This window comes from Ornithorhynchus anatinus, chromosome 9 (assembly GCF_004115215.2).
Source record: "Ornithorhynchus anatinus isolate Pmale09 chromosome 9, mOrnAna1.pri.v4, whole genome shotgun sequence".
In the NCBI taxonomy this organism is placed as follows: Eukaryota; Metazoa; Chordata; class Mammalia; order Monotremata; family Ornithorhynchidae; genus Ornithorhynchus; species Ornithorhynchus anatinus.
The window spans coordinates 40,630,399-41,099,869 of NC_041736.1; the positions used below are offsets into that span (position 1 = coordinate 40,630,399).

At 49.6% G+C, this 469,471-nt stretch overlaps 12 protein-coding genes, 2 long non-coding RNA genes and 2 other non-coding genes across 35 annotated transcripts; 5 read left to right on the forward strand and 11 right to left on the reverse strand.

Annotated features, from left to right (window-relative positions):
• The first annotated feature begins 650 nt into the window (after positions 1 to 650).
• Positions 651 to 1,862, forward strand: OST4 (oligosaccharyltransferase complex subunit 4, non-catalytic). The gene is made up of 2 exons (XM_016227256.3): positions 651 to 920; positions 1,705 to 1,862. Exon 1 carries the CDS (start codon positions 768 to 770, stop codon positions 885 to 887), a length of 120 nt encoding a protein of 39 aa, XP_016082742.1. The 5' UTR covers positions 651 to 767; the 3' UTR covers positions 888 to 920; positions 1,705 to 1,862.
• Positions 1,863 to 3,000: 1,138 nt separating this feature from the next.
• On the reverse strand, positions 3,001 to 18,527 carry AGBL5 (AGBL carboxypeptidase 5). Of its 2 annotated transcripts, none has more exons than XM_029072470.1 (16): positions 18,469 to 18,527; positions 17,580 to 17,834; positions 17,170 to 17,341; positions 16,670 to 16,833; positions 15,954 to 16,131; positions 15,526 to 15,704; positions 14,393 to 14,822; positions 13,579 to 13,748; positions 13,153 to 13,288; positions 12,375 to 12,577; positions 10,992 to 11,224; positions 6,021 to 6,197; positions 4,547 to 4,659; positions 4,263 to 4,309; positions 3,806 to 4,073; positions 3,001 to 3,525 (listed from the first exon to the last, which is right to left on the reverse strand). In XM_029072470.1, the coding sequence occupies exons 2-15, from the start codon at positions 17,801 to 17,803 to the stop codon at positions 3,887 to 3,889; spliced, it is 2,613 nt and encodes an 870-aa protein (XP_028928303.1). In that variant the 5' UTR covers positions 17,804 to 17,834; positions 18,469 to 18,527; the 3' UTR covers positions 3,001 to 3,525; positions 3,806 to 3,886. The 2 variants fall into 2 exon arrangements, with proteins under 2 accessions (XP_028928303.1, XP_028928302.1); XM_029072469.2 differs by lacking the exon at positions 18,469 to 18,527 and adding an exon at positions 18,097 to 18,293.
• Positions 18,528 to 19,420: 893 nt separating this feature from the next.
• On the reverse strand, positions 19,421 to 19,493 carry TRNAA-AGC. The gene has a single exon. It is a non-coding gene; the product is annotated as a tRNA-Ala (tRNA).
• Positions 19,494 to 19,704: 211 nt separating this feature from the next.
• LOC120638614 lies at positions 19,705 to 20,814 on the reverse strand. Of its 3 annotated transcripts, XR_005660363.1 has the most exons (5): positions 20,510 to 20,814; positions 20,384 to 20,461; positions 20,258 to 20,335; positions 19,842 to 20,171; positions 19,705 to 19,796 (listed from the first exon to the last, which is right to left on the reverse strand). It is a non-coding gene; the product is annotated as an uncharacterized LOC120638614 (long non-coding RNA). The 3 variants fall into 3 exon arrangements; XR_005660362.1 differs by having other exon boundaries at positions 20,384 to 20,814; XR_005660361.1 differs by having other exon boundaries at positions 20,258 to 20,814.
• A 486-nt stretch (positions 20,815 to 21,300) lies between these two features.
• Positions 21,301 to 21,390, reverse strand: TRNAY-GUA. Its single transcript is given in 2 exon segments — positions 21,301 to 21,336; positions 21,354 to 21,390. It is a non-coding gene; the product is annotated as a tRNA-Tyr (tRNA).
• Positions 21,391 to 24,014: 2,624 nt separating this feature from the next.
• Positions 24,015 to 38,701, reverse strand: TMEM214 (transmembrane protein 214). The gene is made up of 18 exons (XM_029071661.1): positions 38,677 to 38,701; positions 35,284 to 35,457; positions 32,876 to 33,090; positions 31,650 to 31,800; positions 31,189 to 31,323; positions 30,897 to 30,979; positions 30,523 to 30,628; positions 30,204 to 30,285; positions 29,804 to 29,905; positions 29,449 to 29,590; positions 28,777 to 28,868; positions 28,335 to 28,383; positions 27,377 to 27,490; positions 26,814 to 26,931; positions 26,438 to 26,534; positions 26,116 to 26,284; positions 25,775 to 25,926; positions 24,015 to 25,264 (listed from the first exon to the last, which is right to left on the reverse strand). The coding sequence occupies exons 1-18, from the start codon at positions 38,699 to 38,701 to the stop codon at positions 25,138 to 25,140; spliced, it is 2,133 nt and encodes a 710-aa protein (XP_028927494.1). The 3' UTR covers positions 24,015 to 25,137.
• MAPRE3 (microtubule associated protein RP/EB family member 3) lies at positions 38,206 to 74,930 on the reverse strand. Of its 4 annotated transcripts, none has more exons than XM_029072162.1 (7): positions 74,830 to 74,930; positions 42,749 to 42,870; positions 42,104 to 42,249; positions 41,263 to 41,464; positions 39,540 to 39,694; positions 39,233 to 39,385; positions 38,206 to 39,094 (listed from the first exon to the last, which is right to left on the reverse strand). In XM_029072162.1, the coding sequence occupies exons 2-7, from the start codon at positions 42,867 to 42,869 to the stop codon at positions 39,026 to 39,028; spliced, it is 846 nt and encodes a 281-aa protein (XP_028927995.1). In that variant the 5' UTR covers position 42,870; positions 74,830 to 74,930; the 3' UTR covers positions 38,206 to 39,025. The 4 variants fall into 4 exon arrangements, with proteins under 4 accessions (XP_028927995.1, XP_028927996.1, XP_028927994.1 ...); XM_029072163.1 differs by lacking the exon at positions 74,830 to 74,930 and adding an exon at positions 65,140 to 65,228; XM_029072161.2 differs by lacking the exon at positions 74,830 to 74,930 and adding an exon at positions 47,571 to 47,676 and having other exon boundaries at positions 41,308 to 41,464.
• On the forward strand, positions 47,804 to 57,802 carry LOC114814269. Its single transcript, XR_003762039.2, has 3 exons — positions 47,804 to 47,881; positions 56,909 to 57,034; positions 57,672 to 57,802. It is a non-coding gene; the product is annotated as an uncharacterized LOC114814269 (long non-coding RNA).
• A 7,287-nt stretch (positions 74,931 to 82,217) lies between the features above and the next one.
• On the reverse strand, positions 82,218 to 152,975 carry DPYSL5 (dihydropyrimidinase like 5). 3 transcript variants are annotated; one of them, XM_007666735.4, is made up of 13 exons: positions 152,879 to 152,975; positions 131,251 to 131,515; positions 108,937 to 109,095; positions 107,702 to 107,881; positions 106,361 to 106,429; positions 105,173 to 105,217; positions 102,918 to 102,993; positions 99,041 to 99,197; positions 95,794 to 95,935; positions 95,101 to 95,243; positions 94,199 to 94,406; positions 87,423 to 87,591; positions 82,218 to 85,375 (listed from the first exon to the last, which is right to left on the reverse strand). In XM_007666735.4, the coding sequence occupies exons 2-13, from the start codon at positions 131,509 to 131,511 to the stop codon at positions 85,290 to 85,292; spliced, it is 1,695 nt and encodes a 564-aa protein (XP_007664925.1). In that variant the 5' UTR covers positions 131,512 to 131,515; positions 152,879 to 152,975; the 3' UTR covers positions 82,218 to 85,289. The 3 variants fall into 3 exon arrangements, with proteins under 3 accessions (XP_007664925.1, XP_001509727.3, XP_007664926.1); XM_001509677.5 differs by lacking the exon at positions 152,879 to 152,975 and adding an exon at positions 151,286 to 151,392; XM_007666736.3 differs by lacking the exons at positions 87,423 to 87,591; positions 152,879 to 152,975 and adding an exon at positions 151,286 to 151,394.
• A 12,206-nt stretch (positions 152,976 to 165,181) lies between these two features.
• CENPA (centromere protein A) lies at positions 165,182 to 170,887 on the forward strand. Of its 2 annotated transcripts, XM_029072234.2 has the most exons (4): positions 165,182 to 165,383; positions 168,644 to 168,774; positions 169,477 to 169,554; positions 170,094 to 170,887. In XM_029072234.2, the coding sequence occupies exons 1-4, from the start codon at positions 165,272 to 165,274 to the stop codon at positions 170,226 to 170,228; spliced, it is 456 nt and encodes a 151-aa protein (XP_028928067.1). In that variant the 5' UTR covers positions 165,182 to 165,271; the 3' UTR covers positions 170,229 to 170,887. The 2 variants fall into 2 exon arrangements, with proteins under 2 accessions (XP_028928067.1, XP_039769126.1); XM_039913192.1 differs by lacking the exon at positions 169,477 to 169,554.
• A 34,475-nt stretch (positions 170,888 to 205,362) lies between these two features.
• On the reverse strand, positions 205,363 to 216,692 carry SLC35F6 (solute carrier family 35 member F6). Its single transcript, XM_001520464.3, has 6 exons — positions 216,536 to 216,692; positions 210,494 to 210,566; positions 208,996 to 209,167; positions 208,695 to 208,907; positions 208,118 to 208,228; positions 205,363 to 207,244 (listed from the first exon to the last, which is right to left on the reverse strand). The coding sequence occupies exons 1-6, from the start codon at positions 216,610 to 216,612 to the stop codon at positions 206,784 to 206,786; spliced, it is 1,107 nt and encodes a 368-aa protein (XP_001520514.1). The 5' UTR covers positions 216,613 to 216,692; the 3' UTR covers positions 205,363 to 206,783.
• Positions 216,693 to 226,649: 9,957 nt separating this feature from the next.
• On the reverse strand, positions 226,650 to 275,284 carry KCNK3 (potassium two pore domain channel subfamily K member 3). 3 transcript variants are annotated; one of them, XM_029071927.2, is made up of 4 exons: positions 274,949 to 275,284; positions 235,561 to 236,953; positions 232,807 to 233,633; positions 226,650 to 228,392 (listed from the first exon to the last, which is right to left on the reverse strand). In XM_029071927.2, exons 1-2 carry the CDS (start codon positions 275,229 to 275,231, stop codon positions 236,076 to 236,078), a joined length of 1,161 nt encoding a protein of 386 aa, XP_028927760.1. In that variant the 5' UTR covers positions 275,232 to 275,284; the 3' UTR covers positions 226,650 to 228,392; positions 232,807 to 233,633; positions 235,561 to 236,075. The 3 variants fall into 3 exon arrangements, with proteins under 3 accessions (XP_028927760.1, XP_028927759.1, XP_028927758.1); XM_029071926.2 differs by adding an exon at positions 232,388 to 232,442 and having other exon boundaries at positions 232,807 to 236,953; XM_029071925.2 differs by having other exon boundaries at positions 232,807 to 236,953.
• A 21,834-nt stretch (positions 275,285 to 297,118) lies between these two features.
• FAM166C (family with sequence similarity 166 member C) lies at positions 297,119 to 350,177 on the reverse strand. 2 transcript variants are annotated; one of them, XM_029071928.2, is made up of 5 exons: positions 349,977 to 350,177; positions 345,547 to 345,820; positions 344,577 to 344,689; positions 299,523 to 299,627; positions 297,119 to 297,243 (listed from the first exon to the last, which is right to left on the reverse strand). In XM_029071928.2, exons 1-4 carry the CDS (start codon positions 350,048 to 350,050, stop codon positions 299,561 to 299,563), a joined length of 528 nt encoding a protein of 175 aa, XP_028927761.1. In that variant the 5' UTR covers positions 350,051 to 350,177; the 3' UTR covers positions 297,119 to 297,243; positions 299,523 to 299,560. The 2 variants fall into 2 exon arrangements, with proteins under 2 accessions (XP_028927761.1, XP_001508950.2); XM_001508900.4 differs by lacking the exons at positions 297,119 to 297,243; positions 299,523 to 299,627 and adding an exon at positions 337,060 to 337,291 and having other exon boundaries at positions 349,977 to 350,171.
• CIB4 (calcium and integrin binding family member 4) lies at positions 298,595 to 330,832 on the forward strand. Of its 2 annotated transcripts, none has more exons than XM_007666734.3 (7): positions 298,595 to 298,776; positions 300,143 to 300,177; positions 301,907 to 302,000; positions 326,451 to 326,592; positions 328,310 to 328,422; positions 330,217 to 330,305; positions 330,618 to 330,832. In XM_007666734.3, the coding sequence occupies exons 1-7, from the start codon at positions 298,723 to 298,725 to the stop codon at positions 330,646 to 330,648; spliced, it is 558 nt and encodes a 185-aa protein (XP_007664924.2). In that variant the 5' UTR covers positions 298,595 to 298,722; the 3' UTR covers positions 330,649 to 330,832. The 2 variants fall into 2 exon arrangements, with proteins under 2 accessions (XP_007664924.2, XP_001509553.2); XM_001509503.4 differs by having other exon boundaries at positions 328,313 to 328,422.
• A 7,540-nt stretch (positions 350,178 to 357,717) lies between the features above and the next one.
• OTOF (otoferlin) lies at positions 357,718 to 436,866 on the forward strand. Of its 7 annotated transcripts, none has more exons than XM_029071923.2 (47): positions 357,718 to 357,910; positions 363,723 to 363,781; positions 372,676 to 372,764; positions 377,594 to 377,693; positions 381,547 to 381,734; positions 394,743 to 394,787; positions 400,677 to 400,750; positions 402,204 to 402,330; positions 402,618 to 402,672; positions 403,726 to 403,857; positions 407,619 to 407,681; positions 408,074 to 408,158; positions 412,980 to 413,139; positions 413,827 to 414,013; positions 414,724 to 414,910; positions 415,487 to 415,710; positions 417,336 to 417,444; positions 417,720 to 417,897; positions 418,159 to 418,279; positions 418,835 to 418,935; positions 419,253 to 419,343; positions 420,027 to 420,143; positions 420,785 to 420,937; positions 421,671 to 421,860; positions 422,525 to 422,649; positions 422,859 to 422,993; positions 423,992 to 424,153; positions 424,664 to 424,783; positions 425,005 to 425,166; positions 425,284 to 425,446; positions 425,867 to 425,937; positions 426,674 to 426,703; positions 427,256 to 427,387; positions 427,512 to 427,578; positions 428,511 to 428,647; positions 429,101 to 429,235; positions 429,397 to 429,534; positions 429,669 to 429,796; positions 429,885 to 430,055; positions 430,468 to 430,628; positions 431,193 to 431,335; positions 431,803 to 431,891; positions 432,778 to 432,876; positions 433,713 to 433,954; positions 434,355 to 434,533; positions 434,708 to 434,808; positions 435,558 to 436,866. In XM_029071923.2, the coding sequence occupies exons 1-47, from the start codon at positions 357,832 to 357,834 to the stop codon at positions 435,736 to 435,738; spliced, it is 5,985 nt and encodes a 1,994-aa protein (XP_028927756.1). In that variant the 5' UTR covers positions 357,718 to 357,831; the 3' UTR covers positions 435,739 to 436,866. The 7 variants fall into 7 exon arrangements, with proteins under 7 accessions (XP_028927756.1, XP_039769120.1, XP_039769121.1 ...); XM_039913186.1 differs by lacking the exon at positions 394,743 to 394,787 and adding an exon at positions 434,952 to 435,158 and having other exon boundaries at positions 425,807 to 425,937; positions 435,558 to 435,646; XM_039913187.1 differs by lacking the exon at positions 394,743 to 394,787 and having other exon boundaries at positions 425,807 to 425,937.
• Positions 436,867 to 437,510: 644 nt separating this feature from the next.
• DRC1 (dynein regulatory complex subunit 1) lies at positions 437,511 to 466,743 on the reverse strand. The gene is made up of 17 exons (XM_029071924.2): positions 466,564 to 466,743; positions 458,046 to 458,133; positions 456,358 to 456,470; positions 454,522 to 454,705; positions 453,736 to 453,873; positions 451,806 to 451,892; positions 450,999 to 451,121; positions 448,024 to 448,163; positions 447,072 to 447,206; positions 446,481 to 446,716; positions 444,694 to 444,794; positions 442,929 to 443,018; positions 441,939 to 442,013; positions 439,402 to 439,583; positions 438,422 to 438,565; positions 437,837 to 437,939; positions 437,511 to 437,721 (listed from the first exon to the last, which is right to left on the reverse strand). Exons 1-17 carry the CDS (start codon positions 466,719 to 466,721, stop codon positions 437,665 to 437,667), a joined length of 2,154 nt encoding a protein of 717 aa, XP_028927757.1. The 5' UTR covers positions 466,722 to 466,743; the 3' UTR covers positions 437,511 to 437,664.
• Positions 466,744 to 469,471: the final 2,728 nt, after the last annotated feature.

A 469,471-nucleotide genomic window follows, 5' to 3' on the forward strand; every position in this document is an offset into this window, starting at 1 on the left:
CGTTATTATTATTCTCTCTGCCTCAGTTCCCTCATCTGTCAAATGGGGATGGAGACGGTGAGCCTCACGGGGGACAACCTGATGACCCTGTCTCTCCCCCAGCGCTTAGAACAGTGCTCTGCACCTAGTAAGCGCTTAACAAATCCCAACGTTATTATTAACAAATCCCAACATTATTATGATCACTATTGAATGCATCTCTCTCCCCCAGTGCTTAGAACAGCGCTCTGCACCTAGTAAGCGCTTAACAAATCCCAACGTTATTATGATGATGATCACTATTGCATGAATCTATCTCTCCCCCAGGGCTTAGAACAGCGCTCTGCACCTAGTAAGCCCTTAGCAAATCCCAACGTTATTATTAACAAAATCCCAACATTATTATGATGGTGACCATTGCACGAGTTTATCTCCCCCAGCGCTTAGAACCGCGCTCTGCGCCTAGTGAGCGCTTCCCCGCTCCCCACGTGACTTTTTGCACACGGCCCGGCGCGGCCGCTCAGAGCCGCCCCTCCCCCCGGGCGGGGCCCCGGTGACGTCACGCCCCGCGGAGGCCACGCCCCCTGAGGGTTGCCCGGCAACGCCCCCCCTCCCGCCCGCCCGCCGGGAGCAGTCGAGACGGGGCGGCTAGAGAGGCCGGAAGCGGGTGGGCTGCGGCCTGCACTTCCGGCGAGGCGGCCGAGGCCGTGGTTTTACCTCAGCGGGGCGGGTGAGGGGGGGGCGTCGAGCTCTTCCCCTCCATCCCCGTCTGTCTCCCCCGCCGCAGGATGATCACGGACGTGCAGCTCGCCATCTTCGCCAACATGCTGGGCGTGTCGCTCTTCCTCCTCGTCGTCCTCTACCACTACGTGGCCGTCAACAACCCCAAGAAGCAGGAGGGAGGTTGACGGGTCCTCCCCCTCCCTCCCGAGGGACCCCAGGTAAGGGCCCGGGACCCTCGCCCTGAAAAAACAGTAATAATGTCACTACAAATAATAATAGAAATAAATAATAATAATTAGCAGTGGGGGAGACACGGGGGTCATCGGGGGGGGGGGGTCCCACAGTCTTCATCCCCCGTTTCCAGATGAGATCACTGAGGCCCAGAGAAGTGACTGGCCCACGGCCGCCCAGCTGACAAGTGGCAGAGCGGGGATTCGAACCCACGACCTCGGACTCCCCAGCCCGGGCTCATTTCCCTGAGCCAGGCCGCCGCTTAAACGCTCACTAGGGGCTGAGCACTGTTCTAAGCGCCGGGAGGGATCCAGGGTCATCAGGAGGTCCCACGTGAGGCTCCCCGGCTTCACCCCCATTTTCCAGATGGGATCCCTGAGGCCCGGAGAAGTGACTGGCCCGCCCAGGTGGCAGAGCACGATTCGAACCCACGACCTCGGACCCCCCCCCCCCCCCCAGCCCGGGCTCTGGCCACTGAGCCACGCTGCCTAAGCCCTTACGGGGTGCCAAGACCCGGGGGAGAACCAGGGTGATGAGCTGGTCCCACCTGGGGGCCCCCAGGCTTCGCCCCCATTTTCCAGACGAGGTCACTGAGGCCCAGGGAAGTGACTGGCCCACGGTCGCCCAGCTGACAAGGGGCAGAGCGGGGATTCGAACCCACCACCTCCCACTCCCCAGCCCGGGCTCTGGCCATTGAGCCGGGGGAGGGGCGGGGGGGGGGGAGGCGTCTCCCCCATAGCCCCCCTCATCTCCCCGTTTTGTGCCCTCTAGGCTGACGCCTGCCCCACGGAGCGGCTGGGCCGAGGATGCCCGAGCCGAGGATGGCACCCCCCTCGACCCCCCGAGGAGGCGACCGACACCGCAGGATCGGCCAGAAGCCGGCCGGGCAAAGGGGGGGGCGTCCATTAAACCATTCCCTTCGCTCTCGAGGCTCTGCTGGCTGACTGGGGGGAAGCGGGGCGCGCTTTCGGGGACCGCTGGCGCCCTCGGTCATCCATCATCCCTCAGACCCTCCCCCCCCCCACCCCGGGGACCGGTCCTGGGTGGGAGGAAAGGGCCGCCTAGGACGGAGGATGTCCGGTGGATCGAGGGAATGATAATTACGTTGGTCTTTGTTAAGCGCTGTTCTAATAATGATGATGTTGGTATTTGTTAAGCGCTTACTACGTGCCGAGCACCGTTCTGAGCGCTGGGGGAGACACGGGGGAATCAGGTCGTCCCACGTGGGGCTCCCAGTCTTCATCCCCATTTTCCAGATGAGGGAACTGAGGCCCCGAGAAGGGAAGTGACTTGCCCAAAGTCACACAGCTGACAAGTGGCCGAGCCGGGATTTGAACCCATGACCTCTGACTCCAAAGCCCGGGCTCTTTCCACTGAGCCACGCTGCTTCTCTAAGCGCTGGGGTAGACCCCGGGGGATTCGGGTTGTCCCACATGGGGCTCGCCGTCTTCATCCCCATTTTACAGATGAGGGGACCGAGGCACCGAGAAGTGAAGTGACTTGCCCGCAGTCACCCGGCTGACAGGTGGCCCAGCCGGGATTCGAACTCGTGACTTCTGACTCCAAAGCCCGGGCTCTTTGCACTGAGCCACGCTTGAAGGCGGGATGCGGGTAAGGGGACAGAGAGGGAAGGAATAATTACTACGTGCCAAGCACCGTTCTAAGCGCCGGGGAGGATACAAGGCGATCAGGCGGGGCTCGCAGCCTTAATCCCCATTTTACAGAGGGCCCCGTGAAGTGACTTGCCCACGGTCACGCAGCTGAGTGGCGGAGCCGGGATTTGAACCCATGACCTCCGACCCCCAAGCCCCGGCTCTTTCCACTGAGCCTCGCCGGAAGGCAGAGGAGTGGATCACTGAAGGCTTAGGCTTTGCCCTCTCCCCGGACAAGGGGAAACAAGCCCCGGTGGATTTGTCTGCAGGTGCAGAGAGGCCCCCTCCGGCCCCCTGTTTCGGAAACAAGATCACAGGCTTGAGGCCAGATGGGGGGGGGGAGACATGAAACCTCTTTTCTCACACTCCACCGTCTCACCTTTGCCCCCTGGACAAACGGCAGGTGCTGCCGGGGTTTTCCAAACAACCTTTATTTCTTCGGTCCTCCCCTCTCCAGGAAGCAAGTAAGAGCAGAGGCTGCCTTTAAATAGGGGCCCGGGACGGAGACCGATTCTCTCGACCCCACTGATATAAAAATATATATATATATATATATATATATATACACACACGTATGGAGAGAGAATCCGCAAAGCCCGAATGCTAGAGAGGGCGGTGGAGTCCGGCAGTTTACGTTTCTCTGATCCGTCCCCCGCTGGTGGCTTGTGTCGTGGCCCCGAATGGGGGGTAGGGGAGAGGGATCCCAAGGAGGTGCGGTTGCTTGGGGAGAAGGTGAGCACGTTCCCCGCTCGACCTCACCCCATCCAGTGGAGGCCCAGGAAAGCACCCAGCTGAGAGAAGCCCAGAGTCCGGATGGAAGAAATGTCACCAGGGACGCCCCCCTCCGCCACGCGCCTGGGGCCGGGCGTCGCCGTCAGGCAGGGAGAAAGGCGAGGAGGCCGGGACGGAACGGGACTGTGGGCGGGCGGCCCCGAGAAACCTGAAACGAAGAAAAAGGAAAGTCCGAGGGGGCCGGGGGGAGGTCAGCCGCTCCTCGGGAACCCCGCGGCCGGGGGGTTGGAAACGATCCCTGCACAAGCGGCTGGGGTGGAAGCCGCGTCCCCGCCTCTCTGGGACCCTGCGTCGTGGAGCTGGCGGGAGGAGTCGGAGCTGGTGGCGGGGAAGGGTGGAAGAGGCAGGGACGGGGCCGGGGACCGGCGAAAGGGTTCCCGGAGGGAGGCGAGGGCACGGCTCTGGGCTCCTGGCCCCCGGGTGCTCACCCTGCCACGGCGTTGCGGCGTAGACGGGACCAGGCTGAGGGGAAGGCTCTTCTCCCGAGGGTCTCCCCGCCGGCCCTGCCTTCACGGGCAGCAGCCCCTCGCCGGAAGCGAGGGCAGAACGGGGGGGCACCTGGCCGAGGCGGGGAGGCGTTGGGCGCGGGCTTCGCCGGCATCGAGTCCGGGGTTGGAGGGAGCTCGGGCGGAGGGGCCCGGTGGCTCCGGAGTAACGGGTCTCTCCGCGTAGGCGCCGGGGGTGGGGAGCACCTGACTGAGCAGAAGGGGCTCAGCGTGGAAAACGTCCCCCTGCTCTGCCGAGAGGAGTCTGTCCTTGGCTCCCCCGCTCGGCCCCCCGCCTAAGCCCGTTCAGAGGCCCGGGCGGCTCCGCCTGGTTTGGATCCCGGAGTCGGTGGCCGTTAGCGTTCCCGGGGGCGGCAGCGGCGGGGGGGTGGGCCGTTACCTGGGGAATCCGAGGCCCCTCCAGTCACGAACTCTCCTCGGACAGTTCTGAGCGGAGAGAGGAGCGGCTCAGGCCGGGGGGCATCTAAGAGGGGCTCCGGCCGGAGACGGGGGCCGAGGGGGAGGCTGGACGAGCACCCCCGGGGCGCAGCCCTCTGGTCGCGGGGGCAGCTCCGGGCCCCTGCTGCGTCTGCCCCTTCCCCCGATGCCGATGCCGTTAAAGGGACCGGGTCCCAGCGGGACGGTGACGCCGGAGGGTAGGCCGGGGGTGGCGGGAAGCGTTACCTGTAGCTGAGCCCTGCTGCAGGGGGCCTGGGGCCCGGCCCCTAACAGCCCCTTCCCGATGACCATGACAGCCCCCGGCTTGTCCCCTGAGGACAGGGCTGAGCAGCTGCTCCCTAGGGAACAAGAGACACCCGTCATCAGGGCAGAGAAGACCAAGGGGGCGTCCCACCTGGGTCTCGGTAAGGCCCGGTTCCTCGGGCTGACCCGGGAGCCCACGGGGCGGGGGGGGGAGGAATCACATCCCGTCTCTCTCAATCTTCTCGGGACATCCTCGTTCTCTGAAAAGCAGCCGCCACGGTCGTCTCCCTTTTGTGACTCTCCGTGATCGTGACTGCTCTCTATTTCCATCTGACCACGTCCGTCGCCGACGGAGCTGCCGCTATAGCTCTTCAGAGGCCCCGGGGTGAGGGAAATGAGACCGTATCCACGTGGGACCTTCTAGACGGTGAGCTCATTTTGGGCAGAGAACACGGCCACCGATTCTGTTGCACTGTACGCTCCCAAGCACCCGGTACGGTGCGCTGCACGGACACTCGTTGATTAACTGCTCTCCGGACCGGTTCAACGCCCCGCCTCCCCTCGACCGGAACCCAGTTTGTCCGGGAAGAATCCCGTTCGCCCAGAAAGGATTTGGCCCCAATCTATATGGGATTAATTGAGCCGTCCTGGATTCTGCTTGGCCATTTTACGGAATTCTGCCTGTGACCGCAGGATTCTGGGGCCTCTGCTGGTCCGAGAGTCAGAACCCAAGAGACCTGGAGCCTCCAGCTGACTGTGGTAGGAGTCGGGGGGCCGGGGTGTTGCCCCCCACCCCTCCCGGCCTGGTGACTGCAACCCGGGCGCTCGGCCACTCTCGTACTTCATCTCGCAGCCGGATCCTGGCGCTCCAAGGGGAGGGAGGAAATAACCGTCACACAGGTGGGGGTCCCTTCCCGCTACACCGAAACAGAGACACGCACGCAGACGAGAACACGTCCAAACATGTGTGCGGCAGATGTACGCGGGAAAGGCGAGAAGCCTCTGGCTCTCTCCACCCCGGGCCCTGATATTTCACGGCTCTTCAGAGCGGCGAGTTGAAGCGGGTGACCTCGTCCCGCTGCGGGAAGGGGCCCCGTAAAGAGGGGGAGGATGCGCCGCACACGTGAAGGGTTTTTTTCTTTTCTATTTTGGGCCACGTCTATAAAAAGTCATAAAATGTCAGTGTCCTCTGGAGGGAAGGGCCAGCCAGGGCGGCTGGGTTAGAGCAGGGTGGCCCGGCCCAGGAGAGCGGCGTCCGCCTCGGGCCCCGCCAGTCCGGGCTGCTCTCGGAGGAAGGACAGGCCAGGGGGCAGAGTGGGGGGCGGGCCAGGGGCCGGGAGGGGTGACGGGTGCTGGCTCAGAGTCTGGCGGTGGTGGTGGGGGCCGGCCCGGGCCCTGGCGGGCAGAGCCGGGAGGAGGGCGGCCAGCCCAGATGCCGGCAGCAGGGGGTACAGACCTGCTAGGCGGAGCGAGGCGGGCAGGGAGCAGCAGGGACCCAAACGGGGCGTGGGGGTCAGGCCGGAGGTGCGGGGGGCCAAGACCGGGGCCTGGGTCGGGGCCTGGCTGAAGCCGCGCCCAGGAGAGCGCAGGGTCAGTGGCTGCTGCCGCCGTCTCCTTTCCTGGCTCCGGGGCTCTGGGCAGAGGGGACACAAGCAGAGAGAAGGGCAGGTCAGCGTGGGGAGGGACAACCCCCGCTCGGCCCACTTCCCGGGGGGGAGCGGAGGGTTGTCCGGCCGCCCGGGCGATGCCCTTGCTGTGGCCTCCGCCGCTTCCGGGGCTCTCGACTCCCGACCGGGCTCGGCTGCCCGGTGCCGCCGGAGTCGGAAACGGCTGAGGATTTCCCAACTGGGACGGAAAGGCCCCGACCTGGTCTTCGGGGTCCCAGGAGCCCCGCCTGCCTCAGCGCCCTTCTCACCCTTCACTCCAGATCCAAAGTTGGCACCCAGGTGGGTCTGTGGAGGGCCGCTCCCCGGAATAGAAATCAGCCCCGCTGGCAGGAGGAGAACGCTTCCTTTCCGCTACCTCAGCTCGGCCCGTTCGGAAACCCAGAGCACGGACAGCCCGCGAGGAGGAAGCCGGGCCCGAAGTCCGTGCCCCAGGTTCTTTGTGGGGATGTCATAGCTCTGCCCCTTCCTTCCTCCCCCCGGTCTCCGCTCACTGGCTCTCTGAGGCCTCGGGGAATAATAATAATAATGTTGGTATATGTGCCGAGCACTGTTCTAAGCGCTGGGGTAGACACAGGGGAATCAGGTTGTCCCACGTGAGGCTCACAGTTAATCCCCATTTTCCAGATGAGGTAACAGGCACCGAGAAGTGAAGTGACTTGCCCAAAGTGTCACAGCTGACAAGTGGCCGAGCCGGGATTCGAACCCATGACCTCTGACTGAGGATAGGGGGCGGGGGCTGCCTCTCCCCAGCTCCTTTCTCTGCTGCAGGATTGGCAGGGCTGGCTCCGGACTGCCGCTACTAAGAGTATGTATTAAGCGCTTTCTGGGTACAGAGCACCGTATTGAACCCTAGGGGAGTATACAAGGTCGGTCTCTCTGCGTCCCATTGCTTCTGCCGGGGCTGAAGGGAGGGGGGTGGGTTTGGTGGGCCGGGAGGAAGGAGTGGGAGCAGAAGGAGCTCCAAGAGATGAGACGACGGGGGATGAGGGAGGGGAGCATCCGACACCCAAGATGACTTCGCCGCAGCCCCCATAGATGGGGGGGGGGGGGGGGTCGGGGAGAGGAGCCACCTGTCAAGCCCCGAATCACAGCGTGGAACTGCGGACTTGCTCTCGACCCATCCCCTCTGCTGTCCGGCGGCGGACAGCGTGTCCCTGCCGGCCCCCTCCCGCCGCCCGAGGGATGCTGCTGTTGCCGCTGAGGCCCGCCACCCCAGACCATGCCGACAGCCAGGACAGCTGCTGCAGGGGAGAGGAAGGGAAGTGTGGGGGAGTGAGCAGCACCGCTGGGGCCACTCCGAGTGGGGGAAGTGGAGCCTGTGCCAACCACAGAGCACAAAAGCAGATGGGGCTGAAGGAGGCCTGCACAGTGAGGGGGCGGGGGAGGGAGGAAGGGGAGAGTCGATTCTTTCTACCCTCCCAGTTGCCGGCTGGGGAAGGGTTCCTGGCAATTGTTGCCTGGGAGCGGGACCCCTAAATTCCGCTCCCCGCCCCAGGTGACAAAGGTGGGGCGAGAGCAAAGGGGGGGGGGGTGGCTTCCTGCATTCTGGGGAGCACAGTGCTCTGCGCGTGGTAAGCGCTCAAAAAAATCCCACTGCTTGATTTAGAGCTGCTTAAGAATTTTCCTCAGGGTGACGGTTCTAGGAGGAAAATCCCCGAGAAGCAAATTTCGGCGGATTGAAAGCCCTCTGAGATTTCATTTGGAGCGTGGAGGCCAATTTGGGGTAGAGCACTGAGGGAGTAAAGGCGACGAGAGAAAGAGAGGGAGGGAGGGTGAGACAGAGGAGCAGGCAAAAGGATAAGAGGGAGGAAGGGAAGAGGCCACTAGAGACCGTCTCAACTCCCTCTATTTGAATGGCTTTTGGCTGAGAGCTAGGCCGGGGATGGGGAGGAGCCTGGCTTAGAAATTGGGCATTATTCTGCACGCAGGCACGACCATACACACATTGCGCGTAGTGTACAAGCAGGTTGGGGCAATTGGAAGTCGCAGCAGCTGTGCCATTGCCCCCTTCTGCTCCTGATCAGCCTCAGCTGGATTTGGATGCCAAGTTGGCATAACGATAATTATTATTATTATAATCCTTGTACTTGTTAAGTCTTTACTATGTGCCAGGCAGACGGGGTTGGAGACAGTCCCTGTCCCACATGGGGCTCAAAGTCTTAATCCCCATTTTACAGGTGAGGGCAGGATGCCTAGTGGAGAGAGTACGGGCCTGGAAGTCAGAAGGTCCCGAGTTCTAGTCCCGGCTCCACCGCTTGTCTGCTCTGTGATCTCGGCCAAGTCGCTTAACTTTTCTGGCCTCAGTTACCTCATCTGTAAAATGGAGATGAAGACCGTGAGTGCCGTGTGGGACACGATTCACTTTTATCTATTCCAGCGCTCGGTACGGTGCCTGGCACGTGCACACAGTAAGCACTTAAATACAATGGGAAAAAAAAAAAGGAGGTAACTGAGGCACGGAGAAGTTAGGTGATTTGCCCAAAGTCACATAGCAGACAAACGCGGAACCGGGATTAAGACCCGGGTTCTGAGTCCCAGGCCCCTGCTCTATCCACTAGGCTATACTGCTTCTCTGCCCGAGGGGGCCCGGCTCCCCGCCTCCCTTCCGATGTAATGCCTTGGCTCTAAAGGATGTTTCTGAAAGTTTACTTGGACGGACTGAGGAGGATGTGGGGAGGGGAGGGAAGGGTCTCAAGGCACATCTGGTAGGGTGGAAAGAGGACAAAACTCAGCCTGGCGAATACGGCCCAAGCCTGGGAGTCGGAAGGTCTAATCCCAGCTCTGCCACTCATCTGCTCTATGACCTTGGGCAACTCAGCTTCTCTGTGCCTCAGTTATCTCATTTTTAAAATGGGGATTAAAACTCTGAGCCCCATGTGGGATACAGACTGTGTCCAAATAGCTTGTTTTTACCCCAGCATTTAGTACGGTGCCTGGCACATACTAAGTGCTTGACAAATACCATTAAAAAAAAAGGTCCTTCACTACAGGCCTGTTTCTTATTCAGTCATATTCTGTGCAGAGCCTCTATTAAGCCCCTGGGGGAGAGGGGGCACAAAGCAGAGTTAGTAGGCCCGATCCTGCCCTCAAGGAGCTCACAATCTAACGGGTGAGACGCACTGAACTGATTTTCTTCATCGGAGGAAGAAGTGGCTCCATATGTGACTTGTTGCTTAAACAGTAGAGTAGGTAAGCGGACGTGTCCGGAAGGGCTACAGGGGGTCGGCTGTGAGCTCCCTACGGGGGTCTGCCTCTCCAGAAAGGGGTTGGGTAGCCCTGGCTCTGTCTTGCTTGGCTCCCCGGCCACCTGCGGTCCCAGAGAAGGAAGGGGAGAGGAGTGCTAGGGGCTGAAAATCCTAGAAAGGAGGAAGCGGGGTTACCGGGATCTCCCGGATGGGGATGTGAGACCGGACCCGGGGGCCGGCCGAGCGGAGGCGGATAATTCAGCTCTAAGCACGGAGCCAACTTCCTGACAGACGAGGCGACTGAGGCCCCCCGGCACGTCTAGTTGCATTGGCGCTTCTGGGCTGGAGCCCCCAGCCCCCTCAGTGCTGGTCTACGTGGCTGTGAGCCCAGGGATACTCATTTGGAGTTGGTCTTCCCCCAGCCCTAGAGAAGGCAGTCGAGGCCTTTAGGCCGTCCCGGGGGGCAAGGCCGCTGCTCAGGATCTAGAGCGTCCTGCAGCCAGGGTATTCCTGGGGATGCCCACCAGTCCCCCATGGCCCAGTTTGCTCGTCCCTCTCCCCCTCCCTCCCGAGGACAGACCCCGGCCCTCAATCCTGGAGGCGGCCCGGCCAACCGGCTCCTCCAAAGACTTTGCCCACGGGCGCCGAGCCAAGGCCGGGCAGCGCCGGCCGTGGGCTGGGAGGGCCGGACCCCGGGTCGGGCTGGTGGAGAGCTGGAATAAAAGCGGCCCGTCATCTGCGAGGCCGTGGAGCCCCCGACTAGCCTCAGTTACCTCCCATCAGGGCTCTCTGCGGCTTGGACTCCGGGGTCCTGCTCCACGCTCCCCGAGGCAAAGGAGACCTGCAGCTCCTTCTGGCCGGCTCTCAGAGACCCAGAGCCTCAGCCTGCATTTTCTCTTACCTGGCCCGGCTCCCCCAAGCCCGGGATTGGGGTGCGGAGAGGTGGGACGGTGAACGGCTAAATCCTTCGGACCCCCGTTTCCCTCCTCGGAGCTTTGGGGCTGGCCGATTCCGGACGCCTTGGGGAGACCCTGGAGCTAGGCTAGATTCATAGATCCTCTCAGAGGGCCAGGTTAGCGCAGCGTGGGCTCCGGGGCGGAGCCCTTCCCGAGGCCTTTAGGATACACCTGGGATCTCACCAAACTGGCCACCTGAGCCCCTGAGCCTTGAGTCCGGAAACCCATCCCATCTCCGCTTCTTCAGCTCTGCCCACAGGAGTCCACACCGAGGAGAAGTCGAGTCCTTTTCTGCCCGTCCCGACCGCCCAGGGCAGAAACCGAACGACGTCTCGCTGGTTCTTTCCAGCTCCCAGGACGGCTCCCTGGGCTCTGGCGTGGAGGGGCCTGGGGCTCCGGCCCGGGGCTGCAATGTGGCCCCCGGGCCCCCCGCCATCGCCGCTCCCGCCGTCGCGGGGAACACCAAGGTCTCAGGAGAAGCTGCGGGTTCCGCTACAAACCGGTTTTATTGGTTCAGCCCTTGGTCCCGGAATCGGCACCGATCTTCACGGCTGTCTCTTCCCCCAGCAACACCACAAACTGTGGAGCACCTGCTGAAGAGGCTCCCAGCCCAGCTTACCTCTCACGGAGCCCAGGACCCGCTGGTTGCCCTTCTGGGGGCTGGGGCCCAGGCCTGGGAGCCCGGGGGGCCCGCCGCCGCCGCCGCCGCCGGGGAAAGGAAAGCTGGGCGAGGCCTGGAGGAGCGGAGAGTTCTGCTGGTTGCCGCCGCCGGTCCCGTTCCCGCCGACGGCCCCCACGCCGAAGCCGCGGGCCCGGCTCAGGGCCATCTCAGAGCAGGAGCTGGGGAAATGGCTAGGGGAAGAAACGGGAGAACGCGGGGATGAAGCCGGGCCCGGAAGGGGGCCATCCCGGCCCCTCCGGTGGCTTCCCGTACACCGGCCCCTCTCCTTGCTTCCTCCACCTGGTGGGAAGCCCGAGGGCGCGGTAGGAATTGGGGGAGGGAGGGGAGGGTGGGAGGAATGGAATGGGAGCTTCTGGAAGTGGGCGGGGAGGGTGTTCTGGCGGGGTTCGGCCGGGCCTCGGCCGTGTGTTGTGGGGAGGGGGTGAGGGAGGGGTAGCGTTCCCCGTGAGCTGCAGGAGTGTACACCGGCAGATTACCGGCACGGCACGATCCACGTGCCTAAGGGCTCCCTGAGCATTGGTCCCCACATCAGCCAATGAAGTCATCTCTGGGGGGGGTGAGGGGAGAGGCTGGGCGGAGGGAGGGAATGACATAAAAGTCAGTGCCGGGGAGTGGGAGAGAGCACCTCACCCCGCCCTCGTCTCGAGCTGGGCTGTGGCCAAAGGGCGCGGGAGTCTGAGGTCGATGGCAGCAGCCAGTCCCCCCTCGCTCCCAGCCGTCACCCCCGGGTGACCGGGAGGAGGACGACGGGACGACTCCATCGCCGCTCTCTCCTCCCGCCACGACCCGCCCCCCTTCCGGACTCCGTCCTCACTTAGGAGTCTCTCTAGAACTGCTCCCCTCTTCCAACCCTTCCCTCGCCGGGACTCTCTCTATACTGTACCCTCTATTCGACCCTGCCCCCATCCCGGAGTGCCTCTAGGACTGCTCCCCTTTCCTCACCAGGACCGTTCCCCTCTATTCGTCCCTGCCACCATCCCGGAGCGCCTCTAGGACTGCTCCCCTTTCCCGCCCCTTTTCCTCACCAGGACTCTCTCTAGGATCGCTCTCCTCTATTCCCCCTCCCACCACCCTGAAGTCTCTCTGGGACTGCTCCCCTCTCCCACCCCTTCCCTCACCGGGACTCTCTCTAAGACTGTTCCCCTCTATCTTCCCCCCTCCACTGACCTGGAGTCTCTCTAGGACTGCCCCCCTCTTTCCCCTGAGTTGGGAGTCTCCTCTAGGACACCTCCCCGTCTCTTCCCCGGGACGGGGAAGAGTCCGGAAATCCCTCTCGGATCGCCCCCCTCCCGCTCCTCCACTCCATGCCATTCGCCTTACTTGGAACCCTTGGGTGCTGCCCGGGGGCCTCTCCTCTTGCCGCTGCTCAGACTCAGGCTGGTGCCCGGTCCCCGGCTGTTGCGCACGTGCCTCAACATCCAGGCTCGGAGGTTGGTGAGGCAGCTGTGCTCCGAAAGCACGATGCGGGGCCAGGGGTTACATTCCGCCATATCCAGAGCTGCGATGGCTACCGCCCGTCCCACCTGCCGAGGGAATGGGAGGCTGGCTCAGCGAGGGCCGGACGCCCTGAAACGGGGGCCGAGGCCGGGGTGCAAAAAGCCGCATGCGGGGAGGACGGGAGGAGCTAATCCGGAAGTGAGGCCTGCAACCTGGCCCGGGTGGGCTCCTCCCAGTTGTCCTCTCTCCCGGGGCGTTCTGGGATCGAGGGAGCGGGTGACTCCTCTGCAGAGCGAGCTGCTCGGGACCCTTTGGGGAGCACCATCCCTGCTCTCCGGTGGCCCCCGGACCTCCCCCACACCGCCCTCGGGGGGTAGGCGAGTCTGTTCCTGTTTGACGTGAGGCGAGGGGGCACCCCTGGAGAAGCAGCAGCAGAGGCAGCGGGTCGGGGGGGCGCTCGGGTGGGGGACTGGAAGGGCCCTACCCTGTACAGGAAGAGCCAACTGCGGCCATGTAGGCGGTAGCTTGTGCACCTGGAGGGCCTGTGGGGCCAGAGCGTGGCGGGTCAGGTCGACGGAGGGAGGGCGGGACGGCCCCTTGGCTTTCGGGCTCCCCCTTAGTGCTGTCGCGCTGCCCGCTCTGTTGCCCGTGAGCCCGTTACCTGCTCAAACAGCTCTACGGTGTAGCGAGAGGGGAAGGCGGGCAGGGGAGGGGGGCTGGCTCGCCCGTTGTCGTGGCAGGCAGCGGGGATGCTGTTCACCGACCGTCCCGTGTTGTAGTTGCATTCGAGCGTGTAGCTGAGACACAGAGACCCCGTCACTACCCCGTTTAGACAGACACTGCCAGTTGGGATGGGGGGGGCCTCTACCAGGAGAGCGTGAGGGGGCCGGGGCCGGGGGGGACCGGGGATGTTCCCATCAGCTGCGGTAGCCTAAGGAGGCCCGAGGTGGCCTCGCTGAGGTCTCAGGGTCAGTCAGCCCGGGACGGTTTTGCGTTCCCCCTCTCCACACTGGGCCGTGAGTAGGGGCTTCCCGGGACACCCATCCTCCCTTCTTGAGCCCTCCCGGCCCCGAGGCCCGGCTCCCACCTGTGGATGATTCCTGAGGCTTTGTGGATGGCCACCCGGCCACTGCCCTCCTTCGACAGGCCATCGCGCCGGTCCCTGGCGTACATGTTCTTCTCCGAGAAGTTGCAGCCCTGGAAGTCGAAGTGTGCAGAGTTCAAGGAGATGAGCTTCGGGTACAGCATGTTCTCCACCTGCGGGCGGTGCGAAGGAGGGAGCCGGATCAGAGGCGGGAGAAGGGGGACCGGCTCGCCGACGGAGGCGGGAGCGGGGAGCCGGCTCGGGGACGGAGACGGGAGACGGGGAACCGGCTCAGAGGCAAAGGCGGATGGGGTCGGGGGTGGGGAAGTAGCACAGAGGTCGTGGTGGAGGGTGGAGTGGGGAGACAGGGGAGGGGAAGAAGCCTGGGTCTCCACCGCTCTAGCTTCCCCTAACGTACAGAGATGGGGGAGTCCCTCAGTATTTGCCATCGATTAAGGCAGCGCACCTGAGAGCCTGGACCGGCTCAGGCCCCGGAAAGGGCGGTGAGGGCTAGTCGACCGCGCACGCAAGTTGCCCCCCGCAAAGGCTGTGCATTCTCAATCTCTCCCCTCGGCGAGGGAAAGAAAACCCATCTCCCCTTTTGGCAAGTCTCTCCAGGTTGATGTTCTCAGAGTAACTTGCGAGTGACCCAGGCCCCAGAAGAATCCCTGCTCCATCTGCCCGGCCTGGCCCAACGCCCTCCCTGCCTCCGGTCTGCCCTACGAGGCTCTCTGTCCCCCCTCCGCTCCCCCAAGGTCCCCAACCCAGGTCTTCTCCGGAGGCCCCCCCACCCCTGCATGAACCACAGGGTGCCCACCTGGGCGCTCTCGTCACTGAAGTTGTTCCCGTACATGAAGCAGCCCCTCTTGGAGGCGTGGCCGTGCAGGTCCACGTAGTAGGCCACGCCGCTTTCCTGTGGGGGGATGACCTCCTCGGCCACCGGCCCGCGAAGCTCACCCGAGCCGGGGGCCAGGATCCACAGGCTGCCGGGGTCCCGGTCGCCCGGCTCGGCCCGGACCCAGGGTTTGGGGCGGCCCCCGCTGGATCGGGGTTTCAGCTGGGCCCCGTTGTGGAGATTATCGGCTCGGTCGAGGAAAGAGAAGGGGGCCGCCGGCGGGAGGTGCGGGCCCAGGCGCGAGTGGACGTGGTGGTAGAGCAGCACCGCCTTGGCCCCGTAGATCGCCGGGTGCAGGACGGCGTCCGGCTTCAGATACTGACGGTTCAGGTTCACCCCTCGCGAGTCCGTGCTGTGGGAGAAGCAGGGTTACAGCGGAGCCCGGTAGGTTCCGGCAGAGAGGGATGGGTGGCTCGAGGGAGCCCAGGAGGAGGAGCAGCGGGAGGGAGAGGAGGAGTTAGAGGAAGAGCAAGGCTGAAAGGCTGCGGGGCCGCCTTCCCCTGGCACGGGAACAGATCCCTTCGGCCTGAGCCGTTCCTGGGCACTGTGGGACTTGAGACAAAACCCCGAGGGCTGGGCTGGCTCCCAACAACAACTTGCCAACCAGCGGGAGTCGGGGGAGTCTGAGAAGAGGAAGTGCCTTCCAGCTTTCCAGCCTCTGAACCCCCTGCACTGAACGGGGCCCCGGGTCCCAGGGGACGATTTGGTTCTGCCCCAGGTCTGGGGTTTGATCCTGAAAAGGAGTGGGGCCTGGGGGAATGTCTGCCATTCGCCAGCCCCTCTCCTGCCTGGGAAGGGCCTTGCCCGCAGTCCCCCCTCCGACCCCGCGCTCCCTCAGCCTTCCAGCGGGTCCCCGGGAGAGGGCAAGTGGACGTTCCGCTTTGAGGGGCAGTGAGGGTGAGGGGCAGGGGGGCAGTGCCTCCTCAGGGGGCAATCAGTATTCAGCCCAGGGATGGGTGGGAGCGGGGAGAGGCTCTCACCGGGAGTCAGAGGTCGGGGGCGAGGGGAAGGAGAGGGACGGGGGAGGAGGAGACTGGCGGGGGGGGAGAGCTCACCGGTAGTGGCCCCGCACCACACCATCTGGGTTCAACATGGGAATCAACTTGAAGACGAAGAGACGACGCAAGGTTTGGGCCCGGGGGTCGTCGGGCCGCAGGATGAAGTCCAGAAAGCCGTTGAAGACGAAACTGGAGGGCGTCTCCCCGGGGTGGACCCTGCTGCTCAAGAAGAACACCTAGGGTGGGGAGGGAAGCGACATGCGGCCTGTCAACTGCGGGGGCGGGCTGGCTGGCCGGCCGGCTGGCTGCTGGGGACACAGCGGCGGGGGGACGAGGGCAGGGTGGATGGCACTCTTGGCCTGGAGTGTAGGCCGGGGCCGCCAGAGGCTGGCCGAATGCCCCACTGGGCTGGCCCGGCTCGATCCTAGCTCCTCCCCTCCTCCCTCCCGCCCCGCCACCCCTCCCCGGCTCATCGGCTCACTCACCCTCTTGCCGGAGAAGCAGAAGGGCCGGGGAGTGCTGGTGTCAGGAAACAGCTGGTCCAGTCGGGGCTCTCGCTCCTCCTGCCGCCCATGGCAGGAGCTGACCGTGAGCAGGTCCACACGCAGCCCATCCAGAGAATAGCACAGGAGTTCCCGGTGGTAGTAAATGGAGTCCAGGGGGCTGGAGGGATAGGGGGCATCAGGCCAGGGGAGGCCCTCAGGGTCCTCAGTGCAGAGATGGGAACGGGGACGGGGGAATGGGCAGTTCCCTGCAGTCAACTCGACCTCTGAGACCTTCCAGGTGGGGATGATGAGGAACTGGGCTACGTCAGACCAGCTGGGACAAGTCTGGATCGCAGGGCGGATCCTTGGGACCTCCCCGGTCCGGGCTGACGCTCCAGTTATAGGAAAGCCGAGTGCTCGTGGCTCAGGCGTGAGTCTCGAGATGCTCGGATTTGACCCGGAAGGGAGGCTCCCCAAGGTGAGCAGGAAAACTTGGCCAGAGTCCCAGAGGGGATTCGGGAATGGACGGGTGGGATCCCAGTGCCACTTCCCGGCCCGGCCCCCCGTGCCCACCGTTGCCTCCGGCGAGGCGGCTCCCCGAGAGGCACTGCCACTCTCAGGTACGGGGGAGCTCCCCGGCACCTGGCTTGATATCCTTGCCCCTCCCTCACCTTCCCTGGTTCTAGCAGGGCTCCACCCAGGGTTCCCCACGGCACCTGTTAAGGGAATGGTGGTCCTCTCGGAAGCGCTGGTCGAGCTGGTTCAGCAGCTCCTGGCAGTCACTGTAGGAGAAGGGGTAGCAGAAGGCGAAGAAGGTGGTGGCCCCGCGGCCCTCCAGGAAGCGGTGAATGAAGGACAGCACAAATTGCGTGTCTGTCATCTGGGAGGACGGAGGGGGCAGAGAAGGGAACGACGACCGGCCCGGTCAGCCTGGCCTTCTGGCCGGTAATCCGGCCTCTCGCCCCCACCGCCCTGGCAACCGGCCCCACTCTTACTGGGGTCTTGGCTCCCCGGCCCACACTTCGCTTTTCTAGCCTCGGGACGCGGAAACGTGGAAAGTTCGGGGAGGGAAGGAGTCAGAGTTGAGACCCAAACAGCCTCTCTGGTGTTGTAAGAGGCGGGCCTTTCCCTGCTTCCCCGGAGGGAGGACCTCTGTACCCTGCTCCTCCGTCTCAACCCGCAGATTAGCCCCCGCACTGCCCTGCGAGGGTTGTACCTCAAAGGTGGGCCGGTCGCGGACCCGCTCCCAGCGGGGACGGGTGGGCAGAGTGCGCACGAAGGGCGCCATGCCCTGAGAGTACAGCTTGCTCTGCTTGTTCATGTTCATGATGTTGATCTTGATGAGTTTTCCTGGAACGCCTCCCCGCACGCTGAAATAGAACCAGGACCTGTGGGGGCAAGTGAGAAGGGAAGGATGATTGGGAAGGCAGAGGATGAGAGACCCCCTAGATCGGGGAACGGGAGGAGGTGCAGGGCGGTCGGTCGGTCGGAGGGCGGCGGGAGGGAGAAGAGCGGGAATGGGAAGATGGTGGTGGTCGGAGGGGTCGGGGGAGGGTTGGGGCAAGGTTAGGGGAACCGACGGGAGAGGGCTCGGGGGCTCTGACCATCGTCCCTCCCGCTCCGTACCTGTTCCCATTCTCGAACTCAGTCTCGGCACAGTCGGGCCTCGTCCACACGTTGAACTCGTAGTCCGGGACGGGGGAGATGCTGCCGGTGGGGAGCGGGCCCCCGCCCCCCTCCCCCTCACCAGCCTCAGGCTCCACCTTCTCCACATGGGCCAAGTTCCCCGAGTCAAAGCGGGAACTGAAGAGCAACCCCCCACAGCGCAGTTCCATGGTAAGGCCGGGCATGCATCCTCCTGCCCCAAACTGGCCCTTAGAGCTGGGAAAAGAAAAGAAGAGAAGCCGTGAGCATAGGCCCTAGGGGTTGCCCCGGAGCTTCCCGGAGAAAGCTGGGAAGACGCGCCCGCCGGGTCCCTCGGCCTTGAGGGCCGGGGATCCAAATCGACCCCATCGTGCTACCGTCCGGTCTGCCCCGCTCTCCAAATCCCCTGGAGTTGCACATTCTGCTTTAGCCAGACTGAGAAGCGCAGGAGTCTTCCGGCCCCACGGCTGAGGATGGATCGAAGCCAGGTGGCACCCACCAGAATGCAAAATCGTAAGAGGGCCAGTAGGAGACCATGCTCAGCTCCAGCCTGGGGCCCTCCACCACTGTCAAGAGCCGCTCTGCAGCTCTCCTTGGCCTTCCACCTGCTGGAGAAGCGGCCCACTGGGGTGGGAGCGGGGGGTGGCTTGCATCCTGACCTCCCATGCCTCAGTTCCCACCCCGAGCTGCAAGCCTGGACCTTTTGGCTTTGGACTGGAGGGTTGTCAAGGCCTAAGTGTGCAGGAGCGAGCTGCCCGGGGGGGGAGGAGCAAGGGGGCGAGGCCTGGGCTGGTCCTTGGGGTGGAGGGATGGTTGGGTGGAGCTGGGGAGGGGGGGCCACGGGGCCTGAGCCCCGCATGGAGCCCCTCACCTCTCTCCGCTCGCTCTCCCGCACCGCACAGCACCGCAGCGGCCCCTCGGGCAGCCCCACCCTCCCCCCCCCCCGACCCCCAGCCCGGGCCTCAAACAAAACCAGAGAGCGGCCGGGCCGGGGCCCAGTTCTGCCCGGGAACAACAACGCCCGCGCCCATTGGCCGCCGCCGCCCACCCGCCCAGCAAAACCCACCCTCATTGGTCCGCAGGGGCAAGGCCGCTTCTCCCCCCTCCCCACACCTGCTGGGGTGAGAGGAGCCACTTTCAGCCTCCCCTCCTCCCATTCATTCATCCAGATTGAGCGCTTACTACTACTACTGTCTCCCCCGGCGCTTAGAACGGTGCTCGGCACATAATAAGCGCTGAACAAATACCAACATTATTAATAATGATGGTATTTGTTCAGCGCTTACTACGTGCAGAGGCGCTGGGGTTAGATACAGGGTAATCAGGTTGTCCCATGTGGGGCCCACAGTCTTGATCCCCATTTTACAGATGAGGTCACTGAGGCACTGTGCTAAGCGCTCGGACCATCCCTGCCCAATGACGGGCTCGACGTCCAAACGGGGGAGACAGTAAAGCAGAACATCAGCGAGATAAATAGAATCACAGCAATATACACCTCATTAAGTACATAAGTAGGGTAATAAATAATATATATATAAATATGCACAGTGCTGAGGGGAGGGAAGAGGGGGAATGGGGAGGGGAATCAGCCCCCCACTCTGCGGGAGCTGGTCCTGTCGCCCCAATCTTCTGCTGGAGGTCCAGGGGCAACTTGGAGACGGTTAGTGACCGTTAGAGCAAGTTCATAACTTCAATGAACCCCCTGTCAGGGGTCCAGGGAACCGAGATCGATCAAGAAATAGAAACAATGCCAACGAGGCGCGATCGTAAATGCGTGCGATCATTTAATGAATTCACTAATTGATAGCAAAAAAAAAAATTACTGGAGGATGCGGGCATCGATCCCGCTACCTCTCGCATGCTAAGCGAGCGCTCTACCATTTGAGCTAATCCCCCTGCCTGAAAGCCGCCTTCTCTTCGAACCTATGTGAATTAAATACTCAAGGAGGCCTTTAGGGGGATTAAAGATGGGAATTAGGGTATTTATTATGTACTTACTGTTCTAAGAAGAGCTGGGGTAGATGCAAATTCTCTTACTTCTCTTCGAACCTGGGTGAATTAACCACTCAAGGAGGCCTTTAGGGGAAGTAATAGGAATTAGGGTATTTATTATGTACTTACTGTTCTAAGAAGAGCTGGGGTAGATGCAAATTCTCTTACTTCTCTTCGAACCTATGTGAATTAACCACTCAAGGAGGCCTTTAGGGGAAGTAATAGGAATTAGGGTATTTATTATATACTTACTGTTCTAAGAAGAGCTGGGGTAGATGCAAATTCTCTTACTTCTCTTCGAACCTGGGTGAATTAACCACTCAAGGAGGCCTTTAGGGGAATTAAAAATGGGAATTAGCATATTTATTATGTACTTACTGTTCTAAGAAGAGCTGGGGTAGATGCAAATTCTCTTACTTCTCTTCGAACCTGGGCGAATTAACCACTCAAGGAGGCTTTTAGGGGAATTAAAAATGGGAATTAGGGTATTTATTATGTACTTACTGTTCTAAGAAGAACTGGGGTAGATGCAAATTCTCTTACTTCTCTTCGAACCTATGTGAATTAACCACTCAAGGAGGCCTTTAGGGGAATTAAAAATGGGAATTAGGGTATTTATTATGTACTTACTGTTCTAATAGGAATTAGGGTATTTATTATGTACTTACTGTTCTAAGAAGAGCTGGGGTAGATGCAAATTCTCTTACTTCTCTTCGAACCTGGGTGAATTAACCACTCAAGGAGGCCTTTAGGGGAATTAAAAATGGGAATGAGGGTATTTATTATGTACTTACTGTTCTAAGAAGAACTGGGGTAGATGCAAATTCTCTTACTTCTCTTCGAACCTATGTGAATTAACCACTCAAGGAGGCCTTTAGGGGAATTAAAAATGGGAATTAGGGTATTTATTATGTACTTACTGTTCTAAGAAGAGCTGGGGTAGATGCAAATTCTCTTACTTCTCTTCGAACCTGGGTGAATTAACCACTCAAGGAGGCCTTTAGGGGAATTAAAAATGGGAATCAGGGTATTTATTATGTACTTACTGTTCTAAGAAGAGCTGGGGTAGATGCAAATTCTCTTACTTCTCTTCGAACCTATGTGAATTAACCACTCAAGGAGGCCTTTAGGGGAATTAAAAATGGGAATGAGGGTATTTATTATGTACTTACTGTTCTAAGAAGAGCTGGGGTAGATGCAAATTCTCTTACTTCTCTTCGAACCTGGGTGAATTAACTACTCAAGGAGGCCTTTAGGGGAAATAATAATAGGAATGAGGATATTTGTTATGTACTTACTGTTCTAAGAAGAGCTGGGGTAGATGCAAATTAATCCGGTCGGACACAATTCCTACCCCACGAGCGGCTCACCGTTTAAGTAGGAAGGAGAACAGATATTGAATGCCCATTGACAGATGAGGAAACTAAGGCACCGGCAAGATGGGAGAGAATGGAGGACTGGGCCCTGCAAGATAGAAAAAAAATCACTGAAATGCGAAATATACAGTAGATGTAGGGTCAGGGGTATTGTTTCACTCTGCTCTATTCATTAGTGAGTCGAGCTAGACTCGACGCTATGTTGCAAGGCCCCTTAAGCGCAAAGATACACAAATATTGTCCTTAATTTCATTCTCTGGCCTTTGATGGTTATTAAAATAATTTCCACCGTAGCTGGCTCTCACCCGGAGGGTGGAGGAAAAAAAACTCGGAAGTCCTTCGAGCCGGAATCGAACCAGCGACCTAAGGATGACTATGGGATGTTCCGCTACAGTCCTCCGCTCTACCAACTGAGCTATCGAAGGCCTCGCTGACGGGCCTTTCTCCGGACCCTGTCTTAGGGTCATAGCCTCCTTCCAAGGGCTTTTTTTCGAGCTTAATTTTTTTTAATCGGGAATTTGGTAGTTGGATCAGCGGTGGAAAACTCCGGAGATACGTCGATGGGATCCTCCACCCCAAACCCAGCTCCACTGACTTCTCTGATCAGGAGCTATTGTGCACAATCGTGTCCACAAACTTTCCCTCTGCCCTACCCCCTTTCCCTCCCCACAGCACTTGCATATATTATTTATGACTCTATTTATTTTATTAACGAGGTGTATAGACCTATGATTCTATTTATCTTGATGGTGCTGATGCCTGCTTGTTTTGTTTTGTTGTCTGCCTCCCCCTTTTAGACTGTGAGCCCGTTCTTGTCTCTATCTGTTGCCTAATTGTCCATTCCAAGCGCTTAGTACAGTGCTCTGCACACAGTAAGCGCTCAATAAATAGGATTGAATGAATAAGTGAATGAACAAGACAGATAATTGTTCCCCCCCCACTTCAAAGCCTTATCGATTAGACTGTAAGTCCATCAGTGGGCAGGGATTGTCTCTATCTACGGCCGAATTGTCCATTTCAAGCGCTTAGTACAGTGGTCTGCACCTAGTAAGCGCTCAATAAATACTACTGAATGAAGGAGCATCTCCTCCAGGAAGCCTTCCCTGACTGAGCCCTCCTCTCCTCCTTTCCCACTCCCTTCTGCACTGCTCTCATACTTTCTCCTTCGTTCATCCTCTCCCCCTGCCCCACGGCATATATGAATGTAATCTAATTTATTTGTTAATATTAATGTCCGTCTCCCCCGCTAGACTGAGACCTCGTTGTGGCAGGGAATGTGTTTGATGTTGTAGTGTACTCTCCCAGGTTCTGAGAACAGTGCTTTGCGCAAAGTAAGCGCTCACTAAATACGATTAATAAATAAATACACAAATGAGACTTCCTCCAGTGGATACTCCCCCAGAAGAAGGGCCTCACCTTCTCCCACTTCCTTAACTAGTCCCACTTTTCTACAGGGTTTGTAGACCAGATTGTGAGCTCCGTTTGTGTCTGACCTGCTTAACATGTATCCAACTCGGCGCTTAGTACAGTGCCTGACCCATAAGTGCTTATTATGTGGCATGCGCTGCACTAAGCGTTGGGGAAGATGCAAGGTAATCAGGTTGAGCATAGTACCTGTCCCACGAGAGGCTCCTACAGTCTAAATTAGAGGGGGGAGGATTTAATCACCATTTTACACATGAGGAAACTGAGGCACAGGGAAGTTGTGACTCACCCAAGGTCACAGCAGAGAAGTGGCATGTGCTTAGCACGGTGTTTTGCACACAGGAAGGGCTCAATAAATATCACTAATTAACTATCACTCCCTTGCCTCTTCCCCTTTAAATGATTTTGACTCCTTCCTTACCTTCCTTCTCTTTCTCCTCCCCTACACTGACCCTTGGAGACTTCAATATCCATGTGGATATTTCTACAAGGTCAGCTTTGGCCTGATTCAAATTCCTTTCTTTCCCTCTGTGAACACGCTTTGGGTTTTCACCTAGAATGGCCCACAAGCAAGAATTCACGGCCCTGTGCCTGAGCCGGCCCAAGTGGGACCCAGGCTACAAAGCCTAATTTTGGAAGGGTGAAACTCCAGGCCAAAGCAGAGCTAAGGACCACTCCAGTCCAGACTTCACTCTGCTGCCTATATCATTTTCCTACAAAACCATTCAGTCCACGTGTTCCCACTCCTCAAAATCCCCCAGGGGCTGCTCATCCACCTCTGCATCAAACAGTAACTCCTGTTTGACTTTAAAACACTTAAATCACTTTGCCCCCCTTCTACCCTACCTCTCTCATTTCCTACTACACCCCAGCTCCCCTAATGCCAGTTTACTCACACTTAATCTTGGCTCTCACCCCCATCCTGCTTCTGGTCTGAAACTCCCTCCCCCTTCATATCTGACAGTCTCCCCACCTTCAAAGCCTTACTGAAAGAGGCCTTCCCCTTCTAAGCCCTCGTTTTCACTTCTCCCACTCCATTCCACGTCACCCTTGCACTTTGATTTGCATCCCTTATTCACCCCACCCTCAACCCCACAGGACTTATGTACACATCTTTATTTTCTTTAATTCCTGGCTCCCCCTCGAGACTGTAAGCTACTTGTAGGCAAGGAACAAGTCTATTAACTATGATACTGTACTCTCCAAAGCTTAGTATTGTGCTTTGCACACAGAAAGTGCTCAATAAATACAATTGACTGATTGACCAGGGCTGATTCCTGGGAGGCACAGTACACTTGTAGTTCCCTGGGAATTTGGGGGATAATTTTCCCGGCAGCTCCCGGGGAGGACCTCTCCTGTGTGGCAGCTCCCCACCTACTACATCCACCCCTAATCTGGACCCAAAATGTTGATGAGCGAAGGACCGGGGAGCAGAAAAGTGCATTTAAAACTGAGGACAGTGGTCGGAGGGCTGTCGGACCATATCCCAGCCCAGAATGAGCCAAGCCCGGGGTACTGACCTACAGATGGAAGCCCCAAGCCGAGGGGGTCCTGGTGCTAAAGAGCATCACTGGCGGGAACTACGCTTCCCGTCTACAAGATCTTCACGACTGGGGCACAAAAGTAGGCTTCAGACTAAATATCTGACCTTTATTCCACCTCACCTCCATATAGCGGGGTAAAGATTCATACACTTGACCTGTCGCCTTAACAAGAGGCTTAGGAAGGGATGGTTCCAGAGCCTGATCCCCGGAATGCAGATGAAGCAGAGCCCAAGGTCCTGGATGGAAGCGAGCGAGAAATAGACACGCGGAGAGAGGGACGGGGGAGTGAGAGAGAGGGAGAGCGAGAGAAAGAATATGAAGGGAGGGGGAGATGGCAAGGGGAATGCAAGATTTCAGGGCAACGCTAGGCTCCTAGCAGGCTTTTCCTTGAGCCTGCTCCTCACCACTTCCACTGCTACAGCCAGCGAGGAAGCTGGGGAAGCTGGGGAGCAGGAGCAGCAGGAAAAGGGAAGGATGAAGCAAGTGGATTTGGCTGTAGTCACCAAGAAAAGAGGGGCCAGAGTGGGTGCTAGGCACTTGGATACATGATTCTCCCACAACCCACCCATGGTACTTTGACAGTAGTCTATAGATCTAAGGGGAGAGAAACGGAAGGGCAGGTCCAAGAGAGTTCCACAATGTTTTGTTCTTGGCTCGTTCCTCTCCTCTCTTCTTCCACAGTCAGCAGCCAGCTTCTGAGGTTCAACGTGCTTTGGGGAATGGAAATCGAAGGCCACCCCACTGCTCTTCCCAGCCTCCAAGGCGATGGGGAAAGTGGCTCGCTCCACTGGTCGGAAGCAAGCCCGAGACGAGAGGCTCCGGGCCTGGGAGGGTGTGGCGAGTGGCGGCGGCGGCGCCCGGATGCGAGCTGCGTGGCTCAGAGTCACGGAGAGGGGAGCGGGACCGAAGGGGAGAGGGAGGACGGACTGACGGCCGGGAGGGAGGGAAAGAGCTCCATGGGAGACGTATACAGAGGGACTGCAGGGGCTCAGCCAACCCTAGCACGAGGTCCCAGGATCAGCTCCAACGGGGGTTCTTGGCTTGGAGGAGCGGCAGGAGGATGTGGCCGGAGCCACGGTCACCCATCAGAAAAGATACCCATGCAGACACACATTCCCATGCATGCCCATCCCACTCCCTGCAGTCCCCAGGAGGTGCCGGGGCCCCTCGGCAGAGAGGAAGCAGTGGCCTCTGAGGCAGCTCCTATTGCTGAGACATCATGGCCAATGTCCAATTCTTGAGGGCGATGGTGGTGTTCTGCAGGCAGAGCCAGACCCAGTGGATAGCACTACTCAGCTGTCCCATCACACAGTCCCAGGTTACGTCACCTCTAAGGGAAGGATCGATCTGGGGTTAGGGTCTGCCGGTCTGGAAAAAGCCAGGCCCGCCGCCCCAAATCCCACGTGCAGCAGGCCAACCGAGGTACTCAAGGGATCCGCCTCCACCCCTCGCCCCGTCGCAGCACGTCGGAACGGCTCTTTAACCTCGGCTGTTTCCTCCTACCTGTAGATTATTTTAGCGGCTAGATCGTGAGCTCCTTGAGGGCAGGGATCGTGTCTACTGACTCCACTGCACTCTCCCAAGTGCTCAGCACAGGGCTCTGCACAGAACGAGCCCTCAGTAAATGCCACCGATTGACTGAAGGTACAGGGACCAACAGATTCTGAGGGTAGATGGGAATAAAACCCAGGAGTGCCGATCCCCGGTCCTGGGAGCCGAGCCGTGAGAAGCCTGGCCCCAGCCGGGGAATAACAGAAGGAAAGGCGGTGAGAAGGGGGTATTGGTCTTGGTGGCCCTCTCTGAAAGGGAATGCCAGCTACGGGGGCGGGGGGTGTCTCACTTGCAGGTCTCCTGGCAGAGTCTGTGGGCTGATGCCAGCAGAATGAGCAGCCCGTGCCACAGCGGGAGCAGCAGGTGCTGGTGCAGAAACAGTAAAAGCTCCTTCAGTTGCTGGAGGAGGTACAGCAGTGAGTCCGGGAGTTGGGTCTGCAACTGAGCCCGGGAGAAGGGATTAATTAACATTCCCCTCCCCACCCCCCAGAGACCTTACCTCCCCCAGAGCCCCGACCCTCCGCCCCCACCCCAGGCGCCCCCTAACTTCCCGCTCCTCAAAGGGTCCCCCTCCCTGCACGGGCGCCCCCGTCTCCGGCCAAACTGGCTGACCCTAAGTCCCCTCCTTACCCCCTGGATGAGGCCAGGAAGGTTGGCCCGCACCCAGGCCAGCTGGGAGGCGCAGTGGGCAGAGATGTAGGTGGCTGTCGCATTGGTTTGGGCCCAAGCCAGCTGCAGGCTGGGGCCCAGCACCGTCACCAGGTGGGAGCCATACATGGGCAGTGTGTTCTCCAGCCAGCTGCAGAGAAAGGGGGGGCGGGGGAGGGAGAAATGCAAATCAGCATTTGAACATCTGGCCGTTTCTTGGGAAACTAGCTTTAACCTCGTGCTGAGCCCCGGGAAACACCTGAACTCCCCTCTTTTCCTGGGCCCACCCACTCCCAAAACTCACCTCGAGCCTTGCAGGCCAAAGTGGTAGAGCTTGGCCCAGGCCTGCTGGCCAGCAGGTAGGAGGCCGGAGGACCGTAACACCCGGGCAGAGAAAGAAGCTAGGAGGAAGAGGAGAAGCAAATCCTCAGGGGGGCTGGGAGCCGAAAGATGCCTGAGGGGGAGCGGGGAGGGAGCATGATGGATAGGCAGGCACCACGGAGCCGGGCAAGGAGCACTGACAGCACATAGCCGAGTTCTCAGAACCAGGAGGAATACGGCCACGGGGTCGGCCAAGACGACGGAGCCCCACGATGTCACGTCTGGCATCGGAGGAGACACGTGTGCTCTCTCTCTCCTCTCCCACCCCTCCCCGTCCTCTTCTCTTTTCATCCCCGTACCCTGGAAGGAGCTGTGCGAGCGGAGGTCATGGTACAGGAAACCGGTGACGAACACGAGCAGGACGAGCAGCAGCTGAGTCCAGGGGAGCCGACGGCTCCGCGCCTCCCGAAACATGCCCTAGGAATGAAGGAAAGGATGATGGCTCCCCTCGGTCTGAAAAGAGTCCTCAGATCACACCCTCTTCGGCAGAGGGTCAAGCCAAAGATACCGGTCTTCCCAACAACTCTACTGAATTAGACTCTCCCAAGTGCTTAGTGCAGTGCTCTGCACACAGTAAGCATTCGAAAAAATACCACTAATTTGAGTCCCTGCCAACACGGAGGAGAGGAAACAAGGGGACTCTTCAGCCTGTGTCATGCCACCCAGGGGTAGGAAGGTTTAAGGGCATTCTAGGAAGGCGTTCCTAGGTCGGAGGGAGGGTGACATTAACAGGTGTTGGGATCTAGACAGCCGAAAAGGAAGCGTGTTCAAGAAGGTGAGGGACGGTGGCCAGGGCCTGGGCAAGCGGTACAGTGCTCTGCACATAGTAAGTGCTCAATAAATACGACTGAACGAACGGTACCTTGCAGGCGGTGTCACAGGCTGCCACATCCTGGGCACTGTTCCCGCCCTTCCCAATCAGCTCCTCGTTAGTCACTTTGAAGGACTGGACTGTTTCTTGGAGAGACTTCTTTATCTGTGGGGAGGATGACGGGAGGGAAAAGGTGGCCCCGGGGCTACAAACAGGGAGCTCAGTTTCCCTCTCCCACAAGAGCCTCCCTCTACATTTCAGTCCCCCATCTAGCCGACCCAGGGTGGCCACCAAAAACATAATGCCATATAAATCCTTGCATAATTTTGGTTAAAACAAGGTGGGACTACTAGGTGGATCATATAAGAATTAAATCTAGCAATAGGGGAGCAGAAGGAAAAAAGGAAAGAGGAGAAAGAAAAGGTGAGAAGGTACTGGAGATTACAACTCAAGTGCTGCACACAATAGGCAACGAATTAATCCCCTTTCTCCTCCTCTTCCTCTGGCAATGCCCCTTTCAACAAATGAACTCCCTTCTCCTTACTCTCCCACATTCACTGCTCAAAATTTTGTGGCAAAAATACCTTACTTCTTTCTCAAATAGGGGTAGGGCAAATATGTGATGGAGGCCATTAGGCGAACAAGCCCGGTAACATCTCTGAACCACATATCAAAATTGAAAAAAAATCCCTTAACCAGAAAGGGGAGTAGGTGTTTGGGCTGTGAGGAGGAAGGGTGGGAGGGGAAGGGGTGGAGAGGAGAGGGCAGTTGTGAGGAGGGACTGGGGGCGGAACCAGGAGCTGCACCCCTCCCCAGACTGGGCCAGCGACATACTGCAGCAACCCCTCCCCAGACTGGGCCAGCGACATACTGCGGCAAAAGACGCCGTGCGAGTCGTCCCAATTTAGCCAAGCTTGATCTGATATCTCGGTGGGGCCCTTCTACAGCTACCGGAGCACGGTTACCACTGCCTCCCCTCCCAGAGGGCCTTCCCCTACCTCCTCCTCACCTTCTTAGGCATACGGTCCCATGATGTCTGCACGTGTTCCAAGAGCAGCCTGTGGAGACAGAGCAGCTGCCATTCAGCCTGGCCGCCTCTCGGGCTCCACCTTCGTCCAATCATGCAGCCCAAAGGGCCTCCCAAACCCACCCCTCCTTGTTCAAACCTTGACCCCTTTGTCCCAGAAGTCCCTCCAGCTCCAACGGGGGGGGGGGGGGGGGGGGGATTATCTACTTGGACTTCACTGGGGCAACACCTTGGAGAAGGTCCCAGGCTGGAACTGGAGGGCAACAGACCCGTGGCTGAGAGCCGAAAAGCTTAGAAGGGCCGCCTTCCTCCTTCCCCCGCCGTCCACTCTATCGACCTGCCACGGGGCCCCAGGGGAGGGAGCTGGGGCCTAGGACACGGATTGCTTTCCCAGAGGCGGGCTGGGTCGCTTCCCCCACTTCACCTGGACTGGGACAGATGCTTGGTGTACAGCTGCCTCCAGACGCTGAAGCTGAGCGGATCCAGGCTCAGGCACTCAGTTAGGCTGTTCAGGAGCTGGGATGGAATGGGGAGGAAGACTGTTGGAAGAAATCTGGCCAGGGGTAGGAACAGGTCCACCCCTCAGCTTAGGGCCCAAGAACAAGGGGAAGTGGATCAGGACCCAGGAGGGTCCAGATGACAGGCAGACAAGCAAGGAGGAAGGTAAGCCCCACCCGGGGGGAAGGCCCAAGTTCAGGGAGAGCCTCTGCAAGCCTTGGAGGTTGGCAAGCTCGGAGGATGAACCGAATGAGGTTGGATCTCTTGGTTCAGGATGACGTGGCATTGACAGGGTTACAGGCAGGCTCCCCCAGCCCACTCGACCGGGGTTAAGAATGTTGATACCCACCCTGGGAGCTGGGCTCTCCACTGGCACAGCCTAAACCTCCTCCCCGGCTGGCCGGGCACAACCGTCCCTAGCCTAGGGAGGTGGTGACGGTAACGAGTGAGGCTGAATGATGGTGCACTGGGGAAGTTGCATCTTCGGGGGGAGGGAAGACCCGCCCAGGGTGACTGGCTGAACTTCCAGAGCCTGATCTCAAGGCCAAGGATAGAAAGGGAAACCCCAGAACCCTCCCCTACCGCTCATCCTCCTCACCTCCTTCTTCATGTCAGAGGGACAGTTGGGAGTGGCTCTGGACAGGAAGGAGGGGAAATAGGTGTGCAAAGTAGTTTCACGCTTCGAACCAAACGCCAGCACCTTTAGCCGGGGGTACAGCTGACGCAGCTGCTCCCGTAGGCTGAAGAGATAAAGTTGGGTTAAGAACGTTGGAACAGGGTACGGGGGGGAGGGGCGCGCAAGGTAGGACTGTCTCTTTCTGACCCAGTGGGGCCCAGTTCCAAGTTGAGGGGATAGGAGAGTTCTCCCTCCAGGCGCCTGGGAGACTGGGACGCCCTATCCCACTCCTCCTCCTCCCCAGCTTGCAAGGGGCACGCCCTCAGGGTGACCTTACTTGGATGAAAGAGAGTTGTTGGGCATGTAGGCAAAGTCCAGCAGAGGGAAGAAGTCCTTGGGGCCGATCACGCCGAAGCCTTTGGTAAGGTTTGGATGGATCCTATGGGGAGACGGGGTCAGAGAAAGGGAATGAAAGAGGGAGGGGCGTCAGAGAAAGGGAATGAGAGAGGGAGGGAGGTCCTCCTATTTGTTTCTGCTTCAGATCATTTGCCCCTTCTGTTCCTCTGGGGCCAGGACCGACACCCAGGTAAAGTGGCACATCCTTCCCCAACCCGGGGCCATCCCCAATCCTCCGACTCCACGGAGGAGGGACGAACAAGATTGTGACCCAGATTCTCCACCCACCCCTGCCCCGAACCCCTCCCGGTTCCTCCCTCATTGCTTCCCAGGTCACTCACTGGAGCAGGCGGTCTAGATAGGCAATGGCATAAGGAGAGAGTGACTTGATCCCCAGCACAGGCATCATGATCCCGAGCCACACTAAAGGAGAGAATGCCAAAGGATGGCATGGGGTCAGCGACCAGGCCCCACATAGGAAAATACACAGCTTCGCCCAACAAGTCTCAACTGGGTCCAGAGACACCTTAGCCACTCCCATCCCAGCCCGAGAAAGGCATCAGGCCTCTATGCAGCTCCTGATCACACTGAGCCCATTTCACTCTGGTCACTCCGCTCTCCTGAATTCCCTCTCCTTCCCAGAGCCTCAAACCCTGTTACCTTTCAGGCCCTCGGCCAGGTCGGCAAAGCCGGCCTGCCCCAACGCCCACATGATGGTCAGACACTTCGCCGGTCGGTTCTGGTGCGACCTCAGGAGTTCCAGGTACTGGCAAGACCAAGGGAGCCAGGTCAGCAGTGGAGGTGGGGGAAGGGAAATCAAGTTGCTTAGGGCATAATAACTAACAGGGGCAGGAGGAGGAAAACTGTGTCTGGGGGAGACAACCACTCTCCGGGTCACTCGAGGTCTTCTGAAAAGATCGTATTTGGGGGAACCCTGGAAATTGTTTCTTGGTCCTCTCTCCTGCGTGGGCTTCTCTCTTTACACCCAGCCCGTGAGATCCCTCACCCTCCAGCCCCCGGAGATCTTGGCTTACCTTGCTCAGGTTCATAGTGGCGATTTTGGGCTTGTCTTGCAGCACAGCCTGGATACAGATGCGGTAGCCATGGAGCGATTCCCCTGCAGAGGAAGGAAACATCAGGCTTAATTTTCTTCCTACCCGCCCTTTTCATGCTGCCTCATGTTGGATGGGCCCACAGCCCTCTCCCTAGTCCCGGACCCTCCCCCATACAAATCACTGTACTGGCTACAGGTATTTCTTTGCTGGGAACACAATCCGAGAGAGAGAGTGTTTGTGCACACACGAGTTGAGACTTCCATCCTCTTACCTGGTGACCTGTCCAGCTCCTGCAGCATGGTGTACAAGCAGTGGTCAAAGAAGAGCTCCGTGGTACCTGCCGCCTTTCCCAGGAGCCCCCGTATAACTCCACGTAGCTCCCGGTTCGCCAGCCGGAACGGATAATCTACGACCCACCAGACCCTCACATCACGGCCGGAGCGCCTTGAGGCCTAGGCCAGCTCAGCTACTCCTTGCTCGCCCATCCACCTGCCCACAGGGAAGAAACCAAGATGCCCCCACAATACAGGCTGCGACACCCCTACGCCGCAATCCCTCTAACGGGTTCATACAACCGGGCCAAGCCAGCTCAGAGCACCTGAAGGGGTTGGGGATGAGGACTCTGGGGACATTAGAGTTGGGCACCCACCTTCCCCACACAGTGCCTGGGGCCCCTTTCCTCATCTAAGGAGCAATTTCCTGGTTTGACGCGCAGCTGGAGACAGGACTAACCGTGTGTGTGCTGGCTTAGCGTAGGTTCGCTCTGAGGAGCCTGCAGCTTGTAGTTGAGATAGCCCGCCAGGTCCTTCACCCACACGGACGGGTTCCCTGGGAACATGCTCTGACTCTTGTCCAGCTCCTTCTGCAGGACGGCCACATCCAGCTGCCGGGGACACAGAGGTCAGACAGAGCCTCGGTCCCGCCGGGAGAAATGACAATAATGATATCTGCGGTATTTCTTAAGGGCTTCCACCGTACTAAGATCATCAGCCAGGGAATGGGCCTACCATCTCGGTTGCAGTTTGCTCTCCCAAGTGCCAGTAAAGTGCTCTGCACATAGTAAGCACGCAAATACCATCGACCGATCAGGTGGGACAGAGTCCCCCGTGTCACAAAGGGCTCTCGGTCTAGAGGAGACCCCATAATAAGAGTCTGGCTAGAGACACGGGGACCCCGATACACAGGCCAGACGACGGTGGGATCCGCAAAGGGGAGTGAGGTCAGACCGGGAGGACAGGCTCGGAGAGCTCTCTGCTTTTCCGAACGACATTTTCAATGGCCACCGGACTCTGATCGCCGCATTCAGAATCCCCAGGGGCTCAGGAGGTTGGGCAGCTCTGATGGGGGAAGCCCCGAGACCCGATTTTTCACGCTTACCCCCGAGTCACCCTGCTCTTACATCCTTCCGAGTTCTAAACGACCTACTTGCTACACGCTCTGGTTGATGACCCGATGTAGTGACAAGACCCCGTCACCCAAGAGGTGAGGAAGTGATATCACGGTGAGATCGGGCTCCGTTACCCCTCAAGCGCTTAATACGGGGCTCTGCGTGGAACGAGCGCTCAGTAAATACCAATGATTTGGCAGCTGTGTGACTGTGGGCACGTCACTTCACTTCTCTGTGCCTCAGTGACCTCATCTGCAAAATGGGGATTGAGACTGTGAGCCCCAAGTGGGACAACCTGACTACCCTATATCGACCCCAGCGCTTAGAACAGTGCTCTGCACACAGTAAGTGCTTAATACCAAAATTATTATTATTTTTAAGGCTCATTCCCCGCCCGCTCCTGGCAGCCTCCACCCTTGGGGCCCGGGATTCCCCCCGCAGCTCCTGGGCTTCTCCCCGTCCCCAGCTCGAGCTCTGGGCCTCCCTAATCCCTTACCCCGTCACTCGCCCCCTCCCGCGCTGCAGACCCTCAGCCCCCTCCTTCCCCGAGCCCTGGCTCCGTCACACTCACAGCCTTCAGGGCCTCCTCCAGGCTGCGAAAACGTTTCTCCTTAGGGCCTGTCTCCTTGGAGTTGGCTGCCGCTCCCGCCTTCTTGGGCTGCTTCCTGGTGTTTGCTTTTTTGGGGACATTGGGGGCCGCTGGGGGTACCTGCTCCTTGTTGCGCTGCTTCACGGCCTTCTCAAAGCCCAACTCGAAGATGGTGCTCGAGGGCCGGATGCCGGCCGCTGTTCGGGGAGGAAGACGAGAGGAACTGTGAGCTCGGAGGGATGGCCCGAGTTCGTTCCTCCCCTTGCCTCCCTTCCTGATGGCTTCTACTCTTCCGGGAATGGTCCCTACCTTGCGGCCAGATCCTTCCGGATGGTGAGCGGCCCAGTCCCCGCAGACTCAGCTGCTTCCCAGGCGGTGAAAGGGAGGCGACTGAGTATCAGTCCAGGGCTTGGGTGTTTAAATCTTAATTCCTCCCCCCACGGGACCATCCCAACACCCGCCCTGAGGAAGCTCACTAAAGGTGAGCTGTTCCGATGGGGCCGTGAGGTTGGGGTGGGTGACTGTCGGGGAACGGGTAATAAGAATAATGCTGGTATTTATTAAGCGCTCACTACGTGCCGAGCACCGGATAATCAGGTTGCCCCACATGACGCTCACGGTCTTCATCCCCATTTTACAGATGAGGGAACTGAGGCACCGAGAAGTCAAGTGACTTGCCCAAAGTCACACAGCTGACAGGTGGGCGGAGCCGGGATTAGCACCCATGACCCCTGACTCCCAAGCCCGTGCCCCTTCCACCGAGCCACGCTGGTACTTATGGGGAAACTGAGGATGAGGTGTCACCCCTACGGCGGAGCCCGGTCACGTGTCCGATCCCCACATACGGGAAGCAGCGTGGCTCTGTGGAAAGAGCCCGGGCTTGGGAGTCTGAGGTCGTGGGTTCGAATCCCAGCTCTGCCACTTGTCAGCTGTGTGACTGTGGGCAAGTCACTTTACTTCTCTGGGCCTCAGTGACCTCATCTGTCAAATGGGGATGAAGACTGGGAGCCTCACGTAGGCCCACCTGATGACCACATAGTAAGCGCTCAATAAATACTATTGAATGAATGACCCTGTATCCACCTCAGCGCTTAGAACAGTGTTGTCTTGTTTTTGTCCGTCTGTCACCCCCGATTAGACTGTGAGCCCGTCACTGGGCAGGGATGGTCTCCATCCGTTGCCGAATTGTCCGTTCCAAGCGCTTAGTCCAGTGCTCTGCACATAGTAAGCGTTCAATAAATACTACTGAATGAATGAATGCTCTGCACATAGCGCTGAACGAATACCAACATTATTATTATCTGGGTCCCTTGGGGGCCTGGGTTCAATCCAGCGCTGAGAACAGTGCTTTGCACATAGTAGGCGCTTAACAAATGCCATCCTCATTATAGTTATTCTGTAACCATAATTGCTACATTATTGTTCTGCAACACTGTTATTCTGGAATGTACAATTCTGTTGCCGAACTGTCCATTCCAAGTGCTTAGTCCAGTCCTCTGCACATAGTAAGCGTTCCATAAATACTACTGAATGAATGGTTATTCAGCCAAGCGCTTAGTCCAGTCCTCTGCACCTAGTGAGCGCTCCATAAATACTCTTGAATGGTTATTCAGCCAAGTGCTTAGTCCAGTCCTCTGCACATAGTAAGCGCTCCATAAATACTACTGAATGAATGGTTATTCAGCCAAGCGCTTAGTCCAGTCCTCTGCACCTAGTGAGCGCTCCATAAATACTCTTGAATGGTTATTCAGCCAAGTGCTTAGTCCAGTCCTCTGCACATAGTAAGCGCTCCATAAATACTACTGAATGAATGGTTATTCAGCCGAGCGCTTAGTCCAGTCCTCTGCACCTAGTAAGCGCTCCATAAATACTACTGAATGAATGGTTATTCAGCCAAGCGCCTAGTCCAGTGCTCTGCACCTAGTAAGCGCTCCATAAAAACTATTGAATGAATGGTTATTCAGCCGAGCGCTTAGTCCAGTCCTCTGCACCTAGTAAGCGCTCCATAAATACTACTGAATGAATGGTTATTCAGCCGAGCGCTTAGTCCAGTCCTCTGCACCTAGTAAGCGCTCCATAAATACTACTGAATGAATGGTTATTCAGCCGAGCGCCTAGTCCAGTGCTCTGCACCTAGTAAGCGCTCCATAAAAACTATTGAATGAATGGTTATTCAGCCGAGCGCCTAGTCCACTGCTCTGCACCTAGTAAGCGCTCCATAAATACTATTGAATGGTTATTCAGCCGAGCGCCTAGTCCAGTGCTCCGCACACAGTCATGGGGCAGCAGAGAGAGGGAGGTTTCGCGGGGAGGAGGGGGTGCTGCGCTGTGCACAGCGCTTAGCACAGGGGGCGCCGAGGCGGGGGGGGGGGGCTGAGACGGGTACTCACGGGCCAGGGCGATGCTGGGCGCTTGGTTGGCGTCCCCCAGGGCTCGGCGGGGCCCTCCGCCCCCGGGCCGCCGGCCCTTCCTCACCACCTCCCACCGGCCCGGGCCCCCCCCCCGCCGCCGCCGCCGCCGCCGCCGCCATGGCCCCCTTGGCCCAACTCTCGCTCCTGCCCGGCCTGCGCGCGCCCCACGCTCTGCCACGTCTCCTCGGCGCCCGGGGAGGGAGAGCCTGCGTCTGACGTCGCCCGCGCTGCACTCTGGGATTTGTAGTCCCCGATGGACGACCCCCCCCCCCCAGCCCCGGGCCTACGGCTGGGGGCTCTGAGCCCGGCGCACGCTGGGAGTTGTAGTCCAGCCCTCAGGAGGGCGGGCCGGTGTGAAAGCGCTTGCTCCCGGTGCACCCTGGGAGTTGTAGCCCAGGCCTGAGGAGGGGGGCCTGGGGGAAGAAGCGCTTACTCCCGGCGCATCCTGGGAGTTGTAGTCCAGCCCTCAGGGGGGCGGCCGGTGTGAAGCGCTTGCTTCCCGGTGCACCCTGGGAGTTGTAGTCCAGGCCCGAGGAGCGGGGGGCCTGGGGGAAGAAGCGCTTACTCCCGGTGCATCCTGGGAGTTGTAGTCCAGCCCTCAGGAGGGCGGCCGGTGTGAAGCGCTTGCTTCCCGGTGCACCCTGGGAGTTGTAGTCCAGGCCCGAGGAGCGGGGGGGGGGCCTGGGGGGAGAAGCGCTTACTCCCGGTGCATCCTGGGAGTTGTAGTCCAGCCCTCAGGGGGGTGGCCGGTGTGAAGCGCTTGCTTCCCGGTGCACCCTGGGAGTTGTAGTCCAGCCCTCAGGAGGGTGGCCGGTGTGAAGCGCTTGCTTCCCGGTGCACCCTGGGAGTTGTAGTCCAGGCCCGAGGAGGGGGGGCCTGGGGGAAGAAGCGCTTACTCCCGGTGCATCCTGGGAGTTGTAGTCCAGCCCTCAGGGGGTGGCAGGTGTGAAGCGCTTGCTCCCGGTGCACCCTGGGAGATGTAGTACAGACCCAAGGAGGGTGGCATGTGTGAAGCGCTTACTATGTGCAGAGCACTGATAATAATAATAATGTTGGTGTTTATTAAGCGCTTACTATGTGCAGAGCACTGTTAATAATAATAATAATAATGTTGGTATTTATTCAGCACTTACTATGTGCAGAGCACTGATAATAATACTGTTGGTATTTATTAAGCGCTTACTATGTACAGAGTACTGTTAATAATAATAATAATAATGTTGGTATTTATTAAGCACTTACTATGTGCAGAGCACCGTTCTAAGGGCTGGGGTAGATACAGGGCTATCAGGTTGTCCCACGTGAGGCTCACAGTTAATCCCCATTTGACAGATGAGATCACTGAGGCACAGAGACGTTAATGACTTGCCCACAGTCACACAGCTGACAAGCGGCGGAGGCGGGATTCGAACCCATAACCTCTGACTCCCAAGGCCGGGCTCTTTCCACTGAGACAGGCTGCAGCACGAGGTAACTGAGGCACAGAGAAGTGAAGTGACTGGCCCAAAGTCACACAGCTGGCAAGCAGTGCACCGGGATTCAAACTCATGACCGCAAACTCCCAAGCCCGGGCTCCTTCCACTGAGCCATGCTGCTGCTTCTCTTTGACCTCATTCATTTGATCGTATTTATTGAGCACTTACTATATGGAGAGCTCTGTACTAAGAGCTTGGAATGGACATTTTGGCAACAGATAGCGACGATTCCTGCCCAATGACGGCCTCACGGTCTTCCGGAGACACTGTCCCCCCTCAGGGGAAGAGGTCCCTCTTGACCGTTCACCTCCCTCCCCTCTTCCCTATCTTCCTGGTGACGTAGGGACCTTCCCCGACCGTTTAGTACAGAGTAAGCGATCGACCCCCGTCTTTCACCCTGACCTTTGACCTTATTCATTCACTAAATAGTATTTATTGAGCGCTTACTATGTGCAGAGCACTGGACTAAGCGCTTGGAATGGACAATTGGGCAACAGATAGAGACAATCCCTGCCCAATGACGGGCTCGCAGTCTAAATAGCAGGGGGGGGTGTTAGTTCCTGGGGGCAGGGAACGCATCTACCAAATCTGTTGAATCGCACTCTCCCAAACGTTTAGTACAGTGTCCCGCCCGCAATTAGCGCTCAATAAATACCATCCACCGATCGCGACCGATTGCTCAATGTGTAAGGCACTAAGCGGTGGGGTTGATATAAGTTGATCAGGTAGCCCCACATGGGGCTCACAGTGTGACTGGGATGAAGCACAGGCATCGAATCCCCGTTTTACAGGGGACGAAAACCGAGGCACGGGGAAGTGACTCGCCCTAGGTCATTCAGAAGGCAAACGACGGAGCCAAGATTTGAACCCGTGTTGGCTGACTCCCAGGCCCGTGCTCATTCCACTAGCCCACTGCATTTATATCTAATTCACAGCTGGATTTGGCTTCTCCCCGCGTGTCCTGGGTTGAGGTCCAGGGCCCTGATGTTTCAAATAGCTAGGGCTGAGGGTCAGGCTCCGTCCCGGGTCTGTTGTTTTGATTTATGGTACTTGTTAAGTATTCACTCTATCTTAAACACTGTTCTAAGCGCTGGGGTAGGTACAAGTTAATGGGTCGGGCACAGTCCCCGTCCCGCCGGGGGGTTCACGGTAGGCGGGAGAACAGGTACCGAATTCCGATTTTACAGTTGAAACTGAGACGGGGAGACGCTAAGCGACTCGCCTCAGGTCGTTCGGCAAGCATTCGGTGGAGCAGTTGGCAGAGCCGGCATGAGAACCTGTGCTCTTTTCCACTAGGCCCCTCTGCTTTGGTGCCCGAGGTCCCCCGGCAGGGTCCTGACGATGACCTCTAGGTCACTGAACCGCAGGACTCGAGGAGAAAAACGGGAAATCTGTCCACGCGGCCGGGCGGAGTGAGACACAACACTGACTTTTACCACACAAGTTTATTTTAAATAAAAGTGAACACAGATGCAGGCTGAACCGCCCGAGCGGGCAGGGGAGTCGACACACAGCAGGATCCAGGCAGAGTCCGTGTGGCATGAACTGAGCCGCGGGAACGGGGAGGGACGGTGCTAGGCTTCAATGCTGGGGGCAGTGGATTCAGAGGGTGGGCCCAGTGCCGGGTGGGGAAGTCCCCACCTTTCAGAAGCTCCCTTTCCCCTCCCTCTTCCTGCCCCCGCTTCCTCCCTCCACCCCTCCCAAGCCCTCACTAGGCTGTAAAACCCTCCCCTATTCTCCCGGACACCGTCTCCTCAGCCACTGGAAAAAAAATCAAATGACAAAATAAATAAGAATCTGGGGGAATCTCGGGCACGGGGAAGGGCATGGCTGGCCTCAGGACCTGGGGGAAGAGAAGAGGCAAAGTGCAAGGAAAATCCAGTAAGTAAAAATATACCAATGAATTTGTCTGTCGATACCATATAGCCGCTAGCCGTCGGGGGCGGAGGGGCGGGGAGGGGAGCGGAGCGGGTGGGCGGCTCGGTGGGCAGCGCCACCTTGGAAAGTGTTGACCGATTCAGCCGAGACAACGGAAATAAATAGGGGCGGGGGGGTGGGTGGGCCTCTTGCCCCCAGTCCCCGTCCCTGCCCTCGCCCCCCCGCTCTCCAGGGCTCCCCGCGTCGGCGGCGCTGACACAAAGCACCCGGCCAGCTGTCTGGTTGTGAGGAAAGGGTTATAATGTGTTGGGGAGGGGGCGCGGGAGGAGCCGCGCCGTTCGCTGGGGCCGGCAGGGGCTGGGTCCCCTTTAATATTCATCCTGGTCCTCTTGCTGCTGCTCTTCAATCTCGTCATCTTCCGGGGGCGCAAATCCTTCCTGCGGGAGGGAAGCGAGACGGGGCGGTCAGACGGGAGGGACCGCCGACGGAGGAGGCCGCGGGGACGGAGAGGCCGGGTCGGGCGCTCGGGGCCGGGGCCGGGCGAGGGAGGAGAGAGCCGCCACGGCGGGACTGACCTCAGTAGCGTAGAGAATACCGATGATGCCAGATATGACGGGGCTGTTTTCGCTTTCGTGTTCCTGGCAGATGAGCTCGATGTCACGCAATTTACTGAAGTAGAAGTCACGCTCCTTCTCCAGGCCGTCCACGGTCAGCTTCAGGTCCAGCAGCTGTCGGAGGGAGAGTGCTTCTCGCGCCTCGCTCTCCACGCTCGCGAGCCGACCTCCCCAGAGCCCACGGAGATCCGGGCTCCCCGCTCTGCCCCCGACCCGCCGCAGCTCTTAGGGCCCCGGCCTGCCCCCTCCCCCGGGACCCGTCCCCTACCTGCTGGTTGAGTTCGAGGATCTGGGCGTCGGCCTCGTGACCGCCATTGCGAGCCGAGGGGGGGTTCTTCCGCAGAATGCAGGTGGGTGCCACGTTGCTCAGCCGGCCCGGTGGCTGCATGCTCTTGGGGCCCGTGGGTGACGTCCTCTGCGGAACTGCACAGAGAGGGGACTCAGAAGAGGTCGGCCCTGCCCGGGGGCTCCACCCTGCCCGGCGGCTGCGAGGGTGCAAGGCCCATGCAGGAGACGGTCGCAGTCCACGCAGCCCTCCCTCCCCCCCCCTCCACGCTCCCCCTCAGGAGTTGGGGGACGCTTGTCCACACCAGTCGGAGGGACTTGAACTTAGACCCCCTGAGAACTGAGCGCTAGGTGGCCCCGGGGAAGCAGAAGGGACTGCAGAACGGAAGAGGAGGGATGGAGGAGGGCAGAGAGCAGAGCGGGAAGGGCGAAAGACTGAAGCTGAGGAAAGGAGGAAAATGGCTAGAGAGGAGGGCAGAAGGGGCTGGGCCAGCAGGCTGACTGAACAGGCGCAGACTCTTGGTTCTGGGTCAGCGGGATCCTGTCCTCTATGAGTTAGGGAGGGAGGGAGGGGGCGAGCAAAATGACCCCTTGCCCTTAAGTCTCAAGGCAAACTGACCCTCTCTTGCCTGGCTCCTCTCTGCCTCCCGGACTACCCAAGGTCGAACTGGTTCCCGAGACGCTTCTGGCCCCAGGCTCGTCCCTGAGATGGGCATCTGCTTTTGACCCCTCCCGCCACCCCAGGATTGTGACCCCAGGAAGGAAACGGGTCAATCCTTCCCCAACTTCTCTCCCTGAATTGCTGCCGTCCCTCTTCTTTTTCCCCCGCAGCCTGTTCCTCAGGCTGCTCAGTGCCAGAACTCACAGGAGCTGGAGCCCCGCCCACGGAGGACGGCATTAAAGTGGTCCCGTTAAATTCGGGTCCCCCTGCCCACCCCACGTTCCCCGGGCTGCCTCGCTCCAGGCTGCGGCTCCCCTAAGCGCCACTGGCTGCGGCTTTGCGAAGCAAGCGGGTGGAGTGTGGGGGGCGGGAGGGGAGGCGGGGGGCGGTCAGGCATCGCAAGCGGAGGAGACAGCTTTGTTATGACGGGTTCAGATGTTATGGGCTGGGGTTGGTACAGACACCGACTCCTCTCCCCGGCCCCTCCCTTCCTCCCTCCGAGGGCTCTACCCGGCTCCCTCTCCATCTCTGGGCTGGCTCCTCCAACTAACTCTCCGTTACTACTCTGAGGAGGGTCTGGACTTGTAGCCTGGGGAAGGGGTGGAGATGAGGGGTTCCCGAGGACCGGCAAACCCCGATTCCCAGCTCGGCCGGACGCGGCGGGATCGCCCAGGTCGGTGGCCCAGAGGATCCCGGCTGAAGGAGCTGGCCGGAGCAGCCCCTTGGCCAGTCTGCAGGAGACCTGCCCTCCTGGGTCCACGAGACCAAGAGCCAGGCAACCGGAGGAGCCCTACAGCAGGGTGCTGTCGCGGCCCCACCTTGGTAATCCAACAACCCAGGAGATCACGGTTCCTTGAAGCCCCTTCTCTCCCCTCCCCGCCGTCCCCCCGGCTGCCAACGACCCCACCTCAGAAGGCGGCCAACGGGCGACATCTGAACTCCGTAATAACAGTTTCCTCAGGGCGGAGGGCCCGGGGCCGGCCCCGCAGGCACTGTCGGCTGGCAGAGGCTCCCCGTGCGCCCTCCCCCAGGGGAGGCACGTTACCTGCGGTGCCAATGAGTTTCTTGGGTTTGTTGAAGATCTGATCACCTGGGTTAGGAGGCGGCGCCACTTCCTGGCCCTGCCGGGCCAGCAGGGGGTTGTAATCCTTCCCGTCATAGTTTGCGTCAAAGAATTTCTTAAACCACTGAATAAACTCAAAATTATCCTGGAATTTTCCTTTCACTAATTTCTCTACCGGGATGATCTGAAACAGACCAGATAAGCAGAGAGCATTCACCGACCCCCAGCCCACAGCTGTCGTCCCCGTGGGACAGTGCCACTGTACCAGTGAGAGTCTCCACCGGGTTGGGGTGCTGTCTCCCAGCCCCCTCCCCGCAATGTCCCGCTTCCCCCCCTTACTCCCCCACACAAAAAAAGCCTCAGAGGGTAGACCAGACTTGCTGCCCAGTGGTTGGGGCAGCTGAACTTAGGCTGTTACATTTCTCTTATTTCAGGCCACAGGAAAAAAGAGCTGGGTGTGGCTCATCTTCTTCCTGGTTCCAGAGGTGGGGATGGAGACAGCTGGTGACTAGGCCCAGGGGTAAATTAAGGCTGGGTGAGTAGGGGCTTGCCCTAGACCTCCCAGCCAAGGGTCAGAGTAAGAGGAGAAAGAGAGAGAGAGAGAGAGAGAAAGAGAGTCAGTGGGTGCTGTGCTTAGTTTGGGGCTTGGGATGTTCCAGCTGGTCCCTCCCACCCCAGGTTTGGGTTGGGTTGGGTTGGGAGGCAGGAAGGGAAGAAGGAAGGAAGCCTCAGAGCTGGACTCCATCAGCTCTGCCATCCCCGTGGCCATCCACCAAGCCGTCTTCTTCCCCGGGGGCTGGGCTCCCCAAACCCAGGCACCTACTTTGTCAACGCCCATCTTCTTGAAAGCAGCTTGAAGCACTTTGAAGTTGTGGATATACTCATGCTCCAACTTGGCCTGGAACTTCACCTTCCTCAAGTGTACACAGCCAGGAAAGAGCATGTCCATGAACTGGCAGTAGGCAGCCCCTGTGGATGGGAAGGGCGGAACTTGGGCCTACCTGGGCCTTGTCGAGTTCCCATTGTACTCTGCCCTCCTCAGAGTCCTCGCCTCCTCCTCCTCCTCCTCCTCCACCAACCTTAGGCCCAGGGCCAAGCCTCCTGGATTTTGGGACAAGTACTAGCAAGCCCACTCCCCGCCTGCTGTTGTCTCATCTCTAAATTCCCCATCCACTCTTTGCCTTCCTCTTCCCCCTACTCTATCTCTGGTCTTGCACATTTATAAAGAAATCCAGTGAATCAATTTTGAATTTTGCATCTGTTCTTCCCTCTTCACCGAACTCTGCTGCTGCTGCTCTCTTTTCCCTTCTGCGCCCTCCTTTTGCCTCAGACCCGGGTCTCCTCATTCTGCTTCTGTTCTCCCGCCTCCTTGCTCTCCTTCTCCTGGACTTCCATTGCGATCATTTCTCCTTCCACCACATCCCTAGACTTCAGGTCTTAGGCCTCTCTTAGCTTGCCCGTCTCTTACCCGAACAGAGTTGTTCTATCTTGGTGTAGTTGAGGTGCAGGGAATCGTTGACCCAGGCGAGCATGTCATGACGACTCAGATTCTCACTGGTCACGGAGGTGGAATAGACATTGACGGCCATGCTGTGAGAGAGGGACAGAGAGAGAGAACATGCCAAGTCAGTGCCTCGGCTGTGGGGCAAGAGTGAGCGGGGGAATCCACTGTGGACTGGCAAAGAACTCAGGTCACCAGACGGGGCTTGCAGTGGGCCCCGAGGAAAGATATCGGGCAAAACAGATGTCCTTCCCTGTCCCCAGGAGGTCACGATGTGTTGCGGGGACCTGACATGATGGCTTAGTGAAAAGCATTCCAGGGAATGCCCAAAATGGTCATTTCTGGGCCAGAATGCCAGGTGCATTGCCTGGAGTGTGATCAGCCGAGCGCGCCCACACTTATCGCCACAGCGGGAGCGACCTCAAGGCCTGTGATCACCTCAGGGCTGTGAGGGAGGCCTCGGCCGTGGCGGGCAAGGACCGACCCTTGCCTTTTCCACACAGGGGCCTCTTCGAGGCCTTTAGCTTACACCTGAAAACTAAACTGTGACTGGCAGGGGGAGCCCTCGCCCTGAGAAATTGCTAGCTTTTCAGTAGACTTCGTCATCATCACCATCATCACCATCATCATCATCATCATCATCATCATGTGTTTACTGAGCACCCGCTGGGTACAGAGTACCCTCCTGCCACTTAGAAGCACACAATAACAGTAGGAAACCAGGTTCCCGCTTTCAAGAGGCTTACGATTTAGTGGGGTGGATAGAAAGATACACCTTGGGTAACAAGAGTAAAGACAGAGGTGCCGCCGGTAAAATCCAAGTATGCAAGCATAAATGGGGTAAACTGAGGGACCGGTGAGCGCTGAGGATGGCTAAAGGGACGCACGATCAGGAAGGTGAAGATTAGCTGCCTCCCTTAATAGCGAGGGGAAAGGTCAGAATGTTGAATCTAGCAATTAGAACCGTCTTGCCCGTAAATTTGTAGACAACCTAGTTTGGGCTGAACTGCTTGGGGTCACGTTGAACTAATCTGTCTTCAGGGGCTGGGAGTCTGGGCCTAACTCCAGGTCAATCTTGGTGGGCAATAAGACCAGCCCCGGACGGGGGAGCCTGGGGGCTTCCTCCTCTACACTGTAAACCTGTTGTGGGCAGGGAATATGTCTGTTTATTGCTGTATTGTACTCTCCCAAGCACTTAGTACAGGGTTTTGCACATAGTAAGCACTCAATAAATATGAATGAATGAGTTTGAGCTCTTGCAAGGGAGGATCAGAGGTTCAGTTTGTTTTGTGATTCCCACTCCACGTTTCTGAGATTGCTCTGAGTGGTTGAGGAATGCTTCAGGATCCTGAAGTATTGTAAAGGTGACAAAAATCCCAAGAGCACTGCTGGAAGTGGCCTGCCCTCTTAGGGTCTTGAAAGAGGCCCAAAGCTCTCTTTGTCTACAGAAACCCCACTCAGTTCATCAGTGGTATTTAGTATGCTCCTACTGAGGTCTTGTCATATCTTAGACTGTCTAGGCACTGAAATAAGAACTTGGAGAGTTCAACAATACCAAGACACACTCTCCTCTCAAGGGGCTTTGGGTGTAATGTAAGTTACCAGCATTCCTGTCTCTAGAAATCCCACCCCATCAGATTGTCTGCCCAGAAGCAGGGTATCATATGAAATCGTCTCACTTATTAAGCAGGTATCTGACAGTGGCTACCTCTCCCCTGGGCAAAACTTTAGGCCCTGTCTGGTAGCAAACTTGGGGTGGACAGGAACAGTTCTGGGTTCTCCCTGAGGAGATCTGGGGATTTAGATTTTACTTGGAATGTCTAGATTTGAAGAAATCTGACTGGTGTCCAGGCCCATTAGAAGCAACAAAAGCTTCTTCTGGAGATGGGGAAGCATAACCGGGAACAGAGGCAAAGAGAATCTTCCTGCTATTGCTCTCGCTAGGCCCTGAGCACTGTGCTTCCACAAGGAATGATGTGTTCCGGCAGTTTCTTACCTACTCATGAATAATAATGATAATGATATTAAGCTCTTACTATGTGCCAGGTGCTGGGGTAGATAAAAAGCTAATCAGATTGAACACTGTCCCTGCCTCACATGGGGTTCATAGTCTTAAGAGGGAGTGTCAAGTTATTTTATCTCCATTTTATATTTGAGGAAACTGAGGCACAGAGAAGGAAGCCACTGGTCCAAGGTCACAGAGCAATTTATAACCCGGGTCATTTAAATAATAATAACAACAATGTTGGCATCTGTTAAGCGTTTACTATGGGCAGAGCACTGTTCTAAGCACTGGGGTAGATATAGGCTAATCAGGTTGGCCCACGTGAGGCTCACAGTTAATCCCCATTTTACAGATGAGGTAACTGAGGCACAGAGAAGTTAAGTGGCTTGCCCGCCGAAACACAGCTGACAAGGGTCAGCTTAGTCGCAGGCTTTTTCCACTAGGCTGCACTACTGCCATCTTGGAGAAGACGCTACTTAGGGTGAGCATTAGCAACAATTTATATTGTTGTAAGTTATATTGTTTATATAGTATATATGGCTAAGGAGGGGCATGAAGGAAGTGAGCGAGGTGCATGCTGAGTCTGCAGAGTTTCCCCTACCCTTGGCTTGACCTTTGCTGCCCATGCTGCAGTGCTGAGGTCCCGTCCTCCTCCCGCACTCACTCACACTGCCCTTGGGACCTCGGCAGGAGTGGGGCCAGGCCAGCCGAGTGGCAGGAGGCTAGGAAAGCAGGCGAGGCCCTGGGAGTGACGGTTCGGAAGGCTTTAAGTACAGAGATTGTTGAGATATAACCTACAGGATGCCGACGGAAAATTAGCATCCGGGGTCAAGGCTTGCCCCGACGGACTATGCGGTGTGGCGTGCCCTGCTGGGTGCCAGAGTCTCCGGGTGTGGGGCCAACTGGCCCATTGCTGACTAAAAGCTGTGGGCTGGCCAGGGGACTGGCTGCCCTTGAGGGCTCTTGAGGGAGCACTGTTCGCTTGAGGGCACCCACTGTCACATTCCCAAGACTCAGGGTGGCTTTCCAGGGTGCCCTGGGAGAGGGACGTTGGGCCGAGTTGGGTGGGGATAGGCTTGGGGAAACTGTCTGTGCCGCAGCTGACTCGGAGCTCCCAGGAGGACCTCCAAGAGGCAGACTGAGGTCCGGGTAGGGCTAAACCAAGACCCCTCTGAACAGATCTGAAAGGTTACGAGGAACCTGGAATGGCCCCTCCCGCCTCCGGTGGCACCGGATTGGGGTTACCCTGAAACAGGAACCAGCCTGTGTTTAGGGACCCCACTCGGGAAGGCCCTGCAAGCCTCCCGGGCCCCGGCGGGTCCTTCCCCTGCAAGCCTCTTAAGCCCTGTCCGGTCCTGCCCTGGCTCCAATCCCCGGTCTCTGAGGGTGGGCTGGTCGAGCCTCTTGCATCACGGTGGCTCTTGCAGCAGTCAGAAAGCACCAGGCGCTGGTGACCCACCACCTGCTAGCACCAGACTTCCCGTTAGGCTTGCGGGAGATTGGGAGGGAGGATTCGGGGAGAACCCCCTCTCTGGGCCCCGGAGATGGAGTTTGGAGCCCCCCATAAGGGCTGGGAATAATGAGCCCGCTGCAGCTTCCACATTCCAGGGGTCTACAAAACAATCCTCACGATAGAATTCTGCATTTTCTAATTCCCTACCAGTTCCCCGTTCTTCACTTTCCACCCTCCCCAGAGGTGAACTTCTCTTCTGGCAGCTCCAAAGGGTCCCTAGCCACCCCACCCTGGGGCATTTAGCTGCAAGGCCCCAGGCAGCTTTGCCTGGTCTGGGCCGTAGCGGCAAGGTAGACCTGAACGACCTCAGTGGATGGCAACTCTCCGGCAAGGAGACAAGCAGGGCTCCTGGGGACCCTGACAGTTCACCCTCTTCGGGGCGGTGTGGGACCCTCAAGAGCACCAGGGCGGGAAACGGACACCAGACGGGCTGCACGACATTAAACCTCCAGGAAGCCATACAGCTACCGACCCAGAGAGGGTTGATGCTACTGATGCCTGTCCTCTTGTTTTTTTTTTTTGTTTCCCTTTTCTAGACCGTGAGCCCGTTGTTGGGTAGGGATTGTCTCTATTTGTTGCAAATTGTACTTTCCAAGCGCTTAGTACAGTGCTCTGTCACAATAAGCGCTCAATAAATATGACAATGAGTTTGTGGACTTGGGAGAAGCAGTGTGGCCTAGTGGAAAGTGCTCGGGCCGGAGAGTTGCAGGACCCGGGTTCTAGTCCCGGCTCCGCCCTTGTCTGCTGTGTGACCATGGGCAAGTCACTTCACTTCTCTGGGCCGCAGTTCCCTCATCTGAAAAATAGGGATTCAACACCCTACTCGGACTGTGGGACCTGATTATCTTGTATCTATGCCCCCTACTCGGACTGTGGGACCTGATTATCTTGTATCTATGCCAGCACTTAGTACAATGCTCGGCACACAGTAAGTGTTTAACAAACACCACAATCATTGTGATTATTATTATCGGGTCACGGCTAAAAGCTTCAGCCCTGACGAGGCTCCATCCCCTTCAGCTTCCAACCCTCGAGCCGTCATCCGTCGGCCTTTCCCCAAACCTCAGCTTCCAGGCTGGGTCTGCCCTCCTCCCCGACCCCTGAGCCTCTCTCAGGCCCGGCTCTGAAAACTCCATCTTGTCATCCAGGCCCGGGGGAACCCACCCAGCCCACCCGGAGCCCGCCTGCCCCGCCTCCCACTTCCACGGCCGGACTGTGCCCGCCGCTTCTGAGCTGCTGTCCTGTCCAGCCTCGGAAGCGACTGGAATCACCTGTTTGGGAGGTCTGTGTTGCCGTCGCCCCTGCCCGCTTTGCTCACATCCACGATGTTCTGAGTCTTCATGGGGGAGTGCAGGCTGGCAGTGGGGAGGGGGTGATGGGGGCCAGCTGCAGCGACCCTTCTGCCGGGTCACAAAGGCCTGGGGTGACGTAGCCAATCACCTCCCTCCCCCGGCTGAGCTCGGGCCGGGCCCCCCACCCCGGGAAGGCTGTTCCCCCCAGAATAACTCCGCCCCACCCACCCAGAGCCAAGGGGAATGGGCACTTTGACTCCAGCCTGAGGGATGGATGGAAGGATTTGAAGGTCAGAGACTGAAAAGACTCCCCCATCGGTCTGCTGGTCTCCAGGAGAGCCCCGGACCCCACCACGAGGCCAGAGTTTGGCTTAGCTTCGCGCACAGGCCATCTCAAACCCTGCTCCTTTCCTCTTCCTCCTTCTCGTTTAGGTACACTTGTACCCGCTAGTGTGGCAGAGTGACAGGACCCAAGTACTGCACTAGAACTGTGGGCAAGGTGGGGGAAGGGGTAGGGCCATAAAGTCTCAACCAGCTTCCTGCCTGGCAGGCCCGTTGAGCCACCTGAGCTAATAATGATGATAATTACCCTATTTATTTTGCTAATGAGGTGTACAGCCCCTTGATTCTATTTATCGTGACTATGTTGTCTTGTTTTTGTCCATCTGTCTCTCCCGATTAGACTGTGAGCCCGTCACTGGGCAGGGATTGTCTCTATCTGTTGCCGAATTGTAAATTCCAAGCTCTTAGTACAGGGCTCTGCACATAGTAAGCGCTCAATAAATACTACCGAATGAATGAATGACGATAAGGATGATCGCAGTATCTGTTTCAACACTTATAAAGTGCCAAGCACTGTACTAGGCTTTGGGTAGATACAATCCAATTAGACTGGACAGTCCCTGACCTACTACGGACTCACCGTCCCGAGGGAAGGAAGTACAGAGGAGGGAACTGAGGCACAGAGAAGTGAAGCGATTTGTCCAAGGTCCCGGAGCAGGTGAGTGGTGGAGCCGGGATCAGAACCCAGGTTTCCCGACTCCCAGCTCTGTGCTCTCTCCACTAGATTACACAGCTTCTGACCCCACTATCTGAATTAATCGGCCTGCACTATTTCCTGGGCCTTAGCCAGTCACCTTCTGGGGGATCCCAGAGAGGCATGCTGGGTCTCCAGGGTTTCACCAGACCTGGTATCATTTCTCCTCCTGTTGAAGGAATTTACTAGGAGAGAAATGGTGGTTTCCTCTAAAATTCACCTTTTCAGTCCTAGTTCTCTTTCAAGGGGTGGCATCCCGGGTACCCGGGTATGTGTGCTGGTGGAGGAATGAAGAACCACAGGCCTAGAGGCACAAGTCATGTTCCTTGCAAGTATTTGGCTCTGACTTGTTTAATATGGTTCCTTCCTCCCTCTCGACTCCCACGGTCACCCCTTGGAGTCAGGGAAGTACATGTCATCAATGGAGTGGCTTCCCAAAGCTGTCCTATGGGTCGCTGACCACTTTGCTGACAATGAGATGGAATGAAGAGAATCTCTTCTTCCCGGTGCCCATGAAAATGTAGCAGGGCACTTTTCCTCGTCCACTGTTACCTGGGGCGAGTGTCACCTGGGCAACCAGGGTGCTGTCGAATGGCCCTGGGGTCTTTCCCTCCGCGAGAAGTTGGACTGGGGCTGCCTATTCTTCCAAGGACTTTGGTTTAGGGCTGGGAGGGAAAGAGACAGTATGCCCTAGTGGAAAGGGCAGGAGACTGGGAATCAGGAGACCAGGCCTCTGACTCCAGCTCTGGCACTGGCCTGTCATGGGACCTTGTGGCAAGTCATCTCATCTTTCTAGATCTTTGTTTCTTCCTCTGTAAACTTGGGGTAGGGGTCCATCTCTCCCTACGTCTTAGCTCGTAAATCCCATGCAGGACAGGCAGGGACCTTGGCCGATTTGACTGTCTTGTTTCTTCTCCAGTATCTGGCACAGAGTGGGCGGCCCTGCTCTCAGGGCTCCCTCCGATGTGTGGGACATCCCCACAGATGGTTTCTTGGGGGCAGGGAACGTATCTGCCAACTCTGTTATATCGTACTCTCTCAAGCGCTTCGTACTGTGCTCTGCACACAATAAGGGCTCAAGAAATGGTATCTGTAAGAACTTCCTATGTGCCAGGCACTGTTCTAAGTACTGGATGAGACACAAGCTGATCAGGTTAGACACAGTCCCTGTCTCACATGGGGCTCACAGTCTTAATCCCCACTTTACAGATGAGGTAACTGAGGCCCAGAGAAGTAAAATGACTTGTCCAAGGTCACACAGCAGGCAAGTGGCAGAGCTGCGACAAGAACCCAGGTTCTTCTGACTCTCAGGCCTGTGCTCTATCCACTAGACCACGCTGCTTCTCATATGCTTCTTATATGCTTCTGGCAGAGGTATGGACTCAGGAGCTGGTGGCTGTAGGCTTTGTTTCTCTTTGTTTCTCTTTTCAGCCACTGCTCCACTTCTTGCTGAGGCCTCTGGATCTCTTACTTCAGGAGGGAGTCCTGCAAGATGCTGCTGCTCACCAAGTGGCCGTCCTCATGGGCTATTCTGACGAATGCTCCCTCTCCCCAGCCACCTTGAGGCAAATCTGGTTGAAAACCCTTCCCTCAGGTATCTCCCCAACCCTGCCTTCAGAATCTTTATCCGCCTGCCCCAACTGATCTCATTTATCCTCCCCACCACCACCAGCCCACTCCCTCCCCTCTTCCAGGTAAACTTCATTTCTGTCCCAGGCCCTTTTCTTTGGCTCCAACCCATCCTGGAATGCCCTTGTTTTCCATCATTCAAACAGTTACTGGAATGCTAACTCTTCCGTGAAACATTCCCCATCTAACTGGGAAATAGTTGGTAATTATACCTCAAACCCTACTGAGCCCCTCACCTGAACACATAATTCCCAGAGAACTCTTCACTCACCACTCCACAAAATACACCATTTCTCTCTTCTTTGCTTACACCTAATAAAAATGACTTCCATTATTTGTCCAGTTGTCATTATATCCTTCCTATGTCCTCATCAATGCAGTCTCTCTGAGACCGATCCTTTGTCAAGCTGTCCCATAAATTTGGAGTAGCCCCCCTTTCCCATCTGCCATCCCATCCTTTAATCAACCAGTAGCATTTATTGAGCACTTACTGTGTGCAGAGCACTGTACTAAGCACTTGGAAGAGAACAATGGAGATAATAGATATGATCCCTGCCCTTGGAATTAAAACCAAGAGACGCATACTTCAGTCGGGAATCGATCCTGTCCGTTCTGACAAAAGCAAATAAAATGGGACCTTCTGCGTGTTTCCAAGAGATTTGTTTTAATTGTCATGGCTGAAAGTCTTGTCTCAGATGTGCTATAAGCTTCCCAAGGGCAGAGAAGCTGACCTCTGCTGTGCTCTGCCTCTCCACTGCTCCTCTCCCTAGGCATCTCATGGGCACTCACTTCTTTTGCGGCTTAAGATGAGGATGACAGTAAAACTGGACGACAGACTGGTTAAAAGACTTGGGACTTTCAAGAGCAAGGGGTTTCCATCCAACCTAGAGAAAGACTAAGAGCCAGGCAGAGGGAAGTGAGGAGACGAGGGGTATACGCCAGCTTCATGTGCCGGAGACTCGATTTCACCCAAAAGGATCTTCTCTGGGACGCTAATGTCTGGGCGTCCAAATCTCAGTATGCTGCCTTTCTACTTGACCACAGGTCAAGATGTGATTTCCACACCAGAGTTTGGTGATCTTCAGTGCTTTCCCAGTGGTCACTAGCCTCTTAAGTGTGAGTAGGAGACTAAATCAATCAATCACTGGTATTTATTGAACACTGCAATAAATGCTTGGGAGAGTACAATACAGCAGAGTCCCTAGAAGCCCACAAGGAGCTTACAGGCTAGAGGAGAGGCAGACATTAATATAAATCACGGATACGTACCTAAGTGCTTTGGGGCTAAGGGGGGTGAATATTAAGTGCACATAGGTTACAGATCCAAGTTCACAGGTGACAGAGAAGAGACACGGAGACTAAACAGGAGTTTGTATCCAGGCTGCTTCACTGAAAATTGCAAACCTGATTTTGGTCAGCAAGCCTCAAAGCTCGGAAGGGCTGAGACAGCCTGATCTACCAAAGCTCTGCTGGCTGAAGAGAACAAATTAGGAGTTAGCTCAAGGTTTTGGTCTCTTGGACTAGGAAATGTCAGGGAACAGACACCCTCCTCTGTAGGCTCCTCCTGAAACGGTAGATGATCCAACCAGGCAGAGGGAGAGGGCCAGGAACCAGATCGTGAGTTCCCTGAGGTCAGGAACTGTACTGGCTATTGTTTTATACTCTTCCAAGCATTTAGTACAAGTGCTCTGGCTTAGGGCAAATCAGAAATGGAAACAGCATAGATAGGACACTGAACTGGGAATCCGGAAACCGGAGATGTGGCCCCTACTCCTGAATCACGAGAAGAGTCCGCAAAAGGCAGGTGTATTTTTAATTTTTTGTATTTTTAATCTTAATATTCATTTTTGGTTGAAGCTGTATGGGACCAAAGCGATCTCTGGGGCCACCCAGCACAGCCAATGATGGGCAGATCGCCCCTACGTGGGTCCATTTTCTACGGTGCCCCACCCTGCAGCTAATGGTTTGGCTGGGTGTTCTTTTTCCCAAAGATCTTTTCTTCCTTTGCTCCCTCTCTCTTTTGGCTCTCCTGCTGCCCAGAGCAGGGAGAGGAGAAATAAAACTAGAGGGTAGAGAAAATGTCAAATGATTTTCTGCCACCATAGGCACAGGAAGTGCTGTCTTGCATAAGCATTAAGTATCCCGGAGAAGAAACATTATCCCCAGGTCAAAGAAAAAAAAAATCCAGGGAGGCCAAAAGAAATGTTCTCAAAAATGAAAACGGGAGCTACCTCTACTTTTCTAATTTCAGAGGAATTGCACTGCCCACTGCCGCTCATAGGCAGTGCTTAACTTAAAACCTAGCTTTCTGTGGTCCAGTTCTAAATGCTTCGGCTTGTAAAATCTCTATGCAGCAAGAGTTACCTTCTGCATGTAGAACAAACAGAACAAAATCTGTTTTGTGTTGTGCAATATTTATTTCTCTATGGAGCAGAAGGGGCCTTGGAAGAGATGTGAAGCTCCACCAGCATCTCCCTGGGAGCAGCTGTCAGTCAGGTGGGCTCCTGGGCTGTATAGGGGGAGTCTATCTCTGGACACTGCAGCCTTCTCCGTCCCACCTCAAACCACTCTCAGCCTGCCTGCATCAATTAGGCCAAGGCCCCCTTTTACTTGATGAAAATATTACTGCACTGTTCAGAACCAGCTATTTCAGATTTAGTCTTTCAGAGAGATGTTGGATTTGCCCTGTGCAGATAAGACCCTTTTATGTTACCTTGAAGAAATAATTTCCCCTTCTGCTTTGGTTTCCCTGAGGGTTAAATGGGAATAATAATATGTTGTTCCCTCTGGGCCGTAACAGGAACTAGCAAGGAGCCTGGGTAAAAGTTAATATGGATGATGTCAGGGACAAGGTTCTTCTGACATTCAGGCCCGGGCTCTATCCACTAGACCATGCAGCTTCTCATTATAGCTACATAATTATATGTAAATATGGGTAATAACTGTATTTGTTAAGTGCTTACTATGTATCCAGCATCGTTCTAAGTGCTAGAGTAGATTTAAGGTAATCCCTTAGGACACTGTCCCTGCCCCACAAGGGGCTCACAGTCTAAGTAGGAGTGAGAACAGGGATTGAATCCCCCTTTTCAGATGAGGAAACTGCGGCACAGATTAGTTAAGTGACTGGCCCAAGGTCACATAGCAGGCAAGTGGTGGGACTGGGATTAGAATCCAGGTCCTCTGACTGCCAGGCCCATCCTCTTTCCCCTAGGCCCCACTGCTTGTTTAAAGGAGAAATTGGCAAGGACCCATATAGAGATTATGTTGTTGGATCCTGGATTACAAAATCACTCAGGATGACTCAGACATTTCTGTGATGACTCAGATGCCAGGATTGAGGAGGATGACATTAAAGCAGAGAGAAAATAGTGCATCTAGATTGGCAGCCTTAGGCTTCCCAGAGTGGATCCAGAAAGCCCTGGAGAGGTAGAGAGCAGAGGCACCAGCGTGCCCTGGGCGGGAATATCCTCCACAGCCTGTGCTGGCGGAAGGGCAGAATCGGGACAGAACAAGCTAGTGGAAAACAAGGTTGATCAGCGGGAGATCTCGGACCTAGTAGGAAGATTGGATGCGGTAATCTCTCGCATGCAAGAAGAGGCAGGATTCCTTGCTAGGTAACGGTTGAGAAGTGAACTAGCAGGAAGGAGAGTCGGGTCAAATCCAGTCAGTCAGTCAATCAGTGGAATTTATTGAGCCATTCCTTGTGCAAAGCCATTCACTGTACAAAGCGCTGGGGAGAGTAAATAATAATAATAAATAATGATGGTGTTTGTTAAGCACTTACTATGTGCCAAGGACTATTCTAAGCGCGGGGGAGGTACAAGGGAATCGGTTTGTCCCATGTGGGGCTCTAAGTCTTCATCCCCATTTTATAGATGAGGTAACTGAGGTACAGAGAAGTTAAGTGACTTGCCCAAAGTCACACAGCTGGGCCGAGATTAGAACCCATGACCTTTTGACTCCCGAGCCTGGGCTCTTTCCACTAAGCCACACTACAATACAACAGGGTCTGTAGACATGTTCTCTGCCTACATATGTTTTCGTATTTATTCAGTCGTCATATTTATTGAGTACTTACTGTGTGCAGAGCACTGTACTAAGTGCTTGGGAGAGTACAATGCAACAATAAACAGACACATTCCCTGCGCATAACGAGCTTACAGTCTAGAAGGACTTACAGTCTAGATAGAGTATAAGAGAGAAAAATAGGAAGGGAGAGAAATAACTAATGAAGACCAGCGGTAAAGGAGTGGTAAATGCTCACGCAGGTCCGGGCTGAAGTCCGACCAGGCTGAACGTCAAGGGGGTGTGAGGAGGGATAGGGCTCCAAAAGAGCCTTCGAGGACAGGCAGAGGGACTGACACACAGTTTTCTCTCAGTGAAAGGCCCAGAGAAAAGGAGAGGGAAAATGGGAGCCGAGGAACAAACTGCAGTAGAGTGCGGATGAAAATAAATAAACTCTGAAATGAACTCTACTGGCGAGGATTGATTGGGAAAATATAGAAACTCATGGCACATTTCACGAAGAAATGACTCATATTAATAGTATACCGATCCAGAAGACAAGGAGAGGGGCTAAAGAAGTTTTACCAGAGAAAAGAACAACGGGCTACAGTCATTAAGAGTGAAGCTTTTCCACACCAGATGGGATTGACAGGGTAAAGGGAAGGCAGGGTTTCCTTTTTAGTATTATGGAAGAGAAGGTTGATGGAGTTTAGACCGGTACCCACAAAGCAAAATATTTGGGATACTTGACCAAAGAAAGCAGGGATGTTATAGAATTCACTTAAAAGGGACAAGGAGCAAGCCAACTAGATCTAAATCAATTTATATATATAGGCATAAATATTACAGTTGTAAGGGGAATGTTTTTTAGACCATATGATAGTGACAGCTTTTAACCTTAGAAAGAGGAGGTAAAGAGAATGAGTAGATTTTTGTATAGAACAAGAAGAGAAAGAAGTGACTGTTAATGATAAAAAAAAAATGGAAGACTGGAAACACTCCTGCCCTATTAGGATGTCTAGGATTGCTTGGAAATCTTGAAAAAAGGAAGAAGGGAAAAGGGGAAATGACATGAATCTGTACCACGTTTTGCTAGATCGCATTGTGCCCGTCAGTGGAAATGCGTAGTTTGTCGACAAGTCGAACAATTCCAGCTAGTCCATTCAGCTAGTGGGCCCAGGGCAGATTCAGTGGAAGGGGCCTATTCAAGGTTGGGGAAAAGGGGATTTGCCAGCAATCCTGAACAAGCCCATCTCCAAAACCGATCTGTCAGGCCCCTGGGACAAGTTCCATCTTCCCCGATCCAGTCCAACCATCCTGCTCTCCACGCCCTTCTCCCACTCTCCATCAGAATCTCGTTTCCAGCACCGGTCTTTCACCCTCTGCCCACATGCTTCTCTGAGGAGATGGCTCACCTGATTTGGGGTGCAGTTCCCTCCTTCTGAACAGGGCCAAAAGTTAAGAGGAGGGTGGTGGTCAACAGTGCCCAGCACATAGTAAGCACTGAACAAATGCCATAATTATTATTATTGAGGATCCACTCCATCAACATTTTTTGAAAAGCTATTGAGGACGGGGTGCTGCATTAGGCGCTTGAGGAAACATACAAACGTAGCAACAGACGTGTTTCCCCTCCCTTGAAGAACTTGGTGGTCTGATGGGAGAGATAGACTGTAACAGACATAATGGACATAAACTGAGAGCTACAAGAGAGCTGAGAGAAGAGAATGCTCAAATGAATGACAAATGAACAGATAAATAATAATAATGATTATGGTACTTAAGTGCTTATTATGTGCCAAGCACTGTTCTAAGTGCTGGGGTAGATACGAGTTAATCAGGTTGGACACAGTCCCTGTCCCACATGGGGCTCACACTCAATCTCCATTTTACAGATGAGGTAACTGAAGCCCAGAGAAATTAAGTGACTTGCCCTAGGCCTCAGAGCAGATGAGTGACGGAACCAAGATCATAGAACCTAGGTCCTTCTGACTCCCAGCCCTATGCTCTATCTACCGTTCATCTGTCACCTCTGTACTGACTTAATGTGCGATCTCGGTCGGTTAATTTTCCTCTCTATTTCAATATCCTGTCTGCTCACTCTTCCATCCCCTCATTCATGAAAAACTGAAGGGATCAGCGATCCTCCCTTGGGTTGAAAAAAGGCCAGATCGAGACCTGCAACCATCTCCAAGGTCTTTCTCTGCTGAGTGAGCAAGTCTGGAGACAACGAAGGGGGCCTTCTCAGCTGGCTGAAAGAGTTAGCGGGGCACTCCCCACCCACCCACCCCATTTGCTTTTTAATTGGCCAGCTTGACACAGCTTCAGGGAACTGACTCCGGGGAAAATCAGTGGCAAGCCGAGAAGAGCTCCAACCGGTAGAACCAAAAAAGAGGGGTCCGACACAGTAAGCGCTCAGTAAATACAATTGAATGAATGAATGAGTGAAATGAATAGAACAATCCAGAGAGCAACTCCCTCTAGACTGTAAGCTCCTTGTGGGCAGGGAACACGTCAACCAACTCTTGTTTTATTTTACTCTCCCAAGTGCTTAGTACAGTGCTCAGCACACGGTAAGTGCTCAGTAAATACCACTGATTTACTGATTAAACGTTTTCCACCTATGCTTTCCTTCTCTTTATCCAAGTGGGCAGCTAGGAAAGACGATGCTGAAATGCTGGACAGCTCTCACGCTGACTAGGCCGGTGCCCAGGCAATGGAGGACCCAGGATGCCGAATACACGAGTTGGTCACCTAGCACCTCAAATGTGAGGTCAGAAGAGTAAAAATGATAATAATAATAATAATTGTGGTATTTGTTAAGTGCTTACTATGGGCCAGGCACTGTACTAAGTGCTGGGATGGATACAAGCGCATCAGGTTGAACACTTCCTGTCCCAGGTGGGGCTCACAGTCTCAATCCCCATTTTACAGATGGGGTAACTGAGATTCAGTGAAGTGACTTGCCCGAGGTCACACAGAAAGCTCCGAGGCCTGTGCTCTATCCAATACACTGTGCTACTCCCTTCCGGTGCTGTTAACGTAGGAACACCTCGTTCTGTCGTGGAGGGGACAGAGGCCCTACAGACCCTGTATCCCCGTAGGCCGGGATTTGACTTAACTTCTGAACTGCCATCCTTCTGTTCACATGCTAGACTCCACCATCTTCAGAAATTATCCCATCTTGAGGCCAGCAGAGATGGAGTTGTGGCTCCCTGACCTGGCCCAGGGCATTGGTGCTTTTCAGTGCTAAGTGCTCCCTTGGGGAAACCTGTAGTGACCTGCCTTTAGTGTTCCCTGAGGGGAAGGAAGGAAAGAGAATGTCTTAGGAGTCCAGCGCCCTTTGTTGTGGGAGAGGAAGAAATACAAGTTATAAAAAATTCCAAGTTCTGCTAAATGTCTTCCCATAGGCCGCAGGCCGTTGAGGCAACAACAGGATTTCGGGTAGAACCGAGAGCCCCGGAGAATAAAGTTGAGCTCGGCCGCTGGTTCTATGGACTGTGGATATTTTGGCAGCTGCCTTTTCAGGCTCTGGATTATCGAAGAGGTGGGTCGACAATTCGAGAGAGCTAAAGTTAGTCAGAGCAAGTCCTGGGGATCACTTCTCGTGGTTCTGAGTTCAGAGTTTCCCCGAATACCTGAATACTGCATGGCCCATGGAAGGCCAATCCAGTCCCACTCACCGGGGTGATTGAAAAACAGAAGGGACCTCTCGGGGGTGTGAGGGGATGGGAAGGCATTGAAAATAGGCCCAGAAATTGGAGTTCCGTTCCCGGGGGTTAGCAGAACTGGTTGGGAAATGGGATTGTATATCGCTGATTCATGAGGGAAGATGTCTGAGGGACAGAGGGAGAATGTGCGGCATGGGCTTGGAATCCCTGCTGCCTTCCCCCGCCTCTCACAGATGCCACTCTTCTCCCGGACAGATCCACCAGCTGGGAGCAGAGGGTGAGGCTGCTACTGAATGGCGACTGTCGAGGTCTGGACATTTCTGAATGGCAACTGGGTTTCGTTTATTTTTTCTTTCCCTCCAAATCCCCACCAGTGCCCTCAGCAGGTGGCAAGGGCTATTCTCGGGGGCCTCAGACAGTTGTGTAATGGTCTAAAATTATACTGGGAAGGCAGACAGCACCCCATAGATAGCTGTGGGCACAGAGAGCGGCCGTTCATGGGAGGGTGACGAGCCTTTGGGAAATCTCTCAGCTATGGAGGACGGAATCGGAGGTGACGGGGAGGCAAAAAGGAACATCTCAGTCTCAGCCCAGTGGTAGCAGAATGGTCCATCTAGGATGAGAGCAACCATGCTGAATTCAAGCAGGAGAAAGCCTCTTTTAGGGTAAGGCCAGGAAGAGAAGAGGATTTGGTGCAGGAAGAGGGGACGGGAGAAAGGCCAGAAGCAGCTAGCTTTCCGGAGTTTCAGGGCAACCAGTCACGCAACTAGAAGAGTTGAGAAGGAGGTGACGGTTTATCCGGAAGGGGCCACTTTTCTTCTTCAGAACAAAAGGAAACAGACTTATATCGTAGCTAGAAACTTGGGTTAGAAACTTGGACGAACTTCTTGACAGTAGAAGTTGTTTTTGAAGGTCTTTAAAAAGGAAGGGTAATTACTCGTTTTGGGGGTGATTTCGGCGGCTCGAAGCCTGGAGGGAGGTGGCTGGGCTAGATGTGATCTCTAATGTCTCTTTCGGCCCTAGAATTAAAGAGGAGCCGGATTCCCAGTCAGAAAGGTAATGCCAGCTGAAGTTACCAGGAGAAGTTTCTATATAACAGATCCTCTCTTCATCCCAGCCTTCCTCTTATAAACACTCCTGCCAGGCCCTGGGACCAGCTGCGCGACTGAGTTGTTCTTGGATCTGTATGCCTCTGAACACGCCCCTGTGAAAAAGATCTGTCGAGACCGCACACAATCCAGAGAGCACTGCAGGATAGGACATGTAGGCCCTCAATGGCTACATTCCTCGCCAAGAGGCTTCTCTGCAGCCTCAGCAGTTCTGCCCCGAGCCCCGGCCAACTTGTTGCCACAAACAGGAGCGTCAGGCCCTCTGGGACTTTCCAGAGAGGCATTCGGCATCCCTCTCCACCGGATCCTGAATGGAGCCCATTGGGATTTTATCCCCCTGTTGTGTTTGATAGAGCCGCTTTTAACTCCTCACAAATTCCTGTCCTAACCGGGGCTGTCTGTAAAGGGCCGTCCAGCAAGACCGATCAAAAGAACTAGCCAAAGCAGCACATTCGTCCCTCTCCTCGTTAGGGAGACGCTTCCTGATGGAGCTCTGGATTCAGGCCTGGCCCTTGCCACAGCAGGCCCCCCGGGCCGAGCGTTCTGCCATCTGCTCTGAGCCTGGGTTGGAGTCAGTTAACTCGGTCGGCAGGAAACTCCACCTCTGCCTGGGTGACTGCTCCTTCCTCGGGATGACTGACCCCCTCGGGCGAAAGACAAACTGGAGAGGGAGCGACTACGGCAAAGAAAGATCCTTCTAAAAGTCGCTGGATGGGATTCAACCATTTGGAACTCCGGCTGACCGGTGGAGCGGGTCGAGGAACAAAGAACCGCTTGCTGCTGGGTTCCCTTCTGACATCCTGGAGCGACGGGCCCAGCCTTGGAATGGCAGCTCAGTTACGTCCTCAAGCTGTCTGCTTCTGCCAGGCCGCTCATCTGTTCCCAGCGCCGCAGCGCAGGAGCAAATGCAAAATGGGGCTCATCTTTTCCCAGCACTGCCGGCAACAACCTGGCCCATCTGTGGAAGCCAACGAGGCAAGGAACTTCAGCCATTTCATCCACAGTGCAGGGGGCTGGGGCTGTGACGCTTGAGGGGATCTGGGCCTGTGAAGGCAGAGCGGTCAAAAGCACAGTGTTCCATCCAACACACGGTAATAAAATCGCATCGACCCTTTGACTTGTATAGTGCCAGTTTCCAAGAAATGCAGTGCTTTACCAAGCACTTTTGTTCATTATACACACTCAGATGAGCCTTCATAAAGTCCCTCTTGGCTGGGCAAAGGGGAGCAGGCCCAGAGAAATCCTTTCAGCCAGTTAACATGTTAAAACCCTTTGGGTTCTTCATACCAAAATCTCAAAAGAGTTAAGCAATCCTTGCTAGTCTGGCACACACACAGACAGGCCAGTGTATTTCTGGGCTCATGGCAGGGCAGTGTTTCTTACTCTCCTGACTCATCCCACCTCGCTCCACCTCCACCTACGTCTCCACCGTCACTTATCCGACAGCTTGCACCGCGTGCTTTACCCCTCTGCGTGGACCTGACTCGCCTCTCACTCCATCTCCCCCTTCTCCTCTTGGCGTTCCTTCTTCCTACGACCTCCCTCGCCTCCCCTCGTCCCCGGCCTCACAGGTTTTGGTGTCCGTGGAAGACAACCTTCAGTCTGCATCAGCACCTCACTTTGAACTTTATTAATCTCTTTCATCTAAGGATCTCAAAGCAAGTCTAAATGTGCGCTCACGCTTGGGTCGTGGGAGTGGACGTTACCCCATCTTCCAGAAGAAGTGGAGCTACAGAAGAGTTAAATGATTTTTCCCACAGATTCGCCCTGAGTCAGTGATGGAGCTGACTTCCTGTCTATGGTCTCGGTGCTCTCCCTGCCAAACCACCTGACCTGCCTAGATTCTTGGGCACCCTCTCTCTTCCCTCGCACCCCAGAGAGGTGCCTTTTACAGAGAAGCCTACCAGAAGCCAGTTAAGTTTTGGTCGACCTTTTGATGTTCCAGAGGACAACTATTAGACGCTCAAAATTATCTAATACTGGCCTCCTGCAACCCAGCGGGACAACACAGACTTCCCAGATGTTAGAACCTAATCAGAGGTGGGAGGAAGCCTGCGTTTCAAGGCTCAGCCTAAACATAAGAACACAGAAATGAGATTTCTGTAGATCTGTTTATAAAAGGCTTAGAGTGTTAAGCGGCCATACTGGCTGACAGGGTGAACTACGGAATAAGGGCTATTACAGTACAGGTGGTGCTCAGCTAACATCCCATTAAGTTTTCTTAATCACGAGGAAAGCACCAGGTGGGAGGGGAAATGGGCCATTCCTTCTTTCCCAGGAGCTTCAAACAGCTGACCTTGGAGTGGCTGCTTCAGAAGAAGCTTAGTCAGAGGAAGGGCCCATTTATTCCTCTCTGGCAGGCGGCCTTAGGCTAGCCTGGGGTTTTGTGTGCTTCTTCCTTCAGTTCACACACGGGCTTGGCTTGGCTGACCGTGGCCCCTGAAAGCAACAGGGAACTCAAAAACACCCCATCAGGCATTTTACAGTTCATTAGCCATTCCCTTCTCCCACCCCCACGGGATTCCTGCATTAAAGAGGGCCCGTTCCTAGCCCAGATGAGGCAACGCAATGCTCTCCTGTGTGGATGCTGAGAAACAAAATGCCCCAAGCCTAGGCCCAGCTCTTAAGGACCAATTAGGAAATTAGTCTCTTCTGCCAAAAGACAAAAACTCGCTGCAGTGTCAGCGTCCTCTGCCCTCTGGCAACATCTGTGGGGAATCAGACCCAGCACCGCTTCAGAGAAACCAGAGAGAGGCGTCCCAGGCAGAAAGACAGAACTCTGAAACTCTAGGAACTGCTTTTCTTGACATTCCAGCAACCGCCTCAGAGGGATACCCGCGGGATCCATCATCTGTGGATTAGCGAAGGCCCACCTCTATGTCTACCCTCCTTCACCCGGGTTGGGGGATTCTTCCACATTCAAGCCACCGCTGGGGCAGTCATCATCTTGGCCATATGTCCATATCCTCAATTTATTTCTTGATATTGTCTGCCTCCCCCTCTATGCCGTAAGTTCACTGTGGTCAGGGAATATGTCTGTTATACTGTACTCCCCCAGGCGCTTAGAACAGTGCTCTGCACACAGGAAGAACTCAATAAACACAACTGATTGATTGATTAGACCTCAACCAGCCACACCAGAAGTAGTAATAACATTGATTAGATGCAAAGCACTGAACTAAGTGCTGGGGGAGAAACACAAGGACGTTGATTCAGACACAGTCCCTGGCCAGAGGGGTCACATGGTCTAGAAGTCAGGAGGGGACGGACACGGAGGGAAAGAATGAATGGGGTAGATTTAGCAACCACAAGAAAAGCAGTGCACTATTGCTGGGAGGGAAGAGCTTTAGTTTCCTCACTGCTCCAGACCACCATAAACTTCCCAATGTCCTAAGGTTGGCAAGCTAGACTTCAGAGCTAGGGGATGACAGGCTGGGAGGATGTTTTGGGTAGGAATCTCACATTCGGGTTTTCTGCTTAGGGAGGAGGCAGCCACACCACTGGCAGTGATAACAGGTGGTTCAGAGAAAGAGGCAGCTGTCTGTTTCAAAGGTTTCACTTCCATCTTCACCCCCTAAACTCCTGAGGGTGAGGAGAGGGCACATAACACCCAGCTCCCCCTTTCTATAGCAAAATTATTTTGCCGTTAGCTTGAACTTCAAGTCTGTGTGCTTCAAAAGTGTTAGTTAAGAGTTACCGCACCCCTGATTTTTTTTAGCTGAGTTCCCAGGAATTTCACTGCTAACTCGGAACAGTTTTCACCAGGAAGCAGGAGGAGGTAGCTTGCCACGAGGGTGGCTCTGTCTTCCGTCAAAAGGTAAGCCACCATTCAAAGGCCTGATGCTTAACAAGCCCTGTTAGATGGCTGGAAGGTCTACCTGCAGCGGAGCAGGTGGCCCCCTGCTTCTCCTGAGCCCAGTAGCAATGTCCCCAGCCCTGAGGTCTCCAATCCTTTCTCTGCTCCAACCTCCCCAGGCAGCCAAGATCATCTCCCTGCTAACTCTTCTCTTGCTTAAAATGGGGTTTTGAGAGTGGGAATGACAGGCTATTCTGATGCTCACATTTAGCTGTCTTGCCCACGTCCAACTCTACTTCTTTGAACTCAGCATGCCTCCCATCTATGGGTCTGTAAGCACAAACGCTAATTATTAGTGTTTATTCATTTCCCGAACCCAGAGCGGGAAGCAAATAATTTTTACTTTGTGGAGGAAATGAGGACACAGTGTTAGGGTCCTCCCTTAGAGCTTCATGCTCAGACCCCTCCCTGAGAATCAGGCTCCTCCTTGAGAATCAGACCCCTTCCTGAGAACAGACAGGAAGACCCCCAACTGCTGACAGTGATGAGGTAGCACACTGCAGAGAAAGAGGCAGCTGTTGGTTCAAATGGTTTCGCTTCCAACTTCACCCCCTAAACTCTGGGGGTGTCCCGTGGACACCTGACGCTGCAGGGGAATTTGACGAGTAGAATCTGTCACTCTGCAGTGTGCATGCAGGTGGAAACTCTGATGCCCCCTCATTGGAAGACAGAAACTGCAATTATGACTCAGTAACTGGGACAATTCTTGTCAACTCTTCCTGAGGTAACTGCTCCTCGTTCTCCTCTCTCCCACCTCTGACCCCTGGCTCACGCCCTTCCCCTGCCTGGAACTCTCTCCCACTTCAGATCGGCTGTCAACAGATCTCTTCATCTTTGAAGCCCTTCTTCAATCCCTTCTCCTCCAAGAGACCATTCCCAATTCATTTTTCTTCTTCCCAAGTCATATCTCCCTACTCCCACGCGGCTCTCATGCCAATTACAGACGTATGCCCTTACAGCTCTTCTGTACATAGTGATTTATATAATTTAAGAATATACGCGGTCCTTTCCTTTTCTTCTATCTGTAAATTATGCCTGTCTCCTCTGCTAGACGTTCCTTGGGGACAGGGATCCCGAAAGTATTGTACTCTCTCCAACACTTAACACAGTGTTCTATAGGCAGGAGGTGCTCAATATGATTGAGTGATCAAACTCCTTTCTTCCAATCCCCTTCTTTCTCTGGACCTCGCACAACCTGTCCAATTACTCCACTATGGTCATTTCCTCTAACCGCCCCATCTCCTGGGCACCTTCCCATCATGTTTTTCCCCATTCTCGGGCCTTCCCAAGCCACTTTCCAACTGTTGATAGTCCTGAGGGCTTGGAGGCTTGTTGAATGCCTTTCCACCGCCTCCAGGATCTAATCCTTCTCAATTGGTAGGCAGGCACCCCAGGATGTTTTAGCTCTAGGAAACACGAGCGGCCCTGAGCTGGACTTGGCCTCCAACTCCGGGCACATTTTGTTATTATTACTCTAGGAATGTCTTTGGACCCCTGCATCAACGTTCTTCCCTCAGCCCCTTCTGGTTTTGGAGGAAGACCGGATGGAAGGACTTTAACTTAGAGAAATAAGGCACCAGAAGAGACCCCTGAGCATGAATCAGCTTTCCAACGGCGAATAGATCGGGAGCGATGGATTCCAACTGAATGAAACCTCCCAGAATCCGAGACTGGCTGGCCAGGAGATCTTTCCCTTCCAGCCCTATGATTCTACAGTAACCCTGGCCGTGCCCCTCGGTCCCGAGACCATCTGGGCTCATAGTGGATGCCTGTCACTCCCTCTTTATCCCTAAGGAAGAAAGGAGGAGTTGGACAGCTGCCTTAGGTAGCTCAATGCCCCTTCCAAGACCAAGTGATTCGAACAAGCTAGGAAGCAGCTGACCCTCTGACTGTAGTGTGAAGCTAAGTGGGGGAAAGGATTCCACAATCATGACGAGGATTTAGGAGTACCCATCCGTACATTTTCAAATATGTCAAGAATGTTTCAACAAACCGAGGCAGCCGACAGTACCAGAAGGAGCACCGGGGGATCTGAGTCTAATTTAGGCTCAGAAACTGGCTAAATGTAACCTAGGGTGACTGACTCCACTCTTGGCTCAGTTTCCCCATCTGTAGAGCGGGAAAAATATGCAGTACCTACTGACCCTCCAGGGGAATCAAGGACGATGGAACTGCTCAAAAGGGATGGCTTTATTAAAAAAAATGCCAAACAGGATTCTATCCAGCTGAGTGGGAACCTTACCTTCCTATACCCCACTGCAGACTTAAGACTTTCAGCAGCCCTCTGAGGTATTAAAGGCACTGTAGAGAAGCTGCCATCAGCAGCCACTCCTGGAATGGGGAAGAGAGAGAGAGAAGGTTCAGGAATTAGTTCTGCACTTCAGGATCTTTGTAAGCTGAGGCTTAGAACCAAATACTGCGGTGAAGAGAACACAGTTCCTCCCGAGAGGTTGGTTTTTCAGCCGGGTAGAGACTGTGGGAGACTGTGGCTGGGAAATTAAGAGGAAAAGTTCCCCAAACATGAACTAAAACCACAACCACAGGAAAACCCAAGGGGAAGGAGTAGAGGAGGGGAAGGGAAGAATTCTGGAAGTTTTGTTGTCGCTATCACCAGACCTCTGAGTAGGCGGAGCACTGAGCTGAAGCTCAGGGCCACAGGTAAGCTTAGGGATTTCTTCTCTCCAGCAGCCAGTGCCAGTTAAGAAGCCACTGGGAGTTCTGAACAAGACTTGATGGAACAGGGCCCTAGTTCTAAACATCCTCGTGTTTTTGAGAGGGTATGAAGCCACCGGTATGGAGCCCAGAGGGAATCTGGAGTCTGGAGCCTATCTGTAGGAGGAAAAGGGATCCGCTCTGGGGTTAACTCTGCCTTCCAGGGCTGGAAGAGCCCAAGGCGGTAGCAATAGGGTCAGTTCTAGGCTCTCCATTGGGGTTTAGATCTGTTATGGAGGGAAAGATTCTTGAAACAATTCCTGTCAAGAGAAGGGCCCCCGGTTCTGCCCCAGCTTGGATCTTGGCCCCAAGACCCAGGGGTGTGACTAGGGGAACCTGCCAACTAGCTGCCGAATGGGATTCACCCTAGGATACGGAGTTGGGGGTGGTCAAGCCTCCTGAACTACAAACCACCAATGTGATATGGGCCCGAGCCACAGTTTGAGCGAGAGGGTGCCGGCGAGTGGTGGAGAGGAGGGGTCTCTGACAAGATGGAGGTGAATAGCGGTGGTGAGCCAGTGATGCCAAAGTCTGGGGACGGGTGCCACACCCCTCCCAGAGTGGCCATGTGGGTTGGCAGAGCAGCCCTCAGAGGCCTGCCATCGCCGTGGTCAGATCGTTTTCATACCGGAATAGCAGTTCTGGAAATTTTTGTCCTGACCTGTTCCAGTTTATTCTCACAGCTGATCGGGCCACAGAGCACGCTAGCCAGCCTTTGGCTCTGAGTGGCCCAGCAAGTGAACGAGAGAGCCGGAGCCTAGTCTCTCCGCTTGCTGGGGGTCGTAGCTGAGAATGCCACAGGGAGAAATGGTGGACTGTAACAGAGTCCCCTCAGGGGGTCATCTTGTCATGTCAAAAGAGGGCACTTGATAAATCCCCACAGGACTAGCTGCCCTCTTATAATTACCATGTTTATAATAATCAATTATCCATTTATAGCTCTACTGTTCTATTGACTTGTCTCCTGGTTTACACTATAACAACCCCGAGGGCAGAAATTGTGTCCAGTATTTACCATGTTCCTCAAGGGCCTCCTACAGTATTGTGTTTCAGAGAGGTTGCTCTCTCCTCAACTACAGATCCTGACTCCGCTTGGGCCATATGAGGCCAGAGAGGGTGCAGGGCTGTTGGAGTGATTATCTTGTATCTCCCCCAGGGCTTAGTAGAGTGCTTGACACATAGTAAGCGCTCAACAAATACTACAATTAAGTGTGTGAAGAAGTGTGGGTGAGAGGAGGCAAAGTGGGGACCGTGGTTTAGAAGGGAAAACTGACAAGCAGCAGAGTCTAGTGAAAAGAGCACGGGCACGGAAGTTGGAGGAACTGGGTTCTAAACCTGGCTCTGCCAATTTTTGCTGTGTGATCTTGGGTAATTTAACTTCTCTGCGCCTTAGTTTCCTCACCTGCAAAATGAGGATTAAATACCTGTTCTCCCTCCTAAGTAGACTGTGAGCCCCATGTGGGAGAGGGACTGTCCGATCCGATTACCCCGTATCTACCCCAGTGCTTAGAAGAGTGTTTGACCCATAGTGAGTTCTTAACAAATACAATAATAATAATAAAAATAAAATTGGAGGAGATTGACAGCAGAAAATCTCTCTTGGCACCTGTGTCTCCCCCAAATTGTATTAAACCAGTACACCTATAAAAATAGTGCATACAATTTATACATGCTCTGCTCCACATGGAATTTCAATAAATTCATTATTTATTTTCATTTACATCAGGAACTAGGAGTCAGAGCGTTGGGAACACAATTTAGACATTTATGAAAATAATGCCTATATTTGGAGGAGCGGGGATCCTTGGATTTGATGAAAGGAAATCTGGTCCCCTTAACCTAAAATGTCGAGTGCTGCGTGCATGCGCGCACACGCTCGCTCGCTCTCTCCTCTCAGCTGAGAAGCCCCAAGTGTGAGCGATAGCTCAGCCAGCACGGCCTCTTCTCCCAGGCCAAATCACTTTGAGATGCTGGGAGAAAAGGGCAGCGATGAAGCTGCAAACCTAATCGACGTTCATCTTGGGAGTTGCCAGCCTGGTCTCTCCCCATAGAAAACCAGGGCAACCGGAGAGTAAATCAAAGTTCCTGACAGCCTCGGGTGAGCAGCAGGGATTGGAGGGGCTGGCTGCCAAAATCAGGCTCCTGCAGGAAGCCTGACTAAGCAGGTCACATTACACCGCACAGATAAGACTCCGGCAGGCACGCAGTTCCACACAAGAGGAAGGGCTGCTCAGTTTCACTCGGCGCTCTTGGGCCCGACTCTTTCACCAGGCAATACACTCATCGATCCAACTCGGGTCTCAGTGACTCACCGGTGACAGTACCCAGGTGCTCGCTGACTTGCCAGAGTGGGCCAACACCGATCGTTGGGATGCCAACGCCAGAGCCCGGCAGTCACCACGCAGGCGGTGCCCTTGGGGCGGCGGGAAGCCTCCTCTGACTCTCACTCTCCTCTGTTGTACTTTGTCTCTCCAGGCCACGTTCCCGGAGCAGCTGGCTAACAAGCCAAGGGAGTAGGGGAGGACCCTACGCCGTCCCGGACCCGAAGCGTTTGCTTAGTTACGTCGGTCTCGATGGTTTCTGCTGAGCACCCCTTTACGGCGGCGGAGGCAGCAGCAGAAGCTCTGGATTCTCCCGGTTCTGAATTCCTGGCACAGGGGGCGGCACCCTACGGTTTGAGAGCCAGATCCGTCTCTCCTCGGAGCCAAATGTGGCTCTTGAGCCCGGGGGTGCGGGAGTGGAGCATGTGAGACAGCTGTGCAGGGGCTCAGGATAAGAGGGGCGTGTGTGGCGTGTGTTGGGGAGCGGGGAGGGGGCAAACACCTCACAACACACAGTGCCGGACCAATGCAAGGCGGCACCACCGCTGGCCCCTACCTATAAGCTGCGGTGGACGACGCCCGCATCTGGGCTCCGTTCGGCCCGTGGCTGCTGGGGCAGTGGAAGAAGCCTGCCCCAGGCGGACCCCCAAACTCTCCGCCTGATGGAGCAGGGGGGCATCGGCCCTCAGAAGGACACGGACCCGGGTCTCCCGCCTGGAGGGCCTTCGGGGAACTCCAGGACTCGGCGGGTGACGCCGGGGCCGGACCCCCACCTCTCGGCCTGAAGAATCCTCACCGTGTTTTGCTTAGGGAGTCCCCCTCCCCTTCACCGAGGGGAATCCCTGCCCACCCTGGAGGTCTCGGTGGGTTCGGCAGCTCTCTGCAACCAGAAGGGAAGGAGGGAAGGGAGGCTGTGGGCCGGGGCATCCACCCACCGGGCATGCCCCTGCCTCCGCACCTGGGCAGCACAGCTAAATCCCATCACTGTCTGTGGGGTGGGACGGTGTCAGGCTCTGAGGTGGGGATAACGGGACAGATCTGCGATCTGAAGGCAGGCCCCGGTGGGTCCGAGCTGCGAGGGAAGGGCTGTCCACAGCTGCCCGTGCCTGGCTAGGTGGGTCCTGCCCTCTCACATTCCTGGGGTGAGGAGAGGGAAGGGGGCAGAGGCCCACCATGTCTCCCTTCCCCTCTCCTTCCCCTGCCTTCCCTCACTGGCAGCAATAGCTGTTGCTACGAAGCAGTGCGCAGTGTGACATAAGGGCGTCACGTGGGGGCCCCGTAAAACCAAAGAGCCCTGGGTCCCCAGTGGCGGGGGCTAATCCGGCCTAGCCATCGCTAACCGGGGGTCGTACGGGGGTTAGGTAAGAGGCATTCAACATGGCTGCTGCAGAGGGTGGTGGGTCGGGGGAAATGAGGCTTTTAAAATGGTTTGATTCCCAATGAATCAAAATGTGTGCTTAAATTGTACCTTTGCCTCTTTGTACACCAACCACTCTGCGATTTCATTTTGTTTGGCTATTCTGTACGGAAAGGTTCCTGACCCCTGTCTTAGAAGACTTGTCTTGCACCGTGATTCACCAGGTTTTTCTAAACAGTTTTCCAAGTCCATCTAACTTGTCATCCATTTCAGGATCCGGCTCCGACCTCTCCTCCCTGGTTTGTGGCAGCAACCCCGGCCCCTCGCCTAGTCTACTATACGGACGACCTGAACTGGGTTCCTCATTTCGGTAGCTTCATTGCAAATCCCAACTCTCTTTTCGACAGTAGCTATTTCAGTCGGAAAGTGCTCTGGGTCGAAGCCGATCTGAGAGATTCTATTATGAAATTGTGACCGTGAACGGTACGAGACTTGGGCCTCATTCCCGAGGCAGCAGACGCACAGTAGCTTCTTGTAAGGTCTTTTCCCTCTCAACCCGAGGCCTAGATGAAACACCACCATTCAGACTTGAGGCTGACTGACTAAACCAGAAGACCTGAAAACCAAACCACCCCTCCTCACCATATGCAAACACACACACACACATGCACTAATTCAGTCAACGGTTCCACATAAAGGCACCGCACAACGGTATTTCAAATAATCAGGTCAGCTTGAATGCACTGAGATAAAGGGACATTTCATACATTTCTATTTTTGCAGTTTGAAACGCTCCATAACCCAAGCTTCACAGAATCATTCCCAACCCCATTACTCTCTCACCTGACCTTCTCTATGGGATGCTAAGAAATCGCCTGTCAGGCGGGGGTCCTCCTCAGCTTTTCAACATGGAACAAAGTGAGCCACTGTACAATTTTTGAAAGGAACAGTTTTTGTTCGACACTTGAGTAAGTGCCGGTAGGAGTTGAAAGCTTCCCATTGGCTCTCCAGAGCTTTGGCGTTTCAAGTCCAATAAAATATTAGATACCCCCCCACAGCGCTGGCAGGAACGTCATCGGGCAGTGCTACGTGAGGGTCCCCTGCTCACTAACCGGAGTGGCCAGGAAATCTGAGGAAAGTCAGTATTCAGATCTCCATTTGTAGCACTCCATTACCCTCGTCAGAGCCTACAAAAGCCAAACTTCTGTGACCTCCCTCGGCGTAAGTCAGAATGTGGGAGAAGGATGATTGTTTTGGTGGTAGGAGATGAGTGAATAACTGCAGGGTGACAGAACCCCTGCCTTGTCCTGTAACATTCCAGAAGATGAGCACAGTCTGTTTATGGGAGTTCGTTTATTTTTTTGAAATATTTTTTAAGCGCTTACTGCACACCATGCACTGTACTAAGCGCTGAGGTAGGTATCAGATAATCAGGTTGGACACAGTCCACGTCCCACATAGGGCTCACGGTCTTCGTCCCCATTTTAGTCATGAGGTAACCGAGGCCCAGAAGTTAAATAACGTGCCCAAGGTCCCACAGCAGACACATGGTGGAGGGGAGATTAGAACCCAGGTCCTTAGGACTCCCAGGCCTGTGCCCTATTCGCTAAGCTACACTACCTCTCTATTAACTAGAAAAGCTAGTCACCAGAGTAAGCCCCCACCTAGGGAGAGTTTTAATCAATATACATAACAAGGAGGCCCTGAACATGCAGAAACTTTAAAGGAAATAGCTCCATATTGTTATTTTTTCCTAAGGATTTTAACATATAAATAGGCAGGTGGGAGAAAGGCAGGACCCCCTTAGGCAGTTAGAGTGTGAAAAGACATTTTTTGTTAAAATCAGGATAAAACCTCTTCATGGCAAACTTGTTTATACTTCATCTTTTCTATAATGGATTTTCCCATTAGTTCTTGGACCACATTGTATAAGTCAATATTTTAAGGTTGCCATCCAGTGAACTCCCAAATTCCAATCTCCCAAAATGGGTTCACTCAGTGTCCCTAAAAGAGATTTTACCAGAGAGAGAGGCACTGCTTTCACAAATCCCAATTCACCTGGACACTCCCAATTCTGTAGACAATGTCACAGTGCTCCGCACCCTGTAAGCGCTCAATAAATACAACTGAATGAACGTATGCGATATGTCCATCCTCTTCTCCCACCTGGACTTAACAGCTCCAGCTGCTCACATCCTCCCTCTGGCCTGGAACTCCCTCCCCCTTCACAGAGGACAGACCGCCACTCTCCCCATCTTTGAAGCCTTATTAAAATCATATCTCCTCCAAGAGGTCTTCCCCAACTAAGCCCTCAACTCCTCTACTCACTCTCCCTTCTGCGTTGTCCGTGCACTTCGATCTTTAAGCACTGCTATTCTCCCTATCCTCAGTCCCACAGGGCTTAGGAACATATCCAAAATTTAATTTTTTAATGTCTGTATCCCCCTCTAGACCGTAAGCTCCTTTTGAGGAAAGAACATGCCTATGCCCTTCAATCTTTAAGCCCTTGATTTTCTCCTTATCCTCAGCCCTTCAGGACTTATGAACATACCCATAATTTATTTTAATGTCTATCTCCCCCTCTAGACTGTAAGCTCCTTTGGGGCAGAGAACTCTACTGTACCGCATTCTCCCAAGTGCTTAATACAACACTCTGCACATAGGAAGTGCTCAAAAAATACTATTGATTGACTGACCAGCTACCAGGCTCCCCGTCTCTCTCCTGTTCCAAGGATAATGTCCTTTTTTTCTCCAAAATTTCCCTAGTATTCATTTTCTCTCCTTCATTCAAATACCAGCTTCACCTCTAATTGGTCTAGTTGTCTAACTTCCATCTCTGGGGGGACTGTCCCCTTTCTGTCCTACAAAGATCTCTGCCACTTTGTTCTGTTCCGACTGGTTACTGATGAACCATCCTCCCTGTCATTCAGATATCTCACAACTTACTCTTTGGGCTTTAATGGCTCTCGTTTCCAAACCATTTGGTAACAGGTGACACGATAAGAAATACCTTTCTTTCACACACCTTTTTCTCTTCATTTAAAAAGTCTGACGTCTGATAGTTTAGTAAATACCAAGAGCTCTTCCACAGCTGTAGTAAGGTATTCACTCTCTGCTGCTTTTTTTTTTTTTTAACAGGGGAGGAAGAAGCAGGGAATCATATCTTTGATTTTCCCAGTAGTCAGTGGTTCCAGGCAGGTTAAGCAGGCCCAAATTTTCCATTACTTTCCACCCCGTTTCGCGATACTGAACAAAAGCACAACAAAGGACAGTCTGTATTTGTCCAGTCTGGTCAGGACCACGGGTCCCACACTGGGGTTTTTCAGGTACACCCATACTCAGAGGTGAATTTAACAGTCAGCGGCGCCTTCGAGCATGAAGGACAAAGATGTGTATCTACGTATTCAACACAGCCACTCCGTCACAGACGTCTCTTAAAACCTACACAATAAGTTAAAAGACTAAACTATTTGTTCAAACTCATCCACCTCAGGCGGGCTGGAAAGTTCTCTCTCAAGCACTCAGAACAGTGCCGTGCACACTGTCGGCGCTCGATAAATACCACTGATTGATTGATTTCTGACTCGTCTTTCCCTACTGTTGGTCAGAATAGGCTCGACGCAGGAGGAACCGTTGTCAGGTCTGCCGGCCTTCTCTTGCCTCGCTTGGACGGTCATTTCATCAGACCATCCAGAACGGGTCTGAGGCCACTGGGCAAAGGGGTCATGACTCTCAGGCCTCAGAATCCCCCTCCACGCTGGTCAGGGCTCTGGGAAGCAGATCTGGGGCTTAAAAACCAAGGCGCCATGAAGCCCCGGTCAAATGCAACTGGATTTTCCAAGGTCCGGCCGGCCCCCAACAACTCCAAAGAAGTAGAGCATTTAGCGGTCGCCCATCCATCCCACCCACATCGGGGCAGCCCCCCCAATTTCTTGAACCCAGGTGGGGCCGGCCTCGTGGAACAGGCTTATGCTCCCTGAGTTCCCGACTCTACCCTGTAATCTGGGAAGCATTAAAAAAAAAAAGAAGGCATCAAAGGAAGTTGGTAAACACAGAAGTCGGTGGTTAGGGGACCCACAGGTTGAGGCATGTTTTAAAAGGCTGTTCCTGGCTCAGCACAACCAATGTAAATGGCTCTGACTTCAGCCTAGTTTTCTCTTGGGCTCAGAAAACAAAACTGCCATCGGGGACCGTCCCCCACCGGGGATGGGGAGGGCAAGGAGGCGGCGGCCGCGGCTCTAATAGGGGAACTGCCTCACTGGGGAACGCAAGGAACCGTTTAGACTGTGAGCCCGTTGTTGGGCAGGGATGGTCTCTAGCCGTTGCCGAGTTGTCCATTCCGAGGCCTTAGTCCGGCGCTCTGCACATAGTAAGCGCTCGATCAGTACGACTGAATGAATGGACTTTGAATTCATTGAATGAATGAATGGTGGCATGGATGCCACAGGGCCATATCCCAACGAGGCCCAGCCTGGACAGGCCCAGGCACCTTATCATTTCGCCCCTGCAAAGGACTCTGCAAAAGGATGATTTTACTGCATCACAGGCTTTCCCTACCCCGACACCTCCACTCCCAAAGGCTCTCCTCCTCCTCCTCTGGCCGGGCAGCCTGGGCATCCTTCCAGTTTGGGCATTAGCAGGTGGGTCGCGGCCTCCAGCTCTAAGGCTGCCCCGGGCGCTGTGCGGCGCCTGGGATGACGAGGCCGACGAGGGGTCGCCCCGACCCGGGATGCCCAAAAGGGGGGATGGGGGGGGCAAAGCAGGTGGGTGGGGGGCACTGCCAGTCCTCTCACCCACCCTTTTCCTTGGCCCAGCCTGGGGGAGAGGCCGACGGGGAGGGGGAAAGGGAGGGAGGGAGGGAGAAAAATCTCTTTAAAGTCGGAGATGGTGGAGGGTGGGGGTGTCCCTGGGACGGAGGAAGCCATCCTTTAGGGAGGAGGAGGAAGAAGAAGAGGAGGAGGAGGAGGAAGAGGGGTTTTGTTTTGCTGTCTCCCCCGTTTAGACCGTGAGTCCCTGCCCTCTCTGTTGCCCAACTGTCCACTCCTAGCGCTGAGCCCAGTGCCCTGCACACAGTATTGCCCAGAGGATTGACTGAGTGGAGGTGACCAGCCCCCCTTTCCCTCTGCTCCCCCTCACCCCCCACCTTCCCCCTTCCCCTCCCCACCGTGCTCCTCTGCAGACATTACTCCCCCTCCCCCGGAGCCTCATCTTTATCACCCTATTTCTTTTGCTCATTCATTCAGTAGTACGTACTGAGCGCTGTGTGCAGAGCACCGGACTAAGCGCTCGGGATGGACCATCGGGCCCCAGAGAGGGACCAGCCCTGCCCAGCGACGGGCTCAAGGCGGGGGAGGGATGGTCCCTTCCAAGCTCTGCCCCTAGCAGGGGGGTCCAGCTGCCTGAATGAAGGAATGGATGAAGGAGGGGGAGGGGGAGGGGGAGGGGGGCGTCCTCGGCCTCCGGCGGATGCAGCCCCGCCGCCTCCCGCTGCATCCCTCCCTCCCTCCCTCCCTCCCTCTGTCCCCGTCCGGTCCTCACTCACGGTGCACGGGGCCGCTCCCGGGCGGAGCGGGGCAGCGGGGGCGATGCGGACGGTCCCGAGCGGAGGCCGCCACCGCCGCTCCGCCTCCAACGCACCGACACTGCGGGGCCCGGAGGGGCGGGAGGAGCGCACTGCGCAGGCGCGCTGCGGCCGCCGCGGTCACCCTCCTCCCCGCCCCTCCCTCCCGCGCGGGGGCGGGGCCAAGGCCCCCGCCGTCTCCACGGCAACCGAGCCGCCACAGCGCCCCCCTCCGGTCACCCCGCGCCTCTTCCGGCCCCGCCCCATCCCCATGGCAACGCAGGACCCGGCCGCCCCACTCATTCATTCATCCAGCCATCCATTTATTCATCCATCCATTCGTTCACTCCTTAATAATAATAATGTTGGTATTTGTGATGGATGGATGGATGGATGGATGGATGGATGGATGGATGGATGGATGGATGGATGGATGGATGGATGGATGGATGGATGGATGGGTGAATGAAGGGTTAGTAATAATAATGTTGGTATTTGTTAAGCGCTTACTATGTGCCAAGCACTGTTCTAAGCGCTGGGGTAGACACAGGGGAATCAGGTTGTCCCAAATACCAACATTATTATTATTACTAACCCTTCATTCACTCACTCATCCATCCATCCATCCATCCATCCATCCATCCATCCATCCATCCATCCATCCATTCATTCCATGAATTCAAAGTCCATAAATACAACTGAACGAAGTGACGGGCCCACGGTCCCCCCACCCCAAGCTGACAAGTGGCAGAGGCAGGATTGTCCGCTCATTTGTATATATTTTAATTACCCTATTTATTTTGTTAATGAGATGTCCATCCTCTTGATTCTATTTATTGCTATGGTTTTAATGAGGTGTACATCCCCTTGATTCTATTTATTGCTATTGTTTTTGTCTGTCTCCCCCGATTAGACTGTAAGCCCGTCAATGGGCAGGGACTGTATCTGTTGCCGATTCGTACATTCCAAGTGCTTAGTACAGTGATCTGCACATAGTAAGCGCTCGATAAATACTATTGAATGAATGAATGACTGGAACCCACACCCTCCGAATGAATGAATGGTGGCATGGAGGCCACCTAAGAGGGTGCCATGGATGCCACAGGGCCAGATCCCACCAAGGCCCAGCCTGGATGGGCCCAGGCACCTTACCATTTACCCCCTGCAAATGAATGGACTCTGCAAAAGGATGCTTGCTATGTGCAGAGCACCCTATTCAGCACTCAGAATGGACAGAGACCATAGCACTTACTATGTGCTACAGTAATAATGATAATGGTGGCATTTGTTAAGCGCTTGCTACGAGCCAAGCACTGTGCTAAGCACTGGGGAGGATACAAGGTGATCAGGTTTCCCATGTGGGGCTCACAGTCTTCATCCCCATTTTACAAATGGGGTAACTGAGGCCCAGAGAACTGAAGTGACAGGCCCAAAGTCACACAGCTGACAAGTGGCTGAGCCGGGATTTGAACCTATGACCTCTAACTCCCAAGCCCGGGCTCTTTCCCCTGAGCCACACTGCTTCTCTAGTAGTAGTAGTAATGATAGTAGTAATAAGTAAGAATAATAATTAGTATTAATAATAAGTAATAGTAGTAATAAGATAATAGCACTTACACTTATTATGTGCAGAGCACCGTACTAAGCACTTGGAATGGACACTTCGGCAACAGAGACAATAGCGCTTACTATTCATTCATTCGATAGTATTCACTGAGTACTTATTATGCGCAGAGCACTGGACTAAGCGCTTGGAATGGACAACTCGGCAACAGATAGAGACCATCTCTTGCCCAGTCTGGGCCTCAGTGACCTCATCTGGAAAATGGGGATGAAGCCTGAGAGCCCCACCTTGGACAACCTGATGACCTTGCATCTCCCCCGGCACTTAGAACGGTTCTTGCCACATAGTAAACGCTTAACAAATATCAACATCATTATTATTATTATCCAATCATATTTATTGAGTGCTTACTCTGTGCAGAACACTGTACTAAGCACTTGGAATGTACAATTCACCACAGATAGAGACCATTCCTGCCCAACAGTGTTGCCGAGTTGTACATTCCAAGGGCCTAGTCCAGTGCTCTGCACATAGTAAGTGCTCAATAAATACGATTGGATGAATGAAAGGGCTCACAGTCTCCTTGACGGTGGCTCCGTCTCTCTGGGGAGCAACGGCGAATAATCCTTAACAGTCATAGCAGCAGGGAACAACCCCTTCATCTTTGCAGGACAGCTAGGTGACAGTCCAGCGCTTAGAACAGTGCATGGCACATAGTAAGTGCTTAACAAATGCCATCATTATTAAGTCTCTCCTTCCTTCCTGCCTTCCTTCCTTCCTTCCTTCAATTGTATTTATTGAGCACTTACTGCGTGCAGAGCACTGGACTGAGCGCTGGGAATGTACAATGCAGCTATAGAGAGAGATAATCCCTGCTTACAAAAGGTGTACAGTCTAGATGGGAGGGAAGACAGACATCAAAATAAATAACCATTTCTCCGGAGTAAATGGGGGGTAAGGCGCGACAATCACACGATTGATCCGGCAGGACTGTTTCCCATGCCCCAAAGCAGAGAAAAATCAAGACTGATAGGGTGTTTCATCTCCCTTTTGGGTTCTTCTTCGACATTTTTCCTTCCGCTGTCGAATTTCCTCCCGGCTCTCAGCTCCACCCAATCCCCAACATCCAACCTCTCCTCCTCATTCACGGCCTTCCCTTCTACGTTAAAGATTATCTAACTCTGGGCTGGACGGCAGGGAGGTGGATTTTGACCAGCCACGGAGATGGCCTATGAGAGTGTGGGTGTGTATAATGGGAGAGGGAGGAGGGGGAAGAGGAAGGGAGATTTGGCAGCTCCAGAAGTCTTTCGCACAATTGCTGGTATGCAGGGGGGGAGAGAGCAGAAACTGGAGGCTGACAGCTCTATCAACACTCCCTAGTAATAAAAGTCCTAGTATTTATTGGCAGCCCAAGTGGTTTAATGCACTGCATAAAGCAACTGGGAAGTACAGAATAAAGAACTTACACTCCCGGCCCTCAAGGAGTTTACAGTCTCTACTGTTGGAGACCGACCAAAAATACTTACAAATAGAGTAGTCAGGATAAATAATCGAGTCTCCAGAGGAATACACGTATAGACAAAAGTGCTGAGAATAGATATACGTTCCTAAACGCTGGAGTTGGCCAATCGGTTTATCACCCGAACAATCCATAGGGTTTATCGAGTCCTTACTGTGTGCAGAGCACAGAACTACGTGCTCGGGAGAGTACAATGTAATAAAATGGGTAGCCGTGATCCCTGACTACAAAGAACTTACAGTCTAGCGGGGGAGACTAGTCAGGCAGCAGTGACAGGGAAGGGGGAATGAGGGATTGGGTTCTTCCTGTTTCTCATTGTCTCACAGCTCCAGTCTTCTATCCTCTTGCTCCAAGACTAGCCAGGTGCTTCGAGTTGGACATCTGAGTAACTTCTCCTCGCCAGCCTTTGCGACGGGCCGGGATGTAGCTTTCCATTTGGGAGCTTAGGATGTGGGACTCCAAGCCTCAGCCAAAAAATGATCCCAGTTTTCCAAGGGCTTATTTCATCCCAGATTATTTCTAAACTGAAACCTCTCTGAAGCTGGCTACCCTCCCCCAAACCCTCCCCCAAACCTCTCCGCCTTCCTCTCCCTGTTCCCATTCTAGTAGCCATAGCCAGAGAATCCTCCTGGGTTCATCTGCTTCCTGGAGATGGAGGGAGGCCAGATTGGCTGACCGGTGCTAGAGGAGGGGGAGGCCCAAGGGGAGATGAAGACCTGGAGGAGAGGGAGGCTGAGGTTTAAGATTCAGTGCCACCCAGTGGAACGCAGAGCTGCTCTTCCCTGACTAGAGTTTCCCTGTAGGGACCAATTAATCGATCAGTGGGATTTATTGAGCGCTTACTGTGCGCAGGACACTGTGCTAAATCCTTGAACCCGGGAAACAAGACCAAGAGGAGAGAAGAGGAAAAGATGGGCTCTCAATAGCTCCCTGGGCTCAGCTTTTCTCCCGGGACTGTAAGTGCTTGGAGAGCCGCAGTGCCAGGCACGGGGAGTCTAAGCAGGCACTGTCGCCCAGCTGTGTTGGCAAGGTCCCCGGTGGGCAAACATCGAGTCCACTGCCAGGAATACACTTCTGGGGAAAATGGCCCGGAGGATTATTTGGCTCCAGCTCAGGCCCGGAGATGCGGCCGAGCCTTCGGGTCTGGGTGCGGGGCGATCCGTTCTGGTTTAGCTCGGCCTTAATAATGACCATCCCAGAGGGTCGGAGGAGGCTGGGTCATTTCCAGGGCAGTGCCTGGGTTTGGGGCCCAAACTAGAGCCCCGAGCCTACCGACTAGCGCGCCTGAATCCCCGGCAGGGTCTTGGAAACGATGGAGTCTTCTAGGGTGTCCATCCGAAGAAGGGGATGAACCTCCTGGACCTGTTTCAGTTACTCGGGCAAGCTTAAACCTGGACAGAAAATGGAGTGGCCGAGAAGGGTCCCTGGTGAAGACAGGCCTGGTGGAGAAACCTGCACGATCAGGGCTGGGCAAGTCCCTGCTCTGGGATTTTGGTTTATTTTTTAAAGGGGGAGAGAAGGAAACAGATGAGCCGACGGCGTCATCGAGTGGCCAATTCGGGCAACGCGGCTATGACACCTACCGTGCTCTATCTCCTGGAGGAGAAGGGCTTTAATAACAAAAAGCCAGGCCGTCGGAGTGGCCAGGACCGTGAAGTTGGGGTGGAGTGGGTGGGTCGGATGGGGGAGCCCCGCCTTCCCTGGGCGGGGTTCTAGCTCACAAGGTCAGTGGTCAGCAGTGAAGCTGTCTCTCTTTTACCTAGGCTCTTTGTGCTACTCTCTCTCCCCCCCAGGGGAAATCTCCCGCATTTAAATTGGGTCTGAGACTTGGCTTCAGACCCAACCTCAAGCTGCCCCCTCAGATGGAGCCCCCACTCACTCTCCACCTCGCCCTCCCCAGCCTCAGTGCTGGCTGAGCCACCTGGCCCTTTGAAGGGGGACCAGAGCTGGGACAACGTGTAATTCCTGAATTGGAGTTAATGGAATGGGGACAGCTGCCGGTAAGGAGACACTGAGGTTCTGGATTTGTGAAGCTCTCCCCGCCTCTACCTGGGGTCCTAGGCTTGGCTTCCAGTCACCCCACAAGCCCAGGATCCGTGGCTGGCTGCTGGGCAATCTTAAGGGAGCAGGCTTAAGGGTTGGAGGGAGGAGAAATCACCCTACTTTGCTTCAGGAAGCCCCTTTTGCCCTACCCTCTGGCTCAGGTTTCTTTTTTAAAAAAATAATATTTGTTAAGCACTGATAGCGCGTTAAGCACCGTTCTGAACACTGGGGTAAATAGAATTTATAGTCCCTCTCCCACATGGGGCTCACAGTCGGGGAGGAGGGAGAACAGGTCATTGAATCCACATTTTTTACAGATGAGGAAGCTGAAGGACAGAGAAGTTAAGTGACTTGCCCAAGGTCACACAGCAGGCAAATGGTGGGGCTGAGATTAGATCCCAGGTCCTTCACCTCCTAGGCCTGGGCTTTTTCCAGTAGGCCACACTGCTTCCTTGGGAGCTACTCTGGGTCCCTCCCTCCACTATTTCTTCCACACCTTCCCTATCTGACAGGCTCCAAGCCCAAGGGCCAGGCCACGGTGTCAGAGACGGAGGTGCCCAGCGGTAGGCGTGGTCAAAGCTCATCCAGTAGAGATTATTTCTTCAGAAGGACTAGAGTAGACCCGAAGTGTTGTACCCCTGGTGGCTCGGCCACTAGCAAGGACAATGGGGATGTGGGCGGCCGGCAGGAAGTCGGGGCGGTGCAGGACCAGGTGACGGGAGCCCGGTACTTCGGGGGGCCCACGGAGAGAGCGCTTTTCTTCAGTCTCCTGCTCTGCTGCCCTTCCTCTCCACCCCGCTGAAAGGACAGCTCTGGAACCGTTCGGGAGGGGAGGCGGGCTCGCTAGGTGGGAGGTCCATAATGGAGGAAGAGAGGGAGGTAGAGGGCGGGGGAGGCGGAATAGCAGGGGAAGGCTCGGCACTAAGTGGTCTGCCAGCTTGGGAGCCCTCCGGACTTGACTCCAGAAAGACAGGGGAGGGGGAACCCCATAACTGAGCTGGAACCTGAGGAGGCCAACTGGAGCTTTAGTGCAGGATCTCCACCCCAGGCCTCAGGAAAATAGTATCAGTTGCAGGCAAAGTATCTCCTTCTTACTCAGTCGACTGCTCCTTGAAAAGGTGACACCCCCCCTCCCCCAACACACATACACACACACACACACACACACCAACCCCACCCCCCCCCCCAAAAAAACAAAGCAAAAAACAAACCCACCCTTCTCCTAAGTAGCTGTTTGGTCTGGTTTTCTGATGCCGGTTGTATTCTCCCATGTACGAGCCCTTCTGGGGCAAGGAGTGGGTCCAGGTTCCAACTGTACCCTCTCTTTTTTTATCCATATATCCTTGGGCCTTCCTAGCGTTTTCAGGAATTGAGTTTTATGCCCATTTTACAGATAGGAAAATTGAATAACAGTGCCTCGGCCACGGCCTCTAGGTTATCTGGACGCGTGAGTGAACCTGACGGCCTCTCCGGAGGAGACACAAGAATATATTCTGGAAGCATCGGGCCGAACCTGAAGCGTGAGTGACCGGAGGGCTGGGGAAACCTGTGTAGATGGTGGCCAAGCAGAGCCCCAGAGGGAAATGTGGGGGGGAGGGAAAGGAATTATTTTTTTCCAACACCTTGACGCGATCTCTAAACGGACAACAGCATAGCTGTGGCCACCCCAGTCCAGTTAGAGCTCCGCTGTTTCCGTGACTGCACTGCCTGAAACGCTACGTTCTGGAGAAGAGGGCCCATTGGCTAATGGATTCCTTCAGGGCCGCCACAAGGCTGTTTGAGGGGCTGTCCAGGGAACTCTCCATTCACCAGTCTCCCTTACCCTTACCCCTGGGCCACCTTGGGTCTCTCCCCTGCCCAGGAAGATCTGGGAGGGGTGCCCCTTCAGACCCCAAGGAAAGGCCACTCTTCATAAAACAGGGCAAGGCAGGGAAGGATAAAGCAGCCTAGGGAGTGGGGAGACTGAGCTCACTGTGGACAGGGAACACGTCTACCAGATCTGTTATACTTTACTCTCCCAAGTGCTCAGTTCTGAGTGCTCTGGACACAGTAGGCACTCAGTTAAATATGACCGATAGGTCGATTAGGAGGGACAGGCTTGTGATTAGGAATGAATCCATTTTCTTGATCAGATGAAGCCCACCCGTTGGGGGGCAGACCTAACTCCTAGTCTCAGGAAAGGAAAAACTCCAGACATAACTTTGGAAATCTCCCGGCCCTGAAAGAAACACAACTGAGGCCAGGTGAGAATAGCTACAGTTTAATACAAACCTGCACCAAAACACAACGTGTCGGGGTGATTTTTTTTTTCTGTCTGAAACAGGTGGTTAAAGCACAGGAAAGTGTGTCATCTCGGGGCTGACACGGTCTTAGCACCATAACATCAACGGAGGCGCGGGGAAGTCCCGTAGACGCATGTGGGGGCCTGGGTCGGTTCCATCCCGACCCCCGACCCCGCCTGCCGCTTCTGCTGCTGGAGGAAGGTTTTGGTTTCAAGTTCGGTCCTGGTGGTGTCTGGGTCAGTGTCCGAAAAGCCGCCCTCATCCCGGTACAGACTCGACAGAGACCTACTGTGGACGCCTAGCACTAAACACACACACACACGGTAGCACGACGTTCCCAAAACAAAACCCCACAAACCTAGAGAGCAGCTAAGGCAAGAAAAACAGCATTTAATCCAGTAAATACAAGACCAGTTTGAGAGCTGCATTCCATGCAATCGGAGCCCCTTCCCGTCGCCACCGCCGGAGGCGGGGGAGACGGGCACGGGACCAGCTCCGGGGACTTGTGAGGGGGACCTTTTGGGGGCAGGGAGATTGGCGGTGGTGCGGCTGGCCACTTCTGTCGACCCCTAGTTCCTCCAGCCTGAGAGCGGTCGTCTTCTCCTCCCCGACCTGCTCTCGTTTGCCAGCTTGGAAGCCCCGAGCAGAGGTCAGGAGGGGGAAGGGGCCACCAGGCGGATCCTTCCCACCTCAGGCGCGGCGGGGAGCCTCTTCTCCAAGGCAGAGGTTTGGGGGGGGCTCCACCCCACGGTGAGACCTCAAGAACTGTGAGGAGCAGAGCCGACCAACGGTTGGTCTCCCCTGCTCCGTCGCCTGCCTCCACCCTGCTCTCTGGCCCCGGGCCCAAGACCTACTGTGGAGCCGGAGGGGAGTCGGGGTGACAGTGCTTGTGGTCGGAGGGAACAGGGATTCCTAGGGAGTAACTTTTGGAAGTTCAAACCACGGGCCAAGCCTCCCAAGTCCTGCAGGCCGCAGGCCCAACAGGAATCTTGGTTCGTCGGCATGGAGACGTGAAGGAGAGAAAACAGTCGTGCCCTAAGGGGACAGACAGAATCCTGACTAGAGAGTGGGACGATTCGGAGGTCGGGTGGGATCAGTGGCAAGAAGCCGCCCTCGTTTCTCCTCCCCCGAGCTGGGGCAGAGAGCCAGGGCTTCCTGGGGAGTTCCGGCAACCGGGTGGTAAGGCAGTGGCGCCGAGCTCTCTCAACAGCTTGGAAGCCCGTGTGTAAACAGTTTGGGGAGCATCACGCTGCCCGGGAACTCTGGGCTTGGGAGGACTGGTTCAAGCGGTGGCGTACGGAGGTTGGAACAGTGTCGCCGGGGAAGAAAGTAACAAAGGAAGGAGGAGAAGATATACTGAGGAGCCTCCCCATCTCCCTCGGACTGCCCGATGGAACAGCCATCCCACAGTTGTAGCCAATCCAGCCGATAGAGGAGGTCCCCGAGGCTCTGTGTGTTTTCTGGATTCTACCGGGGCAGATATATAGGTCAGGAGGGATCCAGTAGCTATGCCCACCCCCGGGGGAGGGAGAAAACAGGGCAGTCTGAGTCCTAAAATAAAACATTTTCCCCGCCTAGCCCTACAGGAGGCCTGATGAGGCCTCAACAGGAGGCCGACAGCCGGAGGCAGATGGACTTAAACGGCAGATGGACTCTGTCTTGGCTGTCTTAGAGCTCTGCAGGAGTCTCTCCTTCCTTTTTCTCTCTCCTGCCTCCTTGTCCATCTTCTCTTTTCCTCCCTGGGCAGGAGTGAGGGCATCCTAACAATCACAGAGGTGGAAGGGCTTGGCTCGGAAGCAGGGATCCAGCCAGTAAGTCGGCACGCAGAAGAACCAGCAGAGGAGGGTGATGGGAAGCCTGGACCAAGGGGTTGTTCATCTCCCTTTCCAGGTCCCCACCCTCCATCCAGTTACAGCCGCTAAAACTTACCCTGGGCAGGAGATAATGGGACCTGGTTACTTGCATTTGGTCTGTGGAAGGAGAAAGGCCTGGGAAAAGGCCCCTCTCCAGCCTGGGGAAAAAGAGCTGTACCTCTTAAAGCTCTGGAACTAGACAAGAGGCCCAGTGTAGGGGACGGGAGGAGAGGGGATCTGGTTGGCCCACTGTACCCCCAGTAGCTCACACCTGCTTTACCCCTTTGGTCAGTGTTACTTACAGCATCTCTTAAGGACCATATATCTATCCCCATTTTCTATCCTATCGCTAGTGACACAAAGCACCGTTTCTTCACATGATGCACAAACAACTCAAACCAAACCACTGCTCAAACCAAACGTGCAAAACGAAATCATTTACACGTGCGCGGCACACGGCCCCACGTCTGTACCAGCTCTAAGCGCTTTGGACGCTTGTTCTCAACGGGGGCAGGAAGGTTACTGTCAGGAGGGGAAGAGGAAATGAAGCTGGCAGGGGGCTCGGTGGGTTTAAACTGCATAATGTCCCCGACCTGCCCAGGGCCCACCTCTACCCCGGCGGGAAGCCGGACGGGTGTCGGGAGGCCCGGGAAATGGGACTGGGGGGCTCGGGGAGGGGAGGGAGGTGGAAGTAGAGGGTGAGGGTGGGGCGAAGGGCAGAGTGTTCTTTTGTTTTGTGAATGTGCCTTGGCTAGGTGGGTCAGGCCAGGGAGCAGCAGGCTCAAGCTCACCCTCACACAGAGCAGAAAACTCAGGGCAAGCAGGAGAGGAAAGGACAGGCTGCTCCTTGGGCTCCGGGGTCCGGGCACAGGCCAGGGCCCCCCCATCTCACCGACGCAGCCCGCCGAGGCCGGGAAAAGAAGGGGCTACGGCCCGGGGAGTGGCATTTCCCAATGCTCGTTCGGGTTGGCTCAAAGCACAGAGAGTGACGTGTGCAAGACAGGTTTAGTGGTCCCGAGTGTTCCGTGTGCCACCCCCCGACCCCCACCCCCCAGGCCCCCAGGTGGTAGGTAGGATGCCGCTTGGCCCAGCCTCCCTGGGGTGCCGGGTGGTGAGGGGGCGGCCAAGAGTTGGGCTGGCTGCCGCTGCATCCTTAATTGGGGGGTTGGTCGTCGGTGCTTTTACCAAATGCCGCTCGACCTGCCTCCGGGGGGAGCGAGAATCCGAGCCGAGGCTCGCTTTGGAACGTGGTCATCGATCTGAGAACCTGGAGGAGGAAGGAGAGAAAGAGGTGAGCGGGGCACAGACCTGTCCGGGGTCCACCCAGACCCCATCGGGGAAGAGATCCGCTGGATCCACCGGAGACAGAGGGCGGCCAGGGCCTGCTCTGGGTGAATGTGGGCTCCGGGGGGGGCTCCAGATCTCTCTCCTTCCTAGGGGTCTTAGTGGAGATCAAAGGGAAATTTTCCAAATTCTACATGCGGAAATCCCAAGAGCCAGTCCAAAGGGCTCGGGTAGCCAGAGGGGCCAGTAAGGTGGCCCCCGGAACCTCTGACACAGGGTTAGTTTGACACGATACAGAGGGCAGAGGGCTGGGAGAGACCATCTCGTCTCCAACCTCTGACACGAGCACGTCTTTGCCCTGAGTTCTCTGAGGGAGGCCCTGGTGGTTATGGGTGGTGCAGGAGTTAATGGGGAGGGGACAGAAAGGCCCAATCAGTTCAGCGTGGGGAAGTGGTGGTCTATGACAGAAGGGACTTTTGGCACTTTTATGGAAAGAAAGATGATTTGGGAGGTGCTGGCAGGCAGGGAGGGGGCAAAGAGAAGACAGGGAATCAACCCCCTGGAGTTTCCGGCCTGGCCAGACTGTGAATGTAGGAGTCAGAAGTACAAATTAGCAGCAGAGGCAGGGGGTTAACATCAACAGTAGTGAAAGAAGCCTACGGCCCATTCTCTGTGTTCAAGTCTCCAAACAAAATAAGGAGAACCAAGTTCCCTGGCCCCAACCCTAGGCAGGAAGTGCAAAAGAATTCCATTTCCAGGGGAGGGGATGATTCTAGAGTGGGAATTTGGACGGGGGACTCCAAGGATCCAGGACCACTAAAAAGCTGAGGACATGGTGATGACAGGCTAAAGATAAAGAAATAAACTGAAACTTCAGAGTCTTTTAGTTCAGCTTGAAGTAAAAACACTTCAGGGTTTCTGATGATTCCATGAGAAGAGTAGCCAGACCTGAAGCGTCTGGTGTGAGAGGAAGGAGGAGGAGGAACCAAAGGGGAGGATGGGATTAGCAGAGGAAGAGGGAAATGGTAACGGGAGAAAGTGGTATATAGGCGGTGGAGCTGAAGCGAAAGGCCTCAAAGACAGCAGGCGAGCCAGAGGCAGAGAAGCAGCGGGGCCTAAAGGTGAAGAGGGAATGGGAAGGAGGTGAAGATGGATGCCCAGAATCCCCAAGATATTATCAGAGATGTTAGGAGTTGATTTGGAGTCTTTCAGGACATAAACAGGCTTTTCAAATGCTGGAATGCAAGAAAAGACTTGTGAGGAAAGGAGAGGAGAGGGGGAGAGAGAGTGTGAAAGAGAGCCAGAGAGAGAGCAGGAGAGCATTAGAGGAAAGAGAAGAAAAGACAGAGAAAAGAGGAGAGAGGAAAAGACAGAGAGGAGAAGGAGAGAGACAAGTACAGGAGGAGCAAGACACTGAGGAGAAAGACATGGAAAAGGAGTAGATTTGTTGACCATAATCCAGGCAGAGGCTAATACAATCTGATATTGTCGAAAAAGTGAGATCTATGAAAGCCCCTCGGTGTATTTAGAAGAGCATCCTCCACAGGTTGCCTCTCAGAATTTCTTAAATATTTATCACAGCCTCCAGCAGCACCACTATTTAAGCACTTTTTTAGTCACTTATCTATCTTCCCATTCTCTTTATTCTCTTAATTGTAATAGATTTTATGTCTGTCTTTCCCCTTAGATTGCAAACTCTAAGCATGAGGGCAAAGATCGTGTCCTTTATTTTTATTGGACTCTGCCAAGCACCCAGGAGAGTGCTCTGCACACATTAAGTGCTCACTGAATACTATAATTTGATTGATACAGCCTTACAGTACCACACATGTCAATCTAAAAAAAACACTCTTTCTCGGGGTGGAGGGGAGGGGGAGAAAGGGAAAGAGAACAGACGCAAATTTGACTTCCTACCATTATTGTTGAGTGAACTTTTCCTCTTCCTTTCCCCTCTCCCCTCCTCTGTCCCACCCCCCATCCCTCCGGAGCCGAGGCGCTGGTGTCTGCACTGCGGCCGCCCCTGCTCTTACCAGACAGGCTGAAGCTGGACTCGTGAAGGTCCCTCATGCCCCCGTGTCGGGTGACAGGCCGGGTGGGGGTGTCTGCAAGTGGAGTTCCCATCTCTTTTTTCCCAGCATGCACAACCACAGCCACATCCCCTAGGTAGGGAGTGCGGTCCACTCCCTTTATCTTTAAGCTCTAGTAAAGGGAAGAGAAAAAAAAAAAGAAGATGCCATCAGAGCCAAGCAAGTAGACTTGGGGCTTCCTCATGAGGATAGCCTCAGTGGTTGGCTCTTCCCTGCAAATTTCATCGCAACGTTTGCTGCCCGGAGCCTCCGGCATGTGGCCGACCATCTGCCGTCAGCCAGAAACTCCTGATGGCCCATTACCCAGCAGCCTGACATTAGCTCAGGCCTCTGGACCCGGGGGCCAGCTCTGGGGAAGACCAGAATCCCCTAATTTGCCATGGGTCAGCAGTGGCCCTGGGGGACATGAAGGCGGGATTCCCCTCTAGGCCGTGCTGGTCCCTCCCAGTCCAGAGATCTTCCGGGAACTGGGGCAGTTTTAGGGAGAGTCCAAGTGAAGCGGAAATTCCAGACTTGTTCTGGAGGACCCCAGAGCCACTTTGGGGCTTGGGGGAATTCTCCCATGTCAACGCTGTTATTCCCTGAGGCCTGTGGAGTACCACTGAAAATCAAGGAGGGACGGGTTTGGTATTTCCTGGGTTTCGACATCAGGATGCTCTTTACTCAAGGCTATGAGCTTGGAGTCAGACGAGGTTGGCCGCATCCCAATATAACTGTGCCTTTTGACTGGGTCCCACCCCACACAATTTAAGGAATTCTGAGAAATGTGTTTCAGTGAGTTCGAGCCCTCCGAATCCTGAGAGGTGGTGCCCATAGGTTCTCATCCCTGCTCTCTGTTTCAGGGACCGCAGGAATTCCTGGACATACCTGTCCACTTCGTCGATGATGGAAGGACAGAAATATTTAGATATCTTGGTGAAGGTAAAAATCAATAATAATGTTGGTATTTGTTAAGCCCTACGTGCAGAGCACTGTTCTAAGCACTGGGGTAGATACAAGGTAATCAGGTTGTCCCACGTGAGGCTCATAGTCTTCATCCCCATTTTGCAGATGAGGTAACTGAGGCACAGAGAAGTTAAGTGACTTGCCCACAGTCACACAGCTGACCAATAGGCATGACTGATTAAGATGGAGAATGACAAAGCAAAGGTGGTGAGGTTTTCTTCTCACGGCCAGACCTCAACAGACCGATGACCAATTAAATTTACTCAGAGAACACAATTCTCTTAAGGGAAGAAGGACACCACTGGAGAAAATACTAATTTCAAGTAATTCAGGCTATTTGCCATGAGGTAGGATGAGAAAATAGGATTTATCCCTAAATGAAATATTTGAACATAAAGTTGTTCCGATCATATAAATGATCAGAGATGTGTTTTATTAATATCAGGCTTATCTGCTTTCCCTGGTTGCAGTGCAAGTAAAACTCATGGGATGACCTACTGGATCTGTTAAACTTTAACTATATTAAAATATTATTTTATGGAGTGTTGTTTCACTCTGTTTACTTCTGAGAGGTAAGAATGCTGTGGGAGGTGCCTGGCATTAATTAGGGAGTGAACGAAAACAATCTGACTGGGGAAGAGACTTCTTTTCAGAGAAGCTTGAAAATGCACCCCAGAATCTGTCAGATGCACATAAGCTTTACTGGCTTTATCGGATGCCGATATTTGCCATCACATTACCATGGATTTGTGAGGGATTTGAGGAGTTGCTGTTTCTATATGTAGCACTTTAAAATTGACAAGAGAAGGGCTGGGTCTTGGATTTGGATTTACTTGGATTTGTACCCTTAATTCACCTCTCCCTCAGCCCCACTGCATTTATGTAAATTTCCGTAATTTATTTAATACCTGTCCCCCCGGCAAGTCTCTAAACTCTCTGTGGGAAGGGAACCTGTCTACCAATTCTCCCAAAAATTTAGTACAATACTCTGCACACAGTAAGTGCTCAATAAATATGACTGACTAACTGATGGATGGATTCTGCTTGAAGTACAAATGTGGAGTGCATCTAGACACCTGCAAATCTCCATCAAATCCACAAGGCTTCAAGTAAGAGGAACAAAGAAATTCAGGGATTGTTTACTGAGTTGAATGTGTTTATTTCCTTTCTGTGCACATTTCTTTTTTTGGGGGGGAGGGGGCGTTTTTTAATATGCAGCTTTGAAAACAGCAAGAACCAGAAATTTGTTTTCCTATTTAATTAAATCTAAATCTAATGATATTTGGGGAGGAGGGGTTTAGTGTATTCCATTTACAAGAGTTTGGGAACCACTGGTTTAAGCCGGTCATGAAGCATCTGAAAGGCTCTGTCCTTGGAAAAACGAATGGTTTTAGAATAGACAGGTTGCTATAGGGAGCATCGGACTTTCAACAGCTCTGACCCAGTCGGTCTTTAATGCTCAGACACATCCAAGCAGGCCAACTATGTGACAGTGACCTCACAAGGAGGAGTGCAAAGTTCCTCTCTGGCAACAGGGAGTTTGAGATCCAGCAGCTGCAGCCCCTGTGGGAGGAGAGATTGGGGGCTCCCTGCTCATCTTTAATGGTGCCTGGAGATGCAAGGGAGAGGTTGGGGACTCTTAAAGCCTTTCTCCAGTTCTGGTTTAAGGGCACAAGAAAGGAGCATTCTCCTCGAGGCCTCTCAAACCATGAACTCCTGCCATTAATTAGACTAATTTGGCACAGGATTATTTTTAGACAAGATCAATGAGGTCACATCCATTAGTTTCTAAGTTGTCTGGAGCCCCAACCTAGTTTTCATTTCCTCGATCAGTCCTGGGAAGCACAAAAAACTGGGGCTTAGCTATCTAGGGGGAGAATGTCATCAGGTCATCATACAACCTCCATAAGGCTTAGAGGGGGCTTTTGTGGAAAAGGGCTGCAAACTGGTAATGTTTTCTTTTTATGGTATTTGTTAAGCGCTTAGTATGTGTCAAATACTTTCTGAGCACTAAGGTAGGCACAAATTAATTAGGTCAGATGCAGTTCCTGCCCCACATGGGGCTCACAGTCTAAATAGGAGGGAGAACAGGTGTTTAATCCCCATATTACAGTTGAGGAACTGAGGCACAGAAAAGTGACTTGTCCAACGTCACACGGCAAGCAACTGGCAGAGCTGGTATTAGAATCCAATCCTCTGACTCCCAGACCCATGCTCTTTCCACTAGACCAGGCTATTTTTCTGATGAGTGGAGGGGGAGAAAGGAAAAGAGATTTCCTTATTGGAGGGGGCTGAGGGTTCATCTTTCAATGCCCTGTCAGATAATTTTCCCACCCTCAAACCCACCAGGAATGCTTCTCTTAAGTCTTTTGAGTCCCTGAAGCCTCCACTGGGTTGGCTGGGATTAATGAATCACATTCAGTATTAATGAACAACAACAACAATAATAATAACTGTATTAAGCACTTACTATGTGCCAGGAACTGTACTAAGCTCTGGGGTAGATACAAGATGATTGAGTTGGACACAGTTCCTGTCCCACATGAGGCCCATGGTCTTAATTCCATTTTACAGATGAGAAAACGGAGCCACGGGGAAGTTAAATGACTTCCCCAAGGTCAGACTGCAGACAAGTAGCAGGGCCAGGATTAGAAACCTGGTCTTCTGACTCCCAGGCCCATGCTCTTTCCACTATGCCATCAAGCTGAGGCTCAGGCAATGGCCCAGAGAGCACTAAGGGCAGCTTATTCCTAGTTTGGCTAAGCAAGGAAACTGCCATTCCAGGGCACGGACCCACACGCAAGCACATCTTTACATGCACCCGCGCTTTCTGAATCAAGCAGCACATGTAGGAAGGCAAAGTGCAGGGGAAAGGGGAGAAAGTACATGCTTAGCAAAAGGCTTTCCTGTGGCTCAGGGAAGTTGGGTTGTACCCTGACGGTCTAGTGCTTTCCTTCTTACTCCTCCCGGGGCTCTGGACTGTGCCTGACTGTTTGAAAAACCTGGTGAAAAGTCAGAGTAGAAAAGGTTGACAAGGCTCTCTTCAGGTGGGAGCCGAGAACGAGGCACAGTGAGAAGGTGAGCTTGAAAGGAATGAAGAATGCGAGCTGGGATGTGGTGGGAGAAGAGTGCTCATGTGAGCTGATGGAATTAATGCCTTGAAGACAATGGCCACTATTTTCAGCTTCATGCGGAGATAAATGTCCAACCTTTGGAGGTTTGGGAGGAATAGAGAGCTGTGTTCAAAATGAATTTTTAGAAAAAGGATCTGGGCAACAAACTGAAGGGTGGACTGCAGAGGGGAGGGCTAATTTTGATCCTAGATGGTAAGTTGGTTTAAGAAAACATGTACATCCAGTTCTCCTTTCATTTGGGGGGGTGTAGTTGCAGAACCCCGGGTAGAACACAGATTTAGGAACACTTGGGTTGAAGTACTCATCCGGGGTCCAACGTGGCTGGCGTGTACGTGCATACGCATTTCTTCTGATGCCAAGTGGCGCTTCATCCACACAGGTTTGGGATTTCAGAAGAACGCTGCCACGTTCTGCAGCCATGTTCTATCCAAAACGCAGAGTGAAAACATGTGTTCTGGCAGATCTGAGTGGCCATAGATTTTAGTCTATAGACATGGGATTGGGAGTCGGGAGACCCGGGTTCTAGTCCTGGACTGACCACCAACCTGCTCTCTTAACTTCTCTGTGGCCCGCTTTCTTCATCTGTATAATGGGATGAAATACCTGTTCTCTCTATCCCTTAGACCAGAGGATCGTGAATGCAACTTATCTAATTATTTTTTATATACCCTACCCCTGAACATTAGGGTGTCTGGTACACAGTAAGTGTTGAATAAACATTATTATTATTATTATTACTATTCATCTTCCCCAAAGAAAGAACAAGGTAATACAGCAAGAATGATACTGCAAATTAAGAGGAAGACCATATGGTTGTAAGGTCACTGGAGACACACTGGAGCAAGTTACTGAGGAAAGTTGCAGAATCTCCTTTCCTGGAGATTTTTAAGAGGAGGATTGTAGCCAGGGGCCTCTGACAACTAGCGAGGGACAAAGGGGATGAAGAAATGAATCATATGATCTCCAAAGAACGTATCTGTCTGAAGATGCTGTTTTCAGTGCTAGAATCAGGATCATCGATAGCCTCATCAGAAACATTCTGTGGCAGATGGAGTCAAGAAAAGGGTGAGTTAAAGAGCCCTTTCATAAGTGAAGACAGTTTTATAGACAGAGAAATAAAACAGAAGCAGAAGCAGAAAGGAGAGGAGGAAGAGGAGGAGGAGGATGATTCATGAATACACAGAAAATACTATCCTGAGAAGCAAGTGTGGGCATGAAGGAGCAATGAGTGGGCTGTGGTACCCTGACTTTCAACAAAACAGAGCTAGCCAAGTCCAGTTAGTCAAACAAGCTGGAAAACTGGGCTGCTAACATGTTTCTATTTGATCTCCCACAGTATAGAGAAATCAATTATAGCCCTGCTTCACACCCCCTGCATTGAACAAAGCTACAAAGAACACATTTCGTATCTTCTCCCTCTACCCGTCACCCAGGACGTGAGCGGAGGAAGAAGCCAGGATGAGAAGGGATAGGTTGCTTTTAAGCAGCTCTTTCATCAAATAGGCCTGTCAGTGATTGGGCTAGGACTCTTGGGCCTGGTAACTATTAGGTCTTCTGTGGCTGAGGGGATCCATCTACATGGTGGCTGATCCAGAAGCAGGGACATTAGAAGTCTCTGGACCTTTCTCTTGAAAGCAAACAATGGATTAGTCTCTCCCACACTGAACTGTAAAAAAATCATAGTTTATTACATGTAGCAATTGGAATTTGATATGGGCTTAATAACAAGAGGAATTTTGCTCCAACCTGGGGAAGAGTCCTAAAGGAAAGTCCTGCGATCTAAGGCTAATACCTCAGGAGGTGGAGGAGGAGGATGCTTTTTGGGGAGAGAAAAAGAAGAGAAAAAGAAACCCCAGGGCTTCTCCCAAAAAGTAGGAAATGGGTCCCTCATTTGGGACTGCACGGTCTTCTGTGAGAGTCCCTTCTTGCAGTCACTTGCTGGGGAATGCCCCCCTCTGAGGAAGGCCTCAAGAATCTGAGGCCAGAGTGACACCCAGGGGATGCCATCATTCTAACCGGCTCCATTTTATCTACTCTGGGTCGTTCTCAGCAACTGCAGGGAGCAGCAGCCCTGTGCTGTTTCCAAGGGTCCACGGGATGTCCTTCTGCTTCACCCTGCCTGCCTTCTTTAAGATCACCATGGCAGGGAATCTCCTCACACACCCTCACAAGATTACTGGAGGAAATCAATCCCCTCACACACACTCACAAGAGTGTTTGAAGAAATCAACACTTGGGCAAAAAGTGGAACCTAAATACAGTCAGGAAATCTCGGTGCTGAAGGATTACAGGAATCTCACTCGAGGTGGCAGCAGCTGTTTCCAGTTGCCTGGTCCTGCTGGGATTTCACAATTTAGCCCCTTCCCAGAAGGCAGGGTACTGGGGCCCAAGAGAATTGCAGGAGTTTGGGAGACCTTCCCTCTATTTCCACTATTTGGGGGGTGGGTTCAAGAGCTATTTCTTCTATATCCTGAGTGGCTTATGAGAAAGTATGGTCAAGGTGTCCCCCCGCTTGGGAGAGTTGAGAGTTTTCACTGAGAGGATTGGGAGGACCTTTCAGCTTCGGGGAAGTCGCACAAGGCATTCCAGTGACCACTTGTTCTCCCCGTACGGCCCAGGCTTGGGTTCCTTCTCTCTTACCTTCTCTCTCTGGACTAGCTTCTTGTACACAGAGTCTGGGAAGGACCGAAGTGGACAGAATTTGCCTGACCCCTCGGCACACATGAAGACGCCGTTCTCGTACACGACTCTTCCGCGGCTGATAGTGACTAGAGGGACCCCGTGGCAGCGCATGTTCTCATACAGGTTTATGTCTCCCCCTTGCACCTGGGTGCTGGCTGAGATGGTCCTAGGTGGGGAGAAGAGAGATTTAGTTAAGAGTCAGGCAAATAAGAGTACAGCCAAGCCAAACCAAGGGACCCGAGGGAGACTGGGTGCTCTACGTGGAGGGTTGTTGCCCAGCAGCCCCATCGAAAAACCAAAGGAACTGAAGACAGTTTTTGAACGTTGCAGACCAACGGGGAGAGTAGAGGGGTCATGGAAGGAATGCCAAAAGGACAGAAAGACAGATCTCCTTAAAGTAAAATCCAATTGTTGTCGTCTCCAAAAATTGAAATCAGCCTGCCAACAATTTCAATCACCAAAAAACTCATTCAGGCTAGGACTACAGCCTAAAGTTATGGCCACAGTTAGGGTTGGGGCTTAGGGCTTTGTTCCTGAGATGACAAGAATGCCAAAGTAGCACATGCAGAAGACTAATGACAATTGTGACAACTGTGACAACTGTGACAATTTGTTATTCAGAGCAGCATCCGCCAGCCAGGTCTTTTAATCAATAATGCACAGAGCTACACCTGGGCTGGACCACTACACCATTCTAGTTCCAAGACACGAACAACCCAAAGCCTAAACTCTGGGCATCCCAAGGCCCTCGAGACTGTTGATTATGAAATTTAGATTTGGAGCTATGGCCCATGAGGTGTCTAACAACTTCCTCCCAGTTTCAAGCTCCTCAGACCCCAATGACTGGCCACTGTCTTTACTTTGTCGCTTCCGGATCCCAGACCACCACGTCGGCATCGGCTCCGGGGATGATGCGTCCCTTCCGGGGATACAGGTTGTGAATCTTCGCTGCATTCGAACTAGTGACGGCTACAAAGCGGTTTTCATCCATCTTTCCTCCAACCTGCAGATCGCAATCAGAAAGGGAACCTGTGAAGGCTCATGTCTCTAAGTGGTAACTCATCACCCTGTCTGCTCTCTAGTGCTGGAACGGCCAACCCAGGGCCACAGAATTATCTTCCTTAACTCCATCCCAGTTCCCCTTTAGTTTCCTTTTTTTTGGATACTTTTTTTGAATCTCCTCAGGGTATTGAAGAGTGATGATTACAGAATCAATAGGGCTGCATACTCAAATACTGTCTCCCTCTCCCTAGCTAAATTCCCTTTCGCTTTGTTTAAACGGGACCATAAAATTGCTGGGAAGTTGCCGTTTTGGGCCAAATGCTCTTTTGCTGGCCATGGTCTATCAAGAGAGCAGTCAGTTGTGTTCATAGGGACGGAGTCTGCGGCATTCAATACAGGTAAAGCTAACTGTTCGGTCCTAGGAATGCGATTGCCTTCCCAGTTCTCTTATGAGATTTTGTGGTTGAGAAGCTGTGGTCCTGAGAGCTATTGAAACCTTTGAGAACTTGCTCACTGAAGGAGCAAAGACACTAGGGAAGTGAGAAACATACCACTCCTCTCTCCCAGATGACGCTCATTCGGTCCTGCACGCCGCTCACTCCGTGAGGAATCTTAGTGAAATCCTCCTTGCCCATGGCCTTTTGCTTGGTAGTAAAGGGCCGGTGGTCCGAAGCTACAATGTTCAGAGTATCACTGAAAGCAGGGAGGAAGAGAACAAGTTAAGTATGATTCTCTGCTGCTCACCCAGTGGATGGAGAGATTATGGGGTATTTTTACTGAATACCCACAGAGGGCACTTAATTGTATTATGCACTGTGGAGACCTTCATCATATGCACAGTAATAATAATGACGGTGTTTGGTAAGCGCTTATTATGTGCCAGGCACAATACTAAGCACTGGGATGGTTACAAGCAAACTGACAAAGTCCCTGTCCCAACTGGAGCTCACAGTCTCAATCCCCATTTTATAGATGAGGTAACTGAGACACAGGGAAGTGAAGTGAGTTGTCAAAGGTCACACAACAGACAATTGGTGGATCCCGGATTAGAACCCACGACTTTCTGACTCCCCAGCCCGCACTCTATCCACCATGCCATGCTATCTATAAAGTGTATATTATAAATTATTTATATTAATGCCTGTCTCCCCCTCTAGACTGCAAGCTGGCTTTGGGCAGGGAACATGTCTACTGACTCTGTTGTACTGTACTCTCCCAAGCACTTAGTACAGTGCTCTGCACACAATAAGTGCTCAAGGAATACCTTTGATTGCTGCAAATCACATCTTTGTTCCTATGGAGCTACCGCTGCAGTGGTTTGCGTTCAGCACCCTTCATTAGGGAGGGCACGGTAGATGACTTTAGTCAATTCTTTTTACAGGGAGTTACCAACCCCTTTTATTCAAATTGTTGCTGGAATAAACATGTTTGTTCAAGTAATCCCAACTATTAACATTCCAATCCCAGATCAGTGACCCTGCCACCAAGAGCCAAAATAGCTTCTGGTAAGCCTGCTAAAGAGATCAGAGAGCCCCTTTAACCAGTAAACTCTCTGAACTCGTTATAGGAACCAAGCTCATAACATGGTGAGACTATATTAGAACCAAGTCCAGAGTACGGGGTTGGGGCTGGGAGAAGCAGCACGGTTTAGAGGAATGAGCACGGGCCTGAGAGCCAGAGGACCTGGGTCCTAATTCCGGCATTGCCATCTGCTTACCATGTACACTTGGGCAAGTCACTTAACTTCTCTGTGCCTCAGTTCTCCTGATCTTCCTCCTACTTAAGACTGTGAGCCTCATGCGTCCAACCTAATTGACTTGTATCTACCCCAGCGCTTAGAACAGTATCACATACTAAGCGCTTAACAAATACCATAAAACAAACAAACATCCCGCTTAAACCACTTTCTCCCTTTAAAGAGCTCAGAGCCGAATTGCACCCCAGAACCAATACCTCCCAGGCATGGTTTGGGTAGGAAGTGGTTTAAGGAGCAAAAGAACTGAAGGAGAACATAGTTTCACTCTGTAAACCATCATCTTCTCACTCCCAAGCCTGGGACTGCATAACAAAGATCTCCATGAACTTCCTGGGCTGATCCTGGGTGCGAACAGAGGTTGGCACCTCTGCCCCATCCCAACACCTCGGGAGCCTCCTCATCCCACCCCTTTCAGCAGAATGGGGATGTAAGCTTGCTCGCTGTGGGCAGGGAATGTGATTACTAGTGCTGTTGCAGTACAAACCTCTTCACACAGTAAGTGCTCAATAAATACCACTGATTGGTCGATGGATTGTGCTCCCCAAGGTATGGGAAGTTTGGGGGCTGCATTCAGGGAGATGTCTGGTGGACTGGTCAGTTTGCTCTGCAGGACACCCAGGTAGGAAAGATGCACAGCCAACCGAGAAGACACTGCTGAGATGGCTGGCCCTGCACCTCACCCACTTCAGGCAGCCCTGCCTCCAAACCCGCTCATGCCGGGAGGATCTTTGTGATTGCAAATCATCAGCCATATCATTTCTCAAGCCAGCTGTTCTCCAGCAAAATGGCTGACAGAGCAGTAAAAAGACTGAGCTCTTTCCAAGGAGAATGGATGACAAGAAGACCAAACAATTAAAAAATTGCTTTGGAAATGCTTTATCATTTTTTCCTCCTCTGAAAGTCCTCTGTTCTGGCAGGGTCAGGGATACAAAGAGAAGAGAAATTGTTAGAGACCTAGACTATCTCTCTGAGGAGTAAGGATCAAATCAGCATTTTCCACGGTTTGTCACAGAAATGTCTTGAGAACCATTCCAACCACATAGAAAATATATGAGGCATAGAGTTATGGGTAAAAGGCTTTGTGGTGCATGGAACTGAAATGGAAATTAACTTTCTCTCGGAGGAATTCCTTCAATTAGCCTTTCGCTTCCTCTTCCGCATAACTGTGCCTCAAAAGCACCATAGCTTCAGGAAGTGGGGGCTCAGTTTCTCAGCAAAATGGGCTATTGGCCAAATGGAGGAGGGTCACACCCCTTGAAGAAACCAAGATTCTGCTTTCTTTCCTGAATGATTGGCACAGATGGGTGTCAGTCTAGGCTACTCCACCTCGGCAGGGCCTAGAACAGAGTGAGAAGGAGAAGAGGGGAGAATGGGAGAGGGAAAGATGGAAGTAGAGGATTGAGAGGGAGAGGAGAAAGAAGAACGAAACTGGCAGAGGATGTAGAAGAATGGGGGAAAGGGAGGGCAGAAAAGGGGATAAAAGTAGGAGGGGGAAGGAAAGGGGAAGAGGCAGGAATGGGAGTGAGTAGAAGAGAGATTGGGTGGGTCTGAGGGAAGCTCAGTTGGTTAACTAAGCATCCATAATTTCCTAATATATTTAGTACACTGACTATTTATTTGTTCCAGCTCTCCTTAAATTTTAATTTAGGACACGGTTCACTATTTCTTACTAGGGCATAAACTCCTAAAAGGTTTTTTTTATGGAATCTGTTCAGTGCTTACTATGTGCCAGGCACTGTACTAAGTGCTGGGGTAGATATAAGACAATCCGGTTGGGCACAGCTCAAGTCAGTCAGTCAATCGTATTTATTGAGTGCTTACTGTGTGCAGAGCACTGTCCCACATGGGGCTCACAGTCTTAATCTCCAATTTCTAGATGAGGTAACTGAGGCACAGAGAAGTGAAGTGACTTGCCCAAGATCACGCAGCAGACAAGTGGTGGAGAATGCAGGCAATTTCTGACTCTCAAGCCCGTGCTCTATCCACTAGGCCACGCTGCTTCTGTGGGCTGACAGAAATGTTAAAAAGGCAAAGTTCCTTACTTGGCTAGCAGGCTCATGAGGTAGGTTGACGTATTCGTGTCCAGTCTCAGAGGGGGCACGGTGACATAGGCAGCAGCATGAGACCAATCCTGGTGGTAATAATGCAAGCCCGTCAGCGTGGCATGTGCCGTCGTAGTCTCTGCATACACAACCTTTCCTGAAAGGAAAAAAGTCCCCCCAAAAAATGAATGGAATAATGAATTTCCTGTCACTCCAGTAGAGCCCCGGGCAAGGGGATGGAGCCAAGGAACTCCTTGGGTTCCACAAAGTCTCAATAAGCATGAGGCACGACGACTTTGGATGTTTAGCCTCCTTCACGCACATCAACCGAGCTCAGGATGCAGCTGAAACAGTAGAAGTGAATGGAGAAGCGGCATGGCCTAGGGGATAGAGCATGGGGCTGGGAGTCAAAAGGACCTGAATTCTAAAGCCCGCTCTGCCACTCTTCTGCTGTGTGATCTTGGGCAAGTCACTTCACTTCTCTGTGCCTCAGTTACCTCATCTGTAAACTGGGAATTAAGACTGTGAGCCCCAAGTGGGACACGGATTGTGTCCAACCTGATTAGCTAGTATCTATCCCAGCACTTAGTACAGTGCCTAGAACAAAGTAAGTGCTCAACAAATACCATTTATATAAAAACTGAAGAATTGTGCAGCAGGAATGAGGGCAGGAAAAGGAAAGGCATGGGGACAGAGAGCTGGTAGACTCCAGCTTGCTCAGTGCCAACTTCAGCTGTACGTTTCAGAGTGTCTGAATTCATCCCCTTTGTTATCACTGGAAAGTCTGTGCCAAATCTTAGCAACTGAGGCACCTTGCTGGGTAGAACCATAGCAGGGCAGCCAGTAAATTCAACATCAGATGTTCAACTTCAGGAAGGATAGAAGACATTTTGTAAAGTTTCACTTTCTCAAATGCAACTGACCATTAGAAGAGCTCTGTGACTCAGACAGCGTACTGTTTTCCAGTCCAAAACGGCGGGACAAAAAAAAAATACAACTGGCCCCCAAAATACTCAGAATCCAAAGGACAAGGGACAAGAGGCCGGGTTGTTGGGAAGGTAGGACAGATTGGGAGACCAGAAACAGAGAGAAGATGATTCTTCTGTCAAGTCTCCCAGAGCATAGCCACTGTGCCCAATTTCCTTCCTTTCTGAGCACCCTCTTTTCCCACTCACATCCCCCTTTCGCCTGACCTCTATCCCTTGGATTCCATAAAGAAAATGCTTAGAATTCCTTAGTAGCCACAAAGATTTCCTGACAATCCCAATTAGTTAATGACCTGTTCTAAAAGGGCAGTTGATGATGTATTTTTTTTGGCAAATAACCAGTTAGGTGCATATGGGAAGAAGAGGTGAGAAAATGGATCAACCAGTGCACTGAGGATCTGGAAATCACTCTACTTTTAGTAGTGAACAGTGAACAGAAGTTGGGAATTTGTTAAGAAAAACCTGAAAAAACAGTAGAGAATGAACCCTAAAAAAGACCTAAGCAACTGAGAGTTTTTTTTTAAAAAAAACACCCTAAGGTAGAAGCAAGGACTAGTGGAGGAATTCATTTAGTTTTGTCCTTTTGCCCTTGGCTTTTAAGAAGAGATGGGATGAGGTTGTAAAAAGAGGGATATTGATGGAAGAGGCAAAAGAATATTGGAAAATTCTTCTTCATTGCACTATAACTCACTGAACTGGATCAGCATGCACAGGATGATCTTTAATGGACAATATTACAAGTGGAGGAAATTGATTAAGGGCCAACATGCCTATCAGTACTTGTTTGCTTTTCTGGAGGAACGTAATGCCAAGAAGAGTTTAAAGTAAATGGAAATCTATCCAATTTAAAACCAAACGAATAGTCAATGTGATTAGACAGTTTAATAGGTTTGCATCCTAGTAAAAAAAGTTTACCTAGCCAGACTTTTGTGTAATGTTATTCTCATATTTCAAGTCTCGAAAGAAGTAATGGAAAAATGAGACGAGCTACTTGAATTCGTTGGACTTTAAGGTATGTAAAAGAATGGGTATTTGGCGAGATTGCTGCAGGCATTTTCATAGACTCTCGCTGGGGAAAGAAGATAAGAGTCTAGAGAAGTCACATTTATGAGAACGTCCGGGTTTTTTAAAGTCATATTGTTCATACTAGACTAGAACTAGACTAGATTCCCTTCCCTACCACATCCAAAGGATGAGCACTCTCACCTTCATCAATTACCCTACTGAATCTCCTTCAGGAAGCCTTCCCGGACTTTGCTCTCAGCTCCCAATCCTGTTTTCTATTTACTATCTTTCCCATGTCCCTCCCTGAAGCACTTAGATACTCCTCCCAATCCCCAGAGCACTTATGTAAATATCCTTGTACTTGTTTACCTTACCTGTAATTTTCCTTCATGTCTGCCTCCCTCATTAGTCTGTAAACTCTTCGAGGGCAGGGTCTGCGCCTACCGACTCTACTATTTTGTACAGTACTCCGCACACAGTAAGGGTTCACTAAACACCACTGATTGTTTGAACTTTGTCATAGTAGTTTTTCTCACTGTTGGTCTTCCAGTTTGTTATGGAATGCCTCAGGGAGTTGGATCCAAGGTGGAATAAGGAAAACATTGAGCCACTTCAAAAGGTCATTCAAAATGATCATTTAATACCAGCTGCACTACTTCACAAACACCACTATTATTATTAGCCGCTCCCTGTTCCACTCTCTATTCGAAGATTCCTGGATTGGGCAGTCCCAACCCAAGCAGAGGGTGGCTTCTTTAGGTAGTCCCAGGAGAGGGAAGCTCCCGGAAGCTTATTTTGTTTTCACCCCACTCCTTCGTTTGTTTTCTCTGGGGATAAAGGCCTCGTTAAAGGACTATTCTAGGGGGAAATTAGGTTTTTGGCCTAAATCTAAGGGAAACCTAACAACTAACAGGGGAAAACAAAATCTATTTATCTGACATTATTTTTTAAAGGACCTGATACTGTGACGAAGGTCCAGAAATGAGATCTTGGGGTAAAATGGCTGAAAAATGAGCTGCACTGGGCAGGACAGACCCCCAGAGGGCAGCACTGAGCTGGGAAGGCTAGGCCAAGGTCCTTGGCAAGACAGGACTTGTGTTAAAAATCTTTTATAATAAATTCTTCCATGTATGTTTTTGCTGGTCCCAGGAATCTATTATGCAATTTAAAAAGCCTTCTATAACTACGATCCCTAAAGGATGCCTTCAGTATTATAGGGAGGCTTCAGAGAGTTTACATTTGAGTTTTGGGGGAGGATAATGCTTAAAAATAATAATAATAATAATAATGTATTTGTTAAGCACTTACTATGTGCAGAGCACTGTTCTAAGATCTGGGGTAGATACAGAGTAATCAGGCTGTCCCACATGAGGCTCACAGTTAATCCCCATTTTACAGATGAGGTACCTGAGGCACAGAGAAGTTAAGTGACTTGCCCAAAGTCACACAGCTGGACAAGTGGCAGAGCTGGGATTCGAACTCATGATCTCTGACTCCCAAGCCCAGGCTCTTTACACTGAGCCACGCTGTTTCTCTTAGCGCTCCATCCTCAACCGGCACCTTCACCCAGTGAAGGCAAAAGAAGCCCACTCAAGTGGCATTCCACTTCCAAGCGACAGTGACCAATGCAGGCCAGCACAGCTGATCCTGGGTAGGAAAAACAGGAGGGGCCAGGGGGCTAGAAAGTCTTGAAGGAAAAGGCCAGAGGGCTAGAGAGTCTCGAAGGGAAAGGCCAGGGGACCGGAAAGTCTCGAAAGGACCACAGTGCCCCTCGAGACAGACCTAGTGAAAACGGTTGACCTTAGTTTCATTTCTCTCTCCCTTTTATCATGATATCTGAGAGATGTCTCGTTCTTCTTACCCATCCTCTTAGCCTATAACCTTACCTTGCATTTTAGCAGCAGCAACCACATCACCAGCAGAGATACTGGAAACATTGATCAGGTAAACAGGGCAGTGAGTCTGAAAATGGAAAAACATCTTTATACATTTGGCCTTTCAGTGTAGATATAAGAAATAGACACACCCTTTGTTGGAACTAAAATACAGGTTCCATCTTCTCCACTTCCCTCCTCATTCCCCAGACTTCCCTCTCTCTAGTTCCTTTCAAGAGGATATAGAGGAGACTTGTAGGAACCAGGAATCCCATATGCAGCATCCAAGATTGCTTCCTGTCAGTGAGCTAACCCTATATAGCTGTACTGGGATGAAGCGATTAAATGACTCCTGCTGCTGTCAAGAGTAATAAAATTTTCTCATTTAAATATTCAACACGAGTATCACAATTGTATTTTTGACAAAATTCTTGAAATTTACAGAGGAAGAAGACCAACGACTTGCAAGTGAAGCTATTCTTGAATCACTGCCTTTTTCATATTCACAGGTGCCTTTTAAAATGACTATTAAGTTAGCGCTGAAACTCCTGACCCTTTGCTTTAAGGCACTCAATCAGCTTTCTCCCCACTACTTGTCCTTACCCTTCTCCTGCTACCCCACCTCACACACTTCATTCCTCTCTCGCCAACCTTCTCCCTGGGCCTTATTTTCATCTCTGTCTTCAACCTTTTGCTCACACCCTCCCTTAAGCCTTGTATTCCCTCTCCCTTCACAACTGGCAGGCTCTACCCATCTTTAAAGCCCTTCTGAAATCAATCATCTCCAAAAGGTCTTCCCTCATCTCCCTACTCTATATCCCTTGATAAAAACCACTTCAGCACCCCTATGTCACCAAACACTTGGTACTCAGACCACCCCACCCACCAAAACATTTTTGTACATCTCTTTATATTTATTTTAGTGTCTGTTTTCCCTGCTGGTCAGAACGATCCTTGAGGTCACGATTGCTTTTGCTAATTCTACTGCACTCTCCTAAGCATTGAGTACAGTGTTCTGCATGCAGAACAGGATACACAGTACTATCTGATTGAATGCTGAAAAAAAAACCATACTTGCCCTGAAGTTGCCATCTGAAGAGAGGCAAAACACTAAACTATATTCTCCCTTTTGGGGGGAATTTGAGAATGATCGTCAGGGAGAGTCATTGTTTAAAGGGGATGGGTATACTAGAGAAACTGTATTCTTCACAAGAAGAGATGCAGGAGATGAGGAGAGTGTTGGTAAGCAAGGCCGACAGGAGAAGCAGCATGGCCTCGTTGCAAGAGCATAGGTTTGGGAGTCAGAGGACATGGCTCCACCACTGTCTGCTGTGTGATGGTGGACAAGACACTTGACTTCTCGGTCCCTCAGTTACCTCATCTGTAAAATGGGGATTTTGACTGTGAGCCCCATTTGGGACAGGGAAAGTTTAGGCACAGAGAAGTTTAGTGACTTGTCAAAGGTCACATAACTAAGTGGCAGAGGTCAGATTAGAATCCAGGTCCTCTGATTTCCAGGGCTACGCTCTTTCCACTAGGCCACACTGTTTCCCAGGTAACATGGGGTACTATTTCTACAGAGAATTGAAAAGAGCTCTGGACCATGAGTTTCTTTGTGCAGGGTGTCTCACCACCAAAGGCACCTTGCCAAAACAACTGTTTATCTGTTATAACAATAAATCTTTGTTTCAGGAATCCCTTTGCAACCACACCAGAAGCCAGATTGTCTTCCAAAATATTATACCCCAATGCAGTCTTTATCTACTGACTTTAGAAAGCCTGAGATTTAGAAACTAGCTTGGGGCTTGATATTCTTAACCCAATTCTACTAATCCCAATTCAGAAAAGGCTTGAGCCCCTTGTGTCTCCTGTAGTTCTAGCCTTTCCTTGATAATTCCGAGTCTTCTTTATCCAGTTGGCCCTGCTCCAATCTTTCCCTTGCTGCTATGACACTTTAGAAGGACTTGGGTTAAATAGTTTTTATAACCCAGACTCCACAGAATGGACAGGAAGGATAATGGTAAGGTAGTGTGTTACCCAGCTATCTCCAGCAGAAAGAGATTACTTCTAAACTGCTGAGGATAAAAAAAAGAACAAATACAACCCCAATCTCAGGTGCAGATGGGAGTAACAACAGGGACCCAGACATGAAAACAAACAGGCCAGTCGGTTCTTGTACACCCAACAGCAGATTCTGCTGTGACAGTTGGGATCCCGCCCCCGAACCGAAGGAAGGGAGAGATTTTTCTGATGAGACTGCTCCTTACCCTGTTAGCAATGGTGATCACACGGTGGGTGGCTTCAGCTTCTAGCTGTTTGGGGAAATAGAGCACATCATGAAAATATGACTCTTCATCTCAGACAGGCTGGAGACTTTATTCTGGGGCCAAGCAAAATCACCTACACTCTAAACAATAGGCCCTAAATCTGAAAACTCTCAGTTCCACAGATTTCCTTTTGGATGCTGTTTATTTCAGGTAGAGACCCTCTGCAGAGTCCAAAGACTGGTCTCTATTTTTATAAATCTGTTTAGAATATCAGAGTTTCAATGATAAAGAAATAAACAACCTGATCAGTAGGCCCTTCCACCTGGCTCACATGTACATATTGCCTTATGGTTTTCATCTTAGTAGCTGGAGACCTGTTTTCAACTAGATTCTTCTGTCACAATCAGAACAAAGCCTTTGCTCAAGGAGAGCCATCCTAATTCTTTAGGTTGTGAGTCCTCTCTGGCACTAGAGCTGATAAGGAAGAGGTGGGGAGAGTCAAAGGGGTGGGGAGAGTCACAGACACATATCACCAGGGCAGGGTTAGTATGTGTGGTTCCATATAAATCAGGGATGAGACAAAGAGCAGGAACAATAACTTGCATTGCACTATTTCCATTCCTCTTCCCTTTTCCTAATCCTTGCTAACATCCCTTTCTTTCCAGGCTCATGACTTTAAAAAAAATTGCTGTCACTTCACCACATGCATCTGATAATGGTACGGAGTGGAGAGGAGGTAGGATTAGGCAGGAGTGGGGGAAATGAACCAGACTGAGAGAGTACTTGAGGTGAAATCCAAGCTGAAATTATCTGTTTGTAAGCAGAGAGGCCTCAAATGAGCATCTCATTTTGACTCTGAAACAGCCAAATGTTTTAAGAGTTGGCCCCACAGGGATCTATAGAAATTTTTAGTCTGGTGGCAGTCTAGCTTTTCTTTCTATATCACTTTTCATGGTGTCGCACAATCTATATCCCAAATACTTCCTAAAGTGGGATTGGCATAGGAAATGCCAGCTTTACATTAATCTGGAAGGATGGGGTGGGAGGAGTAAAAAGTTGAATTAACTCATATTTATTAAGCTTTGACAAAGTCAGATCAGACGCTCCTTCTACCTATAAAGGACTCTGAGTGATTCTTTGACATGAAAGAAAATGAAAAAGTGATATGAAGTCTTTCTTCTTCCTTACCTCCTCTGGACGGCTGATCTCTATTCCCTCAGGACCGGTGATACCCAAATCCAGTGCCTCTTTAGCACCCTGAGCAACAGTAAAGGAAAAAGAACTGAGTTCTTGGAAGAGAGAAACAAGATTAAATTAAAGAGCTTCCAACTGGCAGGCAAACTAGATCTCAGCCCATCTCATTAGGCTTGCATCCTTTACTCATTTGCACATCTTTCCTTTTAAAGAAGAAGGTGAAAGGGGGGTAGGGATTTTCCAAAGGAATTCAGTTTACCTGGCTGATATCAAAAACAAGAAGACAGAAAAATGTCTTTGGAAATGAGGTGATTAACTAATGACCAGGTGGTCTAATTTATCAAGGAAGCTAAGGGTCTTGAAAAAGTCTCAGCAAGATGGTTGGAGCAGAAGCTTAGCTAGGTCATTTTACAACTGAGTTGTGGCCAGAACAATCGCCCCATGGTTCAATTTTTTAGTTTTGTGTTGCTTTAATAGGCAGCAGTGGCCTTGAAGGAAAAGGGTGTGGTCACGGTGCACAACTGAACTTCCCTTCTTCAATCATCTGCCCCTCTTCAGCAGCAGGGATGTGTTCTTATTTGTTTTATGGTATTTATTAACTGTTTATTATGTGTCAAACACTGTTTTAAGTGCTGAGGTAGATACAAGTCAATCAGGTAGGACACTGTCCCTGTCCCACATGAGACTCACAGTCCAAGCGGGTGGGAGGATAGGTATTAGATTCCCATTTTATAGATGAGGTAACTGAAGCACACAGAAGTGAAGTGACTTGCCCAAGGTCATACAGCGGGCAATTGGCAGAGCCAGGATTAGGACCCAAGTCTTTCTGACTCCCAGGTGCGTGATCTTTCCACTAGGCCATGCTACTTCTCTCATGCTTCTCACTCTCATGCCCCTGATGGTAAGGCAATAGTGGCAGATAATTTCCGAATATGCAAATTTAACCATAACCCAATAATGAAATGATTTTTCTATGAGGCAAGTAGTATCAACACAAATTTTGGGCAGATGATTGCCAAACTCCCAGACTACCCTAAGCAGTGTAGCCTAGTAGAAAACATGGTCTTGGAGCCAGAGGACCTGGGTTCTAATTCCAGCTCTGCCACTTTCCTGCTCTGTGCCTCAGTTTCCACAACTGCAAAATGGGGATTCAATATCTCTTCTCCCTTCTGCTTTGACCGTGAGCTCCATGTGGGACAGGGACTGCATCTGGCCTGATTAGCTTACATCCATCTTAGGGCTTAGAACAGCACCTGATACATAGTTAATACTTAACAAAAACCATAAAAAAATATACTGATCACCTCTTCCTGTCTTTCCCAGAGCGATACTTGCCTCAGCTACCAGCTCTCCATTCTCAGCGTGGACTCGGGCTATGGCACCAATGTCCTTGCAGGCTCGGAAGACTTGATAAAGTTCACTGTCACGTAGCATATATAAATCCTTGTAAGTCATGAACATCTGGAATGAATTTACACCCTTCTCCCTCACCAGAGTCTCCATTTCTACTTTAACCTGATAGAAGAAAGGCAGGGCAAGTATTATGCATTTGTGAATGTGGGAGGAGAAGAGAGTTCAAGAAATTTTACTAGAAATCACTCCAGTAGAAAACACATTGGATATTTTTGCTTATGGGGCTGCTTCATTTTGAGAACAGCCCTACTCTCTCAGAGGAAGGTCTAGAAGTCCCCCATACCAGTTTTCATTGGCACAAACTCCCTCTGGTCATTTTATAGGAATTACTACATATTACAGGAATAATTTCCAGGGCTCTTGCAGTACATATTGAATGGCTGAAGTGACAATGTTTTCTTGAGTTCAAAGTGGGTTCAGGGTGGGGCTTCCAGAGACGGTCCAACAGTAGAAAGGTGAAAAAATGGCACGGATGACAGAGAATCCCAGGGGAGAAGCACCGTGGACTTAATGGGTAGAGCATGGGCCTGGGAGTCAGAAGGACGTGGGTTATAGTCCCAGCTCCTCCACCTGTCTGCTGTGTGACCTTGGACAAGTCATTTAACTTCTCTGTTAAGCGGCAGAGTGACCGGTATTGCAGGCCAGCTCCGGGGGAGATTCACAGGTGATCCTAAAACAGTTTCGATTACAGGTTCCAGGGAACTCTTCTGGGTGTCTCAATCAAGAATAAGATCCAAAATCATGGATCACTAAGCTACCGGGGGTTTGGGGCTGTTTCTGGACCACAGTGGGAATCATAACTCTTTGGAAAATAGGTGCTGGAGCAGGAGGCCAGGCTGGCACTAAAGCTGTAATACAGTTTGCATGGATACAGGTAGTGGGAGTTGTATTTCATTGAATGATTATGGTCCTCACCTACGAGATTCCTGCCACTCACAATGTAGGATGCTTTTTTACTGAGCATTTAAGATTGCTGCTGCAGCTCTCATCTTTGGGTTAATTTTGATTCCTGGCTGGAAGCGACAAGCCATAAAAGCCTTAGTGCTAATATGTGAAAGTAAAAGGAGGAGGAAGAAGAGAATGATTAAGAGCAATGACGGGATCAAAGGCGAGGAGAGCAACATGCTGAAAGGCTGATGGTGTCAAAAGCCTCTTACCTTGGGGGCCCACCAGGTGATCCCCATGTGGAGTGAGTAATCACAGCAGACCTTAGGGTCAGCCAGGCTCCGGCACTTCTCATATGCCTCCACAAGGGAGGTCTCCTTGTCAGGCAAAACATGGCCAATGACCATAGTTGTTCCTCCTACTAGTGCTGCCTGTGGGGAGAGGAGAGAAAACCATTAATTTTCCCATATTTTCTTGGGGGAAAAATGGTCTGAAGACAGAGCCTGTGAAGACAGAGACCTTGACTAACATAGACTGCTTCCTGTCTAGTCCTAGAGGTATCTAGTTGTTATGCTTCCTAGAAAAAAGCAGTTTATCTTGGCTTTCAGGGGTGAGAGAAGATGGGGAGGGTGAGTGGATGAGGGTTCGTTCAATCGATCAATCATATTTACTAAGCACTTAAAGTGCACAGAACACTGTACTAAGTGTTTGGAAAAGTACAATATAACAGACATATTCCCTGCCCAAAATAAGCCTACAGTCCCGAGGGGTAGACAGACTTTAATATAAATAAATGAATTACGGATATGTACATAAGTGCTGTGGGGCTGGGCATGTCGGGGTGATGCAGAAGGGAGTGGAAGAAAAGGAAAAGAGGGCTTAGTCAGGGAAGACATCTTGAAGGAGACGTTCAAGAAAGAGGCTTTGACGGTGGGGTAGAGTCACATGTCTGTCGGATATGAAGAGGGAGGGTGTTTCAGGCTAGAGGTAGGATAATGGGCAAGATCAGCATCATGATAGACGAGATCGAGGTACAGCGAGTAGGTTGGCATTAGAGGAGCAAAGTGTGTGGGTTGGCTGGTAGTAGGAGAGTAGCAGGGTGAGACAGGATGGGGCAAGGTGATTGAGGGTTTTAAAAGTCGATGGTAAAGGAGTTTCTGCTTGTTGTGAAGGTGGATGGGCGAACACTGGAGATTCTTGAAGAATGGGGAAATGTGGACTGAACATTTTTATAGAAAAATAATCCAGGCACCTGAGTGAAGTATGGACTGGAGTGGGGAGAGGTAGGAGGCAGGAAGGTCAGCAAGGAGGCTGATACAGTAATCAAGATAGATCAGGATAAGTGCTTGGATTAAGCAATTAGGTTGGTTCATTTTAACTGTATTTCTCAAAGGGCCAAATCATGCAGTCTTCCTAACCTCTCCCCATCACTTCTTACTAAACATTAAGGCTAAAGTAAATTTGTACATGTGATCTCTTGAAGACCTTAAAATAATATACAAAAGGGTTTCCGACCCTACTTATTACACCATGCTTGCTAACTGGGACAATGGAGCTGTCAGCAGCATAACCTTTTAAAGGCCCTCAGAGGGGAAAGCTGGATCTAGAAATTGGTAAACCCCACAGCCCATCATGCAATCCCAAATAAACACTGGCCTGGGAGCCAATAAATAGCTCTTTGTGGCCACTGGGCACTTGACTGACCGATGTACTTGCCAAAACAAGTAATACCTTTCCAGCCCCTTGGTTTTTTGGCATATATTCTGGGTCAGTCAGATTATGTGACATAGGGAGTGATAGGAGTCCCCCAGATCCAACAGGAGTGCAGCCTGTACCACTTGCCATACCCGGGCCGTGAGCCGCAGGTGGGACAGGGACTATGCCTGCCCTGATTATTCTGTATCCATCCCAGTGCCGAGTACAGTGCTTTGCACATAGGAAGTGCTTAACAAACGCTACTCTTCTTCTTCTTGTTCTTCAGGAAGGCACTTTCCTGAAAGAGAGGATTTCCTGGATGCCTTCATAGTATCTTTGGTGTCCAGAGGGTGTCACTAGAGCAGTTTTGCATCACTTTTGCAAAGCTCAGGATAATATATTCTAGTCTAGTGGATAGTGACAGAATTAAGCAATAATGGGGCATCAAGTTTCATGTCAAACTGAAGATCCATACAACTGCTGTGGTGTCCAAAACTCCTGAAGGGCTATGAACCCTGGACCTAGCTCAGAAGATATATCCGGTTTCTAGTGCAGTGCTTACCAACGAACCACTTTCATCATCTTCAGCATCAATGGCAACATTTATTTATTTATTTGTTATTAAGCATCTATTTAGTGTACATCATTGTGCTAGAAACTTGAGGCACACAGAAAAGAAACAAAAGACATACTCCCTGCTGTTTATACTCTAATGGAGAAGATGAGGGGGACACAAATTGCCAAACAGGAAATAGCTAAGAGTCAGAGACAGACTTAAGTGCCAAACTCAAGTAAACAAATAAAAAATTGACATATACATCAAGTTCCAATGTGAAAAATGGGATGGTGGGTGTGGATAGATGATTCATTCCCCTTTAGGCATCTGACAATATTTTTTGATGGTATTTTTTAAGGTACTTGTTAAGTGCTTACTATGTGCCAGGCACTGTACTAAGCACTGGGGTAGATATAAAATAATCAGATAGGCCACAGACTATGTCACATATGGGCCTCACAATCTTAATCCCCATTTTATAGAAGAGATAACTGTCATAGAGAAATTAAATGACTTGTCCAAGGTCACACAGCAGACAAGTGGTGGAGCTGGGATGGGAACCCAGGTCCTTCTGACTTCCAGGCCCATGCTCCACTAGGCCATGCTGCTTCCCTTCTTAAATTGTAATCTGGGAGCCAGGAGACCCATCTCCAATCCCAGTTCTGACACTGAATTGCTGTATGACTTTGGGAGAGTCCCTTAATCTCTCTCAACCTCAATTTCCTCATTTGGGAAATGGGGATACTCCCTACCTTCAAGATTGTGAGTCCCTAGTGGGACTGTATCCAAATGACTACCTTGAACCTAGCCCAGCACTTAGCACAGTACTTGACATATAAGCAATATCATAAAATTAATATTAAATAATAATGGCGCACAGACCATTTACATCAATAGGAGTAGGGATAAAGTACTTGGCGGAGCCCTTAGGAACTGCTTTGAAAAGGAATCATTTCTGAGGCAAAGGTACTCTGCAAAAAATGTCATTTGACTATATTAGGACTAATAGATTGTTAAGCTAGGTGTGGGCAGGGAATGTGACTGTTATATTGTACTCACCCAAGCACTTACTACAGCACTCTGCACATAATAAGCACTCAAATATGATTGACTATTAACCCCCTACTCTCTGAGGGAGATTTGAATACCAAGAATAATAAAAGTGATCACCAAAGGCTTATAATAATCAGCTTTAAATGATCTGCTGATGATCAACTAAAATGACTGGTAGTCTTGAAGTGGAGGACCAAAGAAATATGTTTGCAACATAACAAGGCATGTAAAAAATTCCTATAAAGGATGCTAAAAGTCCACCAGCTCCTGGGGGTGCTAATGATGAGCTGCCTCACAAATAAAGAGTTTTTAATATTGCAGTCACTTAAGTCCCAAGTATGTGCCAAATTCTAATTTTTTCAGGGGTTTCTTGGCACATTACAAATGTGAACCATCTATTTTTTATTTTTAGTATTAGTGTTTTAAATTTGCTCTTCCATAAGTTACTCAGCAACTGAAGTTAGGTACTGGTTTGTTTATAGAGTCAGTGCCTTTTCCTCAGCCCTCTGAAAGGGATTGTTGTCCTGGATGGGTAATATCTGAATAAACCCATACAACTGAGTTAATGGAGGCATGGGATGAAGAAAGCAAAAAAAAAAAAAAGCACAAACAAGAGACAGGATTGAACATGTTTCTTTCCATTGTCTTCAGAGATGTTTGGCTCAATATTCAATAAGGCCTCCTGACTAAAAGTCTGTTTGGAAAGATTAAAGAAGTGACAAAGATGCATTCAGCCGAATGTGACCATGTTTGCTGTCTGTGCCCCCAGTGACACTGGGAGACAGGAACCCATTAAGTAATGACTCTATTGTCTCTCATGGAAAAAAGATAGTCAGGCTTGACCTCCCGGGTCTCAATGAAAAAACTCAAACCTTCCATATCATGGCCCCTTCCTAACCCCATTGAGACACCCCATATTTATTGCAAACGGTAAGTGCCTGTAAGAAATGAGGCAGAAAATGGGGCATCTGGCTTTTTACAATGAGGGGCTTGGTCACTACTCATTAAATGTGTTTAATGAAAAAAGGAGTACATGAGAACAGAAAGAATTTTAGTCTACTGACACCTGCATTAATTTTCTACATACAGAAGGGATTGGTTCATGGATCCATTGCAGCTCTAACAGAAAAGATATGATTTGGGTGTGGATGAGGAGAAGCATCCACGCAGAGCTCTAGTAGTAGTAATTTGGGTGTTTACTGGGCACCCACTGGGTACAATACACTATACTGAGGGCTTGGAAAAGTACATCAGAAACTTGAGACACATTCCCTGCCCACAAGGAATTTACACCCTAACAGGGAGATGGACAAAAGTATTAACAAATTGGGTAATCAGACTAAGTACATTGACTGGACAATTCTTAATAATATAAATGTGCTGAGCGAGGGCGTAAATAATAGTGCTTATGGTACTTTATAATTATAGTATTTGTTAAGTGCTTATTATGTATCGAGCACTGGGGTAGATACAAGTTGTTCAGGCTGGACACAGTCTCTGTTCCACATGGAGCTCAGGGTCTATGTAGGAGGGAGAATTGGTATTTGTTCCCCATTATACAGGTAGGAAACGGAGGCAAAAAGAAGTTAAGTGACTTGCCCAAGGTCACAAAGCAAGCAATTGGAAGAATCGAGATGAGAACCCAGGTCTTCTGACTCCCACGCCCATACTCCTTCCACTAGGCTTTGCTGCTTATTTACCTCTATGTAAAATCAATAAATAAAATATGTAAATGCTGATGGTTGTTTGAACTTGGGTTTATAGAGTTGATCAGGGAAACTTGTTGGAGCTTGTAAATCTGTGATCTGCCAGATGAGGGGGCTGAGGGGGAGTTCCAGGCTGGTGGGACAGTGTGAATGAGGGGATGGAGCTGGGAGGGTCAAGAGCAAGGTACAACATGAAAGTTGGTTTGGGAAGAAGAGAAAGGGTTGGGGAGTAGCAGGTGACGACGAGTAGGAGAGTTGATGCATAGTCTTGAAGGCGATAGCAAGGGATTTTTGCTGCAGCGGGAAATGGGAAGCCACTGGAATGTAAGTGGCGCTGTGCCGGCCGCAGGATCTTGGCTCTGATGTCTCAGGACCGATGTTTTGTTTGTCATTCTTGAAAGGCGGCAACATCAGCCATCACTTTAAACAAGAAATAATCTCACAAAGACTTTCTTGACTTTGAGTGATTAAAACTGGAACAGGTTAGTAAGGGAAATCGTAAAACCTTCAACCTTGGAAATCCTTAAACACAGGATGGACAACCATCTGCCTTGGATGTTTTAAGCCTTCATTTGGCTGGAGGCGGGAAGCTGGATCAGATGATCTCTTAAGTTCCAGCTTTCTGATCCACTCTTGGCCCCCTTGACTGGCACAAATCCCAGGGAAAGGAAGTCTTTGATGCTTTCTAAACAACACCAGCACTAACAGTTTTGATTTTAAGAGTTAACCAGGAAGAAACATGAAGGTAGACATTGGTGGAATTTCTACCTACAGTCAGATCTACAGCCAGAGTTATTCACATGCTCTAGGACAAGAAGAAAGTATCAGCTTTTGCTTAAATAATACATCTTAACTGCACATTCATTGGATTGGCCATTAGGAGAACAGATGAAAATAAGAAAATCAAACAGCTGCTCTCTGGTGGGGGATGACGACCATGAATGAGGAAATTGCTGAAAAATTGGGAATGAAAAATCTGAATTCTGACAATTCACCAAATACTAACCTTTCAATCACCCAATCAGTCAATCAATAATATTTGAGGCCCTACAGTATGAAGAACATTGCATTAAGTACTTGAGAAAGTTCAACAGAATTAGTGGACATGAACACTGCCCTCAAGGAGCTTATAATCTAGTGTTGGAAAAACAGACACTGAAATAAATTACAAGAAGGAGGAAAAAAGAAGAGGGGATATGTACATGAGTTAGCACTTACATAATAGGATACACATATTTATTGTACACCTGGCATGAGACATTGAACAAGACTTATATTTTCAAGCCACTTACATATCCTCACCCTCTCATGCATGGCCCTGGCTAATGCTCTCAATTCCCAATGCTACTTTATTGACTGGCAGCTATTTAGTTGTTTGGTGCCAGGCCTCTGGCAGTTCTCATGATACAAATGCATGGCTTTATTCTCCACATAGGCATTGTTTCATTATTATCACTACTACAAATGATGAAGAGACTAAATACGTTTATTCAATTTTCTGACACCACCAAGTTGGGTGAGCTGATAATGTGGAGATGAGTTTAACATTCAAAATGTCTGAGGCATGAGTGGGTCAAATAGAAATGGGAGATATAAGGAAAAACAAACTGTTCAAATTGAAGATGGAGGACAGCTGGCTTTATCAAAATGTAGCAGAAAAAGATCTGGGCGTCACAGTGGACCACAACTAAATTTGCCTCAACAACATTATGCTGTCAAAAAAATGAGCGTAATACTAGAATAAACACGTAGTATGTAGGACCTTACAAATCACCTTCCCTCTAAATTCAGATTTTTAGCTTATATTAAAGAACCGTGTTCAGCTTTGTGCTCTGAAGTTCTCATTACCACCTGGGAATTAGGAAAGGGCCCCAGAGAGCACTCAAAATAGTAAACAGGCTTTATGAGGAAAGGAGGTTATTTAGACTGAGAAGAGATGGTCTTGGGAGGGGGGACCTTGACTAATAACCTTCATGTGAATAAAGATTTCTTACGTGTAATGGTGAGCAGTTCTCTTTCTGCTGAGGGAAGGTCTTAAAATGCAGCAGGAGAGATTTAGATTAAGACATTATGGAAGGATTACTGTAAGGGTTACACAAAATACTAGAAGAAGTTACTAAGAAGCTGGTATTATCTTTTAGGATTAAGAATTGGGTAGGCATTATCTATGGAGATTATTTAGGTCAGACATGAAATAGGTTTCAGACCCCAGCATAAAAGAAATCTATTTCCTTTTGGGTTTTTTTAAAATATATTTTTTGGATAATTCTGTGTATTTTCTGATGGCCAATGTTCCTGTCCTTGATTCTAGTGAGGCAGTAGGAAGAAGAGCGAAGGGAGACTTGGAGGATATACTGGGGTAGCCCCAAACGATCCATCAGTGGTACTTATTGAGCACTTACTATGAATAGAGCACTGTTCTAAGCGCTTGGGAGAGTGCATTGCAAAATAAATTAGCAGACCTGTTCCCTACCCATAATGAGCTTACAATCTAGAGGGGGAGACAGGCATTACTAATATAGCAGAGTAGTTGTTGATTAAGAAAGGGAGTGATGTCTCCCTGGGCAAGAATAGCCTTCATCCTCACAGAGCAGGAACCACTCAGAAAAAGATGATGGGATTAAGTGAACTCTGAGTCCAGTTTATGATTGATGCTGTAAATACAGCTCACTTAACAGCTCAGGACCAGGTGTTAAGCAGTGACTGCAAAGATAAAATTGACCTATGCCCACAGCTAACAAGACACCACTTAGCTGATCTTTGTTCCATTCAGCGCCAATTCATTATACAGAGACTAACAGGATAAGGGGCAGCTGATAGGGCCTTTTTAATTTCGGGGTATAGGGGCAGCTGTCGCAAGCTCACCATCCTAAGACGTCCTCAATGCAGCCATCTTAACTGGGTCCTTCCCCTTCCCTCTTCATTCTGTCATTACCAGCCCTGGGCTAAGTGTACGGAGGTGAAATTTGGGTTTATTCTGGCTCTGAACAACAGAAAAGCTCTGACACATTTCCTTGCTAGTCAAGCTGAAGAGACCTCATATAAACCTTCCCTATAAACATAAATTTTAATGAACTCATTACTAAATGTTCCATATCATGCCACTGACATATATCATGTTTACACATAAACACACTTTTTTCTATAAAGAACATTTTAAAAGTGATTCTGCATGTTCCCAAACTAACTGATCTGCTCTACTTTTAGTATAACAGAGTTTTGAATTAACAAACAATATCCAAGGTGAGATTTATTAAAGTAAAGATTTTCTGAATTTAGAATTACTATTTGGCCTTGAATACTTGCTCACCTAGCCCTGGCAAAGTTAATCCACATTAAATCTTTACTGGTTAAACTGTGGATGGTTGTGATGAAATGAAGAGCCTTCTTTTTCTTTCTCAGGCTTTCAGGGCTCCTTGAGACTTCATTTGTTCTTTAATGTAGGGTTATAACCGGGCAAAAATGTGTTCGAGGAGCTGTTTAAGCTTGAAGTCTTTATTGCCGGGTAGTGTGCATTAGTTCTGACAATTCACAGCCTTGGCTTTCCCAGCCAGTTCGACAGTATTTAGGATCAAGGGGATTGTCTTCTGAGGGAAAAAAAACCTCTTGTAGATAGCCTAACAACCCAGATTTTACTTCTTTCAATCAATCAATCAATCATATTTATTAAATGTTTGAAAGCAGAGCACTGTACTAAGTCAATGGGAGAGTACAACACAACAATATGATTGGCACATTCCCTGCCTACAATGAGCTTACAGTCTAGAGGGGGAGAGAGACATTAATATAAATAAATTATGGATAGGTACATAAGTGCTGTACGGTTGGGGGAATAAAGGGAGCATTTATTTTCTTTTTCAGAATGAATTGTTTCACTCTCCCACAATTCCCCATCACCAAGCACCCTCTCCACTATCCACTGGCTGGCATATATGCTGAATAGAAGGTAGACATCCTAAAATCTCAGAGGGAGCACTCCTAAATTGAGAATTAGGGGATTAATCTTCTCCACTACCTTTGCATTCCTCTGAATGGATGTTAACATAATCCATACTCTTGTACGGAGGGGATTAAGGATCATCTCATGTTTCATTCCTAAGAGCAGGACCACTTTGAACAGAAGAAGGCTAATAGAAATACAGCAGAGAGTTAATTATGGAAAGGTGTGGGACTAAGCCTAGTAACAGTGATAGTATTTATTAAATGTTTCCTGGTTGTGGAGAACTTTACTAAATGTTGGTAGCGAATACATAGGTGGGAATTAGACATGGTTCCTGTCCCCTAGGAGGGCTCACAATCTAGGAATATAAAGAGGGAGAGGGGACTAGAGACAGATGAAAAAAGGATTGATGAAACGGTGAAGCAGTAAAACAAGAAGTGACAAGGACAAATACACAAAATAAAAGGGCTGGCAGTTGAAAGTTTGGATAAGTAAACCGAAGCCTTGCTTAATTCTCTACACTCCAGTCACATCATTCCAAATGCCACCCAAGACATTTATATATTTTATTCCTATCCCCAGCGTATATTCATTCAACTGTATTTATTAAACGCTTACTGTGTGCAAAGCACCTGGCTAAGCGTTTATATGTTCAGGAATTTCCCGAGTCATAGTCCCTCTGGGCCTGGCACTATGAGTGCCACATTACTAAATATTGTTCCTTCCCACACCCATTGAAAAGAAGACAACTCCATCTCAGGCTACAACCACCTCATGGTACAAATAATAATAATAATAATACTTGTTAAGTACTTACTATGTGCCAAGCGCTGTCCCAAGTGCCGAAGGAGATACAAGTTAATCAGGTTGCACACAGTCCCTGTCCCACATGGGGCTCACACTCTTAATCCCCATTTTACAGATGAGGTAACTGAGGCCCAGAGAAGTTAAGTGATTTGCCCAAGGTCACACAGCAGACAAGTGGTGTATATGGGATTAGAACCCATGACTTTCTGGTTCCCAGGCCCGTGCTCTATCCACTCTGCCATGCTGCTTCTGTCCCAGGCATTTGTCATCATGTTTCAGCCCAGCATTATTAACGAGTATATCCCACCCTCTGCCTCCCAACCTGGATTGAGATTAAGTAATCAACAATGCATGGCTTTCGGAAGAAACACAGTTTGTAAACTAGGAAGGAAACAATTTAGAAAAAATGGGACAGATTCATAAATTAACTTCATCCCATTCAGAGGAATCTGAAATTTTAAGTCTAAAAACCTTTGTTTCAATTATCAAGAAAGTGGATGATCTTATAAATTTGAGATTGCCAGACATAAAATGCTTAAAGAAGAAAAGAAAGCTGCTGTTCTAAATTGGACAAATTCTTCCTTAAAGTTTAAAAGCCAAAACTAGTGAGCAGTATAAGCTACTATTTCTTCAGCCTTCATAATCACATTACAACTCATTTTTTTTAAATTGGGATATTATCAATCAACTGTAATCAATATAATCAATTACTGAGCACTTACTATGTTCAGAGTACTGTACTAAGTGCTTGGGAGAGTATAATACATCAGAATTAGCAGATACATTCCCTGCAAATAATAAGCTTGAATTATTTTAATAAAATATTTTAATAAAGATTAAAATATAGTTCAGTAATGCTTGACACTACAGAATATGGCACGGAAGGAATTATAAATTCTTTTCCAGAATCTGTGGAACAGATAGTAACATAAATATATGGGAAAACACATTCCATGATGCAACCATATTTTTAAGGAACCTGGCTGTATTGTGGGTCAGGTGCAAATGTGTATATTTACAGTACATTCAATTATTTATTGTATTACTTCATCCTGACATGTTTTTATTACTTACCAAATATTCTATATCCTTGCTCTTACACTTGTTCCCCCTATTTGTAAATTATTTTTGTCCAACTTTCCCATTCCAGTGTAAGTTCCTCAAGTGTAGGGAATTATCTCCCAAACACTCAGAGTACTTTGTACTAAGTGGGTGCTCAATAAATGCCACTGATGGGGTACCCAACCTATTTTTTTTTTTTACTGTCATCATGAATGGTATTTACTGGGTGCGGTGCACTTTATTAAACGCTTGGGAGAATATTACCCCAACTCAGTTCAGATATCCAGCCTGTCAAATGATCAGTGTCGAGGTAACTGGCTTACCACTTTACCACCTGAGTAAAAATAAAAAACAGAAGAAAATAACTGTACTGGTACAGTGAGAGTACAGTTAAGACAGAAAGCAATTACCAGTAGGACACAAAGTTGTAACTTGGTCACAGTTACTGAAAATTTTGGTAATATTGGGCAGATTAGTGCTGCACAAAACCAGCTACTTAAAGGTTTTCCTAGAAACATATCTGAAAGTATCTTCATTCAAGAGGAATGAGCCAATTTTAGCTAGTCAGAGGCATTCTGATGTAAGGATTCTACAAGCCACAGCTATGGAGACACTATGCCCAGACTGGCTCAAGGGAAACTACCAGTTTATAGATTTCCAAAAGAGAGAATCAATCTGAGGCTTTGAGATTCTCTAAACACTGCGGTGTAAGTCTTTGCAAAACAGGTAATATCAGGTCCACAACATCAAGATGCAGAATTGAATGAGGAAAAAATGGAGCAAAAGATCAAATGAACTAGGTGCAGAACCTGAGGGATCCACAGGTTAATGATTCAGGAAGAGACAAACACAAAGAGGTGGGGTGATTAATTATGGAAGATTAATTCTGATGAGGATTCTACCACACCTTCACCCAAGGGAGCCCCACAACACAGGAGCTGCAGAGGTCTTCAGGCAACCAGTAGCCAAAGGGGCTGATGCACGGTCTGACCTGACCCATGGCTGTGAAAGAAAGTATGTTGAACACCAGTCGGTGGGGAAAATTCAGAGAAATGTGGTTATTTTACTAGGATTTTAATTTTAACTTCTTTTTCTGACATGCCCCAATATCTATATTTGGAGTTTCCAGGAGATGGTGATAATTTTATGTAACTCGCACTGGCAGATTATTCATAAAAGCTACATATCTCTCTGGAGGCAATGAATTTCTCCTTTTCAGCTCCCTCGTTCAACTAGCCCAGATTCAGCAAGAGTCTCTTGGTCCCTGAGTCATCAAAAGCTGTCAATCGATATTTATTGAGCACTTATTGTGTGCAGAGTACTGTACTAAGTCCTTGGGAACATACAATATGAGCTGGTAGGCACGATCCCTGCCCATGAGAAGTGTACAGTCTAAAGGGGGAGACAGACATTTAAAGAAATTGCAGAAATTGGGGAAATAGTAGAATCCTCATCCAAAGTAAAGCAAAAGCACCAACTGATAACACCCAAGCTTTGTGATATAGTGATGGGTGTGGTTTGATTTTTTTTTTTTTTAAGCAGATGGCACCTTAGTCCAATTCCTAGTGACCCAGAGAGGTAACACTCACAAATATGAAATGGGAAACTCCTGACTTCTCTCATCCAAAATGATTATCTTTTCTACGGAGCCTCCAATTTAAATTCATTGTGCTTAGTACAAAGCCGCAGAATAAGAGCAAGCTGTCTCTTGAAATGCAGTTACTATGGAGACAGGATATGATCCACAAGGGGAACTGTGTTGCGGTGAGAAGCGGAGTAGGCAGCTTTAAAAAAGCAAACAGGCCTCTGGAGATGATTCTAAAATAAAGCCTCACAAAATGGTTCCTCTGTCTCAAAATCTCTAGCAACATTATTCAATCCCAAGGAATGGAAAGCTACGAAATAAACCAGGTAAATAGGTTATTGTGTAAGATTTCTACCATAATCACAAACCAATCAACACCTCTCCAGAAAAGGAGTATTTATTAAAAGGACGTCATGTGCACTCTGTCAACTCTTCCACCCACCCCAATTCCCACGTACATTCGACAACCTCTTTGCCCTCAGTGCAATTAGACGGTCATCTAACAATGGATAATTCAGTGGGAGACCTTCATCTTTATTCATCTTCTAGTCCAGGGATCTCCTCCAAAAAGCTGGGGTAGAGGCCAAAGGGGCTGGCAAGAGGGGACGCTGCAATGGGGATGGTTGTTGGACAGAGAGCCAGCCTTGGGGAGGTTGGGGAAGGAGAGTCAGCCCAGGAGTGCCAGTGAAGCTGTACCAACCTCCCCTCAGTCCCCTTCTCCTCCACCTTCCTAGCCCTTCTGTCACTCCTCAGAGGGAGTGGGAGAGTAGAACTTGGATGGTCAGAAATTCCAGATGCACCTATATGGGTTTCTGAAATATACTCAACATCTTTCCTGCACAGTTTATTATATAAACCCACATAGATAGTATATCAACAAAGACTGACACTAGCTTTCTTGCTTTTATGCTGGCCACCTCCACTCCTGGTCAGCTTGATTTCAACAGCCTGACATTTCATTCTGAGAGGGCTTTTCCCTATGTGAGGCATAGAAAACAGACTTTACCAACGTTACCCATCCCCTTTCTTTCACCTACGACACTCTACTCATCTTTTTTGAGGCCCCCCTCCCCCATCATGTTTGATTGGTTTAGACTACACTGAAGTGACTGACAACCTGAATTTCGAGGGGCAATGAAGCATCTCTAATTAAAGCTGCATTTTTTACAGTGATTCGGGGTAGTTAAGATGTGCAACTGAGGATTCTGCATGTTCAAAGCAACAGAAACAGGACTAAGTTCTATCATTAAGCTCAGTGAGTCATCAGTGGAGAAGACAAAATGGCAATGTGATACCAAATCTTATTTTAAATGCACAGTTAGGACTTCAGCTTGGCTTTGTAGTATATTTACCACGCTGAGGCTGGATGATAGGAACAGTTAGAATCAAGGAACTTTCCTGCAGTTGTAGACCCCACTTCCTGCACTTTATCCTCACTACAACTCTGGGGCTTTGCTCTGCTCCAGCTACTGTAAGCTAACCAAGAACCAACTCCATTTGCCAGCTTTGCTTCTGGGGTATAGGAGCAGCCATATAGATATCCCCCCTTTAGGGTCTCTTACGCCTTGCTTCATAGTCTGACATTCGTTCCATCCATTCAAGGTGGCCAAACCATTTTGGAGACCTTCTCTGAATAAGCTCTCTTTTCCTCTTCTCCCACTCCCACCCTCTGATTTGCTCTCTTTATTCATCCTTCCTCCCAGCCCCACAGTCCTTATGTGGAGCTCCTCCTTAGAGGAGGAGCAGCGTGGCTCAGTGGAAAGAGCACGGGCTTGGGAGGCAGAGGTCATGGGTTCGATTCTCGGCTCTGCCACTTAGCAACTGTGTGACTGTGGGCAAGTCACTTCACTTCTCTGGGCCTCAATTACCTCATCTGTAAAATGGGGATTAAGACTGTGAACCCCACGTGGGACAACCTGATCCCCCTGTGTCCACCCCAGCGCTTAGAACAGTGCTCTGCACATAGTAAGCGCTTAAATACCAACATTATTATTATGTACATATCTGTAAGTTATTTATATTAATGTCTGTCTCCCCCTTTAAACTGTAAGCTCATTGTGGGCAGAGAATGTGTCTGTTTATTGTTGTGTTGCACTCTCCCAAGCGCTTAGTACAGTGCTATGCACACAGTAAGTTCTCAGTAAATACAACTGACTGACAAGTGTGTGCACCGCTATGAGGACACAATCCTACTGGTTAATTAATTATGATATTTACTGCGCTCTTCCTAAATGCTAAAGCACAGTACTAAATGCTGGGGTTGAAACAAGATAATCAGGCCAGACATAATCCCTATCTCACAAGGGGCTCACAGTCTAATTTACTGGACAAAGAAACTGCGTAAGGGAGAGGTGAAGTGATTTTTCCAAGGTCACAGAGCTGAGGCAGAGGACCCAAGTCTTTTTAACTCCTACTCCCAGGCTCTCATTCCTAGGCCACGATAAAGAGGCTTGCAAATAAATGAAAAAATATTAGCAATTCCACTTATTTTTTTAAAGGGCCTCAGCTCCCAGAAGGTATCGTGACTCTTGCCCAGAACTGTGGCGATGTGGGTCTCAGCCACCCCTTCCCCCAGTCCTGCCTCACTGTGGATCACACCCTTAAAACCCTAAGAAGATTCAGCAGAAAGGTTCCAATTTAGCAGCTCCTTCCTGCCCCACCCATCATCTAAACCGGGAAAGAAATCTCCCATGGCATCAGTGCAGTAGCTAACCACCTGGACAGCCAAACGCGAGTGAGTCAGCAATGCGGGGCTGGCACAGGAGCACTGGGCAGGGATTTCTGGACACAACTTGCTGGACTGAGTTAATAATAATAATAATAATGTTGGTATTTGTTAAGTGCTTACTATGTGCAGAGCACTGTTCTAAGCGCTGGGGTAGACATAGGGGAATCAGGTTGTCCCACGTGGGGCTCACAGTCTTAATCCCCATTTTACAGATGAGGGAACTGAGGCACAGAGAAGTTAAGTGACTTGCCCACAGTCACACAGCCGACAAGTGGCAGAGCTGGGATTCGAACTCATGAGCCCTGACTCCAAAGCCCGTGCTCTTTCCACTGCGCCACGCTGCTTCTCTAAGAGTTCCAAACCCTGCCCAGCAAGAGCGGAACAGTCCCCATTCCCAGGGCACTTGTTCACAAATATGAAGTATTATGGGTGTTGACGCTATGCAAATGGCTTGCATTTGGAGAAAAACAAAACGTGTAGGTATGGAATTTTATCGTTGATTTGGTTTGGCTGGGTACTTAGAACAGGCGCAGACAAATCAATGGTAGGTAGCTAAAAGAAATGAAATTACTCTACCTCTTGCCCAGAAAAAAATTATTCACGAGGGAAGAGTAGCCAAATGCAAAAACACCAAGGAGTTTAAAAGCCTTATTTTGTCTCCCCTGCATTCAAGAGACAGGGCTGGGATTAAATTTCCTATGTGGCTGATTCTGGTCTGGGAAAAAACAAGCCCCTCTGCACTTCCCTTGCAACATACATTTTAAATGTTGAAAGCATATCAGTAGAAACAAACCATTAGGAACACATGGGCAGCATTTTATGCCTTAATTAGCTTATTTTCTAGATTTACTTCTTGTAGCTTTAGCTTTCAGCGATGCTTGAAAATTGGAAATATCGTGAGTGTTCGTTTATTGCACAGAGACAAAGGGGAATCCACATTTTAATTTTAACATGAATCTTCTTATCCAATAATAGTCTTCTCCAAAAACCAAAGTCAACAAGGGGAGAGACTGGGGAAGTGGCTGCAATTAATGAGTCTGGGACAGTAGCCTCTGTTCATCCACTTGGAACCCTTCTGGGTTATTCCAAGCAAAGTCTTCCTCCTCCAAAGTTTAGCTCATAAGCCTAACTGTGGGAGACCCACACCAACATGGAATCAACGGCATGAAGATTTCATGAATGTTCTGAAAAAATTAACCTGATACCTGAAACCAATCTCTTGATAAAAATCTAGCTTCTGCTCTGATCACTGCTGTATGGGAAATTCTGTGGCAGATGAAAAAACTTGTCAGTGTCAAGCAATGGTCCTTCGATCAGTCAAATGTACTGAGTGCTTACAGTATGCAGAACACTGTACTAAGCACTTGAGAGACTATACTGTAACAATATAAGAGAGCTGGTAGACAGGTTCCTGGACCACAACCAGTTTATAGTCTAAAGGGGGAGAAAGATAATAATATAAATAATGTATGGATATGTACTTATGTACTATGGGGCTGGGAGGGAGGATGAATAAAGGGAGCAAATCAGGGGGTGGTAGTGGGAGAAGAGAAAAGGAGGGCTTAGTCAGGGAAGGCCTCTTGGAGGAGATGCGCCTTCAAAAAGGCTTTGAAGGTGGGAAGAGAAATACTTGGAGCCAGTTTATTTTTATATCTACACTTGGTTTGGACTCCAGGCTGTGTCACAGCTCTTCACGTAACCAGCTGGCTTCTTAGTGGAACGTATCAGGACTATTAGCAGCCCTCTGGTATGTTACAAATTGATAAGTTCAAATTGGGATTCATTTTCTCTTTCTGGGCAGGCAGCATAGAAAAGTTCATGTTTATCCCAAATTTACTGATTTTTGCCTACGCAAGGGGAAAAATAAATACCGGTTTAATCTGCAACTTCTCTTTGGTGAGAATATTTATGCTTTGTCTTCCAAAATTAGAAAATGCATTTTGGAAGAAAAATTGAGCTTAAATCCTGTCTTTTTCATGAAAAGAGCACGGGAATGGAGACTAGTGTTTTAGTCTTAACTCTGCTACTTGCCTGCTGTTGGACCTTGGGCATGACACTCAACTTATTTGCACCTTATTCCTCATTTGTGTAATGCAAGTAAAATCCTCCTTTCCTCTTGGACTGGGTGCTCCATATGGGACTGGGGCTAAGTCCTATCTAATTACCTTGTATCTATCCCAGTGCTTGGTGCATAGTAAGTGCTTTACAAATGCCATTACTATTATTATTATCATAAAAGGGTTGAAATGTCAATCACACAACTACATCATTTGCTTTTAAAAGCCATGGCATCTTAGAGATACTCAAACTTCATTGCCAGAGAAAAGGCAAATGCATAAACAAATGAATGGATTAATCAATAAATCAATAGTATTTATTGGGTGCTTACTCTGTGCAGAGCACTCTATTAAGTGCTTTGCAGAGTCCAGAAGAATTAATAGACATGATTCCTGTCCTCAAGGAGCTGGAAATCTAGTGGGAGACACACACTAAAATTACAGGTATTGGGAAATAACAGAATTTCAAGATATGTACTTAAGTGCTACGGGGTGAGGGGTGAGTATGCAAGTATTTAGGTGATGGAGAAAAGCTGAAATGACAGTAGTTTTGGATAAAGGGAGACTGTAAGCTCGTTAAGGATAGGGGGAAGTGTCTGCTAATTCTGTTCTCTTCTCTCCCAAGCGCTTACACAGTGCTCTGCACAGAGTAAGTGCTCAAATAAATACCAATGATTGACTGAGTGAGAGTAATTTTCTGCCGGATATGAAGAGGGAGGGTGTTTTGGGCCAGAGGCAGGACGTGGGCCAGAGGTCGGCAGCAAGATGGATGAGATCAAAGTTCAGTGAGTAGGCTGGCATTAAAGGAGAGCAGTGGATTGTAGCAGAAGAGCAACAAGGTAAAGTAGGAGGGGGCAAGGAGATTGAGTGCTTTAAAGGAGTTTCTGGTCCTTACTGGAACACTCTTTTCAGTCCTTTCAAGGTAGTCGGCAGCATACCATAATCCATGATTTATAAACTCATCTTGTTCCTCGTCAATCTAAAGCTGGTGTTCTAGATTTTTGTAGTCTCATGTGACAGCATATATTGGATGATTTATCCTGGCACATCAGGAATAGATGCAATTCCTCGATGCCTAATGATTGAATTCAACCTTGGGTAGAATGCATTAATCTGAAGGCACCAGCTTTTACAAGCATATTAGCATAACTTGTATTTGGTATTTGTATTTGGTATTTGTTAAGCGCTTACTATGTGCTGAGCACTGTTCTAAGCGCTGGGGTAGACACAGGGGAATTAGGTTGTCCCACGTGGGGCTCACAGTCTTAATCCCCATTTTACAGATGAGGGAACTGAGGCACAGAGAAGTTAAGTGACTTGCCCACAGTCACACAGCCGACAAGTGGCAGAGCTGGGATTCGAACTCATGAGCCCTGACTCCAAAGCCCATGCTCTTTCCACTGAGCCACGCTGCTTCTCCCAGCACAGCTCTCTGCGGGCAGAGTACTCAATGATTAGAGAGAACTTTCGCAAAAGGAATTGAAATAAATTGGAAATTGAAGGTTTAGGACGAAGGATGGAAGGAAAGGAAATTGTACTCGTGAGGAAGCTGGAACACTGGCCACAGGAGCCACAGGAGCATTTGAGCACAGTCTAACGTAGGAGGAATATAAAGAGAAAATTGCCCCCCCAAAAGGATAGGTTGAAGCTATAAAGGAGGGAACCTAGGGAAGTTACACTTTCCAAAGGGGCTCTGAACCCAAACCTCCTGCATGAGGGAGAAGCTTGGATTTGGACCTAAACTCCCAGGCTGCCCCAAAGTCTCTGAAGTTGCCCTAAAGTTTGGAAATGCACAAGGGTCTAACATTTCAATGCTTTGGATTGCAGTCAACACCATGGTGAAAAATGACGGGCTGCCTTCATAACCCTGGATGTACTGAAAAGCTAACCTTCGTAGCACTTTGAATAACAAATAACTAACTCCTTGGAAGAACAACAGCATGCTACCTTGTTCATATGAGGGTGAGATGAAAGTGATGATCAGAAATTTTTAAATGAAAGTAACTTAGATTTCAGAACTTTCTCTGGAAAAGTCCGCACACTGGGATGGAAACGGCTATACCCATTCAAACACGCTGAGCAGCAATTTGGCCTAGTGGAAAGAGCACAGGCCTAGGAATCAGAGGACCTGGGTTCTAATCCCAGGTCTGTCACTTGCCTGCTGTGTGACCTTGGGCAAGTCACTTATCTGTGCCTCAGTTCCCTTATTTGCATTGTGGGGATTCAATACCTGTTCTCCTTCCTATTTGGACTGTGACCATCATGTGGGACTGATTATCTTCTATCTACCCCAGTGCTTAGCATACTGCTCGGTACACAGTAAGCACTTAAATACCACAATTATCAATATTACTTGAATCTCAATTTAGCCTCTTGTCTAGATTTGGGTCATGCTTCTATTTCATTTCCAGAACAAGCCTGTCTTGGCTCAGTTTTCTCATCTTAGACTTGACTCAGAGGCTGCTGAGGAAAGAAAGTGCTTTGGGTAGAAGTGGAAGGGAGGTAGAATGAGAATCAACTCTGTCATTACCACCTCCTCCACCCTTAGTTTCAACCACCAGAAAAGTGTGCACAATAGTAGCAAAAAGGAATACTGCTCTACTTACAGATTGAGTGAACTGTATTTCAGTGAGATGTCTTTCTAAAGGGGACTGCTGAATCTTTTGAATACTGACAGCATCTCAAGTTAAGCCAACATCATCTCATCCAAACATAAGACAACTGTGTTTGTATGCAAAAAAAGCTGTCATCATCAAAGAAGAGAACTGAAAACACTCTTTGGCCTGAGATTAAAATGCCAGGAGCATATCACAAGAAACTTTAGGAAAGCCACTACTTCAAAGAACGATCCATTCAGATGCATCGGTTTGACAGTTAATGCCATGACCATTTTGCAGGCTTGAAGGCCGTGACTAGATATTTTCCAGCTAGGAGACTTGGCCAGTACCGATACCACTGTGCGTAGAGTCATTCTCGCTGGGGTCTTTGGGATTTCAGATGGACCGTTTCAGTGAAAAGTCTTCAAAGACGTTAGAGTGCCTCTGCTTTGTTTCGCAGCTCAGGCTCTTACTCACTGTTTCAGCAGCTGCACCGTCCACAGCAGCACCTGGACTTTACAATCCCCAGGGGAGGATTCATTAAATTGTATTTATTAGGTGCTTACTATGTGCAAAGCACTATACTAAGTGCTTGGGAGAGTACAAGACAACATCAGGCACATTCCCTGCCCACCACGAGCTCAGTCTAGAGGATACTGAGGATTACTCTTTTCCTAACTAAGCTTCTAACTAACTGCCGGCCAATGGATGCTGTGGTCATGCCAATATTCGGTTATTCATTCATTCACTGCCTTTCTGTTATACTGTACTCTCCCAAGGGTTTAGTACAGTGCTCTGCACAAAGTAAGCCCTCGATAAATACAACTGATTTACCGAAGAATATCTGCATGCTCCGTTACTTGCAGTTTGGCTTCAAAGCAGCGGATGGCACACTGGACCTGACCTCTGCAGCACATCACTTAACAGGAAACTGTAGGGAGCAGCACTAAGACCTTTATATAGATTTCCTCCACCCTAAAAAAGCATTCGATACCCGCAGAGGGATGAGAAAATCCTTTTGAAATTATAGTGTTGCAGTTCAGGATGCATTTTTAAGAACCAAATGGAGAGAGAATCAGACTCTGTGTGTGTGTGTGTGTTTAAGAGAGAGAGAGAGAGAGACCTCCTGAAGGCCACTCCCAAATTATGCACAGATTAATGGCTGCAGAGATGACTTCAGGAAAGAAAATGGGAGAAACAAACTCCTAAAAAAGCTGCTGTTTTTGATAACGGGATTAGAAGGGAGGATGATTAGATACCCATCAGCACAGTGACTTTGAGGGCACTGCTAGGTGAAACAAAGAACACAACCTCTTTCCTGTTGAGGGAGGAAACCCATCCCCACCCTTCCTCACCTGCCACGCAACCCCCAGCTCCAGCCCAGACCCTCAGCTCTCCTACCAACCTCTCCCCTACCTGAACTATCCACATGTCCTCTGGGTTCTCCAAGCCCTTTCCCATGGTTCTTCTATTTTATTCAGTCTTTTACCTCTATTTTTAAAGAGTTAACACCCGAGGGACAGCCTCTCCCAAGGCTTGCATTCCCCACCTCCCAGGTCTGGAAAGCCAGGAAGTCAAGGCTGGATCAGGGTGGCATGGGGAGGGTGGGGGGAAGGGAGGAGGCAGAAGTGACAGTCCCCTCTTAGGTCTCCTAACCATCTCTTGCCACCTCGCCCACCTCACCTACGGCCTCCTTCTCGTTTTCCGCCACTGCCTGCTCTCTCCCATCTCACCCCAGTGTGGACCAGGCCCTGAGCCCAGCTTGCAGGCTTTACAGTTCTCAAAACGGCAAGCTGAACAGAGCAAGGCCCTGGGAGTGTGGCCCACTCGTGTGCTCTGTGATCTTGGGCGAGTCACTTGACATCTCTGTGCCTCAGTGTCTTCGTCTGTTAAATGGGGATAAAATCCCTGTTTTCATCCCCTCTTGGACTGTGAGCCCACGTAGGACAGGGAATGTGTCCAATCCGCATATATTGATTCTTTGTTCAGTGCTTGGCACTACCTCAGTTATTATTATTATCCCCGTCCCTGCTCTCTGGCTCCTTCCACTGCAAATTCTCCCCAGGGCCTGGCTGCACTGCTCTTCTGTCCATCAGTGATTACTGATCAGGATGTTCCTGCCCCCTCTGCTTTGGTTACAGTCCCTCCTGTCACTCCCATGGTCCAACTCTCTCAGCCAATTACGGCTTGGGAGCTATCTCACATAAAGCCCTTAGAGGATGTTATTTTATATAAATCAAAAAGTTCTATCAGCCTGTATTTTGGGGGGAGGGACACCATGTTACATTCTTCCCCACAGGTCTGTATTACACAAAAGCTAATAAAATAGTACCTTGCCTGGTACATAATAAGCGCTTTATGTATACCATTAAAAAATAAACATTTCAAACTACTGGTCTTGAGCACAGGACCATGGGTAATCTGCAAGGTTTAATCTTGCCCATCATTGGGCAGGGACTGTCTCTATCTGTTTCCAAATTGTACATTCCAAACAGTTAGTACAGTGCTCTGCACATAGTACGTGGTCAATAAATAATCTTGAATGAATGAATCTGTCACTTTCCCATAATCTCTCCTAGGGCTGCAGGCTTTCATTTGATCAACAACTACCGGGAGTTATAACCGGCACACGGTTTGTCTTCCCTTGAAGATTTCTCTGACCGGACAGCCCAGTCTTTCTCTCTCCAAAGCAGAATGTCATCTTAGTTTTAACAACGTTCTGGAGTTCATATGTTTGTTGGGATTTAATTTTGTCTCTCCTGGCAGCAAAGCGGTGATTCCAAACAACCCAGAACATTACCTTTGTTCCATGGTAGAAATCATCCACGCAAGTGGCATTCATGAAGGTTTGGTGGAAGTGAGTGCTGGTGTCTATGCCTCCGGGGATGACCAGTTTCCCAGTGGCATCGATGACTTTGGCCCCACCAGGAATCATGAGTTCCCGTCCAACCTGCTGGATAATGCCATTCTCAATGTAGACATCAGCCTCATGAGTGCAGTCATCATTCACCACCTTGCCTCCCTTGATGAGAATCCTCACACTGGCTGAATTGGCGAGCATATTCCTGAAGGGATGATGACAGAATAAACATTAGATTAAGCTCCTTTCTCACTTTCTGCACTTTCCTCTCCCTAAGGCATGAGCATTCAAGAATCATGGAGATTGAGTCTTCATAAATGAGGAAGAAGCAATAAAACTCCTCAGAACTCACAACCGTAAGGAGTGGTTGCTAAGCAACAGTAACCGTTCCTGGGAGGGGTGTTGTAGTCCTACAGTGATTGGCATAGAAATCAGGAAGATGTGTTCATTAAAAGATGTCAGGACCTCAGACATAAAGTTGGCCATCCATTTTTGCTGAAAACCACTACTGCTTATACAGTTTCTCCTTTGCTCTCAGCAATTGTGAGAGCTGGAAAAGGTAGCTTTCCCAAACTAGTTGATAACACCACCATCCTCCCTGTCCCAGAAGCCCGCACCTTTCTTGACTCTCTGGACTCTCTTTCAACTCTCACATTTGCTATGTTGCGAACTCCTCTATTACGTTTTCTAGATCTTCCCCTTCCTTTCCATCCAAATGACCACCATCCTGGCTCAGGGACTTGTCGAATCCCAGCTAAACTACTGCATCAGCCTCTTCGCTGGTCTCCCTCTGCCTGTGCTCTCCCCATTCCCGATCCATATTTTATTCAGCTGCCGGAGGCATTTTTAAAAAATGTCATTCTGCACACAACTCTCCACTCATCACTGTCATCATCATCGTATTTATTGAACACTTACTGTGTGCAGAGCACTGTACTACTAAGAGCTTGGGAGACTACAATATGACAGAATTGGTAGACACGTTCCCAGCCCACAACAAGCTTATGGTCTAGAGGGGGAGGCAGACATTAGTATAAACAATGAATAATTCATAATATATCATTTATAGATATGCACATAAGTGCTTTGGGGTGAATATCAAATGCCCAAATGTAACAGATCCACTCTTCCATATAGCTTACTGAATGAATGGTTGATATATTCTACTATTTAAGCATTTATCACCTAATCTATCTTTCTACTTGTCTTTTCCCCTTACCAATCATTTATCTACCCCAATAGATTGTAAATTCCTTGAGGTTAGAGATTGTTTCCTTTAACTCTACTGTACTTTCCCAAGCGGTTAGTTCAGTGCTCTGCACACAATGGTGGTTCAATAAATACGAGTGATTGTTTTCACGTTAGGCTGATCAGTTTAGCCAGAATACTACCAATTGCCCAGCACAGACTACAAAAAGTCTCTATCACTTCATGAGGCGGCATACGAGGAATGACATCAGTGCTTCTTTTCTTTTAATGGTATTTGTTCGCGTTTACTATGTGCCAGACATAGTACTAAGCACCAGGGTAGATACAAGATAATCAGGTTGGACAGAGTTCACATCCCACATGGGACTCAGTTTTAATCCCTATTTTACAGATGAGGTAACTGAGGCACAGAAGTTAAGTGACTTGCCCCTGGTCACCCAGCAGAGAACGGCAGAACCGGCAATAGAATCCAGGTCCTCTGACCCCTAGGCCTCTAGTGCTTTTTCCACTAGGCCAGGCTGCTTGGGATCTTTATTTAATTTCAATCCCAGTCCCACCATGTAGGTCTGGTAACCTTCCAAGTTGAGAAATGTGACACACCAGTCACTCCTTAACACTTTCCTAAAGCTGAAAAATGCCTCTAGAAATATGATTTTTACTTTTGATTTCTTAGTAGTTACGATCAAGGCTCCAGGCACATCCTACGCATTCTTTTGGTTTGCCTGGGCTGCTCTACTTTTCCCAGACTGTGAATGTAGTGGGCAGGAGCAGGGACTGTATGGAGCAGAAGGGTTTCTAGGACTTCAAGTAAGAACTGGGACAGAGAGTGGGAAGAGAGAGAACTGTGAAAGGGCTAGGACTGGGATGCAGGCAGACTTCTGATCTTAAAATAATGACTATAGTGTCATTATTATTATTATTGTGTAATATTATTGTAATCATATAATATAATATATTAATATAATATAGTGTCATTATTATAATAATTGTAAATTTGTTAAGTGCTTAATATGTGCCAAGCACTGAATCTATTGGGGTAGATACATAGTAATCAGGTTATCGAACGTGGGTCTCACAGTCTTAATCCCCATTTTACAGATGAGGTAACTGAGGCATAGAGAAGTTAACTGACTTTCCCAAGGTCACACAGTAGACAAGTGGTGGAGCCAGGATTAGAACCCACGTCCTCTGACTCCCAAGCCAGTGGTCTTGTCACTAGGCCATGTTAGTGAAATATATTCACACTAGTGAAATATATTCATTTATGCATCATAAAAGGTGACACAGCAACATTGTATTTTTCCAAATTGAGCCTTCTCAACTAATTGCCTTTTACCAAAGCTACTTAACTTTGGAGGCAGTTTAATATATCTAACCATTCAACGCAAAGACACACTTTCAAGAATGGTCTCCGATTTCCGAGGTAGTGGTAACAGGATAGCATTTATTGACAGTCCACTGTCAGGAACTACAAAAAAAAAGGGGGCGGGGCATGTCCTACCAACAAGAAGTTTATGCTCTAATGGGGGTGACAGTCATATTTATACTGAATTACTTAGAGAAATCAAAATAAATAATTGAATGCACAACTGAATTACGCATATATTTAAGTGCCGAGATAGGGCAGAAAATACAGAAGTGCTAGAGATGACAGATGGGTTAATATGACTTGCGGTGTTGGGGAAGGTAAGCGAGAAAAGATGGATTTTCAATAAGGGGAGGCTTTTATCTTGGAGGATCTGGGGAAGGAGGAAGATCCAAGCAGGAGGAACAAAGTGAGTGAGGGAACAGAGGCTTGAGAGATGAGAATGAGAAAAATCACAAAAAAGCAAACATAAATGAAGTTGCTACAGTTCTTTTTTTAGACTGCTGAAAGTTAAAAATTTTAGTGGCTCTGGTAGTATTTTCTATGTGCCAACATATGGTAGCTGTTTTTTGAACAACTGAAATATAATGATGGAGACCTCCAAAACAGGACTTGGACATATGACTTGCAAACAGAATCTTTGAAGTCACCTGAATAATAAAGCAACTCAAGTTTGGTCTTTTCCTTGCAGCGATCTCATAGCAACCCTGAAGGGCAATAGGAATCTTTCAGTCAGCCAACCCCAATTAACAACTTAAACACTGGGAGTTAAGGGAAAAGAGAAAAGTATTTTGAATATAATCAACGGTATATTGCTAAAATAATAAACGGACAAATAACATAATACAAAATGGGGAGGAAGTAGAAGTAGCTTGGGACTAGACTAGAGGATACGGAGAGATGGGCATGTAGGCCGAGAGAATCTCTCTCACATTATGAAAGAAGGCAGCTGATGAGAAGTGCAAAAATCTTCAAGGTGGCTAATTCACTTGAGGATAATACTCAACTGATAGTATTCAAATACACTCAGTTCTGCCAGGACACATGTTTTCACTTCACATTCTGGATCTAATGAGGTAGCAGAATTAGGAAATGTCCTTCCATCAACACCCATCTGACATGGTGTTAGAAGAAACAGTTGTGTCTATCAATCAACTGTATTTATGAGGGGCTTATATGCACAGCAGCAGACAAGGGGTAACTACTAGAACAGGAGTGTTCTTTAATGTGGCATTCCAAAGAGCACAACTCCCATGTTAAAGACCAGGGTGACCTGGCAGTGAGAGTTAGATGTAGAGTGGCCATTAATCCAGTTTTAAAGTGGAGAGTGAAGTTTTCACTCTGGTACAGATATGGGATGTGTCTTTTTAAATCATTTTTAGCTCTGGGCCTCCATCCGCTCCAGCTCCTGCTGTTCAGTGCTGAGGCTCTGATGTGTTGCCAGAGCTCGTGTGAACTTGGGAAGGGAACACAAACGCTCTGGAGGAAATGAGAGGTTCAGGGGTCTCTTTGGGAAAGCATTTTAGACTCTCATGTGCCATCATCCCAATACGCTGAGTGCCCAGTGTAATTTGAAGTTACTTGTATGAAGCCCTCTAGACTATAAGCTCCTTGTGGGCAAGGGGCTGTGTCTACCAACTCTGTTATACTGTACTCTCCCAAATGCTTAGTACAGTTCTCTGCACACAGTAAGTGCTCGATAAACAGTCACGTTGCCTCCTCCTACCTCACGACTGCTCTCCTACCACAACCCAACTCGTGCACTTTGCTCCTCTGGTGCCAACCTGCTCTCCGCACTTCAGTCTCGTCTATCTCACTGCCAACCTCTCATCCATGTCCTGCCTCTGGCCTGGAATGCCCTCTCTCTTTATATATGAAAGACAATCACTCTACCACCTTCAAAGCCCTGTTGAAGGTGCCTCTCCTCCAAAAGGCCTTCCCTGACTAAATCATTTCCTCTTCTCCCATTCCCTTCTGCATCACCTTGATTTGCTCCCTTTAGTCGCCACCTCCCAGCCACCCAGCACTTATTTATACATCCATAATTTCTTTCTTTCTATTAATACCTGTCTCCCGCTCTAGACTGTAAGCTCACTGTGGGCAGGGAACGTGTCTACCAACTCGGTTATAAACTCGGTTATACTGTTATAGTGTACTCTCCCAAGCGTTTAGTTCAGTGCTGTGCATAGTCAGCACTCACTAAATACCACTGATTGATGAATACAACTGACTGATTGAAGTCAGATATGTCTCTCTGCCCAGTGGTCGACAGGACCTTCTAAGACCACCTTAGGTGTGGAGGGAAGAGCCCCCCAAAAGCCCTCCAAAAGGAAATTAAATGTATATGCAAAAAGCAGCCATAAGGAACCCCAAAGCTGTAATCCCATATTATTCCTATGACACTTGTTCTTTGACTGACTGGAGTGCATAGGTGACCACTCATTCCATACTGCTGCCCTGCAGTTTGAGTCATGCATTCAAGATTTTAGGAAACAAGTGATGCCCTGAACAACAGGAATAATGGAAATGAGATCATAAAACAGCAGTGCAATACACAAGCAGGACAACCCTTGGGGCAAGGTTGTGGGGGAGTGGGGAAAAGAATTCATCATGACTCTAAAGGTTCTAGGTTTGTCAGTCTTGTTGCAATAGAATGCACAGTGCTAAAGGGTGGATTCTGTTTCGAAAACATTGGCTTCATAAATATTAGATGAGGAAACTACTTGTAAGATCAAAATATCTTATTTCAGACACATCTACATAAAAGGGACCTCGGGTGAGATGCTAAGATAACTTCCCCTACCCAAACTTTAAGTTATGACCTAAACCCCTGATTCACTTCAAATCAAGAATTATTCTTGATAAATCACTGTTGATTCCATCCACAGGGGCCCCAGAAACAGTTATCTTGCGCCTTTTACCAAATAGAGTCCAAGAGGATTTCATGAAGGATGGAGTGCTTTGCTGAGATGAGGGGATTATTTAGACATCTTTCTGGACTTCTCTTGAACATGTGGCATGCAGAAGGAAATGCCAAAAAATTTCAAAGATTTCTCTATCACTATAGTCCTGAAAAAGAAAGGTGAGCAAGCTACCTGGAGCAAACATCATATCCCCTCCCTGCTCTCCACTGTTGGTGAAATCTGTGTCTAGACTGACTCCACCTCAGAATCTCAGTGGGGAATTAGGCTGAAACTTGAGATGGGTGACAATTTTTTTCTAAATAACAGGTAGAGGAAAAAAATGGAAAGAACATTAAGAGTTTTTCATTCTACTCCTGGAGTTCAAAAAACCACTTGATAATATTAATAGGTTGGCAAGTAGAGATAGGGCATTTTCTTGGAAGGCCCTCCAATTTCTGAAACAGCCTCTCTTCTGATCTGTTAAATAAATCAAAAAGACTACTACATCTTGAGAAAATGGAGCATGCTGTGGTGGCATAAAGTTTCAGATCAAACTAAAAATTTCTGAAGCTGAAGTACTATGCAGTCTTCCGTATGATTTGAAACCTGTACCTACCTAAGAGCTCTCATCAGACTTGCCCCAAAATTCCATCAGAAAGCCTTATGGTCATACATCAGGTGACTAGACAGGATCATAAATAAGGTCCTGAATAATCAGTATATCAGCACTGAAGCCAAGTTCACCTCAACATAGCTGTGCTGGGCGTGGAAATAGAATGAATGATGGGATATCCACCCAGAGGCTGGATGGTGAGCACAGATGGCGCTATGAAAAGTGGGTGAGAGCACCCACTTTGGAGCAGAAGTTTTGAGAGGATTGTGAGCCTGGGAGGCAAAGGTGAAACAGGGCTAGGTGCTGCCAACAGCAAGCACGACAAGAATGTTTTTCAATGAACAAGGAATGGAAAGGACTGTTGATTCTGCCTTGGTCTTCTCAGCACCATTCACATGCAAGGGTAAATTTCAGCATCAAGGTGCCATCTTCAAGCACAAAGGAAAATTAACAGTGCAAGACCAGTTTTGAGTGTCAGCCCTCACTCAGCCAGATTACACTGAATTTGAGCATCAAACTAAACAATTCCCACAGCGCCTCAGTTCCTTAGATGCCTATCAATCTCCCACAGGCCTCTCACACTATCACTCTCCCACACTCCTACTATTCAAATGAAGCTGCTGAAAAATATGAAGGATGCTGGTTAGTGGACTCTCAATTTAGCAAACCCAACCTTTCCTTAGGTTGAAAAGAATTGCTCTAAACACTTTGCCTCCATCAAGAGAGTGCTCTCACTGGGCGGAATGGACCAGATTTCACCTTCCTTGTTTGGAAAGGGAGATGGAGGGACAAAGGGATAACTCTCTGGTCCAATATCAGCCTCTGAGTCAAGAAAATATTTCTTGTGCTGTGCTTCAACTGGCTACATTTTAAAAAGGTATTTATTAAGTGTTAACTATGTGCCAGGCACTGTTCTAAACTCTGGGGTGGGTCCCAGCTAATCAGGGGGCTCTCGGTTTTTATCCCCATTTTACAGATGAGCTAACTGAGGCAAAGAGAAGTTAAGTGACTTGTCCAAGGTCACACAGCATACAAGAAGCAGAGCCAGGATTAGAATCCAGGTCCTCTGACTGCCAGTCCTGTGTTCTTTCCACTAGGCCATGCTGCTTCAGTTCACCAATCTGTAACCTAGGTTCCTTCTTTCTTACTTCTGAAAGAGAAGGGGCAAGAGAGAAGGAGAAGGACGAGAGCCAGCAAATAGCCTTTCAAAGTATCAAATAACATGGAACAAACATTGCTCTGTACTCCCTTCCCCAAAGGCTGATCTGCTTCCAGGTCAGTCCCAGGAATGTGGGTCTGTGTTGGAAAGGGCCCAGGAAATCCCTTCTGATCTGGGGCCACCTCAGAAAGTCCAACCTGATTTCAAAGGGGATCCAGAAGTCAGGGGCCAATCTGGATTTTCAGGTCGACTTGATGACAAAATGAGGGCCTAGCACATTGCTGACTGACAAGGCCAGGATGTCCTCTCGAAACCTTCCAGGGTTGGGAGACCTCTGATAACCAAGAATAAATCCCTCTATTGAGGCAAGGCTCATATATTCCAACCACTGATTTATCTAAACAGGACCATGACACAGATACGGATGCACAACTTTTTAGGGGATAATCAGGCTGCCTTGAAAGGAGTAGAGAGTCAATCTTCATCTTAATTTGCATTTAAATTATGAATTACACAATTGGGTTTTAGATACTCCCGCTCCTCCACCTGTCAGCTGTGTGACTTTGGGCAAGTCACTTAACTTCTCGGTGCCTCAGTTACCTCATCTGTCAAATAGGGATTAAGACTGTGAGCCTCATATGGGACAACCTGATTACCCTGTATCTTCACCGCGTTTAGAAGGGTGCTCAGCACATAGTTAGTGTTTAACAAATACCAACATGATTATATGAGTCTGTTACCTTCTAGAAGAAATGAAACTTTTGTTTTAAATTAATCAAATGATGTATTTTAAAAATATATTTTAAGCTTTTTTTAATGGTATTTGTTTAGAGCTTATGTGTCAGGCATTCTACTAAGCACAGGGGGTAGATCCAACCTAATCAGGTTGGACAATCCATGTCCCATGTGGTGTTCACAGTTTAAACTGGAGAGAGGAGTATTTAATCCCCATTTGACAGATGAGGTAACTAAGGCAAAGAATCCTTGAAGCCAACTTGGGTTCACAGCAAAATGGCCCGAACTCCTGGGGGTCCCAGTCCTGTTTCGCCCCGGGGAACAGAAATTGGACTGCTTTCAAGAAACACAGGAAACAGATCTGCAACGCTGAGGCAACACTCCCTAGACCAAGTGCTCCTGTGATCTTCACCCACAACAGCCAGCTTCAGGAGGAACTACTTTTTTATGGTATTTGTTAAGCACTTATTATGTGCCAGGGACTGTTCTAAGCACTGGAGTAGATACAAGCTCCATCTCCCACATGGGGCTCACAGTCTTAATCTCCATTTTACAAATGAGGTAACTGAGGCACGAAAAGATACGTGACTTGCCCAAGATCACACAACAGACAAGTGGTAGAGCCAAGATTAGAACACAGGTGCTTCTGGGTCCATGCTCTACCCACTGGAAAATGCTGCTTCCTGAACTCAGACTAGAACCCCAGGTCTTCTGATTCCCAGATCAATGAACGATCTTTTCATAGGACAGCATTCTGTGCCAATAAGTGACTTGAACAGTTAAGAGAGTCGCTCATCACTGAACCCAAGATCTCTCTGTAATCCAGTCCTTTATCCTCGTATTTCAAAATAGAGGAGAGGTGGTGCTGTGCTGGTCTTTCATACTGCCTTAGAATTTTTAAAATGGATGACTGGTTTCGATTTATACCTCCATAGCCATCTTTTCGGCAACTCCAATACTACATTTCAACTGGAATTATTTTAGTGACTCAATGTTCAAGGTTATGGCAGCTATTTCCAGCCCTCTGGACCGACCATTCATCCTCCACCCCTGGAAGGCTTCCAGCCCAACGGCAAATGGGGTTTGAAATAGTCTGCTTCTTTCAGGACCATCTGTACATACCCTTTCTTGGAGGGGCAAGATAGGAAAGTCACACACTGCTGCTTGCTGACATCCTGCTTAGCAGACAGACTCTGCGGCTTGGCAAGGGAAATTGACAGACACTGTAGTTCGGTGTTAATGTAGTCAGTTCTTTAATCTTACGCAAACAAAGGGTGTGTGCCTATGTGTATATACTTTACATTTGGGGAATACATACGATAGGCAGAAAAAGTAGATTTTTTTTTTCATATCTCCCTTCAAAGGGAAACATTTGATCTGTGGTATTTAAACTAACTCCAGCAATTGTCAGAGTTGTAACCTTAGTAGAGAGTGAAGCTAGTTTGTGTCACTGACAACACACTTGTCTTTGAAGCATGCTTTTCTCTTGGTCCAAGTTGCTAACATCTGCTAAGAAGCAATCAAAAGGAAAAATGTGTACTCTGGAAAAAAGGAGAGACTTTTTTTCCCCCATCCACATAACATAGTGGAGAAAGAATTAAAAAAGGCAAGACTGCTTTTAACTCCATTCCTGTCTTTCATAATAACCGTAAAAGATGTCTTTCGGGGCTGGCCTAACTTGGAGGGAATTTTTCAAGTCTACATTAAATTTTTAAAGTACATTCATCTACAAAAAATTTAATACATCAAGACCATGAGAAGCAGTGTGGCCTAGTGGAAAGAGCACGGGCCTGGGAGACAGAGGACACTGGGTTCTGAACCTGGATCTGCTACATGCCCCCTGTGTGACCTTGGACGAGTCACTCAACTTCTCCAGGGCTCGGTTTCTTCATCTTTAAAATGGGGGATTAAATCCTACTCCTTCCTAGTCTGTGAGCCCCATGTGCGTTAGGGACTCTGTTCAACCTGAATATCATTTATCTACCCCAATACTTAGTACAGTGCTTGGCCACATAGTAAGTGCTTAACAAATACAATTATTATCATTGTTACGTCTTTTCAGGGAGGAACAGAGGGCCTCTCTAGTCCTTTATATTTTCTATATTAAACCACTCATATATGTTGTCTCATTTTCATTAAATCAGTAATTCACAATGGATAGGAAAGGCCTTTGAATAGATAAAAACGAAACTGCAAAATGGGGTTCATAAGAGAAGAGTGAGGGGAGGTGAAGATCTTGCCTAAAGTCTATATTTCTCCTCACGGCTCATTATCTAGGACTTCTTCAGGAAATCATAATTATGTTTAATTAGGATTCAATACAAGCTCAATCAAGCTTTTCTGTCCCTCTAGCAAAGTAGGTTGGACAGCTCCTTCCACAGCCTTATCTGTTCTTTAACCTCCAACTACTGGAAATTTTATAAATTATTTCCCATACCCCAGCCTCCAGCCAACTTCTCCCACTTCCCTTCAAAGTTGGACATTACTACTGTGCCAGGCATACTCTTCTCTGCTTCCCTGAGTGACCAAATCCTTGAGAGGAAATGAAATCCTCTAAGTATTCAAGCCTAGAATGGCGATGAAGCCTTTCAATTTATCAAGGGTTCACTGATCTAACCTGCTCGATGAGTTAATAAATCATTTCTATAAACACTTCTTCTTGCAAAATGGAACTATTCCATCTACCCAAACACTTTAAACAAAGGTTAATTCTCCCAAGGGCCCAAATGGAGGGCAAGGGGATTTGACGGGTTATTCTGATCAGCCTCATCAAATAACACACTCTTTCCTCTTTCGTAATATTACCTAATAGTATTTATTAAGCACCTGCATGTAAAGCACTGTATCAAGTGCTTGGGAGAGTACAGTGGAGTAGAAAGACATAATTCCAACCCTCAAGAAACTTAAAATCACAGCCAGTTTTCTTTTAAATTTAAAAGTTTTCTTTTAAATTATTTGCTAGACTGAGTGCTGGAGAGACTACCCCATTAGGAGTAGGCAAGCAGTCTTGGAGTATATTTGGTTTAGCTCAGAGTAGAGCAGAGTACAGCAGTTTCCAACCAGGTGCTTTTCCCATTCGCCCTCTCTCCCTGCCGCTCAAGAGGGAAATGAAAGTTTTCATCCTTACCTAGGGATGTCTAGGGACATCCTGGCACAGCATTTCCCGAAAAGTTTATCGTTCTCCCTGACCCCGGGAGGAAATGTCCATAGAGGGACAGGATGAGGAGAGGGCAGGGTTTCAAGTCACAAACCTTCAAGTGGAGAACCTTCCATCCTAGCCCAGACATTGGGAAGCCCTATTAGCCTGTCCTTGGAGGCCAGGGTCTCCTCTCCTGGGCAGGAGGGTGAAGAGCTTGTAATAGAGGGCTCCTGGGCTATCCCGGGCTGTACAGAGCAAACTGGCTCTATGGGGGTAGAGCCAAGAGGTTTGGAGACACTGAACCATCCAACTCAGGATCCCCAAATCAATCAGGGGCTCTTATTTTGAGATGAAGCCTCTAGATTACAAGATCCTTGTGGGCAGCGAATGTGTCTACCAATTCTCTTATACTGTACTCTCCCAAGAGCTTAGAGTGCTCTGTACACGGTAAGTGCTCGATAAAAACAATTGATTAAAGTCAATACTGTATGAGTCCAGTTGGCTCCCTCTCACTTTTGATCCAGGAGGCTGGGGTCACATCACAGTTTGAACCTTCAGAGACAATACGTTTCAGCTGCTACTGTTGCATGCTTTACTGCTGCCCAGCAGCAGTGTCAACAGCAAAGGAAGAAAATACTCTTTCTTTAATCATCATGTGCAAATGTTAACTAATGAGAATATTAGTCTCCAAGGGAGTAGAAAAAGGACGGTTCTTTTCAGTTCCCATTTATTGATCATTTGAAGTGTGAAGAGATATTCAGAGGCTCACAAGAGCAAGGACAGAGAGGCTTTATGAAATCCAAATTCATCCCCAAACAATGACAAAGGAAAATAATAATGCTTGGATTTTCGTGTGTGTGTGTGTGCTTCTTTCTCTCAAGATATCACAGAATGCCCCAAACAGAAGGTTTTCAGACTCGCCATTGCACTGTCATCAATCTTAATTAGGAGAGAGGGTGGACTGAGGGAATATAGTGACTAATGGTATAAAACTGAGCAGAGAAAAATCTAGATTAAATATCAAGGAAGGTGTCATAAGCAGTTCAGCCTACTGGACTGAAGAACGAGCTCCTTAGGGAAGTAACAAGAATGCCTCATCACTGAAGGCATTTAAAGCGGACAGGACAAAGCACTGACAGATATTCCGTAGGGATTCCACAGCCTAGGCTACATGGCCCAATCAATCCTTTCCATCCCTTCTTTAAGGATTTCTCTTGGGTCTCTCAGAAGGGCAAGAAAGACTGAAAGCAGAGAAGTACTCTCTGGCACCAGGGGGAGAGATGTTTTAGCCCTCCTCTTCTTCTATCCTTAAACTTTTAAAAGCTATTGGGCATTTTATCTCTTGCATTTGATCAAAATGCCTCGCTCTTTGCCTGTGCCCTACTGTTAAATCCTTTTTTGTTCCTATGTGCATCTATGACAACGTGGAGGTTAACGAATGTAGGCCTGTTGTGCAGGGGACTTAATCTACTGATTAACCTCTGTATGCTTTATCCAGCACACAGTGTGTATATATATAGTTCCAAAATCACATTGGGTGTTTAAAATACATTAACTAATGAACACAGACTGCAGCATCAGTCATAACTTTAAAATGCTACTCTCCACTACAGCACGCTTGGCCATTGCTATCGTTACAAAAATTAGAGTAAGGGAAAACTAAATTTACTTGGAGTATGGAGCCCCGAGAGTGACCGTGTCTATTTTCCTAGGCCAATTATCATTACCTTTTACCCTGCTGGCTTTACCAAGCCAATCGTAATTGTTTTTCATTCTGCTGGCTCTGCAAGCTGAGGGAGGATTGAAATCTATTTGCTATAAAGCACTATGCTGCTCATTTTTTCCTGAGCTATTACTACATTAATACCCCTCCAATACTCTCAGAACCCAGTTACGTGACCATCTCCCTGCACCTCACTGACGTACGGATCAAAAACGCCAGAGAGCTGCTGTTTCACCCTCCTTGTCTTTCCAGGAGTCCGTGGGAGGGAAACAAGCTGGCTCATCTGCCCAAACCGGGAAGTGGGGAAGGGAAACGTGTTGAAACTCCCACATCATGGAGTCTCTCAAAGGGTTCACAAAAACTGGCCTGTAAAATACTCCGAAGGGAGTGCAGGGTTTGCTTGTGCAGGGTTTAAACACAGGCCATATTTACTATGGCCCATCTCCTGGTCTCTGGGCAACTTTACAATAGTAACAATTCAAAACACTCTGGAAAAACCCAAAGGAACAGATGGGCTTTGATTTGTGCCCACAACCAATCGTTTTTCTTCATGCCTCATCATTCTTATTTTGCATTAGTCCAGGAACTTTTTTCAATCATACTCCAATCTCAAATTTTTTTTTTTCAAATTCTCAAGTTGTTTAGACAGCCCACAAAACAGCAAGGCATACTAGAAATTATAACTCTAAAAAGGAAGCAGAGGAAGAAACCAACATTATGGAAAGTAGTAAGGCACAGAAGGCCGCACAATTCAAAACTGCACAGCTTGGGTCTTTGAAAGGAAATCCAAAACAGTTTACAGCATGAAAATGTCCCACCCAAGGGCTGACAAAGCAGGGATCCCTGTAATGATCTTTTACTTATTTAACAGAAAAATCATAATTATAATCTATGCCTCACTTTCCTTCCTCCCCCTGCCAAGCAACGGGAGGTTGTGACTGCTCCAAAGAAGATTTCCAAACCTCCCAAATTTTGCAGAAGTGTTATAAGCTGGAATAGAACTGAAGAGTCCCCAACAACCACCTGCTAGCCTTTGGGGATTTAAAAAGGAATCCAGCTAACATCAGGACTGGATTGTGACACAGGAATACCTGTGTGTTTATGCTTTTATTTGCTTTGATGTTTTTTAAAATATTGTGCGTATTAAAAATATCCAAGTTATTCAGTAGCTTCAAAGTTAAATACCTTAAAAAGGCACAGAAGCAGGGAAATAGACATTGATTTCAAAGAAATGAGAAAAATGGGGCTTTTAGGTGGAATTTTAAAGACGTGATAGATCAATGGGGTAAGAATGCTGTTCCAGATGGCAAGGGAGAGAAAGGAAGAGCCCTTTGCACTAACAGTGAGTCTTTGCTCTGCACAGAGACAAAGAGAAGGCCAGACAATAGGAGGGAGTACAGAGATGTGCGGTCTGGGAAATTAGGGCAAATCCACCAAGGGTTTGGAAAAAATAAGGAGATAATTTGAAAATTAACCAAGGAAGAAGTATAAAGGTAGTGGATTGTTTATGCCAGGATGTACCAGAAAAATGGCCTGAAGTAGCAGTCAGAGGAAACCTTGTAAAGCTGGTAAAAAAACAGCACACATGTTGGAGGAATAAGAATTCAGAGTCCAATGCTGGACTTAGAATGCAAAGCTCTCATTTTTACAGAGGTTTGATATTTGGTCATTTCTAAAACTTCAACTGCGTGCTAAATGCTTTGGCTTTAAACAAGGAACCACAAATCTGGGCAGGTAGAACGTTCTCAGATAATAAACATCTCTGAACATTCCCAAATTATGGCGCTCCCATTTTTAAAACTCAATTGTAGTGCTCAATTTTCTAAAAAGAACACCTCTTAGTCACATATCCATTGTGAGACTAATACTTGAGAGATGCACTATTTCAGGGATTTTTTTTCTTTTGTTTTTATTATTATTATTCCGTTATGTCGTGGGAAAGTCCTTATTAGTTAGCTGGAAAAACCTGCTACACATTCCCTTCCCTGCACTCAAAAAACCTGCTACACATTCCCTTCCCTGCACTCACCAACAAAATATAACCATTTCTCCTTTCCTTTCAAGAAGAAGGTCATGAGATTAATTTAAACAGAATTTGGGAATTCTGCTGTTAAAATGGGGCCCTGCCATTTCTTGCAACAAAATGTGGGCTGAGGGTATCTAGTTACCTGTTGCTTGGAAAGTTGTGGAATCTAGTCAACAGTACCTTGGCCCTAAGAGCCTTCTTAAAGTAGGTGAAGACAGGACCAGTAAAATTCCTGGCATGGCACCCCTAAACTAGGGGGATTCTCACCTATTTGGGGAGGCCAAAGGGTCAGGGCGACCTAGATCTATCCCAGTGCCTGCAGTTGGGGAGATCTGAAAATGATGCCAAGGAAATGGGGAGGGACTCCTGCAGTTCCTTGCAGTTTGCTATTTCCTTCAAGGATTAGGGATTCAAAGGAGTGGAGAAAAGGGCTATGATTTCCCACAGCTCTCTGCCACCGCCCCATGAGATGAGCACATCAGGGAAAGAAAAAAAGGTCTGTAGGAGGAAGAGGGGGACTAAGAATAGGGATGTGCATTATATGTTTGGGAGAGATAGTAGGTACAAAATTTACTTGGGATCGACAGGGGATGTCAAGATGAAAATTGTGGATGACTAACATTTTTTGAGGCAACTTAATATGACAAACCTGAGCTAAAATAATCTGATGCTCTCTTATAGCGTTTTCTCTTGGTGCAGGATTAATTCATCCATTTTTGCATGTTTTGAAATGCCAAAGGTTTAGAGTTAAAGCACATTTAATAGAATTAAGCAGACTACTTGAAATTTCTGTCTACAAAAAAATTTTAAAAAAAATCAAATTCCAATCCAAGAATCCTTATTTTCTGAATAGGAGTGGTCATAAACTAACACAACATCTCTGTTGCTTAGAAAATTTCCTGGGGAACAAGCTTATTCCCGCAGGACTCCACCCAAGAGAATTTTCTCCCACTATTATCATCATGATGAAATACAATAGTGCTTACTTATATGTCAAACACTGTGGTGCACACTGGGGTAAAAGTATGATAATTACATCAGACACAGTCTGTAAAGATGATTATACATCTGAATCCAAATACATGCCTAATTTCAGAAACATTATTCTGCTGTTGTTGATTTCTCGCAAAAAGGAATTTGGAACCAAATCTCAAAAGGCAGCTTCTTCTAGGCAATGATCTCTCAAAAAACAGATTAAGGAGCAAAGTATCATATTCAATTAAAAAAAATTGTTTTTCTTCACTAGAAGCAGGGATTTTTCTAGTGCAGAAGAGTACTTGGGCTTCTTTGGCACATGGCATGTATGTAAATGAATCCTAAATATACAGATCTAAATGCACACTCCATTTAGTTGCCTCTTCTATTCAGACTGTCAAATGGAGTCTAAATTTTAGTCTCCTTTGGGTCCGTTAGATCCAAGTACTGCATTTAGTACAGTGCTCCGTGCGGAGTAAGCACTGTCTAATTCTCACCTGTGGATTCTTTCCCAAAGCTTAATGTGGTGCTCTGCACACAAAAATACTATTACTACTGCTAGAGGTATTTAGTACCGTGCATTGCAACCAGCGGGCATTCAAGCATTTGAGAAAATATAACAGAAGCATGAGATTCGGTCTCTACCCATGAGGTGCTAATGTCACTCCAATTAATATTTAATGTGACAGGCAGGGTCTTAGCCATGGAAGTCCATGATTTAGGGAGAGAGTTATGAATAAGGAAAGAGGGAACATTCCGGTGTAGGAAGAGCTGACTAAATGCCTCATCTATTATGTGCTGTCCAGCACTGTCCACTCTCAACTATCCCTGGCAATTTGGATAAGAATGGCAGCCAAAGAGGTAAACAAAATCCCATAAACCCATTTTGAAGATCAAGGCTCCAACATTCCCTTCCATCATATATTTCATCAAACCTCTAACAAGCTGCAAAATGGACTCACTAGCATTTCACCTCTTTTTCCTTCTGAAATTCTTCTGGGGAGACAAGGCCACGCCTAGATTTTACTGACACTACAGTAGAACTGAAATCCTTGTGTCCCCTGGCTATTTAACTTTCTCTTTTACCCAGGGCTGCCTAAAATTTAAAACATTTTCCATTTAAAGTTCAACACAAATCCATGTGAACATATTAAAGACACCCTCCGCCCCCAAAACACACACAGCTCAAGAGCTAGTCATCCCTTACATCAACACAGCCTATAACTGTGCCTTTACTAGCTGCACCTCTGCATGGTGCTGGCTAAAGGTGTTAATGAACCCAGAAACAGCCAGGAAGGAGGCAGCAGGAAGATGCATCAAAACCTGAACTGGGATTTCAGGTGAATAATGAAGAGCTGAAGGTAGCTTGTGGCAGCAGCATGAAATATGAAGAGGAAGAGGACCCCACCCCATCTTCTCTCTTTGCCACTCCCATTAGGGCCAGTCAGGGCTAAAATGGCCTTGGAAATGGGTACACCGTTAGCAATAAGATAAATGCATCACAAAAATGTGACTTTGGAAGGTGGTCACAATGATCGACTGCTGTAGGATGGGCATGGTGGCTGTGCTCCTGAAAAGGCAGATCTAATCTTGAGAGGGGACCACTTGGATAAGTTCTAGGGAGGAGGATGTTTGAACAGAAGGGATCCATTTTAAGATCATTGTTTTTTTCCCCCCAAAGAAGAGTATTTACTGAGAACTGGTGCAAAGCACTTATACTATCCACTTGGGAGAGTATAATAGAATAAGTAGACACAATCCTGGCCCTCGGGTTTACAATCGAGTGGGGGAGGCAGTCAATAAAATTCTTTACAGAGAGGGGAAGTAATTTGAATAGCTTGTTTCTCCTGCCCTTCCAGTGAAGAGAAGCCACGGTAGATAGGAGGCAAGTGCTTAGTAGAGTGCTCTGCACACAGTAAGTGCTCAATAAATACAACTGACTGATTGATTGATCTGTGGAGATCAGGGGAATGGTTTAACACCGTTTCAGGACCAAATTAGTGAGGAAATAAGTATGTGTTTTGAAATGTTCAGGATTTGGAGTTCTCAGTTTGACAGATTGGGAGTTGTAGACTAGTTGAATTGCAATTGCAGAATTATTCATGCAATGGGCGGTGCCTCTAGCAACTCCCCCAAATGTGTTGGGGCATATTTGAATGCTGCCATATTGGATTTTGCTGCCCATGTACAGGAGCATTCCTGGGGAGTTTTGTACATACTCAATGTAGGTATGTACCGGGCACAAGCCCAGAAACGGCAACTGGCAACTACTTTCTTCCATTCTGCGGTAGCAGCTGGTAGCTACTTTTTTTTTTTTTTCATTTCATTGCATACCCAAACCCAGGAGAAATTTCTGAGTACATCTCTAATCCTTCCCCACTTTCCTTTTGGGCTTTTTCCAAACAGCAGAAAGGCTTGGCCAAGCCAGTTTTAGGTCAGAATGTAGTCTTTTTTCATCCTCCCATCAGAGACTTTCCTCCTTGGAGCCCCGGAAAGCAAAATGGTTCTGGTGCGGCCACACAGGCACAGAAAGTCCATTCTCTCCCCACTGAATGTGTATGCACAACTCCCTCTCCTTTCCTAAAAATGGTCAATAATAATAATGTTGGTATTTGTTAAGCGCTTACTATGTGCTGAGCACTCTTCTAAGCGCTGAGGTAGATACAGGGTAAACAGGTTGTCCCTCGTGGGGCTCACAGTCTTCATCCCCATTTTACAGATGAGGGAACTGAGGCACAGAGAACTGAAGTGGCTTGCCCAAAGTCACACAGCCAACAAGTGGCAGATCCGGGATTAGAACCCATGACCTCTGACTCCTAAGGTCATGCTCTTTCCACGGAGCCACGCTGCTTCTCTTAAGCACTGGGCCTCATCCTCTTTGCGTTCAGCTTGGGCAGGGCTAGGCTGGCCTCCAAAATTTCATAATAAAACGACTCCGTAAGTTTTTTTTCCTGCAGTAATGGTCTGACTTGGCTCCCTACAAAACACCAAGGCTAAGTTTCCACGTCAAATATTCATTCAATCGTATTTATTGAGCACTTACTATGTGCAGAGGCCTGTATTACGCGCTTGGAATATACAATTCGACAACAGAGACAATGCCCGACCAACAACGGGCTCACAGTCTAAATACGATTAAGTACATTTCTGACTTTACCCCAGATTTTAACTATGAGTGGGGTGGGCAAAAATAGTGTACTGTCACCGACCATTCATTTTCTGCTGACCTTCAGGTGGACATTTTGAAACGCTACCTAGATTTTAACGAACTCAGATGCTACTTTCCAAAATATCTGCATTACCATTAGTGCTGCCCCATCTGAAAAATACGAACCGACTGAGACATTAAGGGCATCTGTCTTAAATAACCCTTTTGGTTCGAGGTCTATTTATCTGCTAGGGGAGTAATTACACTCTGCTACATCAGTTTGGTCCACTAACATATGCACTAAAATACTTGGGGATACTCGGGGAATTTATCAAGTCGAGACTTGTTAAAGGAGTGGAAGAAAAAAATCTGATTAATTCAGGTTCAAACTTTTATAGCACAACCTTGCCATTTCTTACTGAAAATAATCTGGATCCATTATCGAGGCTACTCTGCTGTTTTTCCCCCCTCACGGAGCCCTGAAACAAAGGCATGCATCGTTTTTAAAAATCAATGTCGCTTTTTAACCGTACGCAGGAAGTCGTTTTAAGGAGAGACCTACGGCTTTCTTTTGAAACCAAATAAAAATCTGATTTGACGGCTTTGAGATCTTGCAGAGCAAGGAGCTCCTGACACCCGACCTTCCGAACCAAAGGGGTTAAAGGCACTGGAGGTCAAGAATGGGTTAAGCCACAGATCCGCCAGCCCTGCTGAATTTCTGCTTTTTTCAACTGTTTTGCAGGCTGAGCCTCCTCCCAGCCCAGGACCCCCGTAGGAGGGCATTCTTTTCTGGTCGGATGGGAGACAATAAGGGGGATCTTTTTTGGAGGACTGGGTGTGGTCTGCGGTCGATGGACACCGGCCTCTCTCCTAAATAATCTGCAGCCAGTTTTGGTCCACATCAGATCTGAATCGTCACCAGTCCTTTCCCGATGGACGAGCGACTCCATCACAGTGCCAGAAAACCTGTGGTACCCACCTCCCTGCCCAGACAAAGCCCGGGTCCATTGGTGCATCCAGGTTTATGTCTTCCATTGATGCCATTTCAGCACTCGGGCTCCGAGCAGTTACTTCACCGCGCCCTTTGGCCCTGGCACAACACGATGCCTACGGAAGGACTGCGAAAATGATGCCACATTTCCAAGGTGGAGCTCTTACATTTGCTAGGGTTTTCCAGGCACAAGGCCCCACATGGAAGGGGGCGAGGATTGATGCCAGGAATGATGCCAGTGGCCCAACTGTCCCTTCCACTTAGTCCAGTGCTCTGCACATAGTAAGCGCTCCTTAAATACTATTGAATGAATGCAAGGATTCAAGGTTAAAAAGGGCGCACAGGCCTTTGTTCTCGCAGGGGGACTGGGATGCACCGGGTTGCCAGGCTACTAACAATAATGGTGGTATTTAAGCGCTCACTACGAGCCGGGCACTGTACTGGACGCAGGCAGATCAGGATGGACGGAGTTCCAGTCCCACAGGGGGGCTCAGCCCCCGCTTTGCAGGGAGGCCCAGGGAAGTGACTTGCCCAAGGTCACGCAGCCAATAATAATAATAATAATTTTGGTATTTGTTAAGCGCTTACTCTGTGCCAAGCACTGTTCTAAGCGCTGGAGTGGAAGCAGGCAGATCAGGCTGGACAGAGCCCCAGTCCCATTTTGCAGATGAGGCTGCTGGGGCCCAGGGAAGTGACCTGCCCACGGTCACTGAGCTAATAATAATAATAAATTTGGTAATTAAGTGCTTACTCTGTGCCAAGCCCTGCTCTAAGCGCTGGAGTGGAAGCAGGCAGATCAGGCTGGACAGAGCCCCAGTCCCACTTTGCAGATGAGGCTGCTGAGGCCCAGGGAAGTGACCTGCCCACGGTCACTGAGCTAATAATAATAATAAATTTGGTAATTAAGTGCTTACTCTGTGCCAAGCCCTGCTCTAAGTGCTGGAGTGGAAGCAGGGAGATTAGGTGGGACAGAGCTCCCGTCACTTTGCAGATTAAGCTGCTGGGGCCCTGGGAAGTGACCTGCCCACGGTCACTGAGCTAATAATAATAATAAATTTGGTAATTAAGTGCTTACTCTGTGCCAAGCACTGTTCTAAGCGCTGGAATGGAAGCAGGCAGATCAGGCTGGACAGAGCCCCGGGCCCACTTTGCAGATGAGGCTGCTGGGGCCCAGGGAAGTGACCTGCCCACGGTCACTGAGCTAATAATAATAATAAATTTGGTAATTAAGTGCTTACTCTGTGCCAAGCCCTGCTCTAAGCGCTGGAGTGGAAGCGGGCAGATCAGGCTGGACAGAGCCCCGGTCTCGTTTGGCAGATGAGGGACTTGCCCAGTAATGATTTTGGTGCTTGCAAAGCCCTCTGTGCCAAGCGCTGGGGAGATGCAAGGTCCCGGGGGAGGCTCACGTTTTCCAGGTGCCAGAGCAGGGAAGGGGGGGGGGGTGCAGGATTCGAACCCACGCCCTGCTGACTCCCAGCCTCCTGATGCTTCTCATCCTCCCCCTCCCGGGTGGGAGACCAAGGTCGGGATGAGCCTCCAGAGCCGCCTCCTCCATCCCTCCCGGGCCCCGCCATCACCCACCCTGCCTGACCGCCGCCTCCTCCTCCTCCTCCGCCGCCGCCTCCTCCTCCTCCGGCCCGGGCGTCTTCGCTGCCGCTGCGGAAAATCGGGAGGGGGAGGAAAAAAAAAAAAAAGCGGCTGCCGCCCCTCGCGCCAGCCGGGGGGAGGGGGCGCCGCGGCTCAGCCAATCGGACGCGGCCCCGCCCTCCGCGCCGGCCAATCGGCAGCGGTTCCGCGCCCCTCGCCGCCCGGCCGCGTGCCGGTGATGTCACTGGGAGGGAGCGCGCGCCCGTCGCCGGGGCAACCGCCCCGGGGAGGGGGTCGGGTGGCTCACAAAGCCCGGAGGACCGTCCACCTGCTGGCCCCGGAACAATGGCTGGGCCCCCCCCCCCCCCCCCCCCCCTGCAGCCCCTCCGGCTGCCCGGGCATCATTGATTTTTTTTTTTTCGGCTGGTCACTGCAAGATTGTGAGCCCGGCCATGGGCAGGGATGGTCTCTCTCTGTTGCCGACTTGTCCATTCCAAGCGCTTAGTCCAGTGCTCTGCACAGAGGAAGCGCTCAATAAGTGCTATTGAATGAATGTAAGCCCATCCATGGGCAGGGACTGTCTCTGTTGCTGATTGGTCCATTCCAAGCGCTTAAGTCCAGTGCTCTGCACAGAGGAAGCGCTCAATAAGTACTATTGAATGAATGTAAGCCCATCCATGGGCAGGGACTGTCTCTGTTGCTGATTGGTCCATTCCAAGCGCTTAGTCCAGTGCTCTGCACATAGTAAGCACTCAATAGATACTATTGAATGAATGTAAGCCCATCAATGGGCAGGGATGGTCTCTGTTGCTGATTGGTCCATTCCAAGTGCTTAGTCCAGTGCTCTGCACAGAGTAAGTGCTCAATAGATACTATTGAATGAATGTAAGCCCATCAATGGGCAGGGATGGTCTGTCTCACAGGGATGGTCTCTCTCTGTTGCCGACTTGTCCATTCCAAGCACTTAGTCCAGTGCTCTGCACAGAGGAAGCGCTCAATAAGTACTATTGAATGAATGTAAGCTCATCAATGGGCAGGGACTGTCTCTGTTGCTGATTGGTCCATTCCAAGCGCTTAGTCCAGTGCTCTGCACATAGTAAGCGCTCAATAAATACTACTGAATGACCGTAAGCCCGTCAATGGGCAGGGATGGTCTCTATTGCCGAATTGTCCATTCCAAGCGCTTAGTCCAGTGCTCTGCACATAGTAAGCACTCAATAAATACTACTGAATGACCGTAAGCCCATCAATGGGCAGGGATGGTCTCTGTTGCCAAATTGTCCATTCCAAGTGCTTAGTCCAGTGCTCTGCACATAGTAAGCACTCAATAGATACTATTGAATGAATGTAAGCCCGTCAATGGGCAGGGATGGTCTCTCTCTTTGTTGCCGAATTGTCCATTCCAAACGCTTAGTCCAGTGCTCTGCACAGAGGAAGCGCTCAATAGATGCTATTGAATGAATGAAAGAGGCTGAGCGTTGAATAAGAATTTTGCTCTTTGTTAAGCGCTCACTATGTGCTGAGGGCTGAAGGTCATCAGGTGGGCCCACCTGGGGCTCACGATCTTCATCCCCATTTTACAGATAATAATAACAATGTTGGTAGTTGTTAAGCGCTTACTATGTGCCAAGCACCGTTCTAAGCGCTGGGGTAGATACAGGGTCATCAGCTTACCCCACGTGGGACTCACAGTCTTCATCCCCATTTTACAGATGAGGTCACTGAGGCCCAGAGAGGTTAAGTGACTTGCCCAAAGTCACAGAGCTGACAGATGGCAGAGGCGGCATTCGAACCCATGACCTCTGCCTCCCAAGCCCGGATTCTTGCCACTAAGCCACGCTGGTCACTGAGGCCCAGCGAACTCAGGTGACTGGCCCACATAGCCGATAAGAGGCAGAGGTGGGATTAGAACTCATGACCTCTGACTCCCCAGCCCAAGCTCTTTCCACTCTACCTGGCCCATAGTAAGCGCTCAACAAATACCATGATGATTATTCTTATTAACTGCCAGTGAATTTTTCTGTTATGCTGGGGTAATGCCCGCTACACGAGAAGCAGTGTGGCTCATAAGTGCTTAACAAATACCACCATCATTATTATTATTATTATGCACTGGGGTGGATCCAAGCAAATCGGGTGGCACACAGTCCTTGTCCCATGGGGGAAATCACAGTCTCCAACCCCATGTTGCAGAGGAGGTAACTGAGACCCAGAGAAGTGAATAATAAGGACGATGTTTGTTAAGCGCTTACTATGTGCCCAGCACTGTTCTAAGCGCTGGGGGAGATACAAGGTGATCAGGTTGTCCCACGTGGGGTTCACGGTCTTAATCCCCATTTTACAGACGAGGTCACTGAGGCCCAGAGAAGTGAGGTGACTTGCCCAAGATCACGCAGCAGACAAGTGATGGAGCCGGGACTAGAACCCATGACCTAGTGGGCTGAAGTTTCTCTGCCCTCTGTCACTACTCAGGCACCTGCTTATTCATTACATGTCTTTAATCATACTGCAGTGATGGTTTCTCTGTTACTGGTACCTCTTATAAAACAAGCCTACAAAAGTTATGAGAGGTCAATAAGATTCAATTCTTGGTATTTCTAATCGCCTCTGTCAGCAGAGAGGATCACTACCAACTCTTTGGTTGCCTCCAGACCTCCTTGTAGTTCCTTTCAAATTTTCTACAGGTATAAAATATGAAAGGCCCAATAAAATGTGGGCCTCCAATTAAGTCTCCTCTTTGCTTCACCTTTTTGATCCTGTTTGAGCAAGAGGATTTCTTCTTCAGACTACACCCTCTGTGAGAGTATTAATCCTGCAGATAACAAAATGAAATTGGGCCTGAGAGGGCAATCCTCTTCAGTTGTTTAACTTTTAAAATTAGAACCTTGCTAGATAAAGGTTTTATTTCCGTAGGTGTTTTAAGGATTCATGGAAAAGTTAGTAAGCACCCAATAAATCCGATCGATTAATTGATTCCAGGCATGAGGGAGGACATTAAACACAGATCCTGACTCAGTCCCTGTCAAAGAAGCTCACATGCTGTACTAACCGAAATGGACTTCGGGCACAGAGTGAAGCAGCAGAAGGGCAGGAAAAGGTAAGCGAAACTATAACAGTAAGCGCTCAATAAATACGATTGAATAAATGAATAATCGAGTGCAGGTATCACAACTGCTGCCTAGTCCCTTCCCCAGGCTGCCCAGGCTTCCTGGTGCAGAGGTCTCAGGAGCTGGCTGAGGCGGGAAATTCAACCAGCTGTGACTGAAGCACAGAACTTCAGCAGAGCAAGAAACAGCAACAGGAAAATAAAACTACAGCTCTAGCTGCTGCTATGGGTGTGTAAGTATCTGCCTTCTGTCTTGTCTCTGTTCCAATAGTACATCTCTAATCATTATGATTATAACTGTGGCATTTGTTAAATGCTTCCTTTGTGCCATTCTAAGCACTGGGGTAGAAACAAACAAATTGGTGGACACAGTCCCTGTCATTCATTCATCCATTCAATAGTATTTATTGAGCACTTACTATGTGCAGAGCACTAGACTAAGCGCTTGGAATGGACAGTTCGGCAACAGATAGAGACAATCCCTGTCCGGTGACGGGCTCACAGTCTAACCATGGGTCTCACGGTCTCAATCCACTCCCCCTCTTCACAGCCTTATTCTTTCTTTCTTTCTTTCTTTCTTTCTTTCTTTCTTTCTTTCTTTCTTTCTTTCTTTCTTTCTTTCTTTCTTTCTTTCTTTCTTTTCTTTCTTTCTTTCTTTCTTCTCTTTCTCTTCTCTCTTTCTTTCTCTCTTTCTTCTCTCTTTCTCTCTCTCTCTCTTTCCTTTCCTTCCTTTCTTCCTTTCTTCTTTCCTTTCTTTTTCTTTTTCTTTCTTTCTTTCTTTCTTTCTTTCTTTCTTTCTTTCTTTCTTTCTTTCTTTCTTTCTTTCTTTCTTTCTTTCTTTCTTTCTTTCTTTCTTTCTTTCTCTCTTTCTCTCTTTCTTTCTCTCTTTCTTTCTCTCTTTCTCTCTCTCTCTCTTTCCTTTCCTTTCTTTCTCATTTATTGAGCGAAGGCCCATCTCCTCCAAGAAGCCTTCCAGACTAAACCCCATTTGTTCTCATCTCCCACTCCCTTCTGCATCACCCTGACTTGCTCTTCCCATCCCGACTCTGCCCCTTGTCAGCTGTGTGACTGTGGGCAAGTCACTTCACTTCTCTGTGCCTCAGTTACATCATCTGTAAAATGGGGATTAACTGTGAGCCTCACGTGGGACATCTTGATGATGCTCTATCTACCTCAGCACTTAGAACAGTGCTCTGCACATAGTAAGCACTTAACAAATACCAACATTATTATCCCCGCAGCACTTATGTATATATATGTAATTTTTAAAAACATGTATTGATGTCTCTCTCCCCCGTCTAGACTGTGAGTTCATTGTGGGCAGGGAATGTCACTGTTTATTGTTGTTTTGTACTTTCCCAAGCGCTTAGTACCATGCTTTGCACGCAGTAGGCACTTAGTAAATACGATAGACTGAATGCTGCTTTGCCACGCGGTGAAACGACCCACTTTGAAGACGACAGGACCTGTAAGTGGTGGGACTCCATTGGGGGAACCGCAGAACCGACCTATTTTCTAAGGAGTCCTAGGGACACTGATGAACCAGAGCGGGTTTGAGGTCTGCTACAGGAGTGGACTTTTTAGGACAAGCCAGGGCCGGGCTAGATTTGACCCGACGTACAGCAGTTCAAGTGCCATTGGATTCCTTACATCTGGCTCCCTGTCAGTCACCAGCCCCGAGGAAGGGGCTAATGCGATTTCAAGCTCTAAGATCCCAGAACATCTTTCCCCTCCCAGCTCAGCTTCTTATGTGACGCTCCGGCTCAAAGGAAGCCCTGCCCTCTGCAGAAGGCAGCAGCTGTCTCGGGAAATGAGCGGGGAGTGGGCTTTATTTTACCAGCTGCCCTCGGTTTGAAAATATCCATTTAATAGATGAGAAGGGGCTTTGAATTTTGAAAAGTTAGGAGGTTCTGACCATATGTCCTTAGAAGGTGGAGTTTTTCAAGTACCAGCAAAAAGGCACATTCAGCTCTGCTCCTTAAATTGAGTTTGCCATGACTCACCTGTTAGGGGGATTGAATTCGAGCCCTTTCTCACAAAAATGCAGATCATGCTTCGCCCAAAAGGGGTGGGGGAGAGAGAGAGAAAAAGAAAGAAAAACAAAATTAGGGTGGCCATTTGTCTAGCTTTAGACTGGGCACTCTGGTTTTCAGCTCGTCTGTCCCCCACCTAATTTAGATAGGGCACCAGATGCTTTTTTGTCCGGTATTTTAATTTTAAAGCCTGCAGCTTCCTTCTGCCTCGACCCAATCAAACAATCGATGGTATTTAAAGACATTAACTGTGTGTAGAACACTGTACTAAGAGCTTGGGAGAGAGTACAGTGTAATAGAATTGGGAGACCCGAGCACTGTCCACTGAGAACTTACTGTCTAGAGGACTCTTTCCCAGGCTCAAAGGAAAGGGGGTGCAAAGTCTCTGGAATGAGGATGGGGGTGGGGGGACGTATCAGGGCGTTCCTTGGAAAAATACTCGATTTGTGGGAACTAGGATGAATTTCCACAAGTGGTGCACACCACACCGTGACGCTAAACACTCCGTGCCTGGCTCAAGACATGTGAAATCATGTGTGCCTGGGGACATGTGTTTGATACTCTGATGTGCTTGTGGGTGTGCATATTTAAGGTAAATGACAGAAAGAAATATGTCCCGGAGACAAGGAGGACTGAGAGCGTGGCCCAGCTGGATTTCAGAAAGCACGTCTCATAATCCATATTAAATAGTCACTCATTGCTATGACCTGAATTTCACTGAGAATATATTATCCTGTAGTTTTAACTGCAGGTCTGTGAACGCCAGCTCCTACCACACTGAGCTTTACTGAGAGACCTGGTCACAAATAGAGAAGCAGTGTGGCTCAGTGAAAAGAGCCCGGGCTTGGGAGTCAGAGGTCATGGGTTCGAATCCAGCCTCTGCCACTTGTCAGCTGTGTGACTGTGGGCAAGTCACTTCACTGTGCCTCAGTTACCTCACCTGTAAAATGGGGATTAACTGTGAGCCCCACATGGGACAACTCGATTACCCTGTATCTACCCCAGTGCTTAGAACAGTGCTCTGCACATAGTAAACGTTTAACAAATACCAACATTATTATTATTATTATTAAATTTCACAATGTAAACTGTATGTTCCAAATTGCTCAGGATAATCCTGTGATGCCCTAACCAGGAAAATGACCTCTTTTCTGATTTTCTTCCTGGCTTATGATGGGAGAAAAAGTGGGATAGTGGTGTCTGATCGGGGCTGTAGTTTAGCATAAACCTTTGACTTGCTCAGTAATCATTTCTCCCCATTTCCCTCCTCCTACCCACCCCTACCCCCAACCCCTTAGTAGATAGAATAAGGGCCTGGGACTAAGTTCTGAGTTCTAATTCGGACTCTGCCATCTGCTGTGTGACCTTGGGCAAATCACTTCACTTCTCTCTGCTGCAGTTACCTTATCTTTAAAATGGGGATTAAGACTGTGAACCCCATGTGGGTCAGGTACCGTTTCCAGCCTGATTTGTTTGTTTCCATCCCAGCGCTTAGTACGGTGTTTGGCACATAGTAAGTACTTAAATACCACAATTATTATCATTATTAATAATAATAACAATTACAATTTCCTCCCTCCTACCTTCCACCACCTGCACCCACCGTTCCAGTTTCAGCTGTGAAAGTAATTAAACAAACTGCTATTTGAAAATATACAAATTTGTCATTGACTAATGCTGCTTTGGCAATCTTGGGCAGCTCTCCACTGCCTTAAAAAGGCAGAGGGGAGAGTATTAATGTATTAAGAATGTATAATCCTTCAAATGAATAAAACCCTAGCGATTCTTCTGCTTTGTACCCTTTCACACTTCCATTGTCAGGCAAGGCTCTGGGCTATGCCCTTTAAAAATGAATTTAGTGAAGAATCTAAATGTTCTTAAGATAGTTGTCATAGTAACGGGGCATTTTTCTAAAATGTATTTTTAGGGAAAAGAGTACTGGTCTGTCTCTTTGACCACCCAATTTTCCCTCAGAACCCTCTGCTGGAGCCGTTAACAGCGGGGTTCAGAACCATCCTATCCTTTGAGATCCCCCGCATTTCTCACCACTGCCTTGCCCACCCTGGCCTGTAAGGTCAGATAAACACTATCAAGACTATCAGGAGGAATAACAGTAATAATAATAATAATTGTGGTATTTATTAAGTGCTTACTACCTACCAGGCACATACATTCATACAAGCAAATCGGGTTGGACACAGCACTTAACCAATACTATAAAAAACAAAACAAAACTCTGCCGTACTGCTGTATTGTACTCTCCCAGGTGCTTAACACAGTGCTCTGCATAGTAATAATAATAATTAAGGTACTTCTTAAGTGGTTACTATGTGCCAAGCACTGTTCTAAGCGCTGAGGTAGATAAAAGTTAATCAGGTTGGGCACGTCACTTTACAGATGAGGTAACTGAGGCCCAGAGAAGTGAAGCGACTTGTCCACGATCACGCAGAAGACAAGTGGCAGAGTCAGAATTAGAACCCAAGTCCTTCGGACTTACAGGAGCACTGAGGCACGTTGCTTAGTAAGTACCCAATAAATACCATTGGTGATGACGATGATGATGTCGATCTGGCATTTTCAGGCTACCATCTGCTCTCTGTTGTTCTGTCTACTGTTTCCACTTATTTGCAGATAATCCGTCTCTCCCTTTATTGGGCAGGGACCATGTTTTGGGCCTTAGGCCCTCTCTCAGTGCTCAGTATAGTGCACACAATAGGCACGTAGTAAACATCATCGATGATGATGAGTTGGACATCAGGGCAGCCACACTGGGGGTGGAGAGGATGCTACCGGAGATGACCACCTGTCACTTCTCCATCTTCCCTTCTTGTTCATCTCTTGATGAATTAGCTGAGCTGAGAAAAACGGGGCGTCCGAGACCGTGCCCCAGAGGGTCTGAGAGAAAGTAATTGAGACATCAGGTGGATTAGGACCTGCCTAAAGTCCCTCAAGAACCCGCACCCTCTGACCCTCCGGCCCACATCCTCCCGCTGTCCTGGAATGCCCTCCCTCCTCACCTCCGCCAAACTAACTCTCTTCCCCTCTTCAAAGCTCTCCTGAGAGCTCACCTCCTCCAAGAGGCATTCCAAGTGCTCAGTACAGTGCTCTGCACATAGTAAGCGCTCAATAAATACTATTGAGTGATTGAATGAAGAGGCCTTCCCAGACTGAGCTTCCCCTTTTTCCCTCTGCTCTCTCTCTGCCCCCCCCTTTCCCCTCAGCTAAGCCCCCTTTCCCTCTGCTCCTCCCCCTCTCCTTTCCCCTCCCCTCAGCACTGTGCTCATTTGGATAGATTTTTATGACCCTCTTTATTTTGTGAATGAGATGTCCATCCCCTTCATTCTATCTCTCGTGATGATGTTGTCTTGTTTGTGTCCGTCTGTCTCCCCCATTAGACCGCGAGCCCGTCACGGGGCAGGGATGGTCTCCATCTGTTGCCGAATGGTCCTTTCCAAGCGCTTAGCACAGTGCTCTGCACATAGTAAGCGCTTAGCAAATAGCAACATTATTATTTAAAGCGGGTTGGGGAAGAGAGCCCTCTGGTGGTGGAAAGCGCTTCCTGCAGCCCCCCCGACCTCATCAGCAGCATCATCATCATCTTCATCATCATCATCATCTTCATCATCATCATCATCTTCATCATCATCATCACCATCATCATGTTGGTATTTGTTAAGCTCTTACTATGTGCAGAGGTCACTGAGGCCCGGAGAAGAAGAAGAAGAAGAAGAATAGTGGTGGTATTTGTTAAGTGCTTACTATGTGCCGAGCACTGTTCTAAGCGCTGGGGAAGATCCAGGGTCATCAGGTTGAACCACATGAGGCTCCCAGTCTTCATCTCCCTTTTGCAGATGAGGTCACTGAGGCACAGAGAAGTTAATAATAATAATGTTGGTATTGGTTAAGGGCTTACTATGTGCAGAGCACTGTTGTAAGCGCTGGGGGAGATACTGGGTCATCAGGTGGTCCCACGTGAGGCTGTCTTAATCCCCATTTGATAGATGAGGTAACTGAGGCACAGAGAAGTTAATAATAATAATGGTGGTATTTGTTAAGCGCTTACCATGTGCAGAGGTCACTGAGGTCCAGAGAATAAGAAGAAGAAGAAGAATGGTGGTATTTGTTAAGCGCTTACTATGTGCAGAGCACTGTTCTAAGCGCTGGGGAAGATCCAGGGTCATCAGGGTGAACCACATGAGGCTCCCAGTCTTCATCTCCCTTTTGCAGATGAGGTCACTGACGCACAGAGAAGTTAATAATAATAATGTTGGTATTGGTTAAGGGCTTACTATGTGCAGAGCACTGTTGTAAGCGCTGGGGGAGTTACAGGGCCATCAGGTTGAACCACGTGAGGCTCCCAGTCTTCCTCCCCGTTTTGCAGAGGAGGGAACTGAGGCACAGAAAAGTTAATAATAATAATGTTGGTATTGGTTAAGGGCTTACTATGTGCAGAGGTCACTGAGGCCCAGAGAATAATAATAATAATAATAGTGGTGGTATTTGTTAAGCGCTTACTATGCGCAGAGCACTGCTCTAAGCACTGGGAGAGATACAGGGTCATCAGGTTGTCCCACGGCTCACAGTTAATCCCCATTTTACAGATGAGGGAACTGAGGCACAGAGAAGTGACTTGCCCACAGTCACACAGCTAAGTGGCAGAGCTGGGATTCGAACCCATGACTTCTGACTCCCAAGCTCAGGCTCTTTCCACTGAGCCACGCTGCTTCTCTCTGTAGGATAGACCAAAGAAGCAAGAAGCTTGAGGAAGGAGACCAAAACAACATGGCCTAGTAGTTACGGTGCGGCCCTGGGAATCGGAATCAACTGGGAGATCCCGACTCCGCTGCTTGTCTGTGGTGTCACCTTGGGCAAGTCACTCCGCTTCTTGGCCCTCAGATACTTTGTCTGTAAAATGGGAATTTGAGACTCTGAGCCCCATCTGGGAACGGGACTGTGTCCAAACTAATTTGTTTCTATAATAATAATAATGTTGGTATTTGTTAAACGCTTACTATGTGCCAAGCACTGTTCCAAGCGCTGGGGTAGGCACAGGGGAATCAGGTTGTCCCACGTGGGGCTCACAGTCTTAATCCCCATTTTACAGATGATGTAACTGAGGCCCAGAGAAGTTAAGTGACTTGCCCACAGTCACAGAGCTGACAAGTGGCAGAGCCAGGATTTGAACCCAGGATCTCTGCCTCCAAAGCCCGTGCTCTTTCCACTCAGCCATGCTGCTTCTCTGCAGTGTGATAGACGCTGCTTCTATCCACCCTAGTGCTTAGTACAGTGCCTGGCATATAGTAAGCACTTAACAAATACCGTAATTATTAATAACAATAATAATAATGTTGGTATTTGTTAAGCGCTTACTATGTGCTGAGCACTGTTCTAAGCGCTGGGGGAGACACAGGGGAATCAGGTTGTCCCACATGGGGCTCACAGTCTTAATCCCCATTTTACAGAGGAGGTAACTGAGGCACAGAGAAGTGAAGTGACTTGCCCAAGGTCACACAGCTGACAAGTGGCAGACCTGGGATTCGAACTCATGACCTCTGACTCCAAAGTCCGTGCTCTTTCCACTGAGCCATGCTATTACTAGAAGCAGCATGGGGTAGTGGATAGAGCTCGGGCCTGGGAGAGCGCAGGTTCTAATTCCAGTTCTGCCACTTGTTTGCTGTGTGACCTTAGGCAAGTCACGTCACTTCTCTGGGCCTCAGCGACCTCATCTGTAAAATGGGAATGAAGACTGTGAGCCCCACGTGGGGCAACCTGCCTACCTTTGTATCTACCTCAGTGCTTAGAACAGTGCTTGGCACATAGTAAGCGCTTAACCAATACCACCATTATTATTATTATTGTTCTCTGGACCTCAGTGACCTCATCTGTAAAATGGGGATGAAGACTGCAGACCCCAGTGGGCAACCTGCCTACCTTTGTATCTAGAGAAGCAGTGTGGCTCAGGGGAAAGAGCCCGGGCTTGGGAGTCAGAGGTCATGGGTTTGAATCCCAGCTCTGCCACTTGTCAGCTGTTTGACTGTGGGCAAGTCACTTAACCTCTCTGGGCCTCAGTTACCTCATCTGTAAAATGGGGATTAAGACTGTGAGCCTCATGTGGTTCAACCTGATGGCCCTGTATCTCCCCCAGCGCTTAGAACAGTGCTCTGCACATAGTAAGTGCTTAAAAAATACCAACATCATTATTATTATTACCGGGGCGCTTAGAACAGCGCTAGGCACATAGTACCCGGGCTTGGGAGGCAAAGGTCATGGGTTCGAACCCCAGCTCTGCCACTTGTCAGCTGTTTGACTGTGGGCAAGTCACTTCACTTCTCTGGGCCTCAGTGACCTCATCTGTAAAATGGGGATTAACTGTGAGCTTCACGTGGGGCAACCTGATGACCCTGGATCTCCCCCAGCGCTTAGAACAGTGCTCTGCACATAGTAAGCGCTTAACCAATACCACCATTATTATTATTCTCTGGGCCTCAGTGACCTCATCTGTAAAATGGGGATGAAGACTGGGAGCCCCACGTGGGGCAACCTGATGACCCTGTGTCTCCCCCAGCGCTTAGAACAGTGCTCTTAAGTGAACAGTAAGCGCTTAACCAATACCACCATTATTAGTATTATTCTCTGGGCCTCAGTGACCCTCATCTGTAAAATGGGGATGAAGACTGGGAGCCCCACGTGGGACAACCTGCCTACTTTGGCATGTCCCCCGGCGCTTAGAACAGTGCTCGGCACATAATAAGCGCCCCACCCAGCCCTCCATTATTATTAAAAAGGCCGCGTCGCCGGCATTTGCTAGAGAGGGGAGGAGGCCCCGACGGCTTTTCATTGGTCGACCCCTCCGTCCATCTCCGCGCCCCCGGCGAATCGCCGACGAGGGCCCGCCCTCCCGCCCGGCGCCGCTGATTGGCCGCGCGGCGCCGCGGCCGCCGCTCATTGGCTCCCCGGCGCGTCCCGCGCCGCGCCCGCCCTCCCACCCGGCGCCGCTATTGGCCGCGCGGCGCCGCCGCCCATTGGCTCCCCGGCGGGGCTCGCGCCGCGCCCGCCCTCCCGCCCGGCGCCGCTATTGGCCGCGCGGGGCCGCGCTCGCCGCCCATTGGCTCCCCTTCGCGACTTTCGCCCTCCGCATTGCAACATTCGAAAAGAGGCGGGCGGGAGCCGCCGGGGCAGCCGCCTGGGCCCGCAGCAGGCGAGGGGCGTCTGCTACGCTCCTCGCGGCGTCCCCTACGCTCCCCAGGCATGAGTCCCGCCAAGCCCGGCCGCCGGAAGCCCGAGAGCCCGAGGAGGAGCGGCCGCCCCCCGGCTGGTCCCCCCGGCCCTTCCCGCCCCAGCCTTCCCGAAGAGAGGGGACGTAAGCAGACAGCAGCCCCCACCCCCTCTCCACCGACCTCCTCGGCTCCCCCCGAGCCTGAGTTCGAATCCCACCCCCTGCCTGCTGGGTGTCGCTTCCCTCCCCTCCACCTCAGTATCGAGCGCTTACTATTAATCTTTACTCTTACTATTTACTATTAATGACTTACTATTAATCTCCCCCGATTAGACTGTAAGCCCGTCAAAGGGCAGGGACTGTCTCCTTCTGTGGCCGATTTGTCCATTCTAAGCGCTTAGTCCAGTGCTCTGCACCGAGTAAGCGCTCAGTAAATACTATTGAATGAAGGACTACTCTGTGCAGAGCACTGGACTAAGCGCTTGGGTTGCACAATTTGGCAACAGAGAGACAATCCCTGCCCAATGACGGGCTCACAGTCATTCAGTAGTATTTATTGAGCGCTTACTATGTGCAGGGCACTGGACTGAGCGCTTGGATTGTGCAATTTGGCAACAGAGAGACAGTTCCTGCCTATTGACAGGCTTACAGTCATTCAATAGTATTTATTGAGCGCTTACTATGTGCAAGGCACTGGACTGAGCGCTTGGGTTGCACAATTTGGCAACAGAGAGACAGTCCCTGCCTATTGACAGGTTTACAGTCATTCAGTAGTATTTATTGAGTGCTTACTATGGGCAGGGCACTGGACTGAGCGCTTGGATTGTACAATTTGGCAACAGAGAGACAGTTCCTGCCTATTGACAGGCTTACAGTCATTCAATAGTATTTATTGAGCGCTTACTATGGGCAGGGCACTGGACTGAGCGCTTGGATTGTGCAATTTGGCAACAGAGAGACAATCCCTGCCTATTGACAGGCGTACAGTCATTCAATAGTATTTATTGAGCGCTTACTATGTGCAGGGCACTGGACTGAGCGCTTGAAATGGACAAATCAACAACAGAGACAGTCCCTGCCCATTGACGGGCTCACAGTCTAATCAGTTACCTCGTCTGTAAAATAATAATAATAATAATGTTGGTATTTGTTAAGCGCTTACTATGTGCAAAGCACTGTTCTAAGCGCTGGGGTAGGCACAGGGGAATCAGGTTGACCCATGTGGGGCTCACAGTCTTAATCCCCATTTTACAGATGAGGGAACTGAGGCACAGAGAAGTTAAGTGACTTGCCCACAGTCACACAGCTGACAAGTGGCAGAGCTGGGATTCAAACTCATGAGCCCTGACTCCAAAGCCCGTGCTCTTTCCACTGCGCCACGCTGCTTCGGGTTTGAGGCAATGAGCCCCTGGTGGGACCTGAGACTCTGTCCAGTCTGATTGGCCTGTATCCACCCCGGTGCTTAGTAGAGTGCCTGGCGCGGAGGAAGCACTTAACAGTTACCATACAGTGCCGGGCACTGTACTAAGCAGCGTGGCTCAGTGGAAAGAGCCCGGGCTTGGGAGTCAGAGGTCATGGGTTCGAATCCAGGCTCCACCGCTTGTCAGCTGTGTGACTGTGGGCAAGTCACTTAACTTCTTGGTGCCTCAGTTCCCTCTTCTGTAAAATGGGGATTAACTGTGAGCCTCACGTGGGACAATCTGATGACCCTGTCTCTCCCCCAGCGCTTAGAACAGTGCTCTGCACATAGTAAGCGCTTAACAAATACCAACATTATTAAGCGCTGGGGTGGATACAGGCAAATTGGGTTGGACAGAATCCCCGTCCCACATTATTATTCCCTTGTGATGATGATGATGATGATGATGGCGTTTCTTAAGTGCATACTATGTGCAAAGCACTGTTCTAAGCACTGGGGGGGATATAAGTTGATTAGGTTGTCCTCCATGGGCTCACAGTTTTCATTCCCATTTTAATAATAATGTTGGTATTTGTTAAGCGCTTACTATGTGCAGAGGACTGTTCTAAGCGCTGGGGTAGATACAGGGTAATCAGGTTAGCCCACATGAGGCTCACAGTATTCATCCCCGTTTAACAGATGAGGGAACTGAGGCCCAGAGAAGTGAAGTGACTTGCCCACAGTCACACAGCTGACAAGCGGCAGAGCCCAGATTCGAATCCATGACCTCTGACTCCCAAGCCCGGGCTCTTTCCAATGAGCCACGCTGCTTTAATGTTGGTATTTGCTAAGCGCTTACTATGTGCAGAGCACTATTCTAAGCACTGGGGGGATACAAGGTGATCAGGTTGTCCCACATCGGGCTCACAGTTTTCATCCCCATTTTACAGATGAGGTCACTGAGGCCCAGAGAAGAGAAGTGGCTGGCCCAAAGTCACACAGCTGACAAGTGGTGCAGTCAGGATTAGAACCTATGACCTCTGACTCCCAAGCCCGGGCTCTTTCCACTGAGGCACGCTACTTCCCCTCATCTGCAAAATGGGGATTAAGCTCTCTCTTCCCCTCAGATCGTGAGCCTCATGCGGGACCTCATTACCTTGTATCTACCCCTGCGCTTAGTAGAGTGCCTGGCACAGAGTATGCGCTTAACAGATGTCATCATTGTTGTATCTGTTAAGCACGTACTCTGTGCCGGGCACTGTACTAAACGCTGGGGTGGATACAGGCAAGTTGGGTTGGACAGAGTCACTGTTCCTCGTTATTTCCTCATCTGCAAAATGGGGATTCAGCTCTCTCTTCCCCTCAGATCGTGAGCCTCATGTGGGATCTTCTTATCTTGTATCTACCCCAGCGCTTACTACAGTGCTTATATATCTTCATTACCCTATTTATTTTGTTAATGAGATGTACATCACCCTGATTCTATTTATTTGCTATTGTTTTAATGAGATGTTCATCCCCTTGATTCTATTTATTGCCATTGTTCTTGTCTGTCCGTCTCCCCCGATTAGACCGTGAGCCCGTCAAAGGGCAGGGACTGTATCTGTTACCGAATTGTCCATTCCAAGCGCTTAGTACAGTGCTCTGCACATAGTAAGCGCTCAATAAATACTGTTGAATGAATAAATGAACACAGTAGGCGCTTAACAAATACCCTATTTATTACAATCGCAGATTCTCATGTTCCCCAGGCTAACCATCACTCTCATTGTGCCCCACCCAAACCTTCTACACTCTAGGACTACGCTTCTCTCCCCTTGCCAAATTCTTGCAGTCAAAAATAGCTCATTGGTTTTTTTTCTCTTGCTCCTCCCACCGGTTTGAATTGTTATTTTTCTGTCTATCAGACAGGAAGTTCCTCGAGGACAGAGAACTTATCTTCCCTAGAGCTTAGATGTTGCATGTAGACTATTGATCGATTGATTTTTTTTTCCTTTCCCTTTAGGAAGAGCCCCTCGTCCAACTCCCTCTCCCCGTCGGCGTCGGTACCGCCCAGGAAAACAGGTCCTTAAGGAAATCCGGCGACTTCAGAAGAGCACGAATCTTCTGCTTAGGAAAACTCCTTTTGCTCGACTGGTGAGCCTACAAGGACCCAAGTCTTTGGGGCCTTCCATTGATGCTTATAAAAAACTTCTGGAGGGCAGGGCCCAGATCTTATTCCTCTGTGAGCCCGATAGGCACTGAGGAAATAATGATGATGTTGACAGAGGGGGCAGGCTGAGAAGCCGCATGGCATAGCGGGTAGAGCCCGGGCCTGGGAGTCAGAACGTCATAGTTTTTAATCCCGGGTCCATCACTTGTCTGCTGGGTGACCTCGGGCAAGTCACTTCACTTTTCTGTGCCTCAGTTACCTCATCTATAAAATGATTGAGTCTGTGAGCCTGACGTGAGACAGGGACCATATCAAACTCGATTTGCCTGTATCCACCCCAGTGCTTAGTACAGTGTCCGGCACGTAGTAAACTCTTAACAAATACGACAATTACTATCATTATTAGAACCACCTGCTTTGGGATCCCCATTTGGTGTATCTTTCCAGTTGGATGAAACATCCTCTTCCCTTTCCTCTCCCTCTTCAGGCACCTTCATACTGCTAGGGAAATATCGATCGAAACCCCCACGGTTCTGGAGGCACCCTAGGATCGAGAAAGAAACCCTTCTAGTCGCCATCATCCGCAAACCTCTTGACTAACCTCCCCATTAGGGAACTTGAGGATCAAAGGGAAGCTTCCTTTCCCAGCAGTCTCCCCCTCGCAACTGACTTTCTCTCCTCCATAGGTGCGGGAGGTGTGTCTCAGTTACACCCGAGGGGTGGATTTCCGCTGGCAGTCTCAGGCTCTGTTGGCTCTGCAGGAGGTGGGGAAAGACTGGAGGGGATTTTGCCGATTTTTTTGTGTGCGAGGGAATGTTGGGGAGGTGGGGGGATGCTGGGAGAAGGGGGGCGGATGGCCACGGGAACACTCCATACTCCTGACACCCAGATTGACAATAAATTAGGGAGCTTTGTAGTCAGAGAGGGTAGTGGCAGAACTGAGGGGCAGGATGCTTGGTTCCCAGTCTGGAAAGGGTCACTGGACAGCAGGGAAGAAAAGTCAGAGTTAGGGGGGTGCGTCAGAACACCTGGGTCATGGGAAGGAAGAAGGAGGTTGTGGTGGAGGGATGGGGACAGACTATGTCTTTGCAGTGGGGAAGGGATGGGTCCGTTTTTGATCCCGTGGCAGGAGGTGAGGGAAGGATAGGTCCTTGGAGGGGCTCCCGAATACTCCTGGGTGGATGCTGTGGGATCACCCCTTTCTGGTGGATTTTTGCCTCAGAGTGGAGGTGTGGGGGGCTCCAAGGAGAACATGGCAGTCTCCCCCATAACTGTCTCCTCAACCTCTTCTCTCTGCCCGCAGGCAGCAGAGGCCTTCCTGGTGCATCTCTTTGAGGACTCCTACCTCTGCTCCCTCCATGCCCGTCGCGTCACTCTCTTCCCCAGGGACATCCAGCTGGCGCGGAGGATCCGTGGCATTCAGGAAGGCCTCGGATGAGGCCCCGGCACTTTATCGGATCCCCCGGGCCTCCCCTTTCCTTTTTCTCTTCCCTGTTGAAGTTGCCCTTCATCCTGGTTTTCCTCCCTCTCATTTTCCCTCTCTGAACCTTTCCCAACTATCCTTCCTAAGAAGGGGGCGGCGGTGCTCGTTGTCACGGGAGTCCACGGGTAGACATTCTGTGACTTTTATATAGTGGTAAAATTATACTTTGGGTTTTAACAATATCTGTGACGATGCTCGGAATTTTATGGACTTAAGTGGTAGCTATCTCATGTTGAAACTACCCATTTGAGAGAGAAGTCGTCATCGTTGACAAGATTATTTCCCCCGTTGGTACCGATGGCTCAGAGCCCATCATTTTGTAGTGGGTTGGAATGGCTTTTCCCTAGCCAATGTAAAGTACACTTGCTCAAGCTGAAGCTCGTTTGTTACTTTTCTACCTATTACTCGACTTTCTGAGATCTGACAGTTATAAGCAGGCATTTCGCCGCCCACAAGAGCTTGGGGCCCTCCTTGGGCTTGGAGTTTTCACTGAGCATTCTCTGCCTCAAGTTCCTTACACAAATGTTCAGTTATACCCAGGGAGGAGGACTTTGAACTGTTCTTCAGGAGCCAGATCTGTACATAGTATGTTAATAAAAGTGTTTCCTATACAAGGGCTCTCTTGCTGGCTCTTTATTGGGGAAGGGCGCTGGGGCTTCCACAGTTGAGCTGTTTTGGGATGGTCTTGGGCTGTATGAGGGCTTATTTTTCATGCCCTTGTGGGGTTTGTGCCGCTGGAATCCTCCCAGCAGAAACCAAGCTCCTGGGCCCATTCCAGGACTCTCCATGTCACCTCAAGTTATGGGCAACCCTTCCACTGGGCAGCACTGTAATGACTAATTGTAATGGGTCATTGTAGTGCCCTGGCCTAGAAGACAAGAAACCAATAATAACAGAACGGGCACTGTTTTAAGCACTGGGGTAGATACAAGCTAATCAGGTTGGACACAGTCCCTGTCCTACATAGGGTTCACCGTCTTAATTCACATTTTACAGATGAGGGAAATGAGGCAGAGAGAAGTTAAGTGACTTGCCCAAGGTCACACAGCTGACAAGTGCCGGATTTGGGATTAGAACCCACATCCTTCCGACTCCCAGGCCTGTGCTCTTTCCACTAGACCATGCTGCTTCTTCAGCACTTTATGCCAAGAACTGGCCTAAGTGCCGGGGCTGGGGTAGATGCAAGATAATCAGGTCCCACGTGGGGCTCACAGAGTAATATTGAATCCCCATTTTGCCAATAAGGAAACTGAGGCACAGAGAAGTTAAAAGTTACTTGCCCAAGGTCACATAGTAGGTATGTGGTAGAGCCAGGGTTAGAAAACAGGTCTGGCTCCAAGCCCATGCTCTTTCCTCTAGGCCCCGCTGCTCCTCATGAGTCCCCAGGAGCCACGGGCTTGATGGAGTTAATTATTAAAGCACGTTAGAAACAGGAGATGGATCCAGTGTGTCTGGAACACAAAACAGTTTGTTCTTTTGGGGTTTCTTAGTTACCCAGTCCAAGGATAAATGTTACTAGAGAAGGTGACCGGGAGGACAATATGGGGCTTAGTCTGGATCAGTGAGAACCAATCAGAACGGTTTGGAAATGGGGCCTGGGAGGCAGTAGGGAAAAGGATATAAAATGCAGCAGAGAAATATTTTTTCTAGGGATTAGGATTTGGACTTGGATTTAAAAATCAGATTCTGTCCTCTTCTGGCCTTAGGTAAAGGGTACAGGGTACCCGATTAGACCGTAAGCCCGTCAAACGGCAGGGACTGTCTCTATGTGTTGCCGACTTGTTCATTCCAAGCGCTTAGTACAGTGCTCTGCACATAGTAAGCGCTCAATAAATACTATTGAAAGGGTAAAGAAACTGGGTGTGGAGAAGAAAGCAGCAAGCTGCAGACGAAAGGGACCGGGGACCTCACAAAGAATGTGAGGAGCTCATGGTGTAGGAGGGGAAGTAATATCCGAGCAATATCCCCAGTGTAGGGGATGTGTTGAGTGAAGCTAATTCTGCTTAGATTTAATATTTCCCGTGCAACTCAGTGAATGCACTCCGCCTTCAACTATGGTTTTCCCTCTATCCTGGTTGTTTATTAGGTGGGAAGGTGGGCAGGATGAGCTCAGAGAAAACCTGTTATAGGGAAAGAAGAGAGAGAGGGAGGCCTGATAGCTCTCCTAGCTAAAAGCTCCAGCCCCAGGGAACTGCTTGGGAGGGCTTCAATCCCCACTTGACCTCACCTGGAGAGGGATGGTGGCAACAGAAATTATATTAACTTTTAGGGGTTCTCTTTGGGAGGAGTCCTGTGGGTAATGGTGATTTTGAAAGCCTGGACTTTCTAGATCATCTGAACCCTCTTTAAAGGGGGCGCTTTGGGTTTCCCTCAGGCTGGGGAAGGCCCAGCCCATCTGTACCCCCTCACCGCATCCAGAGTGTGACAGGCAGAGGCCAAGGTCAGCAAGCTGAGCAAGTCACACCGGTCTAATTCTGACTGGTTTGGATTGAGCTAGTCTAGACCTCGATGGGCTGAGACCACCCACTCCCAATAACAAGCTGGAGACCCAATCCATGAGGTGTGGCTGGTTTGGGGTCTCTCTGGCTCGGATGCTTATGCAGCCGGTTACACCACAGATGCCAACTCTGAGGAGGTGACGGTTGTGAGGTCCAGGCTTTTCTAGTTATGGGGCAAAACCGCCTTTTTGGCCCCTACAATTGTTTGACCTGGACTCTGAGCGTGGCTCACCCCGGATTGCCCATTATGACCTGAGAGATTCTGAGCAGTGCTGAAAAGTGTCAAAGATGCCATATTATTATTATTATTATATTAAGCATTTACTTTGTGTCAAGGACTGGCCTAAGCTCTGGGATCGATACTAATCAAGTTGGACAATGTCCCTGCCTACTTAGGGCTTACATTTGTAGTAGGAGGGAGACTAGGTATTTAATCCACATTTTACAATTGAGGAAACTCACAGGGAAGTTAAGTGACTTGCACAGGATCACACAGCAAGCAATTGGCAGATTAGAACCTGGGTCCTCTGACTCCCCAGGCCCTTGTCTTTCCACTTTGAAGGGGTCCTGATCACTCTGTGGCCCACCTCTTCAAAGAAAGGTGGCTGCTATTGACCCTCAGGTACGAGCTTGGCTACGAGACCCAGGTCCCATCTGGGGGAGTCAAGAGTCCTCAATTCTATTGGTCTTGCAATGGGCCCCGGGAGCTTCTTTCTCAGGGGGCACTCCCCCTGCATATCTGAATACGAATGAGCAATTTATGCAACTCATTACACGCATCAAATGGGTACCTCTCACTGGACTTGTCAGTACCTAAATAAGACATGTGGTCCGTTTGGAACCTAGGTGGAAATGAGAAGATGGGTGTAAATTTGGGAATAGACTCACCTTCTGATCTGTCCCCTCAACGATGAATTTGGACTAGGAATGAGTCAGGAACTAGAGAATCATTTTGGCTCTGAGCAAGAAGCAAGGTGACCTAGTGGACAGAGCCTGAGCCTGGGAATCAGAGGACCTGGGTTGTAATACTGGCTCCATCACTAATCTGCTGGGTGACCTCGGATAAAACACTTCACTTTTCCGTGCCACTTTTCCGTGCCTCAGTTCCCTCATTAGCAAAATGGTAATTCAAACCTGTTCTCTCTCCTACTTATACTCTGAGCTCCATGGGGGACTCGATTAATTTTTATCTATCCCAGTGCTTAGTTCTTGACATATAGTATCCCTATCCTCTAATATAGGATGTGTTCTCATTTCTCAGAAAACCCTGCAAGTACAACTCCAGGTCCAATGTGGATCAGGTTGCTTAGACTTTATTGATTACTGCATTAAAAGAATGCACAAAGTTGCCAGATTTTCATTTCTAGTGGCGCCAGGGCCTTCCTGGATCCCGAAGCTTCTGGCCCTTCTCCCTGGGGCCCTCAGATCCTTGGCTGTGGTGGGCTTTGGACCTCCCCTTCTGTGTGGCTTGTTTATTCTTCAGCTCCCCTTTCTCCGAGCCGTTGGTCTCAGGGGATGCTGAGCTATCCGTCAATTTGACAGCTGAGGAAAATTCCTGAGGCAAGAGAACGGAAAGGGAGGGCTTTGGAGTCTCAGTTGAGTGTGGGAGCACTGAAGAAGTGGGGCATGAGAAAGGAATGGAGAGATTCAATCCTATGGCTTCTCCAAGAGGAAGCTGAGCACTAAGAAGAAGGCTTTCAGAGTTCAGGGGTGTGGGCCTGTCTTCGAGAAGCTTGAAATGTCATTCCTTAAGGGGGTTCCACCTAGAGCTGGGGCTCTGGGGTTTAACCTGTCTTCCCTCTACCAGGGCCTTGTGTCTGTTTTCTATCTTGGGAGGATGGGAAAGCCACTCCTGCCAGAGGGGGAGGGAAGCTTTCTAGGCCAGTGATGGCAAGAGGCCTACTGCTCCCACATTACTCACACCTCTAGGGGCTCTCTTGGCTGAAGAAAGCCACTCAGATCTGCATCCCAGAGGATGGTTATGGGGTGGCTTCTGTGTTTCTTGCTTCGGATTCCTCTATCTACAGGGCTGGATTCTTGAGCTCGGGCACAAGGAACAAGTTCTCCATGGCAGGAGCTCTGCCCTGGGGAGGCCTAATGCCAACCAACTCACTGTACTTCCATCTCATGTGTCTCTCCGCCAGTCCCTGGCCCATCAGACCTGGAACTCCCTCCCCCTTCATAACCGACAGACCACCACTCTCCCCCGGTTCAGAGCACATCTCCAAGAGGCCTTTCCTGACTAAGCCTTCATTTCCCCTATTCACCCTCCTTCATTGCTTACGTACTCAGATCTGTGCCTGTTAAGCACTTGTTAGTCACTCTAGACACACAGCACTTTATGTACATACCCTTATATTCTACTATTTCCCCTACCTGTAATTTATTTTAACGTCTGTCTTCCCCTCTAGACTGTAAACTCCTTGTGGGCAGGATCATTATATCAACTGTGTTACACTGTACTCTCCCAAGCACTCCTCTGCTCTCCACTAAGCCCTCAAATACCATAGACTGGAAGTCTGTAAATCCCAACATAGAGATGTAGACTCCTTATAGGTGTTCAACAAACATAAGGATGATGAAGGTGAATTTAGCTAGTTTAGAATTTAGCTAGTTTGGAATTTTATTTTCTGTTAGAGGCAATTTTTTTGTCTGGGCAATAAGGGCAGCTAGAAAATGAAGCACATGAAATTTGTTTTCTATAACTTTTGGGGTATAATGGATATCAATCAATTAATAATATTTATTGAGTGCCTCCTCTGTGCAGAGTTTGTACTGAACATTTAGAAGAGTCCAATAGAGTTAGTAGACACAATCCCTGACTTCAAGGAGTTTACAGTCTAGTAGGGGAAGCAGACACAAAATAATTTACAGCTAGGAGGACAAAGAAAAGGTGGTTATGTATGTGAGTGTTGAATAGGGTGTGTGAGTGCTACATGTGGAAATGAATAAATGTGGAGAGTTGCCCAGAAGGACTGAGATGATAGTTTGGGGAATACAACTTGGGGAGAAGATAATATTAATCGGGGAAGGTCTCTTGGAGGAGATGAGATTTCAGATGGGCTTTGAAGCTGGGGAGACCTGCAGTCTGGTAGATGTGAAGGAGGAGGGAATCCCAGGCAGAAGGAAGAGGGTGAGCAAAAGACTGGCATTGGGAGAGACGAGAACAAGGCAGTGATAAATTAGTTTGAGAGGAGGGAGGAATATAAGCAGGGGTGTAGTGGGAGAGGAGGGTAAATAGGAGAGAGCTGACAGTGCCCTAAACTCACTGGTCAGGGTTTCTGCTTCATGTGGATAGGAATGGGAACTCATTAAAGGTTTTCTGCAGAATGGGGAGATGTGTGCAGAAGGACATTTTAGAAAAATAATCTGGACAACAGAATGAAGTAGAGACTGGAGAGTGGGGAGACTTGAGGCAGGGAGACCAGTGAGGAGGCTGAAACAATAGTCAAGCTGGGATGTGACCAGTACCTGGACAGGGTGGTGGTCATTTTGATGGCGAGGTAGAGGCAGAACTGGGAAGTGTTGTGGAGGAAAAACCGACAAGATTTAGTAGTAATAGACTGAATATAGGAATTGAGAGAGAGAAGATGAAGTCAAGGATAATGCTAATGTCAAGGGCCTCCAGGACAGGAAGACCAAGGGTTAATGAGTGATTGGCAGAAGTTGCAAGAATCCTCTGAGCTTTTGGCAAATGGTGCCTTCCATCACAGCCTCTACAATCTCACTTGGGATAGGGGTTCAGCTCAGACATCATCGGAGGGATGCTCCACAAAAAAGATACTCAGCCTCTCAACATTCCTGCCCTCTTCTTCCAAAAGAGGGGGTGTCACCATAGAGTCACTTCCTTTGCTAAATCTAACCCTGTTTCCCCCCTCTGGATCTCTAGGCTACAGCTTTGGGACAGAAGAGGGTTGGGCTTGGCTCCGGTGGGGGGTACCTTTCCAATTGTTCTTTCCACTGTCTCCAGGACTTTGGATGCACCAGGAGCAGAGGATGTAACATTCCGGGTCCCAGAGTGAGGGGAAAGACAGACAAGTTACAGTTAGTTTGGGTTTTTGCATCAGCTAAGGAACATAGATCATCTCCTGAGACAGACAACCCCAGGTATTCACATATTCCTGCGCTAAACCATCCCCTCGACAAGTAAACTTCTGCCTCTAGAAATTTCATTTACATCCTCATTTCCATCAATCTATATAGCATGAATTAGTCTGTAGTTTTCTAAATGTACTGAGGAAAAAAAGCCTTAAATTTGACCTTTTTCCTCTACTGTACTTTTCCTTTCTAATCCTGGCTCTGCCACTTGTCTGCTGTGTGACCTTGGGCAAGTCATTTAACTTCTCTGTGCCTCAGGTTCCTCATCTGAAAATGGGGATTAAATCCTCATCTCTCTACTTGGACTGTGAGCCCTTTCTGGGACAGGGACTGTGTCCAGCCTGAATGCCTTGTATCTATCCCAGCGTTTAGTCCGGTACCTGGCAGATAGTGTTTAACAAGAACCATAATAATAGATTTCCCAGTCCCACTCACTAAGCCTTACAGGTTAATACTTCCTTAATATTTGATATGCCCAAGCATATATTTCTTCCCTGATAAGAGCACTTTCCTGAAGTTACTAAGTACTCTGATGCTCCCAAACAGCAAATTAAGACTCCCAATTGTACTTTCCACCCCTCCACCTTCCTATTTATGGTCAAGGAGGGGTTCCAGTTTGCTTCCTTTCAGGGCTAGGCCTCAGAAGCAATCCTCTTGCTTCTCCAGGAATCTTGGGACCACCAAGGGGAGCCTGAGTTTGAGAACAAGACTGATGAGCAGGCTGCTCCATCCCTCTCGGATCCAGCCAAGGGGACCTGAGGGTCTAAGGGAGCAAAGGGGAGAACAGTGGTGAAGCCGCGGGGGTCAGGTAATTTAGTTTGGAGGGCATGATTCCTGGATTCTCTTCTGAGGGGTGACTCATCCAGTAGGCTTGGGTGAAAAATTACCCGGTATCTGTTTCTCCAAAACACTTATTTTCTATCTACCTCTCTATATTGGCTGGGGAGACAGTGAAATATTTGTCAGTGGCTTGGAGAGCCTGACAAAATGAGTAATACAAGCAGTAGTTCTTACCGCCTGTGTCCAGGGTGTCTTTAGGAAGACCATTCGAGGAGCCGTGGATCCCATAAGAGAGAGAGAAAACCCAACATTAGTACGCAACATTGGTAACGTTGCCTCTGCCCTAATGACCCTGATCCTTTCCAGTTCCTCAGGTTTGGAGGAGACATACCAGTGTTTGCCTGTGACTCCTGGTATGAAATATGGGCAATCACGATGCTCAGCCACATTCCCCAAGTGCATTGGATTCTAGGAAATCCCAGGCCTCTTATGGACCAGACACTCCCACACCTTATAAGAAAAATCGCCAGCCAATCAGCCACTGATTATGAACACCAAGAGTAGTTGCTGTGACAACCACGGCAACCTCGTGGAAGTGTTGTCCCTGCCTTGGGCTAGCAGGGATGTTACACACCACCCCCTCCCCCCAGTCATACTGTCATGCTCACACACAGTTGTCGTCCCTCAACTGTGCTGTGAGTCTGGCCTACTGCCCCTCGATAAGAAGGAAAGGTACTTACGACGGCCTGTGGTGGGAGAGCCAGGTCAGAGCCAGCATGGTGGTCAATGTTCTCAGGGGCCCAGATTCCAAATGGAGCGGGGAGAGAAACCAGAATTGGATATTTAGTTAAACCTCTGTAACTTGTAACCATCCTCTGTGGAAGAATTGTTGAGGAGGTGGGAGGGGGGAGGGGAAGATAGATAGATCTAATCCCACTCTAGATATTCCAGTTGGAAGGAGGAATATTAGGAGTGGAGTTGGCAGGGAGGGTGAGGCAGGAACCCAACAAGATCCTAGGAAATTTGAAATATTTAAGAACTGACCAAGGAGAGGGTGGGGAGGGGGGAGGAGAGAGAGAATGTGTGTATGTCTGGTGAGAGCTGCAGGGATGGAGAGCAAGGGGTCAGGGTGGTGTGTCATAAGGCCTACAAAACAAACAATTCCCACTTCTGCCCAGTTTCTCTCTCCCCCTCAGGAAATGCACAGAAACAAGATTATAATACACATCCGTATCTACTGAAATGGAGTCTACTTCTTTGTTTGCTTGAATCTCATCTGCATCCTCAGAGCCATAGATTGTAAGATCCACTGCTGTCTGTAATCAAGCCTAGGACCAAATTTCCCTGAATTCTGTCCCCCTCATCCCAAGGGGTGAAAGGCAGGATGAATACACCGCTTTGAATGACAGATCTGATGCGTACACACTCGAGGCAGCAGTGAGATGGTGAAGGAGAAAGGATTTGGGATGCCTACATCTACATCCCAGAAGGATGCTATCTCCCTGGGTGGGGTCCTCAGGACTTGGGGCCAGTTGTGGTTCCCTGTTCCCTAGAAGAGGTCCATTCTAACTTGAACCCAAGATCGCTGGCAGGTTCCCAGTCCTTCAGCTGGCTCCAGTTAGCTTCTTACAGGTCAGGGACTGGGAAGGGGCTAGAGAAAGACCAGAGGGTGAGTGGGTGAAGGCAACAGGTTTCAGATGAATGGGGCAGAGCAGGTACAGAGGGGAAGAGAGAAATCATCTCACCTCCAACTTTCAGGGTTAGTGAATAATCCAGCAGGGTCCCAGATTCCAGGGTGCAGGGGAGAGAGAAATCCAAGTTAGTCTGTGAGTCCAGCTGGACTTATAAATTACACTGTCTAGATGGAGACCACTGAGTGAGACATGACCCCTTTCCCCACCGCATCCCAGTCCTCCGTGGGAGAGGGAGGCTTTTGTGTGGAAAAGAAACCATCAGGTCTTAATTTCATTTCAGTGCCCAAAGTATCGCCTCCACAGAGGCACATGTTAGAGGCAATTCTGACTCAAGTCTCAGACATCGTCTAAATCTGAGCAGCATCAGCGAGGAACAGTGGTGGATCAAGTGCCTCATCCCTTCACCTCAGGTTCATCCAGTTTCAGTATCCCGCAGCAACAAGGGAGAAGGGACATTTAGCCATTGGATTGAGGGACTTTTCCCTTCTCCCCATTCCTTATTTGAGTGTCCAAGCCCAGGAAATGATGGTGTAATCTAAGAGTCATTTATATTAAAAGGCCCCCTTCAGAGTTGGCAGAGCTGGGGTTCCTATGTCCCAGGATGGATGGGCACCCATGAGTTGTCAGCCTAAAAAATGGAGGAGGGGATGTTGGCAGGCATCCTTCTCCATCCCATAAATAATCATAAGAACTGTGGTATTTGTTAAGTGCTTACTATGTTCCAGGCATTATACTAAGTCCTGCATCTGGTTAGTGGCTCTCTGGGTCTCTCTGGTCACCAGTTATGGTCCCAAGAGGGAAGTCAGAAAACCGAACTGCAGTTGGCTCCTCTTACAAATCACGCTGGGGTCCAGAGTGCTAAAGCTCCACCGGTAATTTATCCTGTTTTGGGTTTTTAGGATCCTGCTCTTGGAACCCAAGGATTGATCCTTGACAGATTGGCACACTTTGCCCTACAAAACGTTAGGCCAAATCCTTCAATATGAGCACCTCCTGATCGGCTGTCTTCGTAGTTTATATTACGAGGTCGTCTGTGATCTTCTGACCCGGGGATGGCACCAGGGAAGAGGGAGGTGGGAGATTTAACTGCAAGTTATATGTCTTAATCCACATGCGTCCCAGATCCTCTGCAGAGGAAACTTTTGACTAAGTCTTGAAGTCAAATGAACCCTAGAGGTGGATGCTCTGGACTTGTCCTGTAGTTGCTCTGCAGAGGGCAATATTTCCCCCTCCACTCCAAACCTGGTCTCCCTCAGCCCACATTCAGGAATGGAATGCAGATTAAGGTGCTATGGGACTCAGTGGGTTTCAGGGGGGACTAGAGTGAGTTATGGAGCTTACACAGGCCTGGGGTGGAGCCAGGGAGGAGACAACCCAGGAGACAGCAGCCAAGAAGGAGAGAAGGGAGAGAAAACAGAGTTAGTTATTTGGAAAAGATCACAAACTCCTAAGCAACCCCAAGGCAAGCCCAGACCATCACTTGGTATAAATGGGCACCTTAGACCCTCCCACCCTTTGCTGGTCTTGTCACTGCTGCCATGTTAGTACTGCAGCTCTGTAGAGCTGAGTAATAGGGTGATCATTGACCCAGCTTTCTATTGACAGGCTGGTTTTCAGCTGTTCTGGCCCCGATCCTGTCATGATCCAGCATCAGATCCAATAAGGCTGATATTTTAAACACCTGATCTCACTCGGCCTCAGCTCCTGTTACCTAGTGCCATGATGTGACACTGTGTTTACAGGGTCTTTGGAGGGGAACACAGTGACTCTGGAGCAAGCCAGAAGGGGAGTCAAGGTTGAGGGTTCACACCAGGGATATATTCTTGGTTCTGTGGCTCTCCACAAAGAACCTTTTCATTTGATGCCATAAAATTACCTAACATAGCCTAAATTAACCCAAGTAATGTCTGTTGCTTCCATGTTGGGCATAGGGAGTCTGGTATTCTGATCAGTGGCCATCCAGTTCATAAGTTCCTTGGGGACAGAAGCTGGTGGAAAGGATGGGGCCCACGAGGACATAGCAGAGAAACTCTGAGAAGGTACCATTGGGCTCTGTTTCCTGCAGGCTGAAAACTTCCATTTTAAGCAGCTTCTCTACTGCACTACAAGGGGCCACCAGTATTTTTTGGAAAATTTTTAAAGGAGCACGTATCTTAGCCCGAGCTGAGCACCCCTGTTTTACATGTTTACAGAAAAGCTCCAGCACCAGGAATGGGGCTGGTGAACCTGCTGAGATAGAGATCTGTGCGATTGCTACTGTGAATCTCACTTTCCCGAAACCTCCACCTTAACTAATGTTCTCACCTCCACCTTTAGTTCCGGGAAGAATAATCGAGCAACAACATGAGATGTTCCAGGAAGAGAGGAGAGAGAGAGATTAGTTTATTTAAAAAAACCCTGCAAAACCTCTTCTTCATCATAACTAGCATCTCAAGAATTCATCAAGTGCTCCCAGTGTGCTCAGAGCTGTATTAAGGCTGAAGAAAGTAAACAAAGCCACCACATGGTATTCCTGCCCTCAAGTAGTTTATAATCTAGGTGGAGAATGCAAGGCAAAAAATAAACCATTTAAAAGCCATCTCCAAGGGAAAGGGAAATCCCAGAACAGGGAACATTCTACCAGAAAGGGAACTCTCCTGAAGAAGCCTTTTCTGACAGCACTTTTCCCCCATCCAGCTTTCTTGTAGTGCCCTCCTTTCCATGCTTTCTTCAGGACCAGCAATTCTTACCTCCTCCTGCCACAATGAGATAATCCAAAGAAGAAAGCAGCCGAGGGGAAGAGACAGAAAATCAAAGTTAGTGTCATGTGCCGAATCAGATAACCTCCCTCTGTAACCACATCTCCCACCTCCCAGATCCTCAGCAATTGGGTTGATGAGGAGACGAGGTCAGAGCTTTCCAGGGCCTAGAGAATGTAGATGATGAAAGGCTGGAGTTTCAGGATTTTCTGGAAAGAGAGGAGGATGGGGTCCAGAAGGAGATGAGGAGCACAGTGGCTATCTCCTAAGCCTCTTTCCAGTGAAGATGGAAAGACATCAGTGTCTCTTTCCACTATGCCATGCTGTTTCTATAATTATAGTTTCCAACCATTTTATTTGCCTCCTTATGGGACAGAAGGGCAGAGGGAAAAGCAGAGTGTAAGATGTCATTGGTTTACATTGGTGCCTAATTTGGTGAATGCAATAGTTGAATGGTACCCATACTGTCTGAGGTTGAACTGAGATTTGGGACTGGACAGTTGTGTTCAAAGGTGGGGAGAGAGACAGACAGAGGGAGGGAAGAAGAGGGAGGAGGAAAGAGAGGAAAAAAAAGAGAAAACTTTGCTTCTACCAGCAGTAGTCCAGGGACCTGGCCTGGCCCTGGAAAATTACTTTTGCCATTGATCCTGGGATGAGTAGCTCAATTCTAGCTTTGTCTGGGATGGCCTTGAAGGGCCACCTGAATCCATGGTGAGGGCCTAGGGCCAACAGGATCTCCCTGGGTCTTTGGGTCAGTGAACCTGGAAGCTCCTTGCAGTTCAGGGGCCAGAAGCGCTGGGGAAAGACCCAGCTGAATTCCTTTAAGCAAGGCTTCAGCTGATTTAGAACATTTTCTTCAAACGAGTGGGTCACAGCAGATTCCGATGGGGAGGGGGAAATCAGAAAAGCTTCTCACCTCCAACTTGTCAGAGATGGGGCATAACCGAGTCCAGGAGATATCGTGTGACAGAGTCCCAGGTCCCAGTGGGCAGTAGAGACAGAAATTCAAGTTAATTATGGTACTTGTTAATTGCTTACTATGTGCCAAACACTGTACTAAGCGCTGGGGTAGGTATAAGATCATCAGGTTGGACACTGTCCCTGACCCACATGGGGCTCACAGTCTAAGCAGGAGGGAGTAGGATTTAATCCCTATTCTAGAGATGAGGAAAATGAGGCCCAGAGAAGCTAAGTGATTTCCCCAAGGTCACACAGCAGACAAGTGGCGGAGTTGGGATTAGCACCCAGGTCCTCTGACTCCCAGACCTAGGCTTTCCGCTAGGACATGCTGCTTCCAGCACTTAGTACAGTGCCTGGCACATAGTTAATAATTATTAATTATTACACCTCAAGTTAGTCTGTGGGTCTGTTCTATGGTTGAAACCCTAAACCAGTTTGTGGAATAAAGACCCCTGAGTTAGGGGAGACCACTACTACCCAGCCACCTTTTGCCCAGCGGTTTTATCTTATTTTTTCATGTGTGCATACTATATGCTCGGCCCTGCATTAAGCACTGGGTTAGATATAAGCTAATCAGTTTGGACACAATCTAAATCCCATGTGGAGCTAGCAGTATTAATCCCCATTCTACAGATGAGGTAACTGAGGCACAGAAAAGTTAAGCGATTTGCCCAAGGTCACACAGCAAATGGCAGATTCAGGATTAGAACCCAGGTCCTTTGATTAACAGGCCCATGTGCCAAACATTAGGCCATAGTGCTTCTAATATGTTGTGATAGGAAAGCTCCGGTGATCTTTTTCTGGCTTGAGCCAGCGTTCAAGGTTAGAATCCAGGTCTCCTTTTTCAGAGCCCCATCATCATTCCACTAAGCAGGCCATCCTCTCCTTGTGTCTGAGCGGGTGAGGAATTCCTGGCCGACCCATCCTATTCCTAGCCTAACCGCTAACCCCAGAGCCCTGGGTGAGCCTGTCAAAAGGGGAACCACAAAGCCTCAGTTCTCTGAGCCAGGTGCTCCTCTCTGGAACCCTAAAAATCCTGGGCAATGGAGTATTTTCCCCTTCCCCGGGCCTACCCCTATCGGGGAATTTGTGAGCAAGCACACTTTGCCTGAGATCTGAGGCAATGTGGGTACCAGAAGGAGGCTGTGAGGATCAAAAATATTTCTTACGTAGTCCTGTCAGAGGATTGGGGAAGTCCAGTCCGGGAACAGCATTCCGAGAGAGCAAGGAGAGAAAAACAGGCAGTTCATTTTCCTCTACTATTTAACACCACAAGCTCTGGTAGGGGTGAATACTCCTCCTCTATTCCCCTCACTGCCATAGTGAATACTAATTAGCCAAAGAAAATTTGCTGGGCTGTGGGAAGTAGGGAGAGGACCTCCTTGCCACCTCCAAACCTTATTCTGCTTGCTTCCCTCCCCTTAAATCCTTGCTGCTCTTCTCTCCCACTCTCCCAGGGAAAAGGTGATCCCGGGGCAGGGGAAACTGGGCCATCGGAGTCAAGGTCTGGTCATTTATTGAACCACATTTCTGGGAAGATTCAATTTTGGGAAACACAGAATACTGTCACTTTTAATAATTTACTTATAGATGTTCAAATTTTAATATTTTGCCCCTTCCCTGCAGAAGGAAGCCCCCCACCATCTCCCCATGTCCACCTACTGCATTTCATTAAATTAGTAGCTCAGTAAAAACCACAGCAGGCTATTAGGCACCCTGGAGAGGACATCAAGAACCAACAATTCTCACCATTGACTTTCTCACCAACAGGGACAACCCAGAGCAGGAGACAACAATGGATGCAACATTGGTTCCAACGTGGGGCAGAGAGAGAAATTCTAGTTAGTTAGTGGTATTTATTAAGGATCAAGCAGTGTTCTAATTGTGAGGAAAGATCAATCTCAGTCCCCATCCCACATGTGATTCACAATCTCAGACTTAGGGAGAGCAGGGGCCTTATCACTTATGGTCGAGGCTTTGTAGAGTAACATGGGAATTAAGGTGGGTGGTGGTACCAGTTCCCTCAACTGTAAATTGGGGATGAAGACCATGAGCCTCACGTGGGACAACCTGATTACCCTGTATCTACCCCAGTGCTTAGAACAGTGCTCGGCACATAGTAAGCGCTTAACAAATACCAACATGATTATTATTATTACCACTGAACCAACCAGAAGTACTTACTTAAGCCTGGAATGGAAATGGGGATGGTCCAGAGCCGGAAGCAGCATTTCATGGGGCTCCGACCCCACACCGGAGAGAAATGAGAATCTTGTTAGTAATTGGGAAATAATCAAGACGGAGAAGCCTGCTTTCTGAGAAGATAAACTTTGAGGCTCTGTGAGCCTCTGTTGAATAAACTACACTCTCCACTCCTGGCTGCCTTCTGGTGATGGAGAATAGAGTCAACTCAACTATTCAGTGGCCAGGGTGACCCTGAAATGAGACTCACTGCTCTTAATTAGGCTGTCATGTAAAAACATCCTGAGAATAGAATCAACTCAACTATTCAGTCTGGATTATTTGTGGCCAGGGTGACCCTGAAATGAGACTCACTGCTCTTAAATAGGCTGTCATGTAAAAGCATCCTGATCTAAAGCATGGAAGAAAGTGTTTCTGAGAATGACTGACTCCGTGGACTTTAAGTGTCCACAGAGAGTCCAACTGCTCTAGGACTACTTTTCCCAAAAACAATGACCTGGGACGATAACCTGGGACACTGAACGAAACCCCGATGAGCTGCCAAGAGAACCCAAATTTCTGGGTTTATCTGACCAATCCAGACCCTTTGTTTCACCTGCTTCCCTTCCTAATACTCCCCAACATTTCATTCTCTATTAAAACCCCACCAGAGGGCAAATGAAAAGAGAAAGAAGATCAAATCCAAGCCAGTCAATGTTACAATTCAATTTAAGTGCCAGGAAAAGGTATTATGGTTAAAATGAGTTTGGATCATCTGAACCTCAGAATTCATTGCTACCTGTCCCTCATTGCCACAGCTAACCAACAACCGGCACTGTTTTGGAGAAAGAGAGAAGGGAAGAACAGTTTCCACAGGTTCCCAGGGGGTTAGAGAGCAAGGCAGCAACAAAGTTCCTCACCTCCAACTTATAAAGAGGCATCACCCAGGGCAGGGAACATATTGATGGCCACATATTCCAACATGAAATAGGGAGAGAAATCACAGTTAGTTTATTGTTCTTGAATAATCAGGAACTTTTCTACCATCAGCATTCTCCACAGCAGTTTAGCTTCATCTCCCTCCCTCCCTCCCTCCTCACTCATCCACGTCCGGCGATTCTTACCTCCACCTTTACGATTGAGAAGAAGGATCCGGAAAAGGCACCATGAGATGCCCCAAATCCCAGCATGAAACAGAAACAAGCCTCAGTTAGTGTGTTCTGTAATGGGCAGGTAAACATTCCACAGACCCTGAGCCCAAAGTTCTCTGTGACCTTCTGTAACTCTTCCTCCAAAGCATCCTATTGTAATGGGAGATGTGATCAGAGCCAGTTTTCAGGACTGGAGAGGCAGGCAGTTATCAGGGGCCAACAATTTTAGAGTTGGTGGTTGGGGAAATACTCAGTGCTGGACTCCTGGAAGTAAGAGGTCCAGGTGGGAGGGGAAGTAGTTTTAAGTAGCAAAAGAACTGTAGTTGACCTCTTAACCCCTGTCTCTGATCCTGCTCCAAACCCAAAAGGGTCATGAACCCGAATTATCTAGAGTAGGCCAGAAATGATGAGAGGAAGGAAGGGCTGAATGGGACATAATAGAGGGCAGGAGTTCAGTAAAACTTCAGGAGAGAGAGCTTCAGGAGGAGATAGGAGTATCTCTGAGGCCTCTTTCCAGGGAACCAGGGGAATGTGCCTGTGTGAGATCTGGGCCCTGCAAGCATTTTCCTTTCTGAAGATGAATGCAGGTGACCCTCCCCAGTGGGGTTGGACCCTGTGACTGTGGTGAACAGATCCAACATCTTGGAGCTGTGTGAGCCGAAAAGAGGAGGGATTTGGTGTGAGTGGCAGCAACCCGAATGTGGGATTTTACATCCCAGCCACTTCCTTTGCCCGGGGCATGAGAAAGAAGGCAGTGGGGGACATGGGAAAGGAAGCATTACAGACAATCAAGTATAGAGAGTTTTTTACCTGGTCAAAGAATGGTGTTTGATGAGAAATAGAAGCTGAGGGTTATTGACCGCTGATAGGAGTGGGAAGTGGGGAGAATCCAGGTCTGACCAGTTTGGGTTAAACCTGAACTGTCCCGACTCACCCCTGCAGGGTCCATGCCGAAGGGTAGAGGACCTGAACTTGGTCCACTTTGGGTCATCCTGGACACTAAAACCCCGGGGATCCTGAGGGAGAGCCACAACTCCAAGGAAAGGTCAGAGTAACTATTCCTTTGACTCCAGGTGGTTGTCAGTGGTAGGGGAGAAGTTTTCCCGGACTTGGACCCGGACCTCCAGAAGAAACCCAAATGATCGGCTTTTAAGTATTATAAATTATTTATACATAGTAAAGTCTTTCTCCCCCTCTAAACTATTAGCTCGTTATAGGCAAGGGATATGTCTGCTAATTCTGTGGTATTGCATTCTCCCAAGTGCTTAGTACAGTGCTCTGCACATAGTAAGCGCTCAATAAATGATTGATTGATTCTCCTGCAGTCCTTAGGGTCAAAGGGATCTCCCAGGAATATGACCATAAGCCCACACTCTCTAGAGGACCCTTGAACCGATCTAATATTGAATTAAACTCACAATCTCGGGCAGATGCACACTGGATTGAAATTATTGGGAGGGCAGTGGCAAGCTGGAAATTTTTCTGCTCCCCAAATTAATCGCCCTGGGCTATGACCTGGGTTTAGTTTGGAGACAGATCCAGCCCAGGCTCCTTTGGGGGAATCAGCTTCTTTTGACCTCGGCTCTTGAGGTCAAAACTAAACCCATCTTAACCCTGGGTGATCCCAAGATGGGCAGCCAGAACCAGAATTTAGTGAGTTGAACAATTTTCTTGACTTGTCATAGCCTATTCCTTGCGAGACAGGGGACTGGTTAGGGATGGAGGAAAGTCACAGGATTTTGAACTCTTTAACCCAGAGAGTCAACCACAAAAGACAGTATGTTTCATTAATGGTGAGTAGGTCGTTTCATTAATGGTGAGTAGGTCTCTATCTCATCAGGGATGAGGGTTCAGATCAGATTCAGACTAGAAAAAAGGGAAATTGGGGCAGATTCTCACCTCCAACTTGCAGGTGGTGTGAGTTATCCAGTCATGAGGCAGGCCCCCAGATCCCAGAACAGGGCGGAAGGAGAAATTCAAGTTAGTCTGCTGTTCTTAATGAATAGAAGCATTCTTCACCAGCTTGTGAGATGGTGACTCTGAGCTAGGTTTGTTCTCTGGCCTTTAGTCCCTTCCTAATCCCCCTTTTAAGTTAGGACAGTTAGGGAGCTTCACCAGCTCCCCCTGGAAACATAGCGCATCCTTGCCTGTCAGTTTTCCAGACTGATGCATTCGGTTATTGGGTCAGAGTCCTGGCACTTCTATGGACAGAGTCTCATCAACCATAGTGTGTGACTCGGGGGAGGGGAGGTTTGACCAGGTTTATGGCTATGGTTGGAGAACCAAATGGGGGCCATGTGGGTTTGGTCGCTTCTGCCCCTCAGTGTTGGTATTTGTTAAGCGTTTACTACGTGCAGAGCACTGTTCTAAGCGCTGGGGTAGACAAAGGGGAATCAGGGTGTCCCATGTGGGGCTCCATCCCCATTTTCCAGATCCCCATTTTACAGATGAGGGAACTGAGGCACAGAGAAGTTAAGTGACTTGCCCACAGTCACACAGCTGACAAGTGGCAGAGCTGGGATTTGAACTCATGAGCCCTGACTCCAAAGCCCGTGCTCTTTCCACTGCGCCACGCTGCTTCTCATAAAGCTCCCCGCTCAGCCCTCCAATATCCACCAGCCCTCAAGTGATCCAGCCAAGGGGGAGTTGGACTCACAATGGGGTAGGTGCTTGTTTTGGGGCCCTGACACCTATTCCAGGATAAATTAAGCCCTGGCAGAGAAACCTTTCTCTTTGCCCAGCTCCTGGCTGCAGGCTCTGAGCCTCAGTAAATTATTAAGTTTTATTTCTGTAACTGGAGAATGACCCAAACTAAAAGGCTGTCAAGCAGCTAAAAGTGCAGGGTGGTGAGTTATAATCATGACGTGGCTCCTGACTCAGTGTCTGCCTAGGCCTAGGCCAGTTTAACAGCAAGTGGCAAACGGTTTTGCAACTTGCATAAATTACACATTTCTTAATGAATCTAATAACACCATTTGTGCTAGCCAGCTAATATTAGGACAACTGGACAATAGGTTTGATCTCAGTTCAGCACAGTAGGTTAACCAAAAGAAGGAAATTTGTTTCCATCAGATTGTGTTTCCCTCTGTGTCTTCCTGATTGCCTCAAGGGTCTGCCAAATTGACAGCTGCTGCCTTCAAGTGCTGACTCTTCCCACTGACCTGGCTGCCATCCTGCCTCGACTATGTAACAGTGGGCTGAGGGAAAGATGGAATGGGGTGGAAAGTCTGAGCTGGGAGGGGGCTTAGTGGTAAGTCAGTGCTTTTGTATTGTGCAAAACCAGCTAATGCGGGTTAAACAGCCCCGTGCAGGTTGGAGACCAGATAATTTTCCAAAGAAAACACTCTTGCTCCTTATACCTTGAGACAGTCCTACAAACCTGTAATATTGGAGCTTTGAGATTACACTCTCCTAAAATGGCCCTCTTTTCCTCTGCTCCTCCTCCCCACTGTCCCTACTTCCTCCCTCTGATCTACCCCCTTGTCTGCAGCACTTGTTTGAACATATTTTTCTATTTATTTTATTAATGATATATATAGCTATTATTCTATTTATTTTGATGCTATTGATGCCTGTCTACTTGTTTTGTTGTCTCTCTCCCCCTTCTAGACTGTGAGACCATTGTTGGGTAGGGATTGTCCATCTGTTGCCGAATTGTACTTTCCAACCGCCTAGTACAGTGCTCTGCATATAGTAAGTGGCTCAAAAAATACGACTGAATGAATGAATGAAATGGCCACTAAGCACTCATTTGGCTTTCAAAGTCCTTCCCAGGGAACTTGCTATATGAGCCCTTCTCTCTGTGCTGGGATGGAGAATGTTAAGGAATTCCTGATGATTTCTCCTGGGGGTGTTTTTTAATGATTCTTCTGGGGACCCAGGAGAAGGGAGGGCATTAAGCCAAAGAATAAAGGCTGATCACTCAAAGGTATTTACTGAGCAATTATTGGGTGCAGAGCACTGTATTGAGTGCTTGGGCAAGGCCTATACTGTAATATCTTTGGGTGTTCTGCAGAAGGCACTATCTCCCCCTTCACCCCAACTCTGCTCAACCCAGCCTCCAAACATAGAGGGAATGCAGATTAAGGCCCTTTGGGACTCAGAGGGTCTCAGGGGGAATAGAATGAGTTATGGAGCTTACGCAAGCCTGGGATGGAGCCCGGGAGGAGACGGCACAGGAGACAGCAGCCGAGAAGGAGAGAAAACAGAGCTGGTTATTTGGTGAAGACGGTAAACTCCTAACAAGCCTATGGCTGGAAGACTCTAGGAAATGTGCCCCGTTTACCCTGCTCCAACTTTCCATTGGACAAGTCTAGGGCTCAGAATTGGCCAAGTCTGTTCTTAGTCAGAGGGCAGCAGGAGAGTGGAACCCAGTGCCGGAGCAACACGACCTAGTGGAAAAAGCTCAGGCCTGGGAATCAGAGGACCGGGGTTCTGATCCCTGCTCTACCATTTGCCTGCTGTGTGACCTTAGGCAAGTTACTTAACTTCTCGGTGCCTCTGTTTCATTATCTGTAAAGTGGAGATTCAGTACCTCTTCTCTTGCCTACTTAGACCGTGACCCCCACGTTGGACAGGGATTCTGCCCAACCTGATCATATTTTACCTACCCCAGTACTTAGTACAGTGCTTGGCACATAGTTAAGTGCTTAACAAATATCATTATCATTATTCTAAGGGCAGGAGGAGTCTTCAGTGTCCATTCCCTTAGGGAATTCCATCAATTAGTCCCTATGGACCCCTTAAATCCTGGTGGGGTAAAGAAGGATTGAGTGTTCACCTCACCTCCAGCTTTCGAGGACAATGAAGTCACAGGTCCCATGGTGGAGAGAGAAATCACAATTAGTCTCATGCTTTGTCTATATCACTTAAAAACAACTTCCCCCTTGGAGACAGGGACTATTCCCCTACAGCTTGCTAACATTACTTTTACCTCAGGCTATGTCTCTGTTTCTCTAAGGGCAAAAATAATGGGCACGTTTTCAGGACGGACCTTAGCATCTACTTTCTCCTGAGGGCATATATTTTTGGCATCCAAGTCTCAATTAAAAGCTCCCCATGTAAGAAAAGAAGGTCGTCCCCCCTGCTCCATTTATATCCCCAATCCACCCCATTCCCAGAATGCTTCTGTGAGGGACAATAGAAAGAAGGGCAAATATTTTAGAAACACCTAGCCCCGACAGTGGTTTTCTGATAAAGGCCCATACCTCTATAGAGACTTAGAAAAGATACTTAGTGCCTTCCCCCACTAGTTTCAGAACTCCCTGGGCCAGCAAAGACTTTGGCTTTTGGCAAGTATAGCAACTGAGCCTATTCATAGCAGCCCCTATACACCCTGCTTGTTCCTGGTCCAGTCCCCACCAGAATTGAGGTTGCCTCACTCTGGAGGACTTTTGGGGTTCAGCTTAAAGCACAGTGGGCCCCAAATTTCCAGGTCTCCAGTCTGCATTGCTTCTATCATGCCAATCACAGGACTGTGCTTAGTACAGTGCTCTGCACATAGTAAGCGCACAATAAATACTATTGAATGAGTGAACTCAGGGGCCCCTAGGTAGCAGGAGACAGTGATGGGCAAGGTGACTGTAGGACCCATTTTGGGTGGGAATGCAACATGATGCAGAGGCCACTGTTTGAGTCACAGCTGCTGCCACCTGGGGACCCTATGCCTCAGACAGATCCAGAAGCCCTGATGCCCGGGTGGAGACAGGACAGAGAGAGGACAGAGGCAGTGGAGCTCAGGATGGGGGTGTGGGACTCTAGAAGGGCAGCTGCAGACTCCGGTGCGTGGCTCTGGTGCATAGCATGGCCCAGGTCCATCAACCACGTCCAGAGGTTGGCAGGCCACCCAGGATGATGGCTTGGCAAGCTTATTCTGGCTCATGTTGCAGGAGTCTCCAATGCCTAGTATATGTAGAGGAGAAACCGTAAATCAAAGTGAATCAGAAAGAAGTTTTGTTTTGGGGGGGGGAACCAAGATGGAGAAACAATGCAAAGACCTCACCTTGGGGCATGTATCCTGGAAATCATGGGAAGTGGTTCAAGGGGACACCTCCTAAGTCATGTGGGAGCCTCGGGAGAATAGAAGTTGGAGAGCAGCTCTCACTTTTCTCCCACAGCAATAGGATGGGAGGGGTAACGATCAAATTCAGGGGAAGCCCAGACACCCTCCTGGGTCCTGATGCCTCTTTGAAGTCCCAGGCAGACATTTGTAGGGTGATTTGTGGCCATTAAAGAGAGATCAAATAGGATTGGATATAGTTCTTACCCAGCCCTGCCATGCAGAAGGCGAAATTCAGCCCGGAAAGTGGTATTCCACGAGGCCCAGATCACAGAGGGCAAGGAGAAAAATGACAGTTAGGATGGCACATGGTGAAATCTAGACAAGAGCACTAGAGCACAGGCCCTTGCAGCAACGGGACGCTGTATCAGCTATGCCAACCTCTATCCCCGACCTCCCTGCCTGGGATGGAAAGAGATAGTCGGGGCATGGAGGCAGTGGGGAAGGGAGTGACAGTTGATCCGCGAGAGATGGAGCCGGGGAACATTTGCCCGGAGCCTCCGAATAGCACTGGGCCGAGTCGAAAGAAGGGGTTGAAGGCGAAGCCTGGGTCGGTGTCCCAACTCCACCTGGCTTCCTCCATCCCACCGGGCTGCCTCTCCTGGCAGAGTCGCCACTACCCTGCATTTATTCAAAGCAGACTGGAGGTTTCAAATTCCAGCATGGGAATTCAGGGGAAATGCAGACACCCTCCCGGGTCCTCATGCCTTTTTTAAACCTCAGGCGGCCACTTATAGGGTGACTTTTGGCCACTAAAGAGAGACCAAATAGGATAGGAAAGCACGTTGGGAGGTTAGATTTTCCACTTTCCTGGCCCCATTCATCCCCTCATCTGACAAAGCAGCAGATTCTGGGAGGAATGCTCCCTCTCCCCCCAACCACTACCACTGCTGTCCTATTTAACCACCCTGTAGGAGTTGACACTGGCATGATGGCACAACCTTGAGGGCACCTAGAGAGGCAGGGCCTAGGGCTCTGGATTCCCTCAGCCAGGGCTCAGGTGTCCAGCCTTTCTCTTTCCCAAACATGTTGCAGGGGGCAGAGCTCCCTACTGGAGGCAACATCTCTGGTCGGGTACATTTAGCCTCCACAGTACTGGGTTAGGAAATGTCCTTCCTTAAGGGAAATGAGACCAGGGTAGGGAGCAGATTGATTCTCACCTCCAACTTGGACGGCAGCAGAATAACACACAAGAGATGGCATTGGGTGACCATGCACGGAGACCGGTAGGAAGGGGGAGGAATAGAAAGCATAGTTAGTTTGGCTCTACTACAACTTCTCCTAGGCCCAACCCGGGGGCTGAGTGCTCACCTGCGGCTTTTGGGGTGAAGAGATGAATCCAGCAAAGGAGATGGTGTCAGGTGTCCCGGGTCCCAGTGGGAAGCAGAGAGCCATCACAGTTGGATTATTGTCCTGCACTTAAAAGGTAGCCTCCCCTTCCCTTCTAAACTTAGGCATCCCAGGGCTGGAATTGGAAGGAGTGATTCTGGTGCCTCTCCCTTCTCCACGGGGGAAGAGTGGGATGGTTTAGGAAAGGGAAGCCAGTTGGGGATGTAGAGTTTGGGGATGGTGGCGTTAATGGCAGGAGCAGCGTTGTCCTCCATCTCCATCCCCCTACCCCACTCTCTCTTCATCCCTTAAGTCTATCGACACGGCAGGGAGCTCGGTTTGCTGGAATTCTTAGGAGGAGACCATGCTATGGCTCGCCCCAGGAGTTCCATGCTGGGCTCCGGGACTCCTGGGTCCCATTGACAAGAGTGGAGGAGGTTGGGTGAGGGGGGAGTGCTGGATGTGATACTTTTGGGGAATTTCCCTTGCCTTGGGGTCGGTGTCCTTTCTCATAGAAGGGGAACAATTCCTGAGGAAGTCACCATCCATAAGGCCAACAGCTGCTTGGGATGGGACGAATAGACGGTGAGAAAGGTGGGAGAGCTGAAAGAGAACCCCAAGAGCAGTCCTCACCTCCGACTTCCATAGGAACGGGAACACCCCGGTAGTGGAGAGGGATCCGGTGGGCCGCAGGCACGAGCAAGGGGCACGGAGAAATCACAGTCAGTTGGAGATTCTGATCATTCAAGTCTCAGACCTTCTCCCTCCCTACTCTCCAGTAGACCCAGGGAAGTTGCAGAGTGACAGGAGCCCCTCATGGAGATTTCAGGGAGGGTAACATAACTCCATGGGGCTCAGGCTTGGGGAAATGGGCTCCCCAAGGCTGGAACTGAAGTGTTCTCCAGAGGGCCCAGGAAACTTCCTTCCTTTACCGAGCATAAGGCAAAAGATCTGCCTCTTCAAACTGACCTATGTCCCACTCAGCACCTGTGATTGATCCCCTTGGAGGATCAGTGCCATTTAATTTTATGGACCCCCTCCCACGTGATATCTGATGCTTTTATGTCATGGCGCTCATAGACCGAAGTGATGACATCCTTATGTACCACTAGATCCCCAGACTGCAGCTGCCTCATAGCAAAAGCTGTTGCTGCTAACCGCTCCCTTCAATACCAAATAATTGTATTTATTGTACAATTAATCGATTGAGTGCTTACCCTGTGCAGAGTATTTCACTAGGTGGTTGGGAGGGTACAGTTCAACAGAGTTATTTATTTATATTAATGCCTGTGTCCCCCTCTGGACTGTTAATAAATTATAGATTATAAACAAAAGTACTGTGGGGCTGAGGGTGGGGTGACTTAAGTGAATATGCAGCATTTTAAAGGTACAGATCCAGGTGCATAGGCAAGGCAGACAGGAGAGGGAGTTGGAGAAGAGCACAATTAGGAGCTCAATTAAGAGCTCCCAGCTTAATTAGGAACCTGGGTTCTAAAGGACCTGGGTTCTAACCCCAGCTCTGCCACTTTTCTGCTGTGTGAGCTTGGGCAAGTCACTTTAATTCTCTGTGCCTCAGCCACCTCATTTGTAAAAGGGGGGTTAAGTCTGTGAGCCCCATGTGGGACAACCTGATTACTTTGTATCTACCCTAGTGCTTAGAACAGTGCCTGGCACATAGTAAGTGTTTTACAAATACCATCAAAAAAAAAGGGGGGGGGGAGGCCTCTTGGAGATGTGATTTTAATAAGGCTTTGAGGGTGGGGAGAGACTTATGTCAACCTGCTCTGCCTCTCCTCACACCCTCCTCCCCAAAAGCCCTAGCCAGGAAGGAGAAGGAAAGGGGAGGGGAGGCATGACAAGCCAGCCCTGGCATCTGCATCCATATCAATAGCTGCCCCCTTCCTACCTCATTCTATCCATCTCTCCCTTAGCTGGGGCTGGGAAGGGGCGGGGAGGTGTAGCTACAAATGGGAATTGGGGGGCTGGGACTCACTGAGCCACCCCCCACCATTGCTGATTGCAAATGGTCTCTGCAAGTGCTCACACACACTCGCGTTCTCTCTCTCTCTCTCTTTCCCTGCCTCCCTCTCACCCCCACCTAGTGAAGGAAAGGGGATCTTGGGGCAGAGTGTTGGAGGTTAATCCATTAGGTGGGGGCTGGGGTAGGGGAGTGAAAAGCTATGATAAAGTACCTGGTTTTGTGGGACAGAAAGCAGCTGAAAGGAAAAATCTCTGCCTAAAGAAAGACCCTTATCCTGTAAATGGACTAAGGCCGGAAGCAGTATGGCCTAGTGGAAAGAGCACAAGACTGGGAGCCAGGATACCTGGGTTCTAGTCCTGGCTCTGCCACTTGCTTGATGTGTAACCTTGGCCAACTCACCTTCTCTGTACCGCAATTTCTTCATCAGTAGAATGGGGATTAAAAGCCAGTTCTTCATCCCCATTAGATTGTGAGCCCCATGAGAAAAGGACTGTGTCTTAGCTGATGACCTTGTAACTACCCCAGCGTTTAGTACAGTGCTTGGCTCATACTAAGCGTTTAACAAAAACCACAGTAATCCAAGTGACTAGAACCCAAAGCCTTGGCAGTCTTCCCCTAGAGGTGGTCATTGTTTCAGAACTGCATTTGTCCTCCTACCCAAGGACAGCCTGCACCTCACTGTGCCTCAACTCCCTCATTTCTTCTGCCTTCCCTGCCCTGGAGGTTGAGAGCGCTCATCAGTCAGGGCTTCTGCGGCCCCTCCCTGAAAAGGGTGGGGAATCACATTTGGGCGACTAGAACTGACCGGAACAATCAGAGTGCGGCCCAGCTGGTTTCCAGAGGGCGGGGTGATCCGGCTAGGACGGGCTTCCTCTCCCCATAGAAGTAGAGGAGTGAGGAAAGCCAAATAGTGAGTGAAGACCCCATCTGAAAAAGTCCTGTGGGTCATAAGCCTGTGGTTTCCTCCAAACCTCAGTTACTGGGGTTACCGCCAATCTCAACTCAGAAACCAGAGGTGGTTCCCTTCGACTGAAGGATTCCCCTTCTTCCCTCTCTTCTATTCCCCAGGTTCCTCCTGAACCTATCCACTCTCTCTCCCTTCCCTCCCGTTATCCCTTCTCCTCTTCTCTCTTTTCCTCTCCGGCAGGCCACTGAGAAAGGGAATCCCAAGCAGGGAAACAGATGCCTTTTAGAGAGTCAGCTCTCCACCCAACATCTGGTGCAAGGGGGCAGAGCGGAGCGGGGGCAGAGCTGATGGGGGAGCCAGAGCTGACCGGGGTGAAGAGCTCTGTGGAGGGAAGAGGTGTGCAGGGGGAAGAGATGTGCCAGGGATAGAACCGAGAGGGGGGACAGAGCTGTGTGGGGAGCAGTGCCGAACAGAGGTCAGAATCGAGCAGTGAGGCTGGGAATTCCTGTTTCCCATTTAGTAATCCACTTTATGAGGCTGTTCCCACTCTAGGAGAGCACCACTTTCAGGTGAGGCTGAGAGTCTAGAGGCAGAGGATGAAAGTGAGAGATAATTACGGCCTTGTGAAGCGGTGCTGTCCAGTGTCAATGCCAGGGCCAACAGGAGCATCAGGGCCTTCATCCTGGAATCGGCAGGAGACTGGATCTTTCTGCAGTCTGAGCACCTTCTCCACCTTTATACCAGCCAAGGGGGAGGGGAGTGTGCCTAGCACATGTTGGAGCCCTCAGTTCCACGTACTCTCACTGACCCAGGTACCTGCCTCAGGGTTGCTGCCTCTCCAAATCACAGCCAATCGAGAGCCTTGGAGCAGTGGAGGGAGGGAGGGAGGGAGGGAGGGAGGAAAGGAGGGGAGGGAGGGAGGGAGCAGCGGCCAAAATGGTCTTCAATCTCCTTCCTTCCATTGTTCCCCAGGCTTGAACATACCTAGTCTCTTGGGTTGCCCGCCAGGGCAGAACAGCAGGACTACAGCAGAGCTGATGGCAGGGAATTGGCAAAAGCATGGAAGCAGTGAGGCCTAGTGGATAGAGCATGGGCCTGGGAATCAGAAGGACTGGGTTCCAATCCCGGCTCCACCATGTCTGTTGTGGGACCTTGGACAAGTAACTTAACTTCTCTGGGCCTCAGTTCCCCCATTCGTAAGATGGAGATTAAGACTTTGAGCCCTATATGGGACAGACACTCTGTCTTATATTGTCTTGTATCTACCCCAGCGCTTAGAACAGAACATAGCACTTAATGAATACCACGATTACTATTATTATTTTGGAGCCCTTCACCTCCAGGTTGAAGGGTCCCACAGTTTTATCAGCTGGACTCCGAGACCTATTGGTCCCAGGCCTCTCACAAGATCCGAGAGTTTTCCATCAGAGTTGAAAAGACCCAAAATGGCAGCTTTCTGACAAGTTCCTGAAACCTGGCCCCATCCAATTCTCACCCCATAAAAAGGCAAAAAGGGCCCTCTTTTTGCAACCCCAATCCCACCTTCCCACCCCCCAGTCTCAAAATGAAAAGTTGGCACTTCTGTTGCAAGGTCAGGGAGGGAAGGGTGGAGGAAGGAAGAAATATGGCAAGTTCTCAGAGCCAGAAGTGAGGATGCTGGAAGGCAGAGAAAGTGTCCTCCAGTCCCAAGCTGCTCAGGATTGGCTTATCCAAGAAGCCAAGGAGCAGTAGTCTGTGTCTCATTCATTCATTTGTATTTATTGAACGCTTACTGTGTGCAAAGCAATGTACTAGACACTAACTACTAAGTCTCAACACTCAGGGGTCCCATGTCTCACCCACCACTCAGGGGTGCTGGGTGTCCACTCCAAAGAATCAGCCTATGAAATCCTCAGAGTTAAAGTAGGAGGAACATCTTAATCTCATCTAATGACAAGCTTTTAAATTTAACCCACATTGATTTTAGTTTAATACATTTTGATTACAGACTTATTTTTTCTTCTCTTTAAATGGGAGTCAGAAGACCTGGGTTCTAATCCCAGGTCTGCTACTTGCCTGCTGTGTGACCTCAGGCAAGTGTCTCTTAATTTCTCTGTCTCAATTTCCTCACCTGTAAAATGGGGTTCGATACTTGTTCTCCCTCCTGTTTAGATTGTGAACCTCAGAAGGGATAGGGACTATGTTTGGCCTGATAAACCTGTATTCACCCCAGAGCTTAGTGCAATGCTTAACACATAGTAAGCACTTAAATACTATATTATTAGTATTATTTTGAATAACTAGAACCCTACTGTACTACACTATTGTTATAGTGGAGTCTGTTTGCTCAATTATGTTTACATTGCAGGTCAACTTTGTTCCTTTGCTAATAATGACAACTGTGGTACTTGTTAAATGCTTACTGTGTGCCAGGTACCGTACTAAGCGCTGGTGTGGATAAGCAAGTCGGATTGAACACAGTGCCTGTTCCATATAGGTTCACAGTCTCAATCCCCATTTTACAGATGAGGCAGCTGAGGTCCCGAGAAGTGAAGTGACTTGACCGCGAGCACACAGCAGACAAGTGGCAGAGCCGGGAATAGAACCCATGCTCCCAGGTCCGTGCTCTATCCACTATGCCTAATCATTTGGCTTATTTTTGATATTAAAAAATTTCAGTCAGCCAAGTTGCTGGAATACGAGGCACGCTTTCTTTTTCTATCTAGTTTCTCTATTTAGCATCTGAGCGTTGCACCAGGCTTGGTCTCTCAGGAAATAGAGCCAGCCCTCCGTGTGGAGCTGATGTTCAATGGACCTGGGCTGATGGTGAGCATTTTCTCCTCCAAGCAAACTGAAGTGTGCGTGGAAGGAACTGGTGTTTGCTCAGCCTTTGTTCTGGCCAGAGATCCCAGCAAATGACCCAGGACTAGACATTTGTTCCTCTCCCCAATTGTCTACGCTGCAGGGACCTTTGCACAAACAGGCAAACTGAGTCTCCATTGTTAGTCTTCATGGAGGTTGCAGGCTGGTTCTTGGCAAGCGAGGAGCTGGGATCCGGAGGCTGGGCCCTAAGTTCTGCCTCGGAGCCTTCCCTCATCCCAAGAATAGGAGGAGGAGTTGTAGGGGAGCAGAAGGAAGTCAAGGACAGTCTCGACTTCCCTCCCGCTTCCTGAAATGGAATCAGAACCGAGCCCAGGGAGGAATTCTGGGCCCAGAGTTAACCTGAAATTCCCTGTGTGATAGGGACACCAGGAAAACCATCAAGTCTGCTCAAACCATTTGGAATTGGGCTTTCCTTACATCTTAAAGCAGCAGGAAGGATCCCCTTGCTGAGTTGATGATGATGATGATGATGATGTTGGTATTTGTTAAGCGCTTACTATGTGCCGAGCACTGTTCTAAGCGCTGGGGTAGACACAGGGGAATCAGGTTGTCCCACATGGGGCTCACAGTTTTAATCCCCATTTTTTACAGATGAGGTAACTGAGGCACTGAGAAGTTAAGTGACTTAAGTTAAGTTGCAGTTTGGGACCCAAACTATCCCAGGAAGAATGGCTCTGTCCAAGGAAAGGAGAGAGGATGTGTTTGTGAACCACAAATAGGCCCCAGAATCATGTTTGCAGTGTCCTGTGCAGGGCTGCTTCTCTGTGCCTCAGTTACCTCATCTGTAAAATGGGGATTCTAGAATGTAAGCTCCTTGTGGGGAGGGAATGTGTCTATTGTTATACTATACTCTCCAAGCACTTAGTACAGTGCTTTGCACACAGTAAACCACTCAATAAATATGACTGAATGAATGGATTAAGAGTGTGAGCCCCATATGGGACATGGACTGTGCCCAACGTGACTGGATTCTATCTACCCCAGCACTTTAACACAGTGCTTGGTACATAGTAGATGCTTAATGAATACCATAACGGTCATCCCTCCTTCCCCCCAAAAATAAACAAATCACAAAAACATCACACATCACTTAAGCACCTAGCTATCTCTTTCCCTCTTCTAGCATTTATGTACATAACTTTAAACTCTGTGGCCTCCCTCCATGGAGCTGTAATTTATTCTTGTGGTCATCTTCCCTACTAGATTGTAAATTCCTTAAGGACAAGGATCGTGATTACCAACTCCATTGTACTCTTCCAAGCGTTTAGTACAGTGCTCTGTACAGCACTTCTATCTATTCCTGGTGCTTGGCTATCTCCTTTCCTACCCAAGGCAGAGGAGCTGGGATGGCAAAGCAGCACTCCTCGGCTGCAGCTGCTCAACCCAAATGCCACAGTTCCCTGGCTAAATCGGAGGCTGTTTTAGCTATAATTTTGTTGATTAGCCTTTCATTTGTTTTTTACTCTGATCTCTCTCTGGGCTGTTTCACATGTTAATTGCAATGTGGGTTCAAAATGTTTCACAAGGTGGTTTATGATTAACTCCAAATTAAATTAAGATCAGGGGAAAGTCCAGCATAAAAGAACTGTTACATAACCCATGAGACTCAAATGTACTTTGTTTTTGAGCCCCACACTCATTTGGGTCACTGCCTTCCCCCTCTAAAGTACCGTCCGGGTTCTGCAGCTTCCAGAACCAACCTTTCCCTTTTGTTTTCAGGAAGATGCAGGCCATTTCAGAGATACTACTCTAACAGCATTTGCTAAACGTTTACTATGTGCCAGGCACTGTACTAAGCACTGGGGTAGATACGAGTTCATCGGAGATACAAGAGATCACTCTTACGCTTGGAGAAGCAGAATGGCCTTGTGGAAAAAGCATGGGCCTGGGAGTCAGAAGACTTGGGTTCTAATCCCAGATCCACCAATTGCCTGGAGTGTGACTTTGGACAAGTCATTTAACTTCTCTGTGCCTCCGTTTCCTTAGTGTAAAATGGGAATTAAATACCTGTTCTCCCTATTGCTTAGACTGTGAGCCCCATCTGTGGACAGGGACTGTGTCTGACCTGATTAACTTATATTTAACCCAGTGCTTAGTTCAGTGTATGGCACAAAGTAAGCATTTAACAAATACTATAAAAACCCCCTCATCATTCTCATCATCCATTTTGTCCCTTCTCAGCCTCCAGCAACCATTTTCTTCTGCCTGACCCACTTTGCAGCCACACTAGTTAATCATGGTGTTTACTGGGCACTTACTAGGTGCCAGCTCTTGGCTAGCCACTGAGGTAAAAACAAACAATTAAGACACAGTCCCTGTCTCACAGACCCCTTCGCCAGCTTTTCCGGGCCTGTTGCTGAGGCTAACAAGCAGGACCCTTCCCAAACCTTCATGATAACCGGGAAGAACCAGAAGAGTTGAACAATCCTCTCTGCAGTTCCCTGAGGGAAGGCTATACAGGCTGATGGTAATAATAATAATTGTGGGATTTGTTAAGTGCTTACTGTGTGCCAGGCACTGTACTAAGTGCTGGGTTGTATATAAGCAAATTGGGTTGACACAGTCCCTGTCCCACATGGGGCTCACAGTCTCAATCCCCATTTTACAGGTGAGGTAACTGAGGCACAGAGAAGTGACTTGCCCAAGGTCTCAGAGTAGACAAGAGGGAGAGTCAGGATTGAATAATAATAGTAATGGTATTTGTTAAGCACTTACTATGAGCCAAGCACTGTTCTAAGCAGTGGGGTAGATACAGGTTGTCCCATGTGGGGCTCACAGTTTTAATCTCCATTTGGTGAGGTAACTGAGGCACAGAGAAGTTAAGTGACTTGACCAAAATCACACAGGTGATAAGTGGAGCCTGGATTAGAATCCATGGCCACTGGCTCCCAAGCCTGTGCTCTTTCCACTAATCCACGATGCTTACCCATGACCCTCTGACTCCCAGGCCTGTGCTCTATCCACTATGCCATGCTGATCATGCTCAGTACTGGGCCCCTCAGCTAGGTCAGGTAACCACAAAGAATGGCTTCTGGCTCCCTCAGAGGCACATAAGCAGCGTGGCCTAGTGGAGACAGCACAGACCTAGTTTGTTGAAGGCAAGGAATATTTCTGTTTATTGTTATATTGTACTCTCCCAAGCATTTAGTACAGTGCTCTGCCCAAAGTAAGCGCTCAATAAATATGATTGACTGAATCAGAGAACCTGGATTCTAATCCCAGCTCTATCACATCTGCTGGTGACCTTGGGCAAGTCACTTCACTTCTCTGTGCCTCAGTTACCTCATCTGTAAAAAGGAGATTAACCCTGAGCCCCATATGCGATACAAACTGTGTTCAACCTGATTAGTTTATAGAACAGTGCCCCGCCTTAAAGCCATTTAACAAAAGCCCCCTTTAAAAGGTTGTTTGAACTTACTTCTATTGTCTTACTGAACCTTGGGTGGATCAGTTCATTGGCTTTCTTCTGTACTGTGCTCCCCTAGTTGGCTAATTAGAACTTTGCTATCACCTCACAAAAACCAGGCCTTCCATGCATGAGCAGAGGAGGCAGGGGAGGCCAGATGAATGCAGGGGCTTTCGGGATTGTAGCCCAGGGCTGGGCCCGCCCCACTGAGCCCTGAGCCAACTTATTCCAGCTTTCCACAGTTTGACTATTTTTCCCTGGTCCCTGAGAAGTGCAGTTCCGACTGCCTTGGGTGGCACCCACTAGGGTAGGAAACACCCAGGGATGCTTGACCACAGGTTGGGACACCTTCTGGGAGCTCTGCCCTCCTCACCTCCATGCGTGGATGGTGGTGCTGGTCCACAGAGTAGGGGCAACGCTGCTCCTTTTTCCCCAGCCCCGCGGGCTCCTCCCATCAGAAGCAGCCCCCACCGCCATCCTCACTCTCTTCCCTTAGCCTCGTCCTCCCTACCTGGGCTGGGCTCCGTATGGCTTCAGGGTTGCTCTGGGCACCGGCCTCATTCGGCCTGTCCTGGAACCGTGGGTGGATACTCAAAAGCCCCCATCCCCCCGCTGTCACTGCCTCCTCCCAGCTCCAGCTCTCCCACGTTCCCCTCAGCAGCTGCTCTGACCTGCACCTCAGGCCTAGCAGCATCTTTGCTAATGAGCGCTAACCAGTAGGTGACCGGCTGGGCAGCCGCGGGGTTATCATTGGATTCCCCGACCTCATGTCCAGCCCCCGGGAAGCAACTGCCACACGGCAGGTTTCCGACTGTGCTGGGGCGCACTGGCTACGGAACCACGGAGGGAGCGGGGCCGGTTCCTCTTCCGGCTTGGGAGCCAGAGTCTGGCGTGGCACCTGCTCCCTTCCCGGCAGGGGAGAGAACTGGGTAGGGATTGAAGTGAAAAGGATAAGGGGAGGAGGCAGTGGGTTGACTAATAATAATAATAATGTTGGTATTTGTTAAGCACTTACTATGTGCCGAGCACTGTTCTAAGCGCTGGGGGAGATACAGGGTAATCAGGTCGTCCCACGTGAGGCTCACAGTTAATCCCCATTTTACAGATGAGGTAACTGAGGCACAGAGAAGTCAAGTGACTTGCCCACAGTCACACAGCTGACAAGTGGCAGAGCCGGGAGTCGAACCCATTACCTCTGACTCCGAAGCCCAGGTTCTTTCCACTAAGCCACGCTGCTGTCTGACTAGACAGAGAGCACTTCTGGACAAGCTCTTTTTGAGGGAGCAGATGGACCAGGCTGCAGCATAAAGGAGAGAAGACAGAGACTTGAGTTGCTTTTGCTTGAGTAGAATGCTACTAGCACCAGTTCCGCTCCATGCTGATAATCGTCTCACTTATCCTCACCAGTTTGTTTTTTTTAATTAGAAAATGATCTTTAGGGTGGCAAACGCATTAAAGAAACGCAACTATCATTCCATTTTGATCTTCCCACATTATTTCTTACTTCTTGGATGGTCAGGGTTGTTCTCACCTCAACCTGCAAGGTGGGCAGAGGGAACGTCACTGTGACTTTCAAAACAGGAAATGGAAACATGCCCAGCCAGGCAGGGTCATGAGCCCTGAGCAAGGAAGAGATACCTGAGAAGAAGAGCGGGCCACACCTGCTGGCTCATTCTGGAGGCAGGGGATGACACCCACTGACTGTACCCTGAGAAGCAGCGTGGCTCAGTGAGAAGCAGCGTGGCTCAGTGAGAAGCAGCGTGGCTCAGTGGAAAGAGCATGGGCTTTGGAGTCAGGGCTCATGAGTTCGAATCCCAGCTCTGCCACTTGTCGACTGTGGGACTGTGGGCAAGTCACTTCACTTCTCTGTGCCTCAGTTCCCTCATCTGTAAAATGGGTTTAAGACTGTGAGCCCCATGTGGGACAACCTGATTCCCCTATGTCTACCCCAGTGCTTAGAACAGTGCTCGGCACATAGTAAGCGCTTAACAAATACCAACAAATACCAACATTATTATTACCCGAGCAGAGGAAATGTAGAACCCCGTGGGTTCCGGCTATAAAAACCAGCCTAGCTCTGCAGTCTCCCTTTGCCTTTGTCAAGGGAATCAAAGTTGGGGACGCCTCTCCTCCCTAACCTTTTAGCTCTGACTTATAGTCTCCTCATCCTCCCCGCTGACCCAATTAAAAAATTCAACTCAGTCTTTCACCTACTGGAGGCCCACTCTTGCTTAATTGGGCAGGTTGAGATTTCCCTCCCAAACTAAGCCTGATGGCAGCAGACACCCAGTAAAACAAAAAGCCAGTAACGACAATTCACCAACAGCAGCGCCTGGGCCCACTCAGGGCCCGATTCAGCTTTAGCAAGCACTGGCCAAAGCCCGGGAGCCATGCTCTCTCCCTGCCCGCCCCCTTGACCCCATATAATCATTCTAAAGGGCACAAGTGTGATCCAAAACTTTTACGTTTTTTACAAAAAAGAATCTTTCCAAGACCATGGAGGCTTGCAATTCCCCTCCCCAACACTTCCCCCACCCCCTCCCCCAACACAGGCAGCCACAAAGGGGATAGAACTGGCCTGGGCAGGACCACGGGCCAGGGCACAATCCAGATTGAGTGCAAGCACCAGTCATGCTTCTCATCGGAAGAGCGGCGGCCTCGTGCTCCCCAGATGGCTCTCGATCCTGCCGATGAGGTAAAAGGGTCGAGGGCAGGGACTGTCCTGAGGAGCCGGATGGGCAAGAGAGAGGAGGGAGAGCTTCCGGAGTCTTGACCACGGTAGGGTGTGAAAGCCACTCCACGGACAGGGATGAGGGCTCCTTCTTCCTTCCTTCCTAGACGACAATGGCTTCCGTCACACTGAACTCCGAGCAATCGGGGCACATGGTGAATGAGGGCGGTGCCCACTCTTTCTTAGTGTCATTGCTCACCCCCTCGAGGTCCTACCCTTCTCCAACCTAGAGAGTGGAGTGGTTCTGAGCATTTTTCTCCAGGAGGGCAGCACAAACCCAGGCTCCTGGCATCTGGGAGTAAATTGTTCAAAAGTCAAACTACTACAAGGTCAAGCATTCCCTAGATCATTTTGTCAACCATGTCAAACATCGGAGGTCAGTTGACCAAATCAAATGCTGAGAAAAAACAAAATGCGGCTTTTGTGCAAGGAAGACAAACTGATAGTGGATTCAGTTGATTCTTAGTGTGCTGATGATTTAACATCTGATGGGTTGATTCAGTCTTTAGTTGTTTGATGGTTTTAGATTGCTTATGGTGTCCTGGAGTCCACAAATAGATGGGGCCCGGGGCCCGGGGCCAGGGCTAAGAAGGACTGGCTGCCCATCTGGACATGGGCATGGCAGAGGCCCATAGTTCCCCTGCTGGCACTATGCAGTGGGCCAAGCCAAGCTTTCTCTTCCAGGTGACTGTGGATTCCTCAGAAAGCAGAAGGAAGGGATGGGGTCGTGGAGAGATGGAGGGAGCCACAGGCCTCTTCCTAGGCCTGATGCACTCGGCCTTTACCACATTACCCAGGTCGAGGAGACTGGTGATTTGTGTCCCAGGAGAAGGGGATAGAGGTAGGGTCCCTGGGTGGGTGACATCGGCTGAGGGGACAGGGTGGAGTGGCTCTCCGCAATTAGGGCCCAGGCAGCGGTGAGGAATGGGCAGGGTCAGTGAAAGAAGACAGCTAAGGCGGGGGCCAACTCCAAGGGGAAAGCAATGAGGCAGGAAACAGAACAAAGCTGAGATCCAGCAGGTTGCTGGGATCAGGGACCCGGGTCCTCTTCATCTTTAGAGTGGAGGAGTGGTGGAGGAGACACTCTGGAGCGAGGGGTTCAGTCTACGGCCGAGTCCTACGGGTTGGCGGACAACTCAGTTGGTGTCATTAATGGGGGCAGGGTTGCCAGAGAGCAGGCTCTCCCGCTCACTCTCCTCCGAACTCAGTTGGCCTCGGGCCAGCAGGGGCCTGTGCAGCCCGTTGTAGAGAGCGGTGCCTGTCAAGAGCACGAGGAATCCCAGCACCTGCAGCCCATGGAAGGTCTCCCAGCCCAGGGCCAGGCTCAGAGCCCAGATGACCACCGTGCGCAGACTGTCCAGGACCATGCGGGTGGTGGCGCTCAGCTCCTTGGTGACGCTGATGCCGGCAAAATTGAAGAAGGCGATGCTGCTGATGTTGCCCAGCAGGGCCAGGGTGATGAGCGGCTGCCAGCCCACCTGGCAGAAGGCATCCAGGGCATCTTCTAGCACACCTCGGGGGTTCCCGCTGAAAGCCCCCGCGGGGATGTAGTACATCGGCACCAGGAGCAGAGAGAGGATCACAAAGCCAAAGAATCCTGTTGGGGGGATATTGCGGGTGACGTTCGGCAGGGATCAGTTGGGCCAGCCCCCTCCTTGAAGGACCCCCTAGAAATGCTGAGCTGCTGCCCCTTTTCCTGCCAAGAGCGAATAATCCCATAGGAAGCGCAGGTTTTTGACACACCTTGGCTTGGTGGAGCAGGGGAGAGCGTGTTCTCAGGGCCCCTTTTCTATGTACCAGACCCTCTACCCTTTATCCCTTTACGCACCCTCCATTCCTCAGGGCTTCTCACACCAGCCACCACTATTCCCTCCTTCCCACTTGCCCTTTCTTACTCTGGTCTCACCTTCTAGCCTTCAGCCCCACCTGCTGTCAAAACACTCCTGTCCCTTGCACACCCTTTTCATTCAACCCCTGTTCCCCCAACTCCATGCATACACCAAGGGCAGCAACTGCACCTCTGACCGCTGAGCCAGGAGGCTCTGGGGATGAAGGGGAGAGAGGATCTTCAGGCTCCAATCCCCATGATGCTGCCCACCCCCCATCCTAGCTCCTGGCCCAGCCGTCCCTTCCCACCTCAAGGGTGAAGATAGGGGAAGGAGGAGGAGGAAAATCAGATATCAGGAAAACCGTCGCAGGTTGGATCGAGGAAGGCCCAGCCCGCTGCAGGGAAAACTGTACAATAAAGATCATAATAAGGGATTGATTCTGCTGAATTTACTCTTATTCTTTCCTTGGGGGTAAGTCTTTCTCCTCTCTGGACAAGCCTCGCTGTGGGTAACAGTCTGAATGAGTGACCATGTATTTTTTTCCCAGCACTCAAGGCAATGCCCTGGACATCGTACAATATCATTATCAGCACCACCATACACCCACAGTGGCTTGACACTTCCCTCCCCTTCAGGTGTACCTTCTGTGCCCACGGCCCTCAACGGGTGTACATCATGCTTGTAGACAAACTTCTCTTCCAGCACCATCTGGATGGAGACAATCACCTGGGCCATGATGATCAGAAGGTCCCCTGAGCGGGAGAAGATCAGAGGAGAGTCAGAGGTTGTGGTGGAGGGTGGGGCCGCAGGTGGGATAGTGGCTGGGAATAGTGAGGGGACAGGAGAAGGAAAGAAACTCCCAACTTGGGCAGAGAACCAAGTTGAAAGTTGGGGTTCGGAGGATGGGCCAGCAAGAGGCCTTCCTCGTCTGGTGAGAATCTGAGTTATCGTAGGAATCGGAGATTTTTCAGGTCCCACCAGAGAAGAGGGAGCGATGGCAGTTAGGATTCAGAGAAGGCAGGAGCCAAACTAAGCGTTCTTCCTCCCCACTGCCCTCTGACATCATTGGTTAACACAGGCTGACCGGTTACGGGAGGCCTGGAGCCACGTTGGGGCTGTCTGCTCTCACTCCTGGCTCTTGGGTCCCCCTGAATCCACCCCAGCCAAAAATCCCGCTCCTTCCTGTTCCCCATAAATGCCCAGCCTCATGATACTCACCCGTGATGACTTCACTGAGTTTGTGCTGGTCGTCGTGTTTGCTAAGCAGGTCTGCCATGCCCACCACCACCAGCCCCGCGATGGTGGTGAAGATACCCAGCCACTGGCTCAGCACTAATTTCCGTCCCAAGAAGGCCACAGACAGCAACCCCGTGAAGATGATCACGGCTCCCCGCAACATCTGGAAACTGGAGGCACTCGTCATGTTCAGGGCTGCGGAGGGAAGGAGCGGGGAAGATTGCAGAGAGCCGCGCGGGGTGTGTGGGGGGAGCCCCCTCCCTTCCTAGGGCCCATGACTCACCCACATACATGATGCTGGTTCCCGTCATGTCACAGAGAGCCGGCGGCAAGAAGAGCAGGGCGTTGAAGGGCCGGGGGGGCTCTGTGCCGGGGTCCACCCGCTGCCGAGCCCGGCACCGCATGAGGTAGAAGGCCACCAGGCAGGAGAACTCCCCCAGGAACATGCCTACCGCCTGCGAAGTGGAGAGTCACACTCGGCCCCAGTATTGTCAGAGGGGACTGGGGTCTCTCTGGCCAGGCTGGAGCTACCGTGGACGTGGCATGCCCTGGCGGGTTAGGGCCGAGACACCAACACACTCAATCCTGCCTTGGTCCCGATGAGCAGTGGAACCCTTGACCTTCGGTTCAGTGCCTACTGGAGAGCCCAGGCCCCCCCTCCCTGGCCCTGGCAGCCTGAAGGCACAAGAAAATCCTGCCATTCTCCTAGCTGCCCGTGGCTCACTTCCTCCCCAACCTCTCCCCCAACCACCGGCAGTGTGGCTTAGTGGAAAGAGCAGGAGCTTGGGAGTCAGAGGTTGTGGGTTCGAATTCTGCCTCTACCACTTGTCAGCAGTGTGACTTTGGAAGAGTCGCTTAACATTTCTTTGCCTCAGTTACCTCATCTGTAAGATGAGGATTAAGCCTGTGAACCGCATGTGGGACAACCTGATTACCTTGCATCTACCCCAGCGCTCAGAACAGCTCTTGGCACATAGTGAGCGCTTAACAAATACCATCATTATTATTATGATCTCTCAGACATGGCTCAGACAGAGCTCCCAGTGCTGGTGATCCCAGAATCAATCATATTTATTGAGCATTTGCAGTGTGCAGAGCACTGTACTAAGCACTTGGGAGGGTACAATACAACAGAATTGGTAGACATATTCCATGTTACAGTCTGGAGGGAGAGAAGTACATTAATATCAATAAATTACAGATTCGTACATAAGCTCTGAGGGTGGGGTGAATATCAACTGCTTAAAAGGTACAGATTCAAGCGCATAGGCAGTGCAAAAGATTGAGGAAGGGAAAAGAGGGCTTAGTTGGGGAAAGTGTCTTGGAGGAGATGTGGTTTTAATAGAAGCCGTGACTCATGCTCTGATCACTTGGTAGCCTGTGAGTGACGGCTCAAAACTGGGAGGGGTGTGAGTGGAGGGATGGGAGAAGTGCTTTACAAGAAGCAGCCTGGACTAGTGGATACAAAACAGGTCTGGGAGTCAGAAAAACCTGGATTCTCTTGCCCACTCATCTGCTGTGTGACTTTGGGCAAGTCACTTTACTTTCCTGGGCCTCAGTAACCTCAACTGTAAAATGGAGATTAATAATAATAATAATAATGTTGGTATTTGGCCTCTGACTCCTAAGCCCGTGCTCCTTCCACTGAGCCACACTGACTGTGAGCCCCAGATGGGACTGTGTCCAACCCAATTAGCTTGTATCTACCCCAGAGCTTAGTACAGCATCTGGTACAAAATGATTCACAAATACCATTTAAAAAAAAAAAAAAAAGGTGGTACCTGAAGGAAAGGATGCTGAAAGTTGTGCTCCTTGCTCCCTCCACAGCCCTTGGCCGAAAAGTTGTCAGCCCATCTGAAGCAGAGACGGGTCACAGTTAGGTAAAGTGGAACACGAGCTTCCCTCTTGCAGGAAATCCCAGTGCTCCTAAGACAATCTCTAAATCCAGACCAGCACCTCCCTCACCCCACCAGGGTCTGATACACCCAGACACTTGGGCAACGGGATGGGACTAACTCAGTGGTCGCCTGTTCTGGGTTCCGACTCATCTGACTTGATGATTCCCAAGCTGCAGTTGCCACTTGCTCTGCCAACCCGACAGCCAGGTTGTCCTGCGTTCCTCGAGTCCTCCCGCTCAGTGACCCTCTGGCCCCATCCACCTGGCTCCCCCTTCTCTCAGGACCTGTTGAGTTACAGGTCTGGCCTCCACCCCTCACACCCTAAAGATGGGATTCCCTGAGAGGGAGTTTGTGGCAGGGAGTGTCTCACTTGGTTCCTTACTTGAGACCATGAGAAGCAGCGTGGCTCAGTGGAAAGAGCACGGGCTTTGTCAGAGTCAGAGTTCATGGGTTCGAATCCCGGCTCGGCCACTTGTCAGCTGTGTGACTTTGGGCAAGTCACTTAACTTCTCTGGGCCTCAGTTACCTCATCTGTAAAATGGGGATTAAGACTGTGAGCCCCACGTGGGACAACCTGATTCCGCTGTGTCTACCCCAGCGCTTAGAACAGCGCTCGGCACATAGTAAGCGCTTAACAAATACCAACATTATTATTATTATTATTACCTTGGGTTGGCTCCAGCCCAGTTGCCGTCCCTTTTGCCCCACATGCCTCAGGTAAGCTACGAATCCTGTCCTTTAACTCCATCTGGCAGGGCGCCAGGGCCACTGCTAGGCTAGGAAGCAGGGAGGCTTCCTAACCAGGCTCTCGGACCTGAGGTCTTTGGCACCCTCCGACTGGGGCCCAAAAGCCCAGAGAGGCAGAAGTCAAGCCCGCAATGCCACAACTGGAGAGGAGAGACTCCTAAGGCAGCCAGGGCCTCCCATCCACCAGCTTGGGGGTCTCAGCCTTGCAGGTCCCCTAGAACTTCTCTCTCTGCTCTGCCCAGTGGCAACGGCTGGGGAGATCCCACAGGTTTCCCTGCTCCTGTTGGGGGACCTCCCGCCCATCCCCACAGTGGCCCTGTCCCTACACAAAGTCATTTCTTTTTCATTCATTCGTATTTATTGAGCACTTACTGTGTGCACAGCACTGTACTAAGCGTTTGGAAAGTACAATTCGGCAACAAATAAAGACAATTCCTACCCAACAACAGACTTACAGTCTAGAAGGGGGAGACAGACAACAAAACAAAAAAAAAACCCAAGTAGACAGGCATCAATATAAATAAATAGAAAGCTGCAACCTCTCCACAACCTCTGATGACAAAAAAGATAGGAGGCTCAACCGTTGTCTGTCTCTGGCCCCCAGGTCAGCCTAAAGACTGAATGGGTGTCCTCCCCCTGAATGCTGCTGAACTGAAAATAATCAGTTTGGACCCAGCAGGTCCCTCTGCAGGGGCCGGGGATCCCGGGGACCCCAGCTGCAGATTGTGTCTGCTGGGCAGTGCCGTCCCCCCGGCTCTGGGCCGCACCAGGCACTTCTCTTCCTTAAAACAGTCAGTCATTCTGGCTGCCTCCCCTGGAAGGCCTGCCCGGGCTTGCCAGATGTGCTGGCTGCTTTCCCGAGTCAGAGAAATGGAATCCCTTTGTATCAGCAACAAAGGTGATGGGGCTGTTGTCCCCAGGGATTGGGTGTCAGTTCAGCGCTGCCCCTCATCCTTACGGGTTCCCCGCTGGGGGGTGGGACCAGCGGCAGCGGCAATCTCCGCTCCCCAGCCAGAGACGACCAGCCCACTAACCTCTCAATTCCACACCCTCCTGGAGTCCTTAACGTGGAGCCAGGAGACAACAGATTCCCTGAAGGAACTATCTCCACTCTGCTGGGCTGTTCTGAACTCCATCCCCAGGGACAGGGAGAGGGAAGCAAACAGGCCTTTCTGACTCCCCAATCTCAAAGGGGCCCAAAGTCGTGGGCCTCTTGCCACAGGCATCAGATCCCCCCGCTCCACTTTGGGGCCAAGATGTGGGAAGGGCTGGAGGCAGAGGAGCAGAGGAGTCAAGAATGAGGAAGCTGGGAGCTGCCTGCCTTCAGAAACTTCCTCTGGTGGTCCCGGAGCTCTCAGATTCAGCTTCCCCTCTCTCAGTCTGCAGTGAGTTATCCTCCCTTCCCCTCCCCCAGCTCCAAATGTCATCCTCAGCACTTTCAGAGGAGGCCAAGGAGGGAGTTGGGAGGGGGGAGGCGGTTGGTTTGGTCAGTTCACGGCACTGGACCATGCTCCTAGAACCTTTCTTCTCCTCCCCCAACCCTAGCCCCCAGTGAATCAGCATCTTTCTCTTTCAGGAGCCTCAGTGCCCTCCCTGGGGTCCTGCCAGTTCTGTGTAATGAATGCAGCAGTCAGCATGGCTGACACGGAGCTGGACTCCTAAATCCCATCCAGTCTGACTCAGAATCCAACCATCCCACCCCCGTTCTCTGAGCAAGATGGGGAGAAAGCAGTAGCTAATGGTAAAGCCAACCTAATGGATAAGGTAACCAGGCTCTGGGATCAGGCAGGCTTAGGAAGGTCTTCTGATGACCGGCCCTGTCTTTACTGCTCAGTTCGGAGTCAGCCGCTCCCACCTCCCCTTCCACTCCCAGCCTCGGCCCAGAGAGCCACGCTGGCATTGACTGTCTAGTCATTTGACATGAGATGGACTCCTCCATAGTCAGGAACACCTCTAGCTCTCATTTACCCTTTTTACTGAAACCCGTGTGGGCCTAAACCCTGGTCTCCAGTCCTACCACCAGGCCATTCTCTCATTCTCTGAAGGATGGAGAACTAGAAGGTGGAGGAAAGGCTCCTGGCAGAGCAAACCCCTCCGTAGTGATGCCCCAGGTTAAAGTCCGGCCTCTGTGAGGATGGGGCTGTTGTGAGGCCTTTCGGAGTCAGAAGGGAGAGGAAGACCCCAGAGGAATCCAGTGTAAGGGTCAGAAACTGCAACATCTGCAATGTGATATGACAGGTCCAGAGCTATTTCTGGGGCCGAGAGACCTGCCCTCGGCTCTGGCAAACTCCCCCTCGGTTGCTCACAGCTAGCCAGTTCTTAGTGGCTCATGGAGGGAGATGGACCTGTGAGGTTTCCAACCGCTGGATCTTGGGGTTGAGCTTACTGGAAACTCAGGGGCTTTGGGACACATTTGGAGGGCTGTTATGGACATTCTTTGCATCACCTCTGACGGAGCACCTGGACTCCTTGCAATCCAGGAGGCCGCTGTGGGCAGGGAACGTGTCTGCAACTCTGTTATATTGTACTCTCCTAGGGGCTTAGTATCGTGGTCTGCGCACAGTAAGCGGTCTGCACACAGTAAGTGCTCAATAATTAGAATTGATTGACGAACCACTTTGCCACCCCCCGCATGACAGAGTTCTGGGCTGGGGGGAACCTACCCACCCAATTTCACCTCCTGAAAGTAAATTAAAACCCCACGCAGATCTTTAGCACTCATTGAAATAAGAAATATGCATCAATCTGCATCAGCTCTGGGCCTCAACTGCTTCCTGCCCAGGAAAAATAGGAGACTATGGGACCTTACTATGAGTGTGTTTCTTAACAATATTTCCCAGCTGAAACAGTAAAAGCACACCATCTAAGGGGCATTTAGCTTTTACAGCAAAATCCCAGGCAACTGAGGTAAAGTTACTACAGCCTCGCTTCTCGTGGACAGGGACACTCCCATCGGGTCCTCTCCACACTCCAGCCTTGTGGCAGTCTCTCTTTCTGAGGACGGTGTGCAGGGCAGCTGAGTTTCCTCCTGAGTCTGTCCCTGGGACACTGTAAGCGGCGTTTGGGGAATAATAATAATTATGGCATTTGTTAAGCTCTTACTACATGCAAAGCACTGTTCTAAGCGTTGGGGAGGATACTAGGTGATCAGGTTGCCTCATGTGGGGCTCACAGTCTTAATCCCCATTTTACAGATGGGGTAACTGAGGCACAGAGAAGTTAAGTGACTTGCCGAAAGTTACACAGCTGACAAGCAGGTGAGCTGGGATTTGAACCCATGACCGGCTCTGACTCCCAAGACCATGCTCTTGCCATTGAGCCACGCTGCTTCTCTAAATGTCCACCCCAGGACCCCCGTTCATCCCCTGCCACCATAGGCCCCACCGCATAGCTTCTGGTGTTGGCTGAGCTTGAGGCAGAGGGAGACTGGTCAAAGCCCCTGGCAGGGCACCAAGGAGCTGCCACCCTAGCCCTCGATTATTGGAGTTTCAGTACAGCGCTCTGCTCACAGTAAGCGCTCAATAAATACGATTGAATGAATTGAATGAAAGGGGGAGGACGAGGTGGGCAGGAAAGAAGTCCAAAAGAACTGAGAAGCAGTAAGGCCTAGTCAGAAAGCACAGGGGCTTAGGACCTGGGTTCTAATGCCGGCTCTGCCACGCATCCGCGCTGTGACTTTGGGCAAGTCCCTTCACTGGGCCTCAGTAAGCTCATCCCTAAAATGGGGATTAAGACTGTGGGCCCCACGTGGGGCCGCTTCCAACCTGATTAGGTTGTATCATTTAGACTGTGAGCCCGTCATTGGGCAGGGAGTGTCTCTATCTGTTGCCGAATTGTCCATTCCAAGCACTTAGTCCAGTGCTCTGCACATAGTTCTGGAAAATGGGGATTAACTGTGAGCCTCATGTGGGACAACCTCATTCCCCTGTATTTACCCCAGCGCTTAGAACAGTGCTCTGCACATAGTAAGCGCTTAACAAATACCAACATTATTATTATAGTAAGCGCTCAATAAATACTATTGAATGAATGAATCTACCCCAGTGCTTACTACAGTGCCTGGCACCTAATAAGCGGTTAAAAAAGGGATCAGATAGGTAGGAACAGTCAGAAAAACTGCTGGGCCTCCTAGGAAAGGGCCCGGGGACCCTGCGATCAGGGAATGGGGTGGTCGCGTGATCTCCCTCTGGGGAGGGACTGATAGGGACTGGGAAATGCTTCCAGATTGGGAAACCCTTTGGGATTACACTCCTACCCTGTGTGGCCCGGAATGAGAAGGGGCGAACCCCGCACCCCCGTGACTTGGGAGGCCTTGCAAGACACAGTCTGCAGCAGGGGGTTGGAGAGGTCAGGGAAGGAGACCCTCGGCCCTTCTGCCCCCGACTATTCCCCGGGGGTAAATCCCCGCTCCAGAGGTGCCCCTTTCCCCCTCATTCATTCAATAGTATTTATTGAGCACTTACACCGTGCAGAGCATTGGACTAAGTGCTTGGAATGGACCATTCGGCAACAGATATAGATCACCCCTGCCCCATGACGGGCTCACAGTCTAAACGGGGGAGACAGCAGAGCAAAAGGGAACCAAACAAAAACATGACAACATCATCAAGATCAACAGAATCATGGGGGTGGACGCCTCATTAAGAAATAATAACAATAAAAATGTTGGTATTTATGTGCTTACTATGTGCAGAGCACTGTTCTAAGTGCTGGGGTAGACACAGGGTCATCAGGTGAGGCTCCCAGTCTTCATCCCCATAATAATAATAATAATGTTGGTATTTGTTAAGCGCTTACTACGTGCAGAGCACTGTTCTAAGCAGTGAGGTAGATTAAGGGTAATCGGGTTGTCCCATGTGAGGCTCACAGTTAATCCCCATTTTAATAATAATAATAATGTTGGTAGTTAAGCGCTTACTAGGTGCAGAGCACTGTTCTAAGCACTGGGGGAGATACAGGGTAATCAGGTTGTCCCATGTGAGGCTCACAGTTAATCCCCATTTTACAGATGAGGTCACTGAGGCCCAGAGAAGTGAAGTCACTTGCCCACAGTCACCCAGTTGACAAGTGGCAGAGCCGGGATTCGAATCCATGACCTGAAAATAAATAGGATAATGAATAATATATGCAAACATCTATTTGTCTCGACCCCCCTCCCCCCCCTTCTCCCGGACTCACTTGGCAGACAGCGTGTTGATGGAGCCGGTGATGAGCATAAGGCCGGCCAGGAACAACTGGTACTTGGTCCAAGCCATGGCCTGGCAGGGGAAGGGAAGGAATAGGAGGCAGGGAGAAGGAGGAGGAGGAGAAGGAGAAGTAGGAGGAGGAGAGGAAGGAGAAGGAGGAGGAGGAGGGGAAGAAGGAGGAAGAGGAGGAGGGGAAGAAGGAGAAGGAGGAGGAGGGGAAGAAGGAGAAGGAGGAGGAGGGGAAGAAGGAGGAGGAGGAGGAGGGGAAGAAGGAGGAGGAGGAGGGGAAGAAGAAGGAGGAGGAGGAAAAGGAGGAGGAGAGGAAGGAGGAGGAGAAGGGGAAGAAGGAGGAGGAGGAGGAAAAGGAGAAGGAGAGGAAGGAGAAGGAGGAGGAGGGGAAGGAGGAAGAGGAGGAGAAGGAGGAAGAGAAGGAGGAGAAGAAGGAGGAAGAGGAGGAGGAGGAGAGGAAGGAGGAGGAGGAAGGAGGAGGAGGAGAAGAAGGAGGAAGAGGAGGAGGAGAGGAAGGAGGAGGAGGAGAAGGAGGAGAAGGAGGAGGAGGAGAAGGAGGAGGAAGAGGAGAAGGAGGAAGAAGGAGGAGGAGGAGAGGAAGGAGAAGAAGGAGGAGGAGAGGAAGGAGAAGAAGGAGGAGGAGAAGGAGGAGATTAGGTTTGGCTCAGGCCTCCCGGTTGTCACCGGCCCAGAGTGGGCACAGTGGGCGGCAGCGGCAACAGCAGCTGCAGGCGACGCAGGGCGCGAGGCAGAAACGCTTCCTGGGCAGCCGGTCACCTGACCTCAGTCAGTTGGCCCCGGGCCCCGCCCCCTTCATGGGCGTGGCTTCTTAGAGGCCCCGCCCCGCTCGGGGGGGGAAGTGGGCGTGACCGCGCGTGCGCGGGCGGGGGGAAGCGAGGGAGGGCGCGGCGCGCGCCGGGAGGAGGTCGCGCGCCCTTCTCCTCACGAGGGCGGGGCGCAGCCACGCTTCTCTCAACGTTAAAGCCCCGGCCAAGGGGGAAAGCGAGGTCGTGGCCCTTAGATAAGCGACCCTCGGGGACCCAGGCAGTCTCCTCTCACCATGGAGCCCGGCCCGGGGAGTCACGGATGCCAATCCCGGCCCTCTCACACTTAATAATCATGTTGGTATTTGTTAAGCGCTTACTAAGTGCAGAGCACTGTGCTAAGCGCCGGGGGAGACACAGGGTCATCAGGTGGTCCCAGGGGAGGCTCCCAGGCTTCATCCCCATTTTCCAGATGAGGGAACTGAGGCACAGAGAAGTGAAGTGACTGGCCCCCAGTCACCCAGCTGACAAGGGGCAGGGAGGATTTGAACCCAAGGTGGTGATGCAAGCAATAAATAATTGGTATTTGTTAAGTGCTTACTACGTGCAGAGCACTGTTCATGCAATAGTATGTATTGAGCGCTTACTATGTGCAGAGCACTGTACTAAGCGCTTGGAATGAACAGGTCGGCAACAGAGACAGTCCCTGCTGTTTGACGGGCTTACAGTTAAGCGCTGGGGTAGATACAGGGTCATCAGGTTGTCCCATATGGGGCTCACAGTCTTCATCCCCATTTTACAGATGAGGTCACCGAGGCACAGAGAAGTAAAGTGACTGGCCCACAGTCACCCAGCTGGCAAGCGGCAGAGCCAGGATTCGAACCCATGATCTCTGACTCCCACACCCGGGCTCTTTCCACCAAGCCACGCTGCTTCTCAAGGAAAAGTAACATTCAGAGACAGTGCTGGAGAGATCAGAAAAAGGAGGAATATGACCGAGTGTCCTTTCACCTCAGGAGAGGTGCGAGTGACACAATTATTGAATGAATGAATGAACAACGGCCCCCCTTTCCTGTTTGGCTCTGCCTTTATTTGCAATATAATAATGTTGGCATTTGTTAAGTGCTTACTATGTGCAGAGCACTGTTCTAAACGCTGGGGTAGATACAGGGTCATCAGGTTGTCCCACGTGAGGCTCCCAGTTAATCCCCATTTGACAGATGAGGTAACTGAGGCACAGAGAAGTGAAGTGACTTGCCCACAGTCACCCAGCTGACAAGTGGCAGAGCCGGGAGTCGAACCCATGACCTCTGACTCCCAAGCCCGGGCTCTTTCCACTGAGCCACGCTGCTACAGATGAGGTAACTGAGGCACAGAGAAGTGAAGTGACTTGCCCACAGTCACCCAGCTGACAAGTGGCAGAGCGGGAATTCGAACCCATGACCTCTGACTCCCAAGCCCGGGCTCTTTCCACTGAGCCACGCTGCAACATATAGGAGAAGTAGTCAATCACAAAAGAAGTTGGACAAGTGTGTTTCCTTCAACGACGAAAGAGACTCTTCAAGCAGGTCTTATCTGTTTTGGGTAAGAAGCAACCTCCTGTCCCAGCAGGCCTTATCTGTTTTGGGAAAGAAGCAACCTCCTGCCCCCAGAATTTGGAATTTGCCGATGTGATTGGAATTTGCCGATGTGATATACATCCCACCTGAAATGGGGGACTTCCTGAGGCAAAAACAGAGTCATTTAGATCAAGAGCTGCTATGCTCAGAACGCTGTTTTTAACAAATAATAATATCGGCATTTGTTAAGCGCTTACCTTGTGCCGAGCACTCTTCTAAGCGCTGTCATAGATAGAAGGTGATCAGGTTGTCTCATATGGGGCTCACAGTCTTAATCCCCATTTTAACAGATGAGGGAACTGAGGCACAGAGAATAATAATAATGTTGGTATTTGTTAAGCGCTTACTATGTGCAGAGCACTGTTCTAAGCGCTGGGGTAGACACAGGGGAATCAGGTGGTCCCACGTGGGGCTCACAGTCTTAATCCCCATTTTAACAGATGAGGGAACTGAGGCCCAGAGAAGTGAAGTGGCTTGCCCAAAGTCACACTGCTGCTAAGTGGCAGAGTCAGGATTAGAACCCATGACCTCTGACTCCCAAGCCCGTGCTCTTTCCACTGAGCCACGCTGATTCTCACACTTTATAATAATAATAATTATGGTGCTCATTAAGCACCTGCTATGTGCCAAGCACCGTACTAAGCGCTGGGGTGGATAGAAGCAGCGTGGCTCAGTGGCAAGAGCCCGGGTTTAGGAGTCATGGATGCCAATCCCTGCTCTCTCACACTTAATAATAATAATTATGGTGCATGTTAAGCGCCTACTATGTGCCAAGCACCATACCAAGCACTGGGGTGGTTAGAAGCAGCGTGGTTTAGTGGAAAGAGCCCAGGCTTGGGAGTCAGAAGTCGTGGGTTCTAATAATGGCTGCATTTTGTTAAGCTCTTACTATGTGCAAAGCACTCTTCTAAGTGCTGGAAAAATTCTTAAGCGCTTACTCTGTGCCGAACACTGTTCTAAGCTCTGGGGTGGATGCAGGGTAATTAGGTTGTCCCACGGGAGGCTCACAATCTTAATCCCCATTTTACAGATAAGGTCACTGAGGGGTTGTCCCATGTAAGGCTCATAGTCTTAATCCCCATTTTACAGATAAGGTCACTGAGGCCCTGAGAGGTTAATAATAGTGATAATGCTAGTATTTGTTAAGCGGATACTATGGGCCAAGCACCATTCTAAGCGCAGTCATAGATATAAGGTGGTTCCACGTGGGGTTCACAGTCTTAATCCCCATTTTAACAGATGAGGTAACTGAGGCAGAGCGAAGTGAAGAGACTTGTCCAAAGTCACACGCTGATAAGTGGCAGAGCCGGGATTAGAACCCACGACCTCCGACTCCTAAGCCCATCCTCTTTCCACTGAGCCACGCTGCTTCTCTTCCCGGCTCTGGCATTTGTCTGCAGTGTGACCTTGGGCAAGCCACTTCACTTCTCTGGGCCTCAGTTCCCTCATCTGTAAAAGGGGGATCGAGACTGTGAGCCCCACGTGGGACAACTTGATTACCTTGTATCTATCCCAGCGCTTAGAACAGTGCTTGGAACATAGTGCTCAACAAATACCATCATTATGATTACAAGCAAATCAGGTTGGACACCATCCCTGTCTGTCCCACATAAGGCTCACAGTCTTAATCCCCATTTTCGCAAAGAGGCCCAGAGAAATGAAGTGACTTGCCCAAGGCCACACAGCAGACGAGTGGCCGAGCCAGGATTAGAACCCATGACCTGACTCCCAGGCCCATGCTTCAGGCATTTGTTAAGCACTTACTCTGTGCCAGGCACTGGACTAAGCGTCGGAGTAGATACAACTAAATCGGGTTAGACACAGTCCCTGTCCCACATGGGGCTCATAGTCTCAAACCCCATTTTACAGATGAGGGGACTGAGGCCCAGAGAAGTGAAGTGACTTGTCCAAGGTCATACAACAGACAAGTGGCAGAACTAGGAACAGAACCCTTGACTTTCTGATTCCACTATACCATGCTACTTCTTAATATGTCTTCTGTGTGACCTTGGGTAAGTCCCTTAAATTCTCTGTGCTTCAGTTACCTCATCTGTAAAATGGGAATTAATATTGGGAGCCCCAAGAGGGAGGGGGACTGTGTCCAACCAGATTTGCTTGTATTTACCCCAGTGCTTAGTACAGCATTTGGCACATAGTAAGCACCTAACAAATACCATAATTATTATTATTATTGCAAAGTGAGGGGAGCCGCCCCTCCCAACCACCTCGTAGTGCTAAGCGCTTGGTACAATGCCTGGCATATAGTAAGATTTTAACAAATACCATTAAAAAAATCACTTCCCCCAAACCAAAAAAAAGCAACTTCAGGGAGAGAGGCTGGCTCAAATCCACCACACAGCCCTAGGGAATGTGGTTATCCGTTACCTTATCTGTAAAATGAGGATTAAGACTGTTAGCCCTCTTGGGATATGGTCTGTGTCCAACTTGATTAGCTTGTATCTGCACCAGTGCTTAGTACAGTGCCCGTCACATAGTACACACTTAAATACCATTAAAAAATAATAATACTACACTATCTGGAGTTTGCAAAGACTGCTTTGAAATCCTCCCATGTACTTTCACATCATTTATCCCATTTCATCCTCAGGACATTCCTGTTAAGTAGACATTATTATCCCCTTTTTACAGAGGAGACGAAACCGCAGAGAGGTTAAGTTGATTTGTCCACAGTCATCTAGCAAGCCAGGTATGCGGGGATCGGTGTGAAATACTCCCTCGGGCAAAGAATGGCCAGGGAAAAAACGATGGAACCTATGCTTCCAGACCGCATGTGACTGGAGGAGCCATCGGTAATCTCGGTAAGTGAGACTGTGTCAAAGGCCAGGCCTTGCAGTAAGATCTGAAAATTGTCACCCCCCCACCAAAAAAGGGAAGAGGTACCTCAAAGATCAAAGTCCTATTACAGACGGCCTCTCGTACCAATCATAAGATGACTTGAGATTTGAACTTGAAAAAGGGTTCTAGGAGTTTGGGAGCTTTTGGCGGATTCGGAGATCTTTTGGGTAACCCTGTGTTTCCTACCATTTCCCTCTGAATTCTCACTTCCAGTGACTTCACACGTTCACTGTTTTTGTCTGCTCTGAGGTTACTGAAAGCCCCGTGCGTGTCTCCTCCTTTCTGCTGTCAGTCACACATCCCCCTGCCCAGAGCTAAAAGGGGAAATAGATGAACTGGCAGTGGTGAGGAATAAGTAATAGGACTCCCCCATTCTCAGTTGTAAATGCCACAAATCCTGTACCCTGAGGTCTGGGATGGCCCTGCTCCTAACTATGCTGGTAGTGTTGTGTCTTGGCAAAGATAATTACATGGTGCTCCCTGGGTCATAAATCGATATTTACTGAGGACTTACTGTGTGAAGAGGACTGAACTAATTGCTTGGGAGAATACAATACATTTTGTAGACATGACCTCTGTCCTCAAAGAGTTTACAGTCTTAATGGGATCTTCTTAAAATATCTCTTGTCATTCATCTCTCCACCCCTCAAAATCCTCCAATAGCTTCCCATTTTCCTGTGCGTTAAGCAAAAACTAATGATAATTATTATGTAATTTTTAAGCATGAGTTATGTGCCGAGCACTGGGGTAGATAGAAAATAAGCAAATCAGACACAGTTCCTGGCTTGTACAAGGTTCACAGTTTAAGGTAGGGAGATTAGGTATCTTCTCCACATTTTACAGATTAAGAAACTAAAGCCCAGTGTGGTTAAGTGACTTGACCTAGGTCACACTAGGCTATCAGCAAAACTGAGATTAGAAGCCAGATCCCCTGACTCACCCACCTATGTTCTTTCCACGAGACCTTGTTTCTTACAGCTGTTTTCAAGACTATCCTCCAACTCTCCCCTTCTCACATATGGGCTTTCAATACTTACTATTCCCTTTCTTAACTATGTGTCATTTTATCTTATTATTATTAGTAATAGTAGTAATAGTAACACTATACTAAGCGCTTGGGAGAGTACAGTGTAAGAGTTGGTAGGTATGTCGAAACCAAGGGAAGACGGGCTGATCAAGAGCCAAGTTAGAAAATATAAATGACTATCAAAAAATTTTGTTTGGTGGACACACTGTGGTGGTCACAGAGAGACACAAAAGAGTCACAGGTATGGAATTCAGGGACGGGGAGGGAGGTTTAGAGGGGAAATGGGCCACGGAGGGAAGAGGCTGAGAAAGTCACAGATTGGCAGGATGGAGGACTGACCCAGAAGAGGAGAAATTGAGGCACAGAAGGGAGGGTGTAGGAACCCACAGGAAAGGGAGAGTGAAGACTGAATGGGAGGGGACCAAGGCTTTTACTTTGGTTGCTCTGCTGTACCCCTTGCTGTCTCCTAATGGCTTACAAACTGCAGATATAGTGACCTGGTGAATGGCTGAGAGGAGGAGGGGGAACAGACTGCGGGGCTCCTATAGCCACAGGCCCCTGGAAAACAGCATTCTGGCAGGCGGAATGCAGGCACTTTGGGGCCTGAAGAGGTGTGAGCTGCCCTCTTGGGCTCCCACCTTATAGACATAGTAGTATACATGAATATACGTTTCTTCTCAGTGAGAAGAAAAGTGAACTCTGTGATCTGTTTTTAGAGGGTGGGTGAAATGGGCAATTTCGGCACCCCCATCCCTTCCATGAGTCGGGGAAGCCCTGTGAGGCTTTGCCTCTTTCTCCACCCAAATGGTGGAGTAGTTTGCAAAAACAGAACTACGTACTGCCTGTTCAGTTTCACCCCTTCCACGGTTCCCTCTAATGGCTGAGTCCAGGGCAACGCTGGAGCCAGGATCCAGGCCTCCCGGGCTCAGATCCGGATCTTAGAGGTTGCTTTCCCAACCTCCACTCCCTAGACAGGGGCCTGGAGCGACTGCTGGGTCCACAGTGACAATCCCGCTAGCTTTGATGCTGCCTGAAAAGGCTGGTCAAAGCTCCAGGGACAGGCCCAAGGGGGCTTAGGTAGGTGTTTCTGTTGTTGGGGCTTAGGTTTGGTTTGGGGAAGAGTATTCTTGTTTTGAGGATATTTAGGACATGATATTTGTTCTTATCATTAACAAAGTCATCAGACTCCACATAAAAATAAATGGAAAGCACGGCTGTTCCTGAAGAGACACCTGTGGTAGAAGTGGGCCTTAATTGCCCACGACACTCGGCAAAATTTCCGAGTGACAGAGGCATTCTAAGACCGGCTAAAGCTTGTAGTTCTACCATGAGGGCCTTAGCTCCTGCTCCCAGGATAAAATTTAACAGTCTCCTTGCTGTTAAAATGAAAAGTTAAAAGTGGGTTGCTTCTTTTTTAAATCGACCTCAAAGTTATACATTTCAGCATCTTAAAACAGCATCAAAACTGCAAAGATGTATCATTTAACTGGAATTATGAAAACGATTGTAATTTGGGCAAAAGTGTTGTTCGCAGTAACAAGGTGAAAAAAATACAATCCTAGGGATATAAGATTCACCCTCCAAGTAAGTCATCTTAAAATTATGTGAATTCCGTGGTATTCCATGAACAATAATAGGAATACATTTGAAGAGCTTGAAGAAATCTCTCTCTAGTGAAGGACATTTCTTTGCAATGTTCATTAGTTTTTTTATGCTTTCTCTCTAATCATGGCCGAGCCAGAAACTTGGTGTTTTTTTTAAGTGCAGTGATAGTTACATGTAAAGGACTCTAAAGATGTTTCTGTCTTCCTCTTAATTAGCTCCTCTTAGATTTTCCTTTTTCCATTACAGTGTCAACACGGCAACTAGAATCACGGAATTCCCTTCTGCCTTGGGTAGCTTCGGCACAGTCCTGATCAACGTTTGGGTTGGCTCTGACAAGGTAGGAACCAGAACGATTCACAACTTTTCTAGCCATACATTGGGCTTGGAAGGTGGATCACCTGGCTCTTCTCTGATAAGTATCGTCGACCTGCATATGACCAGGGACACTTAACTTCTCCTTTCCTCCATGTGCCAGGTATGAGTGAAAGAGGATGTTGTTTTCTGACTATCAATTTTCCCAGAATGCTATTATGCCTGTTTCTAGTGCCTCTCAGTATGTGCCTAACTGTTTCTAGAGCCTCTCAGTATGTGTGGCCTAGGTCCAGGGTGGAGGGGGTGGTGAACGCAGAGATGATTTTCATGGCTCCCTTCTACCCCAGAACCTGAATAGTCACGTGTCAGGTCCCTTTCTTCAGGACAAGAACAAAGGGACTTTTTTTAGCTGCCACAGGTGGAGGTTGGTTTCAAGAGAGCCAAGCAATTAATGGAGTCTGTCAGTTGAAAATGGGTCTGGCCACCCTGGAAATCCAGGATAAGGGCCCAGGGTGGATTTTGATCCCAGCTCCAAGTCCTGTAGCTTGGGCCATCTTAAGTGCAGAGGAAAGAATTGGCTGGGTATTTACATGGTACTTCAAGTTCCCCATGTGGCAAGCCAAAAGATAAAGTGGGTTTTATTTTTCTTGGTGCAAGCCGAATCCATATACTCCAGTGATATTCTCTGACGCCATGAGGTAATTCAAGGGAAATAGAATTTCACTGGTATTATGGGTCTTATGTGACCCATTTAATATAAAATGTAGCTGAATATGCTGGACATCTCAGCAGGGTTCTATTATCGTTGAGTATGTTTAGGTTGCCATTCTGAAGTATATCTCAGATGAACTGATTTGGGTTGGGGGGCTAACTCTGGTTTGGGCCCAAGGCAGAGGAAGATGGAAGTGGGAAGAGGTGATGGAACAGAGGGAGGACAAGCAGCCGCCAAAACTCGTAGTCACTCACCCGTGAAATGTTGAGGTCCCTGAGCAGAGCTCTCCAGATTGGGTTTAAATCGAATATGCTAGGAAAGGCCATTTTGTAACTCCATCTCAGGAAGGTGTGGGCAGTGACCTGACATCCTGGAAATTGGCTCAGCCGAATTCAGAAGCAGGCTGAAGCTGGGGGGAGGTAGCTGCTTCATGGCAGTCCCTGGTTGGTCAACCATCTGCCATCCCCCTCCCCCATGGGATTAGAAAAGCAGCGTGACCTAGTGGAAAAAGCGTGGTCCTGGGAGTCAGAAGACTTTTAAGCCCAGCACTACCGTTTACCTGCAGTGCGACCTTGGGAAAGTCATTTAACTTCTATGTGCCTCACTTTTCTCTTCTGTAAAATAGGGATTAAATGCCTGTTCTCGCTCCTCCCTAATTTCTAAGGCCCGTGTAAGGTGAGGGCTGGATTTGACTCCAGCCTTAATGCAATTCTTGGCTCCCATAATAAGCACTTAACCAATATGATTATTGTTATTATTAGTAATATTATTGTATTTTGGCTAAGACAACTATGCCTCCCTCTACATTCTGAAGGACCTCCTCTTCTCTCCTGACATTCTTCTTCTACCCCCAGCACTTTAAAAATCCTACGTATTCCAGGATCCCACACCCTGGGTTTGAATGTGGATACCAAGAGCTGCTGGGATTAATTTTATTTTCTTACATACCTGAAAACTCATGTGCCTTCTCTGCAAATCAGATCATACCAAACAAAAAAAATCTGGTATACCTAGCTTCGTATGGTTTCGCAAATGCTTTTTTCTCTCATTTTGGGTCTTAATAGGCCTGACCAGCAAAACCATCCCCAGGCTTCACCAGGCCCCAATTCTCTTTGGCTGGTAGATCCCATCACTTCAAACCCCTCCCAGCCCTGCCTGGATTGGGTTTATAAATCACTAGGCAAAAGACAGTAGACGGCAAACATGTGTCAGTACGCATGTATTAAGGTACATCTGTGTGCGGATATCAATTTCCATGTGTCAGTGAGTGTGGGAGAATGTGTTAGTTTGGGAGTGAGTGGGTATTAGGGTGTGAATGATTATTGGAGTGTGTGGGTGTCAAGGTGCAATGAGAGTTCAGAGCTTGTCAGTGTACCAGTTTGACTTCGTGTTGCCAAAGTGGGGGGTGAGTTGTATCAGGGTGTGAAAGGCAGTGAAATGCCAACTGATCTGGCAGGAGGAGGAGGGACACCATTTTGAGAATCAGTAAAATCCCTAGGCAGAGATTGGTAGATACTCAGATATTTAAGCACCTCCTCAAAGGTACAAAGCCGATAAAGAGACCATTCAACAGATCCATCCACGGGACTCCCACTTTCCCACCCTTGTACCTATGATGGGGGCCACCATTTTCCTTGCACCATGGGGTACCTCTTCAGGGTGCTCAGGGAAGCACACAGCCAGCTCCAGGAGGGGCCTCAGCCCCCATCCTCCCACCCCTCATAACTTCTTTCCCTGGGGTCCCCATTCTCCACTGCTCCCTCCACCACCCCTGCTTGCCTGGCTATAGCCCTCTTTTATGCCACGCTCAGTTCTGTTTGTCTCCTCTCCTCTCTCCCCGCCTCCTCCTTCGTCCCTGCCCAGGAAACAGAGCTGCTGGCTAATCTGATTTGTGGGTTTGAAGCAGCAGTGCCAGACAGGAGATTAGGAGGGAGCTGGAGATTTTCCATGACAAGTTTTTTCCCTTTCCAATTGCTCCCTGGCTTGCCGAGGAAACAGAGCGTTCTCATTTTCCGAAGCACCAGACGGGCGGCCACGGGCCCTTAGTTTGGGGCTTCTGGCTGGATGGTGCTGAGTCCCTGCCCGTGTCACTTTGGGGCAGAATGGGGTGAGGGCTTTTGGTCTCCTGGCACGTTTGAGGACAGCCACTTCCCTCCCAACTAAAGGGGCAGGGAGGAGGAAAAGCTTTTAAAGGACAAGACCGAGCCGCAGTCTGGAGGAAGGCAGGTGCTGATTTGGGCTGTGCTTTTCCCCTCACACTGCAGCTGCCTGACTCAGGCCCTTTAATGGTGCTGAGTGCCTAGCGGATTGCTCCCATTACACACACACTCTCTTTCTCTCTCCCTCCTTCTTTCTCCTTCCCTCTCCTTATCCTGCCCTTCTCCCCGCTTTCTCTCTGGTGGTTAAAGCACCACCTGCCCATCAAGGGGAGATCTTGCTTGCACTAGGGAGGTTTGGGCCAAATTGGGGGTGGGTGGGGGAGTCCCACCATAACCGCCACCCTCAGACTCCCCTGGGTTGGCTCTGCCCATAGTGCAACACAAGTCAAGAGTACAGAATGGTTCCTTTGCACAAACTGCCCCTGATTGGTCACAGCTGGGGACAGCTGGGCTGCTCTTCTCATCTCCGTGACCCATGTGGCCCTCCAGTGTCCACAGTAGCAGCGGTGCCCTACTTAAACAGAGTGTTGCCAGTGAGGGGTTTGGACCAGCTGTCCATTCTGTAGGGGGAGGGGTCAGCGGTCCAAGTTTAAATCATTTTCGGTAGCAGTTGATCCTGGGATTAGCACCCAATGACACCGTTCCGAGGGGGATTGGGACCATTCTCTACATGGCCGGAGGTTTCTTTAATCGGCCCCGGCACGCTAGGGGGTTCGATCCAGCCGGGTCTCGAGCACCCATCTCCGCAGCAGGCAGGCTGGCCTTGGCCCAGCATCTGGAAGCAACCTACAGTGAGAAGAGATGAGGACAAGGAGTGTGACAAGCCCTCAGTCCCGGGAAAGAGGAGAACTCCCTTTGATCACAACCCCGGAAGCAGATTTGGACCAACCCTAACCCTCTTAGCTTTCTTTTCCTGGAGTGAGGCTCCCAGCTGCCTTCACCCCCGCCTCCCCGCCATCCCCAGCACCTGCTACTTTCACCTTGAGACCTAGAGTTCTGCCCAACCTGGTGTTTTCGGGTCCATCATGATCTGATACAGAGGCAGCGTGGCCTAGTGAAAAGAGCACGAGCCTGGGAGTCAGAGGAGCTGGTTTCTAATCCCAGATCTGCCACATACTTGCTGTGTGACCTTGGGCAAGTCTTTTAACTTCTCTGCGCCTCAGTTTCCTCATCTGCAAAATGGGGATTCTATATCTGTTCTCCTTCCTGCTTCGACTGTGAGCCCCATGAGGGACCTCAGTATCCAATATCTATCCCAGTGCTTGGCACGTAGTAAGTTCTTTACAGATGCCATAGTTTTTATTATCTGGTCCAGCCACTTCCTTAGCCTTGCCTGAGTCCAGCACTCCCTGAATCCAACAGGGAACATTTATAAAGGGGCCTAGGCCTTGTAAAGGCTGCTCTAAGACTCCTACCTTAGCGGACTATGAACATCATCAACCTCCCATGAAGCCATCATCCTCAAATTGTGATACACTGACATCTGGAAGCACCCAACCACAGGAAAACATACCTATAATTATGAATTGCCTTGTCAAATCAGCAAAGTTTCAAGTCCTAATAATGAATTAGAAGAAGAACGAGGTGGTTTGCCTCTCTGAGCCTAGTGTTGCCCACAGTTTGAGATTTTCAATAGACAGAGAATAGAATATGGTCATTGATTTCTGTTATCAAAGCAGGTCCACTGTCTAGGAATGCACAGAGAAATAGTGAAGTTGAAAACTGATTCAAGCAAGTCAAGTCTCTTCTGGGAGATGGTATGTCAAAGTGGAATCCAACTTCACACGAAGTTGAAAAACTCCAGAGTAGTAGAATATCCAGCCTTCTGTGTGCTGTGAGACTTGGAAGTCCACAGGTGTCATGTGATGCAGTGTTTTTAAGATGACCTAACTGATGGACATCATTGTACAATTGTGACTAAGGAATCATAAATTTGATAGGGAGCTTTTAGAAGTCACCTGATCCAACCCCACTACATCCAAGCAGGTAAATCATTAAACTACCTAGGACAGTTGGTTATTAGTCTTCCAAAAAAACTTCCCTTTTGAAGATCTCTGGGGGTAGGAACTCGATGATCTCTGTCAGCAGCCTCAGTGTTTTAACACCCTGCCTGGCAAGGCGTTCTTTAATATTCAATTGGAGGAGCATTGCGGCTTAGTAGAAAGAGCATGGGCCTGATAGAGGACTTGTGTTCTAATCCCAGCTCTTCCATATGCCTCCTCTGTGATCTTGGGCACATCACTTCACTTCTCTGTGCCTTGGTTACCTCATCTGTAAAATGAGGTTTCAGTACCTGTTCTCCCTCCTACTGAGATTGTTAGCCCTGTGTCGGACTGGGACTGTGTCCAACCTGATCAACCTCTATCTTCCCCAGTGCTTAAAACGACGCTTGACATATAGTAAGTGCTTAACAAATACCACAGTTATCATTATTATGATGGGAGAAACGTTAAATTAAACTCATTCCCTCTCGTTTGATCCTCTGTGAACATGAGGATGTGTGAATTTTGAGGGCCCATTTTTCATCCCTTTGTTTATTTTTGTTGCTCTTCTCCGGACCCATGAAAGGACTTTAGCCAGGATTAATCTAATGAAGGGAATTATTTTAATCCGTCTGCACGCCCGCTTTGTTTAATAGTAAATTTAATACATTCCTTTGGCAAGGGTGAAAATGAAGTAGAAAACAGATAAGGACACGTTTGGGGCATTTATGAAATGTACCATTTAGGGCAGAGATTTACTGCGGGGCAAGCGTGGTAGGGATAGAGTGTGCCAGTGTTTACAGCAGAAAATTAACATTTCATTGCCTTGCCGGTTCAGAAGAAATCAAGCCTTTCACTGGGCTTTTTTCTAGTCCCGACCAATCAACAGGCACAAACCTGATTGCTACTGTGTTGTCCAGGCTAGTTCCTTCTTTTTTTTTTAAGTGGTATTTGTTAAGTGTTTACTATGTGCCAGACATTACACAGGAATAATCAGGTAGGACACAGTCCCTGTCCCACATAGGGCTAAAGTCATAATCCCCATATTACAGATGAGGTGACTGAGGCACAGAAACGTTAAGTGACTCGCCCAAGGTCACGTAACAGAAAAATGGCAGACCTTGGAATAGAACCCAGATCTTCTGACTCCCAGGCCTGTGCTTGTCCCGCTGGGCGACACTGCTTCCTTATGCCCTTATCCCCCACCCACTATAGTCCTGGTCCTTTAAGGTTTTCCACTAGTGGACACCCTCATACCCAGTCGATCTCTTCTGTTCCAAACTCACGCTTTACCCAAGCCAATTTGTTCATTGGTCACTCCACCTGCCCACTCACCCACCCATCTGGATTCTTTCCCCATTCAGCTTTACTCTGTCGTGACACTCTCATCCTTCAGAGCCCTATTTAAAAGCCACCATCTAAGGAAGCATCTTCTGATTAAGCCCAATTCACCTCCCCAGCCTTGGTTTATACCCCGCACTATTTATAACTGCAGCACCCATGCACCATTCTTAGTTTATGAATTTATTTCATGTTTTCAGTTTGATCATCTTACCCCAATAGACTGAAAATTGTTGAGGGTAGGTGTTGGTGATGCTTATCTTCCTTATGCTTAAGACCTAATACTCCCTCTTGCCTGGGGAGAATTGGGTCCAGGGAAATCAGGGAGCACACCTCCTTGGCTTCTCTCAAGAAGGAGCTGAAGGAGAATGAGCAGTGGGTCTGAGGCTGACATGGAGGTGATCGGTGGCCTTTCCCCACTGGGAGACCTGGATGACCCAAGAAGTTGGGTTGGGTTGCAGTTTCCGTGGGAAATATTACAATGGGGGTGTTTCTTGCCCTTATTGCCTTTATGTATGTATTATGCCTGTGACTATGGGCAAGTCACTTAACTTCTCGGTGCCTCAGTTACCTCATCTGTAAAATGGGGATTAAGACTGTGAGCCTCACGTGGGACAACCTGATTACCCTGTATCTACCCCAGTGCTTAGAACAGTGCTCTGCACATAGTAAGCGCTGAACAAATACCAACATTATTATTATTATTATACTCTATTATTTCCTCCTATCTGTAATTTACTTTAGTGTTTGTCTGTCCTGCCACATTGTAAGCAGCCTGAGAGCAGAGATCCAGTTTACTAATTCTGTTGAACTCTCCTAAATGCGTAGTGCTCTGCACACAGTAGATGCTCTTTAAATATTATTGGTTGATTGAGTGATTTCTTGGCAAAGCAACCATAAGGTCCCCCTATAGAGAAACCTGCTCCCTTCTCTGGAGAAGATTCCCCATGTCCCCTCTGGCTTTCTGGAGAGAAATGCCCATTCTCTAGACTGTAAACTTGTATTGGCCAGGGAATGTAGCTACTAATTCTGTTGTATTATTCTGTCTCAAGTGCATAATATAGTGTTCTGCACATAGTAAACTCGCTATAAGCAGGGAACGTGTCTGCTAATTCTGTTCATTGTACTCTCCCAAGCACAGCCTGGGAATCAAAAGGACCTGGGTTCTAATTTCGGCTCTGCCGTATGTCTGCTGTGTGACCTTGGTTAAGCCACTTAACTTCTCTGGGTCTCAGTTCCTTCATCTGTAAAATGGGGATAAGAGTTTGAGCCCCATGTGGGAGAGGAACTCTGTCCAACTTGATTAACTCGTATCTACTCCAGCGCTTAGAAGAGTGCTTGGCACATAGTAAGCGCTTAACAAGTACCATAATATTTGATAATACAGTTCTCTGCACAGAGTAGGTGCTCAATAAATACAGTTGATTCATTGATTGATAGTAAGCGCTCAATAAATACCATTTGAGTAGGTCCCATGCCACCAGTTGGCCTTTGCTTCTGGATGTTTATATGCCTAAGGGGAGGTGGAGAAATGAAAGGTGGAGATTGTTTGGTACCTCTTCCCCCCAACCTGACTTCCTTCTTCTTGCTGAACAGGAGGTAAGCAGCAGGGAAGTAGTGAGGGGGAAAGGACTAAGGGTGTAGACTCCATTAGGGACCCCCTCCCACACGCATACTCCCCCCCAACCCCATCCTCCCAATCCCACCCCCCAGGGAATTGCCCGTTCAGTCCCCAGATGAGAAATGGGTTTTGGAAAGTGGAGGTGCTGGCTGGGAGGGGCATCCCTGTCCCCTTGGCCGCTTTGTATGAGCTCCTCACCTCTCCTCCAGGGTAAATTCCTCCCCAACCCCTGCAGCCGCAGTGTGGTCCTTCCTACCTTTGTCAGGCAGTCACTCTCAGGACACCATTCCTCTCCCCTGGGCCTGGTTTGTTTTCTGCTTGAACGTCAGTGGATGCGGTGCGGGGCCAGTGCTTCCGGCCACGGCGTTGGGGAGAGGAAGAGGTGTTTAGGGAGTGGAACTACTTCTTGGAAGTTCACTGCTGAATCTGCCCGTTTTCGCCCCCAGACTGAGCCCGTGAAGCATTAGGTCCGGAGGTCCCAGACCAAGTGGTTCTGACTCTCACACAGAGAGCGGCCGATCCCTAATGAGCAGACCTGGGGCAGCTGCCCAGAATTGACAAGTGGGGCTAGGGGCTGAGGGTGCTCTCCTCCCCAGACGGGGGGCTGGCCTGGAGGTTACAGAAGTCACGGCAGCCTGGCCCCGGTCTCTATGTACAGCCTTTATTAGGTGCCATTCTCAGTGTGAAGACAGCTAGGCAGGAAGGGTTGCTGGGAGGCATTGGGAAGCCCACAGCCCCTTGGAGTACAGCGCGTTCCTTGGGAGGATTTCTCCCCCTTAAGTTGCATATTTTGTGGCAACGTGCCCAGTGGTAAGGCACCAGGGGAAGCAGAGAGGCCACCTGCAGGAGGGAAATAAAGGGGGGCAGGAGAGCGGCAGCATGTTTTCCTTGCCCCAAGATCAGGTCCGGTGTCGAGCCAGGTGGCCTTCTGATTCCTGCAAATCACTCCATCCCGTTCCGCTTCTCTCTCAGTCGTCTCCCCGGAGCTGCAGCAGATGGCTCCGTGCCCTCTGGGCTCCTCTTTGCAGGAAATCAGCAGCAGCTTCTCAGGGCCAATGGGACGGACATCTCAGGGCCTGGCCCCTGCAGAGTCACACACAGGACAGAAAACAGCCAGCCCCACAGATACACAGACATGGCAAGGGCGGAGGGAGGAAGCTCTCTGGAAAGCCAGCCGACACCCCCTCCTAACCCCTAGTTATTGCTTCCCCCGGGAGAGATGCCACAGACATGTAGACAGCCTGTGAGGCCAGCGACTGGACACAGACTGATAGATGGACTCCTATCCAAGGGCAGAGACAAAAACCTTTCCTTTTAATATAGTGCTTGGAGAGGGGAGAACTGAAGCGTGCATACACACACCCCTCTTGTCATCCCCCCCTCACCCTCATGGACTTGTGGCCCCTTCTGCATCCCTGGATTGGCCAAGGAAGAGTCCGGAGTTGTCTTTCTTTCTGCCCTTTTCCTTTCTCAAGAGTCCTGACCCTCGCTTTCTCATGGCAGTTGTGGCTGGGAAGGGTTAAAGCTAAAAATTCCCCAGAGAGCAAGAGTTTCAAGGGAAATAAAAAGTCTGACCTGGCTCCGTCAACCCATTTCCAGACCCGTTTTTGTAGCTTTCATTGTTCTGTAGACCTAAGCGAGGCCAGTCTGTGCGGCGGATGGCGTAAGTTCCCACCTCAGGGTGCTCCCCACAACTGAGGGGCATCAAAAGCAAAGCCAAGTTTGTGTTTGATATAACTTTTTCAGCATCCTCTCCCCTGCGCCTTTGAGCACCACCTTCCCTCCATGCACCCTGAGCATAGGCTGCTGCTCAGCTGGCAAAGGGACAGGGTTAGAAGGGAGGCCAGTGGTGGAAGCAGTAGTGGAGCCAGCGGCGGGCACCGGCTACGGGCCACACCGGAAGGGTTCTAATTCGACTTTAGCCAATTCTCAGTCTTGCCCGAGGCCGTCACCGGGCCCAGCCATCTCTGATCTCCTCCATCTCCTCGCCTGCCTTCCTCCGTCTGTCTTGGTTTCCACTGCCTCAGCCATTCCTGGCCCAAGACAGGGGCCTGGGGGCACAGAGGCAAGAGGAAGGCTGTTGGCTTTAAGGAATTTGGTCCCAGGCGGAAGGCCCAAGGTGGATGGTTTCCATCTCTCTCTCTTCTGCTCCTCCAACCCTCAACTCTCCCCCCATGACTCCTGCTCTTTCTTAAGTCCCTTCCTGCTTTGGAGATTTCTCTGTAAATGGACTTCAGGAACAGCCGGGAGCCTCTCGGGTTCACCCCCGGCAGCTTTACGTAGAGAGTGTCTGCACTTGCAAGCGTCCATCACACCAAGATTTGGGGAGATCAAGGCGGAGGGACCACCTACCTATTGGTCATTATCTCCCTGTTCTTCAGGGAGGTGGCAGTAGCAGTCAGTGGTCCAGGATAACCACCCTGGTCTTGATCACGCCCCAGGGTTTAGCTGCATCTTCCAGCTTATGCCCCCGTCCCCTAACTTCTGGTTTCCTTGCAAACTTTCCTCTTCACCAGAGGTACTCAGAAGGGGAGATAGGACCAACAAGGCAAGTGGAGCGGTCAGGAGAACATTGCCCACTCACTAAGGGTCAGGAAGGGAGGGGAAAAGGAGGTAGGAGGGGAAGAAGTTTCTTCTTAGGTGTCTAATTCCCCAAAACTCCACCTGGAGTTCGGCTGGAGGATGGAGAAGCATCGCTCACCTCCTCTGTCTACCTTCCACTCCTCTTTTCCATCTCCTGCCTTCTCTCCTGCTCTTGAAACTACTGGGTTGAACCATCCCCATATCTGCAAAGCCATGCTGAAGAAAAAAGTGGAAGAAGTTCAGGAGATTCAGCTCAAGGCCAAAGGGAGGGAGAAAGGGTCCAGGTTGGGCGTGGGGGCCGGGAGGCGGGCAGGACGCCACAACAACGGCTGAGCAAAGGGAGGGAGACGAGAATTCCACGTTTGGAGAACTACACCCACGAGACACCAACTGACGCTGAGAGGTATAAATAGAGAGGCAAACATACACATAACACAAAGAAGCCCCCTCCCGGGGAGGCAAGGGTTCTGGGGAGCAGCCGGTCTGCAGGTCCTGGGGCAGTCCCGCAGCTTTCCAAAGCTCCCGGTGGTCCCTTCTGCCCGGGCCAAGTTTCACATTTTGTGGAATTTTGCAGAGGACAGAGTCCGTCGGGGGACAGGAGAGCACAGCGGACAGGCCTCCGGCCCGAGGCCAGGGCCGGCTCGTGTCAACAGGGACAGGCGTCTACCTGTAGAGAAGGCCCACGGGCCCCGAGCTCAGGAAACTTCTGGAGGCTGGAGGGGAAGGGAGAGGGGGCACACCCCATCTGTGCCCACATCTACTGCTCCCAGTGGACCTCCTTGACTCGGTTCCGTAGTATCTATGGAGCCGACTTTAGCTCTCCCTGTGGAGAGACAAGCCTGTCTGGTCTCTCGCTTGGACCGCTGATACGAGTCCCCCGGGCTCTTCTCCTGCAGGGTGGCTGGGTCTGCCCCTTGGCCTCACCCATTCCCATCCCGCCGGTCACACTGAACTGCGGCGCTTCATGAGGCCGCGGAAGGCGGAAAGGCTGTGCAGGCCAGTGGACACGGAGCTGATGGCCGAGCGCTGCGCTGTGCAGAGGCAGCGATGGGAGGGGGTGTCGGTGTAGCAGCCAGCTCCGGGAGAGGACTGGCTCTGCTCCACACACGTGTCGGAGGTGGACAGGTCCCGGGGGATGATCATGGGGATGGAATACTGCAGCTTCTCCCGGCTCTTGTACCAGAGGCAGGAGCACATCGATTGGAAGTGCAGCACTTCGGCGTAGACGTTTCGGAAGCCGCCCCCGCCCGCCACCGTGGAGGAGGCCGTGTCCGTGGTGTGGACGCTGCCCCCGGCCTGCCCGTTGCGGGTCAGCAGGGCACGGTGCTCGGCGTCCCGCTTCTCGTCCTCGGCGTTCATAGTCATGAAGCGCAGCACCACCAGGTTGAGGAAAGCACCGATGACCGTCAGCCCCGTGAGGATGTACACGAAGCTGAAGGCCACGTACTGTGGCTTCGTCTGTAGCGCTTGGTCCTTCTGCAGGGCCACGTAGTCCCCAAAGCCAATGGTGGTCAGGGTGATGAAGCAGTAGTAATAGGCTTGGAAGAAGGTCCACTGCTCGTAGTAGGAAAAGGCGGCAGCCCCTATGCACAGAGTGCTGATACAGGAGAAGAACCCGATGATGACCATGTTCGCCATGGAGACGTCTGCCCGGCGCATTCCCAGCCCCTTCTTGGCACGGTGCAGCAGGTATTTCACGAAGGTGTTGATGCGCTCACCCAGGCTCTGAAACATGACCAGGGTGAGGGGAATGCCCAGCAGGGCGTAGAACATGCAGAAGACCTTCCCGCCATCTGTGCTTGGGGCCGCGTGACCGTATCCTGCAAGGACAGAGAGGACAGACCGTGGCTCCCTCCATCCCCCATCATTGCCCACCCCCCTCCATAAGCTCTGCCAAGTAGAATGCCAAGTAAAATGGTGTTCACCACGAGAAAGGGGAGAGGCTGTCCCGAGGAGCCTGGCCGGTGGTGGTCTGAGGATCAGAGCCAGGGAGAGACCTGTCTATGGCTTCGCCTGTACTCTGCCTGGTGGAGTGAGGAGAGGAGAAGACGGGCGGGTGAAGTCTTCCCGTGCATTTCTCCACAGCCATCCTTGGAGGGACAACCCCTTCTCCCCCCCCCCCCAAACAAGGTGGACCCCCTGCCAAGATTTGGAAACAGTTCAGAGAGCTAAGGCTGGCAAACTCGGATTTCTTCGGACAGCTGATTGTCGCAAGAGGGGAAGGAGAGAGAGAGAGTGGAGGAATTCGGGCAGGGAACGGGAGCCTCAGTCCCCATTGGAATTGCTCTTTTCTCCTTTTTCTTTCTTGGTCCTGCCCCAGATCCCCTTGATGTGAGACCCCGCTTCTTACATGCTCAGTTGCGATATGGAAGAGCTTCGCTAGTATTAGTCTGTCTTCAATCCCTCTAGTTTTAGCTTGTCAGCAAGTCATACGACATTAACATCGTTAAGGCACAGGCGGAATCTGTGAAAGTTTTCAGCCTACCCAAAGTGGGTACACGATAGGTTTGCATCTTGCCAATCTATGACTCTCGTGATAAACGGAAGACTTCCTGGACTCCTTTGTTAGTAGTCTTCCAATTAAAACATTGGTTTACCATGCCCGCCTCCCGGCCCCTCCTCTGATTGATTCCCCCAGGGCAGGGATCTGATGGTTGGGCGGATCTGCCTGGTGACTGTCACTGCGTCTAGGCTGAATCTGCCTGATGGGAAAATCTGCCTGTTAAGGATCTCTGTCCATAAAGTCAGATTAGCTTCCTGGTACCCCAGTAGGTTGGCCCAGTACAGACCTGGCCAGGGACTCGTGCAAGACTGCAAACACGGCACACTCAGCTTGAAGGTCATAAATCATTCAGGAGGACTTGCTCAGGGAAAAGGAAAGTGACAGTGCTTTGACATGACCCAGGAGTGAACCAGCCACCAAATGGCTATAAATTGGGAATTCTGCCTGGCTCTGAAGCAATCCAGGGATCTTTTTCTAGGTCACCCATTGTTACCTGATTTAACCCTGAGAGGTTGCAGCTCTGCCACTTTTTTCAGGCCATTCTCAGCTCACCTCCCGCTCTCTGATGCTTTTTCTGTTCCTACAGTGGGACCTAGACCTCTTGAAAACCGTCTGATCTCTGGGCGTCCCAAGTCCTCCAAAGTCTCACTGCCAGGGGAATGCTGGATGGTAACCAGATGTGTAGGCCAGAGGCCTGTGTCTGGAGCTGGGATTTTCTGGGAATGACTCGATCATTCCCCAAACTCTTGCGAAGTAAGTGGCTGCTGTAGTCTAGGCTTGCTAAGCAAGACCCAGATCAGTGACTCAGCTCTCCTCACCCTGCACATCTGTAGCAGAGCAGGGTGAGAACGCTGTGTGCCCACCAGGCTGAGCCAGATCTGCCAGGCCATAATTCACAGTGGTAGTGACAGCCAAGAGAAGCTGAAGCCAAATAAAGGCTCGTTCCCATTCTGACCCCTCTCCAGCCTTCTCCCAGGCATGGAGCTCCGTCACTTGAAGGGTTTAGTAGTCGTGTGAAAGCTTTATTCCCTTTCAGATAGCTATTTGAACGTGTGACTCTAGGAGAAAATTGGGGGTCTTATTGAACTCCGGCCCCTCTGGCTGCCTCCCTCGTTGTACATTCTTAATACCGTAAATAAGGATAATAATAATAATTCTTAGGCTTAGTTCTCCCTCTGGTTTCCTTCCCGCCAGACATCAAGGAAGATGACAGAGCTATGCCCTCCCAGGATAGATGGAAGTTTCTTTAGTTAACGGCCATCAAGAGCTTGAAAGGAGGTAAAGGGCCTAGTCTCAGCTTCTTGGGCACCTGGCTGGATAGGAGCTGGCAAAACTGCTTTAGCAGGAAAAAGAGATGTTCCTTTATTTTTATCGTACTGTTAGGTGTCGGAGAGCCAGACGGTGCCTGCAGACTACAAGTACAGGGCACAGGGATCAAAAGGGGCAGGGCCGGGGGTCTGATCACCATGGCGTTAGCCATGGATGCCGTACCGTGCATGACACTCTTGCCATCCGTTCTCCACTCTCTTTCCATCCCTCGCCTCCTCCCTGGTCCCTGTCTCTCCTAGGTTGACTGGGAATAGGCTGGCAAGAGAACCTATCTTAGGCACATCAACAGCTTGTCCTGCTCTGACAAGGTACCCATCCTCCTCCATCTCCTCATATTCTGCCTTCTGTGTCCCTAATCTTTCCTCTCATCTACATCTTCTTTCCTAACCTCTCTCCAAGTTTACTTTAACCCCTTTGTCCTGCTCCCTTGACTGCATTTCCTTCTTGTTCTGTTTCCCCTATATCCAACCCTATAAATTCTAATTTCCACTTCCCTACCATGTCTACCAACCATGTCTCTTGGGAGCTCTCGTGGCATCTTCTCCAGTTGTCCCCACCCAGGCCCTGATTCTGCTACCCTCTCGCCATCTGGCCTGGTGCCCTTCTTCCTGTCAATCTGAGCTAATCCCAAATCCTGGGCCCCAGACAAATTCTGTTTTTTTTTTTTAAAAAACGGTATATTTAAAGCAACTTCTATGTGCCAGGCACTGTATTAAGCGCTGGCTTGGATCGGGTTGGACACAGTCCCTGTGCCACGTGGGGACTCACAGTCTTAATCCCCATTTTCCAGATGAGGGACCTGAGGCCCAGAGAAGTGAAGTGACTTGCCCAAGATCACACAGCAGACAAGTGGTGGAGCGGGATTAGAACCTATGTCTCTCTGACTCTCAGGCCCATGCTCTATCCACTATACTATGCTGCTTCTTTAATCAGCTACAGACAAGTGAGGGAGTCAGATTTAGAACCCAGGTCCCTCTGACTCCCAGGCCTGTGTTCTATCTACTAGATCATGTTGTATCTCGTTTTCCTACCTGAGAAAATGGCAGCTTTGCTGTTACTGCTTTTGCACTCACAACAGGGAGGGAACTCAGCAGCTGCTACTGGAGCTGGAAGGATGTGGAGATCAACTGGGTTTCCCTAGTGGGCATGGGATGAGCCTGGTTTCCATCCGAGGGAACAGAGTAGGTCTCCCATGAAGATCCCTTCTCTTCTCTGGGCTACTTTGTAAAGTATAAGCTCGAGACTGTAAGCGCCTTATGGGCAGGGAATGTGTCTGCCAACTCTATTATAGTGTAAAGCGCTTAGTACAGGGCTCTGCACACAGTAAGCGCTCAATAAGTACGATGTGAATGAATGAATGAATGAATGAATGAATAAATACCCTTGATCGATTGTCCTGATTTAGCTGTCAGAGGAACAGCTAAGATCAGAGAGCCCATAACTGGGCAGGGATCGTCTCTATCTATTAGCGAATTGTACGTTCCAAGAGCTTAGTACGGTGCTCTGCACATAGTAAGTGCTCAGTAAATACTATTGAATGAATGAATGAATAAAAAACAGAGAATCAACTCCCCTTGAAAGGCTGCCAGGGTTCCTCGAGATACTGCTTCTCCCTATAAACCAGAGAAGGAGCAGAACCAGATTGAGGGGGTCACTGGGTCTGGAACAGGGCTGAACTCCGGGCCTCCGGGGCTGAATTAGGGAGGAGGGTGATGTGAGAAGCGGAAAGTCCTTTATTTTTGCCTCATCTCTCTCCTCCCTGGTCCCGAGAGGCTTCTCAGCTCGGAGCCTACCGGAGTGACAATCTGCGTAGATCCCCATGAGCAACTGCCCACTGGGGCCCTGGCGATACAGGCCTCTGAGCATTTTTCCACTGCATCAGATTAGTCTTGGCTCTAGGAAGAAGGCAGCCGTTTTGGCCACGTCCAGGAAGGAAACAGGAGCAGTAAAAAGAGAAGCCTCACCTAGGTGAGCACCTGGAGTTCCCATCAAGCATGTCCCATGCCACTCATGATACCTTGCCTGCACACTGACCCTCTACTCTCTTCTGTCCTCCTGACTCAGGCCAAATAGAGAGGGCCCAACAACTTCTGGACATACTGCCCCCAAGGGACATTCCATCAGATGCAGGAGCTAAGGGCAGTGACCCCCAGCTCCTCTGGGTTTGCCCCTGCATGTCACTGGGTGAGAGGCGGGGGAGGGCCAGAAGGAGCCACTGACGTCCATTCACAGCTTGGCAACACTCCATCAGGGGCTGAGTTACTCCCGAGGGAGCCCTGGAACTTCTGGGAAGTTACTGGGAACGCCGCAAACCCTGCCCAGCTGCCAGAGGGCCAGATGCCTCCCTGGCCTCCCCTCAGAGAAAGTTGGGATTTCTGGAGGAAGAGAGTGCTGAGAGTGCTGATGAGAGTTGGATCTCATCTTGGGCCGGCAGGGCCTGCTCTTTGGCATATATTCTCCATTACCTGCGTGAATCTATTTTCCTCTGGTACCCTGGCTTCTAGCAGGCAACCGTCTCTGTCGCTCTCTGACGCTGAACTGCACCTGGCTCTGGTCCACTACTCCTGACCTCAGCTCTTCACCTTCATCAGCACAGATTTGCTTCTCTCGCTGCAGTTGGACTGTCCGACTAAGTTGGGCCTGGTGGCTCTGGGCTGTCCTCTCTTTTCATATGGCCCCTCCTATTGCCTCAGCCCTAGTTATGGCACCAACTCTGACAGGCACACCACACCCTCACCAGACCCAGGGGCACTTGTTAGCAGGAATATGAAGGCCCGTCCCTCCATCCTGTGGGCCGGCCTTGCAACGGGGAAGGGCGAGGAGCAAAAGGAGGTAGGAAGGGATGCGTTCCCTCTCTGAAAGGACAGTGGAAACTGGCCTTTATTTGCCACATCTTTACCCAAGACCTCTGGCAAGCGGCCTAGGGAATCCATTTGCCCAGTTCTTGCTCCACGCCCCTTGGGGCTCCAGCTGATGAAACAGGACCTGGCTCTTCTCTGCCCCACAGGAGGCTTTCCTTGCCCCTTCCCTTGTTATGAAAACTCAGCGGGCTCTAGGAAGGCCCCTGTTGTAGAGGGCTGACATGCAGACAGCCAAGACCATTCTCAGTCAATCAGTTATGCTTATCGAGGGCTTATAGGGTGCAGAGCATTGTGCTAAGTGCTTGGGAGAGTATAATGCCACAGAGTTGGTAGATTTTTTCCTGCCCACAAGAAGGTAAGAGCCTAGAACTATGGGACTGCTGCGATCAACAGGAGCAGTGGCTGAAGCTCTCCAGCAGCAAACTCAGTGATGGGGGATGGCGGAGGGAGCCAGAGGGGGTGGAGGGGGTCCCTGACCCACACTCCCCCTAGTCTCTTCTAGCTCTCAGCCTGGAGGGTCCAGAGCTTGGGGAAGAGAGATCTCTGTGAGAAATGAGGACACTATAAATCCCGGGCGGGAAAGGCTTGGGGCTGGGGGAGAATGGATCGGAGAGCGGCAGCACCAACCACAGCAGCAGCAGCAGGAGAAACGGACACTGCGGATGGCGGATAAGAAACATTTGCAAAGCTGGGGAAGGTGAACCTGAGCTGAGGAACAGTAGGGAATGAGGACTTCCTTGGGTCTTAGTGATTTCCCTGTGGATGGAGGGTTGGTGGGGGGAGAATATAATAATAATAATAGTGTTCGTATTTATTAAGCGCTTACTATGTGCCAAGCACTGTTCTAAGCGCTGGGGGAGATACAAGATAATCAGATGGTCCCACGTGGGGCTCACAGTCTTCATCCCCATTTTACAGATGAGGTAACTGAGGCAAAGAGAACTTAAGTGACCTGCCCAAGGTCACACAGCCAACAAGTGGCAGAGCCGGGAATAGACCACTAGGCATGGTTCCTTAGGCTACCCAGGACTGAAAAACTTTCTTTTCCACCTCTCCTTTGGGGTCAGTCACAGCTCTTCCCATATTATTATTATTAATGGTAGTAGTATTCACTCTGCTGTATTAATGAATCAACTATTTATTGAGCACTTACTATGTGTAGAGCAGTGTTCTAAGCGCTAGGGAGAATAGAATAGGATGCAAGAGAAATTAGCAGACATTTTCCTTCCCATAATGAGCTTACCTACCAACTCTGTAATATTTTACTCTCCTAAGTTCTGCACACAATAGGCCCTCCTCAATAAATACCATTGATTGATTTATCTATATCTGTGGGTGGCAGGGACCCGTGGCTGGGACGCCCTTTGATCTCTCCTTCGCTCAGTTTTCAAAATGCCCATGTGTCCTCTATCCTAAAAAAAACCCCTCTCTCAGCCCCTTTGCACTTTATATCGCCCCATCTTGCTCCTATCATTCCTGTCCAACCCCTCGAACGAGTTTTGTAAACACCTACTGTCTCCATTTTATCTCCTCCGACTCCCTCCTTGAACCCTCTTCTATAATCTGGCTTCCACCCCCTCTATTCCAATGAAAATGATCTGTCCAAGGTCACCAGTGACTTCCTCTTTGCCAAATCTAACAGACTCTACCACTTCCTAATCCTCCTTGACCTCTCGGCAGCCTTTGACATTACACACCAACCCCTTTCCTGGAAAAAATATGCAACCTCGCTCTTTCTGACACAGTTCTAGTCTGGTTCTTCTCCTCCCTGTCTAGCAGCTCCTTTTCAGCAAACAGCCTCTTCGCGGACCTCCCTGCCTCCAGCCTCTCCTCTCTCTCCAGTCCATTTTCACTCTGCTGCTGCTCCTCCGCATCTATTAGCTCTTTCATACTCTCTATTGAGAAGTATTGTGCCCAAAGGAAAGGAGCACAGAACTGGGAATCAGGAGACCTGGGTTCTAATCCCATTTCTGACATTTTCCTTCTGTGTGTCCATGGGCAGATCACTTAACTTCTCTGTGCTGCAGTTTGCTCAGCTGTAAAATGGAGATTTCCTCCTTCTTTCTTAGACTGTGAGCCTTATTTGGATCAAGGATTATGCCTGCTCTGATTGTACTGTACTTAAGCCAACATTCAGCTCAGTGTTTGACACACAGTAAGTGCGAAACCAATACCAAAATTATTATCACTGCCCTCCCAAGTGTTTATACAGTGTTCTGCACAGAATAAAGTGCCAGTAAAAGTGATTGATGGATTGATTGATTGTTTGAGTTGAGGAAGTGCTGATCCAGGACTTCTCCCCGAGAGCAGTCTCCTTCTTATCGTAGGTGAAAGGATCTTGGAAGACCAAGCAAACCAATCCCCTGCCTCCTTGACTGATGACAGGATTACAGTCTGTCAATCAGTACTATTTATTGAGCATCTATGGATGCAGGACTGTACTAAGCACTTGGGAGAGCACACTAGAGATAGAAGACATGAACCCTGCCCTCTTAGAGCTTACAATCTAGTAGGGGAGACAGACACATAGTTTTTACAGGTAGGGGAATAAAGAAAATGGATAAATGAAGATGAAGGTGAGTGAGTGCTTAAATAGTAGAGTTTGCAAGTCTAGATCTTCAGAAGTGGTTGTGAGTGCATAAGTATGGGGGTGGTAGAAAATTATTAGTGTTATGGAGGTAGTTGGGAGGCTCTGACCTGAGAAAAAGAAAAATTAATCTGAGAAGGCCTCCTGGAGGAGGTGAAATTTCCAGTAATAATAATAATTATTATTATTATGGTATTTGTTAAGCACTTACTATGTGCCAAGCACTGTTCTAAGTGCTGGAGTAGATACAGGGTAATCAGGTTGTCCTACATGTGGTTCACCGTCTCAATCCCCATTTTACAGATGAGGTAACTGAGACACAGAAAATTTAAGTGGCTTGCCCACAGTCACACAGCAGACAAGTGGCAGAGCCGGGATTACAACCCACCTCCTCTGACTCCCAAACCCGTGCTCTTTCCACTAAGCCACACTGCTTCTCTTCTAGTCCTATGTGCCTCTCCCCTTCCTACCTCCCTTCCTTGTATGCACTTCCCCCCTCAGAGCAAAGGGGTTGAGGACACCAGTTCTGGCCTTGGCTTCTAGTACCTCTTTCTTTTCAGCTCTTCTTGGCTCTAAGAGAGCTTGGAGAGTCCATGGGTGTCGTTACTCAGGGAGAGACAGAGACTGAGCCAGGCTGAATCCCATCCTGCTATTGGGCCCTGCCAAAGTTCGGTGCCCTCCTCAACTTCTCACTATCTTTCTGTTCTTCCCTTCAATCTACTGCTAAATCTTCCTGGTTCTTCCTGGTTCCTACAGAACATTTCCCGGGCCCACCTCCTCTTCCTCACCCAGACAGCTATCAACCTGATCCAATCTCTTGTCGTATTATGGTTAGACCACAGTCAGCTTTCTCCCTACCTCCAGCCTCTCCGCCTCCAATCCCTTCCACATCCTGCTGCATGAATCTTCTTCCTGAAGCTCTACTCAATACACAACTCTCCACTCTCAAAACTCTAATGCTTTTCTTCCCTCTCTACATCACGCAGAAACTCCTTACAACTGGCTTTAAGGCTCTCTCCCAATTTGCCCTATCTTATGTATTAGCCCTCTTCATTCATTCATTCATTCAATAGTATTTATTGAGCGCTTACTGTGTGCAGAGCACTGTACTAAGCACTTGGAATTTACAATTCAGCCCTCTTCATGTGCTACTCCTCAGGTAACTGTCTTGGTCCTCGCAAGCTAAGCTTCTAATGGCTCCTCCCATTTGATTCTTCATCCCCTAGCTCATGCTGGAGCATCTTTCACCCTACAATCTCCCCATTCTCCAGCTTTCACAGTTTCAAAGCCCCTTTAATATTCCTCTGCCTTCAGGAAACCTGCCCCGACTAATTCATATCATCCAAGTTGCATTAATTCAACAGCCACCCTTAGCAGTTATAGATTTCATTTTGGTTTTCTCCTCAATACTTTAAATATATATAACTATAATAAATATGTCATTTGTACTTATATATTTCTATTTAGATTCATATTTTTATATGGATTGCTTGTGGTTTTATTTCATCTTAATATACTTGAATTCTTCCTCTTATATTCTCCTATAAATACTATTTGTAAATCGTTTTCCTCTGTCTGTCTTCCCGATTAGATTGTGAGGCCTTTGAGGGCAGGGAATGTGTATCTTGCTTCTCTTTTACTCTTTCAAGCGCTTAATTCAGTGCTTTGCATTCAGTAAGCATTCAGCAATCAATCAATCACTGATGGATTGATCAGAGGTAGAATGCTCCCAGCCTGGTGCTCCCCTTTCTCCCTCCCTCAACTCTTTATCCCTTTCCAAGGACTCTCCTCCCCCCTTTCCTATCTCCTTTTTCCCTCTTCTCAGTCCCACTTGCTGTTTCATGTCCCATCCGCTCTCTCTCCTCTTCCCCTTCCCATCCCTTTCCCCTCTTCTTTCCCCCAGCCTTCCGTTCTCTTATCCCTCTCCTCTTTAGGCTCCTGTTCCTCTCTTCCCTAGGTTCCCTTATGTCCTCCCTTGCCCAGTTTCCACAGGACCCTGAAAGGCCTGCTCTGTGGGTCAGCTTTTCCCCACCCGCCTCTCCTTTGCTGGGTTGGGGAAGGGGAAGGTGCTGGTGTCATGGAAAATCCCTGCAGCAGCCAAGGTCAGTGTTTGTAGACACAGCCTGGCCCAAGGCCAGGCCCAAACTCCCTCCTCCTAGCTCCTTCCAGGACTTTTCTCCAGGCTCTGCTCAGAAAGCCTCCTTCTGGCCCCTAACTCTGAACAAAAGTACCACAGTGCGCCCTGACAGCCCACTGTTCCCTGGGGTCTTGGGGGGATTAGGAAGGATTCTTAGAACTGGTCCTTTTTTTCTTGCTATGGGAAGACCTTTGGACAGTCAGTCATTCTAGGGAACACTGGTAGCCGGTTCCCTCTGGACTGTGGAACTGTGAGGCCACACAATAGAAGCCATCACAGGAGAAGATGGAGCTGGCTTGGTTCAGAGTCAGAATGGAACGGATTCACTTAGAACCCCTGTACCAGGATTAAGGGGAACCGTCAGAGACAATTGCCCCCTCCACCCTGCAGTCTGTGGAGCAACCACACCTCCCAGTTTGCACTTCCGTGACACGCTTTCAGGGTTACTCTTCATTTCCCGAGTCTAAATTCGGCAGTGGTTTTAGTCACCCAGGGAGGGAGATGAGAGTCATATTGTGGGGTCTTAGGGAGGCTCAGTGGGTTCCCTACACAGTGACCCTCAAAGAGACCAGCTGTGCAAGTGCCATCTTGCCTCCGCTCAAAGACTAGGTCAAAATATTCTATTACACCAGACCAGGGGTAAGGAGCCCAGACATCCTGATTTTGCTGGGCCAATCCCAAACTTCTGAGGTGTGTCCCTGGGCACACCCATAGGCTGCAAGATCGGACTCTTGGGAAACAGCAAGGGGAAGAATCCTTAGTGCATATCATGTTAGTTTGCGTCTGAGGGTTATTCACATCTCCCTTTGTTGCCTGATAACACAAATTCTCATTCAGTATCTTCCAGAGGCCCCAGTAATCCCCCATATTCCCTAAAAGATTCTCAGGTAAGGCTTCCTCATCTTCCCTCCCAAACCCGGTCCTCTCCCAGACTTCTCTATCACCGTGGATGGCACGACCATCCTTCCCGTCTCTCGGGCCCGCAATCTCGGTGTCATCCTTGACTCGTCCCTCTTGTTCACCCCACACATCCTATCCGTTACCAAGACCTGCCGGTTTCACCTCTACAATATCGCCAAGATCCGCCCTTTCCTCTCCACCCAAACGGCTACCTTACTATTACGGGCTCTCGTTATATCCCGGCTAGACTACTGTGTCAGCCTTCTCTCTGACCTCCCTTCCTCCTCTCTCGCCCCGCTCTGGTCTATTCTTCACTCCGCTGCCCGGCTCATCTTCCTGCAGAAACGATCTGGGCATGTCACTCCCCTTCTTAAACAACTCCAGTGGTTGCCTATCGACCTCCGCTCCAAACAAAAACTCCTCACTCTAGGCTTCGAGGCTCTCCATCACCTTGCCCCTTCCTACCTCTCCTCCCTTCTCTCTTTCTACCGCCCACCCCGCACGCTCCGCTCCTCTGCCGCCCACCTCCTCACCGTCCCTCGGTCTCGCCTATCCCGCCGTCGACCCCTGGGTCACGTCCTCCCGCGGTCCCGGAACGCCCTCCCTCCTCACCTCCGCCAAACTGATTCTCTTTCTCTCTTCAAAACCCTACTTAAAAATCACCTCCTCCAAGAGGCGTTCCCAGACTGAGCTCCTCTTCCCCCTCTACTCCCTCTGCCATCCCCCCTTTACCTCTCTGCAGCTAAAGCCTCATTTTCCCCTTTTCCCTCTGCTCCTCCACCTCTCCCTTCCCATCCCCACAGCACTGTACCCATCCGCTCAACTGTATATATTTTCATTACCCTATTTATTTTGTTAATGAATTGTACATCGCCTCGATTCTATTTAGTCGCCATTGTTTTGACGAGATGTTCTTCCCCTTGACGCTGTTTATCGCCATTGTTCTCGTCTGTCCGTCTCCCCCGATTAGACCGTAAGCCCGTCAAACGGCAGGGACTGTCTCTATCTGTTGCCGACTTGTTCATCCCAAGCGCTTAGTACAGTGCTCTGCACATAGTAAGCGCTCAATAAATACTATTGAATGAATGAATTAATTAATTCAGAGCTCTCTACAGGTTTTCCTGCCCATCTAACCTCTGTCATTCCTGCCACGCCTCTCCCAGTTCCCCAACACGGTCGCCTATAACCCTTTGAACATGGGCAAAGCCCCGGACGCATAAACCCCATAATGGAGGTGAGAGGGCCATTAGATTCCGGAGCCTGCAGATTGTCAGGGTGAGTCCTGTGGCCCTTTCCTCTCCTTTCTGTGGCTTATTTTAAGTTGCCATAGCTTAACCAGAGAAGAGTTTTCTCAACAGCCACCCCGGAGAGGAAGGCCCCTGTGGAGCCAGGGGGTGTATCCATGGCTGAGAGAGGATGCAATTTCCTTGGGGAAAAATAATAATTTCATCACTGCCTGCTGGACCCCAAGCAGAAAATTAAAAAAATTCTTGGCCAATGCCCATTCCTCGGCCTTTACACGATACCACTTCCCTCTTCACCCTCCGGCACCTGGTAAACCAGCTCAGAGGCCACTTTCTCTAGGATCCTCCCAGAATAGGCACTGTTATCCATGGGTTGGCTGAGCCCCCCGGTGGGGATTCGGCCTTTGAAGACTCTTAACTTGCAACTCTGAGTGCCTGGGCAGCTTTCGGACTCCTGGAAGGGTTGGTTCAGCTTTGGCTCCCATGGATTTTCAGTTATCCAGGGCTCCCTGGACTGTGAGCTTGAGCTGAAGTTCCAGGAACTGATCACCTAGGCCTGGGATGAATGACTCTAGGCAGATGGGCCTGTGCCAGAGAGGGTACTGCAGATCTTGCCCTGGTTCAAAGGCTTAAGATCCCCAGAAGCCCCAGGGACTGGTGATGTGGACATGGGGCCCAAACGTTGGGATTCTGGCTGGATTGTAAGCGAAAGGCCTATGACTCCTCTGTCTTTCACGGCAGCAAACTTGAAAAAGGGGATGTTGTTTATGCCCCCTCGCACCCCACCATATAGGGTGCTGTTTCGTCACAGTGGACATGAATGCACGACCACAGAGCTGGGCTGCCTCCCAATGAAGTAGATCCAGTCTGCAGGCCCGGGACACCCTGGAGGCAGCAGCATCCTTCCCGGCCAGGACCCTACTAATAATAATAACGTTGGTATTTGTTAAGCGCTTACTATGTGCAGAGCACTGTTCTAAGCACTGGGGTAGATACAGGGTAATCAGGTTGTTTCACATGAGGCTCACAGTTAATCCCCATTTTACAGATGAGATAACTGAGGCACGAGAAGTTAAGTGACTTGCCCACAGTCACGCAGCTGACAAGTGGCAGATCCAGGATTCAAACCCATGACCTCTGACCCCCAAGCCTGGGCTCTTTCCACTGAGCCACGCTGCTTCTCATTAGCCTTCACTCAACAGAAGGACAGACAATGTGGGCAGCCGGGAGCGGGAAGCTACTCTGAGTGTGTGTACATTAGCCCAGTAGTTCAAGCAAGAGTTGTTTACTTCTAGAGTGAGTTCAGATTGGCTCAGATAAGAACGGTTCCCCAAGGGCCTAAAGGCACTGGAGGGGAGGGAGGAAGGGTGAGAAATGTCCTTGTGTCCAGCAGATGGGCGGAGCAGGGGCTGGGGCACGTAATCTGTTAGAGCCAGTAGCCTGCTAGCAAGTACCTTAGGAGATGCTAAATCGTTTTGGGTTGCAAAATAAGAAAAGTTATCAAAGGGGATTCGACTGATATACAGACACAGCCAAGAAGAAAGGAATATAATGGTTGTCAGGAAAAGGACAGCCTTGTCTCACACTTTGGGGTGACCCACCCAGCTAACTGCATTCATTTGGGGCCCTTATACCAACAGTCATCCCACACCCCCCCCTCAGGCTTTCCTTTGGCTACATTTTCCGGGGTAGGAAAGTATGTTTAAAAATTACAGTGCAAGTGTGATTTTCCACACTAATGGAAGTGGAGATAATCAGCTCTCTCCCTCCTACTTTACCTCCTGCTCTCTACTAAACCCAGCCCTCCCGCTTAATGCCAACCTACTCTCTTTAGCTTGATCTCTTCTATCTCGCCACCGACCTTTTGTCCGCATCCTCTGACCTGCGACAGTCCACCACTGTCCCCACCTTCAAAACTCTCCTAAAATCTCATCTCCTCCAAGAGGCCTTTCATAACTTAGCCCTCATTTCCTCTCTCCACCCTCCCCTCTGTGTCACAAATGCAGTTGCCTTCGTACCACTTAAGAACCTTTGACTCTCCAGCCCCACAGCACTTCGTACATATCCTATACAGTACTATTTCTCCTATTTGTATTTTATTTTAGTACCTGTCTCCCCCGTAGACTGTAAGATCCTTGTGATCAGGGATAGTGTATATCAACACTACTGTAGTGTACTTTTCCAAGCCCAAGCTCACCAAAAGTGCTCAGTAAATACCTTTGATTGATTGACTGATTCACTCTGGGGAAGTAGTGGAGATAATAACCAAAAGTAGATAATAATACCTTGTCACACCTTCTCTCCTATTTTCCAATTTTCCCTCCTGCTCCCACTATTTGTAAATCTTTTGTGTCTGTCTCCCCTGCATTGGATTGCAAGCTCCGTGAGGGTAGAGAATGTTTATCTTGCACCTATTATACTCTCCAAAGCATTTAGTATAGTGCTTTGCAATCAGTAAGTAGTCAGTGCTCGTTAAGCACCGTGAATGAGGTTGCTGATGGAAAAGATGAAGTTACCACCCAGCATGCACGACGTATAGTACACACTCCCAGGCAGGTAGACGCAAACATGCCCAGGCACGCAGATTCACACCCGAAAGTGCTCTGGGATCCTGACCCACCACCTACATATGCTTAAAATCTAGCAGGGAGACCAGTCATAGAAGAAATTACAGATTGCAAGTGAGGGAGCTTTGCCAGGCCGTGGAATAGCTGGTCTTCCCTTCCGTTTGGCCACATCCTTATTTGTGGGTGTAGCAGCAACTTGAGATATGAAGGACAGCACAATCTTTTCAGAAGGGCCTCTTGGTTCTAAGCAGGGGAGAAACAAGTCCAGCGGCGGAAGGAGAGGAAAACAGTGAAGTGATTTAGATAGGGAGATTAAGGAGGCTTGGCTCTGGCCCGGTGTGTGCCACTCTGCTCTAGCCCTAAAGACATTGGAAAGAGGAACAGATGGCAAACGCACCAACAGGGAAACTGGCAGAAAGAAGAAGAAAACAGAGCCTGGTCTCTGGGCAGGCTGAGAGAGGGGATGGAGAGAGAGAGGGATGGTTGGCTGAGTCCTTGAGAATCTCCTGGACAGGAGGGCCCAGCCCAATCCAGTCTAGGCTCAGCCTAGTCTGACCCAAACCACAAAACTGTGGGTTCTGGGTTCTGGGTTCCTCTAGACATAAGCTCCTTTTGGACAGGGAACAGCTCTACCAACTATATTATATTGTACTCTTTCAAGTGTTTAGCACAGTGCTCCACACAAGTAAGCATTCAGTAAAAATGACTGACCGACTGATTCAGCTCAGCAGTCAGCTGGGCCTGACTTCACTTCCGAGGGGAGAGGAGAGGAAGAGGAAGGCTGAGTACGTGATGGCTGCCCCTATGAGCTGCTGGGAAAGAGATCTCTGGGCCCATGTGATTTGTTACCCCAAAGGTCAATTCCACAGCCCCCGTGCTTATCTACGGCCGTTATCTTCTCTAGCCTTAGGAGATCGCCCCACATTTACTCAGTCCATCCAGGACTCGTGTGGGACCCCAGTCTAAAGAACCTATTTCAGTTGAATAAGTTGAAAGTCGCTTTTCACTAAGCCCAGACAAACCAAGACAGCCCCGTCCAATCTGGAACAAAGCAAAGAAGGGACCCTTAATGGCTGGTTGAGAAGCGATACAGAGTCCATCAGTTTCGTAATGGCTCTGATGATATTTCACTTGAAAGTCAGCTAACGTTAGGAAGATTGGATAATGGTGTTCCTGGCCCAAAGTCAGCCATCTAGGACCCAAACATGCTAGGCTAAAGTTGTATGGCAGGATTTTTTTCCCCACGAGACTCCATCCTTGTGCCTCCTGATAAGTCTAGCTGACTGAATTGAGCTTCCGCTGCCATTCAGGGAAAGAGAAAAGGTAGGGCTAATGGGTTCGTTCTATCAGCCAATTGAAGAGGGATTTTTTGCTAATGTCTCATGTCACAAATCCACTGAGAAGTACTGAAAAACACTAAGTTGAAGTCATGCAGGCAGAGTTTCTTTTTTTTCCTGGTTTGAGGGCATCCTTAGGTCGACTCTTAATTGGTCTGAGAATCTGCCTGGTTTCCAGCTGCTGCCTGGAAGTGCCCATTCTTCTGCTCTTGTCGGTTAAGGATTTGGAAGGATTTTTCCATTTAGTAACCGATCCTGTGGGACTCCATACCCCAGGATCCAAGAAGCCCTTGGCACTCAGAGCTTAAGGGAAGGGAAGTCTTGTTTGGTAACGGTGCTGCTCTGCACTAGGGAAAAGAGCAGAAGCGAGAACAGCAGCTCCTGCAGTTCCAGGAAACGGCTCCAACCTCCTATCTGGCCGGGTCTCTCCCCGGGGCTGGAGGAAGAGGGAAGACAAGTGAAGCAATTGCCCTAGGCTTGTGCCAAGTGAGGTGCTGTGTTAGTTGAGGTGACCCCGCCAGCATGAAATTGCTTCCAGAACTACTGCTGTGGCTCCTACAGGGAGGGTTGGAGAGGTCTGTGGGGGTTGGGGAGTTGCAGGGCCTCCTCCTCCTCCTCCTCTTCCTCCCTTCCCATCCCTCCACTGTGCAATCTATGCCACTGTGCCCCTGTTACTCTGGCCCAGGTCCAGGGCTCCTACCAGGGAGCAGCACAGCCCTGGAGCCTGGTCAAGTGTCTCCTCAGACCCTGGAGCCAGGTCAAGTGTCTCCTCAGACAGCTCTGGATTGGCCCATTTCAGGCTGGGTTTCCTCTCCCATACCACCCACTTCCCCGGCTCAAAAGCTGTACTGAGTCCATGTGGGACCTCGGGCTGGAGAGATCGCCAAAGCAGGCAACAGCGGGAAGCTGCAGATAGTGGGCTGGGGGCTACATTCAGATTCCTGCGGGGCAGCGGCAACAACGTGATGTTGCCAGTGGTCCTGGGCCCTGCACCACCCTACAATGGGTCAGGAGCCAGACTTCCCATCCACCTCCATCTCAGCCCCGCCCGCCTGGGCTCCAGAGGCTAACCTGAGGCCTCGCAGAGAGGTGGCGGCTTATTCATTCATTCATTCAATAGTTTTTATTGAGCGCTTACTATGTGCAGAGCACTGTACTAAGCGCTTGGGATGAACAAGTCGGCAACAGATAGAGACAGTCCCTGCCGTTTGACGGGCTTACAGTCTAATCGGGGGAGACGGACAGACAAGAACAATGGCACTAAACAGCGTCAAGGGGAAGAACATCTCATAAAAACAATGGCAACTAAATAGAATCAAGGCGATGTACAATTCATTAACAAAATAAATAGGGTAACGAAAATATATACAGTTGAGCGGACGGGTACAGTGCTGTGGGGATGGGAAGGGAGAGGTGGAGGAGCAGAGGGAAAAGGGGAAAATGAGGCTTTAGCTGCGGAGAGGTAAAGGGGGGATGGCAGAGGGAGTAGAGGGGGAAGAGGAGCTCAGTCTGGGAAGGCCTCTTGGAGGAGGTGATTTTTAAGTAAGGTTTTGAAGAGGGAAAGAGAATCAGTTTGGCGGAGGTGAGGAGGGAGGGCGTTCCAGGACCGCGGGAGGACGTGACCCAGGGGTCGACGGCGGGATAGGCGAGACCGAGGGACGGCGAGGAGGTGGGCGGCGGAGGAGCGGAGCGTGCGGGGGTGGGCGGTAGAAAGAGAGAAGGGAGGAGAGGTAGGAAGGGGCAAGGTGATGGAGAGCCTTGAAGCCTAGAGTGAGGAGTTTTTGTTTGGAGCGGAGGTCGATAGGCAACCACTGGAGTTGTTTAAGAAGGGGAGTGACATGCCCAGATCGTTTCTGCAGGAAGATGAGCCGGGCAGCGGAGTGAAGAATAGACCGGAGCGGGGCGAGAGAGGAGGAAGGGAGGTCAGAGAGAAGGCTGACACAGTAGTCTAGCCGGGATATAACGAGAGCCCGTAATAGTAAGGTAGCCGTTTGGGTGGAGAGGAAAGGGCGGATCTTGGCGATATTGTAGAGGTGAAACCGGCAGGTCTTGGTAACGGATAGGATGTGTGGGGTGAACGAGAGGGACGAGTCAAGGATGACACCGAGATTGCGGGCCTGCGGGACGGGAAGGATGGTCGTGCCATCCACGGTGATGGAGAAGTCTGGGAGCGGACCGGGCTTGGGAGGGAAGATGAGGAGCTCAGTCTTGCTCATGTTGAGTTTTAGGTGGCGGGCCGACATCCAGGTGGAGACGTCCCGGAGGCAGGAGGAGATGCGAGCCTGAAGGGAAGGGGAGAGGACAGGGGCGGAGATGTAGATCTGCGTGTCATCTGCGTAGAGATGGTAGTCAAAGCCGTGAGAGCGGATGAGTTCACCGAGGGAGTGAGTGTAAATGAAGAACAGAAGAGGGCCAAGAACTGACCCTTGAGGAACTCCAACAGTTAAAGGATGGGAGGGGGAGGAGGCTCCAGCGTAGGAGACCGAGAATGATCGGCCAGAGAGGTAAGAGGAGAACCAGGAGAGGACAGAGTCCGTGAAGCCAAGGTGAGATAAGGTATGGAGGAGGAGGGGATGGTCGACAGGCAGGGCCTGGGGGCAGGGGTTCTGAAACCTAGTGTGGCATCCAAGTGACTGCACCAACATCAGGTCTCTACTGCTAAGAGTCTGCAAAGACGTGTGACTCTCAACACCAGAGTCGGTCCGGCATCTTCCCTCTAAATTCCAGCTTGGAGCCGAAGGTTAGAGTTGTCTTGTGCAGATTTGGGTCAGAAGAGGGATTTTCCACTACAAAATTATGTTCAGAAAACATGCCTGTCCCTGAGCAGCCCCAGCTAGAGTGATACTTCCAAGAGGAAAGGGTCCTGTCCCTTGGAGCCTCACTGATAGGCCCAGGGATTAAGTGGCTCCTCCATTCCAGGTCCTCGGCCCCAGAACCCCTCGTTTCCTGCTCGGCCGACGCAGTAATCTCTGGGAACGATTTAATGAAGGGCATTGCCCTCTGCTGCAGCTGGGTCTGGTGGGAGAGGGGTTGGCAGGTCAGGGTCAGGACCAAGAGCAGGCAGGGGAGGCAGGGGCCGAGTCCTCGAGGCATTTTCTGGACTGGAGGGGCTTCCAGAAGCAGTGGGGGATGCTGGAGGTCAAGGCTGGAAAGGCGCTGGGAATTTGCACGGGGAGAACAGAAAGGAGCTGCTAGCCCGGCTGGCCAAGCGTGTCTGAATTCCAGGAGGGGCCATGGCCGTCTGTCAGTTTTCAGCGTTCTACCCTGATAGCTTGCAGGGTTCATTCTTTCCTGTGTCCATGGCCTCAGCTCTCCTTTAATGTGCCAACACGTTGCTCGGCTCAGCACAGAGCCTGGTACCTTGTTGGGGGAGAGAGCTGGAACTCAGTGTCTTGGGGCGTCCACAGCACAGTTCGTGGGCAAGATTGGGTCAGAAACATCAGTTAAAAAGAAAACAAAAGGCCATGTTTGTCACTCTATTAAAACCGAGCACCTCTCAACCTGAAATCCTGTGGCAGGTCTGGTCTCCTTGTCTTTGGAAGGATATAATAAAGTTGGAGGAGGAATTAAAAGGAGACCAACGGGGATGAGGAAGCTTCGTTAAGAGGACAGACAGAAAAGATTGAGGTTCTCGGAAAGTTGACAAGCAGAGAGGGGACACAAAATGGATGAAACGGGTTGCCAGGGTGAACACGGACTTGCCGCTTTCCGAACCTTGTCACCCAAGGATGAGGGGAAACCCATTGAAGCTTGAGAGTCATAGGTTGTAAACCAACGGAAGGAAACATTTCTTCATCCAACAGGTTGTAAACCTGTGGAATGTGTTAACTTGGGAAGTTGTGCAGACCAAAATTCTCAGTAGGGCTTAAGAGGCTTTTGGATACATTCACATTCCAGTGGTCCCTAATGGAAAATTGGTGATGTTGCAAGGATTATCCCTACACGTTCAGATGGATGCCAAAGAGGGCGGTTACCGCAGATTCTCCAAAATCCCCATTGCAGGCAGAACCCCTGGCTGGCTGGAACACTGGTGAGATCCAGTAATGGCATCACCTCTAGTCTTATGTTTGTTCAGCCCCCTCAGACCCATGTCTGCTTGGAACAAACCTAACCACGGGCTGGAAAAGTTCCTCAGATTGTCTCTGAGTCATATTGAAGCTGGTGATATCAGACTCGTTAGCCGACTAATGGTAGGATAATTTGATACTAATGATGCTACCAATAATGAGAATTGGACTTTCTGTCCCAATTTTGCCTGGAAGGACTGAAAATCAGTAGGCTCTCATGCAGTGGATATTGTTCACTGGGAGGTTGTAACCCTGTGGTTGCCTCCTAATGCTGCCATTAAGCAGTTGCTGTCCAGGGATGTTGGTGACTCTGACACTCCCTACTGACACCTGTGGTGTCTGAGGTTCCCCCAGTGGGGGGCTGCGGGTATGGGTGACAGGATTTGGGTGGGGGAATCTGATCCGCGACTCATCAGGCAAGTGGGTGTGGTGATCCCAAGGATCTGGAGACGGGGGTAAGGTTGGAGTGGGAGGCAAGCAGCCGCAGGAGTGGAAGCCAGAAGGCCAAACATATGGTCCTGTGTGCACAGCAAAATCATAACATTAGGTCGACCCTTAATATTAGCATTACTCCTCCGATTTGGTCAAAACTGAAAAGTTCTAGAGATCTGCACCTCAGAAAATGTGACTGTAAGCTCCTTGAGGGCAGGGAACTCTGATGTATTGTATTCTCCTCAGTGCTTAGTCCCGTACAGTGCTTAGTATCTTCTGCTCGCAGCAAGCGCTCAATAAATACCATCGATTGATTTATTGATCGATTGGTTCCCTGCAGATATAGCGAGGGGACTACTTCTCCTGTCAATAACGAGGTTCTTTCTCTGGTTGGGAGCGAAGGACAGAGAGTTCAAGAGAAGTGGCTGGGTGAGGTCTAGCTAAAGTGCAGGGGTCCTTTTCCCCTTTGACACAAGTTGCTTGGTACCATTTCTGCCAGTGAGGACCAGAGAGGGAAGGGGCTAGAAGAGGCAGAGTAACACCCCCCCCCCCCCCCGACAGATTTAGAAATTCCACTGTCTGTAGAAGAGAGGACTGGAGACTCTAGAGAATCAACAACTCTCTTGTATTGCACTCTCCAAAGCTCTGCGCACAGTAAACGCTCAACAAATATGATTGCTTGCTTGATTGATTAACCAAGCCCTTGGGCCTCAGAGTATACATAGACTTCTAAGATAAGAAGGGGTTTGATGTCTCAAACTTTTTCATTTCTAAACTCCATTCCCCTGCCGGCTCCCACGTCCCCTGCACCACTTTGAAGCCCCCCACCCTCCAAAACCAGAAATGCCCAGCCCAACTTACAGGTTTATCAATCAATAAATCAATCAATGATATTCACTGACTGCTTACTATGTGCAGAGCACTCTAATAAGTGGTTAGGAGAGTATGTTAGAACAGAGTTGGCAGACATGTTCCCTGCCTCCAGCACACTTACAGTCTAGAGGACTTGACAGACATTAATATAAAAGACTTTAGAATTTAAAGATATCACTACCAAATCTGTTCTGGGTAGCTGAAGGAAATGGCTATCCCCACGCACGTAATCCAGCTCCCACTGGTCCCACAAAGGAGTCATTTGGATCTTTGCTGCTCTGATTTCTTTAACCCCTAGTTTGAGAAATGCTGATCTAGTTCACATCTCTGCCTTCAGGCAGCACCACACTTAAACTAACCTAGGCAGATGAGAATCTACCCTATTTTTCGAGATCCACAGAGAAGGGGATTCCACAACTTCTCCAGACTGAATAGCAACATATGTACTGTCCTTCAGGTTTAGGTTTAGTGCTGTGCAGGTCACTGAGAGACAATCTCTTGCCGAACCCATGAAAATACATTGGGGTACATTTCTGGGCCTCGGGCCATTTACAATGAGCACCGCATCCCAAATAATTAAATGATATTACTGCCCTGCCTGAAAAAGAGATCAGGATGGAATGGCCTATATTCATAGGACTTTAATTTAGGACTGGAAAAAGGCTAAAGTATGTTTTCTACTACCAGTGGGTCAGGCTCTAGCTTTATTTTTGCAGAAGTGTTGAGGGTTTGCCTTAAGCCATCTACACTCTCTCGTCCAATCGCCCGTGTTGTGGATCATTGTGAGTTGGCTGGCAACGATATGTGGGTCCAGCCTCTCGATGTGGAACAGAATATCTCTGTAAACCCTCAGTAGCGGTGTAAACTGCTGTCCTCTTGCCCATTTTTCCAAGCTGTCATTGAGTGTGGCCAGAGGGGGTCTTCTCAGTTTTCCTTTGCAAAAACGAGGGGGAAAATAAAATGAAAGCAAGATTGAAAATTAGAAGTCAAAGAGTCTAACAAGGAAACCAAATTGAACAACCTTGTAGGGAAGTGGCCCTCCCTTTCAGCTTTTTTACTGCTAGGTGGGTGCTGTGGTGGCTGGAGGGTATATTTAGAGAATGGCTATTAATAGGTCTGGGTGAAACTGGTGAGGCAGAGAGGGGGGTCACAGTACTGGTTCTCAAACTAGAGGATATGACCTCAGGGGGTTCAAATGGCACCTCAGTGTGAACTCTCCCAAGGAACTGCTTTGGCTTTGGCTTCATCTCCTCCCTTCTCTCCACTTCCTGCAACCCCCACTCCTCTTTCTCTGGAGCAGAGTCAGCTTCGCTAGAAGATGAAGGAGGGAGGAGAACAGAACTAGAAATTTATCTGTGGCGGCGGGGACAGCGGCAGCTTATAACTGGTCTGTTCTCCTCCCCTCCCCACTACCTTGTACTCTCCCCCATCTCATTCCAGGCTCTCGTTCTGCCCTGTCCTCTGCTTCCCTTTCCCCTCCAGGTCTTATCTTCGCTTACTCCCTCTGCTCCTCCCTCTCTCTCTCACTGCACTTTCTCCCATCTTTCCTCAAGCCCATGGAAACACACACGAATAATAGTCCCGAATGTTAACTCTACCAAAAGTGCATCTGGTGGGTGTTTTCTATCAGATTTCACCATTTCCTGTTCTTCTGCCACCCTCCCAGTGTCACTCCGCCTCTCTTCCTCCCTGACTCCACCCCCAACCTTCCTCTCGCCCCTTTTCCTCTTGTCACTTCCCATTCCAAGGGTGGGGAGGAGAGAAGGAGAGTGGCAGTATGAAAAAGTATAAGAACCATTTGTCTAGGCCATATTTCCTAAGCTTGTTGATGAATAGATCACCTAGTCAAGAGCAAAAATCAAGCTAGATTGCAGCTACTATTTCCCTTTGATCTACTTAGGGTCACTCTGTGTCATAGAAGTGGATAAGATTAGTCTGCTAGGATTTGTTCTTTGTAAAACCAAGATAGTTCTGTTCTTCATTGCCTTTCAATCGGCCCCCCTCTTCTCCCAAATCTGCCATATAGATGCCATTCCTCTGCTGATGTGGGTGTGTTTTCTCACATTCATTCTGGCCCCAGGGGTGCTATACCCCCTTCCTGTTGCTTCCTGTTAGCCATTTTCTATCCGGGTGCACTACCCTGAGCAGGAGAGCAGGAGAGAAGAAAGGTGGTGAAAGTCACAGAAGTTCATAAAGGCTTGGTGGAGGAGAAAGCTAGTGATTAAAATGAGAGGTGAGAGTTCTCTAGTTTCAGTCATGTCTGTGCCTTGTTAGCTTGAGTTCATGACGTGTGGAGGTAGCATAGACCAGATGGTCAGTTTATGGTGAGGTGGCTTGGCTGGGGCCAGTAGGCCATTAAGTAGAATGGCTGAGCATCTCCTGCCGTTTGTCAGCTGTGTGACCTTGGGCAAATCACTTAACTTCTCTGTGCCTCAGTTACCTCATCTGTAAAATGGGGATTAAGACTGTGAGCCCTATGTGAGACAACCTGATAACCTGGTATCTGCCCTAGTGCTTGGCACATAGTAAGCACTTAACAAATACCATCATCATCATTATTATTATTATTGTTATCTCTAGTCTGGAACCCTTTGAAGGATGAGCAGGGTGTCCTCTGTCCACACTGACCTCAGAAATCCTGTCAAATCTGATTTTTCTTTGGGCCTCCCTCAGTCAATAGTGATGGAATACTGCCCCTTCTTTCCTGGAGACCTCTGGGATGAAAACTGAGACAAGATCATCCTGTTGACTCACTGATCGAAACTCCCAGTGGGCTAGGTGTCATCAGCAGTGCTCAATCTCTGAGCCCAATATGGCCTCAGACACTGTGGAGAGAGACACTGTTGGAGAGACACTTTGAGCAGGTTGTACGTGACTTCTCTCACCTCCCCCAGTTCCCTCATCCATCTCCCTGCTAACCATTAATTCATACATATACACGATATCCCTCTCTCTCTCTCTCATTCACTCACTCATTTAATCACTCACTCTCTTTCTCTCTCTCTTTAGTTAATTTTTCATCTATTTAATCATCTTCTGAACCCTTCCCAGTTCAAGCATGGCTTCAGAGGGCTCCTACTGAATGCCCATCAGCAGTTCCTTCCCCCTGGCATCTTCCTCACTCTGGGATGCTTCGCCTCTGGAAACGGGGAAGATACTGGCAAAAGGGTACGCATGAGCACGCCCGTGGTTAAGCTGCCGATGGAAGAGAAGTCTGGCCCAGAAACGAGCAGTCTGGCCAGAAATTAGCACCATCAGCAGGCAACGATAACATAAGATGGAGGCAACGGGAGTCCCAGAGCAGATGGAGCTCTTTCCCGCTCCCTCCTGGAGGCCTGTTCAGCGGGGCCAACCTAGGCAAAGCTGCACCCAAGTGTAATGGGGAATTGGGTCTACTTCTGAGAGGAGCCCTAAATCACCACCATTTTATGGGGCTCCTAAAAACTTCAGCTTATAGAATGCAAGAAAGGTCTTTGAGTCAACGGGAAACAGAGTCCAGGGACGGGCAGGCAGGCTTTCCTCTGGCACTGGTCTGCCCAGATGCCACCCAAAGGCCCTGTCTGCACTCTTACACACCTGCTGGGGCGGCTGCTGCATCTTCTCTAGAAGACCACAAAGGGAGCTGGGCTAAAGTGAGTGTCGTATCAGATTGGCAGTGAGCACGGACGATTGAGGAAGTCAACAGGTGGACTGTGCTATTAGGGAGAGGCCGCGGGGGTCCCTAGGTGGGGGGGGTCTCAGAGGCTGTGGACCAGCTGCCTCTTTGGCAGAGATTTTTCGGAGGTGAAGCTGACAATGCCGGTGCGACACAGTAGGTACAGTGGGACGGACGAGGAGATTGCTTTCAAGAGGTGAACAGTATGCGAGTACAGCTGCCTCGTGTGCTTGTGTGCGTGCGTGCTCCTCCCTCTGTTCTCCCTCGGCCGCAGTTTTCTGCCGTCTGGAATCACAACACTTTGATAAATCAACTGAATAGCGCAGCAGCAGCAGCTGGACCTGGCGCGCTGGAAGCTGTGGGTGGCAGCCTGGGAGCTGGCAGGGGGAGTCCTTTATCCTGCTTGTTTCAAATCTAAATTAAATCTGGCAACTGGAAAGGGCAACAACCCAGCCACACACCACTTCCACTTTCCAAATAAACCAGGAAAGGGCAGTGTTTAAAAATATCCTGGGGAGGTGCGAGGAGTTCATTACTGCCACAGACCTGGGTCAGGAGTGTCAGGCAGAGAAGGACAGTTCTCTCCCTGGCTTTCGGTCCGTCCTCCTCCCCGACTACTGGTTGAGTCGCTGACTCTCATCCATGTCACGAGCTGGAGTGACCCAAGGGCCTCCTGAGTGAGTGAGTGTGTTGGTGTATGTGTGTATGCGTGCGTGTGAGCGAGCGTGTCCAGCAACGGGTAGTTTGAGGGATTCACAGGCCTGACTCTGTGCCATGGCAGTCAGTGACTCAATACTGTTTACTGAGTGCTTACTCTGGGCCAAGCACTCAACTAAGCTTTTGGGAGAGTACAGTGGAAATAGTAGATGCGATCCTTGCCCTCAAGAAATTTACAGTCTAACAGGGAATGCAAACACTAATTAGAGGTAGGGGAAGCAACAGAGTTTAAAGATATGTACATATGTCCTAATCCAGGGGAATAGCCAAATGCTTAAGGGACATATATCCTAGTGAGTATTTTGGTGACACAGAAGGCAGAGGATGTGGGAAATGAGAGTTATGAGAAGATGTGATTTGCTTTGAAGGGCTTTGAAGGTGGGGGGATTATTAGTCTTTTGGAAGTGAAGGGGAAGGGAGAGTTTCAGGCAGGAAGGAGGTTGTGAGCAAGAGGTCTACAGCAAAAGAGACAAGAGTCCGGTGAGTAGGTTGGCTTGCTATGTACAACCAAGGTGGAACTACCTCTGAGCAAGTTTTTATTATGCCAGGCTTTAGGGAAGAACTTGAATGGGGCATGGGAGTATCTTTTGGGGTGAACTGAGCCTGTGCGTATCTATTGGCCCTATCATGGTCAATCTCCAAACTGTCCACTAAGTTGTATGCTGCTTGGGAACAGGTATTAACGTCTTTTTACTCTATTGTGCTCTCCCAAGCACTTAGCACAGTGCTCTGCACACAGTAAGTGCTCGATACATATGTACGATTGATTGACTGATTGGTCTCCCTGTCTCGAGCCTCTCCTCACTCAAGCCATACTCCACTCTGCTGCCCAGATCATCTTTCTGAAATGTCATTCAGCACATCAATCAATCAATCAGTGGTATTTCTTGAATGCTGAATGTGTGCACAGCACTGCAGTAGGCCCTCGGGAAAATACAATACAGTAGAAGTGGTAGACATGATCCCTTCTCCTCAGACTTTCCAGCGGTTGCCCATCTCCCTCCACATCAAGAAAAAATGCGTTAACATTGGTTTCAAGGCTCTCCGCCAACTCCCCTCATTTTACAATCGACTCTCTTTACCTGATACCGTCCCCCCTCCACAAAAACACACATTGCAGTCTTCGTTCCTCTTGAGCCCTCCTTCTAATGATACCCTTCTCTCATCTCACCTTCCTCTGACTCTTTATTCACACCGTCCCCCTGGCACGGAACTCCCTTCTCCCTATCTCAGCACCCCTCGCAACCTTCAAAGCCCTCCTTAAAACCCTAACTCCTCCTCCAAGCCTTCCTCAGCTAATTTACCAGTATCCTGAGTCACAGAAACCCAACAAATACTTTTAGTGCGTATGAATTTATGTCTACACATCCCCAGTACTTGTGTATATATGTATATTTGACTGGACATTCAATTTATTTATTCTGATTCCACTGTTTCTATATATTTTTATGTCTGTCTCCCCCTTTAAAACGTAAACTTATTTTGGGTCAGGAATGTGTCTTGTGCCTCCGTTGTACTTTCCCAAGCACTTAGTTTACAGTCCGGTGACTCTGACTCCTTTGATTCCATGGTTCTATACGCTTGGGTGGTGGCTAGCAGCCAGCACGCTCATTAGCTGTGCTTGGGACCTTATGCGGGGTGCTTGTCCACTATGTCCACCATTTGGGGTGCCGTCCACTATGTCCACGAGGCGGGGTGCCTGTGTGTGCATATAGTAGTTCAGGACTTGAAGAGCCTGAGCAGACTGAGAAGCGGTTCAAGGCAGAGAGGGGCCCTGGAGCTAAATGTGCATTACAGCTGCACTTATATTATCAGATATGTAAAGATAAATAGGAAATGGGGCCATTTCTCTATTGAATGGAGGCAGTATCATCTCAGAAAGTGGACTGGTCCATGAACGTGCACATGCTCAACAGCTGAAGCTAGACATGCCACCCCACTGCTCCTTATGTTCTGTGTGACCGTCTCTAATGTAAGCTAGATGCCTTTTTTTTTGGTTGCCCAACACGACTCAGACCCTCAGGTTTTGTTCAACACCGGACTCCATCCTTTAAGAGAAACTCAGAGAACTTAGGTTTCAAAGGAGAGCCTAAAAGATTATTAAAGATTGGAAAACAGTACTCAGGAGGAAAGATGAAGGGAACTGGAACTGTGATGTCTAGACAAGAAAGAGCTGACTGATAGTTTAATAATGTCTTCAGTCAGATGCCAAAGCTGTTTTCACTTCAAAAAAAAAAGTCTTGGAACTTTCAATCTCTGGGTCCAAGAATGGCCGAGATTGAGAGGGAGGAGGTACTACGAATACTGAATAGTGACGGTCCTAGAGACTAGAGTGGGAGATTCCAAACAGTGGTTTGTTGGTGGCTATGACAGGCCAACCCGTCTCCCTTTTGCTTTTTCTAGGCTGAGTGTTTGCTCTTCTGTTCTGATTGTTGATATTTTGAAGCACCTACTCTTCACTTTTCTACTCCTTTATTACAGCGCCATGAGTATCTGCAGCTCTCCTCCCATTTCGCGGCAGACTAAACTTGAATAAATGGGTCAAGAGAGTCAAGTTAGATAAAGGTAGAAAGTAGCTACAGTGCGGCTTCCAAAAGCCTGGAAGGGGAGGCGGGTGAGGATGGGAGGAAGGGTGGAATCTCCTCAGGAGGACATTACAATAGGAGAGTTGCTTATCCGTTTGGAATATATGTGTTCTTCATTCCTGGGACTCGAGGTGAAACCTCAGTATTATGAGAATTTTTAAAATTCCAAAGCAGATGGTAATAATGAATGCTGTATCTTGGTCGTCATGGATTAGGGTTATTCAGTCCCTTCATTTCCTCTCAAAAGCGGTTCTCCCTATAGGCCATTCTCATGACCCTGAAGATTCACCTGTATCCTGGAAACCGAGAGGTGGGGCCATATAAGCCGGAGAACAGATGAGTTAGTTGCCCTAGTACAGTTTGGGGAACCCAGAGAAGCAGAATGGCCTAGTTGAAAGAACTCAGGCCTGGTCTGAGCTTGAGGCGTGGTCTGCTGTATGACCTCGGGCAAGCCACTTAACTTCTCTGTGCCACAGTGACCTCATCTGTATAATTGGATTGACTGGGAGCCCCAGGTGGGACACGGACTGTGCCCAACCTGCTTAGCTTGTATCTACCCCAATGACTGGCACATATCAAGTGCTTAACAAATGCCATCAATACATTTAAAAGAAAACATCAAGACCATCTCCCCACCACCCTCCCACCCCCCACTTTTATCTCAGCCTCAGCTGTTGCTTTGGGCAGTGCCAGGAAGTGGAGCGGACCCCAGAGTTAAGGGCCACGTGCTTCTCGTGAGCAGAAAAGGTAAAGAGAGCGATATGATCTTTGGAAACCGCCTGAACTCCAGGCCCAGCAGGACGTGCTGGGATGGGGGGGAGGGGGAATCAGGCTTCCCCATAAGGGACTGAGCTCCCTCTCTGTTGGCAGCAGACCTCTTCTCCTTTCAGTGGCGTCACCTCTGAGATCCTGGACAGAAGGTAGGGAGTCCTGGGTTCTTTTCCCCTGATCCCAAGACCTCTGATTCTTATTCTCTTATTTCCACTCTGTCAGAGCAAGGGGAATCATCTGTATTTATTCAGTTGTATTTACTGAGTGCACTGTTTCAGCACTTGGAGAGAGTACGACATAACAATATAAGACACTTTCCCTGCCCACAACGAGCTTGCAGTTGGGGGGTGGGAAGACAGATATTAATATAAATAGATAATTTACAGATATGTACATAAGTGCTGAGGGGCTGGGAGGGGGGATGAATAAAGGGAGCAAGTCAGGGCAACGCAGAAGGGAGTAGGAGAAAAAGAAATGAAGGTGAAGGCCTCTTGGAGGAGATGTGCCTTAAATAAAGCTTTGAAGGTGGAGAAGTAATTGTCCGTTGGATATGAAGAGGGAGGGCGTTCCAGGCCAGATGCAGGACACGGGCGAGAAGTCGGTGGTGAGATAGTTGAGATGAAGATATAGTGAGAAGGTTAACGTTAGAGGAGCGAAGTGTGCAGATTGGGCTGTGGTAGAAGAGTAGCAAGGAGAGGTAGGAGGGGGGAAGTTGACTGCGTGCTTTAAAACCGATGGTAAGGAGTTTCTGTTTAATGCAGAGTTGGATGGGAAACCACTGGAGGTTCTTGAGGAGTGAGGAAACGTGGACTGAACGTTTTGTCGAAAAACGATCTGGCCAGCCGAGTGAAGTATGGACTGGAGTGGTGAGAGACAGGAGGCGGGGAGGTCAGCAAGGAGGCCGATATAGTAATTAAGTGCTTAGATGAATGTGGCAGTAGTTTGGATGGAGAGGAAAGGATGGATTTTATCGATGCTGTGAAGGTTGAACTGACAGAATTTAGTGATCGAATATGTGGGTTGAACGAGAGGGAGGAGCCACAGATAACGCCAAGGTTACAGACTTGTGAGACAGGAAGGATGGTGGTGCCATCTACAGTGATGGGAAAGTGAGCCGGAGGACAGGGTTTGGGTGGCAAGATAAGGAATTCAGTTTCAGCCTTATTAAGTTTGAGGTGACGGGAAGACATCCAAGTAGAGATGTTTTGAAAGCAGGAGGAAATTCGAGCCTACAGAGAGGGAAAGAGATCAGGACTGGAGGGAGAGAGACGGAGGATTAGTCCCCATCGGTCGGGGCTCTGCTCAGGAAGAAGAGGGAATGGAAGAGGGTTGCTCAGTCCCACCCACTCAGGGGAAATGGGTCTGGTTGTTTTTCGGAAAGAGGCCTGGGGTTTTCTCCACGACCAGACACAGAGATTTGTGTGTATACCGTGGGAAATTCAATTAGCTATTCCAAATTAAATAAGGAAAACCGACGGGAACCGGTAAAGTCTTCCGGGGCTTTACTAAGTCACTTTCTCACTCTGATACTCACTTTAGAAGGGGGCGGGCAGTGAGGCTCAGCTGTGCCCCATAGGGCTCTTGGAAATGAATCAACAGAACTGGATCCTAGAGAGACACCCAAGGCCTAGCTCCTCACACTCCTCCCCTTGACGTGGCCTCGAGTGTGGGAATCAAGGCCCGGTCCCTTCTCCTCTGAACGTAAGAGGTGGGGCCGCTCTCTGATCTCCTGGATTTTAAAGCGGAAAATCCATGAATCAAAGGCGTCCGGGTGAGTGGGTCACACTGAACTCTTCTGTGCCAAGTTTCTTTCCATTCGTTATGTTCCAAGCCAGCAGCTCTCACATCTCACACCCCAGGCCTAGCGGCCCCCTTCCCAGCATTAAGACCTGGGAAGAGGACGGGCTATGAGAACCAAGGTGAAACCAAGGGACGGATGATATGGTGGGGGTAGGAGCCTTCTCTGGATCACGGCCCCTTCTCCCCTTGACCTGGAAGGCAGGGAGGCTCAGTTCTTGACAAGGTCCGAAGGGTATGGCTATTGAATCTTCCCTTGAACAGAAAGATTCCCTCTGCCTCCTGTAAGTGTGTGACCTCTCCCCTTCGGGACCTGGATATGTTTCAGAAAGAACCACTGATTCCAGGGACCTCAAGAACCCAACAGCTCCTGGGTTCAGAGGTGAATGAAAGGAAGGGGGCCAGCTAGGTTCTTAGCCCCCCCAAGGGAGAAAATTATTTTTTTATGGTACTTGTTAGGCGCTTACTATGTAGCCAAGCACTATACTAAGTGCCGGGGAAGATACAAAATACTCAGGTTGGACACAGTCACTGTCCCACGTGGGGCTCACGGTCAAAATAGGAGGGAGACCCCATTTTACAGACGAGGAAACTGAAGCACAGAGAACTCAAGTGACTTTCCCTAGGTCCTATAGCAGGTAATGGCAGACCCAGAATTAGAACTGTGGTCTCCGACTCCCAAACCCATGCTCTTTCCATTAGACCATGCTGCTTCTTAATTCTTTTAGAAAAGGACTAGGGGCTGGGAAGTCTCATAAGCAGGAAATCTGTCCCCTGGGTTTACCCCTCAGGAGCCAAGGCCCAGGTGCCACCTGGAAGTACTGGCAGTGGAGTGTCTCCTTCCTCCCCTCCTCCCTCCCAGGGGCACCTTTTCAACTCCAGACCAGATCCAAATCCTGGTCTGAAGACAAGTGCCTGAGTGCTGTCTTCTCAAGGGCTCCGTTAGTTACCTGCCCAGCAACACCAACCCCAGAAGACAGGGAAGCTCAGCCGGCTCGTTCGTCTAGACCCGGATATGCCTGGGTGTGCCTGAGTACTGGCCTCTACATGATAAGATTCTCAAGGGCCCGTTTGCAGTGGGGGCTCAAGAGACAGTGATGGTGACGATGACGTTGGCCAATCTCCTCCCTGCTCCTCGGAATAGTCAGAAAGTGGGGTGGTTTCCTGCATCGGGGCCCTAGGGTTCCAAGACCCTGACCCTGTGGAGAAGCTTAGGCCTCCAAGGTCATGGGATTGAAAACTGGAGCTGCCATATTGCTGGAGGCAAGATCAAGGGCAACCTAGCTCTTTAAAAAGTAGGGGGCCACCATCTTCCGGGAGGGTTGTCCCTCCTGTTCTTTGACCAGAGAAGCTTTCCCCAGCCTCCTGCCCCTGCAGCCGCTGGACTTCAGGAAGCTCTAGGGGATAGTCATACACACCACTGGGCAAGGCCAAAATGTGATTTTCCTAAATATTTCTGATGCTGTTATTTCCGAACCTTAGTCTCGGTCATGCAAAGCCCAGCACATTCTTGGCTTGGGACGCTGTGTCCGTGCCAAGCCTCAGGACTTAGAACAGAGATAGGAGATACTTCAACAGCAGAAACAGGGGGCAGGGCTTAGGTGGAGGGGAGGCAATGGAAAAAAAAAATCTAAATAATTTTTTGAACATTTGAGTGACAGCTTCCTCTCTGGGCCCAGCCCAGGACCAGTAAAATCCATCTCCCAACCAGCAGGACACACTCTCCCCTCTGATTCCTGCCTCAAAAAATAAATGTGATGAGAGGGGAATTGCGGGGGGGTGAGGAGGAGGATATCGGGACTCTGGGACGACCTTGCTGCAGGCTTGGCCAGGACCCTTTGAACAAGAAGAGTGCAGCAAGACGAATGGCATTCACCTTGCCACATGTCTAAACCCAGCCCACCACTGACCCAGCTACTGGGGTGGGTCTATGTGGGTCCAGACTACGTTGGGACGGATTCAGGGTAGCGGGTCTGTGGGGCACACTGGCCCCAAGGCGTTCTAAGTCTGAAGCCTCAAACCGGACCTTGAGCCAGCCTCTAGGGGAGGGTTATTGGAGAGAACCCTATCTTTCTTTTTGAAACTACCAGCCGCTGATGCCTTGTCAGGGTTTTAGCCCATGCTTTCTGGTTTTGCAGTGGGAAAGGCAGCAAAAACCCCTTGCCCTTGCATGTGTGTTCTGTCCTGCTCCTGTCAGCCCAGCTTGACACGTAATAATAATAATGATAATAGTATTTGTTAAGCACTTACTCTGTATCAAGCACTGTTCTAAGCACTGGGGTAGATACAAGGTCATCGGGTTGTCCCACGTGGGGCTCACAGTCTTAATCCCCATTTTACAGATGAGGTAACTGAGGCCCAGAGAAGTGAAGTGACTTGCCCGAAGTCACCCAGCTGACAAGTGGCGGAGCCGGGATTAGAACCCATGACCTCTGACACCCAAGTCCGGGCTCTTTCCACTACCTGATGTTAATTGGGCTCCAACCTCCTTAGTCCTAGTAAGCACTCAATCAATACCACTGATTGATGGATCGGTACAGCAGCCCCATGCCCCGCCCAGGACAGGTAAGGCTAAGTGCAGAGCCTGGGACCAGAAGAGGCCCATTCTCTCTCAGCTCCCGACAGGTCCAATCTCCACGTCTCTGAGCACAGACTCTGAACCGTGGCTCCCCAGGGCACCTCGCTGAGGCTATCTCCCATGGCCACATCCATACAGACTGTCCCTTCGGATAAATCCCTAGGGACCTATCAGGTGACACACAACCCAGCCACGCTATCTGACTCAGTTCTAGACGGTCCTTATTTCCAGGGCCATTGGCAGCAGCACAACTCTCATGGGGGCAAGAGGAGGAGGCGGAGGAGGAAGGAGGCGGTCCCTGGTTAACACCCCCACCACCCCGAGCCTGGATGTCTTGAGGAGAGGAAATCTGGAGATCAAGCCTTGATATTATCACAGTCCTAAGCCTTGCTTCCCTCTAGGGGCTGTCACCCAGCTCAAAGCCAGACCACTCCCCCGTCCTCTATCACGTATACTGTTTCAATAAGGGATCTCTTGGGAGAGAGAATAAACAAACCCGACCAAACTCCGAGGAACAGTGAGCTCTCTGTGACCCGGGAGAGGGAGGGCGAGGAGGGGGCTCAAAGGAGAGAGAATGAGGGGCCCCGGTTCAGCCCAGGGTACACTGTGAGGCAGGAGTCGCACGCTCACCCAGAAAGCAGAGAGACAGGGACATTCCCGGGGTTGGGTGTTGTGGGGGGGGGTGCGGTGTGAGGAAGGGAGGGGAGCAGAGCACATCCTGTAGTCAGGAAAGGGAGAATGCTCACAGCTGTGAAAATGAAGGCTGCAATCAGATGGGTTCATTTGGGGGAATGATGGAGGTCCAAATGCCTCGAGAAATCTCAATTAAGGACAAAGGTGGGGAAAGAAAACAGCCAGCGGCAGAGCTGGCCCAAGCTGGAGAACGATGGGCAGCTGTTAAGAAAAGGGGCAAAAAGCTCCAGAGGGGCTGGCCGCCCAAATGGCAGCCAGTCAAGGGAATTCACCGAACAGTTCTCGGCAAACCCACGACAAAGAGAGGAGGGTGAGGGGAATCCGCCGGCACCAGGCCCCTCCGTTTTTTTCAGCAACTGCACCTTGATCCATTCCTCCTTCCCGTTAGGTTAATGCGCAATCTGTGCGTTCACGTTGGGAGCCCTGGGCAGAAACCACACTCGTTTTTTTTTTCTTTCCGCTGAGCACCTTAGCCATTCTAGCAGCAAAATTACTCTAAATTATCCCCCACTGCTAGGGCTGAAGAGGACTTTCAATAACCACACCGGCTTCCTCCGTTAGTAGCCTCAGGAGTAGCGGTCAGGAGGTCTGCTCCTGACCACTCCGAGGTCAGGAGGACTATGGCTATAAATGGGGTTGGGCCTGAGGGAAGAGATGTCCAAGATGTGATTAGAGGTAGGGCTTTCTTAGGACTGCTAGGTCCATAATTACTACTCTAAGCTCCCTGAAACCCCCTTGACAGTGGAACTCTGGGTGACTCTACCAGTCCCCCCAATCTGAGACCAATCAATCGATCATTCGGCAGTGGTATTTATTGTATACCGTACTAAGCGCTTTAGCACTGCAGTCTAGAGGGGAAGGTGATTTCTTGCTGAATTGCACTTCCCAACCGCTTAGAACAGTGATCTGCACACAGTAAGTGCTCAATAAATACGCCTGAATGAATATGCTGGAGGTTGGGATGAGTGGAACGCTTATCAACTGAGCACCTGGCTGCCCTGGCCTTACCCACGAGCAAGTCATTTCATAATTTGCGGTGACTGAACAATACAGTTTCCACCACACGTAACTGCCAGCTTGATCACTGGGTTTGGGATAGGTTACACTGCATTAGGCTACTGAGGAGAGGCAGAAAATCCCCTTTCCCAGAATTCTGTCTTGGATGGCTTGGTCGTGGTTGACCTGGAAAACTGTGGAGTCTCTTGGAGGCCTTTGGAAGACTTTTCCACCTAGCGGGGCAGCCCAGAGGCTCCACAAAAGCTGGGACTACAGACCACTGACCGGCCAAGTATGGGCCCACGGTCAAGGCTCGATCGCATCCATCCTGTAAAGGGGCCAGGATTGGGTGTCCCTGACTGTCCTGCCCAGATAAAAATTTTGATCCCTAATATTTTGGATGGGGGGCCACATGGTTTTATTTAATTTTTTTTATCAAATCTGTTAGCTGCGGCAGCTGAGGTCGAGTTTCGCCTCGTCCCAGACCTAGATCCTCCTAGGAATACTGGTATCAGGGGGTGTTGTTGCAATCTCCTACAGACTGCAATGAAATCTAGCTAAGTGGTCGATGGCTCGGCACGAGTCAGTTTCCAGTCTGGATGAGAAGGGCAAGTGGCCAGGGGGAAGGAGTCAAGTGGGAACATCAGGGGCAGGAGCAGAGCTCGAGGGACCTAAGACAAGAAAGCAGAGACCGTACGAGGGACTGAGAGGTGTCAGCAGAGCGGGAATACCGCCCAGATGTTGTGTGTCCTACTGCTCGGCGCTTTATAAATAAATAAGCAGCAGAAGCACATACCGTCTGCCTCCTTCCCACTGCTTTAGTCTTTTGCTTCCATGAGAACCAAATTCACTGTAGCAAATGTTGGGGGTTCTGGTGAGGAAAGGATATATCCCCTATATTTTCCTAACTCCTCCCTCTGGGAAGACCTCAGTGTCTCACTGACTCCTTCGGGGTGGAAACCAAGGCACTAGGGCTCACTCGAGGTCTCAGAGCAAGTGAGAAGCAGAACTGGGAGCAGACCTCAGTAAGAGGGTCCTAGCCCTTCTCTTTATTCACCACAGCATGCTGCATCTCCATTTAATCCCTAGAAAAAATCCCAACCCAACGAGAGTAGACTCCAAGAGGAAGTAAGCTCTGGGAGAGCTGACTAGGAACTCGGGGAAAGGGAAGGGGATGAGGATGGTAGGGAAGGGGATGAGGATGGTGGGGAAGGGGATGAGGATGGTGGTGGAGATTCCGATTTCTGGGGGGAGGGGAAGCGTGGGGAGCTTGTATGTGAAGGATGGAGTTTCCCCACCTCGACCCAAAGCCTGGGTCCTCAGCCTCTATCCCCCCAGTGGTTATGGGGGTATGAGAAGGAGCAGCTGATGGCCGGTGGCCAGAGAGAGCTCCCCAAAAGACCCTCCCCCTCTCCCTTCTCCCATCCCAATCTAAAGAAACCCCTTTTTTCCCCTTTCAGCCCCTGGCACTGCATTGCAGACCCAGATCCAGAACCGCTGGGTGCTGCTGCAGAGCATTTTCCCGGAGCTGCCCCCAGGGGAGGCGTCTGTCTTCTCCGGGGGGTCTGTCAATCACTGGAGAGGGAGGGGGTCGTGCTGTCCTGAAACAAAGGAGGTTCACGGAGCAGGGAAGAATTGCCTCTGAGCTTCCCTGCCCCGAGAAAAGAGGCGGCCTCCGGCCAGGGACCCTAAGATCCACTCCGTATCCACTGTCCTGAAAAAGGTACACACACTCACTCACTCACTCACTCACTCACTCACTCACACATACTCTCACCCACACATACACGTACAGAACAGGACTCGGACTCGGAAGCACTCTCGGTCGGGCAGTCCCAGAGACCCCCGATACCCACCCACTCAGCCACTCCCTTTCTCGGGTGCAAGGAGGGCCATGAGCACAGTTTCAGAGAGACATCCCTTCCACCCACCGTGACCGAGGCGGTGATCCGAAGTCTCAATCGGCGGCCAAAACGACACTTGAACTCGCCCCTCTTCAGAGCTATAGAGGGGTTCAGAGCCTCCCGCGCCCAGCGATTCTGCCTTCCTCCCTCCCTCTGACCGGGTCCTTCCCTTTGGGTGTCTCTCTTTCTCACACACATACACACACACCCAGACACACACACACACACCCCCCCCCCCCCAGGTTTCCCTGTTAATTGGGAACCTCATCACCGCCTCGAGCGGGACTGAGCTGAGACGGACCCCGAGTCCCGGAATAAGAGCTCCGTTTTCCTCGGAGCTGAAGGGACCCCTCCAAACTCCAAGAAACGGGAAAGGAGGAGCGAGGGGAGTGGAAGGGAGAGAGGGCCCCGCGTCCCCCATCCTCTTGGGACAGGCTGGGGGGAGAAGGCCGGCTCTCTCCTGTCCCTCCCTGCCTTACCCCCGACCAGTGGGAAGGAGCACGGCCTAGTAGCTGGAGCCCGGGCCCGGGAGTCAGAAGGTCCCGGGTTCTAATCCCCGTCCGCCCCTCGTCCGCCTTGGGCGAGTCCCTTCGCTTCTCTGAGCCTCAGTTGCCTCATCCTTAAAAGGGGGCGAGGGATGGAGGCCGCGAGCCCCAGATGGGGCAGGAACCCCGTCGGCTAGCATCCCCCGGGGCCCGGGAGTCAGAAGGTCCCGGGTTCTAATCCCCGTCCGCCCCTCGTCCGCCTTGGGCGAGTCCCTTCGCTTCTCTGGGCCTCAGTTGCCTCATCCGTAAATGGGGGAGAGGGATGGCCAGGCGGGGCAGGAACCCCGTCGGCTAGCATCCTCTGGAGCCCGGGACTCAGAAGGTCCCGGGTTCTAATCCCAGTCCGGCCTCTGGTCCGCCTTGCCTTGGGCGAGTCCCTTCGTTTCTCTGGGCCTCAGTTGCCTCATCCGTAAAAGGGGGCGAGGGATGGAGGCCGCGAGCCCCAGGCGGGGCAGGAACCCCGTCGGCTAGCATCCCCCGGGGCCCGGGAGTCAGAAGGTCCCGGCTTCTAATCCCAATCCGGCCATCGGTCCGCCTTGCCTTGGGCGAGTCCCTTCGCTTCTCCGAGCCTTAAAAGTGGGGGGGGGGAGGGATGGGGACCGCAGGAACCCCGTTGGCCGGCATCCCCCCGGGGGTGACCCCGGGGTCGGGCGAGGAGGAGGACGTCCCGAGCGGAGGATGCGGGGGGTCCCCCGACCCGTCCCCCCCCCCCGCCCCCCACCGCCCCGGCGGGTTACCGATGGTGGTGATGACGGTGATGGCGAAGTAGAAGGAGCCGGCGAAGCGCCACTGGACGCCGGCCTTGTGCGGCTTGAGCCGCAGCACGACGCGCTCCAGCTCCTCGTAGCCGCCCCGGCTGAGGTTGTAACGCGCTCGGAGCTGGCGCTGCCGCAGCTCCAGCCCCAACCTCTCGGCCGTCTCGGGCTCCGACTCCAGCGCGTCGAAGACGGCGGCGCCCACCAGCAGGTAGGTGAAGGTGCAGACGATGAGCGCCAGCGTGCGCACGTTCTGCCGCTTCATCGTCCCCCCCGGCCGCCCCGCGATGCCGCCCCGGAGGCGGCCCGGGGCATGGCTGCGCCCCGTTGCCCGCCCCCCGGGGCCGGGGCCGGGGCCGGGGCCGGGGCCGGGACCGGGGCCGCTGGCTCGGCCACGCCCGGGTGGCGGCGGAGCTGTCCCTTCAGCACCGGCCCCCCGCCCGCCCACCCTCCCGGACCCCCGCCCTCCCACCCTCCCGTCCGCCCACCGACCCTCTTGCCCCGCTCCCCGGCCTCCCGGCTCCCGCCCGGCCAAATAAGGACCGGGCAGACGCGCACGGAAGGGAGGGAGAAAGAACACGCTCTCCCCCACCCCCCGGCTCCCTCTCTCCTCTCTCTCTCACTCACACACACACACGCCCAAGCTGGCGTTGGCCCAGCGCTAAGCCCTCCCCTGCCCCTCCGTCCCCGTGCTCCCTCCCGCCTTCCTCAGCCGTAAATATTCGGAAAGTCGGGGGGGGACGGGACCGCCTTCCCAGTCGTCTGGATGGCCCGTCTGCCCTGCGGGAGAGGCAGCGTGGCTCAGTGGGGAGAGCCCGGGCTGGAGGTCGGGGGTTCCGATCCCGGCTCTGACACTTGTCGGTTGGGTGGCCGGGGGCAAGTCGCTTCGTTTCTCTGGGCCTCAGTGACCCCGTCTGGAAAACGGGAGCCCCGCGTGGGACAACCCGATGACCCCGTATCCACCCCAGCGCTCAGAACTGTGCTCCGCACATAGTAAGCGCTTAACAAATACCGATATTATTATTTCCTCTTCCGAAGCTCCTCCCGTCTGGCAGGGGCCCCTGCCCTGGCCGGCAGGTGGAGAGAGACTGGTAGGGGGAGAGCTACAGGGGTCGGGAGGGATCTCGACCAACACCCTCTGCCTCCCCCCACCCAGCTGCCCCCGAGCCTCCCCCGTTTCCAGCATCTCCGGGGCAAACTCAGCTCCCGGCAGAGCAAAGCAGGAGGGTAAACCACAGGTCTGACCTCCCCCGATTAGACTGTGAGCCCGTCGATGGGCAGGGATTGTCTCTAGCTGTTGCCGAATTGTCCATTCCAAGCGCTTAGTACAGTGCTCTGCACATAGTAAGCGCTCAATAAATACTACTGGGAATGGATGAACCTCGCCCCGGAGAGGCCTTTCCTCTCCATGTGCCCCGGATTCCTCCTGGGCCGGGTTTTCCCCTGGGTGCGCATGGGAGGGGTGACCGGAGTGAATGGGAAGGAGCTTGCCGGTTCCTAGCAAGTCGGGGTAATGTGGCAGCAGACTGAAGCCAGTGCAGAAGCCAGGGGCTGTGTCGGGGTCAGGGTCACAGAGGCAGCCCTGTCCGCCACACCCAGCATGCGGGTCTGCCTCGAAATCTTCCGGACAGCTCGAGAGGGCGCCGGGGTTTGCCGGGCAGTCCTGACTGATCGAGGGATGCTGGGCATGAAAGTGCTGAGGTAGGAGCGGAGGCGGCGGGGAATCTGGGACTTCTCTTGGGAACCTTAGGAGGCCCAAACACAGAGGAAAAGCCCACTCAAACTAGCCTACTCCCTTTAACTTGCTCTAATCTCTCCTGCTGCCAACCTCTTCCTCCCTACTTCCCCATCCGGAACTTCCTCCCCCTTAACATCCAACATACCAAAGTTCTCCCGTCTTTAATGCCCTTCTGAAATCACATCTCCTTCAGGAGACCTTCCCGATTAATCTCTAATCCACACACTTGATAGGCCTGACTTCTCATGCCAGAACTTTCTCACCACCTGAGCATTTAAGGACTCACAACACCCTGTAGCGTTTCTGGTCCTATTTTTATACATTCTTACTTTCTTCTGTCTGATTCTCCCATTATAATAGAAACTCCTCAAAGACATAAATCTACTCACCCTATTGTACTCTTCTGCATATTTAGTACAGTGTTCCGCACAAAGTAAGTGCGCCATAAATACCGCTGATCGATCAGTCGATTGATTTACTCTTCCCTTCCCCTCTCCCCTACCCAACCTGACTTGCTGCCCCAAGGCAGCTGTGGTTTCTAAACAGGTAGAAATGGAGTTGCGAGATTGTTAGAGCACTGTTCTAAGCACTGGGAAGGCATACACAGGTGGGAATTAGAAAAGGTCTCTGTCCCTCAGGTCCCTCACGATCTAAAAATAAAAAGGGGAAGAGGTTAGAGAGGGTTATAAACACATAAGGAGAGATGAAAAAAGCTACAAAGACAATATGATGACAAAATAAAGATCACTAAGGTACGGTAGATGGTGGAGCAGAATTTCAGGATCTTCGTGGCTCAGAATCTCCAGTCACAAGCGCAGCCACAGTGTAGGTTTTTTGAGCATAGGGAACGTGTATTTTTTCTGCTGTATTCTACCAAGTACTTAGTACGGTGTTCTGTACACAGAAGATACTACCGAAAGCAGTTGATGGGTTGCTTGATTCATTGATGACCATGTCTTTGGTTAATCAATCAATCGGTGAATCAGTGATATTTATTAAGCACATACTGCTTGCAGAACACTGTATGAAGCGCTTGGGAGAGTACGATACGATAGAGTTGGTAGACACATTCTCTGCTCCCAATGAGTTTACAGTCTAGAGGGTTAAAAGGTGGGCAAAGCAGAAAGAGAGCAGTATGTTAGCTCTTGAGATCCTTGAAGGAAAACCTGGAGGTCAGCATGGTTTAATGGATAAAGCACAGGCCTGAGAGTCAGAAGGACCTGGGTTCTAATCCCAGCTCTTCCACCTGTCTTTTGCGTGACTTTGGGTAAGTCACTTAATTTCTCCGTGCATCAGTTCCCTCATCTGTAAAATGGGGATTAAGACTGTGAGCCCCACATGAGACAAGGACTGTGCCCAACTTGATTTCCTTGCATTTACTCCAGCACTTAGAACAGTGCCTGGCACATAATCAGTGCTTCACAAATTCTTTTTTTTTTCGAAAAAGGTGGTGGTGGTGTTTTAGGATGGACCCACTCACTGGATACTGGAAGAGTTATTTTAATCTGTGGGGAAATGTCTTTGGAAATCCATGAAGACTTTCATGGATTTGAATGGGGTTCCCAGAGTCAGAAGCTGTTTAGAGTCAGGCCTCCTGGGCCACATCTGCTTGGAGCAGGATCATTTTTGGAAAATATGTTTTCCACTGGAAATCCGCATAGTGCAAATCCAACCGTTATCACCAGTGAAGGTTTGCAGACAGAATGCCTAGCGGGCAGACAAAGATAATGGTTGGGAGCCTCTCCTGCCCCGAAGCCCACGTAGGCATCTTAATATCAGAATACCTACTTATCATAGATAACAATTCAGGTATTTTCCAGCCCCCAGATCTGTCCCCTCTTTTCAGGGTCCCTCCGATGTCCTCCCGACAGCCCCTAGAGTCTGGGCAGTTTCATCCCCAAGCTCCGGGCAGTCCTACGCAACAACTATTAGTCAAGCAGATTTTCAGGCAAGCACAAGGATGCAATCAGGCAGCCAATAAACCTTGCCTGAATGGGCCTAAACAGCTGGCATCCTGCCAACCTCAAAAATGTATGTCAAAAGAACTAGTTGCAAATCTTCCTTTCGTTTCAGTCAAAGTGAGCCCGCTTTCCCTTGCACCTTTAAGAAAGGTGTGAGTTCAGGATTTTTTTCCCCAAATGAGCTGTGATGTTGCCCCGTGCACTGAGCCAGAGAGTGGAATCAAAGACATGGAAATCTGGGGGATTTTGGGTGGGGAAGAAGTCGATGTTTGGGTACGAGTAGTGGGGTGGCGTGGAAAGATAGCCAACCAGGCTGAACGATGGCCAAGGGATTCCTGGGTGTGAGCCAGCAACCAAAGGGAAGTTTGGAAGGCCCCTTTGGGGAGCCGTGTTGAAATGCAGGAAGAGCAGCAGTTATAATTCCCACCTAGCAGCTGGCAAGCAAAACCGAAGCAGCTGGCTGTGATCAGTGACGGATCAAGGCTAGGGTGAGCTTCGTACTAGGGGCAGTGTGACACTCATCCCGGGCTAAATCCCTCAACCCTAAACCATTCATAGCAATTGTTGCCAAACCTCTGACCATAGCAGATGAGCATGTCGGGTAGTTGTCACAGTATTATCGGTAAATACTGATAATTAGGAGTGTGGCTGAAAACAAAACTTGGTTTATCTTCTTCCTTCTTAGCCAGTTTTCTTTCTTCCCTCCCTGCCGTTCTTGTTATTCCCCACCTTCTTCTTTGACTGACTTTTTTCTTCCTCAACTTTTCTTTTTTCCCAAACTCTCCCTTTCTGAGGCAGGGGCAGTGGTGGAAGGAAGCAGCAGGAGTGGTGTACGATCCAGGATCTCTCTCCCAGATCGGCCAGAAACTCTTGGTGCTGGAAGAGGAAGAGGCAGTCCTGATTGCTCACCATCTTTCCTGCCCCCACACACAGATTGGGGCAGCCCCCCTCTGATGCTCCTTCAACAAACCTCAGAGAGGTGGACATTTAAAGAACTATCATAGATGGTTTCTCTTATTCTCCCAGGCTTCGATCTGGCCAACAGATCAAGCTCTGCGCAGGTTGGGCCTGGGTCACGGGTTCGGCAAATAGTTCCCCAGCTCTCTGCAGAGGCTCTGATCTGGATTTTACCGGCTCTAGAGTCAGGCCAGAACTGGGGTAAATTGGGTCTTTGAGTCCCCACCTGCGTAGGGCTCTCACAGTAGCCAAACTCTTCAACCTGCAGCTTTATATCTAAAAGTTATATATAATAAATGAAGTATCTATACTAATGTCTCTTTCCCCCTCTAGACGGTAAGCTTGTTTTGGGCAGGGAACGTGTCTACCTGCTCCGTTGTTTCATACCCTCTCAAGCACTTAATACAGCGCTCTGCACGCAGCAAGACACCCAATAAATACCACTGATCGATTGGTTGATTGATTGATTTCTCCCTTGCCCCAAGCTAGAATCCTGGGGTCCAGAGACAATCTGAGTTTTACCGCAAGAATCCAGTCATCCTTGGCCTGGAGTTCTGGATGAGACTGATGTGTCCTTGTTTCACTTTCAGGGACAAAAGGGGCAGTAGATGCCCAGTGTGGCTTAAGTGCACAGGTGGCCCTGCAGGCTGTTGACTCAGAGCCCCACGGAGTGAGGCCCTTCACCACGCACATGATCCTTTAAGGCATGTCTACGAACACTAAAGTCACCGTGCTGGTCAGGGGATGTCCTCCAATCCCATCCCACTTGCAGGAGGTGTTTCTGCCAGCCTGAACTCCACCCTGTTAATCTGAGAGCCGGAATGGGCTTTGCGAGGCTTGAGGCCGGACCCTTCTTTGGGCCCCGAAACTGCAGCTGGAGAGATACAGGTTATGCGTAAGGAACTTCCTTCTTGAAAATCAGAAGACATTAGAATGGGTCAGGTGAGGGAGGTTATAGAACCACCCTACCCTAGAGTTCTTTAAAACTATTGCACCTTGTCTTGGTGCTATTTCTCTTAACTGCAAGCTCTCCTTCCTTCCCTCTTAGTGACTCTGGGGAAGGCACATAGATTACATCCATCATTTCCCCTAACCCAAGGGTCATACTCACTTCCCTCCCTACCTCCTCCTTGAGCCCAGCCCCCGGCTAAGGTGCTGGCCTCTTGTCTTCAATCTTCAGATAGAGACGCGTTCTCATAGTCGGGGGAGGGAGGGGGAGGGTCCAGTTGGGCAACTCTTCAAGGATGAACTCTAGCTGGATGCCTTGAAACTGCCCCAGGTTCTCTCCTCCTCTTATTTCAGCCCTCGCTTACCCCCGCGTCCCCCCTCCCCCTGGCCACCCCACTGTTTGGATAACGTCCCTTGAGCATCATCTTGGTGACTAACTGTCACTCCAGTTATGAATGAAAATGACAGCAGCCCCAGGGAATCAAGAGTTATTTCCTGAAGAATTTTCATGATTCAACCCAGGTTTAAAAATAACTCATCCAGAAACCCCAAAGGGGAAAATGGTTTTATCAATAATAAATTGATAAATAAATCAAAGGCAGACTCAGAGTAAAGAAAAAAAATCCAGGAAGAAATGATGAGAAATTTGCTTAATCTAAGGGAGAGAACCAGGACTGGAGCCAGACTTCCTGGAGACTATGCAGTGACGGCTTTAACTCACCTTTGAAGCCAGGACAAATCCATCCATCTATTGATCAATCAATCAATCAATCAGTTATTTATTGAGTGCTTACTGCGTGCAGAGCACTGTACTAAGCACTTCGGAGACCCGATAGATGCCTCCTTTCCATAAAGAGCTTAGAGCGTAGTGGAGGAGACAGACATTAAAATCAATTACAGATATGTACCTAAGTGCTGCGGGGAGAGGGTGGATGACTATCAAATTAAAGGTTACAGGAGCCAAGTGCATAGGTGATGCAAAAGGGACAGGGAATAGGGGAGATGAAGGATTAGTTGGGGAAAGCATCTTGGAAGAGATGAGATTTTAATAAAAATTTGAAGGTAGAGAGAGTCGTGGTCTGGCGTATATGAAGGGGGAGGGGGTGCCAGGCTAGAGGGAGGACATGGGCAAAGGGTCGGTGGTGAGACAGATGAGAGTGAAGTACAGTGAGCAGTTTGGTATTAGAGGAGCTAAGTGTGTGGGCTGGTTTGTTGTAGGAAATCAGTGAGGAGGGGTCGAGCTGTTTGAGTGCTTTAAAGCCAATGGAAAGGAGTTTCTGTTTGATATGGAAGTGGATGGTGCAAGTGACTAGAGAAAGAGCCTTCCTGGCCTTGTTAACGATTTGCACCTACTCTTTCTCTCTCCCTCAATTTCCCTGCAGCCCACAGGGCATCATTATTGTAATTTCCTTTTAAAACTGTTGCATTTTGTTAGTTTGCTGACATAATCTTCTGTATACTGGCTGGATGCCACTTAGGTCTCCTCAAGCTACCTGGATTCGACTTTGTTCCAACTCACCTCGTTGTGGTGGCTTGGCTTCCTTGGTCTACCTCTTCTGTTGTAGAGTATTCTCCCAAATGCTTAGTACAGCGCTCTGCACACAGGAAGCACTCAGTACATACTAATGATTGATTTGGACTTGCAGGCTTTCCCAAGCTCATGCAGGGCCTTAGGCCTGACTGTGGAACCCTACTACTTATTTATAATATATATCACCAGTGGCCATGGCTCCCTCTGTGTTGAGTCTACACATAGTTGACTGGCCCGTCCTTTATTGTGTGTCAGTTTCCTTTTTTGGCCCACTGCACCATTCACCTCGCCACGGAGACCCCATGTGAGTGATCCCCATCAGGGCCTTTGGTTTGGGATGTTAACTGGGGAATGGAAGGTCTTAAATTCTTTTGATCCATCTGATTCGTAGCACCTTCTCCCCAGCTTTACAAAGGCGTGCGCTCGAAAAGAAATTGATATAAATTCAACTGGACTCCAGCAGACTCATAAAAAGCTTTATCACCCATGCAGGTACACCAAGATTCACCCTCCCATAGTGACAGAGTCACACAAGTCCAGACAGCCACGCTGGGCAGTATCCAGCAACGGTGCTGAAGATCAAGGAAATGGACCTCAGGGAAATGGTCCCAAAGCAGGCTAATTAGTGGGAGCTGATTCTATTAAGCAGGTAGCACTCTCCAGGCAAAGCAATTATGTCTAATCAGCCACTTCCAGCCGTCAGGAGGGACAGCCAATTCAATAAGATTCGAGAGCGATGCAGCCTGTCTGGAGTTTCTGGACATCCAGCCCCCACTGGGCCCAGAGAAACTTTTCAGGAAGTGGGAGCTGGAGAAAGAGTTCCTCTGGCCTCCCTTCTTCCTTTCTCGAGGGCGAAGTGAAGAACTAGGAAATGGGATGCCTGGGATCGACTCTTTCCTCCTGCAACTAGCTGGGGGTCGGGGACCAGAAAAGAAGATAGAAAGATATGGAAATGTGTCCTATAGGGCAAAATGGGCCACACCATTTTCTGAAAAATGCTGATGTGGTGGTGGGGGCTCCTTCTGTTCATATTAACAATCTTGCCACAATGATTCTTTCGATGCAAGCGATATATATATATATGGAAAATGAAATGTCACAATATCGGATTTACTTCTCTCCTCTCTGCCTATTGGTAACTTGGTCTGAATTCCTGCTTTGGTTTCAGGAGTTCCTGGGGTTGCAGAAACTCTGGGAGACCAATTTTGGTCCAGAGGCACCATTTGGGCGATGGGATTCTGCTAGAGGCTGGGCTGGCTGCTCGAGGGAGAGGTGAAGCTGACAGAAACCTTTGGGAAAAGAGAACAAAGCACCCACTGCAAACCTTCATTAGTCACCATTAAGTTTGCCCCAGCCAGAGAATGTGAGAATATTCGCTTAAAAATGCATTTTGGACAAACCCACTTGCTTGGGTTCATTCCTTTACCATAGCGATACCTTGGTCCTATAAAGAGAGCTCCAGTTAACCTCACTGCCATCCAGAAAGGGAAACCGAAGCACAGAGCGAGCGTGTGACTCTTCCATTTGGCTCAGTGAGTCAGCGGCTGAGTCAGGGAGAGGACCCAAATATCAGACACTCAGACACCTTTAAAGGATTGAGGAAGGGAGCCCGGGTCCACAACTCTGCAGGGAGAACCAACAGAGGCGTAACATCCTGCCTCATTTGGGTTACCAGCTGGGACCAAGAATCCCAAATCCTCTTTGCACAAAATAGAAAAGGGATTTAAAAACCCCAAAAGATTAAGATATTAACCTTCTGAAAAGGATGCTCCACGCAAAAATTAATTTCTTTCCTGAGCATTTTTTATTCATTCAAAAATACCTTAAAATCCACTGCTCCAGCAGAACCGGTCGGGGTTAGGGGTGGCCTTGTTACAGAATCACATAGGAAGGCAGGGCACCGTGAGGGCTGCCTGGGGGCTGTCCTTAAGGAAGAAGGCGTTGGCCAGGAAAGGCTGAAGGGCTCTTCTTCCTTTAGCAGAGACTGGGGTCTTCAGTCCTCTTATGCAACTGCAAGACTTCCTCTGCCTCTAGTCAGTTCAAAATATTCTTGCTCAAGCAGAAAAGTAACAGTTCATTCCCCAGCAGCTTGAAGGGTTGGACTGAACTGGGAGGACATATTGCAGTTTTCCATCCTGGCCTGGCCTATCCAGGCAGAGGTGTAAGATGACAGCCGGTGGAGGACGAGAGCAGGATGACAGGTGTAGGATGAGGAGCAGCATGGCTTAGTGGACAGAGCGTGGGCCTGGGAGTCAGAAGGACCTGGGTTCTAATCCTGGCTCTGCCAGATGTTTGGGCAAGTCACTTAATGCCTCTGTGCCTCAGCTACCTCATCTGTAAACTGGGGATAAGAGTGAGAGCCCCATGTGGGACAGGGACTGTGTCCAGTCAATTAAGTTGTAACATCCCTAATGTATAGAACAGTGCTTGGCACTTAGCATGTGCTTAACAAGTACCATAATTATTATTAATTATCATTATCATCTGGACTTAGCTCCTACCTCGTCCAAAATGGGCTCGTGGGGTCACGAATGGTCACGGGCCTCCCTACTGGCGTACATGGCTGGCGTTTCCTCCAGCCCATCATCTTACAAGGTTACAACTCTTCTGCTCCAATTGGAGTACTGGATCCCCCGCTCTTCCCACACCACAAAGAGCTGACAGGAAGGGGTGAATGAATGAGAGCGGGTAAGCGGAGCTTCATCCTGGCATACCCATGGGTCCCCACAGGGTGATCTTGGCCCGAGCAAGGATGCCCCCCCGATATGTGTTAGCTTTTTAGTGTGGGGCCTCAGCAAAAGAGGCCAACAACCTGCTGAGCACCATCAGGAAAGGCACAGGAAACAAAAGGCTTAGGAAGGAAACAAAAGGCAAATTCTGTCACCGATTCAAGCCGTAATTCACCTCACATTCCCGGTCATACCATCCCCTAAGCCCATCCCCTTAGCTTCCTTAAGACTCATTTGTCTGCCTGATTTTTATGTATTCACCTGCGTACATTATTCGAAGCTAACATCACTCTTACCTCTGATGTATTTGTTCACGTAAAAGCTAGGAATATCAATGCCATTACTGGGTCAGGCAAATGGCAACCCATCTGGAATTTTGTCTGTGACAGTGGTAACAGTCAGTCCTCAATATTGATTGATTGATTGATGGGTGGGGGAGACCTCTGGAAACCTTTTACCACCAGATAAGGAACTAACTACTTAAAGCATCAAGGATGGATGGCCACCCACACGGTTTTGCTTTTTCCCGCTTTCCTCCAGGACCTTCTAGCATTAGCCCAATCTAGCGTTCAATTACCCATACATTTGAGAAGTTCTGTCTTATGTTTAACTGAATTATCTTCTCCCACAGATGAATCCTATGTAATTGCCGAAGGCTCCATTTCCCTGTTTTTAATAGACAGGTTACACAGTTGCCTTTCCTAATCCTTAGATATTTCCAAATGCCTAGTGGATTTCCAGTACTACAAGTTAATTCATAATGTGCCCCCGGAAGCATGTTTTCAAAGCTTTTCTGATTTGAATAATCCAGGTTTTGTTTTTTAGGTCAATTTTACCATTACCCCCCCTTGAAAGTTGGCTTTCCACCCTCTCATTTCAAGGAACGCTTGCTTTGAATAACTGATCGCTGTTGATCTCTGTGTATAAAGATGGAGATGAAAAAACATCTGAGTCTCTCAGAGGCATCAGAACAATGGCACTGGCAAGGATGGAAAATGGAAGTGAGGATTTGGCAGGAGGGTAGACGTTTCTGCGGAAGAGAGGCTTTTTTTGATCCCATTTGCAAGGCCGACAAGTAATTCAGGACATAAACATGAGGAAATTTTGTAAAAAATTAGATTCCCAGAGGATGTTCCTTTGCTGCTGCCGGAAGTTCCCACTGAATGCCATTTACCCTGAGGAATGGTACGCGGTTCAGCTGGTTCTATGATTATCCCCATTTCGCTGAGACTCACAGCTCTGTCTGGGACTTGCTCAAGGGACACATTGACAGTGAGCCCAGAGGGAAGCTCCCTTGTGTGGTTCTGCAGTGATGCCCGTTGACACCCAGGGATTTGGGATTTCACCAAACTGTCAGGGAATAGTAAGTGTCATGGCATGGCCTCGCCTGGCCCAGCGGAGCATTTTGGGATCCCTCGTGGGTGGTTGCTGCTTTTTAGTTTGAGATGGAGGCTGAACGGAGACCAAGATCTTTTGTTAACAGGATTATAAGATCCTTGAGGGCAGGGTTCCCAGCTCTTTTGCACTCTTCAGTGATTGAGCCTATTAACTCTTTGTGCTCTCCCAAATGCTAAATACCAATGATTGATTGAGGGCAACCAGAACTTCCGAAAAGTCTTAGTACTGGAATGTAAAGTCCCCTTGGGGAAGGAATTGAGGGCAGGCAGATGTGAGCTGTATGGCCTAGCATTGTCCATTGACACCCAGCCTGCTTGCAGAAACAACTGAATGATGACGATGATGATGGCATTTGTTAAGTGCTTACTATGTGCCAAACACTGTTCTACGGGCTGGGGTAGATCCAAGATAATCAGGTTATCCCACATGAGGATCACAAGCTTCATCCCCATTTTGCAGGTGAGGTAACTGAGACATAGAAAAGTTAAGTGATTTGCCCAAAGTCACACAGCTGCCAAGTGGCAGAGGCAGGATTGGAACCCACGACCTCTGACTTCCAAGACCGTGCTCTTTCCACTAAACCAAAATTGAGTGAAATCTGATGGTATGTCATGGAAAATTTTCATATGCTCATTAGACTTGGGGCTACTGAGGCTATAACTAATTGTTGAACTCTAATTTAAAGAGTTCAGTTTTTCTAAATCCATCTCCCTTTTAGGTTGTAAATTCCTCGAGGGCAGGGGCAGTTTTAGTTATGGTCTGTCTATTTTCCCCAAGCAACTGGGATGATGCCCTATACAGATGGGAGCTCAACTGATGATGATGAGTAAGAGCAGGATGATGTTGAAGATTCTGTTCAATCAATCAATTGATCATATTTATTAAGTGCTACTGTGTGCACTTGGGAGAGTACAATGTAACAATATAACAGAGTTGATAGACATGTTCCCTGCTCACAGTGACCTTACAGTCTAGAAAGACTGTTCCTGGCTGTGTGGACACATCAACTCCATTGCTGGGCCTGAGTGTCCCTGCCAGGAAATGGGAAGAGGGGTGCTTACAAGATATTTCTTGTCCTCCTGGCGGGGAATATGTAAAGCTAGAGAGGTGTTATGTGATTAGAGAGAGAAAAAGTACGAATCATAATCATAGACCTAGGTCCCAGTGTAATGGGTAGGACATAATGCCCAGATGTTACTTTTTTTTTAAGAAAATAGACCCTGGTGATTTTTGTGGATCAGATATTAATGTGTGATAAAGTCCTCAAGACAGGTCAATATTATGTGTTAAATGGAGTCCTGAGGTTCCCCAAGCAGAAGATCCTATGCCCACAAAATAAACCCTCAGAAATAAATACTACACGCCACTCCAAAGCACTTGATCCAGAGTTTTGTTTTAAGTTGTTGGGTAGCTTCTGGGCAGAACTGCCTCCCTGAAAGGTAAGTGACTATCCAATTCCTAGAGGAATTTTTCATTTCTCTGAGGACCTGAAAGCTTAGACTTGTGAAAACCACGTCCAGGATCCCAGAGCAAGTTTGAGGGAAAAACAAGGAAAAGACGGACAAAACAAAGTTAAAAAGTATAGAACAGTGGTGCTCTCACTGCGATAGTATGATTCTGTTCCCTTGTCTGCCACATCTCTTTTGCTTTTCTGTACATCCTTGCAAGCTTCTTGTGTCTGCTGCTTAATTGTTCTCTGCTCCCTTCATCAGATTTTCCCATTCCTGAATATGACCTGTCTCCTGCTCTCTTCCTTCCTGCACCCGGCCACTATTTCGTAGCTACAAGGAGCTGTTACTGAATGGTGCTTTCAGAGCTGGCCAGGGTGGTGAGGGAGGAGGTAGGACCCTTCTCCTTCACCCCTGTAGCTGAGTTTGGGGTGCAGCTGGGGTGCTTCCACAGGAAACTCCCAGAGCGGGGCTCATTACTGCCTGCACAGTTGGGATTTTCCCCAAACTGAACTGTCCAAGGTTAAAAGGCAATCCCGGGACAATCCATCAGAGATATTTCCAGCTACTGTACCCCGAGATTATCGGGGCGGATCGATACCACCAATCCCTGGGTTGAAATTCATATTTTCCATTGGCCTGCCCTCTCTCACACAAGCTTGTCCTTCCCCACAGTGGCCTATCCCACCCATGTGTTCAAGGATGCAGGTGACTCTTGGGAGTATTTATCACCTGCAGTCCAAGTCTGGTCTGATTTATACCCCACAGGGAGTTGGAGCACCCTTTGCTGTTTCAACCCCGTCTTTTTGGCAACCGGAGAGTGGAGTGATGGGGGGGAAAGGGGAGGTAGAGAGATCTCCCTTCTGTGGACTTGACCCTCTTGGCCTTATTTCAGTCCGAGAACTCTCTGTCAAGTTAACAGGAGAGATCTGAGCAGAAGAGGGAGAAATGTGGCTGCTGACCATTTAAGGTCATACCCTCCTGCAGTGTATAAACTGTGAGACAGACTCTCCTTCTCCTTCTCTTTGTCCCTTTCCCTCTCCCTCCTCCTCTCCCCCTCTCTTTCTCTCTCTCCCTCCCTCTCTCTCTCCCTCTGACCCTTTCTCTTCTCTCTGTTCCTCTCTCATTTCCCCCCGCCCCCAATCTGTCTGTCTCTCTCTCTTCCCAATGAATCCCCTCCACAGAGAAAGCTTTGGTCAAAAAAATGTAAATAACAGCAAATAGCACAACTAATGTCCTTAATCCTGAGACAGAGGGTTTCTGCAAGAAAAACAGATTCTGAGAGCTCCCGGAACCCAAGAACTGAATGGGCTGGAGTCAAAGCAGGGCCCTTGCTGCCTGATCCTCTCAGTTTCTGTCCAGTCCCCTTGGTCGCGTGCACTTGAATTATTCCTCCTTTCTTTGTGGCTGAGCCCATCACCCTTCAGAGGAAGGTTTGGATTTTAACTCTCTTCAGCCATGCTCCAGCCCTGAAGCCGCCACCTGACCTTAGCTGAGCTTCCCGCAGAGATAGGGCTGTCATCCCACTCCCAAACCTTGGCTTTTCATTCTCGCTCCCTGATTCTGCAGAGGTGGGATGGGCTGCTCCGAAGACCGTCAGGAGCCCTGGGCTCCAGCCCTGGTGGTTGTCTCCTGTTAGGCCATTCCAAGAAGACCCCTTGGGGACAGATTTGTCACCCTGCTGCCAAGAGACGCTAAGGTTACTGGTACTTCTCAGTTTAAAACCAAAACCAACCCCAAAAAGTTGTCCTACATACATGCGAAGCAGCATGGTCTAGTGGAAAGAGCATGGGCTTGGGAGTCAGAGGACCCGGGTTCTAATTCTTACTCTGCCACTTGCCTTGTGTGACCTTGGGCAAGTCCGTTAACTCCTCTCTGCCTCGGTTTCCCTGCCCGTAAAATGAGAGTTCAATATCTGTTCTCCCTCCTATTTAGATTATGAGCCCCGGACTGTGTCTAACCTAATTAAACTAGAATCTGTCTCTGTGCTTAGAACAATGCTTGACCCAGAGTTAGCGCTTAACAAATACCATAATCATCATTATCATGATTGCTTGGCTCTTTAAGGTGAGTTTAGTCCTGAGCCAGAGTGATCATACATTGCCCCCTACAAACTATCTGGGTGGCAGTGTGCTCAGGTGGTTTATAGGGGGCAAACTGCAACCAAAGAACTGTGTAGAGGAACCTTGAATCATTTATAGAAATTATTTTTACTTCTGATAAATTCTACCCTGACAAACTGGCCACTCTATTGGGGAAAACACCACAGATTCCCTCCTTGGCACCTCGGCTTCACCACCCACAAAGGACCAGTTCAAAGAAGCACCTTCAATCCTAAACCTTGTTCCTTTTTCTGTGAGTGCTAGATTTGAAGGGTCTGACCCTCTGACCACATGAGTCCCCTCAGGGAGGGTGACCCTGGTGTTTGAGAGGAAGAAAGAGACTTTGGGGGAAGGAGGACAAGCTTTTCACTCTTGTTTTTGGACTGTAGCTTCTTGCTCGTTCCTCCTCTGATTAGTTCAAGAGCTGCTCTAGCTGGGGCAGACAAAACTCTGGCCCAAGTGAAACTGAGGAGCAGACTGATTTCTTTTTCTTTGCCACAAGCTGAGATCACTAGAATGGCATCTGCACATTACAGATTTTCCATTGCTGCAGTTCTGCTGCTTGGCAGAATTTCCTTCTCACCTCTCCCATAGTGCTCTGGGCCACAGTGCTCACCATCCTCGTCTAACTCTCTCAACGGGAAAAGAAGGCACAGACAGGAAAACGGACACACTTGACCTATTGTCTTTCTTCCCAGAAGCTCTGAGCTTTGAAGAGCTTTCCACGAAGGATGGCATCAGTCTTAGAGGAGAACAGATAAAGAGCTCTTTTCCCCACTGCTGAAGGGATGTGCACTCCCCAGGATAAAGGGAAGAATCAGGAGTAGGAATAGGATTTATTAAGTGTATATTTTGTGCAAAGCGCTGTACTAACCTCTGGGAAAGAATACACGGGTGAGAATTAGACCCTCAAGGGGGTTTACAATCTAGGAATGAAATGGGGAAGAGAAGACTGGCACATATAAGGGGAAAAAACTAAGAACACCTAATATCACCTACTACCTCTCCTTATTCTTGCTGACACTTCCTGTTTGTGGCCAGACTCTGGTCTTCTCAAACTGTGAGCCCGTTGTTGGGTAGGGATCGTCTCTATTGGTTGCCGAATTGTACTTCCCAAGCGCTTAGTACAGTGCTCTGCACCCAATATGCGCTCAATAAATACGATTGAATGAACAAAACTACACAAAAGACGTGGCTGTTATTGTTTGTTATTGTCCATCTCTAGTGGTAGTGACTATTTGATTGTAGGTGTCATGCCATTTGTTGGCCTTTCCCTCTAGACTGTAAGCTCGTTATGAGCAGGGAATGTGTCTTTTTATTGTTGTATTTTTATTCTTCCAAGTGCTTAGTACAATGCTCTGCACAAAGTAAGTGCTCAATAAATACGATCGCCTGACTCTCCCAGAACTGTAACTCCCTAGAACACCAACTTCTCTGCTTCTCTGCTCCCTTGGGGAGAAAGGGATATCACCTACTACCTCTCCTTATTCTTTCTGACACGTCCTGTTTGTGGCCAGAGTCTGGTCTTTCTCCTGCAGCCTCTCTGCTCCACATGGTTCTCTTCCTGTCTAGGATATGAATATGCATTGGTGTCTCTGTGACATCACCCTTTGGCAATAGCATTTAGTTGTTCAAGATCAGGATCGATATTAACGGTATCTATCAAGTGCCTTCTGCACTTTTGTTAAGGGCCACCTTGACAAGAGACATAAATTGATGAATAGACCATGCTGCCTTGCTGGTGCACGCTATAGCACGTCATCATCCATGGCCTTCTGTGTATAGACCTCTGTAGTAAGTGCTTGGGACAACAAGCTACACACAAAGACTTGTGCCACATACACCCTCCCAACATGAGTGACAAAGATAATGACGTTTCTTAGAAATCTTGCTTGTAGGACTGACTCTTCAAAATCCTTTTGGACATCGCTTATCTTAATCAAATATCCTCAGGATTTTAATCATCAGTCATTGTGGAAAATCTGGCAACCGCAGTCCCAGTGGGGCTAAAGAGGAGGAGTAACTTGTGGAATGACTTGCTTCTTCCTCAGAGATCAGTCAGTCGATCAACCAACTGTATTTATTGAATCCTTACTGTTTTAAAGTAGTTTAGTTTAATGAAGGGTGGAATAAAGGAATTAAGTAACAGAAGAAATAACAATTAGCATTTAAAAAGCACAGGCACTGCCCTTCCACTGGCTCAAGGGTAAATGAGCATAAAAGAAAATCCAGGGTCAAACTGTAGTGTCCTTAGATATTTTCCTAAAATTAGGTTGTCAAAGACTTTGAATTAATTGGAAATTCACTCAGCCTTTGCGGTGTCCTATGTAGTCTGTCTCTCTGGAAGTGTTGTTTGAGCTGCTGCCCTTGTATGGCCAACATGATTAATAATTAAAAATGCTGGTATTTGTTAAGCACTTACTATGTACCAAGCACTGTATTAAGGGCTGGGGTCAAACCAAGATAATCGGGTCCCACTTGGGGCTCACAGTCTAAGTAGGAGGGAGAACAGATATTGAATCTCCATTTTGCAGATGAGGGAACTGAGATACAGAGCAGCAGACAAGTGGCAGAGCCGGGACTGGAACCCAGGTCCTCTGACTCCCAGGCCCATGCTTTTTTCCACTAGGCCACACTGCTGTTCCTCCTAATTCAATATGGTAGCTGTGTGTCTGGCTGTGTTCATATTTAGGGAATTTCAATCATCTGACAGTCATACTCTTCTGCCATCCCAGTTCTCTTCTGCATATGTATTAATTGCTGATCTTGGACAAGGGGAGGAGGGGAAGAGGAAAGGGAGGGGACTAACGGTTGGATGGAGGAACAGAATTGGGCACGGATGGACAAGAGATCCCAGATCTCTCCCAAGGGTGTGCTTCTGGGTCTTGGGATAGATTGCTGGATTTGAGAAGTTAGGAGGAACTGGAGCAGGCCAAACTTTGGTATAGTCAAGCTGGGGTTAGGAGTAAAGGGGTAAAAAAGACTCAAGTCAATCTACTGGGAACACCAGCTACCAATTTTCCTGGAAATCTTGAGAGTGCTTATTTATGATTTGTGTCTAATTTGAGGGTGAAAACTTCCTGAAATGAAGGTTTGGACTCCAGGAATCAGTGAGACCAAAAACGAACGAGCGCATTTTTTCCAAGCTGAACAACTGAACTGTGTTCTTAGCCATGCTGCCCAGAAAAAGAAAGTATTTGTGGAGAAAAATGAATGCAGATAAAATAACTCTGGCCACACTCAGTAGGAATTAGGTTCTGACCCTTCTAAATCTATAGATATTTACTGATCCCTCCCCCCACCCCGCAAAATGCTTACCACTCTATGCTCACCAGATGTCACTAAATCTGGTCTCCACAAAGGAGAAATTCAAGAACAGCAACACCCTTTCCTACTAGCTCAAAGTCATCTGCATTACCAGCTCCACATCCTTGGGCAGGTCACTATTTCCAAAGCTGTTTCATTAGGAAGTCACATCACTAACTCATGAACCTCTCTTTCTATTGAAATAACCTTAAGCAAAGCGCCTGAACCTCTAACTTTTAACCCTCGTTCTGACATGTGGTCTTCTGCCAATTCTGTTATACTCTCCCAAACGCTTAATACAGTGCTCTGCACACAATAAGCACTCGATAAATACAACTGAATGCATTAATTGATTCTCTCTGGGTAGGAGCAGTGCTTTTAGGTGTTCTCTACAGCACTTGAAGTTCTGAGGAGATTCACAAATGCTGCATGGTTTAAAACTGGAAACACCATGGCTTTAAACATGATATTTTTTATTGAAAACATTTTTCAAGTGAAATAAAAATTAATGGATTGTGATATTGAATGATAATAAAAATGAAATAGGAAGGGGAACTCAAAAGATCATTTTGGCATCGATATAGAAAAAACATTTCCTCATCATTCTGAGCAGGGGTGAAAATACAAAGGGCATGGTTTGCCATGTGGAAGGTCTCCACCGTAATATTGTAATAGTTCTAATGACAAAACCCATCAAATCATCCATTCTTCTTGGATTCTCTTCAAAATCTGTATTGATACAAGCTTTCACATTCTTGCTGTTATTTAGCTTTTGTTTAACCCCAGTATCATCATTCATCAATGGTTATTTCACTTTGGAATTGGAAAAAGAGTTTATTTGGTCCATCCTCTTTTGAAGTATGGCTGAAGGCATTAGGGCAAGAGGTTTATTCAAATTGTAGCAGAATTTATTTAGGTTAGAGATCAGTGAGAATAATTCAGTTGCAAGTCTTGGGAATCACTGGAACAGAGGACAGAATTGATCCCCACCAGAGTTGGGGTGCAATGGACCCCTTCTTGGAGGGCCAATAGAGGGTAGAAGGTTCTTTGATTTGGGGAACTTTGGAGCTAGTGTTACCTAACTCCCACTGCCTGCTGAGCCCAGGCTTAACTGCCCTCAATGTCACATTGGGAGGGAAAGTGAAAAGAGCAGCGTGTCTTGATTTACGTTTAAGCTTGATTCTAGAGCTGTCTTGAAATATAGATGAAATCAGTCCATCATCTGAACTGGCCACTAATGAGCCATGACAACCCAATCCATAATTAAAGAAGGATGATGTGGCTCTCCAGCAGTAAAGGAAGAGAAAAGGGAAAATGCCTTGAGAGACTCATCATCTTCATCAGCTGCCCAGAGGTTGGGAGAATGTGTGACTAGAATTGACAGGAGAGCAGGTTATTTTTTTGAGATTGAATAAGTTCTTTTCTCTGGAGATCTGCCTTTGTCCTGCTCTTACAGGCCTCACTGAATCCTTCCCCTTTGTTGATTAATTTTCCTCCTTGTTGTGTTTATCCACTGAGATGGGGCCAGATACATCATGGTCCCTGGAGCGTCTCAGCCGAGCAGTTGATCCTATTTGAGATCCAGTGGTTCTGGCTATTTTAGTTGCATCGGGAGTGAAGTCCAGAAAGAAACTAACCAGACTGAAGTTCAGCTCATTCACACCCAACCTTGAAGTTTCCAGTCAGACTCCCTTCCACTGAAAACATCTGCCCCTGGAGAGAGCTCGGAGCAGGGAAGCTACCCAAGTTCATCCACTGAGACCTGGCCCTGTAGCAATTTATGGCCCAACCCAAATCATCTCCTTTATTCTAGGTGAAGGAGCTAAGAGAAGCCCCTAAAAACAATAATAATTGTGGTATTTGTTAAGCACTTACTATGTACCAGGCACTAAACTAAGCACTGGGGTAGATACTGGGTTGGACACAGTCCTTGTCCCACATGGGGCTCACAGTCTTAATCCCCACTTTGCAGATGAGGAAATTGAGGCACAAAGTTAAATGACTCACCCAAGGTCATACAGCAGATAAGTGCCAGAGTTGGAACTAGAACCCAGGACCTCTGCCTCCCAGGCCTGTGCTCTTTCCGCTAGGCCATGCTGCTTCTCTTTCTCGAAAGTGTTTTTAACTCCCTCTGTTAACAGTTGTTTCAAATTAAACCTCTTCAAGATCCACCAGGTGTAAAGATATTCCTTTGCTGAACTGTCGCCCTTGGTATGTAGGAGGGTCACAGTTTAAGAGGGAGAACAGGTAATGAACCCCCACTTTATAAATGAGAAAACGGAGGCACAGAGAGGTTCATTGTCTCGCCCAAGGTCACACAGCAGGCAATTGGCAGAGCTGGGCTTAGAACTCAGGTCCTCTGACTCCCAGCCCCTGCTCTTTTCACCAGGCCACACTGCTTTATAAATCACAGTTGCTCCAAAGACCTGCAGTTTGGTCTGAAGCTTGGTATCCCATTGTTATGGTGTCAGAATCCTAAAGAACCGCTCTAGCTCAAAGGGCAAACTGGTCTTCTTGATTCGATTTTCCACTTCTTGATCTCCCCAGGTAGGGCAGAATTTAACCCAGCACACAGCACTGATTTGCTGATGAAAATCCTGGGTTGTCCGTAGGGCTTTTGTGGTGCGGTGTGGTAGATCGCTGTGAAGGGGAGCTGTTATGTACCTTTGGGCGTGCTCTGGAAAGCCAGAGATAAGATGACCCGGCACTACGGACTAACAGTGCGTTGAAAGAAAACTGAGGCGGCCATCAACCAGGGTCTCCTAGCTGCGTCGTGTACCGAAAGGCATGTAACGATCCATTGCATGTTTAACAATGGAAAGGTGGACAGGTGGCACATTGCCATATTTGTCTAATGAGTGACTGCAGGGCGATTCTTTTAGGAGACTAATATAGGAGCCAAGCAGAGTCACCTGAATTGGTTGCCTCGGGACTACAAATTGGAGGCTAGAGTTGGAGGAGATGGACATTTCCCCCCAGATTTTGAGAAAAAGTGGGGATCTAGCCACCGGCTCTCTAGGAGGACAGGACCCTGAGCAGACAAGTGAGCATTTTAGGAAGGGGCTTTCTAGGGTTCTAAGTGTGGATTTTGAGTATATGATTTAGAGTTTTGATTGGGAGGATGCAGTCTTGAATTGAGGACTTGGGATAAAGCAGTAGGGTTTTCTTGTGGCTTTATGTCTCTCCCCCTGCTCACCCTCTTTCTTATCTGCTCTCTTCTCCCGTTACTTCCCACCCCATGCTCTTTGTTCCTCCTGAGCGGATCTTACTGTACCTAGTTCTTGACTCTTAACCTTTGCTCTTCCCCTCCCCACGGCTTGGAACTTCCTCTCCCTTCAAATTTACCAGACCGCAACACCCTCCTGTAATCCCACCTCTTCCAGGAAGATTTCCTGGATTAATTTTCTAACACCAAGGTCATGTCACCTCAGCAGCGTCCCAGATCACTTATTCAGCTAACCATAGAATAAGTAGCAAATTTAAGTTCTGTATATGTTCATTTATTTGTTTTACCATACTCTTGCTATCACTAGCTTTCTTCTTGTGTATTTCCTCCCGTTTTCATTATCTGTACATAATTTCGTATCTGTCCCTCTCCTCTGTTAGATTGTAAATCTCTTGAGAAAAGGAACTGTGACTTTTACTGTAGTCTCCCAAGGGCTCTGCACAGTGTTTGCCCACAGGAGGTGCTTTACATCAGTACTGATGTAAAGGGTGGCCCTTTACTGAGCAGATCAGGAACTGATTGATTTAAGACATTTATACCACCTCAATACTTTAACCTTTCCTTATGGGGCCCATTTCCCACTCCTCTCATCACTTTTCTGTTATTTTTTGGACCCACTTGATGCTTTGTAAATCACAGAAATTCACAAAAAAAAATGCCTTTCTAGAGCATACAGCAACTTCCAGGTGCCTCGAGAACTCAAGATGACGTGAGTAGGCCGCTGAGTTGCAAAGAGTTCCCGGGTAACTGGAAGTGTATTCTGAAACTATACTGGTCAGAAAATATAAGGAGCATTGAGAAAGGTGTGTCAATTTGAACAGATACATTTATTTTGGGAGGGACTACTAGGTCCCACATCCCCGAAATGAGAAAGGTGGATGTGCCGGGACTTTGTAGAACCGATTAGGTGAAGAAAGTGGAATCCCGGTATTGCTGAAAAATAAGCACACATTAGTAATCGGGTTAAAAACTTCCTATAATTGCATATGGAACATAGATAAAGGGACTCTCTTCATATCATAAGATACATTCAAGCAGTAGTTCATTAACTCAAGCAGTGAGTATAGTTTAAACAATATCCGTTTGAACACATTTAAGCAGTTTGCTTATCATTTGGCCAGGATTTATTTGTGTCGTGAGTGTCAGGGCCAGGCCCTAGGTATTTTCATTACAGGGACACAGCCCTAATTGCATTTTTCCGGTAGGAGGCCAGTCCTATACTCTGCACCTCCACACCTCATACCTTGTACCTTTGTGCTGTGGCTTAACTGAGTGCTCAGACAGAGCGGTTAATGTGACGGGAGAGAGAGGGCATTGGGTGGAGTCTGTACCCCTGACACCACAATTTCTTTCATCCCTCTTACCCCCCAATTTCTCTATCCCTGCACAAGCAAAAAGAGGGCCTGCAGAAATGTCCTTTTATGTCCCAACTATGTGTCAAGTTTGGCATTCACTACACTTGCAAAAATGAAACTGTGGCTCTATGGAGTGTTGTGGAGTAAGTTTTTCATTATCACAGGGAAGAAGCGTGGCTTCATGGATGAAGCACAGGCCTGGGCGTCAGAAGACTTAGGTCTTAATCCCGGCTCTGCCGCTTGCCTGCTGTGTGACCTTGGGCAGGTCACTTAACTTCTCTGTGTTGTCTCAGTTTCCTCAACTGCAAAATGGGGATTCAATACGCATTCTCCTTCCTACTTAGAAAGTGAGTCCCATTTGGGATATGGACTGTATATGGCCTGATTAACTTGAATCTGCCCCAATGTTTAGAAAGGTACTCAACACACAGTGAGTGCTTAACAGATACTGTAAAAAGAAAAAAAAAATCTAGCTGACAACTGAATAATGAATAATTGAATGGGATTCTATCATGGGCCACCTCCTCTGTGAGGAAACATTTTATGGGGGAACAGCTAGCTGTTCTCCAACTCTAGTGATGAGGTGGATAATTAAGATTAAGATCTGGATGGATTCCTAAGGGAAGTTGTAAAAAATCCTTTCCCTAAAATTTGATCGAAAGGAAGATGATTATCCAGACCTCTGCTATGGATGTGCTTGCTGAATTCTGCTCCGGGTCAGGGAGAGGCTGGTTGACCTCTGAAAAGTGTCCTCAAAGCCTTGGGTGTCAAAAACTCCACGATGCCAATGAAGGAGTCTAAGCTCTGGAACAGATTCAATAGCCTGTTTCCATGGGCCAGCTGGGTTTGGGAGCCACACAGATGGAAGTTTCATTGTTCCCTATTCTAGGTGGAATGGGGAGGAAATGGAATGGAGTGTTACCATGGCAAAGAGATAACCTGGTGTGCAGAAACCTGGGAGAAGGCTCTGACTGGAGGGCGCAGAGGCTAAGGTGGCGTGCCAGTTTCCGGGAGGCAACTTGCTGACTTGGGGGTGGGGAAGAAGTTGTGGACTGCCATGGGCATGTGCCTGAGTTACTCGATGCACTGGGAAGAACTAGAGGAGTACCAGGTGGGTGAGGTAGATTGGGAAGCCCATAGTGGGCAGGGATTGTCTCTCTTTATTGCTGTATTGTACTTTCCAAGCGCTTAGCACAGTTTTCTGCAACAGTAAGCACTCAATAAATATGATTGAATTGAGTGGTCAAAAGCATGGTCAAAAATGCTTTCCCTAAAAGGTCTCATCCCATCCCAAGTTGTCTTGTTTTTGTCCGTCTGTCTCCCCCGATTAGACTGTAAGCCCATCAATGGGCAGGGATCATCTCTATCTGTTGCCAAACTGTCCATTCCAAGCACTTAGTACAGTGCTCTGCACATAGTAAGTGCTCAAAAAATACTATTGAATGAATGAATGAATGAATGAATCCAGCTTCCTGAGTCCCCTCCCATCAGTGAGCAACCTAGGGTTACTTGCCCCTGTGTCCACTGGTCCTAAAGTTGTTTATTCTAGCCACTTCCCTTGAGTCCTATCCTTGTGGTGCCATCACTGTCCCTGCCTGAAATTTTTGGGTACTATTCTCCCTCTCTTCCTGGATCCCGGTCCTTTGCGCTCATCCCTGAATTTTTTGAGATTTCTCCCTATCCCCTGAACCCAGGTGATATATACCAGACCTGCCCCCAATCCTCAGTCATCTCAAGCCCCAATCTTGTCCCTCTCACCCCAACTTCTTCCTTTAAAAATCCAGATGTCCCGGCTTCAGATGGCTAGTAGAGGTGTAATAGGTTTGAGAGAAGAGTTACTTTCTAGCTGTTTCTTACCATGTGACTGAGATTTGATTTCATCACCTCCTGATGTTTCAGTTTCCATATCTGTGCAATGGGGAGAAATGCCCCTCATTCCTGCCTCTCAGAGGCCTGGATACCCTATGGGAAAGGAAAGGTAGAATTATAGTTAAGGGTGGGGCAGAGAGAGAGAAAAAAAACCTGGGGAACAAATGATCGATCAACATGAGAGTAGACGCAGGGCAGAATCAAGGCAGTAAAAGGGTAACCTTAGGGGTACATCCAGCCACCGGGAAGATGGTCAGCTAATGTTCCCCTAGGAGATTTCAGTTGCTGCTCTGTTAAACCAAGTTTCTGGTGCAGTTTGAGCCCCCTGAACTATTCCTGTCCCATAGGCCCCATACCCTAGAGTTGCCCCAGTCTCCCCAGGAGACCTCAAAGCTGGGAAGGGCCAGACTGGTCTTATTCCTTGGTGTTCCCACAGTGGGGACTTTCCCCCAGCTAGGGATCCTTGCATCTCCCCTAGAGAGAGCAGGGGAGCTGGGAGAGGGAGAAACAGTGAAGACTGGATGACCCACAGCTAATTTTTAGCTTGTGGTCGGCATTGGGATGGGCCGGGTCTGAGCTGGGGGTAACATGACTGTGGTTAATTGCAGGCCCTGACCTTTCTGACCAGAAATGAGATCCTGTGGTGAGTGTAACGGCCTCTCTCTCTGTGCCCCTCTTCCCAGTCCCGTTTCCCTAGAGCAACTGCCGACCTGCAAGTGTGCTTGGGGCTCACCCTCCAGGCTGGCTCTAGCCACAGGCAAACCTATGAAAGATTTCTGGTCTCTGCCCTGCATCTGAATGCAGTGTGTCTGAGATGCTCTGAGGACCTGCCTCTGGTCCCAATTCATGTGGAGCTCCGAGGGGGTCAGATTCCTGGAAGAGACCCCATCTGGGGCTGGCAGAGGATTACAGCAGGGTTGGGGTTGGGAGTCCCAGAGGTATGGCAGAGCTAGAAGATGCAGCCGGGAGGCAGCGACAAGGTGAAGCTCAGAGACTGTCTCGCTTAGGGAGTGTGCATGTGTATGGCACGTTTCTCTTCATCTGAGGGTGAGACTAGGGTGAAAATAGCCGCCCTGGGCTGTTGATTAATATCCAGCTGGGCTGTACAAGCTTTTCAAATGACTTTGACTTTTGAGTCCATTAGTGATGAAAGAGTGCAGCAGACATCCATTTAGCATCCATTGATACATATTTGGATGAGCGGAGTGTGCTGCAGCAGAAGGAGATGCATCACAGCCCAGACACTGCTCTATTAATCCTCAGACCGAATGCATTTCTCTTCAGACTGGAAAAAAACACTCACATGGTTCTTTATTGTCTCTTCTGACGGTCGCCCTGCAGGAAGCCTCATGTCCATTTGCCCAGGGGGCCGCTTGAGCGGATGGTAACAAGTTTTCATTTTCCTTCCCTTCCTCCACACAGTCCTCGCCTCCAGCCTTCCTAAACCTCCTCTTCCCTCTCCCACCATCGTCCTTCCCCTCATACCTCTCATGCAATTGATGGGACCACTAAGGAGAGCGAGAGAGAAAAGAGAGAGAGAAGCAGGCACTGCCACCTGCCAGGCTGGAGTATGCAGCTGCCAATGCTGAGCCAAAGGTTTTCTCTATTTGCTCTCTAGGCACGGTCCAGAGTTCTTAGCAACGGTGGCCAAACTGAAGCTCACAGATCAAATAGAGTTCTCACAAGAGCAGCTCAGCGGGTTGGAGAGTATCTGCCAGTCAGTTCTGGAGAAGGGGAGGCTCAATTCCGAGGTCTAGTATGAGGGTGTCCGGCAAGAGGCATTGAATCCTCCCTCACCTCTCAGTCAATCAATCATTGGTATTTATCGTGTGCAGAGCACCGTATTAAGCACTTGGGAGAGTTTAACACAACAGTTAATGGACACATTCCTTGCTCACAAAGAGCTTACAGTCTAGAAGGGAAGACAGACATTAATATAAATAATTTATAATATAAGATTTAATCACATATAAGAAATAAATAACCTGGGAACTTTCACCGTTAGCCCAGGAAGGGGTACTCCCCCATCTCTGGTGCTCCCAATCTTTTAAACTTTCAAAAGGGATCCGTTTGGGACTTCAGGGAAGGAGAAGGCTGGTCTTGTAAGAGGTAAGCTCTTTATGGTTAGGGATTGTGGGCATTGCTCTTTGTGGTGTTTCCCCAAATGTTTAGTAGAGTGCTTTCTTTGCATTCAGTAGGTACTCCATAAATACCACTGATGGATTGATTGATTGACTGATTGGGGAAAAGATGTCCAGGAAGTTGGGAAGCTGATTAAACTACAGAACTGCCCAATGGAGTTTTAGGAAAAATCAGCAGTTAGTGGGTAGCACCTCAACTGGACAACCCATACCTGCCTTTTTCCTTTTCAGTATCCATGACATCTTCCGCAAGCTGTGTCAGGGAAAGTATTATAAGGAGGCAACGTTAACTATAGACCAGGTTAGCTCTTTGCCAGCTTTACGGGTAAGTGTGTTGTTCTCTAGAACAGACCCTTCTAACCTGTTTGGGATTGAGTCACAGGTCTGGCCATAGACCCTGGGTGGGGTCTCGGGTAACCCTGCAAGTAAGGAACAGAATAACCTGAGGTTTCACAGGCCCTGGACCACGATAGCTGTGAACTGTAACACAGGAGGCATTCCCATTGATGGAGTACAAATTGCCATAGAACACCTCTGCCCCGACCTTGAATTCGAAGGTGGCTCTAAGCATCCTGTGCCCATTTTCTGCCATCACGTTGGACTAAATTTTAGCCTTAGCTCTTCCCAGGGGTCGGAAGGACAAGTTAATTCCAGAGCCTCTCTGGTTCTGCGGCAGACTAGGCCAAACTCTAAGTAATACTAATAATACTAATAATAGCTGTGGTATTTGTTAAATGCTGACTTTGTGCCAGGCACTGTAATAATTGCTGGAGTAGACAGATAATCAGGTTGGATACATTCCCTGTCACTCATGGGGCTCAGTCTAAGTGGAAGGGAGAACAGGTTTTGAATCCCCATTTTACAGATGGGGAAACTGAAGGACAGCCAAGTGACTTGCTAAAGCCCAGCAGGCGAAAGTCAGAGCCGGGATTAGGCACCTCTGACTCTGTCTTCCTTTGTCCTCTCTGAAAAAGTGATAGGGTGGGAATGCTTTGAGCTTTGAGGCAAAGTTCAGGCCTGGTCCCTGAGAAGGAAGGATTCTGGTTTTCATCTTAGAGTGGTCCCAGGGCAGAAAGCAGAGGGGCCGTTCCTCATCAGTTTGCCCGAGACCAGACCAGCCTTTGGGTTCTGGAAAAAGTGATATTGGATTTGCTGGTTGAGGTGGTAGGTATTGCTGGTGGAGGTCATGGGTATTGCTGTTCCCATCTGAAAACTGAGGAAACAGTCTTCTGCTTCTGGTGGCTTTCCTCGAGGCCCTTGGACTTAATTATGTGTGAGAAAGTGGCAGGGAGCTTGGGCTGATATGGTCAGAAGGGTAGTTACTCTGTGGGCATTTTTGCCCCATTGATGTGGTACTTGGACTGAAATGATTGTGGTATTCGCTAAGCACTTACTCTGCACTATACATGATATTAAGCTCTAGGGTAGATACAAGGTAATCAGTTACGGCACAGTCCCTGGCTAACACGGGCTTTACAGCCTAAGGACAAAGGAGAAAAGGTAGTGAATTCCAGTTTTACAGATGAGGCACAGAGCATTGAAGTGACTTACCCAAGATGACACAGGCAAGTGACAGAGCCAGAATTTAGAACCCAGGTCCCCTGACTCCCAGGGCCAAGGTGTTTCCTTTAGGCCATATTTCTTCCCTGATCTTTCACCCTCTTGTAAAGAGCCTCCCTCCGCCTCCATCCCCTAGGTATTCATTCCTCCATTCATTTCATCGTATTTATTGAGCGCTTACTACATGCAGAGCGCTGTATTAAGTGCTTGGAAAGTCCAATTCAGCCATAAAGAGAGACACTCCCTGCCCACACCGGGCTAGGTATGGTGGGACCACTAAGAAAATCCTGGGTGATCAGCATTATCTCCACTGGGCCACTATGCCCTTCCCCCACTGCAGTCAAAGGGAGCCATGAGTCAGACTTGAAAAACTCCCCAGATTACCCTTGAGATTTTAATTAAAATTGGGGAAGTAAATAGCTATAGCTACCCTGTCAGTTTTGATGGCAGTAACAGAGACTTTTCTACTTTTCATTCCAAACATTTACATTCGTAGCTGTTCTGAGTGACAGTCTGAATTCATCAGCGTGGAGTAAGAGATCATCTCCGTTACAGCTCGTAATAAATACTGTACCTGATCCCAGTTTGACTGCATATCACAGGCCTGCAAATAGGGGTGGAGAGAAGGAGAGTCGGCCTAGGCAGAGAGGCGGGGATCCTGAAATTGGGCAACCAGGCTGGATTGGAGGGCAAGATAGCACAAGGGGAGTGAGCTCCTTGGCGTCTTAAAACGGGGCCTTCTCGGAATAACAGGAGGGTCTTCTCAGATGTAACATCCACTCACAATAACAACGACTGTGTTTTTTTGTTAAGCACTAACTATATGCCAAGTGCTGTGGTAGATGGATCAATCGATCATATTTATTGAGTGCTTACTAGGTGAGAACCCTCTACTAAGTGCTTGGGAGAGTACAGAGTTGAGAGACATGTTCCTTGCCCACAATGAGCTTGAGGTCTAGAGGTGGAGATAAATGTGAATATAGATGAATAAATTATGGATACGTACATAGGTGCTGCACGGCAAGGGAGGGGCACTAAAGGGTTCAAATCTAAATGCAAGGGCAACTCAGAAGGGAGAAGAGGAAGTGAGGGCTTAGTCAGGAAGGATTCTTAGAGGAGATGTGCTTTCAATTAGGTTTTAAAGGTGGAAGAGGTATCGTCTGTCGGGTATGAAGAGGGAGGGCATCCTAGATCAGAGGCCGGGCGTAGGTGAGTCGTTGGCAGCGAGATAGACGAGATTGAGGTACGGTGAGTTGGTTGGCATTAGAGGAGCAGAGTGTGTTGACTGGGTTGTAGGAGGACAGCAGCGAGGTAAGGTAGGAGGGAGCAAAGTGATTGAGTGCTTTAAAGCCGATGGTAAGGAGTTTCTGTTCTATGTAGATACAGTGCAATCAGATTGGACACAGTCCCTGTCCCACAATGGGTGGCTTACCTTCTAAGTAGGAGGGAGGTTTGGTATTAAATCTCCATTATACGAATGAGGAAACTGAGGCACAAAGAAGTTAAGTGATTTGCCCCAAGCTGCACAGCAGGCAAGTGGCAGTCAGGATTAAAATCCAGATCCTTTGACTCCCAGGCCAGTGCTTTTTCCATTAGGCCACCCTGCTTTTAGTAGGCCAGGCTGCTTCTTTGTTCATGCACTCAAACAAAGAGTCTCCTCCTTCTTGATGCTCCTCTGTGTCTCTCCAGGCCCTTAGATGCCAGGAAAGAGCCACTGTCCACAGAGGACAAACATCTGCCATTTACCAATTCTTCTAAGGAATGTTCCCCTGTCTTGAAGACTGAGGAGTTTGTGCTTAGAGTTGAGGATCCTGGGTTCTACTCCTCAGTTCCTTCTAAGTCAGTGTCCATGTGCTTCCATGTGCCCTTGGACAAGTCCCTGCCCTCCTCTGGGGCTCGGTTTCACCTTTATTAGAGGGATAATCGGGATTTTATATGACATTTCATGTCTCCTAAGGGCTTTTCAACCACCAGAGGGTTATTTTGATGGTGGCCACTGTCCATTTGGAATTCCCCAGACACGAATGAAAAATATATGGAACTCCTTTTTGGCCTACTCCTCTACTCCCCATGAGTCATGTAGATTCAGAGCAAAAATTCTGGGGCAAAAGTTGACTGGGATCCAGAAGGAGACACGAGCCATCTCTGTGAAATCCAGGCAACTGGGAACCCTGCTTTTCCCTTCAAAGGGAGAAGATTTCCAAGTTGTCGTCAGGACAGAATTAGCAAGAATCTGGAGAATGGCTCTTTCATGGTATTTAGGGGCCAGGGTAGACCGACCATACAGAGAATAGGAGAATCTGTTTTGGCATGTTTCTATTGTGAGAAGGCTCCTATAGTTTTCCATTCCTCGGGGGGTACTCTTTGGGATGCCAAGGGGATTACTTTTGTGATGTCTCTCCTTAACACAGGAGCATAGTAGACAAGCTACAATCCCTGAGGAGACACACAGTCTGGGAAAACAGACAAGAACGGGGATACTTACTGAGCAGGGATGTTTGTGGGAGGAAGGGATAGTCTCCTCCCTCTCTTCTGCCTACCCCCTTCTCCCACTACTGTAAAGGCCTGTGCCAACTGAGAAGCCTCAGAAAATCATACTCAATGACTGTTGGCTTGAGTCCATACCCTCATCCGGCAGTTGCTTGCTGCCAGCCAGCAAGGTGAACCCTGGTGAAGTCACAGGCTGCTCTGGGTTGCCCAAATGGCTCTGTAGATGCCATCCATTCACACACACACCCACACACACCACGGAGGATCAGAGAAAATGGGTGACTCATGTCACCCATAGCCTGATTTGGGAAACTGTTTGTAAAATAAAGCCCCAGGGAGGCTGGGTACAGCTGTAACTTGGCTCAAGGAGAGTTAGCTGCCTGAGGGGAAAAAAAAGCCTTTATTTTCTTAATCTTTCCCTTTCCCATTTCCATTTCTTTCTATTCTCCCATCCTCCCTCAAAATTTATCACCCTTTCCTCTGCCCCTTTCTGTTCTTTCCCCCTCATCCCTCTTCCTCTCCTATTCCTCACCTTCTCTCATCTCCTTTTTTTAAAAAAGGTATTTATTAAGTGCTTACTATGTGCCAGGCACTGTACTAAGCACTGGAGTAGATACAAGTTAATCATTTTGGACAAAGTCCATCTCCTTCTCATTCTGGCTCTCCTAGAATCCGACATGGAAACATGAAGGTGGAATCTGGGGTCTAGCCTGCTCTACAGGTTCAATAGCGGCCTCAGGATGGGCCCTGGGGCTCTGCTGCATTGGGAGTGAGCTGGCTGCAACTGAAAGAGGCCCAGGACTCAGTTCCAGCTTAGTCTGGCTCAGAATAACTCTGCCCCCGACCCTGAAATGGGGAACAGGCAGGGAGACAGGCTGGATTATCTCTGGGTCAATCAGACCCGATCCAAGGGGTCCTGGGTCCCTCAGGATTTGGGAGCCAGGTGAGGCCAAGCAAGACTCTTCTCCCCCCTCCACTCTCCTTCCTCTTCCTTCTCCGGATGTTCTTCTTAATAATAATAATGTTGGTATTTGTTAAGCGCTTACTATGTGCCGAGCACTGTTCTAAGCGCTGGGATAGACATAGGGGAATCAGGTTGTTCATTCATTCATTCAATAGTATTTATTGAGCGCTTACTATGTGCAGAGCACTGTACTAAGCGCTTGGGATGAACAAGTCGGCAACAGATAGAGACAGTCCCTGCCGTTTGACGGGCTTACAGTCTAATCGGGGGAGACGGACAGACAAGAACAATGGCAATAAACAGCGTCAAGGGGAAGAACATCTCGTAAAAACAATGGCAACTAAATAGAATCAAGGTGATGTACAATTCATTAACAAAATAAATAGGGTAACGAAAATATATACAGTTGAGCGGACGGGTACAGTGCTGTGGGGATGGGAAGGGAGAGGTGGAGGAGCAGAGGGAAAAGGGGAAAATGAGGCTTTAGCTGCGGAGAGGTAAAGGGGGGATGGCAGAGGGAGTAGAGGGGGACGAGGAGCTCAGTCTGGGAATGCCTCTTGGAGGAGGTGATTTTTAAGTAGGGTTTTGAAGAGGGAAAGAGAATCGGTTTGGCGGAGGTGAGGAGGGAGGGCGTTACAGGACCGCGGGAGGACGTGACCCAGGGGTCGACGGCGGGATAGGCGAGACCGAGGGACGGTGAGGAGGTGGGCGGCAGAGGAGCGGAGCGTGCGGGGTGGGCGGTAGAAAGAGAGAAGGGAGGAGAGGTAGGAAGGGGCAAGGTGATGGAGAGCCTTGAAGCCTAGAGTGAGGAGTTTTGTTTGGAGCGGAGGTCGATAGGCAACCACTGGAGTTGTTTAAGAAGGGGAGTGACATGCCCAGATCGTTTCTGCAGGAAGATGAGCCAGGCAGCGGAGTGAAGAATAGACCGGAGCGGGGCGAGAGAGGAGGAAGGGAGGTCAGAGAGAAGGCTGACACAGTAGTCTAGCCGGGATATAACGAGAGCCCGTAATAGTAAGGTAGCCGTTTGGGTGGAGAGGAAAGGGCGGATCTTGGCGATATTGTAGAGAGGTTGTCCCACATGGGGCTCACAGTCTTAATCCCCATTTTACAGATGAGGGAACTGAGGCGCAGAGAAGTTAAGTGACTTGCCCACAGTCACACAGCCGACAAGTGGCAGAGCTGGGATTCGAACTCATGAGCCCTGACTCCAAAGCCCATGCTCTTTCCACTGAGCCACGCTTCTTCCCTCCATCACTGTCTTTTTCTCAAACTGTTTTCCACTGTAGTTAGGGGCTCTACCCAGGTGTACATCTAGCCAAAGACAACCCAATGGGACCTTGGAGGAAGAGGAGATGAGGAATGGAGGGGAGAATGAGAGAGAGAATCACTTTGGGCCTGTGCCAGGGGAAGTTAGTGTGATTAAATTCAAGCCTGTTCAAAGACCATCATGGGAAGCTGCATTTAGCCTGCCTTCCAGAATCAGCCAAAGCGCTGGAGGCAGAGAGCAGGAAAGCTCCCTCTTTAGCTCTGAGCAAGCTACCTTTGAAGCTGGGTCATACTCACATATGGGGCAGACTGTCCAGATAGATAGGGCTGACAGTAGACAAGGGCAGGGCAGGGTGGCTAGGGCTGTAGAATTGAGTTTATTTTTCAGGCATCCGGGTCGCATCCCATTATTTGTGTTGCTCAATTGTTTAAACGTGCCGGCATTACCCGTCTCTGTAGCTGAATCCTTATTGGGTTCCTCGGTGTGATGGGCACTGTACAGAAATATTTTTATTGGGGTCAGAGAGGACTCAAAGCCTATAAACTAACCCTGTAAAACCTCAAAGAGGAGCAGTGGTAGAGATAGGTGTGTGAGGAGAAGAGGCTCTGCAATGAGAAGCAAAGTGGCCTGTTAGAAATAGCATGGGCCTGGGGAGTCAGAGGACCCGGGTTTTAATCCCAGCTCCACCACATGTCTGCTGTCTGACTTTGGGCAAGTCAGGTAACTTCTCTGTGCCTCAGTTCCCTCATTTATAAAATGGGGATTAAGACTGTGAGCTGCACGTGGGGCATGGACTGTGTCCAACCTGATTATCTTGTATCCACCATAATGCAGTGTCTGGCACAGAGTAAGCATTCAACAAATACAAAAAAAAAAGAAGGACTTGAGCCACAGGAAGATGGAAATTTTCCCAATAGCCCTTTGCGTTAGGTCCTCAGCATCTCAGAGTAGTGTACAGTCAACTCTACTGGGTGGCACTGAAGACAAGACAATTTGATCTGCTGATCATCCAAATTATCTTAACCATTATAGCTACAATCTCCTCCCTCACCTAAACGTATACCGCTAGCAAGCGAGTAAACAGACGATTTGTCTTCATTCCTGTTCCTTTCCCCTGCTCTCCCCCTTCTTTTTCTCTAGTGGAAATGCTAATAAGCAGTCAAATGCCACAGGGCACGGTGAAAAGGGATGACGGTCCAGTCTGTGCATAATCAAGAGATGTTTTTACAAACAAATGATGTCCTTTCCCTCTTTGTAGCTGAGGGGAAATGGGAACGGTGAGATCATCGTGGCAGGTTACACGGCACGTCACCGGCGGATCCGAAAATTTAATCTTGGTACCCTGATTTAAGCCTCTTCCCCTCTCCAGGGACACAACCTGTCTACCTCCCTTTGGGAGCCTTTGGGAAAAAACTGTTCCCACTTCCTCTTAGGGGCCCCCGAGGCACAAGTTCAAAATCGAACTGATGTCAATTCTCTAAAAGATCAAAGTGATGGGGAGAAAACTCTGGAACGCTAACAGTCCTCAGCCCCAGGATCAGAGTCTCTGCTCCACAAAAGCAAAGGCTCCCACACTGCCACCCCACCCTCAGCCAGGGCCTTGAATAAACAGTTTAGCCTTTCATTATGCCCTGAAGGTCAGGACTATTATTGTCGAAGAAAATTTGCAATAAATAACTTGTGTAGTTATCAAAGGGCCCCAGTGCTGTTCCAGAACATAACCAGCCTCCAAAATTGTTTATCGATTCGGAGCTCTGCCTCCATATACAAAGATTTCTTCAGCAGAGCCTGGGCGCCCGCTCCCCCCGCCCTCTGCCCCGAGAGATGGGCGCTCTGCTTGTTTGTCCAAGCCCCTCCCTCTGAGAGCTCCCAGGGCTGGATGGGAGCTGGTATGTGGATGGAGTCGTGGAGGGAAATTAGTCAGCTGGCATGCACTCAGCGTTTTCATGCACCATTAGATCTTGCCTTGACAACTTCATCTGTTAGGAGGGTTCAAAATATGCAAAAGATCCTTATTTAGAAATTCAGCAAATCGGGGATTAAGAGGCAGCGCACTTCAATCAGCCTGACTGTGGCAGGGAGAACTGCAGGCCACCTGCTTCTCTCCATCGGCTGGGCCAGGACTGGGTCAGACCAGGTGCTGTCTGGTCCGGTCCACCCCAGACTCAGCAGTCAGGGAGCCACATCCTGTCCTGGGGGTCTCTGACTGTTCTGGCTGGAGATGGGGCGGGCAGACAGGCTAGAGCCGGTGAGCCCGGGCTTGAAAATCCCAAGGATTTTAACCATCCTAACGGGAGGTAGAAGCTGGAATGGGGAAGAAGTGTTTCATGTTCCCTCTGGCTCCCAAGGGATCGATGGAGTAATGAATTCCAAGTAACCTGAGGGAAAGAGAGGTGGGACACCAGGAAATGCTTATGAATGGTGAAATGACAGACAAAAGAAAACTTTCTTAATGGATGAGTAATGATCCTAAAGTTCCAAACCACTCTGGAGGATCTCTCTCAGAAAATCAAGACAAATTACCTATCAGAGCTCAGTGAGCAGTGACCTTTCCTGTTCTGGGAACTCCAGAAGATACCACAAAACCTCTTTCCCATAGCGTTCCGTGAATCAGCTTCACCCTTTCTTTCCCTCCCCGACTGCTGTTGTTTTCCTGTCACTTCACAGTCTCCCCACTTCTCCCGTATGCCCCTTCCCTCTACATGGCATTTATTCTTTGAATTTATCTGTTTTTAACAGCTCCAACCCCTGCTGGATTCCACTAAGGACCTCGCTAACCCTGTTCCTACCTCTGCTGCCCTGGACGTTTATGTGGCTGATGACCTCATTCATTCATTCAATTGTATTTATCGAGCGTTTACTGTGTGCAGAACATTGTACTAAGCACTTACCAGTTCTGAGGTTGCAGAGGTGGGAGACCTGAGGCTAGGGGTGGACCAAGTTGGGATGGGGGAGAGCATGTGGAGGAGAAGGGGGAGAAGCCCCCTTCTCCCCCTCTTTCTCTGCTCCTTTTTGTTCTCCCGGCATTCCATCCCAATCCAGACCCAGGCCCTGGCTTTGCAATCTCAGCAGCGACCAAAGCAGGATCAGGGTGGTCCCCAGTGGACTCTAACAGCGTTAGAGCTGTTAAAAAAATTAATTCATCAAAAGAATAAATAGAGAAGAGAGTTGGGAGAAGGAAAATAACCTTGTGAAAAGAGCACAGGACTAGGAGTCAGAAAGCCTGGACTCTAATCCCAGCTCCACCACTTGCCTACTGTGCCACCTCAGGCAAGTCAATGAACTTTTCTGTACCTGAGTTTCCTCATCTGTACAGTGGGTATTAAATGTCTGTTCATTCATTCATTCATTCATTCATTCAATCATACTTATTGAGCGCTTACTGTGTGCAGAGCACTGTACTAAGAGCATTGAAAGTACAGTACGGCCACAGAGACAATCTCTACCCAACAATGGGCTCACAGTCTAGAAGGGGGTAATAATAGCGATGGTATCTGTTAAGCGCTCACTATGCGCCACGCACTCTTCTAAGTGCTGGGATAGATACAAGGTAATCAGGCTGTCCCACCTGGGGCTCACAGGCTTAATCCCCATTTTACAGATGAGGTAACTGAGGCACAGAGAAATGAAGTGACTTGCCCAAGGTCACACAGTTGATAAGTGGTGGAGCCGGGATTAGAACCCCTGATCTTTGACTCCCAAGCCCATGCTCTTTCCTCTTCTTCCCTATTAGACTGTAAGTTCCATGTAGGATAAGAACTTCGTCAAATCTGATTCTAGTGTATCTAACCCAGAGCTTAGTACAGTGCTAAGCGCTTAATAAAATGATGATGACGATGATATAGTAATATCAATAGTTGGAAACATTGAGGGCTGGGGAGGGGGGCCAAGAAAGGGAGGAAAGATAAGCCAAAGGCCAGGAACGGAGGAGGGGTGGCCAGCAGAGGGTGGGAGCAGGAGGGAGTGGCATTTCTTCCCTGACAAATTTTCAAAAGCAGAAGCCCAAGTGGGAGTCAGTTCAGGAAGTGATTTCCACCCAGTCGAGGAGGAGCCGTCGGCCACTATCAAGCCACTTTCTCCATTCCCATCAGAGATCTCAAGTGGATTAAGCTCCGTCCGATAAGGAAGGATCTCAAAGTAACCGCAGGGACATCCAGTCACTATTCATGGCTCAACTGGGCTTATCTACCTCTCAAAACAGGGCAGTTTCCATTCCTACCTTGTTCTGAAACCAGATCAAAAGAAGTCAAGAAGATCTAGACATTCCAGCTAAACCTGGGGATTCTTCTCCATCATGGAACTTTCCTATTGCCTTCCTTGGGCAAGTCAGAGGCCACGGTAATAAGAAGGAAGGGATAAGGGCTGCAACAGCGCGAGCTTGTTTCTTGGATTGAGGCTCAACTATACTTTATGGGCTTCACTCCCGTAGGGAGGCATTACTCATCTACTCTCTCTGTAACCCGAATCGACTGCACGGGACAAACCCACCGTTAAGTGTCCAATTAGCAGAGGTGGGGGTTGCTCCACCAGGACTGATATTTTTGGAGTCATATACCACCAGCCCCCCCTCTGAGCCTGCACTGGCACCCCTGCCATCAGCCCGTCTGCCTGGTGGACATATTTCAGGTTTTTCTGGTCACCCCTCAACCCAGCCCCCAACCCTTCCCCTTTGCCAGCCTCAGGGCAATCTCCGAACACATGCGAGAGAGCAGAGAAGAATAGAGCATAGAACAGTTGGCACCTCAGGGCAGCAGCCGTAAACTGGGCAGATTCCCGGGCACCTTCAAAGAAGGCAAACTTGGTGCTATCATTCATTCATTCATTCAATAGTATTTATTGAGCGCTTACTATGTGCAGAGCACTGTACTAAGCACTTGGAATGTACAAATCGGCAACAGATAGAAACAGTCCCTGCCCTTTACAGTCCCTGTAAGACTGGGCTTACAGTCTAATCGACTGTAAAGCATCCTGAATTCTGCCAAGTTGGACTGCAACAAAAAGTTCCAGGATTAAATCCTCCCAGTGTAAGGTAGCTGGTGAGGCAGAAAGAGTTCGTGCTGTGGAGACAGACCGAAACGCCAAAACTTTTTGAACCCACCTTTAACTTGCCCCATGCAGATGCCACTGGGGCTTCTCATCCAAGATCCTGCCTGATGCCTGGGAGGCCCCACCAGCTAAAAGGAAATACTAGTCCAGCCAGATGGTCATCCCAGTGAGAGGGAATCTTCCCTTTTGCCAGGTGTATGTTGGGGGGAGGGGGGCGGGGGCAGAGAAAGGGCTTGCCGGGACCGTAATCCAACTTTTTTTTCCCATCCCTGAATCCAATCGACCAGTTGGGGGGAAGAGCAAGAGGGAGGTTCCTAAGCGGGAGTCCGAACAGACATAGGAAGAGCTCAGTAAATATCACTAATTGGAAGGTAGGTATTCAACCCCACCATCGTGGCATTTCCCCTCCCCACCAGCACCACACAAAAGGGCAACAACAAAAGCCACTTCTGCTACCATAGAGCAGAAGTCCCTCATCCCCCCACCCCACACACACTTTCCTCAGGAGATGGGAAGGGGGTGGTATCTTGAGGGAAAAAATGAACCATCCTGCCAGGCCCCATTCAGGGATCCTCTCATTCAAATATAGTTTAGGTTGTAAGCTCACTTAATTCTTTCTTAGTAACTTTTACTGTAGTCCGGGATTTAGCTATTCTTTTTTGTAGCTTTTTCATATGTAAAATTCTTATCTATGTTCAAAACACTGTACAAGACCATCTCTGATTAAAACCTATTAAACAGAAAGCCTGGAATAAAGCAGCTACCAACTATCTCACCAAGCAGAGGAGGGCATAATTTAATTGCCCTGGAAATACATTTGAGAGTTGCCCCACCCCAGCAATCCTCAAAATCTCGGGGGGGGCTCTTCAATAACGAAGACAAGAGGGTCTGTCCTTTTCCCTTTCTCTAACTTGAATCAACCTAAAACCCGACAGCACCTAATACAGAGACATGACTGCAGCAGATGCTCAATAAATGTGTATTTACTTATGAAATTATGCTCCTCATGACACAGTCCCTTTGGAATGGGAGTGCAAAAGAATAGATATCTGTGTGGGTATCTGTGTGTCTACAGATATAGAGCAGGGCTGCAGAGTCAAAGATGATGTTATAGACGTGAGATTTTTATTGGCGTGTGCAAGAGTGGCTCATAAGACATAGCAGACGATCCCCTCCACATCAGGTGCACACAAAGATTGCCCCTTGCTGGGCTGTTGCCAAGGTAGCAAATAATCGATCGATCTGACTACATCCGATCGAAGCAGTGACACTTCACATTCAGGGGCAACGGCTATTCATTTTAAGCATGAAGTTAAGGGCTCTAAACTCTCCACCTGGCTCTGCACATACCTTCCCCACCTGTTTTTGTGTTTACTTATTTCCCAGGGGGGTGAAAATACTCAGAACAGGCAGGGGGTAAAGGTAATATAGTAATACTGAGAGCGGTATTTGTTAAGTGCTTGCTATGTGCCAAGCACTGTACTAGGCACTGGGAAAAATACAAAATAATCAGTCCCTGTCCCACATGGGGCTTACAGCCTAAGAGAGAAGAAGTATTGAGTTCCCATTTTATGATGAGGAAACTGAGGCCCAGAGAAGTGAAGCGACTTGCCCGCGGTCACACAGGAGGCTAGTGGCGGAGATGGGATTAGACCCCAGATCTTCTGGCTCCCAGTCCTGTGTTCTTTCCACTAGACTAGGCTGCTTCCTAAGGTGCTTCGTTACTTGCTTGTTCTCGGCAGTTAGACTATGAAAGCGCCTGGTACCTTCTGCACCGCTTTCTCCAGCTGGCCAGTGATGCCCTGATAAAAAAAGTTGGGGAAGGGACAGCCAAATGTGAAGATGGGAGATGGGGCATCCAAAAGGAGAGGGGGCAGGATGGCCTATTGGAAGGACTGGAAACCAGGGGTCCCACGGTCTAACCCCAACCCTGTCGGTGGATAGAACACCGCCCTGAGAGTCAGAAAGTCATGGGTTCTAATAATAATGTTGGTATTTGTTAAGCGCTTACCATGTGCAGAGCACTGTTCTAAGAGCTGGGGTAGATACAGGGTAATCAGATTGTCCCAAGTGAGGCTCACAGTCTTAATCCCCATTTTACAGAAGAGGTAACTGAGGCACAGAGAAGGGAAGTGACTTGCCCAGTCACACAGCTGACAAGTGGTAGAGATGGAATTCGAACCCATGACCTCTGACTCCCAAGCCCGGGCTCTTTCCACTGAGCCACGCTGGTTCTAATCCCAGTTCTGCCACTAGTCTACTGTGTGGCCTTGGGCAGATCGAGAAGCAGCGTGGCTCACTGGAAAGAGCACGGGCTTTGGAGTCAGAGGTCATGGGTTCAAACCCCGGCTCTGCCACTTGCCAGCTGTGTGACTTTGGGCAAGTCACTTAACTTCTCGGTGACTCAGTTCCCTCATCTTTAAAATGGGGATTAAGACTGTGAGCCCCACGTGGGACAACCTGATTCCCCTGTGTCTACCCCAGCGCTTAGAACAGTGCTCGGCACATAGTAAGCGCTTAACAAATACCAACATTATTATTATTATTATCACTTGGCTTCTCTGTGCTCAGTTACCTCATCTTTAAAATGAGGATTGTGACCATGAGCCCCACGTGGGACAGGGACTGTGTCCAACCAGATTTGCTTGTATCCACCCCAGTACAATACAATACAGTGCCTGGCACATAGTAAGTGCTTAACAAATACCACAATTATTATTATTATTGTTATTACTGCGTGAACTCGGACAAGTCACTCAATTTCTCTGCGCCTCTGTGTCCATACCCCTTCCTCTTAAACCGTGAGCCTCATGTGAACCAGGGACTCAATCTGACTGTATTGTATCAACTCTAGCACTTAGCACAGTGCTTGGCACACAGTAAATATTTAAATGCCACTGTAATTATTATTCAGGGGCACATAATATCACCAAGAATGGGAGACAAATAATACTCTCATCTATGATACCCCCCCAACAAAGCTGGGGGCATTAAATTAGAATGAATAAAATGAGACTATAGCAAGATTTCTGGGAGTATGAAAAGCCAACAGCTGAAATAGGGTAAACAAAGAATTGTACAAACACCCTGCCTCCAGCTCTCTGAAGATCAGTGATTCTCAAACTTTCCCATGGGCTCCCCAGGCCCCGTGCCTCTCTCCCTTCTAACTAAGAAGCCGGGAAGTAGGTACAGTGCATCACTGGAATCAGATGAAAAGGAGGCTTAGCGCTGGGTGTTGGTGATGAGTTGATGACACTGGAAGTGAGTTAGAAAAGAGTCCATTGGGACTCCTCCCCGTCCCCCGCCCCAGCCAAGGGATGACCTTTCGATGGGGTGAATATTCCTCCAAGACCTCTGGGACCTCCTTGGGAGGTGGGAATGGACCTCTGCAATTCCATCCACTCCCAGTTGCTATTCTGCCACCCGGATTCCCAGGTCCGGGCCCAAGGTGTGATGCTGGATTATTTGTACCACACCTTGGCTTCGGCTGGAAGTAACAGTCTGGAAACATGGCTCATGGACAAACAAGGCCTCTGCCTTTTGAGTACTCATTGGCAAGGGTCTCAGCCCCGGAGACTTTCCCAGTCTGGTTGCTTGGGGGCTTATTCTGATCATGTCTTTTTTGATAACTTCATCCCTGCCCCAGAGACCTTGGGCATATTTTAAAATAGAAAAAAAATAACATTACGAATGAAAACAATTTGCTCCCCCATCCATTATCCTCATAATATGTGTGTGTGTGTGTGTGTGTCTCCCACCCTCCTCCCGGGCCAAATTCTGTAGTTTTATATGGCCACAGCTCTCCTTGGCTCCTCCACGCCCATCCAAAGCTTACCGAGTGAGTGAAAGCTCACTGACTTCTGAAAGCGTTACTGGTGTTTCCAGCTGGTTTCCAGCTTTTTTCCCACCCTTTTCAATGCCAGGAATAATCTTCAGAGGACCTCAGCTGGGTTTGCTTTTAGAGCCTTCCTTTTCCCAGCAATCGGGTGTCTGTCAAACTTCATTTGGAGCTTCACTGACTTGCACCAAGCACCTAAGAACTAAGGCTTATGTGGGTTAAATATGCCGTAGCGAGCCCAGGTGGTCTCCTCACTGTGGGACTGCTCAGCCCAGCTGGAGGCAGAGCCTATTGTTTTTCAGTGAACCAATCCCATCCTCCTTCAGGCAGTGGGATCCAAGGGACAACAAGTAGAAATGATTTTTCTTCCTTAGCCCCCGTGAGCCCCGACAGAATGCTGTTCTACTCACGAGTGGCTGGGCTCTCTGGGGCCAAGGGTGGGGATAACATGGCAGTGGAATTTCTGCTTTAGTATTCCCCTTACTCTGAACCCAGAAGCAGTGTGGCTTAGTAGAAAGAGCAGTGGCCTGGGAGTCAGAGGATCTGGTTCTAATTCTGGCTATACCGGTTGGTTTTTTAATAGTATTTGTTAAGTGCTTACTGTGTGCCAAGCACTGTACTAAATGCTCAAGTAGATACAGGGTAATCCGATTGGACACAGTCCATGTCCCATGTGGGGCTCACAATCTTAATCCCTGTTTTACAAATAACGTAACTGAGGCACAGAGAAGTTAAGTGACTTGCCCAAGATCACACAGCGGACGTGGTAGAGCCATGATTAGAACCCAGGTTCTCTGACTCCCAGGCCTCTGCCCTTTACACTAGGCCATGCTGTTTCTCAGTTGCCTCCTTTGTGACCTTGGACATGTCACTTAACTTATCTGTGCCTCAATTTTCTTATCTGTAAAATGGGGAGTAAATACTTATTCTCTCCTGTTCTTAGACTGTGACTTCTAGATGGGATAGGGACCGTGTCTGACCTAATCATTTTGTATCCACACCAATACTTAGTATAGTGCCTGGTGAAGAGTAAGCATTTAATAAACACCACAATTACCATTATAGTAATATCAAATTATCATCATCATAATAACCCCCCACCAAGCCCACATTTCTTTCTGCCAGAATTCACCAGGAAGGAGAAGTTTATCTTCGCCATTATGCTGGGGTGACCAAGTGATTCTTATAGGGTCTGAAGTCATAACATACCCAGAAGAATTGACACAATCAGGAGCAAAAATCAGTAAGGTAAAATGGCCCAAATAACCAACCTGAGTAACCATCCCAGTCCCCCGGTCTGCCCAAAATTGATACCCTTTCCACTCAGTCCGTAGGAATCCTGAGCAATCAATCAATCTGTAGTATTGATTTATTGATACACACAGACTGTGTGAAGAGCACTGTACTAAGTACTGGGGAGAGTACGATATAACAGATGGTAGAGACATTCCCGCTTACAGTCTAGACCTGGTCTCCAGAAACTGTACCTCTGTCCCCACCATAACTCCAAGAGGTTTCCCAAAGTGCACCCACCTGTTGCTACTCCTAGAGTGGCTTCAGCTTCCTAAACATATTCACCCCAATATAAAAAAGCCCAAATGTCTGCATGCGGTCTGCAGACTCTCCCAATAACCTAGAATTCCAACCATCGTTTCTTGTTAGCCTGGATTTCCAAAGTTTTCCCCAGCCCCTCTTGTATGTCCACTATCTTGTATCTGTCTCTCATCACCCATAAAGCATCCACAGCCCTAGCCGAGCTTGCGTAGATGAACGGGTGGTTTGGAGGTCATATAAGTATGTTTAAACACCTGGTAGAATGCGAGGGTGGGTAGAAAAGCCCATGATATGGGGAGGTATGGCAGCAGGTGGTGGTTGAGGGGGAAGACTAGATTTAAGCTGCAGACAACAATTCAGAGGTGATAACAGGCTGGTGTAACTTGGGGTAGGGAAACTGAGGAACCAGGAACAGTTTTTGACCTGAAACCCGTAGAAAAAAGGGTCAAGAAAGTGAAGGGAAATAGAGGGGTGAGTAGAATATAATTCAGTGAATACGAACAATGATTTTGACTGAGAGAAGACCATTCTCACTTCGTTGTTTGTAATATTCATTGAGCCATTTGACCTCATTTGTGAGAATCCCCTAAAAAGAATAGGCAACTTTCACTCCACTCATTTTCAATAGATCGACATCTACTGATCCCTAATCACACCCTCCAGCTGTCAATAAACAATACTATGCGCGTCCGAGACTTCACCGGATCCAAGGCCCATCTGTCTTTCCATTGCTTGCCGTCACTCCGATAAAGTTCAGGGAATGGCCACAATGTTCCCACTGTCACTGGGCTGCCCTTGGAGTGATCCATGCCGGACTGGCCTTGAACCCTTGTAGAAAACCAGCTCCAGATAAGAAGGAGCCTGTCAAGGTTCATCCCAATGTAGACTCTTTGAAAAATCCACTGAAAAGAAGCCAGACTAATAGCTGGTTTATCGGAGGTGACATCCAGCAACAAACAAGGTCCCCCGCTGTCTTGGTTTTCCCAAACTAAACAAAGGCATCGTTACCACTGACTCAGGGGAGGAAGTGAGGAGACCCCTAAGGAACTCGGGCAGGATTGGGTCTCATTACTGGGGATACAGGACTGACTTTCAGCATTTCTTGGAAACCATCTGAGGCTAATATACACCTAGCTGGATGTGAATAGGCGGTAATCAATCAATGGTGTTTTTTTCGAGTGCTTCCTGCATGCAGAATACTGTATTAAGTGCTTGGGAGAGTACAATATAACAGAGTCGGTGGACATGTTCCCTGCTCCTCCCCCTCTCCCTTCCCCTCCCCTCAGCACTGTTCTCATTTGTATATATTTTTATGACCCTATTTATTTTGTTAATGAGGTGTACATCCCCTTGATTCTATTTATCGTGATTAAGTTGTCTTGTTTTTGTCCCTCTGTTTCCCCCGATTAGACTGTAAGCCCGTCAAACGGCAGGGACTGTCTCTATCTGTTGCCGAATTGTACATTCCAAGCGCTTAGTACAGTGCTCTGCACATAGTAAATGCTCAATAAATACTATTGAACGAAAGAATGAATGATTGATGAGCTTAAAGTCCCTAGGGGGAGGCAGACATTAATATAAATAAATACATTTTGGATATGTTCTTATGTGCTGTGGGGCTGCGGGAAGGGTGAAAAAAGGGATCAAATCTAATTGGAAGGGCGATGCAGAAGTGAGTGGGAGAAGAGGAAATGAGGACTTATTGGAGGAGATGTGTTAAATAAGGCCTTGAAACTGGGAAAAGTAATTGTCAGATATGAAAAGGGAGACAATTCCAGGCCAGCGGCAGGACGTGGGCAAGAGGTCGGCAGCGAAATGGACAAGATGAAATATAGCGAGTAGGTGGGCATTAGAGGAGTAAAGTGTGCAGGCTGGGTTGTAGTGGGAGAGCAGCAAGATGAGGGAGAAGGGGGCAAGGTGATTGAGTGGTAAGGAGTTTCTGTTTGATGCAGAGGTGGATAGGCAACCACTGATTCTCTTCCCCTCTTCAAAACCCTACTTAAAACTCACCTCCTCTAAGAGGCCTTCCCAGACTGAGCTTCTCTTCTCCCTCTACTCCCTCTGCCACCCCCCCTTTACCTGTCCGCAGCGAAACCCTCTTTTTCCCCTTTTCCCTCTGCTCCTCCACCTCTCCCTTCCCATCCCCACAGCACTGTACTCGTCCGCTCAACTGTATATATTTCCATTACCCTATTTATTTTGTTAATGAATTGTACATCGCCATGATTCTATTTAGTTGCCATTGTTTTTACGAGATGTTCTTCCCCTCGACTCTATTTATTGCCATTGTTCTCGTCTGTCCGTCTCCCCCGATTAGACTGTAAGCCCGTCAAACGGCAGGGACTGTCTCTATCTGTTGCCGACTTGTTCATCCCAAGCGCTTAGTACAGTGCTCTGCACATAGTAAGCACTCAATAAATACTATTGAATGAAAGGTTCTTGAGAAATGGAGAAACGGGGACTGACCATTTTTGTAGAAAAATGACCCGGGCTGCCGAGTGACGTATGGACTGGAGTGGGAAGAGACAGGAGACGGGGAGGTCAGCCAGGAGGCTGATGCAGTAATCGTGCTGGGATAGGATAAGTGCTTGTATTAATGTAGTAGTGGTTTGGATGGAGAGGAAAGGGCAGATTTTAGCGATAGGCCCAAGTTTGACTTCAGACAGTTGAGGGATGTGGCAGACACGAAGCTGAGTATACCAATCAATTGTATTTCTTGAGTCTTACATCAATGTATTAAGCGCTTGTAAGAGCAATGTACTAAACGCTGGCTTAGTACAGTATAACAGTTGGGATGTCGGTATGCAATGCTGTTCGAAAGAGCAGATATCAATAGGAGTAGGCAGCGTCTTAGTTTTACCATTTTTTACATTAGTAAGGTCCTTATTAGAATACTTCATCTACTTTTAGTTACGCTCATTCTGTTGAGAAGCTGCCTCAGGTCCATGAAAGAATAACAAAAGTGATTACTTGGAGGACAGATAAAAGGAGTTGAGGTTTTTTGCCCAGAGAGGAGATTGCTAACAGGTGACTTAACAACTGCCATTATTTGCAAAAGCCTTTTTATGAGGTGGACACAGAAGACAATAGAAAATAGGCTTGAAGTACATCAGGGAAGGTTTTGGCTGGACTGTAAACTCCCCGTGGAAAGCTTTAAGAAAAGGAGAGACAGCCAACAGACTAGACAGTTATACTGTACTCTTCCCAAGTGCTTAGTACAATGGTCTGCACATAGTAAGAGCTCGATAAATATGATTGATGGACAGAAAGAAGAACTTATTTACTCTCGGGGTGATAAAATCCTGGCATAGACTGTACCAAGGGAGATTGGGGAAATCTCCATCTCGAGAGAGAGCTTTAAGAAAAGGAGAGATAGCCAACAGACCTAGAGAGTTTAGCCATTCACTTCCATCCAGGCGAACTCTTTAATTCTGCAATCATTTTTCTGACCGGTTGCTGGGAGAGGCCTTTCCAGCTTCATCTAGCTTCAACCGGCTCCTGGCCGTCGCTAGAATACTCCACCTCCCCTGCCTCCCCTGAGGCTAGGAAGGGGATTCAGGGAGACGAATTTTTTTTGGCTCCCACTTTTCTCAGGGCATCGGGTTTTCTCATAAGGCTCGTCTCTCCTCACCCCTCCCTCGCTCTGCTCTCTGGGGGCCGCCAGGTCCACCACACTGTCAGAGAAACTGGGTCTTGCCCATGAGTCTGAAGGAACAGATGGGGAAGGTGTGTAGATAGAATAACAAATTACTGCGGGGTCACTGGCCCCAGTTTCAGCGTTGAGGCTCCAGAATGCTCGGCATCCCCACAAAGAGCTTTCCTGCCTACGGTGTATTCCCAAGGAAAGGTGGGCTCAATCTGGGCTTCTCAAAAAGCTTCGGAATTGTTTTTGGCAAATTAATGCCTCCCAAACTGCTTATTTTTATAAGCTTATTATTAGCGCATTTGCTTAAGCTAAGGCCCTTCAGAAAATAAACTCCCACGGACATAGCATTTGAGTTGCCACCTGGGCTTGGGTTATTCCTAGCTAATAAGACCCAACAATGTGGCCCAGCGAATAGGGCATGGGCCTGGGAGTCAGAAGGACCTGGGTTCTAAACCTAACTCTGCCACTTGTCTGCTGTGTGACCTTGGACAAGTCACTTCACTTCTCTGTGCCTCAGTCTCCTCATCTGTAAAATGAAGATTAAGACTGTGAGCCTTACGTGGGACAGGGACTGTGCCCAAACTGATCAGCTTGTATCTATCCCAGTGCTTTATATAGTGCCTAATACCCTAAGAAAACAAACATAGCTCTAACCAGGGAGATTCTGATTCCATCTGAGCCACAAGCAGGGATGCATTCTTGGGGTGGGAGAGAAATTGGAAATAGACGGGGGGGATCCTGGCTATGTCTTTTTAAAACTATTTAGTTACCAAACATATTAAGAAATCCTAGAACTGCAGTCCCCTTTGTTCCCCATCTCCACTCTCTATCTCAGCACATTCAGAAGTGAGATCCCTGAGACCAGGAAACTCAGTTCTCATCTTTATAATAATCATTTTATTTATCAAAGGCCCATTGGGTGCAATATATTGTAGTGAGAGCATGGGACAGTACAACAGGAGGAAGTAATATGTCGCCTGCCTACAAGGAGCTCTGTGGGCAGACAACCCACGTGTTGAACACTTCTTACCATTCCCCAGACCAAGCCAAGATGACGTTTTCCTGAAGAGCCATACGGATTAATCGACCACGGATAGAGTTGGGCCCTGATCCATTCTGGCCTGGATCCTCCCTGGCCCTAACGTTTCCAAAAGTTGGGTTCCAGCACTCCCAAACCCCGACTTTAAAAACGATGCCTTCGGAAGGGTCGACGTATAAAGGAGGCATGGTCCCTGTAAGTGTCTGCCAGATGCACACACAGCCCAGTGCCATCTTTGCGTCGGAGTGGCCACCTAAGGCCAACTATGGCCCCACATGGTGATACTGCAGGGACAAAAGCACTAAACAGAAGGAAAGCACGGTTAAAAACCTGCTTGGGGCTATAAAACCAAAACAAAGAAGGTAACCTTCAATCTGCCTGCTGCTGACTTCCTTCCCCTCCTTCTGTCCGGGGACTCTGGCAAATGGAGAAAGGGGAGTGTATAGAAGCTTACTCAAATTCCAGGGTTTCACCACAGTTAGGAATTGGGTATCTGGGAAAAGATTCAGAACCCCTCTGGGAGGTTGTTGGGATAAAAAGGATCAGGTCTGGGATGTATTGCAACTTGTTGGAAGGGGACATTAGGGGGAAGAACAAGGAGCCGAGACTCTAGTAAAAACCTTATGGGGCTATGTCAGGCAGCTGGGGCCACTGATGGGGAGAGGCGGGAGGCCGGGGGGACAATCCTATCAGACTCCTGGGGACAGAAGTTCCATCAGCCCCGGCCCTGAGATTCCATCACTCCGGGATGAGCTCCAGGAGACGGTGCCAAGGAGAAGTGTTCAAGTCATTAATGGACCTTCCTCGGAGTGGTTATTGTTCCCAAGGTCGGGGGAAGCTGCTGCCTGTGTATAATTCTGAAACATGACTCCAGTGCCATTATTCCTCTGCTGCTTAATAATATTTAGTTTTGCTGCTTTTTTCCAGTATTTGTTCCATTAACAAAATGACTTAGGTGGCCTCCCGGCAGCAAAGCAAACTGTACCCCCGACTGCCCTCCCCAACTCATCTGACACGTGGGAGATGGTGCCTGGGTGGTGTTTCTGTTTTTAAACCCCAGGAAGTGTAGGGATTCAAAAATACAAATTCTCTTCTTTATAAATAATGGCAGGGAAGCAGCATGGCCCAGTGGAAAAAGCATGGGCCTGGGAGTCAGAGGACCTGGGTTCTGATCCTGGCTCTGCCACTTGCCAGCTGTGTGACCTTGGACAAGTCTTTTAACTTCTCTGCACCTCAGTTACCTCATCTGTAAAATGGGGATTCAATACGTGTTCTCCCTCCTACTTAGATTGTGAATCCCATGTGGAACCTGATTATCTTGTATCTACCCCAGCACTTAGAGTAAAGCTTGGTACATAATAAGCCCTTAACAAATACCACAATCATCATCTATTATTATTATTAGGGAATGAGTCATTCCTGTGTTTAGTCGGGAGGGTGTTTAGTCGGCTGAGATCCCTAAGGCAGAGACGGCATTTAAACCTAAAATAACGTCATTTCCCTCCATTAAAATTTCAGTGCTCTTCCAGGCTGGTAAATACGTGCATATACTGTGTGATGCAGATCCTGACTTAACAGCATGTTTCTGGGAAAGGGAGAAAAATGATTTTCTATCCACGGTGACTGCAGCTCAATGCTGCCCCTGTTAGGCAGTCAGTTTGTGGCTGAAGCACCTCTGCTCTAAGGTCATCAAGGACAGAGGGCACATGAAAACCGCTCCTTTCAGAATCCTTCACTGGAGCGGGGACTGGGGAAAGGGAAATGAAAGGAGAAGAGGTTGGAAGTTTGAAATTCCCTGGGTTCTAGGTTTTCCCTCTCTCAGATCTGGAGCAGAGCTAGAAGGAACCAACAGGCCTGGTGGGCCTAAAGAGAAATGTAGTGCTGGATGGTTATTTGTAGCTGGAAGAAAGCTAAAGGTTTTGCTTTGAAGCCTTAACACAAAGACTGACAGGAAGTCTCCCTGCCCTCCTCTGGGAGGGGATCCTGTGGTGGGTAGAGGTGGATTAGGTTCCAGCTTAACTTCTTCCTAACCCTAATTTAGCCAGCTTCCCATCCAAGCTCTCCCACACCTGCCTTCCAGCAGTGCCCACTTTGGGGACCGAGAGTTCATTCATTCGATCGTATTTATTGAGCGCCTACTGCCTGCAGAGCACTGTACTAGGCGCTTGTCCAACCCAGAGGGCTCTGGACCCCCAGAAACATTGACTAATGGTCAAAGTCTGAAACGGGTAAGGGGGAAAGAGAGAAGGAAATCCCCAAGGAAATGAAGCAAGCCAGGACAATGTGGGGAGAGGAAAGGAAGTGGGGTTGACCATTTAAGCATTTGTACAGTAGCTTACAAGGTAGAGGAGGAGCAGTAATAATAATAATAATGTTGGTGTTTGTTAAGTGCTTACTATGTGCAGAGCACTGCTGTAAGCACTGGGGTAGATACAGGGTAATCAGGTTGACCCACGTGAGTCTCACAGTTAATCCCCATTTACAGATGAGGTAACTGAGGCACAGAGAAGTGAAGTGACTTGCCCACAGTCACACAGCTGACAAGTGGCAGATGCAGGATTTGAACCCATGACCTGATTCCCAAGCCCGGGCGCTTTCCACTGAGCCAGTAGTAACTGACCCCTGAATTCTGCCATCTAGCCGACAGCCAGCCTGACCCCCAACACACTGTTCTTTTCAGCCCCACCTGCAAAATGGACAGTGATTCATTTTAATGCATTAACTTTGAAGAAAATGGATAACTACCAGCCCATCTACCAGATCAAGGAAGAACTTCCCACTACTTCCTGTTTTGTCGCTTTCAACCACTTCCCTCACTCAGATTACAGCCTATTTCACATTCCTAAAGAAGTCACTGTGATCTTTTAATGGAAATGAAACATTAATGACATGCTGAATGCAATGGAAAATTAAGAACTGGATGTGAGGGCCTCTCACAGCACCTCCAAGCTAGAGAGGCTTGTTGGGATTTGCAGAGAGTTCCCGTGTTGAAAATCAATAAGCTTGAGTCTCCCCTGATACAGCAAATATTCCGATCTGGGGAGGAGAGAAGAGTTCCTTGCTCTTGAGGTTTTTCCTTGTCCCTGGATCTTTCAGCTCCTTTTTCCATTTTGGGGTTTTACCGAGCCGCCGGACACCGTCTGGGTTTGACTACCGGGGAACCGAGGGAGTGTTCGAGGCCTTCGAACATCCCGGTTCTTCACTCCCTAAGATTTCTGTCACCATCCTAGGCCCCACCTTTTAGAAATCCTACCTTTTAGAAACCAGTGCCAATTTAGCTACTTCGTTGTCTCAAGCCTGCAACTCAATTCCAATGAAGGGAAAACTTTTTTGCCTGACAGATCGATCACCTTTTCCTCCTCTTCCAACAGGTTAACCCTTTCAGGGATCGAATCTGCAAAGTGTTCTCTCATGGCGATGTATTCTCTTTTGAGGATGTGCTGGGCATGGCTTCTGTGTTCAGTAAAAAGGCCTGCCCTAGCCTAAAGATCGAGTATGCCTTCCGCATTTTTGGTAAGACCTTTGGATAAGAAAGGGAAGGAGGGACTCTGGGGTCCATTATCCTATAGCACCTCTGTATGATAAGCTTCCTAAAGGAACGAGATTGCAGAATCAGAGGCGGTGTTTGAGGCCCGTGGTGTTGCAATACTGAGATGAGAGGGTAACTGTACTCAAAGCACATGACAGAAACCCTTTCTCTGATGAATGAGAGAGAGCAAAAGGAGCAGAACACTTCCAGGGCCCTCAGAGAGTGAGGGAAGGAGCCAAGATTGCAGATGAAGGGCTGGAAACCTGGGGCAAGTGTTATAAGAGGGGAAAAGAGGCTGATCAATGGGAAGTGAATCATAAGCCTGATATTTAGAGATCTCACTGCCTGAGTCCGTGAGATGGAGAGGCCGGCTATAGTGGGATGGACTAAGACAAGCTGACAGAGTGTCAAAATAGGGGTGGTGTCCCCGAGGACACATTATAACTGTAACTGTGGTATTTGTTAAGCACTTACTATGTGCTAAACACTGTACTGAGTGCTGTGGTAGATACATGTTACTCAGGTTGGACAACACAGTCCCTGTCCCACATGGGGCTCACGGTCTTCATCCCCATTTGACAGATGAGGTCACTGAGGCACAGAGAAATTAAGTGACTTGCCCAAGGTTACACAGCTGACAAGTGGCGGAGTCAGGATTGGAACCCAGACCTCTGACTCCCAAGCCCGGGTCCTTTCCACTGAACCATGCTGCTTCTCCCCGTGGTGAATTGAACCCCCAGGTATGTGGGGTCCTGAACAGACCTCATCTCTTCCTGAGCTATTAAGGAGCCACAGAGATGCCTTGGGCCTAACTGGTCGTGATCAGGGGGAATCTGGCTGAGACTAAATTAGCCTCAGAAGAGCAGGGAGCCCAGAGGCACTTGTTACTAGGACTTTATAATAATAATAATAATTTTGGTATTTGTTAAGCACTTACTATGTGCCAAGCACTGTTCTAAGCACTGGGTAGATACAAGGTAATCAGGTTGTCCCACTTGGGGCTCACAGTCTTAATCCCCATTTTCCAGATGAGGTAATTGAGGCACAGAGAAGTTAAGTGACTTGACCCAAGTCACATAGCTGACAAGTGGCAGATCCGGGATTAGAACCCACGACCTCTGACTCCCAAGCCCGGGCTCTTTCCACTGAGCCATGCACAAGCATTTGAGAATGGGCAGTTCATTGGCATCAGAACTGGCACCCTTCAAACAAACCGTCAACAGTCAGTGAACAAGTTTCTGTGTGCAGAACACTGCTCTAGGCCCCTTTAGGAATTTCAAAAGGAAGAATGTGACATATCCCTGCCCTCTAAGACTCTTAGCACTGAGTCGTCCACTTATAATTTATAGCAGTGTTAGATTTCTCTGGTGGCCAACTCAGCACCACTAATCAGAATCAGTGGTATTTATCGAGCGCTTCCTGTGTGCAGAACACTGTACTAAGCGCTTGGGAGATTACAGTATAGCAGTATAAGAGACATTCCCCGCTAACAACGAGCTTACAGTCCAGAGCCTATAGTCGTACAGTATTTGGTTCCTCCTGCTTTCCCTGGGCACTGGCTATTTCCTCCCAGATTTGACTGCAGCACCGCCTGGAACTTGAGATGACCTAAGTTGGTGCTGCTGCAGGAATCAGTGGTCCTGTAGGAAAGGAAGCCACCGCCCCTCCTTTTCATTCTATTCAGGAACTGCTTCTTCCCAGCAGATATCAATGAGAACGGTTTCATCGACGAGGAAGATCTCCAAATCATCATTCAGCGATTGCTTAACAGTGAGGACCTGGGAGCGGATGAGATGACAAAACTAACTAATCATGTGTGTACCCAGAGAGATGGTATTGTGTTCTCACCGTCCTCGCATCAATCCATCGGTGGTATTTATTGAACGCTGACTGTGTGCAGAGCACTGTACGAAGCACTTGGGAAAGAACAATATAACAGAGTTAGTGGGCAGGTTCCCTGCCCACAGGGAGCTTACAGTCTAGAGACCATCACTGATGGGTTGGAGTAGCTCTCTCTGACTTCAGATGCAGAGCACACAGGGGGTCCCCAGAAGCATACAATCAAGGTTCAGATGTAAGTGGTGCTAGTAGATATGTATTAAGCAATATCCTGTAACCAGGAGAACAGGCGCTTACGTGGTTTTCCAGTAGTGGCGATCGTTTACCCTGAGCTATCTACACTCATTCCCAATCTCTAGATCCCCAGTGGCACAAGGTTTCACATCCGACATAGTCCAGTGAGGAAATTGAGGCCCAGAGAGTTAAGTGAGTTGCCCAGGTCACAGAGCGGGTCAGTGGTGAAGCCAAGACTAGAATCCAAATCTCCTGACTCCCAGTCTTGTGTACTTTCCACTAGGTTCCTGCCAGTAGGCCTGGTCTCCCAAGCTATTCTTGGCCCCAGAAGTCTTGGCAGATGGGCCATATTGAGGCTGGAGACAGCAGGAAGGAGTCCTCCAGGGAGCTTGGCAATTAGGCCCCTTTCCATCGCCTCCGGGCTCAGCTCGAGCCTTTAGGGTTATTTTTAGCCTTGAAGCCGCTAGAGAGGCCCGGGGTTGGATATTTTTAGTCTTCGAATCCAACCTCTTCTGTGGCTTCCAGATCTGATCCCCCAAACCCTGTCCGTTTTTAGCTCTGAAGCCTGTCGTGGCAGGTTTGACCCTGCTCTGGAAGACAGGGAGAGGGATGCCTCTTGGCCTGCCTTAGCCTGGCTTCTGAACTGCCAAGGGGCTTGGATGTAGGCTTGCCTAAATGGGTCCGGTCCAACTTGATACAACCTCTCCCAGCCCCAGGATTGTGGGTTGGCTGTGTTTGGCCTGATGTTGATGGGAAGGGTCAGGGAGGCCAGGAGGATGCTGAATTTGCTCCCAAGCTGCTTGACAGGAGCTTCCCTCTTCCTGAGAGATGAGAGACCATTTGTGGTGGAGCACCGATTGTTTTACTGCAGCAGATTTCATGGGCTCTTGCTTTCTCCCATCTGCTCATTAGACAACGGGAGACTGCCGCGGGACCGACTCTACCGTATAGGCAACTGCCTAGGGTGTCATTGGGCTTTTTTCTCCTTTCGGCTCTGTTTCTCGCCTGGTGGTTCACTTGCCTTCCACATTCTTCCTTTTCTCTCAGGCACTGGTGTTTTAGGTCGGCTCTGACCTTCATTCTCTGTGGCCTTGACCCCTTGTCAATAGTGATGCAGATGGGGCTCTCTAGTGGCCCTGGGCCTTGCTAGTGGTTAGGGCATTATAGCGCCAAGACTCTCCCTTGGAGAGAGTTGGAGGAAAAGCTCTTGGTGACTTCAGGAAGGCTGTGACAGCTCCCATCTGGGATGGGGACTCCCAGAGGATGGAACAGAGGAATTTGCATTTCCTTAAAGGCATCTATCCTGTGATAAAGTGAGGAATCCAGCTTGGAGTTCTCTCACAACCTTTCACCCAACTCCCCACAGGTGAGGATTTCTCTTTCCTAGAGTGCCCAGCTGGATCCCCAGGGTGTAACAGGGGGTCCCTGGCTTCAACAGAGGGGTGAAGCCACAAGTCCAACAGCCCTGGTCTCGATCCCTTCTCTAACATCCTGTTTCCCCTCCCCTGCTTCTCCTCCCACCTTGCCTCACTTAGATCCTGGCAGAGGCTGATCTGGACAATGACCACATGCTGTCATTTTCAGAGTTTGAACACGCCATGTCCAAGTGTCCAGATTTCATGAGGTAAGGAGCTTCCTGCGGCATCTCGAGGATGGATCAGCAATCGATCCAGGGCCTCAGCTTTCCCTAGCAAACCGTGAGATTCCCTTGGAGCCAGCCAGGGGCAGGAGTATCAGGAAGGATGGTCCCATTCCAGAGGGAGTTTTTATTTGAACTAGGGAGGCTGTAGAGACTGTAAAGCCTGTAAAGCGTGGCAAGGGGAGGATTGGAATGGAGCTGACTATAAACACAGCACTGTTTCCAGGCACCCTGAATTGGGGGAGAACTCAGTGTGGTCTGTAAAGTTGCTAAATCCAGATCCTGTTTCCTCTTCAGTTCCTTTAGGATTAATTCCTGGTCCATTTGATGGAGGAGTCGCTGTCTTGCAAACACCCTTACCAGACTGAGGTTTTTGGCTGCCACAAGGACCATCTCTGGAATCTGGTCCAGCTCCCATCTCTTGGCGTTAGGGGAAAGGCCCTGACTAGAAATACATTTCTTGCTCTGGAAAGAATAAAGCCACAATGTGGCATGTTTCTTTACTATTTATATTATTCAGTACCATCTTTTTTTTCTTAAGATCATTTTTCAAAAGGAAAAAATCCATTTGTCTCCGAATCTGCCCAGGTTAAGACTCGTATTAAAAGCATACTGAATAGCTCGGATTGTGCAATGCAGACAGGATGACATTTTTCCCACTATAATCTATATGTTTATCTAATTAACTGAAAGGATTCTGACCTTTCTTTCAGCCCTATCCCCAACCCTGCTGCTGCCCTATGCAACTTCAAGGCATACGCAGAATCCAGGCTGACTTGTAGTAGGGTGAGAGAGAGGAATGCAGCCACCACTACTCCTGGGCAGCAGCTAGCAATCAGGCTGACCCCCAGGCCACCTGAGAAATGCCCACGAACTTGAAGTTTCATGACCAAAATCCCCTTTCCACAAAACATATTCAGCCCTACCAGTGGACACTGGATAATGTGTACTAGTAACAAACTTCTCATCACTAGCCACCTATTGGTCATTATACAGTTAGTGCCCTAGCATTCTGTTAGGACACAGAGTCCTTGAAAGTTTTCTGACCACTCCTTCCATCTCCTCTATGCAAGCCTGGCTTTTGTGGTTCTGTGAAACTGGCTTAAAATTTGAACACTATAGAGGTCATTATCATCATCGTCATCATTGTCCTCTAGACTGTAAGCTCCTTGTGGGCAGGGAACATGTCTACCAACTCTGCTGTATTGTACTCTCTCAAGCGCGTAGTACACTGCTCTAAATACCATTGATGATGGTCTTCAGTATTCATTGAGTATCTATTGTGTGTAGAACTAGGTGCCTAGAAACAGAGATCAAAAGTAGAAGATATGGACCCTACTTTTGAGGAGAGATGCATCACTTTGGGACACAAAAACAAACTGAACCAAATGGAAATTCAGTTAATACTATGTGCAGAACCTTCCCTTTGTGAGTACCGCAAAAAGGAAGAAGTAAGTATAGTTTTCCCGCTTCTGGGAAAGAGAAAATGCTCCCTTAGATGTTGAGTCCTATGTGGGACAAGGCCTGTGTCTGACCTGATTATCTTGTATCTACTCCAGAGTTTAGTACAATGCTTGGCACATATATGAGCTTAACAAATGCTACAATTATTATTACAATCATAGTAATGTGACCCCCAGGCTTTGGGACAAAAATTATTTCTAACTGGGTTCTGTGGATGCTGTAAACATGTGTCAACTTTTTCATTATGAGGGCAGGGAGGAAAAGGGGAAGGACTTATAAGGAGGAAGCAATTTGAATGGAGTTTGGGAGTGACAGACAGGCTTTGAAGAGCTAATGGATCAGAGAGACTTGGTTTGGAAGTCCTTGGGTCCAATCAGTCACCTGGATGTAAGCAGAGACTGAAAAGCTGTGGGGACAAAAATAATGGGGGGCAGTGGCAACCCAAACCCTCCACTCTTTCAGAAGTGGCAACTATAAGCTTGGTCATGAAACGTCTAGTTTGAATTGAAATATCCAGAGCAATAAAATCCGAAATAGATACCTCACCTCAAAGCCCACCTACTTCAGGAAGCCTCCCTAGATTAGGGCACTGATCCAGCTGACTGACTCTATCCTTGAGGATAAAGCTGGAGTTTTAGCATGTGCCTTGTGTCCACCATGAAGAGGGTATGTAACTCGTGTTCTTTCACAGGCGGAAGGCGAGTCAAACTGTACATTGAGACCAATTCATAAACCAGAGAGCGAGGTTCATCAAATATACTTACTACTCCAGAGGACTGCCAACCTCAAGATTAATGATAATAATAACTGTGGTATTTCTTAAGCGCTAACTTGGGCCAAGTAGTCTACTAAGTGCTGGAGTAGCTACAAGATAATCATGTCCCACATAGGGCTCCCAGTCCAAATAGAAGGGAGAACAGATATTGAATTCCCATTTTGCAGATGAGGGAACTGAGGTACAGAGAAGTTAAATGAATTGCCCAAGGTCACACAGAAGGCAAGTGGCAGAGCCGGCCCATTCTCGTTTCATTAGGCCATGCTGCTTCTCAGGCCTATATGGAATTAGCAAATGTCTCAGCAGGGAGCAGAGAGATAATGGCAGAGCAAAAAGAGAATATGTCTCCCAACTCTGTTATATTGTACTCTCCCAAATGCTCAGTATAGTGCACTGCACGCAGTAAGCACTCAATAAATATGATTGATTGAAAAAAATGAAACATGGGCCAAAGACGGTAGTCATAGGCAAAGAGCACCCGAGACTGGTGTTTTGTTTAACTGGTCAGTACAACCAATATTTGTTAAACCCTGCAGATAAATAAATACAAGCATTTTTTTCTCTTTCATTTAGACTTGTTCAATACAGTATTGGCCCACTTCCTCTTCTAGGTCAATTTCCTTTACTGTCTCGAACTTTTCTGGTAGTGACTGTTTCATCTGCCCCACTTCTGATTAGAAATCTCTCTGCTTCTCTTTGAGGCCTGAATTTTCAGATTGGGTGTCACTGGACCTTGTTTGTTTATTAGGTCACCGTTTTTGAAAGCTAAATCAGCCTGGTTACCATTTACTTGACTAGTTTCCTATATCTTTATAGATAACAGTGCTGTAAGGTGGTAACTTTTCAAACTGGTCTTTGAGGTGTAGAACCTCTCTGTTCATTATAACGTTCTCGACACTTACTCCTGAATTTTTCAGTTGGTGTCATAGAATGATGATTCATTTTTTTCCCTATCCACAGACATCATCCAGAGAAGAAACTATACTTAGGATGCTACCAAATTGTCATTGTTGTGTGACTTTTAAAACAAGTTACAATTTAAAAATTTAAATTTAAATTTAAAAGTTAAAATTCCAAATAAAGTAACCTTCATTGGTACTAAATACATCCATTACTGCCAGATTCAAAGCATATGAATAAAATGTTTCAAAAGGAAGAGGGAGGGCTTCAAACCCAGCAACTGTAGGAGGAATTTTTTTGGACATGGAGGGGAGAACATAAGTACATAAAGGATGCCTTTACTGGTCAAACCGATGGCCTGGACCAGAGGTAAAAGGACGCCCAGAGGGATCAAGTGATGGTTGCCTTTCTTGACATCGATATTAATATTTAAGGATATATCGAGAAGCAACAAGACCTAGTGGAAAGAACATGGGCCTGGAAGTCAGAAGACCTGAGTTCTAATTTTGGCTCCACCACTTGTCTGCTGTGTGCCCGTGTCTCAGTTTCCTCATCTGCAAACTAAGGACCCCAGTGCTTAGTTCAGTGCTTAGTACATAGTAAGTGCTGAACAGATACCACAATAATTTATTATTATTATTCTAGCCCTCCTCTTTTCCCCTCTAACGAACATAAATCCATTTAAAATCTTTTTGAGCCTTTTAACATCCCTAACTTTCTCTCTAGTCATCTGTTATGGGCCTCTTGTGTGACTGAACTGAGTGTGTGAGTGTGTGTGCATGCTTGTCTGGGGTGTAATTAGCTGGCTGACTGGGATAGGAGTGGCTCTCCTCAAAGGATGGTCTCTTCCACCAGGATACAGCCAAGTGATGCAAGTAAATACCTATAAAAAGGACATCTTGCCCTCACTGGGCAAGAAAGTCCTACATTTTGTCCTTTTCCCAGTATATCTCGGAAATCGAACAGGGCCGATTAAAGTCATCCCTTCAGCCCTGGGCCATGGCACCCCAGCTATTTCAGTGTATAGAGTGAGGGGCAGCAGAGAATTGGCTGCCATTGCTGCCCTCTCCTCAGAGTTACTACTTCTGGGGCCCTTGAGAAGGGACACCTACAGCTCTGCTCTAGAAACTTTGGGAAGTCAGCAGTGTTGATGGCTGCACTCGGCTGCTGTGAGTCATTTCCTCCAACTGCTACTTCTCTGGACTGCACCCATGCCTGGGTAAGCATCTGGGAGTTTGTATCGAAGTATTTGGGTCTGCCTGTCTGAGTCCACTTGTCTGTGTGTCACCCCTCACTATCTTCCTTTCTCCCCTTTTCTCTCTCCCTCCCCCATTCCCACACGAACGGACCATTATCCCTGCCCCTGGCTGCCCTGAATTTTGCCCCATTTTGAGCTCCGGAAGGTCTGATTACTTACTATATATAAATGAAGAGCACTATTCCACTTCACTTCAGGAGAGTCTGAGATCATCTCATTACCTGTAAGTGGACTTGAAATATTCAGCTCAGTATGGCCTGCTGTGTGCACATTTCACTCGCTTTTTTCGTCAGTTGAAACGATCCAAAGATCCCATTTCCTTGTCATTTTCACTTCAAGCACCTCCTATTCAAATCATTTCATTTTACAGAGCTACACGAGTGCTGAGTAATCAGGAAGATGAATACTGACTGTTGGGGTGAGGGTGGAGGAGGTCAGTCCTGAGTAGTGTTGAAGGAAGGAGCCTGGTTTCGACGAGGGAAGGGAAAAGGCATTGTAGGTAGGGTGGAACATGCTGCTCTAACCTCTGAGCAACTGTATAACTGCCTGGCCCCCCACCTGCAAGAAGTGGCCATCAGGTAGCTCACACCAACTGTTGGGGAGACTCTTCATGGCCATTAGGTGTAGGGGGTGTCCATCATGATTGATCAATCACAAGCCCCCATGAAGTGCCTCTTATCTCTGCTGTGGCCACCAGTTCTAGCTTAAAAATAGCCCCAGCAGAACCAGGAAAGGAGGAGCCTCTGTGAGCTAGGAGAGCATGTGCTCCAGAGGACCTCGAGAACCTTATCTTGAGGAATCCTTGTTGTTGTCTGCCAGAAGTCTTACACTCATTCAAACGAGAGGGAGAGGAATGTGTGGCCAACTGCAAACATTCACCATTTTTCCCCCTTTTCCTTTCTCAAGCCTTATCACTACTAATTTTCCTTATCTCTACTGTCACAATCTTGGTGTCATTTTCAACTCCTCTCTCCCTTTCTCCTCACATCTTGTCTGTATAATGCCCTCCCTCCGTAACACTTCTGCTCCTTCATCAGTGTCCAGAGGCTCAATTCTAAGGTAAGCCCTCTTCACTGCCCCTCTGGATTGCTGATTTCACTGCCTCATGCTTCTCCTCCCTCCAAATCCATCTCGCACCTCAACAAGACTCATCTTCCTCCGTCATGCTACTCCATTTCCGCCTCTCGGTTTCTTCTCGGAACTATTTAAAATGCCTGTGGGCTTCAGCTCTCCTAAGCACTTAGCACAGTGCTCTGCACATAGTAATCCCTCAATAAATACCATTGATTGATCGATTTCCCCCCCAGCTGACCTCACCCCCACCACTAACTGCCCTCAACTTCCAGCTTGTATTCTAAACTCCAACCAAGCAAACAGGCTTATTATCCACCACATGTTACTCTCTGCTCAATGAGTGCTAAGTATTTGTCTTCCATCTCTCCAATGAGACTATTAGCTCTTCTTCTCTTCTCCCTCATGGGTAACTGCTTACTGAACTTGGTACAGTACTAGGCACAAAGTAGATACTCGAGAAATACTATCAGCTGGGTGTACGGCTGACTGATAAGGATGTTTAGGGCCCAGCCAAGGCACATGTTTCAGTTGGATCATGCTAGCCAGGGGTCATCCCTAACACACCATCCCAGAACCCGAACCAGTTCCAAGAACCCCAGAAACATCCTGTAGCCTCCCCCAGGGCTGCTTCAGGGGGTCGCTTTGGGTCTAGGTTGGTCCAAAGGATTCTTAGGAAATTTGGGGAGATCCTCTTTACTATGCTGAGTAATGAGGGACAAGGGCAGATCTTTATGGAGGGATTCCTCCTTCAGGCTCCCACCCCTGCCCTCCGCTCTCCTGGACTCCTCCCCAAACTCTACTGGATCCCTTCCCGGTCCCTCAGACCTCTTGTAGGCCTCACGTAGCTGTAGAAACTTTTTCCTTCCTTTCCAGCCCGATTCTCCTATGTGAAATAATCTGGGGTGGTCCCCACGCCCCCTATTTCCAGGACCCAGGGTGTGCCAGGCACTACAGAGGAAACGTCCTCAGTGGTGTCTAATACCTGGATTCCTGGAGTTCTCTCCTCTGGATTCCATTTTCAGCCTCTTGCCCCAATCCACTTGCACTCAGAAACCGGGAATCCAACAGCAGCTTTCCCCAGCCGTCTCAGCACCAATAGAGGGTGGACTAGAACAAGAAGATGGTACCTCCCTCTGCTCCGATCCTCTGTCCTACTTTGACCCGAGTTAATCCTGCTGGCAGAGTACTTGGGAAATTCCTGTGGAGAGACAGGAGTCCTGTCTTCTATGGAAGCAGCTCCATTTGCATGGAGAAGCAAGCTACAGGGCTTCCCTGGCTAAGCACTTTATTACTTGGTGAAACATGCCCCTTTCTGGTCTCTGTCTCGTGCTCTTTTTGTCATCGTTCACTTCGCCTCATGCCCTGAACTCGAAGAAGCTGTCTCGCACTCTCCTCTCCTGCGAGGTGACCCTCTTCCCAGAGGGGAAGGTCTGGTACGTTCTCAGATTCTTCGGGGACACCCTAAAGAGGTGCCATTTTGTCTTCAAATCCAGCGGTGGCCTGGAGGGTCGGGGGAGGGGAGGGAAAAGAGTCACGTTGAGGTGAGGGATATGCTTATCCATTCGCTGTAAACCGCCACCGTGGTCTGTGCTCCAGCCATTCTGAGCAGCCACTGCCAACCCTGCCTCTGACGTTAACTTTGACTTTTCAGCTGCAGAATCCTTCGTTTAAGGGGACACTGGAATTTGAACTCAAATCCAGACTGAGGGAACTGGCAGTGATAACTCGTTCACTGCCTAGAGGCATAGAAGCCTCAACCCTAGAACCTGGGGGCAATGGGTAGGAAATTTCCAATGAAGTGAGCAGGGAGCAGGCCTGAGAGACTAGCGTCTCCCTTTTATCTGAAATGTGTGAAACTTGGATGAGCCACATGGGGCCTTCACTGAGCCTAGACCCTCCACATCTGGTCCTAACTGGGGACAGTCAGAGTCAGTCAGACAGTCGGATTTATTGTGCATTTCCTGTGTGCAGAGCACTATACTAAGCACTTGGAAGAGTACAGTGTAACAATAAACAGACACATTTCCTGGTCCACAGAATCTGCTTTCCCAGTTGAGAGAGGGATGTGTCACAAAGTAATAATGAAACTGTGATTCAACTCTCTGAAGGCACGTCTGCTCATTCCTGGGCTCCTCAGGCCTTGATCTCTCCTTCCCCACCTAAAGCTACTCCGGAGCTCAGCCACACAGAACGAAAGAGGGACATCTTTGCTTGCATGAAAGAGCTTGAGCCTGGGAGTCAGAGGACCTAAGTTCTAATCCTAGCTCTGCCATTTGCTTGCTGTGTGATTTGGGGCAAGTCACTTAACTTCTCTGTGCCTCATTTTTCTCATCAGTAAAATGGGGATTAAATGCGTGTTCTCCCTCCTCCCGAGATGTGTGCTGTGTTTGGGATGGGGACTGCATCCAGCCTGCTTATCTTATGTCTACCCCAATTTTTCATGCTTAAACGACCAGAATTATCATTATTATTATTATTATATACTAGTTTTCCCTGCTGAGCCAAACATTCATCTGGCTCTGGGCACTAGGGGGCATCCACAGAACATAAAATAAAGAGGTCCAGCCAACACCACAGGTTTTCAGTTCCGTGTCCGACTCCCTGGCCAGCATATAGCCCCTTCAGCTCTTCACCCCCGAAACCTCCACGACTAACCTGTCCTGGTCAGGAGAGTGGCCCGGGGACTAAGAAAACAATCTGCGTGGTGTTTTAAGAAGTTTAAATCATCTCAGAATGATATGCACAGAAGCTGTGGCTGTGAGAATGGGCAGAATAGGCACCTGCATATATGACTGACTGATTAGGTCTGACTCCAGAAGCCATGGTGGTAGAGAGGCAGAGCCTGGCAGAGCACTGAGGGAGACCATGAGGCAGCTCTAGGTTTCAGGCATGAAGACTGTGGCGGGTGTGCCTGCAGTCAGGAGTCCCCGTACATAAGGAGGAACGAGGGGCCACCGTGACGCAGTCAGACTAGTTTGGAGCCAGCGTCCTAGAATCCCATCGCTCAGCTCAATTTACACAGGGAAGGCCAGGGCCAGAGGGACGTGGACCAACAAAATGGGAGGGACCAGTCATCTGACCAACCAAAAGAACCCGGTTTGGGGTTGGGTGCTGCCTGGAGTTTCTGGGTATGAGTTCCTTTCACTGCATTGACTGAAATGATTTATGTCATTCCTATTTCAGGCTCCCTTGGGTCCCTGAATGAGAGAGGGTAGGCAGGGAAGACAGGTTATTAACAAGTCCCAGGTGCTGTAATCTCTTCCTGTTCCTGGCAGGAAGCACCATCTCCGCGGTTTGGGGCAGTGGATAGGGAAGGAGCAAAGGGAAAAAAGAAAAAGAAAAAAAGAGTGACGTTGATGTGCCCGCAACATATTTTAGGTAACTATCAAGGTCGGGCTGTACTGGACCAAGTTCTTAAAATTTTGGCCCTTGCAAAATAAAATGGCCATTTCTCTGGAGCTCAGAGTGGGATGGAAATGATGCTTCTGAACAGGGGTCAGATTCCACGGGTCCAAGAATAAAAGGGAAGGAAAAGTCAGTAAAGACAGACACGTGTACATGGAAAGAGACACACGCAGAGGCAAAAGAGACTGAGAGGCACAGGGACTTAGAGCAAGCAGGGGTGGCAATCCTATAGTACACAATTCTGGCTGACTTTTTGCCTATGGGAAACAGCGGCAGGTAAGGAAAGAGAGAGAGAGAAGGTAAGAGATAGATCCCTTCCATTGTTTGCCCTACTCTGGAGTTGTAGCTGCTGCCTTTGCTATTGGCTTTTTTTAAAATCAAAGATTTTATTGATGCCTGGTTGGGGAGGGGCAGCATCAGCTATCTCTTTTCCTTTCTCCACTTGTCTACTGGCATTCTCTTGCCCTGAACTCCCAGCTACTACTTGGAATAAAAGTGGGGCTTCAGAGGGTGTCACTGGCTGATTTTCAGGCTGTGGGAAAGGGGCCTGAAATTTATGACTGGATGATGTGCCACTTCAGATCATGTTAATATAAACCTTTTTAGCTGGCCCACCTCCCTTCCCCTCCAGGTGACTTTAATTTTGGATCTTTGGATAAAGAAAAATTATTTTGGAAAAATGCATACTGGGGTATTTACCCTGTATCTCCCCCAGCACTTAGAACAATGCTCTGCATATAGTAAGCACTTAACAAATACCGACATTATTATTATTTGGGTAAGCAGTATTACTGCTCGCAGAGCACTATGTTAAGCACTTGGGAGAATACAACAGAGTTAGTAGTCACATTCCCTGCCCACAAAGAACTTCCATTACATGGAAAAAAAGCGGATAGATGGAAGGAAAGGGGAATTGAGAGATGGAAAAAAAACCTTGGCCCCAGGTTTCTCTGAATAATAGAGTAAATATTTCTTTCCCCAGCCATTTTGGGAAACGATTTATTAGTGTTCTTGGTGTATTTCGCCTGGAGCAGTTGCTTCCCTCAATGTGAATCTAAGACTTAGCTCCCAGGCCCTAAGGGAAATAGGCCCACAGACAAGATCTTTTTGGCTCATTTACCCTTCTTGCAGGGAGACCTGGAGCTGGCGTGCTGCTCTGCGTGCAATGAGCTCTCAGAAAATGTTACCGAATGATCAAGCGCAGCCCCTCCTATTTCTCTCCCACAAGCAGAAACTACACCATCCCTGCAGTCGTTGGGGTTTGCATATTCTTTAAAGTCGAAATCTCAAATCCCAGTTGCTCTTCCTCCCTTAAAGGGTGCCAAGCTTTAGCAGGAAGACTCGTCAAAGCTCCATTTGTGAGCAGGAATGGAGGAAGATCATCCCTGGCTGCCAAAAGGAGCTAAGGTTTAGATAGCCTGTAGGAATGGAGGACGTGGCTATAGTCAGAGGACTAAGAATAATCCAAGATTCACAGTTCTAAGGGCATAAGGGTACCTTCAGATTCATCAGTAGAATTCACTGAGGACCTACTCTTTGCAGACTACTGATCTAAGGGTTTGGGAGATTACAACAGTTCTCAGGAACATGATCCGAGACCTCGAGGAGCTTATCCAATCCTTTCCCGTTTACCTGCAGACTGTAAGCTTGTTGTGGACAGGGAATGTGTTTATCACCTCTGTTTTATTATAATAATAATAATTATTGAGGTATTTGTTAAGCATTTACTCTGTGCCAGGTACTGTACTAAACTCTGGGGTAAATGCAAGCAAATCAGTTTGGACACGGTCCTTGTCCCATATCGGGCTCAAAGTCTTAATTCCCATTTTAGAGATGAGGTAACTGAGGCACAGAGAAGTGAATTGACATGCCCAAGATCACACAGCAGACAAGTGACAGAGCCGGGATTAGAACACTTATCCTTCTGACTCCCGGGCCCGTGCTCTATCTACTATGCCATGCTGCTTCTACTGTACTCTCCCAGGCACTTAGGACAGTGCTCTGCAAACAGTAAGTCCTCAACAAATATGATTGATTGATTGATTACCAGGTAATCCAGGGGGCAAGCAGGCTTTCTTCTAGAGTTGTTCATTTGGCAGCTCAGCCTCAGCACAGTATTCATTCCCCAAGAGAGCTTGGCAGGTGGAGGAGGAAGGAGATGCCCTCAAAGGCATGGTTATTATTCATGTCCTGTCCAGTATGCTCCTGAGGCGAAGTGCAAGGGCTTCATTTCCTCATTTGTTTCCCCACGCTCCTCCACACACTCAGCAAGGTGGGGTTGGTACCATTCCCCCAGCTATACGAAAGGGAAAACCAAGGTCCAGAGTGGAAAAAAGGTATGTCCTAGGCCAGCAGAGGGCAAGGAGTCACCCTGAGATCCAGCCTCATTGGCTCAGGTTCCAGAGACTCGATCTTTGAGTCCCAAGGTGCTGCCTCTCCCTAGCCCAAACCTCAGCTCTCTCTCATTTCCATGCGATAAAAAGCATTCTGAAGTGGGAGGCAAATGAAAGATGCTTGGGCAGAAGAGTGAGGGGGCACTAGCTAGCAGAAGAGAGAAAAGACGTAGGTGTTCAATTCTTTTCTCATGCTCTTCATTGCTCTGATCTGAATCGTTTCAAAGATTCTTCCTTAGAGCCTCCAGACTGACTCCTCCTCATATCGACTTCACTTTTTTAACCCTCGTGAAGACCAAATAACATAGGAGTCTACAAAGAATACAGAGTGTTGCATGAGGTTTTTTGTCTAATGGGCTTCATCATCATCCTCGTCATCAGAGGCACTGATTAAGGGCTTAATCTGTGCAGAGCACTGTACTAAGCCCTTAGAAAAGTACAATCCCAAAGTTGGTAGATATGTTTCCTGCCCACAACGAGTAGTTTCCGGACCCTAAATTACACACACTCCCAGTTGTACTGAGGATGGGGCCATCAAAATTCAGTGTCCAGCTCGGACCTTGCATCTGTTTCCCTTCTGTGTCCCACTACTCCCTCTCTGGAACATCTTGGAGATGGGCCAGAAGCTGGGCTCCATAGTGAGGCAGACCAAGACCCTCCTGTTGTGGCAGGAGGAGGTGACAGGGGATTATTTTGTCCTGGGAAGTTCCCACCCCGCACTGCTCAGAGCCTTAGAGAAAAAAGTGAAGTCGCTACGGGGAGGCAAGATGGTGAGGTGAAAGAGCATCACGCCGAGGCAAAGGGAAACTGATGAAGTGAGACAGAGAGGACACTAGAGAAAAGAGGCAAGGAGGTAAAGGGAAGGAAATCACTACTCAAAGGAGAGGAAAGTGTGTGGGGGGGAAAACACCATAGGGAAGAAAAATGGTGATCCAGGCCAAAGGGTCAGACTGAGTCCATTCTGCTCATCTTTAGGGTTGTTGCCCAGAAGAAAGGTTTTTTGAGCAGTCATTTTAAAGGAGAGAAAAGAGGGGGCTTGTCCACACCTGATATAGCTCTGAGAAGCCTCCTGTTTCTCTAGCTCCTGGTACAGCTCAGAGGGAGCATTCAGAAAGCAGCTGTTACTCCACACAGCGGCTATGAAGCCAAATCGAGAAAAAAAAAATCACACACACGGGAGTCATTCAGCCTCCTTGTTCTCTATTTAATCAGCACTCCTGGTCTGTAGAGATACGACCATCTCTACACAAATCCAATTAATCGGAAGGAGGGCTTGATTACAGAATAAGCGACTGCATTAACTAACTACTGCCTCAGCAGCCCTCTCCTACCTCCCCTCTGAGAAGTGGAGTTTTCCTCCTGCCAGCTCATTCTACAGGATGGCTGCCTCCAGTCACCAACACATGAATTTGAAGTCTCTACATCAGAGCAAAGAGGAATTGGTTCCTGGGTGGGTTGATTGAAGCCCCCACTGAAACACTCCATATCCCATAATAGTAATAATTATGGTACTTGTTTAGCTCTTTCTATGTGCCAAGCACTGTTCTAAACGCTGGGGTAGATACGAGTTAATCGGGCTGGACGGTAGGGACCTGGGGGGGTTTGGAGAAGCTTTGGAACTTTGCTGGGATACTATGGTCTGCACTAGTGAGAGGACCTGGGGCTGGCTCCCTTTTAGAGGAAGGTAAAATGGAGTTCCAAATGGACTTGGGGAAAGTGAGATTAGGACTCAGAGCAAAGCCTCCTACTGCCTCTCTGGAAAGAATGGAATCTGCCCTTTCACCACACTCATTTCTTCTTCAAAGAGTTTTTTTGTTTGTTTGTTTTTATGGTGTTTGTTAAGTGCTTCGTATGTGAGAGGCACTGTACTGAGTACCGGGGTAGATGCAAGCTAATCAGGTCGGACACTGTCCCTGACCCACACTGGACTGACAGTCTTAATCCCCATTTTACAGATGAGGTAACTGAGGCACAGAGAAGCTGTCACTTACCCAAAGTCACACAGCAGACAAGTGGCAGAACCAGGATGAAAACACAGGTCCTTCTGACTCCCAGGCCTGTTCTCCATCCACTAGGCCATGCTGAACTGTGGGGACTGGAGTTTCTCAGGCAAGCACTTCAACCTGATGGTTTGGGGGCTGTTGCTCCATCATCATCACTATTGACTGACCATCTACTGTGAGCAGAGCACTCTACTAGGCCCTTGGGAGTGTGAAATACAAAAGTATTGCATGATCCCTGCCCTGAAGAACCTTACAAATTTATGGGAGAGACAGAAAAACACACATAGTATATATACAAGGGAGAAAAAGGGAAAACACTGATATAATTGAAAACCACAAAGGTAAGTCAAAATGACTAAATAAGTGGAATGAATAAACTAATATTCACATAAGAGGAAAGGTTTGCTATGGGATGACGATCTGTGGAGCTGGGATTAATTGATGAAAGGCCTCTGAAGGAAGTAGTTTTTGAAGACAGTTTTGGCAGAAGTATTTTGGCAAATGGGGGGATTTAATTAATTTAATTATATTCAGTGCTTACTACGTATCAAGGACTGTTCTAAGGTAACTGCGAGTAGATACAAGTTAATTAGGTTGGATGCAGCTCCTGACCCACATGGGGCTCGCAGTCTAAGTAGGACTCTAAACTGTAAACTCATTATGGGTAGATGTGTCCACCAGTCTGTTGTAATACTCTCCTAAACTCTTAGTAGAGAGCTCTGCACTCAGTAAGTGCTCAATAAATAATTGATAGATAGGAGGAAGAACAGAAATTGAACCCCCACTTTAAAGATGAGGAAACTGAGTCCCTGAGAAGTTAAGTGACTTGCTCAAGGTCAAACAGCAGGCAATTAGTAGAGCTGGGATTAGAACCCAGGTCCTTTTACTCCCAGGCCTCTTTCTATTAGGAAGCGGGAGTCTTTTCAGGGTCCCTGTTGATGTTGAACTAAAGCACACAGAGGAGGAAAGGGGCAAGATACTCACAGGTCTGTTGGGATGGGGTACCGTTCTCGCTCCTTCCTGGGCAGGACAAAGTAGGGGACTGGGTGTACAATTCCCGTCTTGTCCCAGTAGTACTCCCGGTGCTTCTGGGCCAGCTACATACACAACCAGAGAACGGACAACGGCGGGGTCAAAATGCACAGCTCTTTGCCCTCCCGGGCCGAAGGAAGCTTCACCCAGGGACTTTGCAAGATGCCACTGGCTGGAAGGGGGCTGAGAGCAGCCCCAGTGGTGAACAGAAGTGGAAGAGTCTCTGCATGGGTAGGGAAGCGGCATGGCATTGGGGGGATAGAACACAGGCCTGGGAGTCAGAAGGTCATGAGTTCTAATCCCAGCTTTGCCACATGTTTGCTGGGGCAAGTCACTTTACTTCTCTGTGCCTCAGCTACCTTGTCTGTAAAATGGGGTTTGAGATTGTGAACTCCATGTGGGACAGGGACTGTGTCCAACCCAATTTGCTTGTATCCACTCCAGTGCTTAGTACAGTGCCTGGCACATAATACTATAAATATTATCATTATTATTAGGGTGCAATGGGACTTTGATGACCTCCAGGCCTTGTCTAGACTCCCTCTCTGGACTGTAAACTCACTGTGGACATCGAATTGTATTGTACTCTCCCAAGTGCTTAGTACAATGCTCTGTACACAGTAAGTGCTCCGTAAATATGATCGTCTGACTGATTTGAAAGATCTTTCCCAAGATAATCCAGTCCCTGGCCACTGTCCCTCCCACTCCTGCAGCCCACGGAATGAATGTTCTGGCACTGAAGTCTAAATACCTGACTCCACTTCGATCAATCAATGGTATTTACTGAGCACTCACTATGTGCAGAACACTGTACCAAGCACTTGGGAGAGCACAACACAAAGAGAGTTAGCAGGCACGGTCCTTTCCCATCCTAGGCCTCCCCTCACCCGGATGAAGCAAGGGGGGGAAGCAGACGACTCACCCGGTAGAACTCCTTCAACTCCTCAGAGCGGTTTTGGTCGAGGTTGAAGTGGGAGTAAGAAGGCGTGCGCAGCCAGCGGTCCCAAGTGAGGGAGCGGCTCCCGAGCACAAGGGAGGGATCTCGAGAGAAGATGGTGGGGAAGAATCCCCCCTTGCTGTAGGGGCTCTGGCTGCTGTCCATGGCTGCGTTGCGGTAGTCCTGGAAGTACTTCAACGTGGTGTTGCCGTAAGTGTCTCCGAAGGTGTAGGCCACATTAGGGACGTAGCCTTGGTACCTGAGGAGGGTGGGCAGTAGGGAGCGATAAAGCCATTACTGAGATAAGACAGGCTTAGGGAATGCCCAATCCTTCACATTGTGCTAGCCCATCTTTGGGATTTCTCTGGCAACCTCCCAAAATGGTGTTCTCCATTTAAGTGGAGAGCAAAAATAGATGATAACCTTATTGCTATATTGTACTCTCCCAAACTCTGCCCACAGTAAACGCTCAATAAATACGATGGTGTGACAAGGACAGGGATCCCAACTCTTCTCCATATGTTGCAAGGATGCTGGGACCACTGAGTGACTGGAATCCTCTCTCTTGCCATTTCCCTTTGCCCCACTAGGGTGCAATGGAGGAACTCGGGGGGTAGGAGGGTGCTAAATCCTCCCAACACCTCCAGTTCCCCAAAAGAGCAGCTGCCTAGAAGCGCCAACCAGTTGTCTTTGTCCATAAGACCCCAAGTCTATTCTTATAGGGGGCCAGCACAGGTTCTGTCCATTAGCTTTTTTCCTGAGCGTCTATTCTAAAGATCCGTATCAGTCTGACTGCTAGCTGCTTTTCTATACTGGTCTGCCAATCTCAACTGACCTGACCTTGCCAAAATGCTCCTACTTGATGGTCTCCCTAAAGCTTCAATCTCCTCCACATCTCTGCCCTTGGGAAGAAATATTGCTTTGGATAATAATAATAATAATAATGTTGTTATTTGTTCAACACTTAGTATGTGCAGAGCACTGTTCTAAGTGCTCGGGTAGATACAGGGTGATCAGATTGTCCCACATGAGGCTCACATTCTCAATCCCCATTTTACAGATGAGGTAACTGAGGCACAGAGAAGTTAAGTGACTTGCCCACGGTCAACAGCTGGCAAGTGGGCAGTGTCAGGATTCGAACCCATGGCCTCTGACTCCCAAGCCCGGGCTCTTTCCACAGAGCCACGGGGTCATATTGTTTTAGCAATAGCCCTTTAAAATGCAGTTAGTTTTGATGAACATTGAAGTCTAAGGTCCCAGAAAGAGCCTATCATTGCATCCCCTTTCAAAAACCTGAAGTGTTCAACCCATCACAGTCATATTGGCTTTGGAGTCAGGGCTCATGAGTTCGAATCCCAGCTCTGCCACTTGTCGGCTGTGTGACTGTGGGCAAGTCACTTAACTTCTCGGTGCCTCAGTTCCCTCATCTGTAAAATGGGGATTAAGACTGTGAGCCCCACGTGGGACAACCTGATTCCCCTGTGTCTACCCCAGCGCTTAGAACAGTGCTCGGCACATAGTAAGCGCTTAATAAATACCAACATTATTATTATTATTATTATATTCATTGAGTGTTTACTGTGTGCCGAGCACTGTTCTAAGATCTTGGATGAGTACAATACAACAGAGTTGGTATACACGATCCCTGTTGACGAGGAGCTTACAGTCTACATTGGGAGATGGACATTAAAATAAATTAGAGAGAAGAGAAAAGAGCTTTTGAAATATGAAGTGTTATTGTTAATCTTCTTCTAGCCACCCCCTGCTCTCAGTCCTGCTCCTCCTCCACATTTGGCTTTTCTACTCTGATTGCTGAAGTATTTGCATCCAAATAGAAGCTTTCTCCTCTGCAATCCCTCTATTGCTCTGGCTCGATGCACTCCGGGATTTGCTGGTATAAAATGAGCGTGTGTAATGATCGGCAATGAATATTTATGAAGAAACCCCGGTGGTAGGCACTTCGGAGACCAGAGAAGGTTCAGTGTCAACCTGTGGATGTGTGAGTGGCCCTTTGTCCCGAGATGAGTATATGCAGCTGTATAAGTCTAAGTGTGTTCCTGCACCCTTCAGTTTCTTTGAACGTGTATGTGAGGGTTTGGCTGTTTGCAGAAGACCCATTTAGGTGGAGAACATATCTTCTCAAAAAGCCCAACCCCACTGATTGTCCTTGTACTGGATAGAGAAGAGAAAGAATGGGTTATTCTAGCGCAAAGCATTGTCTTCTAACAGTAGCGGGAGCCCCCCTTTTTCAGTCCAGCTACCATTACCCTGGGCAGGAGTCGGTTCCCACTAGTGGGGGCCAGGCTGAGGAAATGGCAACTGAAGCTTTGCCTAGTGGAAAGAGTACAGATCTGGGAATCAAAAGACCTGGTTTCTAATCCTGGCTCCACCACTGTGACTTGCCTGTTATGTAACCTTGAGTAAGTCGTTTAACTGCTCTGTGCCGCAGTTACTTCATCTGTAAAACGGGGATTAAGACCGGTGAGCCCCATGTGGGACACAGACTGGGTCCAACCTGACTAGCTTGTATATACTCTTGTGCTTAGCACAGTGGCTGTCACCTAGTAAGCACTTAACAAATATCATTTTAAAAAATAGGATTTCCAGGTAACTCTTAGTAGGGGTACAGCCTTATTTGTGCTGCCTTATAGCACTTACCGAGAGAGGGCATGTTAAGATCAATCAATAAACAGAATTTATTCAGCACATACTGTGTGGAGATCACTTGGGATCCAGTGGATTGAACCAGTGACTCTCTATAGAAGTCATAGAGATTTTTACTAACAAGTTTAAACTCCAGAAAAATTATCCCTGATACAAGCTTGTATCAGGGGTCGTAATCAACTAGGAACGAGATGACAACTTTATCACGTGCTTTGCAGATGCACAGTGTATGACAAAGGAATGCAGGACTTGATCCTTATTGATTGGATCAAACGGATGAGGGAAAACTACTCCAGGAGAGCTTCCCCCTTAATATCTAATCTCCCCACTGTATTTCGCTGAACACTTTCATACCCTCTAAGTATTTGTGAACTCACAGCTCCCTCCTCCCGCAGCACTTCTGTACATAACTTATAGAACTCTATTACTTCCCCTTGGGTGTAATATACTTTAGTGTCTTTCTCCCCCAATATACTGTAACCTTCTTGATGGCAGCAATCACTTGTAGTACTTCTGCTTTTAATCAACAAATAATAATAATAGTATTTGTTGAGCACTTCCTGGGTGCCAAGCACTGTACTAAGCACCTAGTACAGTGCTCTGCACACCCGTATTCAATAAATCCTATGGATTGAGTCAAGACAAAATAGAGATAAATCAAGCACTACGAAATGCTTTTGAGAATGAAAAGTCAATATATCAAAGTAATGAACAGTAGAAATTGGAGGAATTCAAAATTAGCCAATATTAGTCAGAAATCAGACCACGCTCTGGACCGGAAATAGTTGGGACCATTATATATAACTGACAGATTAAGCCTAATCGTGTACCAGGTTGCCTCTAATGGAAAATGTAAGTGGGTGCGTGTGTCACAGTTAGGAAAATATGATGACTAAAGATGTTCTTTTCTGTTTTGCTGATTACGACATTGATAACTTCTTTGGGACCACGCCCATTACAACTGGTGACTTCTTGTGACTTTAAGCAAGTCACTGAATTTTTCTGTGCCTCAGTTTACTCAACTGTAAATATAAGAATCAAATACCCATTATTCTGTCCCCTTAGACTGTCAGCCCGTTGTGGGAGAGAGAATAGCTCTGATCTAATTATACTGTATCCACCCAGGGGTTGACACACACGGTCGCTCGCCGTGGTCAGCGAATGCTTTGGCCACTTTTTGAATTGTACTCTCCCAAGCGCTTAGTACAGTGTTCCGTACACAGTATGCGTTCAATCAGTAGCACGGATTAATGGGTAAGATCTTCCATAGCCTAGTGGCAAGAGCATGGGCTTGGGAGTCAGAGGATGTAATAATAATAATAATGTTGGTATTTGTTAAGCGCTTACTATGTGCAGAGCACTGTTCTAAGCGCTGGGGGAGATACAGGGTTATCAGGTTGTCCCACGTGAGGCTCAAAGTCTTAATCCCCATTTTACAGACGAGGTCACTGAGGCACAGAGATGTGAAGTCACTTACCCCCAGTCACATAGTTGATAAGTGGCAGAGCCGGGATTCGAACCCAGGACCTCTGACTCGCAAGCCCGGGCTCTTTCCACCGAGCCACGCCATTTCTCAGCTAAATTAAGTTCTGCACGTAGTAAGCGCTTAACAAATACCAACATTATTATTATTAACAAATACCATAAGAATGATTATTATTATTCCGAGGGCTTCCGTCTCCTCCTTTCCCGTCTCCATCCCTGGGGCTGATGGACGCCTCCGCTCCCTGAAATGTGGAGCCTCCGCTTACCCGGGCATGAGGCTGGGTGGCACGTAAACGGCATTGCTGGTGGTCATCAGGGTCCCCGCGCTGCGGGATGCCATGGTGCCACCAGCCCCCCCGCCTTGCGGGACCCCGCTCTGGTGGCCGCCGGGGTTGCGGGGGAGCGGGCTGGGCCTCCCCCTGCCAGGGCCTGCCGACCGAGCCGGGGGCCGGACCGGAACGGTAAACACCTCCTCCGTCACCTGGCAACGGCGCCCGGGACCTTGGCAACGGGGACCGCATCGCAGCTGCCGCCGCCGCCGCCGCCGCCGAGATGCCCTCCGGCCTCCTTTAATAATAATGTTGGTATTTGTTAAGCGCTTACTATGTGCAGAGCACTGTTCTAAGCGCTGGGGGAGATCCAGGGTAATCAGGTTGTCCCGTGTGAGGCTCACAGTTAATCCCCCTTTTACAGATGAGGTAACTGAGGCACAGAGAAGTGAAGTGACTTGCCCACAGTCACCCAGCTGCCAAGTGGCAGAGCTGGGATTCGAACCCATGACCTCTGACTCCCAAGCCCGGGCTCTTTCCACTGAGCCACGCTGATTCTCTAATAACAATAATCTTGGTATTTGGTAAGCGCTTGCTAGGTGCAGAGCACTGTTCTAAGCTCTGGGAGAAGCAGCGTGGCTCAGTGGAAAGAACCCGGGCTCGAGAGTCAGAGGTCATGGGTTCCGAATTCCTACTCTGCCACTTGTCAGCTGGGTGACTGTGGGCCGGTCACTTCACTTCTCTGGGTCTCAGTTCCCTCATCTGTAAAATGGGGATTAACTGTGAGCCCCAGCTGATGACCCTGTATCTACCCCAGCGCTTAGAACAGTTCTCTGCACACAATAGGCACTTAACAAATATCAACATTATTATTATTATTATACCGGGTCATCAGGTTGTCCCACGTGAGGCTCACAGTTAATCCCCATTTGACAGATGAGGGAACTGAGGCCCAGAGAAGTGAAGTGGCTTGCTCACAGTCACCCAGCTGAGAAGTGGCAGAGGCAGGATTCGAACCCATGACCTCTGACTCCCGAACCCGGGCTCTTGCCGCTGAGCCACGCTGCTTCCCTGTGATAATCCTTCCTCAGGATCAGTCGCTCCGTTTCCCTAGCCCTCTCTAGGGAGAGATGGCCCGGAGTCGCTTCATTTTAACCCAATCCTCCCAGGCAGGGCCCAGACCTCGTCCAGCCCAGCCCCGCTTCTCTCCTCCACTGAACGCCTCACCCCCCTCCCCGTGCTCCCAGAATACCGGGACCCCCGCCTCCCACCCAGCTCCCTGTCCTCGGGGGCGCCTTCTCTCCCCTCCCCTCCTGAAGCCTACCCACCCCAGGAATAATCATCACTGTGGCATTTGCTAAGCGCTGAGTATGTGCCAAGCGCTGTACTAACCGCTGGGGTGGATGCAAGCACATCACTTGGACACAGTCCCTGTCCCACGTGGGGCTCACAGTCTCAATCCCCATTTTACAGATGAGGTTACCTCGTCTGTATAGTAGGGATACCGTTGAATAACATAGCGAAGGGACTTGAAGGACAGAGCTGTGAAAAAGTCTTAGTTCTTCCTCCCAAAGGTGCATATTTGTAATTTTGAGTTTTCACAAATTTGATAAGAAAAGGAAATCTCCCCTTTTTTTGTTTTCTCCTAATGTTATTTAATGTAAAACGGGGATCAAGACCATGAGCCCCATGTGGGGCGTGGACTGTGTCCAACCTGGCTAGTTTGTATCTACCGCAGGGCTTAGTACAGTGCCTGGCACATTGTAAGCACTTAAAAAGTACCACGAAAAAAGTGACTTGCCCAAGGTCACATGTGGCAGAACCAGGATTAGAACCCATGTCTTTCTGACTTCCAGGCCCATGCTGTATTCATTACGCCCTGTACTTCCTAGCTTTTCCATTAGCACCTTCCCCTCCTTCTCGTTTAGCCCAACAAGCCCCTTCTCCTTTGCTTTGAAGCAGCTTCTCACTTTACCCAGATCACTGCACCAATACTTTGTAAGAGGAAAATAACCACTGAAAATGGAAAACACAGGTAAGGTTTTAAAAATAATGTATTGGGTGGTCTCTTTTCCACTTGATGGATCACACCAGTGTAAATATTTAGGTGACAATCTCTTTTCAGCTGTTCTGTTCTTCAAGGGTGGGCCTCCCTGTTCCTCTTCTAAATTGTAAACTCCCTGTGGGAGGGGGTGTCTCTTTCTGTGAATCTCCACATGTTTAGGGCCAACCACTCAATGAATATGTATGATGGTGCTCTTCATAGAAAAATCAAGTGTTTCTCCAAAACTTCATTAGGAAGACGGGGGGAGTAAGAAGGAGAAACAGACACGAGAACATGAGGGGATGTCACTAAGAAGAAGGACTAGTGGAATTAATTGCAATTTATATTGAAAGATAAAGCTAACAGACATTGTTTTCAATCTAAAATTGTGGCCGCAGCAGGGTTCCTTAAGTCTGGGGGAATAGGCAGGTGCCTTCCAGTTTTGGTAGTATCTCTGGCAGCTTGGAAAACCTTATAAATGACCAGGTTTCCCCCTGCCCCTGTACCCTTGAAAGTAGGCTGTGCTCAGGCCCAGAATTGCTGGAACCTGCACCCCATATAAACCCACAAGTGTCATTCTTCACCCACTGGATGGAAGAACTGAGTTAACCAGAACAGATTCCATGCCTTCTAAGATTCACAGATTTTGATGTCTGTGGTTTTGATTTTGTGTGAGAAGTTTGTCATTTAAACCTGAAAAACTCCCCTTGAGTGGAAAAAGAAAAGAAAGTACGGGACAGGTGAAATCCAGCTACAACAGTGACAATTTAGCAGTTCCAGCTGATCATCCCTAACTAGATAATGCTTCTCAGATCTTTGCATCAAACCAAAGAGTTTAGGGGAAGGAACTATTTGTTTCCTCTTCTGGCAGCGTGGCGCAGTGGAAAGAGCACGGGCTTTGGAGTCAGGGCTCATGAGTTCAAATCCCAGCTCTGCTACTTGTCAGCTGTGTGACTGTGGGCAAGTCACTTAACTTCTCTGGGCCTCAGTTACCTCATCTGTAAAATGGGGATTAAGACTGTGAGCCCCACGTGGGACAACCTGATTCCCCTGTTTACCCCAGTGCTTAGAACAGTGCTCTGCACATAGTAAGCGCTTAACAAATACCAACATTATTATTATTATTAACCCTAACAGCTTTTCTGCTACCCAGTAACTCCAAGTGGGCCAGAAGTAGAATAGAGATGAAAGTAGGGAGCCAAAACCTCTCACCGCAGGCAACTTGTGGACCTTAATATATGTTTAATGGTAACTGTTAAGCACTGTGTGTCAGGCACGGTACTAATTTACTCAATCAGAGGAGGGTTTCGAATTTAAATTCACCTCCTTTTCTATCCTCATTAGAAATGGACGGTGGCTGGTTAGCGTCTTTGTATCATTAAGGAGGTGGTTCCACTTTTTATTTTGAGTAAGGGGCAAACTCAGGTAGGGCACTGAGGAGGTTCCCCACCCTGGCCCTCATTGGGGCTGCACAAAACACCGCCTGGAAAAAATAACACAAGTCGCGGCCCCAGAGCCAGCGAGCACGGGCTCGGGAGTCAGAGGATGTGGGTTCTAATCCCGCTTCCGCCACTTGTCTGCTGTGTGACCTTGGGCAAGTCACTTCTCTGTGCCTCCGTTCCCTCATCTGTAAAATGGGGATGAAGACTGTGAGCCCCACGTGGGACCACCTGATTACCTTCTATCCACCACAGTGCTTGGCACATAGTAGGTACTTAAATACCATAATAATTATTATTATTACTCGGGGAGAGGGGGTGTCTAACAAAGCACTCACTGGACGCTACAGTGAGCCTCGACTGGGGTCCACTGGAGTTGAGAGGAGGGTCTCCGAAATTTGGGGGGATGTGGTCCCAGAGATGGAGGAGCCAGTCCTGGAGCCTGGCAGAGGCAAGAGAGGCAATTTTTGTTCAGAATCTCCAGGGAGGCAAAGGGCAGGAGAAAAAAGGGTTGATCCTTGAAGCACGGTTGAATGGAGGTCGCCCTTCCTCTTCAATCACTCCTCCTCTCCCGCAGGTGGAGGGAGCACGCACTCCCTCCCCAATCAGCCAGCTCATTTCCCACACCTGGCGGGGGATGAGCAGGCTTCCCCGCCCCTCTGGGCCCCGTGCCCTCCCACCCCGTGGTGCAGGACGTGGCTGGGACCCGCTGCGGTCAGCAGTCGTACAAGAACAGTGACCCCCGTCTCCGAGCTCTGCTGCGGTAAGTCGGAAACGGGGGACAGCCCCAAAGCTGCAGGAGAGAAACGGGCTTGCCCCCTGGCCGCTCCTACCCTTCCCCCAAATCTCGGCCACGTGGGAACGCGCCCGGGGTAGGTCCCCGCTTCAGGGCCCAAAATAAATAAATGGTGGTATTTGTTAAGCGCTTATTATTTGCAAAGCACTGTTCTAAGCGCTGGGGGGTACAAGGTGATCAGGTTGTCCCACGTGGGGCTCACGGTTTTAATCCCCATTTTACAGATGAGGTCACCGAGGCACAGAGAGGTTAAGTGACTTGTCCAAAGTCACAGAGCTGGTAAGCGGCGGGGCGGCATTAGAACCCACGACCTCTGACTCCCAAGCCCGGGCTCTTGCCACTGAGCCACGCTGCTTCTCAAAGTGCTAATAGCTCCCTTAGCCATCGCCCCCTTCTCCCCAATCAAGAATCCAGGAGTTGTGGACCGGGGGAAGCCAGCGGGGGCTAGGTGGACTCGAGACTCAGTTGAACTGGGGAGACGGGTGGTGGACTCAAAATCCACCAACACCAGACAAACGAAGGCGTTAACGTGGGCCTGCTCACACCCTGATCTTGTACCTCTGGGCTCTTTAGGGTCTCTGTGAATTTGGGATTTTCACTGCTGCTTCAAGCCTTTGGAAAGCACGAGACTGGTAAAACCTAGGTCCTTGTCCGTTTCCCCCCCCGCCCCCCCCCCATTCCTGTCACCCCACCGACATTATGGAGAGTTCTAGACTTGCTACTTGTGTGCATCAGTATCTGCTAGAGAAACAAACCCCTGGCCTAATTTTCCCTGCAGTGCTTTATCTTTCCGCAGTTCGTCCCTAGGCAGATTTCTTTCACATCAATTGCAAACTCTTCATCATTAGGGCAATTCCCCTTTCTTACCCCTCTCCCCAAGCCTGAAACCTCAAGGGAGTCATCACTGCTCTTTGATGTCTACAATTTCTTGGTGGCTAAGACCCAACCATGCTCAAATCCATCCATTTCTCTGTTTTCATCACCGAGACCCTTATTTAAACCCTGGTTTCCTGACTCCTCAACTTCTGTAAATTTACTTGCTGCTTTACCGGCCTCCAGCTTGCTAGACTCAATCCAAGCTCTTCTGCCCGCGACCATCAAAAACTGCTCTCTAATCACCCTGAGTTTACCATGTCACTCTCCAGTAGGTGCAGATCTAATGTAAACTTCTGATAGTTGCCTCCACCTTACCTGTCTACTCTCATTTTCTCACCCAGCATCTTTAGCTCCAGCTAAAGTTGTCTTCCTGATGTTCCTCATCCTTGATGCTTGTGCTTCTGACTCTAAGTTTTCGTCTAGGAAACCTAGAGTATTTGTACTTGCCACCTCCTCATTCCCCCCCGTCCCTCCTTTAAATAGAAGCTCCAGGCCCTCCAGTAAGCTCTCTCTCAATCTCATCTACCCCACGAGCCCTGACCCATTTCTTCTCCCTCAGTTGCTTTTTTATAATTATTGTACAGCTTCAACACACTGGCCCAGATAATAGAAAATGGCTAATTCACACATAGAGCCACACATCCCCCAGATTTAGACACACTCAAACGTTAGACTTCCTCCTCCCAGTTCGGCCTTTTTGTCGTGGCAGTGGCTCCCACCAGACGTAAACTCCAGTGAGTTGTGAGGAGAGGAATAGTTCCAGGAACCAATGCTCAGAGCCACGACCAGCAAAGATGAGGGTTGGGGATGGGGGTGCTGGTGAAGAGGGCAGCCCCCCTCCCAAACAATCAGTGGTATTTATTGAGTGCTTACTGTGCTTAGTTGAGCACTGTACTAAGTGCTTGGAGAGTATAATGCAGCAGCAGAGGTGGATGTGATCCCTACCCATAAGGAGCTTTAATTCTAGAGTAGCGTACATATTTAATCTACTCTGTGGATATTTGGGGATCTATTTTATTGTACAGTAGCTTTTGGGGGGTTTCTCTGTCGATGAAGTATGTTTATCTTTGTATTCTTGATTAGAAGGTAAGTTTTTTGAGGGGTGGAAGCATGCTCGATCTTTGATTTGAAACGGGAGACTTGGGTTCTAGTCCCGGTTCTGACTGTAGCAGACTGGGTAAAGACAATATGTTGTGTTCCCCTCTCCCCCGCCACCCACCTACTTGCTGTTGCACTCTCTGCTCCAGCAGAAACTTGACTGGCATGTCGAGAGAGTAGAAGGAATAGTATCTGAGTGCTTCCTGAGTGCAGAGCACTGTACTAAACGCTGGGAGGTGGAAGTTAGAAATGGTCCCTGAGAGTGTCAGTGGTGCTGCACGGGTCCTCGGTCCTGGAGTCTCGGGATCGAAGCTCATTGGCCATCCCTCCTGGGAGACTCCCTAAAATGCTTAGCACAAGGGCTCTCCCTGCTGATTTAGTTCCATTATTAAAGTGACTGTGAAGTTATTGAGCAGTGGCAGGTGCTTCGCGGAACACGAAACCGGACAAGGTCTAGGTTTTGACCTTTATTCCAGAGTGTATGATTCTGGCGCTCTCTGCACTTCCATGAGGGAATAAGAAAGGAGATGACAAAGTTTGTGAAGTCATTTTGTTGTCAGGAGAAATGCAGATCTTCCTCAATATCTTCTCAGAAATGTGAAGTCATTGGCATCATGGCCTAGTGGAAAGAGTATGGGCCTGGGAGTCAGAGGACCTGTGTGCTAATTCCACCTCCTTTTGTCTGCTATGTGACCTTGGGCAAGTGACTTAACTCCTCAGTGCCTCTGTGTCCTCATCTGTAAAATGGGGATTCACTGCCTCCCTCTTACTTAAACTGTGAGCCTCATGCCAAGCAGGGACTGTGCCTACCTGCTTATCTTGTATCTAACCCTGTGCTCAGTACAGTGCTTGGTATATAGTAAATGCTTAAATACTATCATTATTATTATTATTATTATTTTATTAGCATTCAGGTCACAATAGAGCAGCCAGGAAGTTGGAATTCCTAAATTATCTTGTACCTGGCTCACCCTCTCCTCTTTTCCCTCCCCTTATGGGTCATGAAATGGTTTAAATACTTAGACCTCTCACCTGAAAGAGGTGCAGTATCTGTCCAGTTCCCCAGAGTTATCATCTGGGCTGAGGAGGAGGTCTGTGGGGCTATAGCAGCAATCCAGGAGTACAGAAAGGACGCTGCATAATATCCCAAGGAAAGAAAGCTCTCCAGGTCAGAAGAGGCAAAGTCCCAGTCTGATTCAAACTGCCCTCTCTCTAATGGCTTTGTCTCTAACACCTGGTGAAGATGGGAGAAGATATATGAAGCCAAGCCTAGCCTTCTCGGGGAGAAAGCTGATCCTGAATAATTCACGGACTTCTTGTCAGGATTCTCAGCCGAGTGTACACACAACACACACACACACACCCCACAATCCTCGCTCTTAAAGCTAGGGGCTCTGAGTTAACTCCTCAGAGTCCGGGGGGGGGGGGGAGGCTCCTCTCTCTGTGAAACAGCAGCTCCTGTTTCTGTGTCTCCGTGGGCAGCAGCGAGAGAGCAAAAGAGAGAGAGGCGAGCCGGAGTGTGAGAGCCAGCCAGGCTGCATCACAGCACTACCCACTCCTTCCTCCTTCCCTGGATACAGCCAACATACCAAGCTGAACATGGCTCTCATAGTCCAGGTCAAAACCGTCACAGATCTGAGAGGCAAGAATGACCGGATCGCCAAAGTGACGTTCAGAGGTATGAAGCAAAACTGAATCTTCTTTCTGGGGAACTGATTTGATCTGGGGGGAAGCATCCACAGTATACTTTGTGAGCTGAGCAAGATTCGAGTGAGGCTCAGGAGGATGAGAAGGGAATTGATGGAGAAAGGAGAGGAAAAGTTCTCTCCATGTCAGACAAGGTCCTAATTGCTTTGGGGCAGCTACTGGCTGTGCTGATTAAAACACTAGGCTTTCTTGGGCCATTCAGGTTCTCTCTGTCTCTTTCTCTAGGACTCTCTGGGTCCTTTTCTCTGCTTCTGTCTTTCTTTGGCCCTGCCTCTTCATCGCTCTCTTCCTGTGGGTTTCTGCATTAGCTAATTCTTGGTTCAGATCAGTATTCATCATTGTTGCTGCTGGTTTTGGAGATGGAGGGGTGAGAGTCTGTCCCCAGGGTTCTGGGTCTTCCCACTGTTTCCCAAGAGTCTAGCCCTAATAGAATTGAGAGAGGCAACTTGCCCCTCTTCCCCAAAAGCTGATCCAGTCCTAGGACTGGATGTCTGACCCGACCCCAATCCCCCACAGTCCGAAGGAGCATGGGGAAAGCAAGGCAGCTCCGAGACCAATGCAAAGATCTCTCGGTGCCTCAGACCCATTCTTTACAAAGGAGATGAGGGATGGAGGCAGAGAGGATCATCCTTGTGGGCAGGGATGATGTCTACCAACTCTTTTGTACTGGGTGCTTCCAATCGCTTAGTGTGGTGCTCTGGACACAGTATTCGCTTGATATATAGCAGTGATTGATTTACATGGGGGAAAGAGGGTCAGAAAAGGGAAGGCAAGATACTAATCTAGCAGTATCCCCTTCAGGAATGGGGGAAAATAGAGGAGCAGCTTCATTCTGAAGCCCAGCTGGGGTACATACTAGCTGTTCCCCTCTTCACTCCTTTCTATAGCACCTTATATGGTGCCTTTGCTGACTTGATTTAAACATGTAAAAACTACTTTAAAAAAACTCATCAGCAATAGCAAGCTACCCTCACCCTTGTAACTGTGCCCTGAGCCCAGAAAGTTTTGTTTCCATTTTACAGGCAAGAGAACTGAGGCAGAGTTAAGAAGGGCCTTGCTCAAAATTACCCCTGAGATCAGTGCAGAACCCCAGTAGAACCCTAGAGTTCTGGCCCCTGGCAGTAGTCCTCCTGCAAGTCCAAGCTAGCTGCTTTTTGCCTCCTCTCTTCCACTTGGCTCGTTTGAATCCGAGCCCCTCCACCCGCTGCATCAAACGAATTCCACATCCTCTTGGCTCCATCTGCCGAGAGCCCTTTCCTTGGGGAGACCTGGGCTGGGAGGGGAGAATGTGTGTCTATCTCTTGTATGCACAGTGGAAACGAATAACAAAACCGAAAGCCAATAACCAAAATTACTTCAAGCCCCCGAGTCAGATTGACTCTTGCTGGTCAATAAAGGGAGCAAATCCATGGGCAAAGGTGATGCAGAAGGGAGTGGGAGCAGAGGGAAGGGAAGTGCTCTTGGAGGAGATATGCCTTCAATATGGCTTTGAAGGTGGAGAGAGTGATGGTCTGTCAGATATGAAGAAGGAGGGTGTACCAGGCCAGAGAGGCAAGATGAGGGCGAAATGTCAGTGGCGAGGTAGATGAGATCGAGTCCATCCAACAACCATTAAATAGAGCCTTTTGTCACTATAGAAAGTAAAACGGGCCTGGTGTCTACCCCCTGGAAGCTTGCATTCTAAAGTCTACCAAAGGTATGGACATCTAAGCACTGTAAACACCCTTCTTCCTTCCTTGTGGAGAGAGGGAGGACATGGTCTCCATAAATCCCTCGCCTCTCCTTGGCAAGGTCATTCCTAAGGCAGGGGCAGTTGAAGCAGTTGTCTTTGTCCCTGTTCCCAAGGGAGAACCACCTTTCCCAGCAAGAGAACCGCTGCTTGGAATTATGGAGGAAGTTAGAAATGGTCACATGGTTGAGCCACTGGTGCCTTTTTAGTGGAGCTTTGAAGATAGGGAGAGCAATGGTCTGCTGGATGCGAAGGGGGAGGGAATTCTAGGCAGGAAGGAGGGTGAGAGCAAGAGGTCAACAGAGGACGGTGAATAGGCTGGATTGTAGTAAGCGAGGAATGAGAAGTTGTGGGGAGAGAGAGAGAGACTCTCTTTCTCTCAGTCTGCCTGACCTGTTGGACCTTCTCCAGAAGATGTTCTCAAAAAGGTCAAAGGCACGGGACAGTTGCAGCACAGATCAGATCTCTGGCACTCTGCACCCCCTCTTCTAGTCTTGTAATGTCATTGGGGGCAAGAATGTCTAGAAAAACCCACCGGGCAGGTTACTTATATCCAAGAGTGGGGAATACACGAAGGAATTCATTCAGTCATATTTGAGTGCTTACTGGATGGAGAGCACTGTACTAAGCGGTTGAAAAGTATAGTACAGCAATAGAGACAATCCCTGCCCACAGTGGGTTTACAATCTAGAGCTGGGGAGGCAGACTTCAAAACAGGTAAACAGGCATCAATATAAATGAATAGAATTATAGGTCTATACATACATTTATAATAATGTTAATAATGTTGGTATTTGTTAAGCGCTTACTATGTGCAGAGCACTGTTCTAAGCGCTGGGGTAGACACAGGGGAATCAGGTTGTCCCACGTGGGGCTCACAGTCTTAATCCCCATTTTACAGATGAGGGAACTGAGGCACAGAGAAGTGAAGTGACTTGCCCACAGTCACACAGCTGACAAATGGCAGAGCTGGGATTTGAACTCATGAGCCCTGACTCCAAAGCCCGTGCTCTTTCCACTGTGCCATGATTTATGAGTGCAGTGGGGCCGGGACAGGGGGGAAGACCAAAGGGAGTGAGTCGAGGTGACACGGAAGTTAGGGGGAGCTGAGGAAAAGGGGGGTTAGTCTGGGAACCTCCTCGGCTCTGTCCTCACCACCATGTCCCTGGGAGGTCCAGCGTAGGCATCGCCCCACGTGGGACCTCAATTTCCCCGCTGGTAAAATGGAAGCATTCTGATGACAATTGAGCATCTGCCTGTATGCTCTTTTGGCATCATCTAGGGAAAGGGCCAGAAATGCACCCTGGCTGAATGACTGTGATCTATCTCTGGGTCTCCTCCCATTGCAGATTAAGTATATGCATGTGAGGCTCTCCTTTGTGTTTTTAGATGGGGGTGGCGACGTTGCCAACTCGGCCTAGGCTACTGAGCCACGTGGCTACATCCCCACATCTAGGTCCAAGCCAGGGCTTTGGGGCAGCCCCAGGGACCTGCTCCAGGCTGCAGTCTCTCTCAAACAGCTTAGATTGATTCCCCTGGTTCAAGAATCCCACTGCCATCTTCCCCACACCTCCAGGACTGAGACAGCTCTGAAGACATCCCTCTCACCCCCACAGAATGCCTCCTCCCAAGGGGTCAACTTACCTGAGGCCACAAGACCTAACCCCATTTCTGGGTCAGTTAGCTTAAGGGTACCCCAGAGATGCACTGGGGTTCAGCATTTGCCCAAACTGGAACCTTAGGACAGCGAGACTCTGTAAGAAAAGACTGCCGTCTACCGGATGGCCCATGTATTAGATTTAGAATTTTTGTGAGTGTCCAGGACTGATTCTCTGGAGAAGACACTAATGCTAGGAAGAGTCCAGGGAAAACGTGGAAGAGGCAGACCAGCAGCTAGATGGATAGAGACCATAACAATGATAACGGAAGAACCATTAGAAAGGTTGCGGATTATGTCATAGGACAGGACGTTCTGGAGAAAGTATATCCATGGAGTCGCTATGAATCGGAAATGACTCGATGGCACTTGATAATAATAAAGCTCAGGATTGTTTTCTGTCCAATGGAACTGCCAAGACAATGGGAGCTGGAAGCTGATCTTCCTCTATTTTTCCTATAGATCAGGACAAGCCTCCCCTGCTTCTGTGTATTTACAGCTGCAGGAGCAGCTTTCTCTCTCAGCTGTGCCTGTGTCTCTGTTTCTGGCCCAGGGTTATTAATCCTCCTCCTGACTCCTGTGGGTATGTGTGTACTTAAGCACAGCAGCCATGGGGGAACTGAAGCGGATAATGTGGAGTTTATTAAAACAGCCTCTGCTGAGACAACTCCCTGTAGGGTGATGCTGGCAGGCGGTGAAGGTATTCTGAGTGAGTCCGTAGCCAGAGGAATGACAGCCAGCTTTCCTTCCTTCCCCTTGCATCACAGTCCCAGGAACCTCATGCACAAGTACTCCGGCCCCAACCCACCCAGCAAAACAACATTCCCACCAGGATACAAAAAAAAAAAAAATCTCAGTGACACACACAGCCACAAGGGCCCTGGGAACACATTCTCCTTCAGCCATGTGAATAGTCTGCCACTATTCTGCTCAACCAAAATTCGCCTTGCCTCTCGAATGTACCAGCCACTCCTGCACTTCTATGACCAAGCGCTGCTGGGGTCCATAGTTCCAGGAGTGCTGTCCAGGATGCCACCACCCCAGAAATGCCAGGGGTGGAGAAATTGACAGTGATAATTATGGTATTTGTTAAGCTCTCACTGTGAGTCAAGTGCTGTTCTAAGCACTGGGGAAGATACAAGATGATCAGGTCGGACACAGTCCCTATCCCACACAGGGCCCATAATCTAAGTAGGAATGATAATAACTGTGGTATTTAAGCACTTACTATGTGCCAAGCACTACACTAAGCACTGGGGTGGATACAAGCAAATCAGGTTGGACACAGTCCCTGTCCCTCTTGGGGCTCACAGTCTTGATCCCCATTTACAGATGAGATAACTGAAGCACAGAGAAGTTACACAGCAGGTACATGGTGGATTAGAACACAGATTAGAACCCAGAACCAGGCCTGTGCTCTTTCCACTAGGCCATGCTGTAACTCAGCAATAAGACAGTAAGAGCAGTGATGCATCTCTGCCACAACAAATTTCCGTCCCTGCTGTGGTGTCTGCTGCTTTTGCCCCAGTGGTGACCAAGATGCCCACAAAAGGAGGGCTAAGAAGTGCTACTGTGAGATTCTCAAGAAAGCAGCTCTCACTGGGCACCTAGCAGGGAGGCACCAAGGAAAAAGCAGCAGCCTCTTATAAGTATAGAATCCACTCAGTGTGAACGTGGGGACCTGTGCTTACCACAACCCTGTTTACACGCCCAGGTTCCGCCTTAGGGTCTCTAAGAACTGGAGGATTTCTTTATTCGTAAAAGAGGTACATCATGATGATGTTAAAGAGAGATTTTTTTCCTGCAAACTGAGCTGCAGTAAACTCTTATGTGGTACCCGCTGCCCATTCTTGGCTCCTCTCAGACGTTATGAGCCACTATGTGGACAGGCGAGAGTGAAGTGGGATGAGCTCTTGTTTGACTTAGATGTCCCTGAATCTTCCCCAGAGTAGCTCCGAATGGCCAAGGAGCCCCACAATTGACCCTGTCGCCCAAGGATTGTCCAGCTCAGGATGGAATGGAGCCCTTCCTCCCTTTCTTGCCTTCCCTTCCCCTTCCCCAAACCCCAAGGCAGCTGAGGCCAGAGCATGGCCCCATCATGGACTCTGAAGCAGACTCACGTGTCCCCAAAGCCACCATTAAGTCCGAGGCTGTAGAGGTGGGGAGGGAAGGGCAGGGACCACTGGGTACCTCTCTAGCCCCCAGATAACTGGACCTACTGGACATTGGTGGAACTAGAGGAGAGCAGATTAATGACAGTGAACTGACTTTAAATATGAAAAAGAGCCACAGAGACAGAGCATCTGGCTTACAATCCCCGAAGCCATAAACTCACACATTTCTACCAAGATGTTTTCAACAGCTTTGATTCTAAAGCTTCCTTTCTCCCTCCCACAGGGCTTTCCTTTTTCTCAAGGGTGTTGGAGAACTGTGAGGATGAAGCTGAGTTTGATGAGGTAAGATGCTTTCACTGAGCAGGGTGGTGGGTTTTGGTACTAGTGATTCCCTTTTCTAGGTGGTCTCTTCTCTCAGTCAGTGAGCTTCCAAGAGTGTCTCTTTTTGGGGGATCGGGGAGCCTACAGGACCTCAGTTCCCCACCATGGAGGTGCTTACTAAATGATTTGAATGAAGGAGGGATCATGCCAAAAAGGAGCTATTGCTAGGACTTGGGAGGCACCAAGGAAGCCAAAATGTTTGTTGTCCTATGGAGTCCCGCTGGCAGGAATATGCAGCCCCAGAAGTTGAAGGAAAACCACGTTGTTCTTAGGAGATGATGGGCTGATGGAGCAGATATTGCACAGGACCAAATCCTGTGAGCCTGTCGGCCAATTCCCTTCAATTAGGAACTTCCCCCAGTTCCCTTCTCCCTGCTCCACAACACCCCACTCCCTGCCTCCTCAGGGACAGCTCCTACCTGGGCATAGGCTGGGGAAAAGTCTCCCTCCAAGTCCTATTTCGAACAGAACTTGACCGAATGGTGAGAACTCTGGAACTGCCTACCAAGTGAGTACTCCTTGGGGGAATCATCTGAGTTCTGCCTCTCTTCTTGAGCTTGGGAGGTGTTGCTGGGGCTCTTGCTAGCTCTGTGAAAGCGAGCTGCCAGTGAGATGAATGGCCACTAGCACACTGTTGATTAGGAGCTTTACTGAGACCCTTGTTTTGAGTTGAAACCATTCTGAGCCCAGATTTATAGGGAAGTGGGGGAATTTTCACAAATGTGGCCACATCTTCTGGGGATCCAGCCCAACCCACGAAGACCTCTGGTGGGTGGGTCCCTAGAAAAGTGGATGGGGTGGATCTTGGTGAATGTGGAGAAGAAAGCTGCTCCAAGAAGAGAGTGGTGTGGAAGAAGATGTGAAGTGCAGGGGACAGGAAACTGGATGATGAGAGCCAACAGAAATTTTGATCGAGGAGACGACAGGACAGATGAGAGGCAGGTGATGGGGTCTAGGTGTCTAGAGTAAGGAGTTCAGGCTTTATATAAGCATTGTCCAAGCAACCTGAAGCAGGGAAGGAGGTAGTGACTGAGTGTGAGACAGCCTAGGACTCAGTCCTCTATGTGGCAAGCTTGAGAACACTTGCTGCTGGTGGTGGTGACTCCCGAGAGTGGCAGATGTGGATTTGTATAAAATACAGATTTGGGAATCACTGTGCTCTTCCCACCTGCTCAGAGGCTTCTGCCAAAATGGAAGGAGATGGGACCAAGTAAAGTTGGAGATGCCCAGATAGCCTGACTCCCAGCCTCCAAAAGAGCTCTGCCCAGTGGTGTCCTCCCCAAAGGACTGTTGTGGTGACCGGCTATTCTCCCTCTCCTTTAGGAGCAGACTTGCCAACTCTTCACAAATTAATGCAGCTTTGGTGCTCACTATGTGTAAGCACTGCTCTAAGCACTGGGGTAGATATGAATTAATCAGGTTGGACAGAAAACCTGTCTCACATGGGGCTCATGGTCTAAGGAAGAAGTACAGGTATTTAATCCTCATTTTCAGTTGAGGAAACTGAAACCAATAGAAGTTATGTGACTTGCCCAAGGTCACACAGAAAGCAATTGGCAGAGCCAGGAGTAGAACCCAGATCATCTGATTTCCAGGCCTGTGCTCTTTTCACTGGGCCGTGATACCTAGGCCTGATCAGGCCATAGCCTTAATTAATTATGAATAATCTTCATAATTCCTGTCTTAAGTCTGTCATAAGGGCTTAGTTAAGCTGACAGCCTGTCTGGATTGATGGAAGAAGATGTTGGATTACAGGTAGAGACTCATGGCATGCTCCTATTCCTCCCATCCCTAGACTCTGGTTCTATTGAGAAAGGAATCTCAGCTATAGTACAGCTTCTCTAGGTCTCCTCATGCCTCAGTTTCTCCTTCTGAACAATGAGGGAGGGAAGATTCAAGCACTCACAGTTGAGCCCAGATCCCAGAAATGGACCAGGGAGTAGAGCCTGCTGAACTGTGGATTCTAGAGAGTGGATAGAAGGGGTGATGAAGGGACAGGACTGGGGGCTTCCACTGTCCAAAACCTGTGAAAAAACCCTTAGAGGCTGGAAACTATGAACACACCGTGCCCATTTAGCAGCTGGTAGTTTCATTGTCCAGAATATTCTGTAGGCCATCTGAGGTGCATGCTGGGATGAATGGCATCCAGTATCCCCTTGTCCAGAAGCCAGAGCAGTCCGGAACAGCCACGGGAGTTCAAATCTAGCTGGGTCCACCCTGGAACTTACCTGGGAGTGGGCCCAATTCTCCAAAATAAACTAGAGGTGATAAGGGCCCAATTGACACCAAGAGTAAAGCAGATCTCCTGGGGTGGTCTAAAACCTTGGGGTGAGATGCCCTTCACCAGCAGCTTCCACCTCTTGTGATACACCCAGGTGGAAGGTCCACTACTAATGCCTAGCTTAAAGCTCCTATTTTCTTAACCCCCAGAGATCCTCAAGACGTGTCCACTCCCTCCTGCATCAATCAGTCAGTCGGTGGTATTTATTGAATGTTTACTATGTGCAGCACACTGCACCAAGCACTTGGGAGAGTACCGTACACTAAAGCTGTCAAACACGTTCCCTGCCACAGCGAGCCTACGGTCTAGAGGGGGAGATAAAATAAGTAATTTATAGTATGTAATTTAAAGATATATACATAAGTTCTGTGGGGGTGAGGATCCACAGCAGACTCCTAAGAAGGAGTGGTGGCTCAGGGCCAGGATGGGGAACTTGAGTTGGGAAGACCCTGTTGTGGTGGAAAGACAATTCCTACTACAACAATAGATGAAAGCAGAGCCCTTGGTAGGGTATCTTCTTTCTGAGAGGCCAAAACCTGAGATCTTCAGGTTGACCTGCACCTTCCAACCCAGAGGCTGTTAGAACTGGAGGAGAGAGGAAAGTGGGAAAGAGAGAGAGAGAGATACGGGGAGCACCCTATAATATATATATGTTACTATATGTATGCATTTGTGTGCGAATGGGGTGCATATCTGAAAGATATGTTTATATGTGCCTGGTCGTGTCTATATAGATGTTTATGTGGCCAAGCTTGGTAAGCCATGTCAACATATGCAGCTTTCCTTTTAATAAACTCATTGGAGATTCTCAGAATAATAATAATAGTTATGGTTTAAGTGCTTACTATGTGCCAGGCACTGTATTAAGTGCTGGGATAGATACGAGGTAATCGGTTTAGTCCCTGTCCCACATTGGGATCAGAGTCTTAATCCCCATTTTACAGATGAGGGAACTGAGGCATAGAGAAATTAAGTGACTTGCCCAAGGTCACACAGCGGACATTTGGCAGAGGCGGGATTAGAACCCAGATCCTTCTGACTCCCAGGCCTGTGCTCTATCCCCTAGGCCACACCATCCACTTTGTGTGCCTGAATGGAGTTTGGGCACCAAATTCTAGTGCTCATTGAGGAGGGAAAAAGGCCTGGCAGAAACGTGACTATGGACATTTCCCCCCAGTAGGGACTGCCATGGGACCTCAGATTTCAGAAAGTAAGGTCTTTCTGATCATATCCTAGCTTTGTACCAGTTTTATGGTTTCGTGTTTTCCAGTGGATCTCTTAGATGGAATAGCCACAGTCACACTCTAGAAAACAGACTATCCATGGGCTGTATGGGAAAGAACCCGTTCAACCCGTGGCCCCACCTAGAAAGGAATAATAATAGTGAAAATAATAATGATGATGATAATTTGTTAAATGCTGACAATATGCCAAACACTTTACTAAGCACTGGGGTATCTACAAGATAATCAGGTCTGACACAGCCCCTGTCCCACATGGGGCTCACAGACTGAGTAGGAGGAAGCACAGGTATTGACTCCCCATTTTACAGATGAGGAAACTGAGGCACAGAGAAGCTAAGTGACTCGCCCAGGATCACATAGGCAAGTGGCTTAGCTGGGATCCCATCCCAGGTCCTCTGACTCCCGGGTCCAGCCTCTTTCCACTAGGGCAGAAGGAGTAGCGTGTTGTCGTCGATGACGATTATAAGTTGGTTTCTATGAGAAGCCAGCTTGGTTCCTGGCCAGAGTTTGAGAAGTCCTTGGTCTTCAGGTTTTGGGGAAGATGCCCCCTCTGTGCAGAACACTATTCTAGTCCCTCTCCTTCCCTGTCGCCCCCCTCACTTTTGCACTATTATCAAAGCTATATGCGGTTGCCTACTTTTAAGAACCATTAATAACGATTGAGTCACAAGCAACTCGTAATGTAAAACTGCTATATAAAATCTTAAGATTTTCCCCAGTGGAAGATGACGCATCACTGGAGATTAAATTGTCGTTTTTATCGCTCCATCTCTCTCCTCCCCACCACCCACCAAAACTGCCGCCCTGTGTGAATGCGTGCCCTCGGCTTCGGTCGTCAGCCCTGCCGGCGGCAGCGATCTGACCCCTTGGAGAGGAGCATCGGTTCTGTCTTGGTCATATTGGAGATTTTTGAGGTTCACTTGCTACACTCAGGCTCTCACTTATTTTTCATAACTCATATGCAGATACTCATCTATGCGTAATTTTACTTCAAAATCATCTTATACACTGTTTTCCTGTTGGTTCGGTGAAAATCGCTGCAGCATAGCTACCGTGTATTTAAATATCTAATTTAACTTTCTTTCATAATCTGCCCTTTCCCTATCCTATCCACGATTGCGATTTCGGAGGTTTACTTGCTCTCAAATTTCTTTATAGACTCTACCAAAGAAGGGTCTTAGGGATGACCTGCCCCTAACACTGGCATTGCTATTGCATTTGGAATTTTCAAACTTGACACTTACAATCATTCTTTTTTAAATCCCCATATGGTCTGTCTTTGATGATACATTCTCCCCAGTCTGTGGTAACTGAATTCGGGTCCCACCGAAGTCCAAGTGAGTAGCTGGGCCCAGCCTGCCCTGGCCTAGTCCGAGCTGACTCGTAGGTCAAAGACCCAGCTCAGATTTGATTGGGACTAGAAGGGAGCCTGGACCTTGGCGTTTTTAGTTTCAGCAGTGTCCTGGAACAACCACATACACGGAGACACCATAATCCACTACCTTAGAAGAGGAAAGGAGGAAACTGGAGAATAGCCCGGAGTGAGTCCAGCCCATGCCCTGGTGGGTTTTATACCCTGGAGAGCCACAGGGGCCTAACTAGAATTCAGAATGGGGGGAAGTGGGGAGGAATGCACATGAAGGAGGTTCCAGTATCCCTGCTGATGAAAAGAAAAGCACCCAAATAATGCTCCTTAAATGTTATGTCAACAGTATAGGAAGGCAAACACCTAGTTTAAGAAAAGATAATAGGAGGGAGGAGGTTTTTGTTTTTCTGTTAATTTTTAAGAGGCCCAGCCTCTGCCATCACCAAACAGCTATTCAGAGGCTCCTGGCTTTGACCTCCAGGACCAAATTTTTGAGGACTCATATCTCCTCACCTCCTATTGTCCTTTCCCCTTGAACCTCCTCCCCATTTCCCCCACAGCCACTCAGTCTCAAAGCTGAGCTGTGCCCCAGAAACCAGCTGTTTTCATACATTCAAGGAAAAAAGCACAGGCTACATCCAAAAATGTTTGGGCCCAAGCCAGTCACCTATTCTGGGTTCCTCTCCCTCCTCCCCCTGCAACACCAAATGGATAATGGACATGTTTTAGCCTCACTCCTCCTGAACTGTGACCTCCAACATCAACTATACCTGAGCTTATTTTTCATAACTCATACAAAAATACCCAGCTTAATTTTACTTCGAGATCTCCTTATACACGATTTTCCTGTTGGTTCAGTGAAAATCCCTGCAGCATAACTACCATTATAATCTGACTTTTATAATCTGTTCTTTTCCTTCTCTTAAACTTTTTTGTCTTTAAAACAATCCCTCTTAAAGTAAAGCAATATAACTACCATCTCTTGCCCCATCCTGTTTTCTGTTTCTCAATTTCAGTGAAAGACCAGAAAAGTTAGAACGAAGAAAAAGTTTTGGGTTTCCTATTCCCCGGATCCTTTCCCACTATGGCATATCAGCCATCTTTTCATGAAGTTTGTCTTATTTCCCCACAGCACAATAACATCATCATCATTAAGGAAATTACTGTACAGTCCTCCTGCTGGTAGCTCACTGAGCTAATCTGCAAAACCCTTCCTTCAGGCCTAGAAGCTGCCTGATGAGGTGCAGGCTCCCACAGAAGGGTACTTCCCAGACTTCCAGAATAGAATCGTCTAATTCCCCTTCTTAAATTTTCCCCCTTGCTTCAGAATCCATCTCGAGGACTTTCACCAGCTTGTTTCGTGTTAACTGTCTTCTTTTTCTCCACCATTAACCAGGCTAGAGTCACCTCAGGGATGTAGAACGTGACAAAGACTCTATTTGCCTTGAAGCAGGGGGCCCAGTGACTTAACCTTCATCTTCCTTGGTGGCAGAGGTGATGGAGTGGGGTAGGAAGGAACCCCCTGGAATGTGCCCCAACCTAACTGGATGGGGGGTTAAAATAAGTACTGGGGACAGGTGTGGGAGGTAGGACACACAAAATGCTGTTGAGAAGAAGCGTGGCCTAACGGAAAGAGCACAGGACTGTGAATCCAGGGACCTGGCCTCTCATCCGGGCTCTGCCTTTTGCCTGCAGTGTGGCCTCACTTCTCTACACCTCAGTTTTCCCCAAAGGCAATGTGCAAACACTGGCAGAGTACCTCCTGGGGGAAATCCCTGCCACAGTGAGACTCTTTAAAGAAGAGCCTGTGCCCCAGGGGGTTCAGTCGTCCTTTGGTTCCAAAAAGATGCTGTCGATGCGAAGTCTGCATCTGTGATTGTCTTTGGGAGAGAATCTCTTCCACATCTGCCCCTTGTGTCCATGAAAATATATTAGTGCACCTTTTCATCTCTTCTTCAGAACTCCCATCTCCCCCAGGAGGTTTTTCCCCTCTAGGCTGTAAGCTCATTGTGGGCAGGAAATATATCTTATAGTGTTGTCTTGTAATCTCCCAAGCGCTCAAGAAATACGATTGATCAATTTCTAATCCCTCCACTTTGCATCCCCCAGATGCCCCTTCAGCACTTCCGCCCTACCTAAACCTCAGAACCCCTGTGGCCCTTACGTAGACATATTGTCTATTTTATCACTTCCTCTTCTCTGTAATTTATTTTCATGTCTGTCTTCCTGTTGACATTGTAGAGCCCTTGAAGGCAAGAAAGGGTTAGTCTAATTCTATCGTACTCTCTTAGTCACTTAGTACAGTGCTCTGCACACAGTAAGTGCTCAAATGCTGTTGATTGATTGGGTGAGCTTTTCTCAGGCACCAATAGTTAAGAGGGGAAAGGTGTGTTGTACCACCAGCAGTACAATGGGCTTGAGTTGTTTTTACATTAGGGGTGATGGCTGGCACTGAAACATCCACACTCTCTTGGGCGGTCTCCCCGTGCTCAGCGGCAAGCATTGAAAGACAGCTAGCAAGGAGAAAGGGTGCAGAGTGCTGTCTGAAGACCCCAAACAGAATATCTTTAAGGCCTCAACAGTAGGAAACAACACTGTGCTATCCACCATTTTGGTAATAATAATGTTGGTATTTGTTAAGCGCTTACTATGTGCAGAGCACTGTTCTAAGCGCTGGGGTAAACACAGGGGAATCAGGTTGTCCCACGTGGGGCTCACAGTCTTAATCCCCATTTTACAGATGAGGGAACTGAGGCCCAGAGAAGTTAAGTGACTTGCCCACAGTCACACAGCTGACAAGTGGCAGAGCTGGGATTTGAACTCATGAGCCCTGACTCCAAAGCCCGTGCTCTTTCCACTGCGCCACGCTGCTTCTCAGGTTGTAATAGTGGAGAGTTCTTTTCCATTTTCTTATGAAATTCTCTTGTGTTTATGGCTCATTTCCCCTAACGCCCACTGCCAAGGAATGGACAGGTGATCTAATGCACCACTGCCTGTGAATTTTCAGAACATGCTTGATCCAGCATAATAAGTGTTTGTTTTATCTAAAGTCTATCTTGCGGAAATAGAGATCTTTCCAGAGTAGCCTCAAACATGCAGACCGATGCATTCTAAAGACATTTTGTTAGTGAAAATCAGCATCTGTGAATGGTTTCAAATTTGAGTGCATGTTCCATCCCCCTCCACCAAACTCCACCTTTTGATGGAGTTATGGCATGCTTTTTGGATGCCAAAGTGTCCCTTTTAAAGATTCTATGTTGCTGAAATACTGAAAAGAAAAATAATCTCCTAGAAAATATGGTCACCCAATTGAAGGCACTTTGCTTTTACTGCTGGTAATTTCCCATCCCATCCACTCTTTGCGTGCTGTGAGAGACCTTTTTAATATCTTCCCCCCCTCATAGACTACAAACTTCTTGTGGGCAGGGCTCGTGTCTGCCAACTCTGTTGTACTGTACTTTCCCGAGCACTTAGTTCACTATTCTGCACACAGTAAGAACTCAATAAATACCACTGATTGCGAGGCAGCTCAGCCTAGTGGAAAGAGCATGGGCCTGGAAGTCAGAGGACCTGAGTTCTAATGCTGGCTCTCCACTTGCCAGTTATGTGAGACCTTGAGCAAGTCAATTAACTTCTTTGTGCCTCAGTTTCCTCCTCTGTAAAATAGGGATTCAATACCCGTTCTCCTTTCCCCTAGGCTGTGAGTCCATGTGAGACAGGGACTATATCCAACCCAATATGCTCCTCTCCACCCCAGCATTTAGTACAGTGCCTGCACATAGTAAGTGCTTAAGAAATACCACAATTATTATTATGGGAGGACAAGGCATCAAAAACCTATAGTGCAGGAAAAGCCCTGGGACAGAGGGCCTAAAAACATACCCCAAGACTTAGTCTCTACCCCAAAAGACCTCATCCTGCCATTCTTACCGCAGATCATCCTAACTCCTCCTGTCTCCTCCAGACCTTCCGGTGGCCGGTCGCCAGCAACATTGATGGCGATGAGATGCTGGAGATACAGATATTCAACTACAGCAAAGTCTTCAGCAACAAGTAAGTATGGATACAGGGGAATTGGGGATTGGAGCCATGGCAGCAGCAGGCACAGCTCAGGGGGCACAAGTTTTATTAAAAAATGCCATTTGTTAAGCACTTACTATGTGTCAGACATTGTACAAAGTCCTGGGGTAGGTACAAGCTAATCAGGTTGGACACAGTTTGGGTCCCACATAAGGCTGACAGTCTTAAACCCCATTTTACAGATAAGGTAACTGAGGCGTGTATCTTAGAAGTACATAAGATAGAAGAACGTATCTTTAAATTGTATGTTATACATTATATTAATGCCTGTTTCCCCTCTAGACTGTAAGCTTGTTGTAGGCAGGAAATGTCTGCCACCTGAATTGTATTCTACTCCCTCAAGTACTTAGTACGGTGCTCTGCACAGACAGTAAGCACTCAAATACTGATGATGATGATCAAAGGCAACTTGCTCAAGGTCTTACAACAGACAGGTGGCAGAGCCAGGATTAGAACCCAGGTCTTCTGACCCCCAGGCCCGTACTCTTTCCATTCGGCCATGCTGTTTCTCACTATGGGGTGTTCACTTAACCTGGGGCCCCTGGGCATCAGCGTCTTGAGCCACTGAGTTCTTGAGCCATTGAGTTTATCCAGCCCTGTCTACAGCGTGGCTTAGTGGAAAGAGCCTGGGCTTCGGAGTCAGAGGTCATGGGTTCGACTCCCGGCTTTGCCACTTGTCAGCTGTGTGACTGTGGGCAAGTCACTTAACTTCTCTGTGCCTCAGTTACCTCATCTGTAAAATGGGGATTAACTGTGAGCCTCACGTGGGACAACCTGATTACCCTGTATCTACCCCAGCGCTTAGAACAGTGCTCGGCACATAGTAAGCGCTTAACAAATACCAACATTATTACATTATTATTATTACAGGTAGTCCAAGGGAACTGGAGGATTGGGGGTGATTACAGGGACTGGAGGGGGAGGGAGCAAGTCCTGAGTGGAAGTAATTAGACATGATGACAAAGGAGGAGAAAAGTTTGAGTTGAGAGGAAAGGGAATAAGCAGAAATAACTCGAGGCAGGAGGACTTCATGAAGGAGATGAAATCTGAGGAAGGTTTGGGTAAGAGCAGAGGTGCAAGTTGAACTGGTCTGGTCTAGAGTTCACTGGAAGCCAAAAATCTGCCAAGCTACATTAGGTTCTCTAATAACACCATCTTAGCTACATTGGGTGCCCTACTAACCCCATCTTCTCTGGGCCTAGCGAGGGAAGAGGGTGAAGTTAGAGAGACCAAAGAGGAGGGGAGCTTAAAGAGTCGTTGGGGGGTGTCTCCTATAGCGCCCTCTTCAGATTTGGAACAAAAAGCTGGCAGTGTGTCATGCCACCTCTGAGATGCAGAGGGTGGAAAGGGTTGAGGAGGTGATGGGCAACCTGGGGATGTAGCTTGCTGCCTTACTCCCACTAATGGGGGAGACTCTGCCTGGAACAGGATAGGAGAGGTTTGTCAGACCCCTAGACAACTCCTGATTGTTTAGTTCCTCTCCAAAGAGGACAGAGGGAAAATATGGCAGAATGAGACTGACCTTGAAACCTGAATAGGGGAACTGAGGCATAGATCAACTCTCCTACAGCCACATCAGGGAGCTGAAATCAGAGTTAATAATAATAATAATGTTGGTATTTGTTAAGCGCTTACTATGTGCAGAGCACTGTTCTAAGCGCTGGGGTAAACACAGGGGAATCAGGTTGTCCCACGTGGGGCTCACAGTCTTAATCCCCATTTTACAGATGAGGGAACTGAGGCCCAGAGAAGTTAAGTGACTTGCCCACAGTCACACAGCTGACAAGTGGCAGAGCTGGGATTCGAACTCATGAGCCGTGACTCCAAAGCCCGTGCTCTTTCCACTGCGCCACGCTTTGGAAGTGAGACCCAAGAGACAGGGCCCGCAGTCACATGCTTATCCTATCTCATGCTCAAAGGGAATAAAGTAGAAGGGAGGGGAATGGAGAGACCAGGTCCCACGGGTGCCAGTGGGTCCGGAGGCTTATCTCCAACTCCAGTAGTTCTGCACATTGCCGTCCCTGACGACTCAGAATTCCCACTGCCTCTGAGTGCCCGCTCCTGAACCAGGCAGGAGTCCCAGGGAGAATGCCCAAGGCACAAAGTGGTCCAGCCACAGCCATTCAATATCAACTCCTGGAGGAAGCAACCTGAATTATTGAAGCCTCCATGGGGCTGGGTTGCAACCTCATTGTGGTGGGTCTTTTTTCCAGCCTGTTTGCCTTAGGCATCGCTCTCCACCCATCTAATAATCTAGGAACCTAATCCCATCTGGGCATCTTGCCCTTTGTCAGTGACTTTTTTAGGTAGGCACTTCCCAGGCCCCTCTCCTGAGAGACTGAAAAAGGCAAGGGGCTTTGGGGAATGAGGCCAGGAGAGATGATACTAAATTAGCAGAGTTGTGAGAAGAGAGTGGAAGGCAACGTGGGGGTTAGCTGGGCTGCTTTGGGGCAGGAGAATCTGGTATGAGACAAGAGTTGAGTGACCCCAGCTTCTGTCAATCAATCAATCATGTTTATTGAGCACTTACAGATCAGTCAGTCATATTTATTGAGCACTTACTATGTGCAGAGTACTGTACTAAGCCCTTGGAAAATACAATTCAGCAATAGAGACAATCCCTGCCCACTCTGGGCTTACAGTCTATATCATGGAACTAAAGCACTTGGGAGATTACAATATAACAGAGTTGTTCGGCAGGTTCCCTACCCACAAGGAGCTTACAGTGTAGAGGGCAGCAACTGTGCCAGCCCCAAGTCAGAACTTCAGTTGGGGGAGCCCAGTGAAGAGCCCTGCATGGGCCAGAAATCTGAGTCCCAGCTCCAGATCACAGCATCTGATCTCTGAAATGCCCAGCGGCTGAACTGAGGTGGGCCTGGCTTCACTTCTTAACAGGTGATGCCTCAGCCTCTGTGGGAAGGCCGTTATGCCTGAGGGTAGGGGGTCTCTGAATCTGGCCTGAGCCCATTTGGGTCCAATTCTGAGCTGGCCCAACCCAGCTCTCTTAGGGCCTGAGGGGACATCGGGCAAGGTCTGGACCTGCAAGATTGGTCCAGCTGGGCCCGGTGGCTCTTTGGAGAGCCTCAGCCCAAAAGGAGAGGCCAAAAAGGGTGAAAGGCCTATCTAGATCTGTCCCTCAAGTGGATTGCTGAGGCAAATTTTTTTTTCCAACCCTGTCTCCTTTTTTGGAGACAGGTTTCCATAATTCAAAATTGGAAGATTATAGTTCATGGGTGCTATAGTACAATGGGGCAACATAGTTTCTGCCCTCACAGAAATGATTATTTTCAAGATGGGGAAGCAAGGTAAGTATCCAGTTAGACTGTGAGCCCATCATTGGGCAGGGATTGTCTCTATCTGTTGCCGAATTGTACATTCCAAGCGCTTAGTACAGTGCTCTGCACATAGTAAGCGCTCAATAAATACTATTGAATGAATTTACCATCAAGATCACTCTACTGGTATTTTGATGGTGAAGCCAAATCCTATTCTGAGCATGTGCAGGGCAACATTCCACACTGCCCCCTGGTGCTGCCCTGTTCTCAACCTCACAGACCCTCTCCTTTAAACGAGGGACATTTTATTACAGTGAAATGGGCGTCAGAAAAAAAAAAGAGTTCTTCTCAAAGTGGGCTTTTAGAAATAATGTTGAATAGAAGTCGACCACAGTTTATGCTAGCCTATAGTAACAGTGTGGCCTAGGGCAAAGAGCATGGGCCTGGGAGTGAGGACCAGAGCTCTAATCCCAGCTCTGCCACTTGCCTGCTGTGTGACCCTAGGAAAGTCACCTAACTCCCCGTGCTTCTGTTTCCTTAACTGCGAGATGGAGATAAAAATCCTGTTCTCCCTCCCGCTTAGACTGTGATCCCGTTATGGGGCAGGGGCTCTGCCTAACCTGATTATCTTGTTTCTACCCCGGCTCTGAGTGCGGTGTTCATTTTGAATATTAATCACTTCTATTCTGAAGCAGCATTTACAACTCCCAGCTAGTTCCCACCCCACATGCTACCCAGGACTTGAGGGCACTTTTGAGGTCATTATGACGGGGTGTTTTTACCCTTAGAGTGGGTCCTTATGGGTGTTTCCTGATGGACCCGGCCAGCCGTTTCCCAAAGGTGCTGGTGATTCCGCACTGCTCCCCTCTTTTCCTTCCACTGGCCTCCACGATCTCTGGAGAATGTTGGGGATTGCCCAGGGAGACAGCAGAATAGGGCTGTGGGTGTGGAAAAGCCCAGAATACAGTCTGTGGATCAGATAGCCGTACGGACTTAAGCGGCAGGAATAGTAGAACATTACTCCGGAAACATTGGTCCTCTCTGGTGCAATAAAGATTGCTAACCTTAAGTGCCACTCCTGCACATCCTGAAAAGAATAATTTTCTATAGAAAAAAAATCCTTTTAAGAAATACACCCATTTCATGCAGCTGCCACAATTGTTTAAAGAGATCAGATTCTGGGAGTTCAGAGTTGGGGGAAGAATGGGGAGGAGGAGACTGAAAAGGCAAGAAAGAGTAGGATGATGCACAGAGGAGACAGTAAAAGAGAGGATGGCAGATGCAGAGAAAGGTGGGAACATCTACCTTTCCTAGCTTCCTACCAGGGGACATCCACCATGCTCGACTCTCCTGCCTTTCCTCCTTGGTGGCAGTTGAGTTTCTGTACGATATAGTTAATAAATCCTAAAGTACATCAGAGCCACCGTCCCCAACAAGGCCAAAGCATCTGGCTGGCTCTCTTCCAGCCTCATCACAACCTGAAGTAACCTCCTGTCACATCTGGCTCAAACTTCTTGCTCTTTCCAGGATCATCGGGACTTTCTGTATGGTGCTGCAGAAGGTGGTGGAAGAGGGCCACTTGGAGGTGACTGACACTCTGATTGATGAGAACAACTCCACCATTAAGGTAGGCCCTTGCCTGTTGATCTCCAGCATTACTTTTGCAACCAAGAAAACAAGCATGTGGGCCTTCTTCCTCCTTCCACCCCTTGTCACCAACTCACCATCTCGCCATAAGGTTGCTGCCAGATTTAGATCCCTCTCCGTCCTCCCCTTTGACACTAGGCCTGGAGGAAGGAGCAGCGAATTTACTTCTGTTGTTCTGGTGAGGAAACTGAGGACTGGATAAAGGGAAGAACTTAAACGAGACCTCATGAGAAGTCAATGGCAAAATCCAAAAGAGAACCCTGAAGGCCCAGCTCAAGTTATTGGAATCCAGGGACCAGCCCGGGGCTTGGAGCAGTATTCCTTATTAAAAGGAAAGGATGGCACATTTCCCAGGGTGCAGTCAGTTGACCTCAGAGCTTTCTAGAGTTGATATGGCTAGAAAAGGGGAGAGTGCAGCAGCATCCCCTTCAAGGTGCTGGCTCTGTACTTTGTCTTCTCTGTGATATTAATGATAATATGAACCTTGGCTCAGGAGAGACCCTGTGCAGAAATCCAGTCAGACAGGCTTCTCAGCTGCTTACAGAAGAGACAAGAGAAACAAAAAGTAGTTTTCCTGGGAGGGATATTAGCAGGGTCAGACAAAGAGCCTCACAAGGCCTGGTTGGTGGCCAGGAACCTCGTTTGGAGGAAGATGGGCTTGGGGTTGGCGGAAGAAGGAAGTCTCCCTCCTCCAGTTGCTTTATACACCCTGAAGGAGGTCTCCTTGTGGCTTGGTGAAGTTCTCATCTGGCTCAGAAAAAAGGAAAAGAGGCACAGAAGGAGGCAGAGGGTGACAAAAAGCAAAAAAGAGAAGAAGGTTTAGAGTGAAGAGATGGGAAAGCCAGGAGATTTGGGGACAGGAATCTAGAGAGAAAAGCCAATTCCCTTCAAGATTATACCTTTCTTTCCCCCGCCCCTCCAGCCAGAGACAAACCCAGCCTGGGCATGAATGGCTGGAAGAACAGGAGGCTTCATTATTGGTTTAAGTTACTGTGGTTCTCTGCCTGTAGCTGAGAGCCCCCTGCTGAATATAAAGGGGGAAATAGAGAGAAGAGCAGAGTTTCCCCAAAGGCATCAGAGGAAGAGACTGAGGATGGCTAGGAAACATCTCAGCCCTTCTGTTCGGGCCTGGAATTGCCCCTTGAATCCTGGTTAGGGACACTGAAGGTCAGAGAGGGGATTCTCTCAGGCAGTCAATCAGTGGTATTTATTGAGTGCTTACTGATTCAGAGCTCTATACTAAAGCGCTCGGGAGAGTACAGTACAGCAGAATTGCTAGACAATTTCCCACCCACAGGATGCTTTCGGTCTATGGGGGAGGCAGATATTAAAATAAATAAATTATGGTTATCTACATAAATTCAGAGGGTGGGATGAATATCAAATACTTAAAGGGTACAGATCTAAGGACATGGATAATGCAGAAAGGGAGAGGGTGTAGTGGGCAAAAGGTGCTTAATCAGGGAAGGCCGCTTGGAGGAGATATGATTTTAATAACGTGGCTCAGTGGAAAGAGCGTGGGCTTTGGAGTCAGAGGTCATGGGTTCAAATCCCGGATCTGCCACTTGTCAGCTGTGTGACTATGGGCAAGTCACTTCACTTCTCTGTGCCTCAGTTACCTCATCTGTAAAATGGGGATTAAGACTGTGAGCCCCACGTGGGACATCCTGATTCCCCTGTGTCTACCCCAGCGCTTAGAACAGTGCTCGGCACATAGTAAGCGCTTAACAAATACCAACGTTTAATAAGCCTATGAAGGTGGGGAGAGTGGTGCTCTGATGTATATGCAGGGGGAGGGAATTCCTGGTTAGAGGGAGGATGTGAAGAAGGGGTTGGTGGGGAGATGGATGAGGCACAGTGAGCAAACTGAAGCTAAAGGAGCAAATTTTGGTCTGGCTTGTAGCAGGAAATCAGCCAGGGAAGATTAGAAGAGGACAAGCTGATTGAGTGCTTTAAAGTCAACGGTAAGAAGTTTCTGTTTGCAGAGGTGAATGGGCACCCACTGCAGGTTCTCGAGGACTGGGGAGACATGGACTGAAGAGTTTCTGGGTTTTTTTGTTTTTTTAGAAAAATCTTCTGGGAAGCAGAGTGAAGTAAGAACTGGAGTTGGGAGAGACAGGAGGCGAGGAGGCTGGTGCAGTAGTCAAGGAGGGATAAGTGCTTGTATCAGCATAGTAGCGGTTTAGATGGCGATGAAAGGGTGGATTTTAGTGATGCTGAGAAGGTAGAACTGACAGGATTTAGTGACAGATTGAGTATGTGGGTTGAATTAGAGAGATGAGTTAAAGATAGTGCCACGGTTATGGGCCTATGAGATGATAATAATAATGGTAATTGTTAAGTGCTTACTACGTACCAAGCACCGTTCTAAGCACTAGGATAGGTACCAGTTTATCAGGTTGGACACAGTCCCTGACCCACATGGGACTTATGCTCTTAATCCCCATTTTGCAGATGAGGTAACTGAAGACCAGAGAAGTTAAGTGGTTTGCCAAGGTCACAGAGTAGACAAGATTGGGAGATGTTGTCTATAGTGATGAGAAAAGCAGGAAACATAAGCCAGATTTGAAGCCCATGGCTCCTAAATCAGGACTCCAACCCAGAATTTCACCCTCCCCTGGAATAGGACTCCAAATCGGACAGGCAAACAGATTCTGGAAATGTTTTACCAGGCAAGGAGGAGAGAATGCCGATCCAGTGATTTTACTCCCAGTTTACCTCCTAGGTGGAGAGAGGGCTAGTGGGGGGAAAAAACTGGAGAATTGAATTATTTGGCAAGTTGGCCCAGGACACTTGAGCTGAATGTTTGGGATGACTCTGATGTTTGGCACCGAGGTTAGATAACTCTAAAGATACCTTGAGGTAATCGAGGGGAGCCAAACCAAGCCCAGAGAATAATCTGATGGAATAAAATGGAGAACACTCTCTGCCTCTTCACCTGTTTGCCCACTTCACCAGCCCTAGGCAGGGCCTCAGTAAAGCTGAACTGACAGCACTAGTTTCCTCTCTTCCCCAACTCCATTCTTACCTCTGCCACCATTTGGGGTAAAAATAAAATAAAATAATAAATAAATGGTGGTATCTGTTAAGCACTTACTATGTGCAAAGCACTGTTCTAAGCGCTGGGGCATACAAGGTGATCAAGTTGTCCCACGTGGGGCTCACAGTTTTAATCCCCATTTTACAGATGAGGTAACTGAGGCACAGAGAAGTTAAGTGACTTGGCCAAAGTCACACAGCTGGCAAGTGGAGCTGGGATTATGGAGCTGGGATAATTAGAACCCATGACCTCTGACTCCCAAGCCCGGGCCCTTTCCAGTGAGCCACACTGCTTCTCTAAATAGCTCTGGCCATCCTAGGGGATCAGGGTGTATTACATTGAGGTTGATGGGTTCCTTCTTTGAGGAAGGAGAAAATGTTGGCTTGGGGCAGTATCCTAGACTTTCACTACAGGCAAGCCTATTCTATGGGGCTCCAGAGCCTGAGAAAAGTTGGTTGGGTAGGCAGATTGAGTTGACCCATGGAGTCTGAATACCGTAAGGTCAGGGTGAGGTAAAGCACAAGGAAGGAAAGAAAGGGAGTTGGGGGAAGAGGGAGGGAGTTGTGATGAGTAGAAGTACATTCCAGAGCAGCAGTCCTATCCTTAAACCCCTTCTCCCTTCAGGGACTGAGGCATTGGAGGCATTGGTTCTAAGGCTTATTTGGCTCTGCTCACTGGGAGGGTTGGGGCAGAGACCCCAGTGCCTGGGGCCAGCAGGGCTGCCCTGGCTATCCGAACCTTCACCAGGATTCTTTCAGGGTGTTTATCATCTCTCCCGCTTCTCTCCTTCCAGACCAGTATTTGCGTGGAGATCTGGTACCAGGCAGCAGACGGCACCGTGGGCTCCTGGAGTGATGGGGAATTCCTAGGGGATGGGACCTCCCAGGGAGAAGGAAAAGACGGCTTGGCCCTGGAGACGGACGGCTTACTTCAAGGATCCCACCACAGCTCTCGCCAACGTGGGGAAAGGAGCTTCCGGAGGTAACGAGCCGGTGGCTTCCCAGAGAGCCGCCCAGCCCGGGCATTGCGCCTCTGGGGATCTGGTTGCCGAAACTGAACCCAGAAGTGGGCATCTCTGTTGGGAGGATGGAAAGAGAGAGAACCGGGGAGGGCAAAGTATTCATACTCTTAGTGGTTCTGGGAAGTAAGCTAGGGAAGTTGGGGCAGGAAGGTGGAGGCCAAGAACTAGAGGCCTCTGGGGATCTGGTTACCCAGATTGAACCCAGAAGTGGGCATCTTTTTTGGGAGGTTGGAAATATGGAAGAGTGGAGAATAGGGAGGCTCTGCTACCGCCACCCCCACCCCCCCTCCGAGCCTTCCCTAGTCATGTGGGGATCATAACTATTCCCAGAAGAGAGAAGGAACCTGGGATCAACTGAGAGCCAGAGAACATCCCACTGCCATTTCTCACTGGCGGGTTGGGGGACCTACCCTAATTGCTGCACCTTCATTCGGTTCTTAATGCAACATGTCTGAGAGTAGCTGATTGAAATGCCCAGGAAATACCAGGCCCATGAAGGGCTCTCCATTTCTTCCGAGTTGATCGTGTGGTGTGGACCGGAAGCCAGCTGAGATCCAGAGAGGTCCCTCCCCACGGTCTTGGGAAGCCCAGTTCAGAAGGTGGAGGGGGAACCGAGCTGCTTGACCAAGATTACAGGGTGCTGCTCTGGGATGTGGCTTGTTGTGGCAGTGATTGACAACCCAAGTGCTGGAAGCCTCCAAGGATGGTGTTTTGGCACCCTTCACCTCCAGTGAGATGGGGCCAATCCAGGGAGAAACCCAGATAGTGAAGAGGAGATAGAGGGTTTGTGTGGAGGATTAAAGGGGCTTCAGAGGAGACCAAGGGGACAGAGGACATTGTCTCGCAGCTGGGGGATGTAACTGGGAGACTATGGGAAGTGAGCCCAAGATACACGCAACTCAGGGACTGGATGGCATATGGCATTCAGCTGGGCAGAACTCCCCTTGGTTAAGGGTTTATTGCTTGAGCTTGCTAACCTCTTCCCAGCATCTGAGTTTAGGGATAATTGTAGACACCCAGATCAAATATAAGGTTCTGGGCCCAGTGGCCCCTGGCCCACAGGGATCACTTTTTGAGGAAAAGGAAGTCCTCATTGGTCACTCTTTTTTGAGACCTTCCCACATTGGACCCCAGGGCCCCAGTTTGGGATGGAGTTACCTGGGTCCCTCCCTAGGTCTCCTGAGCCTGAAGATGACTTTCGGTTGGCCCCGGCTCCTGCTAATGGATGGAGAACTGCCATGGGCTCCGATCAGGACCAAAATGACTTTTTGACAGAAGACTGTAAATAGTTCAATTTTGGGTTCAGTAATTCAAAAGGTACTTGGAGAAACAGTGAATTGATTGGTCGTCTTGAAGCCATATAATAATGTTGGTATTTGTTAAGCGCTTACTATGTGCCGAGCACTGTTCTAAGCGCTGGGGTAGACACAGGGGAATCAGATTGTCCCACGTGGGGCTCACAGTCTTCATCCCCATTTTACAGATGAGGGAACTGAGGCACCGAGAAGTTAAGTGACTTGCCCAAAGTCACACATATCAGTAGATATCTTAGGTGGCCATTAGAATTCTAGTTTAATTTGAAAACTGAGTAGCATATTAAAAAAATTGGTTTTCAAATACCAAACTAGAATAACATTTGAAGTTCTGACTCCAGATTGAAGGCCCAAATCTTGGGCTGAGGACCTCTATTAAACTATTCAGGAGAATCAGAAAAGCAAGGACTATGAAGCTTTTATTATCAGCTGCCTTATCCAGCAGCTGATTAGAAGGCTCATTGGTCTGTAGTCTTGATTTAGAGCAGCTGATGCCTCTATAGGATGCCAAATTCCCATTAGCTTCCCTGAATGGTAGAAAATGGCTGCTTTTTCCAACATTAGTCTGTAAAGACAGCAGAGGACTGTGGCAGAGCCCTCCCTAGAGGCCTTCTGTAACTGCCAGGTTTTTCGTCTCTAATGTGAACCTAAGCCGCAGAGAGCAAAAAGAGAAGGATCCCGGAGAGACTAATAATCAAGGGTATTTATTGAGCACTATGTGCAGAACACTGTACTAAGCAGATTTAGTGGTCATGTTTCCTGCCCACAGCCTAGTCACCTGTCTCAGGTGAACGCATCTGTGTCTGCCAACTCTGATATATTGTGCTTTCCCAAATACTTAGTACAGTGGTCTGCACACAGTAAGAGCTCAATAAATATGATTAAGTGTGTATGTCCACCTAGAGAACAGAGAGTTAGTCTTGGAGAGGAGAGGTTGTGAGATTTGGAGAGCCCATCTTGGAGCAGAGAGGGAAATGGAAGAAGGGGAGAGAGACGCTTTGGTTATTAGAACAAATGACATAGGGAAAGGCAGCAGGGAGGTCACAGGAGTCAAATTAAGGTTGATAGTTGCCTTGTGGGCAGGGATCGTGCCTACTAACTCTATCACATTGTACTCTCCCAAGAGCTTAGTAAAGTGCTCTACACACAGTATGTGCTCAATAATACTATTGATTGACTCCAGGATCCCCATGGTAACTTTTTCAGAAAAGCTGCTGGTTCCACCCAGGGAGCCACCCAGGACTTCCTGGTGTAGATGAGACAATGATCCCGAGGTTTAGATGCATTATTAACTGAGGGACCTTTTGGGACAGATGGAATTATGTGGAGGGACAAACTCCAACTGAACCAAAATGGTACCAGGCTACTGGCACAAAAAAAAATAGATGGCAGATTTTAGGCTCTGACATTCTTGTTTCATGAGATTGGAATTGTGGCCATCATGTATTTAGGGTGATCCAAGGACAGTACATGTATTAGAGCTCCAGCCAAGATCCATTTAGCGCTCCCTGAAGGCCCCAATAATCATGGCCAGACCAGAATCCCAAACAAGATAACGACCAAAGTTGGGATGTAATTCACACTAAGAAAAGGAGAGATTAAAAATAGAAATACCACAATGGAGGTTTAGCCTAAAATTTACCCAGATTAACTTCCCTAGCTTCCTTTTTGCCCCAGGTTGAGGTTAAGCAGAGATCAGTTACCACATGGAATTTTTATGGTATGATCTCAATCAGGAGCTGAACTCCCAAACACACATCCCAGGAAGCTCCAACTGAATTTCCTCTCCCAGTTCTCCCCAAGGGGAACTCATTCCCACCCCAAAAGTGTGGCACTGTAAAGGAGCTGGTACCTTCCAAAATGCCCCAGTAGTATCTTGGAAGTGTAAATGAAACCAGTCCCTAAGCACCATGGGGTCTGTAGTCCATGCTCACTTCCTTACAATTCTACCTGCCCTGTTTTGAAAGGATTTTAAGGCACCCTCTTCTAGCTGTGAGTTCTCTCTCTAACACTGAGCAATTCTTAAATATCAAAAACTTGGGGAAAACCAGGAAGTGCAGAAAAGTGCTAGGTGCCAAATCTGGTAGGGTGGTGACCCGAAATCTAGGGGATGCTGGAGAGTCCAGAGGAAATCAAATGGGGCATTGGAGGAAAGGACAGTAGCAGAGGGATTAGATTGCCCATTTAAGAGGAAGCTGGCAGATATGCAAATTGGCCAAAAAGGAGAGCCAAGATACATAAATGTTCCTAAACCAATGAAAGAAGCCTGCAAAATCATTGGTGGCTGCTGTGGAACTTGACATACTTAGCATCTCTGAAACGTGATGTGGAGAAGAAAAACAATGGAGAAACAGTGCTGCCAAGATAGTCATCTTTTAGAAAAGACTGAGATGGGGGCTCGGTCAAGAGTGAAACACTATATGTGAGGGATGACTTAAATTGGTCAGAGGACCTGGATCAAAATGTGGGGACCATAAATGAAGTTTTAGAACAAATTAATAAAAACAGATTTCTGGAATGGAACATCTGCCCAAGCATCTTGGAGGGGAAAATGCAGAACTCCAAAGTATGTGAAATCCATCACTAATAATAATAATTGCAGTATGTATTAAGTACTTTGTGCTAGGCACTACTCTAAGTGCTGGGGTGGATACAAGCAAATTGGGTCATGCACAGTCCCTCTCCCACATGGGGCTCACAATCTTAATACCCATTTTACAAATGAGGTAACTGAAGCACAGAGAAGTTAAATGACTTGCCCAAGGTCACACAGCAGGCACGTGGTGGAGCGGGGATTAGAACCGAGATCGATATGTATCCAGAGTACAATATGTCAGAGTTGGTAGACACCTCCCTGCCTTCAACGAGCAATATATCAGTAGAATCCATCTTTTAGGATAAGGGAGCACTTGAAAAATTATAACCTTTAGGGGGAAAGACCATATAGAAGGGGAAATCATGTCTCATTTAGCTGATGGAGGTCTTCGAAGGAGTCAACAAGCATGTGGAGAGAGGGGAATCAGTAAACCTTATTTAAATTATTAAAAGGCCTTTGACAGGGTTCCATACTAAAGGAATAAAAAGTAAACTGAGTAATCGTGGGATTGGAATGAATGCTCTGTCACGGTTAGAAAACTTGTTACAAAGTTGAAAACAAATGTATAAACAACAATTTTTCAGGAGAGGAAGGTAAATAGAAAAGTCCCTTGGGAATTTCTACTAGGACTGGTTTTATTTAACATCTATCAATAGTGGTATATTGAGCACTTAACTGTGCAGAGCACCATACTAAGCACTTGGGAGAGTATATTAAGTGATCTAGAAGAGGGAATGTGTAGTGAAATCTCAAAATCACAAAGCTCATTCGGGTGATGGAATACCATAAAGATGGGGATCGATTCCAGGAAGACTTCACAAAGCTGGGCTTCCATGTGCTGTATCTTGGTAAAATGATCCTAATTATAACTAGATGGTGATGAACTTTATTACCTTTCTTTGAAGTTATTGGTCCAATATATAGTAGCATTCAAAGACTCTATCATTGGGAAGGGAATAGAAAACAAAACAGAAGGTCAAGTTTTATCTCCATATAAAACCATGGCACATCGGTCCCTGGAAATGCCCGGTCATCACATTTTAAGAAGGACATCATAAAGCTAGAGAAGGTTCAGACAGGATGGGCAGGGAATGTGCCTGTTTCTGTTGTACTCTCCCAAGCGTTTAGTACAGTGCTTTGACCACAGTTGGTGCTCAATAAATATGATTGAATAGATGAATGAATGACTGAATGAAAGGACCATCAAGAAGATCTGAGGAATGAAGAAGCTTTACCCAATTAATCAGTGGTGTTTGTTGAGCACTTAACTACATGCAGAGCACTGTACTGAGCACCTTGGAGAGTACAATACTTCCTTAGGAAATGGACTAGGGGACTTGGTCTGACCCAGTAATGAGCATTTCTTTGGTCTCCTCTTCTGATGCTCTTATTTACCATCCTGAAGAGGCCAGAGATAGAGACTGTCCCAAAGAGGAGAGAGACAGAGAGACTCATGGCTGCTGTTTAACACATTCGTTTTCAGGAAAGCCTGATGGAGGGTAAGACTTCTAAAAGATAGTCAAAAGCAATGTACCTTAAACAGTTGAAACTGGCAAACTTATCAGCAAATGCCCGGATCCTGCTTCCTCCACTAGCTCTCTGTAATCGGATCTTTCTTTCCCGACTAGAGAAGTTGTTTTTTAATGGTCTTTGTTAAGTGCTCACTACGTACCAGGCACTCTGTTAAGCTCTGGAATAGATCCAAGCTACTCAGGTTGGACACAGTCCGTGTCCCACATGGGGCTCAAAGTATTTATCCCCATTTTATGGATGAGGTAACTGAGGCACAGAGAAATCAAGTGACTTACCCAACGACCTACAGCAGGCAAGGGATGGAGCTGGAATTAGAACCCAGGTCCTTCTGACTCCCAGACCCATGCTCTAAGTGAAAGCACGTAGCGGCACCCCAAAACCCACTAAGGCAAACAGTGCCAAAGGAAGCCATGATGATGCTCTCAACCATACGTCGGAGCCATTTCTTCAACGATCTAAATGAAGCGGTCCCAAATCCAAGGCCTGACTTCACCTAATCATCTTTAGAGACTTTTCCCTTTAAGAAGAGTGAACTTAACTGATCACTTAACGAGTCTCTACAGCAGAAAAGTACCACATTTACATAAAGGCTTTATGAAGCTGTGGAGAGCCACTCTGTGAGTCACTCCACCCCCAAAAAAATAGGTTTAAAAATATAAACTCAAGGACCAGCTGACAAAAGAAAAGTATTCCAGCTCACACACCCACTTCAGACAGAGCTTTGAACATCTTTATTTCTGCACTTGAAACAAGATGGAAGGTTACGGAAGGGTAGACTTGAGAGCGTTATTCCTGCCGAGCAGTGTGTCTCTGCTGCCTTTTCCAGTCAGGCACCAGCAAATAGCATCAGAGGCACCAGCTTTTCCACAACTAGGGCCCTTGAGCCAGATGGTATTTCTCCCTGGGAGAGGAAGGAGCTTTCAATAGCCTGAATGGTGATACTGCTTAAGCCAGGGGTATCACCAGTGTCTGCATCGGAAGGAGTGTGGCCTAGTGGAAACAGCAATGGGGATTCACGTTGTGAGTTGTGACAGTGTCCAACCTGATTAGATGTTATCTACCCCAGTGCTTAATACAGTGCCTGGCATATAATAAGTGCCTAACAAATAGCATAAAAAGGGGCAAGGGCTGGCCTCTTATGATAAAATGAGAGGTGTGAGAGCTCTTTCGGGATGATTGGAATCTTGAATTACGTGTGCCTGGGGAGGGGAGCCTCTGAGCCTCACTGCTGGATCAGAGCTCCAGCTCCAGCCTCAACCTGCCCTCCTCAATCTGGCTACTCCCAGGGGAGAAGAGGAAGAGGAGGAGGAATTTTATCCCAGTGACCACCAGCTGGGAGAGGGTGACAACACCAGCCAGTGCTCCTTGACCTCCAGGTACTATTCCAGCCCCAGAGGTACATGTGTGCCTTCTCATGAGTGTGTGTGCACACAAAGGTGAGCATGTGAACTCAAGGGTGCCAAGTTTCAGGACGGCAGACGAACCCAGCGCATCGGTGCTCGAACTATCCTTTTCTTCTGCGTTCTGACCACACCCCCACACTCAGAGAGCACCTTCAGGCTGAAGGTGTGTGAGTGTCACAATCAGACCCTCCGCAGGGTTCAATGGACCCAACCCCTTGTGTATGACTGGGCTGCTGAGCAGGAATTCTGGGTAGATTTCAGATGCTGGGGCGAGCTCTGGGTTGAGGCAACGTCTTTGGGGAAAGGGATAGTGAATTTTTGGCAAAGCTGTGGGGACTGTGTCTGGAGGTTGGGAGTCGAGCTGGGAACGGTGGTTTTTGCTGTGTTTTGCTGTGATTTGGATTGAACGATTGCTAGTTTAGGGCCAGAGAGTGATGGGAGAAGAGACTGCCCAGAGTCACAGGGTTGTTACAGAGGGTTCATGGCAGATTCTCTGGCCCAGTGACATCATTAGTTCCTTGTTTCTTTCACTGGGAGAAGTTGAAGAAACCAAGCTTTTTAGAGTGCTGAAGAAAGGAAATCATCTTCAGAGTTCTCGAGGAGCTCTGTTCAGCCTGAAGGAGTTTCAGAGGCTGGGAAGTGGTGAGGTGTCCTGAGACTCACAGTGGGTTGGAGAAAGAAGCTCTAGATGGGGAATCTGCAACCACAGAGTCTCCAACCTTCCCCCTGTGCTTCCTCCCCGTGCTCCTTCCCCATTCTCTCCCAAAGCCAGTCAGTCTGGGAGCCGCAGCTTCCCCAGCCCTCCCTCCCCATCGTGGGAACTCAGACCTCCTGAAACCCATGAGGCTCCATCCAAAGCCATCCATAAATTTTATGAAAGTGAACAATTGGCCAGCCAGGAAATCGGTGGGGACCAGGCATCCAGGGTCACCCAGCCCTAACCCTGCTCAGCTGGAGGGTCCGGGGAGGTAAATCTTGGTCCTTCAATTTCTTCTGTAAATGAGTCCTAAAAGGCCACGAGGCAGGGCTAGCGTCCATGCTGAGAGACCTTTGGGTGGAAGGGACAGAAAAATGGCCCTTGGGGGAGTTGGAAATTCTTCTGAGTCTCCACTCAGCCTAAATGGTCCTTGTTGTGGTTTGCCTTTCCTTAGTTTGGACAGCGAGACGAGGCTGATTGGGTAAGTTTCTCTTGAGCTGTCTACTCCCCTCCCCATTGCCACCTGGCTGGGGAAATTTGCTAACCAGGAAGCTACTCATCCTTGAGTTAGGTTTCCTCTGGAGAGAGAGCTGAGAAAACCCTTCTCTGATTGTCTCTGTGTCCACCTCTACTCCTGCCTCATTATGCATGGACTGGGATTGCTAGGGCTCTGTTCTAATCTCTCCACTATTCCTGCTGACCTTGACAAAATTAATCCAAGTTTAGTTAGCTTTCTTTGTCAGAAATATTAAAGCCCTGGAAGTGGGGTAGCCATGACATGAACCACATGCATATACGCACATACCTGCATTCATACAACCATAGCACCTCATCCTCTCTCACCACCCTTTCTTGACCTTAATTCCTCAGATGGCCTTCTCCATGTCAGGGCACCCTGATGTTGCTGGTCTTGCAAGTTGCCCCTTCTGGAGATAATCTTCACCTTGTGCTTGGTGAGGCCTGGAGCCCCCTGGCCTGCCCAGCGTGGATAAATGAGTGTTAGGAAGCCACTCCTATGCACCCGATCACCTTGCCGCCCTGTCTGTCACTTATCTGCCTCTTCTTAGAAGTCATAACTTCCTAACCCCAGTTCCTATTTTACCCTCTTCTTCTCTTTGCTTTCACCTCCCTTTTTCCTGACCTTTCCTCCCTTCTCAGACTCCCTGTACCCGTTCCTTCCTTGCCCAGCTCTTGTCTCCTCCCTTTTCCCAGCTCCCTGAGAGTGCAGTGATTTCTGCTGTTCCTCCTGCTCCTGGGAGCAGCTGAATGGATCCACCTTTTAGGCTGGGATCATCAGGGTTGAGTGCGGGCATGTGTTTTCCCCTTATTCCTGTGGTCCCCTCACTGATAACCCTTCTGTTCCAGTGTGGACCCTCCAGATTCCAGGTACCTCAGCTCCTATCCTTAGGGCCAGGGGGAGGCTGGGCATGTGTGCATGTGGGGGACATGCTCAGAGAGACTTGTCTCTCTGAGCATGGGGTTTTGTGCAGGATTGGATAGGAGAGCATGAAGATGTGTGCTCAGGCATGTGTAACAAAGGAGGTGTGCCTGGGAACAGGCCTGGCTGGGAGGTCCCAACTGCCAGTGGTAGAACGTCAAAGGTTCACTACTGTGCTACAGTCTGGAACACCTGGACCCACAGGAGAGTGAGAGAAGGAGGGGCTCAGTGCCAAATCAGGACAGGAGTCAGTGTGAGCCCAGCTGTGAGGATGGGGCTGGTATCCCAGAGCAGGGCCAAATTAAAGCCCCAAAGAGGCCAAACAGGAGTGCAGGGAGCAGAAGGGGAGGCAGGCATATTGGAGCAGAAGATTTAGCTGAACTGATGTTGATGAACCGCTCGACCTGGTACATGTGGGAACCTCCCAGAGGACCCCTAGAGATGTGGAGCCCAAAACCGTTGCTCCATTGGGTCAGTGGTGAGTGAGTGAGTCAGTCAGACATGGTGCTGCTCTTGTCCAGAGCCAGGGTGGAAATGGTCAGGGCCCCAGTAGGCTGGTTGAGGGGAAGTTTGAGGAATTTCTTAGTGGCCAGGAGGTGGCCTAAATGGTCTCTGCAAAAATCTGATCCTGGGGTCACACAATTTCCATTCCTGGGCATCCCCCGCCCTAAGGAAGTCCTTGCCTCCTGTCAAGCAGAAGACATTTTCCCGGGAGCAGTCAAGGGGAAGAGAGAACAGATATAGAGTCAGGCAAAGGGAGTGGAAAAAAAACACAATGTGAAGAGCAGGGGGGAGAAACAGAGCAACAAAACTAAAGCAAATTGGCAAGATGGAAAAGTGAACTAAAAAAAAGAGAGATAAAGATGACAGGAAATACCCAAGAGAACAAGCCATATTAAAAAGAAAAGACTAGGGTACAAAAATGAAAGTCCCCCCAAAATGAGGAACAACAGAGGAGCAAGAAGGATTAGGAGAGAAGAGAGAAAGATTTGTGAGCTTGCATTTATTGGTAAGTGAAAGGATGGAAGGATGGAGGCAGTGAGTGGGGAAAATGAAACAGAGAAAGTGAGGGTTGGGGGTGGAGGAGTGGGAGGCTGGAAATGGGAGAGATGACGGAGAAGGTGCTACGGGGTGCAGTAGCCTTAGGTAATCAGCAAAGTGACCACAGAATGTTAATACCCATTTGATGGCTCTAGAACCAATGCTATCATAATTCCAGAGGAACATTACAGCTAGAGGAGATGGGTTTTTGTGGGATTCCCTGAGACCAGGCATTTATCTCTGTGAATTCATTACCTAACTCCTTCCTTGGAATCTTTCCATTTGTTCAGCTAAACCTACAATCATTAATTAATTCATCTTTGCAGCATGATCTAGTGGAACGAGCATGGGCCTGCGAGTCAGAGGACTTGGGTTCTAATCCCAGCTTGGCCACTTGCCTGTGGAATGACCTTGAGCAAGTCACTAAATTTATCTAAGCCTCGGGTTCCTCATAAGTAAAATAGGAATTCAATAACTGCTCTTCCTCCTACTTAGACTGTGAGTCCCATGTGGGACAGGCACTGAGTTTGACCTGATTAGTTTATACCCACCCAGTGCTTAGATCAGTGCTTGGCACATAGTAAGTGCTCAACACATTCCACCAAGGCCCTCGCAGTGTACCATAATTGATTTTTGAAGATGTCTCTGTTTCAAATCCAACCTCTTCTCATCCTCCATGAGAGTCGAAGGACAAACCTTATCCCATGGAAGTTTTGCCCCAGGAAATCCCACCCACTCACTTGACTTAGTGCCAATGTGGTCTGTCCCCTGCCCCCAGATGATCTGCCGGCATTTACTGGGTGACTTGTGTAATAGCATGGACTGTTCTGGGAGAAGAGGGAGAGCAAACTCAACAGTGGTATTTATTGAGGGCTTACTTTGCCCAGAGAGCACTGTACTAAGCACTTAGAACCCGCTTCTGACCTCCTAAACTCCTCCCAGTGATGTTACTTGGAACGATCCCCTGGAAGTTGGACTTGGAAGCTCCTCTCAGTGATTTAGAACCGAGGGAATTTGCTTAACCTGTCAGGCATGGGTCACCTGAACCTACCAGTCTCCTGCCTAACTAAACAGCGTGGCTCAGTGGAAAGAGCACGGGCTTTGGAGTCAGGGCTCATGAGTTCGAATCCCAGCTCTGCCACTTGTCGGCTGTGTGACTGTGGGCAAGTCACTTCACTTCTCTGTGCCTCAGTTCCCTCATCTGTAATGGGGATTAAGACTGTGAGCCCCACGTGGGACAACCTGATTCCCCTGTGTCTACCCCAGCGCTTAGAACAGTGCTCTGCACATAGTAAGCGCTTAACAAATACCAACATTATTATAAACAGTTTAGGGATGATGGATTGTTCCCTATCTCTGCTCTCATCTCCTTGGACTGGTCCCCCGAGGTCTTGCAGCCCTTCTCTTCCTCCCCCTCCCTATTCCTACCATGTTTGGAATAAGCCAGCTGCGGGGCAGACCATGGGTGAGGGAGAGAGCTGTGTGCTGTGGGGAAGGAAGAGTATGCTGTGTGCCTGAAGGTGGGAGGACAACAAGGGCAGTGTGTGCTTAGCGTTGGGGGCGTTCAGTGTGATGTCTGCGATGCAGTCCTGCTGCTACCCTGATCCCTTCTGTGATTTCAGAATGAAGCCCAAAGAGAAAAAGCATCATATTTTATCATTCAGGTACCCCTGGCATCTGCCCAACCCCTCTGGCTCCTCTAATAGGACACATTCAGCTCCTGGGGGTCTGTGTGTTCAGTCTGGGGCCCTCAGTGCACCAAGACCCAGGCCCCTCAGTGCTCCAGGGCCCAGGCCTTTCAGTGCTCAGAGGGGCCACAGCAGTATTGTAGCTTAGTAACTGAACCTCCAATTCTCCATGTTGGGTGGAATTTCTATTGTCCCCTTTCCAGGATCCAGGCAACCCTGGCTAGACTGGCTTGGGTGTATATATGTAGGACCTAAGCTCTGGGAGCCAGCTGGGGCAAGGTATTGCTCTAGGGAGGCAGGCATGTTCTAGGCTCTGCAGTACATAGTAGCAAGTATATAGGTATAAGGTATATATATTTATGTGAGATTAAAGGGGAAAATATATGACACCACACATATGAAGAAGTATGATATAGATGACCTCTGTATACTGTTTCTTCATATGTGCGTATATATTCACACACAGAGGAAGTTTCTGTTTTTTCCAGAACTCCCTTTGTGGAGCTGCTGGTCAGCAGGATGGTGGGAAGGAAAAAGGCTGAGCATTTGGTCATTAAGGACCAGTCAGAGGGACCCATGGTCCAAGAACTGTGCTTTTTGCAGGTAGTACCAGAACAGGGGAGGGAGGGGGTCAAGGCACAGAAGTTCCTTGACTTTTAATTGGGATTGAACAGCTGTTGCTTGCTTGGAACTTGGCATAAGCAAGTAGACACTCGGAGCCGTACATGGTAGACACAGGCCCCGGAGGCAGTGGCCTACCAGGATTTTTCCAGTTTCCCGTGGTCAGCCCTGCTCTGCCAAGTGGTATCTAAACTTGTACAAGGCTAAAGCTATGGTGCTCTATCCTAGGGTTTGGGGCACATACCACGTGGCTTGCTGGGAAGTACCACTAATTGAAAAGCGAGGTTGTAGGGTTTAGGGACTCTGCTATGGGCAGTCTGGCTTCATAACACACAGAGATGGAAGCACTGAGGACCGGTAATGAGTGTGTGGAACTGGCTGCCCTCCCTTAGTGCCCAGAGACCTGGAGGCCAAGGATACTAGACCCAGTTCCGCTCACGCTTTCATACTTCAATTCCCCTCTTGGTAGGATGAGGAAAAGAGGAAGAGGGGGGTCTAAAGGGTGAGGAGGAATTCCTTGGGGTGGGAGAGAGGGGCAAGGCTGTGGTCATAATTGGCTTTTAACATGTGGATTTGTGTGTGTGTGAATGTGCACGCGCACACACCCTTGTTTCCTCACTGCTTGCTTCCCGGGACAGCAAAGGCAAAGAGAAGACCAAGGGAGGCAGAGACGGAGAGCAAAAGTAGGTGGCCTTGGCATCTGACAGCATCTTGTGGGTGCCATAGTGTAGCCCAGCAAAGCTAGCTTCTGAAACGATTTGATTCATCTGACTCAGGGAGGGTTAGTGATCAGGAAAATCCAGGTTGGGTGAGGGGTTGGCTACATTGGGAAATTCCCTTCAGGTCCCTCCCTAGATGTGGGCAACAAGTGCCAGGGGTCGGCCTGTCTGGGGAGACAATATTTCTGGAGTACATTTCCAGCTTTAATGTAATTACTGTCTGTCCTCTCTATGCCTTGTCTTTCCCTCTGCCTCCACCTCCGCCGTGGCTTTTCACCCTCCAGTCTCTAATTAAAACCTTGGGTGTGGGCTGGTCCCTGGACTTACTGGAGGAAGAGGGAGATAGAGGGATGGGGCAGGAGGTGCCAAAGAGCACCAGTGTATACAATGGGCTCGGAGATAGTGGGCACAGGCCCTCCCATGTTTGCCGGAAGCTAGAATGGGAGAGGCTCAGGTGGCTTTGAATACCTTTCTGGCCATTTGCTGAAACAATGGAGGTTCCCAGAATCAGTTTTATTGAAGGAAGAGGCTGCTTAGAACTGGAAGGGAGCGAGAGTAAGGAGGCTGGCCAGAGAGAGAGAGGGGAGTGAGGTTCCAAATTCAAAAAACTCTGGAGAGTGGAGGTAAGACATGGGACCAGAAACCGTGATCATTCTAGGGAGACAAGATATTACAGGATCCCCATATCACTGTACTGAACCTTAGGAGTCTCAAGATCTCAATGTTGATTTTGTGTAGTGAAGGTGAGAGGAAATGAAATTCCTAACCGAGAAGGTAGGGAGTTGAAAAACTGTTTGACTTAGTACAAGCCCAAAGTCTGTTTGGTTGCAGCCAAATCCCAAGGGTTTGGATCCAGGATGGTGAGGATCAGAGTAGATCTGGGAAGCACACTCCTGTGGGCAGCAGATAATAACAACAGCAATAATAATAATAACAGTAGTATTTGTTAAGCACTTCTATGTTTTTAGCACTGTTCTAAACACTGGGGTAGGTACAAGATCATCAGGTCCCACATGGGGCGCTCAGTTTAAATAGGAGGGAGAACAAGTATTGAATCCCAGTTTTGCAGATGAGGAAACTGAGGCACAGAGGAGTTAAGTAACTTGCCCAAGATCACACAACAGGTAAGTGGTAGAGTCGGGATTAGAACCCAGGTCTCCTCCCAGGCCCGTGCTCTTTCCTCTAGACCACGCTGATTCTCTCTGTGCATCAACTTGGCCCCTGAAAATCCCCTTTCGCAAGACTCCAAAGAGTTGGGTCAGTTCCAGGGGCTCCTTGGGGTTGAATCCACTTGCCCAAGACACGTAACTGAGCTCCCGAGGCTAGTCTAACTTGACTGGAGCTCTCTGAGGAAGTCAGCTCTGGCCAACCAAGCCTCCTCAAGGGATGATCCAGGGCCAGTGCAGACCTCCTATTCCAGGCTGTCCGGATCCGAACTCAAGGCAGTTCAAGCCAAACCTGAAGATTGTCTGTTTAACCCTCTATAGTTTACCACCTGTTACTCGACAAGAAAACTCCCCTCAGCTGGCAAAGGGAAGAGACGAATCTGATGCTGCAAAATAGAGCCGAAGGGAAAGTATATTAGCCTGGAGAAGAGAAGGTTGTGGGGAAGGGAGAGAGTTAATAATAATGTTGGTATTTGTTAAGCGCTTACTATGTGCAGAGCACTGTTCTAAAAGCTGGGGTAGACACAGGGGAATCGGGTTGTCCCATGTGGGGCTCACAGTCTTAATCCCCATTTTACAGATGAGGTAACTGAGGCACAGAGAAGTTAAGTGACTTGCCCACAGTCACACAGCTGACAAATGGCAGAGCCGGAATTCGAACCCATGACATCGGACTCCAAAGCCCATGCTCTTTCCACTGAGTCTTGTTGCCCTCATGGGGTTTATGTCCTATGACAAGCAATGTATTTTCGATTTCCAACTGAGGACAGATCAAGAGGATGTGTTTTGGGTTTATTTCCCCCAATCTGGAGAAATTTAAGTTGACATAAGAAAGATTCCCTGACTGGAAGGGTTGAGTCACTGAAATGGATCATGAAGCATATGGAATCTCCTTTTAAGATGATATAGTCCATTCTTAGTCACTGGAATGGGCTCCCAAGGATTCTGTTTCCTGGAGATCTTTCATTCATTCGATAGTATTTATTGAGTGCTTACTATGTGCAGAACACTGTACTAAGCGCTTGGAATGTACAATTTGGCAACAGATAGAGACAATCCCTGCCCATTGACGGGCTTTCAGTCTAATCGGGGGAGACAGAGGGACAAAAACAAGACAAGTTAATCGCAATAAATAGAATCAAGGGGATTTACACCTCATTAACAAAATAAATAAATAGAGACAGTCCCAACTCAGGGGATCCCATGTGACAACAGATTTTTTATTAACCCTCCTTTCTCCTCCAAACTTCCCTAAACCAGCACTCTCTGGTTCAATCAATCAGTGATATTTATTGAGCACTTAACTGTGTGCAGAGCACTGTAGTAAGTGCTTGGGAGAGTATAATACAATATCTACAGTAGAGTAGATATGGGCTCTGTCCACAAGGAGCAAAAAAACAGAGACCCCTCTCCCTCTTCACCACCCCCAAACATATCCATATGTAACACACACACACACACACACACGTATGCTCCTTGCCCCTGTCATTTGATAGGTCCTTTAGACCCGATTGTTAGAGTCTGAGTTAAATGAGGCAATGAATCACTAAATCCATAAATGAAGAGACTTGTTATACTTATAGAAGTTTTAAAATAATATCTTTATAAGGAAACCCTCTCTAAAATCCTCAGTAAATGTCTCACTTTGAAGTGCTATTTTTGAATGTTTCAGGTTTGAAAGCTGCCAACACACAAAGTGACTTAAAAACCATTGCAGTTTTCCACATTTTAACATTTACAGTATATCGTTCAGTCAATCGCACCATTTTCTACCCATCCAGTCTCTCTCTCTTAAAAAATACAACAAAAATGTACTCATTGGGTACAAAGGATCCAATCATATAATCCTTAGAAAAACTGTCATCTAAGTTGCTCACGTGACCTCTTCTTTAGGGGCTATCTTCTCCCTCTTTTTTATTTCTTCCCCCTCATTATTATTTTCCCAATTGACTCTGCATCTCAAGAAGCTACCTGAGGAAAGTAAATCACCCCTATTTCAAGTATGGGACAGATTTGTCTGTTGTGTGATCTTGGGCAAGTCACTTCACTCTCTGTGCCTCAGTTCCCTCATCTGCAGTATGGAGATTCAATACCTGTTCTCCCTCCTACTTAGACTGAGAGCCCCATGTGGGACCTGATTATCTTGTATCAACCCCAGCACTTATTACAGTGCTAATCATACAGTAAGCACTTAACAAATACCACAATAAATAGAGGAAGGGCCCACTTTTCCATAATGTATTTAAGAGCCTTGCTACCCTGGATTCCCCCCTCCTTCCCGAACCCCTCCCTTTTGGCTGGAGGAGAAAGGCCAGGGTTTGAAGGGTGGATATGGGCAGGGATTGCTGGCTTCTATAGTCACCAGACAAGATGCCTGGGGCAAATGGGTTGCCCTAGGTCTGTGTGAGGTCCACCTGGAAAAACCACCCCTGGCCATAGTCTCTTATGGTTGTACATGTGGTCCTTCCAATGCAGAACTGAGGTGTTTTGCCAGAAAGCAGGAGACTAAGCCTTGAAGGGCAGTTCTCTGAGGTCAGATAAATCTCGCTTCCTATGCCTTCTATAGAGAAAGTTGCCCGGGAGGAGAGACCATCAGAAAAGTTAAACTCCATGGGAGTCTCAAAAGCTACCATCTTTTTTTATTCTATCTGTCCTCTCCTTCTCCTCAGTTTCCCTCCCCTCTCTCTCTACAACTCACAGCTGATATTGTCTTTGGTTGTAGGGAAAAGGGAAAACTAAAATGAGATTTTTAAAGTGCTTAACAAATTGCCCCCACTGCCTCTGTAGGTCCACAATAGAAGTGTGTTTCTCTGTTAGAACTGTGATCCTGTTGAGCCGGGAGTGGTGTTTTATTTTCAGGTTTTATGTTGTAGACAAAGCTCCATGAGTGTTGCGGTATTAAATTTTTCAATAGCACCCTTTGCATGATCTTCCTCAAAGCTGACCTGATCACATGTTGGGATTCTCCTGCTTTTCTGAGAAATCCCACCAGAGCAACGAATCTGATCCCCAGCCCTCCAAAGGGCCCAGGTTCTGCATCTGTCTCTATGGATCTGGGGGCTGACAAGTCAGGCCCCCCAGGGCTAGGGGAGCTATGTCCCAAATCCCCAGTGGCCTCCCCAAACCTCTGGCCCTGGAGCTGTCAGACCTGGAGTTTTCCTAGACCTGACTCCTTCTCCTGGGGTTCAGGGTCCATGGAAGTCAGCCCCTCAGGGGTTTCACAGTTCAGTCCAGTTTCCAGGAGTTCAGGTGAGCTAGTCCAGCCCCAAACCCCAGCAGAGAAAATGATAAGCTGATGCTGACAGCTTGTCAATTGCAACTTCCTGGGTTTGGAACAGTGCGGGTACAGGAAGTTGGGGGAAAGAAGAGAAGGGACCAGAGTGTCTGTTTTCTGAGAGAGCAAGGGAGAGATTGATTCTCCTTGGATCCCCAGTCCATCTCTAAGGGCACAGAGAGGAGTGTGCTTCCCTCCTCCTTCTTTCCAAATTAGCCAGTCAGGAGGAAAGTCCAGGACACTTTGGGGCTGGAAAACTTCAATCCAGAGCCAAGTCCAATTTTAGAGAGAACAGTTGGTCCCATCTTTTACCCCATCCGAAAGGGCCCTGGCTCCTTCGCTTCTAGGACAACCTCAATACTCGTGCCTTCCCCCATATGATTTCTAAGGGTCTCCAGGTGGTAGATCCATGCCCCCAGCCCCTAGGGAGAAAGGAAGAGGGAGGGCAAAAGCTCAGGTATCCATCTCCTGCAGTATTGATAAGGTAATAAGATCCTGCCCCTCGCCACCCTGCTGTCCTTGCTCCTGCTTCCCTCTGGATCCCGGGAGACTGCTAGCAGCAGGGGACACCAGGGTCTCCATCTCCCATAGTCCTGAGACCCAGGCCCCCTCTCCAGGGATAGGGAAGCCTAAAGGAAATCAGAAAGAGGTAGGAGCCCCCTATTACCCTAATCAGCCTCGGGGCCATTCTGGGAAGCAAGCGGGGGTAAAGGAAACATAAGCGGGAGAAGAGAAGAGGCTTGGGGATCGTGTAACTTCATCCTTAGAAACTAGGAAATGGGTCAGGAATGGGGGCCAGGAGCGACCGGGAGAGAAAAACACTCTTCTGCTTTCCTTGGCTAAAGATGCTTGTGGGCCCCCTAACTCCCTCCTAACTCCTCCCCCTAAGTTTCCCTCTTGCCCCTTCTAATTCCCTCACCTTTCTGGCTCTTCTACCCTGGTTTTCCACTGTCCTTGTTTTCTCCTTTCTAACTGGTGAGGCTGGGAGGCCAGGGGATAGAGGAATTGGGACGTGGGGCCTAGGAAGTGCCGAGAACCGGGGGCGACCAGAGGCTGGGGACCCGTGGACTTCAGGGGCAGAAGACACCCAGGGTCCAGGTGGCTTCTGGTTGCTCGGTGAAGGGGGCAGAGGCAGGGTGAAGGGAACGTCCCTCTGAGAGGGGTGGGGGCATAGGAGGAAAAAGTGGGCAGCCCAGTGGCACAGATGATAAATTTCAAATCTTGGGGGTTTGGCCCCACTTTGATTCAGGGCCTGTAGGAGAGGAGACCCAGGGAGAGAACGGGATGGGAGGAGAAGGAACTCTGATAACAGTCTTATTCTCTCCCATTCCTTTTGACACCTTGCATCTCTCTGTCTTTTTCTCTCCCTCTCTGTGTGTGTATGTTTGTGTGCTCCTTTCTCATTGGTCGCAGAGCCGGGAGGAGTGTTTTCTCGGCCATGAAGCTGGGCAAGAACCGATTCCACAAGGAGGAGCACCGACGACAAGGTACCGCTGTCTGGCCCCAGGAACCCGGGATCCGAAACTCTTACCCACTCCCCCCCACCTCACAGGGGCCCAGTTTCTGCCTTATCCTTTTTCTAGTCCCGTCGGGCCCAGGAAACCGTTTTCCAAGTTTGGACTTAGGAGGATGTGATACCTACTTCTTTCTTTTCGGATCAGTTTTAAAGGATTGATTAATTGATCGATTGATTAATCACCGATCTTGGGGATTAAGACTGTGAGCGCTACGTGGGACAACCTGATTACCTTGCATCTACCCCAGCGCTTAGAACAGTGCTTGGCACATAGCGCCTAACAAATTCCATAATTATTACTGCTTATTATTATTAATCCATCTAAAGCCCAGTGTGGGTGATGCTCACTCAGTTGCTGGAAGAGCAGTAAAAGCAAGGACGGGGTTTTCTCTCAGGGAGATAAAAGCACGAGGCAAGATTTCCACCGGATTTCACTCCCCTCCAAAAACTGAAATCCCAGATCCACCAGTTCATATATTATCCTTTGGACTGTAGCCCTCCTCCCCTACTCCCTCAGCCCCCAAAAGTTGGCCCTGCCTGGCTCAGTCACAGTGTTAATCACCACATAGCCTTGGAACTACCTGTTAGTGGGAGAGCAGAGGTGCAGGAAAGGCTTCTATGTCTTAAATGTTTCTGGAGCTCGTGGTTCCCATAATCCCTATCTCAGGACAGTGAAAGATGGAGGACACTGCCATTCATCTGGAAAGACCCAGAGCGCTTAGTACAGTGCTCTGCACACAGTAAGCGCTCAATAAATACGATTGATTGAATGAATGAATCCCACATACGTGTAGGAATGGGCATTATGTGTGAGAAATGTAGAGTATTTCTAGGATGTTATAAGTATGATAACTTTTTCAGTGTCCCAGGCCATGGCTCATGTCCACAATGGCTCATAATAATAATGATGGCATTTGTTAAGTGCTTACTATGTGCAAAGCACTATTCTAAGCACTGGGGAGGATACAAGGTGATCAGGTTGTCCCACGTGGGGCTCCCGGTCTTAATCCCATTTTACAGATGAGGTAACTGAGGCCCAGAAGAGTTAAATAACTTGCCCAAAGTCACACAGCTGACAAGTGGCTGAGCCGGAATTTGAACCCGTGACCTCTGACTCCCAAGCCCGGGCTCTTTCCACTGAGTCACTCTGCTTTTCTAATGGCTCCCAGTTTCAGACAGTGGCACGGCTACACCTAAAGTGGCCTAGGACTCGCTTCCCCGAGCAGCCAATATGCAGGTGCAGTCTCCCCTTCCTCCTCCTTGTCAGTTACAATGTATGCATAGTAAAGTTCCCTTTGGGGATTCCATTTTAACTCTTGGGATCTGTTGTTATTCATTTAGGACCAGTTATTTCTCCTTCAGGCCCAGTGATTACTCTTGAGACCAATCAGTTCTCTCTCTTGACTGGATTTTCATCTCCCCAGATGAACCAGCCATCCTGGAGATGGAGGACCTGGACCGATTGGCTATGAGGCTGGGGGACAGTCTGGATCCTGACACTGTCTCCCTGGCATCAGTCACTGCACTGACCACTAATGTCTCCAACAAGAGGTAAGGCTAAGACCCCTCCAGTCTCATCCCCCATCAGAAAATCTACCAAATTTGGCCAGACCTCCACACCCCTATCTTATCTTGGACTGCCCCAAGGCAAGGAGGACTGAGCAGATGGATAGGGCTGGGAGAGGAGCAGGGGATCAAAGCCTTACAACCCCATCATTCGAAGCCCATTATCTCAGGGGCTTGATCTGATAAGATTCCCTCCTATCCTGCCCCCTGCCAAACCAGGGCTAACATCTTCCCCACCACTCTCCCTTGGAGTGTATGTTTTCCTTCTTCAGGTCCAAGCCAGACATTAAGATGGAGCCAAGTGCTGGGCGGCCTATGGATTACCAGGTAGGAGGGGACCTGGCCCCCAGGCTGTGTGCAAGCAGGTGCTTCTGCGGCTGATGAGAAGAACATACAAAAGGTTAAGGAAACCCACAGCGCTGGGCCAGTGGGAGAAGTCTCTTCACCTCCCTGATTTCTATATTAATTAGCCTTCAATTCCAGATAATAATATTGTCATTTGTTAAGCACTTACTATGTGTCAAGTACTGTACTAAGCGCTGGGATAGATACAAGTTAATCAGGTCCCACATGGGCCTCACAGTCTAAGTATCATTATTCCTACTATTACTATTAGGAGGGAGAACGGGTACTGAATCCTCATTTTGCAGACGAGGGAACTGAGGCACAGAGAAGTGATTTACCCAGGGTCACACCGGAGGCAAGCGGGGGAGCCAGGATTAGAACCCAGGTCCTCTGGCTCCCAGGCCTGTGCTCTTACCACCAGGCCATGAACAGCGTAGCCTCACGTGGTAGGAAGAAGTTGCAGGAGGAAGAGCAGAGAGTAGGAGAGGGAGAGGAGGAAGCAGACCAGAAGAGGCAGAGAGCAGAATAAGAAGTATACCACAGGTATCTAGAGTGATGATAAGGGCGTTTCTGATGGACAAACCTCAGTCCAGATATTGATTTTAGTGTTGGTTGTTGATGCCTCACCTCCGGTCCTCTCTCGTCGCCGTTGATTATATTCCTACTGGGGCAGGGTGCAACAGGCAAGTAAGAGTGTGGTTCAGCATACTGTGCCACCAAAGTGAGTGCAGCGTGCTGGTGCTGTGCCATTTAGCCCCATAGACCCGTGGGTCATTGCCAGAGTGCTAATTGCCACATTAGCTACTGCTGCTCACATTAGCCAGCCATTTTCAGGAGCCCTGCCGAGCCAGTCTACTGCACAAGATGCCCTAGGTGGACCTTCACTACCGCTGGCTTAGCTCCCACAGGGATTCCCCTACTTCTGCCTGCTCCCCCGGCCCCCTGGGAGGGGTGGGTCAGACTTTGGGCAGGGCATCTGGAGTAAAAGGCAGGGTTTACGGAGGGAAGAGTGCCGACCTCCTTCTCTGCTCCTAGGTCAGCATCACTGTGATTGAGGCCCGGCAGCTGGTGGGGCTGAATATGGACCCGGTGGTGTGTGTGGAGGTGGGGGACGACAAGAAGTACACATCCATGAAGGAGTCAACCAACTGCCCCTACTACAACGAGGTCAGTGCTCTCCACCCAGCGTGATGGTACTGGAGCCCAGATCGCTGTTTCCTACGTGGCTTCCGGAAGGAAGCACGTCCTTGTCCTGTTTCTGGGAGCTCTGGAAGATGTGACTGCCACATCTGGCCAAGGAAGTGATCGGGTTTGAGGAATTCCGATTGGAAGACTCAAAAGGAGGGGTTGATATGCCAGCCCCTCCTTCCCAACCTATCCTCCAGAACACAAAGCCACAGATAACGAGGGCCAGCACAGACCCTCCATCTCTCCAGCCCCTGAGAGTGGCCCCTGGTAGCTCCCCTTGCCTTGCCGGCCCTCATCCCGGGACCTGGCTCCTTGCTCCAGCTGGAGGGAGTGAAGGGATGGATCATCATTTCCTGCATTTCATGACTTGTCCTTGCTTCCAGAGACAAAGCATGGGTTCCTCCTCCTTGGGGCTACCATCCATCATTCTCTGATTCCCCTCAGAGAGGTATCAGCCTGGCCCTCTAAGGACGGGTGGGGCTGGGAGAAGGGATGGAATTACTACCCGACCCCACCCCGGACCTGACCACAATCTTGACTGGGGCTTGGCTCGATTCAAGCTCTGGGCCTCCATCCAAGCCCCGGGTTTAGTGGGTTTCACGATTTGAGAGTCAAAGGTGCTTCAGATGTCTATTGCTGCCTACTCTTGTTCCCTGAGGAAGGTCTATTTCAGACCTCCGAGCTGGGGCAGAAGAATAGCTGCAGAAAGAAGGGACATTCTTCACCTTCATATTCCTCTGCCAGTTCTCAGGCCCAGGGGCAGAGGTGATCTCCCACTCCTCTCTGCCCGAAAAAGGTCTCTGTCCAGATGTGAGCCCCCCGCTTCCCTAATCTCTGCTCCCCACCGGGCCTGGAGCAGGAGCTGGCCCAAAACCACAGGCCACCCGGCATGAGCTCTTCCCTTCTTGTGTTCTAATGGTTAGACCACAGGCCTGGATGTCAGAAGGACCTGGGTTTTAATGCCAGCTCTGCCGCTTGTCTGTTGTGTGACCCTGGGCAAGTCACTTCATTTCTCTGCACCTCAGTCACCTCATCTGTAAAAGGGTGATTAATACTTAGCACAGTGCCTGACAAATAGTTAAGCGCTTAATACCATAAAAAACAAGCAGAAAACCTTGATCCCAGGAGAGGCTCACTGAGTGGAGAGGGCTTTATCGAGTCCAAGTCAGGGTTCGGGTTGTCCCCAGCTGAGAGGCAGCACTACAATTAGGAGGGACAGAAGCTCTAGCAAAACCCTCCCCAACCATCAGTCAACAGCAAACCCGGAGCCAGAGTCAGGATGACCTTCCCAGCCAGGCTGCAAGGTCTTTCTCCGGAGCTGAGATCCCATCGGCTGCTCCCAACCTAGAAATATATCTTTTGGAACTAAATCAAATGTGCTTTTCTTTGGGGTAGAGGAGCTCCGCGGCCCGCTCTTCTTCACTTTCCTCTCCCAACCCTCAAACCAAGCTCCCCGCGAGGCAGCCAGAAAGGAGAAAGTCTGTTCCAGTGCTGTTCCCTGCTGGTGGAGAGCAGAACCGTTCGGTTTCCTGCCTGAGAAGCCTTTGGCCGGGCCGACCCTGCCGCTCAGTCACTCATCCCCAGGCCTTTGAAATCACTCTTTCAGTACTGCCCACTAGACAGCCAGAGTGAATTATATATGAGCAAATTTGAATAGCCATTCAAGGCAGCCCTGAATTGGGTTAGTCTTCAATTGCCAAAGTGCCTCTTTTTTCTTATGATTGGTTATGAGAAATAGCACAGTCATGGATCAGGGGTAGCTGTTGAGCACTTACTATGTGCAGAGCACTGTACTAAGCGCAGGAGAGAGTACAATATAGTTAGTAGACATGATCTCTGTCACTCCATGTTACCTAATTTAGGTCTGTTTGGGGTTGATGGTAGTGGCCTGTTGTAGAGGAGAAAATCCTGGAGCCCGCATTGGTAAATTGTAAAGTTGCAGGACCCTCAAGTATCAAGGTGCATCTGCCTCAGGCTCCCAGTTTCTGTATTTTCCTCCAAAATGCCTAGAGAGGATTTTGTCCCTCCATCAATTAGCCTTCTTTGGCCAGACTATTCATTATCCGTCTCTCCATCCCATAATGCCTCCCTGAACTTGAAGGTACCATTGATGTCAGCACTAGAAGAGATGGGCTTCTGTTCCATAGGAAGAGCATTTCCATTAGACTCAAGGAAGGGCTTCCTGTGACAGGCTCCACTAGGGATCGGAAATTTTTTTTCCCTAGAGATGTTGAAGAGGAGATGCTGTAAGCCGGAGATGGGCTAGGTGCAGTCTGGCCTAGGATGTGGGGGCAGTCAAAAAGGGAAGAGATAATGGGATTTGAGATTTGATGCCATCTACATATTGATTAATATTTTTATTATTAGTATTTTAATGCTTGTTAAGTGCTGACTCTGTGTATTACACTGTTCTAAGCACTGGGATAGGCACAGATTAATCAGGTTGTACACAGTCCCCATCCCATGTGGGGCTCACAATCTAAATAGAAGGGAGAAAGATTTAATTCCCATTTTATGGTTGAGGAAACTGAGGCACAGAGAAGTTAAGTGACTTGTCCAAAGTCACACAGCAGGCAAGTGACGGAGCTGGAATTAGAGCCCAGGTCCTTTGACTCCCAGACTCTGAGCTCTCCCCACTAGGCCACGCTGCTTCTCACATTCAGGTCTTCACTCGAGCAGACCACACAGGTCTCCTGTCTCCGGATGCTTTGTGCTGTCAGCTGATCCTGCAGAGAATCCCGTCCACCTTCCCTGCTTCTCTCATCTTTGCCTCCCCAACGGTAGTGACCTATCAGAGGTTTCCTGGGGCATCCCTCCTCCTCCCCGCAAGCACCCAGGAAACAAAGGATGAGAAACCCTAAAATCAGCGCAGTCATTCACAGTCACCACCCCAGGGCAGACTCTGTCTTACCCGCGCTCGCACCTTCTTGCACAAAATTCTCTCTTCTAGGACTCAGTTGCACTCTCCATATGAGCCAAGTCCCCCCTGGGAATGCCTCTTCCACCAGAGTTGCCCAGTTCTCTGGATATTGGCTGATCCCAGGGGTCTCTGGAGCCAACAGGCCCAACCTTCTTCCCATGCCCCACAGAACTCTAGCGCTTAGTACAGTGCTGTGCACACAGTAAGCGCTCAATAAATGTGATAGAATGAACCCTAGTAAAAAAGTCAGGCCAACCAGTCACACATACAAAAGGTCCTATTGCCCTCTTCATCTCGCCTCGCCTCTTGTCATTAGGGTGGTAGCCTTAGGAGGCGGGCTCATCTGTTTATTTCTTAATGCCTCTACCTGCTGCATCTCTCTGTGTATCTCTGTCTTTGGCATACCTTTCTCTCCCTCTCTGTCTATATTTCTCGCCGAGTCTCTGCTCCTCTGCAGTTCTTACTGTGAGTCACGTCTTGCTTACGTTTTTGTGCCTCTCTGTACACCCAGCACATTTGAGTCTCATCTGTGCACTTTGGTGTTCTCGTGCCTTCAGGTATCCCGGCTCTCTTCTCCTGCTATCGGCCTAGGCCTAGTCACGTGGCCTTGGGGCTCTTTCACATCGGGGGATCCTACCAGGGAGGGGAAATAATCTTTCCACCAGTTCAGGGGAGATGGCAGGGGCTCTTCCCAACTTGTCAAGTCATCCCCCGGGGCGCAGAAAGGCATTACCAGGAGGAAGGGGCTGGGCACCGCTTCTCCGAGCGGACCGCCTTGACTGCCCGGTGACACGCAGGCCTGGGTCCTTCGCCCCCGCAGTGCTTCGTCTTCGACTTCCACGTCTCTCCCGACGTCATGTTCGACAAGATCATCAAGCTGTCGGTGAGTGATGGCCTTGCCTTATGGGGGTGGGGGCCGAAGGAGCAAAAAGAGGGCAAGAGGCTCTGGGCCAGAAGGGCTTGGGAGCAGAGGCTGAGACCGAGCTGCTGTGAGTGCTCCATCCCTGTTCTGCCGATGCCCCTGCTGCCTCTCTCCTGCCCCAGAGCCCATCCCACCTCCCCCAGCCCTGGAAACCTTCTCACCATCCTCTCGCATCCAGCCTTGCCCCTTAGCCAACAGATAGAGCGTGATTGAGGCAGAACTCCCAAAGGCTCCCATAGGGTCAAGGTTGGAAGTTTCCCTATCCCAGTGTGAACCCCGATCCCACCCAACCTCTGCGGGCGGCCCGGCCCCCACGTCCAGCCTGACAGGAGGCTGCCGCTTCTGCCCGGAAGGTGATTCACTCCAAGAACCTCCTACGCAGTGGCACCCTCGTGGGATCCTTCAAAATGGATGTAGGAACCGTGTACACGCAGCCTGGTGAGTAATCGTGTCCACCCAGCCCGGTGAGAAACTCTGTACGTCCAGCCCGGTAAGTTACCATAAGTACCCAGTCATGTACCTACTCGCGTGTATCAATCTGGTGATACAGCGTGGTAAGTAACCTTGTACAAGCAGCCTAGAATCATGAGTGCGCTGTGTACACAATCCAGTGAATAACGGTAAACGTGGCTTAATGATTAACCATGTTCAGTCAGTTGTATTTATTTATTGAGTACTTGCTATGTGCAGAGCACTGTACTCAGTGCTTGGGAGAGTACAGTATAACAAGAAACAGAGACATTCCCTGCCCACAATGGGTTTACAGTCTATTCAACTGCATAAACACATTCACTCTGCTTGAAGCACAGTTTGAGGAGTAAAAGTGTAATTAATCGTAATAATAATCGAGGCATCTGTTAAGTGCTTAGTATGTACCAGGCACCACTGTATTAAGAGCTGGGATAGATACAGGATAATTGGGTCGGACACAGTCCCTGTCCCACATGGGGCTCACAATCCTAATCCCCGTTTTACAGATTAGGTAACTGAGGCACAGAGAAGTGAAGTCTGAGGCACAGAGAAGTGTTGCCAGAGGTCACATAGCAGGAAAGTGGTGAAGCTGGGATTAGAACCCAGGTCCTCTGACTCCCAAACCTGTGCTCTTTTCACTAGGCCACGCTGCTTCTCAAACAGCATGTGCACACAGCCTGTTGGTAACAGCTGTGTCATGCGTATAACCACGCAATTCAGTAAGTAAATCAAGCTTAGTTGAGAACAGGGATTGCAATAACAGAATTTTCACAATAAAGTGGAAAAGACTCCCCTAACGCTCACCCAATGGCAGACTCAGCCATGGCTTACCAGGTGGGTGAGGGCACAGTGATACCTGCTTTCCTTCTGTTGAGGATGTAGCAATATCCTATTCTCTGCCTGTAGACGACATCCGTTCTCCCGAACCTGTGTCTCGCAATACTTGCCCCTGAGCTTGGGAGGAGTGAAGGAGAGTGTGGATGGCTCAGCACAAGCCCATCGCCACTACAGGAAGTTCTTGGACTTGCTCAGTTATTGGATCCCTAAAGCTGGGTCTTAGGGGGAAATGCTGTAAATCAGGACCGATTTTCTCAAAAGGGACAATTTTATAGGTGCGGTGGTTCCTGAACCAAGTTCGGGTACCCTATTTTTACCCAAAATTACCCGGGATTCTGTTCTCACTCAAAGATGAATAAGGACTTGGTAGTGTCAATATTGCTAGTGATTTGATGTGATTGATATTGATGTGATAGTAATAGGAAAAATACAAAAAATGTAAAAAAAATGGTTCCTAAAAAGAATTGTGCAATGTTGTACTTGCACAGTCCTTACCTACAAATCCCCTAAAACATAGAGAAACTTGCAAAACTCTTGATTTTTTTTAAAAGGAATTAATGGGGTGCTTGATTGGGTTAAGGTTGCTTGGGTGATTTTCACAGGAGTTTTGAGGTGATTTGAAAGGACTTTTTGATGTTTTCTCGGGAGTCTTGGTTGTTTTTCATGGAGATCTGTTTGCATTTATCAGGGTTCCATGATAGAGGCACAGTCCTTGGCAGGACTCTGTGTGGGATTTTGCAGATTTTACCACTTTGGGGAGTAAGAAAGTGGTTGGGGAGCAGAAAGAGAAGCCGGGGAGGCTGTCCAGAGCAGCTGAGTTTACCCATTAAACAAGCTCGTTAAGGGCATTCTCTTTTAGGTGTCTCTACCACAACTGAAGGGTCTCACTCTTCTGAGCCCCCTCCCTGGCTTTCTCCCAAGGGTTGGGACCAGAGTTCCCCACTGCACGGAGAAGGGCGTGTTGCAGGGCGAGGAGTGTGTTCTGGCGTTGGGGGCATAGAGGGAGGGGAAGCAGCTGTACTCTGGCTTGGAAATGGCAGGAGTTGAAACCCTGGGAGGAATCTGTCCCCGCCCCAGGAGACAAAGCCACTCGCCCCCATCCCCCAGGCCCAACCTAAGCGGATGACAGGAGAGGCAGGGAGAGGCTGCACGACGACCCCCACGGCTACTATGGAGCCGATGGGGCTGTTCCTGCCAGCGGCGATGGAGAAGCAGTGTGACCTAATGGATAGAGTCAGAAGGACCAGGGTTCTAATTCTGGCTCTGCCTCTTGTCTGCAGTGTGGCCTTGGGAAAATCACTTAACTTCTCTGTGCCTCAGCTACCTTATCTGTAAAATGGGGATTAAGACTGAATCCCACAGGGTCCAGCCTAATTACCTTGTATCTTCCCCAGCGGTTAGAACATTGCCTGCACATAATAAGCATTTAACAAATACCATAGAAAAGGGGGGGGGGGCACAGAGTGAGCCCCGCGGCTGCCGCAGTCACTAACACCACCCAGTCCGGGCCCTCTGCCTTAGCGGCCCCGCGGGAGATCAGCAAGAGTGACATTAAGCAGAAGGGCAGACGATGGGCAAGGAGGGAAAATGAGAAGCGTAAGCATGGAGGGCTAGGGAATTCCTACCTTAGAAGCCTGGTGTCTTCAAGATGGATGTGTAGATGCCATTTATTCGAACTCAGAGGACCTCACATATTGCAAAGACAATTCAAGCATGCATTCTGCTGACGGTGGGATGTTCCTTGCCCCCCTCCACCACTGGTGCTTGAGCAGTGAGCTCCAAAATGGCAGGGGCCACACTGCCTTTTCGTGGACAAACTGAGTCAGTGTGCAAGAGATTCTCTCTCCAAGGCACTTGCACTTCTGGGTGGCAGTTTCACCATCAGCAGCATAGCCTACAAACCAAAGGACAACTCACATGAACATGTAAGTACAAACTGTTAACTATCCCTGACCGTAGATCCCAGTCAATGTGTTTACCCTCCCCAGTGAAAAAGCATGCGCATGAAGGTAGTAAATAGTACCACATTACACCCAGGAGTAGGTATCAGGAAGCAGCGTGGCTCAGTGGAAAGAGCCTGGGATTTGGAGTCAGAGGTCATGAGTTCGACTCCCGTCTCTGCCACTTGTCAGCTGTGTGACTTTGGGCAAGTCACTTCACTTCTCTGTGCCTTAGTTACCTCATCTGTAAAATGGGGATTAACTGTGAGCCTCACTTGGGACAACCTGATTACCCTGTATCTACCCCAGCGCTTAGAACAGTGCTCTGCACATAGTAAGCGTTTAACAAATACCAACATTATTATTTGAATGTGGACAGATCATTGGGGATCGACAGCTGAGTGGGACTAAAAAGAGAGACGATGCATAACAAACAGTTCTTTCCACTTCCATTTATGTAGCTGCAGCTGCTTGTTGGAATTCATAGTTTCCAGTAATGCCAAACTCTCCCCACTCCCTCTGCTGTTTTCAAAAGACTGGTGTTTCTATTGCTTTCCCTTTACTACATAAGGTGAAAAGTTTAGAGAACCATTGATGCACAGTATAGAGTCATCAGACAGTCCCTACAACTCTTAAAGTTTTGAGAACAGAGACAACTGTCTAATTGCAAGTCCCTCACTTGAAATCTGTCACTCCAGAAGGGAGTGTGGTTGGCCTCTTTCTCTAAAAGCTGCCCTTCAACAGAAAGCTTTTCACCCCGGGTAGTGACCTGAATTCCATATCTGGACAAGTCACATGCAACTATGTTGTTCTTTCCGGGTAATTATCATTTGCAGCAAACTGGTGGGCCCGCTGGGTTGAAGTAAGGCTCGTCTGGAGCATCATTTCCACCTTTTCTCCCAGGAAGTGAGGATTCTGGTCCTAATTAACGCCACTCAAATTCTCAGAGTGTTAGCTGCCTCTTTGGGGTCAGGCAACCAAACTTCTGGACCACCTTCCTGCAGAGAACTTTGGGGAATCCTATTGACAGGAGGATATGAGCTTGAGTTGTTTTGCTAGTGGCTTATGGCATGCTCTTTCTGATGGCTTCTCTTGGGAAGTGGAAGGCATAGCATTAAAAGGCAGCTCTTGCAGGAAGGATACAGTTCAGGGAGCTGCCTCTCTTTAGCCTTTGAGCTGTCCCTCCTACAAAAGACAGCTGGTGTGCCCCCCTCCACACAGTGAACTGTGGGTGTGTGGGATAACTGATTTGCTACCCAACCCATTTGAGTCTCTGTTATTTGCCAGAAACAAGGATATTTGGTCCGTGTAAGTACAGGAAGTAGATTTGTACGAGCTATAAAATGGCCCAGGGTAATAATGCAAATTGAATCCTGGACACTAATCATAGTTCACATATTAACCAAGCATTCTCTTTACCTTGGCTGGCTTGGGGGCAAGCTCCTATTGCTCCTTCTGCTAAGCTCCTATTGCTCCTTCTGCTCAAGGTTGAGGTGCAAGCATATCAGAGCAATTAGATGGTAATTCGCATCAGTTCACTTCACTTTAACACAACTTCCCACTGTTCATCTTCCCCAGAGTCACAGGACTATCCTGACCCAGGGAGTCTAAAGTGAGAAAGTAACTGTGGACACGATCTGAGGAGTGCACGGGTATTCAGAATAGAGAGAGTAGCCCTGTGTGTGGCCGTGAGGAACCAGCTGAGTGACCATGTTCCCGTAGCCTAGTTGGTAGCTAGGCACCCACCCAGCTCCAAGCTCACTCCACCTGAGATTTGGTTTAGAGGCAGGAATGGTTTTGGTCCCTGGCCTGGGTGTGTGTGAGTGTCTGGGGGAGGAGGAAGGGGATGGAGGTTGTCAAGAGAGCAAGAATCCCCCAGTTTTCTGCAGGGTCTGGCATGGGACCATCCCCGTAGGTGGGATGGAACTTGGCCCATTGGCCACGGCAGAGCTGGCCGATGTTTTTTGGGGGGGAGAGGAAGTGGTGCCAACCCTTCCCACCTTCTCTGCAGAGCACCAGTTTCACCACAGATGGGCAATCCTGTCCGACCCGGATGACATCTCGGCTGGGCTGAAGGGTTATGTCAAGTGCGACATTGCCGTCGTGGGCAAGGGAGACAACATCAAGACCCCTCACAAGGCCAATGAAACTGATGATGATGACATTGAGGGGTAAGGGCTCCAGTTTTATTCCATCCACCCAGAGCTCCCAATACCTGATCCGTTCCTAACTCACCTCTCCTCGGTTCCCTGCCTCCTCTTGGGGCTACCTTCTCTGAATCTGGGGAAGTTTTCTCCTCATGCAGGGCCCAGGCCTGCCCCTGAGCATCTGAAATAATAATAATAATAGTAATAATAATATTTAAGGCCTGAATGCCATTTCTCCCCTATGGCCCGTCTGGAATTTAGTTCCTCATTTTCTGCTTCAAGGTACCGTGTGAAAGAGAGGAATTCATTTGGGAGAGTCTCCCTCCCTGTAGGCCCCAGTCTTCCGCGACCGCCTCCTTTTAACTCCAAGCCTCAGTTACATTTAAATTTGTGGGCGGTAGGAGGGAAAGAGAGAAGTCTCGAGGCCTTGCAAATAATTTGATACCTCGCTCCCTCTCGCCGTGTTCCTTAGGTTAAGGACGGAGCAGAGATGGGAATAAGGGAAAATGATTAGCACTGGCAACCATTTGGGACCCGGGTCCGGGAACATTGTGTAATCTGGTGGTGAGAGCGGGGTCTTGGAGACCCGACGTTTGAATTCTGGGTCCAAGAGACAGAAAAGAGTTGGAATGGGTAAGGACACCTGGTTTGAGAAAAGATGGGGATCCCCTCATGGCCATCCATATTCATGTGAGCTTCATGTGCCCACAGGAACTTGCTGCTACCAGATGGGGTTCCCCCCGAGCGCCAGTGGGCACGCTTCTATGTGAAGATCTACCGGGCTGAGGGGCTACCACGCATGAACACGAGTCTGATGGCCAATGTGAAGAAGGCATTCATTGGGGAGAACAAGGACCTCGTCGACCCCTACGTCCAAGTCCTCTTTGCTGGACAGAAGGTACGGGGGCAATGACTGAGGGTGAAATCAGTCAGAAGGGTGAGAGGGGAAAGTAGGGGCTGGGGGGCCGTTCTGTGGGTTCCGGGGCTGGATTTAACAGGGAAGGACAGGAGCCGGGGCCCCTGCAATTGAGCACTTTAAAGTGCCCGCAGCTCGTTGGGGTGAGAATCAGAAAGGATAGAGTGATTGGATAGAGGGCTAGGAGTAGAGGTATGAGAAGCAGAGTGGCCTCATGGAAATAGGACGATTCTGTTGACCTGGGTTCTTATCCCAGTTCTGCTATCTGTTTGTTGTGTGACCTTGGGCAAGTCACATAACTGCTCTGTGCTTCAGTTTCTTCATCTGTAAAATGGGAATTAAATACCTGTTCTTCCTCCTACTTAGACCGTGAGCCCCTTGTGGGACAGGGACCATATCTGACCTGATTGTCTTGTATCAACCCCAGTGCTTACCGTAGAGTAAGCGCTTAACAAATACCACAGCTGATACCGTTATTATTAAAAAAGCCAGAGCCTTGGGGAAGGGAATATCTGAGAGGTGAAAACCAAGAAATCAAGGAAGACGGCAGCTTCGAGGAAAGGGAGAACAGATGAATGAAATCTCTTGAGAGAGAATAAACGCTTAGGGGAAGGGGGATATCCAGAGTGGAGAACGGTCTCTCTGGCGGCCTCCCTCCCTCCCCCGTGACCAACTAACTCCCTTCCGCACAGGGCAAGACTTCCGTTCAGAAGAGCAGCTACGAACCAATGTGGAACGAACAGATTGTGTTCACGGACCTGTTCCCCCCGCTCTGCAAGCGCATGAAGGTGCAGATCCGGGATTCAGACAAAGTCAACGACGTGGCCATTGGCACCCACTTCATCGACTTGCGCAAGATCTCCAACGATGGAGACAAGGGTGAGTGGCCTGGAGGCCGTCTCCCCGCTGGGGGAGAGAGGAGCCGAGCCACATGGGCAGTGGGGCCTACGTGTTTGAGACGGCAGGGTTGTCTCTTCAGGCTATGTGGCTGTGGCAGTAGCCCCACGTCCTTTAAAACAAAAAGAAGCCCAGCCGCACGGTGGCCGGTTCAGAGACGTAGGTGTCCGCAGCCCCCCAACCCCCCCAATTCATTTGTCCGGCTAGGACAAGGAGCCCTAGGTGGTGTGAATCGGGAGCACACGAAAAGGGATCAGGTGTTACTACTAACCACGCTAGGTGCCGATTAGACATCGGGAATCACCAGTAAAATAGGCCACACCTGGGCTGGGAAGATCAGTAGAGGAATGAAATTTTGAAAAGAGCGACCCTATCCCTGCAGAGCAGTTTTGGGGGTGTTTTTTTTTTCCCCCCGAGGACCAACAGTATTAGGTATTGATGAGCATCAGCGGTACGTAGTTAACATCTCCTGTATGCAGACTGTAATCTGTTCCTTACATTGTCCTTTTCTCCCCTGCTTCTTACGGCATCTCCCCCATCCCCTTTTTCACCCTGCAGGCTACCTGCCCACACTGGGCCCAGCCTGGGTGAATATGTATGGCTCCACCAGGAACTACTCTCTCCTGGATGAGCACCAAGATCTGAATGAGGGTCTGGGAGAGGGCGTCTCCTTCCGAGCACGCCTGCTGTTGGGCCTGGCCGTGGAGATCCTGGACACCTCGAACCCCGAACTCACCAGCTCCACGGAGGTGCAGGTGGAGCAAGCCACGCCTGTTGCTGACGTGAGTCTGGCCCTCGGCCGTGCGCAGCCGGGGACCTAAAGCCATCTACCCACCCCTTCCCATGCCCCTGTCTGTCATGATCCCCCTGATGTGAAACCCGGCCTCGGGCAAGTCACTTCACTTCTCTGGGCCTCGGTCACTTCATCTGTAAAATGGGGATTGAGACTGCGAGCCCTGTGTGGGATAGGGATTCTGTCCAACCCAATTAACTTGTATCCACCCCAGCGCTTAGTACTGTGGCTGACATAGTAAATGCTTAAAAAAAACCCACCTTTTTTTTTAAAAAGGGGTGGTGAGGGAGCTTCATGGCCATCTGCTATACCTGCTGTTATGTTCTGTGGCACTTTGTAGGTCCAGAAAAGCCCCTTCCTGTAGCTTGGGAAGGTTCCTTCTGGTTTCCCCCACAAATGACCCCCTCCCAAGCTTCTCTCCTGAGAGGATCCTAGGGCGAAAACCTGGAGATCTCACAGTGCCACCCCCTTACGAGAAGACTCTAGACAGACCTCGTAGGTGACCATTCCGTGGCCCCTGCTCATACAATGCTTGCTTTTCAAACAGAGGCTGTTTAGCCCCTGAGACTTCAGTTTGCCTAATCAGGGCTGTGGCTGGGAGCAGAGACCCTTGGGTGTGAGTTCCATCTCAGTCAATCAGATTTAGGGAGCACTTACTGTTTGCAGAGCACTGTACCGGGAGTTTGGGAGAGTGCAATATAACAGAGTTGGTAGACGTTCTCTGTGTACAATAAGACAGACTAGAGGGGGAGACAGATATTAATATACATAAATTACAGATCTGTACATAAGTCCTGGTGAATAAAGCGAGCAAATCCAAGTGCATGGGTGGCGCAGAAGGGAGTGGGAGAAAGAGGAAATGAGGGCTCAGTCGGGGAAGGCCTTTCGGAGGAGATAAGCTTTTAATAACGTTTAAGGTGGGGCAAGTGATCGTCTGTCAGATATGAAGAGGGAGGGCATTTAGGCCAGAGGCAGGATTTGGGTGAGAGGTCGGCAGGAAGATCCAGGTACGGTGAATAGGTTGGCATTAGAGGAGCCAAGTGTGCGGGCTGGGTTGTAGTAGGAGAGCAGTGAGGTAAGGTAGGAGGGGGCAAGGTGACTGACTGGTTTAAAGCCGATGGTAAGGAGTTTCTATTTGATGCGGAGGTGGATGGGCAACCACTGGAGGTTCTTGAGGAGTGGGAAAACGTGGACTGAACAGTTTCGTAGAAAAATAATCCAGGCAGCAGAGTGAAGTATGGACTAGAGTGGGGACAGACAGGAGGCAAGGAGGTCAGCAAGGAGGCTGATATGGTAATCAAGGCGGGATAGGGTAAATGCTTGGATTAGCGTGGGAAGTTAGGATGGAGAGGAAAGGGTGGATTTTAGCGATGCTTTGACCCCCCTTTTCTGTACCTGTTTCCCCTTGAGTGTCTGGGGGAGAGGTCCTGGCCCTGAGGACTTAGATCTCCAGGCTTGGAGATCAAGGGGAGCCCCCAGGACTCCCGATGCCTAGACTTTGTCAAAGGCTGACACCCCAGTTTAAAAACCTTGTCCAATTCACATGGGGAGGCCAAGGGAGGGGCCCTGCCCGCCCAGCCTGGGACTAAGGGTCCGCCTCTCTGCCTTCCTCAGAGCTGCACAGGGAAGATGGAGGAATTCTTCCTTTTCGGTGCTTTCCTGGAGGCCTCCATGATCGACCGGAAAAACGGGGACAAACCCATCAACTTTGAGGTTACCATAGGTCGGTGTCGTGTGGGGTCACAGACTCCAAACTTCCCATCCCAAGGGTCTCACCCCGAGCCACTCGATGCGACCTCTTCCCTTTCCTCCCCTCTTCCCCGGCACCACAGGCTTCTGCCGGGAAAATGAGCACTCATTGGGAGGGCTGGGATCCCAGAGGAGTTTAGCAGGGAGATGGGATGACTCCCTAGCAGGATCCCCACGGATCTGGAGTTTAGATTAGGGGATCGTAGGCAGGGGATGTTCAGGGCCTCATGTCTCCCCTGCCGCTCCTAGGAAACTACGGGAACCAGGTGGACGGGCTGTCCAGGCCACCGCGCCGGAAGAAGAAGGAAGGCGGGGAAGAGGAGGAGGTGGAGCTAATCCAGAACTCCAGTGAGGATGAGGTGGATGAGGAAAGGGACCTGGTGTCTGTCTCCTCCTCACCCCCGATGCGTCCCCAGATCACAGACAGGTAGAGCCTGGAGGTGCTGGCCACCTAGGGGGCTGGACTGGAGAAGGGGTGGAAAGGCTTAGACTCTCCTGCCACTGGGCGGAGGACTCTCAGCCTCTGCTTCCCCAAATTCCTGGCTACGGGATGACTCGGTTCCCCAGTCTCTTGCTGCTGCTATTCCAAGAGGCCTCCTTTCTCCTTCCCTGCCTCCCTTTGCCCATTTCTTTCTCTCTCATCTCTCAACATGCTTCCCGTCTTACGTTCTCACTCCACCTCACCCAGGAACTACTTCCACCTGCCCTACCTGGAGCGCAAGCCCTGCATCTACATCAAGAGCTGGTGGCAGGACCAGCGGCGGCGCCTCTACAATGCCAACATTATAGACCACGTTGCCGACAAGCTGGTCAGCGTCTTAGAGCAAAGAAGCCGCTGGAGGGGCGGGGGGGCGAGAGGAGTTATTCCCTGGCTCTTGGCCGTTTCTCATTCTCTAGTCCCCATGCAAGGATGGAAGGGGAGGCTGCTTGGGCAGGACCAACGGTATCCCCCTTGGGTGGGGGGTGGTCTGAGTCTGTTCTGGGATCTTAGGAGGTGGTAGGAAATGGAGGGGAGGCTTTGTGAGGAGGCTACCGGGGGTTGCGTCAGGTAGACTCCTGGAAGGACGTGGCCGAAGTTTGTTGAAGAGCGTGAATGGGATCGGGGACATAGCGGGCGGGGAACTTCACGGCAGAAAGGTCGCTGGGCAGAATGGCAGGGACGCTGAGGGCATGGCATGGGGGTGGTTGGGCCTGGCCGATAGGGGGAGATGGGGTTGAAAGGGAGGAGGCTCCCTGGGGTGTCGAAACCAGCATCCTGGTTCCGGCTCAATCCCCTCCCTGCTTTCCTGTGCGGTGAAGGTTAGCGTGGGCGAAGATGGATGGGGATGGTCTTTGTCTTCCTATCTCCTGTCCCCTGCTCCCAGGAGGAAGGCTTAAATGACGTCCAGGAGATGATCAAGACGGAGAAGTCCTACCCCGAGCGCCGACTCCGGGGAGTCTTGGAAGAGCTCGGCTGCGGCTGCTTGTAAGACGCGGCGGGGTGCGGCCGGCCGGCGGGGGGATTCCAGGGCAGGAGAGGGACAGGCTGTCGGAGCTGAGGGAGGGGGTGGACGGGTGCAGCGGACAGGCCGGGAGTGGTGCCTTGCGGCTGTGCAGCGGGAGATGGAGAGGGCAGCGGGGATAACCGAGCAGCCAGCAGCACGCTTTGGATGCCTCGGGATGCGGAGATGCTCTAATTCCCTAATGGGCTGTGCCCTAGAACGGCTCTCCTCGGCCCGCTAGGGTCCAGGGTCTCTCACCAACCGGGAGACGCCCCCGGCCCACTGGCTCTCTCCCCCACAGCCGTTTTGTCTCGCTTGCCAACAAGGACCAGAACCAATCGTCCCGCACGCGACTCGACAGGGAACGGCTCAAGTCCTGCGTGAGGGAGCTGGTGAGGGCCACGTGGCAGGGGCCGGGGGAGGGAGATCTGTCGGAGGGGAAGGGGACAGGAGGTGGTAGGACAGAAAACTGTCGCAGAGAGAGAGAGAGAGGAGGGGTGGTTGGGACACAGCTTGGACAGAAAACCATCGCAGAGAAGTTGAGAGAGGAGGGGTGGTTGGGACACAGCTTGAAGGTGCCAGGCCCTAGGTTGGGGGTGAACAGGAGCAGCCTGCCTCAGGGAGATCACAACTGGTTCTGTCAGGGAGGACTAAGAGGCCCAGAATTGTTTTTTTAAGATATTTATTAAGCACTTACTATGTGCTTAATACACTGTACAAAGCGCTGGGATAGATACAAGCTAATCAGGGACTCACAGTCTTAACCCTCCATTTTACAGATGAGGTAACTGAGGCACAGAGAAGTGAAGTGACGTGTTCAAGGTCTCACAGCAGACACGTGGCAGAGCCGGAATTAGAACCCATGTCCTGGGACTCCCAGGCCCTTGCTCTTCCACTAGGCCACACTGCTTTACAATGGAGCCTCTGGCTTGCCCCGGGCCTTTCCCCCCACCCTCCCCAGGCTCATTTCCTTTGGTCCTTTGCACTCCTCCATACTCCTTCGGGCCTTCCCAGACCCACAGGGTCTTGGGGTTGGGGGTGACCCTGGCAGAGCGTGGGGTGTTCCCTCCTGCAGGAGAGCATGGGGCAGCAGGCGAAGTCACTGCGGGCTCAGGTGAAGCGTCACACTGTGCGGGACAAGCTGAAACTCGGGCAGAACTTCCTGCAGAAGCTGCGCTTCCTGGCAGATGAGGTAAGGGAAACGGGGTGTTGGAGGAGGGGATGGTGCAAGTTAGCGATCTTGCTTCGTAGAGAATGTAAAATCATATGGCCCACTCGCCTTCCTCAACCTCTGGTTGGAGCTCAGCCTGGGGTGAGGGGCAGGGGTCGAGCCAGGGCAGACCTGGGAGAATCTATTTGGAGCAGCTCTGGCAGGTTAGTCTGAGCCTGGCTTGGCCCCCCGGTCCAAAGAATTCCAACAAGGGCGGGTCAGTCCCAGATCACGGATGCCCTCGCAGAGTCATATCTCTGGGTCAGTCCTGGAACGGACTCCCAGCTCTGGGCCCCACCCTCAAGCCAGCCCCGCTCCGGACCGCCCTTCCGAGGCCGGGAGAGGGGAGCCGGTGTCGGGCAGACGGCCATTTGCCCGTCGCAGGACCTTCCGCAACCTACATGGAAGACGCCGCTTCCCTAAGGCCTTTTGGTCACTCCTTATCGCAGATTTGCAAGGGCGGACCTGGCTCCCACCAGGTACACAACTCATCCGAGATCCTTCACCTTCCCCAGTCCCCAGGGATCTTCAACTCTCCTCCCTGAGCTCTGCCCAGCCCAGCCTTCTTCGGGCCTGCTCCCCCTTCCCCGTCCCCGGCTCTGCCCCTTCTGTTCTTCCCCCAGCCGCAGCACAGCATCCCTGACATCTTCATCTGGATGATGAGTAACAACAAACGCATTGCCTATGCCCGGGTCCCCTCCAAGGATGTGCTGTACTCCATCGTGGAGGAAGAAGCCGGCAAGGACTGCGCTAAAGTCAAGACCCTCTTCCTCAAGGTGCTGGGGCCCGGGAGGTAGTGGCCGTGTGAGCTCCAGGGGGTGGGAAATGTTGGGGGTCGTCGGTCAGCCCTATCTCTTACACACCGAGGTCCCTTCCGAGCAATCCCCAGGGGCCTGGCAGGTCAGGCTCTGGCTCTAGCAGGAAGTAACAAGAGGTCGTGGCTCAGTGGCAAGAGCCCGGGCTTGGGAGTCAGAGATCATGGGTTCGAATGCCGGCTCTGCCACTTGTCAGCTGTGCGACTGTGGGCAAGTCACTTAACCCCTCTGTGCCTCAGTTCCCTCATCTGTAAAATGGGGGTTAAGACTGTGAGCCTCACGAGGGACAACCTGATGACCCTGTATCTACCCCAGCGCTTAGAACAGTGCTCTGCACGTAGTAAGCGCTTAACAAATACCGACATTATTATTAGTGCCGAGGGTAACCGTCCTTTAAGGCAGGGAATGAGGAGGAGGCCTCTCGGGAAGGCGAGGCGGGAGGCAGCAGGGTGATATTAGAAGGAAGAAAAGGGCGTGGGGGAAAGGGAGTGATGGATGGGAGAGGCTGTCGGGGTGCTGACCGTGACTCCATTCTTACTCCCAGCTCAGCTGGGTTTTAACATTGACAGTGTAGGAGTCCTGCACCCCACGGGGAGCCCGAGGGACGAGCCAAGCTGCTAGGCAGAGTGGAGGGAGTGGTGATCCAGGTGGCCCCCTGGTCACCCCCTCCCCCTGGTTTCCTTCCCCCCGCCAGTTGCCAGGCAAGCGTGGCTTTGGCTCAGCCGGCTGGACCGTGCAGGCCAAGCTAGAGCTCTACCTCTGGCTGAGCCTCAATAAGCAGCGCAAGGACTTCCTGTGCGGCTTACCCTGTGGTTTCGAGGAGACTAAGGCGGCCCAGGGCCTGGGCCTGCAGTCCTTCCCTCCCATCAGCCTCTGCTACACCAGTGAGTTTGAACTTAGCCTCCGCTACAGCCGTCCCGTGGTTCCCACGGCCCAGCACCGCCCACCCGGGCTTCTCACAGCCTCCCCAGGCTGGCTGTCCTCCCCTCAGCGCGGGGGGCCGGTCCCCGCCCGGTTGCCCGGCCACTCGGCGTCTCCTGGGCATTGTTGCCTTGACTCACGTAGGGGGGGGGGGGTCTTTGAGAGAGATGAGGGGACCCCCGGCGAGCCCGATGGGAAGAGTAGAGTGCCCTGCACATAGTAAGCTCCCAATAAGCGCTCCAGGCGGTGTCGCCTAGTGGATGGAGCCCGGGTCTGGAAGTCAAAAGGACCTAGGCTGTAATTCCGGTTCCACCACTGGTCTGCTGTGTGACCTTGGGCAGGCCACCTAACTTCTCCGTGCCTCAGTGACCTCATCTGTAAAATGGAGCCTCATGGGGGATGTGGACTATGTCCAACCAGAGTAACTTGTGTCTACCCCGGTGCTTAGTACGGTGCCTGGCTCATAGTAAGCGCTCAACAATATTTTGGTTTTTTTTTGAATTGGCATGGTGATGCCATTAAACAGTAAATAAATTAATACATACCATTGATGACAAAGGGAGAGGTGTGCCCAGGATCCCAGCAAGCCTGGCACCTTGAGGTCTCAACCCTGTTCTCCTTTTCCAGAGAAGCAGGTGTTCCAGCTCCGGGCCCACATGTACCAGGCCCGGAGCCTCTTTGCAGCCGACAGCAGTGGCCTCTCTGACCCCTTCGCCCGCGTCTTCTTCATCACCCAAAGCCAGTGCACCGAGGTGAGCTCATCCAGGGGGTTCTCTCTCAGTCTCTCCAACGGACCCCTCCGCCACGGGCGAACCACACCGAGGCCTGGATTAGTACGACCCCTCCCCGTGTAGTGGGTGGGTAAAGAATGGGGGTGTTGGGGGCTGATGTTAACAAAACCCCAACTACAGGAAAACCCCCAATGTCAAGTGGTTCCCCTCCCCATCGTTGCTTTGCCCAGGTGCTGAATGAGACCCTGTGTCCCACCTGGGACCAGATGCTGGTGTTTGACAACCTGGAGCTGTACGGAGAGGCCCATGAGCTGCGGGATGACCCCCCCATCATAGTCATCGAGATCTACGACCAGGACACCATGGTACTTGCCAGGGAAACCACGCCACCCCGGCTTGGTCTTCCTGAAGCACTTGCGGGGAGCTCGGCGGTTTCACCACACCCACCTTGAGAAGCAGCGTGGCTCAGTGGAAAGAGCCCGGGCTTGGGAGTCAGAGGTCATGGGTTCAAATCCCCGCTCTGCCACTCAGCTGTGTGACTGTGGGCAAGTCACTTCACTTCTCTGTGCCTGTTACCTCATCTGTAAAATGGGGATTAAGACTGTGAGCCTCATGTGAGACAACCTGATGACCCTGTATCTACCCCAGCGCTTAGAACAGTGCTCTGCACATAGTAAGTGCTTAACAAATACCAACATCATCATTGTTACCTCCGGGTCTTAGGAGTTTCATTTCCAACTCAAATCCCTACCCAATACTTAAGGTAACTTCCATTGCACAGTCTAGTTAGGGCACCCAGGCCCTTTCAGAGGCAAACTCTAGGAGCAAATGAGAATGGAGAAGGTGCTCCTCACAGCTTTATCTGTGAGCAGTGGTGACGTTTCACACCCCACAACTGCAACCTGAAGCTGTGGGGTGGGGGGGGGTGGGGGGGCAGTTTCTGCACCGCTGATTGTCCCAGCCTATGTACCTACCTGCCCCAGCCCTGTCCCCTGTGCACGATAATCTAAACAATTCCCTCTGCACTCACCCTGTCAGAGGCCTGTCGCCCGGCATTCAGCCCCCACCCCAGGAAGCTAGCCTTACAGTCCCCATCGCTTGGCCTGCCTTCGGGGCTTCCCCAGCTCTAGAAAAACGGAGGGGCTGTGACTAGTCAGCATCTCATGGCCGCTTCCTCCCCTCCAGAAACATTTGGGGCAGTAGGCTGAGCTACCACCCCCATTTCTCAGCGCTTCCTCCGGGGTCTGACCCAGTCCCTGGGGGTGGGATGGGGAGAGGTGGTCAGGGGAAAGAGAGAAGGGGTGACTGGTCCCTGGTGGTCGAGGGGTGGATCTCGACTCCCTTCTTTCTTCTTCCGTCACAGGGCAAGGCAGACTTCATGGGCCGGACCTTCGCTAAGCCTTTGGTAAAGATGGCGGACGAGGAGTACCGCCCACCCCGCTTCCCTCCCCAGCTTGAGTATTACCAGATCTACCGCGGTAACGCCACGGCCGGAGACCTGCTGGCCGCCTTTGAGCTGCTCCAGGTGAGGGGGGGCCCAGGGTGAGAGAAGGAAGAGAGATGGGGAGCTCTGAAGAGAGGTTTGGGAAGCTGAAGCGGGAGAGGAGTGTGAAGCGGTACCAGGGGGAGGGGCCCAGGGCAGGCAGTGGCCCGGCTAAATGGGGAAGAGGCACCGGGAGGGGGCCGGATCAAGCCAGATATGGAAAGGTCCCTAGTGTCGGATCTGGGGAGGGGAGAGGCAGCATGGCGTAGCGGGAAGAGCACGGGAGTCGGAGCCGGGTGAACCCGATTCTAGCCCCGGTTCTGGCACCGACCTGCTGTGTGACCCGGGGCAAATCACTTAACCACTCGGCCTCAATTTTCTCATCTGTAAAACGGGAAGACTGTGAGCCCCACGTCAGCACTTAGAGCGTAATCAAGTGCTCAATACCATGATTATCGGTGCCGGGGAGGGAAACCTGTCCGAAGGGAAAGGATGGGGTTCTCGGGATGGTGAGAGAGGTCGTTTCTGAACATCCCTTATGTCCACGCCCAGATCGGGCCCGCGGGGAAAGCAGACCTGCCCCCCGTCGACGGGCCCACGGACGTGGACCGCGGCCCCATCATGCCCGTTCCCCTCGGCATCCGGCCCGTGCTCAGCAAATACCGTATCGAGGTAACGTCGACCCCCGATCCGAACCTCTTCCGAAAACCCCCAACACCTCCTAAACCTCGCAGCCTCCCTGCTCCGCCCCAGCTCTCCAGCCAGCCCAAGGCAAGACCCCGCCTGCGGCTGACTGACCTTCCCGCTGGCTCCGGCTCAGCTGCTTTATCCACTCCCCGCATCCGCTGCCGAGCCAGCCGGGGTCCCGTCTTTTCTCCCCTGCCTTTCCCCAGGTGCTGTTCTGGGGCCTGCGGGACCTGAAGCGGGTGAATCTGGCCCAGGTGGACCGGCCCCGCGTGGACATTGAGTGTGCCGGCCGGGGGGTGCAGTCCTCCCTGATCCACAACTACAAGAAGAACCCCAACTTCAGCACCCTCGTCAAGTGGTTTGAAGTGGTGAGTGGGGGATCGGGGGCTGGGCACGGCCGCCAGAAGCTGGGGACCGGCACCCCTTCCTCCAGGATATGAGCCCTCCCTCTACCGACACACAACACACCAACTCCCCGCCCTCAGGACCTCCCGGAGAATGAACTGCTCCACCCGCCTCTGAACATCCGGGTAGTGGACTGTCGCGCCTTCGGCCGTTACACCCTGGTGGGCTCCCATGCCGTCAGCTCTCTGCGCCGCTTCATCTACCGCCCTCCTGACCGGTCCACCCCCACCTGGAGCGGCACAGGTACCGGACCCCCTGGGTCCTCGGGTCCCGGGAGGGCCGCCTCCACCCCCACCCCAGGAAACCCCAGGCCCGGCACCGCGGGAGGGAGATTGGAGGCGATGGGAGTAACTCCCGGGTTGGCCCCCAGCTCACCGGTTACCTCGGGTAAGGCCGCTCTCCTCTCTGAGCTCTGTTTTCCCTCTGAAGTTGAACGGGGAGGACTTCCTTGCCCCTCTAGCTCTCCTCTCGGCTCCCCGTCACCCACCTGCTTTTATTCCCGCCGCTCGTCTCTTTTTCCCTCCAGAGCCGCCAGTTTCTCTCTTCTCCCGCCTTCACTCCTGCTGCTCCTCCTTCTGTCTTGGTCTGTGTGTGTCTGTCCAGTTAGACTACTCAGGGGGCGCCGGGTGCCGCCCAACGGGGGCCCCTGCTCTTACCCCACAGGGGAGATTGTGATCAACACGGAGCCGGAGGTGCCGGTCAAGAAACTAGAAACCATGGTCAAACTGGACGCGGTAAGGTCCTCGGGTGCGGCTTGCCGTGGGTGTTGTGTGTGTCTCATTCTGCGATCGTTGTGAAAACCACCCTGCTAGTGTCGGCCTTCCAGTGAGCCTGTTGATTCTTTCCTAGTGATTTTTGAGATCAGCGAGCCCTGGAACTGCTCTGGTCTCCCCAGGGGTCTCACGTCTGTGTTAACCTGGAACTATCTGGGGCCCCGTAGTAAGCCGGAGAGAGCAGGAACGCCCTGGAGGTGAAAGAGCGTCTTTAATTGGGTGTCCCCGCGATCAAGGCCTCTAATAATAGAGAGAACAGGAGCACGAGGGAGAATCCCAGACTAAGACAAAGTCATCGCCACGGTAGTAGGTGGTAGTAGGGGTATGGGAGCGGCCCCTAAGTGCCCAGTGCTGTTTTGTGTTCTTGGGAAAATAAAATAGCAAAAGCAGATGATGCATTCCCTCCCTCCGAGGAATTTAAACTCTAACGGGGGAGAGTCTAGTATCGAAGAAGATCACATGAGCCTTCTTGGTAAGAGGTTATCTAGGAACTCTTGTAGAATTGCCACACGCTGAACAGCCATCCGATTATTAAGTTAATGTTAAAAACATGGGTGCGTGTGTGTGTGTGTGACTGCTGTCTCCATAATATCTGTGCCCAACCTCCTCCTCTCCCGCCTCCTCGTGTCTGTACTGCGCCCTTCCTCCACCTCGGCTCTATCCCACGGGGCTAACTTTGACTTTGTCTCCCTCCTAGAGTTCGGATGCTGTGGTCAAGATAGATGTGGTGAGTCTGAAAACCGGGACACTGGTTAAGGGGTTAGGGTGGGATCAGGACCTGGGAGTGCTAAACAGAGAAGCAGCGTGGCTCAGTGGAAAGAGCCCGGGCTTGGGAGCCAGAGGTCATGGGTTCGTATCCCAGCTCCGCCACTAGTCAGCTGTGTGACTGTGGGCGAGTCACTTCACTTCTCTGGGCCTCAGTTCCCTCATCTGTAAAAATGGGAATTAAGACTGTGAGCCTCATGTGGGACAACCTGATGACCCGTATCTACCCCAGTGCTTAGAACAGTGCTCTGCACATAGTAAGCGCTTAACAAATACCAACATTATTATCATCATTATTATTATTAAACCCCATGGCTGAGAGGGGTGTCCCGCCCTTCACTAATATGGGAACCCTATCTGCTGCCTCAGGAACTTAGAATCTCTGACCCCAGGGAAGAGGGTGTGACTGAGGGAGGCTGGTTTATCCCTTGGGCTAAGGGAGTGGGATGACCGTGGGGGAAGAAGGTGAAACCCCAAAGTCCCACCAGCCCTATCTTTCTTCTACCACCTCTAGACGGAGGAGGAGAAGGAGAAGAAGAAAAAGAAGAAGAAGGGGTCAGGCGAAGAGCAAGAGGAAGAGGAGACAGATGAGAGCATGCTGGACTGGTGGTCAAAGTATTTCGCTTCCATCGACACCATGAAGGAGGTAAGAGACTTTACAGAAAGACTGACGGAGGCCGCTGGGATGGGCCACAGGCTGAGCGAGGCTGCTGAGGGCACTCGGGAGAGCCTCCAGGTCCCTCCCGCTCAGCGGCACCTTTTCCTGGCAGCAACTGCGGCAGCAGGAGGCAGCAGCAGCTGAGGCCGAAGACAAAGAGGAGACAGATGTAGCTGAGGGTGAGGTCCCTGCCCCTAAACCATGTGCGGAGCCCAGTATCAGACACTTGGAATAGTACAAGAGAGGTAGAGACACGATCCATGCCCACAAGAAGATTACAGTCTAACAGGGCGGACACAGGATATTGCTTTCTAATATCTGTAAATTAGGAAATAGACTATGTAAGCCAATACCGTACAGAAATGCAACAGGAGGTTGTGGATGCCCAAGTGCTGAGGTTACGGGAGGCTGAACACTGAGGAGAAGAAAAACCTGATCAGGGGAAGTTTTTTCGGGGAGGTGGGGTTGCCAGAAGAGATCTGAAGATGGAGAGAGGGTCTGGTGGATCGGAAACAGGACAGAGTCCAGGGTAGGAAGAAGGGCATTAGCCTGGGGGCAGGACAGTCGGGAAGAAGGAAGAGCGAGAAGGTGACCCTAGGAAGAATGGAGGGTATGAGCTGGGGTGCGGTAGGACAGTTGAGTGGAGTGAGCTGATGGACTGCCTAAAGTTAACAGTGAGGAGTTTGATTCAGAGACAAATGGGTTACCACTGAAGATTTTTGATGGAGAGATGTGTGCAACATGACGTTTTAGAAAGATGATCTGACCAGCAGAGTGAGATGGGAAGAAACGAGAAACAGGGAGTCCAGGGAGGAGGCTGATATAGTAATTGAGCTGGGATAGGATGAGCAACCGGACTGGGTGGGGAAAGAGAAAGGTGTTCCTTTGGAAGAGAAGAAAGAGCAGGTCTGGAAAATGTTGTGGGGGGAAAAAGAATGTGAGAGTTGAATGAGAACAAGGAGTCCAGGAGAGTATCATGGCTGTGGGCTTTGGAGACAGAGAGGGTGGGAAAGTTTGGAGAAGGAAGGTTGGGGGGGAGAGCAGTTCTCTGCACCATATTCCTACTGACACTTCCCCACCCACAGCCTGACCATTTATTCTTTTCTGCCAGGTTCCAAGGGTCATATGAAAGGGAAGGAGAAGGCCAAGGCCCTCAAGGAAGACAAGAAGAAAAAGGGGCAGAACCAGGGCCCTGGGCAGGGGTCTGAGCCCCTGGAGAAGAAGAAGCCCAAAATTGATGAACTTAAGGTAAGGGGTAGGGCGGGGGCAGCAAAATCGGTGGAACGGGGAGATGGCGGAAAAATTCCTAGAGCTGTGGGGCCTGGGTGGGACTTGATGGGGAGAAGGAGACCTACCTGTGTGGCTGTCAAAAGGGCACATCCTCTCCAGAGTCAGCTGCGTGTCGGGGGCAGCTGCTAGCCATGCCAGGGGGTGGGGTCTGACCGCTCCAACAGGTCTTGAGGCCGGGGCCAGCTTCAGACTCTGGTCATCCCCTTTCGTTCCATATGCTGCCACAACCATGGAAGTCGAGCCGAACCCCCGCACCTACCTCAAGTGATTCTCCGTGGGGCCTCCCACCCCCTTTTCGCACTCCCCTCCAAAGTCCCCATTCAGAGGCACGGCAGAGGCCGGGCGCTTTCGAGTTTACAGCGGCCGCCTTCCTCGCGCCCTCGCCGAAGCGGCGGCCCTGTTGTGCCCCAGGTGTACCCTAAGGAGCTGGAATCGGACTTCGACAACTTTGAAGACTGGCTGCACACTTTCAACCTACTGCGGGGCAAAATCGGGGACGACGAAGACAGCTCCACCGAAGAAGAACGCATCGTGGGCAGGTTCAAGGTCAGGGGCCCGGGGCCCGCCTATCTCCCTGCCCCCGGCCTAGTCCCGCGTTGCTACTCTTCCCCTCCCACCCTCTGTCCATCCTGCCCCTAGTCCTTGTCCTAGTCCTTGGGCCTCTTGCCCGGGCTCCGGCCAGAGTCTGCTTTCTTTCCCCCGCCCAGGGTTCCCTGTGCGTGTACAAGGTGCCCCTCCCCGAAGAGGTGTCCCGGGAAGCCAGCTACGACCCCACCTACGGCATGTTCCAGGGCATCCCGAGCAACGACCCCATCAACGTGCTGGTCCGGGTGTACGTGGTCCGGGTGAGTCTGGGCCTCCGCCGTGGCGGCCTCTGCGCCAGAGGGAGGCTGAGGCTGAGGGTCCCAGAGGTCCTGGGGAGGGAGAGAGGTGGAGGGAGGGAGCAGAGCTTAAGCAGCGCCCCGTCGGCCCCCGCCAGGCCACGGACCTGCACCCCGCAGACATCAACGGGAAAGCCGACCCCTACATCGCCATCCGGCTGGGCAAGACGGACATCCGAGACAAAGAGAACTACATCTCCAAGCAGCTAAACCCCGTCTTTGGGAAGTAAGGCCTCGGCCCTCTTTCCGGCAGCTCGGCGTCGCTGCCCCCGGCCCTGACTGACCCGCCCCCGTCCTTCTGCCTCCCCTCGCAGGTCCTTTGACATCGAGGCCTCCTTCCCCATGGAGTCCATGCTGACCGTGGCCGTGTACGACTGGGACCTGGTGGGCACGGACGACCTCATTGGGGAGACCAAGATCGACCTGGAGAACCGCTACTACAGCAAGCACCGGGCCACTTGCGGCATCGCCCAGACCTACTCCATGTGGGCTGCCGGGAGGGCGGGGTGGGGAGGGCTACTGGACCAGGAGAGGAGCTGGGGGGTTGGAGCGGCTCAGCCCCAGACCCGGCTTTTCAAACCTTAGGGTTTTTTTTTTAAATGGGGCATTTGGGCTACCCCAGCTAAGAACCGCCCCACTCTCTCTCACTGGCCTTGAGCCCCCATGGTCTCTTGGGGGAGCTGATGATTCCGTAGTCTCTCTCGGGGAGAAGGGACGTGGTGGGAAACTCCAGCGACGGAGCTGGGTGCAGGGGCAGGCATCTGGGCACAGCGGAGCAGACGGCCCTCGGTACCCCGGCCACGGGGGACGGTGCCGGTCTCGGACCTGGACACCCAGAATCTTTCCGGCCCTGCTCCGGCTCCGGGCTCACAGAGCCAATGTGCGTCTCCTCCGCAGCCACGGTTACAACATCTGGAGGGACCCCCTGAAGCCATCCCAGATCCTGTCCCGGCTCTGCAAGGAAGGCAAGGTGGATGGGCCGCACTTCGGCCCCCCGGGCCGTGTCAAGGTGGCCAACCGTGTGTTCACCGGTCCTGCCGAAATCGAGGACGAAAACGGTACCTGGGGCAGGGCTGGCGGGAGAGATTGCAGGTGGCTGACCCTACCTCAATCCTCATCTGGGGAGGTGGGAGTCTGGTCCGCTGAGTTGGAAGAGGATGGGGCAGAGCCCCGGGCGGGGAGGCAACCGGGTAGCCGTGAAGCCCGTCCTGAGGAGAGAGAGGCCGAGATCAACACTCTCACCCAGGGAAACAGGTGGGGGAGAGGTCACGACCTCCTTCCCTCGAGCCCTAGCCTATAACCCCACTCCCCAGGAAGGTGGGGGGGGGGGAGGTCACAAAGACACTTGGAGCAGAGTCCCCTGCTCTCTTGCCTCTGGTAGGAAGGGAGGCAAGGAGTGTGAGGGGGGCCTCTGTCACCTGCTGAAAAAGTACCGCATCCAGCCCTCCCTGCCAACTTAGAGAAGGGCAAGAGTGCCTCCTTCTGCTTCCGAGACACCTTCCGATAGTCTCAGCAACTCCCCTGCTCCTTACCTTCTCCACGGCCCCCTCCCCGGGGCTTCCAGGGCTGCGCTGGGCTCCGCGCCGAGGGCCGTCCCTTTCCCCTCTCTGTCGGCCCTGCAGGTCAGAAGAAACCGTGCGATGAGCACGTGGCGCTGGCTGCGCTGCGGCACTGGGAGGACATCCCCCGGGTGGGCTGCCCTCTGGTCCCGGAACACGTGGAGACACGCCCACTCCTCAACCCTGACAAACCTGGGATTGAACAGGTGACACGGCTGGAGAAGGGAAGGAAGACGGGGAGCCTACGGGGAGTGAGGCCCACTGGAGGAGGGGGGAGGGAACAAGGCCCGGCTCACAGGTGTGAGGTTCTAGCTGTCTTTCTCCCCATCTCCCTTTCCCCTTGGCCTCCATTCCTCTGCCTCTCTTCCTTGCCTGAATACCACCTCGGGGAAATTCCCCATGTAGACTGGGATCACATCTGCCCATCGCTATTCCCCAGCACTTAGTACAGTGCTCTGCACACAGTAAGCACTCACTAAATACCACTGATTTGCTCCTTGGGCTGGAGGAATCTAGGGCTCTTGTGTTCTGAGAGAGGAAGAGGAGGAGCCCTGGCCTTTTGGGACTAGGGATGGTGAGAGGTTGGGGTACAGAAACCATCCTGGGTGGTTCACTGCGAAAGCAGGACAGGTGGGATGGGGAGAAGCCATAATAAAGGTGTTCCCGTCCTCAGGGTCGACTGGAATTGTGGGTGGACATGTTCCCCATGGATATGCCAGCTCCTGGGACTCCTTTGGATATCTCTCCCCGGAAGCCCAAAAAGTAAGTTCCCCAAGACCCCTAATCCCCCCCCCATTCCCTTCCGGCCTTACCTTCCTTGATATCCGAACTTTCCTCATGACTCCCAAGTCAGTTAGCATTTAGGGACTGTCTACTTCAGGCAGAACGGGGAATTCAGCCTGGTGAGGGAGTGACAAGAGAAAAGCATTAGAAAATATGGTGCTGGCCTTTCCTCTAACGGGGGAAGCAAGATAAAGCCAGAGAGGAGATCTAGACCATAAGCACAAAGACCACTGACCACAGAAGGTTCAGAGAAGAGTAACTAGGATGGTTAGAGGGATGATAAAAGTTCCAAATGGAGGTTGATTGAAAACCTTTACGACTCAGTCTAGACTGAAGAGACAGGAATGAAGTCTATAAAACTGTGGGGTAAACTGAGTGAACACAAGATTCTCGCTTACCAAATCCAACAACGTGGGAATATGCTGCAGCCCTTGAAACTGGACGGTGCTCGGTTCAGAACTAGCCAAAGGAAACTCCGCTTCTGGGTAGTAAACATTAGGGAAGTCATTATTGTGAGATGTCGTGTGGGCTGAAAACAGCAGAATGTTGAAGAAAGGCTAAAGCAAATCCACTTGTAGGTCATTGGAGGGAAAAGTTAGAAAATGGCCCTCAACACCTGGTTCCTCCCAGCAGCCTACGTTGGCCCAGAGGGAGACCAAAGACTGTGTTCTCCTTCATTAGCCCCGTGGCAACCAGCACTCCTAATACCTAGTCGTCATCCTGTTAGTAAATTAGACTTGCAGCTGTTCCTCATTGTCACTCTGAGGGCCCTCACCACAGTCTTCCTTGTTGCTGCCCACTTTAACAACCCCAGCAGTCCAGCATGGCCCGGCCCCAACCCCTGACTCACCATCTCTCTGCCCAGGTACGAGCTGCGGGTAATTGTGTGGAACACGGATGAGGTGGTGCTGGAAGATGACGACTTCTTTACTGGAGAGAAATCCAGCGACATATTCGTTCGGGGGTGAGTGGAGCTGGGACCTGGGGAGCAAGGACTGGTACGTGAGAAGGGAACTAGCAACAGTTGGGTGACTGCCAGATGCCTGGGGTACTGGGTCCTTAAACTACTAGGGCCTCTCAGGAAGGGAGAATAGGGGCAGCCACCCCAATCTTTCCTCTCCCCTGCTGCCCCACCTTTGCCTCCAGTCCAACTGAGAAGTAACTGAGAAGTAAGAGAAGTATGGCTTCTCTTGCCTCCCCATTTTGGGGGCCAGGGGAGAAGGGGAGGTGCAGTGTCCTCACGGTGGCAACACGAAAGGAGAGACAAACTGGCCTAGGGAACAGAGGACTGGGAGTCAGAAGGACCTGGGTTCTAATCCTGGCTCCACCACTTGTCTGCTGTGGGACCTTGGGCAAGTCACATAACTTCTCTGGGTCTAAACTACCACATCTGTAAAATGGGGATTAAGACTGCGAGCCCCATGCAGGACAGGGACTGTGTCCAACCTGATTACCCTGTATCTTCCCCAGCACTTAGAACAGTGCCTGGCACGTAGTAAGTGCTTAACAAATACCATTAAAAAAAAAAAGGCATGGGTTTCTTCCACTTTTCTGGGCTTGAAGTAGGGGGTGAGGAGATGCTCCCATGCTGAGCCCTGCAGCCTCCCATCAAGGGCCAGGATGCATGACTGTGGTCCCAAGCCAGCTGGGCCCCACTGAGGGGTGGGAAGGCCAGAGAGTCTTAGTGCATAGGAGGAGAGAGAAAAGATCAAGGAAGTGGAAGGGGCACTGTGAAGAAGGCTGAAGATGGGGAGAGTGGGGATGTCCTGAGCTGTGAGCCCTCCATGACCCTTCCTACAGCTGGTTGAAGGGGCAGCAAGAGGACAAGCAGGACACGGACGTTCACTACCACTCGTTGACCGGCGAGGGAAACTTCAACTGGCGCTACCTCTTCCCCTTTGACTACCTGGCAGCCGAGGAGAAGATTGTCATCTCCAAGAAGGAGTCCATGTTTTCCTGGGACGAGACCGAGTACAAGATCCCCGCCCGGCTCACCCTGCAAATCTGGGACGCGGACCACTTCTCAGCCGACGACTTCCTGGGTGCGTCACTTCATGACTTCCTGCATGAGTGGGGAGCAAAGGAGGGAAAATTGGGGTGGGCAGAGACCAGGACAGAGCACTAAGGGAGACAGACTGGCCCTGAAGGAGGAGAGAAGAGAAACGACCGCAGGGGTGAGAGCCAAGGAAAGAAAAGACCTGACTGGAGGAGCGTAGAGGGTGGGGCATAAGGAGGGAAAGGGAACCGTGTATGAAGAGGTCTGCCCTGCGCTCAGGACCACCTAAGCTGCCAATCCCCCCCAATCCTCCAGCGTACAGTGCCTGGCACTCGGTAAGCGCTTAAATATCATCATCATTAGACACAGCAAATATATAACCTAGACAGAGGGGAAGCCCCTAGGTCGCTCCACAGCAACCCTGACCGTTACGGTCACCGTGACAGGTGCCATCGAACTAGACCTGAACCGGTTCCCGCGGGGCGCCAAGACGGCCAAGCAGTGCTCCATGGAGATGGCCACGGGCGAGGTGGATGTGCCGCTCATCTCCATCTTCAAGCAGAAGCGGGTCAAGGGCTGGTGGCCGCTGCTGGCCCGTGATGAGAACGATGAGTTTGAGCTCACTGTGAGCACTGCTGTGGGTGGGGGGGCCCTGTGGGGCTGGGGCAGAGCATGGGGAGGAGAGGAAAGGGAAAGAGAGAGAAAAGGCTAGGAGGGGAAAGTGGGGTGGAGGGCTTATGGGGCAGATGGCAATTCTGGGGCTGGCTCGGGGTAGACTATGGGGCCCCTGTGCTTGCAGGGGAAGGTGGAGGCAGAGCTGCACCTCCTGACTGCAGAGGAGGCAGAGAAGAACCCGGTCGGCCTGGCCCGCAACGAACCCGACCCCCTGGAGAAGCCCAAGTGAGTAGCCTCTGCCTCCCTTCCCTTCCCGTCAGTGCCAGGGGCTTGGGGAACACCTCGATCTTTCTGCCTCCCCTCCTCTGTCACCTCTTTCTTTTCCTCCTCCTCATCCTCCTCCCTCTCCCCACCTTGTGCCCCTCCAGCCGGCCCGACACAAGCTTCATTTGGTTTCTGAACCCACTCAAGTCCGCACGCTACTTCTTGTGGCACACTTACCGCTGGTTGCTTCTGAAAGTGCTGCTGCTGCTGCTTGTCCTCCTCCTTGTGGGCCTCTTCCTCTACTCCGTCCCGGGCTACCTGGTCAAGAAGATCCTTGGGGCTTGAGTCCAGTTTCCCTCTTGCCACTCTGGGTACCTTTCGTCTCACCCTTCTTTTCTGGTCTCATCTTCTCATCCACTTTAGCCGGGTCACAGCTGGGTCCATTTGGTTAGGGTGCAGACCCGCGACTACTAGACCCCTCACCGGCCCTTGTCGAGCAGCTCGGTCTTCTCTTCTCCACGTCCACATCCTTGTTTGTGAGGTGGGGGGGTGGGCCTCCCACATGTGAGGCCCCCTGCCGCCGCCACCTCTCAGAAGCCACGCTTTGGGCCGATCCCCGAGCTGGCGGCAGCCGGGGTGTGGAGTCGAGAGAGAAGAACCGGGCCAGGGAGAAGAGCCGGGAGGGAGGCAAGGGTGGAGGGCTGGAGCCCCTCTCTCTCCGAGCTGGGCCCGGCCCCCTTGGCTCACCTCTCCTCGCCCCCCTCCACCAGCCGCCCGGACACGGCCTTCGTCTGGTTCCTGAACCCGCTCAAGTCCATCAAGTACCTCATCTGTACCCGCTACAAGTGGCTCATCATCAAGATCGTACTGGCGCTGCTGGGGCTGCTGATGCTGGCGCTCTTCCTCTACAGTCTGCCTGGCTACATGGTCAAAAAGCTCCTGGGGGCTTGAGGTCCGTCCTCCTCCCGCCGCTGACCAAGTTCTTACCATCCGAACTATGTTTGTCTTCTTCCCCGACAGAGACGGCCGGGGCTCCGGCCAAGTCCTGCCTGAGTCCCGTCTCCCCGTTGTCTGGCAGTGTCTGTTTCCTCATTCCTATCTCCACTCAGCCACTGCCCCCGAAACAGGTCGGCTAAGAAAGGCAGCATGAGCCTCGCTGGGGGGAGGCACAGTCTGCTGCTCTTCCTTGCTGAGCTTCTACCCTTCCCTACTTCTCGGGCCAGATGCGAGCGAGCTCCTAACTTACTTGTGCTCCCCAAGCCCAAAGCCCACGTCCTACCTGCAGCTGTTTTAGGAACAGGAACTGTGGGCCGGCACTCAGGACTGCAGACTGGATCCGAGGGAAGACCAAGAGAGGCTTAAACCACCACCCCCCGAGCTGCCCTGGGGGACAACGCTAAGGAGGGAGCTGTTGACCTGACCACTTGGCTCCCGGGGCAGGGCCCACCTTCACTGGGATATTCTACTCCCCACCCCTCTACCCCGCTGCTGCTACTGCCCGGGTCCTGCTGCCCCTACCCCCTTCAGACTCTTCCGAGGCCTCAGCAAGGCTGGCCAGCTGGCCCGGGAGAGGAAGGAGAAAGGGGGACCTCGGGCCAGACCCAGGGCAAGGAGAATGCCTCCAGGCCTAGAGGAGTTCAGCTTTGCCAAGGAAGGGCCAGGAGGATCTTCCTCACTCACCTTCGATCCCCACCCTGAGGATACTTCCATCTGCCCGTGGGCCTGGGCTGTGTGTGTCTGTGCTCTCTTTCCCTTTGGCATTTGTAACTCTTCCTCCAAGATGGCCCGGTCTGAGATTCGTGGCTTTGGAGTATGTGTGTGTGAGATAGAGAGAGAGAGAACGAGCCCCCTCCATGCTCTCAGTACTTCATCCCCTATCCCTCCCCCTCTTCACTTCTCCACCTGCCCTGCCCCAGTCCCACCACCTGTGGAAATTCAGCTTCTCCTTTACCTCACCCTGCTGCTGTTCAGAGTCTGAGCCTGAAGCTTCCCTCTCCAGTTTGGTTTGCTGTGTTTGAGGGGTTTTTTTTTTTTCTTTTTTGGGGTGCTTTCTCTCAATAAAATAAACTTAGTACCTGGGCTGCCGTGGCTGTAGAAGGAAGGCAAGGGGGGACCAGAGCTTGGGCTGGGCCATTGCAGGGGTTAAGAGCTATGGGCTAGCCCAGCCAGGCCCGAAAGCCGGTGGGGACAGGGAAACAAAGTGTTGTGACCACAAATTTTCAGGACAAATCACCAAAATTCAAACAGCAAATAGAGAAGACTCACTGTATATCAAATGTTCAATCAATCACCATGCCTCTGTGGCTGCCCCTGTCCCCCAAGGGTTCAAAAGCACACCTGAAAGGTGTGGGTGGGGGGAAGAGCCCTCAGACCAGAGCCATATCCTGCAGCAGCACGCTGCAACCCATTGCCACCCATTGCCTCACCCCCAGAACATCCCCATGGTCCTGAAGCCCTCGGACTGGGGATGAGCTGTGAGCCAAAGGGCCAAACTGCCCCGCACAGACCAGTGGGCCTGGGGCCTTCCAGAGCCAGACCAGACCTCTAGGCTTGACAAAGGCTCCAGGAGCAGTGTGCTGCTTACAGGGGCCCAAGGGGGAACTCCGATATGGCTCAGGTCCTGGAATGCACCGGCGTAAGCACGGGATTGGGAGGTGACTAAATGCCCGGGGGAAGATGAGGAGAAGACTACATAAAATGGAGCCGTAAAGAGACCCAGCCGATGCTTTAACGACATTCAGATTTACTGCACCATGCCAACTCACCTGTCTCACTCCAACAGAAACAACTGGAAGGAAAAAAAAAACCACTGCCCAATTTTCCCAAACAACCCCAGAGTCCCTCGCCAGGTGTCCGGCTCTGACTCCAATCCCAGCTCTACTTCAGCTGCAGCGGTAGCACCTGAGTGGGAGGGATTTGCAATTCCAAATTTACCTGGAAAAGGGGAAACAGTGCCCATCACCTTTGGCCCCAGAGTTCTCCTCTATTCCCTCCTGATGTCCTCAAGGAGTAGCCAGGTGCCAGGGACCATCCCCGAAGTCAGACTTACCTTGGAATGAATGTACTGCTGCAGCAGCATCCGCAACTCCCCATTTTGCCGTTCGAGGCTGTTTGTCTCCATAAGCAGCTTGGCCCGCTGGTTCAGGATGTAGCTTTCCAGGTGGAGGGGGAAAAGGGTAGGGTTTGCAAACTCTCAGGACCTCCTCTACCCAGGGAGACCTGTGGACTCTTCCTCTGAGGCTCGGGCACCCCGAGAGAGGGGTGGGCGATAAGATGCTGAGGGAAAGAGGAGGCACTCCAAAGGACTCAAGCTGTGAGTGTTGTTGGGGGGCTCTGGCCTTTTACTCCACTACAACTACCCTCTTGGGGGTGGCTGAAGATGCCTGGTCAAAAGGGATCTTGGAGCCAGCACCAAGAGAAACTATCACGAGTCAGGGCAAAGAAAAAGCTATCTTCCTGACAGAACCATCAGAGCTTGCTCCCTTCTCACCACCCCCGCGCAATCTGGAAGCATTTCCGGCACAGAAAGGAAGGTGAGAAGCAGGACAGCTGGGGGTCACCCACTCAGCCCCAAATCCCGAAGGAGTGGCTGCACCCTCCACCCCACCCCCTTCTCAAGGGCCCGAACACTCACTGGTACTTCTCCAGGGCAGCAGCCAGCCCATCCCAAAGCTTCTGTTTTGCAGCAGGGATGACCATGGGCAGGGCCTCCCAGTACTCCGTGTCCTTCGCTTCATCCCGCTCCTTTGACACGATCTTCACCGGTGCCCATTTCTCCCTGAAAGGTAACGCCAAAACCTTCATTTCCCCATCCCATAGGGTTCACACTCGGTTACTGCCTCCAGAGAGCCGGCAGCCTTGACTCTCCCCTTCTTCCCTAAATGAATCTCCTTTCTTCTGGGGGGGACAGGTTCTGTACTCATTGGAGGGTTGACATGGGTGCTGGTACCCTGTCCCTAAATGGATCCATGGTGTCCAGGTTCTCCCCCAGTACGAGCCCCACTTGGCAGCCCACGGCTCACTGAGAGTCAATTCTGGCAGCGGGTCACCACCAGGAACAACAGCTTCCCCTGTGGGCCTCCTGCTGCTCAGGCGGACTCCAAGCGGCACTTGTTCATCATACCTTGGGGCAGGGTGGGGAGAAGAGGAAGGCTCCTTCAGCTCTAAGAAAGGCAGGGGCAGATAGAGCCTTCACCAGTACGGGGAGTCCCCTGGCCCTTGTGCTTGTGAAATTTGGGCCACTGCCACCAGGCAATAGTAGCCTGGGGCAGGGAAGGCCCCAAAGGTCCCATGAGGCTGGGAGGGCCACCACGGCAACACATGACACTAGGCCAACTGTGGGAGATGTCACTCCACCACCCTCTTCCCTGCAAGTTCTGTGCCTGGCCAGACTCCTGAGAGGTCTACTATATTCTTCTCCATTTCAGAAAGCCACTATTCGACTCGAAGTCCTTCCGGACAACCACACTTCTACCCACTCCCCTGGCCAAAGCTACAGCTCTTTAGCCTCCTGGCACTTTTCCCAACTAGCCACATCTCCCATCCGTGTGCCTCACCCCCTTGTTATACTGGTCCTTGGCCCACATTTGACTACCCCCCCAACATTCTCCTCACCTGGGTTTCTGCAGGCTTATGACAAAGGCCTCAAGGGCCTTGAGGACATCATTAGGGTGGATGAGCTCGGAGGACGGCAGGGCCTCTCTGTCGTCCTCCCTCGGAGGCACAGAGTCGTCAGATTCTCTCTTCACCTCTGCAGTCTCCAGAGCCTCACAGACTTGGCCTTCTTCCTCTCCGTCCTGCAGACAACAATGTCAGTGAGAAAAAAAGTGACTGGAAAAAGCTGTAAAGTCAGCGAATGCGGAAGAGAGGGAGGGAAAAAGGGGAAGAGAAATAGAAGGCAGCAAGGAGGGGAATGGGGAGAAGATTTAGGGTAAAGGGACAAGAAAAGGGTGAGATAGTATGAGGGAGGGAAAAGTAAAGAAATTGGGAAAGAGAAGGAAGAGAAGCTAAGGGAAAGGGGAGAAAAGGAAAGATGGAGAGAGGGAAGAGGGGAGAGGGAGCAATAGCAAAAGCAGAAAGAAGGGGGAATTGGGAGACAGATTATGAAAATGCCAAAAGGTTAAAAGTTAAACAAGCAAAATATGTCCAGACAAAGTTAAAGGGGACCCAGGTGTTTTGATAGCAACAAGGAACAACCTAAGGTATCTGGAAACGATGTTCTTCCCAAAAGGGATTTTGTTAAGTTATCAAGAGAAAGATAGGAGTTGAAAAGCCACAGAGAGGTAAGAGATATTAAGAATGTTGATGAAGTGGCTCAGTGGAAAGAGCCTGGGCTTCGGAGTCAGAGGTCATGGGTTCGACTCCCGGCTCTGCCACTTGTCGGCTGTGTGACCGTGGTCAAGTCACTTGACCTCTCTGTGCCTCAGTTACCTCATCTGTAAAATGGGGATTAACTGTGAGCCTCACGTGGGACAATCTGATTACCCTGTATCTAATCCAGCGCTTAGAACAGTGCTCTGCACATAGTAAGCGCTTAACAAATACCAACATTATTAAACCATCTAACCCAGTGTCCCACAATAGGACCAGTTGGGGCCACGACAGTTTTGGATAACCCCATCTGGATGAGATTCCAGACCCTAGGAGATCAGGAGGCAGAGCGGTCCTTAATAGCAGGAAGGATCTGAGGACCCTGTGCTTAGAACAGTATTTGGCACATAATAAGTGCCTAACAAATACTATTACCATCATCATGAAGCCTACGCTTTCTAGACACTCTAGCCATGAGCAATTCGATCCCACAAATGACATTAAAAGCTACCTACTGCAGAGGAATTTCCCATCCACCAGAAAATTGTTAAATTTGAATAGTGCTGTCACTAAAACCTGCACTCCTTAAATAATATTAATCACTTTTTTGATATGTAAAAAAAGATATTTTAGATTCCTTCATTCAATCTTAATTTACTTATCACTTTTTCTGATAAGTAAAAAAAGATATTTTAGATTCGTTCATTCAGTCGTATTTACTGAGAGCTTACTGTGTGCAGAGCACTGTACTAAGCACTTGGAAAGTACAATTTAAATGATTTCCTAAAAGAAGTGGCAAGGGAATGGGGGTATAATGTAATCTAAAGCTCTCAGAGATCACACACACCCAATTCTGCAAACTAACAACAACAACTTCAAATCCTGACTGTTATGCATTAGTTGGGGGCTATTCAGACTAATACAGTGCCCACCTTTCTCTCTCTCCCTCTCACACACACACACCTCCCCCTGCCCCCAAAGTAAACAGCACAAATGCATTTTTAGACCTGAAAGCAATTTCTGAACAAGTAAACTTCTCTCTTCAGGTTAGACTTTATAGCAGCATGGCTTAGTGGAAAGAGCACGGGCTTGGGAGTCAGAGGTCATGGGTTCGAATGCTGACTCTGCCACTTTATCAGTCATGTGACTTTGGACAAGTCACTTAACTTCTCTGCCTCAGCTACTTCATCTGTGAAATGGGGATTAAGACTGTGAGCCCCACATGGGACAACCTGATGACCCTGTGTCTACCCCAGCGCTTAGAACAGTGCTCGGCACATAGTAAGCGCTTAACAAATTCCAACATTATTATTATTATTACCCCAGCGCTTGGAGCAGTGTTTGGCACATAGTAAGCACTTAAATACCATCATTATTTTTATTATTATTATTATTAGGCACATCCATTGGAATCTGTGGGAGAGAGGAATTGCCAACTCTCCTACTGGATGGGAGAGTCAGCCAGATGGTGAGATTCATATCTCAGTTCTGCCAGTGACTGACCGTCACCCCATCCTTAAGGCTTTGATTTCTTCTTCACAAGTAGGGTGGAAAGGTCAACAGCAGGCAGCTTCTAACTGCTGAGGAAAGGCAAGGCACTCAGCAAACAGAAAGTGCTAAAGAGCCTAGTGAATCACCAACCACCTCAATCACCATAAATAACACCATGTTGAGTGAAACGGGTAATAATAGGCAGAGGATTGGCCCAGATGAACTCCAAAGGCCTCTAGGATCATCTCCCCCTCAGGAGGTGAGACCAAGACTCCCCCATTCTCCTCCAGGAAATAAAAGAAGAGAAACATCTTTCCCCCCACCACAAACTCACTTTATCCTTACCTTACCTGGGTGGGAGCTCGGTATTTGAGGAAGAAGTTCACCAAGTTATATACATCATCTTCATTCTTAATCCCAAGTGCCTGAAGGGGAACAAGACACCTAGTTCGATTACATTCAGCCCACAGAGAAGTTCTGCCACATGTCCCAGTGGAGCGTGGAACCAAGGGGCTTCTGGAAAACATTAGGGTTTCTAAAGCCAACAAGTTGAATGGGGAGAGAGGGAAGGAGGGGCAAGACACAGAGAGGTCAATCTGCTCCAGGGGCACACAGGAGCCTTCCTCTTAGCAGTCCACAGAGGCAAGAATTGGTTTCTTCCCATCTGGCTATGACAGGGCTGCCTGGAATTCAGATGTCACAGGGGTGAGGCAGACAGGCCAAGGCTCCTCCTTACAATCTCGGTTATGGTTCAAAGAATTTGTCGCAGAACTTGCGACGGGTATAAATTTTTTCTCAAAAATCCTGTAAAATGAGAAATTTTTTTTCCAGAAAGGATGTTAGGAATTGTTGCTTTGCAAGAAACTGTAGCAGGAAACTACGGCAGGAGCAACCACATCACTGCCTTGCCAAAGCATGTGGCCCAGCAAAGAGTTGATTCTGTAGGTGGAGCAGTCTTTGCTGCCCACATCAGCCAGCTCTTTTTTTTTTTTTAAATTTCTGCTGATCCTGTCTGCCTCATGGATTGTCCCAGGTGATTCTTCGGTTAGAAACCTTCACCACAACTCAGCAGACGAAGCTGATACCAGAACATAGGTCTCCTGATTCCCAGAGATCATTCTTCCCACCTGACCAACAGCAAGGCCCTGAAATATCCCATAAAGATGAACGGAAAGCTGGGGATATGGAGCTGCCGGGATCTTCGACCTATCCAATATGAGACAAACTCTGGGGTGTTCAGAGAAAATCAAGCTTGGCACACTCTCAGAGAGCTGCAGCCTAAAAAGGGGTATTTAATTTAACAACTCAATCTATTCCAAGTGATGTCCCTCAGAACTCACCGTAAAGATGGCGTCCAGTTTCAGTAGGCAGCTTTCATTCCTCTCTAGAGGTAGAAGAAGGCCCAGAAGTTTGCTTTCAATTAGGAAACCCTGAGGAAGAAAGAATGGCATGACCCAGGTAAGAGGTTGGTTTCAACAGATGTGACCACAGGCGATTCAGAAGAAACTCATGTCACTCACATCTCACTGCTTCACAACCACAGCAAAGGAATGAACAGTATTCCAAGCGCTTAGTACAGTGCTCTGCACATAGTAAGTGCTCAGAAAATACTATTGAATGAATGAATATTGAGACACACAAGAACAAGTGAATATGCCACTGTTTTGAGACTCTCTATCAACTCAAGAGTTCAGAAACCCAATAAAGGAGTCCCGGGGCCACCTCTTCTCCCATTAGCTTTGGCAGGAGCAAAGGTCAGACAGAAGCTTCCTTCCACCTATTTAGAATGACCAGAAGACTTGTTGGGTTTTGGACCAGGCCTGGCCCTGCCTGGAGCAGTGAGACGCCCAAGGACAATTCTCTCCCAGCTGAGATGCGCTGCTGTTCTCATTGATACTGTTTCTGTTCATATTATCCTCATACTCTTTCTCTATAAGTCTGTCCTTTCCTCTTCCCCACTTCCCAGATTGTGAGCTTCTTTTGGGACAGGTGGGTAGCTGAATCAGTGTCATTCTGTTTCTCCCCAGAACTTAGTACATGGCCATGCACAATTTATTGCTTTTGTTCTTGTCTGTCCGTCTCCCCCAATTAGACTGTAAGCCCGTCAAAGGGCAGGGGCTGTCTCTATGTGCTACCGATCTGTACATTCCAAGTGCTTAGTATGTGCTCTGCACATAGTAAGCGCTCAATAAATACTATTGAATGAATGAATGCTCTTTCTTAACAGGAACTTTGCTCTAAAATTGTGCAGTTGAGTTTTTAAACGCTAGTTTAAGAGCTGGCCAGGCCCAAACACCACTTATTTCATGGTTATTTGGGTTTTCTAGGTAGGTACACCTTTGTATAAAACGTCACCAACAGCCCAGCTGGAACACATGCAAGGAAGGAAAGGCAATGGGGCCCCCAGCTTGTACCAAATCTGCCAAGGCCTCCATTACCTCATCTGTAAAAATGGGGATTAAAAAATGTGAGCCCCACGTGGGACAATCTGATTACCCTGTATCTGCCCCAGCGCTTAGAACAGTGCTCAGCACATAGTAAGCGCTTAACAAATACAATCATTATTATTATTATTATTACTATATGTGTGCTAGTGCCCTTCCTCTTGGAACCACAGCAATCAATTCCATGGGAACCACAGGTGCCAACATTTCATTTTGAGTGGGGGGATGAGGGCAAAGTGAGGCACGGTCTGGGAAGAGGTAGGCCTCAAAGGTTTACCCGCCAAGAAAGCCACTATCTGGGGTTTTCTCTGTCCCAGTGGGAAACTTCCAAGTCTATTAAGAGATTGGGAGGAATGAGACTAGGAAACTGTTTTAAAAAAAACGTGAGGCCTATCTCTCCGGTGGGGCTGGAGGCTTTTCCACTTCAGTGCTGATGTACCAGGAACTGTACTAAGCGCTGGAATAGCTATAAGGTTGGGAACAATCCCATCCCACACAGAGCTCACAGTCTGAATCGCCATTTTACAGATGGAACTACTGATCCACTGAGAGGCAGGGCAAATACAGAAGAGACCTGGAAGCTTCCTCTCTCAAACAATGCTCCCTCACCATCTCCCACCTACCACACACAAACAGACCCCATTCCAGAGGACAAACTCACCGACTCATCACACACGAGCTCCAGGATTTGTTTGATGGCCTTGGGTGACAGGTGTTTTGGAAGCTCGAGTCGCTCGCTGCTTTTTTGGTCTTCTTCCTCATCTAAACAGGCAGGGGGAGCAGAAGAAAAGAGAGTCAGGAAGACAGATTTTTCTAGGTGACTCTTTTTCCATCTGTGCTTCAGTAAACGGCAACATCTTTCAATTTGAGAAAATCAGCATCTCCTTATGCCAAAGAAGGCGGCAAGCTTTAAAAAGGACAATATATCATTCCTGATTAACTTCATTTTCCATTCCTATTGTCTCTTCAGCACTTTCACATCATCCACCTAGGTATTGGGGTTCTCATGCTCTAAGCACTTGAGTACTCCCCCAGGAGCACTTATGTTTATACATCTTTAAATTTCAGTTGCTTCTCATTACCTGTAAATTTATTTTATCTATCCCCACCTTCCCCAACCCCCAACACCTACACAGTAAGCTCCTTGAAGGCAAGGATCTGATCTACTAACTCTTTTGTTCCCACTGTATGGATATAATCTGTGCCTGCGTCCCAGCAGAATATAAGATCCTTAAGGATTTTACTTTTATTCAATGCTCTCAAGTGTTTGGTAGGGTGCTCTACACACAATAAAATACTATTGATGAAGAAAAGCCAACTGAGTTGTCTTCAAAATAAATGGGTTCAGGATATATGTATAAAAAAGAAGAATGCACCTAGGGAGATATATGTCTGATGCTGATTGTGAGAGAAGCAAGAACAGACTTTTATAAAAGTTCAGACACAAAAGTCCGTTCTACTGTGACCTAGTGGAAAGAACATGGGCCTGGAAATCAGAGGACCTGGATGCTAATCCCAGCTCCGCCACTTGTCTGCTGTGTGACCTGGGCAACTCAATCGATCATCTATATTTACTGAGCATTTACTGTGTGCAGAGCACTGTACTAAGCACTTGGGAGAGTGCAATATAACAGTTGGTAGACACGCTCCCTTCCCACAGTGAGCTTACAGGCAAGTCACTCTCAGTTATCCCAGCTGCAAAATGGGGATTAGGACTGTGAGCCCTATGTGAGACGGGGCTGTGCCCAACCTGATTATCTTGTATCTATTCCAGCGCTTAGTACAGTTCCTCACACATAAGCGCTTAATGAATACTATTTTAAAAAAAACAAAAACAACTCTGCCTGGAGAGGAGCAGGGAAAGGTCCCAGGTGGTGCAATAATAAACTATTTTCATGGGACTATACAGGTCCTAGGCAAATAGATCCCCCACTGACCACAATGATTGGGAGATTTGAAGCAGAATGGACTTTTAACATAATTCAGCCCAGTGGCTCAATACCTAGTGACTTTAAACACTCTAAAATAACAGGGGCTTCCCACACCAAACATATACGGACACCCAAAACAGTTCAAGAGTGGAGGGGACTTCTGGGCTTGCCTAATATGTTATCTTCTCATTCAACTATACTCACCTAATTGATCTTCCACTTCCAAGACCCAGGCCTAGGAGCTAGGTCTAACACGGTTGTTTTCTCAAACTATTATTCTGGGTCCTGAATTGTCCATCTTGTAGAACTCTGTAAGCGCTCAATAAATATGACTGACTGAATGAATCACTTCTAAGGCCAGAGTCCTTTGCCTCTGGAGTTCCACTTTCATCCTCCACCTCCCCATTTACGCTGAAGCAGATGCTGCCTTTTCAAGGCTGTTCACAAGAGTGAATTTCCGGCGGCAAGTGCTAGTGGCCCTACGGATGAGAACAGCCAGGGGACACTCACTGCTCACCTGCCAGTAACAGCACCTCTTCTACCACCTGGGTGGCTGACTTTTTCTTTTTGTGCTGAGAAAGAGGCCCCACATTCTTCAAGAACCAGAAATCAGGCATGGCCCAAGGAAGCCCCAGCTGCTGTCCAAAGATTATCTTGTCGGCATCAAGAGCTTTGCCCATCAGCTCCTTTGCCTCCTCTTCGTTCATCAGCCAAATCTCCTGAAATTTCTCTTCATCGACAACAGCAAAATGCCTGTGTGGAAGGAGAGCCTCAGTCGTCACAGCCCTGAGCCACACTGACTCGGGGTGGATGGCTCGTGACTGTGGTTAACTGGTTTTATGTAAGAACTCCCCTCCTCCCAGCACCCTAGACAAAATGCCTTGCACTACTTCAGGTACCCCTTCTGAAAGCAGAGCGGTCAAATGGAAATGTTCCTAGTGCTTTTCACAGAACGGATACTCAACTTCAGCCAAGAGGAAGAAAAACACACATTCCAGAATGCTTGGGCTGGGATCGCATTCCACCTTTAGGCAAGACACCCCACTTAAAGCACCTAGCCAAGTCAGAGCTATTCTAAAAACGGCCAGAGAATGCATCCCCGAGGCACCTCATGGTTTTCTGCAGATCCTTGAACTGCACCACAATGCGCTTGTAGTCTGCGGCTAGCGCCTGGTTTTCCTCACGATACTGCTTTACCTGCTTGGCTAGTTTTGTCCTCAGGTTGTTAAGGACATCATGCAACCTGAGTATGAAGAAGAAAAGATGAGCTTGTCAGTAAGCTATTGGCAGCAGTTTGGCAGCCAGTACAAACCATATCTCTGGGTGGTCCGGATGTAGCCTGTGTTCCTCCTTAGAACCAAAGGCCTTGGACCCAGCACTACAATCAATGCAGCTCACCTGTGCACCCAGAAATGCTGCAAAGACTTGGCATCAGGGATGGGAAGCTGGACCAAGCTGCTTTGGAATCTCCCCAAACCAAACTTTCAACATTCAAAAGTTTAGGCCACAAGAGAGCACTCTGGCCAAATCCCTATAATCCTGAAAAGAGGAAATTCAAACTAACAGCCCTTTCATGCTCAATAATCACAGCCAAGGCCACCCATGAGCCACGTGAGCATCCTGCTTCCCAGCCACCCTGTAAGAGCCAGTGGAGTGGGCCAGAGCAGAGTTCCCGAGTCCTCTCCTGGCAGGCACTTGCTACCCCAACCACCACTTAAGGCAGTGGAATGAACAGCTTCTAGCCAGTCCTTCCATAGAGTCAAGAAGCCTTGTGGGACCCGCTTAACCACTCTGAAAGGGCCAGCTAAGGTTTACGGGCCTCACAGATGAGAAGGCCACACCATAAACACCTTGTATTACTTCAGGATAAACAAATGAAGAAACTGTAAAATTAAAACATTTAAAAATAACCTAAGTGTCAGGACCCCACTCTCTCCACCAGGGATCCAGGGAAATCCAGCTTCAGCTATTGCTAACAAAGCTAGCCCCTCACAACCCAGCTATCTCTGCTTTCACCATCCCTCAGGATCCCAGAAGGAGCCAGTTGCATCCTATCTTACCTATTAATCTTTCTCTTTTGCTGAGATTTAATGATGGTGTTCTCCTCATCTCTTTTCTTCAGCACCTGGAAGTTGTACTCCAGCTTCTCTTGGTTTAGCTGGTAAGTTGCTTTCATCTGCTGAAGTTGCTGTTCAAGTATCTAGAATTAATAAGTAAAACAACCAGCCTTTGGTCAACTTGGGGAAGCCCATGCCAGAAGAGCCTTTAAAAGTTTTGGGATGGTGGTTCAAGGGGTCTACAGTGTATTCAGCCACTTACAAAAATTGAGTATCATCCCTGAATTCTATATAAGGAGGTTGATTTGAGAATTAAGGGAAAGGAGCATACCAGAGTCAAGTTACAAATTGAAAATCTAAGAAAGTCACAAAGTTTTGCTCCCTCCAACCTTCCCTGGCATACTCCAGCCAGCTGAGTAACCTCAGGGCTACAAATTCCTTACCTGTGCCATTTCACATCAGTGCATTTTGGACTCCTGCCTTTACTGCTACATCATGAACATTTTAGCATTTAGCTATCCTGGGACTCTTCAAGAGGAGAATGAACTTTATTCTTGTACTATTTAATAGTGCAGAGGAAACTGGTCTGATTCCCTGGATGAGTGAGTGGGAGAATGATGTATTAAGTGAAAACACAGGGTACAAATGGGTGGGTGAGGGTTCACTGCTAGAAAAGCAGCATGGCCTAGTGGAAAGAGCACAGAATGGAAGTCAAAAGACCTGAGCTCTAATATAGGCTCTACCACTTGTCTGCTGATTGATCTTAGGCAAGTCACTTAACTTTTCTATGTCTTAAATTTCCTAATTTGTAAAATGGGGATTAAACTCCCCTTAGACTGTGAGCCCCATGTGGGACAGGAACTCTTTCTGAGCTGATTATATTGCATCTATCCCAGCACTTAGCACATAGTAAGCACAAAATACACACCACAATTTTTGCTGGGGAAATAATGGGTAAAGTTAAAAATACAACCACAGGATGCTAGTTCATTTTTGTTTTTTTTTTAAAAAAAAAGCAAGAAAAAATATTTTGTTCAGTTTGTATTTCTTAAGACACAATAAACCTAATAGCCCAGAGCACTAAGAGGGCTTTGGAAACCTGAAAGTGAGTGAAGGCAATACTGTTGATGATGTCATCTTGATATTCAAAGCCTGGCTAGTAAATGTGCAAAGACCTCAAGAGGGCTCAGCTCAGTCCTGAAAACCTTGGTCTGTGATTCTGCATAGCAAAGATGAGACTGGAAGAATTAAACTACAGTGGAGGGAAAATACTATATTATTACTGTCAGTAGTTACTTTGTTCAACTGAATGGCTGGAAAACTGTTGGCTTAAATCAGTGAGCTACTGATTGTGGAACCCTGGGTTCTTTTGTTTGGGGACTATTAAATTTCTAAAGGTTCATACATTATCAGTGGTATCTAGAATCTTATCCTTAGTGTATTTCTAATAAAAGTCTTTGTTTGAATTATGTAATTTTCCTTTTCACCTTTTCTTTAAATGATCTTGCTTGGCCTATACTCCATTCCCTTTTCTTTTTGCACGCCCATTCCTAACACAGACCTGTTCACTCACACACACTTACATTCACGCAGAGACTCAGGCATTCTCCAACAGACACACGCAAATACCCAAACCCACACACAACTACCCACCTGCAATTACCAGGGCCAAGACCCACTCCTGCAGCTAGATGAGCAAGGAGCCACTGCCCCAACTCTGTCCCCTCACCTACACTGAACTTCTTGAGTGGAGAACTGATTGGGGGAGCGGGGGAGGCTGGTGAGCCAGGAAGAGCTGGGGAGCTCTTTTCCCTTCTCTGGCTGGGAAAAGGGAAAGAGGGCAGAGGGGCAAGGGGCAGGGCAGTCCTTCCAGATTCTGAATGCTGCCTAGAAGCCATGTAAGGTGAAAGTGGGGTAACAGGACAAGGCTAGGAAACTGCCTGAAATGCCTTGGGCCACCAGGCAGATGTGCTGGCCTCAGGATTCCAAAGCGCCTGGGGAGGTGGGATGTGAGCTTCATCTACCCTGCATAATCCCAATGGTGTTAGGCATCAGATGTGGCTTGGACAAATTTGGGCCCAAACTCTATTTTTCTACTGAAAGACAGTCTCCCAAGAACACATCTGTACCACAAAGAGGAGTCTACAGTTGAGAAGAACCAGTGAAAACTGTGTGAGCTGGTAAAGATTTTTGCAAGCTGATTTTTTTTTTAAACCTCTTCATATGGTTACAATATGCATAGGTTTCAAACCTGAAGTAGCCCATCTAACTGCAGGGATTAACAATCCCTTGAATTTATATGGGGTTTTTATTATTCCAAAATACTTTTACATCAATTATCTAACTTTATCTTCACAACATCCCTGTGAAGCTTGACCAAGCAGTCATTATCATCTACACTTTACAGACGACAAAACTAAGGCACAGAGCAGTTATGAGGCTTCCGCAGGTAACAATAATAATATGTAAACACTTACTATGTGTCAAGCACTGTACTAAGCAGTGGGGTGGATAAAATACAATCGGATCAGACAAAGACTCTGTCCCTCATAGGACAGTTATTTAATCCTCATTTTATGGATAAGGACACTGAGCACAGAGAGGCTAAGTCACTTGCTCAAGGTCACAGAGCAGGCAAGTGGTGAAGCCGGGATTAGCCAGGTCACCTGATTCTCTGTCCGGTGCTCTACCCACTATACTGAAACTACTGAAATTTGTACCCAATTTCTTGAGCAGGGAGGGCCAGGTTAGGTCTTTATGAATGTCCTCGGAACTGGTTTGCCTCTCTTAGTACTATAAATCATGCAATGGAAGTATCATGCTTTCTATAAAATCTATAGAGTACGTACTAAATCGTGGGTAGATTGTTAAGGATAATTAGCCATAGATCTTCTCTTTTTGCTCCTAAGGGATGGCCTTCCTACCTCCCATGGATCTATTCCCATAGGCTCTCTTTCTCACACCAAATCCAGCCAAACCTGCACATCTAGCTCCAACTTGATCTTGATAATGTTGTACTCTTCGGTGTCCTGCTTCCGCAGCTGGGTTAGCTGCTTTTCATACTCCTCCACTTTCCTCATGCGCGTCATCAGGTACTCCAACTAAGGACACAGAAAGGCAAGAGGAAAGTCAACATCTTATTCGCTGCTGCCTGTGACAGAGTTCATCTGCAGAGACATCCGGTGGGGAGCCTGGCTGAAATCTAACCCGAGAGAACTGGAATTTAGGACACTTTCCACTTGTCTTTTAGAAAGCAGCCCACTGGCAGACTATATTCATCCCCCATGGTCCTGATCCCTGAATTTGGCAAACGAAACCTCCCAGAAATCTGACTTCTAATTTTGACTCTGCCCCTAGGCTCACCCTGTGATCTTGAGCACGTCATTTTCTTTGCGTCTAGGAAATGGACAGAAAAATACTGACTCAAACCATAAATTTCGCAGGAGAGGTAACTCAGCATGGAATTGCCTGAAGGCACCTGCTCGGCCCAAGTTCCAGTCTCCTGGCTGGGACAGATAGCGAGGCAAGGACAGAGTGTGTGGATGTGAGGGAATGAGTGGTACAAAAGCATGCAGAGGAGGGACCAAAGGAGCACAGCAGCAAGTTGGCCAAGTGGCTGCCTTGCAATCACCGGCAGGCAGGCAACTCCTAGCTGCATAGCCATCTTGCACAACTCCTTGCATAACAACTGGTAAATACTATGGCAACTGTTCCCTAGATAGGGAGGTCTTGAAGGCAAAACTAAAGGGACAAAAACCAAGCTCAACCCTTGGCAGCCCTGTTACCTCTTTAGCATTGTGAACCTGCATCGCCTGCTCCCACTTCTTCCTGTTACTGATCAGGAGCTCTTGTCGTTCCAACTCAAATGCTTTCTGTAACCGACAGAGGATCAGAAACTTGAGTGGGTTTTGGGTTGGGTTGGATTGTAACCACAGGATTTAGATGACACCCAGATGCTTCCACAACATGTCCTGAACTTTAGATTTAAAGCCAGCTCTGGGCTAGGCAATGCCACAAACCTCGACTTCTTCTTCACAGGGAGAGTCCCCAAAAGAGCCAGAAGTTTAAGAAATCAACCAAAACTGGAAGTTGAAATTTGAGGGCTAGACACAGGTACTGCTTGGCCAGGATAAATGTCAACGGGAGTTGGAAAGGCTGAAGAAAAGGGAACAAATCACCGGAAACGAGAGTAAGAATACTAACCCGTCTAGTCATAAACGATGAACACGGAACACAAAACACAGTACATTTGTGGGATAAAGGGCTGAGGTTTTGGCTAGGGAGAGTGGGGAAGCAAAAAAAGGAGAAATCTCCAGCCAGACCCTTTACAAAAGGGTTCTTTATGCGTGTAAAAAACTCTACTTGTGTCCTAATGTATGCCAGGTCTGCATTTTGCTTTTTGCCTTTATGGTGGGCTTGGGTTCTTTTACAGGGAGGCTTTATGATTTAAATGGAAAACTTTCACCAAATTGTCAAAACAGCAAAAAAAGACCTTCGAACCTGAGTATGATCAATATGAGCAACATGCTCAATGGCCTGGAAAATGGACAGGGTCTCAGAGATATCATATCACATGACCAGCTCTCCTTGCCAGCCATCTCCCAATGCAAGCAGTTGGCAACATAGGGGGATGGAGTGAGCATGGATGGTTCAGTGCAAGCCATCACCACTACTGCAAAAACAACTCCAAAGCATATCCTGCTAGCAAGAGGCTATTCTTCCTCCTCCCCAAAACCCCAACATATGAAAATTCCCAGCCGTCTGGCAACACCCTTGGTGTCAGAGCACTTCTATTAAGGAAAGCGGGGATCTCTCAGTGAAGTCAAGGGATAAAAATGTGCCTTGCAATATTTCCAGTGAACAGCTTCATCTTAGGACACTCACACACACTGGTGGGTTCCAACAGGTAGCAGCATGGACTTGGAATGTGAAGGAAGAACAGTGTCTCTGACTAGGCTTGCAGGAAGCCAAAACATGTTCAAGTACACACAGGATGAGGTTCTCATGATAATGGGGTGAGCCTTCTGAGTTTCTCCTGCAGTCCAGGCCCACGGGTATTCTATATTCCTATGGCCCAGAACCCATTTCCCTCCCTGTGTCACTCAAGCTGGGCCCTGAAGAGTGGATTCTATTTGTCTCTTGATTGTCTTGTCTCAAAAATCCCATTGGTTTAAATACTCCTTAGAGAGTGCCCATCCTGGAGCCTAAGCTGAATTCAGGGCACTAATTATGGTTTGTTAAGCACTTACTATTTCCCAGGCACTGCACTAAGCGCTGGGACTACTGAGAGATGGTGGAACCCCCAAGAGCATTAAACAGCAGGCAGCCTGGCCTAGTGGATAGAGCAAGGGCCTGGAAGTCAGAAGGTCGTGGGTTCTAATTCTGGCTCTGCCACTTGTTTGCTGTGTTGCCTTGGGCAAGTCTTCACTTCTCTGTGCCTCAACTATCTCATCTGTAAAATTGGGGTTGAGACTGAGAGCCCCACATGGGACAGGGACTGTGTCCAACCTGATCTGCCTGTATCCTCCCCAGTGCTCAGTCCAGTGTCTGGCACATAGTCAACGTTTAACAAATACCATAATAAAAATAATAATAATTATTATTATTAAACCAGACAGAGCCCTCTTCAGAGACAACCTCCAGAAGAGGAAAAGGACCTGGTTTGGGGAAAGACACTTGAAATCATCTGTTTCCTTTTACATCCACCTCTCCTACCTCAATCTGCAGGAGTTCCTGACGAAAGGTCTTGATTAAGGTCTTGATCTGCTTTTCCATCCTCTCCAGTAGCAAGTTGATGTCATCACCCTGCTTTTTCAGGTCCTTCACATATTGGTCATCTTTTCCTTTGAGCTCCTGGAAGACAAAAGTGGTTAAGAAGGGATCAATGGATTCAGCCATGAGCAGAGTCCCACCTGCCAATCCTGGGGGAGTCTGTGGTAACATGCACTATGGGACATCTCTCATCAGGAACTGGTGTTCTGACCTAAGCAATCACTTCTCTTTGAGGCACATGACTTGTGGAAGAAAACCAAATTCCTTTTAAATATCACTGAAAAGAAACTCGGGCCAAGGCTTTAGTAAAGTCACCAGAGCCATGACAGAGCGGTACCCCATGCAAGTAGTCTCAAATACCGGCTTCCCCAGGCTTACCCAAGTCAAGATGGCCAAACTGGCTAGAAAACTGCTCAATTTTCCTATTCACTTGTACTGAGGAGAACCAGCCTCCGAATTATACTAAGTGACTTCCACTTTATGGCCCAGTTTCCTTGTCCCCAAAGAGGGGTGGCCAAGTGGTGCGCCAGTCTGGGAACTGGGCAAGCAAAACAACTCATCGACACTGGCAGCCTGAAACAGGAACCTTAAATATTTCAGCCAATTTCATTCCATAGAAAAGAAAGCAAGAGTGATGGATGGGAATAACTCAATAGCTCCCCATGTGCCCTCCCAAGCAGACCCCACACCCACTCTCTCCTCCCAAGGTCTGGGGCGGGACACTCCTACCTGCTGCAGTTCATTGATGAGCTTGTTCTTCTCTTCAATCAGCTGGGCACATTGCTGCTGTTGGGTGTTGAGCATTTCCCACAGGTCTTGGGGTATTTTTTTCTTCTTGCCTTCCCCCCACTTGGAGGTGATTTCCTCAAACTTACACTGACTGGTTTTGGCCTCATTCTCCAGCTTCTCAAGCCTGCAGACAGTACATAATATGGCTCTCAGAACCACAACGGGAAAGGCCCTGAGTGCTGGTCCACCCCACTCTACTGAACCAGACACGTTCTCTGGAGCCCAGCATCAGTTTGGAAAACCAAACAAAACAACAACAAAAAAAAGTGAATATCTAACATCTAGTCACATTTGTTGCAAGCAACAAAGGCACATGTACAACACCACTGTATGATAATTGTGGTATTTGTTAAAAATGCTTAATATAAGCAAAGCACTGTACTAAGCGCTGAAGTGGATACAAGATAATCAGGTCCCATGTGGGGCTCAAAGTCTAAATAGGAAGGAGACCAAATATTGAATCCCCATTTTGAAGATGAGGGAACTGAGACACAGAGAAGAAACTTGCTCAAGGTCACAAAGCAGGAACGTGGCAGAATTGGAATTAAAACTCAAGTCCTCTGACCCTTAGGCCTGTGCTCTTTCCACTAAGCTGTGCTGCTTCTCAGCATGAGTCTTGACAGAGGCTTAGATGTGCCAGGGAGCAGAGTTGCCAAAAGTCTATCAATTTTCTCAGCTATGCCGATCCACACCTGCTGCCAAAAAAGCCAGAGAAGTGGCACAATGGAGCCTATGGGGACAGAATGGACACGCTATCCAAAAAGGATTGAGGGCATTATGGTCCCAACTTATTTTGGCTCATTTTTTACAGACTGTAAACTCCTCATGGGCAAGGACCATCTGCCAACTCTACTGTATTGCATTTTCCCAAGTGCTTAGTATAGCAGGCACTCAATAAAGTGAGTTATAAGTAAAGTGGCCTAATTGAGAGAGGATGAGCCTGGGAGTCAGAGGACCTGGGTCCTAATCCTGGCTCCGCCACTTGTCTGCTGGGTGACCTTGGGTAAGTCACTGAACTTCTCGGTGCCTCAGCTACCTCATCTGTAAAATGGGGAATAAGACCATAAGCCGCTCGTGGGGTATGGACTGTGTCCAACCTGATCAGTTTGTACCTATCCCAGCACTTAGTACAGTGCCTGGCACATAACAAGCACTTAAAAATGCCCTTAAAAATAAATAGTTTTCATTGATTAGAGACTAGTCATGAAGTTACAGATAGTTGGCAACCCTGCAGGGGCACCACAGTTCCTTGGTGGCAGGAGGCTTGAGTGGAAATTTTGCTACATAGAGGACTGAAGACTGTAGTGGTGCTGGACAAGATGATGAGATTTAGCATTCTCCAATGCTAAAACCCTCTACTGCCTCCCACCAGGAGAGCCACTTTCAAAGCTTCTGGTAGCTGGAGCAGTGACACTTCAGTCACATTTGCCAACCTCATAAAGGTGTCCTGGGTCCAGCAGCTGCATTTGGACCCAAACGGTATGGATCCCCTCCCTCTCCCAGAATTTGGAGTGTCTAGGTGAATTTCTTCATTATAATAAAAGCGGCTGGCAACTTGCTCTTTTCTAGAAATCAGGAGCAGCCAGCCCTCAAACACTCCCTTAAGTCCCACGGAGAGTCCTCTTGGAGCAAGTCCTGGCAAGGAGATCTACAAGTGTTTTGGGAGAACTTGCAGTGGCAGGTCCTTAACAAATACCAACATTATTAGGTCCTAAGCAAGGGACAAACACGTCTTCATAGCCACAAGACTGCAGACACGAGACTGGGATTTCTCACCTCTGTCGCTTTACCTCATCTTCCTCTACTCTCCTGTGGGTCTCTCGGATGTCTGTAGCCACCTGGATGTTTGTCACTAACTCAGTGCCGCAGAGCAGCAAGTTAGCCAGCTTCTGGAAACACAAAAGTCCACAAAGATTAAGCCAAATCTATTCTGCATTTAAAGCCACAACGGTTCCCCAGTTCTGCATCTCCCTTTCTTGAAGGCCATCTGAACACCTTAGCCTGGCCTCATTCTACTCCCTCCAGGGACCATCAGCCGATCTATGTTTACTAAGATCTATTTGGTTAAATTCGTTCATCAACTCTACTTAGGCATGTGTAATTTTTTTCAGTCCAACAATGGCCCAATAAGGTTCAGTGTAAGAATAGTCAACTGATTTCTCCAACAACCAAGGCATATCTCCCCATCCACAAAAAGCAATATAAACACCAAGATTTCAGAATGTGAATTTAATGGAAATAATCCAATAGTCTATTAAATGCCTGAAGATACAGAATAAACCCTGGATACATTTTTAAAATCTGGCCGTAACCACGGCACTGGCAAAAAACCTGAGTACGGTCCCCACAGAATGCACGATTCAGTCATTCAATTGTATTTATTGAGTGCTTTACTAAGCACTTGCGAAAGCACAACAATAAAGAGTTACATTCCCTGCCCACAGCAATCATAGGGTGGCCCTGGAATCTCCTTCCTCGGAATAGGAGAAACAGTAGCCGGTGACATGCAAGATGATGACAAGAATGGTGAGTAAAACAGTTTAAATGCTGCCAACTTGGATACCACCCAAATGTGGCCTAGTGGAAAGAGCACCCGCCAGGAAGTCGGAGGACCTGGGTTCTAATGCTAATTCTTCCACTTACCTACTGTAGCAATTAACTTTTTTGTTCCTCAGTCACCTCATCTCTAAAATGCCTGTTCTTCTTCCCCCTTATACTCTGAGTCCTGAGTGAGATAGAAACTGTGTCTGATCTGAATGTACTGTATCTATCCCAGCACTTAGCACAGTGCTTGGTGCCCAGTAAGTGCTTAACACATACCACAATTATTATTATTATGCTCAGCAGAGCACAGGCTCCTATATGATGGAATTCCGGTTGGCAGAGCCCCCTAAGGTTAGGAAGCAGCATGGCCTAGTGGAAAGGGCACATGCCTGGGGTTAAAGGTTCCTGGTTCTAATACCAGCTCTGCTGTTTGCCTGCTGTGTGCCCGTGGGTCATTTAACATCTCTGTGCCTCAGTTTCCTCAACTGAACAGTGGGGATTCAATGCTTAGACTGTGCACCCTACATGGAATGGGGACTTATGTCCAACCTGATTTATTTGTATCTATCCCAGCATTTAGAACAGCATTTGACATATAATAAGAGCTTAAATACCGTTAATTTTTTAAAAAGGTAAATTTGAGAGGTCTCCACCACACAGTGGGCAAGTACTGTACTGGACTACATCAATCAATCAATCAATAGTATTAACTGAGCTCCAAATGCATAGGCAACACAGAAGGGCGAGGGACTGGGGAAATGGTGGCTTAGTCAGCGAAAGCTTCTTGCAGGACTGCGAGGGGTTCCTTTCAGCCCCCTGATTCTAATAGGCATTAGTAAGATGCCAATTGTAAGTTGAGTTCAGGCACTTTAAATGATAAACCTAACTGGTCCATTCTGCCTTACAGTTTGAGTCCATACCTTTCTGCTCTCCTCCTTCTGTTTGTAGCTCCTGCTTTGGTCTTCCTCATTCTCTGTCTTTCCATCTGCATGCTCCCCAAGTTCTTCCCTGTAGGGGAAAAGAACAGAGTCACTTCTAGCGCTCAGATGCCATACAAATGAATAGGCTCTGGGTACCCCTAGACACAAGCATGCCAGGAAGACAGGCCAAACATTTTGCTGATAAACCCCAGGATAGATAAGTTCTGATACTATGCCCGGTAATTACGGGTAAATTTATTCCTCATCTCTTCCTCTTGTGGTTCCCTTCCCACTTTCCCCCGACCCCAGCAGTTTTCTTCCCCAACTCCTGTACCAGGAGCTCATTCTCCCTACATCTCCTGCCTTCCCCCCGATTCCCTTCAAGACTTCAGTACTTTGCAGCTCACCCACAGTTCTCCCACACTCCCACATTCCTCCCCTTCCGACTTGTAAACTAATTTCCCAGTCCCATCTGGGGAAACAGAGACAGACTGAGGCAGGACGGGGCAACAGTAGTTGCTGCGGGCACAGCAACTCTCTCCTTTCCCATTCCCACCCTGTTATTGACCCTGGAGGTGGGGTTACAAATGGGAAGTGGGAGGGAAAGGGGACAGGTGACACAATGGCACTGCCAGTTCTCGCAGTTTAAATCCATCGATCAATGGGATGTATTAAGTGCTTACTCTGTGCAGAGAACTATACAAAGTGCCTGGGAGAGCACAATAAAACAGAATTGGAACACACGATCCCTGCGAACAAAGAGCTTATACTTGAAACACCCAAATGAACAAAAAATACTGGAGGATGAGGACGATGGGGGAGGAGGAAGAAGGAAGGGGCAGAGTTCAGGGTGAGTGCAACAGAAGTGAGGAGGAGAATGGTTTGCTGTTTAATTTTTTGTTACATACATAGGTTTCTGCCATCATGTGAAGGATGAGTCTGAAGTAATAATAATTATGGTATTTTTTAAGCGCTTACTATGCCAAGCACTGTTCTAAGCACTGGGGTAGGTACAGGGTAATCAGGTTGTCCGACGTGGGGCTCACAGTCTTCATCCCCATTTAACAGTTGAGGTAACTGAGGCATAAAGAAGTTAAGTGACTTGCCCAAGGTCACACAGCAGACAAGTGACGGATCCAGCATTAGAACCCAGGTCCTCTGACTCCCAAGCCCGTGCTGTTGCCACTAGGTCATGCCGAACTAATTGCGTGAATGTCTATAAGAAAACACATCCAATGACACCACCACATTTTAGAGGAGCATAACCCAACTAGAGTGTGTGATGTGCCCATTTTTCAAAAGGAAATGCCTTTCTCCAGAGAAGGCATGATCCCAAATGCCTCTTCTTGCCCCTGCAGACTTCCTTCTTTGGGCACTGATGAAAGGCCTCACAGCAAATCTCAGAGACTGAATGGGTGAAGAACAAAAGCCAACTGGCTACAAGAAGCAGTCAACAAGTAAAAGGGAAGTTGGTCACTAAAAAGAGAAAGACTTGTTTGAAAATTAGGAATTTAGACCACTTACTTCCCCAGCAAGTGGGAAGTGGGAGAATACTAGTAACCAAATACACAAGCATTTATTTTCAGTTTTCAAATCCACAAATCAAGCTAATAACCCAAATTTGCATAATCCAATTACCACAATCCCTATAAAGACTTTCTTCTGAAGAATTCTTCATTCTTTACAGACATTATCTCATTATACAACAGTGTCAAGGAGGAAGGCAGCCTATGCATGCTGCTTAATGGCAAGTGAGGAAACTGAGGTACGAAACATTTCCCTCCCTCCATTCAACTCAAAGATGAAAATTTTGAGTTGAATAAAAAAAAGATATCCCTAAAATCAACAAATAAAATTGAGGGAAAAGGAGATTTTACATTTGACATAACACCTGATACTCTGTGGGTCTACCATTTTGCATAAATCATAAAACTCAAAAAAATCAATTAGTTCAATATCACTTATGATTTATTTGGGAAAGAAATATCCAACTTTGCCTTACTATGGAGACTAGAATGAATGATCCCCCTCACATTTCCACACTGTTAATGCCCCCAACCCCCATCTTCTGTTCTTTTGAACAGATTGCGTTCCAGACTTCCTTCTCCCCCTAGACTGTAAGCTCATTTGGGGCAGGGAACACGTCTGCTAATTCTATTGAATTGTACTCTCCCGAGTGCTTAGTAAGTGCTCTGCACATGGTAATTGCTTAATAAATACCACTGACTGATTGATTTTGAATAGCAGCAAATGGGGCCATGAAGAAGTCGGAGGGAAGGAAGGGTGTGCTTTTACCTCTCCTGTGCCAGGCCAGATGAAATACTGTCAACAGGCACAGAATGACAAAAAACAGCATCATCTTTACTCCCCAAAGTCAAAAGTACACATTCTAATAGGGCTGTCCTATTTCTGACCTTCCTATCTTTTTTTCCCTAATTGCTCTGGCCAGCTGGAGAGGAGGTGCCAGACTTCAGTTCCTGAGTTGCTGCCACTGCCGGAGAACCCCACTCCACCCCCAGAGAGAGGGAATAATAATAATTAATAATTATGGTAATTGTTAAGTGCTCACTATGTGCAAGGCACTCTACTAAGCAGTGGGGTGGATATGAGCAAATCGGGTTGGACATAGTCCCTATCCCACGTGGGGCTCACAGTCTCAATCCCCCTTTTAGAGATGAGATAAATGAGGCACAGAGAAGCGAAGTGAATTGCCCAAGGTCACACAGCAGACAGGTGGCAGAGCCAGGGTTAGAACCTATGACCTTCTGACTTTCACAGAAGTTGCATCCAAGCAGACGCAAGGGAATCTTGCTCCATTTGTGCCCCAGAATCTGCCGGGTGATGTCACCCTCCCCCAGCCCTGCGACTTGAGGACTGAGATCTCTCCTGTGCAGGAGTGCAAAAAGAAGAAACTGAAGCTGTAAAATCCCTGTAACAAAAGTCTAAACGCTGGGAAGGTCTGTTGGATTAGAAGTAACCCTGCTGTTAATTTGGCAGTGATGTACAGCCGCTCTTACTGTTTCTGTCCTTGTGACTTTGGCCTACCATGCTGTCCTGCCTTCCGCAAACCTTTAACTGCTAGCTAGGAACCATATCTAAATTCCTCTCTCTGTGCCTTTCCCCAGAACACTGGCAAGTGATATGCCCACTAAAAGTACTTAAATGCAAACAAGGATCATGGGTGGAAGTACGCCGAAATGGTTCAGAACACAGCACTGGTACAACAATAAATGTCAGTGTGCCCCTCTGGATTTGAATGATTTCCCAGTGGCTGCTCCCCACCGCCAGCCCGCCACCCAACTTCAAGCCAAGCTGTCCGCGCTGGGACAGCACAGTGGCATAGGGGCTGGGCTGCCCCTCACAGTGTAGCATGTGCCAAGGAGTGGACTTAGCCCGAATGTGGGCTAACCCCCCACCTGAGGCCGTGGTACAATGTGCCAAGTAGCCAGCCAGCCACCGGAAGCCACAGTGCCATCTGCTCCTGCAGCGAGTTGGCGTGACTCCAGGCGGTGTGTAGTGGCCGTTCCGGGATGGGACAGGAGAAATCCAGTCTAAACACCCGCTGCTCGCCACCTGCCCCTCCTTATTTTTTTAAGGTGTCTGTTAAATGCCATGTGCCAGGCACTGTACTAAGCACTGGGGTAGATACAAGCTAATCATGTTGAACGCTGTCCCTGTTCCACATGGGGCTCACAGTCTTAATCCCCATTTTACAGATGAGGTAACAGGCACAGAAAAGTTAAGTGACTCCCTCAAGGTCAAACGGTAGACAATTGGCGGAGACAGGATTAGAATTCTAGCTCTACCACTAGGCCATATTGCTTCTCAAGTGTCTGATAATCAGGTGCTGAACTGATTATCTTTTTGTCATTCCCAGTGCTTAGAACAATGTTCAACACAAAGTGCTTAACAAATATTATTATTATTAAATAGGCACCCAATTAACTCCCTTCATTTCTATTAATTTGAGTTCTTTCTGCTGCTTCTGCTCTGGCCCTTTGGCAGTCTAAATGAAATAACCACCCTCACATGGTTTGTTATTGGTCTCACCCTTCTGCTGCTCCTACTTCGACACCATAGAGGGCCTTAATGAAATAACTACCCTCACCTGCTTTGTCCGTGGTCTCACTCTTCTGCACCTACTCTGACCCCGTGATAGTCTTAGTGAACTAACTACCCTCACCTTTGCCCTGCTCTCACCTGTCTGCTCTTAACTCCCCTCACTTGCTTCACAATTGTTGTTTACCCCTCTTCTTGCTCCTTGTTACTTAACTGTCCTCAAGCACTGATGTGAGCTCACTGTTCTGCTCCTCCTGTACAGTTTGGTACAGTGTTTGGCACATAAGGCCCATTTTCCCAGCAGTATCTCTAAAGGAGATCTCCTGCTTTCTCTAAAAATCCACTCCCTCCACCTGTGCAATTGACCCCATTCCTTCAGACGTTATCAAAACACTTGCCCCCTCTCTTTTTCCCTCCCAAACTTCCATCTTCAATTGTTTGCTCTCTAATGGCTTCTTCCCCATAGCTTTCAAACATGTCCATGTCTCTCTTATCCTAAGAAAAAAAACCTCTCCCTTGACCTCTTGGCTCCCTCCTATCTTTCCTCTCCAAACTCCTTAAGCAAGTAATCTCCACCCACTGTTTCAAGTTCCTCTCCTCCAATTCCCTCCTTGGACGCCCCCGCCTCCCCAATCTGGCTTCCAGTCCCTTCACTCCCCAGAAACTGCCCTCTCAAAATGTCACCAGTGATCTCTTTCTTACCAAATCCAATGGCCTCTACTCCATCCTAGTCCTCCTTGACCCCTCAACTGCCTTTGACACCGTGGACCACCCCCTTCTGGAAATATTATCTAACCTCGGCTTCACTGACACTGTCCTCTTCGGGGTCTCCTATCTCTCTCGCCACTCATTCTGCTTGTAAGTGCTTAACAAATACTACAGTTATTACTATTATTAAAACAGACCAACAATTCTATGCAATGATTTTAAGCACTTAATACCATAATTATTATTACTAAAGACCAACAATTCTATGCCACAATTCTAAGCTCTTATCAAAAACCAAAATTATCACTATTATCACTACAGACCAACGATTCTATGCAATGATTCTAAGCGCTTAATATCATAATTATTACTATATTACACTATTAATACAGACCAACGTTCCTATATAATGATTCTAAGTGGTTAACAAATACCATATTTACTACTTTCATTTATACAGACCGACAATTCTATGTAATGACTCTATGCGCTTAACAAATACCGTATTTACTATGATCATTAATACAGACCAATGATTCTATGCAATGATTCTAAGCGTTTAATATCATAATTATTACTATATTACACTATCGATACACCCAACGTTTCTATGAAATGATTCTAAGTGGTTAACAAATACCATATTTACTATCATTTATACAGACCAACGATTCTATGTAATGATTCTAAGTGCTTAACAAATACCGTATTTACTATGATCATTAATACAGACCAATGATTCTATGCAATGATTCTAAGCGTTTAATATCATAATTATTACTATATTACACTATCGATACACCCAACGTTTCTATGAAATGATTCTAAGTGGTTAACAAATACCATATTTACTATCATTTATAAAGACCAACGATTCTATGTAATGATTCTAAGCGCTTAAATACCGTATTTACTATCATTTAATACAGACCAACGATTTTATGCAATGATTCTAAGACCTTAAATTATCATAATTATTACTATTATTAACACAGACCAACAATTCTACGCAATGATTCTCAGTGCTTAACAAATACCGTAATTATCACTATCATAAATACAGACCAACGATTCTATGCAGCGAGTCTAAGCTCTTAACAAATACCATAATTATTACTATTATTAATAGACCCATGATTCTATGCAGTGATTCTCAGCGCTTAAATACCATAATCATTACTATTATTAATAGAGCCCCACGATTCTTTAATAATAATAATGTTGGTATTTGTTAAGCGCTTTCTATGTGCAGAGCACTGTTCTAAGCGCTGGGGTTGATACAGGGGAATCAGGTTGTCCCATGTGAGGCTCACAGTCTTAATCCCCATTTTACAGATAAGGTAACTAAGGCACAGAGAAGTTAAGTGATTTGCCCACAGTCACACAGCTGCCAAGTGGCAGCGCCGGAATTCGAACCCACGACCTCTGACTCCCAAGCCCGGGCTCTTTCCACTGGGCCACCCTGATCCTATGCAATGATTCTAAGCATTGAACAAATATCATTATTATTATTATTATTACAAATTACTATTATTCATTCATTCAATAGTATTTATTGAATGCTTACTATGTGCAGACCACTCTACCAAGTGCTTGGAGTGTACAATTCGGCAACAGATCGAGATAACTCCTGCCCAATAACGGGTCTCTATTATCACTAATACAGCCCCGCGATTCTATGCAACGATTCTAAGCGCTTAACAACTCTCATAATTAGCACTGTTATCATCATTCATAGTATTCAATAATTGAATTGTATTTATTGAGCGCTCTGTGCAGAGCACTGTACTAAGCGCTTATTATAGAGAAGCAGCGTGGCTCAGTGGAAAGAGCACGGGCTGGGGAGTCAGGGGTCATGGGTCATTCATCTGGTCGTATTTATTGAGCGCTTACTATGTGCAGAGCACTGTACTAAGCGCTTATTACTGAATAGCAGCATGGCCAGTGGAAAGAGCACGGGCTGGGGAGTCAGGGGTCGTGGGTTCAAAGTCATTCATTTGGTCGTATTTGAGTGCTTACTATGTGCACAGCACTGTACTAAGCGCTTATTATTGAATAGCAGTGTGGCTCAGTGGAAAGAGCACGGGCTGGGGAGTCAGGGGTCATGGGTTCAAAGTCATTCATTCCGTTGTATTTATTGAGTGCTTACTATGTGCACAGCACTGTACTAAGCACTATTTATTGAATAGCAGTGTGGCTAAGTGGAAAGAGCACGGGGTGGGGAGTCAGGGGTCATGGGTTCAAAGTCATTCATTCCGTTGTATTTATTGAGTGTTTACTACGTGCACAGCACAGTACTAAGCGCTTATTATTGAATAGCAGTGTGGTTCACTGGAAAGAGCACGGGGTGGGGAGTCAGGGGTCGTGGGTTCAAAGTCATTCATTCAATCATATTTATTGAGGGCTTACTATGAGCAGAGCACTATACTAAGCGCTTATTACTGAATAGCAGTGTGGCTCAGTGGGAAGAGCACGGGCTGGGGAGTCAGGGGTCATGGGTTCAAAGTCATTCATTTGATCGTATTGAGCGCTTAGTATGAGCAGAGCACTGTACTAAGCGCTTATTACTGAATAGCAGCGTGGCTCAGTGGAAAGAGCACGGGCTGGGGAGTCAGGGGTCATGGGTTCAAAGTAATTCATTCCGTTGTATTTATTGAGTGCTTACTACGTGCACAGCACTGTACTAAGCGCTTATTATTGAATAGCAGTGTGGCCCAGTGGAAAGAGTATGGGGTGGGGAGTCGGGGGTCATGGGTTCAAAGTCATTCATTCCATTGTATTTATTGAGTGCTTACTACGTGCACAGCACTGTACTAAGCGCTTATTATTGAATAGCAGTGTGGCTCAGTGGAAAGAGCAGGGTCTGGGGAGTCAGGGGGTCATGGGTTCAAAGTCATTCATTAGGTCGTATTTATTGAATGCTTACTACGTGCACAGCCCTGTACTAAGCGCTTATTATAGAGAAGCAGCGTGGCTCGGTGGAAAGAGGACTGGCTGGGGCGTCAGGGGTCCTGGGTTCAAAGTCATTCATTCGATCGTACTTATTGAGCGCTATGTGCAGAGCACTGTACTAAGCGCTTGGAATGCACAGCTCCGTCGCTGGTCAGCCGTGTGACTTTGGACAAGTCACTTCTCTGCGCCTCAGTGACCTGAGCTGTAAAAATGGGGATGAAGACTGGGAGCCCCACGGGGGACCACCTGATCACCCTGTATCCTCCCGGCGCTTAGAACAGTGTTTTGCACATAGTAAGCGCTTAACCAATGCCATGGTTATGATGATTATATAGTTATTATATAATAATGATTATATAATAATAATAGAGGCCAACGATTCCGTGCACACACCAGCGAGGCTCAGTGGCAAGAGCCCGGGCTTGGGAGTCAGAGGTCCTGGGTTCGAATCCCGGCTCTGCCACTTGTCAACTGGGTGACCGTGGGCAAGTCACTTAACTTCTCTGGGCCTCAGTTCCCTCATCTGTAAAATGGGGATGAAGACTGTGAGCCCCACGTGGGACAACCTGATTCCCCTGTGTTTACCCCAGCGCTTAGAACAGTGCTCTGCACATAGTAAGCGCTTAACAAATACCAACATTATTATTATTAACAGCTGGCTCCGAGGCCGGACAGGGACTGGGTCCCACATGATCTGCTCTGCATCCCCCCCCCCCAGCGTTTAGTACAGTGTCTGGCACGTGTTAAGCGCTTAATAAATGCCATTATCATCATCCCCTCCCCCCCCCCGCCGCCTCACCGCCTCCGGGTCTCCTTGCGGGCGGCGATGCGGAGCCTCCGGGCCAAGATTCGCTCCTGCGGGTCCTCAGAGTTCACCGAGGGCTCCTTCTGCGGGGGCACCAAGGCGTCTTCCTCCTCCTCAGCCGCCGCCGCCGCCGCCACAGCCACCGCGCTCATGATGGCGTCGCCCCGGCCTCCGTTGCTAGGGCCGGCGCGTTGCCAGGGAAGCGCGAGCGCCCGCCCTCCGCGCCGCCCCGACCGCGGCTGCGCCACGCGCGCGCGCCGCGCTCCGGGCGGCCCCGCCCCTCCCCGGCCCCGACTGCGGCTGCGCCAGGCCGGAACCCGTGGCCCTCCGATCGGCCCCGCCCCTCCCCGGCCCCGACTGCGGCTGCGCCAGGCCGGCGAACGCGACCCCGCCCCTCTCCGACCCCGACTGCGGCTGCGCCAGGCCGGAGCCCGTGGCCCGCCGAGCGGCCCCGACTGCGGCTGCGCCAGCCCGGAGCCCTCCAAGCGGCCCCTCCCTTCCCCGGCCCCGACTGCGGCTGCGCGGCGAGCCCCTTGCGTGCGGGCACTCATTCATTCATTCATTCATATATATTTATTGAGCGCTTCCTCTGTGCAGAGCACTGGCCTAAGCGCTTGGAATGGGCAATTCGGCAACAGATAGAGACCATCCCTGCCCAATGACGGGCTCACAGTCTAAACGGGGGAAACAGCAGAGCAAAACAGGCCAAACAACGTTATCAAGATAAATAGAATCAAGGGGATGTACACTTAACAAAATAAATAGGGTAATAATATATACCAATGAGCACAGTGCTGAGGGGAGGGGAAGGGGGAGGAGCAGAGGGTGGGGGTATTGCTCTTTATTGCTGTACTGGACTCTCCAAGCGCTTAGTACAGTGCTCTGCACACCATAAGCGCTCAATAAATACGATTAAATGATTGAATTAATCCTCTTCCCTGATAACCCAGACACTAGGGGGACTTGATTAACCTAACAGACCCACCTTATTGCCCTTTGACCCCCAAGGCCACCAGCCCTGGGGCCTCCCCTGGATCCAGTCTTGAGTTTAGGATTCCCATCGCAGCAAGCCATCCTTGGAGGGACTTCGTGGATAGAGCCCAGGCCTGGGAGTCAGACTGTCATGGGTTCTAATCTTGACCACCACTAATCTGCTGTGTGACCTTGGGCAAGTCACTTCTCTGTGCCTGTTTCCTCATCTGGAAAAGGGGGATTGAGTCTGTGAGCCCCTCGTGGTACAGGAACTGAATCGAACCCCATTTCCTTGTATCCACTCCAGTGCTTAGTAAGGTGCTGAGCCCATAGTAAGCTCTTCACAAATCAGCGCCTAGAACAGTGCTTGGCACATAGTAAGCACTTAAATACCAACATTATTATACCTTTATTATTATCATCCTCAGGCAATGATCTTGCCCCACCTCCAATTTTCACAGCTCCTTCAACCAACCCCAAACCCTATTTTTCTACCTATGAGCCAATCTGCCTTCCTATCTATTTTCAGTTACTGTACTAGTTCATTCATTCATTCATTCAATAGTATTTATTGAGCGCTTACTATGTGCAGAGCACTGTACTAAGCACTTGGAATGAACAAGTCGGCAACAGATAGAGACAGTCCCCGCCGTTTGACGGGCTTACAGTCTAATCGGGGGAGACAGACAGACAAGAACAATGGCAATAGAGTCAAGGGGAAGAACATCTCGTGAAAACAATGGCAACTAAATAGAATCAAGGCGATGTACATTTCATTAACAAAATAAATAGGGTAATGTAAATAGTTGGGTATTTCATGAGCAAAAGTCACAAGATTGCCCAAAATTTAGAGAAGCATGACCTTGTGGAACGGGCACAGGCCTAGGGGCAGCGGATCTACGTAATAATCCCTGGCTCTGCCACCTTCCTGCTCTGTTGACGTTGGGCAAGTCGCTTTAACTCCTCAGTGCTTCGGTTTCCTCATGTGAAATGGGGATTAAATACCTGTTCTCCCTCACTTTCAGACTATGGGCCCCATGTGGGGGACTGCGCCTGTCTGATTACCCCGACTCTTAGTAGTGCTAGGCACATAGTAAAATACTATGCCACAATTATTATAACTGTTCAACCCAAAATGTCCCCACCACCCTATATTACCATCAACAGCACACACAATACACATCCACAGACCACATTGCAGATACAACTCTTTCACTTCAAACATACATCAATACTGCAAGCATTGTAAACACACACAAATGTGTATCCACACAAACACCTGGGCTCTCCTTTCTTGGCCTCAGCACACCAATGACTCCAACTCTCCATAATCAGTCACCCAACTTCTCTGGGCTTGTTTATGCAATACAAATGGGTATTAAATACTTGATGTCCCTCCTACTTAGACTGTGAGCCCCATGTGGAACAGGAATTTTGTACAGTCAGATTACACTGTACCTACCCCCAAACTTAGTACAGTGCTTAACAGTGCACAGAGTAAGTGCTTAACATCACAATAATATCACTAGTGCCCAATAACTCCTAGTCATCTGCTAGCAATTGAGGGAGGACGGGAAGAGGGGATGTTTACATTTCATCATAGCAATTATGCAGGCAAACCTTCCTCACTCCTTTCCCTCTTGTCCATAGAGGGAAAATATAGTCTCGTTGGCATTTGGACTCTAGACTCAAACTCTGACTTCTTGGCACAATTTAAGAATGAGCAAATAATTGTGTTTGGATGGATCTTTGGTCCTGGAAGTCTTCTCTTAAGGGTCAGACCAAGTGAATTGACTGTTGTTTATGCCCTAGTCTGGGAATACTACCCATAATCATAAAGACAGGAGGATTTAAAGATTTCATTCTCTAGCCTAGCTTAACTTTCCAGTCTTCCATTTTAAGCAGAACTTGCTCTCATCAACTATACAAA

Bases quoted from the DNA above. Each gene is read 5' to 3' on its own strand.
- DRC1 (XM_029071924.2), bottom strand. From the start codon at position 466,721: ATGAGCGCGGTGGCTGTGGCGGCGGCGGCGGCGGCTGAGGAGGAGGAA. The intron at 456,471-458,045 runs GTATGGACTCAA...TTGTGTTTCCAG, and splicing joins AGAAGGAGGAGAGCAGAAAG to AAGCTGGCTAACTTGCTGCT. The intron at 447,207-448,023 runs GTAAGATAGGAT...CTTCATACTCAG, and splicing joins CAAAAGAGAAAGATTAATAG to GTTGCATGATGTCCTTAACA.
- MAPRE3 (XM_029072160.2), bottom strand. From the start codon at position 47,641: ATGAAGACTCAGAACATCGTGGATGTGAGCAAAGCGGGCAGGGGCGAC. The intron at 42,871-47,570 runs GTGATTCCAGTC...CCTCTCTCACAG, and splicing joins AACACAGACCTCCCAAACAG to CATGGCCGTCAATGTCTATT. The intron at 39,695-41,262 runs GTAACGTGCCTC...CTCTCTGTGCAG, and splicing joins GAAACTCATTGGCACCGCAG to TTCCGCAGAGGACGTCACCC.
- CENPA (XM_029072234.2), top strand. From the start codon at position 165,272: ATGAGTCCCGCCAAGCCCGGCCGCCGGAAGCCCGAGAGCCCGAGGAGG. The intron at 165,384-168,643 runs GTAAGCAGACAG...CTTTCCCTTTAG, and splicing joins CCTTCCCGAAGAGAGGGGAC to GAAGAGCCCCTCGTCCAACT. The intron at 169,555-170,093 runs GTGGGGAAAGAC...CTCTGCCCGCAG, and splicing joins CTCTGTTGGCTCTGCAGGAG to GCAGCAGAGGCCTTCCTGGT.
- TMEM214 (XM_029071661.1), bottom strand. From the start codon at position 38,701: ATGGTATCGACAGACAAATTCATTG. The intron at 33,091-35,283 runs GTGAGTACCCGT...CTCCCCGAACAG, and splicing joins GCCCAGCATCGCCCTGGCCC to CGGCCGGCATCCGGCCCTCG. The intron at 30,629-30,896 runs GTAAGCCAAGAT...TGGTCTTGCCAG, and splicing joins CCACTATGAACCTGAGCAAG to TACCTGGAACTCCTGAGGTC.
- OTOF (XM_039913187.1), top strand. From the start codon at position 357,832: ATGGCTCTCATAGTCCAGGTCAAAACCGTCACAGATCTGAGAGGCAAG. The intron at 426,704-427,255 runs GTGAGTCTGAAA...TACCACCTCTAG, and splicing joins CTGTGGTCAAGATAGATGTG to ACGGAGGAGGAGAAGGAGAA. The intron at 434,809-435,557 runs GTGAGTAGCCTC...CCCCTCCACCAG, and splicing joins GACCCCCTGGAGAAGCCCAA to CCGCCCGGACACGGCCTTCG.
- CIB4 (XM_007666734.3), top strand. From the start codon at position 298,723: ATGGGCATGTGCCTGAGTTACTCGATGCACTGGGAAGAACTAGAGGAG. The intron at 326,593-328,309 runs GTAAGACCTTTG...GCTTCTTCCCAG, and splicing joins GTATGCCTTCCGCATTTTTG to CAGATATCAATGAGAACGGT. The intron at 328,423-330,216 runs GTGTGTACCCAG...TGCCTCACTTAG, and splicing joins TGACAAAACTAACTAATCAT to ATCCTGGCAGAGGCTGATCT.
- DPYSL5 (XM_001509677.5), bottom strand. From the start codon at position 151,350: ATGGCATCAATGGAAGACATAAACCTGGATGCACCAATGGACCCGGGC. The intron at 106,430-107,701 runs GCAAGTATCGCT...ACTGTTGCTCAG, and splicing joins ATGGAGAGCTGGTAGCTGAG to GGTGCTAAAGAGGCACTGGA. The intron at 102,994-105,172 runs GTAAGGAGCAGT...TTCCATTTTCAG, and splicing joins TGATCACCATTGCTAACAGG to ACTCACTGCCCTGTTTACCT.
- AGBL5 (XM_029072469.2), bottom strand. From the start codon at position 18,263: ATGGGAGGTCAGGATGCAAGCCACCCCCCGCTCCCACCCCAGTGGGCC. The intron at 17,835-18,096 runs GTGGGTGCCACC...TTCTTTTCCCAG, and splicing joins TCTTACGATTTTGCATTCTG to CTCTAAGGGCCAGTTTGGGG. The intron at 4,660-6,020 runs GTCTGTACCCCC...CTTGTTCCCTAG, and splicing joins CGCCTCGCTCCGCCTAGCAG to GGAGCAGCTGCTCAGCCCTG.
- KCNK3 (XM_029071927.2), bottom strand. From the start codon at position 275,231: ATGAAGCGGCAGAACGTGCGCACGCTGGCGCTCATCGTCTGCACCTTC. The intron at 236,954-274,948 runs GTAACCCGCCGG...CTGTCCTTGCAG, and splicing joins CACCGTCATCACCACCATCG to GATACGGTCACGCGGCCCCA.
- FAM166C (XM_001508900.4), bottom strand. From the start codon at position 350,050: ATGGCATCCCGCAGCGCGGGGACCCTGATGACCACCAGCAATGCCGTT. The intron at 345,821-349,976 runs GTAAGCGGAGGC...CACCCTCCTCAG, and splicing joins CCACCCAGCCTCATGCCCGG to GTACCAAGGCTACGTCCCTA. The intron at 337,292-344,576 runs GTGAGTATCTTG...CCGACCCTCCAG, and splicing joins TACCCCATCCCAACAGACCT to GCCACCGCTGGATTTGAAGA.
- OST4 (XM_016227256.3), top strand. From the start codon at position 768: ATGATCACGGACGTGCAGCTCGCCATCTTCGCCAACATGCTGGGCGTG.
- SLC35F6 (XM_001520464.3), bottom strand. From the start codon at position 216,612: ATGGCTTGGACCAAGTACCAGTTGTTCCTGGCCGGCCTTATGCTCATC. The intron at 210,567-216,535 runs GTGAGTCCGGGA...TCTCTGCTTCAG, and splicing joins ATCAACACGCTGTCTGCCAA to ATGGGCTGACAACTTTTCGG. The intron at 209,168-210,493 runs GTACCACCTTTT...TCCACTTCGCAG, and splicing joins TTCAGCATCCTTTCCTTCAG to GCGGTAGGCATGTTCCTGGG.